The following is a 492715-nucleotide window of genomic DNA, read 5'->3' on the forward strand; positions in this document are numbered from 1 at the left end:
AAGACCCTGATACATCTGGGCTCTTTTATTTTCCATCAAGATGAGTCCATTTCATTTATGTCACACTTTTGAACACACTTGCATGCACAATGAGCTGTGCTGTCTGCCAGTGGAGGAAATGGAATAAAGCAGAGCTGGCCAGGACATCATAAGGGCTGTTCCAAGACCTAGCAAAGCCTGGCTGCATTTTCAGGTTATTTAATCTCCCCACTGTTTTATATTAAAGGGATAATGGTCACAGACAAGAATGCTGACACTTGTCAGGTAGTGATCAACTGGATTGTCTTGCAGGTCTGGCTGCAAATCAAGATATGGCTCTGAGGAGAAAAAGCCCCCAGATGCCTTCCCCACTCCTTCAGTGGGGCTTCAGTGTGCTCCACCCATGCCTTTGATAGAGCTTCTGCCACCTGTTACTCAGATGAGAACTCAGGGCATTGCAGGCTGTTCTTGAAAAATGCCCATTGCTGGGCACGAGCATGAAAAAATCTTCATGTCCCTGTAGTGCCTATGTGGGGAATGCACAGGTCCTTTGGATGGCTGGGGTAATGTGACATAAGCACTTGCTTGATCCCAGGATGTGCTTTAGTTCAGGCTGACTAAGGAACGATAGGTCTCATGCCCTGCAGTGAATCTGCGACCTAGAGAACTCCTGGCTTGCATAGAGGGGAGCAAAGGTGTAAAATGAAGGCACATCACTCTTGTCTGTGCTGTTGATTAGCAGCCAATTACTTTACTCTGTATATTCCCATCACAATGGGCCCAATCTGAGCTCTCCCCTTGAGCAAGTACATCTCACAAACTTCCCTGCTGCCAGGAAGGACTGATTGCAGTTGGGATGGGGAGCTGGTCCTGGCACAAGGACAGGCTGGCAGGACCTGCATGCCCAGCAGCCTCCTGAACTGTACAATATTTACTTCTAGGCTGCCATTGTTCTCTGTTTACTGGCACATCATCCTCTTGGGCTAGGTACCCAGTGGCAGTTACAGACTGAAAGGTATAGGCAGATTTACTAGGGTCGCTGAAAAAAATCCATTCTTTGTAGTTAATTTCTGTTGGGGGTTGAATGGTTCCCTTTTCTTTCTGGGGAATTTCTCCCATTGTTATGCTAAGTAGTTGTGGCTGCACCTTAGAAACTATAATATTCTCTCGCAGGGGGGTGGGGGGGTGGGGGATCGGAAAAGGAAAGTGGGGGAGGGGTCTGGAGCAGGCTCCCTCTCGGGCTCTTGCTTGGCTCGTGGAGTGGGAGGACGGCCCGTGCTCCGAGCTAGCATCTCCCCTGCCATCCCAGCGCCGAGATCCACGTGCCCTGCCGTTGGACATCGCTCTGCTGCTCTCCCACCTCATCCTACCTCTGGACACTCTGCTGAGCACCACGACCGACACCGTGAGGGGGGAGTCATTCCTCCATCCCTCTCATCCCTGGGCCACTGCCGCCATCACCCAGCCGTCCTCGACTGCACGGGACCTGCCCTGCCCACAGCACCGGTAACTGAGCCCAGGGAGAGAGGGCCTTGGCCAAAAGGGACTGGAACTGAGCTATACTGTTCTGTTTTGTTGTCAAATTTTATAGCTGTTGTTGTTTTCTGCTATTTTGCCTTGTTAGATATCAGTAAAGAACTGTTATTCCTATCCCTATATCTCCTGCCTGACAGCCTCTGATTTGAAACTAAAATAATTAAAAGGGAGGGGGTTGCACTCTGCATCTCAGGAAAGGGATTCTCGCCTTTCCTTAGAAAATACCTGTCTTTCAAACCGAGACAATTTCCCTGCTGGCATCTCCTGTGTACTGATTGAATCCTGCTCCATGGCTTCCCCTCACAGTATGTGATTGTGCTTCTCTCACCAAGACAGGCACATTATTCATCAAAACACAACGTTCAACTAAATAAATTACTCAGAACATTTTCAAGCAAGTGAAGTGAGTTTCACCCTCTCTTTTTTCCCTGCATTTACTGCAGTGCTAAGCAAAGGCATCCAGTAGCCTAAAGGGATATTCCAGATATTAATTTCCTAGCTTTCCTAGTTGCAGTTTCAATTTTGCAGTGGCTCTGAGCTGCTTTCCTAGCAGAATGCAGAAGGGAGCTCAGCCTGGATTTTGTGCACAGTAATGGAGTGCAGAATTGAAAGGCTGCAATATTGTTCATGCCAGCAAAGAGCCTGGCCCTGCCTGAGACGGGCTCCTGATACCTTGGACATTGGCCCTCCTAGGGTTGATTTAACAATCACACTGATTTAGAGTCTAGGTTGGCATGAGCCATCCTACCTCTGATACTCTACAGTGAAATCTTGACGTCCACAGCTTCAAATGGACCTTTAAATGCCTTTTATACCAAAGACCCACTACCAAGATCACTCCTAAGAGTGATAGTGGAATGTCAGCGCAATGGAGCAATCTGAAAGGCTTCAAGAGTTCAAGTGTGCTCCAGATGCTGGGATGATGAAGGAGTACAATGGAAAAAAAGAGGAAAAGCTAGGATTGTTTTCTAATCTGTTTATTTGTTTTATCCAGATAAACCCAAAATACTGCTTCTCAAGCTTTGGTGATGCTCTGCTTTTTCACAGGAGAAAATTCTGCTTGGTAGGGCAGCCCTAACTCGCTATGGAGCAAAGCAGAGACTCACAAAACCATGCTTGGTGACAATGTCCAGAATGATCTGTTCCGTTGCCTTTCCAAGGATGGAGGTGAGGCTGACTGGCCAATAATTTCCTATGTCCTCCTTCTTTCTTGTTTGAAGATGGAAGTAGCATTGGCTTTTCTCCACTCGTTGAGCACTGTTTCTCTTCTCCATGATTTTTCAGAGTTGAAAGGAAGAAGGGAGCCTTGCAATAAAACTCCGCAACCTTCTGCACAACAGCAAAGGAAAACTGAAGCTTGTCTTTGTCAGCTCCTCAGGTGATGGTCTGTGTGATGCCTCATCAGCCCTGCAAGATGTCCTGCTGTCTTTTTGGTCATGAATGTTCTCCATAACATCCCCTTTAGGCAGTACAGTCACAATCCAGTCACCTTCTCAGTATCTCAGTAAAGCTCTGGGAGGTTTCTAGAACAAAGACAGCTTACACCAGCTAATTCAGGTGGTTTCAGTAATCATCAGTGAATCTTAGATGAGGAAGGTTTGCTAAGGAAGGTTTGAGAGATAAGATCCTACTGATCAGACCATCCAAAACTGTGAAGGTTAAGATAAAGCATATTTTTGTTCATCACTGTCTTTAAAAAGATTATATGGCGCAAGGCAAGAACGTTGTTGTTATTGTTGTTGTTGCTGTTAAAATCAGAGGAGCTGCCCACAACCAACTAGGGAAGTTGAAAAAGTGTGATCAGAAGTGTCTGTCTGTGCCTCTGTCCTGGTTTAGGACAAATTTGGGAGGAAACTTGAATGGGGTTACTCTAGGAAACAGATTTAAGTAGTCTCTCCCCTAGCTTGTTTGAGGAAAATATTTCTTCAGAGAGAAGTGGAAAAAACCCTGTTTATTTAATAGGCAAAGCGCTTTCCAGCACAAAAATGAACAATACTAAACAGCAAAACCTCTCACTCTCACTGCTCTGAAGAGATGACTAATTGAGAAGAGTCCGTTCCATGGGTTGCAGCCCGGCTCACTCAGTCTGTTCTCAGTCCCTCCGTTGCTGGGAAATGCCGTGGCCCAGGCCAGGCCTGGTGGGCCCACAGGTGTGATCTCCCAGTGCTCCTCTGGGTTTTTAGTCCAGAGCAGGTTCGAACAATTCCAAGAAAAAGGAAAAAAAAACCAGGATCCAGGGAGCTTCTCTGCCTCAGCTAGCCAGAAAAACTAACCAAGAGCAAAGGAGAGCTCTCTCCTGCTGTCCACCGCAGACAACACAGTCTGTGAGAAGGATGTGGGGGAGCCAGTGCAAATGCAGTCTTTGATAACAAATTTTCCCCCTTCATTCCTGGAACCAGTTTTAAAGCTGCAGAACTCAATATTTAACACCGAGAGAACAGACAATTCGGGAATACAAGCATCATAAAGTTACCCTAAGACATTCCACCCCTTATCCCCATATCGTCAGCTTATTATTATATCTAATATATATATTCTAATTCTGTAAACACGTACATCATACATATGTATATATATATATATACAGTATACAGCTATATACAGACAATGACAGTGACATCCAATAGTAACATTTACATATTTTTCTCACATGTTTTCATGAGGTACACGTGTTGTTCCATCTTTAGACATTATCTACTATGTGTAACCTGGTCTCTGAGAAAAGACAATCCTATGAATGGGTTTGTCTGTATTTGAGGCAGAATTTATTTAAACTGCTTTTCTTAACAAACCTCTGACATGCACTACTGGGACTTTATTTCCGTTTATTATATGCAAGGACTCAGACTGGGCAGGGTCTGTTTGGTTGGTGGAGCCTTGGGTGTTAGCTAACCAGGTGGCCTTTGCTAGATGCTGCTTTCAATTTTTGAAAGATCCCCAACCCAGTGCTTTTAAGGTGATTTTTAACAGTCCATTGTATTTTTATTTTTTTACTTTTTGAGTTCTTTGTGGGCAGCACACTGTGTAAGGGAATTTTATTTTTCTCCTCCCTGAGGTGGTTTCTTTGGGAAGAAAGCAGTCAGCAATTGTGGCATTAAAGAGATTGGCTTCAGATCTCTGAGTAGAGATGAAAGGGGAGCATTTATTGTCTGCAAGCCACTGCTTCTGGTTTCCTTCAGAAGCAGCCAAGTAGCTCTGCACCAGTTACACTTATTTCAATGTCTGCAATACGTTCTTCTTATGCAATAGGGTTGCACAGTTCCTTTTTTCAAAGAAGAGATAAAGTTTCAGGAAGAGCAGCAGAAAATATCAAATATATTAGCAGAGGATCTGATGCCTTCTTTTTGTGCTTTTCTCATTTCAGAAGGAAAAAGATACTGCAAATTTGAAAGCTTCATAAGGAGAAGGTTTATAACATCAAGCCCCACCCCCATCCCACCCCATCCCATCCCATCCCATCCCCAAAATAAGCAGTAGCTCCTTCTGCTCAGACAATGCCTCCTAAGCTGTAAGATCAGCCTCCTGTGGTTCAGGGGTGCTTTGCAAGGTGGAACACTGCAAAGCATCAGGAAAATGTGGTTGTGTCTGTTCCATGCACTTTAGTTCTGCCTACAAAGCCAAAGGATGAAACTTAGGAACTTTGATTATTCGTTTTATGAGAAAATTTGTGTGTTGCGTCCAGTTCTCCTGCTGCAAGAATTTCACAGGAAAAATGAAACCCTTAAAATGGAACATAAGAGGATGACACTGTGCTCTCATATACAAAAAAACCTCAAAAGAACAAAACAACAAAAGAAAAGCATATTTTGTATTTCAGGCTCTATCACAGTGACTTCCCAGTGGGACACCCTACTTGGACTAATTCATATCTGGACTGGCTGTACAGGGGAGCCAAGGCAGTGCTGTCTGACCACAGGCGGGAACTAAAAATGCTCACAAGTTTCAGAGAGAGCAGGGGAACAGCTATCAACCCCTATAACTGCAAGGAGATGGAATTTGTGTGGTTGTATATGGCACAAACAGACATAACTTAACCTAATGTGCTGAAAGTGGCTCTGCCAGTGGCTCTAGCTATTTCTACCCATGGAACAAGTTCTTTGTGCCCAAAGGAGAAATACAAGGTTCAGGGCTTTTTTATTTTGTTTTTTGGTTGTTGTTTGGTTGTTGGTTTTTATTTTTTGGTGTGTTTCTGTGTGGTTTCCCCCACAACCCACTAATTAACATCTACATTGTACTCTAGGCTGTGCAAAACCCAGATGCTAAGTTTGTATTCAGTTCTATACTGAAAGCAGCTCCAATTTAACTTTCAGGACATGTCAAGAGCTATAGTGAGGCCCTGGTGCAGGATACCAAGAGGGACAGCTCAGCCCCTGGCAGCGTCCTGTCTTAAGACTCAAGGTGAAAAAGGGGCAAGAACTCCAGGCTGCTATTGCATGTAGTAATTAGGGGAAGCAGTTGGCAAGGCACGGAATATTTCCCAGTTCACACCCTTTAGCTGTCGTCAGAACAAAGTCCTAAATCAATATTATTGGTCCCTGAAGAAATCCTGGAGATAAATGAACATACCCTCCTAAATGTCAGGCTTTTCCATTCCTGTCAGTCCCTAGATAGAAACCATCCATTGCTGCTTCACTGAAGCAGTCCCCAGGAGCTGTCCCAGTGTTTCAGGTGCTCCAACATGCCATGTAACACAAGCCAACCTTTACTCAAAATGAAAACAATTTTCATATCTTTATGTTTATAGAAAGGACAAAACATGCATTAATGTAACCCTCTCTGACAGAGCCTTACTCATGTCACCACCTGCAAGGGCATCCCTCTTCAGCCACGGAGATTCCTGTTGGCAGAGCTGAAGGTGATCCATGAGAGTGGATTGCCATGAAATTCCCTGGCAGCAATGATGGGTGTAGCTCTTTCCAGGCTCATGCAATATTATTTATATCACCTCTGCTGCTGCATGTTGTCTTCCTTGTTAAATACATGGCAATCAGTAGAGGATTTAAACAAACTGCAGAGACAGAGTGGGCTAGGAAAAGTATTTCCCTCATTTAGACCAGGAAATGGAGGTCTTTGTTTTCTCAAGAAGTTTATTTAGGGAAAGATCTGGGGAAGAAAGAGAGGGGAACAGAAGCACCTCAAGTTGGGGAAGAAAAACACTCTAGATGTGACCTACTTTTTGATGCTGGGAAATGCTCTTTGCTACTTATCCGTTGCTCTCACTTTTTAGTATGCCTAATAGACACTGTTCATTTTGAACAAAACTCTTGAAAAAGAAGTGATTCCTATGTGCATAGAGCTTTTCAGACTTGAAGGTCTCAGGTGTTCTCATTGTCTTTTAAAATATCTCAAGGTCACAGGGATATGATGAATAAGCAGGACTGAGCTGCATTTTATTGTTCATGGGAGTTCATGTGCAGCAATTTTCTCCGTTGGGACTGGACTATTGTGTTGTGTAATGGGGAATTAAAGATAGGCGACAGAATGAAAGCAAGATGTCTCTCACCTGTATTGTCAGGATTTTATAATCACAAACAACCTGCTGAACTGCTCTGATGGGCTCGTTTTTCTGCTTTCCCATCTTTATCTTTCTGGTTGTGTTCAGGAGGGTTTGATTTTGTTAGCCTATGTTGGAACACAGAAGCCAGGGAGTTTTGAACTTTCTGTGCTTTCTGACACCAACTCCAAAGAGAACACTGATTTTGACTTGAGGCCTTGGAGAAGGCTTCCAAATTTGAGTGATGGAGTTAGAGTCACAGGTGTGTAGTTAGAATAGAAGTGTGTAATTTCACATGGTGAAGGGTTTGGAATTTGGGGTTTTTAGAATATTGTAATAGGTATGGGACAAGATGGAGGTTTTTGGGCATTGTCTCTCCTTTTTGTTCCTTCTTCTTCCTTCTTCTTCATGCTTTCAGGTAGTAGTTTTTGGTTAGATAATACTGCGCTCCGGGTCACAAGTGTTTGGTTATAGAGTCAAAAATATAAATAATATAGGCGTTAACTCTGTATTAAAGTGTTTAGCTTTAAAAGACCTTGCAACTAGCTAAATTCACCTCCATTTTGCTTGCTTTTAGCTGGTAACTAGGAGTGTTGAAAAACTCGGTATTTTAGATAAGATTTAATAAACAACAAAGTCCAAACAAGAAATTAATCTCCTTTGTGTTTCAATCCTGAGTATTAATAAAGGCAAAAGAAAATGAAGACAAGCCACTAATTAGGTGGTGCACCTAACCCATTACAAGCCTGGAGTTTCGAGTGTGTTTGCATGAAAGGGGGACAGAGGAATACTCTGATTTATAACTTTACAAGAGGACTCTAACCTGCTTGTTCTGCCCATGCGAGGCAGGATGGCTGCATGCTGCCAATGGCCTCCCAAGCGTCATTGTTCCTTGGATCTGTGCTGCCAGGCAGGATTCTGTGTCCCAGGGCTCTCCTGACACAGCCAACAACACCAGCCACAGTCGTGTGTGTTCTTTTAACACTGTTCCACCACTGTTCCTTGTTTTTTTCATTTGCCCAGTCCAGCCTGAAAACACAGAGACCAGACAGAGAACAGAGAAGAGTTTGGAGGGAAAAGAAGCGGATCAGCCAACAAAAAAACCACCACCCTACCCTCATCTCAAGAAGCTCTGAATTGTAGAAAAGACAGCTGGAGATTGCCATGGATCTCTATTGGACAAAACTAGCCACAGGAGATTGTTCCACATCTTTGTTCTAAAAACTGATTTAATTTGTGCAGTACAAAAACATAAGGATCTTTAAAAGTGCCAAGAAGGAAGACAGAGCTCAGCTGGAAGAAAAATTAAACTCTGGTACAAAGCAAGGAACCCAGAAAATAAATGGATCCAAAGGAATCAGCCTCGAATGACTGCATAGCACTCCTTTGGTGGAAAAATGGTGACTGGTTTATTGTTAAACAGTCCATATTTCTTGTGGGAAGTAATCATGCAGAGTAGTAACACTAATATAAATAGAAATTCTCTCCAGAAATTGTTTTTGAGAATACCAGCAGTCTTAAAATAGTTGCTTGCTCCCTCCAAATAGACACCACTGAACTTACAAATTGATGTAATTCCAGCAATGGGCCTGTAACTTTCCTCTGCAGTCATGCTGTTGAATTAACAAGTAAGAGGCAAATAGAATGCAGAGAAGGCAGAGTTACTGAACACCTTCTTTGCATCAGTCTTCCCTGACAGGATCAGCCCTCAGGGATCTCTGATCCAGGAGACTGGGGTAAAGGATTGGTGGAAGGATGACTTCCCCTTGGTCAAGGAGAATTGGGTTAGAGATCACCCAGATAAACTTGGCATCCACAAATCCATGCGCCTTGATGGGATTTTTGAGAGGATGTGGTGACTGGGAGAGGTGCCTGAGGACTGGCAGGAAGCAAATGTCATTCCAGTCTTCAAAATGGGCAAGGAGAACCCAGGGAATCACCAGTCAGTCAGTCTCACCTCAGTCCCTGGAAAGGTGATGGAACATCTCATTTTGAAGCCATCTCTATCCACACAGAGGAGGACAAGAAGGTGATCAGTAGCAGTCAGCATGGATGCACTGAAGTCACATTAGGATTGACAACCTGGTTGCCATCTGCAATGAAGGCCTACCTGGATGGATGAGGGGAGAGCAGTGGGTATTGTTTATCTGTACTTCAGATGGGCTTTTGACGCTCTTACATGGGCAAGCTCAGGACATCCTGTCTACATGAGTGGATGGCAAGGTGGATTGAGAACTGGCTGAACAGCAGATCTTGGAGGCTCGTGGTCAGTGGCACAGGGGCCAGTGGGAGGCCTGTTATTAGTGGTGTCCCCCAGTGTTCTATACTGGGCCCAGTATGGTTTAACTTATTCATCAATGACTTGGATGAAGGGGCAGATGCCTGCTCAGCAAGTTCACTGGTGACACAAAGCTGGGAGCAGTGGTCGATACCCCAGAGTGCTGTGAGCCCTTCTGAGGGGACCTTGACAGGCTGAGAGATGGGCAGGGAAGAACCTCCTGGAATTCAACAAGGACAAATGCAGGGTCCTGCAGCTGGGGAGGAGCAACCCCAGGCACCAGCACAGGCTGGGGGTGACCTGCTGGGCAGCAGCTCTGCAGAGAAGGACCTGGGGGTGCTGGTGGACAACAAGCTGTCCATGGGCCAGCAGTGCCTTGGGTGACAAGAAGGCCAGTGGGATCCTGGGGTGCTTTAGGAACTGCATTGCCAGCAGGTCAGGGAGGTGATCCTGCCTCTCTGCTCAGCCCTGGTGAGGCCAGTCTGGAGTGCTGTGTCCAGTTCTGGGATCCTCAGGACAAGAGAGACAAGGAGCTCCTGGAGGGGGTCCAGCAGAGAGTGACAAAGATGATGAAGAGACTGGAACACCTCAGTTCTGAGGAAAGGTTGAAGGAGCTGAGGCTGTTCATCCTGGAGAAGAGACACTGAGAGGGAACCTCATCAATGTCTGTCACTGTCTGCAGGGAGGGGTCAGAGCATGGACCAGGCTCTGCTTGGCAGTGCCAGGCAACGGGACAAGAGGACACGGGCAGGAACTGAGGCTCAGGAAGTTCCACCTGAACATGAGGAAGAACTTCTTCCCTGTGCAGTGCCTGAGCACTGGGACAGATTGCCCAGAGAGGTTGGAGAGTGTCCCTCACTGGGGACATTCAAGAACCATCTGGACACCATCCTGCGCCATGTGCTCTGCAATGATCCTGCTTGAGCAGGGAGGTTGGACCAGATGACCCACGGTGGTTCCTTCCAGCCTGACTCATCCTGGGATTCTGTGATTCTGGGATTCTGATCTAACACAGTAAGGCAAGTAGGGTTGGATTTTGCTTTCACAAAGATGAAATGTCATGGCCGAGCATTACTGCTACCAGAGAAGAGTTGGGAAGATGGAAGGATGAAGAAGTAAAGATAGAATTTGGGCAGAGATCCCAGATTGCTGCTAGTAGAAGACATTGGGGACATTATCAGAACTCTCCATGTATGTTTTGAAAACTTTTTTTTCTCTAAATTTTTGTGCAGCCTTTACTTCTACTGTAAGTAAATGACATTTAAGCTTTCTGAGTTGAGTTTGTTTCCCTCTTTCCAATACAGATTTTTGTTTTCCTTTTGTGTGTGCTTCCCCAAATTTATATCTCACTAATTCAAAAGCCAAGGCACTTTTACAACACAACTCACAACTTAGTTCATATCCTTAAAGTTAATTATTTTGTGTAAGATCATTCATATAATCTTTGGTACTTCCATTAAGACATAGTGGCTTAAAATGAGGTGTGGTTATTCATCTGCTTATCTCAAACCTACAAAGAATTACGTAATTTATTAACAGTAGTGGTAATGAATGCTTTCCTTGTATTTCCCATGAAAGTCATGATTTCTATATCTTCCTTCTCTTCCACTGAACCCCAGAGTTGAACAGTTGCTTATTTTCCTCTGTGATCCTGCAGAGTGACCCCAGGAAGCTGCCAGGAGCCAGAATGGAATCCCACTGACCTCTCCCTAGGCACTGAGATCTGGCTCTTTCCAGGTGGCTCCCAACTGAGGGATAGCAAAGGTGAGCACCAGTGGCCGTCACTCAGTTCTGCTGAGATCAGGGTCTCGGCTGGACTTTCAGCACAGAAGATTTCCCAAGTGTTTAATGAAAGCTGACAATTAATACAACTAAATTGTTCTCTGCAGGGGTTGTGGTGTGGCTCAGAACAAACTGACCTATAAATAAATTATACGTACATATTTCTCAATTCATATGACTTTTTAGACTCAGCTGGTCAGAGCATAATAACAACACCAAGGTCACAGGTTTGATCTCTGTACAGGCATTCACTTCAGAGTTGGACTTGATGATCTTTGTGGGTCCCTTCCAACTTGGAATGTCCTGTTATTCTCCACTTTATAGCATTAACTCTGTGATGAAACACTGCATCTGAATTGTTTCATTTCACACCTGGCTTCTTCTTTATATTAATGTTATTTCATGCATTTAAATTTCAGAGGAAGCTAAACAGAAGGTAGTGTAGCAAAGAAAACCTTGCAGCTTCGTTTATCAGTGTCACTTAAGATAATGCTGTCTTTGCTGAGTCAGACAGCTGCCCCTTGATTTATGACTGCCTGGTTTTTGGAAGAAGCTTTTCTCAACCACAGAGTCTAAGGCCTAAAGAAACTTTCAAGTCACCTGCCCTGACAATCCACATGCTGCAGGCTGTCTTGTATTTGTGCAGTACTGTGGTGCTGGGGGATATCTGCAGCAAGCCAACAACGTGGCATTTGAGGGACTCAGCTCTGTTGTGCCTGCTAACAAGTTTTTGTGCAGTGTATGTAGGCAGCTTTAATTGCTTCTGCTCAAAGCTGGGCAAAGCAAAACTATTTCCTTTCAAGGTCATCTCTAGGATGCTGCTGAGTTTCCAGGCCTGATGCTAGCTAAGATTTGTTCAAAGAAAAAATATGTTTAACTTCATCCATCCTTTTTTTTTTGACTCCCAATAGGCTTTGGTAGAAAAGAGGGAACCAGAAAATAGTGTTGTTGAAAGATACCTCTGCTCTTAGTCATGCTGGGAACAAGAGATTGGCTTTTCTGGGAAAGCAGCAGCCTGTGTTAGTAAAATAAGAAACACTTTCCTGAGATTTAAGTGTCTTCCCACCAAAGGTCATTTCTACAGTTATTCACTTAGAGGTATCAATTAGCCAAAATAGAGGTGGATTTGAGCCAGATGCTGAGAACTAACCCCTGCTCATGTGGTTTATTGACTGCAGTAGAGAGCCTGTTGATTTACTGGAGTGTAGTTAAAAGGAGATCCAGGACTTAATGAGGTGCTTTAAAGCAAGGAGTTATATATGAGAGTCTCATGAGTTGAAGGTGAGGGTGCAGCTTCCAGGCAGCTGAGAATAGGTGAATAGTAGAAATAAGCTCTGGAATCAGTAGCTTAGTAAGGCACTTGCTCATGCTAAGGCCGGTCTGGCTCCTCTGGAACTGGCACCAGCTGGTCCCAGATGGAGTGTTTTACTGGAGACCAGCCCCTTTGGACAGTCAGGGAAGTCACGGCATCTGACTCCCACCACATCTTTTCTTGTTTTGATACAGTTTTTACAATCCAGGTAATATCAATCGATGGCTATTCTCACCCTAATTTTAAGGGGAATGGAAGGATGCTGTCAGCATAAAAATTCTGTGGGAAAGGGTGGCGGTTCTTGCTTACTTGAGCTGGCAAACTGTTAAATGCTGAACTTGGACAGGGCATCTGAATGTGAGACTGCTTATTTAAAATGGAAATCAGCAAAGAAAACTATATGTATGATTTCCAACCAGACCTTTTCAGTCCAGCAACATTATTCATGTTTGTCTCTGTTCTGTTTCTTTACAGCCAATAAAATGTGCTGTTGTACATTTTCAGTGTAAGCTACAGTTATTGCTCCTAATAGTTAGACCTTTAGAGAGGTGATTTTTCAAATAATCCAAATTACTGAAATGCTAAATGTCTCTCAGAAGAGGGACCAGACCACTCAGGAATATTGGGAATCATGTATACGTTTTGTAGGTGCTTTATTAGTTACCACTTGAAATCCCTCAGAAGTCCATGGATCCTAGGGATCATATGGAAAACCACTGCCCCATATAGAGAAGATGAGGGAAGCTGCTTGTGTAACCCAGTTGGGGAGAAGCAAAGCTGTTGGAATAATATAGTCTACTAAGAAAACTGAACCTTATGCTATTTGTCAAATGCTCACCTTCTGGTACGGTGATTTTCAAACAAGCTTGCTTCAAAAGTCAGAATTTTATGCTGAACTTTCAGATGTGGTTATTTTTGCTCATTAACATGAGATTAAATTATTTCTTAGTTCTCTTCTGTCATGTTATGGATGAGCACTGTAAACAGTACTAATGAGGCTGTATCTGTTATCTTGTAGTACATACACCAATTAAAATTAAGATAGGCTGAATTTCAATGTCTGAAACAGTGGACGGGATTTAATAGAAAATGACATAGGGGTAGCTGCAACAACTTCACTTTTTTCGTATATTCAGATTTGGGAACAGGCTGTAGGTAAACCTTTTTGATAGAGCCACTGAATTTTCTTAAGAGAGGATGTTCTTTGATGTTTGATTCTCACATGTTTTCAAGCCTAATCAACAAGAAGATTTAGTCAGTGAAACAGATAGCAGCTAACAAGCTCTGAGAGATGTTCATGTGCTAGAAAAACAAATTATTTGTGGGTAGAATTGCCTTGTTAAGGTTTAGGGCTGGACATGCTTCAGTGATCTCAGACCCAGGGGGAGGTTACCTAGGTTTGGGAAGAAGGATGTACCACTGATAGTGGATACAAAGAATGCAGAATTTATGGGCCCTAAGGACATTTAGCAGAACTCCCAAGATAAGGAAGAAAGTAATAAAGCAACTGTGCTGAATGAGCTCTCCTTCTGGGTAGAAGGTAATTCTTGCAGGGGCAGATCACAACCACCAACTCAACAGACCACTGACCTGAGAAACCCAGCTCAGATGAAGAGAAAGCCTCTGCATGGGGACTAATTAGCATAAAATGCAAGAGAGTCATTAACCAAAGATAGAACACTAATTAACAAGAGAACTATGTAACTTGTAGCCTAACCCCTTTGTTTGCTAAAATGTATGAATAGTAAAAGGTTTTAATAGCTGGTGTGCTTGATTTGTGGAATACCACAGAGCACCCAGGCCTGCACAACTCTGAAATAAATAATCTATATCTCTATCTAGTGTGTAATTATTGGCTTATTGCACACTAGTTAATGAATCTGATTTTTGTGGACAACACAGATGAACAGACTGTGGGGGTATTTTATTTTCCTTATTTTATTTCATAATGACTGATTGACCAAACTCAGGTTTGTTAGAGAATCTTTTTTTCTTCTTGGTTTGGATCCTAAATTTACTCCTACAATGCTTCAGAAATATATTGTATAGAGGGAAAACCAATGGAAATACCTTGGGAACACATTTATTATAAAGAATTAGGTCACTGTTATATTTTTTACTAATCTTTCTGTGGAATGAATGTCATGTTTCCTGAAAACTAAATATAGCAATGTGCATTGAAAGCTAATGTGTAGATTTCACTGAGTAAAAGTGTTATAGAAAGATCTTCAGAAAGCCTCCAGGGGTTCTGTAAGGATTTTAAAGATAAGTTGTTGATTACATGTAAAATATTGCAGACCATTTAAGGAGAGTGGTCAGAATTAGTCAGTGTGTCTTGTGTTTCTGTAAATGTTTTAAAGGATAAGGAGTCAGAAATGTTTAAATTGGAAGTGTCCTGCTTGGGCTAGTGTGGAATATGTCACTCAAGGTAGAATTAATGACTTAATTATCCCTGTTTTTCCAAAAATGCTCTCATCGAGGACTTGGTTTGATGCTTCTTGCTTCATGCGTGTGCAGGACTCACCAAGATATTATTAGTTCAGACCCAGAACGAGGATGCTGAGGGAAGGCAATTCTGCCACTGCTTGAAATACAGTGGCATGAAGCCTAACACTGAAATATTGTAGGCTTTGCCTGATTTCGCACCCTCTGATGTGTGGTATGATTCGTAGGAAGGCAGAGCCTAGGCATCTACTAAATCTACATGTAGTTGACTAGAAACAAGCTGGAAGATCTTTCATGAGCCTGATCACACTGCAGAGACAGTGCTGTCAACATTGTACTCCCATGTGTGTGACAGGTTTGTTACCTTGTGCTGGTGAGGAAACTCAGTTCCACAATGTTTTCAAAAACTTGTTTATATACCATCCAGCCAGGCCTGACTAAAATGTCTCTTCTCTCCCTGCCCCCAGATGGGCATAAACAAAAGTAAATTCAGACACGTTCCTTGCTTTGGGACATGTCCTTGAAAAGATCTAGAATTTTATTTTCCCCCCTGAAGTCCACCGATTGAATTCTTCAGTCTCAACACTTTGTTTTTAATTTTGAGAAAGAGGGAGGGTGGGTGAACAATTGATCCTGTTATATTGGCAGCACAGAGAAAGATGGAGAGGGAAAGTCCTGTCCCTTGGCAGTGCCTGGGTGTCCCGGAGAGCTTCTGGGTTTTTTTGCCAGCAGGAACTGGGACAGCCCTTCCCCCTGACCTCTACGAACAGAGCAATGTAAGTGCTGTGGAAAGGACAGGCCAGTGGCTGGGCTTTGGGAGATCTAGGAAACTGCAAATTACCCAGCATTATCCACCAAACTCTGTGGCTGACCAGCTGCTTCTACAGGCAAAAAAGCCAAAACCTGACATACCCCACACTCCTCATTTTGTTGCTGTTGTTGCTTTATTTTTCTTGTCTTGGTTTTGTGCAGTCTTTTTTTCCCCTCACATCACTGAAATTCATCTGGTGCCCAGATGTTTGCTGGCAGAGGTGCACAGAACCATTCAGTAAACAGGTTCAGGAATGGCCAAGGTGCAACACAAAATGTGTGGATCAAGGCAAAAGCTGTGCAGACCAGCCCCTGCCCCTCTGGAATGAGCAGCAGAGCACAGGAATGAGCACAGGCTGAAGGCAAGGCAGGGTAGGGGTGCATGGGGAGTTGTCTGGCTGCTCATCTGGACTAATGAGCTTGTCCTGTTAGTTCCCTCTTCAGAAAGCTCACACTGGCAGAATTAGCTCTGGAGGAAAAGGGGGACAGCGATTTCAAGTGTCCTAAGAGACTTCTAAAAGCACAAGTCCTGTATGAGCACAGAAAGCTGCAAATGTTTTGATCTTAATTGAAGGATGTTTCAGCCTGATTGAATTTGTTCATTGCCCTGCTGACAAATTATGTAGCTGTGTGATATGGTGGGTGCCTTTATGCACTTTATCCTAATTATTGATAAGTAAAGTGTGAGCAGTAATAGTGCCTAGCCCTTAATGGGGGGAGGTAGGGGGTGGGGAGGAAAGCAAGCAGTTTGAATCATCAGGACTTCTTTGACTGTGACTGGTGGTGAGAAGATCATGTTATTTTAGGGCTGGGAAAGCAGGCATCTTAGAGGATTTATCCTGTCAAAGGCCTGAGACTAAAACCCCCTCCTGCCTATAACCTTCATTGCCAACTCATCAGTTCTGTGAAAAGCAATCACAAAGCTCTCATAAAGTCAGGTCATTTTGGAAATTTTGACTGTGGAGCAGGGATCTTTGAATGACTCTTATCTCATTGTGGTGGTTTGATACAGGCTGTATGCTATATGCCCACCAAAGCCACTCTATGCCTCCCTTCCTCAGCTGAACAGGGGAGAGAAAATACAATTAAAGGCTCATGAGTTGAGATAAGGGCAGGGAGAGATAATTCACCAGTTAGTGTCACAGGCAAAGCAGTCTTAAATTGGGGAAATTACTTTAATTTACTACCAATCAAAATCAGAGTCAGATAATGAGAAGTAAAACAAATCCTAAAAATATCATTCCTCCAACCATCCTTCCTTCCCAGGCTTAACTTAATTTCTGATTCTCAGCTTCCTCCCTGCCAGCAGCACAGGAAAATGGGGAATGAACAGTCAGATCATCAAGTGTTTCTGCCACTGCTTCTTCTTCAGGGAGAGATGTTCTTCCCCTGCTCCAGTGTGGGGTCACTCCCATGGGAAAGAGTCCTCTACTGTTTTCTCCTACATGAGTCCTTCGCATGGGCTACACTTGTTCACAAACTGCTCCAGTGAGGGTCCCTTCCACGGATGCATTCCTTCAGGTTGTAGAAATCAAATATGAATATTTTTGGTGGAGCAGGGAGAAGAAGACAACATGGGCTAGGTTCAGGCCTTCAGTAAGAGGCTTCGAAATGATGTTGTAAAATTTAGGAGCAACCAAGATGTCTTCTCTGTGGAATTCTTGTCCCTGTCTCGGCTCTCTGCTCACTTCTGTGCAGGTGTTCAGCCTGGGAAGGATTTGGTCTTGTGGTGTGGCACTTCAGGATGTGGTACATAATCTGTGTTGTAATTTGGTTTCCAGTTCTGGCTGCTCCTTTCTCAAGTCAGTTTTTCGCAAGTGGAGCAGTTGCATGTTCTGTTTCTGGAGTGATTCAGTATAAGCAGAGTTTTAAAAAAACCCAAAGGTGCTAATGTTAGGCAGTTGCATATTCTTCATACAAAACTACCCTTCTGGGCAGTCTTCCAGGATCTAGCTAATTTCTTAAGGAGAATTTTGGTGCTTTGCAATGTGCTGTGTGAGCCTAGCATGTAGCAGAATACCTAATACTCATTCCAGCCACTGGACACTATGGTGATAAGGAATGCTAAGAATTTACTTTTTTTTAATATATCCTTGATTTATAAAAGTATAACAATTGCAAGATCAACAGCTGGAAGTAGATCAAATCTTGTCCTTTGCTGAATTACAAAATTAAGCTAATGCTCTAAATCTCCCAGTTTTTTGGATGGGATGGAAAATGTTTTGTAAACTGGAAGGGTTATGAAAGTGGAAATAGTGTGGTTTCTGATCTAAATCTGTAATGGGGTATATCATAAAGGAGAAGCAGAAATGGATGCTGTTGAATTTGTGCATAAGGGTTAGTGAGGCTCTTTCTCAAATGTGCTGCAATTGCATGAAATAGTTGAAGATGAAAAATGTGGTTTTCAGCCAGGACCCAAGTGTCCTGTCACATTGTGACAGTTAAAATGGGTAAATAAACTTCTTATGAAATATAAAAGTGCAAATTAACAAGAAACAGGAATACTCTGAAAGATGGCCTGAAGCTTCTGATGAACGAATGGCTAGGGTTTGATTTTAATTGTATTGTTATTATTCACCACAGTAGAATGTACATGTAGGTTTCTGAAACTTCCTCTGGACCCACTTGAACAGGTCTGTGCCTTTTTTTATGCGGAGCCTCCAGAGCTGGATGCAGCATTCCAGGTGGGATCTCACCAGAGCAGAGCAGTGGGGCAGGATCACCCCACTAGCCATGGGTATGTGTCTGCTGTGGAGTTTGTCCTCAACAGGCAACCCAAGCCAGACCTGTTTGAGAGGATGTTTGGTAACCTCTCTATGGCTCCATCTTTAGTTTTTTTCACATGTTTTAGAGCTGCCTCTGGAAGCTGAGTATGATACAGCAGTTCTTGTTTCCATGTCATGCCTGCACAGCTGTCACTTTGAGCGTGCTTGACAGGGTGACGAGATTGATGGTGAGGAGAGGTGTGAGCGAGTCCTTCACTGCTCTCCTAGCCTGAATAAATGCACTGAGCATGCTGCAGCTGGAACTCTCCAGCAGGACTGCTGAATCAGCCACCTAGGGTACCCCTGCCAGGACATTGCTAGAAGCAAACCTTGTATTTTCCTGCAGTTGTGCAGAGAGACATCGAGGTTTAATGGGATAACATTAATTAGCAGAGCTCCCCAGCTTTAGCAGTACTGTAGTTTGCTATTGGAATAAGGCTTGCATGATCATTATCTCTGTCTGATTTTTCTTCCACTCCCAGTGATTCCTGACCCTGGCTGACAAATTTGATAGATCTAATGAATGAGCAGCATTCCCAGAGTTATTGAATTTCCTACAAATACTAGGAAAATTGTTAGTCAAAAGAACAGTCCTGATTGACTCAGAAGTTTGGTGCCTCAGCTTGCAGATGACCCAAATAAGCATCAAGACAAGCTGAAAGGAGAGATTAGCAGAAAATGTCTTGTGGAACACAGACAGAATTTGTGAGTATTGCAGTGGGGAAAAGTAGAAAGGAAAAAGTTCAAGAATGCAAATATGCATTCCACTAATTGTCAAACTGGCTTGTTAAGCAACTAGAACAGGGAGGAGGACTCCCTATAAAAATTTTCACCTTTCTTGTTGGTTCATTGTCCAAGTACCTTCTAGTCTTCAGTGTGTAGTCAGCCTCTATCTTGTGGGACTTGTCCTCTCTTCATATGTCCAGTGCCACCAGAGATGAGACAAACACAACAGAAACTGGGACCTACAGAAGAGTGACCCTGGGCTCTCAGTTTTGTTGTGGCTGTCCTTGTTGTTTCACAGCACATCTGAATTCTGCTAAAATGGAACTTGTGCTGGGGGAGCATTCCCTGGGAGGAGGATCTGAAGAGGTGGTTTGGCACCTGTCAAAATTGATGAAGCTCTGCTAGGACAAAGGTGCTGGTATTGTTTCACATATGTGAGGAGGCTGTAAATGGATGTCTGTGAGAATCTGTCAGGCACTGTCTATCAGCGATTGAGACAGAGATTGGATCCACACGGTTTAAATGGCCACAGGGTCACTACAAGCTCCAAAGAAGACACATACCCCCCTGTTTTGGGGGGTTTTGTTCTCTTTCCCAGCAGGGGAGATCCTGTTTGGAATACACTGAGGGGCTTATGGAGATGTGTCTGGGTGACCACAGACTAAAAAGCCACACAGCAACTGGGAAGCTTGTGGCTGGAAATGCAAAATTATACATGAGCTGTGCAAACCCTGGTCACTTCTGGTGCTTTGTTATTGTGGGATGCATCAGGATTTTGCCAGCCTTTGGCCACAGTAGGGTAGAAGGATGACTCATGCCTAAAGCATGATCAGATTTTGAATTAAAAAATCGGATTTTTTTTTAAGCAAATCTGCTTCAAAACTCTCTTTGAAGAAAGACTAATTGAGAGATACCCCAAGCCACTCTGTGACGATTAATACTGATTGTGAGAATCTGTCAATCCTCCAAGTTAGGAGACTAGGGAGAGAAAAGACCTCTCTCCTGCTTTAGCAAGACCTCTGTCTAAAATCTCCTGGACAGCTTCTAGGAACTTCAATCTTAGCCTGTCATGTCAGAGTATATAGAGTACATCAACATTTGGATTCTGATTTGGTGATGACTTGAGTGTTTCATGAAGAAATATCAAGAGCTGAGCAAGTCAGCTCTTTTTCTGACCACTGTTAAAATTTGGTTATTGTATTGGATATGCATTATAGGGAGAAAATGCTGAGAAATTATGATACTTCAAATTAGTAGGCAAGATTAACATCAAAGTTATGCAAATTCAGGTTGGGTGCTGAACCAAGTAACTGTCCTAGGAAAGCATCCTCCAAGTTCCTTCAGCTCTTGATGTCTTTAAATTATTACAAGTGTATAGCTTCCTTCTGGCAAGTTATTTATTTTAGCACAGGCAGAGTTGGGCGATGACCTATGGTTGGTTATAGAAAAGGGCAAACTTGACGATCTCCTGGTCTGTGCTGAAATGAAATCCTTTTGCATAAATGAGACTTTTTCTTCAAGTTTTGTTTGCAAGTAAAAAAGCTTTAGTATTAATTAGCATTAGTCTCTTCCCTTTTAGTACTTTCCTTCTAATATTTTCATGAAAGATTAATCTCTGCTTTTATGAACAATATTAAAATAGGCCTGTTAGCATCTACCACGAACAACTATCTTTTAAAATTGAATCTAGAGAGTACTAAAATCATCCATCCACTTCCTTGGGAAACAGAAGAAACAAACAAAGAACTGCAGCCACACTGGCCACTGGAAGTATTCCACTGCAAGATTCACCCTTCAGATGCTGTTCAGCTTTCTGCCCAGGGGATTGTTATGGTGTGAGTGTGCATATTGCAGCACTGCTGTATCCTGGAGGCACAAAACTTTGCAGCAGGTAACAAGGAAAGCAAACCAGTAGAGTGCATCTCCCTGCATTGAAAAACACAGGTAGTGAGGCCCATTAGAATTGCAATTATGATGGGTGTTGTTGAGCAATACACGATATGGGACATGCTGGAACTTACTGGAAAGCCCAGCAAGTCCTGAGAGCTTGCAGGGATGAGTGTAACTGCTTGTTTGGGATATGTTAACACACGTACTCCATTTGAATTGCAAACCCCAAAGCACTGCTGATTATTCACACTCCCAGCACGGGTGCTTTTGCTTTGGGGGATTAAATGAAATGCCATTTCGAGAAATTGAGTGGAGGGGAGCATTAAATGTCTCTCTAAGACATCAGTCACTAGGGGCCTATTGCTGCCAGAGTATGTGGGTGTGGTATATGACTATTGACTGGGGCTTCTAAATGCATTTGTCCCCAGGTAATCATCACTCTATGCTTGCTCTTAAGGCTATTTTTGCATAAGGCCGCTAATGATTAGACTGATTTTTAAACAAAAAAAGCTCTGAATGACTATGATTTTCTACCAGAGCACTGGAACCTAATTTGGAAGCTGCCTTTCTTCTCTTTCTTTCTTGGGTGCGGTGGGCTGGGAAAGGAGGGCATGCTATGTTAGGCAGGACACTTTTTTGTGTGTGTGAGCTCCTCACTTTTCGGCTCAAAGCTATTTCTTTGGATAACTAAATTTACATTGGTGCATCAGAGCAATGAACTCGGGCTGACTCCTTCAGTCAGTCTGCACCTTTGATAGGGACAATTACACACAGTTCTTAGGAGTGAGGTGTTGTTCTCAAAATAGGGCTAAGATTGTGCTGTCAGGGGTGCAGGACACTTTCTGATTTCACACAGTGGCAGTGCAGCAATAAAGGTTTTTCCTTAGTATGTACAGAGGGTAGCAGTAGTTATCCATTGCTTACTAATTCTCTTGGGTTATCCTTCTCCCTAGCTCATCTGCTGGAGGTGGAATGCTTGGAAAGGAAGCTAATATTTCCCTGAAAGTTCATACAGCCATTGGTAGCCTGGACACCTCTTGCTGCACAGAAAAAAAAGAGTGATGCTTTGTAAAGCATCTGTTGTGAAGGAGAGAGAAATCCCAAAACTTCTGGCAATCTGCTGCTGCAGGGAAGTACCTTGGCATTGTCTGAGCACACCCCATGTGCTGCTCTCTCTTCAGGTGCTGTCTCCCATGTACCTCAATTCTTTGCTAGTAGTGCGATAAAAGATAAGATCATCTGCTAAGATGCCCTTAGAACTCTTAGTTTCCTTGCTTGCTGCCCTGCTGCTTGTCGTTCTGCTCTCGTTGCTGCTTTGGTATCCAGTATGGAGACTACTTCTGTTTCCTCTTTTCCATGTCCTTTAACTGCTTCTCTTTTACTCTCTTTTGCAATTCTGAGTCTGTTTGTGAAGATCCATCTAGATCTGTCCTATACACCTCTCTCTCTCTGTCTCTAGACCTGTCCTGTATATCTCTTCTGAAAAAAAATTGTCTTTGGTCTGTGGCACTTTTCTTTGCCCCTGTTGAAGAAGAAATGAACAGTTTGCAGGAGTCTGTGTGTTTTGCCCCATGCCAGGTACTAATGGGGCATTTAGTGAGTGTTGAGAGACTTGAGATGAGGTTCAGCAATTTCTCCGAGGCTTCTTGGCTGTTTGGGCTCTCTGAATCACGCACGGTGTATGAATCAAAATACTGTCTGCAGGCTGGTTTAACTCTAAAAATTACAAAGATGTACATGTGAGCCCAAAGGAGAGAACAGTAGGGTGTAGTTATAGCCCAAACACACCGTGTAAGCAGGCAATAAACACATTTCAGAGAGCTGGTTCAGGGAACTGACAGCCCATCAGCTGATGGTGGCTGATGACCATCTATAGGATAGATATCAGCTTTAGTACAGCTTAATCTGCAACCTGTTGCTGCTTCTTAGGTTCCCCAAATAGAGAGAAACCTGCAGGACGCCCCTACAATCTCATAGGCCCAGGCCTTAAATTCTCTGTGTTTAGAACTGCTGCTCTGGACTGATTAGTGCTCAGCACGATGGAGCTCTGTATTCCCTCTTGCCTGGTTAAATTTGGCTCCTAAGTGTCAGGAAAATTAATCCACAAAAACCAGAGGTTTATGTCCAAAAAGGAGACAGAGGAGTCCTTTTTGCTTTATTCGAATAAAGGGAGAGGCCATGGGACATTCCCCTGGGATCTCTCAAATTTTCGGAGGACGCAGCCTCCTTTTTATCCTATTTTCCCGGCCGCATTTCCCTCTCTCTTTCCCCATTGGCTGAGGTACTTGAGAGGCACAGACTTCCCGGAACGCCTGATACCTGAAATTCCCCTCTAATGTATAACCCTCCCTTTTAATTTTTAATTCTTATAGAATTCATAGTTTTCCCCCCGTTGCTTCTTTCATCTTTCGATATCCAATTTCATTTATCAGCAGCCCTACAGTTTGTTTGTAAAGGCAAATATCTGTTTCCATTCATCAATCAGTGGAATCCATCCCATTGTTTCTTTTATCTCTCAGTGCTAGCCTTATCTATAGGCTGATCCACAACTCATTTGTAAAGACAAATTTAACATTCCTCTCAATCCCTCCTCTTTTATTTGTTTAATAATTGTCTTTACAAACTTTAGCTATCATTGACTTAATTTCTTGTTCCTGAGTTCTTTTTGGTTTTGTAATTATTTGGAGTGACATCAATTTCTGTCCTTTTGTAACCATCTCTGGATCAGTAGGCGTGGCTATTACCTGCATCCCTTTGATCACATGTTGAATAAGTTGTACTAAGCAAGGGATCATGCATGGTAAAAATATTAGAGTTGCTACAGCACATAAGAGGAAAAAAAGTAGTTGTTTAACCCATAGTCCACCAGATAGCCAAGAAAACATGTCCCATTCCCATCCTTTCCATGTTTGGACTGGCACATGAGCTAATTTTCTTATTTCTTTTGCTATTTGCTTCACCACCTTTCCATTGTCATCTATTTGCAAACAGCAGTTTGAATCGTTAAATTTGCCACACACTCCCCCTTCTTCTGCTAATAAATAGTCTAATACCATCCGGTGTTGAAATATTGCAGTTCTCATCTGAGTAGCCTGGTCAGCAAGAAGGTCAAGAGCTGTAGCTGTCTGGTTACTTACTATTTCAAAGACAGCTTGTAACCTAATTATCCGGTTTAGATTATAAATGGGTTCTCTGGCACCTGATATTAATTCATTAGGATTCCAAGTGGCTGATCCGTAGTGTTGTATGATTCGTTCAGGTGGCCATTCATCATCACCCCATCTTTGGGTGCTCCCTCCAGCCAGGGATACATCAATTGACCGCTTTTCTCTAATTAGATCATCATATACCTTGATTCCTAAGTGATTTCCCTGAACCTGTGGTAGCAGAAAGAACAGTGGTCTGATATACCCCACATAACATATTCCTGACCAGTTTGGGGGTAACCTGCGATATGCATGTTGGCCACAAATCCAGTAATGCCCCTTTAAAGCCTAGGTCCCATTGGCAAAGGGACCTTCCTAATTTTCATGGTCAATTGGAGAGTCAAAATACAGCTTACTCCCTGGGCCCAGTGGTCCCCCAGCAATGGTCGCCCCACCATAAGAATCACAGTAGTTGCATTTCCAAGCTCCCACATGAGGTTTCCACCTGCAGTTACATCCCAGATCTGTTTTGTTAGATTTGGACCAGAACCTATTAAAAAGGGTTCGAGTTCCATTTCGATGTTGCCATTTCCACTGGTAGTCACGGATAACATGTGTGCTACTTGTGGAATTATCTCGGGGACAGCTTAAAAATAAGGGGTCAAAAAACTTATCCTTCCCCACTGCTTTACAGCCTTTTAGATCTTTCTGGTAATTATGATAGGAGCACTTTACCCAGCTACCATTTGTGAGCTTAACATACGTTTGATTCCATCTGCCTTGATATCTGGAACAATCATAAGGAAGGCAGTTGGGGGTCCAACAATCTAAACCCAAAGATAAAGTCCAGTCACAAACGCTTTTTCCCATATATATGCTTCCTGTCCTATTTAGACAGTAAGTGCCTCTTTTAGAAGAATGAAGCCGCCATGGACTTCCTTCTTCATCCCAAAATCCTGTTCCATTACGGACCTCACTCAGGGTGCTAATCCACCATTTAGGTTCAACTGGGCTGGCCACCCATGGCCAGTTTTCAGATCCCCCTGGCCCTCCACAGACCCAACAATTGCTAAGGTTAAAGGTTTTTGCTACTTCTTCTCCTAAGGTCAAAAAATTATTTTCCCATTCTTGGCCCCAACCTAACTGATAATATAAAGGTAACATTATTAAGAGAAACATTCTGATTGTGTAATCTAATTTCCTAACTTAATTTTTACTTTCACTTTGTCTTTCACACCACCTGTGGCGAGCGAAGGCACAGAAACAGCTTAACATAAAGAAAACAATGACAGCAAGGGTTGGCCCCCAGTGACTGGAGATTTGAGAGGAGGGATGCCCACAAAGACTATTTCAGCAGGCAGTCTGTGGGTGGGCACACGAGGCTTCCCCCGATGTCGACGCACTGGCTACTGCTCCAGTCCACTCCTGCGGAGTGTCAGTCGCGGCTTCCCGTCCTTCTCCTCCAGCTGAGATGTCCAAATCTCTGGGGCTGCAGAGATTTTGACCCGAGTGTGATGGGTTCACCCGTGTTCAGCTGTCTTGACGGCTGTTTCTGTGGTCAGCAACACCTGGAAAGGTCCACGCCACTTCGCCACCAGTGGTGCTTCTTTCCACTCCTTAACCAGGACCCAGTGTCCCGGTTGGATGTTGTGAACAGCAAAGTCCAAAGGCAGGGTCTGTGCCAGCTGAGCTTCCTGTCGAAGAGATTTCACAAGAGACAGTATCCGAGCCACATATTGTTTTAAATACACATCACTTATCTCTATCCCCCCACTAGGCTGAGAATTACAAGGGTAAGGAATTCCAAACATCAATTCAAAGGGAGATAACTGAATATCTCCCCTGGGTCTGGCTCTTATCCTTGCTAAAGCCAGGGGCAGGAGCCGTACCCATGGCATTTTAGTTTCTATCACCAGCTTTAGGAGATGTTTCTTTATTTCTCCATTCATCCTCTCAACCTGGCCTGAACTTTGTGGATGCCAGGGGGTATGGAGGTTCCCTAAAGCAGTCATAACTCCTTGAAGAATTTTTCCTGTAAAATGAGTTCCTCTATCTGAATCTATTGCTTCCACCATCCCATATCTTGGAATTACTTGTTCCAAAAATATTTTAACAACTGATCCTGTAGTTGCTGACACAGTTGGAAATGCTTCTGGCCACCCGGTTAATTGACATACTATTACCAGAAGATATTTAAATCTTGCCACTCGAGGCATTTCAGTAAAATCCACCTGGCATCTCTGGAAGGGACGTACTGCCCAACGCCTCCCTCCCCTGGCCAGTTTCTTTGTAACTTTGTTGTTGGTTTTAGCACAAGTCAAACAGCCTTCAGTGGCTCGCTTTGCCAGGCTAAAGAGACCAACAGCAGCGTACATTTTGAGGAAGGCTTCTGCCAGTCCTCGGGAGCCCCAGTGACTCCCTTCATGAAGCTGTTTTAACAATTGTAAGGCTAGAGCTTTTGGTATCCACTGCTTACCATCCCTTGTAAACCAATTATTTTCTCTTTTCTCTGCCCCACTTTTTTTAATTATCTCAAGTTCCTCTGGTGGAAAAGAGAGTTTCTCTGGCAGCGGTGCAGTTACTGGGAGCATAGGCAGGATCTTAGAGACTTCTGGCAACAATGCAGCTTTTCGAGCTTCTTCATCAGCCAGTCGGTTTCCTATTGCCTCCTCCGACCATCCTGCCTGATGCCCCTTAATGTGGATTATCGCCACCTTTTTTGGTAAATTCACTGCCTCCAATAGGCGAGAGATTAAGTTCTCGTGAGCTAATGTCTTTCCTCTGCAGCTTAATAAACCTCTTTCTTCCCATAGTTTTCCAAATGCATGTATTACCCCATATGCATATTTAGAATCAGTAAATATATTTACTGTCTTGTCCTGGTATAATTCACAGGCTCTCACAAGCGCGTACAGCTCTGCTGTCTGAGCTGACCAAGTGGCTGGTAACCTCCCCCCTTCCCTTAATTGCTTTCCATTCACGATAGAGTATCCTGTAAATCGTTTTCCTTCTACCACCTTGGAGGACCCATCAATGAACACATTCTCTCCCTCAGGCCAGGGAATATCCCGTAGATCTTCCCTAGCCCGTGTCTGGAGGTCTATAACCTGGATACAATCATGGATTTCTTCCTGGCCCCCCTTTTCTCCAGGGCCATTTAAATAAGAGGCTGGATTAAAAATTTCCCCACCTTTAAATTCTAAATCCTCCTGTTCCATTAAACAAGATTCATACTGTAATAATCGAGCACTCGTCATCCACTTAGAGGCTCTTTCAGTTAACAAAGCTTTAATCTGATGTGGGACTTTAACAATGAGATCCCCTCCCCTTGTCAGCTTTCAGGCCTCAGCCACCATCAGAGCTGTGGCTGCACAGTTCTGCAGACAATGGGGCCAGCCTCTGGCTACCGGGTCTAACAATTTAGAAAAATAGGCAACAGGTCTCCGTGTTCCCCCATGCTCTTGCACCAAAATTCCTTTAGCATGACCCTGTTTGACATCCACATATAGCTGAAATACTTTCTCTGCATCTGGAAGAGCCAAGACTGGGGCCTTAACCAATTTGTCTTTTAATTTCTTAAAGCTTTTCTCTCCTTCTGGTGTCCACACCACGACATTAGGACTGTTTTGAGTTAAAAAGTTATATAAAGGTCTGGCCACCACAGAAAAATCCTCGATCCATGCTCTACAGTACCCCACCAACCCTAAAAACTGCCGTAACTCCTTTTTAGTCTGGGGTAATGGTACCTGTAAAATCCCTTGTATCCTTTCTGGATCAATACACCGTAACCCTTCGGACAGAATGTGTCCCAAATATTTGACCTTCTTTTCTACCAACTGTGCTTTCTTTTTGGATACTTTAAGTCCCTTTTTTTGCAAGAAAATTAAGCAGCTTTACAGTAGCCTCTTCAACCACCTTTTCCTGTTCCCCTGATAAGAGCAAATCATCTACATACTGCAACAACTTGACTCCTAAGGGTGGAGTAAACTCTCTTAATATTTTCTGCAAAGCTTGCCCAAACAGAACTGGTGACTCTGTATATCCTTGAGGGAGTACTGTCCATGTCAATTGTTGTTTTATCATTTTCCCTCCTTCCTCCTGTTCCCACTCAAAAGCAAAATACTGTTTACTATCTTCTGTGATTGGACACCCCCAGAAAGCATCCTTCAAATCCAGTACAGAATAATACTGATGTGAAGAAGGGATTTGATTTAGGATTGTGTATGGATCTGGAACTGTGGGATGCCTTGGTTTGACAATCTCATTTATTATTCTTAAATCCTGCACCATTCTGTAGGTTCCATCTGGTTTCCCAACCGGCAGGATAGGAGTGTTATAGGGAGACATACACGGCTCTAAAAGACCTGCTTTTAGCAGGGACTCAATAACAGGCTGTAACCCCTTCTTTCCCTCCCTTGAAAGAGGGTATTGCTTTTTAGACACCACTTGTCCTGGTTGCTTCAAAGTAATTTGGAGAGGCTCTATGTCCAGTTTCCCATATTTCCCTGGAGCTGCCCATACTTCTGGATTTATTTTAGCATAAGCCTTTTCAGACATTTTACATAAAGATATCACAGTTTCGGACTCCGTGTCACTTCTTACAATGCTAATTTGCATTCCCATTCTAGCCATCAAATCTCTTCCCAGTAAATTACAATCACAATTAGGAACAAACAAGAATTCATGCAGTTCAAATCTGTCCCCCACATCTATTAACAGCGGTTGAATAAAATGCACTCGCTCATCTTTCCCGCTTACTCCTTGAATAACCAAGGATCTTTTTGACAATTTCCCCCCCTTAGGTATAAAATTTAAGGTGGACCGAGAGGCCCCCCGTGTCTACCAAAAAACACACCTCCTCTCGATCCGGACCCACCTTAAAAGTTATTAAGGGCTCCTGAGTGGTGGGTCCTTGGTATAATAGGAGCCCCTGACACCCCTAACAATCCATTTCCATTATCCTCTGGACTTCCTCCTCCTGAGGGTCCAGTTGTTTTTGCGGACACTCGTTTTTCCAATGCCCTCCTGCCCTGCAGATAGCACACTGGTTCTTCCTCAGCCGCTGTTTGGGTCGGCTGTCCCCTGCCGAGGAGGGAATTCCTCTGCCACTTCCTTGTGGCCGACCCCGTCCCCTCTGTCCCTGGGGACCCGTTGGACCCTGCGGTTTATTCCTCTGGGGCTGCACAAACTCTGCCATCATCCTTGCTTTAGTTTTTGCCTTTTCCTCATCCCTTCTTACATATATCTGCTGTGTTTTTCTAACCAATCCCTCTAGAGGCTTATTCTGCCACTCTTCATCCTTCTGTATTCCTTTCCGTATATCAGGCCAGGCTTTAGTAACAAATTGTACTTTAAGCAATGTGTTGAAGGCTGGCCCTTCAGGATCCATCCCCCCGTGCTTCCTCAAGGCATCTCTAATCCTCTCCAACCAATGAGAGGGGCTTTCCTGTTTCTCCTGCTCTAACGACATAGCCTTAGCTATGTTGTTAGTTCTGGGAGCTGCAGACTTGATTGCCCTGATCAAATAAGCACGGTAATCGCGAAGGCGAGCCAGACTGGCCTGGTTATTTGGGTCCCACTGGGGGTCTGCCTGGGGGATGGCATCATCCACCGTAGGTGCATTGGGTCCAGCCCCCCCTGCTGCTTGTGGGTGTTCATCCTCCCACAGCTGCCGAGCTTTCTGCAAAATCATTCGTTTCTCTGATGACCCAAACAAAATTTCCAAAAGAAAATCCCAATCCTTCCATGTATAATCCGCATTTCCCAAATATTCCTCTATCTTTTCCCCCACCCGTATGGGATCATCCAAATATGGGGGTAATTCTTTTTTCAACCCTCTTATATCCTGGGTAGTGAGTGGTACAATTACAAACCCAAATCCTCCCCCTTGACCCCCCAAAGGAACTTGACGGAGTGGCATCTGGTGTACCCCTGTCTCTTGGGGGGCTTCTGATGCCCTAAACTGAGTTCCTCTTCTAGTTCTGGGGGGTGATACAACATGCTGCTCCCCTCCCCCTACACCATTATCCTTCTCAGGTGGGGCTGTAGGAATAACATTTCCCTGATCCCCTTGCTCTGAAAGTTGAGGATACAGACGACCTGCAGCTGGCAACACTGGAGGACAAGACGGGGGAAGGTGCTGAAAAACATCCCAATCCTCACCACTTTCCTCTTCCTCCTCTTTTTCCTCTTCTCCTTTTTTTCTTAACACATAAATTTCTCTTGTTTCTTGTCTGACCCATATTAATCCACATTCCCTTTCAATCCATCCTTTCCAATTCTCCTCTAGATACCTCCACAAAATTCTACACAAATGAATTTTATCTGTTCCATAAGGTGGCCATATAAGTCCCCTTGCCAGCTTATACTCTGGCCACACAAAATAACAATATTTTACCATAATTTCCATAGTTACTTCTGGGTGAATATACAATCTGTCCCAAGACCTCAGCATTCACCCCAAGGGACTCTCCGGGGGTATTATGGGATCGTCATCCCATTTGCCGGGGCCCCTTCGCGGCTTCACCTTTCCAACCCTCTCTGGGTGCCCCGTTTTACCTGTGCTACCCTCCATGGGTGCCCTCTCAGGTTTACCTGTGCTACCCTCCATGGGTGCCCTCCCAGGTTTGCTCCCCGAAGATCCCATTTTACTCACCGGTGAGATTTTCAGTGGTCCTTCCCTGCGGACTCTTCACGGACCCCCCTGGTCCGCCACTCGTCTGTCTCCTGGACAGTCTCGGGAACCCAATCAATCGCCCGGTGCCGGCCGGCACCAAGGGGAGCTGATCACCCAAACTGGGTGAGGCGCGCCTTCAGCTCCGCTCGCCGCCCGCCGCCCCGGACGGTGGAAAGATCCCGGACGAGCCCCCAAATTGTCAGGAAAATTAATCCACAAAAACCAGAGGTTTATGTCCAAAAAGGAGACAGAGGAGTCCTTTTTGCTTTATTCGAATAAAGGGAGAGGCCATGGGACATTCCCCTGGGATCTCTCAAATTTTCGGAGGACGCAGCCTCCTTTTTATCCTATTTTCCCGGCCGCATTTCCCTCTCTCTTTCCCCATTGGCTGAGGTACTTGAGAGGCACAGACTTCCCGGAACGCCTGATACCTGAAATTCCCCTCTAATGTATAACCCTCCCTTTTAATTTTTAATTCTTATAGAATTCATAGTTTTCCCCCCGTTGCTTCTTTCATCTTTCGATATCCAATTTCATTTATCAGCAGCCCTACAGTTTGTTTGTAAAGGCAAATATCTGTTTCCATTCATCAATCAGTGGAATCCATCCCATTGTTTCTTTTATCTCTCAGTGCTAGCCTTATCTATAGGCTGATCCACAACTCATTTGTAAAGACAAATTTAACATTCCTCTCATAAGTCTTTGCCACTCAGTTCTTGGTTGAGATGAAATCTTTTACACTTCCTCAGCTGGATACAACTCTTCTCTTCTTCTCATGGACATTTTAGCATTGCAAATAACCCATTTTATCATGGGCTACAGAATGCAAAAGCTTTTAGAGAAACCTCACCAAACAAATTAATAGCAATTGTAAATTAGGGTAATTACACAGTTCATGGCTGGAGAGACCAGCTGAACTCTTGGCACAGTCTGTGCAAAAATATTAAGCTGCCTAAAATCCTGGGCAGCTGCAGAATGATGTGAAAACACACTTTTATCACCCTGTTGATGTGTCAGTTCTGGTATTAACTAGGACAGTTCAATGCAGTATTTTGCCACCTCCTGCTGCTATTATTAATCTTTACTATGAAAGCTCAGTATTCTATTTCGAAAAATACTGTGACTCACCACCTTGATAAAGATAATCCTTATTCTGCCGTGTGGTACTACAGCTCTCTCAAGAGAAATTGCATTTAAGAGGAGAGTTGAAATTAGTGCATCTAAAGGAGACCAATATAAAACTGAAGTTTTATTTTAGCTATTGATTTTCCACTGTTTCTTTTAATCCAGAAATGAGTATGAAAAAAAACCAAAACCCAAAACTCAAAAAAAAACCCCAAAAAACAACAACATCAAAACACCAAAAACCCAAACTAAACCAAAACAGAAACAAAAATGTGAGAATTTTGCAGGGAGAACTTCTAGCTCTGCTTGTTTGCTCAGAGGAAAGAAGAAATATTTTACTTTCAGACTCATATTGTATTTGCCTTTGGTACCAAAATAAAGAATAGCTTTAAGAAGAGTGAACATATTGCTGTTGGGGGTGAAGCTGGTCTTTTTGTTTGGTTGTTTTGGTTTTAATTGCTGTTGTTCCTTCATTGAAAGGACAACATGCACAGCCAAATACTTATTTGATAGTGTATAGCTGTCCTTCTAAAGTAAGGTCATCTCTCTAGTGGGTGACAACAATCAGAAGTAAAACTCGTGGGTTGGGATACAAACAGTTTAATAATTTAAGACTAATTGAAATATCATAATAGATGATGATGATGATGATGATGATGATGATGATGATGATGATGATGATGATGATGATTAACAACAAATGTGATGCTCAGTACAATTGCTCCCCCTCTGCTGACCAATGACAGACCCCATCTTTGAACCCTTCTGGGTTCACCCCTTCTGGGTGACTTCCCTAGTTTATATACTGGGCATGATGTTCTCAGGTGTGGAATATCCCTCTGGCCAGTTTGGGTCACCTTTCCTGGTTATGCTCCCTCACACTTTTTCTTTTGTGCACGTCCTCACTGAGGTGACATGAGATGACAAAAAAAATAAAGGTCTTGACCTAGGCTAAACATGATTTAACAAATCCCAAAACATCAGTGTTTTATCGACTTTATTCTCACACTGAATCCAAAATACAGCACTGTACCTGCTACTGAGATGAAATCAATTCTATTCCAACCAAAACCAGGACATCACTGTAGGTCTCTTCTACTGAAATATTCCATTCTATCCTGTCCTGTTCTATTCTAGCCTGTTCTCTTGTTTCTGTTGTGTCTTCTTTTCTCCTCTCCCCATCCTTTTACTGAGCAGTGCTTTTGGTCCTATCTCTGCTGGAGAAGGTTGTTAAAAGCTCACAGGGGCCTAATGTACAGTTCACTGCTGTTAGTGTCATTTACCACAGCCAGTGGCCATTGAAAGGCCAGTGAACCTGGAGTAGGTGAAATATATTTGGTCTCATTGTGCCTCAGAGCAAAGACAAAGGCTTTGATCTTTTCCTTGATAGTCAAAAAGCATGTGGGATAGGTGGGCAAACTAAGGCACGGGGCAAACCTTAAAATATAACAATGTATTCCTAGTCTTTCTCCAGCAATCTCCAGAGATGTCCTTTGAGAGAATATAGCCTTAATTCCCACTGTGTTTATGTCACTGTTTAACCCTTGATGGCAGCTCAGTACCATCTAATCACTCACTCACTCACTCACTCACTCACTCACTCACTCACTCACTCCCCATACCACAACTCTCCACCCTGCCCCACATGAGGAGGAGAATTGGGGAAAAAAAAGGTAAACTTTGTGGGCTGAGATAAGAACAGCTCAATAACTGAAAAAAGATAAAAGACGCTGCCAGTAGTAGTAACGATAATAATAATAACCATAATGAAAAGGAGGGAGAGAGAGAGAGAGGAATAAACCCCAGGAGAAGCAAGTGATACACAACACAATTGCTCAGCTCTCACTGGCTGATGCCCAAACCATCCCTGAGCAGTGATCAGCAGCTCCCAACCAACTCTCCCAGGTTATATACTGAGCACGGTATGGAATATCCCTTTGGATTGTCCCAGCTGTGCTAATTCATGGCTTCTGGTTCAGCTCCTCACTGGCAGAGCAGGAAACTCTGAAAAATCCTTGACTTAGGGTAGGTGCTACTTAGCAACAACTAAAACATCAGGGTGTTACTAGCACTATTCTCATCCTAAATCCGAAACACAGCACTGTACCTGCTACTGCTGATTCCAGGACATGATTTACCTCTTATTCCATACTATTTTCATCATGCCATGTCCCACGCTTCCCAGTACTCTGTCACCTTTCCTATTTTTTGATAGATAGACACACAGAACTCAGAAATTCTGGGCCTGCCAAGCTATAAGCACTTCACCCTTATGCTGAACAATCCAATTCCACCTGAGCCACGTTTCCTTTCTCTAAAAATAATTTTAAAACTCTACCCATTTTCTTAAATCTATCATGATCCTTTGATTCCAGTAAAGCAATTTGATTTTTAAGGAAGATTTTTTACAACTGGGAATGTGTTCCACTCGGACTTTGTGTTTGTGATAATGTTCTGTAGGAGAAGGAGAATCATTTGGAGAATGAAAGTGACTGAGGAAGAGAGATGGTGTGAGAGAGAACAGGGTTAGTGCCTGAAGCAAATCCACTGGGACAACTAGGACGCTGTGTCTGGAGAAACTGGGAACAGACAAGCCCTGAATTAGGAAAGTAAGGAAAGCAAAGACTGCCAAGCAGCAGAGAGATTCTCTGGGAGGGTTTTAATGTAGGAAATCAGTCCAGGAGACAAACACAGACGAGACAGACTATTTGTTTAAAAGGCAATTTGCAAGGAGAGTTTCTCCTTGTGGACATACACATTTAGAGAACTAAGGAATTACAGCTTGGAAATTCTTTTCAGGCCTGGATTTCTCCTGATTCTCAGGTCCATTCCCAGGCTGACAAGCTGACTACAGCTTCAGTTAGGGAGGAAGTCTCCCAGGGTGATAATATGATGAAAAACAGAGTGGAATTCATAATAAAGATTAACACCTGGTGTCTTTCCTGTGGGATACATCCTGAGGTACTGTCCCAAGGATGTTTTTCCCAGTTGTCCAATGAACTAATGTCCTGTCCTAGCTGCACGTAACATACTTTAAATACGGGCTGTCCTTACAATAAAGTTGGCATTTTTTCCCTAAAGAGGTCCGTGTGTTGCTCTCCTTTCTCTCTCTTTTCAGTGCAGTAACCACATCTCCTCATCTGGGACAGCTCCCTCCATCATGACTCCTTCCAGAGCTGAGGCTGCTCTGACCCAATTGTTGTGATCATCCTGCTTTCAGTGAGAGGTTGGAGTGGAGATAATTCGAGTTTCTTGAAGTGGTGCTTGTGTGAGTCTTATCCATCACTTACCAGAGGAAAGTAATTATGGGATTTTGTTCCTGTCCTTGGGATGTTAAAGTGAATGAGACTCCCTGCTCGTGAAAAAAGGTGGGATGTGCTGGCAGAAATCCCTATCTTGACCTTGGGCAGATGTGGAAACCCCAGCTCTCCACCATGGTGGTGATATTAGGCCAAGATTTTGGGTTTTTGGAGCTTCTCCAAGACATGCTTAATATCCCCTGGGCAAAGCATGGGAATGAGAGCAAAGCTGGCCTATGCCTAAAGAGTTAGGAAAGTAAGGAAAGACAGAAGGATGTACACTGGCATCTCCTTCAGACATCATCCAAGAATCCCTGAACTGAGTGCCTCAGCTGTGAAACTTGCCTCTGTTTTATGGTCTTGTCTTGCTCATGGTCAGAGCAGCACTGACTCTTTTTACTGTGACAATTTCTTCCATAAATCTCATACACTGTCATACCTTGTTGTCTATCAGAAATGGAGGACTCTGGGCTCCTAGATGCTGTGGAGCAGAAGAGATCCTATGGAAAATTGTGTGCAGCTGCTTTCTCCCTCACCCACACTCTTGCCACTCACTTTTAAGCTTCCTTAAAGTTTTGCTTTATCTCTTTTCCTTCTCCTTTGCTGTTTAGACAAGCATCACTTGCACCCTCTCCAATGAGGAAATTTTCCATATGTTGCTGTTTCACTTTTCCTGAGGGCAGTTGCTTATCTGGAGCCCTGGTGTTCTTGGCTTCCCTTTGATCCCTAATGCAGCCTGTCACCATTTGGAATAAGCAGAGGCCTTTTAGAGTAGTGGGTACGGCTGTTAGATGCAAGTGTGCTGTCATTATTAGAAGCTGGTCTCCACTGGGAGAGACATTTCTCAGCTAGATCCTTGACAACACTGCAAGATTTTCCAGTATTTTAGTTAAAAGCAGTGTATTTATTATTACAGCACTGCCTTGAAACATTGGGGTGGGGTGTTCTTTGCCATTTTCTTGGGGAGAGAATTACAGCTGTAGCCTGTTTGCCGTTTCTTGCAGAGTCCCACAAGGTTTTTGGTTCAGCCTGGGAAAGGTTTGTCCTACAGCATGCAAATCCTTCATGTTGGGAAGCCCACAGGGAAGGCATGTTTATGTGATGTAACCCAGGGGCCAGGAGCACTGAACCACTCAGGGAACTCATGCTGGAGGAGAAAACACTCTCACTTGTCACACATGGTCCTGAAAGACTTGCAGCCAAAGCATGGCCGACAGACAAATGCAACAGCAAGTTGTATCCAGGATGGGCAAACATACCGGCCTCAAATCTGTAAAGGGTGCTCCAAAACTGCCAAATCCCATCCAATGCAGGCATGTTTGTGGAGGCAACCCATTAACCTATTTCTGCCTTTGAAATTGGATTCTCAGATACCCCAAGTTTGTGCAGATTCTTTCAGTGTAGATGCAGTGAAGCTTTTAAATTTTTTTTTAGTTTAATAGTCTCTTCCTTTGCAAGTGGAAACTCCAAAAGCAATCTAGGAAAAAGGAGCAATTTTTAATTAAGTCACAAGTCTCTGCAGACCTTCTTGTTTCATGTCCAAACTCTGCCCTCAGTATGTTTTATCTCCATTATCTGCCATGTCTCTGGGCAGCAGCTACTGCTGATCTGCTGTCCATGGGGTGTCAGGCAGGAATGGGTACTGATGGCTGCATTTTGGAAAGCTTCTTCAAACAGTTCTGTGTCTCTGTCCCCAAGGGTGAGCTTCTTTGTTTATTTAACAATTAAAAAACCATCAATGACCCGAGTTATGGTGGTGCCAGTGCTTGACTAGCCTGAGGACATGGTCATGGGTGGATTTACCAGGCAAGCTACAGCTACCCAGAAAAATGTCGAGTCACTTTTGGGACGTGCTTGATAAAGGCAACTAAATCAAAACATCTATTTTGGAGCAGACAAGTGCTCATCTTTCATTTGGGGTTTCAACATCTGTGCACATCAGCTGTGTCTTTTGTTCACCAAAGCACAATACGAGATATTTTTTAGGGTAGAAAATTCCGTTTAATATGTTTCACAATTTATTTGAAGTCCAGAACAGAAGCATTCCTCGTGCTCAGCTCTGACTAAGTCTGCCTTGCTTTCTCAGGCTTGCAAGGAGAGAGAGCACTTTGTAATCTGAAAATATTGCTCTGTTTTGTCTTCCAGCAGACATTCCATTGTGCTTTATTTATATTTTTAATGCAACGCTATTTTTATGCATCAAAACTGGCAGTTAAATTAATATACAGTATTTAAATGCATTATAGAAAAACAAGAACTCTGGCAGCTGCTTTAGAGAAGTGATTAAAATTTAAAAGGCAGTTTTCCAGTAGAAGAAAATAAAATAAACTCATTATTTACCATGGCTACACCACTAATGCAGTGTGGAAATTATTTTATTAATTTTTTGGTATTTCAGAGGGTGGGATTGTTTGGTTTTTTTCATGATAGCTACAAAAGATCTGCTTCTTTACAGAAACAATGATTACTCTGGAAGTTAATAGCCCTTCCTGTGGTAAACCTAGTTGCTCTGGCAACTGCTTTCCATCCAGAAGATAATATTCAAGAAATAATTCTCTCTCTCTACTTTTGGGCCTACATCCTTGTAAGTCAACTCTGTTTACTCCTCTGAATGCTTCTGGTATTTCTTCTTGAAAGAAACTGTACAGAGATGGTGTTCCATCAGACAAGCTTTCCAAGGAGAGCACAACAAAAGCTTTATCTAACTCTTAAAAAATATACTTGGGTTCTTCAAAGGTTCTTCTGGGATGTACCAATATCATGAGCAGCAGAAAAGAAAGAACTTTTCCAGAGTCCTGGTGAAGAAGGCACAGGGTTGGGACACAAAACTGCTCACAAGGCATCTGCATCTCTGACCTGGCCTTTCTAAGACTTTTATGTCCCTCTTATCAGTACTTCTCTGTGCAACTCTTGTGAGGCCTCCACAATCCCACTCTCGAAATTGGAATTTTGCTGAAATTATTGACTGCTGCATTTCAGAGATGCATAGAAACTTCGTGATCTTTACTTATAATATATATAAAATATAATTTATAATATATGGCTTCCCCAGTACAAGCTTATTTCACCTAAACTTACCCTCTTAATTTAACTGGGCTTCAGACCAGGCCATGCTGTGGGCTGTTGACCCAATAAAGATCACCTAGCTCTTCAAACAGCTGGGAGAAACTGCACCCCAGAACTGTGACCACCTGAGAACCATTTCTTTTTTAAAAAAATTGACTTGGCACCAAAGAAAGAGTGATTTTCTTGTTAACTGGATAGCAAGGAAATAAATACTTGAGATGTGCTAATTTGTTGTACTAAGATGTCTATTGACTGAACAATTAGGATGTTATTTCAAGAGGCTGCTTGTGTGAGATGGCTCTGGGCTGGATTTGGTCTGTCCAAACTGTTCTCTGAAAAAGGGAAGTAGAAATGTTGAAACAGTGGAAGACAGAACCCTGTATAGCCCCTATATGTCTGAATGAGATGTCTCCACCCCATTTTGCCTACTGTTTTACTTATTGCAAGAGGCTGTGAGTACAAGAGAGAAAACAAGGCCCTAGAATATAAGAACAATTCTTTAACCTTGCTAATCAAAGGATATTAGTGATGCCTTCTGCTTTTGCATATGGTTCTTTGTAATAATTTTGGTAGAGCAAAACCCACAACTGTGGCTACATTTTATGTCTTCAAGCTAATCTGACTGTCAGCAAAGGTGTCTCATAATTGAATATTACTTCAGTCTGTTCAAATATCTAGGTTTATTCCTTCAAGGCTAGGAACTAATTATATTCAGGTTTAACCTTAGCCTAAGCAACTTTCTCTCATAGGCCTTCAAAGTGCTAAATCCCAGAGGCTGCTATTTACTCTTTCCAGGAGTTTGGATTTAAAATTGTAGTGAGGTACAATTGCAGGTACTATTTCTGAGGAATTTAAACCAGTGCTTTCCTTTTAAGTTTAAAATCATGCTGTAAGCTGAAGTATAAAAAACCAAGAGAACATAAAATATTTAGCTGACTCAATGTTACACAATGCAGTGAAAAAATGCAATCTGAATGAGCAAATGGAATCTTTTCTAGGACTTCTGTAGACCATTTTTCATGGTCCCCATCGGCCTGGGGTTCCTGCAGTGAGGAATTCCTGGGCCCATCTACCTGGCCCAGAAATTCCTCACATTTCTTTACATGGCCACTATGGCAATGTGGAGAGCGTTGTAGTTAGTCTACCACTAGAAAAATTGGAGTGACTTACTAACTTATCTCTGCACCTTGTAGGATTTGAGGTGTTTGCTGCTTCCATCCCAGGGGTAAAAAAGGTGCTCTCCAACCTCCTATTGCCCCCCTAAGTCTGAACGACATTCCCATTAATCTCTCTGAGGGAACTGCTGCTCCAGGTGGCACATTCAGGAATGTGCCACGCACTGTGGTTCAGTCTTCTTGAGCAGCTCTGCAGGCCCTCAGTATGTGTGGCACCTTACAGAAGTGAAGCAGGGTTTGTTTGCAGCTTTTCTTGTTGGCAGCAGTGTGGTCATGCCCCTCAGGAGAACTCGATGAGCCTGCTGGGCAATTCCACTTGCTCTCAAGTGGATGTGGTGAGACCATCATTATTCACCTCTAAGCAATCCCTGTTCTTTACCACCGTGCCTTGTGCCTATTTCACAGGTAATAAAATACAGACATGTTGTTTCACAGGCTGCAGGGATCTCTCAGGTCCATGTCCTCATGGTCACCCCAGTTTCCAGCCCCTTAGCTTGTCCAGGGTCGGGTCACAGATTCATTAGGCCCTCCAAGGCTAGCTTTCACCTGCAAAACTATAGGAGGTGGCAGAATTCTTTTGGGCTGTAACTGAATTCTTAGGTACTGCCAAATGCCAACAGCTGAGGAACAAGGCCTGACTGTGAAGAAACACTTGCAGGGTGACCCATTTTCCCTCACCTCTGACACTGGCCATACCAAAGGAGCCACTTGAAGCTCTGAGAAACTAAAATATGTTAAATGCTCTTTTGTTAGATAGTAATCTCTCTCCCAAGCAGAGATTACCTAGAGAGTGAGCTGCTCCAGGCAAATTAACATTATAGAAATAATAAACCAAGTTTAAACCTGTTTCTATTCATCTGGCAAATGCTTTCACACTAATAATGGAAAGGGCAGCAGTATTATATAGTAATGGCCTCCTTTCCATTGTTCTGTGGAACTGCACTTCCTTAAAAGGTAACCTTTCTCCTGTCCCTAAATAGTAAACTATAGCAGTAACTATATAAAAGCACTTCAATATTTTATAGCAGCTAAGGCTGCCTGCTATCTATAATTACAGTCAATACTTGGACTGAAGAGAAATTACTTCATTTTCTTAATGTGTCATACATGGAAAAACAATCAGGCTTTTCCTGTATTTCTAATTGCATTGACTGGCTCCAGATGAGTGTTCTTTTCCAAATTATTACCAGGCCCTGGAAAAAGTAGCACTGAGGTAAAAGCTTCTCACAACTTAATGCCAGTCCTTGTTACAGCTTATTTCTGCAAGCCTTGGTCCCAAGTCTCATTTACTCTAGCTCCAAATTCATAAACATTAAACCTTGGTTAAACTCTGCCTGAAAATCAATGAACCTGGGAGCTCCCTGTGGTCTGATGCCAACTCTGTGTGGTGCTACTGGAGTTTTGGTACTGAAAGGATAAATAAGGGAGGGGTGGAGAGAATTTTCTGGTTGATGCTGCTTGGATGAGGGGAGTTGAAACAAAGGCACTGTTAACTCTGAGAGTCACACTTTCTTAGTTCTGTCCCCAAAAGCCCTATCAGAAATCTAGAAAAAATTTCATTCTCGGGCGCCTTTGCCAAGCAAGCCTAGTACTTAATTTTCCTGGAGATTCACAACCTACTAAAAACAGCACTTGTTTTTTCACAAACTAGATGCTTTTGATTGTGTGCTACGGAGAAACTACATCTGCATATGGCTGCCTTCTGTTGATGTCCCTCTCATCTCTCTCCTGAAGGCAGGCAGATATATGTCCTGTGCTTAAAGTTGCTTCCAGCTGATGCAGCTGCAGTGTGGGCTGTGGAATGCAAGGTAGTGAGATATGGATATGGACACACTGATACAGTGAGCACATTTGGCTGGAAAGATGTAGCATCTTCTACAGCCTATGGGTGACTGTTCAGGAACAGGGCTGTGTACCTGGCCCTGACCGTGCACCGTTCAGACATGTACATTGAAAAGATAGGCTTGTTAATAGATATTGTGCCAAAATGCACAAGACTTGCCTCAAGGAATGTGACCCATTTGCGTGATCATTGCTGCAATTACTGTGTACCTGGGACACTGGTTGGGTAGTCCAATGAATAGAGATTATTTATGCACAGAAGATGCTCTAACTGCAAGGACTGCCAAAATACCCCCTGTACTTCTGTGTCCTTGCTAGGAGTCTAATTCGGTTAATGTGGCTGATCACATTCCAGAGCAGAAATTTCCTGGATATGTTACCACTGTGCTGGAATTAGAACACAGTTAATATGAAACCTTTCATTGTAAGCAAAGAAGAGGTGTTGACCTGAGAAATAAATTATTTCACTGTCTTGCCAGAAATACTCACTTCAGTTCAGACTATCATGTATTAGTATGTGAAAGTTGATGAAGCTGACGTGTCTGGCTTTGAAAGACAAGTGTCTGCCAAGAAAGGCAGGAGCCTCTTTTAAAAATAGAGAATGTAAACCCCCTCCCTCTAAATTATTATAATTTTGAAATTAAGGGAATTTCAGGCAAAGATATGGGAATAGGAATAACAATTCTTTACTAGGAAAATTAAAATAGAAATACAGTATTACAGACAACAAACCCAAAAACACTAACAGAATCAGAATACAATGTGATACCCCGTCAGTCAGGGTGTTGGTAGCAGTCTGATTAAATGGTGGCTGCAGTCCTCCTGGATGACAGATGTGGTTCAGTTGAAGCAGTGGTCCTGTAGAAGGGTGCAGTTTTCCTCTGAAGGTTCAGTGATGATGTGCAAAGGTCCAGTTTTTCCTCTGGAAACTAGTGGAAAAGGACTGCCTTGGCGTTCCAGATCTCAGTTTTTATCTAGGTAGGAAATGTTTGGCTCCTCCCCCTGGCTGGAGCATTTCTCAATGGGATGATGTAATTTTATCAGTCATGCAGTGGGACTCAATGGCTCATTAACACATGATATCTTCCTAGAGGACGGTTGGATTGTGGAAAAGATTAAGAACACTGCTCCACCTGGTTTTAACAGATGACCCATTAGCAGAGAATATCTCCCTCAAAGTTAAGGATCAGTGCCCCACCCGGCCTCAACAGATGGTGATAGAATACACACCTCTGGTCACATCCTGCATTGCAACTCAAGACATGATGGCTGTGGGTCTCTGATCTGTGAGGGCTATCAGGACTGGTGTGCCAACTGCTGCAGCTGGGGCAGGAAGTGATACCAGCGCAGAAGCTGCCTTAAAGCCACTGTGATTTGCAGAATTTCAGGATTCATCCTTAAAGTCTTCCCACTTCCCACCTCCTCATTACAGTTACTGAGTCAAAGAATCAGTTATCTGAAAAATTCTGTGTTTCTTTTGTGGTTTGGCTTGTTGTTGCATCCAGGTTCCCTTTTTCATTCCTCATTTCCCATAAAATGCTAAGCAAAAGTAAATTTTATGCCTATGCAAGTAAGTGTCTAGGAGCCCCTTCCAGAGAAAAGCCACATCTGTGAGTAAAATCAGCCGTTCTTCAAAATCATTACAAAATTTTGAGAAGCGGATTCATTATTTTGAAATAGACAAAAACTAGAATTTTCTTTCAGTTACTTGAGGAAAAAAAGCCCACTTTGAACAAGTGTTTCTTTAGTATTTTTTTCCTTGTTCTTGGAAGTGTTTTTATACAAAAGTGAAAATTAATTAGGATGCAGAATGTAGGATCTTGTTTATGTGAACATATTTGTTGAAAGTTTACAAGGACTGAATATTGCAATAATTGATGTGTGCTTGTATTTCAGTTTCTCGGGGATGCCATCTGCTCCTGTTAAATTGCACTGTTGTTTTATATCTTGTGTTGTGCTGGTTTATTTTTTTATGATTTTGTGATTACTGTTGTTGGGAGGGGGAGGGAGTGGGAGAGAAGGAAGTGTGGACAAGTTGGAGGAAGGATGAAATATCTGTGAAAGCACGAGCACAGGATCACTTTTGATTAATTCAGTTTGTCTACGTGCTTTACATTAGGGACTGGCAGCATGTGACTAGAAGGATGGATGCATCTCACCCAGATTTTTGAACATAGTTGGCTAATGTTAAGAATGACAGAGAACATCTGCTGAGCTGTTAGTGAAAAACATGAATCTTTTTATCCCCTGCAAAAATGGACCACATTTTCATAGCTGCAAATAGCCCATGTGGTGAGTTAATGTAATTTAATTCTTCCTGAAAAGGCCGTATTTGGACAATGCCACTGTTCTGCCTGCTCATGGTCCCCATCCCTCAGCAGGCTCTGCATTCATGGGTAGTGATGTTTTTCCTTTCCTCCCACGTCCTGGTGCAAAGGAGGAGTAACCAGCTGCCTGGAACCCTGATCAAGGAGCTCCAGATCTTCCATGCCCTAGGAGTTATCTTTACATCCTAAGGGCTCAGTTCCCTTCCTAATGCAAGGAATTCTTTCTTTGTGAGACTGACCTCATTTAGCCCAGCAATGACCCGGCTGCCCGTGGGCAACACTGACTTTGTATGTGGTGATCCCATATCCATGCTCCTCTTTCGCTGGCTGTCCACACTCCTTCCCCAGCTTCCAGTCCAGGACTCTGCTGTCAGAGTTGGTTTCATCTCTTTGATCACAGATTTCCCGCTCCAGCCCTCAGGTCTTCACCAGTGAGTGTTAACCCTGCTTTTGGGCCATCTGCTTGTGTCTCACTCCACATGGGCAACAGCAGATCTATTGCAAAACTGGATTCTGTTCCAAAAGCCACGCACTTCCCTTCCCATGGTGGCCTCAGGGACAGCTGGCTGGTGCAGGGACAGCCAGGGATACTCCAGGGCTGGCTATGACACCACACATGCTGATGGGTTGAGTGACCACCACCTCCAAGGAGAGAGGAAATATTTTCTTTACAGATGGGAAGAAAAAAATGTTTCAATCAAGAGATTAAGATGTCATAGGAGGCTTGTGAACATAACAGAGCAAAACCCTATGTTTTAGAGGGCTGTATATTGCTTTGGAGAGACAGAAATTATTTGGTAGAATTTAAAATCTCTCTCCTTTCTTATGCTATGTCTTGGATATTAGAGCCCTTTTACTGCCCACACATTTGCATATTAAGAAGGTTTTTGACTAGAAATTGGCAAAGCTTTGATAGAAAACTAAGGTGAAAAAATATAAATTCTACTCTTAGGAGAGCTGGTTGAGAATGTTTCAGCCTTCCTTGAGGGTTGGAAACTGCACTCAATTTTAAAAGTCAGTATTTCCCACATATTTCTGCTTTGCAACAACAACAATAACAACAAAAAGAAACATTATTTTCTCTGGACTCGCTCACCCACCAAACAGGATCTGCCATGGTGATTTTTCTCTGGTGAGAAAGATGGATACACCCCGGACAACCTCCTGAACTTAAATCAAAACTGACTTTTAAAACGCTGTAGTGATCTCAAGAATAGAGGTTCTTTTTTTATTTGGTTTGGTTAAGTTTAGTTTGGTTTTTTTTTTCCCAGGACAGAGGAGCCAGAGGAAATGACTGAAAAGAGAAACAACACTTTCCTCCCGTAATTGGTACTGAGTATTTCTCTGTTGGATGATGAGGCAGAAACTTAATTATGGCAGAAGACAGACTGTGATGAGGTTCATCTGGAAATAGAACTTTCATACTTGGAAAGCCAAGGTCCAAGTACAGATTGGACTGGGAAACGGATTTTAAATCAGGTCTTCCCACCCAGGTGTTCCTTGTGTCTCATTTATAAGATTCATGTGGTAATTTACAGGTGTTCTGCTTGGGGTTAAACAAATCTTCCTTCTCTGCTCATCCTTGTCTGGTTGGTTGGCTCCAAAGTGTCCTGCCAAATATAAGAGCTGTGGTGTGTACTCAGCTGCCCAGACAACACTACTCTAGTGTAGGAGAGAGCTCAGAGACTTCAACAGTGCTGTTTTTAGTGTTAACTTGTCCCTGTGTCAGCTGCAAAGGCTTTGGAATCCCCCTAGCTGTGTCCTGCAGCAGCTAAGGGAAAGGTTTTTGTAAATTCTTCTTGTGTTTGTTAAATAAATGTCTTCCTAGGAGTGTTCTGGGCAGGGAGCTTTGCCAAAATATCTTATCCTGCACTTAGCCCTGCCTGCTAAATGAGAGACTGGTCTCCATATTTCATCTTTCTGAAATATTTCTTCTAGTCCCTGGAGGACAAAAAGATCAAAAATCAAACATTTTGATCAATGTGCAGGGTTTTAGGATGTACTTTGTATAAGAGTTTCATTGGGTTTCACTATGATTTCTCTGCTCAGCTTTTGCCAAATGCTCAAGCTCTTTGTTTAGTTGCTTTGACAAAAAAAAAGTGTTTATGTAATTACTTCACTGGATCAATACTCTGATGGCTTTAATCTTCCTTACAGTGATAATTTTCTGTAGTCCTGACTCTCAGGGTGCCTGAAACACATACGTGATGACTGCTCTACCTTGTCCAAAATGCTTTTCTGGTGGAGGTGTCCCTGTGACAAGGTGGTCTGTTGGGAATAAATTCACAGATGTTCTTATGGCTGAGGGCTGGGACACAAAGGAATGATGAATCAAAGCTCTTGGTCACTGACAAAACAACAAGGTCAATTTATTTGGAGTACTGCACAATCTTGTCTTTGGTGCCACAAATACAGGCCCCAAAAAAGCTGTATTTGAGTTCTCTCAGCTTTAAGGCATTTACTTCTTTCTCAACTGTTTATCACTCTCTCAGCAAGGAGATAGAGATTGCACTGATTTTAAAACAAATAACTGAAATACACTAATTTTTTACTTTATCTAGGGGAGTTAGTAGAGGAAGTAGGGAAGATGCACATCTCTGAGTGTGAGTAGAGGGGAGCTGTGATGTCAACCCAACCCTTGGAGTGAGTCAAGATGATTTATGATGTCTGGAAAACTTCTCATCCCATGCCGTTACTAACAGCTCTCTACACAGGAGGCCTCAGGAGTGGGAGGAAATGGCAAATCTTCTAGTGGAAAGCATCTTCTCACTCCCAGGACAGATTGAGCTCATTTTGGTAACACCTGCCATAGCCAAATAAAACCCACTGGAGTAACGCAGCCACTGGACCACGTGTCATATTCCAGCTCTTGGAAAGCAGCCATTGTCCAGGGCAAAGAAGCCCTGTGTCCTGCAGACTTTGCTCCCTGAAGGGGCTGGCACAGCCAAAGGAACGTGCCAGGCAGAGGTGCTCCTAGGATTTAAATGTGCCTGGGTGGAGAAACTCATTTTGTTCAGCACTTGTGAAAGCCCCCCTGGAATCTGTCCCCTCTGCAAAGCATCATCTACTGCCTCCTGACTCTGTCTGCCGTGCAATTAGGAGAGCTCACACCTTTACTTTGAGGGTGATTTTGAGGGGTATTGTAGCTCTTAAAGTCTCTATTGTCTGCCAAAATGAACTGTGGGGTTTGTTTTCTTAAAAAACTAAAAAAAAATTTTTAAAAAAGGAACTATTTGTCTAGAAATCTTCCCCACTTAACTTTTTTTTTTTTGTCTTGTAACTATTGGAAACACTGACATGGCCATACTGCAATCAGCTGATTAGTTCCATTGCTTTTGAGAGAAATTATGAGCCAATTAAGCAGCCTCCCTTCTGGTCATGACATTACTGTTTTACAGCATGAACCTCTTTCTGATACTTAGAATAAGCTATTTCTAGTAAAATATGTTAAACTCAGAGAATATTTTTTCTATTAGGCAGACCTTCAAATTAGTAAAATAATTGGACAGGTGTGCTCAGTTTTCAACAGCAAAACATCCTGGTCTGAGTCACCAAGAAACAGAGATGCTACAAAAAGACATTTAAGACTCTGTGTGTTCTTTTCTTGTAACAATGATATGTGATTTTTTTTTGAGCTGTTCTTCAAAGTTTTTTCTTTTCTCCCTTGTTTCTTCCCCAATACATCTTTTTAGAAGTCGAGCTACCACTGAAGTATTTCTTCAATTTTTAAATATTTCCTTCAAATGAGACCAAGGAAGATTTCCAGAGATATTATATTCAATTGAAATTATGTATTAATTCTTCTCAGAGAGAAGACTTTTCTGCAAAAAGTCTCTTGTGTCCATTAATAAAATCCCAATGTTTTTCTTTCCTATCTCTTGTACTATTTATCCTTTTGACTATTTGTGAAAAATTGAGGAGGAATTCCCTTGGATACATTGATGTGCATCCCAAGCTCTAGTAGATTTATTTGTTTAGGGTTCTCTCACTTCCTGCCTTTTTAGGACATAGTCACTTTTAGCATCCTTGAGTCTTGTTTGAAAATTAGATTTGGTGTTTAGAGAAGCTGTAGCATACTTGGTGAGGTACTGGGTTGTCAGGTCCAAGAAAGTTTCAAGATCTAGTTAGACAGATCCATGACTGGTCCTGCTCCAAAGGCAAGGCAGGTCTGGAACACCAGGCTTCCTGATGTCCCATCCAACCCAGAGACAGGGAAAAAGCACTGTGAGAATCTAAAGGTGGATGTCAGCATCAGAGGTGGGTGGTTGTTCCCTGCCCTTATCGGGAATATATTGGAAAACAGGCTGGAAAGGGTTGTTCTTTGTCACCCTCAACATCTACAGCCCAAAAAGATCTTTGACAATGCCTACAGGCCCAAATGCTAAGTCCAACATACACAGCTGATCCAAACAGATTTTATTTTGGAAACTACTCTTGAACAGCAAATCAAAATGGTACAAATCTGGGACTTGATAGCAGTTAAGGAATTCTGGGTGAGAGAGTTTTCCTTTTAAGTTAGGCTGAGCTCTTTTCCGTACTGCTCATCCCCAGGCTGTCCAGGCTGCACCTTCTGAGCTATGGCTCATACAACAGCACATGCTCTGCAGCAGCCAGGAGAGACAATGGCTGGGTAAAATCCAGTGCAGTTCTGGCCAGATAAGCTTTACATATCTCACATTACTGCAATTAGGAAACAAATACAAAAACTGAACCCTGGCAAAGAAAAAGCTGCCAGAGCACACACTGATATTTTTGCCTTGCAGCTTCTCAGACTTTATCACTAGGAGAATCACTTCTTCTCAGTGTTTTTTCCCCTCCCTAATGGATTTTTTTCCCTTTTTTTTTTTTTTTTGGGTTGTTTGCCTGAATGGATGGAAATCACTGTGGCTAATTTTAAATATACGTTTAGTCTCCCTGGGATACTCTTTCAATAACTCACAGATCAGCAGTAGGGCACAGGTGTGTGTGTGGGAGAATTGACAGCAGGGAACCTCAAATCTGTAACCTCTTTTCTGACACCTTTTTTTCTTCTACAGTTTATGGTTGGGAATCAAGAATATTTTAAAATGTCTTAAAATAATAATATAGCCTAAGCGAGAACTGAGTAGGTGGGGATTCAATTTTTCCAATGCCAGTTACTAAAATAAAACAGATTAAGGATTTGTCAGAAAAACGTCAGATTTTCTATGTTTTCCTCTTAGTGCATTGAAAAAGTCAATGTGGAAGCAAGATTCTCTATTCAGGAACTTTAGAGTTTAACTAAAGCAAATGTCAAGTCCTGCAGCTCAAATCCAACCACTAGTAGGACAAACTAGGGCAAACAGCTTAGAAAGAGACTTTGCAGAAGAGAGCCCTGGTGCACATGCTGTGCACTGCAAGGCCACATCTGAGTGCTGTGCTGAGGTACTGGATCAAGTCTAGTAGTGTCTAGCAGAGGCCATTGAGGTGGTCAGGGCTAGGGCACTAAGTTGCAGAGGAAACAGATCCAGACACTTTTTTGGAGGTACAGAGAAAGAATGGGAAGCCATGGGCACAGTCTGAAACCAAGAGAAGCTCCAATTAGATGTTAGACAGTCTTGGGTTCCCCTTGTTCCAGCGACAGTCGAAGTGTGCTGAACAATTTATGAATGTAGCAAATGAGAACTTCAACTCCTGGCTCAACACAGGCTCTCCCACAGAGTTTGAACTGCCTTGGGCAAATGCTTCAGTCCTGTGTTTGGAGTACCTGTTTCAGGGGTGGATTGGTAAAGCAGTACAGTTGTGTCTACATTTTCTGAGGCTTCCGTATGACACTGAGCTGAGAAGCAAGCAACAGAAAGATGAGTGTCCCTTCTAGCTCAGAGGTAGTTGGATGTTCTTCTGAAATGCACGATTAAGGTTTTTGTCCGGTCACACATCCAATACATCTTGCAGCTACCTCCTGAAGAACATTAGCAGTCTTCCCTCCTCTCACACTGAGCAGGAGTGCTTTTGGCAGGGCCATAGCCAGGTGATCAAAGGATATTGCTATGCTGGGGGTTGAAGTGTTCCCTTTTCTTTCTGTGGGATTTTCCCATTGTTATGCTAAGTATTTGTGGCTACATCTTAGTAGTAACAGTTTTCTCTCACAGGGGGCTAGGGACAGAGGCCTGGGCTCTCTCTCTCGCTCGCTCGTGGAGTAGGAGGAAGACGGCCAGGGCATCCTAGCATCCTCCCCGCCATTCCAACGCCGGGAGCCACATTCCCTGCTGTCAGATATCTCTGCCCTCCCACTTCATCCTACTACCTCCGGGCACTCTGCTGAGCACGACGACCGACACTGTGAGGGGGGAGTCTCTCCTCCATCCCTCTCACCCCTGGGCCGCTGCCGCCATCACCCAGCCCTCTTCGACTGCACGGGACCTGCCCTGCCCACAGCACCGGTAACTGAGCACAGGGAGAGAGGGCCTTGACCAAAAAAGGGACTGGAACTGAGCTATACTGTTCTGTTTTGTTGTCAATTTTTATAGCTGTTGTTGTTTCTGCTATTTTGCCTTGTTAGATATATTAGTAAAGAACTGTTATTCCTACCTCCCATATCTTCTGCCTGAAAACCCGTGATTTCAAACTATAAAAATTGGAAGGGAGGGAGTTGCACTCTCCATCTCAAAGAAGGGGTTCTTGCCTTCCCTTAGCAAATACCTGTCTTTCAAACCAAGACATGCTACTCATTGTCCTTTGGTCTGTCACTGAGGTCAATTGGGTTCAGGATTGAAACTGCCCAGGTAAATTTTGTGTAATATTAGTCTTCAGTAGAAGGTGATGAGTCCTGAGGGACCTGATGTTATTAAAACCACTCCATGCACCTGACTTCTGGCACTAAAAAAAAATTGAGATTTGAATGAGCTCTGTTTCAATCAGTATAAATTAGAGAAAAACCTTATTTCTGATTTCTGAACAATGGCTGGGTAAAATCCAGGGCAGTTCTGGCCAGATAAGCTTTACATATTTCACATTACTGCAATTAGGAAACAAATACAAAAACTGAACCCTGGCAAAGGAAAAGTTGCCAGAGCACACACTGATATTTTTGCCTTGCAACTTCTCAGACTTTGTTACTAGGAGAATCACTTCTCCTTACTTTTTTTTTACCATGCACAGTAGAAGAGGAGTGAGAATAGCAATTAATACTTTAATACCTGATGTTTGCAGAGCAGTAAGATTCCTGCCACATTTTTATGCTTCATAAATTTTGTAAGGTAGAGGGATACCCGTATTTAGATCCAATCTCCTGGTAAACAGAGGAAAAGTTGAAAAGCAAACCCTATAGCTCAGGCCAAAATTACAAAATTACAAAACTACAAAATTACAAAATTACAGATAAAAGCTTTCTGTAAAATTAATAACTGCTACTTCATGCCAGGAACTCAGAGGAGTTGGGTCCTGGCTTGGACCATGATGATAAGGTATATTTTAAGGATTATCCTTGTGTGAGGAGACACACAGCCAAATGGCTGGATATCAGATCTAAGTAAGGAAGTCAGCTCACATTTACTGTGGGTTTGCAGATGTACACAGTACAGCTTTCCTGCAAGTCAGCTGATGGCTGGAAACTCACATAGCTGTTAGGACCTGACTCTGGAGCCAGCCCTGACAGTGTGAGCGATGGGAAAACCTGCCTAGAGGTACCAGGAGAGGTGGGGCTCTGGCAGCATCTGCTGTGACTTACAGCTCCTGTCCCTCCCGTCTACCCACACTTAATACTGCCTTCAAGAAACACAAAAACAAAATTCCTCTTTTGCCACTTTAAAGCAGAAGGAAGCTTTGTATCAAAGGTTCGGTATGTATTGAATGATTTGGTCCTATTCATATAAGCAAATACGTGTGTTGACTGTGACACTGGATATTCAACAACAGCAATGACAGATTCTTTTTTGTGGAGAATTGATTTTCTAGGACTATTTCTGAGGAGGAGATCAGGAGCTCTGCAGCTGGATACATGATAACTGTCATGGCACAGAACTGCATGACTTCCCTGCAGAAGTTTTGTTTCGCCTGGTGCTTTTAGGACACGCAAAATCTCCATTTGGCTGTGTTCTCAAAAAGTGTACTTTATCAGGGAGTTTCTGTGAGTACCTTAATACCTCCATGAGTCAAACATTTCCATGGAATTTTAAAAATCTCTTTACCCTTTTGGGTATTATTATTATTATTAGTATTATAATCATCACCAAAATAACATTCCTTTTACCTTCCTTCTTTCCTTCCCTTCCAGTTTCTCTCCCCTTCTGCACCAGTAAAAGGAAGAGAACAGAATACCCCTGCCTTGTGAATTCTCTAACAAAAAAGTCTCCCAATTACTATGGTTTAAACTGATGGTTTTCCACTATCTATATCCTGCCTTTATTTCCTATTACATAGTAAATATTTGTTGTGAGTCAATTGAGGCAAGGGTTTCCAAAGTGATAGGTCCTAGTCTGTGGTTTAGTAAGACACAAAAAACATTCAGGGCCTGGGAAGCTGGGATTCAAGCCCAGTAAGAGAATTCCCTCTGCACAGAGAGTTGAAAACACCTTATGTGACTTCATTGTATTTGTCATCATTCTTGTTTCTCTGGTTGGGTTTTTTTTCAGCATCCAAAAAGGCTTTTAGAGGAAAGATTTAGATTAGATGATAGGGAGAAGTTCTTTGCTCAAAGGGTGGTGAGGCACTGGCACAAGTTGCCCAGAGAAGCTGTGGATTCCCAGTCCCTGGAAGTGTCCAAGGCCAGGTTGGATGCGGCTTTGAGCAATCTGACCTAGTGAAAGGTGTCCCTGCCCATGGCGGAGGGTTGGACATGAATGATCTTAAAGGTCCAACCCAAGCCGATCCATGACTATATGATTCTATGCAATTGAATTATAGGAAAATGGTGAGCTCATTCATCTATTCAGTTTAACAAAGTATATCCCACCAGATGAGATTTCTGTAATTAAAAAAGCAGGGAAAACATAGCAAAGAACAGCAACACCAATACACAAAAGTGCATTCTGTAATGCTGAGTCAAAGCTAGAGATCTGACATTTGGAACATGTAGGAGTGAGCTGGGCTTTGCACCACTAATTAGTGGTTTGTCATCAGTCTCTACTGTTTCTGTTCTGAACCAAGATTATTAGAAAGGTGATCGAGATGGTTTTTCGTGTTTGGACTTGGATGTTTATTATATCTTATCAAAAATTACAGAAAGTACAACAGTATCTCTAGCTGCTTGCTAGAAGTAGGAAAAATGGCTACAGCTGAGATTGCTTCAAGGCCTTTTAAAGCTAAACACACCAATAAAAGTTTTACACCTGTATTATTTATACTTTTGACCCAATAATAGATTCCCATGACCCTTAGAGTGACTTTCAACTGACCAATCCAAAGGTAACTACCTAAGTTCTGTGAAGAAGAAGGAAGAGAAGATGAACAAGAAGAAAGACACCACCCAAAATTCTCCATTTTGTCCCCTAACTACCACTATACTGTAAAAAACTCAAATTTAAAACCCATCACCCAGTGAAAACACACACATCTAACTCACTACACATTTCTGATTTCTAACTTATTATTCATATTTACAAGTCTTCTCCCAGGTTTCAGGTCCAGAGCAGTGTTTTCAAGGGGGTCTGTGCCAGGAAGCACAGAAAGCTCAAAAACTTCAGATTCTTGAGATGCAACAGGAACTGATATTTCCATTGGCTTAGTGGAAAACTCCAGCCAGTCTGTAACCCCTGGAGCAAGTTTTATATGCAATGGAAACAGCTTCTCCCAGCCACATTACTAAGGGAAAGCCCTTTTTCCTAAGCATGACACAAAAGGGGAGCACTGGTCTGCAGCTGTAATTAGGCAGGGGAATGGGAGAAGAAAAGCAGGTCACCTAGGTATCTGGGGGAAATTGAACAAAACCGTGGGCCACAGAAAAGTTAAGCAGACCCAAGCACCGCCATCATTTACATTAGATCCTACTTCCTGCAGGAACATCAATGGTGTCATTAAAATTCTTTAAAATCAGTCCATTTTACATATGAGGAAAGTGCCTTGTCTTTCCTCAAGGTCTGCAAGTTTGCCTTTTCTTTTAAGATGAAGGGAAAGGGGCAATTTGGTGCAACAATTCCTCTTCCCCAGAATGTGTAAGATTTTGGTCAGCAAATTGAGCAGTTTCTGCCACTAGTTTCTCCTGTTGTCCTTAGCAGCACAGTTTGCTTGCCCAGCCTTTCCCTCAGGGCAGGTTTCCAGCTGATGTCTGCCTCATTTTTCTCATTTTTTTCTGCAGGCAAAGGGATGCACATCTGATCCCTGTGCTGGTTACTTCTGAAAACGAGTGAATGGGGGATCCTGCACCAGTAGTTGAGAAATTACCTTAATACTCAGCATCTTAGTGCATTATTCACTGCTGGGGCAAGTGTGACAGCAGTGATGAGGTGTCTTAGGTCCTAATGCTCTCTGAGCCCAGCTTAGCAGCCCTCAGACCTCAGAGACTGGGATGCTGAGGGTTTTATCTACCCAAACAATGCCATCTCTGCTGGCAGAGTTGTCTTCTCAAACCTGGGGTTCTGGCAGAGATTATTTGTGAGATGGGGTAATTAGAAGACAATACCTATTTATTAATGTGATTCTGCTGCACTTGGTCTGAGATGCTGTATCAATCAGTGGCTGAGTCAAGGGGACTCTGGCAGGCCAGTCCATCCCTTTGGGCAATGCTGGTGTGGTTTTTGGCTTCCAGCCTCATGCTATTCCTTGGATGCCTGCTCCAGAGATGGCTATTACAGGCTCTGGCCTTTGCTCGTGGCTTTATTTCTGGCAGCACCTGTGCAATAAAAATAGGCAGAGCAATCCTATCTTCCCATTTGTAATGAAGAGGTTCTTTTGTAATTACTTCATAGTTATCTGGGTTTGGTACCAGAGGATGTAGAGTTCACCTTTTAAAAGACAAATTATTAAATAATTGCCCCAAAAGAAGTTTGGTACTGAACTGAGTGTTGCTCTTTCAATTTTGCTTTTGAAAGTCATCTACATCTAGCATAGTCATATTGAAAGTTAGAAGATGGATTATCCTGGGGTGGGATTTTCCTTTTTTCCTCTCTCTCTGCCAGCTTTTACAATATCTTCAACTTTGAAAAAAACAGAGATCAGAAGAAAAAAGTACTTTAGTTGCTTTTTGCTTCTGACTAAGAAGATAGCAAATGCATAAAACCCCAAAATCTTCAGACTTAGAGGAGTGGCAAAACAACAAAAACTTTTTGTAGTCCCTTAAACAAGTACATAAGTCCTCAGTAATAAAAGTTAAGAAAATAATGATTCATACTCTCAAAGGTGTATTATCTGGAAGATTTGAATTTTTTTTTTATTCACTTTGTATTCTGAAAAAGGATCAGAAAATGAAAATTTATAACTTTCATAAGCACGGTTTTACAATTTTAATGTACCCTTTTTTAAAAATATCAGCATTGTATATTTCTTCTGCTGCACTTCATCTCAGCATCCACATGGCAATTTTACAGGTTTCTCTTGGTGGTGTTTATCCAGTGTAACGTGAAGTACCTGATTATCTCTGCCCTTATTCTCTTCTGCTCCTCTGGACTCCAAAACTAGGAGCAGCTGCTTGATTCCTGAGAGGATTTTACAAGGGAGGGTGGTTGTGATAGACGTTATGACAAGGTGAAACAGCCCAAAACTGTTTCTGGAAGCTCAGGTTTGACAGTGAGTAAAAGACCTGCCCCAGAGTGGTACAGCCACCCAGAGATATGAAGGATGTCTACCCCTGGATGTTCCCGAAGTCCCTTCCCAGCAGAGTGTGTGATGCTGTGAGTCAGTAGGATAAGTCAATGCAGACCAGGACCATGCAGTGTGTTTTGCAGTCATGGAAACACAGCTGTTGATGGCAAAATTGTTGTATTCTGACAGTGGTTCATGCCCTTCCCAGCTTGCTCCCAGTCTCTGGCAAAGAAAAAGGAGCTGCAACACAAACTTTGGGATGTGCAGTGTGGGGTGAAGCACCATCCATGCCACCCAAGCAGGGCATTGAGGAAGTCAGCCCTTTGTCCCATTGTAACTGAGTGCAGTAGCTGAAGGAAGCTGCAAATCTGGGCTGTCTCAAGCACAGAGCACAGGTGGTGTAGTAGCTGAAGTAAAAAAGTCCAGCTTTTCTACAAATGACCCAAGGAAGTCCAATCAGAGCAGCATTACCCTTTCAAACCAACCCCAAATCTAGTTGATGTTTGGGAGTTATTTCCAGTTGCTAACATCCTTGACGGGTAGCAGAAAATTAGCATTCCACAAGGTTAATGGTCTCTGCTGCCCTCCAAGGTGTCAGTCAATTTGCTTATTAATCCTTGGAAAACATCTTTGGCTGCACTGAAGCAAGGTATGTGAAGTGAATCTTAGATCTCTCTTGTACACAGGTCTGAGAGTGACAAACTGAGATAAGCCTAACACCAGTTCCTTCTGCAGTACCAGAAATGCATGCTGTCCTTCCCAGAGAAATCCAGCTCCACTTACTTCATGGACTGCAGAGCAGTTTGAGATCACAGATGGGGCCATCAAGGGCACTGCATTCACACTGCTTTCTGTTGTCAAACCCGCTCAGACTAAGCAGGAAAGACGTGTCCACACATCAAGGAAGAGGAAATTCAAGAGCTGCAGCCTCTTGTTGTCTACCTCCATCCACAGATATCTTTTGCCCATGGTTTAAAGGAATAAAATGCAGCAAGATCTTTCTGATCACCTGGCTTCTGAGTGAGGCTGCAGGGTTGTAGTGGCACTCGTGGGCTGATGTTTGCAAAGAGGGGTGGTTTGTGTGGAGTCAGGATTGAGCTATTGCTTCAGAATGCCCTGCTCCCATATTTACCAAAGGATCTGGCAACCCCCAGAAGAAATCATGTGAGCAGAAACACCCCTGGGAGCGGGACTTCCCTGGGGCAGAGAAGGACTCCATCCTCTGCATTCCCATTTTCTTTTTCCTGCCGTACAGAGGGATCTGGGGGCAGCAGTGCCCCAAATGTCAAAGCCCATAAAGTGCACTACTTTTTGCCCTCTACCTAGGGTGGATACTGTGATCAGCCATGGCAAACAACATTTTACTCCACTCTGATGTAACAAGAAGAGCAGGCTAAAATACAAAGACCAAGCTGATGATCAAGGGTAAGCCTGAAATTTCAAGCAGCTTGCAGATACTGCAACTAAATACCCTGTTCTCCCATTGCTCATCCTTCTGCAATCCTGGTCATATTTTCATCTTGCTTGGTTTCCAGAATTATGACAACATGTGGAACATTAAAGCTGAGCTTGAAAGTGGTGCACTTCAGAGGACTTTGTAGGATTTGCATAACATGAGGGTAAATCTTTGAAATGGAATTTTGCTTACTTCCATATTACAGGAGCTGGTTTTTTTCCCAGTGTTTTAAGTGAAATTGCAGGGTTTCAGTGTGAATTGTTTAATAACTTGTTGAAAGAAAAAAATAAGTAGCCTCTTTCCTAACAGAGCACTGGATTTACAACAGCATGAAGGGGTGTATTCCAAAATGTGTTGTTTAGGGGAATCTAGGCAATCTACCCCCTGCTCCCTTCCACCCTGTTTTGTTTTTTTTCTGAAAAACTTGAACACCATGCCCACAAGGGAGTTTCGGAATGATTGGCTCATATTCCTACTCGTCTCTCTGATCCTGACATTTTGTTGAGATTGTGCTTACCATAACCTGCCCTCTTCCTGACACCAAAACTGATGCAAGGTGTCAGTGTGGAGGCTGGGTCTTTGGAAACCTGGGTGCTCGAGGGAGGCCACCTGAAGCTCTTGAGACTGGAAGTAACATTGATAAATGAAACATGCTGGGCTTTGACTGAAATGGTCCTTATGCAAGCCAAGAGGGTTTCAAAAGGAGCTGGACAGATGAATGTGCCCACGTGTGAGTCTGGAGGGGAACCCCTTTAGGAAATCAAGCTCCTCCAAAAAGACAGGCTCATACTTTCTTAGTCTATGAAACCCTACTGGCTTTCTGGTTTCCTTTTATTAGACCCAGATTTTGATTTATACTTTAAAAAAAAAAAAAAAAGAAGAGCTTGGGGCTTGGTGTAATTTGCCACTAATTGGATACTCTCAAATGCCAAGTGAAGAAACAAAGGGTCAGAAAAAGAGCTTTGTTTCGTATGTAATGACAAGAACAGTTATGGGATAACACAGCCCTGTCCTGCTCCAAATTATTACTTACTCCTATTTTAGCATAACTCTTCTGCAGCCTTCACTAGCAATTAATTTGGCCCACTTTTAATTATATGAACTGACACATAATTAATTAAAGAGGGTAGCTGACCTCAGCTGTTGTGGGTCACAAGTTTTGGGTATTCTTTCTGTGCGTTTGGCTTGTCTGTCTGTCTGGCAGCTATTTCTCATGCCTTTAGGTGGGATGGCAGTGCAGAGGTGCCTCACAGAGCTGGAAATACTGGCAGAGATCGCTACAGCATGGTCACTGCCCCTGCACCACAAAGCTGCTGCTCTCCCAACAAGTTCTGAGCCTTGAGCAAAGAGGGCAACACCTGGGCTTTGCTGTCAGGATAATTACAGTGGCTGTCAGGATAATTTTAGTGGTGTGTTCGTGCAGACAGATTTCCGTCCTCTACTGATGCTGTGCATGCTCTGCATGTTGGAATGAGCCTTGCTGGAGCCCTGTGAGAGGCTGGTGCCTGCCCTGCAGGCTGGCACAGAGAGGAGCTTGCTCTGCTGCCTCTGTGCCTGTGAGGAGCGACGGTGAGAATGAGTTCTTGAGCAGATGAGAACCACAGGTTTCCAGGAAGATAAAAACAGCTGTGATTTTTTCCCACAGGGCTCCATTACAACACAGAACAGTGGAGGACTTGTGCTCTGTGGTGGATTACTGTGGCTTCTGTACAAAAAGCTTTGTCCAGGCCTCTTTTTTCCTCAGCTTGTGTCATGTGAGTTATCTCTGTCCTTGGAGGTTTCCAAGGCAAAGGCAAAACCAACCTGGAACAAGAGATTAGAGAGTTTAAAGCTGCAGAAGCCTCCCCCCACCAGCACTTCTGTAATTGCTATGAACCAGATGCTTCATGCCAGTTTTTGTACTTGAAACTTAGCCCCTCTCAGCATTGGCTCCTTGCAGCATCCAAGGGCTGTGAGGGCTAGGAACCCTCTTATCCAGTTCAGTGCAGGCTCATGGGAAAGGGAAGAGGTTCCAGGAGGAAGAGGGGGGAAAAGGAAAAAAAAAATCATAAGGGGATGCAACAGCTGAGAAGTTTCTTGCTCAAGAAATTGATAATCCAACAAAGACTCTCTGCTATTTTCAACTTGATAGACAGGAGAAATACCAAGCTTGGATCACATGAGCTTAGATTTGATTAAATCAAATTAAGAGATGAGTAGTGCCTACTTGGGTTGGAGAATGCAGGAAGCTGCTTGAAGAAGTTCACTTGTCTGAAACGACCTAGAACACAAAGGCAGAAAGATTTTGGGTTGTCTTCTTGGTTTGGGATGGAAAATAGTCTAGAATGTGAGTCCCAAACAAGAAGGGTTCTTACAGGGAAAGTTTAGGTGAAAATCCTCACAGAAAGGATGAAGGTGAAAAATCAAAGAGGACATAAAGGCAATTATCTCTCTGGGCTCATAAAACACAGGAAGGAGATGAGGTGTCCCAAAAAGGTTTTTAAATTCACCAGAAACCCAAATTTTGACTAATTACTACTAAATTCAACACATAATATTCCACACACTGTATGTTTTGGGCAGTTTCCTATGTCTGTCCACGAAATACAATTCACTGTATTCCTTGTCTTTCTCTGCTGATATAATAAAAAAGCAGGAGCATATTTATTAATTACTTTTCTGTGCTTCTGGTCCTTGGTTTATGGGTCCACTGCTCACAGGAGGGATGAAGAGTCTCCAGTGGGCTTCTCTGGAAGGAAGTGGTTGAATTGATGGTAGCCTGTTTCCCAAATTATTGTCATTGTTGTTGCTTTAGTTAAAATGGAAATATTTCATGGAAAATGTGATAGTGTTCCATCTGGCTCTGTGACTGGAAAGCCAGTTGCAGACTTTTTATCTGAGAAATAAAGTATTCAGAATTTTAGATATATATGTGAGATTATTTAGCTATAGGACTCTATCTCTGTGTGTCTTTTAAAGCTAATATTGGGGGTTTTAAAAACAATTACAGGTCTAGTTAATTATAAGCTAGTGATTCTTAAATATGTCATAACTTTTGTATTATCTTGCCAATTTCCAGAAATATTTCTTGTGTCACAGCTGAAAAAGGCTGGCTGCTTGGAACCTCTTGACACTAAATGTATTTTGAAAAATAATGTAAAAGCATTTAATCAGCAGATTTTAATTTTCAGCTTAGAGTTCAAAACACAGGAGTCCAGGGCTTCCAGTTAGCTCTGCCAAAATACCAGCACTCCTTTCGCTCTAACCAGTGCAGCCTATTGAAATGAGGAGTTTAAATCAGCACAGAGAAAACAAAAATCTTTCAACAGAAAATTCTAAATGGGCCCTACAGTTTTTTTAAATGAAGAAGAAAAATTATCTCAAAGTCACTTTTGGATGGATGTGTTTTACAACTGATGCTAATCCTCAATGCAAGCCAATCTCTATCCTTGTCCAAAAGAATGGAGGGAAGTTGTTTTTTTCCCATAGTTGTTGCACAGTGATGTGTCTATATATGCTACATGTTGATGTATATAAGAGATTGAAGCTGTTACACAAGCTTAGAGTATTTTGCTCCTTCCCTGCTCAGCTCTCCTGCACAGGAGTGCCTGAGCAAGGTGCACAGCCACTGCTACAAGACAGAGCAAAAGCATCTAATTAGGTATTCATTTATTTTTGACACATATCTTATAAGTGTTGGTTTTTAAATACTTTACCAAGCAGATTATGTGTCCAACAAAAAGGGGATTTTGAAAGGATTTTTATCTCTTGTGTAATACCTTCTTTCACCTTGCAAAAAAAAAAAAGTCTTTTTCTAATGCACTGCTATAAATGTGAGGGCTTGTTGGCTTGTTGTGCTTGTGTTATTCATCATAGCAGGAATTGTGGCTGAAGCAGCAATTTTCCAGCTAATAAAATGGAAATCTTGCCTGCATGAGAAAACTAACAAAGCACCTGGAGATGGCTTGTAGAGAAGACGGAAGAAACCACCATGTGAGATGAAATCTCTCAGAGTAGTGTCTGTCCAATAAGCTGCTCCATCTTGCATAAGCTTTTCAGAGAACTAATGGGTATTTCAGTTTGTAACTCAGGAGTCAAGGAGATTAGGAAAAACAAGAAAGAAATTCAGCCTCAGAGAGGCTCTCAAAGATGAAGGAGGATGTTAGGTTGAGTTCTGCACCTTGGGAACAGCACACCAGGTACAATCCTGCCTGGCTCTGTCATGGACACACAGCCACCACGCCGGTTTTCAGGGCTGTGAAAGGTGCCTGTGCCTGAAATGAGAGATGTGGCTGACAGACCAAGGAATCCTCTATTTTGCCACTCAAATGCAAGTGGATGGTGACATATATACACAAACAACATCCATATGGCACAAATTAAATTGAGAGAGCAATGAACAAAACAATTTTCCAACAAACAAGTAAATGAAGACCATGTTTTCTTCACAGCAGTGCTCAAGCTAGAAAAATACTGATTCATATTTCTTGGAATGAGAAGTCCTGGGGACGGAGGTGCCATATTCTTCATTACTGTTAATGTTTTATGCATTTTTTGTTTGCTTGCTTTTTTTTTTTGTCACTATGGTTTTCATAAAACCATAGTGGCATTTTTAATGCTTCTCCATTAAATCATTTTTTTTGTAGCAAGCAGATTTTCTGATGAATCATGGTTCAAAGCTATTAAGAGATCCACTAGGAGTCTTGGGCAAGTAGAAAAGACTAAGCAAAGACCAGAAGTGGCGGAGGAACAGCCAAAGTCTGAGAAGGAATGGAAAGCACCCAGACAGGGAAACATTCAGGTAGGGCTGCTTTCACCTATTTTTTAACACGGAGATATTTGCTTCTTCGTTCCTTGTACTAAGTATTGCTCTGCTAAAGGACAGCAAGCACAGCTTTGTGAAACTTGGATGTAAAACGTGCTGTGGGAAAAGCTTTGCCTGGACTTGCAGTGGAGTTTATGGTACTGGTTCCTGTGTAAATCCAGTACCAGGATTGGTGACTCACATGCAGGGCTGGCCTTTCCTGCTGCCATACTGAAATCCCTGGCATTTCAGCACACAGCAGTGACTCACAGGAAGTGCTCAGCTTTCTGTCAGTCAGTGATCCTCACCTTGCTGTCTGACTCCTGCCATCTATCCAGTGTCTACAGAGAATTCTCTAAAGCCTCTGTCAAGTACTTGAACTTCTGCTGCAAAGAAATTTATAAATGAGCAGTGTAGCTAAATCTGTCTGACATCCACGAGTGCTCAGTGAAGTTATATCCACCTGAAATCAGAGCAGTTCTGAATGGCCAATCGATGGTAAGTGAATATGCATTAAGATGGGTGAGAGAACTGCTGTGCTACACTTTCATCAGAGACTTAAGATTTTATGCAGTGAGAGAGACTTTGCAACAGTCAGAAGACAGAGGTATCATCTTCTCCCTCTGTAACTCCAAATTGTCAGTACAGAGACCCAACCTCATCTTCCACTCTCTGACTTTATCCCTGTCTATCCAATTGTCAAGTTTCTCTCTGACTGCAAGGCAGAACAACTCATCTAGCCAAAACCAGCATCTCTAAATCGTATCCATGATTCATTTACTGTCTCTGTGTTTCAATCCAAAAAGGATTTGCATGAAATTATGTATAGACGTGCTATTATGGGAACAGTCTTCAGAGGACACGTAAACCTTTTAAACAATGTTGCCAGGACAGAACAAGCTGTGATGGAAAAGAGATCCACATCCAGAGTGTGGTTTTGCCCTTGGCCTTGAAACAGAGATAAGATCAAACTCCACAACTAGAAAACTCCATCCCATCCTACTTGTCCCAGAAGTCCTCAGTAGGGGCACTAGTGGAGGGACCTGTGTGACATAACTGGGTTTAACAATCAGTTATTTTCTGCTTTCCCTCTAATTCCTATGGACATCATTCCCTGGAGTTTGTGGCTGGCTCTCAGCTCTCGCATGCCTTGCTGGCAGCTCGGACCCCCATCCCCATGGGGCTTACCCACGGTCCAGGTCATACAGGATCCTAGATGGATGTTGCTCCCAGCCCAGGTCACTTTGCTCCTTGCAGAAGGTATTTCCACCTGCAGCTCATTGCTCGGCTCAATGATCTTTGGCAGGGTACAGTGACTCAGCTAAAGAGCAGCTTTACTAAAGTCAAGGTTATGTACATCAGTCATTGTGGTGAAGACAAAGGAGGTAGACACATGTCACTGCAGCTCTGATGGAAAGCTGGGCATGCAGAAAGACAGTAGGGCTCAGGTCCAATCACAGAAGAGGGGGGGAAAAATAAATATGTTTCTGGAAGCTTTATGACAACCAGGAGATCTCAGCTTCTGAGATCAGTCCTCCCATTAAATTTTAAGACCCTCTTATTTGTGTGTTTTGTTTATTAAGAGAGCTAAGGTCATGCAGGATGTTTGCACAGAGCAACAGCCCAGCCAATAAAAACCAAACCATAAACACCCCAAAACCCCCAGCATAAAAGACATGCAGGATGACCAGATGACTCTATCTTGAGCTTTTATTAACATTTCCAGTGACAGACCTTCAAGCGCTCTCTATAAATAGCAATTAGTTAAAACTTTATCGTTAACTGACATGACTCCAAACTGCATCAGACAATCAAGCCTTCAGGTAGGAGTGCAGCAGCCACAAGCATGGCATGGATGCTTTTGAACAGAAATACTGAGTTCTTTCTGTAAATTATTGCCCAATTTCCTCCCAGCTGGCTGAGAGTGTTGCTGCAGTGATATTAGCTAAGCCTGTGCACATTTATTACAGAAACATTGCACAGCTAACAGCAGAACAGGTAGAGTTCTTGAATGACACCATGACTGGCGTTTGGCTCTGTGGCAAGGTTATACTTGTGTGTCTCCTCAAATATCTGCTGAATAAACTAGCAAAATAGCTGAAGTTATTCTGTTTATTTTCCTTGCTATTTCCTGTCAACTATAGGTTAATAAATCATTGCTATGTGATGATGGCTATGAGAGATACTTGTGATGAACCTTTGATGACAGACTGCAAAGGGAGATCATACACAAGGGCTATGTGAGCTGTACTACCACAAAACTGAGAAATGAAGAGACCTCTGGGTTTATTATTCATCAGCTGTGAAGAGCTGGGCCTGAGAAGAACCTAGGAAATACTGCTCCACATGGCCATGACTACAGCGCATAACGAAGCCTAAGCAGGGACCCTTGGTACCAGCACTTGGGATCTGCTTTCTTTTTTCCATCAATGCTCAAGGTACAACTTGCAGGCTGGAATAGAGAAGTGGCTGGACAGGAGATTTCTTCAATGGCACCTTTGACTGAAGGACCTGTATCTAAAGAAGCAGACTGGTTTAACTGTAGTTTGGGGCATCTGAAGACAGTTAAGACTCATTAACTGTGCCTCCAGAACAGCCATTCAGGGCAAAGAGGACTACATCTTCAGGGGCTAACCTGTATATAAATAAATAAATACATATATAAAAAATATATATATTATATGTATATAAATATATAAATAGTGCCTCAGCAAGGCAGCAAATCACCCTGACTCCTCATGTCTGTTCAAAGCTGAACAGACATGGTTTTATTTTTTTACAGGTGATCTGAAACCCTTAAACTGATGTCATTGTAAGTGAATGTCACCAATTTCTGGTAAGATGAAACAATGGCACTGGAGTGGGAAGGGAGTTGGGAAAGAAGAAAAGATTGTGGGTTCTGCAAGATAACTTAAATGCTATTAATGTCTACCTGCAATATAGAGAAATTGTGAAGGAAAGGTCTGGCAGCACTGAAAATCTAGTGTTGAAAACATAAACACTTTTATTCTAGAGTTTTGACAGGGCAGGATTTGTGAGTGTCTGTGGTCCAACCCCTCACTCAAAGCAGAGTCAGCTTCAAAAGTAACTCAGGAAAGAAAAGCATCTTGTATCCCAGCACAACCAGGTTAAGAATATGCTGCTTTGAGTGAAGGCAGCCTTTTACTTGAAAGCAGGACATATTCCCATCAAACACATTCTCATAAAACACAGTCAGCTATTCCCACTAATTTCAGGGGATTGGCTAGCTGCTGTCAGGATAGAGCTTCCTGGCTGCCCTCTGCTCTTTGCAGTGCAAATGGCAGGGAACATGTTGGGTGTAGAAGTCAGGTGGATTCGCATATTTGGGAAAGGGAAAAGTGATACCCTCCTTTCTCTTTTTTCTTCTCCCCATCTGCTGAGCAGTTCTTGGTCAAGAATATTTTGTCTGTTGAAAACCTTAGTGTGTTCCACGCATGAGATGAGGGAGGAGTGGAGAGAGCTGTTCCTTTTCAGTCACCTAATCTGTTACCTCTGTAAAAAGGCTATTTGAAAACCAGTTGCCATTCGTTTGATCTGCAGTTGTTTTCCTCTAAGTTATCATCAATGACAGAATATGCACAGACCCTTTTTGGTGCTCAGAATGGTTGAGGGCAGACCTAAATTTAATCCAGCCCTTTGGCTTTCTCCTTTTGGAGAAAAGCATTCCTGATATCAAAGGCTAGGGTTTTAATCAATACTATGCTGAGAAAAACAAACAAACAAAAAGAACTTTCAGGCAGAGTTGTCACCCTTGTGGGAAGGATGACAGATTATGTGCTACACGTACTGCATAACGTGTCCCAACCCCGTGCTCAGTGGATAGTACAGGTGAACCTGATCTCCAGGTCTTATTCATTATGATTACTATTATTATTACTTTTTACAGAAAGGAGAGGGAAACAATTCCCACACCATCTCCCTGCCATCATGCAGCTCTGACCTATCATGTTCTTAGCAAGGATGCCAAGCCTGAAGGAGTGCTCCTGCTCATTTCGTCTCTCCTGTGCCTGTGGGTGGGCTCCCAGGAGCCGTGAGGAGGCAGCATCTGCTCAGAGTCAGTGCTGTGCTGGCAAACTCAGCATTGCATCTGGGCATCAGAGACTGCACTGCAGGGGTGTACATTTAGCATCTGCATGAATCCCATGTAGTTTGAAACAGGTTTGTGCAGCGTAGTTTGATTTGTTTGGCCTAAAGAGCTGACCCACAGCGGCCTTTGACCAAGAAGTGTTATAGGTGGGCAGATGTTGCAAGCAGCCTAGGAGACATTCAGATTTTTTATTCTGAAAATATCTTGCAGCTCAGAGCAACCTCCCCGCCACCCTTTTTTCCCACTGTGCCCCTGCACAACGGCAGTGAGGTTGTTAGAACTGGAGGGGCTGTAGAAGAGGGCAACTCTGCTTTGCTTCTGCCTGCTTGGGAGTGGGAGCAGGAAGGAGCCATGGAGACTGCTAGCATCCCTGGCCTGGATGTAGGTGCTGCAAACTTGCCAACTACGTATTCCCAGCCTGCTCTGAGCAGCTGGATAAGGGTCCCTTGACTCACCTACTACAATTTAACACCAGGCAAACACATTTTCTGAAGAAAAGTAACAACCTGACAGCAGTGTGGTTACAAACCAAGGTGTCACTGATGGCTTAGTTTAGAAACTGGATTATGGGTAAATTAAAGTCTCTTGGGCTGGAGTGGGCACCAGAACCAGGAGCAGGTTCCTTCTGTTCTTTCTGTTCAGAAACAGGACTTCTCTGCTCCAGACCAGGCTGTCTCTTCCCCCTGAGGTGTCACAAGGACAGCAGAGACACTCCTGCCTCGCTGGTGTTGGGTAAACCTGCTGCACACACAGTCAAAGATAGCTCATTAGTCCAGTGAACCTGTGAGATTCCCGTCTGGTTTTCTCCTCTTCCCCTTTGGTGCAATTGGTCCTTGTGCTAGATCCACACGTGAGCTGGAGTAAGGCAGGGCCAGTGGTTCAGATGTTGCTATTTGAGATCCTAATTATGCCCTTGGATGCCTCTCATCACACAAGGCACACAGACCCTTTTGGGTATACAAGAATGAATTTGCAGCAAATAAATACATTTACTTGTCCATATACTCACAGTGATACACAGACAGTACATTCTCCAGATTCCCTCTCACACCTTCCCCTCCAGGATGGAGCTGACCATTTCTAACCAAGCAATATAGCTGTGCTGTAGAACAGGTAACACTGCTTCACTGGCCCCAAGATCTGCACCTGAATAAACTGCATGAATATGGCTGTTAGACATATATGTTGGGCCAAGACCAAAATCCATCAAATAAGCTGTTAAAGCAAAAACATCTTGTTCAACTCATATATGACTCCTAAAATGCTGACATTTCTACTTTCAAAGAGTTCATATTCTCTGGTTATGCACAAAAGAAATCTGCAAGTGATTTCTACCACAGGCTACAACCAGCTCTAGACTAACCTTAGTTTCTTTTCAAGCTTTAATCGGTGAAGAGTGGAACCAATCCATCATGTGCAGATTTCTGGTAACATAATCAGTTAACAGAGATCCTTTGTCTCCTTAAACTCAAAAACGTTTTCCTTCCCAAGCTCTTAAATGGATAAAAAATTACATTATCTTTTGGGGTTGTTCTAGTCTTGGCATGTCAGATTTTTCAGAGAGCTTATCTTCAGCACCAGCACAACCTGCCACTTAAAATGAAACAGTGGGAGTATTTTATTTTCTCATGCTTGGTCAGAAATCAGAGGTGTTCTTAATTAATTTTTTTAAATGCTCTTTTAAAAGACTCTAAAGAAATTTTAAAATGACAGGAGATGTGGTATATTACCAGCGCCAAGTATGATTCAGACAAACTGTCACTAGAAAATGGCTCTGACAATTCAAAGTCCCCAAAAATCTATTATTAAAGCTGTTTGGGATTTTTCTTCCTTTTTTTTCCTTCCCCTTCCCTCCCCAAACAGCCACAGTGCTAAACATAATCTCAGATCTAGCAAAACATAAATTACTGTGGACTCTATTGTATCTTATTCTGTTCTCTGGCATTGGCGACTTCTTGGATATAGGGATTGTAGCCAGTGTCTCCACTCACAGAGTAGGATGATTGCTGGGCAAACAATTTCTTCCAGCATAGCTGATCTAAAGGAGTGTAGGAATCTCCCCCTCCTCTCTCTCCTATTTCTGTTTCCCGAATGATATAATAAAGGAGTTGTTCCAGCCAGTCCAACATCTCATTGCTCTCAGCTCTGGTATCAGCACCATCAGTCTGAGGCCTCATCCAGATGAGTCTGGTAAAAGGTTGAGAGTTCTTCAAAAACTTTTGAAAATGTGTTTTCCAAAAGGCATTTTGGATGTTGTGGGGGAAAGAAAAAGCTCCTTAACACAAAAATGGAGAGGAAAAAGAAAAGTTTGAGTGTAACACAAAGCAAATGTATGTTATTCTTATAGTTTTTTCTTCATTTGGCAAGGGAGTGTCCTTCTTTGAAACCTGTCCACTCAGAGCCAAACAGGTTATTCTGCTCTGCAGACCCTTCTCATAACTCTGAGCCCTGGAACTATTTTTTTCAGACTATGCCTGAAAAAACAAGTCCATTTCCATCCTTTGAACTCCTCCTACAAATTTTCTTCTTTTTTTGGCTGGCATCCTACAAATAAGCTCCCACTGCTGCTCTTTAACCATCTCTCAGCTCTCTCTTAAGTTCTTGCTAATAAACTGAAAAACAAGCAGGGATTGACAGGTTGTGATCCCCTCAGCAGTTCTGCAGTGGCTGGGTTTTAATTGCTCTGGGTGTCCTTTTGCTTTCTATCCCCAGGCCAGAAGTTACAGCAGTTTTAATGGAGGGTGCTTTTCTTCTTCAGTATTTGATGATCTCCTGGCAGAGGGGCTTTATTCCTCTGCCAGTACCCCCAGAAGCAAGAGGTGCTATTTTGTGTCCTCAGCCTGCTGAACACATGGGTGTCTTGGTTTGAAAGACAGGTATCTGCTAAGGAAAGGCAAGAGCCCCTTTCCTGAGATGTGGAATGCAACCCCCTCCCTGTTAATTATTTTAGGTCCAAATCAGAAGCCTTCAGGCAGGAGGTTTGGGGATAAGGGTAACAGTTCTTTACTGATATCCAACAAGGCAGAGAACAAAAACAACAACAGGTATAAAAATTGGCAACAGAACAGTCTAGCTCCGCTCCAGTCCCTTCTGGCCGCAGGCCGTCTCCCTGTGCTGTTACCGGTGCTGTGGGGGCAGGGCAGGTCCCGCGCAGTTGAAGAGGGCTGGGTGATGGCGGCCGCGGCCCAGGGGTGAGAGGGATGGGAAAGTTACTCCCCCTCATGGTGTCGGTCGTGGTGCTCAGCAGAGTGTCCAGAGATAGTAGGGTGAGGTGGGAGAGCAGCAGAGCGATGTCCAACGGCAGGGAGTGTGGATCTCAGCGCTGGGATGGCAGGGGGAGATACCAGACCGGAGCCCAGGCTGTCTTCCCACTCACGAGCCAAGCGAGAGAGAGTCCCCCGCTCCAGACCCCCCATCCCACCTTTCCTTTTCCAGTTCCCCCCCCTCCCCCTCCAGCCACCCCCCTACGAGACAACATTATCTGTCGTTTTAAGGTGTAGCCACAATTACTTAGCATAACAATGGGAGAAAATTCCACTGAAAGAAAAGGGAATAATTCAACCTCCAACAATGGGGCACCACCAGACCTGAGAAGGGCTCTACTCGTGGGCTTTGTGTGTCACATTTGGGTCTCTCTCAGGGAGCTTACCCCCACTTTTCATCACCTCAGTGTCACAGAGATCTGTGGTTGCCTGGGCTGATCCAAGGAGAGGGAGTCTTTTCTCAGAGCACTGAAAGTTGCTTCTCATCACCGGCTGCCACATGTAGATTGTCCCATGGGGAATGGTAAGGAACAAGCTTGAGAGGGGGCTTGCCCTTAAGGTAGAAAAGGCATGGAAGAGGGGGTATCACAAGGGTGTAAAAGATGGATTGAGAACCCTGAGGGGAGAGAGCTGGAGGAGAGTGGCAGGCAGCAATTCAGGTGGCTGTGGGATATGAAAATCCTCCCACTGCTGAGATTTCCCTAGCAACTCTTGGCTGACAGCACTGCTGGTGTTTTGCCATACAGATGCAGCCTCCATCTGATGGGGAATAGAGGAGAAGGGGGATGTAGGGACACATCCCATCTCTGGGGAGATCTGTGCCTGGTACCTTGAAAAGAGGGTGCAATGAAGGCACTGACTCCATGTTTGCCCGTCTGCTCATGATCCTGATATTGTGTCTGCCACCTTCTAAGTGAGAGTTCTTGAGCAATTCCACAGTGCTTGGTAGCAAGTGTTCAATAGGAGCCCAGCTCTATGTCCTGATAGAATCCCTCACCACTATGTGCACAGGGACATGGCAGTGTGTCCTGGGGTACAATGCAAAAGTGTGTATTCTATCACCATCTGTTAAAATGTGGGAGGGGTGGTGATCCTTATCTCTGTGGGAGATATCCTCTGCTGATGTGCCATCTGATAAGATCAGGGGGATGATCATCGTTATCTTTTCACAACCCATCCTTCCTCCAGAAGATATATTCCGTTAATGGGCCATTAAGTCCTATTGTGTGACTGATAAGATTACATCATCCCACTGGGAGATGCCCCAGCCAGGGGGAGGAGACACGCCTTTCCTACCTAGATAAAAAAAACTGGGGTTTGGGACGCAAAGGCAGACCTTTCCACTGGATCCCAGAGGAAAGTAGGACCTTTTTCCACATCATTGCTGGATCTTCGGAGGAAAACTGCACCTTCTACAGGAGCACTGCTTCAACTGAATCACATCTGTCATCCAGGAGGACTGCAGCCACCATTTATACGGACTGCTACCAACACCCTGACTGACAGGGTGTCAGGTTGTATTTCTGACTGTGTCGGTGGTTTTTCTATTATTGCATGTATTTTATTTTTTTCTCTTTTCTCCTATTAAATTGTATTACTGACTTGGAGTCTCACACTGGTTTTACTTTTAAACCAACACACAGTGCCGTCTGTGTATTTTCGAATCATAAACACCAACAGTGAAAACTGCTTGCCATAGAAAAGTGCTGGTGGAAATTAACTCTTTTAGCCTTTTTTTTTAAATCTCTGGTCACAGCAAAGTTAATATCCAGATTTTTACCTACTTGCAAAGCTTCAGCTCTTCTGAGAGAGTGTCAAATATGTAAGACCCCCTGTGAGTCTTCCATTCCAACACAACAGCACAGTTTTTGTACCTCATGATCAACAGGTTGTGTTATTAAAGTAGAACAAGGTTTTCTGAGAGACTGAATTGTCCCAAATCACAGACAGAGGCAAATATCACTGGCAGAAATGGTGACAGTAAAGGGTGCTGACACCAGACCCTGGGGCTGGTCTGCAAAGGCAGCTGTGGGGTAGGTCTAAGAAAAAAGGAAAGGCAGCTGCTGGGAAAGAGAGGAGAAAATCTGGGATTTATGACAAGTCCTGGGGTGGAGAGATGTCTGTCTCCTAGGGTGAGGAGGTGCAAAGTGGGAGGAGGAAAAGTTTACAAGAGACCCTAACCCAAGCACTGCAACTCACCACCAACAGGAGATCACAGCAGGGGCAGATGTGTGTGACTTTGTGGGGATGAAAATATCCATGGAGTGTGCTGGAGAGGATTTGTACCCATAGTCTATGTTTAGTCCTCTTGTCCCTCTTCAGTCATGGAGCTAACAATGCTTCCACCACAGCCACAGGCCCTTTTGGCTTCTCTTCTCTCTTTTCCCCTGCTCTGCTTTGCCTGGAAAGCTTTTCCTTCATCTTGCAATATGTGGAATTGTTCTCCTCGCTCTGTCACTGTCAGCCACAGTGAAGTCCATTCAGGGTATCTGACCGTGCAGCATTTCCCAGCAGATACAACACATGTAAGAGCCAACCTCACAGACCAGCACTTGTGATTTCCCCTGGAATGAGGGCAGGATCGAAGATATTTGGAGTGAGATACTTTCTCCTCAACTTCCATGCAGCACTGTGTATACACCCAGTGTTCAAAGCAGAGCTGTTGTGAGCTTAAAGAGAGCACCAAGCCCCTCTTCCCCCTCTCTTCCTCTCACAGGACCGTGGTTTCTTTGGCAGGGCAGGGAGGGAGTTGACAGGTCCCACCAGGAGGCCATGGTTTTGAGAACATGCCAGTAATTCTGTAAGACTCCTGGCATACCCACTCTGTCCTGAAGGCACTCACCCATTTTGCAGTATTATGTTCCAAAGACAGAATTTGTGTCCTGCAGGTGAGAACTCAGTCAATAGGAGGAGTAAAAGAGACACACCTCAATTGAGCCCATCAGAGCAACTTAATCTCCCATCCAAAACAGTCTCCATCTCTGAGAAGGGAAAGGAGCATCAAACACAGCTTAGCAGCCTGTGCACTGAAAGGAATGATCTTCAGACAAGTGTTCTTGCAGTCATGTTTGCACTGTGCTCCCCCAAGTTGCTGAAACAATCCAAAAAGCTGGAAAAAAAAACCCATACTTACTGGTATTCAGCAGAGTCAGCCTCAGCCCAGTATCCCTGTGCACCAGCTGAAGGACCTCCTTGGAGTATACCATTGATTGCAAAATGCTGTCAGGGAAGCTTTGAAACATGGCTGAGCATTTTTGTCACAAGAATAAGGCAGGCTGAAGTGTAAATCTGCATGGTGAGAGTAATGTTCCTCCAGCGGTCAAGCCAAAGTTAAAGTTATAACACACCAAGAGATTCTTTCCTTGAAAAAAAAAAAAGAAGGGGGGAAAAATTTTAACCACCCAAAAACCCCCCAAACTACCCAGGAGGCTGAGAAAAACAGCCAAGAATTAGAAAAACTGGTCGGGAAAGTGGTTTGGAAAACGTAGTTTTAACCCAGGAATGAGGTGAAAGGACAAAACGTGACCTGCTTGTGTGGACCCCAAGAGCAGTGGGACTCATTTGTAGGCAGAAATCACAAGGCAGATGTTGGCAGTTTCCAAGAGGGAGGGAGTTTTATAAATGCATCAAGATTTAGTGTTCAGATAACTGTAAATTTGGAAGGGGTATCAGAATTCTGTCCTTTAGCACAGATAGCCCAACAGCAAGATAGTCCAAATTCATTTCTTATTTGTGGAAAACTGTCTAATCTTTGTCTTGCTTTATATTCTGAAACAGCATGAAAATGCAATTCCTAGCATGTTCATTTGAAAGAGAGATTTGAAAAGGCAATTTTGTAGTAAGTTTAATTTTTGTTGTAATATTTCCTTTCTTAGGGAAACACAGTGTTCCTAAAGTACCATACCTTCACCCCACAACGCATTTCTGTCAAAATAATGTTAAATAATCTTACTAAATAGGAAAAACTTTTGAACTTGGTAATGTAGTCTCAGGGAACCTTATCCATGCTTTCCATCAGTAAGATTTGCAGCAATAAGTAATGTCATAATGACTTTGGCATCTATTGACATGGCGAATTTAGTAACAGTGATCCTGCAAGATCTCTCTGTGCACTGCATTTTTTTCTAGGAAATTGGTTCATTTGTCTTTCTCCATCTTCATGTAACAGGCAGGAAATATGAAAATTTCCTGGAATTTTTCTCTCCTTTCTTCTGTCCAGGAAACCAGACCCCCAAGATGATAAACTCCAACACTGATCCAGTCTGAAACACTTTGCAAAGCCATTGCACAAAGAAACTGGTTAAAGTAACTGAGTTAGCCTTCATTTTGCCTTGTATTTAAAAACATTCTTGTGAAAGGGGCTAGAAACATAATGTGAATTCCTTAAGTTGTAAACCTATGTCACATCAAAGAAAGGAAAGAAATTATAAAAGATCCTTCTAAGCTGGCCTGCTCTCTGCTACTGAAACCAGATTATAGTTAGACTATAACTGCTCTTTCATTTGAAATGTCACCGTTTACAATGACTTTCCACTTGTTATGTTCTGTGGCTGTTCACAGTGCTCTGTGTGATAATGTGTTATGCATAACATAAATCACAAAACAAAATAATCACAAACTGCAACAAATCCTCTTCACCTGCTTTTCAGGGAGGCAGAGTAACTTTTTCATGTAATGAAAATTACCCAGAAAAATACATAATGCACATTTCTAGAGTTTAAGACAGCAGGAAGATTTTCTTTTAGGATTTAGATTTATGTGATAACCAAGATGGTAATATTGAATCCTCCTGAAATCTGACACCAAAAATTCAAGACTGGGTACCATTACTCTAGTCAAGCACTAGTCTTGATAATTGCTGAGAGGTGTGGGACTCTGACATTTCATTCACCTGAAAGTGTATCTGTAAAGTCACTGCCAATCTACAGAAGACTGAGGTCTGGGTTACAGTTTGAGACATTTTTCTCTTTCCTCTGAGAAGGTTAGCACCCATTCTTCTCTGTGATTTGTCTCTCTCCTTGTCTCCCTACAAACCAGCCTTTCAGAAGGATTTCTGCTCCTCCACTTGATGCTTCCTTTCCTCCCTCCTCTCAAGAGCCTTTTTCCTGGCTGAGCACTGCGATTTCTCCTTGCCTGAAAACGTAGCTCAAGGAGCTTACTGGCAGAGCTCCTGGTGGGAGCCAGGCTGGATTATTCCTGCTGCTGCACTTGCCCATCAGCATGAGTAAGAGTGATGGGAGATGCACAGCCCTGTAATCCCATGGTTGATGAGATTAAATTTTTACTACTTCCTTTCCACAGCAAGGCCCTTCTCTGTATCCCTTTAATGCACGGCTCTTGAATGCTCTTTATGATTGTAAGGCATTCAGTCCATTACCTGCAAGAAAAATTAAAAAAAAAAAAAAAAAAAAAAAAGCAGAAACTTCATTGCTGTGTTTTAATTGCTTAAACAGCTTCTCATCAGTCAGATCTGGTCATGGGTACAACTCTTGCTCTGCTTGTGTGAGACTTTCCCACTCTACAGCTATTTTTTAATGTACTCTTTTTTTGCTTGTAATAGATTACATTATCCCAATCTGGGCATAAAAGAAAAATACCCTTCCTCACAGGGCTAATTAGCAGCCATGTTTGGCTGTTCCCAGCAGAGGGGAGACCTACCTTTGTCTGTAGAAGTCTTAAAATAGTAGAGAAAGTGAAACTCCTTGTGTGAAAAAGCTGAAAATTTGCCATGTTGAATTCAATTCCTCTCCTCATCTGCCAAGAAGAACTTAACAGGGAAGTTTCTGAGTGGAACTGGAAAAGTGCCTGGCTGTCATTCATTGATTTGTTCCATGGGTTTGCAAATGGAGAGGCTGCTGGATGTGAGAAATGTGCAGGGGTTATCCAGCAGTGGCTCCAAGGTAGGAAACCGGTGGGAGGGGGCTGGTGTCTCCATCAGGAGAGATCTCCCACTGGCACTGCTTTTGCCCCTTCTTTGATGCTCTAAGAAGAGAAGCAGCACTCATGGTAGTTTCTGTTAAAATGAACAAGATACTGGAACAAGCCATAAAAGAGGTTGAAAGCAGTTTGCCTAGGAAAATAATCTCACTGGAATAGTGAAATTTGAGCCTTTATATGGACACGATGGCTTCTGTGACAGCCCTTCACGGGCTGAAACAGACTCACTTCTATGTCACAACAGCAGCTGAACTATGGTCACATCTGAAGCAACTATGTTTGCACCACATCTGTTATAATCCCCAGCCTCTAAAATGAAGCTTGATTGTTTTGCTTTTCTTTTTTCAGTGTGCCACTGACAGGTCAGCTAACACAACCCACGAGAGACAGAGTACTTTAATACAGTAAGGCCATTCGGATTGCTGCCACATCTCATTAGTAACTCCTTGCTCTGCTATTGTGACTCCAATTTCACAGCTCCCATTTGCACTCCCTCTGGTTAATCACATCCACTTTTAGCTTGCTGATCTTAATTGGCCATTTATTATGGCTCTATTTGGTCTATTTGATGGACACTGATTTTGTCTCACTACCAATGCCTCTATCCCACTGCCTCTCTGCTATCAACTGGCAAAACTAAAATCAATGAGAATTAAGTTTGAAGCTGGTTTGGAAATACAGGCATTGCTCTAATTGATTCACTTTACTTGTTAATTGTCTCAGCTTCCTGAAGCCAGTGCTTCCATGCATTGGTACCACCTTGAGGGATGCACAAGGTTGTGATGCCCCAGCCCTGTCAGGCAGCTGCACCTGAGAGATCAGAGTGGCCCAGAGCTGCAGCCCCGATGTTCCTCCTGCTCAGGAGCAGCAAAGCAACTGCCTGGCACCTGTCCCTATCACCAGCAGAGCCTGCAAGAGGATGCCTGGGGAGAATAAGAAAGCAGGGAACTGTGCTGCTGACCTTCCATGGGGAAACAAAACCTGTCCACACCAGAATCCAGGACTGTCATTGACTACAATAAATGCACTTAGTGCCAGAAAAATGGCCATGGGCAGCAGCCCAGAGGGCACCAGGCTGTGCTACACCTCTAAGCATAAAAAGAATTGTCATGGCTGGGTGGGTACAGCTATTGTGATTTGATCATGAGAACAGAATGAGGCTTTGTAGGGACAGCCAGTATCTTCTCTTGGCTTGAGTGATGTTGCCAGGGACAAGACCACTGATGAGCTCCTGTTGTGCACCTTCAGGTGGCCCTGGAGACCACTTGCTTGTTCCCAAGTTGCAGCAGAAAACAGCAGGCCATGGCCTGCATTAGTAGAGGATGTCACTGCTCCTGTGAACAGTGACACTGGAGTGACAGGGGCAAGGCTGGGTGTCTGTGTGCCACCACATGGGCCGCACTGGCTACAGGCAGCTGGGATGTGGCTTGTGCCACTGTGGATTTGCTGCTCCAACAGCTCCTCTGAGTTCAGAGGAGTGATGGCACGGATGTATTTGAGGGCTGTACATCTCCTACAGGGCACTGGGAAATGACAGGGGCAAGGGGAAAGCAAAATCCTGCACTGGAAGAATGTTACATAAACAAATTTTGAGTCCCATACCCCTTCGTGTGAGCTTTGCCCTCTGTCAAATATGAGATTGGGAAATGACTACAGAATTTAGGTGTGATTTGCAAGTCTGTTAGGTTTTGCTTGGTCTTCAATGTTGCAAGAGCCCGAATTACTAATGAATACCAGAATTACATCCATATATAAAAGTAGCAATATCTAGGTGATGGCATTAACTTGTTACTGGTAGATTATTTCCTGTGCCAAAAACAAAGGAACTGGGACCCATATTTACCATTGCAATATCCAGGCTTGCAACGTAAAGGAGAATGGATGTAGCAATGAAGGCTGTTGGATTTTCCAAATCAGAGATGGAATTCAGTTAAATTACAGTTTCAGCTCCTTGCCCTTCCTGTAGATTGTCCACTGGGAAAACTAAAAAAAATCAGTACCTTCATCCCCATGTGCAGAAAAATAGTTCCAATCGATGGTGAGCCTACAAGACAGTGTGAAAATGCTGGGGAGCCAGGAGGAGAGGAACAAAGCAGACCCACAATGAGATGAGCTTGTAATATTTCTCTCTCAATAGCATTTCCAGGAGAGAGAGAGACTGAGCAGGCTGAGAGACTGACTCTGTCAGGGCAACAGAAATTTAATATCTTCCCCTCTGTACATCTTAAATTTTCATCTGAGCATTTTGCTGTTAGCATTTTTCCATGTTGACAGCTATATTTCTGGAACACTTCTAACAGATGCCTGAGCACTCTGGAAAAACCCCCCTGGCCACACAGCTCTTAAAATATGCCCAACTTTTCTAAGTGGAACGGTTTGCTAACGTGGATGGATAATTTCTTTAAAGAGCAGAGAAGGTGATAACAATAATAGGGGAAAAAATCTTGGAATGTGCCAAGGGCAGACCATAATGATCAGATGAAATCTGACCTTGGATAAGACCTGGAAATATCAGGTAGTATACCTGGAGCTAATCATTCTTATTATACCTTCCCTGTAGTTCTTCGTAAGAATGGAAAAAAATGTGTGAACCTAGGTTACCTGACACTTAATTTCAAAGCATGCAGGGGAATCTCTAAGAGCCTTCTTAAATGGCCTGATGTATTACTCCTGTCAAAGGAAAAATTACAATGCACAGGAGGCATCCATGCATAGGGAAGGCTTTTGGAGCAGATATTTTTCAAATGCTCCTGGAGAAACTGGGAATGCATATTCTGTGGGAATGTATATTCTATGGAAAGCCAGTTACATTTGCTTCCCACATCTTTTGGTCCCCCAGGAGCAGCCCTAAACTTCAGGGGTGTGGAACTTTACAGCCTATGTCATATCCTCCGAGCAAGGTAGCTCCAGTCTGTTAGCCTTACAGTCACACGCACGAGGCACAGTCCTGGTGCCAGCATGAGCTGGGCTTTTTTGTTCTCATCTGACTTGTTCCCATCACGTATAAAATACAGCCTGGTGGTGGAAATCTGCTGAGATAGGTTTCAGATGCATTGCCTGGGAGGCAGCTCCTGGCCCTCACCGTGACCCTGCGACACACAGTTACCTGGATGTGACTGCATCAGGCCACCACCAGCCACATGCCCCACTGACGGTAGCTGTGGTGGCCACAGCCTCACTGGAGCTGAGGAGTGACAAACTGAGCTTCTCCCTCTGGTTGGGAGAAAGTGCTGGGCCCTCCACAGCAGCCAGAGGGGCTGGATGACCTATGGCTGCCTCGTAAACATTCCTGCACATCATAGCATATTTGCACACATTGGGTATGACTATTTCCAATGAAATGCCATCTGGAATAAAGACAACTTCAAGCATGTATTTGAGCATTCAGACACGTTTAGAAAGCAGACAGGAGCGTGGAAGTTAACATTAAGATATTTCACAAGCTCATATACCTAGGAGCCAAATGCTCCAAATCTGTTTAGATTATGCCTTATTAAATCAAAACAGTGCATTGACAAAAGCTTAGCCCACAAGTTGTCATCTAGGTCATGGTTACACAATAGTGTGTACAAAGGCTATGGATAGTCTACCTGCATTCTCAATAAAAACATTAATGCCTTCCTACCTTCCTCGCCTAACCCCAGCCACATTTCAGGGAAGGAGGGATTAGTTTCATGGGAGGACAAAGTGCAACAAGACGCCAGGCTCTCTGTCTGGAGTGGTCTTTTGCCCTGGGGTGCTTCTGTGCTCACACAGGTCACCAAATATAGGATGGGTTCCTTATCTACCTTTGAACAAACAAACAAAAAAACCCCTATGATAATCTATCAGCTCCTTGAAAATTCATACGTGAATGTGCTGGTTTTGTCTGGGGTGGAGTTAACCTTCTCCCTCGGTGGCAGGTGTGGAGCTGTGTTTTGTATTTGTGCTGAACACAGGGCTGCTAATACAGAGATGTTTTTGTTACTGCTGAGCAGGGCTTGTACAGAGCCAAGGCCTTTCCTGCTTTTCATATGGAGCTTGCTGGTATGGGGGCGCTAGAGGTGCAGGGAAGGTTGTTGAGAGGAGACACAGCCAGTACAGGTGATCCCAGCTGACCAAAGGGATATTCCGGACCACGTGACATTATGCTCAGTGTATAAAGTGGGGGGAAGGAGGAGGGAGGGAAGCACATTTGGAGTGATGGTGCTTGTCTTCCCAAGTCACCATTATGTGTGATGGGACCTTGCTGTCCTGGAGATGGCTGAACTTCTGCCTGCCCATTCCTTGTTTTGTTTTCCTTGTGTGCACAGCTTTCCCTATAAAACCATCTTTTTCTCAACCCATGAGTTTTCCAGCTTTTACTTTTCTGATTCTCTCCTAGTCCTGCTGGTGGGGGAGTGAGTGAGCGGCTGTGTGGGGCTTGGCTGTTGGCTGGAGTTAAACCATGACAGTGAGCTAAAGTAAAAATCAATGAACCAAATTCTCAGGTAGACTAAAGCCATTTTAAGTCACTATGGCAACAGAAAGGGCTTCATAATTACAGCAAATTATATTCATAGTCACTTCAGGGAAATGTTCTTAGACCTCTTTTCTCCAGTTAATTGATGTACATTTAACTTTAAATATTGAACATCTTTGCAAAGACTACAATACATCTTCCTTCTTTGTATACTCATAGCTGCCAACTAAGCTGACATCTAGTTTTCTTATTTTCTGCAGCCTTAGATATTTTCCTGTGCAGGTACTTTTAAGCTTCCTGGGAATGGGCTTGCTCTTTTTAGCAGATCCTTCAGACCCGCCTGGTGTTTACAGGCAGCAAAACATTGTCATGGTGAAAAAAAGGAAAAGGAGGCAGTTTTCAGAGAAAAAGGCTAAAGTACACAAGCTTTTCAAAGATACCTTGCATAGCAGAGGAACATGGTGTTGGTGTATTTATCCAAATTTATAATGTACTTTCTGTCAAGGTATCTAAGCATTACTTAATGGGTTTCAAACAAGAGCAGTGGCCTGGGACTGTCATTTAAAGTTACTTAGGTCTTGAAGGCTCAGCCTTACCCTGTCCCACTTTGGGGGAGACAAAGCAGTGCAGTGCACAGAGATGTAGAAGTGGCATTAAAAAATCAAGGAGCCACTTTTGAGTCATTCACAGCCAGATGCTGCCCCTGGTTTGCCAAAGCCAGGTTGACTTGGTGCATGTAGCACCAAGTGGCCACCCCTCAAGCCCCTAACTCATAGAATAGGTCTGGCCTTCACGGAGCAGTGCAGGGGAGAGATAGACATGAATTGGGATATGTTCTCATGGGAGCACAGGAGGGAATTTCTTTATCCTCCTTTCATACTCCAAGTGGCTTCTCAGTTCTGCTTCTCCTCCTGGCTGGGGCATGGGGAGGGCATGGGGAGGGCACGGTGCACCACAGAATGGGACTTGCTGTCCCTACAGCACCTGGCCAGACAAATACATCTGTATCACTCATTTCCTTTGCACTGGTCTCAGGAATCTGCTCTCTAGTAAAGCAAGCCCCAAGTCCAATCCCAAATAGAAACATTAGGCTTTTCTTTCCCCATTCAGTGAAAAATCCTTTCAACATTAGCATCTCCTGAAGGCTCATGCATCACTCACATCTCACTCCTCCATAACTAGAAGCTCTCTTTCCTCACAAAGTATCATCTCCAGCTGCTGGCCAAGTTTTATTGCCCTCCTCTGAATTTTATCCAGCTATTCAGTGGCCTTTAAAGAAACACAGGCTTGGGCCTGGCACACAAACTTCTCAGGGTCAGACTCCTTGGCACAGCTGGTGCTCTACTGGCACAGCCAAAGGTGGCAATGTCCCTCCTCACCACGGCATCTCATCAATCCCCCTTTACCCTTCCTGGTCCTCTGTCCCTCACTAACACAGGGACCTGGAAAGAAAGGCAATTTCCCCCCACCACTTCTGAAAATGCTTGCTGATCAAAACCACACAGACCAAGACTGGAACTGAAGAAAACAGAACACTCCTGTGCAAGTAAGAATTTAAGCAAGAAGCAGCTGCCCCTTACCCCAATTCCTCCACCTTTCTCCTTTCATGTAAATAAAGTTGTTTGTGGTCTTTTGATTAATCTGAGTCTAATATAACTACAGCAATAAATTATATTCTTCAGTAAGAGTGATGTATTCCATAATCCACACTCCTTTACATTGTTTAGTTGGTAAAACCACAGCATGACTTTTGCCCATCTGTGCCTTCAAAGCAGTTGTAAGAATTTGTGCAGGAAGGGGAATTGATACTGTTTTTCCTTTCCACTTCATAATTAAATTAAGCATTGCAGCATTAGGATTTCCTGCATGGTGGATATTGTCTGTCCATCCCTAATTAATATGCACTTCCTTAAATGGGATGTACTTACTGTGTAAGTTAACTAAGTGGCCCATCATTTTCATTATGTACTCTATTATACATTTATTATACATAGATGTACCTAATTATATGTAGATCCTGGTAGGTTCCTGTTCATCTGAAGTGGTTATCAGCATTGATAACACCACTGATATTCATCACATAGCCAGGTTGTAATTTTAGCACCTGGTCTTTGTGCTCTGTCCTAAACTCACTCTCACACTGAAGCCTTACAGGCTGCAGCATCACCCCCAGCTCAACCAGAAGACACCCAGCCTGTTAGAATTTTGGGGTTCAGGGACCAAATGCCTTTCAGGAGCTTAAGCAGAAAAACATTACAGAGTTGAAAAACCTGCCTGAATAATAATAAAAAAAAGTCATGAGCTTTGTTTGCCAGGTGTAGGTGCCTCTCCAAGCTGCCACAGCTGAGTGCAAAGACTCTGAGTGCTCACTGCAGCTTTTGCCACAGTAACAAAATAATTTTGTGGTATTAATAAAAACTTTCAATGAGAGTAGAGGTTTTTCAGGTGATAATGAACTGCTCTGGATGAATCTCTCTGTTGACAGGTGGAGATGGAGCTTGCTTTGCTTCCTTCCTCCTTGGTTTTCCTAGCAGAATGGGGCTTGTGACCCTGGGATCACAGAATCACAAAAGGGTTTGAGTTAGAGAGGAACTTTTAAATGCCATTCAGTCCAACCTCTGCAATGAGCAGGAATGTTTTCAACTCGATGTTGCAGTGAGTGTTCCCAGCAGGAATGTCCCCAGGAGCTTGCTGCAGGAAAGGTTCCAACTTTGTCCTACAATGCCACCATGCTTGAAATCACACCGAGAAACGTTTTTCTTCCACTTAATTTTTTTCAGAAATTAATTTGCCAAGAACCAAGGGAAATAGTTGTATCTAATATGGTGAGTCCCCAGGACATGGAGGGGCCTTGGGAAATGGGCTCATACTGGGTTTAAATTTCAGCTCTTCCTTGTGATCCTCTTTTAAAGTCAGCACTGCATTTTAACCCTGTTGTCCTCTTCTGCTTCCCACTTAGCAGTACAGCCCTGCTGATGGCACAGTGTCTTGTTCTGGCATATGCTGTGTGACCCGGGCCAGCCCAAGGCACCCTGAGGACAGTTTGCCCCATACTTTTCACCCCTCTCCCACTGCCCACAGCGTGGTGCCCCAGGAGCCTTGTACTGCTGGGATAGTTCCATGCACCTTCTCTCTAGATAAGGAAAATGTTGTTTGGGATCACAATCAAAAATGCAGAACTAACACAGAGGAAGGAATCAGAGTTCCACATCTGTTCTGCTGTGAACACTAATCAGTTTTAATATAAAGCATCAGTCATACAGCCAAGCCCTGCTACATAAAGTATCTGCATACAGCAACAATTCTTCAATCTTAATGAAGACTTGTACAGGAAAGCTGTCCCCCTTCTGCCCAGCCAAGAGCAGGGAGGTGGAGATGAACTTTAGATGGCAAGCCCCAGTAAATTATATTTTTGTACAGGCATCCTGCATTGGGCAGGTATGTGGCTGTAGCTAAGGGGCTTGCAGCAATCCCTGCAGATTTAGAAAGTCCATGGATCCCAACACATATACTACTACTTCTCCCCCTGAATATATCCCTGAATAATACTCTTTCTTGAATATTATTACAGCTGTGCCAAAGATGCTTAGTTAGGGGCTAAAATCCACTTTGTGCTTGGTGCAATCCAGATATAGCAGAGATGGACCTTGCCTCAAAGAGACTAGGTCATTTGAGGTGCTTTTGTAGCAGGATGCTGCCCAAGTAGAACAAGTTCAGAAGTGCTGTAATTAATGTTAAAACAAAATGTTCTAGAGGCCACTCATATTCTGGGGGCTGAAGGACTCAGGCATTGAATCCATAAAGAGGAAGCCAATATTTTCCTACTTCTCCACTGCTCTTGCTTGTGACACCTGCAGCATCTCTATCCCTATGTCAGGCATCTTCCAGAAGCAGTGCTAGGGAGGGGCCCTGAAGTTAGTGCAGTGGGAAGCTCTTTTCCACCAAGATGAAAGAGGCTGATGGGTCTTTATCACAACGAAATGGTGTTTTCAGCCTTCTTTATCATAGATAGTGATTGCACAGGAAAGTTCTGTAACAGGAAGGAATCTCTTTTGATCAGGCAGCTAAACTTCTTGGAAATGGCACATGGAGACAAGGACTTCTCTCTAGGCTTTTAGTTTTTTTAAGGGCATCTCAGAATGGCGCTGCTTTTATGGGGAATATTTTTTTCTCATTTCCAATTGTAACTTCTTTTTTCATCCGGCCTGAAGTACTAAGGCAGCTGGACTAAATGCTCACTGTAGATCCCTTCCAACTGAAATCTCTTCTCTTCTCTTCTCTTCTCTTCTCTTCTCTTCTCTTCTCTTCTCTTCTCTTCTCTTCTCTTCTCTTCTCTTCTCTTCTCTTCTCTTCTCTTCTCTTCTCTTCTTTTACAGTGATAAGACTTTTCATATGTCTGCTGCAAACACCCAGCCATGGCTCTCAGTTAGCACCTCATAGGCATCTGCAAGAATGGTAATTTTTCTTTTGTGAAGAAACTGGATTAATATGACCTTTTATGAGGAAAAAGTGAGCATTAAATAATTGTGATGAGAAATGTTTGCAGCGTGGTCAGGTCGGAAATGAGCAGAGCAGTGTGGGAATAATGGCAAGTGAGTCTCTTCCATCAGTTTGAAACAGAGAAGAGACGGAAGAGGGAATAGGCAGCCCTGGATTCTATCTGAGCTAAAGGAGTCATTGGATCAGGTAGTGTGATGGCCTAAATTAAATAGATGATTCACCCCTCTTAGTTGCTTTAAAGTATTATTGGGGACTTGGATGCTTTTTTAGAAACTAGATTACCAGCTGTGCATCTCAGGGAGCTGGGTGAGCTGGAAGATGAATGTTGCTGAGAGATTCACACACCAGCTGGAATGAACTCGGTGCAGAAAAAAGAAATAAAATCACCAGTCATGAATACTGCACAGCAAACAGCATCACATCCCTTCAGGCATTCTTACACCTTCAATGGGCACATTTTGTAAAGCTCACTCAGGTGGAAAAAATTAATATTTTTTTGTTCTCCACCCAAAGTCACAGTGACAAACTGAATTATCAGGCAGCAGGTGAAAAATCATCTTGATTATTTTTCTGTCTTTGCTTTTGAAACCACCTGTTTCAAAACAATTGAAAATCTGTTTCCACTTGCCTGTGAGGAGCTTTAATGCTCCATTTGCCCTGAAAGAATGTGGTCTCTCTTCTTGTCAAAAGGATCTGAGTGCATCTTCCCAAACTTAGCCCTGCCATGGGGTAAAACAGAAATAGGAAATCTCTAGGGAAGTTTTTTTTAAAAGATTGCTGTTTGAATACTGGTGGATCACCACGATTAATTATAATGCCTTTATGCAGTGTTTTGGAAAGTACCAGAACATAACAAGCTGTGGCACTGAGCTGTTTACCCAGCAACACCATGTAATTGTTCAAAAAAGGCACAGAAACACCACGTAATTGTTGAAAAAAGGCACAGTGACAGGCTGCTCCACAAGCAGCTGCCCTTTTATTTAGCAATTGCTTTCAAAAGCAGTATTTTCTCTACTACTAAGATCAACAGCTAATTTCTCCTGGCCCTCTTTGTCTGGATGGATAGGGTCAGGAAATATTTCTGTCAATCTTCTCTCACCAAGTGTTTCATAAAGTCACTTCTCCAGCACTGTTTTATTTAGAGGGTGATCAGTTAAAAAAAAAAAAAAAAAGTAAAAACCAGCCACAACCCCATTCCATACACCACCACAACCCCTCCCCCCCAAAAAAATTCAGGGAGAAGAAGGACTATCAAATTCTTAACTATGGTCCAAGACTGACCATAGGTAAGTGGACTAAGAGAGGAAAAAATATCAACTTGTTGTGTTCCAGCAGGGATTGCTATTAAGATATTTTGGATATCAGGTTTTATAGTCTCAAAAAAACCCCAAAACACCAAAAAAACCCCAAACCAAAACAAACAACAAACAAACAAACAAACAAACAAACAAACAAACCCCCCCCCCCAAAAAAAAACAAAAAAACAAAAAAAAAAACACAAAAAACCAACCAAACAAAAAACAACAAAAAAACCCCACCACCCTCTGTCTGCCATTCTGGGATTGACTTTGCCGTTCTGGCAAGTTTTTTTGCAGCCAGCTTTAGACTAAATCCCAGGTGTCTTTTTACCCTAAGAGGAAAGTAAAACTCACATGCTGCATTGGATGACATGAGGTTTGAGGCTGTGATTTTAGGCTGATTTTAAGGGAGTGTGGATGCAGCTGAACTTGGGGGCAGTGCAGCTGGAACTTGTATGCTCTGCTCTGTCTGGGACCCTTTCTTCCCAGATACTGACACTGCTCCTTGCTTGTGCTTCATATTGCCCCAAAGGCAGGCAGCAGACAGCAGCTCCCACAGCAATCCTGGTCCCCTTCACCTGGGGGAGCAGCTCAGACTGGGCTAAGTGTGGCCAGCCCAGACAGGCTGCCCTTCCCTACCAAAGAAAGAATAAGGTCGCTGAAGTAGCCAGGAACTGGCAGTACTGTTTTTATACCTGACCTTCCAACCAAGAAGGGCAAGTTGGGAACAACATATTTCCATTAATCTGGGCAGCACTGAATATACTGAAGGAATTGCACAGTATTCATGCCTTCTGTCAGCTGGGAAAGGGGTTGAATTTATGCAACAAATTATTCAGAAGAAATTGTTTGCCAGACTCTCATTATGAGCGCTACAGAACAGAGGAGCTGATACATCAGATACAATTAACTTCATTATAAAACCCTTTTGGGATGTAGACACTTGTCTCGGTTTGAAAGACAGGTATGGTCTAAGGAAAGGCAGGAGCCCCTTTTCTGCGATGCAGAGTGCAATCCCCCTCCCTTTTAATTATTTTAGGTCCAATTCAGACACCTTCAGGCAGGAGATATGGGGATGAGAATAACAGTTCTTTACTGGTATTTAACAAAGCAGAAAAAAAACAACAACAGCTATAAAAATTGGCAACAGAAACAGTCTAGCTCCACTCCAGTCCCTTCTGGCCGCAGGCCGTCTCCCTGTGCTGTTACCGGTGCTGGGGGGGCAGGGCAGGTCCCGCGCAGTTGAAGAGGGCTGGGTGATGGCGGCCGCGGCCCAGGGGAGAGAGAGGATGGGGAAAGTGACTCCCCCCTCACGGTGTCGGTCGTGGTGCTCAGCAGAGTGTCCGGAGGTAGTAGGGTGAGCTGGGAGAGCCGCGGAGCGATGTCCAAAGGCAGGGAGCGTGGATCTCAGCGCTGGGATGACAGGGGAAGATGCCAGAGCAGAGCCCAGGTTGTCTTCCCACTCCAGGAGCCAAGCGAGAGAGCGTCCTCCGCTCCAGACCCCCCTATCCCACCTTTCCTTTTCCGGTTCCCCCCCCTCCCCCTCCAGCCACCCCCCTACGAGAGAACATTATCTGTCGCTTTAAGGTGTAGCCACAATTAATTAGCATAACAATGGGAGAAATTCCACAGAAAGAAAAGCGAAGCATTCAACCCCCAACATTATCCACCCCTGAATTTCTCCCATACTAATATGCTATATCAAATTAAACTGTTACATTATATATACATACATGCAGTTAGAGACATAGGCACAGTACTATAGGTATTTCACCCTAAAACAAGGTCTCCTTGGGGTATGCATCTGGTCTCTCCATTCTTTTGCATCACCCACCAGGTGCAACCTGGTCCTTGAGCGAATACAACTCCATGGATGGGATTGTCTTTGCTGGAGGCAGGATTCACCCAAACAGTTTTTCCTAGCATACCTCTCATGTGTACCACTGGAACCTTATCTCCATTCGATATTCCCAAGGGCTCAGATTGGGCAGGGCCTGCTCGGTTAGTGGAACCTCGGGTGTTCACTAACCAGGTGGCCTTTGGTAGATTAATCTCCCAGTTCTTGAAAGTTCCCCCACCCAGTGCCTTCAAGGTGGTTTTAAGCAGGCCATTGCACCGTTCAACTTTCCCTGCAGCTGGTGCATGGTAGGGGATATGGTACACCCACTCAATGCCGTGTTCTCTAGCCCAGGTGTTTATAAGGCTGTTCTTGAAATGAGTCCCATTGTCTGACTCAATTCTCTCAGGGGTACCATGCCTCCAAAGAACTTGTTTTTCCAGGCCCAGGATGGTGTTCCGAGCAGTGGCATGAGGCACCGGGTAGGTCTCCAACCATCCAGTGGTGGCTTCCACCATGGTCAGTACATAGCGCTTGTCCTGGCGGGTTTGAGGCAGTGTGATGTAGTCAATCTGCCAGGCCTCTCCATACTTATATTTGGACCATCGCCCCCCATACCAGAGGGGCTTCACCCGCTTGGCTTGCTTGATGGCAGCGCACGTCTCACAGTCATGGATAACTTGAGAAATACTGTCCATGGTTAGATCCACCCCTCGGTCTCGTGCCCACTTATATGTGGCATCTCTGCCCTGATGACCTGAGGCATCATGGGCCCATCGAGCCAGGAACAACTCTCCCTTGTGCTGCCAGTCTAAATCTATCTGCGACACCTCTATCTGTGCCGCCTGATCTACCTGCTCATTGTGTCGGTGTTCCTCATTAGCCCGACTCTTGGGGACATGGGCATCTACGTGACGGACTTTCACAGGCAACTTCTCTACCCGGGTGGCAATGTCTTTCCATTCATTGGCAGCCCAGATTGGTTTCCCCCTACGTTGCCAGTTAGCCTTTTTCCACCTTTCCAGCCATCCCCACAGAGCATTGGCTACCATCCATGAATCAGTGTAAAGGTAGAGTTTTGGCCACTTCTCTCTTTCAGCAATGTCCAGGGCCAGCTGAACAGCTTTGAGTTCAGCAAGTTGACTTGATCCACCTTCTCCTTCGGTAGCTTGTGCAACCTGTCGTGTGGGGCTCCATACGGCTGCTTTCCACTTCCGGTTCATCCCCACGATGCGGCAGGAACCATCAGTGAAAAGAGCATAGCATGTTTCATCTGCTGGCAGTTGGTTATACGGTGGGGCTTCTTCGGCCCGGGTCACCTGTTCCTGTTCCTCTTCGTCGGCAAGGCCAAAGTCTTCCCCTTCCGGCCAGTTGGTAATAATCTCCAAAATCCCAGGGCGATTCGGGTTTCCAATACGGGCACGTTGTGTGATGAGGGCAATCCATTTACTCCATGTGGCATCAGTGGCATGGTGGGTTGAGGGAACCTTTCCTTTAAACATCCAGCTCAGCACTGGCAGTCGGGGTGCCAGGAGGAGTTGTGTTTCTGTGCCAACCACCTCTGAGGCTGCTTGGACCCCTTCATAGGCGGCCAAGATCTCCCTCTCTGTCGGAGTGTAGTTGGCCTCGGACCCTCTGTAGCTTCGGCTCCAGAACCCCAGTGGTCGGCCTCGCGTCTCACCAGGCACCTTCTGCCAAAGGCTCCAGGACAGACCATGGTTCCCGGCTGCAGAGTAGAGCACGTTCTTCACATCTGGTCCCGTCCTGACTGGGCCAAGGGCTACTGCATGAGCAATCTCCTGCTTGATCTGGGCAAAGGCTTGCTGCTGCTCAGGGCCCCAGTGGAAATCGTTCTTCTTGCGGGTGACCAGGTAAAGAGGGCTCACAATCTGGCTGTACTCAGGAATGTGCATTCTCCAAAAGCCTATGGCACCTAGGAAGGCTTGTGTTTCCTTCTTGCTGGTTGGTGGAGACATTGCAGTGATCTTATTGATGACCTCACTGGGGATCTGGCGCCGTCCATCTTGCCACTTTACTCCCAGGAACTGGATCTCTTGGGCAGGCCCTTTGACTTTGCTCTTTTTAATGGCGAAGCCGGCTCCCAGCAGAATCTCAATGATCTTTTCTCCTTTCTGAAATACTTCCATTGCCGTATCCCCCCACACAATGATGTCATCAATGTACTGCAGATGTTCTGGAGCTCCACCCTTCTCCAGTGTAGCCTGGATCAGCCCATGACAGATGGTGGGGCTGTGTTTCCACCCCTGGGGCAGTCGGTTCCACATGTATTGCACACCCCTCCAGGTGAAAGCGAACTGAGGCCTGCACTCTGCTGCCAGAGGAATGGAGAAGAATGCATTGGCGATGTCAATGGTGGCGTACCACTTTGCTGCCTTGGACTCCAGCTCGTACTGCAGTTCCAGCATGTCCGGCACGGCAGCGCTCAGCGGTGGAGTCACCTCATTCAGTGCACGATAGTCCACTGTCAATCTCCATTCTCCTTCCGATTTACGCACAGGCCAGATGGGGCTGTTGAAGGGTGAGTGGGTTTTGCTGACCACCCCTTGGCTCTCCAGCTCACAGATCATCTTGTGGATGGGGATCACGGCATCTCGATTCGTCCGGTACTGCCGGCGGTGCACTGTTGAGGTAGCAATTGGCACCTGTTGCTCTTTCACCCTGAGGAGTCCCACTGCAGATGGGTTTTCTGATAGCCCAGGCAGGGTGTTCAACTGCTTAATGCCCTCTGCTGCCACAGCAGCTATTCCAAAAGCCCACCTGAGTCCCTTTGGGTCTTTGTAATAGCCATTCCTGAGGAAGTCTATGCCTAGGATACATGGTGCCTCTGGGCCAGTCACAATTGGATGTTTCTGCCACTCTTTCCCAGTCAGGCTCACCTCAGCCTCCAGCAGAGTCAATTCCTGAGATCCCCCTGTAACCCCAGCAATTGAAACAGGTTCCTTTCCGACATGTCCTGATGGTATTAATGTACATTGTGAACCAGTGTCAACCAAAGCTCTGTGTTCCTGTGGCTCTGATGTGCCAGGCCATCGGATCCACACCGTCCAAAAGATCCGGTTTTCCCGTGCCTCTCCCTGGCTAGAGGCAGGGCCCCTCTAGCCCTGGTTATTATTTCTCTCCTGGGCATACATACTGGAGGTTCCTTCAAGGGGATCTGACAGATCATCCTCCCTTCTGTAATACCCTGCACCTCCATGGGAGGCTGAGGCTACCCTCACTTTAGTGGAGTTCCCTCTGTTGGTGTTCCCCTCCCTGAGTTGGCGCACCCGTGCTGCCAGGACAGAAGTGGGTTTCCCATCCCACCTTCTCATGTCTTCCCCGTGGTCACGTAGAAAAAACCACAGGTCAGCACGTGGGGTGTACCCTCTCTCCCTAGCTGGGGGGTGTTGGGCTCTACTTTTGGGGTCCATGACTCTCACTGGTGCTGCACTGATCTTCCTCACCTCTTCCCTTATCTCCTTCATCTCCTCCTTAAACTCCTCTCTGAGGTCCTTAGCCACAGCAGAGACATGAGCCTGCACTGGGCCAGCCATCATACTCTGATAATTCCTGAGCCTGTTGGCAACAGAACCCACTGTCACTTGGTTGGTATCAGCATCAATCATTGCAATAAAGGGGGTATATTGAGATGGGCCCAGGTTTGCCAGATTCCACAACATCTGCCCTGTGCACCTGACCTTGTCAGGGTCATTGTCATGCTGTCCATCCCTCCCAAAGAGCACCTCCAGTACTGCCACTTCTCTCAGCTTTTGGATCCCTTCCTCAAGGGTATTCCAACGTGTTCTCTGGTGGTACTCCTGCATTCTTTCCCTGTGGACAAATCTCTCTCTCACACTCATTAAAAGTCGCTCCCAGAGGGAAAGGAGACCTGTCTCCCTTACAAATACCTGGTCCACACCTGAGTCCTGGGTCAAGGCTCCCAAATTCCTTGCCTCAGTACCATCCAGTTGCACACCTGTACCCATAAGGTCCCAGACCCGCAGTAACCAGGTTGTAAAAGCCTCACGGCCCCGCCGTACAATGTCTTTTCGCAGGTTACGGAGACTCTCGTATGACAGGGACTCGGTGATGATCTCAACTTCTGGCTCCCCTGCTGGTTGTGAGGGGCCCCCTTCCTGACCCTTATTATCTAGGTGCCTTGTTTTCATCTTAGACTTCCTAGTTTCCACAGGGGCAACTGCTGCTGGCTGTGAGTGCCCTTGCAGTTCAGCTGGAACCTGGACAGATGTAACATCTGTGGGTCCCACTGCTGCACCACCAGAGTCTCCCTCTTTAAGGCAGGGGGAGGGTTTCTCACCAGCTGGGGAGAGGTACTCCTTCAGCATCTGGCCCATCTCACGTATCTCCTTTGCTAGCACCCCCACCCATTCTGGGTGGTTCCTTTCCGAGGTGGGCTGTGGAGCAGGGTCAAACTCTGGGGTAATATCCCTAGTCTCTGGGATAGGATCAGGCTCTGGGGTAACCTCCCTAGTCTCTGGGACAGGATCAGGCTCTGGGGTAACATCACTATTTCCTCGGGTAGGTATCAGGGTTGTTATCCAAGTCAATCTCCCCTTATCTCTGAATGTTAGATAGAACAGGTTTAACAGGGATATAAGCAACACTAGCCACAATATAATGTCATTAGCATTTAAAGTGGATTGGAACCCCTTGAAGACTGGTGGGGTGAACTTCAAAAACCCTGTGATGGGTTGAGAAAAAATTTCACCTGCTGCCACTTCCTCACAGTAAGTACCATTATTGAAGTAGCCCCAGAAACACACACTTAGAGTGTGATAGCTCTGAATCCATGTGGCCATCTTCCAGAGAAAATTAAAAATCCATGAATTCCTCAACTGATCAACCCACATAATAAACTGGATAATAGCCACAGTAACCTTGGTTATGAAACTCATGTTTAAAAAAGGGCTTGCAAATGGGAAAGATATAGCAGTGACCACATGGAGGCCAATCCAGGGTAAGCTGGACAGCATGGTGTCACCTACCACAAGCTTGGGTAATTTAAGAACTGTTATCCCCTTTTCTACCCCTCTCTCAATGCCCTCAGGCAATGCCCCACGTTCCGGGCGCCAAAATCTGTCTCGGTTTGAAAGACAGGTATGGTCTAAGGAAAGGCAGGAGCCCCTTTTCTGTGATGCAGAGTGCAATCCCCCTCCCTTTTAATTATTTTAGGTCCAATTCAGACACCTTCAGGCAGGAGATATGGGGATGAGAATAACAGTTCTTTACTGGTATTTAACAAAGCAGAAAAAAAACAACAACAGCTATAAAAATTGGCAACAGAACAGTCTAGCTCCACTCCAGTCCCTTCTGGCCGCAGGCCGTCTCCCTGTGCTGTTACCGGTGCTGTGGGGGCAGGGCAGGTCCCGCGCAGTTGAAGAGGGCTGGGTGATGGCGGCCGCGGCCCAGGGGAGAGAGAGGATGGGGAAAGTGACTCCCCCCTCACGGTGTCGGTCGTGGTGCTCAGCAGAGTGTCCGGAGGTAGTAGGGTGAGCTGGGAGAGCCGCGGAGCGATGTCCAAAGGCAGGGAGCGTGGATCTCAGCGCTGGGATGACAGGGGAAGATGCCAGAGCAGAGCCCAGGTTGTCTTCCCACTCCAGGAGCCAAGCGAGAGAGCGTCCTCCGCTCCAGACCCCCCTATCCCACCTTTCCTTTTCCGGTTCCCCCCCCCTCCCCCTCCAGCCACCCCCCTACGAGAGAACATTATCTGTCGCTTTAAGGTGTAGCCACAATTAATTAGCATAACAATGGGAGAAATTCCACAGAAAGAAAAGCGAAGCATTCAACCCCCAACAACACTAGACCCTGCCAGCCCTACTGTACTGTCAGGACCTGGTTGCTCGTGATTTTTACAGGAACTTATATCTATTCCTCCTGTGTGTGTCTGCAGAGAGCAAAACGCTTTAAAACTTGGGAGATACTGTCCACTGTGTGTCTGAGGAACTGAGCAACACCCCAGACCAATGTAAGCAAAATCCAAATGTGACATGCGAGTATGACCAAGCATTCCTCAAAGCATTCAGATATCAAGCTCACAAGCATTAACACAGAAAAGGATTTTCAATTCTGTTGCAGCCGGCAGGATTTTGCCGAAGGCAAAGCTAGACCAGCACCTGTCTGCTTTTTGAATCAGATCCCAAATTACAAGGTCTTTGCTCACTGCAGTTAATAAATCTCTTCAGGACAAGACACCTGCATTCTGCTCAACACAACTCGGGGTCTGTAGCCAGAGCAGCAGTCCAATCTGTGCGGTGAAGAAAGTCCAATCGATTCACAAAAACTGGGAAACATCAAAGCAGACTTAGCCGACACCAAAATGTTCTACAGAGACTATGCTGTTTCACCAGATTTCCCACAGCAGCTCAGAAAATACAACTTTTGCCTTTTTTAATGCACTATGTTGGACTTTTAATACAAATTTATATTCTTGTCAACTTCTATTTTTTAGTCATTTTCTAGCTAAACTTCATTTGCCAATGTGAAATGTATTTTTAACTTACAGAGACCTCAGTAAAAACAAAAATAGCAATGGAAATTGTTTCATTTTCTTAAGAGCCAGGGAAATAAACATCAATTAGTTGCACCACTTTGCACAGAAGCAATGGGAGAATAAAAAGAAATGAGTCCTGCAGCTGAGTGAACAGCATTTCTTGAAGCAATTTCAAAGGTGAAGTTCATCATAAGCGCTCAGAGGCCAACACTGTGTTCCTAAAGAAAATATATGTTAGGATTTTTCAGTACTATTGCTTTCATTTATTTGGAAGGAAGTTTTTAGTGCTTTTAAGGTAAATGCTGATTTTAGAGTAATTCCATTTAATTAACCAAACCCTAAATGATGTTTGCATTAGCAAGTAGGAAAAGGAGACTCAAATCACTGCCATCATTCCCTGAACTCTCACAGAAAGGGCACTTAATAACATATCACTTCCTGAGACAGAAAAGAAAAGAACATTAAAGGAAAGAAGACCTAGAGACATCCTGCTGAGATAAGCATCATTCCTCTCACACTTGCTTTCTTCTTTCTAGAACAGCAACTCTGATGATGACCATTAGAATAACCCACAGAGGTGGTTTAGTTCCCCAGCCTGTTAACAGCAGGGTTCAGATTTGCTTCACATCTACACACATGGCAAAGAGGGGCAAATGCTCTGTAAAACACTACTTCAAAATGCTGGTAACACACAGCCATCATTTTTTGCTGCCAGTGCAGGGCTGGTTCAAGAAATAGCTGAGATTTTGGTTGCTTCTAACAGCCTTAGGAAAATGAAGGTTCCGTAAGGTATCACTGTGTTCTCTCAAATGCCAAAGTGCCCAACATAAGCAACTCACATAGAAATAAGAAGTGTAGGGCCAAGCTAAAATAAGGAGCAGGTCAGGATGCATGCCCAAGGTCTAATGTGATTTAGAAATAATATCAGTCATTAAGAAGCATCCAGCTCACGCAGCTTTTACAAATGGAAACTTGTGATCACAGAAGCAAAAAGACCACACAATTGTCAAACTTGAATTACTCACACCAAGTAAAGGCAAGGCAGGCAACAGTCCCCCTACATCAGGCAGGCTGAATAAGTAACTGGGGTTTTCATTTTTCTCAGGGACCAAAGTTCTCTTTCAAAGTAGCTCCTGTGGTTGTGCTTGTGGGCTGGTGCATGTTTAGGCAGATACTGAAAAGAAGGCAGAAGTGAAAGCACTGAAATCCACATTAAGAGGTGAGAGTAGTTTTGGATCAGGGTCAAAGTGAATGAAAAGGAAAAAGAGAAAGGCTCTGTGATTGCTGAAGAAGTTGAGAGTAGAGAATGTCAAGAATTAAGTTTTCCTTCTAAATCTCATTGAGATACCCTTTTCCCCGTGGAAAGTCACTGTGATACTTTTAAACAGAGATGAGAGGGCAGGGCCATCAAAACTTGGGGACATGCAAGGAGATGCTTGGTGGCAGCTGTTTCCTGGGCCTCCTCCTCTCATGATGGCTCAGCCAAATTTAAATTGAGTACAAGCCTATACCAGGGTCAGGCAAAAGAGCAAGGGAACAGATCCCACCATCCTCTCAGAAGCGCCTGGTGTTAGGCACACATTAAAATCAGTGCCTGGTGTCAGGCACATATTTGCTTTAACATCTGCAGAAGTCTTAACTGGCACTGCTAATTGAATCTGAAGGTTGTTGTTTGTTTTTTTAATTCAACTAAGATTAGCACAGAGATTTTCAGGAGAAAGCTATTGCTTGGCCTTAACAAGTGGGAGGTGCTGTAAGAATTGGAGCACAGGTGAGACAGTGACTGATGAGTTAGTCCTGGGTGTCCCAGGAAACTCACAGGTTCCCTTGCAGGATATGAGGTCCAGCTCCTCAGTGTTTGAAATTCACTGTGTGGAGTCTCTATCCAAATCTGCTTCAACCTGCCCATCAGGCGCATGCCCTGCTACTATTAAAGTGGAAGTTTTAAACCATAGTTCAAACAGGCTTTCCAGCCATTCCCAACCTGTCCTAGGGGAAATAACCGTGGGAGACGGGATGTGTAGGGATTTTTGCCCAGGATGAATTGTGGCTCAATAAAATGCGTAATAGGAAAAAGCATTAAAGGAAAATGTTTGCCACTGTAAAAATCAAGTACCCATGATTTAGCAGGTAATAGATTTAATGCTGCCTGTGTGAACTTTATTGTACTCTCCCCCACCCCACAAGAGTGGTAGATTGCAATGTCAAACTGCTTTTCTCCTATAGTGCTTATGGAGGAAATTTGATTTTCTAACTGCATAATATTTAACTATAATATATTGTTAACGTGAATTCCTTCTAAGCAGCCTGGACAGCAAATGCTGAGAATTTGAAAGTGGCTGTGTAATGTCATTTGGGATGCTTGAACTGCAAAGGTTTGTGTGCTGCTTAATTTCCTCTGCATGGAGCAGAACATAGTAAGAAGTCTTTGCAGTACAGAGTACAGAATGTTATTAAGAGAGAGAGAGAGAGAGGACTAATTCTGCACTGGGGTCTGTTTAAATCAGTGCCTTCAGGAAGGGAATCTGCAAGGGGTAGATTTCCTCTTTCTCAAAACATGGCATTGCATCAGGATATTCCATGCATCTTTCATCCAGGGCCCACATCTCTCATAGGAGGAGGGCTTGGCAGCTGCCAGAGGGGCAGTGCCAGTGCAGGCAGCTGCTTCCATCTCCTGTTCCAAGCCCTAGGAGCACCTCTGCTTCCAAGCCACCAGCACTGGGGCCTCGGAGACGTGGGGGATATCCAGGTCAATATACTGAAGCACTGAGTAAAGAGGAAATAGAAACTGTTTGAGGGTTAAAGAATGTCTGAAGTTAAAGAATGGCAGCAGAGGCAGCCACAGTCACGAATCTCTCTTTGGACTGGGCCAAAGCACTTAAATCCAAAGGAGTCCCTCCACATGGGGTGCACTATAAATACCCACTAATTGCCTTTAACATGTAAGAACAGGAACTTGTGGTGATCCACCTGCAGAAGCAAAGAATCTTGTTTGGCTCTGTGGAAAAAGCAGTTTGGAAATGCAGAGGAAGGGAAGCTGGTGCTGCTGTCAGTCCTTCCCGTGTGCCTTCCACCCACCACTGTGAAGTTCCAGGCTGGACTGCCTCTTCACACTGCTGCAAGAGTAGGGCAGGTCCAAGGAGGGCAAATCCTTCAGGTCCCACTTCTAACTGGAGCTGTTTGATGTTAAACTGAAAAGGAAAAACAACTGTTAAAAGGAAGATCAAATGACCCCACCATCCTTCTGCCAGAGGAGGCAGAGCTATGGAATATTTTTAGGTTTTTGAAATTTAATGTTTTGCACTTCTGTCTTGGTTCATGATTTCCTGTGGAGAAGAGAATGGAATGGGGAAAAAATCTTCCTAAGGCTTTAGTTCCCCTGTGTCATAGCAAGCCTTTCCCCATCCTTTGCACCACAAAATACAGAGTAATGTACGTTGGCTCAGAGAAGTTCAAGTCTGACTCCCTGCTCCAAGCAGGTCCAATTACATGGGTTTGCTCAGGGCCATGTTCAGCTGAGGTTTGAGTATCTGCAGAGATGGCAGTCCCACAGCCTCCCTGGTCCCTATTCCAGCACATATTGTGAAAAATCCATTGCCCTATTAAATGGAGAGTCACAGAAATAAAGATTTTCGACCATGGCATTTTCCCATAAAAATATTAAATCCATATTTTCTCCCATGATGTCAGAATTTTAAAAACAAAATCAAGAAATAATAGCAGATGCAATAAAATATTCCAATATGAAGTACAAAACATTTTCACTGTGTGTTTTTTGTCAGAACCACACTGTTCTCACCAGGTTTTTTCCAGCTTTGACAGAAAGGCGTGTTCTTAGGGTTTGTTGCCTGATCTAAATCTTTCCAGTCAGCTCTAACTAGAACTTTGGATAATGTTACTGTGTGATGGGGTCCTGGCATACAGCCCAGAGCCGTCCTACTCTCTTGGGCTCTGGAATAAGAGCAGGTGATGACGTTTGTTTCTTTAACCCCTGTTTTGGCTCTTCTGCCGTTGGAAAGTCTCTGACCCAAACATGCTGCTCTGGGAATCCCAGAACTGGGTAATTGCTCCATGCACTGTGGTTTTCTTTGTTTTGGCAGGCACACTTTTATGTGCAGTACTGCTGTTCACATCTCGATATGTTTGTCTAACATTGCTGGGTCTTTCATTGTTACACACTTTGATTTTAGTGACTGGATGAAGTTTTCTGTTTTGCTTCCATTGTTTCCAGGTCTTTCAAAGGGTTTTGGTATTGATTAAAAGATGGGTAAACTACTTCAAAGGCTTCTTAAAGACTCAAGCACAGGTTTTAAGCACTCATCTCACATCAGCTGGTGGAGTTGTTTGGTGAAACCACTGTGGCACATCTGAACCCAGCTGTGCAGAGAACTCCTAAGGGGCTGAGGGGAAGGAAGATGCCTCACCTGGGCACTTTGCAGGGTGTCCCTGTATGGAAATGTTTTTTTGATCACAGGAAGAGCAAATCACAATGTCAAGGACTCTGACCTGCCTTTGGTCACTGATGTAAGCCTGCCCAAAGGTTCTCTTATGCAGGGCAGAAGTATAAATACCATATAAATACCACCATAAAAACACCACCATTCAAATTGTATAATTCACCATTTATCTCCCCCTAAATTGACATGATTTAATGCAGCAAGATGTCATCTGGAGAAACCCACAGGAAGGGCAGCCTGAAAACTGCTTTTAGAGGCAGGATAGATCTACCAGCCCTCTGCATTCAAAACTTCTGAGCCTTGCCCCTGAAAGCTGGGTTATTTAAAACCTTACACAGACAGAGAGTCCTTCTGTTCTACCTCCTGGCACTCATTTCACAGTTTCAAGCCTTTTCACTCCATTTCATTAAAGAAGAGGGAAAAGGAGGAGAAGGAGAAAGTGAAGTGAGAAGGAGAATAGCACAAGCTGAGATCCTGGTCCTGCACAGAATCAATTTATTTCTGCATGTGAATATGTGTACATGCCTGTATGTATATATGCACATCAATAAACAAATACAGACATATACATATTTGTATATAAATATAGGTACATAAATATCTATTTATATAGACAAATAAATAAAGGTAGGTATAAATAAAAACAGGTACACACCTACATACATACATACATATATATATATATATATATATATATATATATACACATATGACTTATTTCCAAGAACAACTGTCCTCTTTAAATGCTGGTCTGTTTCCACAAAGCAGCTCCTGTACAATTCCAGCACCTGACTTTCTGAGCACAGATGTCTGCTTTATAGATGAAGGAGCTGGCTCAACCACAAGTTTTATCCTGGAGCTGAGAATAAACCTACTTTTTCCAAGTTGCCTCCCAGGGCATTTTTCTGCTAGTCAGCTCTGCCTCCTGGTGTGCTCTTGCTCTGACCTGAATGAACACAATGATACCAAAATTTCTGTAGGTGGGAAATAGCCATGCAGATGGCTATCGGCCCTAGGGCTCTTGTTCAGATAGAGACACAAGAGCAAACAAATCAAGTTTTCCCATCTTTTCTCCTTCGTGGCATTGGCATTTGGTCAGGACACAGCATCCCAGGCCATTCCTGTGTACAAATGTAGTAGAAATATGATGCACATCTTTTACCCACGTGGATTTTTCTACCAACAATAAAAAGAATGCATCACTCAATGGCTTTACCATTTATTATTGGCCTTTGCAGTCTTTGGGGCTTTTTTCTAACATATGAAAAATAAGTGATCTGTTCAGGTGAGTTGGTCTTTCAGCATTAGTTAGACACAAGGGGAGAAAGAGCTCACAACTGCCAGATTCAGCTGTTCATGCCACTGGTAACCAGGGAAGCTGCAGGTCATCTCCTATTAAACATTTATGTGGCTACTCAAATGAGAAGACCACAAAGTAGCAGAAGTCTAGAGTATCTCTAGGAATAAAGGTCATGCAGTAGCTATCCTGTATTATTAACATAATAATGTTAATAATTATTATAACCTGAGGTTGAGCTGGTAAGGAAACCTGGTCTGACTGTGAGTGTGGAGATGTAGCTGAGAAGGGTCTTCTGTCCCAGCTCAGGTGGTGCAAGACTGACTCCAGAGTGGCTTCTAGATGGTCTGACAGGGAAGCTTTCTTAACATGAGAATGGCTCCATGGAGCCTCCAGCCCCTGACCCACAGCTGGGCTGATGCCAACACCAGATCATGCCTTTGCCCGTGTCTTGGCAGCCTCCATGGCTGGCAGTCCCCATCTCTGTGGAGATCTGGAGCTTGGCTACATCACCCTCCCAGGAAGATGCCAAATTAATCATCCCAAATGTAAGATCTGGCACGTTGGGCAGCTCCTGTTGTCAGAAGAGACATTTCTCCCCAGGGGCTAAAAGGGCAGAGACAGTGGAGAGCACACAGGATCCTGGCAAAACTCAGGATAAGGCTGCGTAAAAGGGGAGGATAAAGCTGATTTTAAATCAGATACGTTTCTGACACAAGCATCTAGACATGGCTGTCCAGGGTTTTTTGTGGTGACACAGAAGATTAGAAACAACAGATTCCAAGTCTCCTGATAGCACCCATGACTCTGTGTGACTGTTACTTTTACAACCCAACCCAGACCTCAGCTGGCTTCAGCAACCAAGGGAGAAGTCACACCACTGGTGCTCCAGCACCAACGTGCACCCAGCAGTCTCTACAGCACCTGCTGCCAGTTCCCAGGAATGATCTGTTTTCCATTCTGGATGGCACAGCTGCTCTCTTGACTTGCTGCATATCTGCCATTCCTTGACTTGTGCCCTGCTGCTGCTTCTGGCACTTCCACATATGTGCTCTCTTGTAAGAAACTGTCAATTCCCTTGGCAAACCCCTTCAGGCCTGGAAGGTTTTACTTACTTGGACAAGATAGCTCTACTCTTATTAAAAAATAAAAAAAACAAACCCAAGAGAGTCAGAGACAGTTAAATTAGTGCACGAATCCAACTGACCTGCAGAAATCTGTATGAATGATGATTCTACAGACTGTCACTAGCCAGCTCCTCTCCTTTTTGGTGTCTGTTGCATATCTGGAGGAAAATCGCTGAGTCACAGGCAGAGCAAAGGAAACAAGACTTCTGCATTGGGCATGAGGGATAAGAACAACTTCTTGAACTTTGTGGAACTGATGTGCTCTTTGTCACTTCAGGGTTGCCATGGATATCCAGGTCCTGAGGTTGTACAGGCTGGTGGCTCAGGGGACAATCCAGACTTCTCTTGGTTTTTCTCTGTGCTGTCTCCTGCTCTAGGAACAGCACTGGGAGATAGCAGAAGATGAAGAACTCCCAGATGAGATGAAGAACTCCCAGCATCACTTCCAAGGTGTCGCTGTGAACTTTGAAGCCCTGCACTGTGCAGGTAGCTGCTGGCTCACACTGCATTAGGGGGTGCACAGCTACTCTGCCTGTCCTTGGCTCTTCTTCTCTCCATGGGACTGATTAGGGACATATCCTCATTCCTAATCTCCTTTCAGGTCATAACATTAGATCTGCCCTGACAAAGATTTGGCTGGCCTCAGTTTTTTGCTGATTTTTTTTTTCTTCAATCCATCTCTCCCTTTAAAAAAAAAAAAAAAAAAAAAAAAAAAAAAAAAAAAAAGACAAGCAAAATCAGGTTCTTATGAAGAAAAACTATGCCCAGAAGGCAAAATGCTTCAATAAGAGAAAAAAGGGAGAGAAAAATACTGTTCTCTTTAGCCTGGAAGCAGCCAGGAAGAGCTGAAAGCCTCATGAGAGATCTTGTTGCTGAAGATCAAAGAGGCTCAGAGAAGAATTGCCTGGTTTGGAAAAAATCTCCAGAAAGCTCTTAGCTCCATTCACAAGCCACTTCCCATCCAGCAACTCAGCCAGTTAAATATCTTGTGAGCCTCCTTCAAAGCAGTGATCTAAAAACTGCAGAGTGTAAAGTGGGATTTTATGGCCCATGTATATTCACAAATATGTTTATGCCCTGAGCAGTTTGTAATTCCGAGGGCTCTTGCAAGTCAGGGACAGAAGCATCCAGGGAAACAACGGAGTAGGCTGGGAGCATCCAGAGCATTTACTCACACGTGAGCAATAGAGTAATGAACGGCCAGAACTTTTAGCTGAAAGTCACCTGGTCTTTTAAAACAGAGTAACAACTTTCTTGTAAAAGAGGCACTCGTTTATTAAAATGAGCTGTAGAAAACGGAGGACCCGAGATAAGCTCGAGTCCCCTCGCATCAAGCCGGAAAACGATACAAAGGTGTCTAACCACCGACACACTGGGCACTCCCTCGGAACGAACTCCTCAGGAGAGCAACCAGCAGGAGCCTGACAGCCCCTTTTATGCCCCACCTTGGGTCCAGGATTGGTGGGGTTTGGATCCCCGTGATAATTGGTCCGTTTTGGGGGCTTTTATTGGTCCTTATCATGGTTCATTCTTGTCCAACCATTCTCTCGGGGCGTCGAGTGATTGGACCGCTCCTTCCGCCAATCTTGTCTCGTGACGCTGATGTCACTGCGCTGGCCTCACTCTCGAGATGTTACCACGCCCCTCAGGAACAACCCCCACGCCATCCTGGACTTTAAACTTTTAACAAGCATTACTTCAACTTACTGTAACATTTCAACTAACTTGAAACACAATTAACTTCTTCATAAAATCACCACAGAACAACACTAAACTTAGAAAATTAACAACCTTAACTTGTAACAAACTAACTAAATTTTACCCATAACAATAGCAACCTGAGCCATGAGTCATCAAGCAGAATGACCTTGTAACAAGGATGTTCATCAAGAGAAGGAGCGAATAGACCTGGCCACTATTACTGAGCAAGTTAAGGCAAGGTTTCCCCAGCATACAGGTGCTTATTTCTTTTTCTGCATAATTCTGCAATAAAAGATCTCTTTCCCCTAGGCATTACTTGCAGATGACAAGCCATAAGAGTAATTGCACAGCTAAGATATTGCTCTTGCTGCAGCTAGTAGTTTCTTTCCTCAATAAATGATACAGGCAAGAATGTTTGCACTTGGTCCTTCAAGTACTCTGAAAATCGGAAAAGACTGAAGCGTTTCCTGAGCTCAAAATAGAGTAATGTATTCACAAATTATATTCAGAACATTGGTACTTTATTCTGAATCAGGCAACAAATAGAAGGCAGACTGAGTACCCACCAGCCTGATCAAGTGCTCAGCAGAAAGTGCTTCTGACTGTATTTGTAATGCATGGCAGTCACTACATCGCTACAGTCAAAATATTTGATTTTGTTTATAGATGTCAAAAACATCGCTGAAATTTATCTTTCCCAAGTGACTGTGCTTCTTCCAAGCAAAGATAAACAAATGCTTCTTGCAGTGTTCTCAGATGCCTAAGTGCTTTAGGTTGTCTTGACTCATCATAATACCAAAAGTCACTTTGAGGCAGCAGAAGAATCCTGGGGCAAGTTCTCAGAAAAATACTGTCAGTATGCCGCCTTTCTCCACCTGACAGCCAGACCCATAAATGAGATGCATCTCACTACAGGTTGTACCTGAGTAGGAGCTACGACTCTTGGCTTGGAGAGCTGCTGAAGGGACCCAAGGCACAGACAGGAGACAACTGTGCTGTCTCAGGGAAAGCGTGCCTCACACTGGGATGTACCACAGGCTGTTGTCTCCCTTGCATCTGAGTTGTTGGAATCCCAAAGCCTGGGAGTTTTGTATTTTCTGTGTTTTCTGACACTGACCCTCAAAAGAGCACTGCTTTTGACTTGAGGCCTTGGAGAAGGCTTCCAAATTTGAGTGACAGAGTTAGAATCACGGGTGTGAAGTTAGAATAGAAGTGTGTAATTTCACATGGTGAAGAGTTTGGAATTTGGGGTTTTAGAATATAGTAATAGGTATGGGACAAAATGGAAGTTCTTGGGCATTGTCTCTTTCTTCCTTCTTGTTCCTTCTTCATGATTTCAAGTAGTAGCTTTTGGTTGGATAGAAAATCCCACCGTGCAGGTCATAGGGGTTTGGTTATTGGGTCAAAAGTATAATTAATATAGATGTTAGCTCTTAATTGGATAGTTAGCCTTTAAAAAATCTTGTAACTAGCTAGATACACCTTTTATTCGCTTTTGGCTTGTTAGATAACTAAGTGCTGAAGAACTCTCAGTACTTTGGATAAGATTTAATAAACAATCAAGTCCGAACAAGAAATCCATCTCTTGACCATTCAATCCTGACTCTGAGTGAAGGCAGAAGAAAAAAGATAGCCACTGTCATTGAGTAATCAAATGGTTCTTTGCTAATTGTAGTAGGTCAGCTGTGGGCTGGGGAGCTGTGCCTGAGCTGGGGCATTCATTCCTCATGGAGGTGATGTAGGCCTGCTGGAGAGAGTCCCAGGTAAAGTGTGAGGTGGTTCCAGTCTGAGACCTAGGCCATGTGAGCTGTGACAGGAAGTAGAAAGGAGGAGTTCGCTTTATTTAACCTACCCTGGAAATTGCCTTCTGTGTCACCAGAAGAACTGGGCTTACAGCCTGCCCAGGCGTCTGCACACTGGTGATAAGCATAAATATTTAACATTTCATATTAATGAAACAGACTCCTGTGTGCCCTAAAGATAATAGTTGGCGAGCTGTCACTCGGAACATTTTAGGTGTGAACAGCTGCATTTTCCTCACAGCAATTTTCCTCAGTGAGAATAGTGATATTATTAAAGTTTGCCCAGAAAGCCTTTCAGCAGCTCATTAAACATGGCTGTGTATTCTGTGTAGCATTAAAGCAATTCACTTAGTAATTAACTAAATGTATGATAAGACATTTTAACTACTATTGCTTTCCTCATGAGAGTGGTTTTCATTCATCTCAATCCAGTGTGCTCCCAACTGATAGCATGGCAGGGAGGGATCGACTTACAGACAGGAAGGGGGAATGTTACCTGTGAAGCCACTGCATGGCTCTGGCAGACTTTTCCATCTGAGCATCTCAGGTCCTCCTGCAAATCAAGCATCTGCTCTAGACTTGCCACTGTTCTCCCTCCTGTCTCTACCTTACTCCTCCCAAACAGCAATCTTGGGATTTCTCCACGTTTTTCTCTCCCTTTTTGGACTTCTGTGTCTCTCCTCCTATGTCCATAAGTAGCAAGTAGTTTCTCACTTTGTGCTGCTGATGCTTCTCTCTTCATCAAGGACCGTTTGCAGCCCAGTGGGTTGACCCTTGTTCCACAGTGGCTCTTCCAGGTACCTTATCTGCAGAGCATCAAAACCATTTCACTTCTTTTGTTCAAAATTGGTGGTATGATTTTGTTTTCCCTAACAATTAATGTAACATATGGCATCCACTGAAAAAAATGAAATACTTTATTACACCATAATGTCCAACATTCCTAAAGATATATGGGACACTCCCTAAATTTAAAATGGACACACACCCCAACCTCAAGACAAAACTGAGTATAATAATATGAATCTAGTTTTTAGCAGCTCCCCTGTATGTTGCTTTGTAACCAGAGAATGGAAGTTAATTGGCATTGTCAGGAAAATTAATCCACAAACACCAGAGGTTTATGTCCAAAAAGGAGACAGAGGAGTCCTTTTTGCTTTATTCGAATAAAGGGAGAGGCCATGGGACATTCCCCTGGGATCTCTCAAATTTTCGGAGGACGCAGCCTCCTTTTTATCCTATTTTCCCGGCCGCATTTCCCTCTCTCTTTCCCCATTAGCTTAGGTACTTGAGAGGCACAGACTTCCCGGAACGCCTGATACCTGAAATTCCCCTCTAATGTATAACCCTCCCTTTTAATTTTTAATTCTTACAGAATTCATAGTTTCCCCCCCGTTGCTTCTTTCATCTTTTGATATCCAATTTCATTTATCAGCAGCCCTACAGTTTGTTTGTAAAGGCAAATATCTCTTTCCATTCATCAATTAGTGGAATCCATCCCATTGTTTCTTTTATCTCTCAGTGCTAGCCTTATCTACAGGCTGATCCACAACTCATTTGTAAAGACAAATTCAACATTCCTCTCAGCATAAATTTTTTTTTGGAATACTTTGGCCTTGTCCTAGAGTCATTCAGAAAGTTCTGTTTTGCTCACCAGTGCATGATGTTTGTAAGGGAGATTGAAAATTCCTGAAGCAATCCACTTTTCTTTACAAATAGTTTGCCACAGTCTGGAACCACTTTGCCTTGTTAGTACAATGCAGCCTGCAAAGCTCAGTGTTAGACAGAAAACAGAGCAGGATGAGAAACTTGCCTCATCTTCTGAGCATTTACTGTAAATTTGCTGCCAGGCTTCCCTCCCTGTGTTGGGGAATGATGTTTTGCATGTTGGTGATGAGCTATAATGGGATTCCACAAGAGGTCCCCATTGTCACTACTTAATGTGCTGCTGAGCAGGAATGTGGGAGAATGCTGGTCATTATCTGCTCAGGCACTTGCAGCACCAGGCTGCCAGAGAAGTACCAGAGACATCACAATCTGAGACAAAGCCTGATACCCATAAATGAACGGGGCATTCACAGGATTTCACTAGCAGCCTTCTTCTGCTACACAGCTTATTTAATTGTGATGTTGTCAACAGGCAGCAGTTTAACTGGACATATTATTAAATATATTTTTTCTTTTTCTTGCACAGTCCCAAAGGTATTATTTTTCCCTCTTGCTTAATGGTGCTGTGTAACTATGGAAACCTCAATACTCTCTTTAGTCAAGTTTGCAGGGGGCAGAGGGAAGCAGGGGCAGAGCAAATGGAGATGTTATTTCTTTGGCACATTTTTTACAACTCCTAGATCCCACAAAAACAAGACACTCATTCCCTTAGGCGAAGGTATTTCTCTTGTTCTGTGAAATCTAATGGTAATTTGAACACAGACATATTTTCCATCTCGGTCTTTATGTCCTGGAATTTTCCACTCATCTGGCTGAGCTCGGGATTCAATTGCGTGGATGCTGCCCGACTCATCATCCACACAGGAAGGAAACAGAGGGAAGAGAATCAGGAAAGACATGGAGAATTCTAGAGGCTCCTACAGTCTTACTGGTGGACTCAGAGCAGAGAAATTAACGCAGTTAGCTGCACCACCTAATTAGTGGATGGTCTTCTTTTTTCTTCTGCCTTCACTCAGTCAGGATTGAATGGTCAAGAGATGGATTTCTTGTTCGGACTTGGTTGTTTATTAAATCTTATCCAAAGTACAGAGAGCTCTTCAGCACTTAGTTATCTAACAAGCCAAAAGCGAATAAAAGGTGTATCTAGCTAGTTACAAGATTTTTTAAAGGCTAACTATCCAATTAAGAGCTAACATCTATATTAATTATACTTTTGACCCAATAACCAAACCCCTATGACCTGCACGGTGGGATTTTCTATCCAACCAAAAGCTACTACTTGAAATCATGAAGAAGGAACAAGAAGGAAGAAAGAGACAATGCCCAAGAACTTCCATTTTGTCCCATACCTATTACAATATTCTAAAAATCCCAAATTCCAAACCCTTCACCATGCGACACCACACACCTCTGTTCAACTACACACCTGTGACTCTAACTCCATCACTCAAATTTGGAAGCCTTCTCCAAGGCCTCAAGTCAAAAGCAGTGTGCCCTTGGGTGTCAGTGTCAGAAAACACAGGAAGTTCAAGACTCTCAGGCTTCTGGGATCCAATAGAGAAACAGGAATCAGTTTCCTGATCATCCTCTTTGCCAATCCATCCCATTCTTGTTTTCATCCCAAGGTCAGATCTTCTGGTCTTGCCCTGCCCCGGGAGAAGGAAAGTAGTGGGGCTGTGCAGTCTCTGACTGCTCCTGGGGCAAAGGGGATGGTGGGAAAAGGTAAGGGCACTGACAGGACGAGCAGAATTTCTGCCCATGTCAGGGGGAATTTGCCCCTGAAGGACTGATCAGCAGTGCATGGGAAAAGCCTCCCTTGGTTCAGGAGTAAATACTGCAGGTGTTGGTGAGACCAGAAGTAAAACATCCTGAGAGTACCCCAGTGTGTGGGACATGTTAACACTTTGTACCCTGGTGAGTGTCATCAGATACAGCAAGAACAACAGAGACACAAAGAGGATATGGGGGAACATGAACGAGACTAAAGATGGAGATGTTATTTTGCTATGGGGTGAGAGGCTTGCACGGCAAGTGCAGGCTCTCTGGGAGCACAGAGAAGGTCTGTGCAGCTCTTGTGCCAGATGTGAGTCAGCTTGGCTGCACACCCTGAGTGGGTGAAGTGATACAAAAAAAAACCCCGAAGACAGGCTCAGTGAGGGTGCTACTTCCTGCTTACCCTGAAGCATTTACATCCCCCAGCAGCTGATCCAAGTCAGTCTCATGTAGCTGCTGAGACATTCACAGCTTAAAAAAAACAAACCCTGAAGCAAAATGGGGAACCTCTGGAGGCTGACAGGGATCTGAGTATTTGCTGGCTTGGGGCAGGAACTTGTTCCCCTTTGATAAGGCAGGGATCACTCCAAGAGCTTCCCAAGCTATATGAGGACAAGTCTAGGCAGATGGATGCCCCATCTCTGCCTTGGAGATCCTCTAATAAGAAGTGCTCAAACTCAAGCAAAGGACCTGATGTTACAATTGGACTTGTTTATAATTCTGTGATTCTATGTTGGTTTCAAAACATGATAATGAGATGCAATATCTGAAATCTTCACAAAACCAAAGACATGTCCTTACTTTTTGCTGGATTTTGGCTGCAGTTTCTTTCTGTGGCAATAGTCTCCATTTCATCAGCTAGTTCAAAGGACTTTAGGAGTGGAACAGGATGGTCTCCTGTCCATACAATGCTTGCAAGGCTGTGTTGGTTTGAAAGTAAAACCAGTGCGAGACTCCAAGTCAGTAATACAATTTAATAGGAGAAAAGAGAAAAAATAAAATACATGCAATAATATAAAAGAAAAACCACTGACAAAGTCAGAAATACAACCTGACACCCTGTCAGTCAGGGTGTTGGTAGCAGTCCGTATAAATGGTGGCTGCAGTCCTCCTGGATGACAGATGTGATTCAGTTGAAGCAGTGCTCCTGTAGAAGGTGCAGTTTTCCTCCGAAGATCCAGCGATGATGTGGAAATGGTCCGACTTCCCTCTGGGATCCAGTGGAAAGGGCTGCCTTTGCGTCCCAAACCCCAGTTTTTATCTAGGTAGGAAAGGCTTGGCTCCTGCCCCTGGCTGGGGCATCTCCCAGTGGGATGATGTAATCTTATCAGTCACACAATAGGACTTAATGGCCCATTAACAGAATATATCTTCTGGAGGAAGGATGGGTTGTGAAAAGATGATGATCATCCCCCTGATCTTATCAGATGGCACATCAGCAGAGGATATCTCCCACAGAGATAAGGATCACCACCCCTCCTACCTTTTAAGAGATGGTGATAGAATACACATTTTTGCATTGTACCCCAGGACAAAGGCCCATCTCTGCCAGTTCATGCATTTCCTCATGTTGTTCTGGGCTTCATCAGCATTAAAAATGCTCTGCAGTTCTGCATGAGAGGCCTTTAGTTCAGGAACTTCTTGTGAACCTGTTACAGGTCAACATGTGCCTTTCTCACAATGCCTGGACGAGGCTTTTTCTAGCAGCTTGGATAACTCACTTTTCTACTCCTCACTGTTCCTGGCCAGTCTGATGACTAAACGGGTCATTAAAATGCATTCTCTTCAGGATTTAAACACAGCAATGGTTTACCTTCTCAGCATTGTTATTTTTTTAAAATCTATTTCAGTCCATGATACAGCAAAAGGTGCGTTGAGTTTGAAGCCAGCAATAGATCTAAGGAATCTTGGAGTCTTCAAGGCTTTAAATTTCCAGCATTAACATATTTTTGTGTGTTATTTTATGTGGGTGGAGCAATGGATGTCTATGACTACCTCATTCAGAGGAATAAAAAGAAGATTTTTGAAACGATTTTCAATACAGGTATTTTATTGATGGCCAGTAGGGTTAGGACACTTGGTTCCTTCTAAGACATTTGAAACCTCCATAATTAATCCTGATCTTCACCTCCTAGTAATATTTGCCAGGAAAAAACTCAGTCTAAGGGTTTATCCTCTCCCACCCTGATAGGGAACAGCTAGTTCTCCATGTGCCTTTCATTCACATTAATGAATTTCACAAGAAAACGAAACAAAAGGGAAGGGAAGGGAAGGGAAGGGAAGGGAAGGGAAGAGAAGAGAAGAGAAGAGAAGAGAAGAGAAGAGAAGAGAAGAGAAGAGAAGAGAAGAGAAGAGAAGAGAAGAGAAGAGAAGAGAAGAGAAGAGAAGAGAAGAGAAGAGAAGAGAAGAGAAGAGAAGAGAAGAGAAGAGAAGAGAAGAGAAGAGAAGAGCCATTGCTTTTAGCTTCCTGAAAGCAAAAGACCCTCAGTTCATTTCCCTTGACAGAGAATTGCTGTTTTCTGTAGTCAGGTGTTCAGCTTCATACTCTTACAAGGATATATATAAAAACCAATATTTTCTCAACAGCCATCCAAAAAGAGAGAATAAAGCTCCAAATTTGCTTCTGTAGTGTGACCGTACAATGACAAGAACCTTTTATCCATGATGATGGTTTCTTCTGGGGTTCTTTGAAAGATGGCCTGAAGATAAAGACTGAACAGATTTCTCTGCATGGATTTGCTATTGCTTGGAAACAGCATTTTTGGGGACACAATGTGCCTTTACCAAGAAAGACCTCTGTTCTTTGCTAAATGACTTGGTCACACCATGGGTCATCTGGCCTAAAGACCAAATTTTCTTACCAGAGTTTATTCTTCACTTTAGGCCTTGAAGCTCCAAAAATTTTAATTTCAGTTAACAGCCTTGAAATACTGCATGGCACTTAGGGGATTCTTTCTTTGTAAAATAGAGGGGTTTGCACATCCTGAGTGGTTTCAAAGGCAGACACAGACTGCAGACCATGGACTGGATATATTGCACTTGATTCAGTTATTAGTAACTGACTTCTTTCTGAGGCTGAAGTTGGCAAACCAGACAGCTTTTTCCCAAGGCAGGAGGAAGAAGGGGAAGCAGTGGGGTCAGTGTAACCTGTAGGATTAATGGGGCTATGCCATTTCCCACCAGTGAAAGGTTTGACCCCCCCGTGCCAATACCACTCCATAGGGTGTGTTCTGGAGCAGAGCACCCCGAACATGCTTGTTGGGGGTTGAATGCTTCGCTTTTCTTTCTGTGGAATTTCTCCCATTGTTATGCTAATTAATTGTGGCTACACCTTAAAACGACAGATAATGTTCTCTCGTAGGGGGGTGGCTGGAGGGGGAGGGGGGGGGGGAACCGGAAAAGGAAAGGTGGGATAGGGGGGTCTGGAGCGGGGGACGATCTCTCGCTTGGCTCCTGGAGTGGGAAGACAACCTGGGCTCTGCTCTGGCATCTTCCCCTGTCATCCCAGCGCTGAGATCCACGCTCCCTGCTTTTGGACATCGCTCCGCGGCTCTCCCAGCTCACCCTACTACCTCCGGACACTCTGCTGAGCACCACGACCGACACCGTGAGGGGGGAGTAACTTTCCCCATCCTCTCTCTCCCCTGGGCCGCGGCCGCCATCACCCAGCCCTCTTCAACTGCGCGGGACCTGCCCTGCCCCCACAGCACCGGTAACAGCACAGGGAGACGGCCTGCGGCCAAAAGGGACTGGAGCGGAGCTAGACTGTTTCTGTTGCCAATTTTTATAGCTGTTGTTGTTTTTTCTGCTTTGTTAAATACCAGTAAAGAACTGTTATTCTCATCCCCATATCTCCTGCCTGAAGGTGTCTGAATTGGACCTAAAATAATTAAAAGGGAGGGGGATTGCACTCTGCATCGCAGAAAAAGGGGCTCCTGCCTTTCCTTAGACCATACCTGTCTTTCAAACCGAGACAGATTTTGGCGCCCGGAACGTGGGGCATTGCCTGAGGGCATTGAGAGAGGGGTAGAAAAGGGGATAACAGTTCTTAAATTACCCAAGCTTGTGGTAGGTTTCACCATGCTGTCCAGCTTACCCTGGATTGGCCTCCATGTGGTCACTGCTATATCTCTCCCATTTGCAAGCCCTTTTTTAAACATGAGTTTCATAACCAAAGTTACTGTGGCTATTATCCAGTTTATTATGTGGGTTGATCAGTTGAGAAATTCATGGATTTTTAATTTTCTCTGGAAGATGGCCACATGGATTCAGAGCTATCACACTCTAAGTGTGTGTTTCTGGGGCTACTTCAATAATGGTACTTACTGTGAGGAAGTGGCAGCAGGTGAAATTTTTTCTCAACCCATCACAGGGTTTTTGAAGTTCACCCCACCAGTCTTCAAGGGGTTCCAATCCACTTTAAATGCTAATGACATTATATTGTGGCTAGTGTTGCTTATATCCCTGTTAAACCTGTTCTATCTAACATTCAGAGATAAGGGGAGATTGACTTGGATAACAACCCTGATACCTACCCGAGGAAATAGTGATGTTACCCCAGAGCCTGATCCTGTCCCAGAGACTAGGGAGGTTACCCCAGAGCCTGATCTTGTCCCAGAGACTAGGGAGGTTACCCCAGAGCCTGATCCTATCCCAGAGACTAGGGATATTACCCCAGAGTTTGACCCTGCTCCACAGCCCACCTCGGAAAGGAACCACCCAGAATGGGTGGGGGTGCTAGCAAAGGAGATACGTGAGATGGGCCAGATGCTGAAGGAGTACCTCTCCCCAGCTGGTGAGAAACCCTCCCCCTGCCTTAAAGAGGGAGACTCTGGTGGTGCAGCAGTGGGACCCACAGATGTTACATCTGTCCAGGTTCCAGCTGAACTGCAAGGGCACTCACAGCCAGCAGCAGTTGCCCCTGTGGAAACTAGGAAGTCTAAGATGAAAACAAGGCACCTAGATAATAAGGGTCAGGAAGGGGGCCCCTCACAACCAGCAGGGGAGCCAGAAGTTGAGATCATCACCGAGTCCCTGTCATACGAGAGTCTCCGTAACCTGCGAAAAGACATTGTACGGCGGGGCCGTGAGGCTTTTACAACCTGGTTACTGCGGGTCTGGGACCTTATGGGTACAGGTGTGCAACTGGATGGTACTGAGGCAAGGAATTTGGGAGCCTTGACCCAGGACTCAGGTGTGGACCAGGTATTTGTAAGGGAGACAGGTCTCCTTTCCCTCTGGGAGCGACTTTTAATGAGTGTGAGAGAGAGATTTGTCCACAGGGAAAGAATGCAGGAGTACCACCAGAGAACACGTTGGAATACCCTTGAGGAAGGGATCCAAAAGCTGAGAGAAGTGGCAGTACTGGAGGTGCTCTTTGGGAGGGATGGACAGCATGACAATGACCCTGACAAGGTCAGGTGCACAGGGCAGATGTTGTGGAATCTGGCAAACCTGGGCCCATCTCAATATACCCCCTTTATTGCAATGATTGATGCTGATACCAACCAAGTGACAGTGGGTTCTGTTGCCAACAGGCTCAGGAATTATCAGAGTATGATGGCTGGCCCAGTGCAGGCTCATGTCTCTGCTGTGGCTAAGGACCTCAGAGAGGAGTTTAAGGAGGAGATGAAGGAGATAAGGGAAGAGGTGAGGAAGATCAGTGCAGCACCAGTGAGAGTCATGGACCCCAAAAGTAGAGCCCAACACCCCCCAGCTAGGGAGAGAGGGTACACCCCACGTGCTGACCTGTGGTTTTTTCTACGTGACCACGGGGAAGACATGAGAAGGTGGGATGGGAAACCCACTTCTGTCCTGGCAGCACGGGTGCGCCAACTCAGGGAGGGGAACACCAACAGAGGGAACTCCACTAAAGTGAGGGTAGCCTCAGCCTCCCATGGAGGTGCAGGGTATTACAGAAGGGAGGATGATCTGTCAGATCCCCTTGAAGGAACCTCCAGTATGTATGCCCAGGAGAGAAATAATAACCAGGGCTAGAGGGGCCCTGCCTCTAGCCAGGGAGAGGCACGGGAAAACCGGATCTTTTGGACGGTGTGGATCCGATGGCCTGGCACATCAGAGCCACAGGAACACAGAGCTTTGGTTGACACTGGTTCACAATGTACATTAATACCATCAGGACATGTCGGAAAGGAACCTGTTTCAATTGCTGGGGTTACAGGGGGATCTCAGGAATTGACTCTGCTGGAGGCTGAGGTGAGCCTGACTGGGAAAGAGTGGCAGAAACATCCAATTGTGACTGGCCCAGAGGCACCATGTATCCTAGGCATAGACTTCCTCAGGAATGGCTATTACAAAGACCCAAAGGGACTCAGGTGGGCTTTTGGAATAGCTGCTGTGGCAGCAGAGGGCATTAAGCAGTTGAACACCCTGCCTGGGCTATCAGAAAACCCATCTGCAGTGGGACTCCTCAGGGTGAAAGAGCAACAGGTGCCAATTGCTACCTCAACAGTGCACCGCCGGCAGTACCGGACGAATCGAGATGCCGTGATCCCCATCCACAAGATGATCCGTGAGCTGGAGAGCCAAGGGGTGGTCAGCAAAACCCACTCACCCTTCAACAGCCCCATCTGGCCTGTGCGTAAATCGGAAGGAGAATGGAGATTGACAGTGGACTATCGTGCACTGAATGAGGTGACTCCACCGCTGAGCGCTGCCGTGCCAGACATGCTGGAACTGCAGTACGAGCTGGAGTCCAAGGCAGCAAAGTGGTACGCCACCATTGACATCGCCAATGCATTCTTCTCCATTCCTCTGGCAGCAGAGTGCAGGCCTCAGTTCGCTTTCACCTGGAGGGGTGTGCAATACATGTGGAACCGACTGCCCCAGGGGTGGAAACACAGCCCCACCATCTGTCATGGGCTGATCCAGGCTACACTGGAGAAGGGTGGAGCTCCAGAACATCTGCAGTACATTGATGACATCATTGTGTGGGGGGATACGGCAATGGAAGTATTTCAGAAAGGAGAAAAGATCATTGAGATTCTGCTGGGAGCCGGCTTCGCCATTAAAAAGAGCAAAGTCAAAGGGCCTGCCCAAGAGATCCAGTTCCTGGGAGTAAAGTGGCAAGATGGACGGCGCCAGATCCCCAGTGAGGTCATCAATAAGATCACTGCAATGTCTCCACCAACCAGCAAGAAGGAAACACAAGCCTTCCTAGGTGCCATAGGCTTTTGGAGAATGCACATTCCTGAGTACAGCCAGATTGTGAGCCCTCTTTACCTGGTCACCCGCAAGAAGAACGATTTCCACTGGGGCCCTGAGCAGCAGCAAGCCTTTGCCCAGATCAAGCAGGAGATTGCTCATGCAGTAGCCCTTGGCCCAGTCAGGACGGGACCAGATGTGAAGAACGTGCTCTACTCTGCAGCCGGGAACCATGGTCTGTCCTGGAGCCTTTGGCAGAAGGTGCCTGGTGAGACGCGAGGCCGACCACTGGGGTTCTGGAGCCGAAGCTACAGAGGGTCCGAGGCCAACTACACTCCGACAGAGAGGGAGATCTTGGCCGCCTATGAAGGGGTCCAAGCAGCCTCAGAGGTGGTTGGCACAGAAACACAACTCCTCCTGGCACCCCGACTGCCAGTGCTGAGCTGGATGTTTAAAGGAAAGGTTCCCTCAACCCACCATGCCACTGACGCCACATGGAGTAAATGGATTGCCCTCATCACACAACGTGCCCGTATTGGAAACCCGAATCGCCCTGGGATTTTGGAGATTATTACCAACTGGCCAGAAGGGGAAGACTTTGGCCTTGCCGACGAAGAGGAACAGGAACAGGTGACCCGGGCCGAAGAAGCCCCACCGTATAACCAACTGCCAGCAGATGAAACATGCTATGCTCTTTTCACTGATGGTTCCTGCCGCATCGTGGGGATGAACCGGAAGTGGAAAGCAGCCGTATGGAGCCCCACACGACAGGTTGCACAAGCTACCGAAGGAGAAGGTGGATCGAGTCAACTTGCTGAACTCAAAGCTGTTCAGCTGGCCCTGGACATTGCTGAAAGAGAGAAGTGGCCAAAACTCTACCTTTACACTGATTCATGGATGGTAGCCAATGCTCTGTGGGGATGGCTGGAAAGGTGGAAAAAGGCTAACTGGCAACGTAGGGGAAAACCAATCTGGGCTGCCAATGAATGGAAAGACATTGCCACCCGGGTAGAGAAGTTGCCTGTGAAAGTCCGTCACGTAGATGCCCATGTCCCCAAGAGTCGGGCTAATGAGGAACACCGACACAATGAGCAGGTAGATCAGGCGGCACAGATAGAGGTGTCGCAGATAGATTTAGACTGGCAGCACAAGGGAGAGTTGTTCCTGGCTCGATGGGCCCATGATGCCTCAGGTCATCAGGGCAGAGATGCCACATATAAGTGGGCACAAGACCGAGGGGTGGATCTAACCATGGACAGTATTTCTCAAGTTATCCATGACTGTGAGACATGCGCTGCCATCAAGCAAGCCAAGCGGGTGAAGCCCCTCTGGTATGGGGGGCGATGGTCCAAATATAAGTATGGAGAGGCCTGGCAGATTGACTACATCACACTGCCTCAAACCCGCCAGGGCAAGCGCTATGTACTGACCATGGTGGAAGCCACCACTGGATGGTTGGAGACCTACCCTGTGCCTCATGCCACTGCTCGGAACACCATCCTGGGCCTGGAAAAACAAGTTCTTTGGAGGCATGGTACCCCTGAGAGAATTGAGTCAGACAATGGGACTCATTTCAAGAACAGCCTTATAAACACCTGGGCTAGAGAACACGGCATTGAGTGGGTGTACCATATCCCCTACCATGCACCAGCTGCAGGGAAAGTTGAACGGTGCAATGGCCTGCTTAAAACCACCTTGAAGGCACTGGGTGGGGGAACTTTCAAGAACTGGGAGATTAATCTACCAAAGGCCACCTGGTTAGTGAACACCCGAGGTTCCACTAACCGAGCAGGCCCTGCCCAATCTGAGCCCTTGGGAATATCGAATGGAGATAAGGTTCCAGTGGTACACATGAGAGGTATGCTAGGAAAAACTGTTTGGGTGAATCCTGCCTCCAGCAAAGACAATCCCATCCATGGAGTTGTATTCGCTCAAGGACCAGGTTGCACCTGGTGGGTGATGCAAAAGAATGGAGAGACCAGATGCATACCCCAAGGAGACCTTGTTTTAGGGTGAAATACCTATAGTACTGTGCCTATGTCTCTAACTGCATGTATGTATATATAATGTAACAGTTTAATTTGATATAGCATATTAGTATGGGAGAAATTCAGGGGTGGATAATGTTGGGGGTTGAATGCTTCGCTTTTCTTTCTGTGGAATTTCTCCCATTGTTATGCTAATTAATTGTGGCTACACCTTAAAACGACAGATAATGTTCTCTCGTAGGGGGGTGGCTGGAGGGGGAGGGGGGGGGGAACCGGAAAAGGAAAGGTGGGATAGGGGGGTCTGGAGCGGGGGACGATCTCTCGCTTGGCTCCTGGAGTGGGAAGACAACCTGGGCTCTGCTCTGGCATCTTCCCCTGTCATCCCAGCGCTGAGATCCACGCTCCCTGCTTTTGGACATCGCTCCGCGGCTCTCCCAGCTCACCCTACTACCTCCGGACACTCTGCTGAGCACCACGACCGACACCGTGAGGGGGGAGTCACTTTCCCCATCCTCTCTCTCCCCTGGGCCGCGGCCGCCATCAGCCAGCCCTCTTCAACTGCGCGGGACCTGCCCTGCCCCCACAGCACCGGTAACAGCACAGGGAGACGGCCTGCGGCCAGAAGGGACTGGAGCGGAGCTAGACTGTTTCTGTTGCCAATTTTTATAGCTGTTGTTGTTTTTTCTGCTTTGTTAAATACCAGTAAAGAACTGTTATTCTCATCCCCATATCTCCTGCCTGAAGGTGTCTGAATTGGACCTAAAATAATTAAAAGGGAGGGGGATTGCACTCTGCATCGCAGAAAAAGGGGCTCCTGCCTTTCCTTAGACCATACCTGTCTTTCAAACCGAGACAATGCTGCTAAAAATAATCCCTTTCCATTGCTTACAAGTGCTCAAGCAACTTTCTATGTAGCATTTTAAAAATTATTCATTGCATGTAATTTAAATTTCACTGCTTCACTTGGGGGGGACAGGGAGAAGCTACTTTAGGTAGTTATTTTATTTCTGGCTATAAACACTGGCAAAACCCGGTAACTGAAGTTGGAGTTCCAGTGAAATTTATCAGCATGGAAATTAAACTTCCTTCTTAGGAGACCATCCTTCTATGGGCTTCCAAAAATTCTTGTTTTAATTTTTTTCCCAAAGCCCAGTACAAATGAAAGGTTTCTGCCTTGTTCTTTGCCTCTCTTATGGGCTCACGAATGATGTGTTCCAGTGGGCATCCTTCCAGGTGTGCTCTTGGGAATTGCTACTGCTGTTCATGCAGCTGCCTGGACATCATTGTCCACTACATGTCAGCCTGACCTTTGGGCCCTCATCAGTGGGTCAGACTGTTCATAGGTCAGGATCTGTCACAGAATGCGCAGGAGCAGGACAGGACTTGACCAGGAAAATCTAGTGTCTCACATTGTTTTGGTTTCCTTTCCATCAGTATTTTATCTCAGGCTTCTGCTGAGATCTTCATTTGTTGATGAAATATTTCAACAGCTTCTTTAGAAGGATGCCAAGCAAGCAGAAAATCAAAGCATGTATTATGCATATGAAGATACTAGTTCTCAATTTTTGTACAATTGCTTAGATCAAATCTTGACAGGATGTGGCTGTGAAGTTGTTCCACTGATTTCCAGTCAGTCTGTAATTGCCTGGAGATCTCAGCCTGTGAAAACACATCACAGCATCAGCCAGAGTCCCTCAAGGGGTAGTCTCGTGGTGTGGGTAAACCACTATAGGAGATAAAAAGTGGAAACCAGATAAGTAGGGAGCAATAAAAAGGAGGCAGAACACCTCAACAGACTGTGTTAGAAATGATGCAGCTTTCTGTCCCTGCTGTGAGTCTTCCCCAGCCTGTTTCAGGTGCCTCGTGGAAGCCTGTTCTCACCAGCCTCCCCTTCCAGAGCAACCTGCCAGGTTTTTTGACAGCCCTCATAGAATCGTTTGAGTTGATAAGCACCTTCTAAAGGTCATCTAGTCCAATGCCCCTGCAATTAGCAGGGACATCTGCAACTAGTTTGCTGAGAGCCCCATCCAACCTGACCTTGAATGTTTTCAGGGATGGGGCACCTCTCTGGGCAACGTGTTCCACCCTTTTATCATTCTCATTATAAAAAACTGTATCTTATACCTGGCCTAAATCTACCCTCTTTTGGTTTTAAACCATTATATCCCATTGTATTGCAAGAGGCTCTACTAAAAAGTTTGCCCTTGTCTTTCTTCTAAGGCTCTTTTAAGTACTGAAAGGCCACAATAAAGTCTCCCTGGAGCCCATTTCCAGGCTCTCTCAGACTTTCCTCTTAGGCAGAGTAGCTTTTCACATCCGCTTTGACAATGTGCTCATGCTTATCTACCACACCCAAGAGAGAAGGGGCTGAGATTCCCCCTCAGTATGCTAGGATATCTGAAGCAGAGAGTTCAGACCTGTCTGAACAGCTGTCTGACAGCTATTCTGCCTTTGTTTGTTCTGTATTTCAGACCCTGACACAAAGCAGCTCCGATGCTCTGGCCCAGCTCACCTCCACCAGCTCACAGGATAGACAAACAGGGAGTTTCTTCTTATTTTTTAAATTTTTTTGAATGTTGCATTAATTCTAAATTTCTTTAATCTCTGACATGTCAGGGAGGAAAAAAGAAAATCTTATCACCTATTATCTAGAGATGTAGTTTAAAGTGGAGATAACAGTATGCTTTAATTTTTTCAAGTCCTCTCAAGCAAAACGAACATTCATTTTGTGCCTGGAAGCATCTATTTTCTGAGCCATAACTTCTCATCTCTGTTATTCACAATGTACCCCTTGGCTTCTTGACATTCTCTAGAGATATCCCAGTCCCAGGCAACATGTCACTCCTATTAAGACTGATTTCTACAGACCTTGAGTGACTTCTGGGAAAATACTTGGTTCCTCCTCAGGAAAACAGGGCAGGCTGGTTCTCATTGTTGCTGGGAGAGAAGCAGTTTCCCAGTACCGGTTCTGAGCACTCCAGCCTCTTAATTTTGTGCTACTACTGCCAGCAACCAACACGATATTTGACTTTTTGCTTGGTGCTTCACTACATTTGCTATCTTATGAATAAGCCTTTGATCCATAAATCAAGCTGGGTGTTGCTCAGACAAGTCATGCAGATGGGAAGCAAGTGAATGTAAGGTGCTGGGCTGCCAGTGAGCAGGACAGTTCTGGACAGCAGTCCAAAAGATGGTGAACTTTGTGGGAGGAACGTCCTTGCCACCAGCACAGGAGAGAGGCAAACCCAAATAAGTGCAGAACTCTTTAAGCTATCTTTTCCTGCCAGCTCTGAGTCACCTGAGTTCCCTGAGTTCCTGATTGCTAGAGCTTATTTAACAACCTAAGAATATACAAGAGAATGCTGTCCTGAGGGTCCTGTAGTCATTGCAAAAATTGAGATACTGCAGGTCAATAAACAACCTGTTATCCTGGCAGATACCACATACATTAAAGTTCCTTATGAAGTGACTCCATGACACAGACCGCTCTTACTTCTCTCAGTACAATGTTTCTAGAGAAGGAAAACAAAGTCTCCACATAGTCAAAGGAGAAATTCCAGCTTAGACCCTGTAGGTTTAGTGCTGGTAGTGAACGCCTTGGTCCTGTCCAGAGTTTCTGCTGTCAGGAAAATTAATCCACAAACACCAGAGGTTTATGTCCAAAAAGGAGACAGAGGAGTCCTTTTTGCTTTATTCGAATAAAGGGAGAGGCCATGGGACATTCCCCTGGGATCTCTCAAATTTTCGGAGGACGCAGCCTCCTTTTTATCCTATTTTCCCGGCCGCATTTCCCTCTCTCTTTCCCCATTAGCTTAGGTACTTGAGAGGCACAGACTTCCCGGAACGCCTGATACCTGAAATTCCCCTCTAATGTATAACCCTCCCTTTTAATTTTTAATTCTTACAGAATTCATAGTTTCCCCCCCGTTGCTTCTTTCATCTTTCGATATCCAATTTCATTTATCAGCAGCCCTACAGTTTGTTTGTAAAGGCAAATATCTCTTTCCATTCATCAATCAGTGGAATCCATCCCATTGTTTCTTTTATCTCTCAGTGCTAGCCTTATCTATAGGCTGATCCACAACTCATTTGTAAAGACAAATTCAACATTCCTCTCACTGCCTTCCTTTGTGGTAACTGGTATCTCCCAGGGTGACCAGTAAAAGGTTTCCTGTTCTGTTTTTTGTTGTCTACACTCATGCTTCAACCAAAAGCAGGAATCTGAGCCTGCCAGTAACAGCTTTCAGCTGTATTTCCTGCTGTCATGTGACAGTGGCCATGGCAAGAAGCCTTTGGAAGAGCAGGTTTGCAGATAGGAGTGTCCAGCTTAACTGAAGCAGCTGTTCTTGTAGGATTCCTCACTGCACCCTCTATTTCACATCAGATCTTGGGGAAGTCAAGTGTAGAATATCTGTACTGAAGCCTGGTGTAACAGAGCCCCTCTAATTTCCTGTTCTTGGGATCTGCTAATGCCAGCACAGTAGTGACAAGAGGACTTGTACTGAGACCCTGGATTGGTCAGGTGTGCTGTCACTGCCAGGGTAAGTGTCTGTGTGTCCCAACTATGCTGCCAGTGCAGAGCTCAGCCAGAGCTTCTGGATTTATCCACTGCACACCTGAATGCCAGCAGCTGCTTTTTGAGGACAGCAGCCCTCTGCTTAGCAAATAATGTGTGTGAGACAGGTGGAGTATGGATTGTTCCTGGCAGCAATGGGATGGAGAACACACAAATAATGTGAAGAGCAGATCAGTTGCTTTTTTTACTACTCCTGCGTGTCTGGCTGCTGCCATAAAGGAACCAACTACAATGCATTTGGTGCCAGGTAACAATAATATTTAGATCTCAGAGGAAATGTGCAGCAGAGCAGGAGTCAGATGAATGTCATCCTGGATGAGAGGTATCTTTGAGCAGCCTCTGGGCCTGCCAGATCCTGCTTTGTCTATCCATCTGTATGACTGATTGACTATTTTTCTGACTGCACAGCCTTCGAAACAGGTTAACCGTGATGAGTGACTTATTTTCCTGTGTGACTCCCAGCACAAGCAGCAGTTGCAAGGCCCAAGCTGACCAGCTGTGTATCAAAAGTGAAGGAGTAACCAGGCAAAGCAACCAGCAAGTGCTTTATATATGAACATTGGTATCATTTTTGGTATCATTTTTTTATTAGAAAGGGGCAACAAAGGTTTTACCTGATGCCACATCACACAGTGCTGTTAGGTGCAGCATCACCACAGTTGCTACAACTCTGTCGTGCATATATCCCTGATAATGGAAGCACCTGGGATTCACATTTCACCACCACCTCCATAAAACTGATCCTTATGCCCAAATAATAAGAAATTCCTGAAGAAAACAAGGGATCAGACAAATATAAGACAAATGGACTGAAAAAAGAGGAGGAGAGAGACAGAGACAGAGAAAGTATACTGACTAGGGCAGGAATGTTTCTCACCACAAATCAATGAACGGGTGTATTATTAAACACACTCTGAAGATTTCAAATTACTGAAAGCAGCCTGCTTTTAGCAGTTCTACAGCACCTCTAGATTAACAAAGAATTGTATTGTCTTTGCCATTCTCCTTGGCATCTGATCTTTGCTCTCAGAGATACACTCTTGTAGTAACTCTTGCTAGCTGGGGTTAAACCATGAGGCAAACAGACAGAAACTGTTGGGGTAGCATTTGCAAAGGGAATTTTGATTTTGCTCCTACAAAACCAAGGAGTGACCACCTGGGAGGTGGTGTGTCAGTCACTGCTGTCTGGCTGGGGAGAAACAGGTTTTTGGCAGAAACCCTAAAACCACTTTGGTATCAAAGGCATCTGCACTCTGGCAAGGTACACCCTCACAGATCCTGCTAATAGCCTTGGTTTGGCATCTTTCGCGACACCTCATTGAAACAGGATTCATTCATTCATCAGCCCCCAACATGTACAAAAGCAAACTCCAGGTTTCCACAGAGAATCTATTCTGTTTTCTCCTTGCATATCTGAAGTTCCTACCAAGGAGGAGCCAAAGCACTGTGATGCATTTGTTTGATATTGCTTTAATAATGGGAAAATAGGCACTGGGGAATGACTTCTAAGCATTAGAAATTTACAAGCAATGAGCCAGGCAAAAAAAACCCCACAGTGTTTTATATTATCAGTTGTTTAAAATTAACACTCTTGCAGATACAAATTAACTAGATTGAGACTTTGCTATTATTCAGAGATAGGAAAACCCTAATCAAAATCATATCTCCTCTGGAATTTTTGTCTGCTGGCATTAGAGTGCACAATTCTTCCTTTATTGGAGCAGGAAGCCTGCTCTTGTATGCTCCATTATCAGCCTGCATTGTGCCACTCCCAGTGGCAGCAGCACAGTTCACAAATCGATGACTAATCCTGATCCAAATCAGTTATCAGATATGATGGAATTGTTTTCTGCGACCTGAGACAGCAAATAAGTAGCTGTTAGCATCACTTTGCTGAAAGTATTCCAGTGCAGGACCTGATATGTGTCTCACAGAAGCACAGTGGGATACTAAATGCAGGTTTTTCTCCAAGACAGTTTAGACCCTTTTAGAAAGTCTTTCCTTAAAATGTAACTCCATTTTTAGAGGGGGTAGGAAGAAAATAAGTGCAGTAATTCTCAAGAAGGAGGAAATCCATCCTCTTTGAGTTTAACCTTTAAGCTGAAATTCAGGAACCAGCTTTCAGGACTGTATATTACTTTTTCTCCATCTTTTTTAATCTATGCAGCATTCTGAGAGGCTGGATAGTGCATAAAGCAATTTCCGCTGGCACAAGACAAGAAAACTTAGCCCTGCTCACACTGCTGGCACTGAGCAGCTGTCCCAGTGTAACAAGGTACAGTGACTAAACAGTCATTTCACTGCCTGGGTAACAAATTTCTACAAGGCAAATTCCTTCTCTTTGGTAAATGATGCACAGAAAGTGGCATTTCCATTACATCACCCAGTACATAAATATAAAAGAGGGTTTAATTCTCTACATGACACAATTATTTCCAAAAGAAAGAACTGGAAATAAATACCTCAGTGAACATATCTGCAGGAATTTATGAGGGACTAATTGGTTTTATCCTTGATGACACTGTCAGGGTCATGTCCTGACACATGCAATATCTTAACACTGTGAGAATGGGCATATTTAAAGTGCCAGAAGATAAGATAAAAATCCTGTTTAAAAGATTGTCTTGCATCAATTTTCTGCCAGCAGCTAGTCTGCCAGAACACTACAGGAAATTCTTCTTTACAGCTTCTGGGTGTATTTTTGTCCAATAAGGTACAAAGTAATCCTTGTGTTGCATGTTGAACATATAAGAAATACTGAAGACACTGTGTGCCCACTGATACCAATGAAGCAATTTGTATTATTGTGCTCTTTAATACTGAAACCAGTGCATCAGGAAGGAGATTGGTAATTCAGTATACAAACATGCCTGTACTGTAGAAGATGGTGTTTAGACCAACAACTATACTGCCTTTCCTGCATAGAAAGGAGAAAATTAGAAGGAAAAAGAAAGCTGCTGTGAAGCCTCTCCAGAAAAATTTTCCCTGTCCTAGACACTGTTCTGAAAGAGCAAGAATTCATTCCCTAGCATTCTGCCTTCTCATCCTTGGCAGGGTAACGGCCCATAGCCACAGTGGCAGGCACAGTGCAGAAACAGATCCCACCCCAAGGGGACAAGGTGTGTGCAGCTGAACTGACAGGCCACCTTCTTACCCTTGCTGTGAGGGATTTTAGGATCCTGAGCAGCTCCTGAAGCACGTTTGGACTCTCAAAAGTCTATGGGACTGAATGAGATCCATCCTAGGGCACTGAGGGAAATGTTGGAAGGGCTCACCCAGCCACTCTCCATCATTCACCATCAGTCCTGGCTGACCGTGGAAGTCCCAGGTGACTGGAGGTTGGTCAGTGTGACACACATCCACAGGAAGGGTTGGAAGGAGGATCTGGGGAACTCCAGGCCTGACCTCAGTGCCTGGGAAGGTTATGGAACAGATATTGAGTGTGGTCACAAGGCACATACAGGACAACCAAGGGATCAAGGACAGCCAGGATGGGTTTGGGAAACGCAGGTCCTGCCTGACCAACCTGATCTCCTTTTATGACCAAATGACCTAACTAGTGAGTGGGAAGAAGGGAAAAGATGTGGATGTGTTCATCTGGACTTCAGCAAAGCCTGTGACACCATCTTCCACAGAATTCTCTGGGAAAAGCTGGAAACCCATGACCTGGACAGGCGCTCTCTTTGCTGGGGTAAGAACTGCCTGGATGGTCAGGGCCAGGGTGTGGTGGGGAATGGTGCTGCATGCAGAATGTGTCCGGTCACCAGTGGTGTCCCCAGGGCTCAGTGTTAGGTCCAGTTCTGGGTGCCCACAGTGTTGGGTCCAGTCCTGTTTAATATCTTTTATCAATGATCAGGATGAGTGGATTGAGAGCAGCCTCAATAAATTTGCAGATGACACCCAGTTTGGCGGGAGCGCTGATTTGCTGGAGGGTAGGAAGACTCCACAGAGGGACCTGGACAGGCTGGATCCATGGGCTTAGGCCAATTGTAAGAGGTTCAACAGGGTCCTGCACTTTGGCCTCAACAACCCCCTGCAGCATCACAGGCTGGGGCAGAGTGGCTAGAGAGGGGCCCAGCAGAAAAGGAGCTGGGGATGTTGGACGACAGCAGACTGAACACGAGCCAGGTGTGCTCAGGGGGCCAGGAGGGCCAATGGCACCTGGTCTGCATCTGGAATAATGTAGGCAGCAGGACCAGGGCAGTGATTCTTCCCCTGTACTCGGCACTGGTGAGGCCACACCTCAAGTGCTATGTCTAGTTCTGGACCCATCAATTCCTGAAGGACACCGAGGGGCTGAAGCGAGTCCAGAGAAGGACTGGAGCTGCTGAAGGGTCTGGAGCACAAGTCCTGTGAGGAGCAGCTGAGGGAGCTGGGGGGGCTTAACCTGGAGAAAAGGAGGCTCAGAGGTGACCTCACCACTCTTTACAACTCTGACAGGAGGGTGAGTCCAGGTGGGGTCAGGCTCTTCCCCCAGGTAGCCAGTGCAGTGGATAGAATTGCCTCTTCAAGGTTTAGGCCTGGATGTGCTTCAGTGATCTCAGACTCAGGGGAGGTTAATTAGGCTTGGGAAGAAGGATGTACCACTGATAGCGGACACAAAGAATGCAGAATTTATGGGCCCCAAGGACATTTAGCAAAACTCCCAAGATAAGGAAGAAAGTAATAAAGAATCATCTCTGCCTGGATAAAAGGTAATTTCAGCAGGGACAGATCACAGCCACCAGCTGATCACACCTCAGACCAAGAGAAAGCCTGAGCATGTGGACTAACCAGCATGACAAGCAAGAGAGTCATTGTTATAAGTACATGACATGTTGTTGGCTTTTTGCAAATATTGGGATAAATGCTGTATATATAATGTTGAAATAGCTTTTCTGTACGAATATAGTTTTTTTCTTTTCTTCTTTCTCTTCTAATAGCAAAAGTTAGGCATAAGGGTTTTTTTTAGATAGTATGCTTAAACTACCCGCTTAGTTGAGATAACAGCCTGTGAATGTGTGATGGGAACCCTGCAGTTGACACGACAATTATCAACACTCACTGGCTGCAAAATGCCGGGACCACCACCCAAATTAAAAGGTGATAAGAAGAGGATTAAAACCACAAGCCAAGAAACACGCATGCTCTAAAAAGGCGGACCCAAGGAGAGGCCATACTAAACGGTTCCCAGAAAAGATTCGACTATGCATGAAGGACTATGAATATGCAACAAGTTGATGTATGGTAAAACGTATTTAAAGGGGCGTTTCCGAAGCAGCCGTGCGCTATTGGCAGCATGCCAAGCACTCGGCCGTTTTAACCCTTTGCTTTATGTTTGTCTCCTATTGTCTTTTTATTAAACCTTTTAAATTTTACCAGGACAGTTAAGCGTGTTTTCACAGTCATTAAACAACAGCGAATACTACTTAGTAAGAGAACTGTGTAACTTGTAGACAATGAGCACTAATTACTTGAAATTTGACGTATCACAGAGCACCCAGGTTTGTGCAACTCTGAAATAAATAATTGACGTCTCTCTCGAGTGTTTATTTATTGGCTTGTCCAGCGATTTTTGTGGAAAACTGTGACAATTGATAAAAGATTCGTGTTAATCACAAAAGCATTAGGGTTTGTATAAACCAGAATACTAAGCTCTAAAGTGAAGCATGGACACTACATAAAGGAAATTATATGATTAAATAATTCTGTTTAAAATCACCTTGTTATATTATGTTGTATTATGTTACATTATAATATGTTATGTTTTTCAAATAAGTTGTATCGGCTACCAGCTTGCAAAATTTGACTTCCCAAAAAGCCCTTCCTGCCTTTGTCTGACCAATACTGCCTATCCCAAAAACCAGACTCCCAGAACTTCTCTGGGGGTTATCTACAAAGACCAGACCTCCAGAACTTCCCTGGTTGTCATCTACAAGGACCGGATGGCAATCTGTGACTGATTATCACCCAAAGGCTTTGTGAATTTGTGAACAACGAGAACCCACAGTATAAGAAGAGGCTGCAAACCAAGGTTTGGTGGAGCGTGGAGTGGGCGGTGACCCCTCACGTTCCCCAGCGCGCTGCTTGCTCTTTCTATATCAAATAAAGCAATCTAAATTTTGCTGAATATCGAGACTTTTGTCTCTCATTTATAACACAACTGTAGCACTGCAATGAGAGCAAAACCCTAAACACTTCCCTAATGCCAAAATTTATTCAAAGTATCGGGAAATGAAGCATTAACAACTTTAAAGGTGTAGTTCGAACTATGAGACATCAGTGGTGCTGGAAAAGAAGTAACTAAAAAGAGTGTCTTCTGAAAGACTTCAGTCTCCATAGAACACAGACAAGGACTGCTACCCCGCACACACAGACGGGCCCCGCCACGGCGGGCGCTGGGCCCTGCCAAGGGCTCTCCCTTTGCGGCTGTTCACCGCTTGCCTGCCTGTGGGATTGTTAACGGTGCAGGAAGCAGCCGGGGCAGGGGAAGAGTGTCAGCAAATGCTTCAGCTGAGTGGCAGCCGCTGGCTTTTGTCTCTCCGCCTTGGTTTATCCCCAGCCATTTTCTCGATCACCTCGATCTGTCATCAGGCAGTGCACGGGACACCTCAGTACGGTGGCCGGGAGAGGGCGCGGGCCCGTCATGGCGGCGGCGGTGATGGCGGCCGGGTGGGCATGTGCCCGCGGCGCGCTCCGAGCGGCCTGGCGAGGTGATGGGGCAGTGCAGGGTGCTGGGAGAACCTTCTCGGGGAGCGGCAGCGGCCACCGGCCCGGGCAGGCGCCGCGGGAGGCGGGGGATTCCCCGCAGGGTGAGGGGAGCGCGCTAAGGGTGCACACCCGGACATTTATCCATGTGCACATCTATACATCCATATGCACATCCAGACAGCCATGTGCACAGCCAGACATCCACGTGTACGTGCACAGCAGTGCGGGCGAGAGGTTTGCAGTGTCCCTGCTGCCTTCCCATGCATCTGAGGTGTGACCTGGTGGGAGCAGCCCCTAGTGTCCCCCCTGATCGAAGGTTTCACCCCTAGGGTTGCTACGGGATCAGGAAAGTTTAGGTAGTGTGGATCTTCGTCATCCTTACAGGGTTCTGGGCAGGGCAGCTGTGCCTTTGGAAACTCAGATCAGTCACCCATCCGAGTAACTTCGGCAGTAACATCTGCCTTAAGATGATGGAGTGGTTTGCTTTGTAATTCAAATTACTGTTTTCTTCCCATTCTTTCTACCTTTCTCCTCTTACCTCATCGTGGACATTTTTTGTCAATGGGAATCCAAATTTGTTTTCTCTGATTTTCTGTAATTTTTCTTTCTGGTTTTTAATCTTCTTCAGTTGCTTTTCAAAACTCAAATGTATTATTTTTTTTTCGCCAGTAGGGGTTAAATTATACTTAGAAGAAAGGGAAAACCTCTTCATCTTCTACAGTCCTCAAAAAACTTTCTTGGCTTTCTTTTCTTAAACAAAATCTAAGCAGTTAATGAATTTCAGGTTTCTTTTCATCCTCAGGGCAATCTGTAATGAAGTGGTGCCAAACTGTGATTAGAGCCTGAACATTAAGAGGAGCTTGAAAACAGGCTGGTGGAGTTTCCTTAGTGGAGGGAAGCATTTTCATAGTCTAGTCACAAGAATATCCTTAGAAAACCCCAACCATTTCTTGCAGGTAAACCAGGAAAAATAAAAGGCTGCCACTACTTCTTAATAATTTATTAAAATTACTCTATCAGTAATATGCTCTAAGCCTTCTTGCCTTCTCTTCGTGACATTTTCTGTTGAAACATTTTCCCTCCCACATTCTGCTTTGCACTTCAAGAGGAAAGGTTCAAGTCTGTTTCCCTTTGAAAATCACTGGCCTTTTTTTCCACCTGTAAATTTGCAGAAAATACAGTTTTAACGAAGGAAATGACACCTGTCTGTCTTTTTTCCCAGGGTTTGCTTCTGTGCCAGTGAAAGGGGGTTGCAGTTCGTACTTCAGCCTCGCATGGACTTTCCAGACACGGTACTCCCTCTCTGTTCCCTGGACTGGGACAGTCAAGCAGTGCAGGAAAAGCAGTTTCTTCAATACCTGTAAGTCTTGGGTTGAATAAAAATTATTAGCTGTAACAAACAGGAGAGGGAAAGGAAATAGTGCTTTGGGGAGATACAGTCATGAAAATCTGTGTAATACTGAGTTTTTTGTATCTCCTGAGATTACAGTGGCAGCTATGGGTGTTGGCAGAAGTGTGTGCATAAAATCAGTTTATCATCATGGCAAATAAGGATTTGCTTTATGTCACAGTGAATGCATCCAATATATGTCATTGGATGGGAGGAGGAAGCAGCTTCCCTCTGTTTCCTAGGCTTTTATTGAGGGTATAAATTGTGTGTTTATCTTCTAAATAATTTCTGAGCCACAGGCGAGATGTGCTGTTCAAGCTGTGCTGCCTCAAAAGTGAAATTACTGAAATGCGAGAATGTGTTAAACAAAACTGTTGGTAACAATCCTGCAGGATTGTCTGGTCTGGTGCAGTGTTTTCCTCCAGTCCTGAAAGGAATTTCACCCATGCTTACCATAACTAAAGAATGATGGCTGTTTAAATTCACACTCAGGACTGTGAACTGAGATAACTGAGGGGCTTTTTCACCTGCTTTGTGGTTCCTTATCCTATCCCATAGAGGAAGAGAAGAAATGGTAAGGACACAATCTCTTAGCAAAGATAACTGCAGCAATTAGAGAGTCAAAATTTGATTGTTTATAATCCATACAATTTAAGAGCTCTGCAGATTCAGGCTTTCAGAATTGGTGGTCTCTTCCTATTCTCAACATCTGGGTCACACAATACTGCATTTGTTTTCTTTACATCTACTAAAGAAAAGGGATTAAACAATCAGGCTGGGCTTGCTGCTCATCTTATCCAGTAAATTTTGACCGTTGACTGATTCCAAGTAATTGAGAGGTAGATGAGATTCCACGTTATGAGGGTAGAGAGGTCTCCAAAGACTTGGAAAAGGCTGCAGTGTGAACTGGAGGCTCTGCATGGAAGAGGCTTTCTAAGGCTGCCACCTGCAGGAAAAACGCGTTTAGACAAGAAGCAGCAAGATCAAGAATATGTAAGAAGCCACCCTCTGTTGTTATTTTATATATCTTAAATTTAACGTGTAGCACCACAAGTGATTGCAGTGTTGATTAGAATTTGTAGGTTAGATTATTTCCTTAATTAGGCTTAAATTCATATTCACAAGCTCTAGATGAGCTCTGTTTTACCAGGAACTTTTCCAGATGTCTGGTTACATGACTGAATTAAAAATATTTGCTGGGATGGCATCCTTGTTGTTTAGTAAAATTTTATATATTTAGGCAAACTACCTAAAACTATTTGCTTATTTAGTGAAATGTAACAACCTGGAAAAATGCAAGTGTACCTTTTTACATATTAAGCAGAGACAGTAGCCATGAGATTCAGAAGGCTCAGGGTTTTGTATTTCAAAGTACAATTATTTTGAGAACGCTTTCTCTTACAGAAGTAAAAAGCAAAATCTTCAGAATTCAAATGAAGTGGATACAAACAGTATAAATCACTCAAATCCTTAGCAGTGCAGTTGCTTCAGAAGTGGCAACATTTAAAATGCAGATATGACCATTTTATGTGAAAGAGTTGTCAAGTGAAATGTCAGCCAAATGACAGGGCTTTGTGACTGAGAAGGGTGACTGGATTTTTTTTTCTCGTTAGTGAATGCTTAATTATCTACCATCATTCCTTGGGTAATATTTCTGTGCTCTTGTTCTTAGGGTCATCTGTACCTTCAACGTAGCTATTATTTTTAATAGTTTGACTGGTTTAAATAGAAGGAATTCATTTAAATAGGAGGAATTGCAATTATCCTAGGCATTTATCTCTGATTCTTACCTAGAGAGTTCTCTCCTGCAACTCTGACACAAAAACATACACAGGGATTTATTCTTGTCCTGTGGCGTATTTCAGTGAGTTTTTAATGACATAATGTAAAATCATCTTCTCATTCCAGGTTTATTCTTTCCCCTTTCCGCCCTCCTGACCATGGGAAGCAGTTCAGTTTTCATTTACTGGTTTGGCTGTCTCCCAGCCTTAGGAATTATCTTTGACCCCAGGCATCCAGACCAGCACGATTTTCTCAACATCCGTTAGGTATCCAAAGTGCATGTGAGATTAAGAGCTTTAATTTTGTACTGGGTCTATATAAAAATTATACTGTCCTACTCATGGTTAATTCCATTAGCTACTCTTGGCAGCCAGTCATGGCATCATAGAATGGTTTGGGTAGGAAGGACCTTAAAGAGCATCTTGTTCCAAAGCCACTTCTGTGGCCAAGGACACCTTTCACCGCTCCTTGAGGCTGCTCCTTAGTTACATTTTGTATCATGTTTTTGTAGTCTCACGTGAGTTTTCTTTGGGCTAAATTGTTCATTTTGATAGTCATGTCTAACTCAATGATCAGAATTTAAAAATACTTACTTTTTCAATTTACAAAGAATTTTTCTTGAAGTATGAACATTCCAGATAAATAATTACAGAGCTGCCTCTTGTCATTATCAGTGGTATCATAAGAAAAGTTTTGATGCTTCAGTATTAAGAATGTAAAGAGTTACATCTGTACAACTGCTTTTTAAATAATTGTTTTCCTTTTACAAGAGAGTTGTCTGTATGTTGAAAAATAGTTGGTCAATGCTTTTAGTCAAAAGAAAGGAGACTGAATGCCTTATAGTTAATTGTACCTGGAGAGGCATTCTCTTGGGTTTTGATTTGATTGGGGTTTTTTTACAGTATTTATTTTGATGGTTTTATGGTATTACTTTTCGAAGGCATTTAGCCTCTGATTTTCATTTTGTTTTGAGGAACTGAACCAAGCCAAAGGTGTTTAGTTTGTAGACCTCACTGAAATTTCTCTTCTCCATATCCATCTGGTGACACTTAGGCCTGACAGTTAATAAAAATGAAAAATGAAAGCTTTAATAATCAAAGCAATCTTCAAAAGGTAATAGCATTTACAACAACATATACTAGCTACATTTAAGGTTCTTGGTTTTTCATAAAATGTTATAAAGAAAAAAACCACAGTTTCTCAGATGCTGGAATTGTAGCTTGATTTACTCAGGGTTTGAATTGGGACTGACAATCAACCTGACAATCCTACGTCCACAACTTCAGCTGACATTGTGACAAATTGCCAGTTTTAGAAAATGTGAAATTCTAATCCGAATGCACTGTGGAAGTGTGCAGTTAAGTGGAGTTCCTCCCTGTGTCGGTGTAGCAGTGTGAATGCATCTTTTGCAATATTTTACAGGTCTGGGGTCTTGTTGTACTATCAGGATGCAAGTTTTGTTTCTGGATTTTGAGTAAAATGCCAAAAACTCTCCCATTCTATCTTGGGGGAAAAAATAATTAGACTATAGATGTTTCTTTCTGCCAACAAATTTGCAGACCCATCTAAACAAATTTTTAATGCAATCCACATAACTGGAGCTTTTGCAATTTTAACAATGTTATTAAATTACTATGAATGAGTAGATAGCCCCAAGAGCTTCAGATTTGTATTAACAAACCAAACAGAGGGCAGAAAGTTTGGTGTTAGATGAGGATTTTTTTCCTGTTTCACTCTTATAGAAATCCATCTAGCAGTGAGAAGTAGAACTGAGCTTAAGTTTTCAGTGGAAACATTTCAGGTACGTGCAGTTCTTGTTTTTAGTCTGTGAACTTTTATCTAAAACCACTTTTATATCTGTCCTGTGGTTCTGATCTCTTAGATGGCCTCATGTTGATTTTTGTGGTGTTGCTGTAGTCCTTGTCTTAGTGAGATATCTTCAGTGCCCAGATTCTGGTAGTGCTGCAGTTGGATGCCACCTGGTACCCTGTGTGACTCACTAGTGGCTGTCTGGACTGGATGTTTTGTAGTCTTCAGGATTTCCCAGGTTTGTATAAAGGCCCTGGAGAGCTCGCAGGTAATACCCTCAGAAGATGACATCTGCGGAGGGTGGAGGCAGAATTGCAAACAGGAGCATGTATTTTGCTTAAGCAACCCCTTTTTTAATGGCCTCACCAGGAAGGTGAAGATTTTTGTCTTCTCATTATCTTTTGGCAGAGCTCAGTATCAGATATGTGTCATATGCTGCCATTTTAAAAGGTCTCTTTTGAGAAAGGGTCTCTTACTTTTGAGTGTGGTGACTCAATACACTTGAGAATAATATGGCACTATATCTCATTTCTTATAGATCTTATAGATCCATGCTTTTCTTCTCATGGGCCAGAATTAGGCAGGAAATCAAGCAACTGATGTCATGTGATAGCATCCAGTTGCATTTCAGAGGTGAAATGGAAAGAGCAGTTTTCATTTGGGGTGAACACACTGATTTTGATGAGTGCTGTAGAACCTCACATGTTAAAAGTAATCCCTCTGGTATTAGTATGCCATTGTTCCATTTTTCTCTCATTAATAAATCTCTTTATATTATCATCTGCAGAATATTCCCTTTCGAATCATGGAGGAGAGGATTCAACTAAGAGGAGTTAAAGATTTTCCAAAAGTAACTTTACAAAGCCTGAGTAGGTCTTGGAATTAAAGACTTCCACTTCTAAAACTAAGAGGAAAATATATTAGAAACATAACTTCTCAGGAATAACAGATGGTATGAACTGAGTTGATAGTTTTTGAACAGTGTATGAGTTCAGTTGAAGATGATTAAGGTGTATAAAGTAAAACTTCATCTTTGTTTTGGATAGTTCACTGCTGTTGTTTTGGAAGTAGGTTTTTAATGTAATTGTGAGAATGACTCCAGTCATTCAAATCAGAGGCTTTCAGGCAGAAGATATGGGGATAGGAATAACAGTTCTTTACTGATATCTAACAAGACAAACAGCAGAAACAACAACAGCTATAAAAATTGACAACAAAACAGAACAGTATAGCTCAGTTCCAGTCCCTTTTGGCCAAGGCCCTCTCTCCCTGGGCTCAGTTACCGGTGCTGTGGGCAGGGCAGGTCCCGTGCAGTCGAAGAGGGCTGGGTGATGGCAGCAGCGGCCCAGGGGTGAGAGGGATGGAGGAGTGACTCCCCCCTCACGGTGTCGGTCATGGTGCTTGGCAGAGTGTCCGGAGGTAGTAGGATGAAGTGGGAGAGCAGCAGAGCGGTGTTCGATCTCAGCGTTGGGATGCGGGGAGGACGCTAGATAGGAGCACTGGCTGTCTTCCACTCCACCACGAGTGAGAGAGCAAGAGCGAGAGAGCCCAGGCCCCTGTCTCACCTTTCCTTTTCCAGTCTCCCCTTATCCCCCACCCCCCTGCGAGAGAAAACTATTGCTACTGAGGTGTAGCCACAAATACTTAGCATAACAATGGGGAAAATTCCACAGAAAGAAAAGGGAACAATTCAACCCACAACATGAGCCCACTTAGCTGTTTAACAAAATTTATTATTTTTTCTCCTTTTATTCCCTTCAGTTTTCCAACTTACTGCTCTTTGTCTTTCTCTGTATGCTCAGCAAGCTGTGAACTCATCTTGCAGGAGACAGATCTGATTTGAATCTCAGTTAATGAGTGTCTAGGATACTGATTTCTGATGGGGCTTACAGCAAATTTTTCAATACTTGTGGTTTACTGAGGTGTGGCCTAATATTCATCTGATAAATACCTGTCTCATTCCTTATATTCAGGGATAATATAAAAAGACACAAACCCAAATCCTTTCCAGAATATTAAAAATACCTTTTGTGTAGATTAAGCGAAATGCAGTAATGTCACACAGACTTACTGGTGGTGGTTGTTAGTGATCAGCTTGCATAAAGCATGCTTTCTGCTCAGTTCAGTAGTGGATCTTTTCCTAGTCTGTAAAATAAAATCTTAGAGATGACACTTTCCTCCCCCCACTCAGTAGCTCTGTGCTTTTGGGTGACTGACTAAAAATATGTAGTGGCTTTTATGACTGGTTCTCTTTTAGCTCTTGGGGAATGCATGCAACACCCTATTTTACAAAGGCAAAATAAAATAAGCCCATAAATCTCAAAGACAGTGCTTATCTGCTGTAGTGTCTTCATTCCAGAACATCTCTATAAATGAGAAAGCAGTGCAGTGGTCCTCCTTTCCATCTGGAGCTACTTCCTCCAATTCAAGACATTTTTCCTGCCTATGTATGTGTTCACTGATGACCTTGGTGCTTTCTGCCAAGTCACATTGACCTTTCTTACACACAGTTTTTTATTTTCTCCAGTGGTGTGTTGTCTGTCATAAGCAATGTCCCCACCATTGTAATCTTCCTGATGACAGCCTATCCCTTTCATATCCCATTCTTGTCACTTCGTCTTAAAATCAGTGTGATACCTCCATCCTATAAAGAACTTAGCTCTGCAGCCTGCAGGCTTCTGATGTGTTTCGTTAAATGCAGCTGCTTTCCAAACACATGATGGTATTACTATAGACTGATGAGATGAACAGCACTTTGGGACCAAATGTGATGTTTTCATCTGGTTCTAATTTTGTCGGAATTTGTGCAGTGCTTGAGGCCAAAGCTTGACTCAGCCTGACCTTGTTCTTCATGGATCTGTTGGCATTGAATGTTCTCCTTTGGTGCAAGACAATGTCCTTACTCTCTGACCTTTGCTACTTTCCTCTACTGGAATTAGAGGGATCTGATTGTATGTATATTTGGGGTGTAGCTCAAAGTGCAGGATTTTTTTGGCATATGTTACCAGCTCCAGAGCTGTTCTCTTCTCTTAACTGCTTGTTGCTGCTCCTCTGCAGCCTCCTTTGTAGCTATTATGGCCTTTTGTGAGGTGTACTGGTTTGAAAGCAAAACCAGTGAGAGACTCCAAGTCAGAAATACGATTTAATAGGAAAAAAAGAGAAAAAATAAAATACATGCAATAATACAAAAGAAAACCACTGACAGAGTCAGAATACAACCTGACACCCTGTCAGTCAGGGTGTTGGTAGCAGTCCCATTAAATGGTGGCTGCAGTCCTGCTTGAGTGAGATGCTTCAGTTGAAGCAGTGCTCCTGTAGAAGAGTGCAGTTTTCCTCCAAAGGTCCAGTGATGATGTGGAAAGGTCTGATTTTCCTCTGGGATCCAGTGGAAAAAGGCTGCTCTGATGTTCCAAATCTCAGTTTTTATCTAGGTAGCAAAGGCTTGCCTCCTCCCCCTGGGTGGAACATCTCCCAATGGGATGATGTAATTTTATCAGTCATGCAGTGGGCCTCAATCACCCATTAACAGAAGATATCCTCCTGGAGGAAGGATGGGCTGTGAAAGAGATAAAGAACACTGCCCCACCAGGTTTTTAACAGATGGCCCATTAGCAGAGGATATCTCCTACCAGGATAAGGATCACTGCTCTACCTTGTCTTAACACATGGTGATAGAATACATACTTTGGGTACATTTTTACATTGTAACCCAGGACAGTGAGGTCACCCATACTTCAGACTGAGGGACCGTTCCAGCTTACAAGCAGCCTTACGAAGAAAAATGTAAGTGCCTTTCTTGTGATTCCATGTTTCCAGGCTAGCAGTATTATCATTTTATAAAAATAATTGCTAGAAAACACACAGTGTTTTCTTGAATAAGCTAAGAAGCTTAGCAGGATTGATGGTCAGCTTTACACCTAATTGAAGAGCCCCATAGTTCACTTAGCGTGAATTTACTGAAAAACACATTATGTACTTACTTTGCTATTTTTCCCCTGAAAAAAAATTGCAGTAAGGAGGTAATGCATTTTTATATAAGTTTAACGTGGTTTTGGTGGGTTTTTTGTTGTGTGTCCCCCCCCTCCTTCACAAACAGCTCACAGCTACATGCATTGGTGTGTTGTAATCAGCTGGAAGGATTTTAGTGGCTGACAGTTCAGACCCTAGTTTTAAGGCATTTGATACAGCTGCTCTTTGTGGGATTTTGTGGTTACTGCGCTGAAGAGAGAGAGAAAGGACAGCAACACACACGGACCTCTTTAGGGAAAAAAGGCCAACTTTACTGTATGGACAGCCCATATTTAAAGTATGTTATGTGCAGCTAGGACAGAACAGTAGTTCATTGGACAATTGGAAAAAACATCCTTGGGACAGTACCTCATGATATATCCCACGGAAAAGACACCAGGTGTTAATCTTTATTAGGAATTCCACTCTGTTTTTCACCATATTATCACCCTGGGAGACTTCCTCCCTAACTGAAGCTGTAGTCAGCTTGTCAGCCTGGGAATGGACCTGAGAGTCAGGAGAAATCCAGGCCTGAAAATAATTTCCAAGCTGTAATTCCCTAGCTCTCTAAATGTGTGTATCCACAGGATTTTTTTTTTTTTTAATTCTGAACCTTTGGACATTGGGGTTCACTTGAATGTCTAGAAAAGAGCATGTAATTTCAGAGAAAAGCTTCTTTTTTAAAGGCACTAAAGCCAACCCAAAAGCAAATTCAATTCTTGCCTCTCAGCATATAAGAAGTGGGATAAACTTTGCTGTAATCCATGGGCGTTTCTGCTGGTCTGTAATACATAGATTTCCACTTGTCTGCAGTAGAGCCAAAATCCCTGTTACATGTTTTGCGTTGTTGAGCTGTTCATACACCATGTTTTTTCGGTATGTAGTGAATTTGGAGGCCACTCTCTTCTTGACTGTCTTGAGGTAATTACTATTTCGTAGTTCCCTGGACTTGCAGAGTTGTGTGTTCTTTGTGTACTTACTTTCCAATTTACTGAGCTTTGATCGCTGGATTCAGGACTCTCAAAAAGGAATCAGTTATGCTTCCTACTTGGAAAAAGATATTTGAGTGAATAGGTGTGTGTCAAACTCTTGGAAGAACCACCTTGACACCTTAAACAAACTTAATACAAAAATAAACATCGGCACTTAGTGGTACCTCCAGGGCATCCTGGATTGTTTCTGCCCCTCACTGTCTTGTCAGCATGGCAGAGCTTGCCCAGTTCCAAAGCATTTTCCAGTCTGTGGGGCAGGATCACTCAAGCACGTTAATCTGAAAAAAATTAATTGCTGGTGGAAAGTAGTAGTGATTTTATGGTTATTTTAATTCTCCTGGTTAAAAGTGTTTACTGACACTTTTGTCTACTTTTAATAAACAAAAGCAGATTGTATTCAGAGGAGACAAGATTTACACTGCCATAATAATGCTGCCCGTGGGTCAAGCACGTAATAGCATTAATCTGCAAACAGAGCCACGGTGATGCTTTGCATTCTAGCTGGAGAGATGGGCAGGGAAGAACCTCCTGGAATTCAACAAGGACAAATGCAGGGTCCTGCAGCTGGGGAGGAGCAACCCCAGGCACCAGCACAGGCTGGGGGTGACCTGCTGGGCAGCAGCTCTGCAGAGAAGGACCTGGGGGTGCTGGTGGACAACAAGCTGTCCATGGGCCAGCAGTGCCTTGGGTGACAAGAAGGCCAGTGGGATCCTGGGGTGCTTTAGGAACTGCATTGCCAGCAGGTCAGGGAGGTGATCCTGCCTCTCTGCTCAGCCCTGGTGAGGCCAGTCTGGAGTGCTGTGTCCAGTTCTGGGATCCTCAGGACAAGAGAGACAAGGAGCTCCTGGAGGGGGTCCAGCAGAGGGTGACAAAGATGATGAAGAGACTGGAACACCTCAGTTCTGAGGAAAGGTTGAAGGAGCTGAGGCTGTTCATCCTGGAGAAGAGACACTGAGAGGGAACCTCATCAATGTCTGTCACTGTCTGCAGGAAGGGGTCAGAGCATGGACCAGGCTCTGCTTGGCAGTGCCAGGCAACGGGACAAGAGGACACGGGCAGGAACTGAGGCTCAGGAAGTTCCACCTGAACATGAGGAAGAACTTCTTCCCTGTGCAGTGCCTGAGCACTGGGACAGATTGCCCAGAGAGGTTGGAGAGTGTCCCTCACTGGGGACATTCAAGAACCATCTGGACACCATCCTGCGCCATGTGCTCTGCAATGATCCTGCTTGAGCAGGGAGGTTGGACTAGATGACCCACGGTGGTCTCTTCCAACCTGACCTATCCTGGGATTCTGTGAAATATTATCTATGGTGTCTTCACATAATCAGTTTCTTTTTGATGTAGTTTTTTCTTTTAGTTTTGGTTGTGGTTTTATGGGTTTTTGGTTTTGTTTTTTTTGGTTTTTTTTTTTTTTTTTTTGGTCTAAGCTGCTGTGGTGTGCTGTATGGCCATCAGTTGCGTGAGTAAGAGTTTGCAGTTAACTATTGAATATGTTTCAGTGCATGGTCCTGGCCACAGCCACTGCCTGAAGAGGCCTGACAGAGCCAGAGCTTTGTGATGATGCTGTGAAAGTGTTTTGCGTTCCTTCCTCCTTGCATTCTTTTCCACTTATACAGGCAATGAGGGGGACATTTTCAGAACTTGAGACCAGCAGCAGGTTTATGTTTTGCTTAATTTCTTGTGTTTTGTGGCTTTTAAAGCAGGCTAGCCCTTGGATATTTTTAGGGGTGATTCAAGTTGACTGTCATTGATCAATATCATTGGATAAGTAATTCAAGGTATTGCTGCTCTGAGTTACTATTGAATGATTTTCTTTTCATGACCTGGAAATTAATACCTTACTGGTTACTTGTTAGGAATGTTTGTCTTTAAATCAATTTTGAAAAGCCTTGTAAAGCATGCACTTGGCTGTGTGCCTCTCTCAGTGCAGTAATCGGGAGTAGAAGCACATCTTTGCATCAAATACATATGCACAGAGTTGGAAATTACTTTCTTGGCAAGGCAGTAATGCCACAGTTTAAATTCCAGCAAAGCAAAGATCAAGCAGGTTTCAAGTTTGAGGTTAGTTTTTGTTCATCTTCAGTTTCCAGTGTAAACTGGAATATAACTTAATATATTAACTTATAACTTGAATGTATAACTTATAACTTGACTATAACTAAAGGAAGTTATTTTTTATTTCAGTGACAGCTGATCAGCTATGGAAAGGAGCTTTGGCAGAGACTGGCGTGGGAGTAAAGAAAGGAAGAGGAAAGAAAAGGAAGAAAAAGCTAAAGAAGAATCTTAATAGAGGCCAAGAGATTGGTGAAGGTAGATTCACAAATACAAAACTGAAGACATGTCTTAATGTTTTTGTGTGTAGTGTTTCTTGATTTCATAAGCAGATGGATTTCTTTTCCTTTCTGTGATGTCAGAACTGCTTGAGATATTTTTGTCTTTAGATAAAAAAATCTTAATATTATTATTTAATGTTGGTTTTGATTTTTCAGATATAAATTCTGCATCATAGAATGCATTTGAAATATGTGAGAATTTTCCATTTTGTTGCATTTTTCCTGAGTGCAGAGTTGCAATCCTAATTTGGAGCAAAACATAATTTTTCTGTGTTATTTTTAAGGACGTTCTGGTTTCCTCTGGCCTGGTCTTAACGCTCCTGTGTTGCAAACTGGGAAAGTTCAGGAACTTGCCCAACGAAAAAAAGAGGAACGAGAGAGAATTGAGACTGAAATTATTCAGCAGAGAGATACATGGGAGAAGAAAAAGAAATTAAAAATTAAGAGAGAGGGAGGATGGAGTGGAAAGTGCTGGGGAGGTATCATTCTGGATCCTCCTGACCCTGGCCCTAATGGAGGTAAGAGAACCAATTATCTTCTTGCCCTCCCTTAGCCTTTTTGAGGGAGGACTTGGAGAAAGTGAGATCCAGACTTTTTCTGTGATTGAAAATTGGTTTTGTACTTTGTTCTGTACCCACACACAAGCAAACCAAATCAAAGAGCAGATACTGTTAACACTAGTGAAATTTGTTAAAACACTGCTTCATTTCCTGTGGCTGTTAGACTGTTCTGTTATGTTATAGATTGAATGATTTTATGTGATATTACAGAGAGCCGTGTTATGTCTCAGACTGTTACTGGAGTCTTGAAGGATGGAAATGTTTTTCTGTGTCCAGCAGCAGTTGTCTTGAGTATGAAATATAGTAATGTTTTTTTAATAGTTTCTTAAAAGATCTTGTGGAATAAATCAATCTTTTTAAAATTCTAGTTCTAATAATGAAATAGGGTTAAAGATTATGTAGTTTGAGTGTAGCTTTTAGAAGAAGCTGCAATAAATAACTATCATAATAACTATAAAAGTTATTTTTTTTATTTCCTAAGTAGTTCAATATAGTGAAACTAGAGTTCTTATATGTACAGCAAAGAGGTGGCTTTTTTACAATGCTGTTACTCAGACTACTAGAGATTCTATAGTAGCTTTAACATTTAGAAGCCTAATCTTTTTCAACTAATTAAACATGAAAAAGACTTGTCAGCTCCTGTTGGGCTGAGTTTTTATTGTGAAACTCTGCTTATTGACATCTTTTTGTACACTTTTGTAGTAAGAGGAGCTAAGAACAACAGGCGGTATTTTCTAGCTTCAGAATATTCTGAAAAATACTGGAAAATACTTTAGTCATAGTGGAAGTGACCTATCTGCTGATTTTAATGATTTAAAGCTTTTGCTCTGTATATATGAAATTTGAGGTTTATTTGCAGTTTTAGAGCAGTATTTAGGGAAGAAGGCAGTTTACACTGGTGGTTCAAATTATTCTTATCTTACCTTTTCTACTTCTTACTGAGACTACTTTATGAATTACAGCTCCATGGCAGTTGTGTCCTCCTTAATTTGTACCACCTACAACGGATATGTGCTGATAGACAGGTAACACCCTGAAATCTAACACCCTGTTTTTCTCCCAACAGAAACTTATGAAGATTTTGAAACAAGAGTCATCGAGGTAAGCATTGCAAATCTTTCCAGGGACTTTGAAGAATTATCCCTACTTTATATTGACCTTGCAATTATTTAACCAGTCTTTGCTAAGTCAGTATTATAGCAGTAAGAATTAGACTGGTTTTCTGTTTCAGCTGCATGACATGTACAAGCACAGCCTATGAGAAAGTGAGTTACTTTGTCTCTTCAATTGAGAGAGAAAGGCTATGAAAAACATTTTCTTAACAAAATAGCCTGATTCACAGCAGCTCCTTGTCTGCAAGTTAAAAGAATAAAAAGAATAATCAGGGAAGTCAGAAGCTGAGCTACCTGACAGGTCTACTGCAGAAAAGCATCTGAGGTTTCTCTCCTGTTACGATAAATGTGCAAATGGGTTTCCTTGCCCTTGATTATCTTTCTGCATTTTGCTGAGATGACCTTCAGTTGGAATTCTATTCAGTGGCTTGAGTGTTTTCTAGATAAATCCAAATCTTTGCTCGTGGCAGTGAGTTCTAGTATCTCCTGAGACATGGAAAACGATGCTATATTGTAATCTCGGTCTGGGTAATTAAAAGTCATGAGTTGGTTTCTATTTTCTTTTTTTCATCTTGCAGAGGGGAAAGATGTAAACTGTGTTAGATATCTGCTGTGAAAAGGATAAAAAGCAATGGATATAAATAAAAGCAAGGTAAATTTAGACATAAAGAATGACTTGCAAATGGGAATTTGAATACTGGAATGGACTGGGAGTATATGGAAAGTCTGTCATTGGAGCTTTTTAAAACAAATTAGATAATCTGTCAGAAGGGATGGGGGACAAAATCTGTGATCTGTTAACCCATTTTCTTATTTCAGTGGGTTTTTGGAGTGGACTGGGCCACACTATGGGCTTTGACTGATACAGCAAAGACCATTTGGAGCACATGGCCTTTAGCTGAGTCTGTGTTTGAAGGCCATTTGTGAAAATTGAATTGCACAGGAACTGCTCATAAAAGAAGTTATTTTTGTTCCCAAGCCCTGCAGCTGGCAGTGCCTTCTGTTACCTGGAGGGGCACATTGCAGAGCAGAGAATGTTGGTCTGTGCCATGTCACAGCTGACTCTCACTTTGGATGCTGCAGCAGGGGAGTTTGCCCTTCTGTACTGGCAGAATTATTTACAAACAACAAAGCTGAGTTGCTGTGCAGTGGTTCCATGTGCGATAGAAATCTGTCTCAATGCTTTATTATATTTGAGTAATAAAAAAGGCTGGGGCTCTGCTGTTACATGAGATTGCCACAGATGTGAACTGAGAAAGTGGAATAGTTTTGCAGAAAAATAGCAGCAGCAAAAATTCTCTGTTCAAAATCAGCAGTGAGCTCAAGATAATTGAGTCTTACAATTTTCTGATAACAAGTACGAGTTTTGAAACAAATAGATCATTTTAGCATTCCTGGCTTAAATAAGTGAGAGACATGCTGCTATTTCTGGATGTGTTTTCCATTATCTTTACCTTCACAACAGTACAGGAGATTAAAATAACGCTTGCTGAGAAGTTGTGCTTCATGGCAAGAAACTCTGAGCCATTTTTAAAGGACTGCCTTATGAACAAAGATGTAATAGGCCCTTTCTGTTGTGACTGTGCTACTGAAAAGGCTGTGCTGTTTTGCTTAAAAAAAGAGCGAAATTGTGTATTAAAGTGTTTTCTTATAATGCAGAAACAGAAAAGCTGTAATTTGATTTTTTCTGACTGAAAAATAGAGACAAGCTCAGATTTTCATGTCAACTAGAACTAAAATTGTCATAGAGTTAACTGTTAATGTTCCCTGCCAGCCTAAGGCACATTTTCTGTTCTGCTGATATATTAGAGATAAGAACAGTCTCTTTAAATAGAACTGATGGTAATGCATGACTGGTGTCTATCATAATATAATCACAGTGCTAATTAACATCTACAGCTGTAGCTGACATGTGCCATTGTTCTTTTCACTGGAAGGCTTAATTTCATGTGTCAACCACTCTCAGATGAACTTTTCTTTTTCTCCAAAATGAACATGGCAACATAGAAAAAAAAAAGTAACCTACATGACATCCTGTGCTGTAATAGTAATTGCCTTGTAGTGCAATTAAAATTAGAAAGTGGGGCCTTGTGCTCAGTAGGGCCTGAAGGCAGAGAACATGAGGTTAGTGGCCCTTTGACTCTCTCATTAAGGGGAGCTTTCTAAGGAAGAAGATAAAGTTATAAATAATGGCCTTTGCAAAAGTCAGATCTCAAAGGGGTTTTGTCCAATACTGAAGTTGCCTCCTACCAGTTGTCAAAACTGTGTTTGGTAATCACTTACTGGTTTGTTCATGCTTTTTTGTTTACATTGACTGTTTCTGGTGAAGGCAACTTGAAGAATTTTGTGTAAGCACGGCTCCATTTTATCAGGGTCAGTGCAACCTTTCCAGTGCCAGAATAGCTCTGGTTTTTAGCCAAATGGTTTGGGTATGGTACTGTCACTTTTAAACTAACGAACAGAACTACTCAGAGATTTGTGTTTGAGTGTTGAGCTACAGAAGGCAAAGTAGTATTAGGTGTTCTTGTCTCAGTCCATTTGGATCACTCAGATTTGCAGAGCACTATAACCTGTAAACGTCATTTCATGAGTTTGCTATACAGGAAAACAACTAACCACTCAATCCCCTTTGTACTGACTAATCTAGCACAGGAATTCACTAGTTTTTCACTTAATTAACGAGATTTTTAACTTAAAAGTTCTCTAGTTCATAACTAATAACTGTGAGGAAAATAGTTGCCAAACCAAGTCGAGAGTGTTCCTCCTTCCTCTTCTGTTGCAGTGCAGGTGTGGCACTGGGAAGCACCTCTGTCATTGGTGTCATCCAGCTTGGAAATGTGATCTGTGCCATTGCCATGAGACTGTGAAGAGCTGCCAGATACACAGGATGAAAATATGGTGGCTGCTGGGAACAGAAAGTTCTGCATGGCAGTGGCTGCATAATGGCTTTTATTTCCTTCCTGGATGTCTTGTTTGCCTTGTTGTTGTCACTTTGATATGAGGGAGCTGCTTCCTAGCCTACATCAGGTCTCTTCTTGGCTCAACTTGGTAGACATGCTGCTTGTGATGAAAAGAATATTCTATAATGCAGAGCCTAAACCCTTTGTTTCTTTTTATAAGTCATTGGAAATTGTTTTTGTAAAAGGTGAAAAAAAAAAGGCTTGTGAAAAAGAAATGCTGCATGAATTACAGTGTCTGAGATCCATTGTTTAACAGCCTTGACTGAAAAATTATATGGTATAAAGGATAGACTCTGAGTGATAATTTACTTTTAATGACATGTTGCCCCAGAAGTACTTTTGGGGTATTTGTAGACTCTAGATTTTGCTTCTAGAGTATAGAGAAGTCTCCTGTTTCCTAGATGATACTGACAGTGTCTTTAGACTGGCAATGAAAATTTCAGATTTTTAAATTTTTCAGTTTTTAAGATAGCACCTGAAGCCACCTATCACAGGAAAAAACGAGAGGTCAGAGCTGTGCACTATTTCTGATATTCTTGGAGTACTCAAAGGTTTTGGCCTGCCCTAAAAGTAGAGGGTAGCATTTAGGAATGCTACTCTCAACTGGTTCTGTTTAATAAATACTAGGTGATTTTTATCTCTTCCCTGTCAGCCTGTCTGGAAGAAATAATTTACATTTGGAGCACCCAGAAGCTTTTGAGTGACTTTTAATTGGGCATAATTTTGGCTCATCCTTTGAAAAGAAAATAAAGCCATTTCAGATGCAGAGTGACTTTGAGGATGCATTATTGGAGGGTCAGTCCAAAGGATCTCTACTCAGGTGGGAGCTGTAGTATGAAGCCACACTGAGAGAGGAACAGGACTAGGTTATCAGTGCTGCTTGTGTTTCTGTGAGTGCTGTTCATTTCTGTTTGTGTTGGCTTGCAGGGCTCAGTGTGGGATTGCATTCCCATCTCTCTGTGAGGGTTCTTGGATGGAGAGGGCATCTCCTCCTCTGAGGGTGCAAGGTTAAGGACCATTTCAATGTAAACATTGCAGCTGGGAGATGTTCTGCCCTTGAGGTACAAATCTGTTCTACCCTTGGAGCACAGAATGCTGATAGGGACATGATGTAGCTAACATGGATTTGGGTTTTGCTAACCAGTTTATTACTCAATTCTTTCAGGTAACTGGATTCCCAAATCTTTTAGCTGTGCCCCTGACCCTCTCTAGGCTCATTTGCATGGAAGTGTTTTTATTTCAGCACTGCACCCTGCTCTCATTTTATCTCATTTCCCCTTGTACCTTGGAGGAGTATTGGGACGAGAGTCTCTTATCCCATGAGGGGATCAGCCTGTGCAGACACTTCTCTGCATAATAGCAGCAAAAGAGTGGCAGTGTCAAGAGTGTGGCCTAGAAATGGCAGCTTCCTAGAAATCATGACTGGAATAGGACTTCTAGAAAGGAGGAATTCCCAAGGGCAGTCAAGCTGGCCAGGCATTCATCCAGCTTTTAAAGGAGCAAAACCTCGCAGGAAGTGTTGGACCCTTTTTCTAACCAAGTGCAACACCTGAAAGCATAATAATGTTTAGCAGCCTGTCTTTGAGTGTAGCTTAACTTCCACATTGTTGTTTCTCCTCTTAATAAATGTTTGAGGTAGTTTCATTTTGGTTTTGAGGTGCTGCTCTTCCCTCAGTTCTAGAAAGAAAGCTGAGTTTGCAGTATTTCACCACTGGATGGTGGATTCAAGGAGACAGTTAATTTGAAGTATACTGTGATTTAGGCTGAGCATGTGCTTGCATCTGCTTTCAAAATTTAAAAATTTGCTTTCAATCTAACTTCGGTGGCAGTCTGATAATAGGGGTGGTTGTGTCTTGGTTTCAGTCACTTTTCAGAGGCTATGTTGTTTTAAGAGTGGCACAGAAGCTCCTTGCATGTGTCTTTATTGCCACATTCTGGAAAGGGAGAGGAATAATCCACGAGTAGTTTTCTACAAACATCATATCCTTTATTTTTTACGTGCTGATTTTATTTTTGTACAGGTGCCTACTGAGATTAGCAACAGAAGATAAAAGTGTGTGCAAAGCAAAAATAGCATTCTCTTGATGCTCCTGGGGAGATGACTCTGCTTCACTCTTTTTTCTTCCATTATTATTTTGCATTTTCTCTGAATAGCCCATTTATACAGGCACTGTAATCTTATGGGGTGTGGTTTTTTTAGTTTGTACTTGTCAGCAGTGAGTTTGAAGAAAAAAAATAGCTTGCAATAAGTAATTGGCAAGGCTGATATTTCTTCAGAGTGCTCTCTAGAATGTGTGGGCACTTTGAATTAAACAGCATCTTTATTTTAATGAAAGCGAGGTAAAATTTTTGAAACTAGCCATAATCTGTACCTATTGAAGGCACTGGAATTTTGGGGGGGGGGGGAGTTGGTTTTGGGTTAGTTTGGGGGGTTTTTTTCATTTCTTATGGTGAATTTTAGTAAGAATGTTTAAACCATGACCAAGTATTTTCTAATAATCTACTTTCAGATATATAACACTACAACTAGAGTAGCTTACTGAAGAATTACATCTAGGGAAAAGGATTTTTATATATGCTATGTATTATCTTTTTATACTTTATATATAATTAATGTATTACATACAGCGTATGAACTGTATGTCTATATTTAAATAAACTTAGTTCAATATATAAAAAAAGCAAGGGACTAGAACAGATGGACAGAGGTTGTCCCAAAACTGGGTTCTCTCACCCAGTGTGGAAGAAGCCAATCCACACAGTCAACCTATTTGATTTATTTATAGTTCTGCTTCAAAAGGGTTGCTGTGGGTAAAGCTAGCACACTGAAAGCCAAAAGCACAAGCATATTCATACAGTTTGATTATTTACAGTTCTGCATAATGAATCTACATCACTGCTTGACCTAAGCTGCTCCTTGCTTAGCTGTCTCTCACCTGAATTTAAGGGTACAGCACATTCTAAATTCATGTTTGGTGTTAAGCGTCTCCACTCACAGGCAGGTAACCTCAGCTTCAGAGGTGTAGTTTTCACATCAAAATGAGCCAAGTTCAGCAAAGTACAAACCCTGAAGTATTTTTAAACCCCAGCAGTCTCAAGCTGGAATCAGTCTTTTCCCCTTATCTCATAATTTTAGTGGCCTTCTGACAGATTCTGCATTCTCTAGGTCACGTTGTCCTCCCTTTTCCCTTTCCCTCCCACCTGTACATCTGTGTCTTGTCCATTTTGGGATATATTAGACCATATAAGATGGGGGGCTGTAAAGCAATGACTTGCTTATAGAGTCATGGAATGTTCTGACTTGGAAGGGGCCTATCAGGATCATCGAGTCCAGCTCCTGGCCTTGCACAGAATACCCCAAGGGTCACACCATATGCCTGAGATTGTTGTCCAAATATTCTTGAATTCTGTCAGGCTTGGTGCTGTGACCTCTGCCCTGGGGGGCAGTGCCCAAGCACCCTCTGGGTGAAAAACTTTTTCCTGATATCCCACCTAAACCTCCCCTTACACTGCTTCAGGCTTTCTTCTTCCCCTCTCTTAAATGGAATCTCCTCTTCAGCAGCTGTCATCTCTGTAATGAAATGTAATGCCTTCTGAAGTAGATTTCAATCCTAAAGTTTAATTAATGTAAAGCAACAGCAGATCTTGAGCAATTCCTGAGAGTGCTTCTAAAATAGGTTAAAATATGAGGGGGACACGTCAATATTGGTGTCACTTTCTCAGTGTTAGTATTACTTTCCTTTTTTTTCCCCATGTTTTTTCATCATGCTTGAAATCACCCATAAAGCTGGCAGCATTAGAGCACTATCTGTTGTGCAGCTGAACACATCAGAGGTTACTTTCATGAAAGTGCACTGAGGCAACTTTTTCTCTGAATGTGGATTTTTAACAAGCTTTGTGTATTTAATGCTGTGTTGGTTTGAAAGTAAAACCAGTGCGAGACTCCAAGTCAGTAATACAATTTAATAGGAGAAAAGAGAAAAAATAAAATACATGCAATAATATAAACTAAAAAAACACCGACAAAGTCAGAAATACAACCTGACACCCTGTCAGTCAGGGTGTTAGTAGCAGTCCGTATAAATGGTAGCTGCAGTCCTCCTGGATGACAGATGTGATTCCGCTGAAGCAGTGCTCCTGTAGAAGGTGCAGTTTTCCCCCGAAGATCCAGCGATGATGTAGAAAAAAAAGGGTCCGACTTCCCTCTGGGATCCCGTGGAAAGGGCTGCCTTCGTGTCCCAAACCCCAGTTTTTATCTAGGTAGGAAAGGCTTGGCTCCTGCCCCTGGCTGGGGCATCTCCCAATGGGATGATGTAATCTTATCAGTCACACAATAGGACTTAATGGCCCGTTAACAGAATATATCTTCTGGAGGAAGGATGGATTGTGAAAAGATGATGATCATCCCCCTGGTCTTATCAGATGGCACATCAGCAGAGGATATCTCCCACAGAGATAAGGATCACCACCCCTCCTACATTTTAAGAGATGGTGATAGAATACACATTTTTGCATTGTACCCCAGGACAAATGCCTTGAAGCCAGTGTCCCACTGCAGATGCTACCCATGGACAAGGACAGTAGAGATTTTAAGTGTATACTGTAAACCTGTAATACCTTCTTTGGCAAACTTGACTCTCTTTAAAAAAGAAAAAAAATAAAAACTAACAAAACCCAACCCATCTGAACTATGTGCAACAACAAGAAGCTTTGTGTTGTTTTTTTTTCTTCAGGTGAGAAATGTGTTTTGTATGAAGGCAAAGGAGGGCAGAAAAAAATCAGTGCGTGCCTTAGTGGCTGTTGGGAATGGTAAAGGGGCTGCAGGTATGTGCATTTATTGTACACACAAGGTAATATCTGATGATGGCATATTTTGTGGGAGCTTTAGTAAGACAGCTGTATCATGATTAGCCAGAGTTTTGCTGAACTTCGCTTATGGGAAAGATTCAAGGCCTCATGTGTTCCTCCTGCTGAATTTTGCTTGCACTTGGGAGTGGAGGAAAATACATAAAGAGAGAAAGGTGTGGTTCTCTTGCAGAAAGATGTGTTACTCTGAAAAAACTCCTGCCTCTTCTTTGGGAAGCTTCTTCATGGGACATGTTATCGCTGTAATCCAGATGTCCTACATGATGGAGCTGAAGTTGTCCCAGGCTTTTTTTCTTTATTCTCTTCTTTATTTTTAAACAGAGTGGACTGTTTCTTTTTTATGAAGCAGTCACCACTACTCAATTATTTGAAACAAAATTTGGTCAAACATACAAAACAGCTTAAGCCTTATTTTTTTTTCCTTTGACAACAAGCAGTTGGCATCCAAATATTAGGTGTTCATAACTCCTAAACTGTTTGTGATTTTCTTCTGATCAGATCAGTAGATCTGATCTACTCAGATCATACTTTCTGAGTGCAGTACTGCACTTTCTGTGCAGTAGAGTGGAAATTTAAATGGTAAACGTGTCTGTGAAGTTCTTTGGTTTGTTTCCACTTTTCTTTCTGAAGATCATGTGCATCTGTTTCTCAGCACTAAAATGCCTCTTTCTGTCTTGCAGGTTTTGCAATAGGGAAGGCAGGTGACAGGACAAATGCTTTAAGGAAAGTATGTTGATTGAATATCTTTTGCTTGATGACAATTACAAATAATCCACTTAGGGTTTTTTTCCTAATAATCAGTATAATTTGTAGTCTTTGCAAAGAAGTATGTCCATGTGTTTCTTTGTCTTGATACAGATAGTCATAGAATGATTTAAGTTAGAAAAGCCCTTTCAGATCATCCAGTCTAGCTGTTGATCTAACACTGCCAAGTCCACACCAGCCCATGTGCCTCTGCAGTGCCCTGTCTGCACATCTTTCAAACACCTCCAGGGGTGGTGACTGAGCCACTTCACTGGCAGCCTGTTGCAGTGCTTGGTAACCCTTTCAGGAGAGAAACTGTTCCCATCTAAATCTCCACTGGCACAGCTTGAGGCAATTTCCTCCCATCCTATTACTTTGCTACTTGGGAAAAGAGACCAACCCCCATCTCACTTCATTCTTCTTTCAGATATCTGTAGGGACCAGTAAGGTCTCCCCTGAGCCTCCTCTTCTCCAGAGTAAACATTTTCATTTCCATTGAGTTTAAATGTGGCAAATCTGTTTTCCTCTTTCTTTTTTTATATCTAATTAATTGAATAACAGTAAATTGCAAATGCTTAGCAGAAGAATTCACGGTGAAAAATGTTTTCCACTTTTATTTCCTAGGCAAAGAATAAAGCAATAAGCTCCTTACACTTCATAGAGCTATATCAGAACCACACAAGTAAGTATTATTCTTTCAATGTAAGCCTGAATATGCCAGCAAGAACTGGTTGCAACTACTTGCAAAGCATAAAAAAAAGTTGAAGAAAGTTTTTCTGATCTGATGCGTTGTATTATAATTCTTGATAGCCTGGTCTAGTCGAAGGTTTTCCTGCTCATTGAGGAGGGGTAGGACCAGCTGACCTTTAAAAGGTCCCTTCCAACCCAAACAATTCCATTATTTTGTGCTCAAAATTTGGATACTTAATGCATAGTATTTCAGGCTCTTAATAGCAAGATTAGATCTTTTCTGGCACAGTCTCAGTTAAGGGAGTCAGATACTGTCATGGCATTTTTTTTACCATGAACTCCTGTGCTTTTCCTCTTTCTGTGGCAGAGGAGATGATTCCCTATGACTCAGTCCATGTGTGCTGACCCAGCAGCCAGGGAGAACCTGGGCTGGGGGATCAGCCTGATGTTTCCTGGTAGGTTTTTGTTAGTACTCTGTATGGAAAATTGAAGAATGCTGATGCCTATGGGAAATCTTATGTTAGAAACTAGATGATTAAAAAAATGTGAGTTAAATTGTATAATGTGAGCTCAGTTCAAAACTAAATGAAGCTCATTGGAGACACACCTACCTGTTTTGCAGTGGTAACATAGTATTCACAGGTATTTCAGCATTCATAATCTACTCCAGGATTTACCTAGACTAATCCTCCTCCTTAAAGAAGTCAGAGGAGAGTAAAACCAACTTCACAGTTCAGAAAAAGAAAGGTACTAGCTAAAGCTTTTCTAGAAGAATTTATCTGTAATGCCTTTTTTCCCCCTCTCCAGTTTACCACGACATTTCTGCGAAATTTAAAAGGACAAAAATCCGCATGAAGAAACAAAACAAAGGTAATTAAAGAAGTTAAGTTTTGAAGTTTTAATAATTACTGACTGGTATTTATTTGATGAACTTAAACTTATGTAGTGTCTAGTCTACCATGTTTTAAATGTTGGAAACGATCAGTCATTTTTCTTTAGAAATACCTACTGTTGCTGTGTCTTGGTTTGAAAGACAGGTATGGTCTAAGGAAAGGCAAGAGCCCCCTTCCTGAGATGCAGAATGCAACCCCCTCCCTTTTAATTATTTTAGGTCCAAATCAGAAGCCTTCAGGCAGGAGATGTGGGGATAAGGGTAACAGTTCTTTACTGATACCTAACAAGGCAGAAAAACAACAACAGCTATAAAAATTGACAACAGAACAGTATAACTCAGTTCCAGTCCCTTTTGGCCGCAGGCCGTCTCCCTGCGCTCAGTTACCGGTGCTGTTGGCAGGGCAGGTCCCGTGCAGTCGAAGAGGGCTGGGTGATGGCGGCCGTGGCCCAGGGGTGAGAGGGATGGGAAAGTGACTCCCCCTCACGGTGTCGGTCGTGGTGCTCAGCAGGGTGTCCGGAGATAGTAGGGTGAGATGGGAGAGCAGCAGAGAGATGTCCAAAGGCAGGGAGCGTGGATCTCAGTGCTGGGATGGCAGGGGAGATGACAGATCGGAGCCCAGGCTGTCCTCCCACTCCACGAGCCAAGCGAGAGAGTCCCCCACTCCAGACCCCCTATCCCACCTTTCCTTTTCTGGTTCCCTCCCCCTCCACCCACCCCCCTACAAGAGAACATTATCTGTCGTTTTAAGGTGTAGCCACAACTACTTAGCATAACAATGGGAGAAATTCCCCAGAAAAAAAAGGGAAGCATTCAACCACCAACATGCTGACATGGTTTTGCTCTTGGGATTTGTCCCTTTTACACTTGTGGGAGCTCTTTCACTCTTCCTAAGTCTAATTCCTTCAGCCACTGATGGGTTATAAATTCTTACACCCCTCCCACTCCAGGTCTCCCTTTCTTTACAGCCTTGGTGGTTATGAAGTTAGTTTGATCTTCCTGGAAGTGGCACCTGAGGTTTCCTGACAGCTCATTAGTTGGGGGGGTGGTTTTTTCTTTCCTTGTTTCTTTTTTCCAGGGTTTCTTTTCAGATCTGTGTCTCTGTATATTTGTTTCTGGTTTTCCCTTTTTCCCTCAATTTCCTACTTGACAAGGTCTCCAATCAGATAACCTCACTAGAATAAACATTCTAGCCGTTTTCTGCAGCTTTCCAGCCATTTGGTCCCCAGGATGTATTTCTCTTTTGTGTCCTTTACTCAGTTGCAGCAAGACTGTCCTGCAGTTTTTAAAGATCACTAGAGCTAAACCATGTGAAACAAACCTCACTGGAGCAAAAGAAGACTCTTCAAAAAAATAACTCCTCCATTAAAACCTGTCAAATCTAAGAAACCATTTGCAATTAATGACAATGTAGTCCAGTTAGGTGTTGGAGCTGATATAATCTCCATCTCTGTGATGGAGATGGACACAGATGACACCCAAACCTCTGTTGTGTTTGTGGATTTTGAAATATATTTGCCTCTCCTTCACTCTGTGCCACTAAAATTATGACAAAGTGTAACTCATTCCAGTTGCTGGGCCAGGAAAAGGAAGTGATGCCTCTGCACTGCCCCTGGAACCATTTTTAACATCTAATGTGTTCTAACATGCTGAGTAACAAAAATAACAAAGAAGAGATCTCAGTGCTCTCTTCTGAGTAAGTTGAGTGCTTAAAAATAATCATACAATGCTCATTTATTTATGGTTTCCCCCCCCCCCCAGGGTATGGTCTGCATTGCCACAGAGCTATTATCACCATTTGCGGGCTAATTGGCATTAAGGACATGTATGCCAAGGTCACTGGATCCAAAAACTTGATTAACATCACCAGAGCTCTCTTTAGAGGCTTGACCCTACAGGTGGGTGCACTCTGAGTGCCCAGGAGGTATGGGGACAGAAGGGAGTGGATGTTGTAATAGTTTGTGGGCAAACAGCTTATATTCCAGGCTTAAAATGAAGTAATCTTACAAAAAGCAAACAAAATCGGCAGAGGGGATAATTCCTCAGCAGTTTTATGGAGCTGTCCAATCAGGAACAGCTGTGGGTACCTCTGCCTGTTCCACAGCCAGGTGTCTGCAGGGCACATCTGAATTCCTCGGCTTTCATTTGGTGTGGTTATGGTGACTATTGGAAAATCCTGGGCAGAGGGAATTGTGGGCCAGGTTTGGTTGCTGCTGCTTGTTTGTGTTCTAAGTTCTCACTGTGCAAGGACTGAAGCCCCAGCTGCTTCTATTGCTGCTATAATTGAGATCTCTGAAGTCAGCCAGGGAGGTGGTGCTGTTCCCTCCACCTCTAAGTGCTCACAGTGGAGATGTCTCTGTCTGAGCCAGCTGTCTGGAATTGATGGAAAAGCTCCAACATGCAGTATTTCATCCTACTTCCTTTGAACACCAGCCTCAGGATGAGTCAGCCCTCTGGAAGTTCCTGGTTATCTCATTTGTTTGCAGCTTTGGTGGCTGCCAAGGTTTAGCAGTTTCCATTCCCAATACAGCCCTGCAGAACTGTAGCTGTCAAGTCTGTCACCCTGTCCTGGCCAACGTCATCAGTTCGGCCTCAGGAGGTGAGGGGTTGTGACATTCTTTGCCTGATGAGAGTCACAGATCTCACAGCTTAGCCATACCTCAGGGCAATCAGACTTGGGGAAGACTGGCATTGTATTTTCAATCATTGTCTCTGAGAATCTGCCACAGAATGAACAGAAGAAATGCCTGCTGTATAAATTACTGCTTTGAGGGTTATGCATTTGATATGTTTCCTTCACTGCCCTGAGTAGGAAAAATTTCCTGGCACCTGTAAACATTTACTCTGTAAAATCTGAGTGTTATCAAAACACCTTGTAGGCAAGGGAGAGGTGTACTTGAAAGTAATGTTACATTCATACTTTGTTACCTAATGCCACCTCTCTGGGCAGTAACAGGCACTTTCCTGTTGTCAAAACAAAATTTATATCCACATAAAGGCATACAAATTTTCCTACACGGTACTAACATGCCAACAGGCACGTTTATGAGCAGGATATGTCTTTCCAGAAGCAAGTTCCTCTAGGATGACACTGTAGGGCTGATTAGTATATCTGAGGTCTGGCTATCTGAATTTTTGCCCAGTAAGATAAGCCTGATAAGTCATTTCATTTACACAGTGCTTAAACTGTTTATTAGGAAATTACTTTTGGGGGTCTTTTTCCCCTGCCCCACAACCCATGTAGATTTTGGCCTGAAGTAAAGCCACTCTGGGCATCATTGTTTTGGTTGTCTTTTCCCTGTCCTGCTCCCAGGAGACTCACCAGCAGCTTGCAAACCAGAAGAACCTCTACGTGGTGGAGTTCCGGGAGGAGCAGGGCCCTCTGCCCATCGTGGTGGCCCTGCCCGAGGGGACTGTCCGTGAGGAGCCTGAGCCAGAGGATGAAGTTCTAAACACAAAGCTGGAGTGGAGGGAGGTGAAAGAAGCCCAGGGAATGCTGAAATCTCCCTGGGCAAGTGCCAGACGGGCGGCGTGCTGACAGCTTCCGTCCCTCTGTCTCCAGCTCAGGTGCAGCTGGGAAAGCCTGGCTCAAGACAGGGTGTCTGGGCTTGAGTTTCAGAGGAGGGCAGCAGTTCTCTCATGCCATCCCATGTCACTACTGCCATCCAGGAGCACTGTTTGCTTTCCCACAATTCCCCTGACCATTGTCTGAGTGAGAATGTTCAGATGGAAGCAGTCAGTGAACGTGTCTTCAGCTTCACGCATGCATTTATTCTGTTCCAGAAGACGGTTTGTAATTGAGATCTCCCACGTTTGTTTCACAAGTTCTTGGGAAACCGTTGAAAATACAAGATTGTGGAAGCAATAAAGAATCATCCGAGTGGGTTTAGTTTGGGTTTTGGTTTGTTTTTTTTTTGCAAAATGCTGGTGTCTGGGAGATACTGAAGCAAGCAGCAGGAGTGGGGGTTCATGTGTACACCCCGTGTCTCACTGCCAAGGCTCAGAGGTTAAATTCTGTGCCTCCAAACTATGTGTGCCTGTCATGGCATTTCCCTAAATGCCAAAAGATGCTTGGGCCAGCACTTTTGTTAGTATGGGAGAAAATACCTTAGAAATCCTTCAAGACCAGCCTGGGAATTTACATATGGAATTCTTATGTTAAAGACGTTTAGGAGCAATGTGTCAACATGGATTTCAATGCAAGTTTCTAAAGGCAGCAGTTGGGTATATATAGACAGGCAGGGTAAATTTAATTTTTATCTCATTCTTGCAATGAAAATTCTAATTCCAAGGCCATGCCTGCTGAGCAGTGGGATGAAGGTTTCTTCCTGTTTGCCAGCTCAATCAAAATATACCTTCAGTAGGGATTGCCAAGTGTCCAGGTTGCAAAGTTTCTTGTCATCAGCACATCAAGCTGCTGTTGGGAATGTGTGCTCACGTTCAGCTGGTATCTCTGCTGTTGAGCTTAGGTCCCTACATAAAATTAATCTTCTATTGCTTTACTGTTCCCACAGGTTTGTTCACAGTAACACAGGGGCTTGTGTAGATATTTTACCCAGCTCACAGACAGGGCTGGCTGTAAAATGAGAAACTCCTGCATTTTCCATGGAGCTGGGTGTAATTTTTTATTAAAAATCAAATTCTTCTCCTGCAATTCAGAAGAAAATTAAGTTCTCCTAACTCATTGCATTGCTGGAGGCAAGGTATCCAATATGCAAATATTTGGAGAACAGTTTACATGGTGGTTAAACCACTTAGTTAAGCAAGAGCAACCAAGATTACAATCTGGGTAATAGTTAATGAATATGTCTGCAATCTTGTTTTTAATAGGAACTGAGGCTTTGCCTGCCTTCAAGGGCACAGATTTAACTAGCATGTAATTGCCTGCTCTGCAGAGCAAGTGCCTGCAGACCTCCTTGTCCTGCTCAGGAAGCTGGAGAAGAGCAAAGATGAGAATTCCACGAACACAACCAGATGAAACCTGGTGGTGGCTGCAGGGGCACAGTAGGCCCAGTGTTTCAAAAGTGTGAATGGGACTTGTAAATGCTCTGGGGAAAAAAAAAGCACCTGATTTGTGGCTTTTTAAAAGGGCTGCTCCATCCAGTTCCATCTGCAAGGGAATCCCAGCGATGGAGGGATACCAGTCCAGAGGGATTTGGGAATTCGTGAGCAAATGCAGGGCACAGGATGAAGCAGCCCCACATTTTGGACCAGGCTGGGAGTAGCCCTGCAGGCAGGGACTTCAGTATCTGTGTTCAACAAACTGCAAGGGCCAGCCCTCCCACATCCTGGGGAGCCCTGCCAGTGTGCTACTCACTCCATGGAAGTATCCCCAAGGGAAAAGGCTTGCTAGCCTGTAGGGTCCATCATGCCCAATGTTTCCAGCAGGGTGACAGCAAATTCTCAGGTCAATGCTTCCCTCAGGGCTGTCTGTGGGAAAGAGATGTGCTGCACACGTGGTCTGTAGATCCTGGGAGATCCTCTGAGCCCTGGGCAGCATCTTTCACTTCAGGAAGTAGGGACTTTCCAGACAGCTCTCTTGGGCTGCCCAGCTTCCAGGCCATGTCAGTTTTCAGGGCTGTGTTGAGATGACTGCAAAGCTGGTCATGATCAACCTCTTGTGTGTCATTTTCTCTCCACTGTGCAGGGAAGGTGCACATTGCTGCCATTCAGCAGCCACCCCTCCCTGTACCGCTGTCCTGTGCTGGGGCCCTGCAGCCCTTTGCCAAGCAGGGACACCCCCTGACCCTGGGGGTGCATGGCGTTGAACTCAGGGTCACACCAGGAGGGTGTCAAAGTTCCAGCTCCATTTTCTGGCCCTCTGCTGGGGGAAGTCCCTTCCATCTTTGCTCCCCAGGCCACAGCTTGGCCCAGGTGACACCAGGGCCGCAAAGGCTCCCTCTGTGCCCCTCCCATGGACACTCCATGCCAGCAGCACCTTGCTGTTCTCCCTCAGTGCTGCCTTCCAGCAAGGCTGGGCTGATGCAGTGGAGGAGGCACTCAGCAAACAGGGTGGGGACAGAAGGACATGGAGGGGGTCTGGTGCAGACGTGGGCTGGTGTATGGTGGGCAAGGGGAAAGCAAAGGGCAAAGCAAGGCAGAAGGAATGAGATTGGGGCTGTACTAAGGCATGGGCTGGGAATGTGATGGCCACAAGGCACAGGGACAGGGATGTGAGAGGACAGGCAGCACTGCTGGGTGCACAGGTGCTGAGCACACCTGGGTGCAGGAGGAACAGAGACAGCTCATCCCAAGGCCCAGGGCAGGGCTGCAGATACCTGCCTTTGTAAACCCATCTAAGCAGAAAGGCATCTTTGTGTTCCAATGTCACATTCAGAGGCGTTAATAGAACCTGGGCACCCCCACAAACACCCCATGATGATGAGATGATGAAACCAGTTTCAAAAGGTGGATGTTGAACTTCAGAGCAGTGTGCCATTCTCCAAAGTGGCTTTGAGTTCCCTCCCTGCTCCAAAAAGGGATTCCTCTTTCCACCTTTGTTGCAACCAGTTCCGTGTTGTCACAGTAACACAAGCCAAACAAGTCAGGCTGGTTTTCAGCGAAGAAAAAACCCAAATGTTTTCCTTAGTTTGCAATTAAAAAGCTTCAAACCAAACCCATGGTCACAGGTCAAAAGTTTGCCTGAATATGAAGCAATAGAGGAGCCTCCAAGTGAACTTTTATTTCTCTCTTGTCCTCTAGTCCTTGTTGTTATCCAGGGACTTCAGACTTTAAATGGAAGCATTTTTTGCCCCACAGGCTGGAAGAGATAATTTGGCATCACTGTTTTCTAGGCACCTCTAACATTTTCATAATATCTCTTCCTGGGTCTAAACCCCATTTCAGTTAATTCATTGTCATGGTGTAACCTCAGCTGGCAACTGAGCTCCACACAGACACTCATTCAACCCCCGTGGTGGCACTGCCCTGTCAGAGCTGCTGGGGCTGTGCTTGGGTGCAGCAAAGGGAAAAAGAGCAGCAAGGACTCACCCGTTCTCAAAATCACAGCAAACCCATCTTTATTAGTGACAGCGTGGCAGTGTTTGAGAGAATAGCCATTCACCAAAAGCAGGAGTTGATTGCCTCTGCTTATTGAGGATTGATTTGATTCTGATCACCCAAAGAATTCTTCTACAGCTTACTGGGCCCCTTTCAGGTTTTGCTTTGTAGGGGGATCAAAGGCAGTGGTAATTCCTGGCATGCCTCAGAATTCAGCAGCACCCTTTAAGAGCTGCAATGATCCACATTGCTCCTGAGCCGTGTTAAATACTGTCCCCATTGCTCATCAGAAGTCAGAGAAGGCATTTTCAGAAACTTCATGAAAATATTAATTTGTACAGTGGTGTTAGGTGGGGAAACAAACTTAAATGGGTACACAGCAATTAAAATGACAGTTTCACAATTGTGCTCCTTGGTGCTTGTTCATTTTTTCCTGGATTCCAGTAACAACCCTGGACACATAAAGGTGCAGTCCAGGGATATTTTAGCCCTTTGAACCCAACTATACTATTTTAAAGCTGGGTGGGGGTTTTTGGGTTATTTTTTTTGTTTGGTTTTTTTTTTGGCCCCAGCATTGAACTGTACCCAATCTGTAAGATACTGAAGGGAAACAGATTGTGCCAGGATATTCCTTTTTCTGGCAGGTTCCTTGTTTTCATCACCAAGATCCCACATAAAAAGCTGCTTGTTTACAGGCTATACATTAGAAGAGGAAACCCAAACCCAGCCTGGAGACAGCAGTCGTTGTTCCTGGCGTTGTTCAGGCTCTCAGGATGATTTCCATCGCAGGAGCGAGAACACCTTGTGGATCACGTAAACCAGGGTGGCCACAAAAGCAAATACCTGTGATGGAAAAACACCAGCCAGTCAATTTTCTGTTGCTTAGTGCCACTCCAGCACTGAGCACACGCCTCATGACGTGCCACATATCTGGGGACATCCATGCATGGTGAGACAGCAACTGGTTTTTCTCCCCCCTCCTCAAATTGTTGGTTTTGGTATCCCAAAATTTTGGTATCCAAAAATAAGATTTACACTTGAGGCCACTCCAGAGCCACCTGCTGCTGTTCCTTGCCCTCCTGCCAGGCACTCACCACGGCAGCAATGTTCTCCCTGTACGCCTGTCCTGGGGAGAAGCCAAGTCTATAGGTCATGTAGGCTTCCAGCACTGCAGCACTGAGGTAGAACAGCGCTGCTGTCTCCTGGCAGATGACATCCTGAGAAACAAGGATCACACAGTCACTCCAAGGGTTGACTGTCCATACAACCATTCCCAGCCTGTAGCTTGGAGTGCAGCAGCAGCACCCTGCTCTGCAGAGCACAGCCAGGCAGGGGAGGCCTGGGGTTTGTCACAGGCACGTACCAAGGTGACCCAGCAGCTGCTGCCACCGCCATGAGCCCCGCAGAAGTAGAGGCACAGGAGGCAGATGGACATGACGAAACAGAACACGGAGACAAACATCACCCAGCCCTGCAGCATGGAATCCGGGATCCTCGAGGATGCCACCAGGATCCACACAAGGCCCCCAAAGATCTGCAAATATCAAAGAAGGGAGCAGGGTGAGTGTGGGATAAACTGACTTGCATCTGGCACTGCACATGGCAACAGCCCATGATTTCTTCCCAGCCTCCCCTTGAAACGGGGCATTTAGCTGGGAGCATCTGCTACTGATTCTGACTCAAAAAAATCCTCACTGTTGCCCTGCCTCCTGGTGCCACTGGCACTCATACCCTTCCTACACCAGTGTGCTCAGGAGGCTGGTTCAGACCCTTCTGAGGACTGGCTTTAATGAGCAGGGAGATTTAGGAGAGGTGTGCTTCACACCCAGCATGACAGATGCCTGCCAGAACTGTCAAACCCGGCCCACCTGCACAAACAGCACAGACACCTGCCCTCACAAAGGCCACCTGCCAAAATCACTCTGAAGGGAGAGAACAGGAGAGGTTTGACTCTCTGGGTAGGGGAAATGAGCCTGAGGCTCCCAGCTCCTGCTTGGGAAAGGAAGCTTGTATTGCTGCTCCAGCTCTTTGGGTCATCCTTCATTGGCTACACCAGGACTGTGCCTGGTCCCAGCTGCTGGTGTGGGAGCAGGTGGGACGTTCTCAGCCAGCCTTGGGAGTTTTCCATGGGTTTTCTGGTGGTACACAGGGACAGATATGTCTAGGCTCCATCCCTTCACCAGCAGACTCCTGCACGAAGATGGGAGCATGATGTTCAGTGTTGTGGAATGTCTGGAGTGCAAGTGGTGCCTTTGCACTTAAATGCTCTCAGTAGCTTTTCTGTGCCACAAATCTGCCCAGTTGTTGCCCTGTGCAAAGTTTAGTCTGTGCAGCACCCTGTGATAAAGAGCTCCAGAGCTGAACCCACACTGTGTGGACCAGTGCTATTTTGGGGACCTATCCCTCACCACCCGCCAGTCTGGGATTCAGGCAAATGTCCAGAGGTAGGAGAGCCTTGCTGACTCTAAGGTCATTCTGATCCTTGTATCGGCCAGAGTATCCCAGTCAGAATTCAAGTGCCAGCTCCTATTCATTTCCATTTCCATGGGATTTCCATTTCCTTCCAGGCATGTTGCAAGTGAAAAGAAAGTTTCTGATTTATGATAACTCAGAAAATGTTACATCATTTGCGTCACCCCACAATTGTAGGAAAGCTTGTTGGTGCCATTATACAAATTGACACATTACATCAATTATGTGGTTGAGACGTGGCAAAGACCTGAGAGAAAATGGATCTTCCAAAGTGCTGCTGCTCTGGTCCCTCTTGTAACCAAAGGCTGACACTTGGACGCTAATTCAGTCCTTTTAATCACTCATGTGCGGACATAATGAAAAAAATCCTAAAAAAAATCCTGAGGAGAAGTGTTATGGCTGCTCCGTTAAAATCAAGCACAAATTATGGTGAGATAAGAGGTTGGGAAAAGAAGTACCACAGCTCACTTCCTACCACTCACCATCTCTCCTTCCTGCAGGCTGTGGTTATTCACTCAGAAAAGTCTGTTTGACATGGTTTGATTGTTGATTTTGGGTTTATGGTGAAGATTCATAAAAAGGAAGGAAGGATTGAGAGGCTTTCAATAACTCACAGCAGGATGTGGACAGCAGTCTAAGAAAAAAATTATCCTTTAAATGGCTTTTACAAAGCAAACATATCTGTTTTCAGCTTGTTTCAGCTTTCCCCCATAGGTCTGCGTATCCATATGTGCAGAAAATTCTTCAAATTAAATAGATTACAAGAATTAAACTGAGCCTCACAGATTAAAAATGGTAGCTCTTAATCAGCCCATGCAAATGTGGTAATCATCTGAGCTGCAGGTAGGATCTTCTGAAAATTTCACAACCATCTTAGCATTTAAAATGCCAATTTTGTTTTGTTTTGTTACCATCTTGGCCCATGGTAGGCAACCTGAGATTCCACTTTATCCCTCTGAATGCTATGATTCAAGGCAGCCACCTCATTTGTACACAGCAGAGGTCACACAGCTGTACAGCCCAGAGTCTTCCTGGAGATGGAGAAATCCAGTTATGCTGCATTCCTCCTTCCTGGGTGGTTCCTGGGCCTTCAAGAAGCACATTTCCAAGTCTTTCCCAAACCAAAGGATAGGGTGCTCATTTCAGCAAACTGCCCTTCCAAATTCCCTGGAGAGAGGGATTACAAACAAAACAGTTCAAGGGGAATGAGCTCGATGAGGCCAACAGCAGGCTCAGCGCCAGGGCTAACACACCTCAGTGGCAGGGGTGGCTGGCAAGTGTCTGCCCAGACAAAATCTCCACAAGGACTTAACATCCTCCTCCATGCAGCTGCAGGAAACCTGGACCTTGCTCTCAGGTCTGCAGAGCCCGGCTGGAGCGGCTGAGGCAAAGTCTTTCTCTACATCCTCTTTGCTACATTGTTATCACCAGGAGAAGGAAGGGAATGCTGTAAATCCCAGGAGTGTGGACCAAGCTAGGTGACAGGAAAGGATTTGGTGCCAGATGACAAAACTGAAATTTTTAGCATGAAATAATCTGAATGCCATCCTATAATACATAGCCAGAGCTTTCAATCCTGGACCAAAACGCTCAGAATTTGAAAAAAAGCCTCCCAAGCTCTTGTAAGAAGAGCACGTTTCATGAATGGGGCAGAGGACATAGGGGAAAAGGTTCAAGTTGAGATTTTGCATTTTATGACCTATGCTCAGAGCAAATGCTTTTAACCACATGGGCCAAATCCAGTAAGATTATTATCACCTTCTGCTCAATGAAGTTACAATGTGGAAAGAAGTTGCAAGGTGTTTGCTCACCCTTTGCTCACCCACACGCCCAGGTCCAGCAACTCCGCATCTGCGGCTCAGGAATGCTGCGATGGAGCAGCACAGCCTCGGCTGGTCGGGCTCTTTGCTGCTGCAAACAATTCCCTCAGCTCACCCTAAGCCCCTGTTTCAAGCCAGCAGCTCATCCTCTACCTGCACCATCCGCTAAAATCACCTTCCTGTTAATTAAACGGCTCCATTTGGCAACCTACTGTAAACCCACCAGCAACCTCTGCCGGGATTTTAGGCAGGAAATTACAACGTTTTTCAAAGGCACCAGAAAAATCCCACTGCAGACTACAGAAGAGCTTCAGAGCCTCACGCCCTGTGGTTTTCTCCGAGGATGAGCTGCCCCCAGCCCGCTGTGGCTCAGGGACATGGCACAGGTCCTGAGACATGTGTTTGGGGACAAGTGTCACCCCTCAAACACCTGCAGCATAACCTGTGCTGAGTGCCCAGCCAGCAGCCACGGCCCTCCCCCAGGGAAAAGTCAGCACTCACGATTTCAGGAATGAAGAGCACATCTGGGAAGGTCGTCAGGACCGCCAGGCCCCTGGGCAAAGTGCTGGTGGAAGCTGAAGAGGACATTGGGAGGCTCTGGCACGGTGATTATCAGCCACTCTGCTCCTCACTGCTGAATGCAGCCTCCTTACACCTCCCTCTCTTTCTTCTTCCTTTCCTCCCCTTCCTGCTCTCCTTTCTTCCTCCTTTTCTCCCCTTCCTGCCTCGGTTTCTTTCCTCCCTGCTTCCTGCTGTCAGATGAAGACAGCTGTGAATGGCACAGGTGTGGCCAAACCCTGTGACCTGGAGTCACATGGGAGGTGTTCGGGACATGCAGGGGCGGCCCCGGGGCGTTGGGAGCAGAGCCAGGCTGTCCCCGAATGGGCTGAGCTTGCCTGGCAGGTCCCTGGGCAGGGCCGAGTGGCACTGGGGTGATAGCTGAGGGCAGCAGGGGACACCTGTGCTCATCTACCTGGACAGCATCACATCCCTTTTTATTTGCACGGTGAGCCAGCGGGGCCCCCGCACACCTGAGGTGGTCACAGCAGAGTTCACGAGCGTGGCTGGTGGCCAAGACAGGCCAGGATGTGACAGTGAGCAAACACTGGAAACGTCCCAGACATCCAGGGATGAGGGCAATCAAACTGCAGAGCAAACCACTTCCATTATCGCAGAAAGATATTGGAAATGCCAAGGTAACACGCATGACCTAAAATGATGAGACTTCCCAAGTAGTTTCACTTCTTAAATTTTTCCTTTTTGTCTGTAGTCCATGGGAGCAAGTCATTCCCCTTCTTCATATGAAATATTTACTCCTTTTTAACACCCTTGGGCACAAAGCAAAAACCACAGAATTCCAGAGGCTAAGGTCAGAAAGTGCAAATAAAGGATTTTCTTTGAGAAAGGAAGACAGTGTTAAAACTGCCCCTTGGAGAAAGCAGTGAGGCAGATGAGTGGAGGACGCTGAAACAGCAGGAAAATCGGGCAAATGCTTTTAATAAGCAGATTAAGTGAGGGGCAGGGTTACATGGCAGAGCAAGCACAGAACCACAGTGCTGGTGGGGCAGGGAAGGGGTGGTATGGATGCTTCTTACCCAGACCCTGAGCTCTATTATTTCCAGTCTCTTGAAGCAAAAACATCTAAGTAGATAATGCCATCTTTCTTTTTTTCCAGAGGCCTCTTCTCACTTAAATGCAGAGCCTGTGCTGACCTTCATGACTTCCTCAAAAGTGGGAGAGTGTTTTTCCTGCATCCACCTGATTTCCCACTTCTCTAGGGAGATCCTATTTGCCCTAAAGTGATACAGCTCCACCTAATGGATGAAAACTCGGATATGAGGCAGACCTAGAAACCAGTCAGCAAAGAGGGAGAGCTGGAAGCATTGGGAATGTAGGCATTGGAGCTGGAGACACAGACATAGCTCCAGAGGGGTCTCACTGTTTCTGTAAGGGATGGAGATGAAGCTCTCCTGTTCCTGGGACCATGGGATTGGTGTGAGGAACAAGCAACTGCATTATGAGGGGCAGGAGCACTGGTGCTTTTCCATTTGGAAGGGCTAGGATAGCTTTAAAGAATCCCTTCTTTGTCTTATTTACAAATTTTTGGTGATTAATTAAAAAACAGGAGGTTTAGTAGAACCCTGGGTTCAGTGGTAAAGATGCTGAGACCAGCTTGATCAAACTCCTTTAAATTAGGCCTCTCATGAGGGTGCTCCTCCCAACTGAGGTGGGCATCAACAGGGATGTGGAAGAGCCTGGTAGGGAAGTGAGAGACCTGTGTTTTGAGCAGAAACCAAAGAGCTGGTAACATCTGACTGAAACATGTTCTGCTGAGGACAACACAGAATCTAGAAGTTGCAGGACAATCAACCTCTTCATACTACAAAAGATCAGTCCCAGTTTTCCCAGCGTATCTCCTTTAGATGCATGAAGATCATTCCTGTGAGTGGGAACACCCCTCAGGGACACCTCTGGAGGCTGAGTGACACTTGCCCATGGTTAGTGACATGGGTGAGTAACATCAATCTCTGATAGTTATTAACCTAGCTATATTATTGGTGCAATAAACAGAGCACTGTATTAGCAGCCGTATTGTGTAGTAAATAATTCTGAACAGATTGTTGTTTTGCCATTTTGCATTTTTATCTTTTTAGATTTTCATCTAATCATTATCATTGCAAATTTAAATAATAGCAGTCATTTATTCATCCTTGTCCTTGTCAGGTGCTGGCCATTTGAAAGAAAAGGATGACATGACAGGGTTCCCTAGGTAGGTATAAACCACTAAGAGCTTTCTATTCTAGAAAGATTTATCTGAAAGAGATACCTGCCCATACAGAGTTTTGGAACAGGTATCCCAATACTGGAGGTGAGCTCCAGAATGAGGATGAGGATGCCTTTACCTGTTAAGGAAAGCACCTCACCCCACAATTGGAGGCACAGGAAATGGTGCTCCAGGGAGGTAGAAACCAGCAACAGCTCTTTCGAGAGAACTTGTGTTAAGAGCAGTCCCTGGTGGATGTATTCAACACTAGAGGCAGCATCCAAATTTTGGTGCAAGGCTCCTGGGAGTGGATTGCTCCCACAGAGGAAGTGCCATGAAAGGAAGTGGGTGCTAGACTTTACCTCCCCTGAGGAGCCTCTTATCTGCACGAGGAACATTAGGGATAGCTCCTTGCCTTCCAAAATAAATGTATTTCTTTTTGTCCTGGTACATTTTGCCAGTAGGGACTAGACACTTTTGACTTCAGATCTGCCCTTTGGGTTTCTGAGGCAGCATCAGTGTATTTAATTGTCCAGGAAGTACACAGGGATACAGGCTGGAATTCTGAATGGTGACAGCAGGAAGGTAAAAGCCAACATCGTTTTTGTTGGCACCTTTAGTGGCAGCAGTTAGTGGAGGACTTCAGGTTTGTATCCTGAAAAAGGGAAGGTAAACCACCTCAGTGCAGTTTATAGGTGACAAAAGAAAGGTATAGTCCAGCACTGGCTCTTTCTTCACAGGACCTTCTCTGTGGAAGCAGCTGCTGGACATAGATTCTGAGAGAAGCTGAGGGCACACACAGTGAAAAGAAAGAGCAAAGACCTGCATGCAGTGCAGTTTACAGGCTGCAAGAGGAGGAGGAAGGCCAGGGCAAGCCTTTTTTTCCCAAGAACTGTGTGGAAGCAGTTGCTGGCCCTTTAAAGCTTTGATGCTGGGCTCTGGGAGAAGATGGATGGATGAAGCCAAGAAGGAAAGCTCAAAATCCAGGATGTGGGGCGTAATTCCACAGGTGTGAGACAAACGTGGAGCCAGCAAGAGTTTCGTCATCTGGCAGCTGTTGTGACCAAGATTTTTGCTGTATGTTTACAGTTAAGGTACAAGATCTATGTGACTTAAAATACATATGAAGGCCCAGTTATTTGGAGAAATTTTGGAGGTAGCATCCAAACTTCCTAGGTGGAAATTGCCACTGCATATCATTAACACACCAGCTCTGTCATGCTCAGCTCCCACACTGTCCAGCTACCTCTATATATTATAGATATATGTATATACACACATACAAGTACAGGCATAATTTCCATAGTCAATGGCTGTCCCTCCAAGGTGTCTATAGAGTTTCAGAGTTCTATCCATCCCAGGTGTATTCCAGGGCAGCAGAGCAGTCCATACTCACTGCTCATGGTAGTTATAGCAAACAGTGGAAGTGTCATTCAGCAACCAGTACTATAGCTGTAGAGCCCAGTCTTTGGGTGGGCCAAAAGGAAATGTTCCAAAAATCAAGCAAGAAATTCTGTCTCCCCTACTACAGCTCATACATCTCTGAATTAAAATTCTGTAGTGGTCCCTTGGCTGGAGCAAAGCCATCTCTGCCCTGGACCTTGCTGGTCTCCAACAAGCACTCCAAAGAAGGGGGGGGCAGTTTCCCCTGCCAGATCCCAAATTCCTGCTCTTTGGTTCCCTCTATCCCATCTGCAATGCCAGTGGCTGTAGCAGAACAGTTGCTCAGCATGGCCAAGCTGTGAGGTCAGCCCCAAGAACTGGCACAGCAGGAGAGCTGCTGAAGCTCCTCAGGTTTGGAGGAAATTGCTGACACAGCTTACTCACAAAAAAGGGAGTCAACAAGAAAACACAGACACTAATACTGCTCAAAACTGTCCAGTAAAATCATCACAGTGGGTGAATTTATTTCCACCCTCACTCTCCTCAAACAGAAGAGCAAGTGCTATTCCCCAGCACAGAAGGCTGGGAAATAATATTTTAAGGGTGCCTAAACCCTCTTGAGCATCTCACTGGGATTAGTCTGAGAGGGTGCTTCACACAGCACAGCTTTTAAATCCCCTTTGCACAGAACAGGTGTCACGCTCAACATCTCTGTGGATGTGCTGCCCAGATTTCACAGGCAGTGACAAACTCTGCTAGGAGTTGAGTATCAGTTAGAAAAGCCCTCAAGACCTATCAAGAGGATTCCACTGGGTACACAAATGAGGGGAAAAAAAAGAAAATAAATTTAAGAATTAACCGGATAGGCAAGGAATGTATCAAGTAACAGCCACAGGTTCCTGATGCCAAGATTCTGGTTCAGTACTCCCTCCCCTTCTGAAAAACACAGCTCACACACTTCCAGTGTTGGTTTAGGGTTGTTTTGTGGTTTTGTTTTGTTGAGTTTTTTTAATAAAAGAAGGCTTCCAGATACCTAATCACTATTGTGCTGTTTGTGCAGGACAAAAGAACTTTAAATACTCAAATGCACAAGTCAAAACAAGCTGTTTCAAACTGCTCAGCAGTGCAGGCTCATGCACTTATTTGAAATGGCTTTAGTCTTTGTACAATCAGTTCTATATGTAGCAATGACTATATATAAAGAATATAGTACATACTATTGTTTTCATTGTCAATTTACAAGAGAAAAAAATAAATATTTTCCATTCTTATTATACATTAACACTTCAGTAGAAAGTTACAGCTGTTGTGTTGGCATGACCTGCAACATCAGGAGGAGAAGGGACATGCATACTTATCTATTAAGAACTCTAAACTATGACTTTGTAATAAATTACAGAGGATAGATACCAGCCAACAGAATACCGATTATCTGAATTCAGTACATTTGTGATTCTTGCTCCAGGGTAAAAGCCAAAAATCTTGCAAAATACAAAAGCCAGTAGCTCGCATTATGTATGAAAGACAAATCATGTATAGTATAGCCTCTTCTCCAAATGTTTGTGAATAACAGGCTTGTGGTTTCTCAGGCAAAGGAGTTTAAGTTGTTGAGTTGGTCCTTGCACCCTTCACACGTAACTAGCACCATAAAGATGCAAGGACCTCAGCAAACACCTAAATTTCACGCTTAATAGATAAAGCATGCATTTTGTAGAGCTTGTGCAGGGTACATACTCTGTTTGTTAAAGTTACTGTGCAAAAAAGATTCTCGAGCACTGAAGATGCTTCTGTAATTCTGGTAAGATTATTAGCAACATTTTTTAAAGTTTAGCAGGCCTGTGTGCGATTAATAAAAAACCTGCACTCATGGTTCCCCTCTGATTGCTGTGCATGGGCACTGTACCACTGAACTGAGAGCTAAGGAAACAAAGGCAGCAGCCTGAATGTCCAGTGAAGTGGGGAAAAAGGAGCTGCAGTTTGCTAAAAAATAAAAAAATATTTTTAAATGGCACAAAGCTTTGTACACGTGGATCTACCAGTGCAAATACATATACATGAGGTACCAATTCGTTCAGATCTTTCTATAGGCCAGATCTATTTACATGTATCTTAAAATTACTCTCAATTTCCTGCTGTCAGATAAATGCTACAGCTTGTCAGCCTGAAAGTAAAATCAAAATCAAAACAAATTTTCAGCATATTCAATATCAGATTATTCTAATTTCTCTACAATTTAGTTTCTGAGCTTTCACTACTAAGACTGCTTAATTAATTATTCGGGTTTTTTTAAAGCACTAGTGATAATTTTAAAAAATTGAGATGATTTGAGGAAAAAGTTAAAACTATATGTAAATTGGAACAATAACTATAACCAGCTGAATATTTTTAACATTGCTTGAAATTTTACCAAATACTGTTAGGAATAAGGAACGGTTATTGCTATCTGAAAACTTAAAATTAAAACAAGCCAACCTGAAAGCATAGACAGAACTATTCCAATGGTGACAATTTTATAGATACAAAACAGCATTCTGCCTAAAATCAGTCCTTTTGCATCTGAACACTCTTCAAGTTATCTACAGCTTTCTCTTCCAGGTAACTAAGATGGCATTTACATGGAACTATGGATTTGAAGTGGCTAACTGGGGGACACACACAGCTTTTCAACTCCGGCAGTTCTTTCTTGAGACGTTCCAGCTGCTCCACCTGGAATATATTTGGTTGTTCAGGATTTGAATCGTATATCCTGAATAAATGAGAAAAGAAAAAACACTGATCAGTATTATAAAATAGCAGTCCACAGAAATGTACACCAGATAAAGCACCTGTTTTTTTTTCCTTAACAGAGCAAACTTAAGACCCAAAGACAGTTTTCTCGGGGTTAGTACCCTAGGTTTTGCTGCTTATCTCACAATATAAAATGGTATTCCCTTCACACAGACTAGCTAGTGTTTCATTGGATATACTAAAAACCTACTGGCATATACTCAATCTCCTGACAAATGTGATTTTACAGATGGCATAAAGCAGTGAAACAAGAGCAGTGTTCCAGGCTTCAAAGTTCAAAGCATAAGAAATTTCAGAGCCCTGAGATTATTTGAAAACTGTGATATACTGCACATAATACTGCATGGAGTGTATACTTATTGTTTCAAGAATTATTTCACCTCCCCACCGTTCAGAACTTTTTCATTTTTAAATTACCATAACTACCAACACAATATTAAGTGAAGAGTGAAAAATAGAAAATCTGATCTCTCTCCACATCTAATGCAAATTAACCATCCACATTATTTTAAACACACACATAAACAAAGCTGCCAGATTTCAAATGTCAACATCATACCAGATTGTCCAAATCCAAGTCACATTTTGAGTGACAGTGTAAGCACTGAGCACAACTCAAACACTATTTGGGTGTAATTCATTACAAAGGAAAGCATTGGTGCTCCTGTAACCTAACACTGGCATGACACCTATTGTAACAAGGATATACCTTGATTTCCCAATGTCAATTTCTAATATCAGCACGTTTATATCCAAAATTTTAATGCTGGCACTCAGTTGCACATATACAGTTTCAAGTATTGCAGGTTTATCTCCTTCAAATGAAAACTTCTGCAAGATATTACTACAGCTTCTATCTTAGTCTTTAAGAATGTTCATACTTCACTTACGATTTCTTCAAGAAAGTAGTTGGTTTTATTTCATCATCCTTTGTCTCTCACACATTTTCAAGTTATGCCCAAAAGGAACGAATGCCACTAATAAAACAATGTGGTATTGGTGTGACAGAAGTGCAAGGTGCCCTTTTCCTCTCACAGACAACTTGTGAACTGCTGGCAACTCCGAGACACCAAAAATAACATGCAGCTCCAAGATGGGTACAATAATGAGATTAAAGTGAGGAAACATTTCCACAGAAAATATTGATATGGATCACAGTAAGGTCAAGGACAATTTCTGTGAAGAAACTCCTAGAAGTGAGGATAGATGCTGTCCAGTTTGATGAAATTCAAACAGAAGGCATAGCATTTAAATTACTTGCACAGAACTTACAATCCTAAGGCCTAAGATATGACCCAAATTTGCCCAATGGAAACTTTCTGCAAAGTAACAGATCTACCTTCCTTCTTTCCTGTACTTTTGTCAGTTGAGTCAGCTGCTATCTTATGAATTTCCCTGCAAATTCCAGACAAAACACTTTATATATTTTTATATATATTTTATAGCTTTCTATACAAAACACGCGTTAGGAACTAAGAATCTGAAGTTCTTCCCATCAGTTAAGACACTAGAACAGCAAAAGCATGGTTATTTTAAGCCCCTTGCTCCTACGACACGGCTAGGCATGCTTCTAATCAACTTCTGGCAAGTATTTTATTACTAGTTCTTTACAACAACAAATATAAACTCTTTAATTCCTGCTCCATTCTAAAGTCTTTTCAATTGAGATTCTGGACAAATTCAACCCTCCAAGCTCCTTTCAAGCTGCCACTAGAGCCAGTCCTGTCCAATGTGTGTATACATTTTCTTTTAAATCAAAAGCAGAGAAGACAACTCAAAGCAGAGCTTCGGAATTTTTTTACTCTACTTTTTGTTTGAGTCCACAGAAGTACACCACCAGTTTGCAGCAACAGAGCTCCACTACTTCACTAATTATTTCCAACATCACCATAAAGATAAGGAATAAACTCTCATCTTCCTATCCTCCATGCTTCAACGGGACAATTATTTGTAAGCAACTATGCACCAAAGTTTCTCCATCTGACTTCCTGGTAATAAGCAAGCCCTGCAGAAAACTGAGAAGTCCTTTAAACATTCCTTTTTAAAGTAAGCATCTTCTACAAAAGACTTGCAGGACGTTGCAGGGCTCTGCAGTGAGTGCAAAAACCAAAGTGTTTGACTCCTGAAAGGTGCTCTGCAATCTCTGAAAACACATCCAAGACAAGAGGCAGCAGCAGTGAAATACTGTTTTCATGCTCAGATGATTTCCTGAAGATTTTGATTAAAGCTTTTCACTTTTCTTTAGATCTTTTCTTTAGATTTTTAGAGGAAAACTTGAATTTACTTTGCAATTCACAAAATAGGGAAACTAAGACTATCATTGCATAACATCTTAATTCAAACACTGAGTAGATTATAAATCGATTCATACTCACTTCCTCCACATATCCATGCTATTATTTAAGTGACATGCAGTTTCAGGCAAACAGGGCAGCCCAGATTTCAGCAGTCTTCTGCTTTTGGGAAGTGTTTAAAATGTTTTTGATTTGATTGCCAGCTAAATTTGTGTAAATGTTGGGAAGTTACTCATAGCAATCAAGCACAGCTTTTGCCTGCAAATGCAACATGCAGCCTAAGCAACTGTAGTGTTTGGACAAAGCTGTCATGGAAAAGCTCTCAGCATCCGTGTTTTGGAAATATTGATTTAGTATTTTTTTGCAGTTCTGTGTATTATTCAACAAACAAAATTCAGATCATATAAAGTGAATGAGAAAAGATGATGCAAGTGTAAGTTAGCACCCACCCCTCTCCACATTGGTATTTAATAACAGCCAGCAGGTGTAAAAACACAAGGCTGCTTTGTTCTTACTGAGTTAAGTATATTCAAATACAGAAATATTTTCTGGACTGTTTACAAAGCCTATCCAGGAGAAAAACACCAGATCAATCACCCCAGAAATCCTGCTTTAAAAATCAGCATTTTAACCAAGCCGGAGAATTTCACAATAGATTGAAATTTCTTCTCTAATTAAAATCCAAACATCAGACTTATATGCCATTTTAAGGATGACATTTCTGTGCAGATAGAAGATACACAGTCATGCACATGAAGTACTTTTCTGTGTAAGAGCCCAAATAAAAGCCTGAAGGCAGACGTGGCTCCTTTCTGTAGAGGTTGCCCTTTCAACTCAAATAATTTGGTTAAGCATTGAGACAAATGGTAATTGAACATAGAAAAATAGGATAATATCATCCCAGAGTCCCAGAACATCTGTTTGGATTAATGACTTTTAGTGTATGTAATAATCTGCAGCCCAAGTGGAGAAAGGCTTGGATGGAGGGAGGAAGTACATTTGCGTTCTTTCCTCTGCCCCAGTGAGACCAGCCTTTTAATATTTTTGGCATTTGTAAGCTTTCCAGATTTAGTCTTGCAGTTTTTCTCCATGCAAAGCAAAGTCAGACCCCCTACCTGCATTTTTTTTTTGCCCAGTGCTTGGTATCACCAACTTTTGGTATTCAGGACACAGCTTTTCTGCCATCTTCACAACTGGCTACAGTGTTTTGGTCAATTCTACATGGATGATTAAAGTTTGGAAAAAAATAGCTTACAGAAATAATCTCTATGCACACAATTCATAATCTCAGAAATAGCTACTGCACACAGTAACTCAGTGCTACATACAAGCAATCTAAAATTCCTCTATTCACTTCCTAGATTATTCAGATAATCAGCACTTAACATGGTGTAAGTAAAGGTCTAGTAAACAGCAACACAAAATACCATACTTGATAGATATCTGGGCTTGGCCATAAATGCAGAGAACAAAGATTTTGCAGGAATCATGGAAGAAGCATCATCTTAATTCAGCCCTGGTAATGTTCTGGAATTTGAAGACACAGCAACAGCACGAACTGGCTTTACACTAGAACACATTACTGCAGTCCCTACTTATTTCTACACCTTGGAACAGTCATGTCCATCTCTCTTAAGTTCTGCCTTTTAGATTTAGTTTTAAATTTATTTCTAATCTCCAAAGAGCACAGAATATGCTGACACCATACCTATTTGAACTCTTAGATTACCTTCAAGTCCCAAATGATCTGAAAGACTGACTCTTTACCCAGCAGCTCCAGCTGTGAGCTGCCAGGTTTTACATTCCTACATTCCACGTCTTGCAGGTTCCATCTGCATTTCAAATTATCCATCTTGAGATATCTGATAAAAACTTTCAGAAAGTCATATCCCTAATCTGTATTAAGATTGAATTTAATTTTATTGACACAATCAGTAAAACTTGAAAAGTAATTAAGAATTGCAAAGGGACATCCCATTATTTGTTTTGGCCTAAAGAAAAAAAGAGAAGTGACGTTTAGAAACTACACTAAACAAGCCTGCAATAATAGCTTCGGAGTTAATATTAATTTTGGGGCTTCCCTCCAAAAAATGAGAAGATGTTGAAGTGGAGGTGATAGAGGAGGCTGGCAGTTAGAGAAGGCATGAGCACTATTAAGAATCCAGATAATCTAAAGAGAGAAAGGAAGGTTAAGAAATTTTTGTTCAGTTAAATCCACAAGGGAATTCAGCCTTCCAACAAATTAGCTGGTTTTCAAAAAGTGAGATAAAAGGTGTTCTACTGTCCTACAATAACTGAAAACACACCAAACACTACAACAGGACACATAAGGTGACATGTAGCTGACTTGCAGCCTTCAACATCAATGCCACAACATTTAAGTAATGTGGGGTATCTAAAGCAATAAAAGCAACATTGAATTCAGAAATTAGGCTGTCACCTGCTTTACTGTTTTACCACAGTAGTGAATATCTACTGCACAAGGGGTAAGTAGCAACTCTGGAAGACTGGACTAGTAGACATGAGATGAAGAGATTTTACGAACACTTTATGCAGCACTGTTTGATTAAAACACTCCACCAATAATGTATCACTTGAACTTATGCATACCACAGAACAAAATTTCATTACCCTTTGACTCTACACTATGCAGTTAGAGGATTGTTTCACCTGCATTCTAGTCCAGATGTATTTTCCATTGACTAAAGGGGGCCCCAATCCTGGGCTGCAGCAGAGGTGCAACATGCAGCACTGCTGTAGCAGGAGAGAGAACTTGTGTCCATGTCTTCAGTCTGAAGCTGATCCCCAGTGTAAAAACCTAGCTATTCCTTTTTTACTGCCAACAAATAGAAGACATTCTGTATAGCACAAGAAGTGACACCTCTGGCAAATCTGAGAAGCAATGGACCCATCACTTGAAAGGACTCTCAGCAGTCAACCACAGATTGAAGATTTAACTGATTTTTTACACTGAGAGCCTAGAATATATTTCTAGGAGCAAACATATTTGATTTCTTGCCCCTAGATATGATGAAATTGACTCTCAGTTTTCACTTTATAAAACAGAGCCTTTGACAAGTATTGATCCCTCTCTTTCTTTGTTTTTCTGGTTTGTTTTTTTCCCCAGTAAAACAATATACAAAGCAATACTCTTGCTAAAGCAGAAGGTTTGAAAGCCTTCTGTGATTTGAAACTTCACTTACACTTCATTCTTTCCCAATTACTTGCTTATCTATCAGAAATTCTAGTTTAATACAGCTTTTGAAACTAAAATTCATCGCATAACGATGAATTTCTCACCTTCAAAGACCAAAGAGCTAAAACTTCGGGGTTTTGTAAGCAACCAAATAACACAACAACACTTTTATTCAAATATCTAACACAGTATTCTGATGTCTCTACCTGACTTTTTGGATGTAACAGCTACTTTCTGAAATTACTAATTTGCCAGATTGCCCTGGAGTCACTCCAAGCTAATTTTAATAGGAAAAATAATTCACAGCTTTGAAACACAACAGAACATTGTGTTAACTATTTCCACAGCTTAATGCAGAATGCTGAAACTTCCAGTCAAACAATTAAATAACGTTTTCCTCACCATATCATGTACATAACTTAAAAATTACTATCATGAATATTAGTAGCATCTTAAACATGTATGCCATGCACTAGTTCTTTAAAGAATCAAATTGCATTTACATTAATCTCAGGAAAAACAAAAGTTATTTTGCTTCATATATACAGCTGAAAGAGTGGGAACTGGTGTTAGACTTTCTCTTGATCTGGGTTTATGGCATTCTTGTACTTTCTGTACCCAGTCAAGCAAGAAGCAAAATGAAATTTCACTAGAATCAATTTACAACAGTTTCTAAGCTTGATGATGGTGGTGATTATGATTATTATTTTAAAAACTCACAACTAAGTACCTATCATATATCAACCCGTGAACACCATATTCTTTCAACTTCCTCCTGTTATCTGGGTCATTTGCATCATCACCCCACGAAAAAATAACCAAGCCTTTGGATATGGCCCGTGTAACAAATGCCGGATTCCTCAGCAGATCTTCAGAATGCACATTAATTCCCTGAAATACAAAAGACTTCAATTAAAATCCATGTTTCTGAAACACATCAGCTTTTTTTACTCTTTTGACACTAGCAGCTTCTTACCATGTTATCCATAATAACAAAAAAATTATTTAATACAATTAGAGTTTATTTATGGTGCTATTTTCAAAACACTGTATTAAAAAAGCATTTGAAACTGTGAACTTTTTTTGGCAGTTACCCAATCTTAGTGTATTTCTTTTGTGAGGTTATAGTTGTAGTTTAAAGCATTAATGTAAAAAATGATAGATTTAAAACAAGCAGTAATAATTTAGTTTGATTTTAACTAGTCAGCTTACCAGCAAGTTTTCAAACTGTGCAAAGTTAATGGCAATTGGAGTTGTGCGAGATCTGAGATCCATAAGCTCTGGATAGAGTTTAGATTCCCCTTGGGTGAGAAATAACACAGGATACTTGTTTTGCTTATGTCGGATCCTGTCAGGAAAAAAGTTCACAAGTAGAAAATGAAAAAATAAAATCGAAAAAATAAAAAATTTATCTCACTGATTTGAGGGGAATTCTTCTCTTTCCTGCATGTTCTTCTAGTTCCTAGCTGGTGCAAGGAGATGGTCCCAGAGTTTAGAATTAAATTGTGTGACAAACTGCTCAAATGAGTTCTTTTGCCATTACTGGAGATTAACACACATGTTAAGGGAAGCTAGACTTGATATTGAACTCATCCCCGCATCCTCAAAATGTTCATATATAATCTCCGAAGGCCATTTAATTCTGTAATTTTCTTCTTAAATGCACAGATTCATGGATGATCACAAAGATCCACAATAGGAATTTCTTAATGTTCCTAGCCTTACTAAGGCATTTTTCAAACTGGATACTGAAACAAGATGATTTGTTTCTAAGTTAGGCTTGCATACCCCTTAAGTATGGCTGAAAAAGACTTTGGGACACCAGAAGAAACCCTGACCTTTTTTGTTGCGCTAAGGAAGAGTGAAGCATCCAAAAAGGCATTTGATAAAAATATCCACTATGACTTTGTTCTCCTATTTTATTTTTGGCTCATTTCAGATGGCAAAGTGGTCTCATTTCAGTTCCCAACTATTTTGGCGACCAAATTTTATATCTAAGCAAAATACCTGTTACTTATTTCCTGGTGTATATTTTTAACTATGAAGTCAATTTTACCAAATAACAATTAATTTCAAAAACAAAGTACATTATTTCTCTCTTCTTAACTCACATTGTACAAATATCTGCATGAAAAGAAGAAAACACAATTCTTCTTTCTCCAGCATTCATCAGAACAGTTTTCAGAATAATATCTAGAAAAAGGTTCATATCAAAGTAAGTTGACAAGTTGCCATCCCATTGTCCATCCTAGAAAAAGAAAGTACAAGTTTGAGTCACTTAAATTAATGCTTACTAAAATTATTTTAACCAGCAATAGTCTCTCAGACAATCTGAGCAAAGTAAGAATTCAGCTGGCCAGTCTTAACACAGAATCAATACTTCAGTCTGTTAAGTGCTGGTTACAACTCTCCAGGACTGACAGCCTGAGAGGTGCAGCTGAATTCTCACAGCAATAAAATTCACTGAAAAATTCTGTCTCCCTATCCAAGAAATGCATTCCCAGGAAGCCTATTATGGCTTCATAAACACTAAGAAATTCCCCGAAGAAGCCACTCCCTGTTATTTTTAGCATATTGACTTCCACCTACCACTCTCCTTAGCTTTCTTCCCCCACTCCAGGATTCCAATTCCAGCCTTTACAACCATTTCCCTCTGGACTGAGTGCTGCACAATCCAGCTGAATCTGCAACCCTGCTGACTAGAAGTAAGCAACTGCTTGCATTACTGCACCATGTTGTAGCTGCTTCTGCACTGGGCCAGGAGAGCTTGAATTTCTCAGGACTTTCCTGCCTGCCCTGTTGTGATCTGTTGACTTTAAAAAGAGTCTCCTACCAAAAGCAGTCTGAGCTGCATTATGACTCAATTCTATAAATACATTTTATCATTTTAAGAATAAGTCTGTTCATTTTTTGGAGTGGTGCTACTATACTCCCAGTTTAAAAATAATGCATTATTAAAAAAAAAAAAGAAAGTATAAAAACACACAAAAATTATGCTTTTGCGGCTCATAAATTGTCACATCAAATTACATTACAAGCCATGAGAATTTCAAAGAAACAAAGTAAATCACGCCTATATTTACTTACCCTTTGTTGGGAGATCCATTTTATTTCTATGTTGAACCCAACATCTTTAGAAACAGACTCTAGGACCTGAAAAAAATTTTAGTATGAAGAGACCCCATAGCAAAGGAAGACAAGAAAGCACTATGAAGATAATTGTTGGGAGAATACATTGGAATTTAATGCTAATGTTGTCTAACACTATAATTAAAAGACCTAGGTTTTTAACATTTTATACAACACACATATAAACCGGTTTCTACTCAAACTTAAAGAATGCATACAAGTGGATAAAATCTTAATAACAAGATTTTGACAAGATACAAATGTGAGTCAATTCACCTTAATACATGTGAGAAATGTCCCATTTGTACTTGTAAAGAAAAAAAGTGGTTTTTTTTTTCTTTCTCCAGAAAATTCTTTTGAATGCAAAAAGCATCTTAAGTTCCTAAATGGAAACACACTGGAAATTCACTCAACACTTCTCAGTGTCTGGCTCTGAGAGATGGCCAAGACACTGTGAGGAACTGCCAAAGGCCAGGTGTGGCTTCTTTCAAAACAGAAATAAAACTGTCAATGCATTAACAAGCAATGCCCACGTGTTAACCAGCTGTAAAACTGAGTGCACCCTGAGCTACACAGCTAGGGCTCGTGAATTGAAGCCTGAAATACACACAGACTGTTACTTGTAAGCACTGAAAACCCTCCAGTGTCCAACAACAAAACCCCTGTTCTCAGTTCCAGCATTGATACCAGAGGCCTAAACCCAAAAATCAATATCCCTTGCTATGTGTGCAAAGCTAAAAATAAAATACAGGTTTTCACGCTCCCCAGTCATGTTGCTCCATATTCACCACTTACTCTTTGCAGAGAAGGAAATGGCTGCATCTCAAAAGCAGAGTTCTCTTCCTCTTTAAAAGATGCTAGAAAGAAATACAAAATACTGAATTAAAACAGAAGCATAGTCCCAGTAATGCCAGCAAGAAAAGACTGGCTCAAAATCATAAGGCCTTTAGGAGTGAACAATGAAATCAGGTCTCCCTTTTGATTACCGACACTTTCTCCTCTGACACTGACATACTCCCATTATGGTGTTGGCAATTCCTGGTTTTGAATTTAAAACCTTGCCACAATATATATCAGAATGGCTTTTCCCATTCCTTACCACTTCACTTAGTGAATTACATCTTTGGCTTTTTTTTTTAGTATCTTTTCTTCTACAGGTGGGATGTGTGAGATAATGTGCTGTCCCTACAAAGGGGATAATTAAGGCCAAAAATTAACAGCACTGGTAAGACATCCTACACCAGTTACCAAAGTTCTTGTCAGCAATTCTGAAGAGCTGAAGGTACAGCTGGAGAAGCATAAGATGGAAACATTAGCGCAATTTTGTTACGATTATTCAGAAATATATCTTGATCTATATATTTGCCTACCATTCCGTCCCTACTTCCCAAGGGAGTGATTTCTGTTCAGATACTTCCTTCCCAGTAAAGAACTCTACAGCATGCATGAAATTAACTACATAAGCATTTAGAAATTCTTCAGGACAAATATGATTACAACAAGCAACCACAGAACTTGTTATATAACATGATAATAGATCAATCCCAACACTCTTCCAAATTAGTACATACCATTGTGATCTTTTACTTTCAGGGCCGTCACGTGAGCCAGCTGAAGAGCGTAAGAACAACATTAACACTCCATCCACATGTTCCTACATGTAAAAGGTAACTAATTTTGCTTGTAAATAGTTTTAAAGTTTAGAATTCTATTACATACACAGTTTCAGTAATTTGTGAAAGAATGAAAGACATACCTGCACACATCACAATTTTCTTTCCAACTTTGTTTTAAAGATTTCAAGAAAAGCTCAAAACCAAACTGAAAACATGCTCACTGAAAATTCAGAAATCATGTTAAGGGTAAATCCATACAAACTATAATCAAGATCAAGATGTGAAGAAGTCTGAACATTAATCCCTTCTCTGTGTTTCAATCCAGTGCAGAAGGCTGACCTGTTTTATATTACATCACACATACTGAGCTAGAATCAGGCCAGACTCCCTTGCTCCATTCAAATTGTCTTTCCACAAAAAGGAGCAGACCAAGTAACACTAAGTAAAAAGAATCATATGGTTCTTGGACCAATCAGATTGTTTCCTTGACTGAGGGCAGATATCTCAGCAGGGATGACTGAGGGCAGCTACCTTCAGTAGCCCACTCATCCCTGACTTTTTTTATCTAGATAGGGCACTTCTGTTTGGACGGTAGAGCAGTTCAACATAGTCCCTTTAACATATGAATATTAGATACCATATTTCTAGAGGATAAAATTAATTACATTTATACAAGCTGTAAAAATGAAAAAAATATTTTTCTTGGAATTGCCTAATTGCTCTGCTTGTACAAGTTTTAAACCTGTACTCTCCCCAGCTACCCACAGTTACTCCCAAAACCTCCAAGCTTCATACACAATTTGAAATTCTACACACAGCACATTGTACTAGCCAAGGTAACAATACCTTTAATAACTGCAGCTGATCAAACGTGAGTTCTTTGACTGCAATCTCAAACAGTTCCAAAGGCTCTGTATCCAGTTTCTTTGGAGAGAACCAACACATAATTACGCATCACTGAAAACAACAAAAAACCCTACACACTTTCTATACAGCAGCATTATTGCAATTAATGTTTCCTATTTTATTGATAAAGATACAAGTGTTATCTTATGATTAGGATGATCCGTTTTCACTAGACAATACAGGCACTTAAAAGCATAAAACAGGTGTCGATTTGGAAAAAAAACCAGTATTTGTTCTTTCATGCAAGTCAGAGGCTTTAAAGTTTTTTCTCCTCAAAATGTTAGCATAATTATTCTGAAAAAACTTGATTGGTTAGTGTATTCTGGAAAGATGTTTGCGAGTAAAGAAATGCAGTAAAAAATATTCCAAGGCAGTTCAGTTTTCTGCTGTTTATCCAATGTCTCAGAAACTAATTAAAAAAAGATAGATGTCCTGGGGTAAAACACACACACAGACCACTTCCAAAATAAAGACCAAAAAAATTCTGTCCATTTCTCATTTCCTCTCTTCACTAAGAAATTTTTACTGAGCAAGACAATACTGAGTAAAGATAGACAATATTCATTCCCCTCAAAGTTCAATTTCCACAGCTGTTCATAACTAAGCTCCTTATGAAATGCAAGACTGCAATGGCTGTGGCATTTTGAAGACACGAGACTCAGTGCCAAGAAGACAAAGAAGAGTGCTTTGCAATCTCTCTCTGGATTCATCCCAGAACTAGGAGGGAAGATGGCCAGAACAGAATGTAAACATTCAGGCCTGACTGAGAGCCCCACAGACAGAGTTGTCTACTTTTTTCTTCCAACTCTTAAGTTAGAAAGAAGCTAAATAGTAACTACAATGAGGGCTTGGAGAGTGCCAAGCCATGCATCTGAAATGCTGATGCTACGACATCAAAAGGAAAAAACTCAACTTCCCTGCTCTGTGAACAAAATAATGCTGCATATTTATTCCCATTGCATCCCTTGAGTCTCCAAAACTATTTCTATGAGAGCTTGACATTTTACATTTCTAGAATCGGCATACATATACAAAAAATATAGATATTATCTTCTTTACCTTTTTCATGGCCATGCAACATGTGAGATCGTGGTATACTATAGGCACATGATCTTTAGAAAGATGTACATCAAATTCCACATATGCTGCTCCCTACAGAAAATTAAAAACATACAGAACAAAACAAAAGCCCATTAAAGGACTACAGAACTTCATCTAAGTACTGTCAACAATTCACAGGTCCTGGATATCAAGGAGGAGTTGAATACAACTGGCTGTTACCAGTAAAACCATGCTTAGCAATAGATTATTAATGATGAAAAAAATTATACGGCAAATTATCTTAATTACCATAATACAGACATATATATGTATCTATCTTGCTTAATCTTGTAAATCTTCTAGTAAGATTCAAGTCTTGTGAACCTGATTACAGAGAAAGACTAAGATGATATTTTTAGACACAAGTGTCTTAAAACACAGATGACTTTGAGGCATCTTCCTCCCTCCTCCCCAGTACCACACCAAGAGGCAAGCCAAGGCTTTAGGGAGATACTCCATGTAGGAACAAATTTATGAAGTCACTAATGAACAACACAGTAGCAGTGTGCTACAATCTGTCAAGAGCAGAAACAGCTGCATCCAGCATTTTCCCGCCTTTTTCATCTGTAAGTGATTTTAGGCTTTAAAAAAGGAAGAAAGATCCAAAAGCTCTAATTACAGTCTTTTGAAAAAGAGAGAGTGCCAGAAAGAAAGAGAAACACAGTAAAAGGCTTGGGGCTTTTTTACTTATATTGACTGACTGCAAATCATTCCTTTGAAGGCCTCCAAGAATACCATTCATCAAATTATCACCCTGACACCCACTTTTTCAACCAGCACAGAGAGAAGATAGGACATTTTTCAGCCCTTTTCTCAGCAGAAATATTTTCAGAGTGGTGGCTTTCAGCCTTTTCGATCTGCAAATAGATGGAAGTATTTCTCTGGTGATGCTGCTGATGACTTCACAGCAAATTTCTGTCTCAATGTATATCTCTTGTGAGTATTCTAAAATCTGTCTATAAACCTGTAGTGTCCACGCAGGGACTAAGAATTACAGCTCAAAACAGTAATTTAGTAGCCATGGCTTTATTCAGTGATTAAGATTACTAGAAGAAATAAAAGTGACCACCTTCATCAAAGAATTTTGGCACATGGAGCCACTATCTCCCAAGCTGGAAGTTCTGTCTTAGGATTTCAAGTCTTCACTGCAGCAAGCACCAAAACAAAGATTGGTTTATTCTACCAGCTCAGCTCCCAAGTCACATTTTCAGTCAGAAAGCTTCAGTACACAGCAGTCCCTGAGCAAGATCTTTGCCACCTGAGAGGATGCTGACAGACTCAAGCAGTGCCAAAATTTTATTCATTTGTTCAAATTGTATGTACAGGGTTGAGATTAAAATTCTCCCTGCATTACAATATCACCAGAATACGCTAAATATAAGCTTTGATATTTTTAAAGAGACTTGAGAATGAGTCTAACCTACTATTAACTTCCCATAATTCAGGCGACATCCCCAGTGATTTTATCAAATTTACATCAATGCAATTACCATTCACCATATTCAATCACACAAATCAAGCATATAAGCCAACCTAGGTTGCACTAAACAAGTTCTGTGTGTATGAAAATGTGTGTACATACATGACTAGCAGCGCTCCGCAGGGATGCAATGGTGTTCTCTTGAACTTTAGCAAGCCTGAAACAACAGCCAAGAAAAACAGTTTGTTAGATGCAGTATAGCACAGAATTGAAACAACAAATACAAATCAGAAATTTTTGTTTTAGAGAATACTCACAATTTCATACTGAAGTGAACGACTGAGTTGGAGCTTTTTAAACTGTCTACTTCCTCAACTTATGTCATTGACACAAAACAATTTCCCCAGTGTAAAATGCAAACAAACTTACTTAGCTGTTGTTGTAGAATTCCCCGCTCCCCTGTGTCCAACATCCAGAGTTGTTCTTGGTTTCCAGTATTTTGCGTATGAAGCCTGCATATCACAAGTGTATCCCTGGATTGGTTTGATAATTATGTAGTCCACTGCAAGAAAAATAGCAATGCTTCACATGTCAGTAAACAGCAGATGGGTTTGAGGAAAGATATCTGCATCTGTTCTTGGTATGAACTGTACCTCTAACTTTTCCAATTGTCTTCCTTGGATTTCTGCTCATAATAGCAAGTGTAAGAATTCCAGCACTCTTTCCAAGCTCTGCAATTGTGGATGACAGGAGGCAGGCAGAGCCTACGTGACCTGGGAGCACATCATCTTGTACTACCTTCTCACCTAAATCTTCCTAAAAACAGACCAAACAAAAACCCAAAACCCATACTGTTAGATGTGAGTGAGAATTCTAAACAAACTCTTCTGACTTGCTCCTCAGGACACAACACAAGTTTCTTGAGTGTTACACAGAACACTCATTTCAGCTACAATTCTTTAATCTAACAGTGAGTTAAGAATTACTATCAGGAAAATTACAATTTTGACAGAAATCTATAAAACTCGTGGTTTTCTTTGACACCCCTTACATCTGATAAGCTTTTCAGATAAAAATAGCATACATGGAATAGTCTGTCTTCTAAAATGCCCAAGTCCTGTTTAGAACAAAGATTAACTGGAATAATATTTATGCTTAAAATGCTAAAAAACTTAGTATGCATTTGCAGGGAAGAACTAATATACAGAATGGGCACTTGACCATAGTCAAGGCCAGGAACTATGTAGACACTTGACAATTATGACTGTAAGTATCTTGAAGGCATTTTCAGACCAAAAAGAGAATGTTTAAAAAACCTTATTATTTGTAAGTTACTTTCTTTTAAAAAGAACTTCAAATATTAACATCTTTCAGGGAAAAATAACAAACACAGTAGTGTTTGTTGCAAAATAACAGACACAGTAGTGAGAATCCAGTTTAAATCTGCATGAGTTAGTTCAGAGAAATCTCTTTTCCTTATAATATAAAAATTGAGATTCAATAATCTGTGATAAAACCAGTTCATATACACATTGTACAGGTTGAAGCAGGAGAAGCATAACTTACCTCTGATAAAGGATTAATATCAAGCCAACCTAACAGTATGCAATATTGTACACAAACATATTCAAGTCTAATTTGTACTGACTTCTAAATAAGCAGAACTGAAAAACTTCCTGTGTTACATCAAGAAGACTCAAAAACTTTTCAATAAATGTGATGGGAGTCACTAGTCTCATACTTGTGTAAACAAATCCAAAAGATCAAGAACATCAGGCAGTAGCTCTGTTTCAACAGCGAATCTTGCCAATAATTGACTTGAGCTCCAAAATGCAGACTGGAGTTGCTAGGGGTAAAGAGACATACCTCAAAAAAATCAAATATTAATTCCAAGTTATCAGGCTCCATGGTTTGTATTGTGTATTCTATCCATCGGTCTGGCTGCAAAGCATAGCCGCAGTCTGGCTGAGAGTGCCGACATTTGTAGTCATCATTACTGATTAAGGAGAACTCCACTGTGTTTGCCATTTTCTGAGGGACAGTAGGGGACGTCTTCTCTTGGCCTTCTTCGTCATCGTCCTTCTCTAGGCCTTCTAGGGTCAATTTTACTCTACTCAACCAGAAACAGAAAACAAACGGTTAAATCACTGCAGTGCCTTTGTGAATGATAAAGATTTAGGAAGAAGCTTGAGCAGGTGCTCATACAATACAAGAATTCTTTTCAACTCCACCATTCACAGAACAGCACTGGATACAGCAGATCCTCACATGAGCAAGAGTTTGCAGCCATTGTATAAATCCTTTTACAGTCAGATTTCAGTGCTCAATTCACTGCTAGAAGCTGAACCTGGGTAAATATGAAAACTCTACTAGTGGTCTGAGAAGCAGTACTCCACCAGACTATTTGGGCTGCCAAACAGACAGCCTTCCCGTACAGATTGACACCCATAATGCCAACAGGCTAATGAAAAGCACTGAAAACAGCAGTCATCATCAAGATCAAGACTTGAACATTGGTGACTGCTGATACATCTCTTTGATAAGGCAGATAAGTATACTCTGATAGACATAAATAATATAGGCTGAAGTAATAAAGTCCCTTGAAAAATCCTAAATGAGCATTTAAACTTAACGGATTTCCGAAAAATCCTGGACAGAGAAGCATAAGCCTCTCTATAAGACTCAGAGTCCTTTATCATCCAGAACAAACCTTCCAGACAAAATGAGTTATGTCAGTAATGTAAGTATATATGAGTAAACCAAATCCCTTCCTGCATCACAGACACAGCTGATGAGATACAGGATTATCATTTACAGATGCCAAGTCACCAGTAAAAGTGAAGTCATATCTCAAAGAAATAATTACAATCACAGAAATCTATTACACCAAGTCCACACTGAAATGTATCCTCATTAAAAAAAAGAAAACAAGTCACAACACAGGTACTCCAGAAACTTGAAAAAGGACACTGCCAGAGTGAGTGACAGTCACAGAAACTACTGGACAGATCCAACATTTTAGCACAGAGGATTTAGTGAATGCATCTAGCTTATCAAGTTTTATTTCAACCATTTAATTTAGACATGAAGCTGGCTTCAGAAATCGCTCTCTCTACCTGCTCTAACATGCAAGGAAAAAAGGCAAAGCTGTAGAGAACACAATATAAGTATTAAATCTCACAGAAGAGAGTCATATAAAATAAACCCTTCCCTCATCAGCAAATCTGGAATTGGTGGGAGGGAATCAAAACTGGAAAAAAAGAAATAAATCAAGTATAACAGATCCGTGGAATGGTTTGGTTTGGAAAGGATCTTAAAGATCATCTAGTTCTAACCCCTCTACCACAGACAGGGACACCCACTTGACCACTTTCCTCCAAGCCCCTTTCAACTTTGCTTTGAGCACTGTACAGTCTGTGCCTGTGCCTCACTACCCACACACTGAAGAATACCTTCCTCATATGTAATCTAACCCTGTCCTCTTTCAGGTTAAAGCAGTTCTCCCTTGTCCTGTCACTCCAAGCCCTTACTCAAAGTCCCTCTTCAGCTCTCCTTAGGGACTGCTACAACGGTCTCCCCAGAGTCTTCTTTTCTCTAGGCTGAAGAAGACAGAATTTCTCATCCTATGTCCACAGCAAAAGAGTTACATCCCCCCTGAGCACCTTCGAGGTCTCCTCTGGACTCACTTTAACAGCTCCATGTACTTCTTATCTTGGGGGCCCCGGAGCTGGATGTGGTTCTCCAGGTCGGGTCTCACCAGTGCAGAGCAGGGGGCCAGAATTCCTTCCCCCTCCCTGCTGGCCACACTGCTGCTGCAGCTCACAATGCACTTAGCCTTCTGGGCTACAAGTCAGCAATGCTGGGTCACATGGAGCTTCTCACTACCAACACTTCTAAGTCCTTCTCCTCAAGGCTGCTCTCAACCCATTCTCCACCCTGCCTGTACTTGGGATTGCTCCAACTCAAGTGCAGTACCTTGCACTTGGCCTTGCTGAACTTTGTGAGATTTGAACCTCCTAAGCTCCTCTCCCGGATGGCATCCCTTCCCTCCAGTCTGACTGCACCCCTCAAGCTGCTGTCATCAGCCAACTACTGAGGGGACACTCCATCCTATTTTCCATGTCACCAACATTACCAACCCCTGAGGGACACTCTCATCCTTGGTTTTCACTTGGACATCAAGCTGCTGACCGCAACACCCAGAGCAACCACCCAGCCAAATCCTTATCCACTGCATGCAACAGTGCAGTCCTCTAAACACCAGGGCTAAGATACTCATTTCTGACAATTAACTGTGGAATTACAGTAATGCCTGCTTTTTGAGGCAACTCTGCAGAGAAAAGCACCAAACTGATTTAAGTAAGAACCTAAGAACACTACAGTTTCAGCCAAAAAGCAAGAAACACCAAGACAAGTTTAGAGTAAGTATTTGTGCTTTAACACCTGGAAATTGGGCTATTAGCAACCCAAAATTAATTTAAAGGCTACATTAATTAAGTAAAATATCACCAGTATTGACAATTAACACGAGGTAAATTGCATACTGAGATAAGCAGGTTCTTACCTAAACCTTGATGTTTTAAATTTCTTCTTAGATATCAGTACAGGGGGTTTCTCAGAATAATGCAGACGTAGCCTTATTTCTGTCTGACATGTCAGCCACCCAGAATCCACAGTTTTAATACCATCTATCAAAAGCCAAACAGAAAGGAGAAGACATTTTAGTAACTTATTTTAGGGAGATCTAGGCAGTTCCTCTTGCCATCATCTTCTAGATAATCCTTATCACCAGCCTTGATCTACAGTAATGCAAGAAGTTGGGTGCAGCCCTTTCCCAGCCTTTCTGAACTACTCAGAACAGCCAACAGATACCTTAAAAGCCAGCAGACAACTGCAGTGATTAAACAGGAACAGTGATCATGTGTAAACTACCTGCAGGACAGCACTGAGTAACATTCCCTTGTCCTGAGATCTCTCAACACCTGGAGTAATACTGACAGGAACTCTGAAGGTTCATAAGCAATTAGAAGCTCCCTGTTCCTGATGAGATACAGATGTGTCCATTAGCTCCTCAATCAGTGCAAGTCTGCAGGACAGGGTACAGCAACAGTTCTGATGAAAAGCATGGAGAATCCTCACCCTGAACATTAAAACAAGAGAAGCCTACAAGCAAGAGGACCAGAAACACAAGCTGCAAGCTGGGTGCTGAAGCAAACCCCACAGTTTTGAAGAGTTCCTAAAGAGCAAAACCCATCATTTGATGAGGATATGAGGGAAAAATGGAAAAGCTTGAAGACAAGATTTATGAGGTATGATGAAGTTACTTTCAGTCTCAGAGGATTGAACATTAAGTGAGAGGTGAATCAGAACTGCCAGAAGTGAGACATTTGTGCACACAAAAACATGAGATGGGGGCTTACAAGAACCTTTTAGCAGCTGCATCTCCAACTGAAGAGGCAGAAGGAGTACATTCAGTGTGAGTGGTTATGTTTTGCCAGGCATGAGGAGTTTTTCTAAGGCTTGGTATTAAGAGAAAGCTAAACTATTCTGTATTTTCAAAAAATGCATGCTCATGATTTAAAGTTCCCAAATTTCAACCTTTTAGACCATCAGAGTGACAACACTTCAACTCTTCTTAGCAGTCTTTTATTAACATTAGAAGGGATAACAGTGTGAACTCACAAATGTGGATACAAAAATATCAGTAAAAGCAGAGAAAACTATCATAGGCAATTCTTCTCAAAACCTATAATCTCAAACATTTTTCAATTACAAGACTTAACCTTGTTTAAATTAAGTTCATGGTAAAGAATAAAGGTTAACATATCTCACTTACTACAGATTCCAAACTCTCCATCGTCGACAGTAATTCCGTTTTCTAGAATTAAAAGGATTGGTAAAGAATGGAAAAAGTAATTACCATTCACATTTTAAAATCACTGCCAAGTTATATTAATTCTACTTTTCCACTTCACTTCTAAAAAGTGTATCTAAAAAAAGACAGGAAAACTGAAATAGACAAAAGCAGCATGTTTTTTGCAACCTTCTATAAAGAATGATCTCAATTCATGCTTTTTCTCAGTTTCTGCATTAAAAAAAAACAACCAACACACAAAATACCACATTTCACTTCAAGTAATCTAAACTGAGAATAAAAAGGTTGCACTATTTTCTGGCTTGCTGTAGTATTTTGCTGATAACTACATCCCACTAATATCTAAGATGCTTTACTTGTCAAAGTAATGTCAAAGACATTAAATTTTCTTGCAAACATGTAAGAAAGTTGTCCTGCTGCACATTAAAAGCTTTTAAATAGAGTTAGTCAGTTAAAATGTTTATTCTGCCCACATGACAGAAACCAGCCTAGCATGAAATATTGAAAATGCTCAGTTCACACTTAATTTTATGCTTACTCTTTCCAAAGCTTTAAGAACTGAAATCTTAAGGCACTAAGTAAATTCACCAGCATTAACAGAACTGTGATAATCTAAAAAAAACCTGTATTTCTCAAAACATAACACTTCACATAATTTTGCCTCTACAGTAGTTAATCCTTTTTTCCCCACTAAGAATCATTTGGCTCCTAACCTAATTTCTCAATAACCACAGGCAACAATTTAGGATCAAAATGACCCAGTGCTAACGTACTGTGTTAGCTGCATTTTCTTAAAACTGCTTATGAGTACTACTTGGGGAAAAAAAAATCCCAACTGTTTGGAATGAGGTAATCTAAATTTAGAGAAAGTCTAGGCTCTAACAGAGGATAGGCTGCTTCTCTTACCAGTTACTGACAAATACAGAAATAACCTTCTTACAGGAATAGAAACCCTACTCATTCAACTGAAATTAAAAAAAAAAAAAAAAAAAAGGGGAGAACAGAACATGATCATGGTACTATTAATGACCAACAGTTTCTTTGATACTACCTTCTTCCTAAAAGACATTTTTTCAAATTAGAAAGTTTCTTAACAAATGTGAACTTCTAAGTGTGGAGAAAATAATATTTTTTCATGTGCTAGAAAAGACAGTGCATAAAACATGCCATAGCAGCCTAAGAGATCTAAACTACAAGCTACATTCAAAGGTTATTTCAGTCACTCTTAAACCTCAAACTTTTTCCCCTGTTCAGAAAATTAGTAACTTATACTCAAGTTTGCATGCCACTCTCTCTTTCAGCAAAATACATTTCTGCTTAATTGCCGGGTAAATAAGTCCATTCATGTATCTATTGTCATGAATCCCTTTACTTAAATTAGACTAATGAAATATTTTTGATTTAAAATTTTACTATTTAAATAGTACTTAAATAAAAACGGTAGTGACTTCACACCCTCCCCCCCATTTTCTTGAAAAAAGATAATATGGATCCTTAGTCTCAAAGAATTAAACTTACAGAAAATTATTACAATTCCAAATTAATAAAAAACCAACCCACATAATCTTAACGATGACAGCAAAAAATTTCACATCTACTCTATTTTGAAGCCACTTATGTATATATACATATTTATTTTGAGAGTAAGGCCCATGTTGTGCAAAGAAAGTCTATACTTCCCACACATTAATAAATTTAAGTATTTTTAAACTATAGCTATCAATCCCTCTAAACCAGTGTGCAGCATATCAGCAATCTTATGCATATGCCTCAAACAGATGCAGTTGATGCCCATACCTAAAGGGGTAATTGATCGTGGTTGTAGATGAGTCTCCCACGTGTGAACTATGACTTCGCAGGGACCATCGATAGTCTGTAATTTAAAAGTTAAATGTCTGCAATAATTTCTTTTGTTAGATCTGACTTTGTACCCATGAAGCTGTTCGGGATGGCTGTGAACTAAACTTAGAGATTTAAGAAAGTAACAGAAGAAGGAGGAGAAGAAGAAAGAGAGGAGAACAGAGAGACTGAAGGAGAAAGAAAGAAAACAGATGAGGCTTCTTACCCTTGCAACTGCTGATGACTCTGATGTGTGAATACATATGACAAAACTTGTGACAGTCTGACATGGCAGAGAAGTTACATGGAATCATTAAACCTTTACTGCTAACAGATACTCTGCTGGACTACTTTAGCTTCCTTCTGGTACAAAAAAAATTAACTCATTAAGAGTGCTCACTTTGTTTTTCATAAACTGTTGCTGTAGCTTGAGAACATACTCCACATCTCTAATTCCAAAGAGCATTCAGCATCTACTCATGCACATAGCAGTTGCAAGGGTGGGTTCTCCTTCAAAATTTGCCTTACTAAATTCAAAGATTATAAAACACAGTTATTTTAGTTGTGGTACTGGAAAGCAAATTATTTACCTGCTTAATTAAAACACGAATAATTGATCTAATCAGACAGCAATGAAGGCCCTGCAGTTTATTCCAGATGGAGCAGGATAAATTAGATTCTTTCATTAAAAAGAAATATTGTCCACCAAAAGAATACATTTGTTGACAAACATAGCCAAGACTCAGATAACCAGAACAGTAACACAATCTCTTCTTTCAGAACAATTAAACTTTGAAATAGTTTTCTAGGTAAAAGCTTTTAGGTGACCACAACTTAACAACAGAGAGAACATGCCTCAGTCACCCTGAGAAGTTTCCCCTAGCATGGCAGAGTTGTTACTATCAGATGTAAAAATCACTGTCAAATAGCTGCAATTTGTCATTTTGATGTTTTGGGGCCTAAGTAACTCTTATTTCCAAAAAAACCTGCTACTATTCCCAAAGACATGGAAACTTCAATGCCCACTCATTCCAGTACTTCAGGTTCTTGTTTAAACAGATCTCGGACCCACAGGGACATCCAGACAAGCTTCAAACTCAGCAGTAAAATTACACAGGACCATAATTCTTTGGCCCATTACAGCTCACACAATAAATTTTTTACATGCAGATGGGATTTCCTGACATACACTGACCACATTTAATCTCCCATGCCTTTGGGTGAGTTAACAGCAAATGCCAAACATTTAACAAGTGCTCAGTAGGATGAGTTTGCTCTGTCAGTCTCAGCTAAAGCAACGTTCCTAAGGCGTTCAGAGGCATCCACACTTAAAGGTCATGTCAGAATAAAACACATATGCTTAGTTATGTTTTAAAGACAGAATACATGTATAATATAAATAAAATTATATTACTGCTTTCAGTTTATTCCTGTTACAGGACAGTTTTAGTTCCTAACTTCTCACTGCTGCTACAGTGACCACACTTAGGATTTCTAGAGAAATAAATAATATGTTTCTTTCCCCTTCTTTCACAGCACAGTGACCTCTGCCTGTCACAATGACAGTTTCTAAAGCTGCAAACCATGTCTGTCAGCAGGGAGGCTGCCATTTACTCCCCCCATACAGGCATGCAAGATCTCTGCCAGCAGCTCCCACTAACATGTGCAAAACTTTCGTTTGTGAATCTGGGCAATGCAAATCTTCCTGACATGAATTAAACTGTTTTCTAGAGAAGGTAAGCAAAGGCTTTTCCTTGTAAAATCCTCCAATGTATTGTATGAAAATACCATTTATTTCTTACACTACTGTAACTGTACATTCTAAATTTAGGTCCTAAAATGATGAATGAATAACATTATCCCAACAGTAAGAACACCATGCCAGATACACTCAGCACAATTTCCTCTCCTAAAAGGAATACATTGTGCATTTAATCCCAGGAACCCTCAACATTTTCCATACTAAGAGCCAAGCAAAGCTACCTGGAAAAAAAGGGCAATTAGTTAGAGAACAGGCACAGTGAACACTAAGAACCCTCTCAATCGTTACTCAGACCATCTCTGAGTTTACAGGCATTTAAAAAAAGTTTTAATTACCTGTAACAGAAGCCATTGTTACAGTGAGGTCAAAATAGCAATGTCATTTCTGTAGCATATACTGACCACATCTGAAAGGCAAGCCCAGCTGAGCAGCAAAATTAAATGATGTGTCATCAATACTAATAGCATGGTAATGTTGCCTAAAAGGAGAGTTTCTGGAGGATAGTCTTAAAAGGGCATCTATTCAAATGTCACATCAAGCATCTCACAGGCAATACATACACTGAGCTAAGTGGCACTGTGGATCCTTTACTACTAATACAGACACTTTCAGGTTTTTTAATAGCCAACACAAACATTATGTGCTTGATCTTGATTAGTTGAACATCTGATGCAATTTTAAAGCTTTTAAAGGACATTCAAGAACTGCCTGTAAAAATCAAGTCCTCTTCCATTATGAGAAGCTGGGGGCTTCCTCCCCAGCAATTATTAGACACTTTTGAAATGAAGGGTAAAACGCATATCTAGCATAATGGCTCAGAGGTGCAAAGCAGATGCACGACCTGCATGAAGTGCCTGGGTACTCAATGAAATAATGAAAACACTTCTGTGGTAATTTAGGAGATCAGTTCTCATGCTCCTGCTTTAAGGCAACACAATAGAGTAGGCATTAGAGGGGGGGAAAACCCAACCAAATCTTAAAAATGCCACACAAACACATTTAGCCAAGTGCACTTCACTAATTGAAAATGTTTCAAGAATGATAATCTACTTCAATAATATGAAACAGCTAAATTAAACTTAGTTGCTAAAGCTACATGTCGGACAAAAATTTCTCTGGATTTCTGTACCATGCAGAGAAAATAATTAAGCACTAAACTGAATAACCAAAGCCATTCAGCTATCATATCTAACTTGCAAGGCAGCAGCACAAAGTCACCTGGCAGGAAATGCTGAGCTCAGTAGAGGTCATAAGACCTCTAGCTCTAGTATTTGCAATAACAATTTCACACACAATCTGCTATCTCAGATTCCTTTGTTACTATCATGACAACCATGGGTTCTTAACCTATAAAAAGCTTTTCTAAGGCATTAATTACTGAGTCTAGGTCTAAGTTTCACCTTTATTACTATAATCAAGGCACTAAATGGATTTATTTACTTACACTTTAAAAAAGTAAATTTAACTCTCATTTGAAATCTCTGTAAGCAGAAAGTGAGAAAAATGTCCTCCAATCCAGTTTCTGAAGTTCTGCTACATGCACAGATAGCTTAGTTATTTCACACTTGCCTTGAAAGAAGTAACCATGAACTTGCATGCTTATTTACAGCTTTAAAAGCAAATACAGAACACAGCCAAACAGAATAAGGTGTGCTCCTTACTAAGGTTTTTAATATGCATCATGCAAACAATGTATTTAAAATTATTATTCTAAAATGAAAGATACACAGAAGACAAATTCCAGCCAAGGGAGTTTTGGTGTGCCTCACACAAACCCCCTCATAACCCACCACCTGTACCTCTGCCACAAACAGAAAGTGAGTGCAGAATAAAACTCAGGAAGATCCTCACAGGGAGCTCACTGGTACCAGACTATATTCAAGGAAAGAACAACCTCGAGCAAAATAGCTTAAGTTACTATCTTACTTCATCCAAGAGTGTGTATTTATTTTTCTTTTAAAATGCTTAAGATCAAAACGTTTGCAACACAGTAAAATCTCTTGATATGCAGGAACCAAGACCTGACACCAGTTTCATAGTAAAATATTCTTTGTATATATATTTGTATTGCTGCAAAAATGCCAGGAATTTCAATATATTGAGTATTTAAAAAAAACCCTGCTATTTACATAACCACAGTTATGTCAACACCAATATGCTTCACTACATACAAAACTTTCCATTACATCAAACTTTCCTTCAAGTAAAAAAAAAAGTTAAGATCAAATTATGATCTTCTTAAAGGGAGGGGAGGAAAAGACTTCACTTTTTAAAAATAAAATGTCAATTATTCTATCTATTTTCACATCTAGCCTGTAGCATTACTATGGGTAATCTAGGAACTACCATCTCTCTGTGTAAACATGTATCATCATCCCCATGTCCAACTCAAGCATATTCACAGATGCAGCTGGTGTAGAAGGGAACACTAACTTCAGGAGGATCTGTCTTTCAGCATGATTTACTAATTATGTGATATCACATTCATACGCTCAGACTTGCACATATATTTAAGATTACACTGTTACTTTTCTACACATAAAATTTATATAAAAACTTCAGTGTCAGAGATCATATATTGCCAGCTTGTCAAATTTAGGAGATTAATCACATGCAACGCCTAATGAAAAAATTCTGAAATAAAAATATGCAGAATAATTTAACTCAAAAGTATCTTTTCCATATGAGCATTTCCTTAATGCTAAAATTCTCCATGTACTGTCTCACTTGCACTATACTGTATATGATATTTCTGTTCCTCTTGAAGAGCAATGAAAAAGTTTTACAAAAAGAGGAGAAAAGCACTGTACATGGATTTCTTTTCTTCAAAAGACTTAATTTTATAAGAAATAAAGTCCTGTGCATTTAACAAGTACAAGCCAGACACCACTAAGCTGATAACCCTGTACCTCAGGAATTCACACACTTTGTTTTGTAGGGTGGTTTCCTTTTTTCCTGGTCTTTACATTTAGGAGCTCTTTATGCTGGTATTGCATAAAATTCATACTTACCTTGGCAGACTCTGCATCACACGGTGCATAAAGTGTGCACAATACAGAGCACCTACTCAAAGAAACACACTCACCAATACAGAGGGTAAACTTTTGCAAATGGTAAAACAAAAGTTGTATTGTCTATCATCTGCGGCTCAGCCTCTGCTCGCTACCTGCTTTTTCAAGTGTGCTGTTACTTACATTTAAACTTAGGTGCCTGTGCAAAAAAATGCTGAGTCCCATCAGAGCTGCTGAGCTCTAAGAATTAACCTATTTTTGGCCTCAGTTTGACCTCAGCAAAAGAAATCTATTATGGACCTTCCCTTCTTTTGCCTCAAAGTACCAATTTAAATACCAGTTTCTGACTGGACTATTTCATATGCTCTAATGAAAAAAACAGAATTGTTTCATTTGAAATCAGTATTATTCACTGAGATGATACCTCTGACAATTTTTTTTTGTGAAAAAGAGGCTGACAAAAACTTACATGGTCTTGACAGTAATTTGAATTTTTTAAAAGATATTGATGAGATGGTTCTGTAACTCCTTTGCACATTTAGCTACAGCCTTGGTAATCCCAGTTCCAATGAGGAACTAAAGCCCACGGTGAATAGCTACAGGATATTAATGGAATAAGAAACAGCAAAGGCAAGATTAAATTTCTTAAGGTTATTATTTGTTATTATGAAAAACAGTTCAAGAGTAGTTGCTTATTTTCCTGGATGCAGCCTCATCGCATCTGAAGAACTTCCCCCACCTTAGTGTAATGTTTACAAATCGGTACACTGCCACCTACATTAAACTCTAATTTATGTAACTTCAAGTCATATTCAACTTTGACATCAATACCTCTGTCTCTTGAGTGTTTACTTTCCTTTCAAGTCGTGCAAATACCTATATACAAACATACAGAAAACAATGGGATGCCTCATCCCTTGTTTCACCTTTTCACTTCAAGACATTAACTTATTAACCAGATTTTGTGCTGCATAATTAACATACTTCTCATGCTTCACAAAAACAAATCTGCAGTGATTTTAAAAACTTTTAAAAGTTTTAATGCACCTCCAACAGTAACCATTTTTCTCCTATCACTTGCTTCCAACCTATCATACAAGACGGAAGCTATAGATATCACATACGATCCCGTTCCTTCCATGGGTCACTTGAGATCCATGCCCTGCTGAAATCCATATTCAATTCTAACTATGAGAACTTCACTATATTATTTAAGCTTTATAAAAACGTCAGAGATTTCTTAACCACTGAAATTTTTAGACACTAACACTGGTAAAAGAAAGAAGAGAATAAAATTAAAGTTAACAGTATATGGTCATGTATTTTCAGAAGTGAACTGTGAGTATTTCCACAAATGTTTTAATGCTTCACATACTGCAATTCAAGACTTATTTTAAAAAACCCTCATGTTTAACTTAGGAAATCCTTTCTTTATTTCAAGTATGAGACTTTTTACTGGGGATGAACCAACTTAAAGTAGAAAAGATTGTACATACCTTAGGTTCTAGAAAGTATCCTTTAAAATACCGATACTGAACAGGAACTCCTCTAGGAAGCTCTACAGTAGCTTTCCAAGTTTTCTGAGACGGACTGTGGAAAAAGAAAAAAAACAACCAACCAAAACAAGTTTCAAAACACAGCCTAACAGCCACCTCAGATATATGTATAGTAATATTCTAAAATAAAGTCTAGTGTATTGCTGTAAGGAAAGCTATTACAAAACACTTTGGCCAAATCTGCACAGAACAGGAGACATAGAATTGAAACTGAACTTTTTGATCGACAGATCTGAAGTGCACTAAGAGAGCAAGAATTCTCATCCCCGTTGAACAGATGGGAAAAACATGGTGAAGTGATTCAGAAACTCAACCAAGATCACACAGCAAGTCACTGACAGAATTACAAACACAGCTGCATGCCCTATTTTCCTGCATCACATAATGGCTGGCACCATTTTAGGAAAATACTGAATTTGTCCCTGCAATTAAATGTTCTTTACGTACACTTATGCTTATAGACACATCCTCTCCCCTGAAGAATTTTAATGCAACTTTCAGTTTAAATAATCTCCTCCCCATCACTTCCTAGCACAATAATAACTTGTTTATAGTCTTTACTTTCTTTTTAGCCTATACATCTCCTATAACCTGCTGCACAGGTTAACTGCCCCAAAGCAGTTTCTTACTCCACGTATCTACAGCTAAACTACTGAGATGCCAGCCACAACAGAAGCTTCATCTGTAACTAGAAAAGCACACCCAAGTTTCATATTTTCTTAAACATATTCCTACGCATTCAAAGTGCTCAAGGGCAACTGGAGTTCTACTAACAGTACATGCAGCTCAAGAGTTTATAAACTCAAAGTCAGAATAAATTTGTTGCTTCAGAACTCCAGCTACTTCAAATGGAACAAGTAAAAACTAATTCAAAAAGAAGAAAAAACATCCCCCAAAGAAAACCAAAAATCACAACCAACTTACATATCCTCAGGCTGGAGGACCACTGCAGCTTGGGGATTCCAATTTCCCAAAGCACTGCAGCTCCCACATATTGCGAAAACCTCTCCTAAAAAATCCAAACAGAAAAAAATCCACAATCATCATTACTCCAGGCTAGATGGCATTAAAAAAGTACAGCCACAGTCAAACTTTCAAAAATTTTAAATATATAGACCAGAATCACTCATCTAAAATCCCTCCTGTCCAGAAAGGACTCTTACCCCACCCAAAACTACAACAGCATTTTCATCATCATCCCAAGGACCTGAGAGAGGGACTACTGACAACCTCAGCCCTTAAAAAAGTTGGCTTCCAAACCACTCTTAAGGAATTGTGCTCAAAACATCTCTGGGAATCTCAGGAACATTTTCACAGTAAAATGTTTAATCTCAAGACACAGTTATTTTCCTAGATACTCTGTGTTTTTTAATATAAGTTCACATTCCTCAAATTCATACCAACAATTTAGAAAGCACAGACAAACAGGAAGTTGCTAGCATTATTCCCAAGGCAACATACCCAATTAATTTGATTCCCAAGAGAAATAAAACTAATTTTGCTGCTATGCTTTCAGTTTTTACTGGACATCAAAACATGTAACATCTTGCTACACAAAAAACCCACATGAAATTGTCACACTTATCTTAATGCATACATACATACAGAACTCAAAAGGTCACAACAGTATATTTAATTTTGGGATATCCCAAAGTGACCATTACAATGAACCCTTGTTTTTAATATAAAACCTATATGTATCTGACTAAGAACAACAATGATAAATACTAACGGAAAGAACAAATCAGTATTTCGCTCTTACAGGGTTTCAACAAGATTTTTGGACATAATAAAAAGCCATTGCAGAATGAGAAAATATGGAGTCTTAAAGTACAGTTAGGCACCACTAAAGAACAATACAAGCATCTCTGACTTATTTCCTGTTCTCAAAGTGAGTAGTGTGGGGGACACAATAATCCCAAGACACAAAGTAAACAAACTGTATGCAACAAGTGTACACTACCTTTTCCTAAGCCACATATCACAGCTGACACTTCAAAGTACACAGGTACAGCTTTGAGGATGTCATTATGTCTCTAAAATTGTGTCCCTTTCCTCCAGTTAAACTAATAAGGGATACCACCAGGCCTATTTATCAAAGAAGCCTCTGCAGACCAAGGGGAAAAAAGTCTACAGAAGACAGAAAGTAAGACAGTTTTTCTCTGAAAGCAGCTTACTGAAATAATTTTAGATAACACCTTGAACTTCAGTTGTTAAAAAAAAAAAAACCAAGCAAACCTTTGCTGCAATTCATTTATAAAAAAGAAGCCTGAGATTTCTGGATGCTCACTGTAAGCACAGAAATGCAGACAAACATCTGCATTATATATATTTAGTAAGCAACTGACTATGTCAGATGCTTTCCTTTTTCCATCCTATTCTCAAGGCGCATGATGATTTGTTTTTGCAGGGAGGATAAAGTGGGGAGGGAAGACCACCTGAACATCACACAGGTAGAATTTCTGAGTGGAGATATTAAAAAGAAGCTAAAATTCTTTTAGCATCCCTTTAAAATAGCAGTACTTAATACATCTTCGGGTACACACGGCCAACTTTTGAAGCACCATCTAACTATATTCCTTTTAATAGGTGCCAGCTGGAATAGTTCTCTGGGCTCTTAAAAAATGTGTGAGCATCCAATGACCACCTCTCAGTCAGTAAGGCACTACACACAAAAGGCAACGCTGGATGCAAAGCCACCCCAAGCTCTCTTCAACAACTGCACTGAGGTCAAATTAGCATTTGTAAAACACTGCCTTTAATTACCCAGTAAAGCCAAAGTGAAATGTATGACAAACTGCCTTCCCATAGGCAATTCTGAACACAGTGGGGCTTGGGTTGGGTTTGTATTTCAAGCTTAGGGGTCCTCTGCTTCTCACCTCTCCCTGTCATGGAATTCAAGGGTGCTCCTGGCAGAGATCCTTCATCTACTGCAAAGAAAGTTAATCTAAGCCGTCTGCTGCAACTCAAAGCTTCCAACAGCCTCACTGATCCAACAAGAATAACCAAAAACCCAACAATATTAATATTGTCATCTCTTTATGCTTATAAGTATTTTCAGATAATTCTTTGTGAACAGCCACTGAGGCAGGATCTAGTTCTCACTAATCCTACTTTTCATTGCAGATATTATTAGTGCAAGAAATTATACATCCAAAGTCAGCTTTGCTAGTGACAGTGCCATCACAGCTGTGGAAGCAACAGTATAAGGAGGACAAAGGGGGCACAGCTTGCAATACTCCATCGTACAGCTACACCAGTCTTAAGCTAAGGTAAATTTACGCTAAAACTTCAAAATTTTCTCCAGAATGCTATAAAAAACTCTACTCCTTACTAACAGCTTCAAGTCGACATTGAGTATCAGTTTTCAGTTCCCAAATGCCAAATCACAAGGGAGAAACACAGGAGAGGGTCTAACACAGGGCAGATGTCAAAACACATAAAATATTTTTATCATTTTCTTCCCCACCAACTACAGGATGTATTTCTGGCCTGGCACAGGAATTTTGCCTATCTGCTCCCACATTCATCTGCTTCTGTTAGGTAACCATCAATTACTCTTTTGGTGTAACTTCTGTGCTGGTTTTTGCCTGGGGTAGAGTCAATTTTCTTCACAACAGCTGTGTTTTGAATTTGTCCTGGGTGCAGTGCTGCTAACGGGGATATTTCAGTTACTTCTGGGCAGTGCTGAGAAATCAAGGCCTTTTCTGTTCTCTTCCCACCAGAGAGGAGGCTGGGGGCATACAAGAAGCTGGGAAGGAATATGGCTGGGAGCAGTTGTGTGGGCCTCACTTACCAGCTGTGGTTACACCACTCCTTCCTTCCAAGTTCCTGAAGATGAAGGTCAATGTAATATGCACAGTTTATCAACACCAGATCTTCATGCTCTACCTGATGTGATACCTTGTGTTCCTCATTTTGATTACAGATGTTATTTTACACTTTTTTTTTCATAGACAGAATACTGAATTAAGCTGCATATTCTTTCTGCCTGTAACTTCTCATAGAACTCACATCTTGTGAGAACTTTCAACAGGGATGCAGAGAGAATGAAAAACAGAATGAACACATCAATGTGTGCCTAAATATCATGGTTCAGAATACAAATGCTTGTTTCCATTGAATTAAAAGGTACTAAAGAGAAGATTGGTTTAAAATCATAACCATTTCAGTTAGGATCAACATCTCTAGTACATTATGAAATTTTTGTTTGGAGAAAGAGGTAAAATTTATTTTCCAACTATGATTTTCAAATTCATAGGTGTAATGTCTTAATATATTTTACAAAGATTTATCATTCTGATATTAGAACGAATATGTTCTTTTATCTCTGAGGAAAACAGACAAGACAGCCTTTGAATACTCCTCTACTAAGTTTTCTCCTACACCAACCATACAAAAAGGACAAACCATGATTTGAGTACCTGCTGCTGATGATCCTCTTACTTCAAAAGTGACTTGACAAGAGGTCATTTCTGCAGTACTTTTGTCTTGAGATAGCTGAAATCTCCTATAGTGGGAGGAAAAAGATACTAATTTGAGGAACAAACACTGCATTTGTTGCTGTTCTAAGTAAGAGGAAACAAAAATCCCACCACTTACAGGGAAGCAAGCCACTTGTGACGTTACTGTTTGAGTGAGCAGGAGAAGCGGAAAGCTCTTTAAAAGCAGCTGCAGACCCAGAAAACAGCATCCAGCTGCAACACTGGCACAAGAAAAAGACTACTAAATCAAATACCATAAGCAAATATCAGTATCCTGCAGCATTTATCAGTCTTCAGCTGAGATTTTTCAGAACTCTCTTTTTTGACTAATTTTGCTTATAAGGACCACTTCCAGGCCACTAGAAGGTTTTAAGAGATTTAAGATTATGACCCTTGGCAAACAGTATCTTCTGTGTCATCTGTGCTATTCTTCAGCATCCTCTACAAAGCACAAGAAAGTTTCCACACAGAAGCACAACCACCTTGAAGGAGAAAGAGAACAACCCGTAACAGAGGACAGCTCTCTACTGTCACTTGTCCATCACTGTAGACTCTGCTCCCTTATGTCCAGGCTTTCACAGGAAGCACCAGTAGCAACTGGAACCCCCAAGCAGTCTTCAAAGCATCACAGCAGGAAGGGACTACCTTCAGCCAGGACAGCAGCTGCAAGACTGACTCTGCCTCAATTTTCTCCTCCAGTACACAACACCTTGAATGAAAAGAAACTGGCAAAACCCCACTTTCACCATTACAGCAGAAGCACTACTGTTGTATCACATCCTTTTATATAATTTACATAATGAGCAGTCATAGTAAAGTCCACATATGGATGTTGCTAGATTGTCATCACTCAAGTATATCCATCTGGATATGGGATACAAAATAACTGTACTAATTATGTGCAGAATAAATTCTGCAATGGTTTCAATTAATCCTGTTCTTTACATTACTGTGGGGGGCTTTTTGTTCTGTGTGTGTTTTGTTTGTTGGGTTTTTTTTTAACCAAGGAAGTAGAATGTTACTACTGCTATTTTTGAAAAGGACAAATAAAGTGCTATTTCAGTACAATCTTCGTCAGCAGTCCTTTAATAACAACATCACAAAGACCTAACAACACTGAAGAAAAACTTGCCTTTCATTAGCTCTACTACTAAAGGGGAAGCCCTTGCCTTCAAAGAGCACAGGACAGATAAACATGCCTTGAAAGCAAAAAATAGATATCAAACAGGAGGGGGAAAAGATCAAACCTCACTCCTTGAGGACATTTAAAATGTTGTTGCGTGTATTGAACCTTTCAAACTGTTTGTTCTGGATCTTCTCCTCCCCCTCTCAATTAGAACCCTCCTCCTCTGTTCCTATTGTAACTACAGCTGCCTTTACTTTACATTCCTTTTTCTCCTCCCTTATTTTCCTTTTCCATGTCAAGGAAGATGACTTCTCAGTAGTAAAGTAAGAGCAAAAAGATAGTAGAAATATGGTAGGTTTCTGGTCACATATTCCAATTCTGCATTTGTCTTTCACAAATTTTATTATTCTGCAAATGATAAAATCCCAGATTACTGAAGCTAGAAATAAGCAGTTGATAAACAGGAACTCCATGAGGGGCACGCCCTTTAGGAACTTTCTCATGTGTGTCACTAGTCACTGTGTATGTTAAGTGACACATTCTAGCACTTGTTTTTAGCAGTTATTTATAGAGAGAAGCATAGCACATTTCAGTGCTGAAACTAAGACTGGACTCATGAAACTGGTTTAATATGACAAAAAAATCTCAGTGTAACGCAGAGAATATAAATTACTAGTGTGCATTTATGATAACACCAGTAGTCAGGGCTTGGCTGTGTTCACCAAATGCCCTTGCTCGGACTTCCTTTACCTAAAAGGGCAGAGGAGCCAAAGAGGAAATGAAGCATGCAAAAAATGCCTTGCAAAAGTCTACAAAGCAGGAAAGTGAAAGCCGATGTGATGTATTGGGTACAATGCAAAAATGTGTATTCTATCACCATCTGTTGAAATGTGGGAGGGGTGGTGATCCTTATCTCTGTGGGAGATATCCTCTGCTGATGTGCCATCTGATAAAATCGGGGGATGATCATCGTTATCTATTCACAACCCATCCCTCCTCCAGAAGATATATTCCGTTAATGGGCCATTAAGTCCTATTGCGTGACTGATAAGATTACATCATCCCATTGGGAGATGCCCCAGCCAGGGGCAGGAGACACGCCTTTCCTACCTAGATAAAAAGTGGGGTTTGGGACGCGAAGGCAGAACTTTCAACTGGATCCCAGAGGAAAGTAGGACCATTTCCACATCATCGCTGGATCTTCGGAGGAAAACTGCACCTTCTACAGGAGCACTGCTTCAACTGAATCACATCTGTCATCCAGGAGGACTGCAGCCACCATTTATATGGACTGCTACCAACACCCTGACTGACAGGGTGTCAGGTTGTGTTTCTGACTTTGTTGGTGGTTTTTCTTTTATATTATTGCATGTATTTTATTTTTTCTCTTTTCTCCTATTAAATTGTATTACTGACTTGGAGTCTCGCACTGGTTTTACTTTCAAACCAACACATGTGTGCACCCAGTTCCTCAAAGCAAGAACTGCTTTTGGCTTGGGGGAAAAAAAAAAAAAAAAAGCTGTTTCCAAAGCCAATGCAACAACTCAAATTTAAACTTCACAAAAACCAGCATGTGTCCTACTTAACTAACTACCCAACTGCTCCTAGAGAAACATCCAAAATTCTCCTAAGTTTATAAGGCTTTTAGCCAATCTTGTAAAAATTCTATATACCTACTTGCAAGACAGGTGTGGGCTTTTCTAAACGTCTCAAAATAATTTTACTTTTCTATACAGAAGTAGCCAGTTGTAAGGAGATTTTGATAAACTGACTTTATAAAATTGCCAAAATTCTACTCAAATGCATTTTATCTCAAAAACCTATTCAACCTACCCAAGAGATGCATATGAAAAGAAAAATTCCACTCACCAAGCAAGGACATGTTTTTTTCTAGCAGAACTGAAGGTACAGGTATTGCACTTATATTTAGAGTCAAAGTACCACCCCTCATTCTGAAAAAAACGTGTCGTCTAGCAGAGCACTGAATGCAAACACAGTAAGGAAAAACCAAGCCAGCTTTTTCTTAAGGAATCAAGCCTATGTGGTATATTATGATGCACTTATAAAAGGAGTCTGTGCTTTCAGGACATGATACAAAAACATTTTACTTTGGGGGGAGGAATAAAAAACAACCTAAGTTTAGCTGTCTAGTTAGTGATGGCTCCTAAAAAGACATAATAAATTAATTCCCAAAGTGGAATGGCAAGCTTTAACAATCAAATCCTCTGACCTCTAAGTGTCAGGCATCTCTGAAACATGATGTTCCTTCCTTCAGATTTTCAGCACTACTTAACCAAAGAAGCTGGCAAAGAATTAACAAAATCCTCTTTTGCTCCCCACTCCTGTAAATGATGGATTTTCAGGAGAATGCAAAGAATCCTCAGTTCAGAGGGGGTCATGCCATAACTGTTAAGGGAACTGAAGCAAATTAGAACACTTACATTAAAAATTATAAACACTTCCTGATCAGCAAATATTAATAAAATCGATTGAGCAGATTTACAAACTAGAAATCCTTGTGCAACAACCCTTTCCAAACAACCAGAATTCAAAAGTAATAAAGCTGAATTCACATCTGCTGTAGCAACAGGCATTCAGATACTAATCTGGGGTGCAAACAATTGCTCCTCTTCCTACATTACACTTCCTCCCTTCCTTTGGTCAGCTTTTATAGACTACAACCAGATGCAAGAAAGCAGTGAACACTTAAATATCAGTTTTCCTCATGGGAAAGACATATCACACAGGTAGAGACACATCAGCACTTCACAAAAAAAAAAAAAAAAACAACCAAAAAACCCAAAAAAACCCCCACAAAACAAAAGAAAACCACAGAAAACAAACAAACAAAAAAGAAAACCCCAAAAAAGCAAACAAAAAGACCAAACCAAACAAAATAACAAGCTAACATGAAACATTAATAGGAAGAAAAGAATAAGAAATCCAAACTCTGCCCTCTCTGATGCTAAAAGAGAGCTTCTAGAAAATGCAAGTAAGAAAGAAAAGATGCCACAACACAATCAACTATTAAAGAGTCACAAAGTATCATAGATTTCCTCTAAAATGATGTAATAAAGGTCATCGTGGATAGGGAAGACCAAAACATTTTTTTGTTATAATTAAAAACATACCAGGACAGAGACTTGATTTATTAATTCAAATCTTGAAGTTCATTTGAACCTTCTGGCTTACAGGTCTGGTGATATACTAACACCTTTTACAAGCCTTCAGCTTTAGTGGATTATTCTGCCCCACCCTTAACTTCCCTAACCTTTCCAATATGATTTAAGAGGTGCTGACTGCTTGCTGTACCATATCTTTTATGTTTTTTCAGGGTTAGCTAAACACACACCAGGTAATCTGGGGCAATCCCGGAATATAACAGCCTGTTCGACAAACACCAAACAAATTCCAGAGTCATAAAAATTCACAGCAGTCATTATGCCAGGTTACCTGCTCTCTACTCAATACAACTGATTTTTAATAGCAACTTTTTCAAGTTTCAAGGCTCTGATTCTAGTGGTCCAAGGGCAGACTTGAAGTACAACAGCATTTTTTTTAAACTGTGGAGATTTACAAGCCTGAAGGCCTTGAACTTAGTTGCATGGACAGAAGGCTTTCAAAATTAGGCAGGGAACACTTCAAGTAACTACCTTGACAGATCTGAAAGAAAAGCTGATTTTATCAATTCTAAGTTGACTGTAAGGGCTGCAGAATGGCTGGTTACACTTAGCATATCCATTAAGGAGAATCAGCATTTGGCAACATGCTGGTAAGAAAGCCAAAAAGTATCAGACTCACACCAAAGTGTCACATTTCTCCCCTTCTCTCCCCACAAAAAGCTACAAATCTCCTTCTAAAACTCATAGTAAAAAAAGTCTGATGCAAAGCTGTCAATCCAAAATCCTCTTGGGTAAGACTATGTTTAAAATCAACAGGATAATACACAGCACAAATTTTTCCAATGACATGAAAAAATACAGCTTACAAAGTATCTTTTTAACAGGTGGGTTGTTTCTTTTTTAAACTAATACATTTTATAGGTACTTAATGGGATTTTTCAAAGGTAATTAAACAACTGAAATGAGACAACTAAGTATGCAGATGCCACAAAATTCCTGGAATGCATTTTAGTACTTTCAAACATCTGATTTTTAGTGTAAGATTACTTCTGCCTGCTCTGTTACTGAATCTGCTTAGTAAGCGGCAGAAAAATGAAGGCCATTGTACTGGGTCTGGCTGAGATGGAGTTAATTTTCCCTACAACAGCCCTCACAGTGCTGTGCTTCATACTGGCAGCTAGAAAGGCATCGATAACACAGCAATTAGTTCCGGCTGTACTCACACAACATCAGCGCTGTCTCTCCAACATTCCCCACTATCACCAGGAGGCTGCAGGTGGGCAACAGCTTGAGAAGAGACACAGCCAGGACAGGAGACCCAAACTCACCACAGGAACATTCCTTATCATAAGACATCTGCTCAGAAATTAATAGATTTAAAGAAAGAAAGAAAAAAAAAAAAAAAAAAAAAAAAAAAAAAAAAAAAAAAAAAGAGGGCATTTGTTATTTAAGACATTTGTCTTTCAGAGCAACCCCTATACATACTGGAGCCCTGCTTCCCTAATGACGAAGTAGAGAATAAAATCTTCTGTTTCCCCTTGCTTCTGCCTAAATTACTTTTGCTTTAATAAACTCTATCTACCTTGGCCCCTGAAGCTTTTTCTATCTTTCTCCCCCGAAGCAGAGGAGTGACAGAACTGCTTGGTGGGCAACTGGCACACAGCCAAGGTCAACCCACCTCGTACACAAACAGGCTCTTTCATAATGTTTGCACACATTTCATCACAGATCCTGGTGCACAGTCCTAAAAGTGCACAATCCAAAAACTAAACATGGTCAATTATTTCCAAATAGCTCTCCATTTTTTGCATACAAAGATAAAATTGGCAAGGACTAGAAGGTTGGAGTATTTCTGCTTTTATGTTTGTTATTTTGAGCTGACATTTTCCACCTTAAGAGACTCATGAGATTTATCAACACCAAGGAGAGTCCAACTCCCTGCTGAAGCAGGGCAAAGGTGCCACAGTCCCAGCCAAGTCATTTGACAGCTGGGAGGACACACTGGCAGCAATGGGGCTGACGAATCTGAACACAGCCCAGCATTTCTTGAGAAGGTACTGTGCTCAGCTTTTACCTTCTTAAAAGCTGTGCTACACACAGCACTAGAAAATCCACCTGCATTAGATCTGCTGCTGTGCTGAACAAATATGCAGACCTAAGACACAGACGGTGATATTCCAAAGATAACAAGTCACGTTTGGTTAACCTTGTAGTATGACGAACAGATTTTGTTGCTTGTGGATGGTCCTAATGAGGTATCAGATATTACAGAATACATCTAAAGCAACAAATTAGACATGCAAGAAAATTACATAACTAGCTGATGACACCTAGGTTTTAGAACAGCGTCAGAGGATTAGGGCATTCCCTCTAACAACTGGGAGAGAATTTTTGGAAACCGCATTACATCATCAACTCCTTCATATTCAAACAATGCGAGGGTTCTTCCTGCCCCCTCCTTTCCGCCCCGTTGCGCCTTGACTGCAAGAGGAAGGACAACCAGAAAGTCAGCAGGTCTCTCCTTCTGCATTGCAGTGACAGCAAACAAACTTGCACAGAAGATCTGGACATGCTGCTCTGATTCAAAGGTTGAAATCTTACCAACAGGTTTATGCTGACATTTAGAAAGCAGCAAAGCACAAGCAACAGCTCTGAAATTACATCACATTAATATATAGCAAATGAGAAAAATACCTTGAGGCTTGTATTTTCAGTATCAGTTTAGCTCCCCAAGTGCGGAGCCACATCAGCCCTAGTAATCAAACACCAGACCCCTCTCTATTCACCCACAATGTATCTGCTTTAAGTAACAATTAGTTAATTGTTTTCAGCACTTGGCAAATACCTGTCCATTTGACAGACTCTTCCACCTCAGCTATGCCACAGCATTTTTGCAAACTTCTTGAAACAGACAGGGAACAGCTGGGGCAGGTTTGTAAGTGAAACAGAGCAGCATCAGTCTGATTCCTCTTTTATGAGGTGGTGTTTATTATTATTGTATGGCTGACAAGATCTTAGGCAGGGAGTAATTTAGCTCTCTATGATCACACTAACATTCCTCACTTAGGAGTGACTTGGACAAATTACATGTATAATACTCCCCACAGCACTCAACAAATCACTTTTTTAACGGGTTTCCAAAGCCTGGGTCCATACTGTTTAGGGGTTATATGCTTTACTGAAAGATTAATTACATGGCGGCTTAAGCTACCTGTGTCTCTTTAGCACCAGTAGCAATCTCCTGTTTTTATAGTATCTTATATAATTATCTTACAGGAAACAGTGGTAGAAAGTAAATATCAATGATAAAAATAATTATACTTATCAACTATTTCACCCTACCTTTAATATTTAAAATATGCTGAAGGCTAACCTCCATCTAACATTGTGTGCTCTGATAAATTAAAACACTAATATCTAACATGACAAGCTATTAACTTAAAAAGATAAAAAGAAAAATGGAAGAACGACTCTGTGCCTGGTTAGGGTGCAGGTAACAGATTAACTTTTAAAGTTTTGAGCTTTTTAAGTTCAATCTAGAGCTGCCTCACTAGCACCCATGCGATCAATAACATCAAACCACGAGCCAGCAGCATCATGACTGTTTCTTTAGTGCAGAGCCGAGACAAAGAACAGCGCAGCGCACACCCCCCACGCTCGGCAGAGCCTAAGCGCGCCCAGCCCGCCGCCCCTCGCTGCCCGGCCAGGCACAGACCGAGGGCTCCCCGCGCCCCGCACGGCACAGACCGAGGGCTCCCCGCGCCCCGCACGGCACCGTCCGCAGTGGGAGCCCGGCCAGGAGGCGGCGCGCCACGTCCCCGGGCCCGCCCCGACCCAGCAGCTTGCATAATACGGCAGCCGCAGGACCGCCCCGGGCCGGCGCTTCAAGTGACGACGTAAACAAACAGAGCTACCGGCCCCGCGCTCCACCAAGCTACCCCACCGGGTGCTTGTCACCAACACGGCGATAGCCAGGGTCCGGCCGGCAGTGTGATGCGTCCGCAGCTCTCCCAGCACGGTGGCCGCCCCCGGGCGCAAGGAGCCGCACTCCTCCTGCCTGTCAGGGAACCTGAGGGTGACGTCCCGACCCCCGGACGACGCGCTCCTCCCCCAAGTCCTCTGAGACAAGACACCGGCTCCGCAGTCCTGGGGGGAGCGCAGCACCACTCCCTCAGCGCCCCCTCCTCACAGGGCTCGAAGACCCTGTTCAGCCACACCGAGCATCCCCTCTGCCACCGCGCAGTCGCACCAGGACACGCGGCCGACGACGCCGACTGACCCAGCAAAGCGGCGCAGCGTTCCGAACCCCTCGCTCGATTTGTGCGAGGCTGCGGATAGCACAACCCAAGCTCCCCGCCCCTCCTGCCGGGGCCGCCGCCCGAGGCCGTCTGACGGGGTGGAGAGGGGGCGGCGCGGCCCCAACCGGTTCCAGCTGCCCCCCGCCAACCACGTGACCTCCGCCGCGGCCCCGCCCGCCCCTCCGCGGCCAATGGGAGCGCGGGAAGGGCCGGGGCCGTTCCTCGACAGCGGCGGGGAAGGAGGGCGGGCCCAGGGCGGGGCGGGGCTGACGGACTCGTGCGGAGTGTGGACAGGGGGGCAGGCACAGCGGGGGTCTGAGGGGCACCGGGGGTTCGGAGGCGGCTTACGACCACCTGCGCACGGCGGGGGAGCTCTGTCTTACCCACCTCTCCCGAGGGCCAAGCCCTAGCGCTTCCCCGCGCCATCCCCCCGGTACCTTCCTCAGAGAGCGCCGCGCAGCTCCCTCAGTGTTCTCCCGACACCGCAGCGCGACCCGACTTCCTCCAGCCTCCAAGATCTTATCAGGAACGCGCCTCGACCACCCCCTGCCGCCGCCGCCAACACATATCCCCACCGCACTCCCGCTGATCCCGCTCCTCCTCGGTCGGCGACATCTACTGACCTGGCCGAGCGCTACAGCCAGCTGCCCACCCCTTGGTGCGGGGCTGCGAGCGGTACTACCCGGGCTCCTCTTTGCCTGCCCAGGGCCGCTGACAGCGCGGAGGAGGTAGGGGAGGAGACAGCGTGCCCAGCAGCCGGATCCAGCTGCCCCCGAGCGCACCGAGGAAGGGGCAGCCACGTGACCCTCCCGGTAACGCCTCACTCCCCGGCCCCGTCCTTCCCGCCGCAGCCAATCAGGGCAGGGCGGGAGGGGCGCGCGCCGTTCCCTTGAAAGCCTTGGCGCAGAGGGTACGCGGTCCCGCACGGGTGGGAGATGCTGAGAATAGTCGCGGTGAGGGATGGATAGTGGCTTTGCTGAGGCGAGTCAGGCTTCTGCTGCCATCCACACGCTCTTTGAGGTCACCCCACCTCAGTCCATGTCCTCCATACGCAGCCTGGGAGTGTAAAGGTTGCCCTAAGGATAGGGAGCTCTACTTCCTTAAGCTTTACTATGCTTTAAGCTGGCAGTAAGCCTAGGGCACCAAAGACACGATGGATTTTTTTGTAGTATAAAGGGGCAGGCGCTGTGCCTTCCTTCAAGGGCTTTGATCTCACCTGTTTTGGTGGTGGCCATCTGTCCCTGCGTGCTTCCCTGAGGCCCTGCCCCCAGGTCTCACCCTCTGTCCCCCACTGACATGAGAGGAGGCAGGGGCCTGCGTGCTCTGCTCTTGACACGTACCTCTTGGGGTTCACAGGGACACCCCCTGCTCTTGTCCTAGCTCTATCTCTTTCTCTGTCCGTGCCTGGTTGCCCTCATGCCTAGCCACATGAACCAAATGGCTGTCGTATGTGGTTCAGCTAAAAACACATCTTCGTGACAACGGTGCCAAGTGGGAATGCCCATACTGGAGTTTTGGAGCTGCAGGCAGAATGGAAGTGTGGTACTTTTGTTTCAGGATGGATGTTTTGTGTGAAGACCCCAGGTATTGCTGCATTTGGCACCACAACCTCGGGGCCTTCCTGAGAGCTGATTTTATGACAATAGGGGTGGCCCATGGGAACTCACCCAACAACATATTAGCAGATAAAGGGAAACTGTTTTTCTCTGTGTTTTTGTTGTGCTCTGTTTTGTAGCTGAGCTGTGAAGTTGTGATAATTTCACCAGTTCCTCACTGTGTGCAGAGAAACCATTTTTCCTGTCTTGTGTTGGGAGTTAGTGCTGTTACAGGAATGCTACTCTATGTTGTCTCTCAATCTGCCATTTAATTAGAGAACAATTTTCTATTTATTAATGCCCTGCAGATTTAGTTGTGTTTTTAAGTAATTTGTGACATTCCACTGGGTGTTGTAGGGAAAGCTAATGTTAGTATCTGATGCTGTATGTCTCAAAAGTGTGTAATGCGTCTAACCTGCCGAGGTCTCTGTGTTAGTGTTGCAAGCTTCAAGGTAAGGTAGGTAGGGGGAAACATGCAGTAAAAGTAAATTATAGGTGAATGCAGTTCATTTTTAAGTGAAAACGATAAGAGGAATTCCTCTGGGTAAGGAGGAGGGGAGGGTTGGTGGAAAGTGATTCTCTTGTTAAACACGAATGTGAACTACTCTAGTTATAAACCCTTGGTATTTAGGAAAACATTAGGAGCTTCTCCAGGTGTATTCACTACCGAGTGAAGAAAGAGAATACAGAAACTTTAGAGAAAACAGTATTTAGAAAAGCAGTTGTCTATTTGTGTTCTCTTCCCTGTTTTTAGGATTTATTAGTTCAAGGAATTTGTTGTAAAGCAGTGATAGAACGGAATACTTTCAAACATGGTTTGGTGTGTTAAACTTACCAAAAATTGGATGTCATGCCAGGCATATTATAAAATTGTACCATTAATTTTTTGTTAAAAACTAGAAATATAACACTTGGTCACATTCAGCCCTAGTGTTAATTTCCAAAAGAAAAAAAGTGCTTTACTTTGTCAAACTTATACTGCATTTCCTTCCATAATTCACTGTAGCTAAAAATTACAATTTAGGCCTTAAATGGATTCATGAAATACTCATGTGTTCATTTTATTAAAGAGGTACATGTAAAGTGTGGAGCAAGTAGGAAAAGAGAGGGGTGGAAAATACTGTTTTATGTTGACTTACTTAACTTGAAGCAAAGTGTACATTCGGTTAGGCTTCCTAGCACACTGTCTTTTTTCCTCCCTAAGGAGTTGCTTAAATATGGTTGGGTCAGATAAGCTCATACTTTGCCATGATGCAGCAGACAAGTCTCATCTACTCTTTAAGAGGGTATAAAATTGTACAGTAATTAGAGCACATGGATCAGTTTATAGAACTCTTCTTGAATGTCTGTCTAAAAAGTTAAGTTGATAACCTGCTCTCACTTTTTATAAAGAAAAGAAAAAAAGGAAAATGGGGTTGTTATTATAAAACTTGCATTGAATTGAGGTGCTGTTTGCAAGAGTCTCAAAGAGATCCAGACATACAAGGTTACAAGATCGTTTTCAGTGGACAAGCACAAACTCTGCTTAAACCGTCTGTGCACCTGTTGGAAAACGTGTTTTCTTATTCAATAAAAACTAACAAGTTGAATGAGAATTGCTAATACTTAACCAGAGGGTAAAATGTTCTGTCTTTGTTCTGGTAGTGACACTGTAGTGATGAAGTCCCTGAGCAGGAGTGAAAGAGCCAAAAGAAGAGGCGAAAGGTTCATGGGTAATCTGCCCTCTAACTGTATCTTGCTCCCTGCCATGACAATTTGGAATGGAGTTGCTTGGAGGCACTGTGTGCTGTAGGTGGAATATCAAAGCAGTCTTGAGGCTGAACTGGCTGAGATGTGAAGCCAAATGGAACTGCAAAGATTTTCATTAATAATGAGATAAATACTTGCCCAAGTACAGGAAATAAGTGGTTGAGGCTGATGTTTACAATACACTTGCAAACCTATACTAAAAAGGCACTAGGAAATGCCTTCAAGGTTTTATATGTGTTTCTGTAGTCGATGTCGTATTTTTTTCAGCTGTCAGAATTATAGATACAACCAATAATCAACCTTCATTGATGCTACAGTAGCTATAAAGATTGTGAACATCAAATTACAGCTGTGCTTCCTCTTTCACATCATACATTGAGTTCCAGTGATCTGGTTTTACTAACACCAATGCTGATGACAGCTGAATATTCAGATGAATTTTACTCCTTATTTTACTGCACTTGATTTTTCTGCAGTTGTTCTGAGTCGGGTGGGTAACTGAGAATAAAAATAGCTAGTAAAACTGTGCAAATGAAGGCACAGTATTAGGCAAGCATTGTCAAATAGATGTTTTTTAATCTTTTGTAGAATCACTTATAATTGAAAATACAGTTCTGACTTTTTCTCTGGCACTGAGAATGTTACTGTATCACTCCCTAATGTGAAATCTGGACAGTTTATGGGCACTAAAGAAAAATGACGCTAAGGGATAAGAAAAATATCAAGAAAGAACCATACTGTTAGAATGGCAAAAGCCTCTTGGTCTCATGGAGGCTGATGAGAAAGGATTATTAGAAAAATTGGCCATTGTGCAATGACATTTTTTTTCTGTAATGTTTACTGTAGTACAGAATAATGTATTTTTCTCTGTGGACGAGTCAGCAGTTTGTCATCAAAATCAGGGTGGCCAGCAGGCTGAGGGAGGTGACCCTGCCACTCTGCTCTGGTGAGACCCCACCTGCAGTGCTGTGTCCAGCTCTGGAGTCCCCAGCAGGAGAAGGGAGAAGTTGCCTTTGAACAAGTCCAGAGAAGGCTATGAAGATGCTCAGAGGGCTGGAGCACCTCTGCTATGGAGACAGGATGAGAGAGATGGAGTTACTCAGCCTGGAGAAAAGAAGGTTCCAAGGAGAGTTTAAGGAGAGTTTAGAGTCCCTTTCAGTCCTATAGGGACTTCAGAGACTCTAAAGAGGCTACAAGGGTAGCTGGAGAGGGGTTTTTACAAGGGCATTTTGTGATGCTAGAATGGTTTGAAACTGAAAGAGGGGAGATAAACAAAATGTTAGGAGGGAATTCTTTACCTGGAGGTTAGCAAGACACTGGATGGGGAAAGTTGTGGATGCCCTGTCCCTGGAAGGGCTCATGGCCAAAACAATTCTATGACTGGGACATTGATTTATGGATTGTTTAAGGGGTTTTTTTCCCCCAATTTTGATTCTTCTTCTCTGCCCTCCCTCTCATCCTCCCAGTCCCAATTTTTATGTGGAAGAGAAAGTTAAGACATTGTTCAGTGAGAATTAATGCTTTGGTCATATTCTCTAGAGCTGTGCAAGGTGGGCGATGAGAGCATTGCTAAATATAACATGACAAAGTAACAAGTATAAAGCATCATAAATATAAAATGAAACCTCTTTTGGCTACTATTAATAATCGAATTTATAACAGGAAAAATAAGAGTTTCACTTCCTCCTGTCAAAAATTCAGTCACTTTCAAACACTGTTAATTATTATGTATAATCTGGCATTGGTGATAGACAATGTTACAACAAAAGGTTTTTTAAAAAAGAAAAAAAACAAAACCCCAAGTGCCAATAGAATATTGCAGGCATTAAATTTTGATTTGAAATGAGACATGCTATGATTTAGTCTTGAGAGTGTCAGCATGATTTGCTTCTTGATCCGAGCTGGTTTATAGTTTCTGAAATGAAACGTATATAATTTAGAGGGGTTTTGTGGATTTTTTTTTTTTTTTGGTTGATTTTCGGGCTTTTTTGTTTGGTTGGTTTTGGTGGTGGTGGGTTTGTTTGTGAAACACTTGAAGGATTCATGTACCACACAATCACAGCACCACATTTAAACTGGCCAAAGTCAGTTGCAAATGGGAACCTTTTTAGGTTTTGGTATAACTAGAATAGGTTCTATACTAAGGGTTTTTGTATATAAATATCAAACTGAGGTTATATACATAACTGTTTTATTTTTGTAAATATGAATATATTTGTGGTGTTCTGTGACCTCCTAGCTCTGTTCACATGTCAATTACAAGCCATTCTCTTGTGTTCTTGCACAAAATCTACTTGTGTTACTATCTCCATCTTGTTATCTCTGGCACTGTATTCCTATGCTATTTTTCCCAGCAGTACTCATTTCACTGTGAAAGAGACAATGAAAATGGTCAGAGAATGAAGAACAGTTGTGCAATATGACACAGATAATGTTTGGTTTTTTAATCTCAAGAACAGAGAGGAACACCTTAAGATAAGGAGAGACAGAGCTTCCTATGACAGCAGGAAAGTTTGACTTTGCTGTCATTTAAAATTCCCTTTCAAAGGCCATGTTTGTGTTTTAAATGAAATGTGAGGCTGAACTTTATGCTCTGCCAGATAACAGTAGTAGTGATGCAAGTGCTTCCTTTGAATTCTGCAGGTAAGGAGTAGCTACAATGTGGGGTTGTGGTGTGGTGGTGCCCAGTGTTTTGCAGGGGAGAAGGAAAATTATATTCTCAGTGACCTGTGTGAACACCAAAGGGCCCAACAGAGCCTGAAATTTGCCACTTGTTGTCTGTTCGGTCTCTGTACTTCCAGACTCAACATTTCTTGAAGTGTGCCTCTACTGAATATATCAATATGGAGAAAATAAATGGGACAAATCTAATCGGGGGAAAATGTTAGCTTTTCTTGTCCTCCGTCACTTGTATTTCTCTTCCATCTGCCACACATACTCCTAATGACAGAGAAATGTGTTTTAAGTTTCAGTTATTGACATGAAAGTCTTTAAAAGTAGACTGAAATATCATCTTTTTTATGGTTGTTAAATAGGTATCAATTCCCATGTTTGGGATGGCAATGCCCAAGGTTTACTGCACTGTTGTTCCTGGAAATGCATACCACAGAGACAGTGTATTTCTTGAGAGTAGAGGTCAGCCTGAGGGTGTCCCTGCCTTAAGCTAGCCTAACATCTGGTTGCAGCATTTGACTCTACTACACCTGCTCCTGCACTCCTACCTGCCCTTTGTACTTTTTCTGGCTTTTGTATCTAACCTTTCATTGAACTAGGACAGCTCTGTCAGAAAGTGGAGGAATTTGCTTTGTCTTTTGTTTTGTGGTTGGTTGGTTTTCAATGGGGTTAGTTCTGTGTTAAGTTATTGGGCTGAAACAATTCAAATTCATGTTGGATGAATGTTGGAGCTGTCTTGGTTTAAGTGGGGACATCAACAGGCAGAAGCTGAGTTGTGCTTAGCTTTGAGGGAACTGTTGTGACAAAGAGCAGCTCAAGCAGATTTGTCACTTGATATTTAAAACAGAGGGTGAGCCACTTCAAAATGGACTTCTGAGGGGAAATGTGAGAACATCACTTTATGCTTACTCTGTATTCTTAACTCTCTGTTGTGCTCAGCCAGTAACTCTTGTAAACAAAACATTCCTATTCTGCCCACAGCATTGGAAACATATAAAAAAGAATTTTAAAATTTAATGTGGTTAATAAGATACAAACCAATAAAGTTTTTGAGTAATTCTGACTTATTCTCCTTGCTGGGAAGAAGAAAGAACTCTCATTTTCAAACTTCTGAGGATAGATATGGGTATATGTAACTTTAAAGATGACAACATCCTTTGCTGAGTCTGACAGCTCTCCATGTGAAGCTGTTCACAAGTTTGCCATTTACCTTTTAGTCAGAACTTTAAAAGTTAAGAGCAACCACTATGAAAATACAAGATTGGTGATAAAAGACACATTGTACAGCTGAACAATGCGTAGCATTTGTGTGACAGCAAAAACTGGTTTATCAGGTTCACTGCAGACAAGTATAGATAAACCCTTGAAACACTGAAAAATCTCTTGGAGTATTGGATGGATATTCTCAGAAAAAAAAAAAAAGAGTACCAGGACCAGAGGCAGCAAAATAAGAACTGCAAAGTCTAGGCTGTAACTGGTGTGAGTGAGAACTCACTCACTGGTGTGTAGTGAGAACCCAAAGCCAGGCTGTTGGTTGATGTGAACGCTCTTTCATATGGGAAAAAAAAAACAAAAAACAACAACACAGAAAAGCACTGAAAATCCTGCCCAGCTGTTCTCAGCCATGGGAGCAAAAGACATCCAAGTGTGCTGGAGTACTGGCCTGGTCCCAAGCCTGTGTGCATGCGCAGCACAGATAAAGCACAGACAGCCCCCAGACAGATAAATGACTGATTAACTGAAATGTGTGAGCCTCTGTCCTGTTGCTGCTGGCAGCTCTGCCAGTGAGGTTGCAGCTGCAGAGCTCAGCTGCTGCTCAAATCCAGGCAAACTGCTTTTTGCTGGAAAAACTGTAGAAGGGCAGCTGTTCCTCCAGGGACCTGACTCTGCTGGGGAGTCGGGTGAAATAATGATTAAAAGAGTCCGTGGGGAAGGCTCTCAGTGAGGAAGAGCGGTGTTGCAGTCTCAGGCTCACTGGTCATCCTGCATCCAGACCACCACCCCACGGAATGCAGTAGGTTCCCTGGGGGTGCTACTGGTAGGAAAGGAGGCCCAGGTTTGAGATGGCAGAAAGTATCCTTTTGTTGCATCTTGCAATTCTCTGGGCTGCCAAAAAAACTTCTCTGATTTGCAGGGAAATGATCTGAGGCACTCACCGATTTTGCTAGCAATTACCTTGTTACAGAGAGGCTGCTTGAGAAACAAAACCCACCTACTCCGAAGGTGAAGTAGTATTTGCCTTTAAATTCTGATAGTATTGCCAGTTAGGCACCATGCAAAACTTTCATATTTCTAAAGTACAATTAATGGGTAGCATTGAGGATAAAATGAGAGCACACAAATGATCTCAGTGTTAATGGCATGTCTGTGGTGTTTTCCTGCTCTCTTGTAGAACAAGATGCAGCTATAATTATTTCTGCTGTTTTCATTCAAAGTATTAATCCACAAATAGTTATAGCCCTGAACAACTGAACCAGTTTTTAACATTATTAAGCCAGAGTTCCAGTATTGTGCAGGCTCAGAACATAAGTTGTGTAAAAGGATAATAAGAAAGTCAAAAGACCTTCTTTGGAGACTAAATATTGACCCTTGTTCACTGGAACTAGAATCACAGAACAGTTTGGGCTGGAATGAAGCTTTAAAGAACACAGAATCATAGCATGGTTTGTGTTGGAAAGGGCCTTTGAAGATCATCTCATCCTGCCATGGGCAGGGTCACCTTGCACTAGATCAGGATTCTCAGAGCTCCATCTAATTTGGCTTTGGACTTGAAGCCACAACTTCTCTGGGCAGCTTGCTCCAGTGCCTCACTAATTCTTGGTGTCCAATTTAAACCTACCCTCCTTCAGTTTAAAACCATTACCTTGTGCCCTGTTATTACACACTCTAGGAAAAGGTCTCCCTCCCTGTTTCTTAAGTATTGAAAGGCCACAATAAGGTCTTTCAGATCAATGAATACTGAGAATCCAAGAGCAGAAACCTCATTTTCAGCAGATCTTAGGACTGTGTGCAAGCAGTCAAAATCTGTGGAAATTCTTAGATTCTGACTGAAATGAGGACTCTGCTAGGGAATAGGTGTATGAGGTACCTGCAAAATCCCAGGGATGGAATTACTGGGATGATTTTGAATGGAGCAGGCTGATTCTGACAGGAGACTGCCTTGCCTCAAACTGTTAGGTGAGCTTTCTAATTCCTTTATCCAATGGATCTTTTGCAAAGGATCCTAAACCACACCAAACATCACACTGAATCAAATCAAAGTAGTTGAAACGACAGTAAATTTTAAAGCCAGGTTTAGACATATTCTAAAGTGCAGTTTGTGACTTGTGCATAGGAATTATCATACCCTGTGTGAAGTAAAAATAAAGTTTATTTGTTTTCAAACCCTCTAGAGGACCAAATGGAATAATTCAATTAAAGCAGGAAAGGAAAAGAAATCACAAAAATTTTTAAAATTTTTAAAAAAGAAAAAAGAGAGAGAAAATTCCTTGAAAAAAAATGCACATTGAGAAAGAGTACAACTTGAATCCGAAGCAAGGGGAACTGACCTTAAAATGTTGTGACTACTCAGTCCCTTATTTCCTGTTTATTTCTCTTTGTTTTATTTTGCAACATGCTCCAGACTTTTTGAATTTTATAATATAAATAAAGAGATATGATTTTTTGTCAAATAATTTCCCACACAGCAGATGTTTCTACAAAAATAAGTATTCAGAAAATCCTTTTTATTTCAACAAGGAAAGTATTTTTCAAACTACTGTAGAAACAAAACAAAGATATCTTGTTTTTCCAACTGATGCACTTACATGAAATGCCTGCATCACTCAGAGATAGTTTTGTATTTGTTAACTGAGTTGCAGCACCTTTCACAAGATGTTTTAAGATTAAATATTACAGATTCTGAAGTAGAAAGTTTTTGTCCGCATCTCTTTCCCACTTGTGTGTTTAGAGACTAATTTTGTGCAGCAGGTTTTCCTCAGAAGTGGCATGTGAGCTTTATCTCTCCTGTCCTGCCTGTGCACCTTCTGCCCTACATGACCAAGATCCTGCTCTGCACCCCTGGGAGGTTAAGTGGGCAAGATGGTGCATGGCTTTTCCACACTCAGTAAGAAAACCCCAAGAAAAATGGTACAATAAAACAGATATTGTAATACGATACAATGAAAATAGGAATAAAGATAGCCAGCAGATCCTGCATCCCTTCAGGTGCTGGGAATCTGGCTTGCAAATGACATGGGACAGCCTCATGGTGAATTTTCCCATGGCCTTGCCCCCTTGTCAATATAGTCCAAAACCAGTGTATGGATTCATAATGTACTGGAAAGTAGGAAAATATAAACACACTTCCTAGGTATGTAAACCTTGACTTTTCTCAGGGTACTGGGCAAAAGAAATAAAGCATGTTGAAAAAATAAAGCAAAATTATCTCTAGCTGAGAGGATAGCACAGAGAGTGACTTATACAGAAAACACTGAGCTCCTGTTGAAACTTGAGGCCGTGGGTGACATTGTTGCCTTTAGTTACCCAGTCACAGATAGGTCACAGCCTCAGCTTATGGACAGTAGCTATATTTAAAAATGACACTCTGGCTTTGCACTGAGAACAGTTTTGCTGATAAGTTCAGGAACCAGTGAAGCTTCGTGACTCATGGCCATCCTGATTTTACAATTTGCCTATTAGTACACATTAATTAATATCTGTAATATCATATTTTGTTTACTCTGCATCTTATCTCAGGGTTTCATCCTCTTGCCCTTTTCTGTATTGTAATCCCTGTGTTCAGTGGGACTGTTTGCACAATGGAGGATTATTCATGGGAATAAATTATTATCCAGAAAGTATGTCCATAAGTCCCTTACACTCCACTCAGCTGTCCCCAAATCAATAAGTGATTTTTTACTTGCTAAAAGCCTGATCCAGTATCTGTATCCATCAATGATTTAGTGACTTCTCCACTGAATGCCTCTTTAAAGGAGGGCAAGGACTGGGAACATAGTAGAGACTGGCATGAGGGGAGGGAAAGAAAAGGAACCAGCTCTCATTGTAGGTCAGCAAAGTCTACGGGGCCAATATAAGTGTGTCACCCTTCAAATTCAGATTTGAGATCTTAACTCTATTTTCTGATGTCAGGCTGCTTTATATTTCAGTGTGAAAAGCTGCTTTATGAACAGTAAACTACTATGCACTACTTTATGAGCAGGAGAAACTTCTTTTACTGCAATTGCCAGCATGCAAAAGGCAAGAGGAAGCAATTGTCATTGTTTACATCACACATTGCCTTTCAACTATTGTGTTAAGAGAACAAATTCTAGCATAAATCAATGTTTTACAACTGTGTTTTTTCCTTCTGAAGTATGTAATCATTGTGTCTTCTTTATCTCATAGTGTGATTACATCTTGCACAAACTGCAGATAAACTCTAGATAGATACAGATAAAATCTGGAAGACAAAGTCTTAAAAAGGAAGACAGGTGAAGAGTTCATGAGGGCTGAAGGTTTGGAAGGAGCTTCATTTGTCTTTAGTCCTACTCAGATTGCAAAGAGTAGACATGACTATTATTTTCCCAGACAAAATATTGCACCGTATTTGGCACCTCTAACAACAGCAGTATCTTGGATAGAGATAGCAAAGGAAGGTATGAAGGGTATGAAGGCTGGCTTGAGAAAAGCTGCCAACAATTTTCCCTACAGAGAAAGAAGAATGTTGCCATTAGGGATTCAGTTATCAGTGGGAAAGGTTTTGCAAAGATATGAATACAGGATTTGCTTGCAAGTTTGTGGTACTCAGTCTCAGAGGTGCTGCACAAAGGCATATCCCTATGGATACTGCTGGTGTAATGTGAATAACTGAGAAAATGGTGCTTGGTTTTAGGACTAAGTGTACTGTCAGCACAAAATGCACGGCTTCAAGCACCAGGAGTTTTCTATTGCAACACAGGCAAGTTCCTTCAGTTGCAGGGAAACTATTCTGGTGGCTGGTTAGGGGAGAACCTCTGTCCTTTTAATCCCTAGTTCAACCTATCTGCTTGCCATGGTCTCTCTGATTTTACTATCTTGGCAGTGATCTTGTTTGACCTCTTCAGCTCTTCCTCATATATCCAAAGCATGAAATTGTATTTTCATAGTATAAATTCACCAGTCAGGATATAAATGACATTTTTTTTTGTGTTGGACTCTCTTTTAAAGAACTAGTGAGCATCAGCACTTTTTGCCTGTTGAGTGGCACAAACCTATCCCAAAACAGGAATCAGATTCTTGCCTAAATATTGCTGCACAGAAGTTTCCAACTCCACACTGGCAAGGTGTGATAGGCGTTACCTCGATGTGAGTGATAGAGATCTGGGGCACACCTGCGCAGGAACCTGCAGTGGGTGGCCAGCAAAGCCTCATGAGAAACCCTGCCTGGCTTTCTGGAGGCTGCTCCGTGAATGGAAAGCCCAGCTCATTACCGGCAAGAAGTCAAACTTTTCCAAGGTCCATGTAAGGTGCTCAGGGAGCCTGTTTCTAGCAAGAAGGCAGGAAGAAACAGCCTCTATTTTAAGGAGATTATCTTCAACAAAGATTTGTCAAGAGGAAGCACAGCGAAAGCTGAAGCCAAGACACATGCTCCTGTGACCCAGTTACCTTCCAGAAACCCAGGCAAGACAGAAAGGACTCTGGCTTCCAGCTACAAGAGAGGTGTTGAGCATTAACACATAGTAACCTAATTAATTTATTCTCCCAGTGGATAATTACTAGCTTTTTCTTTTTTGTGTTGCAAAGTAGCAGCCAAATAATGGTGCTGATATTAATTAACTAGCCAATGGGAGGCGAGATGGTCTGAGGAGAGATTTCATACAAAAATTAATTAATGCTCTGACCTAGTTTAAAGTGTTGCTTAAGTGGAAATTGGGGGGAAGATGACTTCAATCAGTTATGGATCTTTTCACATCCTTTTTACCAGTCAAGTAATGAGTCTTTCCATGTGATCCACAGCACTTCAATAAGCAACCTAAAAGAATTTAGTGAACACACCAGAAATATGTAATTCCCAAGGCAAACATAATTTCTTCTTTATGAACACACCTGAGTTAGCAAAGGAAAAGATCCTTCTTTCTCAAACCAAGCCCCTGGTTTATTGCTGAGCTCAGCTGAGGGCATGTGATGGGTATTAAAAGCTCTGCTGTCTTAACCAAATTATAACTATCTCTGTGTTTCTTCCTTTTTTCTTACCAGATTTGTTTTAATCCTACATGTCTCAGATTAATAACTCTCGCTTTGATTTATTTTTCCATTACTGAAAATAAGGCACTTCAGGATTTTATTTAATCTCTTTATTTCTTTGGGAAGTAAAAGATGATTTCACTAACTTATCATCCGTAAATTCTTCCTATAAAAGCAGATTTTGCCTCATTTCTGAAAACCAGGGTTCTCTGCAGTTCTTGCCAAAGGCCCACAGCAATTTATAACCACCAAATCATTTGCAAACTGATGCCAAAAAAATGCATGACATTGATTGTTGCTTTACTATTCTTCATAGGTTGTGCTTTGCTTTGCATTGTCCTGTATTGAAAAGTTGTTGTCTGAATGGGCAGCATAACCACATTGGAGAAGAAATGAGGTTTTAGTTCCCTCCAGTTTCACAAGCAGGAATACAAGGCACAAGGACATGAAATTAATTTACCAAGATCATAGTAGTGCAGTCAAACCATCCCATCCTTTGCCCAGCATTGTACTTTCTTCTTTGTCAGCATTGTACTATCTTCCTCTCAGCTGGCAAAGTGCAGTTAGGATTATTGCAGTTAGAAGGCCACAGAAAGATACTGTTTTACAATTTGTGCATCAGGTGAACTCCAGTCTTGTAAGAATCTCTTCCTTTCCATAAACAACTTTGTCAGGATGGTTGGGAGTCAAGTCTTGCACCCAAATATTGTGAAATGTTGACTCACAAAGCAAGCAGCTCTGTTTAAGTCGCTACAAATCAATTAATCACTGAAGCAGACTCTTACCTGGCAGCTGAGCTTCACATACCTGTTTAGGTATCTAGAGATAAGTGGAGCTACACAGTCTTTTCTAGGTCACTTCACTAAAACTCCATAAAATTCATCCTCTGCAAATCACAACATAATGTTTTATTGGGAGCCTGAGACAACTGCTTTCTGGGAGGTAGAAATTATACACCCTTGGGATCTGACTTCTCCATAAAATGCAGCCCAGTCCTGCATGAGGAATATGTCTAAACCTTCCTGAATCCTATTAAAACCTCTTTTTGTCCAGGACACACAAAATACCTATTTTCCTCTTTTTGTGCAAGAAGAAGTAAATAAGGCATCCAAGGAACATCAGGGCTGGAAAGGATTAATGAACTGTGGCCCTGTCTCCAGCACCTGATTTGGGTTGGGGAGGCAGTTTGTACAAGAGAAGGGAGAGCTAGGTACAGCTGTCATTAGGAATTGATCAGTGTTCCTTGTAGCTTTGGATGTGGGGGAAGCTTTAGCTTCTTGCTGCTGTGATTTTGTCCTAAATAAGCGACCAATGGCTTTCAAAGAAGAGGCTAAAGGACTTGGGTGCTGGCTTGTAGGGAAGCTAGGCTGCCCACCTTCAGTGATCTATTTTGTTATTATTTTAAATATTTAAATATTCCCCTTCTGTACTGAATATAGAATGTATTGGAATTGAACTCTCACTAAAATTGGAGAGTGCTGAGTGATGGTGATTATGCCCATGTGGGCACTTCCTGAACGCTGGACTGTGATGCTTGTTTGGACTTAGCTCCACAGCAGTCTCCTTTGGCATGTCCTTGCACACGATTTCTGAGAATATGGCTGAGCCTTGTCCTGGAAATACACATCCTTCAGCAATACTTCTTGTCTTTTCTACAGGTTTTGTATTTTTCGTTTACATGATGGTTCTTGATGAGCTTCTGAGCTCAAGGCAATATGATCTCCTATCCCTCCCCTCCTCGAGGAATGCAGGGGGACTGAAGGAGCAACTGCTTAGAGATTCCTGGCAGAGAGTCTTGCCCTTGGCACTCTGACTCAAGGCACATGATTGTGTAACACACCCACTGGTGTGGATGTTACGTTGGCTTGTTTGCAAATACTGGCAATTTCAGCTGAGAGGTGCCGAGTGCTTACAACCATCCAGCAGGATCCTCTTGGTGACCTTTGTGAAGAGTGTCACATCTTTAGTGGCAGCAACCAATTACTGGCATGACCAGGAGGTAAATGTAGTAGTAGCCACCAGTCTCTAGAAGGGCAGCTGAAAAGATGACAGAGCCAAATTCTCCTTGGTGGTGGGAGATGATATAATAAGAGGCAAAGATCACAAACTGTGGCTCAGAATGTTGGGAAAAACTTCATCATGGGGGAAATGTGCAGCCCTGGGACAGATCACTAGAGTGATTGGAGGAACCTCCATCCTTGGAGGCGGTTCAAGTTTCTACTGGACAAAGCCACAGCAGACCTGATTTAGCATTGACAATCATCCAGGAGGATAGGATAGAGAGTGACTTCCAAAGGTCCCTTCCAGCCAAATACTCCTGGGATGACAATCTCCCTGTTGGCTGTGGGAAGACAGGGCAGAGCCTGTGGATCTCTGACTGAGGGTCTGAGCATGCTGTGTGAGGAAGGAAAACCTGAACGGCAGCAGATGACCAGCTGGATCCCAGGCAGCTCTCATGCTGTTCCACCAACAAGTAAGCCCTCCGGCCTTTCTCCAGCTATGAGGCAGCTGCAAGGACAGTTCTGTGGTATGAAAACACTCCTGGCAGTAGGGGATCCACTAAAGATACAAGCAGACATTTGCCCGCTTCTATCATTGTAATAGGGAGCAGGGGAAGGAAAGAGCTGAAGAGCCTTGTGGCCAGCAAGCCTGACTTTCTGTGCTAGTTAAAAATCAGTGTGAAAGCCCAAGTGTTGATTAAAACCCATATGCTCCCTGTTCATGTCTTACCTAAGTCTATCCAGAATATATGCAGATGTACTTGCTTAAACTTTGTGCAGAGATGTGACATTAACTTCTATAGCTGCTTAAGACTGCAGTAACTGAGAAGCTGTATTACCTCCAGAAATTGAATGCCATCCCTAGAGGCACATAGCACGGTATTTAGGGACTATTCTGGAAATAATTTTTGTCCAAAAATGTATTTAAATGCATTTTTAAAAATAGCTAATATGTCAGATTGCTAGTCTCTGGCATTCATTGTGATGAATCAGTGGTCAGTTATTTCTTGGCAGGGAAGTAAAAATTACTGTCTTGAGAAATATTGAAAAAAACCAGCATGTACAATCTAAAAACTAAATGAGCAAGACACCACGTAAACAATATCTCAATTTTGGGGGGAGTGGAGGGGATCAGGGGAGGTGGAATAATTTAGTTTAAAGCGTGCTAGGTCTTTGAGGAAGAAATGGGAGCACTACAGAGACTGCATGTGGTACAAGAAGGCAGTTGTATTCTAGTCCTTAGTTTTTCCAGATTGAACTTAATCTGTAATTTTAAAGGCTTACACAACACAAAAAAGAGGGTTTTCAAGGGGAAAATTCAGATTAATCCCGCATCCTGGCAACAGGATTGGTAATTGTTATTGGTGGTAATGTAAAAATCCACTGCACTTGACATGATTCAAGGGCACCTAAATGAACCATTAGCACAAAAAAGTGTCAAATTAATGAATCAGTATCCATGCTTATCCTGAATGAGGTAATGCTTTTCCTGCTCAGAGATTGTGACAGACAACATGAACAAGAAGCAATCTTAGCATGATGAGTTTCTGTCCCTCTGATTGTACCCCAGGTGAGAAGGGCTTCTAGGGTTATCAACTGACAGCCTTCAGTGCAAAGCAGCTGCTTTTGGGCTGTGGAAGTTCATCCTTTGCTCATTTGTTGGCACAGGGCAGCTGCCTGTGTGGCCTCTCGAACACACATCACTGCCAGCCAGGAGAAGCAGCTTGCCTTTTTTTAGCCTTGTCTATGCTATTTCATCCCAAGCCATTTTCGGGCAGAAGGGGCAGGTTTGGCTGTGATCTATTTCCTGCCCTACCTATGACAGTTCAGTTTTGGACATCAGATCTAGTCTAGCATTTTTAGTTCACTGTCTCATAGGCTCTGGATGCTCTACTCAAGACAGGATTTCTAAAGGGAATATTTTCCCACTATCTCTCAGGGACTTCCTAGTAGGAGTATTCCAAGGATATTTTGCATTTTTGTGCTGTTTCATGTATGGTTTGGTTTCAGTCCTTGGCAGCTCCTTGAGTTTGTGATTATAGTCTTATTTAACATCCTTTGCTATGGAAACTGGTAATAGTACCAGGGAATTGCTAAGCAAATTTATGAGAGCGAGGGAAGCATCAATAGACATGATGTTTATGAGGCAATGCGCTATTCTTTTCATATAAACCCAAAGGAGCGGGGAAACGCAGGAAGGGAGGATGCATCTATTGCCAGAATAATGGTCTCACAAGGATCACGTAGCTGTTTTAATTTCTGTAACATAGAACATACTGTGCTTGAAAAAGACAAGATTTCATTCCAATCTATGAGAACTTGCAATTATTTAGTAACTCCATGTTCCCCTGACGGTGAGAGAGCAGCAGATTAGATTCAGTACCAGATCCCACTGAAATATTAAATATACCATTGCTCTAATTTCTGATTTTAAAGGCTAAATGGAGGTAAAAATATTTGTTTGGTACTTCTAAGCTACAGACATGCACGGTTTGACTGACAGTTTTGCCATAGCAGGTACAACCACTGGATGCAGCAGGGGTGAGGGGTGACTTGCTTTCTAACAACATTGTGACACTGGAAAGGAAGTCACAGACTTCCAAGTGACCAAAGTAGGAACTGATCAACCTCTCCTACCTTCAAGGGTCTTGAGCTGCTGTGTGTGTATTAAAACTCCAGATAGGAAGGAAGGATTCCAGGAAGGAAGGAAGGATTCCAGGAAGGAAGGAAGGATTCCCGGAAGGAAGGATTCCAGGAAGGAGTCCAGGAAGGAAGGATTCCAGGAAGGAAGGAAGGATTCCAGGAAGGAAGGATTCCAGGAAGGAAGGAAGGATTCCAGGAAGGAAGGAAGGAAGGATTCCAGGAAGAAGGATTCCAGGAAGAAGGATTCCAGGAAGGAAGGAAGGAAGGATTCCAGGAAGGAAGGATTCCCGGAAGGAAGGATTCCAGGAAGGATTCCAGGAAGGAAGGATTCCAGGAAGGATGGAAGGATTCCAGGAAGGAAGGAAGGATTCCAGGAAGGAAGGAAGGATTCCAGGAAGGATTCCAGGAAGGAAGGATTCCAGGACGGAAGGAAGGATTCCAGGAAGGAAGGAAGGATTGCAGGAAGGAAGGAAGGATTCCAGGAAGGAAGGATTCCAGGAAGGAAGGAAGGATTCCAGGAAGGAAGGAAGAATTCCAGGAAGGATGGAAGGATTCCAGGAAGGAAGGATTCCAGGAAGGAAGGAAGGATTCCAGGAAGGAAGGATTCCAGGAAGGATTCCAGGAAGGAAGGATTCCAGGAAGGAAGGAAGGATTCCAGGAAGGATTCCAGGAAGGAAGGATTCCAGGAAGGAAGGATTCCAGGAAGGAAGGAAGGATTCCAGGAAGGAAGGATTCCAGGAAGGAAGGAAGGATTCCAGGAAGGAAGGAAGGATTCCAGGAAGGAAGGATTGCAGGAAGGAAGGAAGGATTGCAGGAAGGAAGGATTCCAGGAAGGAAGGAAGGATTCCAGGAAGGATTCCAGGAAGGAAGGAAGGATTCCAGGAAGGAAGGAAGGAGTCCAGGAAGGATTCCAGGAAGGAAGGAAGGATTCCAGGAAGGAAGGAAGTATTCCAGGAAGGAAGGATTCCAGGAAGGATTCCAGGAAGGAAGGATTCCAGGAAGGAAGGAAGGAGTCCAGGAAGGAAGGAAGGAAGGAAGGAAGGAAGGATTCCAGGAAGGAAGGAAGGATTCCCGGAAGGAAGGATTCCAGGAAGGATTCCAGGAAGGAAGGATTCCAGGAAGGAAGGAAGGATTCCAGGAAGGAAGGATTCCAGGAAGGAAGGAAGGATTCCAGGAAGAAGGATTCCAGGAAGAAGGAAGGAAGGATTCCAGGAAGGAAGGAAGCATTCCCGGAAGGAAGGATTCCAGGAAGGATTGCAGGAAGGAAGGAAGGATTCCAGGAAGGATGGAAGGATTCCAGGAAGGAAGGAAGGATTCCAGGAAGGAAGGATTCCAGGAAGGAAGGATTCCAGGAAGGATTCCAGGAAGGAAGGATTCCAGGAAGGAAGGATTCCAGGAAGGAAGGAAGGGTTCCCGGAAGGAAGGAAGGAAGGAAGGAAGGAAGGAAGGAAGGAAGGAAGGAAGGAAGGAAGGAAGGAAGGAAGGATTCCAGGACGGAAGGAAGGATTCCAGGAAGGAAGGAAGGATTCCAGGAAGGAAGGAAGGATTCCAGGAAGAAGGATTCCAGGAAGGAAGGAAGGAAGGATTCCAGGAAGGAAGGATTCCCGGAAGGAAGGATTCCAGGAAGGATTCCAGGAAGGATTCCAGGAAGGAAGGATTCCAGGAAGGATGGAAGGATTCCAGGAAGGAAGGAAGGATTCCAGGAAGGAAGGATTCCAGGAAGGAAGGAAGGATTCCAGGAAGGAAGGATTCCAGGACGGAAGGAAGGATTCCAGGAAGGAAGGAAGGATTGCAGGAAGGAAGGAAGGATTGCAGGAAGGAAGGATTCCAGGAAGGAAGGAAGGATTCCAGGAAGGAAGGAAGGATTCCAGGAAGGATGGAAGGATTCCAGGAAGGAAGGATTCCAGGAAGGAAGGAAGGAAGGAAGGATTCCAGGAAGGATTCCAGGAAGGAAGGATTCCAGGAAGGAAGGAAGGATTGCAGGAAGGAAGGATTCCAGGAAGGAAGGAAGAAAGGAAGGAGTCCAGGAAGGATTCTAGGAAGGAAGGAAGGATTCCAGGAAGGAAGGATTCCAGGAAGGAAGGATTCCAGGAAGGAAGGAAGGATTCCAGGAAGGAAGGAAGGATTCCAGGAAGGTAGGAAGGATTCCAGGAAGGAAGGATTCCAGGAAGGAAGGAAGGAAGGATTCCAGGAAGAAGGATTCCAGGAAGGAAGGAAGGATTCCAGGAAGGAAGGAAGGATTCCCGGAAGGAAGGATTCCATTAAGGATTCCAGGAAGGATTCCAGGAAGGAAGGATTCCAGGAAGGAAGGAAGGATTCCAGGAAGGAAGGAAGGATTCCAGGAAGGAAGGATTCCAGGAAGGAAGGAAGGATTCCAGGAAGGAAGGAAGGATTCCAGGAAGGATTCCAGGAAGGAAGGAAGGATTCCAGGAAGGAAGGATTCCAGGACGGAAGGAAGGACTCCAGGAAGGAAGGAAGGATTCCAGGAAGGAAGGAAGGATTCCAGGAAGGAAGGATTCCAGGAAGGAAGGATTCCAGGAAGGAAGGAAGGATTCCAGGAAGGAAGGAAGGATTCCAGGAAGGAAGGATTCCAGGAAGGATTCCAGGAAGGAAGGATTCCAGGAAGGAAGGATTCCAGGAAGGAAGGATTCCAGGAAGGAAGGAAGGATTCCAGGAAGGAAGGAAGGATTCCAGGAAGGAAGGATTCCAGGAAGGAAGGATTCCAGGAAGGAAGGAAGGATTCCAGGAAGGATTCCAGGAAGGAAGGATTCCAGGAAGGAAGGATTCCAGGAAGGAAGGAAGGAAGGAAGGAGTCCAGGAAGGATTCCAGGAAGGAAGGAAGGATTCCAGGAAGGAAGGATTCCAGGAAGGAAGGATTCCAGGAAGGAAGGAAGGATTCCAGGAAGGAAGGAAGGATTCCAGGAAGGAAAGAAGGATTCCAGGAAGGAAGGAAGGATTCCAGGAAGGAAGGAAGGATTCCAGGAAGGAAGGAAGGATTCCCGGAAGGAAGGATTCCAGGAAGGATTGCAGGAAGGAGGGATTCCAGGAAGGAAGGAAGGATTCCAGGAAGGAAGGATTCCAGGAAGGAAGGAAGGATTCCAGGAAGGAAGGAAGGAAGGATTCCAGGAAGAAGGATTCCAGGAAGGAAGGAAGGATTCCAGGAAGGAAGGATTCCAGGAAGGAAGGAAGGAAGGAAGGAGTCCAGGAAGGATTCCAGGAAGGAAGGAAGGAAGGATTCCAGGAAGGAAGGAAGGATTCCAGGAAGGAAAGAAGGATTCCAGGAAGGAAGGAAGGATTCCAGGAAGGTAGGAAGGATTCCAGGAAGGAAGGATTCCAGGAAGGAAGGAAGGAAGGATTCCAGGAAGGAAGGATTCCCGGAAGGAAGGATTCCAGGAAGGATTCCAGGAAGGATTCCAGGAAGGAAGGATTCCAGGAAGGATGGAAGGATTCCAGGAAGGAAGGAAGGATTCCAGGAAGGAAGGATTCCAGGAAGGAAGGAAGGATTCCAGGAATGAAGGAAGGATTCCAGGAAGGAAGGAAGGATTCCAGGAAGGATGGAAGGATTCCAGGAAGGAAGGATTCCAGGAAGGAAGGAAGGAAGGATTCCAGGAAGGAAGGATTCCCGGAAGGAAGGATTCCAGGAAGGATTCCAGGAAGGATTCCAGGAAGGAAGGATTCCAGGAAGGATGGAAGGATTCCAGGAAGGAAGGAAGGATTCCAGGAAGGAAGGATTCCAGGAAGGAAGGAAGGATTCCAGGAAGGAAGGAAGGATTCCAGGAAGGATTCCAGGAAGGAAGGAAGGATTCCAGGAAGGAAGGATTCCAGGAAGGAAGGAAGGATTCCAGGAAGGAAGGAAGGATTCCAGGAAGGAAGGAAGGATTCCAGGAAGGAAGGATTCCAGGAAGGAAGGAAGGATTCCAGGAAGGAAGGAAGGATTCCAGGACGGAAGGAAGGATTCCAGGAAGGAAGGATTCCAGGAAGGAAGGAAGGAAGGAAGGATTCCAGGAAGGAAGGAAGGATTCCAGGAAGGATTCCAGGAAGGAAGGATTCCAGGAAGGAAGGATTCCAGGAAGGAAGGAAGGATTCCAGGAAGGAAGGATTACAGGAAGGAAGGATTCCAGGAAGGAAGGAAGGATTCCAGGAAGGAAGGAAGGATTCCAGGAAGAAGGATTCCAGGAAGGAAGGAAGGATTCCAGGAAGGAAGGAAGGATTCCAGGAAGGAAGGAAGGATTCCAGGAAGGATGGAAGGATTCCAGGAAGGAAGGATTCCAGGAAGGAAGGAAGGATTGCAGGAAGGAAGGAAGGATTACAGGAAGGAAAGAAGGATTCCAGGAAGGAAGGAAGGATTCCAGGAAGTATTCCAGGAAGGAAGGATTCCAGGAAGGAAGGATTCCAGGAAGGAAGGAAGGAAGGAGTCCAGGAAGGATTCCAGGAAGGAAGGAAGGATTCCAGGAAGGAAGGAAGGATTCCAGGAAGGAAGGATTCCAGGAAGGAAGGAAGGAAGGATTCCAGGAAGAAGGATTCCAGGAAGGAAGGAAGGATTCCAGGAAGGAAGGATTCCAGGAAGAAGGAAGGATTCCCGGAAGGAAGGATTCCAGGAAGGATTCCAGGAAGGAAGGATTCCAGGAAGGAAGGAAGGATTCCAGGAAGGAAGGAAGGAAGGATTCCAGGAAGAAGGATTCCAGGAAGAAGGATTCCAGGAAGGAAGGAAGGAAGGATTCCAGGAAGGAAGGATTCCCGGAAGGAAGGATTCCAGGAAGGATTCCAGGAAGGATTCCAGGAAGGAAGGATTCCAGGAAGGATGGAAGGATTCCAGGAAGGAAGGAAGGATTCCAGGAAGGAAGGATTCCAGGAAGGAAGGAAGGATTCCAGGAAGGATTCCAGGAAGGAAGGATTCCAGGAAGGAAGGATTCCAGGACGGAAGGAAGGATTCCAGGAAGGAAGGATTCCAGGAAGCAAGGAAGGATTCCAGGAAGGAAGGAAAGGAAGGAAGGATTCCAGGAAAGATTCCAGGAAAGATTCCAGGAAGGAAGGATTTGAGGAAGGATTCGAGGAAGGAAGGAAGGAAGGAAGGAAGGAAGGAAGGAAGGAAGGAAGGAAGGAAGGAAGGAAGGAAGGAAGGAAGGAAGGAAGGAAGGAAGGAAGGAAGGAAGGAAGGAAGGAAGGAAGGAAGGAAGGGAGGAAGGGAGGAAGGGAGGAAGGGAGGAAGGAAGGAAAGGAAGGAAGGAAGGAAGGAAGGAAGGAAGGAAGGAAGGAAGGAAGGAAGGAAGGATTCCAGGAAGAAAGGAAGGATTCCAGGAAGAAAGGAAGGATTCCAGGAAGGAAGGATTACAGGAAGGAAGGATTCCAGGAAGGATTCCCGGAAGGAAGGATTCCAGGAAGGAAGGAAGGATTCCAGGAAGAAGGATTCCAGGAAGGAAGGAAGGATTCCAGGAAGGAAGGATTCCAGGAATGAAGGAAGGATTCCAGGAAGGAAGGAAGGATTCCAGGAAGGATTCCAGGAAGAAGGATTCCAGGAAGGATTCCAGGAAGAAGGATTCCAGGAAGGAACGATTCCAGGTAGGAAGGGTTCCAGGAAGGAAGGAAGTGTGATAAATGTGATTCGTGCTAATTAAGTTGTAACTATATTAACAAAATTGTATTTAGATCAATAGAAGACAATTGTTACAGAGTGAGAAGGGGGAGATGGGTGAGACAGGATAAAAGACATCTCCCAGATGTTGGGAGTCGAAGAAGGAGGTTGGAAGAAAGTCAGATAAGAATAGTCGAAGGACGAAGGTCTGATAAGCGGCATCTAGAAATACAGCTTCAACCTTGAAGCTGTCAAAAATGGAATGATCACAAGCATGGGACTTAATTAAAGTCATGTTATGGAAAACATCTGCTCAGTCACACAGGGCGCCTGCGCTACCTGCAGGTCACACCTCGGTCACTGATGATGATGATGGGCCTTCACCGGAAATAAGACCCTTAAAAGGATAAGAGACCCCCTAACCCATTAGTAGAGCATGCGCCGTGCAGTATAGTTATGTAAATTTTAGGAATAGAAACTAGGAGGAGCTTTCTAGAAACTTCTGTAACTTACAGTATATAAGTGGGATTGTTAGCCTGGATGCTTTGATACGTGAGGAATGGCGAGCCACTCCCCGTATCCCCGGTCGGAGGGGGGCCCCTCCCCGGTCGGTTTTGCTTATGCTTTATACGAACCTCAATTATACTAAATTACTTACTGCCAAATTTTGTATATTCTTAAATATATGCACTTTGATTGTTTCATCTCCAATACTTTAATTGTCATCTCCAATACTTTGATTGTATTCATTTTGTTACTATTAAAAACTTACTATTAAATTTAATCTTGTTGCTTGATAAATTGGGAAAAATAGAACATCATTCATAACAGAAGGATTCCAGGAAGGATTCCAGGAAGGAAGGAAGGAAGGATTCCAGGAAGAAGGATTCCAGGAAGGAAAGAAGGATTCCAGGAAGGAAGGATTCCAGGAAGGATTCCAGGAAGGAAGGATTCCAGGAAGGAAGGAAGGATTCCAGGAAGGAAGGAAGGAAGGATTCCAGGAAGAAGGATTCCAGGAAGGAAGGAAGGATTCCAGGAAGGAAGGAAGGATTCCAGGAAGGAAGGATTCCAGGAAGGATTCCAGGAAGGAAGGATTCCAGGAAGGAAGGAAGGATTCCAGGAAGGAAGGATTCCAGGAAGGAAGGAAGGAAGGACGGACATGACCTCTAGTAAGAAGAAACAATGGGAAGAAAGTAAAAATGGATACTGTATAGAAACCATTTCTTTGCTTTTAGCATTTAAAATAAAAAAAAACCCTCTATGCTGTTTACATACAAGCTCCAGCAGTGATTTGGGGGCCTAAGTGCAGCTACTGGTTAGCCCCTCATGGGTCTTCAAAAAGACACTACAAATGTCTTGGCTCACTTGTCTGTACTGATGCTGCTGTTTGGAATGTACTGCTAGCTTGAATCTTTCAGTGCTGCAACAAAAATTGCTATGGGCAGCATCTGCTCTGTGATGCTGGGACCTGAGTAACCTGGGTCAGAAGAATAGGACCAGCTGGAGCTTCTGGGATATAATCAAGCCTTTTCAGTTTTCTCTTTGGTGTAGCTGGGGAATAGGGATTTTCTTTACAGAGATTCATTATTGATGCTGTGGTCATGCATCAGAAGCCCTCCTCGTGTACTGTTTTTCCTCGATAAGATTAGCTAAAACTGCAAGCTGCTAAGCTTACCTTGTTAGGTTGAATATGTATGACTTCCATGGAGATGTTAATCTACTCTAACAGCCACTGAAAAGTGATACATTCTCCTCCAAAATGTCTGCATTCCAGAAATTCAATACTTCTTATCAGCTCAGTCATCATGTGACTTGGAAACATTTGATTTTGATCTTCTGGCTTTGGATTGGAAAGACTTGCAGTGCAAAGCCACAGTGACTGAAAGTGTAGTATGGTCTCTGTGTAACTTCCAGACAGGACTGTGGTGCAGAATAGGCAGAAGGATGCTGCTTTTTCTACCCAAAAGCAGATTTGAGTAAAATCTGAGCACTTGAGATCCAAGCAAAGTTGTCTCCATCAGGAGGAAAAATTGGTAGCAACAGCCTGAAAGGGTTTTGTGGGCTTGTAACAAGCCAAGAGAGTGTTACATGGGCACACAGGGATTTCTTTTACTCAGTAGCTGAATAGCAGAGAGATGTATCCTACTTCTCAGCTGTTTCTGATGCCTCTACACACAAATACCCCCAAATCTCTATTTATTGCTGGAGAGGAGTTTTGATTTGACAGGTCGTGGACCTGCCATCCCTTGATTTTGAAGGCCTGATCAAAATCAGAGACATAGGCAGCTCAGACTGCTCAGATTTCTGGCTATGTTCACGTGTGCTGATATTTTTTTCCTCCATAATTGGGTTTTAAAAAGGAAAAAAAAAGTGGTAACAAGTTTACAAATATTGGGCCTGTTTCTGTCTTGGGATCAGGGACTTGGTGACAGCTCACAGAAACCTTCAAAAAACACAAGCCTGCATTACAGAGTACTTGGGATGCCTTTCTGGGGCAAAAAGGGTGACAAATTTCTTCATTCCAAATTAGGTAGTCCCTTACTAAAAGCACAAGTGGTATCCATACCTAGGCACACTGATCTTTTCTTTTTTAGTATAAAAGGGTACAGAAATTCCCCAGGCTGAGGACCCTCCCACTACAGTTAGCCACACTTCATCCAAGTATTTGCTGCATGAGCTTGACCAGGTTGCACAAGAGGTGTCCATGCAGAGGCAGGGCTGTGTGGAGCCAGGGAGCTGCTTGTAAGATCTTGTAGGGCCATCCACTGAGCTGGGAGCAATGGGAAAGGCACTGGTGATAGGAGTGAAAGTCATGTTAAGTGGCTTGTGTGATGCTGAGAAGGTCTGGCTGGCACTGGGAGCTGAGGATGCTTGTTCAGTAGGTCCCTGCAGTTGGTAGATGTCCATCAGCAAACTCAGGGTATTTTTCTGAGGGAATTAGGAATCTCTCTGCTCCCTCCTTGGCTGCTTTTTAGGGAGAAATGTTGAAAGATTGAAGCTACAATTGAAAATACAAGAGGAATATCTGTCAGTGTAACAACCCTGAAATACTTTGACAAATTCTATGCATTATACTCTGGTTTTAAAACTGCTGAGAGGTCAAGACTTGCAGATTGCATCACCCTTGGAAAAGAGGTCTCCACCCTGAGAATCTGCTGTGTGTGAACCAGTGACTGAGTCATTGCAGCTTTGATTTTTATTTTCTTTTTTTCTTTTAGTAACTTGAGTGTTTTTTAATTAGATGTCTCTGTTCCATGCCTGCCAAGGTCAAATTCTGTGATCCAGCCAGTAGATAAATAATTGGTGTGACGTAACTGCAAATAAAACAGTGTTCAGTACTGAGAAATGTGAGCATCAAAAAACTCTAAGTAGGCAGCAAGCAATCTCTTAAAAATAGCTAATCTAAAAATAAAATATTAGGGAGGGAACACTCCAGAAGAGCAGTTAAGGAGCTTACATTGGAGACTAAGAACAGCTCTCTATTTGGAAAGTGTCTTTGCCTTTAGGCAATAAAGAAGCCTTAGGCCAGAGGCAGAGTTGATTCTGTATCTGCTCACTTTCAGGGCTTAAGGCAGTTTCAGTCTGATGCTTTCATCCAAGGAATTCAAGGCTGACTTCCGCTGACTCAGGAACACAGTGTATGAAATTATGCCCCAGCAGGGCAGAGGTCTTGTGGGGTTCTCCTGCCTCAGTGCAATCCCAAGGCCTGTGTTTTCTTTCTCCCGAGCTGTGTGAGCACTGGAAATGGAGAAGCTGAATGGGGAGGGAATGGCTGAGCTGCAGCAGTGCCAGCCCTGGAAGCTGCGTGGCTCTTCCTACTCCTAAAGGATGGACTCTCCATACTTTTGGGAGGTCATGGATAAATTCAACTATAAGGACATCAGCAACAGCAGCCTAAAGCCAGCAACGAGGCTACAATCTCTTTAAACAAAAAATATTGTTGGTTTAAACCTTCCAGTTTGGGAGCTTTTGGAGCTGTGAAGAGTGAAGCAAGAGGTCAGAATGACAGTTTGCATTTCCTTCTGAGGTGCTCACATAGATTCATTGCACAACAGCATGTTCTCAGTGTTGGTCATACTGGATCAAGGCAGCTCATGTGGATACTCAAAGTCCAGCTGAAGGCTGACCAGGCTGAGGGGAAGATCAATTTGTGCATTAGAACTTCACTCTGCCAGGTTTAGCTCCAGCCTGGGGGACAATTTCCATTGTGCTTCTACTCTGCTGACAGCTCAGAAAAGGAAAGCCCAAACCCACTTACTCACTGCTGATAGCTCCAACCAGTAAAGAGAAACTTTTTTTTTTTTTTCTGGTATTACTGCCAGGCCTTCCAGGGAAAGCAGCAGGACTTTGTGAGCATTTCACAACTCAGGAAAAAGCCCTTTCTTGCCCTGCCCTGCTGTGCTCTGCCCTGCCCTGCCGTGTTCTGCCCTGCCCTGCCCAGGTGGATTCTTGGAGAATAGCTAGAAGGCAACATCTCTCTAAGCACAATCTTGCCACTTTCCACAAGCAGCTGTCTTTGCAGAGAGCTACAGCTCAGCAGTGTCGCTCCCATGCAGGAGCACTGACACAAGCCTGACTTTCAGTGAGCTTTTGACTCACACAGAATGCAGGGGTTAAAGGTAGACACATCTTGAACAAACCTCACAGAGGGCCAGACTTTATCCAGAAATGACAGAAAAATTAATAAATCCTCCAAAAAAACCCCAAAGCCCCAACATACCCTACCATAACATATGGGGCAGGTAATAACACTGTCAAATCAAGAAACCCTGAATGGGATCAGAATGGAGCCTCCCTTTTAAGTTAAAGATGCTCTCCTAAAATTGGTGGGCAAAATTAATACCAAAGCCATTGTCCAGTCTATGTCCTATAAGTGAAAACTCAATTACAGTAAAATTATGTGTTCACAACTGCAAAAACTACTCAGAAGTTCCCTGAAACAATACAGCTGTTGAGGTAGCAGATAACCCTGTGTGAGAGCAGAAGGTGTTTTCTTTGGGCACTCTACAATCTCTGCCCTTCAGTTTCACTATTCATCATCACCCACCTGCAGAACACCAGACCTTTAGATGACAGACCGGACTCTTTACTTTGGTCTGGTGTCTAGGAAAAACAGGGTCAATGTGGACGTGCTTATCTCAGGTTACTTTTGAACTCTTCGATCCAATCTAACAGATTGTTAGGTAATGAGCTCAGAGCTGGTGTGCTGGTGATAACAAAAGCCTGCTACTGGACAGGGGAGACACCCTAGCAGTGTAGAAAGCCAAGGAAGTGAGCTCAGCTCCTAAACACAGGAGGTCTTCCAGTGGAGAGAAGTGCATAATTACTGCAATGACACTTCTTGCTGTACCTCCATGCTATAGCAGGTGCGGGAAGATCCAGGCAAGAAGCCAGACTGTGACTGTTCTCCTGTGACTGTTTACTTCAAGTGAGGCTGGAAGCATCTTTTGGAAATTCCCTGAAGGCTCAACAGCATGAGAACATGACATATGCCTGGTGGATATTTATGTGTGTATAGACGGATGAAGGTCCAGCTATAACAATTTCCATCCAGATCCCAGGGATACAAGAACTGGAAACTCAGACACATGCTCCCTGCCAGAATTAAATGAGTCCTATTGCTGGCTGGTGTGTACACTGACTAAGAAACTGAAGAGACTGTTGATCACTTGGTTCAAGAAGGCAAGGGGATAAACAGCAGAGGATAAACCAATGGTTAAAGAGTGATTCTTCCCCAAAGGGAGACTGAGACATGAGCTTATGAACTCCAAATATCTCTGCTTTACATGCATTGCCATGGGCAGCAGCTGTGTCACAGCCAGGCAGAGCGATTGGGATCAACAAAACTCCTGGGCAGCAGGAATGAAAGGGTGTGGGGACTTAAACAGAACTGCAGTGCAAGAGGAGAAGTCTGGCAGAAGGAAACAGGATGCTAGTTAAGGGAGACCCAAGCTGTGCTTAGGTGCATCATGAGAGCTAAGTTAGACTGTGCTTCATGCCTACTCCTGAGTCACATAATGCTCTTGTTTTATTTTAGTGAACTGTGATGCAGAAGAGAGGAAATGAGACCCCACAGAGCCCTATATCAGCATCCACAGTGCTAAAATCTTGTACAAAACAGGAATAATAGTCTTAGGTCCTAAAAAGCTTTCATTCAAAGTGGGTTCAAGCAGCAGCAGATGCCAAGGAGGTAGCCCAAAACACAGGGGAGGTAATAATCACTCAGAGCACTGGAAGGCATGCTTCTGCACCCATTCTAGCAGGGGATCTCAAAGGAGAGAGGTGGGATTTGGTACAGAATTGTAAGAAAAAAATTCCTGCTCCTGCTTGTACTGAAATATCCCCAACATTGACATTGTCCAACCTCTGCCACAGTAAACTACTTTCTGAAGAGAAAACCAGTTTCTCCTGGCATCACAAAATTCTAAGACATGGTATTAATACATGAACTGGATGCTATGATTTAGTGTTTAGAAGTGACACCTTAAAAAGTCAGATACCAGAAAAAGCAGGTCACAGCCATAACAAGGGATTAATAAAAAAAGAAAAAAAAATAGAAGTCAATTTACTGGCACATAGTACAGCAGAAAATAACATTTGGTCTTTGAGGCTTCCTGTACCTCAGGGTGTTGACTGCAGCAAGCAAAAGGCTTAATCCTCTTGTTATTGAAGGAGGAAGCAAAAAGCATTACTTGTCTTATGGCCAGGGAAGAGAAGGCCAAGAATATTTTTGATTGCCTGGCTGACCCACTTTTTGTAATGCAGACGACTGCTCACTGCTCATGAACTTCACCTGTCTTGAAGAGAAATACTATTACCAGAATAGAGCTTATGAGGTTGGAGGAACTTGGGAGATGCCTGCTTGACTGTGGGTAAGAAAGACAGGTGGATTAGCTTATAAGTTGGAAAGACAGGTAAAATAGCTTACATGCTAACCCTAGAGTTAACCAGGAACCTGAGTCAGCAATCAATTCTCTGTGATAGCTCAGTCCAAGCTCTGAAAGGCATTAGCCCTGCAGTTATCACTGCCTGGAGATAGTAATGACCAGAAGGGGTATTTCAGTTTAAGTGGCACTGACCCTTCAGAAGGAGGTTTGCTGATTTGATTGATTGCCTTTGATGTGGCAGAACATGAAACACACACTGTCTTTTTATGTGGGCCTGAAAGCTTTGGCAAATTTGGAGGGACTGTAATATTCTTCATCAGATCAAGTAACACAGATGGATAAATCAATGAGTTTTAGGGTAAACAACCTCTTTTTTTTCCCCCAGGTAAGCAAGTATATTCCCACAAGTATTCTATTCCCTGGTCTGGCCTTGATAGGAATCAGGATGGATAATACAGCTTTTAATGTGTTTTGTCTCTGCAGCTGAGCTGCACTTTCAATGCTGTACTGTAGTGTGCACACAAAGGACACAGCTCTACATGAAGGAATGATGATCATGAAAAAGTGAACTGAGAATGCCAGGATGTCTTATGTTTTATGCAATAGTGGCGTGGTGAAAAAGAGCTTTTCTTACAGCCTTCCTCTGCTTTTTGCTATTTGCAGTGCTGTCAGCAAACTTCATTGGTCTAGAAGGAGTGGAGATGAGTTGCCAGCTGTTGTTTCTCATCTCATGGGTTTGAAGAGGTGTTTCTCACTCACACTGGCCTGAAGCCTATAAACACTCATTCCTGGGGTAACCGCAAGAGGATTTTCCAGAGCAAAGACCACTAAAACACTGTCTGCAGTGCTTGGGGAAAGCTTCAGAATGGAAACTAGGATGGAGCCTGATACTCCATCTGTTTTAGTAACAGTGTCTTGAGCTGAGAAGTAAAATGCATGCAGTTAATAAATTCAAATATACTGATATTTTTTCTTGCTTTTAGTTCTGAGAACAAAGGACTAGTTCACGGTGAGGAGTGAACTCAAAACACTGAAGTATAAACTACAAACTTTGGTTTAATCATTTCTGTTAATCAACAAAACAATCTTTGTAAATTCAACAAAATCAACCTTGTTCACATCTCCTTAGCATCCCTTCAGCTTCTATTAGCTGATGAGCTTCTATTCATTCAGCTGCTACCCTGCTTTGAGGTACTAAAGTAACTTTGAGCTATTGTGTAAGAAAGAAGGAAGTAGGCAGACTTCCCTGCGGTGTGACAGTGGGAAAGGACTGAAAAGACATGAATGTGCAAGTTCTGCTGTTTGTGAAGACAGACTTCATGTTATGTATTAAGTATTTAAGATATTTAGTTGGCAGGTACACATTATCTTCAATGACATGGAACTGTACAGCTTGTACAATCTGGCCCTGACACAGCACTGAAAAATCTCATTGTGACAGAACTGCAATAGTCAGAAAATGCATTTCCTTTTCCCCAGTTGACTCTCAGTAGTCTGATCTTCGGTAAATGTCAGGGGTGGGGGTTTAATTCTGAGTTTCCTAGCTCTTATGTACCTTCTATTTTAACCAGCTTCAGACATGACTGCTGGTATAGTTTTATCGTGTGCTAACAACAAGATGCTGATAAAAGGGAGTGTAGTACATACTTAGAGACTTGCCCTAAATACTAAAGGCAAACTTAATCTTTTTGCTGATAACAAGAAAGATTATGTGTAGACTACAATGGTGGGGGTGCCAGCACTGCAGGACCTCCTCATTCTGGTGAGGTAGAGGAGGGAAATGAAGTTCAAAGACTTGGCTGCCCACCCAGTATGACAAATATAAACTAGTAAGCTGTGTATGTTTGTTAATAAGTACTACAGCTTCCTTGGCAGTTCAGTTTGCTGGAGCTCCTGACTTTTCCAGGAGCCAGTGGTGTTCCCCACTGCCAGAGCTTTTCTAGTGGCAGAGACTTCAAATGATCCAGTGGGGTGAAATTACAGAGATGGCTGTTTTCTGGATGCTGCAATATTGCATGCACTCCCAGAGCTAAATAAAACAATTCTGCTGGTGTTTTGCATTCCACAGCTCAGCTCCAGGTCCAATCCCTGCAAGGAAATGAAGGGCTGGGGTGCTGTCTTCCAGGTCACAGAATGCCCCCAGAGAGGGATGGGTAGTTCCTGGGGACAGATATGACTGGCAAGAGGTAGCCTAGCACTAGAGCAGAGTCCAGAGTTAGTTACAGCTCAGGGCGTAGCTAGGTTTGCATCTCCACTTGTGCAGTGACCCCAAACGCCCAGGCCTGGCTCGAGAGACATTGTAAGGGCAAGGCAGAGTCACAGCTGTGCCTCAAACACAGATCCAAAGGCTCTCCATGTGGAGACCTTTCCCAGCTCAAGCCAGCTCATCTGCGAGAAAAACAAAGCTCTCTTGGCAGCCACGGAATTTCAAACTGGTTTTCCTCCTTTTAGTAACTCCTTCCTAAACACTTCCGTTTGCTCTCAGTAACTCTGAAGTCCGAAGGCTCTTGGAAAAACCTCCCAGCTCCTTCCCAGTCTCTCACAGCACGTGTGCTAAAGAGCCCAGCCAGCTCTCCCCTGGCAGCAGTTCTCGACAGGCTGGCCGGCAGCTTTGCTCCCGACTGCCTGCCAAGACGGGGACAGGGTGGATCCTTGACCTCCGCTCTGGGATGTCTGGCTGTGCTGTGCACACGCTGTCAGACTCACTGCACTATGTTCTCTTTGCTGGAGAAGAACCCAGCACGTGTGGGTGACCCTCCCTGAAGCCCTGGCAAATAAGAGTCACGATGTCTGTGTCGGTGTCCCGTCAATGTCCTTGTCGCCACGCCTGTTTTGGCTGTGGCAGCTTATACGGATCGCGCCAGGTGCCGAAGCGAAGGGATGCCCCAGACCAAGCGTGGTTTGTATCCCGCTGCTGAGCAGGGCTTGCGAAGCTTTCGCTCTGCCGCCTGTTGAAATTCCTCGGTGGGAGCATAAACGTCCTCGGTGCACATCTCCCCCGTGAGCTCCGTATAGCCCTCGAAGGAAGGCTGGCAGCTTATGTCCCGCGCGGGAATTGTGTTGTTTTTTTCTCAGCCCGCGCTATGATATTTGCACCCTGCGGCCCCACGCTCATCCTTGCTCAGGGCTTGGGCAGGCTGCACCTTTGTAGGGCGGCGGTATAAAGCGACAAGCGCTGAGCACCCAGTGTGCTAGGCCAGGAAAACCAGGAGACTGCCACTGCCAAAAACTCTTCCCTCTGAATCCAGGGATACAAATGCGAACTAACCGTGTGTCAGGAAACCGAGCTGGACACGTTTTGAAATCCACCCGTTCCCTTCCCAGCCACCGCCCCGCGGGGGCGGGCCCGAACTCGGGCCCTGCGCAGCCGCTCTGGGCGGTTCAGTGTGGTATCGCTGCCACTGCTGCTGCCGCTGATGCTTCTCAGGTCCGGGTCAGCCCTGGCCCTCCTACCCCAGCAACAACCGTGCTCGGGGCCCTCCGATCACGCCTGTCCCCGGTCGTGAGGTTTCTGCCCGGTTCCCCTAGCCCTTCGGCGGCCTCGGAGCGGGAGGGCCCTCGCTCGGCCCAGCAGCGGCGTGGACGGCCCGAGGCGCGGCTGTGTGAGTGCGGCCCGGCCCGGGGCAGCCCTGCCGCGCTTTTGACTTTACCCTTATTTCCACTCCGTCCTCCCTCGAGCTCTGGCTGCTCCTGGACTGCTGTAGCGATATTTCCCCTTGGAAGGTGGTGAGGGGGTGGCGCAGCAGCCGTGGCCAGGCCGCGGGGTACTCCAGCTTTGGTCCGCACCATTGTCCTGGCTCGCACCATGCCCTGTGTCCCTCATGTTGCGCTTCACTGCCGAGGGAGTGGTTTTTGAAATAACGCGTGAACATTGCCTGCAGAAAAAGGGGAAAGAAACGAGGCCGGGAGGAAGAGAGCCCACTCAGCTGCTGAGTGGGGCAGCGGGTAAGGCCAGTGCCTCACCCCCTCCTGCATCCATGACGTTCTGCAGCAATGCTGCCAGCCAGGCAAGCCTGTTCAGGATAGGCCTGTGGGACATTCCTGGTAGTGCTGAAGTGCCATCGGGTGAGGGTGGCCCAGAAAAACATCCAGTTTCTGCCTGAAAGTATGTCTGTCCTGGTTGCTCACTGAAAATAACCGAGGTAATGGCAAAGGAAACAGTATTTGGTTTTTTTGAGCCTGTGTTGTACTCTACAGGGAGAGTTTTGTGGCCCTCTGAAAACACATTTCCTGGCTGAGGTTTGACAGAACAGGCTGTTGACATCAAGACACCCACCAAGAGATAAACCTGTTGGGGAAATACCTGCTCTCCACAGGTGGGAGGGAGGGTTGTCAGCTATTACTTGCTTCTCTGCTTGATAGGTTTTGAATAAACAGCGCATCTGGCAGCTTCTCGTAAAGAAAGTCTTCCCTTCTAGGATGTACCAGCCCCTTTCCTGGAGATCTCTACTGCTGTCATAAGGTTCAAGGGCAGAACTAGGTGTTCTCTTTCTGGTTCCTAGAAAAGAACTTTTCCTCTGTAAAAGGAAAGACCCAACAAACAGTGGTATATGTGATGACTGGCTGTTGACATTGGCTAGCGTATGCACTTTGAAAGGTCACCCTGTCCATATGCCAGATCAGCTGGTGCAAAGCATCTAACTGACCTGTTTGTTTCATTCCAGCAGTCTGGGGTTAACAAACCGTGAAGGAAGAATAAGGGAATCCTGAAGCAGCAGCCAACTGTTTGCTCCTGGACTTTGTCCAAGGGGATTGTTTGCACACCAGTGCTCTCTCCTACCAGGTATGTCATGGAGGTAACAGTGAATCTCCTTCATTTGTCTGAAGGCCCAGGACTGAAACCTTTTTTCACAAACACCATCAGTTGTGGTCTCACCATTGGTTTTAGGGGTAGGACTAGAGGGAGCTAATCCAGAAGAAAACTATTTTTTTTAAATACCTCTTTGTTTTATCTAAGTCTGATCAAAACATGGTTGCAAATGTTGTTAGTCTTGTTGTGCTATGACAAGGAAGGGAAGCAGCACAGGCAGCTGGCAGAGACATCCAGGGCTGCTGCAGCTCCCATCAGTGACAGCCTTAAGCTGCTGTGGTATCGCACCAGCAGCTGTTATTGCTGTAATTTGCCATTTGTCCTTGGAGGGATAGAATTCATTGGGCTTGTGGTGTCTGCTTTTGGGGTTTTTCCAGACCAATGAAGGGAATAGGTAGTTGAGTTCTCTAAAATACTATTCTACTTAAAAGTAGCACACATCATAAACACAGTATTTGAGGAAAGTTTTTCCTTCTCTGTGTTCCTTATGCACAGATCATTTATATTTTGGTGCATGAAGAGCAATAGAGGAGAAGTTTGCTTCTGTTGGGGGAAGATGCTTGTGTACTTTGTTTTGGTTTTAACCTTCCACAGTCTTTTTCCTGGAATCTTTCTGTGAGTGCACAGACCTTTTCCCTCTAAGGCAAAGCAGCTGCTCTTTGATATCAGAGCCATCATCTCCCTTCTCTTTCTTAGTGAGTTGGCCAGCATTTTGCAAAGGTCAGAGGTATATCTTAGTTTGCTCAGCAAGTTTGCTTAGTTTGCTCTTTGCTGGCAAGAAGCACCTAAGGAATTACATTATTTTTTTTAAAATGTCTGGGGGTATTTGTTTTTCAGTACTAATGCATTCTGGGGATTTCCTTGTCCATTGTGGCTGTCATTCCTTACTGATAATACCCCCAAGACAAGAATCTGTTGTCTTCATTTTACAGAAAAGAATATAAATGTGAGCCTGCAGGGTTATAGGCCATTGCCTGACCACCCGATCTGGTTCCTGGGTCTTGTCACTCTTACCCCACCAAGTTTTTCTTATTTCACTGCTCTTCTGCCCCAGACACTCCTGTGACTGTGCTTGGAGCTCCTGGACTGGAACACATCAGATCCATCCTCTTCAAAAGAGTTGCCCATTCACTGTAACCCTTGGTGTGGAGCTGAGTGGCACCAGTCCTGTCTTGTTCTCCACCCAACTATGTGTTCTTTCCCTCTGTGGTGGTGGACTGGTTGATGAAGCTTGATAAAAAGGTGTTGGGATGAGGGGATGCTTCAATCAAGGTTTTCCAAAGTGTTGTGCACTGATTATGTAACACAGCTGCCCTGATGTCTCCATGCCAGGAAGTTTTTGCCATCCCTGTGAGATTGAGGCTACCAGGATTTAAGATGCTTTTTCTTTCTGCTAGTAAACATAAGCCAGGAGGAATGGGTTTAACCTGAGACTTGTGGCAGCATCAGTGGAAAGGGACCCTGTGGAACATGTTTCCTTTTCAATGGCACACACAGGGAATATGCTCCATAGCTTCCTAGTTTTGTGGCCTGAGGCTGTATTTCTAGGAAAGCCGGATTTATTGTGGTCTCCTAGTTATCCTACTTAAGGCTGAGAGCTGTTACCTGTGGGGCTTGCTGTGTTCCTTCTTTACATCTTTAAATTTGTTTTTATTTTCTTAATTGAAGTATGATTATACTAGAACAGCTCCTGTCATCTCATAAAGCATTACAAAAATGCCAGATCATTTGTGTTGACTTGTGCTTAGATTTTTCATGCTCTTAAAACCCAGCTGAGTCTCATTTCTGTCTGCAGTGGGAGACCATGGAAGGGAAGGACACATCACCAAGTCATACCTCGGAGAGCACCATATTGGACCTCCCCTCTGTTTGTGACCTAGCAGAGCACTTTCCACCTCCACACAGCTCGGAAAACAGCGAGGAGCTTTATCCTTCTGGGGATGTTTTTCCCTCTCAATCCACAGGTAACAGCTTCTGCTTCTCCACATGTTCCTTCTTCAGCCAATGCTTCATCTTCATAGGCAGTGTTCGACTGAGTCACTGCAGTCTGGTACTGGCGCACCTGCCTGTCATAAAACACAATTTTACCAGAACTGCAGTCTGCTTCAGCTGGACAAATGGGACACAGGAGAGAAGCTCAGAGGATGCTATCAGCTGCTAATGTTCTGCAATACTCTTCATGTTTAATGTGTTCTCTGAAGGACAATAACGTAGTCCTTCAGACATCAGGAGTAAACACTGTCTCAAATTACCACAGTCAGTAGGAAGAGTTGTTAAACTTTTCCTTATGTTTTTCATGTGCTCATCACCAGCTCAGGATGTGGCCTTGTTACCCCATTACTTTAATAATAATAATAACTGAATCTTTGCTTGTGCTAATGACAATGGTGTGGTGAGGATTGCTTCAGTTCAACTCTTGCAAGAGAGCAGTTTCCTCACTTGAAAGAGGACTGGCTTCTGCAGAAGTAGTGTTTTAGGTCAGCCACTACTCTAGATTCTTAGAAGTAATGGTATAAATCATATATCTGAGAAGATAAGGGGCAGCTGGCAAGAAATGTGAAATCAAAATGCGTTGGCCCAGTGGCACTTCTTGCTGTGTATTCATGCTGGCTGGAATGAAGGTTCTAGTAAATTATATTTAATACTGGGGGAGAAATAAGTTCTGGTCAACAAATAATGTGTGGAGAGGATTTGTCAAGACACCTGGGTGAGTGAAACGTCACTGACAACATTTCTGGGTATTTAGAATCTTAAGTAGTATAAAAGTAGGGTTTGGCTCCTCTTCTTACTCTAAAGTGGTTTTCTGTGGCCTGCTTCCAAGAAATTAGCTTGAAATTCAACAGGTGAGTTTCCTTCAGTGGGAATTTCACTATTTTCATGCTGAACAGGTGAGCAGTGGGATCTGCCAACTGATCTCACTCAGCTGATGTTGTCTGCCTGTGCAGTTGCCTCCAGCTTTAGGTGTGGGACATCCAGAACTGTAATGGAATCTACCAACTGTAGAGACCAAGCTTTGCTTTGCTTTTTCACACGGACCAGGAAGTTGCATGTCTTACATTAATGATGATGGGAATCTTCTGCTGTTAGCCTCTGCTTGAAACCACAACATGTGTCACATTCATGGTCCCTATTGCACTAGAGCAATAGCAGGTTTGCTTTATTTTTGTGTGTAAGAGTAGTGACCAGCACTGCAAGGAATGTCCTGAGCCAGCTTTTTCCACTCTCATGGGAGAGTTCCTCTGATAGTGAGACAGGCTGGAAGGCATTTGTCTACTCAGATTTCACAAGCCCTGTGTCACAGGCATGAAGCAATCCTGGGAGCTGTGAGGCAGTTCCTGGGATATGTTGCTCAAACACCATTTAGTATGGCTCAGGGCAACTGGTCTTGATTGTTGTGTTGAATGGGACACATGGAATAACTGCATGACCACTTGGCAGTCCCAGGAATGTCTGAGGCTTAGTGGGAGCCACACACGTGAAAATGACAGTGCTGGGGAAGTATTTGTGGTGCCTGTGTGGAGTAGGCAGCTGAAGCTCAGCACCAAGGTATGCTGAGAAGGCACATCCTGCCTCCTGGCTGTCCCCAACACCCCCTGGTGCCAGTGTGGATTCTGGGTGTGCTGAGGAGGGCAGATGAGGCGCATGAACCCTCCCCTTCATTGCTTATTGCAGACACTGCTCATGGCTGAAACCACTTAGTGATAACTGTGAGATGCTCCCTGTGGTCCTTGATTGAAATAATTCAAGTGTCACAGGATAACCAATTCATGCTCAGAACATCTTGGTTCTTTTCTCCTCATAATACCATCAAACCAATATACATACCTACTTAAACTCTCTCTTTTGATGCAACTTCAACGTTCCAACCCATTGAGTTTGGTCACGGTGGCAGAAGAGACAGGAAGATGGTTTTAGAAACAGTCTGCCCATGTCAGATATTCTTGGAAAAGCAGGTTCTGTCAAATGTATCCTGGGAAAGGAAGCTCCTTTGCTTGTTTGTTTTATCACCAGACATTCTGCCCATGTCAGATATTCTTGGAAAAGCAGGTTCTGTCAAACGTATCCTGGGAAACTCCTTTGCTTGTTTGTTTTGTCACCAGACATTGAGAACTGCTGCTTTGGCACGTGTGAGAAGTGTAGGAGTGGCTGTGGGCTGTACCCCCAACAGTCTGACCAACAGACTGGATCCTGAGGCTTGGACAGGATGGATGAGGATCTTCCTTAGTGATTCAAAAGCATTTCCAAAAGGCTGATAGGTCTCTGGGAATGTGGCAGCTTCATTAGGGATGAAACAGACTGACAGGACAGGCTGTTTTCTGCCATCTGCTGCATGAACTGGACTGAGACTGACTGAAGTACCACACCATCTGTACCTCAGGCAGTGGAAATGGTCATGGGGTATTCCTGCTGCCTGAGGCACCAGTAACAAGTTTTATTAGTCTAGAGAGGCTCCATCACTTTTAACAGCAGAAACGAGTCCATGAATACAGGGCCTTCTGAAAGCAGGCGTCTCCAGGCAAGAAGACAGTAGTCCTGTAGGAATATTACTAAATCTCTTAAATTGTTTATAAATTATTGGTTTTATGATTTGTGTGGAAATGAGGGTTCTGCTCTTACAACAGGCATTCGTACCTTTAGCTTATTGTCATAGTGAGTTCAAGTGTCTTAAGTGATGATAGGTGGAGAAAATTAAATGGGATCAGTAAACTCTTTCGTATGCTTTGTCTTTTTTATCCCATACTGGAAGATATCTTTAAAAAATTTAATTGTTTGTCCTTTTTTTAATCTGCATCACTCAGTTGCTCAATACACCAGGAAGACCTTACCACTTCCTCTGGATTAAGAAAAGTTGCCAGCTAAAGCTCTTGCTTGGCAGGCAGCACTCAAGTGTATGTGTGGGAATACCTTAAATTATTTGGATTAATATTTCATAAGAAGCTAATAAATGTTGTTTCCAAATAAATAAATAACTGGCAATGTGACTTTTCATGTAGGGCACTGATCCGGAGAGTACCAGAGACAGTGGAAAAATACTATTTACCTGGAAAAATTGCAGCTTAAGAAGGTATTAAGAGAGTAAACCACGGATGTGCTCTACAAATTGGTAGAGGACAGGGTTCTGGGCTCTGCCCATGCTCTGTGGTCAGGCAGAACTGGATTTGCCAGTGCAGCGCTGGAGAAATTCTACAAAATTTGGAAGCAGCATTTGAGAGTTCAGCTGTGGAATCATGCTTGGGAATCTGTCTGTCTGAAGCATGGGCAAAGCTCAGTCCCATCTCCTTTCATGGCCCTTCCGAGGGCTTGTGATCTTGGGCAGATGGGTCTCCCTGATTGTCCTGTAGCCTCTGCCTTCGTTGCTTTTTCTTTGTAATGAAAAGCAGTGGAAAAACTGGGTTCTTAGGGAAATGGATGGTTGGACAGGGTCACCCAGTGGAAGAAAATAGTGTGTTACAGGAACAGAGAAGATAAAAGTGACATTAGGAGAGAGAGGATGACAGTTTCCTGTGGGCTTGAAGAGACCTGCAAGTATCTAAAAACTGGCTGGCTTTTTTTTAAAAAAGCAAAATTAATTAAAGCCACCTTGGGAGGATAGAGGTGTTCAGCCTTTAATTGCCTCTCCAAAAGCACTACTTTTGTTCCTGTGGTTTGCTTCAAGTTTGAGCTCAGGCTTACCTTTAGGTATTTTGCATGGGCTTCCCTGACCTCTGTAGTGCAACCAGAGTCCCAGGCTGCTCCTGGCTGTGCTTATTCCTGCTTGATCCTTAGTGTTGGCACACAGTGAGAAGTCAGCTCAGGGAACTGGTCCAGCTTTCTCAGCAGCCGTGTGAATATTTGTGTGGATGAAGTGGGGACAGCTCCTCTTCCTGGCAGTGGCACAGGTACAGCCAAGATCCAGCATTCTGCAACGTGTCCTGGCTTTCACATGGGATTGCAGCCTTTCCAGGATGGTGCTTTCTGAAAAATGTGGTGTTGGACTATTAATCTCTTCTCCCTTGTGGGTAGCCAGGCTGTAGGTTCTCTCTGATCAGCTGTGGGGAGCTGTAGGCTTTCTTCAAAAACATTCCATTTGGAACAAGTCGTGAGAGCTTGGGGGAAATGGGACAGACCATTTCACTGGAGACTGTCTGGCATCAGGCACGTCATTGAGCCTGGCCCGTGGCACTGCTACTGTACTTTCCACTCAAATCAGGAGGACATCTGGTCACAAGGTTATCCCAGTTTAAAAGGCATGATTTTTGGACTGTTCCAGTTACTTTCTGGATTTTCAGGCAACCAAGCAACTATGTTAAATCAGAGATATTTCAGCCTGTTAACACAGCTCAATTAGGATTCCTCTGGAAAAAAATGCTACTTTTCCCCAGTGAATTTACATGCCCAGTTTTGTGGTGCATTGCTTCGCCTTTTATTAGCAACTGAGGAGTGGTGATGTTGGTGCATGTGTTCTGACTGTCAAGTGTTACTTAATCTGTTTTGCAGAAGTGGGTTTGTGTTTGCTAGCATGGCTTGTGCTTTTCCTATCTGAGAGTTGTTCACAAGTGCTGACATAGAGGCTGAAAATGAAAGGAGTGTGTTTTGTCACGTCAGCAGCAACCTTTCAGGGCTGGCTCTTGGTGGGTGCTGGGAGGTTTAGTTCAGCCCAGAACTCAGTGTTCACTACTTGGTGTAGAAATTACAGCTTGGCTGTCTGATCTGCCACTGCTGCCCAAAGTTGCCAAATTTCCAAAATGTCTTTTTTTGAAAAAGACTGGCTAAAGACTTTCATGTATAGTCTCTTGAAGAGGTCTGTGTAACTTCATAAATCCAAAATGTGTATGATATTTTAAATCACTTTCAGACTGAGCCGAAGTTGAGCTAGAAAGACCTCATAAGTGCACTCCAGGTTAGATACAGAAACTTCTGATAGTCTCCTTTGCCTAAAAGATACAGATCACACTGAGAAAAATTTTACTTTTTGGTTTCCTCTGAAGGTGAAAGGAAGAGTGCTGTTCAAGAGTGCTCTGTGATGGGTGCTTCTTTGACTGCAGGAAGTTAACATGCAAACCTACTTCAGTTGGAGCTGTGGTCCCAAATAACAGAACTAATTATTATTAACCATAAAACAACAGAATTATTATTTTTTTTTAACCAGTGTGTTGGTTTGGACTTGGTTAAGCACTGTGCTTGCTTGCCTTGGCCTTGATGAAGAGCGTAGTCCCTATTTTGGGAGTTGGTGGATTTTTACCAGTTTTGGTTTGTTTCCTGTTGCCCTCTAGTGCTCAATGTAACCCATTTCTAATTCCATCAGCCTAGCAGGCTTAAAACTTACGAGGGCTGGAAGGTTTTCAGGTTATGGTTTTTAATCAAGTACACTCTCAACTATGACCTATATACTAGATTTTTCTTTGACTCTAGTCTTATCAAGAGGAAAAAGAAAGGCAAAATGTTTCAACACTGTTAATTTTGTATAGATGGTGTGAGGCAGTGGACTTGAAAGTCGTGCAGCTCCACTGAAGTTATGGGAAGGCTCTTTGGTGGGTGACTCCATGGCTCTGGTGAGTTTGGCATCATGAACCCTCCAAGCATCTCTTTGTGGCCCAGTTGTGTTGAGTATTGGATGAAAAGGCAAGATGGAATTCATGCCAGCTGACATACAAGGGAAACTTCCTTCACACAGGGAAACTGCACAGCACACACAAAAAAAGCACTGGACACCACTGGATAACTGTAGGTCTTAGATCTTGTAAATTAGTTTTTCATATGCAAAGCATCCAGCCAGAAATTAATCCCAGAATAGAAAAAGGCATTGCTTTATTCTTCACAGTCTGAGGAAGAAAACTGGTCCTTTTTGAGAAGAATTAGAGCTATGCATGCATCACTAAGGGCGAAAACTGAGACATGTGCCTTGCCTTTTAGACTCTAATGCTTCAGAGTACCTCTGGGTTCTATGAAAGTGAACAATTTGTATTAAACCATTAATAGTTAGAAATCAACTACAGAGAAAATGCTTCAGTAACAGAGACAAGGAATTGTACTACTGCACTGAAGTTGTCTGATCAGATTCTGTGTTTCTCTGCATGAAGGGGAACTTGGGAGTTTGTCTCTTGAGAAGGAGAATTTGTTTTGCTTCTTATCACCTTGCTCTGATTTTGATTGGTAATAAATTAATTTCCCCAAGCTGACTTTACCATGATGGTATTCGGTAAGTGATCTCTCCCTGTCCTTATTTCAACTCATGAACCTTTTGCTGTATTTCTTCACCCCTGTCCAGTTGTGGAGGGGAGTGTGGCTTTGGGGGCATCCAGCCAGGGTCACATTTCTAAGCTAGTAAAAGAAGACCTCAGGAGTTCTTCCTGACTGAGACACAGACTGATATCAGGCTGGGATGGAGGTATCTTTGGGAAGCCAGATGCTACTGGCTCTGTGAAGCCGCTAAATACAGTGCAGATGTAGCTGAAAAGCTGCTCTTTGCTTGGGTTCCTCCTTAATGAGTGCTTCCCTGGGCTTCCCCATTCCGTAAATATTTATCACATATGTAGTGCAAAGTTTCTCCTGTGCTTGAAGGTGCTTTTATAGTCCTACTCAGGCTTTTCAAAGCAATGATCTCTCTTCCTTGCCCCTGGAAGTCATCAGTGGAAGGGGGTCTATCCTGGAGTAGCTGGATGTTAGCACTCAGCTGATGCTGCAGGAGGCAGCAGAGTGATTATTGAATAGTCACCCTGTGAAACAAAGGTTCACTCGGGATGGCTGTCTCCACTTCACTGAGCTCCTATCTGAAACATATTTGCTTGTAAATTGTCTCTAGTTGGGCCCCAGAATTTTCAAGGAAAGACTATGCTAACAGGTCTGTGTGGCATTGGGTAGCCAGCATGGGAGCCATGGCATAGGACAACATTTCAGCAAATGGATAGCATTCCTTCTTAGTCCCTCAAGAGCATGACTCCAGAATTCAGTAATGGGTATGATTGCAGTTTCACACAGTGGGGTTGTGTTCTTCCATTTTTCTGTGTATGGCTGCAGGGGATACACTGAGTGCTGCAAAACAGGGGCTCTGGCTTATTACAGGCATGCAGATCAGAGATTCTTATTTCCCTGGGGCAGTTGTTTTAGTGCAAAGCTGTAGTGGAAATTCCTCAAGTTCCATTCTTTTCTGAAAGAGATAAATGCCTTGTTTAGACTCACCTGTGCCATTTTGCCCAGGGACCGCTTTTACCGTCTGCTTCTTGCTCAGGTGCTGGTCTTAAGCCATTTCCTTCTCACAATCAGATTTGGAAGCATAGGCTGATCTTGCAGAGATCCTCATCTGCTTCACTGCCCCGCTCACCTCCCTTTAGTATTATTCTGGCTCTGTGCAAAGGTGCTGAAATGGCAATAGAAAGTATATGGGTTGAATGAAAGTACAGGATTAAGCAAAGGGAAAGAGGAAATTAAGCTGTCAGGTTGAGGAGAGATCAGAAGTCCTGTGCAGAAGGGGTTATGTTGTTTAATCATTAAGTTTTGGTTAATTTCGTCATTATTTTGAAGCTCGGGAACCATGGGAACAATCCCTGATGTAACTTTGGGGCTGGAAGGGTATAGGAAAATGGATAGCAATGCCATCTCCATTGATGCAGAGAATATTCTGCATGTGTGTGAGCTCTTTAGGAGCTGCTGTGAACTGGCAACAGAAAGACACATTTCAGGGAATCCTCTGTGCCTAGTGGCAGGGAGGAGAAAAAAAGAATTATGCTGGTGGTGTTTAAATGAGAAGCTGTGCTCCCAGGATGCTGCTTAGTGATAGGCCAGACTTGCTGCTGTAAAAAGATGCAGATTTTTCCTACAGTTTTTGCCATAGCAGGTTTGAAATGAGCTGAGCAGGAGGCTGTGGGCAGGATGCTTTTGTTCCGTGTGCCTGGGTAGAGCTCAGGGTGGGTGCAGCGCCTGGAGTGCTGCAGGGGATGCTCCATAGGTGTGTTGAGGATGTAGGACTTAGCAGCGCTGCCTGACATTACCCTGTTCTGAATGCTGGGCCTTTCTCTCTGCAGTGATGTGGTTTGGATTAATGCCAGGATTGTGGGGGTCATTGTGGAGTTTTCCCTGGATTTGTGTGCAGTTATTTGGTCCCTGCCTTTACATTCACATGCTGCTCTCGATGTTTCCTGGCTTCTTCTCTGTAATATCTGGCATGTACCACACCACATTGATTGAGCCCAGTTGAAGCGTTCCTAAGGCCTTGCAGCTCAGACTCCTATCACCTGTGGGGCATCTGGCACTGAATTTAAATTAGATCTCTGTCTTAATTCAGGCCTCATTTTTCTTCTTTCTCTGGATTACTTCACTGAGCTCACTGGTGTGCAACTGATGAGGCTGCAGCATAAAAAATAGTGAGTCATAGCCCCTTAGAAGCAGACTGCAAGTATAAAATACAGCACACATTATCATCCGCAACATTTTTTGAAACAAAACAAGACAGGCCAGTGATTCAGCATCAGTGTGGGTTGCAGTACACGAAGGCTTGTCCTGGAGCCCTCCTGCATCTGATTTCTTCCTTCATTTTATGAATTTTAACAGCCTCCCACCCCACTGCACTCCCTTCTTTGTGTTGTGTGCTGTAGATTCCATAGTAGCTGGGCCTCATATGCATGCACATCTCTATGCCTGTGAAATTTCCTCCCAGACAGATGGAATCGTGTCAGGATGAGCCGTGCTGCTGCCTTTCCATCAGGCATCCATGGTAAGAGTTTCTCTGTAAAGGGTGGCAGGCAGCTGGTTATTTACTGCTGCAATAAGCACTGGCAAGCAAATGACAATATTTTCTGCGTGTGCTGCTAGCTGTTCTTTTCAGCCTGCCGAGGTATTCCTGGCTATGCTCTATGCGCACTCTGGGTAGAGGTGGAAGCAAGTGAAGGCTTGAGTTTTGCAAGTTCACTGTGTTTTATAAATGTAGCACTGCCTATGTCAGAGAGGTTATCTTACTCCAAAAGTTATTTGGGTTTGTGAAGAAGGTAAACCCTTAGCATTCCTACCTTCCATAAGTGCCTACAGACTGATATATACAGCTGTAACTATTAAATGATGCATGTTAGTACTAATGGACGTCCCAGCTTTTTACAGGCTGCAGTGCCTAACAGGAAAAATTTGGGGGATTTGTGTGTGTTATTTTTTTTGTTGTTGTTGGGTTTTTTTAGTTAGTTTGTTTGTTGAGGTTTTTGATTTCTTAATCTGGAAGTAGGAGACAAAAAGAACCAGAAAGACATGGGAAACATGGGAAAACAGACAAGAATATTATAATACCTTCTAGATGAATGGAGGCTTTGGCACTGTCATAGTGGTCTGTTTTAATATGTGTTTTTGTGTGTCAAAGAATGATGAAGAATGAACCTTTTCTTTTTTCTATTTTTAAAATTAAATTTAAACCAGTAATGATCTTAAGAGGAATCTGAATGTTAGTTCTGTGTCTGTTGGACAAAAAAGAAAGGCAGTATAATCAAAATTAGTCACTTCTTACACAGCAGATAATTAGATTAAAAATTAAATTAGTTAATTTTATAATTAGATTATAAAAGTTTAGCAGGAAATCATTGAGGCAAAGAGTTTAGCAGTGAAAGAAAGAGGACTATGCACTGATTTAGGTAATAAGAGCAAGCTCAGTCAGTAGTTCTTGCTGATACAAATGTTGCTGAGGTATTGAATACCTCTGATGGTGTTTCAAGGCTTTTTATTAATTGGAGTGTCAGATCACACACATATCCCCACCGCAGCGTTGCCACCTAGAGCAGACCACAAATGGAGGGGACATACCAGACTAGAAACTGATCTAATCCTGCCTGGCACCTCCTTCCTTTCCTCTTTAGAAAAGAGTGTTCCTGTTCTGCAGGTGGCAAAGCTGATATCAGTGCTGTTGTAGATACAGCTCTTGCCTTCACTAGACTGTACCTCTTAAGCCCTGTTACTTGAAAATAAAACCTTGGATAAGATTCCCAGAATCATGAGCAGGAGGGGTTCGTTGGGCTAGAAAAGCAGGCAAGGCAGAGTTGAAGGAGGGGACAAACTCTTTTGGGGTCTACAGTGTAGGTTGTATTTGTGTATGTGTAAATTTTACAGTGGTATTTTACTTTATTAGTGAATAACCCACACATAGATAAACCAAAAATGCAGTAACTTGTACAGACCTAAGGAATACTCATACTTAATACGCTAACCCAATGCCTAGCCCAAGTCCTTCTGTACTATTCATAATACAAACTTATTTTGAATTCAGTTATTTAAGCAGTTATTGTCTATTAAGTTTGCAAAGAAATGCATCATCTCTACTTCTGGTCATGGTGTTGCACAGGTGGGATGCGTTTCATGATATCTTGCCATTCAGTAGCAATTTTTTGAAAGGGTGAACATTCTGCTGAAGTGCTGAATTGAAGCAGAACCTGATTTACAGAGCTACCATCTGCAATCCCAGCTGAATTTAACATTGCTCTACGTTGCTTCTTCTCTGGATGTCTAATGAGGTTATTTCTAGGTTAATTTTTCTCCTGATGCAATCTTAATTAAAATATAATGAAGGCAGCAGAAGTTGCAAAATAAAATAACTTGAGAAGATCCATTTCGTGCTGCACCAGTGCTTTGTGGTAGGATGTTTGTTACAGCTGCTAATTATTATTTTGTATGAGGCACTTGCCCAGTGGCATTTGTGTGTGTCTGTGTGTGAATCATCTGCAGAGCCTGTGACAGCATTCCAGAAGTGAAGTTAGCTCCAGTGGCTGAGACACTGAATTTGTGCCAGTGGGTTTCGTGCTTGGGTTGGATTGAGTGGAAGGAAATTTTAGGATTCTTAAGCCCAGCAATCTTGGAATATAAAGGGAAGGAAATATGTTTGCATTGTTAAGAAATCACCTAGTGCTATTAGCTTTCAACAACCTGCTGATAGTTAATGGAGACAGTGATTTACTTCTGATTTAACTCTAGCTGGGATTTTTTTGATTTTGAAGAATCATTCTTTTGCAGAAGATTAAAGCAAAAATGAGGTTGATGGTTGGATGTGATATTCAGAATAAAACCATCATGCTCCATAATTAGCAACAGTGTGCTGTAAAGCCACCAGGGTGAGTTAGACTGTGTGGTGAAAGAGGGTGATCATGTGTTGTTGGTAAATGAGATTCTTCGTGCTGAAAACAAAACGCTGGGTTTGCCTGTGCTATTCCCACACACGGCACAAAACAATCATGTAAATTCTTCAGGACTTCTCTTTTATTAACAATACCTGGCAGTGAAATATTTGTAGATGAACCTTTGCTTATGGATTGATTGCTATCTCTACAGCTGCTGAAGAGTTAGAATGCGGGGATATAAAACCTAATGGTATCTTTCAGGCAATAATCTGTCTTTAAAAAGTGCATGTGGCTGGTTTAAATACTTCAGTCTAATAACCTGCTTTGTTACATCTTTTGCCAAAATCGTTTTCCCTCTATCACAGAACAAAGTCACTGTGCCATTTCTAGATGCCAATGCCCAGCTGTGTGTTGAAGTGTGGAAGCCTTTGCTTTCTGCAGTTATACTGATGGTTTCCCCTCTCTTGATCCTCCTGTTAAGGAAACAAACAAACCAGTTTAACCACTTCTTAATATGATTTCAGAAGGAAATCCTTCAGAGATCTGACAGGAGTCTCTCACCTCTTGACTGTAACCGGAATTTGCCTTTCCAAAGTGGTACTAAATGAATGTGTAGGGATCAAACTGAGCCGAATGCTCTTACAGCAAATCCATGGAAAGAAACACATTATTTCATGGCTCTCCTATTGGAGTTAGAGCCAACTTTGGCCTCCTCAGAAATATTACAATTCTGTGTGCCGCAGGATTCTGCTCATCTCAGTTCCTGTGAGATGGAGCAAGAGTGATCTCAAAGGAGTGGAGTGGTCAAATTTGAGGGAAGCCAGGAGACTTTCTTTGGTTTAGCAGCCTCAGTAAAGGTATTTACTTGAACCTTCCAAGCTTTTTGAAGCCCTGCCAGGCAATAGCTGGGCCTTCATTTCTCCTCACCTCTCAAACAGACCTCTGTAGCTTTTCTCAGCCAGTATTAGCTTGCTGCAGCAATCTTGTTCCCTCACTTGATTATTGCATGAGAAAGCAGGCTTCACTGCTGTTTTAGAAGCTATTACATCTGGTAATGTGTCTTGGGTTTTCCTTTTGCAAAACACTTTTGATTGCCAATTTGAAAACAGTTATTTCTGGGACCAGTGTGTTCCTGTGGATTTTACTTTTCTTCAGGACACTAGAGTATCCCTGATTGCTCTTGCTACAGTGACAAATGAAGCCACAGAAATGACTATATTGATTTAACTCTTGGTTTGTCTTTTCCTATAACACTTTGCCCCAAACTATCCTTGTTCTCCCTCTGTGAGTGTTTGTGGGAACATCTCTGGTCTCATTAATATTCATATGAGTATTCCCTAAAGCTCAGTGCAGTCTTTAAAACCTGTCCCTGTCCAAAATGTGCTTTGGTGCACATTAAGTCCTGCTTAAAGGCAAAATACTAAGACAAAGACAGTGCAGTAAACCACCTGTTACACCTTAGCTATACCTTAGTACTAAGAGATCTCTTGGGGACAGCATGTGCATCCAAAGGAGCTGCAATTTGCATGGCTTCTTACCCTCTGGATAGTTCCTGAAATCCTACTGCTCAGGGCCCATCCACTTGATGCAGAGGTTATAGTTCATTCAGGAGATTAATTGGAATAAATAAAACCTAAGGCACTTTTTCTGTCTCTGCAGAGCTCCAGACTCTAATGCACTGCAGATGAGGGCTGCTGGAGCAGTGTGGGGATGGATGCTTAGGAAAGAGTTGAAGCTTTTCTCTGGTCAGCAGTGATCTGGGAAACAGCATTGGGAAAGTTAATATGGAGATGTTGGCATCTCTTGCTAAACACCTTTTCAAGTCTGTGGATTTAGATGATTTCAGAATATTGTTACCTAGATGTTCTCCTCTTGGGGTAATATTGCAGAATGAAACAGCACATTAGCTGTAAGAGAGTATTTTATTAAAATACTTCTTAGCTTGTTTCCTGGCAAGAAACTTTTCAAATATTCTCCCTTTCATATGTGCTCAGTAATCTGTTCATCTTTTTCATAATATTTTTAATATTTTTACAAAACTGGGGAGTGTTTAGGGTTTTTTTAAGGGAAATTAAATTCTGCTTTCAGTTAGGGGCATTTCATTAGACTTAGTCTATAGCATGTGTCTCTACCATCAGTATCAGCCTGATACTGGGCTATAATTGACTTTTGCGTTCTGTCTGAGCAGAGTTCACCTCAAAACCTAAGATCTGAAGGAAAAAGTAATTTGTACAGATGCTCTTCATAAAACAAAGACAGATTAAATCTGAAGCTGTCACAGAATTGCTTTTACAGATGCATCTGCTGCAAAATAATTACCTTTCTTGAGCCCAGTAAGTTAATCAGTGTATTCTGTTTGTGTCTGCAGTGAAAACAATTAAAACCTCATTTCCTGTTTTTTAGGTAAACCTACAGATGACTGATTTTTAGGGGCAATTAGATTTATTTTGATGTGTATCACAGTCCAAAGTGTTCCTGTTCGACAACTGTAGCTGTCTGTAATATAATTTACTTGTTGCCAGCATGTAATTTATTTTCAGTCACTTTTTTCCTTGGGATGGTTTTTGCTAAAGAGTTCAAAATTCTTTTGTCACCTCTCATGGAAATTGCATTTGAAAAGCTTAGGGCTTTTTGTACAAGCATAAGAAATGGCATTATTTGTATTTATTTCAAGTTTCCTTTAAATTAATTTTTTTGCAACATGACGAATTCTCTACTGTAGTTGGGAAAATAAGCACTGATCACTAATGGGCAGTGTGTGCACCAAGTGCATGTAGGTAGAGAGGGGCCCTGCTGAGATGGGCAGTGGGTGTTAGAAAGCAGCCACTGACACTGGATCCTAACTCCTCTCTGCAAGGTAGCAAATGATGCTTTTCTCCCTGCTTTGCACCATCCCTGCTCCACCAGGACAGACCACTCATTTGCTGGCTTCAGATTGACTCTGCTGCCTGTAATGTCTGGTTTGTTGACCATGAGCAGATTTAAAGAACTTTTCCTGTGCCTTCTTTTCCTCATGGCTTGGCAAGAGCATAAATTGTAGAGCCAAAGGTTGGGAAGAAAAAAGCTCCAAACCTTCAAAAAAAAACCTCAAGATTTTTTAAACTCTGTAGTACATGGTAGTGATAGTAGACTCTTAAAAAAGAAGTGACAAGACAACACCCCATGATTAACCTTGCATGCCTTCTTTAGTATATCTTCACTTTGTTCTTTGTACTCTGCTTGTGGCTTAGATTTTGGCATTAGATCACAAGTGCTATGTCACTAAAATATACTTTTTGTCTCCACCTCTATGTGAATACCTTAATCTCTGAACTGTGTCAGTGCTGTACTGCAGCAGACTGGCCTTTACTTTTTTTTGTTATAAACAGTGGCAGTAGCTGCAGAGAGGGCACTAAGCCTCTGTGCAGGCAGGCAGATATATTTGTTTTATTTTAATTCTCAGTAGACCTTTATTTTATCCTTATTCAATTGCTTACTCAAGGGCACCAGGGTTTTTTTTGTGTGTGTGTGTCCTTAATGCATTAAACATTTTTCCAGCCCCAGGAAGCATCAGATATATTTTCCTTTGTCTTAAGAGTCACGACTAAACTTCAGTGGTGAATATGGCCAAGGGAAGTGGAACAACGGGGAAATGGGAAGTGGATTTGTTTGTAGAGTGGAGGGAATAAAAAACTCCTGTGCTATAAACATAGAGGTTTTAAAACCTCAAAGCTGAGAGATCTCCTGAATGTCAATTTTATTTTCTAACAGCTGTCCCTGGCTGTTTAATTAATGGGAAATGCACATTGGTACGTTTTTTGTAATTTAATAATGTTCAAGTCCAAATCACTTTTGAATATGAACATTTTCTGGCACACTCTTGTATGTGCAGCTACACCTTCTTTAAGAGGCTCAGGTATCTATATTCTGTGCAGAAGTGTCCTCTTGCAAAGGTGCTGAGGCTTTCAAATTGCTTGTGAGGAAATGAAAGAGATTAAGTTAGCAGGTTGTCAAGGTAGTGGAATACAAATTAACTACTTAAATCCTCACATTGCCCACATGTGATCTAAAAAAACCCTGTTAAGTAGCCTTTGAAGACAAATCCCAAAACTTGAGCTGAAAATGTTCACTGAAGCCTTTCTTTCAGAATTCCATTTTATTTAGAAATAAAGCAGATGTATTTGCTACAATCACAGAATCCAATCTGTTGGAATTATGTACTCTTTAGGCCTTTTAAAGCAAAATTCTTGAGCTGATCATTAAGTTCTTGGGATTTAAAAAAAGCTAAAAGAAAATTACCCCAGGGTGTGATCTGCTAAATTATGTGGGCTGTCAAATCCCACCCACCAACAGTGTCAAATAAGAACCAGGAAACAGGAAATGACCCAATTACATTGGTTGCTTCACATTTTAAAAAATAACTGTGCAGTTTTGGGAATCTGATCAATAAACTGCAAAGTCTGAACTTGCTGGTGTTTCCTCATATCTGCTTCTGTAGTCTTTCTAGCCCCTACTCAGAGAACAAATTCTAAACAAACATGAGCATTATTCATCTCCCTGCTCTGCAAAAGTCATACAAAGACTCCCACGTCATACTGAAAAATAGCTGGAGAATGGTTCTTTACGATTTGTAAATGATCAAAATATTTATACCTGCAAATATCAGATGAGTTAAAAGTTTTTAAAAGTTTTTTCTCTTTCCTTCCCTTACTACTTGTGTGATTATTTTTGAATGAAGTAGGTATCTCCAGTTAGGCAGCCTTAGGGTGTAAGGTGGGTGAAAAATGTTTCATTTAATAAAGGAACAGTGTAGTTGCCCTAACTAGCTCTGGTTTATCTGTCCTTTTATTCACCTTATTTTGCAGGAATTAATTAATTTTTCTATTCACAGGTATTTGGTTGCAGTAACTGTCAATAACCTCAGTTCGTAAGTAGTTGAAGGAGTTGCTAAAAAGCTCCAAGTGCGTGCTTCACACACAGCCCCAGGCTCTTTCCTGATGAACTGTGTGCAGCCTCCTAGGAGAGCCATCCTAGGTGCTGTGTGATAGTGATATGGGATGGACAACATAAGTTTTGGTTTATTTTGTTTGCTTTGTAAACAGGATTTCGGCTCTCACTTGCCTTCATAGTTTACCCAGAGTTGTGTCTGCAGTGAATTTGGGTGAAATGTTTGATTTGGAGCAGAATCCTTGGGTGCATCCAGATTTGCTCATGGCTAAGAAGTTTTCATGAAAAGCAGGACTAATAGGCTGTGGAGCCAGGAAAAAGGATGTAAACAAGTTTGGAGTGACTGAAACCTTTTGCCGTTTGCCCTTTGAGGGCCAAGCTGGCAAACGCCTGTAATACCAAGCCTTCCTCGTGACTGGCTAGGAGGAAGATGGGGATGAAGACTTGCTTGCTCAGTGCTTTTTCTTCTTTATAGCTTTTAAAGTCATACTCCTTGTCAAGGACCTTCTCCCTTCTGCTCTGTACTTCAGGTTTTCTCAGTCCATTCAGAAGCGCAGAGAGTATCACAGCCATGGCACCTCCTAGAAAAAGTTGGGTAGGCCAAGTGCAGCCCTGGGGCCTGAAGATTCACTCCCAATATCCTTCTTACATTATGGCCATTTCCAATTTCAGTTTTTAGTTGCTTGGTTTATTAGCCACAGAGCCATTCCTGCTGAAAGCTGGTTGATTAAATGGCAAAATAATTCTGTTCAAACCCCAATTTTCTCTCAGGCCAGTTCTGATGGAAGAGATTTTCCATGATTCCCAAAACAGCATGTAGATAATTAAGCAAAAGCCTTTGTGGTTCTCAAGCCTCCAGCCTTTGTGAATGATCTATAAATGTGCCTATTGCTCTAGTCCAGTTTCTGTTCATTACTTGATTTTAGTAATATTGCAGCAAAACTAGATGGCTCAAATATCTATTCAATATATACCTTTAAAGTAGCAAGCCAAAATATCACAGACTAGTGATGAGAAAATGTCTCCCAAGTTATTAAACTTTTATATCTTGTTTGCTTTTCGTTGTAGTGTGTACAGTTTGTGTTTTCTGTCTATTGAAAATTTCCTTGATGACTGTTTGATGTATCTGGCACTGATTTTTTCAGTGTCAGGCTATTTCATTTATTAGCTTGTGGAAAGGTGATAGGTGGAGATTGGTATCTTGCTTCCATTCTTATTTTTACGTCTGTTTTTTCAATTCTAATCGATGTCTGGCACACAAGCTTTCACTGGCAGTGCAGAAGAAGAAAGCCCCAGGCTGTGTGATCTCATAGCCCCCATGGATGGAGAAGATGTGGGTGGGTCTGCTCTTTTCTGTGCCGAGGCACTGAAGGCTGGTACATCTCTGCCCAGCAACATCAGGCCTGCAGAGAGACTGGGAAAATGCCTCATTCTGCCTTCAGATTTTCACCAGAATATCAGTAGTTTTCTTTACCTTTGTACCTGCTGTTTCCCTGTGCTTTTTAGATTATTTCTTTGTTGCTTTTGTTTTTCTATTCCTGCTTCTAAAATAAGAGCAAGCCTTTCTCTTGAGAGGAATGTTGAATTTGTCTTTACAAATGAGTTGTGGATCAGCTATAGATAAGGCTAGCACTGAGATATAAAAGAAACAATGGGATGGATTCCACTAATTGATGAATGGAAAGAAATATTTGCCTTTACAAACAAACTGTAGGGCTGCTGATAAATGAAATTGGATATCGAAAGATGAAAGAAGCAACGGGGGGAAACTATGAATTCTATAAGAATTAAAAATTAAAAGGGAGGGTTATACATTAAAGGGGAATTTCAGGTATCAGGCGTTCCGGGAAGTCTGTGCCTCTCAAGTACCTAAGCCAGTGGGGAAAGAGAGAGGGAAATGCGGCTGGGAAAATAGGATAAAAAGGAGGCTGCGTCCTCCAAAAATTTGAGAGATCCCAGGGGAATGTCCCATGGCCTCTCCCTTTATTCGAATAAAGCAAAAAGGACTCCTCTGTCTCCTTTTTGGACATAAACCTCTGGTGTTTGTGGATTAATTTTCCTGACACTCTGTTTGTCTGACGTGCAGCATATTTTCAGGATTGTGATAGACAAGAAGCAGGGTTTCAATGCCATCTTATTGCAAGTAAATTCAGGGAACCATCTCTGCAAATGCTCCTTTGCGAAAGATCAATCCTGACTGGAGGTAAAGACCTTTGATCTGAAGAGGTACAGACTGCACACATTCAGCTGTTTCACTCCCATCTAGAGGGAGTCAGCCCATCTGTAAGCATCTCTTGCAGTATTCTCACACTCGTGAGAGTGAAAGATCAGGATCTTAAAATCTGATAACCACAAGGTACCCTCTTGTTGTTCTGCTGTTGAACTTGCATTGATCTGCTCCTAAAGCATTAGTAAAGTTAAAGCTTACATGGCGCTGTTTTCCACAGAGCTAAAATCTCTATGGCTTCTTTTTAATTTGGTAAGAGTATCTGTGTGTTCAGCACTCCTGAAAATCAATGCACCAATCTCAGATCTGAAACTAATTGTAAGTTGGTACAAAGTTGAACAAATTCACACAAATGCCCCTAGGAGACATACAAGTCTGTAGGTTGGAGGGGTAAAAAATTTGAGAGGAAGTTGTATTTAACTGAGTTTTCACCTTCCTCTGTCATGACTCAGTTTCCTACCTCTTTATTTTTGGAGTGTTTTCCTTTCCCCACAGCAGCTGTTTTACAATAGATCATTTGTGGTGCTCAGGCATCAACTCCACATCAGGATTCAGGTCTCCGAGTGCAGGACTTCCCATGAAGATGAGTAATGACAGTATTATAGGTCATAACTCTTTCGTTCGCAAAAGTATTTTAATTGCAAGTAGTATAATTTTTCCTACAAGTCAATAGGGATGCTTGAAAAATACCTTGCTTTGCAGTATTTTCTTGGTCCAGAAACTGCATTTCTGCCTGTGATTGTCAAGTCACTGGTGTCCACTGGTGTGCAGAGCTGGTTGGAAGCAGGGCTGAAATGCCTATGAATCTCTTCAGTGTAACCTCTGTGTGTGTTTGTGGGTGTTAAGATTAATGAGTTGGACTTTCAAGTGCTATAATGGCAAGGGAAGGCAAAGTATACTGAACAGCCCCTCACCCCATTTCCTTTTCCAAGTTCACACAATCTGTAAATAAATATTTTGCTGAATTTTATATAACATGTCCGTCTTCTAGTCTGTTCTTATTATTAAAGAAATATTGTCATGTCAGGCTCTTCCCCTTGTATTTTAGCTGTATGAATAGCATAATTTCCTGTTTTTCCAGGCAAATTGTCATAAACATCACTCTCCAAGGAGATGCAGAAGGTAGAATTTTTGTAAACTGATGCTGAGATTTGAGCAGTTTATCTCCAGTGAGAGCTGTCTGCTTATTCTCGCCAAAGGTATTAACTAAAGATTATTGGTCCTCTTGATTGCTGAAAATGTGTAACTGAATGAGATACAAAGTATTTAGTATATAAAGGAAGGATATTGCTTTGGGATTTCTTTTCAATAATTGCAAATAGAGAGATACTTCCTCAATAATACTTGTAATCTAGGACTGTTTCCTTTCATTGCCAGTGGCCATTACTGAATATTTAAGAATAAGTGGCAGTTTTCCTCTTTTTATATCAGCTCCATCCTCAAAATGTTGTTTACAGCATTCAATGTGCTGCCTGTTCAGCCCCATTCTTGTAAAAGTTCACTTTCTTTCCTTTGTGAGCCTTGTCAGAAACAGGAAGGGTTTCTCCCTGCTTGTCTTTTACCTTAGAGCCATGAAGAACACTGTCTTCTGACCCTCCTCCTCTCTAGGAGAGGTATTCTTGGATAACTCAGGTTCCCAAGCGTCTTTCTCAGTTTTTGGCTGAAGAGGTGGGCGTAGAAAACTCTACAGAATTAGCTGGGGAAAGAAATGAGAATAGACAAGACTGGAATTGACAATTTCTAGGTTAGAAAAAAAAATTGAAATAACTATAATTTGCTTCATCTGTGCAATGTAACTAAAGTGAGAAAGCTTCTTCAGGCACCATAGAACACAATTCCTCCATAAAATTTTTACAAATACTGAAGAGTGAAAATCAGGTAGGCAGGGTTGTTTCTCACCTGTTGCAAGCACCAGAATTTTATTCTGAAATAGGATGAGCTTAAAGACAAGTACATCTGGGACTAAATTAGAGCCTTCCGTATATAAAAAAAACAATACTGCAAGTCACAGATTAAAAGGAGGAAAAAATCATCATTTTACTAAAAAATCCTCCTGCTCGCAAGAAGCCCGAAGTCAAATCTGATTCAAACAGTGATTCTTCCCTGTGGGCAGTGCAGTGCTGTGGTGATAAGGGACTTGACATGGGTGGACAGTTCTGATTTTCACCAACAGAGAAAGCAGAGGCTTGGCTTGGGGATGTTTGTGTTGGATCCTGTCTGTCAGAGTTCGAAAGCCCATTGAGATGTTTGGCTGTGGGGAAGGGGGGAAGGAGAGGGTGCTCCAGAGCAGCGTTGTCTGTGCACATGAGCTTGCACACTGCTGTTCTTACAGGCACTTTTCTGTGCTCTCCTAATGCCTAATTAGAAGCTGAGCAAGTAGCTCAAAAAGCTTTATCAGAGTTTCCTCTGGGAAATTGGTGCCTTTAGTGTTACAGACACTGCAAGTCAGGCTGAGTTCCCAAGATTTTGTATAGAACAGGAAAGCAGCAGATAATTGCAGTTTAATAAAGCCCCTTGATGCTTTCATCTGCTGGATAATAACTTCAATTGACAGTTGATGTTTTCAGCTGTGTAAATTTTGAAAAATTATTATCTATATTTCAAAAGTTTACCCTAAATAATAGAATCTTTAACCTTAGATCTTAAGCAGTGTTTGAGACAAATAGGATGCCTTAGGATTTTTTACTGGCTCAAGAATCATAGAAGTTAAACCACTCCAAGTATACCTCTTTGAAGAGTTCTTAAATATGCTGTTTGTATTTTTAGAATGATTATGAGCTCCAAGGGAAGGAGTTACCTTGTGAAAATAAAATCTCAGGCACCCCAGTGTTTTGTTGCTGCCCATCCCTTCAAAGACACCTGCGATCTTTGCAATGTCAGAAGTCCCTGTATGTTGCACTTAGATCAGCTGTTCACAGAAGTTACGTCCAAAGCCCAGTGCTCTCGGGCCTGGCTGAGGATGTATTGTCCTTCTCAGGCTCTTGGGGCACAGCTATAAGTGATGGTGTTTCTGATCTTCTCCTGCTTCTGCCCATAACTATTGCCCTGGGCTGTGGGGCCTGGTTGCTTAGAAGCAGATCTGTGAGGTGGCAGTGGTGTTTATCTCTTGGCTTTCAGCAGATAAGGAGTGTTAATTTGTAGTTCATATTGTAGCTGACTTTCTCTGTGGTTTATTAAATGCAGTGTGTTTAACCAGTGTGTTTTCTGAAAGCTTTCATTGAGCTGAATTTTCCAGCTGTATTAAAAGCTCAGAGCAGCAGGCATCAGATGTGAGCTCTCGGAGCAGGGCAGGGTTTAATACCAGTGTGACATTTGGAAGGGTGCCTAGGGGAATGCCCTGTGCCTGCATATTGCATTTCAAGAGCACTTTAACATTTGCCTGCCTTTTTATTTTTCTTGAATTTCAGATTCCTGAGGGGGTTAGACCGAAAGGGAAGAGTTTTTATGCTTCCTTAAAATAACTACTTACACATATTGAAGCCCCACCTCCCAAACTTTTTACACCACAAATGTGCAGCAGAAAGAAGAAAAAAAGCAGAGCCTGACTCAGTACGGGGCCATACCCAATGCAATTCTTCCATCACTGTCTCCCTTTTCTACTCCAGTCCCCAAATTCCTCCCTTTTTGCTGCCTTTTGCTCATCCTCACTTTCTCCAGGTCTCCTGTCAGAGCAGCTGGCATTAGCAGAGCTCTCGGCCAGCACTCAGCAGTCAGACACAGCCACTTGTGCCTCTCCTGTGGACTGGGGGATGAAGAATATAGCTGGTTATGTCGTGTAAAGCAGAGTCTCACAGATCCCATCTTGTGAGCTGCAGCCTACTGCAGATGACAACAGGAGAAAGCTGGTTTGGCACCAGGGAGACAGCAAAGTAGCAAGGCTTATTATGTTCTTATTTTCACTTTCAGTTCACGATTTAAATACCCATGGAACAAATTTGCTTTGCTCATAACAGTCTTTTTTGAATGATAATGTCATTGGAAATTTCATTTTGCCTTTGCCCAAGAAGACAACAGTTGCTTTCTGCAATGCAGAGAAATTGTAATATCTACAATTATTCAATACTGTACACCAAAGGTTTTAGGAGCTGTCATTTGCTCAATGTGATAAGTATTTGTGCAGTATTTAGCAGATTGATACTTATTTTCTTGATACTCGTCTTTTTGGTGCTATTCCAATTTAAACGTGGTAATAAAAATCCTATAATTCAAATATATTTCAGCTCGTGTAAAGGAATGTGATCAGCATCTCACGCATGGGTATTTAACTGTTGTAATCAGAGGATATGTTCTTAATGCAAGCAAGGGCAATAGAATTTGATCCCCAAATGTCTAGATTTGCAATTTCTGAGTACTCAGGTGTGTGATTACTGGCAGGCTAAAGTGCTTTGTGAGAATGGGGTAGAAAGAGCTCCTGCCAAATTCTCCTAACATTTCTTCTTTCTTCCGTGAGCAGAGAGGAATTGCATTCCCATGATGATACATGCACTCCCACTGGAAAGCAGCCAGGTAGAAAGAAGAAACAAAACAACAAAATATGCTTTTCTATGCTTCAAGTGTCTTAAGTGCTCAATACACGTAGGGAGTTCAGCTGCTACGTGGGACCTGTTCTCACCTCCTGTACAGATGGATGCATCCCTGAACTCATGTGAATTGGCTTGGGTTTGGTGTCGGTTGGGAGCTCTTCTCTAGTCCAGCTAGTATCACCTCTCCTTGAGCTTCCCCATGCCATATGGACATGTCTGATGGAGAGGCAAGAAGGGATTTTCTAAGAGCAGGGTGAGGGCTGGAGCAACTCTTAGGGATGGCATCTGTGTTTACTTGTTATAGCACTTTGCGGCAACCACAGACCTTTTCTTGTGGATGATTGCAGCCACCCCAGGTAGATCCTGACAGGCTGGTGGGATAAGAGAAATAATGCAATCTGTGAGAACTTCACTGTGCTTGAACACGGTTATACAGAAGCTCAAACAGCTACATTTTCTGTAAGTGCAAATAATAATATTGCTGCATTGTTGCCTCACTGAAAGTGGCCCAGGTTCAAAGCAGGATTTGGTTATGTGTTTGTACCAGATGGAGCTTTTAAATTTTCATCAGTAGGTTTATAAACACAAAAATATCCTTTTATCTGCCCCCAGCTCTTTTACTAATTAGCTGCAAATGCTGAACTTCAGTTAGCCTGGAGTGGAGAAGCAGATGAAATAATACACATTCTTACTCATGATTATCCATCATGTGAAAATGAAATAGATATTAATAATGAATGTTCCAGGTTTTTCGGGCTTTTCTATTGGTGCATTTTCCCTCTTTAATACTTGGTAGTATAAATGAGTGAAAATAGCTAAAAAATAATGAGCCAGAATCTCTGGTGATGAAATTCTGTTGCCCACAAAGAGTGAGAGTTTTCAGCCTTGCTCATCTTTGCCTTGGCTCCTGTAGATATTGGGCCAAGCCAGCACAAGGGTCTGTGACAGATGTGTTTTTTAGTCGCCATGGAAGGATTTTACAAAGGCACTTGCAAAACTACATTTTTCCTGCTGCTGAGGTGGCCAGAGAGGTCTAGGCTTTGAAGCAACACTGCTGTATGTTACGAGAGAATCACAGCTTTCCTGAGGGGTGCAGGTGCATGGAGAGGCAAAGGGATGAGTTGAATGCTGTATTTGCCTCTAGCAGCATGTTTGCTGGCCTACAACATGTACTCTGTGTGTGCCCCAGCTGAGAAGCTCTTTCTGGACCCTGCAGGCATCCATCTACTGTGCCTGTTCCGTGTGGTTTATAAATCATTCAAGAGATTTGCATCTTTCTACAGCTGTACCAGCTCTTTAGAGGATATCGAGGAAGGATCTCTACCTTAACTGATAACTTTTAGGCAGGAAAATGTTTGGGTGTATTTTCAAACATCAGTCTTGGCACACAGTTTAGAATGTCGCTATAGCTATAGGAGTGGCGAAAGAAAACCCAGCGACACAGCTTCCTCAGAGGTAGAAGAAGCTCTTCCAGAAAAACACACATCTGCACACATATTATAGACTACCCCGCTGAACCAAGAATAGGATCAGCTTATTGGTCCAAGGAAAAGCAACACCTCTTACAAAACATGCTTTTCTCACACACATACAATGTCAACACCAGCAGGTGCAACTTTTGTTTATTAATTTTTTCCTTTCTGTTTTCTTTCAAACGCCTGGGAAAACTCTGCTTTCCTAGGCTCCATATCCACATTAGAACATATTGGAAAATTGTCAGGAAAGCTGAGGAAAGGCACCACTTCGTGAGGTATAGATTGGTTCTGGGAATTCTGCATCCAACTTTTCATGTCATAGAATCATAGAATGTTAAAGAGTTGGAGTGAACCTTAAAGACCACGTAGTCCCAATCCCCCTGCCATGGGCAGGGACACGTCCCCCTAGATCAGGGTGCTCAAGGCCTTATCCAGCCTGGCTTTGAACACTCCCAGGGCTGGGGCATCGAACTGTGTTGGCTATCTTGCCTTAAGAAGGCTTTGCTGGAAAAGTAATCCACTAAAAGGATAGACTCTACTGTTGGGAAATAGAGATGCATAAATATGAACCAGTAACTGAAAGAAAACTTTTCTTTCAATAATAATAATAATGGAATATGTTCTGACTAATCAAACCCCAGAACATACCCCTGAAACACTAGTCACTTCTTTGGTGGGTTGTGCTTCAGCATAAGGATGCCAGCTTTATGGGCCATACTAACCTTGGAATAAAATGCAGTAGAATCTCTGAAGTTGGAAAAGACATTTAAAATCATGGAGTCCAACTATAAACCTCACACTGCCAAGTCCAACACTCAGCCATGTTCCCAAGCGCCACATCTACATGTTGTTTAAACACCTACAAAGATGGTGACTCAACCACTTCCCTGGGCAGCCTGTTCCAGTGCTTGACAATCCTTTCTGTGAAGAAATCTTTCCTAATATCCAAACTAAGATGGTAGGAGAAAGGCAAAGCAGCATTGCCAAAGTCTCCCCTGACGACACAAAACCAACAGATTTTTTTCTTTTCCTGAGTCATGCTTAGTATGTGTAGCTGGAGGCAGCTGCTGCTCTGTCACAAAATGTGGCTGTGAGCAGGAGGTAGCAAAAAGCCAGCACTACACAGGGGTCTGCAGTTGCCACAGGAGTCTGTGTCCAAGTGCCACTTGATTGAATTATCAGAGATGCGTGAGGCTTCAGTTCTAATTTAGCATAGGCTGAGAGATTACTGAGCAAAAATGGACCTGTTCTCTGATCTGCTATTCTGATGCGATAGCTCACTGTTAAAAGAAGGCCACCAAGCTTTTCTTTTTACTGCACTGGACATTGCAAGGGAAGGGAAAGTTCTATTTAAAATTGCTTAATCGGAGATGAAGTGCAGTTGAGAAGAAAGATCAAAGATAGGAAGTAGGGACAGGAAGAAAGAGATGAGGTACAGTGTGTCTGCACATTTCATGTTAATGAATCTCTGCTTAGGAAGGGAAGGATGGATCTTTGTGTACCAGGAGAGAAAAACAGCTTCTACCACCACACTGAGACTCCCTTTGAACATGGTCTCCTACGAAATGAAGGACTGCACTCTGCTTTACATTTCACAGAATTAGAAAAGACCAAGCTATTTTCTGACTGCCTGCATCCTGCTTATGTAACTTGCAGATAACAGTTGTGCAACCTCTGGCTGAGCCCTGGAAAATTTCCTTGTTGGTGAGTCAGGTGCTTGACAAACTGTCTGGTGCAGTGGGCTTGGAGATGAGATTGCAGTCAGAGGCACTACCTGGGTACCAGAGCCCAATTCAGGGTCTCTTCATGGAACTTCTTCCTTCTAGAAGCTTGCTGATCATCCTGATCTTGTCATTGCCAAGTGTCCCTGTTGTGCTGTATTAATTAGTGCGAAGCATCCCCACTGATTGCTCTGAAGCAGGAGAAAATTACGGCCCTGACTGTTATCCAGAGATGTGGGTCAGCAAGGAAGGAGGAGGAGAGCTAGGCAAGAATGAGTCCTTGGCCTTTGCATTAATTTTATCCATATAAATTCCATCAGGATGTGGGGAGAGTGTTTAGTGCAGCGGAGCTGCAAAAGTGTGATTTCATGGGGAAGCACAGAGTCTCCCTTTGCAGTCCTCATTCTGAAACTCCATGTAGTCACCAGAACAGTGTTGGTTTGGAGGCTGTGGATCTGGCTGAAAGCTGGAGGTCAGGACTATACATCGTGCTGTAGGAGGAAAATTGAGAACTACGAAAAGTAAGGATTAGACCCAGAGATGAGGGGCAAAACTGAAACAGATATAAAACTATCTCAGCTTCAAACCAGGCTTCCTTGTGGGTCAGCTGTCATCTCCAGGAGCTGCAGATCCCAATTTCCACCTCTTTGGAAGTGTGACTAAGAGGAGCCAGGAGATCTGTACCACCAAGTAGGCCCAGTCACTGCAGTGTCCAGGCTGGGACAACTGTGAGGTTCCCAGATCAGCCCATCTTAAACCAATCTGTGCAGGAAGGCTGTGTGGCAGCCCAGCTGTGTTCAGAGAAGCACTTGCAAAGACAGACTGCAGTGGGAGGGGGACAAAAAAAGACTTCGCCACAGGGATGACTGGTGACTAATGAGTTTCATTGATCCTCTGCTTGCAGGAGAGAGCAATCCATCACCTGCAGCTCCTGCGGGCTGTTCTTCTGAAGGCTCTGAGGAAGCAAACGTGAAATGTTACCCAAAAGAAGGGCCGTGTGATCCTTCTGAACCTAATGATGCTGTGCTCTCATGGAGGTATGAACCTGATGCTGCAGAGGATCCCAGTATCAGGGACTCTCTGGACGGCTTCTACAAAATGTATTGCAGAAAGCAGCCAGAGAGAAAGGATCCATCCTACGAGGCTGCCTCATGGAGTCTGTCACAGAAGATTTCTGAGCTGGAGCAAAAGGGTGGAACAAAGTATGTGTCATGTTGCCTGCAAATGGCACAGTTGGTCTTGAACAGAGATGGATGTAAGATCTTTCCAAACCATCCCCCATCTGCTTGCTTTTCAAAGCCAGCTGAAGGAGAAATCTTGTTGGAAAACAGGAGGAGGATGCCTGGACTCTCAGATGACATCCTGCAGTTCCTCTTGAAACAAACACAGGCAGAACATAGCCGTGATGGGTCACATGAGATGTGAGCAAGACATTGGTTTGTTTCTGTCATTGAAGCTTTGCTTTCACTCCAGTAGGAGGTGACTTTGTTCTCCAAAGAACACATTGTTCTCCAAGCACCACCTTCAGCACCAGATGCTCCATGGAGGAGTTCACCCACACCAGACCTTGCACCTTGCTCTCTGAAGGGCAGAACTGCATAAGGAGCATCCGTGTAACTGCTTGGAATGTGTTGACTAATTGAGAGGGGTCATGCAGTATTTGTTGCTGGGACATCAAACATGATAATTTATACCTACCAGGCTTTTAAATTGGCCTGCATCCTTACCGCAGGTTAACAGCCCAAATTGGTCCAGCCCAAATTCAGCCCCTGGGTGGGCATGGCTGTCCAAGTGCTGTTGGCTATAACAGACGGTTTGAATGACCTTGGCATGGTGTGCCCCAGCCCTACAGACGGAAAGTTAGGATTTCATTCTGTGCATTTGCCTCTACAGGGTGCCTGTGTTTTTAGATATATAACCCCACAGTTCATGATTGCAATGCCAGGTGAGTTTTTCCGACAGGAAAAAGCGTGTGTGTGTATGAGAAAGAGAAAATACAGCTCTGAGTATGTTCTCTGACAGTCCTTCTGTCCTGTTTACCTCCCCACCACCACCCACCCCCCCAGGAACCTTCAGTTCCTTTCTGACTTTTATGATGGTGCTAATGCGATCCCTGGGGGAATGTTCCCTTTAAAATGAAATGGATCTCTCTGAGCCCAAAGGGGCTGATGTCAGTCAGCAACAGAGCAATGAACCCACACACAGCCACTTAAGATTTCTCTCTCGGAAGCCTCCCGGCTCGGTGGCTTCTTTTTTGCTTTACTGTTTCAGAAGCCTCTCCGCTCAGTGGCTTCTGGCTTATTTGTTGCTTTACTGCCTCAGCCAGGCAGATAAATGTTTTTGTGCATGTTTTCCACCCACTGAAAGAGCAGTTTGCTGTAGTGATGTTATTTGCTGACTGGGGAGGCCATTCTCCAGCGTGGGTGTGAGCAAGGAAGCACAGAGTGCCAGAGGGAGGGATGTGTTCAAGATGACAGCAGATGAGCAGAGGAGAAAGAAAGAAAATTTGGTTGGGGTCTCAAAGGTCAACATCAGTATGGTTACTCCAGTACAGCCACAGTCCTCACAGTAGTTTTGGTGTTTGATATCCAGTGTTTGCCAGCCCAGCTGCTGAGACCTCTCATCCATTCCCTGTCCATACTGGTCAGATCTCACAGTGGGTGTTTATGTTCTGCATGTCACATTCCCTGCTGCAGTCCCACATGTGGCTGCTATTCCTGCCTTGCTGCCCCTGGCAGATTGGCACACCTGTTGTGCTCCGCTGGTGTTTCCAGCAAAGGCAATGGAAATTTGGCTGCTGCCTTCAGTCAGAGCAGGAGGCCCAGCTGGCTGCAAGTTATGGCCAAAGCCTTAGGACGTAGTCTAATTTCTCTTTGCAAATAGATTTATGTTAGAAGTGCCTGGGTTTAGTTTCCTGTCCTTGAGTTGTCATGGAACCAATACATTTGGCTTTGTGGTGGTCCTGCTCGGTGTGTTGCTTGCTTGCTTTTATTGCAGAGGTGTTGCACATGTGCTGGAGGGCACACAGAATATTGGAGCAGACCTTCAGCTTCTCCCCCAGCATTACTTGAGTTAATGGTGCTGGGGGAAAAAAGGAGTTGAGGATGCAGCATCATTTCTGTAGTAGCAGACAAACCCACAGGTGCTTGTGTATCAAAATCCAGATGAAAGCATCCTGCTGGCAAAAACTATAGAGAATGGTAATATCAGCTAGTTTAGCCACAGATACAGCTGGAAAAAGCAAACATGTTCCTGAGTGTGCTGTCAGTAATTACAATAACATCAGTGGCCCCTCTGCCAGCTCACACTGCTTAACCCCCGTGGATCTGTCACAACCACAACCACTGTGTTGACAGATGTAGGGAGATATTGTTAAGGATGTACAGGGAAGAAGGAAGGTCTTCAGTGTCAATCAGATGTTGATGCTTTTAATTTTTGCCAGCATTTATGCTGTTCCACACAGTTAAATTAGTTGCTATGCAAAATATCTTAACTGCCATTTTAAGGGAAATAAACTCTCATGGTGAGAGAGATGGAGAAATCAGAGATCTGCCTCTGAATCCCTTTAGTTGCTGTATTTGGTTTGTTGATTAATTGGTCAGTACTTTGGGTGCTGTAAAACCACCTGGTCTCCTATTCAGACTTTAAAAAAATTATTTTAAGAAAAAAAAAAGGCCAAAGATGCGCAATTTCCACAAAGAAAGCTTGCAGAAAAATAGGAAGTTCCTGCTCTTTAGGAGAGACCTGCTGCTACTGATGTTTGAGACATCCCTACTGGGTTTTGATGGAAGAGAAGTTCGGAATGACAAAACAGAGAAAAAGTGGCTGCTGAAAGAGCATGAAGAGAGATACTAGCAGAGGAATATCTACAAATCTTGGCTGGGATCTTGCAGAGGACATGGCAGTCTCTGTGCTGCTGAAACATGCAGTCTTTTGAGAAGTTTGCACCCTCAGAATCAGGAGTGCTGCATTTCCTTCTGTGCACTGCTCACTTCCAGTGGGTCACGGATATGTCTATCCTTGGCTTCCTCAAGGTAAAAAGACAGTGTTTTCGCATGGCAAGTATCAAGAGTAGCATGAAGCCCTCACAGAAATGTCCCATGTTCTGTGCATTTCTCCCCAGCCTGTGCAATAATCTGAGAAACTGAGTTTATTCCTGAGAGGTGACGTGCCTGTCTCCCTGCTTGCACTTGACTTAGTTTTGACACTTCTGTGGTTTCAGCTCACCCTGTCTCGTTGGCTCTACCCAACTTGGTGGTTTTCACCTCTGCTGGCAAAGCCAGCTGCTGTCACCTCTCTTCATCCCTCTATGTCTGGAGGCTGCTTTGGCAAAGGCATTTGGGAGCTTACACTGCAGAGCAAATCCAAGGGGTTTTTTTTCCTTCTGTTTGTTCAAGGCTCACAGCCTAAGAGCAGCTCTCTGAGCCTAACTTAGGTCAGCACCTGAAAACCTACTTTGCCTTTCAGGGCTCTGGGTAGACAAGATCCCACAAGATCCTCAAGCAAAGTGTGTTAGTGAAGTAAAAGATGGAGAATCAGTCCCATAGGGTAAGACCAGCTGTGTTGGTTTGAAAGTAAAACCAGTGCGAGACTCCAAGTCAGTAATACAATTTAATAGGAGAAAAGAGAAAAAATAAAATACATGCAATAATATAAAAGAAACAACCACCGACACAGTCAGAAATACAACCTGACACCCTGTCAGTCAGGGTGTTGGTAGCAGTCCGTATAAATGGTGGCTGCAGTCCTCCTGGATGACAGATGTGGTTCAGTTGAAGCGGTGCTCCTGTAGAAGGTGCAGTTTTCCTCCAAAGATCCAGCGATGATGTGGAAATGGTCCGACTTTCCTCTGGGATCCAGTGGAAAGGTCTGCCTTCGCGTCCCAAACCCTAGTTTTTTATCTAGGTAGGAAAGGCTTGGCTCCTGCCCCTGGCTGGGGCATCTCCCAATGGGATGATGTAATCTTATCAGTCACACAATAGGACTTAATGGCCCATTAACGGAATATATCTTCTGGAGGAAGGATGGGTTGTGAAAAGATAACGATGATCATCCCCCTGATCTTATCAGATCATCCCCCTGATCTTATCAGATGGCACATCAGCAGAGGATATCTCCCACAGAGATAAGGATCACCACCCCTCCCACATTTCAACAGATGGTGATAGAATACACATTTTTGCATCGTACCCCAGGACACCAGCAAACCAAAGTTGATCCCCCATTGCCAAGTAGGAGGAGCACACAGGACATAGTGAGGACTTGACATGGCCCAGGGGTTTCCCTACTGCAAAGCCCATATCCAAATCCCACCCAAGTTCTGTTAGAGGTGTGTGAGCTTTGGGTTGGGTATTTTGCACCTGAGCTGGACCAGCATCCCCAGTGTCTCAGAGGGGTGTGTGTGATGCTGCAGGCACTGAGCTTCTGCCCATGCACACCAGCCACTGGAGTGGCCGTGGGGCTCAGCCTAGGACTAGGTCTGGCAGGCTGAGAGTGCTGCTTTTATTTCCTTGCATTAATGCCTGATCCAAGCTCTTCTATTATCCTTGCCGAATCCTGCTGCTGTTAAGTCATTCTCTCGGCTGGGAGCTGCTCCAGGACATTTGGTATCAATGGCCCCTCTGCTCCCTCTGCTGTTTTATTTTCCCTCCCACATGGCTGTTGGTGGGAGGTGTTGATTCATGCCAGCGACCTACCCAGTCCTGGAGCCCAAAGGCTGCCAGGGAGAGCTGAGCTGCCAAAGGTGCTGAAGCGGGCCCTGAGCTGGCCCCAGTGATGTGAATGGGGCCAGGGCCGTTTACACCAGCAGAAGATTTTCCCCCAGGCGTTTAAGGTGCCTTGGTATGCCTGGATATATCAGGACATATGGTTGTTAAAACTGATATACGACAGGCAGTATACATCCTGCATAAATGTGGTCGTTTCATTACTGAGCATTGGTGATTTTGTGTGGGGCATATGTTTTCCCACAACACAGAAGTTAATTTTAAAAATACCGTGTTCTGTAGGCTTTCCCTAATGACTGTTTTCCCCCACACATCGATTAGGCAACAACATATGCCAGTATCTCTTCCTTAAAAGTAAAATCTGGCACATAGCACACAGAGCATGAAATAATAAGATGTGATTAAAGCAGTAGCTGGAGCTAACCAAAGCCAGAAAGCTTGTGGCTGAAAGGTCAAACCTTTTTTTTAATTGCCTTTGCAATGGCCTGTTTGTTTGTGGGTGCTGGAACTTGGGAGGGAAAGTCCTGTAATGAAAGAACAACTATCATAGAAAATTCCACCTTCAGTTCAAGCCAAACTTTCACTTGCATGGGAAGTAATCTTGTAATGGGAAATGTGGGTCAGCCTTAGGGCATGTATCACTCTCCAGTGTTATCTGCATTGCTGTGAGATGAGCCAGGAATGGTGTTAAATGGGTGCTAAAATCAGCACCTCCCGGCCAGAGAAGCAGGATGATTCTGTAATTAAGGATACTGAGGTGGGGATGTTGTGCCATGCAACACATTTGCAGTGTGACTTCCACCAATTAGGTTTTTTTCCTAAGTTGCCAGCAGCTTGTTTGGGGTATCTGAGAGCTTCAGAGAAAGAGTGAAAGGGCAGGGCATTTATACCTATACCTCTAACGGCAATTCTCCTCAAAACCCCGCAATTAGAGGTTCAAACAATAATAGAGATTTTGCATCTGTGGTCCAGGCCCCCCTGTTTAAGAAGCGGCTCAGCACGTGTTCTGTAAGGCCAGCTTAGTTTTGATCCTTGTTTTTGCATCTTCTCTGGGTCTGACTGGTCCCTGAGATAAGCTGAGCATCATATGATGAAAGTGTGAGTGCAGGTAAGTCCCGTGGCTGTTTTCTGTCTCTGGGAATGTTAATGCTGCCTGTCTGGTGTTCAAGAAGAGACTGGTTGCACGTGAATTACTAGGAAAAAAAATTATTCTTGGTTGAGGAGACAGACTGCTATTTTGAGGGCTGGAGGCATCTTTCCAAAGGCAGCAATGAATTAAGCTGAAAATGCAATGGTGTGCTGGACAAGTGTCAGACTCATTACTGTGCCACTTCCTCCTGTTCCCATTCCCACGGAGTGCCTCTGCAGCTGATTTTTCCCAAAGTTAGGACATGACACCCTGCAGACTCAGTGTGCCTCACCTGACTGCTTGCAGAGCTATCCACTGTAGCTTGCTCTTTCTCAAATCCAGGGTAGCAGTCTCTTTCAAGGTCTCTTTTCCTACTTTTCCAGTTTGGATCACCTTCCCACCATTAGGGTTACTAGAACAAATTTACACAGATGGAGCATCTTCCTGGTATTTCCGTTTCCCAAGGCTGCCTTTAAGCTTAAGTCTTTTAAGCTTTTTTTGATATGCACACAGCATTTCACACAAAGGGCCTAAAAGTCTTAAAATCGGGGTATGCAAAAGGAAAAAGGATATTTTAAGGGAAACAGATGCTAGCAAAATATCCTCCTGCATTTTGTAGGTTTTGGTCTCTCTTTCCTAGGCTTTTTTGTAATTGGGTTTTGTTCTTTGTGCCAATGGTTATTCAAAAAAAGGTGATGGAAAATTACTTGGGCAATTCCCTTTGCTGTGTGAATACTGCTGTCATAAAATAGATCTCTCAGCACTGTGTTTTCAGTCTGCAATTCTGTGCAAGGGCATAATTGGATTTTTTTTTCAGTACATACATTGTTCAGTAATAAAAAGTTTATTCTGAAATCATTACAGTCTGTTGCAGAAATCTATATGTTCTTATCTTACAAAATGGAAATTTGCCTCTGAAATTTCCATGACACTATCAACCAGAGAACAGTATTGTTCTTACCAAACAGAACCCTTGCTGACAGTCGAAGTGCTATAAATATTTAAAGAAATTAATTACTAAATAAGCCAGAGTAGTGCCGCAGTCTTTAAATATTAAATGGAACATAGTTGACAAAAAACAGGCAGAAATGCTGAATGGGGCAATTTAATGGCGTAAATGTAATTATTTGCAGTGCAAAGGCAACTATTAAAGTAATTTTTGCTTAATGACAAGCAGTACTCGAAATACAAGGGCTTAAATCCACATTTTGCTTGCTGAAAGAAATTTCTATCTTATGTTCTACTACAGAGGCCCCAAAGTTCACCAAAGAGGTTCATTAACCAGTGTGAATAAAAAAAAAAAAGGGCAGGGGGCATTGGCAGGGGTTGTTTCATGAAAGGCTTTCTTTGGGGCAGCACCTGGGTATGCAGCTTAGCCATGCCCAACCTGCAGGCTCCAGCAATCTCCAGCTGCTCACTGGGCATCAATTGCCTGGAAACTCCAGTCATGCAGTGATGCTAATCCTCCAAAAGCCAGCCCAGAGGGATGTGTTGGCAGCTTTTGGGACTGTTCATTGTCCAGGACTCCTGGTCTGGTCAGGAGGGTGTTGGGGTGCTCTCACTTCCCTTTGTAGAAGAGGAGGCACCCGGGGCTGTGAACATTGCTTCTGTTGTCAGCCAGGCAATTTGGTGACAGCTGAGGCTGGGAGAAGGTTTAGTCATAGCCGAATTTGTAAAACCATGAGTAATATTGTCAGGACTGCTTGTGCCCCTGCTCAAGATCCAAAAGCTGCATATTAGCTTGATGACCGATTCATCTGGAATGGTCAGTTTTGACTTGGAGTCCAGCAGATCATTTTCTGACAGACAATCGGATGAGAAGTGGCAGTACAAAAAAATGAAGGCTTATGACTAAAAATGTCAGTGGTCCTCACATTATTAGGCAAATTTCAACTTTGTCTTCTAGGAGGAGATGTGCCTGTTGTTTCCCACCAGTGGCATCTTTCCCATGGAGACATTTACCAGTGGAATTGCAGGAGCTAACTTGCATTTCCTGCCTGGAGCAAGCAATGCCAGCGAGTTGCTGCTAGGGAAGACCTAGGAAGTGGCACTTCATGCTGTCTGTAGTATGGAAAAATTGCCCATAGGCCCCAAAGTATGCTATTTATTTAGCTATTTAATTATTTATCTATTTATCATTTTAAACTTATTTTTGTATTGCAGCATAATCAAGTTTTCTGCCATCTGAACTAACAAACTGAGAGAATGACTGGGGAAGAAGAGAGATATGTGCGAGCAGCATATGGGAAAATGGTCTATGGAAAACCTGGGATGTTGGGGAAATGGTTTATACTTGGTCTTCCCTCTCTCACCTCTGTTTTGGATTTGGCTTCGTTTTGGGTTTGGTAGGTTTTTTCTTTCATTTTGTAGCCTCTGAGTGTATCCAGAAGCCCTGAGGATTTATATCAGGTAGCCCAGGGCTTTTCCAGAAGACCACAGCAGGGTCTGTGCATGTATTTTTCATATTATTTGTGATGACATGCCTTGTAGGCTTATTTTAAACCTCTTTTCAGTTTGGCTATATAATATTTGGCCTCATTTCTGTGGAATAGATACATGACTGAAAAACAGGAGCTAGAAGGATCCTGCATGGAAGAGAAGAGGGTTACAAGTGAAGAAAATTCGCCTTTTTAAAAAGAAGACTAGGAAAGACAATTCAAGAAGAGTTGGACTGAACTTTTAAGGTTCTCGAGCAAAAATACCCTGTAAATTCTTTGGATTATTTTAATGAAGAAATTCTTTTGACACTGAAGACTAGAAGTCAGTTTCTAGCGCTGTTTCTGCACTGCCTAAGAGCATGTGGCATGAACAAAACCCCACAGTGTGAGGTGTTATATAAATACAGAAAAGAAAAATATATATTTGCCCATGCTACAGAAATCACCCATCTGTACCACACAGGGTGTCTCTGCTGCAGCTGAGTTTGCTGGGCGCTGGTACCATGTGCTAAGGCCACAGGTGGTGACAGTCACGTTTCACTTTTGTGGAAGAATGACCCAAAAATGTATCTGCTGTGAAGCTCCATCATGTTATGTTGCAATGAGCATTGCATATGACAAGGTTACTGAGAGGATTTTGGGTTCTGTCAGTGAAACTGGATAGATGGTAGGCCTTTAGGTGCAGTTGCCTTTCTCCGGACCTATCCTCTTAGCACCTCCTGAATGAAAGAGATGAGTTTGTTCATGAAACGGGCTGCAATATTTTAATGCCAACTAACTGACATCCAAGAATGAAGATAATCCCCACTAGTACATCTAATTAGAAGAGCAATCCTCGTATTCCTCATGCAGTTTCCTCTCAATTTAGAAGGAGCTCAAGCACAGAAATTCGTTTGTCATCCTTTGAAGTTACAGCTTCTAGCATGAGCCAAATCTGTAATTCTTTAAAAAAAGCATTTGTATTTGAGAGAATCCCACAGGATAAATACTGTTTATTCATAGAGCAATAGATTGTCACAACACTGTGAGGTGTGGATGTCACTACAATCAGAGTACTGACACAACTGAGGAAGGAGGTTGGGGTATGCCACTCACAGCTGATCAAATGAAATGTGCCTTTGCCTGCAGTAATCCTGATTTAGTGCAGTCACAGCTCTCTCCTGATCTGCAGAGAAATTCACCCTAGCTGATACCTGGCTGTAAAAGTCCATGTGAAGTGACACTGCTTTGAAAATAGAGGCTGACTTAATTAACTGTGGTCAAGATGCTTGGATGCTCTGGTTTTCCAGTGCTGGTAGAAAAGTCTGTGGGATCCTGTTTTGGAATCCCACCCTGAAGACAGAGTTGGATGTATTCCAGCCAGTTCTGTCCCTTCTCCTGTCAAGGACCTCTTGCAACACTTGAGAATCTTTGTAACCTCAAACCTGATCGAATCTGAAGGTATGAAAGTGCTCTCATGTAGACCCTGATGTAACTGATGGCAAAACATGCTATTTACATGCCTGCAGAAGCAGAGAACACATAAAAGGCAAATGTTTCACTTAAAAATTCTTCCTCATGAGCAGGTGAAGAGGATGGGGCCAGGCGAAATCCTCACAGAGACAGGAGAGGACATGGGGGCCAGGGAAGTTTGTCAGTCTTTTGAAACAGGCTCTTGGCTTCCCAAAGCCGAGCCTGGAGATTTCCAAAGAATCATCTGCCTATGGAGATGGGGCTGGCATAGACGGTACAGGAGCAGCGTGCAGGAGGGGAGATCGGGAGATGTTGCAGATAGTGGCCAGGTGACTGGGTTCCGTTATTTTGCAGAAACTGTAAATCGAATGCAAGGTGAACGAGGTATCTGGCTTTGCCTCCTGGTGTCTCCTTCAGGCTGTCTCCTGAAACAGGCTTCAAATGGAGCTGGGATTCCTGCTTCCTTTATGCACCGATGAAGTTGCTGGTGAGTTTGATTGGAGCGCTGTGCTTGTGTCCCGTTTTCTGTCTTTAAAGGCTGTGTGGTTGTAGCAGCCTGCCATTGTTAATGGACAATAGAAAGTCACACAGAATGATCACAGAGGGAACTGCCAACTTGATGTATAGCTCCATTGTCCTCTAGCAACACTGGCAATTAGAGGGCCATCTGCTTGGCTCTGAAGACAAACAAAAAAACTGAAAATACACCTAAAATTGAAGATGGTCCTCTGAGGGATAATGAATACCAAAAGGAGTTCTAGTCTTTGCCTGGCTCGGAAGGGAGCCGCGTGGAACATTCAGGCTTCCTCTATGGAGACCTCGTTTTCACATGTCATTTAGCTTTTTATTCTATTAAGGACTAATTGGGACAGCGGGGGCTGTTAAAGGAAACTATGTAAAACTTGGTCTCTGTACACTTCCTCGGGCTCCCCAGAGCATCGTCACAGTAAATAAGAGGTTTGCCTATGGAGATGAATGCTGAGAGCAGTGATTTCCCCGGTAGAACTCTTGAGGAATACTGCGGTTCATTCCCTCCCCAGATGACATAAGTACTGGAGTTACTTCCCAGTCGTTTTCTGGGTCTGGGTGTACTGTATACGGGTTGGTGGGGAGCCTGTGAGAGGAGGGAGCAATGAGGGGAGGGGAAGGGACAAAAACCTTGCAGGAAGAAAAGGCTGCAGCAGCACCTGAAGAGCTTTGATCGGAAAAGGATGTGGAAGCGCGGCGGTGATTTCTTGTGGAAGATGTTTAAAAGGGTTAGGTTACCGCACCTCCTCCCTTAGGCAGAGGCTCGGCATCCTCTGACGGTGGGCAAGACCTAAGCATGATACCGCATCCTCTGAGCTGCAGAAAGAGGCAGGGAAGCGCCGCTTTCCCCCGTTCCTGAGGCACGGCGGGGCGGGGGGGATGCACAGGCGTCCTGGAAGTATTAGTCGGGGGTCGGGAAGGGAGGCTACGGTAGTTGCCGAGGAAGGGGAAACGAGCTCAGCTCGCCCAGGCTGTGAGAAAGTTGCCCAGCTCTGGAGGGGAGGGGCGGCCGGGGCCGAGCGGGTCCGGGGGCGCGGGGGCGGTGGCAGCGGCACCGCCCCCGGGGGTTCGCAGTGACGCAGTTCCCGGCGAGGCCCCCCACCCGTCTCCTCCGCCCCCACTCCCCTTTTAAACCGCGCCGGAGCTGCTCAGTCCAGCCGAGCCGAGCCCAGCCGAACATGGGGCCGCGGGCGCTGGTCGCCCTCCTGGCGGCCGCCGCCCTGGCAGGTGAGCGGGGCGAGAGTACATCCTGCCGGGAGAGCGCTGGGAAAGGGGAGGAACGGCCAGGGAACAGCCCCGGCAGGCGCAGGGGGGGATGGGGGGATGGAGGGGCTCGCTGCGAGGAGGCGGTGTTGGGCGCGGGACGCGCAGCTCGCGTCGCCCCTCGGGAAGGGACGGTGGGGCCAGGGCGTGCGGATGGCACTGGGCGAGGGCTCCCCGGCTGCTCCGCCTTCATTTTTATCCCAGTGCAGCATCTTTGCACAAAGACTTCTCGGTGCCCTTTCATTGCAAGGGTGCCACTGGGGTTTTGCCAGCCGCTGCTGGATGCTAGGAGGTGATGGCAAAGCAGTGGCTCTGCAGGTTTAACTAATAGGATTTTTTTGGTTGTTTTTTTTTTTTGTTCTTTTTTGGGGGTTTTTTTTGGTTTTTTTTTTGCACGTGGCATTGAATACTAAAACTCCACTGTGAAATTAACCTTAAACACAATAGAATAAGGTGGTGGCTTGGCTCTATAGTGTTTTATGCATACTTACATCATTGCTTGAAAGAGTCGGTATCATTCTGGGTTGAGTATTTTGGCTTTAGGTCTGTTAGAAGTCTCCACACTTCTGGGACTTGTACGAAGGCTGCGAGGAAGTTGACTGTCTTCAAGTGCCTTTATTGAGATCAAAGAGGGAGGGTGGAATACGGGGAGGAGAGACCCCAACACAGAGCTCATCACACTTTTACTGTAGATTCTATGGGAGTTTATTACCAAATATTTTTTTCCTGTTTATGCCATCAAACAGATCAGGTACTTCTTCACGTCCTTTGTGGCTGTCGTGCTTTCAAATGTTGAATTGGTTAAACATTAACTTCAAGAACTTTCTAGTAGTCCTGCAAATCAGTATGCCTAAATCAGTGATCTTGCCTAGGAAGACACTGACATTTTGATGAGGCATGACACTGCACTGAGTCATCTGCACTGATAAAAGAAAGCCATGGGGGGATTTCATCAGGGACCTACCCAAAGATCTGTTCTAATCTTGGAGATACAAGCAAAAACCTTGTGAATTTATCGTGCATTTTTTATTTTTCATGATATTCATCAACTCTTAGCACTTAGGCAAGATCAAATAATCTGATTGTCACTGCCTGGGCAGACTTGGTTCAGGAGGGTAAAGCAGAGCCAGGGCTTAGCTTTACTAAGTGGGGCTGTGGTTTGTTTCTTGCTGTATGTTCAGGTGCCAGATTTCCATGCTGGCATGTGCTCTGGCTTTGCTCTCTCTCTGGAACCCTGCAGTGGTCCCGCCTGCTGTGTTCCTGCAAGTTCATAGGTGGGTGCTCTGCTGCCCCTATCTGGGTGATGGCCTCACCCCTCCTGAGCACACGTGGAGAGGGAGGCAGCCGTATTGACCAGCACCTTCAGGTGGCAGGTGGCCCCAACGGAGCTCTTGCCAGCTGGCGTGGGCTGGCACTGCCAATACCTGGGTAGAGTGGGGCATTGCTGATTCCCCACTTGCCTTCCTGGCTCAGTCCTGGCAGAGCAGCTGCCTCAGTGTGTTATTTCATGCTCTGGCATGGATTGGAGGCGCATTCTGTTTATCCAGGCATGTTAATATGACATATGTCCAATACCATTTGGTTTTCTGACATTGTTATGATGCTCCCTCTTTGTTCATGCTGGCTTGCACTATTGACCAAGCTCTTGTGAGCTTTTGAATGACACAGCAAAGGCAGTGCGTATAACCTGACTTTGTCTTCCTGTGCCACTGAGAGCATTCAGGGGGTGCCTGAAGTAGGAAAATATGTCCAGGAGTTTGTCTGCTCTGTGCTTTATCACATCACCCGGGTGTCACTCATAGGAGATGTGCTGTGGCTGTGTCACTAAAAGTACAAAATAGCATGTTTTCCCTCGTGACTGTCAGGTTTTCTCAGGGGCTGGAGGAGCAGGGGAGCCTCCCCAAAAAGAGGCAGTGAAGGGGCTCATACCTGTGGTTTCATGTAAGTGGAGTCTGGGAGCAGCTCCTGCAACTGTGGGATTGAGATAATGTCTTTTTAAGAATAACACTTTTTTTAGTGGAAGGGGCCTTATTTCCTGCCCCCATGTATGTACATCCTGCTCCTTCATGCATGCAGCAGGGTGGGCTGCAGCAGTGTGGTAATTATTTGCATACTGGGTTAGTAAAGGAGCTCGGAGCCTGCCTCAGCCAGCACTGAACACCAGAGATGGGGGATAGGGTTGGCTCTGTGCAGCACCATCTCCCCTCACACACCGCCTGGCACTCTGGGGGAGGGACGCAGTACTATTTTAGGGGAATCCCTTCTGTGCTCTCCTTGTATGGGTTCCCTTATCTGATGGCACTTGTATATGCAGGGAAGGGATGGGGGCTGGAGAAGCACATCCCTACGTATGTGTTTGGGGGAGAGCACAGAAATATCAGGAGTTATTATTGTATGATGCTCAGCTGTTACACTCTGAGTCAGTGCTCCAGGGGATGTCTGCTTCCTCTGCCAGCACAGAGAATAAAGGTTGTGTTGCTTTAAATAGTGTAAGGCTACATGCTCCTTTCTTCCTTGGGGCAGTGTTCATTCTTCTGATGTTGAGAGGTAACATTGACCTCCTTTATCTACATGATGTTCATCTATTTCAGGAGGTCTCTCACTGACCCAGCCAGAGAGAGGTCATGGTTGTATTTAGGACACTCTCCTGACCTATGTAAGGACTTCAGAGCTGCACCCCAAGCTATGTGTTTGTGTGCTGTGATTCTGTACTGTGAGGAGCAGGATTCAACAGGCCCTGCTTCCACACACTCCTGTGTGGCTGGCAGAGGTGCTTAACCTCACTCCTGGAAATATCCAGGTGGATGGGAATTGACACAATTTATTATTAACACAGAGCAACCAAGCTCATTAACCAGCTGGAGACGTTATAGCAGTGATGACAAAATAAGGCAGCACAGCGGTTTTATTGGCAATGGCTTCTTTCCAAAAGCAAATTCCTTGGCCCAGGTACAGTAGAACTGCTGTAAGGAGGTGTGAGTTATCCCACGTGTCCTCAGGGCAGAGAGAGGGATGGGTTGTACTGCTTCCTTCCGGAGTAGTTTTCCACTGAGATTTGGGGGGATTTTGCTTATCTTGGAATGATAATGGATCACTCAGTGAATGGAAATTTTCCTGTCCCTTCTGGCATTCTCCATCCTTCCAGGAGCTGCCTCCAAGTGAGACAGCATTTCTCCAGCAGGATTGGGACAATGGTCTGCTAATGGCAGGGGTTCGCCTAGAGCTTCTTCAAGGAGCTGAAAGATACTTGGGGTGCAAACCCAAGAATCAAGCTTGTTTGTTTGGTTTGATTTTTTTTTTTTTTTTTTTTTACCATCAAACAGGTGCAACTACATAAGGACCTGATTTGAATTAAAGTTCCATTTTTGAATTTAAGCCTGGCTTTCTTTGGTGTTGCATTCATTGTGGGTGGTATTACTCTTGGTGTATATTATTTTAGTGCTACAAGTGTTACCATGCCTCTTCTCTCATATTATGCCTCAATTTTACATGGCTTTTCCATCCAAATAAGGAAGGATTTAATGTGGAATGTGCCTGATTTAGTTGACTGCCAACCCAAAACTCAAGCTGTCTCATCAGACCTATTTGACTGAGGACTCCTGTCAGTGATGCTTGTATTAATGAGTATCTAATAATTGATTTTTCTTCCAGGTGCCAGCACAGTTCCAGTGGAAAAAGACCATACTGAAGAAACGGTGAGTAGCTGCTTGTCAAACCAAGCTCAGAAAATATCAGTGATGTATTCTCTGTTTCTTTAAACTCTTAGGGCAATGCTTCATTATTTTTCCTAAGGGTAAATTTTTAAAAGCTCATGGCTGGTGTGGAACTTGGGAGTGCCTTTAGCTGTCAGGAGATACCTGCCTGCACCTCAGTGTGTTTGGTGTAAATGGGAGCTGGCTCCTGTGTCAGTGTGGTACTTGTGGAGCTCTGCATTGTACAGCTGCTTGAAAAGTGATTGCACAGTACATTGTACTGACAGCTTTGGGGAAAGATGAAATACCTACAGTTTCCAACTGTGTAACAGACCTTCTGGTGTAGTCCGTCCTCTCCTGCTTTGGAAGGAGCTCTTACCCTGTGTTATTAAATAAATGCCATCAGCTGCTCCCAGACCCTTTAACCTGACACCAGACCCCTTGCACTGGTTGTTGCTGTGATCATTTAGATCAGCAAACACCTGGTAATAACAAAAAATAGTTAAAAGACAAGTGGCTCTATAAATGTTTCATTGTCTCCTCCCAGTCATACCCACAGATCATCAGCCTGAGGTTCTTGTACCCTCAGCAAACAGGAGCACTTGTTCTCACCAACAACTTCAGCACTTGAAAATCATTTTATACAGAGGAGATACTTTGGTAGTGGTTAAAACTAGAGCACATTGTGTAACTTTCCTAAATTTGTTAATTTTCTCTGCTTCCAGACAATCCAGTTGAATGTTCAGTGCTAAAAGCCAGGCAGGACTTAGAGCACATGCATGTGAAAAAGTGTGGAGTGTATCCCATACAGAGAACGTAGAGGTGTTTCAGTGTATTGGCAGTCCAGACTGCCTTTGCAGTATCCTCACTTGGAAAGACTCTACAGGATAATCCTCATCCTTTAAATGCGTGTTGTGTCTCTTTATTTTATAGGATGTGTTACCGCATGTTGTTTGACTCTGCTTTGTACTGAGTAGAGTATTTAATGTTTAAGAAGGTACGAAAGAATCCTCTAACTTCTACAAACAAAAGGGGAGATAAAAAGGCCTGTCTGTTCTCTTCCTACTGGTATAGGAGTGAGGGGCAAAGCCCAAATTCACAGGATTACTCAAAACTTATTAATAGTAGCCTAAACTCTAATCTCAAACAGGCTTTTCTATCAGCTGGTAGAAAGTTTCAGAAGTAAAGTTTCCATTTTTGCCATGAGGATTTTCTCTCCTGCTTTGTCTCTTCCAGGTAACCAGGTGCATAGTGGAGGTTCTGTCCAACGCTCTGTCTAAGCCAAATGCACCCCCCATTAATCCTGAATGCAAAGAAATCCTGAAGAAGAGTAAGTACAACATTATCTGAACTTAGGAAAGGAATTTGGTGCATGGTTTCTCTATGGTGTTGGAGTTGGTGAACTGTTACTGTAGGAGCCTATATGAAATTTCAATGCTAGAATTCTGGTTTCCTTCTGTTCAGTCTGTCTCAGGGAACAAACAGCTTGACCTGGGAATTGTCAAGGGTTCTTGGCTGGCACATGTGTCTCTCCTCTTGAACCACCTGGAGAGTCTGAGAGGGCTTGACAAACTCTTTAGGTAGCCTGAGAAGATGAAGCATAACTATTGCAAGGCATCAGATTTCTTGGATATTCTTTTCAGTCAGTTTAAAAAAAAAATTAAAGTTATTCAAAAAATATCTGGTTTAGGTAACTTGGAATAGATGGTTGTCTTTTTATTGTGAATAAGCATCTGTGATGGGCCAGGTCTGACATTCAATGAACTGACACAGCTCCAGGTCCCATTGGTTTTTAATGGGAATGAGAGCTAGCTTGATTCAATACTAAAATGTGATCACAAGAAAAACAAAGAAGGAAAATTATGCTGGAAATTCCAGAGAAACTTGTAAAATGCCTAATTAAGTGGAGTTAATTAGTTAGTTAATCCTTTTCCCGGTAAGCATACGGAAGTGTAGCAAACTAATGATCTTAAAAGCAGAATTAAGAAATCAATTCTGTCCAAATTTCTTTGGTACTTTGGGAAGTCAGTCATCTCTTTGAAATAACACTTCAGTGGAGGGTTGGATTATTCTATGATGTTGCTTTTGTTATTGTAGGTGATAAAAATGACAGAGAGAGAAGTGAAAACAAACAGCATGAAGTTAGGCATTCCAAAGACCCAGCAGAGACCGAAAAACATCCTACTGAGAGCGTGGAGGAAGAACAAAGGCAGGCAGAAGAGGAATCTAAAAAGTACATGGAAGGAGGTGATGAGAAACTTGCTCTCACGAGCAAGGAAGGCAAAAGCAAGGAAGAGGAGGCCGGACACCACACACCTGCTCAGGATGAGACACTTCACATGGAAGAAAAAAAGTACTACCAGGAAACTGGGAGAGAGGAGGAGAGGAATTACCACAGTGAAGAGGAAAGCAAAGACAGCAAGTGTTGTGAAGATGTAGAGGCTGCTGTTCTCACCAAGAAGTCCCACTCTGAGGGCATGAACATGGATGAGTTGCGTGGTGGGAGTTATCAGAGCCCCAGGGGCCACTGGCACCTGGAGGAGGGAATGCAGAGCCCTTACAAACAAATTCGGGAAGGTGAAGAGGGAGAGGGAGAAAGGAGTGAGAAATACCACCATGAGTCTCAGGAACGTGGTTTCTCCAACCAGCAGGAGCATGAAGAATCTGAGGAGAGTGAAGAAAGAGAGGAGGGAAAGGAACCCTACAAACCAAAAGGTTCTCATGGGAAGCACAGAGCGGGTGACTCCTATGTAGAGAAGAGAGGCCACGGTGGTGAGAGGGGGGAGCCAGCTGGGGTATCACACCTAAGGGAGACCAATCTCTGGGAGCAGTGGAAGCATGGTCAGAAACATCAGGAAGAGTCTGAGGAGAAGAGTGGCTCTCCTGGGAGGCGTGGGCCTGAGGAGCTGCAGGAGGAGAGGCCTGCAGAGCAGGGCAGTGAGGAGCACAGGGACAGCTGGCAGCAGAGCCAGGAGAGCAGGGAAGAGGAAAACAAGAGGCGTCACCGCAGTGAGAAATGGCCTGAGGAGAGGAGGCACCATGATGGATCACAGAGTTCTGAGGGGAGGATGTACCTTGCTGATGAAAATGAGGAAGAGATGGACAGGTATCTCAGCAAGGAAAAGCAGCGGCGTCTGGGAGGGAAATCCCACTCAGGGAACAGGGAAGAGGAAGGGTCACAAAGGGCCTATGCTCAAGAGCACCAGGGGCAGGCCAGGAGGCACTACAGCACTGAGGACAGCCTGGAAGAGGAGGAGGAAGTGGAAAAGAAGCATCACAGCAGTGATCAGGTGGAAAATGAAGAGAAGGAAAGATTTGCAGAGCGAGAAGAGTACAGAGGCCATCTCCCTGCAGAGAAAGAGAAGAGAACTGCAGCACCCTACAGGCCTTTCTACCCACTGCTGTGGTGGAAAAGTCGGCACTTGGACAAAAGGGATGGTGCAGGGGAGCAGCTTCTGGAGGGCAGGGCAGAAGGCAGGCCTGCTCTGAGTGAGAAGAGTATTTTCCCTGAATACAGTGACTATGAGCGCTGGTCAGAAAAGCAAATCCAGAGCGCTTTGAACCATGGGCACACCGCGAAGAGGAATCCTGGCAAAACAAACAGGTACGATGTGGAAAGGCAGTACAAGAAGATGGATCAACTTGCACAACTTCTGAACTACAGGAAGAAGTCAGCTGAACTCCCAGAGCTGTACAGCTCTGGAGAAGACCTGAAGAAACATCACGTAGCTGGGAATGACAGAAGGAGCCTAAGCCAGAGGCCCCTCACAGAAGAGGAGGTAAGTGCATAGTTTCTTTGAAAAGCTGGGGGAAGCACACGTCCAAATCCATTCCCAAGGCAGCTGGGAAACTGCGCATAGAAAAACACAAATAAGATTAAGTCACATTCTGAGAGTAGATCTTCAGTGATTTAAAAATCTGCTTTCTTTGAACAGTGGAACTTTAAGTTTGCTGAACTATCCCAGGGCACAGTTTGTGGGAAGACGACAGCTCCTGTCTGCTGCAAGGCAGGAAGGGAAAGATTTTATTCCTCTTTGGGCCCTGCCTCTCCCCTGAGGCTCTATAGACTGACAAAACAAAGGTGCCATTGCAGCAGGAGCAGAGGGGGAACTGACAAGCACCACTTGGGCTGTTGGGTTGTTTAAAACACAGAGCTGAAAAGTGAGTTGGGTGTTTAGAGGGAAATCAGCTGCCCATGGACTTCCCAGCTGGAATTGCAGAGCAGAACCTGCATTGCACCTGTAAGTCCAATTCATTTGCATAGTTCACATGTAGTAAATCCTCGGGTTTTTTTGTTTTTTTTTTTTAATTGGACTTCCTGTTCTGCTCCTATATCCGGAAAAACTGAGCCTACGCTCATCATTTAGCTGCCATCAGCCACATCCTTCTCGTGTGTCACTGTGTCTGTGCATTGCCCAAAGCTGTGCTGGGAGCAGTGGAGATTGGACACTGATTTATACAGATGTTAATTGGCGTTAAAAAGTCATCATGGTAAAACATTGGCTGCATAAAACTTCTCCTGCTCTCTGGTGCCCTTGCTGCACTCTGCTTGCTGTGGGACTTCCCAGGGACCCTCACCTGAGCCCCAGGGCTAGCACCTGCAGCTGTGACATGGCAGGAAGCCACCACTGGATAAGGGTGCTATAAATATACAAAGATGAGACTGTAATTAGGGCCAGCTCTCAGAATTAAAATTTTGATGCTTTCCCCAGCTTCCATTCAGTCCAAAGCAGGGAATTTCACCAATCTTCCAAGACTGAGCAGCACTGCTGTTAACACCTGCTCTGCTCAGGGACTGGGAAGTGGCAGGACAGAATCTGCCTTAGAAATGGCCTTTCCTCTCCTTTCCATGGAACAAAACATTTGCCAGTGTTAATGATGTGGAAAACTCTGTTTTCACAGGAAAAGCAGCTGGAAAACTTGGCCACCATGGATCTGGAGCTGCAGAACATAGCAGAGAAGATTAACAGCCTCAGGAGAGGCTGAAGGTGTCCTTGTAATACCTGTGTTCTGTGGTAAATTCACTGCCCCTGGATTGTTTGCCCTAAACCCAGGAAATTCTATTCACTGTCCATTCTCGTGTAGTGATTTACACAGCTCAAAGTGTCTTTAATTTGCTGTTATGCTCCTGAGACCTGAATGGCATGAATTTTAGTAATATAACCTTTCATGTGGGCAGGTATTTTTAATATGCTTTTGGAGATAATTGTGTTAGTGTTCTTCAGGAATATATTTGAGTTTGCAATAATAAAAATCATTGATCTTGGACCAAACCTTCTCCTTGTTCATGTGGGTGATCTCAGAGTGAGCCGGATGAGGAGTGCAGATTGTGCATAAAATAGAGATGCTCCACCAATCTCTTTTGAAAGTTACACGGAGCCCATCTGTGCATTTTGTTTGCCAGTTTGCATGAGCATGAGAGGGAAGAAGGAATTTGAAATCTCAGTAATGATTTTTCTCGTTTCCTTACTCATTTTCACTGCACTTTACAAGGATAATGGCACATTTAAAAACTGGAATTCAGTGTTGAGACCGTGTCAGTGTCACTGCTGGTGAAATGAAGTCAGTTTGGTTTTGATCCAAATTAACTTGTCGCATGTTCCAACACTGTTTATTTCTCAAACTGATCTATTATGCAAATATGTTTTTCCCATGTTATTGTTTTTATTGACATAGTATCTAGGATAAGCAGCCATCTAGAATGAAGAAATGGTGAGATCTATGCCCTCTCCTTTTCTGAGTTGTTCACATACGGAGGAAAAGACAAGAGAGAAGAGAAACTTCCCAAAAAGTAGAAAAACAACACTGGGAAGTTTAGAAAAAGCAGAGGTAGATAAAACCTGAAGCCATAGTGCACCAGTTTTCCCAAGAGAAACCTTTATCTGCTTCTTTCCATGAAATACAACCCATTTTGAGCTAATACTGCCCTGAAAGAGCATTACTCTTGTCAAAATACTGAATTTTACACCTTTATCAAGTCTCAGCACTTGATCCCTAAGCTCCAGGTTCTGTCCAGTTAGTCCAGACACTGATGAGGGAGTTCCAGAATGGAAGCCAAGCCCTCCTGCCCTATGAGCTCCCACTGGGGGTGTGATGGGGTGAAGCCAGCAGAATATTGTCCTCCTAAAGCCAGTGCTGGACCTTTTTATTTCCAAAAAGAGGAAAAGTAAGAAAAAGAAGATAAATCTCTTCAGGGAAAACACCCTGTATTTTAATTAAAATGGCAAATGCAAAGTTTAAAAAAATTAATTAAAAAAGCCCAACATCTGAAAGATCCAACAGTAGAATAAATAAATATACATACAGCACTTTTCAAAATAGTAATGTCTTAAAAACATACAGCAACTCTCAGAATATGTCTTGGAAAATAATAGGCAATACTAATAGTAACATTGTTAAATTAAAATACTAAATATTTAAATAACATGCACTTTCTCATCTGTATTTATTTCAAGAAAACATGTCATGCTGTAAGCATGGGGTCATCTCTACTATTAGATTTCTCTTTTTAGTTGTTCCTTTGGGAAAAAAAGTGTATGATTTTTGCTGTTCATTCTACTTTCTTAAATTACTGAACAGAGCAGAGTTCTGTGTCCCAAGTGGGAGCAGATCACCATGTGGAATCCTGAGGAGAATCCTCTGATGCCTTTCTGGGAGAATGGAAAACTAAGTTCGATGTGTTGGTTCTGACACAACCATTTAAGAAACTACCTCCTATTCAGATTTGGCAACAAACAAACAACATGCCTGCACTGAGGCTTTGTCTTCTCTTGATCTTCTCTCCTTCTTCAAGTTCCTGTGAGTTCAGTGGGATGTTTGTTCCCAAGGGTTTTCCCTGACATTCGGCTGATGTGAACTGCTAAGGAGCAGGACAGTCCTCCCTCCCTCTGCAGTTCTTCTGCTTCCTCTGACAGATGCTGACAGGCACAGCCCTGTGCTGCCAACAGCACAGAAAGGACTTACTTCACTAAACTGAGATCTAAACCACTAGTCAGTCCTCCAGGTGTTAACAAGGAAGGTCTTGAAGTTTGCATCTTTTAGAAGATGGCTCCTCCATCTTTAGTGCTTCTGAGTTACTGGAATCAGATTTGCCCTTCTCCAAGACGACAGTGATGCCAGACAGGAGGTACCCTCCACCTCCACTCATGGTCAGCTTGGGATGGCTGCGGTCTGGTAAAACCTTTAAAACAAACAACAACAAAACACCACAACCAGCACCTGTAACAATCCACTCTCTGTGTGCACATCATACTGTGTAATTTCAGTCTACAGGATAGGATATACATTTTTCTTCTCAGCCACAACAAAAGACAACCATTTTGGAAGTGTATTCATCTTAAAAGTATCTGCAGAGGAGAATCCAGTTGTAGAAATCCATAATTATACAGGCTGCTACCTCACTGGTTACCTCTTCATGGCATGGCCAGCAAAATTAAAAAGCCAAGGTTTGAGACCCATGAAAGTGCCATGATGTGCTCAGAAGTGAGGTACTCTGCAAGAAACCACAGCTGCTGCAAAACCAGCCTGAAGGGATTCTGTAATATCCAGTTCTGTCCCTGTCACCTTTCTGCAGCCACCCTTAGGGTCCGACACAGCACTGAGCCATCTCTTTCAGCCACATCACACCTTTTCGTAAGGATTCTCTTTTCAGCTGTGCCTCCTCCTTGCTCCAACTATCACTGCAGGTTGCAGAGGTTTTACTTTTGTCCAGGACACTGCGGTGCTGTTCTCTCTGCAGCTGGACACAGGACCCCGGTAGACATCTAGGAATTATTTATTAACCCCATCACTTTCCTACAAATATTTCAGCAAATGTTTAATAAAATGCAAGGAAGTAAAGTCTTTCCATTGGAAATTGCTACAGTAAAGCATAAAAGCTCTTCAGAATACCCACAACTCTAGGGTAGAGCAAATGCCGGAGCTTACATATTGTTTCAGTCAGTCCAACCTCTCCCCTATCTTCAGGGAATGTTTTACTCCCCAGAATTCCCATGGTTTTGGCAGCCCCGTGCTGCCATCCTTACCTGGTAGTTCCGTAGCCAGGTTTCAGACAGTTTCAGGTTGATGACTCCACCTCTTTCTCTCAGCTTGGTGTAACATTCCAATAATGGCTGAGAAAAACCAAAGAGGGGGTTACACAGCAGAATGGCACCAGGCTTGAACTGTAACAGCTGAAGTAACATCCTGATTTACCTCTTTATATTGGCAGTAGACAACAAAAGGCCTCGAAGGAGCAACAAATTCCAATAAAGAAAGTAACAAGGGGGTGGGATGAAACTTGCTGGCTACAATTAAGCTGCAAAAAAAGTTTCATGCACATTAGTTTTCTGCTTCTGAAACCTACTCCTCTAGTGACATTTCTTCCTACTTAGCACAGCAATAAATTACAGTTTAGAAGTGTCTCATCAGCATGTTTTCATTGCTCTGACAACTCCCCAAATGTAAAAACAAATCACTACTTCCTACTTGTGTAATTAAGAGGCTGAAGCATTGTTCCCCAAAGTGCAGAATATTAAACGCACTGCAGGAGCACTCACTTCAGCTGTGTCAGGCTCCACAATAATTCTTAAAATGTAAGAAATTTCATGTTGCTTGCTCTGCCCCAAGACCATTTTCCAAATACAATTTAAGTTTTGTGCATGCCAAGTGTTGCTTAGAATGTAATTTCAGTCATGACTTTAGACTGAGTAGTCTTCATTTAATAGTTTTATATAAAAATAATATTTAAAGAAAGAACAAATCCTTAACAGGCATGACTAAAAATCTTTTTAAAGAAATTATGACCTTAACAACCTAAAGGCTTCATATTTTATTCTCTATCCTCATTTTAACATCACACAGTAACTTGGATCTACAGATGGTTGAGATTCCCTACTGCTATCTCCTGTTTTAATCAAAAAAATCACTGCTGAACTACACTGCAAGAAAAAGCTGATAATTAGTTAATTAGTTAATTAAGTTGTGCTTGTGCAGAAAGAATGGGCTAATTAACTCCTTCTTCACAGTGTACAGAAATTACTGAGATGCCCCATCAATTAACATTTGTTCTCCAGGGGTATGTGCAGCACTGGAAAAGAGTTAAACTTGCCTGGAAAAAGGAGGTAAAAATTGATGTTCAATTTTGTAACTACAACAGAGATAAGGAGGTGAGATAATTCTTTTTCAATTGTTCCCACTTTGGTTGTTTGCCAGCCATGGCCTTGCAGACCGTTTACTTCAAATGCAAACCTCGAAAGAATTGTGCTCCATAATGAACCAAGTAGGCTCATCCTATGCCTTGGAAGGCTTGGAATGCTGCACTGGCACTGCCAGGGGCTCTGCCAGACTCCAGGAAGGGAAGTGAGGGCTGAGAGACTGGGGAAAATCAAATGGTGCTCTTTCATATGGCAGCACAGATTGCTGCCAGCAAGGAGCCTGGCCAGGCACAAAATTGAGGCAGTGGGTGAGGGGGGAGCCGGAAGAGATAGAGGAAGGGCAGGGAAGGGCAGAGGAAGGGAGATAGACTGTTTAATTTTCCTGACACTATGGAAGCAGAAATTTGTTCGGAGACATTCCACGTGTTGGGAATTAGACCATCTCTAAAGTCTTCTTTTAAAGAATACCAAGTACCCCATGAATATCTTCCTTTTTCCCCCCAGTGGCCTAACATCATAAAACTCAACTCTCATAAAAGGAATTGAATCAACAGATCAAGTACAAACAATGTTTTACCACACAACAGCACAGAAAGTAGAAATTTAATTGAAATGGTATCTTCTACATTCAAGTAATAAATACTGTTAATTTTAGGACCTAAAGATTTCTCCTTAAGTTGGTATCCACCTTCACTTAATGAACAGCTTTTCTTTACTTTCCCAGTAAGTCCCAGTATTTCTCCCCAACTTCAGTGTTAACCTCCTTTCCCCCCATCCTTTCCTTGTTTCTCTCCTGCAAAAAACCCTAAACCCTTATTTTCCCTGTTTGTTTCTACTCAGGTACAGAGTGGTTAATTTGAAGCATTTCCTTATTCCATGCCAAGTTTTCTGTGGTTCCTGATCTCAAGGAGCAGTGGCTATAAAAGGCAGATGACTGAAGAAAGGGGATCAGGCTGAGCCCTCTGGGACAGTGCTCTCAGGCACCATAAATTCTGTTTACCCCCTTCCTGCTGGAGCTTTCCTAACGCCAGGAATCACTCATCCCTTCAGAAATGTAATTTGTTACAGCTTTCATGCATTACACAGGATATGGAGGATAAAAGTGATGGAAAACAAATAAATAGGAGACAAATACTAAACAGGCTTCCTTAAACTCAATCAACAACTGAATGTACTATTTTACACAGAAGGAAATGACAAGCAAAGTTAAATATTAATTTTGCCTTTGCCTGATCATGGACAGACATTCATTACAGAATTACAGTGATGGTGCAGCAAACAGCAGTGAAATCAGACCCAAACACTGCCACTATTCAGGCAGCTCAATGGTCACAGCCACAGGCACTGCCAGACAGATGTGCAGAGCTTTTTACAAACCTCCTTGAGCACTTCACTGCTTCAGAGCACACAGAATGACCTGGGTCTGCATGTTTAGAAATTCTACCACTTAAACATGCTACATGAGGTATATGAATAAGCATGAGTTGAAGCATTTAATAGTAATAAAACCCAAAAATTATATACAAGCATTTGAAAATAATCAGTACATGTGCAGTAAAATTTATCCAAGCACAGCAGCTTCATTTCCAGTGGACCAATATTATTCAGAGGAAAAAAATTAATATGAATGTTATTAAATGAACTAAATTAATGTTACCTGGTTAACTTGAATCACTTCAGCATTTGCTAAGAACACAGTGAAAAAGTCACACCCACCAAATGCTCTTACACTAATTTGGAGCTCAATTTCTAAGAATATATTGATTGTATTTATTTTAAATTTATGATATTAGATCTTTGTGATAAATTGTTCCTCGGGAATAACTGATCCTGGGTAAAGCAAGTAAAAGAAACTTACGTGTTTTTTTTCCTGTGTAAAAAGAAAATGAATTTCTAAAAAACAAGCTAACCAAAAAAAAAAAAGGCAGAACAACAAATTTAGTTGCACTTTAATGAACTTAAAACCTCAGGTTCTACTTTGCCAATTAGAATCCCATGATTTTTTTGGCAGTCGTTTTGAATTAGATTCTACCTGGACTCTGGTTTTCTTTGAATAGATGTTTTTTTTCATTTTTAATATTTGCTTGTATTTAGTTGACTTTTAAATCATTCCAAACCATTTAAATGAAAGAAAAAAATCTCAACCAGTGCCTTTTGTGTCCCCAGTTCTCTGCTCTATCCCATGACCCCCATGGTCTAGGGTGTTTCAGTGGGAGCACTAAATTGGGAATACCATTCCCAAACTATGATAGCTCTAGGCAGACTCACCCATCAGCATTCTTCTCTCTCAGCAAAGCAGCAGCTTCTTTCAGTTTTTTCCTTCTCTCCCACTGTTTTATTTGCTTTTCCCGAACCTTGGAACAACAAAGCAAACAGTTGGCACTTTAACTGGTAATTATTTATCATATCATTATTGCCTGGACTGCATTTTCATTTTTTGAATCTTAATCTAAGACAAGAGACAACTTCCAGAGTTCCACTTCAACATCTGACTAAGCTGCATTTCAGCAGGCCTGATTCAGACAGCAGAATTTTATGTCCACAGACATTGTGAAACTTGAACAACCACAATAAATATTCTTACATTTTCTTTATTTTCTTTTTCTTTGTTCCCTTTAAATTCTACATCTTCAGCATTAACGTCCATTGTGTCTTGCTCTTCTGTTGTACTGATCTCCATAGGTGCTTCAGTAGCAGGCTCCTCCTCTGTTTCCTGCAGGGAAGTCTGTTTCTCCTCACTCAATCCATTGCTCTCCTCTTCCAGCAGTGCATTCTCCTCAGGGTTTGCAGGCAGAGTCTCTGTAGTGAATGTCCCAGACAGAAGACTCTGCACTTTACTGAGAGGAAATTCATGAAGATTATCAAAAAAAGGTTTGGGAAATCCAAAACAACTGGTGGCAGCTCTAACAGGTCCCCCTCCTGGGTACATCTGAATGATGGATCCATAGCCTGTGGGAGGGAAAGAATCAAAACACATTGTCAAACCAGAATTCCTATAATTTTAAAATTCTTTCTAAAATGCTTAAATGAAGGGTCCATTTAAGAAAAAGGAAGTAAATTGCCTGCTCTTAACCAAACCATCAAATTCAACAAGCTATGGAAATATGCCTCAAGGTAGAAAACCTTTATAGAAAGGACAACAGTTACTGAAACGCAAAAGGACAAGGTAACTCACGGAATATTGGTGTATTAGGATTAGCTCAGAAGATATATAAGCAGTGACAAATTGCTAGACAAAAGCTAATTTAATAAATAATTAAAAGACAAAATTTATACAGTTTCCATTACTTATTTATGGAGTTGGTTGGATAAAACCCAATTTTAAAAGCTTTACTAGGCAAAGAATTTCTTCAATATCCAGGCCCTAAAGGAAGAGCTGTGAGATGTTAAACACACAAAAAATAACTTTTCAAAAGTTAGTTATAGAAATTGTATCTTATTTACTTCGAGAAGTAGCCCTATGGCCAAAAATTGCTGAAACAAAACCAATCCGTAGTAGCACTGCCTGTGTGCTTCCCAGACAATAGACAGCACATCTATGTGCACATCACATCACTTCTTGCTTTTCCAGGCTTCTGGAATATAACTGTCACCTCTACCTGGTATCTTAAAATAATGAAACTGATTAATTGAGTTTGAAAAATAGATCAAGAGTCAAACTTCTCCTAGAATATGCTCAAGGAAATGCCACATACTTTCAGAACAGAAGTTTTACACAACATACGCTAAACGTGGTGCAGTGAACAAGAGGAACAGCAACATTTCCAGTGCTGTCAGAATTCCAGTGGCACTATTCCTCTTCTCTGTCATTCACTTTCCTGGACTTCCAGGTGTATGGAAAGAATCTTCATACAAGCTCCTTACAGCTTTTTCTGAACTCAATGTCGTTATGCTAAGAGAGGAACTAAAACAGCTCAACATAAAAGGCTGTCAATTTAATCAAAATTAGTTATATAAACCATTATATAAAATTTAATTCTCAAATTTTTACGGTTTTTTAAGTACTGAAAAATAAATCCAACTGATGCAAAAACTTTCCCCAGTGGAAAATTAAGTTTTTCCTTGAATCCTGGAGATGGTAAGACCAGATTTCAAAACCTGAGGAAGCATTTTGGAGTGCTGCCTTTCAGCAGGGTCCCACAGGTGTGTATTTCCATGCCGCTCGATGTGTGCATGACCGAGGTGTAGCTCACCCCCCATTCTCTCCATCACCGCTCCCAGCACCAGGCCTGCGCAGGTTTCCATGACAATCATCTTGTTGCCAGCATGGATGTTTCCCAAAGTAAGCATCTGAGCCAGGGTGTCGTATCTCAGGTGGCTGGAAGACAAGAGGGGTTTAACAAACAGTAGTTTGCTTATAGATAGTGCCTACTAGCCCAGGGGCCTGCCAAAAAAAATTGGATTACAGGTAGATTCAGAAAAAGCATCAGTGACCTTCAGAATTACCACACAGAAACTTATAATTAAACATCTGATAATGAAGAACTAGAACTGGAGCCAGAAATCAGCCAGGAAAAGCAAAAGCAGGATATGCAGAAGGGTGTACATATCAAAGTGGACATCTTGTGCTGTGTCAGTCAGAGAAAGTACTTTTTATAACCTTTTGTTTGTTTTTTCTCTGGCATGTCAGCTTTGTAAAGATCAAATGGTATGGATGCATTTCCTGATTCAGTAATGAATCCCTTGTGGTTTTTACCTGTTTTGCAGGAGCCAGCAGCATCTGCAATCCAGGACCAAAACCCAACATATGCACTGAAGAGACTCAGTGATAGCTACACAAATTACAACTAATCTTTAATAGTAAAAAGCAGCCCAGTGACAGAGATGGTAGAAGGAGAAGGAAAAAAGGTCTGAGAAGACTTAAATAATACATATTTGAAGATTTTAAATCTCAGTATCTTAGATCTACTTCTGAACTTTAAAAAATGTATCAGTCCAACTTTAATATCTGTAACAATGTATCTCTTAGCTTAGGTGAGTGAAAATCAAGCAGAGGGGGATCTCTGTAGTCATGGCCCCCGTCTGACTCCGACCTACAGGTTTTTAAACTCTGGAGACTTCTAATTGAGGATTTTGAATCACTGACACTTTAAAGACAACAATTCTTGGCTGTGGTAAGTGGCTGGTTATCTTGTTATTGAGCCAGAAAACAGAGATATTTGGCCACCAGCCAAAGCAGGTAAGAGGTACCTTTGAAAATCAAAGAACTTCTGTCTGTGTGGGTAATTAGGAAGGTGGTGTTGATAGGGAAATGGTAAATTCTGGTGCTGCATGTAAGAGTTCTCCTGTTTGCTGCAATATTGATTCATTTTCTGTATCACATTATCTTTCACTAAATTGCCATCTTCACATTCATGGGAAAGGAAAGAAAGGTGAGTATAGTATACTTTGGTATAGTGCAGCTGTTTAAAAAGTATTAAAGTATTTTTCTGTTATCATTTGAAAAAAGGAACAAAATGAAAACTCACATAATTTTTCCAGGTTCCCTTGCATAATACATGGTTGAAAGGATGCGAGTGGATGGTTTCACAATTGTAATAACTGCCTCATATCTGTAAATAAACATAGTAATGGTCTTATTTTAATCTCAACAATTTAGGGATTTACCATGTATTTTCACATTTTAAAATTCACTTACTTTTTTTTCTTCTTCTTTATGTATTTATCTTGAGCAAATTCTGTTTTGTCTCTGAATGTTGTACTGTTCTCTATTAATTGTTGAACTATTTCCTTGGAAGAGATAATTAATTTTGGTTACAGCTAGCATTTATTTCTCATTCATTTCATAGACAGTATTTGTTTAAACAAACGCTGAAAATATTTTCTCCCAGTTCCTGACACTAGTGGCAAAGTCAATCTCTGTTAAGCAACAGGAGCAGTGAGGCATTACACTATCTGTAGGAATTTAATCACATAGTTCTGCATAAAAATCATAGAACTGAAAATGTTTGTCCTGGAATATTCAGTAATATTTTGTTTAATCCAACTCCCTCTTTGGATCTCTCTGATTCCAGCATCTCTTAGGGTATTTTTCCCCCTTTTTCATGCAGTTCCTCCCCTCTGCTCTGGTTAATCACCAAACATCTCACTCCAATAATTTTTTCAGTCTCATAAATTTTGCCACACTATTGTACCAACCCCTGGCACATGTCCAACTCCTGATCAATGATTACTTGCTGTAATACTCCTCCTGATTTTTTCCTTCTCTAGCTCCCAGGTCTTCCCAGAATTCCAGTTTTGGTTTCCTGGTCTCCTTGTTCTAATCATAATCCTTTGCCAACCCAACTCTTTCTCATGCTTTCAGATTCCAGCTGGAGGGATCATTAGGGCCTCCAGCAAAACCAAACCAATCCAACAGGACTCTCCTTGCTCGGGGTTTGTCTCCATGCCAGCAACATAAGAACAAAAATGTTGCTATTTTGGGTTCTGTGATCCAAGTAATTTAACTGATAAAATTACAGGTTCTATTAAACATTGAAGGGACAAATTAAAAAAGGAGTATTTTCAATCTGGACACTGCAACTCCCCTTGTGCTTTAAAAACCTACTCAAAAAATAGAGTGGTGCAAGTACTGCTCACTTCCTACTGCTGCTTTTCAGGCTGTTATTCCTTCAAACGCTTAACATGTGCTATTAATGATTTGAGACAGAAACTTTCTTTTTTGCTTTATTCTAGGGAAAAAACTAAATTCAATGCTTAGGCTGTTTATGTTGTTTTGTAGGGCTTTTATGTTCCAGTAAAATTTACACTGATGAAACAGAGAAGAGAAGTATACTACATTACCAAGACATTCCATTCACAAACAGGAATTCAGATTTTAACAGACATTTAGGGAGGAATAATATCTGTTGCTGCTAATGTAGCTTAAAATGAATATTCTGTTACAGTCCAGAAAGCAGAGTTAATAAAAGCACAGCACAGAAGATGCATGGCACAGGCATGCTGAGGACACACAGGAAAATCAGAGGGATCTTCTGCCATGGACAGTGAAAACAAAACCCATCAAAGCTGTCAGCCTGATTAGTATGTTCTTCTCCAAGAGATAACAACCAGCAGCACAAGCATGGAAACAGAAGAACCATTCCAAACTCCTTGGACCCAGCAGGCAAAAGCAGAAAAACTGCTCCAAAAAGCAAGATGGAAACAGCAGATGAACTTGATGTAAGCATGAGCAATTTCCTGTTTTTATTAGAAAGGGTAAATAAAAGACGAGAGGATTTTACCTGACAGCATCTGCAGAACAGAAATGGCTGCAATGCTTTAGTAACAATTTAGGATGGCTTAAAGATCCCTTTCTTTATGAAAGGTGCAGGCTTAAATACCAATCCCTTCTCTAACAGAACAGTACTGATCTCTTGGGAATACTCTTAGTTTTCCAGGTACATATAAAGCAGCAGCTTCACCCCCGTCTGGTAGGCACTGCCTACAGGCACACTGGTGGTACATTTGTTTCACAGTGTTATTTGTTAAGAGTTCATTGTTTGGCCATAATCTTTTCCTACACCTTTGATAATTGAATTACTGCACAATTTTAATACCTCTGTATTAGAGAAATAGTATTTTGAAGCTTATACACAAACAAAACTAAATGGTGATTATATGAGCTATACTTTTTTTATCTGTTATGACTTCTGATGCCATAAAAGTTTATTCTTTACTCTTCTCTGAAAAAAAGTTGCCAACCTTACATAAAGTTTTCCTTGAAAACAGCCTTAGCATTTTTATAAAACCAAAAACATTACTTGACCAGAAAAACAAAGAAAAAGCACTGAAATCTCTGCACAGGTAAAAAAAAAAATATCCTTTTTCAGAAACTAAAATATAACCATCAACGTAGCACAGAAATGACACCAAAACCTTATTTTTACCTGTCCTTTAATACCCTTGTCCTTCAAAGCCTTTATGTCATCATGAGTCAGTTTTTGAGACTTTCCATCGTCAACTATGTTACGATTATCTGTCCCTGCTTCCTTTGTTTCTAAAGGAAAAGGATATAAATTTGTAAAATCTAGCTCCATGTAAGTGGGAGAAACACATGATTTTAGTGTCACAGAAAGCAGATTTCTCGTGCTTAAACACACATTTTTCATGGCCTTGCAAAGTACAGCCTAAGCAAGGAAATGTAATATGTGAAGTAAAACTTATTGTAAATAAAATCACCAGACTAAGGTTCAAATTTTCTCCCACATTAAAAAGATTATTTGTTACAGGACTAGTGAAACCACTGATTAAGACAAAACCATGACAGAACTTTTATGACAGAAAGATTATAAGTAGCATGAAGTTAATAAATGATTAATAGAAAGATTTCCCAATTTCTTTAGTGTTATCAAAGAAACAAATTAATTTGAAATAGTTTTTCCAACTGTCAGTCCTCTGGGATACCTGTGGTAGTCTCTTCCACCTCCTGCTTTGGCTGGAGGTTTCCACCACTGGTTACTTCAAACGTAGTTCCATAAATATGTCCGATGGCATTATCCAGGTAGAACCACTGCTTCTCAAAAATTATTTTTCTGAAATACAGAGAAGTGAATGATACTTAAAGCATTACTTTTAGTATGTCTGAAACCCACTATAGTTAAGCCTTAAGTATAGCTTTATATATGACATTTTCGTCTATATCCCTGAAGAAAAACAGGACAAGCATAAAGAGTGAAATTAACTAAAAAAAAACACATTAAATTGAAACTGGTCAGGAAAGAAAAAAAGAACTTAAATAGACCATATAGGAAGAACTTTTTTCAGTTCAAAAGAATTTTCAAATGACAGATAAAACAAGGTTATGGCACTTGTCAGCATCATTTTTTGACAGAGAAAGTCAGAAATATATTAAATCCAAACTGGGTCACACAGAGTAGTAGCAAAAAGATGTGCATGGTCCTGCATTTTGGAAAACTCCTCTAAAATAATATTTGGTAAAAGACTAGGAAGAAAACAGACAGCAGAGTGTTTCTTGTAATCCTAGGAATGTTTCATTTTAAAAAAAATTAAAATTTAGCATCCCTTTCATTTTGATTGCACCAAGGCAGGTGTACATTTTTTCTTTCTTCACTAAAAACAGGATCCACAAAGCCTTTAACTTTCAGGCTGACCAACAAAGGCTGCCTTGCTATCCCTGGAAATATCAATCTTGGCAAATGAAACAGCTATCAAGATCTATGCCACACTCACATTCAAATCAAAATTTGACAATATGAGCCCTAATTATGCAAACTATCACCAATTCTGAACTACACCATTTTCAAACCAGTCTCATTCAAGAATAGTACCTTTAAATCTCCATTCTACTGAATCGGATATCTGGCCATGTTACCCAACACTGACTTCTACACCCTGGTCTACAAAATTGTCTGCTGCCAGGGGAAGAGCCCAGGCTGTATCCAGCGATTTTAGCATTCCCTGCTGGGCTGCAGGCTCTTTCTTGGCCTGGGAGAAAGAAACAGGAGACCCTTCCTGGCACCCCCTCCAAAGCAGCAACTACCCAGAGCGGAGTGCCAGCATCCTCCTACACACTAACGCCGCAGAGCATGCTCAGGGCAATTAACAATCCCTATTAGCATTTCACAGAAACTGCGTGCCAGGGCGAGCCGAGCGTGACGACGACCACACGCTGTTCCAGGCTCCTCCTCAATCGGCACCAGTCTGACACCGGCAAAGCAAAACCCTCTTAAATCTCTTTCAAAGTCTTATCAGAAATGCAGCTAGAAGATCTTCCGGGTTTAAGGGGCTTTTTTTTTGCCACAGGAACCGAGGCAACCTTTCCTACCGCCTATCACACGAACCTCGCGAGGCCGCTATTCCTGCCTGGCGCAACGGGACAACCGCGGGTCACCCCGGCGGGACAGGCACCGGGACCGGGACCCCTTTCCCTCCGGCGGGGCCCGCCACAGTCGCACCGAGGGTGGCGCGGACGGAAGGCGCAAACCTCGGCCGAGGCGCCGGGCGGCCCCGGGAGCCGCCGGCGCGGCACTCACCTGCGGCGCAGCACCGACACCGCCTTGAAGACCTCGTCCCGCTTGAGCACGGCGCAGTCACCCTCACGGATGCGCGCGCTCGAGCCGCCCTCCATGACCGCCGCTGCTCGCGCCGAGCCCCCCGCGCAGGCGCCGAACCCGCACGGGAGGGTCCTCGCCGGCCGCGCCTGCGCAGTGCGGGAGGCGGGAGCCGCCGCTGAGGGCAGCGATGGCAGGTACGGCCGTGGGGTGCCTCCGCCGGGCTGCTCTCTGCCTTCTTCCGGTGCTGTGGTAGGGGCCGAAAGGCCCTGCCTCCCGCGAGGTCCCCTCTGGCAAACAGCACTAGTTTAAGTTAAATATCTCCTGGTAAAATTTGTTTCCTCACCTCGGTTTGTTGTCGCGTCTCTAGAGTGGCGCCGGCAGCGGGAGATGAGCGGGGACATCAGAGGCAGGGGATGCGCCCGGGGCAGAGGCTTCCAGGGGTGGAGAGGAGGATGGCGAGGAGGATGGAGAGGAGGAGGATGGCGAGGCAGAGGACAGAAGGGAGAGCCCAAAAGGATGGCCGAACCTGGTGAGCCAGCCGCTGTGCTTCTACCTGCTTTCTGAAGCCAAAACACTTTGCTTTTAACGCACTCTGCTAGGCAATTACAGCTGTTTGTCTCCTGTGGTCAAAAGAATCACTGAGAATAAAACTTGCAAAATTTCACTATCCGTATTCTTTCAATCCACATTAATATTTTTTTCTTCAAATTTTTTTTCTTCTCCCAGCAAAATCTCGACTAGTCCAATCAACGATGGACCAATTTATTCCCTATAAGGGCTGGAAACTTTATTTCTCTGAAGGTATCTTTAGACTAAAATTACATGTAGCAAGTGTTTAATTTTTTTTCTAAAATTAGTTACATGTAGTGTTGGCAGAGTTACAAGTTCAATAAAGAATGACCAAAATTTCATATATAAAAACATACATGCAATAACGACTTCACTCTTGTGATATACTGTAACTTTTGTGGTCATTACTCAGATTACTCAGATTACTGTGGGGATCTATTACCTTCCTTAGTTTTTGCAATGTAGAAAAACAGTGGAAGAAAAATTACCTGTTTATGTATTTTGTGAAGTGGAAAGAATTATTTCTGTTACTAATGTGGTGTGTTTCTAATTAGTTTACAATGACAAGTCTCCGTTTGTCCAGAAGACTCAAGCCTTTGAAAAGTTTTTCATGCAGCGCATTGAGCTTTATGACAAGGTAAAAAACAAAGCGAAACATATCCCACCCCAACAACTTGTTGTTAATACAAGAACCCTACAGATTTTTCGTGGGCTTTTTTCCGTCAAAAGTAACCTCCATCAGAGATCTGAAACATTTAGGACATAATTTGGGTGTTTCACTTCTAATTTGAAGTGTGTTTTATAATTTACGATGTTTCCCAGGATGAAATAGAAAGAAAAGGAAGCATTCTCGTGGATTATAAGGAGTTAATCCAGGACAGAGAGCTGACTAAATCAATACCAAATATATCTGCTGAACTAAGGGATATGCCTCAGAAAATACTGCAGTGTATGGGTCTGGCAATTCATCAGGTAAGCACGAGGTTCTGATTTATGGAAGCAGAACCCTCACAACAAAAAACAATCAGTGACATTTAGAGGCAATTATGTTATAAATCCCAGATCTCTGTGTTTTTCTGTCTTAGGGAAACTGTTTGTTTAAAACTCAAATCCTTCCATCTCTCCCCTTCCTGTATGACCCACAAAATTGCATTTTGAAGTTGCTTTGGTCTTGGTGCATTTTGCTTGTTCGTCATTGGAGCAGTTAACTAAAACTGAATGTAGTTCTAACACCTGTGTCTCTCCCTATTGGGAGTTGTAACTCCTGTGGGTGTCTGTGACTCCCTTCCTATTCCACGCAGGTCCTCACCAAGGACCTAGAGAGACACGCAGCAGAGCTGCAGGTGCAGGAAGGATTGCCCCTGCATGGGGAGCCTATCATAAATGTGCCTCTCATCCATGCCAGGTAAGGGATGCTGGGCAGTCCTTTTTCCCAAGGAAAAACTGTCTAATCCTTGCCAGTGTCCATGCACAGTGCTGAAAGCTTGGCTGTTTATGGGAAAACTGGACTTTGTGAAGCTTTTCCAGAAGAACACCCTTCCTTTTTTTTATTTTTTCTTCACTGTGACTTCATGTCTGTGAAGAAAAAGATGAAATGAAACCTCCTTATAAGCTGAACAAACAGCTTGAACTAGAAAAACTTGGAGGTGAGAAGTGGCTTATAAGTAGAACAACTATTCTATAAAACACTTATTGATTAAAAGCAGAATTATTTAAATTCCTGTTGCCTGGAGAAGTTTTTAATGAAACAAGTCCTTAGAACTTTTTCTTCTTTCTCAGAAGTAATGGCATCTCACACTTCAAGGGTCTGAGGGAACTGGATGTGTAAGCCATATTGGAGTTCAAATGTGGTTTAAATTGCTTTTAAAAAATTATTTAATTTTTTATTATGGTGGTGGCAGACCCGTAATAAAACTTTGGTCCTGCTATGTTGCAAGTCTAAGCTCCAGTCTTTATTTGAAACTATGGAAAGAGACAGTTAGGGATGATCATGAAGTGAAGTCCGTTGTATTGCTAGGCCAGAGGTGTCACTGGATAAACAAACGGTACTGTTTGAGGCTGTTGAGGTCAATTCATATGGAGAATACTGAAAGTTCTGCTGCTTTCTAGAACAAGAATCAAAGACTGTGCCATGAGTCTGCCAAAAAATTACTTCTTTTTCTGGATTACTGTTTTTAATTGGGAGTAGGATTTTTGTCTGTATTTGGATGGGTTTGGGGGTTATTTTTGTCCTAGTTTTCTGTGTGCTAATGCTGAACTGTGCTAATGCAGGGTATACAACTATGAGCCTCTAACCCAGCTGAAAAATGTGAGGGCCAACTACTACGGCAAATACATCACCCTGCGTGGCACTGTGGTAAGAGTCAGCAACATCAAACCCCTGTGCACCAACCTGGCATTCGTCTGTGCCACCTGTGGGGATGTGCAGGGTGTTCCTCTCCCTGATGGGAAATACACCCTTCCCACCAAGGTAAGCCAAAACCTTTGAACTTCATGCTTTTTGTTGTGTTTTGACAAAAAAACCCCAGCACCACAGGTGTTAAAAAAAGGGGGGGAAAGTCTTTAAAGCTAGGTTAAACAACTGACACACTGAAAAATCATTAAAAATAGCATGCAACTTTTCTTACTTCAGACCCTTGTTACTTGTAAAAAATGTATGCTGCTGGAACAGGATATGAGACAAAAAATACAAAGAAATTCCCTGAAATCTGGAAAAAATATATCTCTTTTAATTTCCATTTTAGCAGTTACATTTTAAAAGACCCTTCCACTTTGCTGTGGTGGTTTTCTATGCTTGCTTATGCTTATTGTTTGTTTTTTTGTTTAGAACTTTCTATTTTAATTTTAATTTTTATTATATGTTCTTAAGAAGTCATTAGACACAGGAGAGTGCCTGGTTATTCTCAAACCAGTTTACTGAGGGGATGGCACAATTCAGTTGTATTTGCTCTAATGGCTATGAGTCAGAGTTCAGGTGTCTGTGCTTGATAGATCCTTATTAATCCTCATTAATTATGTACGTCCTAATCAGTAGCTCTAATTTAACTGGCTTTTTTCCTGGAATGATGCTGAATTATATTGCTTCACTTTCTTATGAATCAGAATTCCTGTTGTTGCAGTGCCTTGTTCCTGAATGCCGGGGCCGGTCCTTCACAGCTGACAGGAGCTCTCCTCTAACCACCACAGTGGACTGGCAGTCTGTCAAGTAAGCAGAAAAATGTGATGTGACAGGCCACTCAAAAAGTGACAGGATGGCTTAACCTGTGTTACACTGTGTGATTTTAATAATCTTATTCTTCTGCATCAAGCACTCTCCAACATTTGTATCACAAAGCAGTTGTTTTATCCAAGTTTCCTAGAAATTCCTTCTGCCCTTATCCAGCTCTTGGAAGATGTTCAGTTTGTGCTCTTTGCTGCTTTTCTCAATAATTTCTAATTGTATCTATGATTTCATGACTCCGTTTCACGAGCTGTAAGTCAGCTAGAAAAGCCCTATTAGGTTATATTGGTCAGCTGTGCCACTTGACTTGAGTGAACTGGAAGTAAACTGGAGGATGAAAAATCTTAATTGAAAATGATATTCGTGTAAAAACTCGTGCTCTTCTTAGCAGCTCCAGAGGGCGCTTCTTTGGTAAAGCTTGGCTTGGCTTCCAGGAAATCTCAGAGCTCCAAGTGCAGAGCCAGACCTGGAACCTTCACCAGAGAGTCAATTACTCTTCTTATTATGGTCTGAGAAATTCCATGTTTTTTTCCAAGGTTGGAATCCCTATTAAGAATTCATGAGGGCTATAGTCTCTTTTTTTTCATATGGGTCTCTTTTACTTCATGTACAGTACTTCTATGAGAACATGCTCATCAGTGGTAGAAAATCTGAATTTCTACTTAGAGTTCATAGTCACTGCATTTCTGGGTTTTATGCGTAGTTTATACCCATTTAGTGAAGTATGACCTGAAAAAGGTGCCCAGAGCTGCAGGTGTTGTGTGCTGCAGATGAACTGGAAGGTGCTGCGTGGTATCTGAGCTCTCTTTGTGTGTTGCAGGGTGCAGGAGCTCATGTCAGACGACCAGCGGGAAGCAGGACGGATCCCGCGCACCATCGAGTGTGAACTGGTGCAAGATCTCGTGGACAGCTGTGTCCCAGGAGACATGGTCACAATCACAGGCGTAGTCAAGGTGTCAAGCACCGAGGAAGGTGAAGTGCAGCAACCGAGACTCCTTTTTCCTAGGGTGGGGTTTTTTGATAGTGCTTACAGAAAGACAACACAAAAACAAGTCACTCCCCTTAATTGGAGCTCTCAGTGTTACAAGTGCATAAAGTGTAAATTTCTTTGGAAGTTACCAAACTTTTACAATGAAGAGTTATTTTATGGCATTATTTGCTTAACGTTTTGCCTCTAATAACTCCTTCAGACATTAGGAGAACTGTCACACTATTGTGAAAGAGAGTTGGTTTAGTCTCCCTGGAGAAATTTTTCAACCCTTTTCTTCCCCAAAGTAAAGAAATACGTTGTACACTGCTCTGAAAGAACACATTGCAGATAATTGCAAGACTGCTTTACTCTGAGACTTCATTCTCTGCTCAGTATTCAATCCATATTGAATCAATCTGTAGAAAATTATTAATTATTGATTGATAATTACTGATTAATTACTAAGCTACATGTTTAATGCTTCTGCACCATGCATCTTTTTTTCCCTCAGGATATTGAGTGGAAACATTTTATGTTCAACTTTTATTTGACTGCAAATGTAATAATTTAAAATCCCTGGAAAAATTTATTTATTCTTGGACAAAATTCTCTCTAGACATATGCCCTCCAATTCAGTAAAATATTTTATTGTGCATGTAAGTGGAGGGAACGTGAAAGAACAAGTGTAACTAGAAACTTATTTTGCATCAATTTTACAAAGTGCACTTGTTCAGTACTTAAATATGAACATGACTGTACATGGTACTTCTGAATTTCTATGCCATTTGTAGATAACATGAATACTTATTGACAGAAAAAATGCTCCATCATTCTTTCTCAATTTTTCTAACAGGAGCTTCTAAAAATAAGAATGACAAGTGTATGTTCTTATTGTACATTGAGGCAAACTCTGTCAGCAACAGTAAAGGACAAAAACTGAAGAATTTTGATGATGAGACTTTTCAGAGATCGTTCATGGACTTTTCCCTTAAAGATCTCTATGCTATCCAAGAAATTCAAGCTGAGGAAAATCTCTTCAGGCTCATTGTGAAGTAAGTTGTGTCAGACCTAGACTGGGTCTAGGATTACGCATGAATCAGTGTGACCACCTTCACACTGTCATATATGTGACAGCTCATCCTAAAGCTGTGAAATGTCTGAGCCTTGTGCAATAGAAGCCACAGAGATCTAACAAACTGCAGCGGGCAAGGGACTTGGAAGGGCGAGAAAGTATTGCAGTGGGAATGTTGGGACTTTGTGAGGGGTTTAGGGATACAAGAAGTTACCTGTGCTCCAGTTCAACCTTAGGCAGAACAAAACAATTAGTTAATTTTGTTCCTCACCATGTAAATTCAACTTACAAGTACCATTTTGTCCTCCGATTTTCTACAGTAAAAAGGTAAGTAAAAAGGTGCAAGAACTGAGCAGAGGGTGTGAAAGACCCTCAGTTCAGACTAAAAAGTACTGTTCTACCTGGGATGTCCCTTAGACCCTCCCAGTGGAGTCAAAGGACACAAAACCAGCACTTTAAAAGGAGGGTTACAGTTAGTTACTTGATTAAGACAAGAATAGGTGTAGGTACCACTGGGAAGCTGTTTCTCCTTTGTCTTTGTGGGGACTCAAGGTAAAAGCTTTTCTTATTTCAGTCATTTCTGGTTTTCCAAAAATTTTAAGAAATTTGATGGTGCTAATTTATCTTGGAAATTCAGCAACAGCTACCCAGAAAGTTTTATATGTTTATTAAGGTGCTCTGTAATGAGAGAGAGGACAAGTGATTATTTATAGTAATACATGATTTATCTTCCACTTATGTTACCTTGTGCTTTGCTTTTCAGCTCTCTTTGTCCTGCAATCTACGGCCACGAGGTAAGTAATTAAAAAATGCTGCTTGCAGTTCCAGTTTGAAACATTTGTGCCATGTTCAACTCCTAAAGGATTCACAAAGCTTATCTGGGACAGGGGGAAGGGGCAGGGGCTGTTTTTACAGGTGACTGTGGCTCACAGTGTATTTTGGTGTCAGGAAAGTGGCAGCCTTATACCCTTAAGTTCAGTGAACCAGAAGGAAAGGTTATTGCAGCTGGTTCTAGGGAGCTGTTAGTGCCAGTTAGTGCTGGTCACCATGATCAAATACTTACCAGTGTTGGCCTGTACCACAACAGATTGTGAAGGCAGGTTTGGCCCTGGCCTTGTTTGGAGGATGCCAGAAGTTTGTGGATGACAAGAACAGAATCCCAGTGCGAGGAGATCCGCATGTTCTGATTGTTGGAGATCCAGGATTAGGAAAAAGTCAAATGTTGCAAGTATGGTTTCCTTTATTACTATTTTCTCTTTTCCTCTATTTCTTTGTTATCTTGACTTGCAGCCATGGTGGGAATAACTGTGCTAAGACCAAAGGGTTGACTGAGCCTGGCTGGAGCTATCTTTTCATGTAGGATGCCTCAAGTATAGGATAGTATCCAAAGGGCTCTCCTGCTGTCGTCTCCTTCCAGGGAACCGGTTAAAACACCAAAGCATACATCCTTGGTCAGACCTATGGGCTTTCAAGGACAGGCTTACAGGCTTGCTGTCCTGCCCTTATACAGTTCTTGTCACCAGCCCTTTTCCCTAATGAGGAGGTTCACTCCTTCCTGCCTTCATTTAGCTGGTTCATTGTGAAATAAAGTAATTAATCTTTGAACAAATGAAACTTCAAATACCCCGTGACTCTCCTCCTGTGAGGTTTACTTCCATTCCATACCCTATTTCTATGTTGCTAGCAGAGGTCTTGGCTTTTTGGGAAAGGGAGCTGATGCTGTGTTTAGTACGCATTTTTGCATGACTGTGACAATTAGTAATAGATCTGTTTTTTCCTTAAACTGAGTGATTTTTAAATTCCATGTCTTTTTCCATGGTTAACTGTGGAGTGAAAGAGGGACAGAATTCATCTAGACCTTCTTTAAAAAGTCTTTCTGACATAGACCTGTTGTGTTAGGATATGATTTGCAATTACTTAGCCAAAGTGATGGATTTGCATGCAAGCATCTTAACAAACAAAGTTTTAAAATTATTCTTTTGTTGAATGGGACTGTCCAGTATAGAGTAACTGACTTGTTTTTTCATGTTGTTACTTAAAAAAAAATGCCATCCAAAAGTTACTCCTGTTGCTTTGTAGAATTATGTGCCTTGGAGTTGCAAGGAGATAGACCTTTACTGTTGGGGCATGTTCAGTAGAAAGAAAGAAATTTGGGTTTACTTTGAATTGTTGTTCTAGAATGAAGCTTATGAAATTCTTCACTTTGGGGAGGGAAAAAGTATATGTTTCTCTTCTAGGCCATATGTAACATTGCTCCTCGAGGTGTGTATGTTTGTGGTAATACTTCCACCAGCTCTGGCCTCACTGTTACACTGTCCAGAGATGGCACTTCTGGAGATTTTGCCTTGGAAGCTGGTGCCTTAGTGCTTGGAGATCAAGGTAATCCATGTAATGCCAAAGGTTCTGTGTAGCCATATGTGAGGGGCAGGAGTGTGTGTGCTGCTGAGTCTCAGCTAAGCCACAGTGCTCACTTAGCTCTGGACTGAAAATGTCTATTTGAAGTATGATACTGGGTTTCCACACCATGGGAAGTTCTGAGCTTCTCCAATGGCTTTCCTAGAGTGGGAAACTTCAGTTCTCCAGTTCATATACCAGACTTTTTGTGTCAAAGAAACTAGGGTTTTTTTTTTTTCTTCCGGAATCTGACTTGATGTCAGTTGCTGGACTCTTACTAGTTTTGAAAAAGGACTCACTTATGACATATATTGTTAATTTATAGAAGCCTTGTTTCATCATCTTAGTGAACAATCAAAATGCTGCATCCCCAAGTCAGGCTGAGTTCACAGTGGTTTGATTGCATTACCATGGAATGAAAACAAAGCTGGCCAAAATGGAGATTTTCCGGTGTCTCCTGCAGTCCCTAGGGTTCTAAGTTGGACTTCTTATGTAGCACTGGATTGTAGCACATACTTGTCCTTCAGGTAGTGTGTTGTCTGATAAGTCTTTGTTCTAATTGTCTACAGGAATTTGTGGAATAGATGAATTTGATAAGATGGGAAACCAGCACCAGGCTTTGTTGGAAGCCATGGAACAGCAGAGCATCAGCCTGGCCAAGGCTGGCATTGTTTGCAGTCTGCCAGCTCGGACATCCATTGTTGCTGCAGCAAACCCCGTTGGAGGACATTATAACAAAGCCAAAACAGTGTCTGAGAATCTAAAGTGAGCACCTTCTGAAATGCTGCTTTTATAATTCACATTCAGGAGTAGATGCTTCTGCAGTCTTGTTGCTTATGTACAATTGCTTTCTAGAATGTTGGAGTATGAACAAAAACTTTAATAATTTTAGTGGCTTTTGAGAAATTGCTGTTGTCCTTTACCCTGAATGAGCAGGACAGGATCTTTTACCTGTGTTTGAAGTGGAACAGAGTTGCTATAATTTTTCCACTTCTCCAAGCACTCCAAGTTCCTTATCTTTCCTCCAGAATGGGGAGTGCTCTGCTGTCAAGATTTGATCTGGTGTTCATCCTTCTGGACATGCCGAATGAGGACCATGATCATCTGCTGTCCGAGCACGTGATGGCCATGCGGGTTGGCCGGTGCACAGCCTGTAGCAGTGCCATAGTGACTCGGGCCAGCTCCCAGGAGCACTCTGTCCTCCAGGCCACCTCAGATCGACCCCTGCTCGAGAGGCTGAAGGTGGGACTTGTGCTGGGGCTGCTGTGTGAGATGCTCTAAAGCAAATTTGCTGTGAGGAGCACAGTTTCAATAAGGAGCTGCAGAAGTGGGCTGGTGTAAAAATTTGGTATAACATGATCTGTGATGGAGTGTTGAATCCAAATCAATGTGGAAGCAAATCCTTGGGCATCTGCAACTCTGCAGATTTGGAAAGAGAGGAAGCATGTTTCTCATTAGACTTCAGTGATGGCTTTGAGAGCTGGCATTGTCAATGCTAGGCCTTCGGAGAAATACTCCTACTGGAGGCAAACCCATGCACTTTTGGAAACAAGGTATCAGCAGTGATGGTTTAGTCTTCTCTGGAGCTGTAGCAATTGGGAATTTGGATTTTGTCTTTTTGAGAAAGGATTGAACCATATAACGAATTCTATTTGGCATTTCATATCACTGCAGATGAGAAGCACCAGCTGTTTTTTCTGAAATGGTCAAGTGTGTGTGTTTACATGTCTGAGCATAGTGTGGGGACTTGAAGTACACGGTTCATATATGAAGCACTAAAGCCGTTAGAGTGACGACTTCACCAGATAAAGCATAAAGATGATGATTTGATATTAAAATGTTTATTGTACGGAATTCTCACAGAAAATCTAACTCTTTGTAATGGTGCTAGATCTCAACAGGAGAAAACTTTGATGCCATTCCCCATCAGCTGCTGAGGAAGTATGTTGGATATGCTCGGCAGTACGTGCACCCAAACTTATCTCCAGAGGCTGCACAAGTCCTCCAGGAATTCTACCTTGAGCTCCGGAAACAGAAGCAAGGAGCAGACAGCACCCCCATCACCACAAGGCAGCTGGAGTCCTTGATCCGACTCACAGAGGTAAATGCAAGCTGGAATGCTTAAGGGATTGAAAGCAAAGAGATTATTCCTGAGGTACTACTCAAATCCTATCATTTTTTACAGCTTATTCACCACTATGCTTTTTTTGTTTTGTTAAAAAAAGGAAAAAAATGAGAATGCAAGAGACTTAGAAGTACTTAAGAGCTAATGTTCCTTAACACTTCTTATAAAGCAAAACACCCTTGAGGACATGGAAAGAGAATCTATCACATTCCCCAAAAGGAGAAAAAAGTAGGTGCAGGCAGGAACAACCTGCTGCCCACCTTGAACTTAGAATGTGTCTGTTTTTCCTAACACTGCCTTAACAATACAATAATTCACAAGGCTACACTGCTAAAAAGCAAATAAACTCCAAGCCACAGCCTAAAAATACAAGTATGCAAGAGGTGACATTGACACACTAACAAAAATAGAAACATTTTCCTCTAATCCTCTAGGTTTAGGTTCTATCTCTGCTCCTAAAATTTGTGCTTGTAGAGTGATTGTACAGCCCTTGTAGAGTGATTGTAGCCCTTGTTCATATCAGCTATATCTTAAACATTTTTGGGGTATTTTTTTATGTTTTAAGGCACGATCAAGGCTGGAATTAAGAGAGAAATCTACCAAGGAAGATGCCGAGGATGTAATAGAGATAATGAAATATAGGTAATAGAAAATTATGCTTTAAAAATAAATAAAGCATCACAGTGCTATTCCTTTAAAACCTTTTTTCTTTACATATTCAAACACAGTGAAGAAATCACTTAATCAAGCTTAGGCCCATAATAGTAATATTTGTATGTTAGGTGCCCTTTAAAGCTGCCAGCAGCCCTAAGTAAAACACAACTGCTTAGGTTTGTGAGTTGTGTGGTCACAGAGGTTCTGTGTGTCTGGGCGCAGTAAGACAGACATGAGGCTCTGCTGAAGTGTTTTTTCTCCCCTGTGATTACTCTCTGGCGTGGGTGAACAATTAAAGTTTAAAAGTAATTTGGATGAATCCTTAGTCTAAGTTCCCTAGAGAGTGACTTGATAGGGGGTGGTTTTCTGTGTGGCTTCTGAAAGCTCTCTCAAGCAGTTATGTTTTGGGAATCAAATCCACGTATGTTTGCTTTTATTTTCATGTTGAGAGTTTTATCTCTTTCTGTAACCTGTTTGTAGCATGCTGGGGACCTACTCGGATGAGTTTGGAAAACTGGACTTTGAGCGTTCCCAGCACGGGTCTGGGATGAGCAATCTGTCACAGGCCAAGAGATTCGTGTCTGCCCTGAACAGCATTGCAGAGAGAACCTACAACAACCTCTTTGAACTGCAGCAGCTGCAGCACATCGCCAGGGAGCTGCAGATACGGGTGAGCTTGGCCAGTAGCCTCTTCAGCAACAACAGACTGCCAGGCCACCCACAATTACCTATAGCCAAAGGGAGAGGAAAAAACCTCTGTTGTGCTTCTTTGCAATGGCAGAAATAACCAATGTACTGCTGTTAGGCTGAACGCAGTTCCTGAAGTGTTGCTTTCAGTGCTTGACTCTCTCTGCCTCCCCAGAGGACACACCTATTTTTGCTCCCAAGTTTAGACTTGTGGTGTCCATGCTCTACTTCAGCAGCGCAATGATGTTTCTGCATGACTTCGTCTATATTAAATATTCCTTTCAGGTTTTCATTCCTGCTTTAGACATCCTAAAGTTGTATGTTGAAGGAACATCATGTAGGACACATGGCCACAAATGTATTCTGCCCTGTAATTGATTTGTATTTTGTACTTGTGGGGGCTTCAGCCAAACAGAATTATTGACAGCTAACTCTACCTTTTGCTCCATTTACCCCTTATTAAAGTTAATTTAATTAACTCTAATTCTCCCTTCATATACAGAATATTTTTGCCCATTCAAAGTTTTATACCTGGAAATCAGGGAGAGTTGTAGAAATCATGCTTTCTTGTGCTAGATACTTCTGTTTCAGAACTGAAATTTATACATATATAACTGCATCTTTTCTTCATGTCATAGAGAATGCTGCTTCTGTGTAACACTGCAGTAAAAACAGAGTGTAAGTAAAGCACAAAACAGGGGCAATGATGGTGTGAGACCTCCTGGTAGGTGAACAGTTTGCTAAGGAAACTGACCTAGTCTTAGCCCACTTTATTTCACTGAATGCTTTCAAATCGTTTATGTTGCTTTACATCAGGTGTCATGCTCCAATTTGATATTTTTGTCTTTATTTTCCCAGGTATCTGATTTTGAAAGCTTTATTGGATCCCTAAATGATCAAGGTTATCTTTTGAAAAAAGGTTCAAGAGTTTATCAGCTTCAGACCATGTGAGAAGAGTCACTGTGATGAACTTCCTTGGGATGATCATTCCCTCGGACTGATGGACCTGCAGCAGGGAGGCACATCCTGAGCTGAGCTGCACCTGGCAGAGCACTGGGGTTTGCTGGGCTGGAGATTCTCTTGCAGAAAATTAAACTGGAAAGCTGCAACAGGACAAACTGACACATGGTATTGCTGGCTGGCTTGTTCTCCAGCTCTGCTGGACTGTGCAGGGCTGTAATGTGGTGGAAGGTGTGTTTTTACACTACTACAGTGCCATAAGGGCACTGTACATAAGGTACTTCTAAAAGAGATGATGGACCCCCAAATTTCAGCCCAGAAATCTTTCATGAGAGGATGATAAGAGCTGTGCTTTCAGTACTGTAGTTCATTTAAAGTTGAGAAATGTTTCCAAAAGGTTGTGACACCGTTTTATAGCTGTTACCAGATGACACTTTACTGAAATTGACTTGATTTTCTGCTTTGAAACATGGTTTTTGAAGGAAAAGTTTTATTTGAAATCCAAGTCTGATTTAAGAAAATATCCTTATTACAATATTTAATTTGTAAAGCAGGGGTTGGATTTTGACTTTCATTAAACTTTATATATTTGTTCAAGGCTATTTTAATGGCCGTTACAAGATCTGTAACACCAACAGGTCCTGTTTGTTTCTGTGTAACTGTTCCTGACACAAGGTGTGTTCAGCAGGAGTGAAGTGCTGAATGTTTCCTGACTTTGAAATCAGAATCATGGTCTGGTGCAATGAAAGAGCAGCTGAGAAACTTTCAGTGTAAGAATTTTAAAACCACAAACACCAACACCCCCTCCCTAAAGAAAAATATGTTTTTAAAATCAAGACTGTAGTGCTGACTCTTCTGTTTTCCCTTTTATTTCTCAGGTAAGATATGATAGGTGAAAAACGCAGAAATACTGAAGCTTAGTGCCTCATCCTCCAATTTAAGGGACATCAGGGACCCAATATACTTGAAATTGAAAACTGGTCAGACAGATGAAATGCTTTAAGTACGAAATTATAGTTCTAGATCTGAACTCTTAAGGAGCAAGATCTGCTCTATCAGCTAATCGGATGTAGGTGATAGATACTGATTTTGGCTTAGTACAGTGTTGGGTGGAGGACAGGAACGCGCCTCAGGAGCAAACAAACGACTGCACCTGGAAAAGTGAATTCATTCCCATTTCTCCTTGAGACAAAGTAAACGCAGGCAAGCGAGGGCCAGAAGCAATTCCCGAGGACAAGAGACCACTTTTCCTCTGAGAAGTCTCTTAAGATAAAGCAAACCTTCCTCCTTCAAGGGTTTGTCCGGGACCGGTGCGAGGAGGAGCGGGACGAGGCCGGGCAGCCGCCCAATGGGCCGCTGGGGACCACCTGCCGTAAAGCGCGGGGCCCGGCGGAGGGGCGGGGCTGACGCAAAGCGCCGCAAAAGGTCGCGCGTCCCCGGCAGCGCTCGCGGCACCTGTGCCGCGTGCGGCTCGCGCGCCGTGCCCAGTCCCGCGGGGCGGATGGCGCGGGCGACGCGAGGCCGCGCGCTCCCGCGGGCAGCGCGGCCGCGCGCGTAGGGCCGCCGGCAGCGCTCCTCCTGCACCGCTCCTCTCGCGTTTCGCCCGCGCCCCTCCGCGCCATGCTGGCCGCTGCCTGGCTGGGCAGGGGCTCCTGGGGGCTCCTCCGCGGCGCGGCTCGGGGCGGCGGCGGAGGCGCGAGGCCTCTTGGCGGTCGGCCCGGCCCGGCGGTGTGTGGGGGGCGGCGCGGCGGGGGCTTCTCACGCTTGCCCGCGTGCGCGGGGTCCCCGCGGCTGCTGCGCGCGCCCGCCGCCGCCTGGCGTCTCCTGAGCGGTGGGGCCGCCCCGCCCGAGCGACCCCGGGAGGGCGGCGCGGCGGGGTCCTATGCTGAGCTGGTACGTGAGGGACACTGGGGACGGGGCGGGCGGACAGATGTCGCGCCCGGTGCACCCCGCCAGGCTCTGCGGTGCCCGGGGGCTCTCGTGGCGCCGTGTACTGCTGCGGGAGGCGAAGTTAATGTTCAGCAGGTCGAGGCCATGTGCCTTGCGCAAGCAGCAGGCTGCTTCTAAGGACTTTACAGACTTTCTGTCTTAGTTCGCCTGGAAAAAGTCGTGATTAAAACTCTGTTACTTGCGAGGGTGGGGTTTGCGTTCCTGCCCTGAAGTTTTTTCATTTCTTGTTTTACAGTATGAAAACCCCTGGACCATCCCAAATATCCTGTCCATGGTGAGAATGGGTCTGGCGCCAGTTTTAGGCTATTTGATTGTTGAAGAGAATTTCAACGTTGCACTCGGTGTCTTTGTCCTGGCTGGCGTGACAGACCTGGTATGTCTGCATCAGTTTGAAAAGGCTTTGGGGATTCCAGTGTACAATGGAAATGGATAAAACAGATTTGGTTTTAGATTTGTTGATTTCTAAAAGTGCTAGAAATTTCTAGTGTATTTCCTTTGTGGTCCTGCAAAGGGAATTTGCAGGTGCCTGAAGGGGACTTAATGCTAATGGAGGAAAGGGCAATATCAGGGCTCCCTGATCAGCACCAGCGTGTGCACCTGGTGGTCTCTTAAATGATACAAATATTTGGTAAGAAAGATCACATTTTATGGTAGTTTAAACTTGCTGTTTTACCTGATGTCAGTCATGAAATTTCTCTCTAAAGTAGCGTACATGAGCTATTTTGCTCCATACTCTTCTAACAGAGAGCTATTGAATTTTGGTTTTCCTAGTTGGATGGATTTATTGCACGGAACTGGGCTAATCAGAAATCAGCACTGGGAAGTGCTCTCGATCCCCTGGCGGATAAAATTCTCATCAGTGTGCTCTATGTGAGCCTAACTTGTGCAAATCTTATCCCAGGTGAGGAATTGTCAGTTGTGTGTTCTAGATAAGTAAGAAGGTCATTTTATGCCGAGCAACATTTCTTGTGTTTCTAGAAGGAAAGCTGTCTCTCTTTGAACTCTTGCTTTGACAGTTGCTCTTTGCTCCCATTAAACAATTCCAAAGGGGCCTCGCAGAAAGCAAGTGCTGCCACATACAGAAACAACTAGCATGTACTGCCACTTTCTAATGCAGTTTCTTTAAAGTAATAGTAGTTAGTAGCTCTATAAAATTGTTTTTCATGGACTGGATTGTTTTATCTGTATTGATTGATTCAGCTTAAGCCCTTTTAGGAGTTGTGTTAAACATCCTCAGAAATGCGCAGAACTCGTTCAGGAGAATTTGGGAGTACTTATTTTGTCTTGCTTCCACTTTTCTGTTCTTTTGTTTTTTACCTTTAATCATGGGCACAGTTTTTCACTGGCTGCTGTTGGTTTGATCTTCCAGTTCCACTGACTTCCATGATTATCCTGCGGGATGCAGCACTCATTGCCGCAGTTTTTTATGTGCGATACAAAACTCTTTCTCCACCGGTGAGTGCACAGCATTAAAAATGTGTAATCATAACAAAAAATAAATTAATAAGCGTTTTTTAAAGCTGTGACCAAGGGATTTGTCATCACGAGACTTAGTGGTTACAAGATTTTTGCCAGATACATTTCTGAGCAGAACAGTGTTTAATAAAACATGGTTTGTAAAGATAAGTCAGAGCTACTGTTAACTTTTTTTCCTGTATGTGATGTTTAATAATCTTTTTACAAAAGAGCAGTGTAATTCCTTAGTGCTACAGTTGACTTTTCTTTATCATGTGAACAGGTATATCAAATTGAGTGTATAAGGGTTGCATTTTTTTTCCTCTTTTCTCCCCACAGAGAACACTGAGTAGGTATTTTAACCCTTGTTATGCTACTGCACAATTAAAGCCAACATTCATTAGCAAGGTAAGAGCAGTAACTCATTACAAAAGACAACTCCTGGGTGCTTGGGGCATTGGGTGGTTTGGAGGGTGGGGATAATTTACCACTTCTGGTGAGTACAGTTTCAAAATAGTGCCAACTATAGATCCTGAAAGGTTTTCAACTATACTCTGTCAAAACACATGCTAATTTTGACAGAATAAGATGCTTCATTGTAAGGTTTCTAAATAAATTTTCTTTATGTAGACTAATCTTTTAAGCAGTAATAAAGGTGTATGTTGGTATTCCTTGCACTCTGCTACTTCATGTTGCTCAGAGTTCCTATTTTGCTTTTTTCAGATGAACACAGCAGTTCAGCTGATTTTGGTGGCGGCTTCTTTAGCAGCTCCTGTTTTCAATTATGTGGACAGCATATATCTGCAGACTTTATGGTAACTAATATCTTAAATTTTTTTTCACAGATAACTTAATGTGCTCCTAAAGAAACTGGTAATAGAGATTAATTTGCATGGAACAAAAAAAACTGTGGCCAGAAGATGTAATAAGCCCATATGCCTGAACTTTTACACCTTTAGTCTTAAATGACACCAGAACTAGATATTTATTGGTACTTAATTTACTACACAAGCAAAAGGTGGTCACATGAAACTAGTCAAGATCCAGGAATAATAGTGTAGAAACAAGTCTTTGGGGTAGGCATGGTATACGCAAGCAAAACATAAATTCAGACCAGTGGAGAAGAAAGGAGCAGGAAGAAAGGCTGTTTGGATTCCTCACTTATTTATGCCATAAGTATCCATGAAAAAGCAACCTTGGGATCAGTAAAAAATAGCCATTCTTAATTTTTCTTTATACTGTACCTATCTTGAAACCCAGGTTTCTGCAGCCTCTTTGAAAAGTACATGGAGAAATGGTGATTCCTGCTAGACTTTAGGAAGGAGGGGGAGGGATGGGATGAGAACAGACATAAAGGAGCTTCCCTCGTTAAGTAATGCTGTTCCTTTTTCTGTCACTGGAGATCTGAACTGCAGCTTGCTGCAGCTGTTACAAGTGCAGTTATTTTTCCTGAGCTGTTAGGTAAGAGTTCAGAACAAGGAGTTCTGAATAGCAGATGTCAGAATTACTTAGTGACTTAGTTTAAAGAAGTGCAAAATTCAGTGTTACTTGTCTTCTAGGGAAATAAAAAACCCACCCAAACCAAAGAAACCAAAACTACCAACCTAAGCCAAGAAGCGTTTAAGGAACTATGAATGAACCTTGATCTTAACAGTCTGGGTTTTTTTTATCCTTACGGTAAAACAAAATCTAGAGTTGCCTCTGGATGTAATTTGCCAGGATGCTTTGTGAATACTCTCAGAAACTCCCTGGCGGAGTGCTCAGGGAGGACAGTGGGGAGCAGAGGGGTAGGCAGGGCTGTGGCAGGGACTCCCACCTCAGGGTTCGTGTCAGCCTTTGACACAGAGGAGCTCTGCTCATTTAGGGGTATCTGTGGTCTGGGAAGGAGACAAAAGAGGCTGAAGCAGGAACTTGTTCTTTAGCTTTGGAACCTGGTGAAAAGGGTAAGTTCACGTCTTCAGTGGTTTGAATGCTCCCTGTTCGTATTATCAAGAAATAGTTTCAAAAATCTATCAGTATTCAAGCTGGTAAGTTATGTAGCCTGCAATGCTGAATCTTTTGTTTTTCTTTCTCTAAAACAAATGCTGGTGTGATGAATATTTGTCCTGGTATCCAGTTACAACGAAGCATGCTGCTTTTACCACTGGATGGCAGATGTTTTGTTTATCTAATCCTTCCATTAGCACTGAATTTCAGCACATAAACTGAAAACTGCATTTCTATGGAACTTGGCTCCTGGCTGTGTAGTTAAAAACAGATGCTAAAAAAAAAAAAAAGGCACTTTATATGTTGTCCATGGACCCACATGACTTAGAGGAACTCTTTCCCCCAAAGGTGCATCACAGCTTTCACAACGGTGACATCTGCCTACAGCTATTACCACTACGGCAGAAAAACTGTCCAGGTGATCAAGAACAAGTGAAGCGGTCCAGGTGGTAAAAGGTGAAGTGTTCCTGGAAGGAAAGGTGCTGTGCCCACAGAGGTGGTGGTACTGCAGCTGAGTTTTGGATCAAAGCATGCTTTGTTTTTCTGCTTAAACCATGGTGTCATGAAGTGAAATTTGAGTATGTACTATGTATATATGTAGAGAGAGACTTTTCAATGTATTTTTAATTTCTTTAAAAATGAGGTTGTTTACAAAAGCAAATAAATAACATTCTTAAAAACATGGGTTGCTTGTTGCTTCCATGTGCATTCTGAATAATTTTATGCTGTTTTTGAAGTCAAGACGCAAACTTGGCACCAGATTTGTTTTCCCATATTCATGCAAGGCGCTCAGTACACTGGGATCTGAGAAGAAAAAGCAATTACAAGAACAAATTTGTACCTCATCCTAAGTCAATAAACCAGTACTGCTCATTAAGACTTAATGACACACCTCAGCATGTAATCGAGGGACAGTATCTTCAGAAATTCAAAGCAGAGAACATTTTTGCTTTATATTCCATGGGCGATACAGATAAGCCAAGAAGAGTTCCTACCCTGCTCCCTTTTCTTTTTGAAGATGAGCAATGATGAACTGTACTCATTGAGAAAGGTCAGTGATATTGTGAGGAGTCTGTACCCAAATAGAGTTACGTTTCTCATCCTATATATTGATTTCTAGTGATTGAAAGAAATTCCTATATCTCCAGCTGCTTTTAAGTTTCTAAGGCTGTTGTTTAATCCCAATACCACTGGCTAAAGATGCTGTCCGAATGAATGGAGACAGTGGAGGAAACAGATGTGTTTGCTGTTAATTCTTCTTGTGCTTCTAGCTTCACGATGTGCTCTATGTTCCCCCTCATGCAAGGACAACTTGTTCTTTGCCTGTTCTCTGTCAACAAAACCGAAGAAAGAACAAGGCAGAATAGGTCAAGTTGATTATAAACTCGTATTTTCTCTTTGTGAGCAGCATGCTTTTATGTCATAAAAGAGTGCAACTATGAAGGGTCTCGATCTCTGAAATCAGGAGGGTAAATAATATCACTGTTGTATTAGCAAAGAAAAGTTTCTGTGGGCCCCTCTTTGGAGAGCATGCAGTGTCTTTTGTGACAGTGTTTGTATATACAAAGCATTTTAGTGCTTTTTTTATATTGGAACTCGTACAAAATAGTGTACAGAGAAAACGCTTGCTCCTTTATTAGTACCTTTGTTTTAACTGGCCCCGTGTTTTATGGTCAACTCTGCATCTTTCAGCAAAGTATAGAGGGCAAATCCTGTGAAAGTTTCCTTAAAATACATGAGTAGTGGAGTATTTTCGGTGAAAAAACAGTTCCGAAAGCGGAGATTTATTGTACCCTGTCGGGTGCTTGGTGTTAGGTTCGGGTTAACGGAATTGGAAATTGGTTGGGGAGCATATCTGGCCCCGTGCGGCCGCCGTACCCTGGACCCGCCCTGCCCACGATGGCGGCGCCGGAGCCGCCGCCGCTGCCTGAGGGTTCCAGGCCGCTGAGCGCGCTGCTGAACGGCATTGCCCAGGCCGCCTTCCACGGCAACGCCGGCATCACCGAGGATCTGCTGCGCACCCAGCTCTACCCCGAGGCGCCGCCGGAGGAGTTCTGCGCTTTGCGCGCCAAGATGCGCGGCCTCCTCCAGGTACCGGGCCCGGGGCGCTGCGGGGTGAAGGGGCCGCGGTCTGCGGGAAGCTGCTCCATCGGCCTCGCTCCTGACGGATATGCGCGGGGCTCTGGGTGCAGGGCCCGGAGCACTGCCCGCCCCGTACCCTGCCCTGTGCCCGGCGCTAACATCTCCAGCTCCATCCCCGAGCGGGTGCAGCCCGGTGCGGGGAACGGCCGAGACAGGAGCCGAGGGCATGGCCTGAAGCGGTGTCGGGAGGGTTAGGTTGGACATCAGGAAAAGGGTCTTCACCCGGAGGCGGGTTGGGCACTAAACAGGCTCCCTAGGGCAGTGGTCACAGCACCGAGCCTGCCAGAGCTCAAGAGACGTTTGGGCAATACTGTCAGGCACAGAGTGTGACTCCTGGGGATGGGACTGTGCAGGGCCAGGAGCTGGGCTCGATGAGCTTTGTGAGTCCCCTACAGCTCCGGTCTTTCTGTGGTTCTGTACTTCTGGCTCTCTGGCCGCTCATCAAGAGCCGGAGTTGCTCGGGCTGGGCAGGACAAAGGCGACACGTTTAGGGTGTGTGCTCGTGGAAATAAGAACCTGTTCCTTTCTGAGAAGAACTGCAGGTTTTTTGTAAGAAAAAACATGTTCTGGAGAAAGCACCGCCAATTATAAAGCAAGCCAATTTACTTAGTCAACAGGTTTTGCTTTTTGTGCAAGAGAGAAGATATTTTTCTCCATAACGGAGCTTTTTGGTCTCCGTTCTAAGTGAAAAGCTTGTTGTAGTTCCCGGCAGCTGCATGTGGCTCAGGGGCCCTCCAGGTGCTAAATCCTTGGGTGGCCACTGCCACCTTGTGGGTAAATGCACGGCTTGGATTGGTCGAATTTATAAACGTGGTCGGTAGTTTTAAATATAATTGAGAGTTTTGGAATTGGATGAGGATGATGTCACTCGCTTTCTGCCTTTATGAAGATTCTGTTGTTTATTTAATGATCATATGCATGTGGTGCCCTGAAAAGCCTGCAATGAAAGCTAAATCCTAAAGACTGATTCCTTTAGGGCTCTCTGGTTTTGTCTGTGAGCGTTTTTCTAGTGGGTAACTTAAAGAAAGTGGCCCCTAAGTTCTGTGGATCGTTATAGGATCTGTGCTCTGGAGCATCCTAAAAGTACGTCTTGGCCTTCTGTTTACTCTGAGAACCCTCTTTCCTTCACACCTGCCAGTTTTGCAGGGGGGAAACACTAATATTAGGACTGTGCTTTGGAAGTAGGGAGGCTTATACTTATCTTCCTCTTTTAGTATCTCTCTGACTTGAAACTTGGAGGATTTTTGTGTGGCACTGTATTTGCTGATAGCAGAAAACTTCAAAACTTCAAAAGTTCTGTGCTTACATCTTGGTCTTTGGACACCTCTTGGGTGCTGGTGTTTCCTCAGCACATGATCTGCCTTTTTCCCTTCCTTGTTAATTGCCATGTGAATTTCTGAGCATATTTATTCCAGTTTTGATACTTAATTGATTGTGAAAAATCTCTATGATTAAAATCACAAAAGCTGGGGAAAAAATATGTCTTTGCTACCTTTTTGTGGTTTTATTTTTTCCTTCCTCCTCTGGGTAGTGGAGGAAGGGGAGAAACAGCAGGATGACAACAAAGAAAGTCTAGAAGCAGAGAGATTCATTGCTCCTGTGACTTAATTAGTGTAGGAGTTTATGTCTTCTGAGCAGTAGACATGGATCTGGACCATAAATCAACCTCTTGTTTTCTCTGGAGGACTTCCCAGTACCTTTCTGCATTCCAGCTGTGCAAAGTACAGCACCTGTGAAAAGCATGGAGATGAAGAAGTCCCACAAAAGCCTATTGTATTTACTGTAGCAATAAAAAATTTTAATTTCCCCCTAGATTATATAGAGAGTAGTACTGGGTTTATGTCTATAAAAGATGTCATCATTATCTAGTTCTTCCACCTGTTTTCTTTGCTTCCCATCAATCTGCTGAATATGCATGAATCAGCTGACCTCTTTCTAAAATGTCAAATTTATTTTGTATTGAAATCATGTTTCTTTATCAAATTTACTTTTAAAAGAATCTAATTTCTTGTGTGGAATATTCTGGAAGGCAGAAAAAAGCCCTAGGAAGGCTGCCCCTGGAGAACCATGCGATTTCAGTGTTGTTTTGCTAATTGTTTTTTGCCCTCTGCCTTCATCCTTCACAGCCTCCTCTCTCTTAAGGCTGCAAAACATTGAGAAACTGGGGGAGATCAGCTTTTGTGAATCTTCCCCTCCAGCTTTTTTGGGGTTTCTCAAAGGTTATTTCATCCTGGTTAAAACATTACATTTGTCTGCTTCTTACATAAGTTCAATTTACAGTATTAGTCTACCGGTCATAGTTCCTTCCCATGTGGCGTAATCCCACTATTTTCCTTTCGGTGGCAGTAACATCTTGCATTTATTGAACGGGATCCTTTGCTGCTGGGTTTGAAGTGTCCTCCTTCACTCTTCTGCTTTGGAACAAACTTTACGTAGGATAAATAGTAATACAAATTTCAGCATGAGGAGTGGAAATTTTTAATTATATTTGATTTATAAGTTGGGGTTTTTTTGTTTTTTGGTGTTTTGTTGTTGTTGTTGTTGTTGCTTTGGTTTTATTTCACAAATGCTGAGGAAGTTACCATCTCTAATAAATATTATGGTATGTGAATGGTAAAATATTAATCAGACTATATAAATAATAACATAAGCTTGATATCCAGCATATAAAGTATATTGTCCCTAAAGATTGTCACCCTCCGTCTAGAGACTGCAGCCCTTTCCCTATGAAGTTGCTCTTGTGATCTCAAGAGGGGTTTCCAAAGCATTTTTACCCCTGTTTGAGAAGGAAGAGACAACTCAATCTTCGTAACAGGAACCTGCCCTTACAGGAAAAATCAGAGCAGAAAAGTGGTTGTAAGGTTCTCTCAGCTGTGGAGGATAAAGGCCTTTGCTTCTTCAGCAAGATTTCTGCTAACAGAAACATTTCTGCTAACAATTCATGCTAACTGGGGGAAAATAAATGACTTCTTGTATTTTCTAATAAGGAAAAGAGTTGCCATTCTTCCCTCTCTTTAGATAGCTTGTGATTCCCTCAAGTATGTGGGCTGGGTCATGAACTGAGGAGTACTTTGCAGTTGTCCAAGCTTCAGGAGGGCTGAGAGGGAGAGCGCTTCAGTCTGAAGACTGAGATAAAATAACTTTGGAAGAGCAAATAGGAGAGACTGCTTCCTTTTTGCCACTTAGATTTGCAATTGTGCCTACATCTGTTAACTAAAAAGAAAATATTTTCAGCAAGCTCATTCTTCTCAATTCAGGGAAAAGGAAATAAGTATTGTGTCCCTTTTTTCTACCCAAAAATGTGTTCTGTGTAGTGTTACACTTTTCACTCCAGTGAATGACTGGGCTCCATTATAATTATCCATTATAAAATGGATAATTCTGTTTATTATTGGGCTAGGTGAAAATGTATTAATAAATTTGTGCAGAATTTTGTGAGGGAGGGAATGGCTATAGTGTCATAATAGGATATACATGAGAAAATTATTATTATTATCCAAATTGATGTTTGCCTGGAACAACTAAATAAGAATCCTAGCTTTTTTTTTTTTTTTTTCATTTAACAAAACACCACTATTATGTAGCTCACTAATCTGAACACAGCTCAGTTGCCAGTTCACCAATGTCTGATGTTGCAGCATACATTTTCTCGTATAAACTAATACCACAGTTATTGCTTCTTTTTTCCTTTTTCCACCCATTTTCAGCAGTGTCTTAGGAGGGTAGAAAATGTAATATTTACTGGAACTAGCATCTACTGTATTGCAGTGATGAAAATGTGCGTGGACACTATCCTAAAGCATTCTAACTGCTTTTAATGTGAGTTATTTTAGCTCTTAGGTTGGTGTATGTGTGGTCACTTCACAAGGGGACTGGCACAGCTGGCAGGTCACATAAAGTGGAGGGGGAAAATCCTTGTGAACAGTGAAGTGGAGAGGAAGGCTGGGTGCAGAATGTGACGGGGTTGAAGAGTATTGCCGGGAGTGATAAGATCAGTGCTCCACTGCCTGGAGCAGCAATTTGTTGCTTAGGTATGTCAGCTAGAAAGAACAATGTGCCTGCATCATTCGGGATCTTTTAAATGACTTTTTCCTGATTTCTCAAGTTGCCAAAGTTGTGATTTGTGTTGTTAAAGCCTCTCACATTTGCGGTGTTTTTTTCACTGGTACTATGATTCCTGAGGAAATGTGTAGGAGGAGGTGGTGTTGCTGGTGGCTGTGGGATTTGGAGGTGATGGTGTTCTGCACCACGAGCATTGTTTTAAACAACAGGGTGTGAACGAGGAGTCTGTACATTACAAACCTCAACTACAACTGCAGATCCTCAAAGCAGGCAGAAACAGAAGGGCTCCCACCATTATGACATCGTTCATTTAATGAGTGGTATTTGCTGTAACTCACATGTGAGACAGAAAGGCTCGTTTCGTTTGGGATTGTGAAGTGCTGATATTCTGTGATTGTGCCACCTCAGTGAAAAGGCTCGCCTGAAGTTTAATAGTTTACCTGACTTTTTCCAGTGCGTTTTTTTTGGTTTTTTTTGGGGTTTTTTGGTTGCCTTGTTGGTTGTTTGTTTTTTTGAGTTTTTTGGTTTTGATTTGTTTTGGGTTTTTTGTTTGGTTTTTTTTTTTTTAAGTTAGCTACAGAAAAGTGATAAATTAAGAAAAAAGTCATCAGATCTGTGTCACTGATCTATAATAGGTGTGGTAGGCTCTGTATTGCCAAACAAGAAGCAAATCTCTCTCTCTCTCTTCTAATTATGGTGTTGATTATATCTCTGCAAGCAGAGATCTGGTTGCTTAGCCCCAGTTGTGGAGGTTGGTCCTACCTGTGCGTTTGTAGAGCAGGCAGGTCAGTAATGGCTCTTCGCATGTCTAATGCCTCTGCACTACCTCTTAGTTTTAGAATGCCTTACTGCATTTTAAATCTGCTAATTGCCAGTTAATGGACTTCCAGAACAGCATGCTGCTGAGAAAGTTGGATTCCTGGCTGGTGGGAGTGCTTCATGTCCTCCTGATTCCCACTTTCCCATCCAAATGTATGGTTTAGTTTGTTGCATTTGTAGGACTTCCACAAGCACGTAGCATTTTCATCATTAATGGCACCATTTCTCAAAAAAAAAAAAAAAATTACCCCAAACCCTACAGGTATGATTACGTAAGTTACACACACATATGTGTGTGTCTGTGATAAGCATATTCTATGTATATAGGGGAGTGTGTGCACACAAGCACTAACATGCCACAGAAAGAGAAATATATTGATTATGCTGTAATTTATTATTCCAACCTGATCCCCACGGTGTTTCTCTTTACCTTAACAAGAGTCTACTCTGATTGAAGAGCAGGGAGTCAGATCTTGCCTTTGAAGATCATTATTCCAAATTAAATGCTTCTACTATGCTTAATTAATATACATAAAATACATGCTGTATGGAATATATTTGAAAAGGGAGGACTCCCTTAAACTTCACATGTAGTTTCATGCCTTTATTTCAGTACTGCTAAGGCTCCATTCCCTATTCCTGAAAGTGTTTGGGAAATGTTGAAGAGGATAATGAAGCTCAGTGCCATCATCTCACAGCACTAGTGACTTTCTGGACTACATTGAGTTGTCCTTCTTTTAAATATGGGACTCTGAAAAGGGGAGAGCTTGACCTGTCTTATCTTCAATTTGATGCATAAAGACTAAAAGGAAAGGAAAGGCCCACTGCTGAAGTTTTGTTATTTATTATATGATACTGTAAAAATGATGTCTCTTAGAACTGGTGTGAAGGAGTATTAGTTCTTGCTTGCTCCAGGAGCCAACTGATGGTGTCAAGGAAGTAAAAATACTGATGTCTACCTTACTGGTCCCATGTGAGGCTGCAGCAAAGCTGAGCAGATAATAGACCTTTCTGTGTTTCTTTCTTTCTTTCTTTCTTGTTTTCTTTCTTTGGAGAGACTGGTTATAACACATGGAATAACACTGTCAAAGATGCAGGAGCTATGGTATGCACTAGAGCCAGTGAAGTTCACAGCTAGTGTATGAAAAGGAAATTTGGATGACACTTACAACTCAACATTTTTACAAGCTGAACATCTGAAATGTTTCTGTCCTTGTAACACTTATCTACAATCTTGGCATGATGTAATTTAGATTTTTGACTGTGCTAGTGTGTAGCAGCTGGGTGCAGTATATCCAACAACTTCTTAAAAAGAAAAAAATGCAGACAAGACCAAAAAATTTGTATAGTGTGGCTAGAATCTACTTGTATGGCTAGAATTATTGCAGTTTGAAGCTTATACTCTGGATTTCATCCAGTCTGATGACTAAATATGATGGAGCCTGACTTCTTATACATTTGGATGACATTTGTTTTTTCAATAGTTTATTTAATTAAAAAAAAAAAAAAAGAAGAGCTTTAGTGGCACAAAGTACCAGGCACTGCAGGTATTACATGAAATCCTTTTTCGTTGATGTTTTAGTCCTAAAACCCAGTGAGACAGAAGTTGTCAGGTAAAAATATCTGACAGTTTGATCTGCTGAGTGGCTCCTGTGTGTTTCCCCAGGAGCCTCCCTGGGCAGTCAGGATTAGCTGCAGCTTCCTGAGAGGGCTCCAAGGTCATCCCTGGGGGATGATTTATTTTTTAACAAGGTGAATTGAGTGACTTTATTTAAAGACAGAGCTTTATATACCTAGTTTTTAATTTTATAATTATCATTATAAATGTATGCTTTTACAGTATGAATTTTAAGAAAAGGATTTAGTTTATGGAGTAAGTAAGAATGAGTGGAACATTGATTGCCTCCATTGTGAAGGATTAAGGGTTCATTATGGGGAAAACCAAACTGGCTTAGTTGGTTGGTTTCTTTTTGTGTGGTTGTTTTTGTTGGGTTTGGTTTGTTTTGGCAGTTGGTTTGTTTGTTTGATTGTTTTGAGGGGAAGACATTTTTGTTTTGTATTCTCAATACCTGAAGCTTAAGCACAGTAGTTTCTCATAATTTTGTACCATTGTGTTTACCAGTCATAAACAAGGAAACCAGATCTTCCTTTACTTACTTTAGCCACCCAACGATTTAAGAATTGGGCTGTTTGAAGAAAGTAAGTGGGACTTGCCCTTTGCTTTATTTACAGTGCACGAGTACCTGGTTCTCGTTGATAGCCCAAGATCTAATTCAGAGTATTCTATCTTTTATAAAGTTGGTAGTTTTAGAATTGTATAGCAAGCCTGGGACTCCCTCCTTGTTTTCAGTTCCCAATGGAGTTCAGTATCTGTTTATCTGCTGTGCTTGAGGACTGCAAATTTAATTTTTAAAGGTGACAGTGATCTTGGAATACATTTTTTTTATCCATCTAATCCTTTGGCATATTCTATATTGACCTCTTTACAATGCTGGCTTATATGTGATTTCATGTAAGTAAAAAGAGACTACAACAATCTCATGAAAACAAGACATAAAATATACTATTCAGAGAAAATGTGAAATAATAGCCAACTTGTCCAAACGGTTTTTAGCCTTAAGTGCTTTTCTAAATTTAAAAAATATTTTTGTAATCATGTTATTGTGCATATGTTAATACATTTCCAAAAGCATGTTTTTTCACATCTCTCTCTCTTCACTAACAATAAAAAGTGGCAATACAAATATAGTTTGAGTGAATTCTGTGGCGTTTTTTCCAAATAAGGTTAGATTTTTTTTCTTGGTTGAGATGTTTTGGGATCTCTGCCAAAAGATTTCTATCTCAGCTTGGCGGGTAGTTTTTCTTCCCTGTCTTTGCAGTGTCTCTGAACTGTCATGCCAGGATTATGAAATATGTTTTGAAAATACATGCAGACACTGAAGTAGTATCTGTGTGAAATGCAAGTAATCAACACACGGCTTTGTTGTCTCTCTTCAGACTGTCACATCAGATGTGCTGTTCTCTCAGACTCTTTTTGCCATTTCTGGTTCAAAAGTAGTTTTTTTTCTCTTCTGACAAGCTTTTTGTATAAGTACCTTTTAGTTTTACACAGTCACACATGGCAGAAATATTTTATGTACTTGGATTAGTTGTGGTTCCTTTTTTATTTTTTCATTTAGCTCAATTTTTTAACATTTTTGAAGTGAGAAAAATCTTTTTAACTCTCTTTTCCTGTCAAAGAAAAAGTAGTATATTTACGATTTACATTTGCTTGGCAAGGAGACTGGGTTTGTTCATTTTATGACATGTCAGGAAATCTCTAAGAAGTCTCATAATGAGCAAAGAAAAGAAAGCTCTAATGAAGTTGTCCAGTTCATGTGGACAAATGGGAGGGAGTTTACTGAATATGAGTAGCCCCCGATTTGACTAAAAGACAAAAGCCACGGCAAAAATTAATTAAATTGTTTTTGATGCCATGGGTTACAATGTCTTGGAGCAACTGATGGCTGAAGTGTCTAGCAGTTGAGGCCTAAAAATGTGAAATCTAAAAGCAGATTTTCAGCACCAAGCACTTTTCACTGCAAGCTCTGGCATCCACAGTGGTGCATGGGCAGCAAAGCACTTGGGCTGTGCAAACACAGGGCTGGTGAGGGGCTTCCACAAACTGGGGAAAACCCTGATGGCTTGAGCAGCTCTAATGATAGATAATTCCATCAGCCCAACCTGATAGAGAACCACCCGCTCTGGAGTAATCAAAACAGTCATTTGTATTTAATGGGATTCTATTGGAGAATGCTTTGGATGATGTCTTAGCTGTTTCATTACGTCTTTAGCTTTTTTTCCCCCAAAATGTTAATTATATTTAGTGCAAAGATAATTTTTGATACAGGAAATGGCAACTACGTCTTTATTAGCAAGTGAGAGATGGTTCCTTCTGAGCTCCCTGCTTTGGGCTTTGTTCCTAATCAGGTGATGTTTTCCAGCCACAGGGATGGAGAGGAAGATTTACAGTTGTGATTCCTGTGTTGAGGAGTTTGACCTGCTGCTCCTTTCTCCTCATAAAGGCTCAGCTGTTCACAGCCACCATGGCTGCTGCTGCTTTGGGGAACCTGTTTTATGTTTCACTGAGCTGACAGGAGGGAAAACCATTTTCCCTGTGCTGAAAGGAAGCTCTGGTGGCTGGGATCCTAAGAATGGAAGCTTCTCTCTCACCTGTCAGCTCTGTCAGCGTGTAACAAGTTGCCAAAATAGGTGGTGAAGGACCAGATGGCAGAGCACTGTTAGTTGGTTGCTGTGAAGCAGTGTAGTCTGTAAGCTTGTCTCTTTTTCTGGCTGGTCCATTTGCTGCTCTGAAACGTCTGCAGGGTTATGGGCTGAGGCAGGGATGTATTTCCAGCCCAGGCTGGGAGTGCAGAAATCATTCTTCTTCCAGGTAGGAAATGGAGCTCCAGCTGCTGCTCAGAGTGCAATAACAGGTAATGCACAATAGTGCTGGGAAAGAAGGAAAGCAGAGATTGGAGTCAGAATTTGCCACTAAAAGGGAGTATATGGCAACAGTGGAGGGATGAGACTCATATAGTTCATGCTTTTCACTGGAGCATCTCTGCTTTGTGTCCAAATGCAAGCCAAGATTAGCTGAGGTAACCATTAACTTTTAAGATGCAGACAATCAAGGTCCTCTTGAGTAGAAGTGGAAACTTAATTCGTGACACTAATTCTGTTTCTATGCTTGGTTCATAATAAAGCAAGTTTGTGCTGATTTCACTGACAGGATCACTGCTTGCAAAGCTCCAATGAGCTCTGCTAATGTCTGCAGCATTACTGCGCTCAGGGTAGGGCTACAACTTTTTTTTTCCGTGTCTTCAAAATGTGAAGTGCTCCAACTTCTATTTTTAACTCAGCTAAGTGAAATGAGATTAAACATGAAGCAGTAGTCCGCAGCAGCAAGTAATTTTCCCAGAATGATTATAGAAACCTGATAAATACAGATATCTTTTATTGTAAGAGAACAGAGGGGGAGAAGAAAAGGCTGAGCACTTGGTCTCCAAAGGGAGCAACAGGTCATGTCACCAGTTCCAGGTCTGTCACTGTGTCTGTCTCTCTTTTCCTGCTTTAACTCCCTCCCTTGAATTTTTTTTTTGTTTTAAATTTACCATCTGGTATTTTCTGTCCCGTCTGGATTTATTTCTGCCTTTTATTTACTTCTCAATCTTTAGCAATAGTCCGTTAAATTACTTTCATCTGTTGAGGGTTCTTGCTTCTGAATCCAGCTCTTTCAGGACTGAAGAAAAAAATATTTTTAGACTGAATAATGTAACCTCTAAAGATCTGTATTCTCCAAGAAAATAGCCACCTTCTGCTGAAGCAGATTTCAGGGAGCACATGTGTGTGCACATTCATTTTGAAAGAGGTTGAACCTCTCAAACTTGTCTGTAATACAGTTGCATATTTAAGAACTACTGGAAATGTGACATTTCTTTCCTTCCACCCCAAGTGGCAAAATGCTTTATAAACCACAGCAAAGAATTGGACTTGAGTGGGGAGAAAACTGGTGGTAAAGTCTGGGATTTTTTTTTTCACTTTGCTTTAATTCAGTAGGGTACAGGTTGGACAATTTATATTTGTATTTTTAATTTCAGTATGTTTATATTTGTAATCCTCCTATTTCACCCTTGTTGTTGCAAGAGTATCTGCTATTAATAGAACTTCTGCTTTGTTCCATGTTTTATCTCCCTCCAGCCTGTCCAACCTATCTGTGCTCTCTGAGAAGCACTTTCCAGTGCCTTTTTTTCTTGTATAACTCCTCCTTTTTCTATTTTAAATAATACAAGTGGTTTTAAAAGTTAGGAAGGAAGGGCTGGTGCTTTTTTTTAATGTTTATTGCTTAAAATCCAAGCTTTTAGTATCTACTCATAATCCGAGTCTGCAGGCATCGTTTGGATACCTACCTATGACCGATGTTATCCATGGATGGGCTTGTTCTGCTTTTGTTATTACTGTTCTTGTTTTGTAAGTGCTGTAAGGTCTAGACAGAGCAGGTCCAGACTGAGTAATCCAAATAATTCTCAGTTTTCCTTCAGCTAAAGATGTTTTCTGGAGTGGGGGAGCCACTTGGAGCTCAGCCCAGCAAGCGCGATGTGACCACAGAATACGGCTCAGGTTACGGCTCCTCTGGTGGCTGCCTGTTTTCATCAGCCTTTCATCCTCCTTTGTCATCAAATGCATCTCCACGCTGCAGAAAAATGACACCTTCTGCAAATTAATTTGGGAAGTGGTATTTTATGGTGTTGCGAGTTCAAACAGGTAATTTCTAGCAGCTGCACCAATTCCTGGCAGGAGCAGGCTGGAGAAAAAATGTTGTGGAAAAAGCGCTTCACATGCTTTTAAAAATTAATGCTAAGATCTCTTTTGTGTTCAGTTGTAAGCTAGGTCAAAAATAGCCTAGTATTCACTCCCCTGTGATTGAACTTTCAAGCAAAAAGAAGTAATTTTAACAGAGAGCATAGTTTGGTGAGCTAGTATGCAAAAAAAAGTTGGTATTTAGGGGATGTCTGCATGGTGGGAACCTGGGAATTGTGGAGGTGAAGATGGAGGAGTCAGTGAAGAAGCATGGAAGTGACCCATTGAGAAGAGTTTTTTCCTTCCCTTTACGCAGTTGACAAGTCTGTGTGGAATAAGCTTAATAAGATCAGGAACACAGGAAGGATGTAATTTTGCCTGAAACTTCATCATCCACGCACACATTTTTCCCATCTGCAGTAGCAGTTCCGTAATTTTTGTGTTGGTGTGTGTTGCAAGTCTTCCCATCCAAGAAGAAAACCTGATGAAAATCAGAAGTTCAAAATCAGAAATTCAAAAATATTTACAAGTCTACTGGAACTCTGTTGACCTGCTGAGTGCCTTCTTGGAAAGGAATCAGAAGGTTGGAATAAAAAAATAGTTGTTGCAGAAGACCTGTTACAGACTAGAAAAAAAGTAATCTACAGGGTTTAAACAATGTATTTATTAACCTCTTAATGGTTCACGGGTTCAATGGTTCTTTTCTCTTAGCAAGCTGTTCTATTTCACTTTTAGCTTTATCTACAGCTCCATGAGAGGCAAATAAAAGTAATGCTGGGACATGGTATGGAATGTGAATAGAAGATTTCATGTGATCTCACATGGATTCGATGAAGACTTAAAGATGAGTTAAAATCTTTCTACTTTGTGGTAGAAATACTAAATGTATTAAAGTTACTTGTGATTTCTGACTTAGAAATAGGGGGTGTAGAAGCCTTTAGTTTTGGTTTTTGTTTTGTTTTGTTTTGTTTTGTTTGTCCACAAAAGATGGATCAGCATTTCCAAGTGCAGACAGGCTGCAGGCTGTTGTATCTAATTTTATCTTAATTCTGATTCTCAGGAGAGCTCTTGGACTGTAATAAACAGTGTTTGTGAGGTGCAACCTACCAGCTATTTGAAAACCTCCACTGTCTCCAGAAACGTGGGAAAGTCTTCTGGACTTATATCCAGAGAACATCTGTGGGAACAGCTCATTTGTTACGGGGCTGGGTATCTCAGCAGCCCTTGGGAGAGTCAGGCTCATATGTACAAAGGAAGACCCAGAAATAAAGGGATTGGGAAGATACTGGATTCCTCCTGTCAGAAGCTGCTCTTAGCAGAGGAACACAAATTTCCTTAAAATGAAAATGCTCTTTGCTGAGCTTGACAAATAGCACAGTGTCAACAGCACTCATGTGCTGTTCTGAGCTGCATCTCTTCTCCTGCAGGCAGCAGCTGTTTGCCCCCAGATCCAGTAAATGTTTTCTTCTGAGGCTGATAAATGAAAGAGCTGCACGTTGGTGTTACCCAGAATGGGCTTTGTGTGGTAAAGATGTTCAGCTGAGCAAGGTTCTTTGGCATGCTTCTCATGTCTGCAGCTGCTTCCATGTGTCCCTATATGCATTCCTGGGGTCTGAGAAATGGTTTCAGGGTTCTGTTTCTAAAAGCACATGAATGAGAAGGGCTGTGATACAGGAATAGCCTTTTACTTCAGCTCCCAAAATCGTGAGGAGGCGAGTTCAGTAGTACAGTCCATGGCACTGAATTGTTTGTTTCCTTGAGTTTGGGATTTCTTTGTGCTACAGGCTGACAGCAGCCTGCAGTTCTGAGGGTGAGCTGGAGGAAATGCCTCCACATGCTGGTATGTCCAGCTCTTAGAGCTCTTCTGTGATGGTTGACAAGTAATGTTTTATTTCTGAGAATGAAATATGTTCTTTTTTTCTCGGTGGGTTTTACCAATTGTTATTTCTCACTAGTACTGCATGCTTGTCAGGGTTTATTTCTCAGAAGAGATAATGAATTTAAGTCTGTTTTCCTGTTCTGTGTACCAGGGCACATGTCTGATGGATCTAATTAGGCTAATACAAAACTCTCTAGATTATCAAATACTGTTTCATTAAGGAAATGGTATTTGAAGTCATATTTTTATTGGCTGAATTGTATTTGAAGACATAGTGGGTATGTGTTGAAGGAGAACATGAGGAGAATTCAGTATGACCAAAACTGTTTCTTGCTGTTCAAAAGCATCTGCCCAGCCTCTGGAAAGGAAAGTATGGTCTGTCACTGTGGGCAGGATTTGTGTGCTTGTAATATGACATACTGTCCATAAGCTGTGCTTTCAAGGAGGGAAAAGAAAAAATGTTTTATTAAATCACAAAATACGTAGTGTGAGGAAGTTTTTAATATCTAATGGTGCTGTCTTACAGACTCTAGTTTTGAAATAGGCTTTTCTTACTTAGACATTGAAGTGAATAGTCATAGTAAAGTTAATTTATATTTTGCACTGGCATAGAACAACTGTGATTCAATACATTCTTAAGAGAACTTCTCTGCTTTTTGTTAGTTGAAGATTTTTATGTTGAAATGGTAAATTATTTGTGATTACCAGCAAAAACTGAAATTAGCTGACAGTATAAAGTCTCTGTAACATAATGATGTGTCACTAACAGTACAATGACTGAAGGTGTGGCAGTTATTCTGCACTTTAAGGTCTGTCTGGACTAAGTAATTAGCATTAATTAAGATGTATCACTCTAGAACCAATGCTGACAGTGATTCAGCTCTAGCAGCAGATGGATCAAACAGGTTTCAATACCTTTAAGTTTTGAGAATTTTCCAGTTAGGATGCTGAACTGCACATGTGTTGTTTATTCCAGCAGTGAAACAATCTTCACCGTGGCAGTCAGAGTTGAACAACAGCTGGTCATTGTCCTGGTAGTGATAAATGCCCATCTGAAACTCCTGGGGTTTAATAGCATGAGAGGGAGATAATTACAATCAGGTATATTTTATCTGTCTCTAGTTATAAGTGCAGAAGAACCACTCATATTGTAACTTAATCAATTCTTAGAAATATCAATCAGATGTATTCACTATAATTTGATATGCTATGTAATAAATGAGCATTGTTAAAAGTAATAGAAAGAATTGTTTGTAATGCTGTGCAGAATATGACTGGAAATTTAATTTTTTGCCAAGTTAAATTAGAACATTTCCCCAAGCTTAAAGAAATTCTGAACTGAGGCCCTGCATATAAGCAATGGAGTAGAACTACATTTGTTTAAAGAGTGAATTATGTAAATGTTCATGCAACAAGAGATCTAGAAGATCAGCAAGGACTTCAAATATTCTTTCTTTTTTTTTTCCACGGTGAAATGTTTCCAAGTTAAGATGAAAATGAATACTAAAATAAGTTACTGTTCTTATGTGACTTGAAAACTATTATAGCCAGTGAGATTTGTTGAGGAATTTCAAAGAAAATATGTCTCCATTAATTAATATCTTCACGCAGCTGTACCGAAATATAACTCATTGATTGTTTGTACCCACTTCCAGTTAATTTTTTAAAGGAATTCTTAAGTAGTAGTCATATTTCCAAGAAGAGAGAGATTCTAGTCTGAATGATGGATTACAAGGCTGCATTATTTAAGGTATGCATTATCTGATATATACTTCACCAAAATACAGTATAATTGTTACCTTTTGGGTTCTTGGCTGTGTGCAGTAAGTTTCTTATATGTGTAGAGTATAAAACCATCCATATTGTGTGTACATGTGTGCATGTGTGTATGAGGGAGGTATAAATGATGGCTAATTATCATACATGGTTTCCTTCCTCTGGCTTTATGTGGCGCTCTTTTGGCATAACAAACTATAATACATAAAGGTACAGAGTTTTAAATGTAGCTCACACCACATCCTAATTAATTGTCAATGTCTTGATGGTCTTTACCAAATAGTCTGGTTGAACTGTCCTATATATGCTCTAGTAATATTGTTTTGTGTTCCTTATGCTTAAAATTTGAAGTTTGGTCATAAGCTTCCTCGTCTGGATACACTTCAACGTCAGATTTATATCAAGTGTCAAGCACAATAAGGAACTTTGTGTCTGCGATTTTTTTATCAGCTTAGAAGGGCACTGCCAGAAATTCTGCTGCATGTTGCAAAAAAGGGTTGTTGTGAAGAGAGTGAGGTTTATAAAAAAATTCCAGAGGATTACAGATATGAAATGTTGGAAGATAGATTAGGGGTACCTGGTATCACCACGAACCTACATTAGGTTCACATTTAACACAGATGCGCTGTTTTGCCATGACACCTTTGCTTACTCAGTGCAGAGGACACACTTTGTGTTACTAATTTCTGCACAAGAATAAAACAGAAGGCAATTTTCTGCACAGCTGAACTGAGAAGAAAGTCTGCATCTGAACTTGATCTTGACAGGGCTTGCATTAGTGTGCTGGGGTCTGTGCTTGTTGATTCACCTTCACTCCTCCCCCCATTCACATAAACACAGGAGGAGTACACGGGCAGTAGCTGGTGTCAACACAACACACAAGCACAATTGTAGTGATGTTAAAAATATTAAAGCAGAAAATACTCCACACTGCTGTTAGTAGACAGTGTAAGATGTGGCTGTAGGAAAGGACTGTAAGTCTGAATAGCTTTTCTTCTGAAAATGAAAAGAAGTGCTGTTTTCACTTCCAGCATAATGAGTTAGTACAGGATAATTACTTCTTAAGTTAAATATTTTTTTATATAAAGCAAGCAGTATGTACCAATATGTCAAGTGCCCTATAGAAAAGCCAGAATGGTGTACTAGGCAGCTCAGATTTCGTAATAAAATCACAGATGCTCCTATTAAGCTGGAGCCTTAATGCAGCCGAGTGTTTACTCATAGTATTGATTGCCATTTCTTTTCTCAATGACATAGCAGATAGCAGCTGATCTATTGTGAAAGCAAGGCAAGGCAGCTCATCCCTCATGAAAAAAACTACAACCACCTCAGTTTTTAGTTAAGCACCGCCCAGTTTTGCAGACAGCCACTGTGAGGTGCGCAGTGTTTGTGTCCAGCCCAAGGCCACACAGTGTCACAGTGTTCCTGGCTAAAGGAATGAGGCTGTGGCTTCCCTGAATACCTGGAGTGCAGCTGTAGCAGTACCGTGTCAAAGAACATTAAATCAAGGCGATTCCCAAGGACTGGCTGCACTTCACCTTGCTGTGCTCCATGTCAGCGTGTGCTTGGAGGTGGTGTGTTCATTTTGGACAAGTTGCATCCATTTTGTGTGAAAATGAAGCAAAAGCTTCTACTTGAAATGAAGATGGGGAAACTTAACCACAGTTTCCTCTTTCCACCTCCCATCCTCCCTTCTCGGCCATATATAGCAGCAGCTGTTGCCACTTAGGCAATGCAAATACAAGAGTGTGGTTTATCACTTTTGAAAAATAGATGGAAAAACTGGGTATATAAAAAGGGGTTTTTAGAAATAATAATAATTTCTGTTGCTGCACAGGGAGGAGTAAATGACCCCTTCCACACCGTTGCGAAATACAAATAAAGCCTGACAAACTCCACCCATTCTCTAAAAGAAGGTGCAGTTACATTGTGAAGGCTTTTGGGCCTTATGGATAGAATAATACAGATTAAAAACTGCAGCAGCATTTTGCATTTTGACTCTCCCTTGAAAGATTTGTGCTTTTGCTGCTGCAGGCCCTGCTTTACTGAGGTAGCATTTACCAGTTTTGCTTCCTTGTGTGTGGTGTGGAGGTGGCAGAGGAAACTGGATGTTGCAATGAGCTGGGCTGTCCCTCCTCTTGTTTCAGCCCAGGAGCACACCTTGTTAGCCCAGCATTCCTGTTTCCTGGCCCGTCAGAGCAGCAGTGCAGTACCAGACCTGACCAGTGTTTGTAGCACTGTCCATTTGGGAATGCCTCTGGCACAGTGGGGAAAGGGCCAGGAGACAGAGAGAAGCCTCCTTTCTATCCCATACCAGTGCTGAATTCCCAGAGGTGCTCCCAGCTCATTGCTGGAGCCAGTCCACTCCCCTCCAGCTGCTGTGGGGCAGGAATCTGGAATAAGTAGTGGACACTTGCAAACTGAGTTTTATGAAAGGTGTCAGATTACTTGCATAACCTGGTTCGTTTATACAACCTCTATAAGGTCCAGTATTTGTCAAACCCTAAAGATGTGACCTTTAAGTCCTCAGATAAGCAAGCTTTTCCCATTTATTCTCTTTATTTTCCTACAGTCAATTGCTTCAGCAGACATGGATTTGAATCAGCTGGAAGCTTTCCTCACTGCCCAAACAAAAAAACAAGGTGGCATCACATCAGATCAGGCTGCAGTCATTGCAAAATTTTGGAAGAACCACCGGACTCAAATCCACGAGAGCCTGATCAATCAGAGCCGCTGGGATAATGTCTTGAAAAACATGAACTGGCGAGTGGACCTGAAGTCACAGCTGAGGCACATTGATCAGATAAACACTCCTGTTGCAATAGTTGAAATGGAGCTGGGAAAAAATGGGCAGGTAGGCTTTTTTTGCAAAATATGTAAACCTGATGTAGCTACATATGCACTGAGGCATGTTACCTATTGCTGAATTCTCTGCGTCCAGATCAAGCCAGTTGATTCATCACCGCTGGTCTTTTCATGGACTTGAAATTGGGGTCCATCTTTGGATACAAAGAAGCATTCTGGCTAGTGAATGCAATTTTTGCTTTTTTTTTTTTTTCTTATCTTCATATACATATTGACTGCTCTCTTTACATTAAGCTTGAAAAATCAGAGGATGTAGCAATCAAACTTGATCTTATAATTCCATTTGTATACCATGCACTGCAAATTCAGTCAGTCTTCTTTTGTTTTAATTCAACATTAAAATTAGTTAAAATATGCAAGGTGGGTTCACAAAGAATGAAGTAAAGAGTAAAGTTCACAAACTACATTTTAGAACAAATGAAGGGAAAGATTCCTTTTTATTTTGCATAAACCCATTCTTATGTTAGAAATACATCCTTATTACCTGTCACTTTATGCAATCTGGCCTTATCTGTCTGAAAGATATCTATATATAGCTCTATCAGTGCTGAACTCTCTGCCTTCCTTTTTTGGTCTTTATAGTCCATAGGAATGTATAGCTAAACGCACAGCTTCCCATCTTTGCACTTACTGTTGTTTTCTAACAGGAAATGTGTTTCAATTTGGTATCTTTTCTCTCTGCAATGTTTTAGTACATTTTAAAACCTCATTTCTTAGCAGTAGCTACTGTAAATCATGCCATGAGCTGATTTGGGCATTTTGATGGTAATAAATAAAGTTTAGCAAGGTTCTTTGTATTTCATAGTATTTTAATAGCAGGAGTACCTGAATTAGATATACCTCAATCCATATATATGTGCACACACCTGGAATATACCAGTACATAGGAGTGATTGAATTCCAGCTGTGTGGCTAAGCCAAGACCAGGGTGAACATACATGTAAGCTGAGATCCTACAGAGACAGAAGGGATTGTTGGAGTCATTCTGTTAGTTCACTTTCCTTTGCAGTCAGTGAGAGCTGATCTTGCCTGAGCCTTCCACTCATGGATCTCTGCAGTGACAAAGACAATAATGGTATGTGGCTTCAGGTTGTTTCCTAACCTCAAAGAAATGGAGTTTTGTGCTCAGAATCTTGAGATTGAAAATGATTGTGTTCTATTAGTAGCAAATAGAAAAAAAGGTTGCTTTGAATAAAAAGTTACAGAGAGTACATTATAATGAGTACATTGAGTACATTAGTGAGCAAATGAGAGAAATACCTACATTCATTAAAAAATGCATCCTTAACTCAGAATCACTGTTGTATTTCATAAGGGGATTATGTAGTTAGTGACTCCTGTTTTGAAACTGTTTTTTCCCCCAGTAATGGATTTTTACGGTAGCATCAAGCAGCAAGGACATTTATATTTCTTTCACCCCCTGCAGAGAGAGTCAGGGGAAGTGAACATGGAGCAAGAATACACATTTCTGAGACACTGTAATGTCTCTTACAGAAGAGCTCCACAAGCAAATCAAAATGAATTCTTTTAGCAATGCCCCTTCATGCTGCAAAAGGAAATGGTTGTGTAAATGCATTTTTGGAACTGCTATCAAACACAATTTTGCCTCCTTCCCTGAGAGCAGCAGTGAGCTGTGGCAAGCCTGACACTTGGTTTGAGTTAAACTGTTACTGGAACAACCGTGGAGTAATTAGCATTGTCACCACTTGAGTCAATTTACATTTATTCTAAGCAGCTCTGGTTTCACATAGCTTTTAGCTGTGGATTAAATAAGTTCTCCGTTGTAAATCTTTGGGTTCAGGCACTCTGCATCAGGCTGCATGCTCCTTTGATGGGATGAGTTTTAGGAAACCACAGGGGTTTGGGGACCTCCTGGGAAGATTGGTCACGGAAACTCCTGTTAGAGGTTGAACGAGTTGTTGCACACTGGATCCAGCCCACTAACTTGAAACTGTCGTGTTTTATAGTCTTTATCAGTATTTTCACTTTATTGTTAGTACATGTCTTCTAAATACCAAGTTTTGTACCTGTCTTAAGTTTAGCAGAGAACATGTTTTCTAAAAAGTTGTCAGCCATAGGTGGGATTTGATGAATAATGAAGATCTGACTTTGAAGCAGAAAGCTGGCTGATGATTCAGGAGTAAATTATTCACAATGGACTATTTTCATTTGGACACACGATAACAGGGTAATATACAAATGCGTTGATATGTAATGAATTGACATGAATGTTTCATGGTTCAACAGAAGCAAAGAAATGCTCTGTAGAAAATGCACTTTTCCAGAAGTCACTCTGATTCTTCTCAGTGTCTCTGGGTTGGATTTAGATCTCTGCCCAGCAGAAGGCCAGGCTGCTTCGTGGAGCATCTGTTGCTTCTGCTACAATAAAAAACTTTGCTTCCTGCTTGCCTTCCGAATTTTAGTTAGCTCTTTCATGAGGGGAAGACTGTGTGTGAGACCTGATGTAGTTGGGAATGGGGTGTTGGAAGTGACTGGTTCATAATTAATTTACATGAATTTTGTCAAATTTTGTAAATGTTTTCTGACTGGAGAGAGGTGTTTCTGGGTTTGAGAATCCATCACAACTTGCGTGCATTAATTCTTGCTAGCTTTGCCATTACTGATAAGAGAAAAAAATGAACCCTTTTCCCTAAATGCTCTTAAAAATACTTCTAATGAGGAACATTTGAAAATACCATGAAAAATTGAAAATTTGATTTAGCATCTGTAAATTGGAGTTTGAACTCTTCTTCAGTAAAGATTTTACAACATTAAAAGTTTCCTTTATGCTGATGTTGTAGTCATTATAGATGCTGATTAAAGGCAGATGAACATGCTAGCCATAGCTTTGAAAGCCCATTTTCTTTAACAATATGACTAAAAATAAAACTATAAAGCAGTTGCGCTTCAGGCTGCATTTGCCTTCATCTTACGATATTTAGTGCTCATCACAGCTGGTTCATTTTTGCCATTTGAACAGCCCATCTTTTCTTTGGCACAATGGTTTTATCTGCTTGTGTTTTTAATCTACCTCACTGGTTTTCTCTTAAAACATCTCTACCTGCCCTCTTCTTTATGTTTTTTTTTACCTTTTTCTCCCTCTCTGAGCATGTCTGTAAAGCTCTTTTGGCATGAAATTTCAGCCAGACATGAATCTGCTTAGACGGATGGGAGAGTGAGCTGGAGTATCCTCCTTCTCATGCCCTTCCTGCCCCTCTGTACCAGCACTACTCCAGATGGTGGGCTGCCGCTGCTGTGCAATGTTGGCTTACTTGCACATTTCAGTCCCAAATTTATACCTGACCTTGCCATTGATAGAGAATTAATGCATTGCTTTTGCACCGTGGCTTGGCACTAAGATTATATTTAAACTTGTTTTCTGGACTTCGTCATGTCATTTTCCTCATGAGATGTGCCTCTCCCCTGAAGCTGTGGTCTTCCTGTGGGCTGATTTGCCAATAAGTTTTACTTTCTTTATATAAATATATATAAAGATATGGCATTACATATTTTGCAGTTTAATGCCTGAGACTGATCAGATATCATAAATTAGCTGAGAATTTTGTTCTTGGCTTTATTGCTTTAACTTATTTACAGAATGGGTATTTCTACATACATTTCAATGTTTAAGATACCAGTAATCCATGTAATGTCACTTCTGCTGGGGCTTTATTGGATCTTAAAGCATGTTTTATGATCAAAGAGTATTTTCTGCCCTAGTTTAACATGAAGCTGGGATTCTACCACAGTATTGTTCCCAGAAAGACCTGAGATAATCACATCAGGATTATGGATTAAAGGTTTTTTTTCCCAAAATACTGTATCGCTCTTCTCCTTCCTTTTCTAAAAGCATCTACATGACAGAAGTGTCATAGCAGTTAATGATGTACTAGGTAGGTAAATAGCACAATGTAGCAAATACCAAAAGCTACATATAAGGTAAGAAATTAGGGTCATGTCAGTCAAAGTTAAGGGCAAACAGCAGTCTTTCATTCCATATACTTCTTCTGGTCTGAAATCACCGGGGATATATATCTTCATCAAAAACAAGTATTTTTCCTTAAAGAACAGGCAGACATTAGCAACAGCCTTTTCAGTGAAATTCTAATACTGGTACTAGTACTTATGATTATATTTTGATTGTCACTTCAAACTCTCCCCAGTGAGTTAAAATACTTTCTGATGAAAGGACTTAATAGGTGAAGTGCACCTTTGCCAGTGCAACAGCATACTTGATGCTGAAAAAGTAGGAACTGTCAGCTGGCAGTTTACCTACTGTCTGCTAGTGGCTGGGTCCAGACCCTGGTAATTCAGAGAAAATAATACTACTACTGATAATTCAGGTAATAATTCTATTAGTTCATTGTATTGGTTTGAAAGTAAAACCAGTGCGAGACTCCAAGTCAGTAATACAATTTAATAGGAGAAAAGAGAAAAAATAAAATACATGCAATAATATAAAAGAAACAACCACCAACACAGTCAGAAATACAACCTGACACCCTGTCAGTCAGGGTGTTGGTAGCAGTCCGTATAAATGGTGGCTGCAGTCCTCCTGGATGACAGATGTGATTCAGTTGAAGCAGTGCTCCTGTAGAAGGTGCAGTTTTCCTCCGAAGATCCAGCGATGATGTGGAAATGATCCGACTTTCCTCTGGGATCCAGTGGAAAGGTCTGCCTTTGCGTCCCAAACCCCAGTTTTTTTATCTAGGTAGGAAAGGCTTGGCTCCTGCCCCTGGCTGGGGCATCTCCCAATGGGATGATGTAATCTTATCAGTCACACAATAGGACTTAATGGCCCATTAACGGAATATATCTTCTGGAGGAAGGATGGGTTGTGAATAGATAACGATGATCATCCCCCTGATCTTATCAGATGGCACATCAGCAGAGGATATCTCCCACAGAGATAAGGATGACCACCCGTCCCACATTTTAACAGATGGTGATAGAATACACATTTTTGCATTGTACCCCAGGACATTCATGTATGGAAAGAGTTCATAATGAGTATAGACAATTGTTATGTGCTATATGTAAGAGATAAAATGCTATCAGTATTTTGAAGGTCAGGAGCTTGACATTTCATCAAGTTTCGGTTGCAATGACTATAAAGATTTAATTAATGTTTTGGGAAGGCGTGAAGTAGGTCTCAAAGTAAACTACCGGGAGATAATTCTTTTTCTGACTTATTAATTATGTCTTCACAAATTTAGGCTGAAATTTCTATCATCTGTGCTATAAACAAATTATATTTATTTTTAACATTCACACATGAACATGCTTTTGAGATGTAGTAAAAAATCTTAGAATTTATCTTCTGTAAAACTCTCTTGCTGGGAGAACAGACTGAACGCTGCTGAGGATGTGGTGGTGTTTTGTGCATTTTTCTAAGCCGTTTTTCTCTTGGCTTTTGTCAGCTACAGTTAGCCCCAGCCATAGCTGTTACTGCTGTAGAGAGGTCAGACCAAGAGAACATCAGGGGTAAACTCATGCCATAGGGAGGAAGGATTATAGCTGCGCCTGCTTTTGCCTCTGTGTGACTCCAGGTCAGGCTGCTTCAGAGATGTGGCTGGAAATAGTCCCAGATAATGGATCTCTAGTCTTTTTTATGTAGGATCTGTTTGAAAAGGCAGATTGATTTTTGTAGGGTATCAGTGTGGGCAAAGCGATGTGTGAGGAGATGAAAAGCGGCTCCAGGTACCCAAAGCAAAATAACACCAGCCTGGCCTGCAAAGAGGAAGGAAAAGCATCCACCAAAACATTTTTCCTTTTCAGCCAAAATCTGTCTTAATCTTTGTGGCTATTAACATCATCAGAAATTATGTTCCAGTCGAAAATGGGAAAGCATGGGCACTTAGAAACCAAATTAATCAACTTAATCCCAATGGGCTTAATATGTTTATGTGATTAAAATGATAGAATCTGGTAAGCAGTAGTCAGTTGGAAGAAAAAAATTACCTTTATGGCCAAGCTGAATGTAATCATTTGAGCTTTTGTTCACCTTGGAAATTTATGAGCTGGAGAGAACAGTTACATAAGGACAGTACAGTGCAAAAGCAAATAAAAAATGGAGAGGGCAGCAGGTCACTCAGCACAGAGGAAACAAACACAGTTGACTGACTTAACTCAGTTATTTACTTAATCCTCTGCATGGTACTCTCCTGCTTCGACAAGTCAATTTTTGTCATCTTCTTGGAGTGGAGAGAAACTTGGGGAACAAAGAAGAGAATTTTATTATTTGTGGTTCTTGGGGTATGGAAGTCTATGTTAAGGAGATAAGAGCATTAAATGGAGGTATTAAATAACTGTCTGACTCAAACTGTCACTTTTCCACTGGGTATATTTGACAGTATTTTTTTTCCTCATGTATACATCCTATACAAAGCAAGGATATTCTGTAATCAGTAGTGCTGACAGTTTCTATGCTGGTTTATTTGTGCTCTGTATATGTGGATGTGCAAGTGCACGTGTACTGTTATATTCCCTGTCTTAACTCTGGAACTGGATTTGCTGAAGTAATTAAATAGAATAAGTTAACTGAGATATAAGTTTTTTTGATTGTAGCTAAGCTCAGGGGGAAATTCTGCATTAATTGAAGGTGAGCTGTATGAAGCCAGCAGTGATGCCTATTTACTGCCTTTCATCTGCCTAAATTCAGATTCAGTCCTGGACCCTTGAAATTTTTACCTTCTCAGGTCTTGCACCTGACAGAGGGCTTGCAATCTGTTATATATGATATCAATGATATCAACAAATATTCTGCAATCTAACCTCAATCTGGCATTCACACATAGCAGTAAAATGTAGGATAGCTTTGATGAAATACCCTCCAGAGCATCTCTTGCAGTCTTGGGAAACGGATTGCAGTGAGGCTGGGACAGGGGCAGCTGGGGTCAACTGACCTAGCTGTTGAAAATTGTTCCAGCAAAAGTCTTTCACCACATGCCTTTTCTTGCAGTTGACTCTACAGAGTCAGAGACTCTAAACTGCATCTCCCCCATCACCAAAGGAATTGTTGTTTGAGGCAGGTTGGCAGAGCAGTTTCTATGTGACACTTGCACTACTGTTGTGTAAATAATCACAGGCAGTCCCACTTTCTGTGCAATTCCCCACCACCATGGACTTGAGGCTGTGTGGAGAGTGGCTGCAAACATGCAAATTAAAGCACTGTATTTGCATAGAATGCCACATGCAGACTGGCACCATTTGGCTGCATGACCTTGCAGCAAAGCCAGTCTATAATTGAGGTGAAATGTATTTGAAGGACCAAAAATTGTAATCTCCACTAGAATCTTTTTACCAGAAGTGAAAACATTTGTGTGATTCTCAGAGAATATTTTTTAAAGGGGAAATCTCTTTGCTGGAGAGCCTGTACACAGCAAATCAAAGCCTATTTGCATCTTAGCTCTGGTGGTGTTGCCCATCTGTGTTCTTCAGAGGACTTGAATATCAACATTAGCAAGTAATTTGTTCTTAGGAAGCTCAAGAAAAAAAGGAGTTGTTATGAACGTAAGTGCCCACTGCATTGGCTGACAAAGCATCTTATTTTTACAGGCCTAGCCTGGCCAAATACATTTAAAATTGTCAGTTAGCCAGCCTTTCCCCTCTTGACACTATACCACATTGCAGCTTAAAAGTGCTTTGGAGATCCTGATCTCTTTTGAGATCTCCAAACATTGGCATTTGGGGTATAAGTAAGAACAGGTTAATTTATTTAACCTGTTCTTTAATTTAACCTGTTAATTAGTTTATTTTAATTAGGAAGAGCTACTGCAGGAGACAGTATTAGAAGACACAAAAGGAAAAAGCTGGCATATAACTGGGGAGAAACACTTGTAGAGCATTACACTCCTTTTGCAGCTTAATCCTTTGGATTCACTTTATTCTATCTTAAATACGTATGTGTGTGTATATATATATTTATATACTTTTCATAAAAGATGGACCCCAGTTTTTGTTGTGCAAGAATTGATGTAACAGAAGAAACAACACAGTGGCAAAGCAAAATCCCTTCAGTTCGTGGCTAATTCTCAGTGTGATCTTTTCACTGAGCAGATATTTCCATTCTAGTTTCTGCAGACTAGGGTGGGAAATTTCCATCCTTCTAGAGCTTCTACTCATCCTAGTTAAAAATGAAAAAATATACTTTTTTTTTCCTTTTCTTTTCCTCTTTACATTCTGTTTACAAAACCACTGATGGAGTGATTCCACAGGTTGGAATCTGCTGGCGTGCAAAGCTGTCCTTGGGAGTTGGTATCTGAGCATTAATGCTGGGGCGCTGTGAGCTCCCTTCATGGAAATGCAGTTAATCACCATGTGAAACACTTGGAATACTAGCACTCTGCTTGAATAAAAGCAGGCTCTCACTCCTCCTGCAGTTGCTCTTGCTGTTACAAACCATGAGCAGTGCTGCCTAGGGACTTCTAGAGGCCAGCAGAGAGGTTTTGGGAGAGGCTCATGCCCCTTCCCAAGGGAGTGAAGGAAAACTGTGGGAAACAAAGCCCTTTTTTTGCAGGTTCACTTATCTCTATATTAAATGGATTTGTCTGCTCCTCAGTATACTAGCTTCATCTTGTCAAAATAGAGACTGAAAGAAAGATAGTAAATGGAACTGCCATAGAAGATCACACGTGGATTTGAGAGGGTCGTTTTGCTGTCAGGTCTTTTCCTTGCTGCGAGGTGGACTTGAAAAGATCCTGACCTTTGCTGCATGTCCTCAGCCTTGTGCTGCTCCATCAGTGATGTGTTCATGGAGCTGAAAGTGGCTGAGTGAGTCCAAATGAATTTTTTTTTCCCTCCCCACCCTTATTTTTTTTCACCCACGTGATTTTTAGTGTGGATCTATTTGTTAAGGGCAAAATTGTGCAAAAGAAATTGAGATCTCTGTCTTGCCTTGAAAAAAAGCTCATTTAAGCAAACATGTTGAAAGAGCCACCATTTTAAATTCTAGCTAGTGATCTCTTGATCAGAAATGAAGCCGCTCTCCTTGAATGCTAAGGATAACTTCTCTGAAGTGCCAATTTTTCTTCCAAGAATGGAGGAGGAATAGAAAATGAGAGACACAGCTGTTGGATGAGTTTTGTATTGTAGAGTTCATCTGGAGAAGGGTGGAAAAGGTATCTCTTATGGAAATGATCTAAAAGGATATCTGGAGGTGGGAATCTCTGCAGATTGCAAGAACAAGGAATTCTTGCTATTTTAACAGCATTGATATTCTTTTTTTCTAGAAAGTTTCTCAGCTACACAGATTTGTGAGCAGTAATGAGAAACATGATTGAAATACTGGTCCTATTCCTTGCCTGGTTATTTTGTCTAGTGTTAGTAGGAAATGTGGTGAGCTGAGCCACAGCCTGGTTGAGTTGCCTGAAGTGATCCTGTAAGTCTGGGAACAGCAACAGAGTCCCAACTTACAGCTTTAACAAATAAACTCATTTATTGTTCAGGTTTTTTTTTTTTTAATTCAGTGGTTACAAGAAGTTGGTTGGTGATGACAGTTTTGTCTTCCAAATAGCGTTCTCTGTTTCCTTGCATGCATCTGGTCCATTTTTTTTTTGTCTTTGCTTGTTTTGAAAATGCTTACTATGTCAGTGAGGTAAAGTTTCCCTGCTTTTCTCTGAAAGGAGGTGGTTGGGAAGAGATCACTGGAAAATGTTTTTGGTTAAGACATCATTGTCCTATATACTACTTGAGGAAATGACTACTTTGAATGTAATTCCTGGAGCAAATCCTCTTCATTCAGAAAGAGATTCTAACTTACAAAAGATACAAGACAGTCCTTTGATTAAGAAACCTCTTGCAACTGTAATTTTGCATAGACCTCGACACAAGGGTTTTTTTTTTCTGTCTTCCTTTCAAATTATCAGTTGTAAAACTCCACAGAGATAATCAGACATGCAAATGTGCAATATATTTTTAGTTCAACTCACTGATGTATATTCATTAATATGTTAATATGACAAGGAAGGCATCATCATTTAAATTGCACATGCTTAATTTGTTTAATAAATGCTTGAAATACAGTCCAAATTTTAGGAGTAGCCATACTTGATACCAATTATTCAGCGCTTTTTTTTCCCTTTTAAATCACAAGGAGAGTATAAAACCTCTTGTTTCATGTACAGAAATAACTTTGTGGTGCTTTTACCCTGACCATGCACCAAAGGACCTCTATGCTGGGAATCAGTGCTCCTTGTTGTACTGGGAATCAGTACGCATTGTCACATTCCTAATGATTGAATGGTAATAAATTGTGTCAGTGGAGACCTAGTGAGCATTGTGGTATTGTAATTTGAGTTCCCAGACTGCATTAGGTGGAGTTAGATAGGCAGACAGAAGATGGAAAGAGCAAAGTTTCCTCATGTTCAAATATGGCCAAGCTCCACCAATGCAAATCAAGGATGTGCTTGCCTTGTATTTAGTTTGCAGTGGCGTAACTAAATGAGACACAAATTATTACTGGAATTATAATTAGACAGCTTCTGAATCTTGGTTGAACATGCAAAGCTGCTATATATCCAGATTTTTTTTAAACCCCTGTAGTGGTATTTGAATGCTTACAGGCAATAAACTTTTCAGTCAATTGATTCCATTTCTGTTGAATCACCCTCAAAAGTGAAGCTGTGCTTTAAGGACTATTTAAAAATTTCTTTCAATTTAACCTGTAAATACGCCACAGGAGTTGAGAAAATGAGTTTGATAATTGCTTTTCTTTGGAAGACTTCAGCCTGAAAGGCAGCATCTTAAAAGGACTCAGCATTGAGGAGTCTCTAAACATATCCAGTTAGAGCCAGTTACACTGGCCTGACTTCCTTGGTCTGAAGTAATGAGGTGTGACAGATCATGAGTGCAGTGCATCATGATCAGGACCAATAACCCCTTTCAGAAAATTACATTTCTGCTCTAAGCAGTCGTTTTGAGTTATATGCAGCTGATTGTAAACCACTTGCTTTTATGGAAATAGAACTCTCATGTTTCCCAGTAATATCACCATGATGCTCTGAGACAGCTATGAAGTGCAACTGTCTGGGAGAAAGCTCAAGTCTGATCAAATTTAATTAGACTGGAACCTGTTCCTGCCTACAAATATCTTGATTATTGGAAGAGAACAAACATGCCACTTGACAGAATTGGCTTTTGTGATAGCTACTGCTGTGAGCACATGAAAAAGAAGTGTTGATTCATATGCTCCTTCTCACTGAAGATTGAGCTGAACAATGAGCTGTATCTACATCCTGCTGGTCACTTAGAGCTCACCAGTGAGGAGACGGAGAAACCCAGGCTGCTTGAGGGAATGATAAATCTGTCTGCCTTGGACTAGTCCTTCGAAGAATATGGACTCCAAAGGAAAGCAAGCATTACTAGGTCAACTCTAGGAGCCTAAGGTTTGGTGAGATAAGATTCCACCCTCTGTCTGAACTGCCTAGTGATTAATGTAGCTTGACAACTCCTCTCAAATGAGTGGTATGGAAAAAAACCTTGTCACTTTGTTCAGCTCAGGGCAGTGGAGGCAAACTGCCTCAGCCTTCGTTTTTTAGGAAGCAAAACAAAAGAAATGGCAGCACCTCCCATTACACTGTGGGAAGCGTAGTTGAGTGAATGTCATTAAACTGTCAGCCAAAGAAGTGCAGGCTGCTGGGTGAGAGACCTATTAAATTAAATTAAATCAAAACTCTTGGGCTAAAAATTAATGCAAGTTATAAATGAAATTATAAAGAAAACCTCTTTGATTGTGAGTTTCTTTTTTAAAATCATATTGAACAAGCACTGAGTTTACTGAGCAGAAGTACTTAGAGGTTTAAGCACACCAAATGCTTTGCATGACAGTTAACAGCCTGGATAAACTGATCCAGGAGCACTGAGATATATATATCATGGTCCGGATAGGAGGTGTGACTGAGCCACTTTGCTTCCTGACACTTTCCTCTGCAAGCACACCAAGTCAGGCTGGGTGGATGCTAAGAGAGAGGAAAGACAATACCTGCAGCTGAGAGCAAGGCTTTGAAGGATGATAGAGAAATGGATCAGTTTCAAGGGCTTGAAGCTGCTCTCTGGGGAAAGAGACCGTGAAAAAAATAAGAGGCTTGTTTTTCCAGGCACAGAGCTTGGAGATCAAAAGTACTTGCTCACCTCTGAAAGGGACTATTTTCCAGAGCTTCTGGAGGAGAACTTAGTTTGAGGGACTTGGGTGTTAGGTGATGCTGTCACATCCCAGTGGCCTCTGGGTTGTCTGAGAGATGTTGTTTGCCATGATCCTCGTTCAGAAGCTGCCTGGTTGGAAAACTGTTCAGCAAATCTTTGTGTTTTATCCTAAACCATCGACTTTTGCTCTGAGCAGGCAGTACTTTCCTTCAAAGCTCATTGGATGTTGCTGTTCTCTGGCATTGCTTTTTGGAAGAGGATTTATGGAAGGGGCTGTGAGAGGTGGGATGCTGTGCTCCAAGGCTGGTCCTTCCTTCTGCCCCTTTTGGTGTGTTTATGTGACACTGTGTAGAGCTCTCCACTAAGTATTCTGGCTCCCAGGAGAGATTTCAGCTCCTGCCTTTCCCTCAGGGCAGCACAAAAAACTCCTGGCCAGAGGGCTGAGGATGGCCAGTGCTTTTATGTGCCAACAGGGAGTATGAGATCTGCTGCCAGCCAGGAATTTACATGTGACTTCAAATACTGCTTGTGTTCTGGGTCAGCCTGGCTCATCATGTCTCATCCTAGGAAGCAACAGTGGTGTCCAACAGCCCCGTGTCCTCTCAAAGGGCAGGGCTTTCTCCTAAGGACAGGGAGTTGTCACCAGGCCTCTCCCTTTGCTGCCTCACCGCCTTCTCCATTCGGCAGCATTTCCTGCCTGAGCACAGCTCCTCTGCGCCCTCCTTTCCTCTGTGCCCTTTGCTTGGCTCTGGTTGTGTGTTTGTTTTCTCTCCCACACCGACTCTGTTTCATTCACTGCCCAGAATAATGAGAGGTTTGTTGGAAGGGTGCTGCTAAGTAATTTGTCTTCATTCATTCTCCCTTTGTTTAATTTGTTTTCGCTGTGCTTTGAATACAAAATTATTAATTTTATCATAGTATATTTCAACAGTATTTATTATTGTGGAGGCTCCTACACAACCCCTCCTCTTACTGCCATAAAAATCTCATAAATGAATATTTACAATCAGTTGTGATGGTATTTTAATTTCCATTTCAAGGATACAATCTGAAGGCGGAGAACACAAACAAAAGGATTTCCATTAATTCTGGTGGCCAGTGTGAAAAATCCTCAACCCAAGTTCCCAGATTGCAGAGCCTTTGTGGTATTGCCAGGGTACATCTCTGACAGTGCAGCCATGGCATTGATGGACATCAGTCCTGCAAACCAGTCCCCAGGTGCCTCTGACTAAGCCTAGAAAAAACGTGAAACACACAGTGAGTTATCACCTGGACAAATGTTGGCTTGGGCCTCCTGTGTGTGCACAAGAACATTTACCTGTGGGCAAAGAAGTTTATTTAAGGGCTCCATGCATTATAATGGCAGAACACTCATGATATCTGTAAACCACTGGAGAAAATATTAGTGAGATACTTTTTCAGCCAGAGAAAATCTGAAATTGAGGTATATTGGAGCAGATTATTAATATCCTCCCCATCAAGAATCTGGGAAATGGCTTTTAATGCTTCTCTTTCCCCGTTGTTAGAACCTATGTCAAATGCTGCCTTTTATCTGAAGTGATTTCCCCAGAGATTTCAGCTCCATGCCAGTTCCAGGTATTATTCAGCCTCTGTCCTTTCCTGAACATCTTGCTTTTCCAAATTTTCTAGTGTGAAGCAATAACATTTTGCACCTAGTAAAATGTAGTAATTTGGTTATATGGCATGCACTCTAATCAATAAAGTCAGTCACTCTCAGGCTTTGCTGAAGGAGTAAGCAATCATGCAGTGAGAGTCCAGCAGGTCCTGCGTTGCAGGTCAGTCACCCCTCAGCCTGCCTTACTGTGTGTGAGGCCCCATTTCTTTCTGATCTTTCTCTGCTGATTCTGCTTTCATTTCTTCTGCCTCTTCCCGTCTATCTTTCTCTGCTTGTTGTGCTTTCATTTCTTCTGCCTTTCCTTTTTTCCCTCCTGTCTTTTCTCTGCTGGTTCTGCTTTCATTTCTTCTGCCTCTTCCCTCCTGTCTTTCTTTGCTGGTTCTGCTTTCATTTCTTCTGCCTCTCCTCTTTTCCCTTCTGCCCCTCAGGCTGCTGTTCTGCATCTTTCCTCCATCTTTTTGTTCCCTTGGCTTCCTCCTTACTCCCAAACTTGGTTCCTTGTTTTGTATCAGCAGAGCTGTTAGGTTTTTTTCCTTTATTGGAGTTGTGCAACATGGCAAAGGACCACAAAGTGTCCCAAGTTAAAGCTGCCATGAGCACATGAAGGTACAGAGGGAAGGTTCAGGTTTGCAGGGTGTCTCCTGTGCTTTACATTATCCTACTGAGACCCAGTGCTGTTATGGAAACAGTGTGTGGTTCTTGTTCTGTGGCACAGCTGATTTTTCTGGGAAGCTGTGAATAGATTGTATTCTTATGGTTGTGTGTGGCTTGGTGTTTGGTTTTTTTAAAGCAGTGTATGAAATCATCGCTTGAAATTTTGCATGAAACTCGTCTAAAATTCTGTGGATTTAGTGAAAAGAGCTTTAAAAACAAGGATGGAATAGAGGAGAATTACTTGGCACCTGCATCTTGTAATATATTTGAAGTAATGAGCTTTATGTGGTACATTTGTGTAGCTAAGCTGTAAAATTTTTTCGTAGTGATGATTATGCTAAGAACCAGCTTTGCTAGCTGAGGTGCACATGAACACAAACAAGGCTTATTACCCTGGAGACTTGATTAGAATTGGGCAAAAGGCAGCTTGAAAGTAAGCAGCCTATTTGCATTTCAAGTGAGCTGTAGTTGCAATGAAGATGTGCACACCACTGTCAATTAGAATTGTCCTTCAGTCTGTAGCAGTGGAACCTCACGCTGGTGACAGGACTCATGGCTGCAGGGTGCATGAGGACATTGCTCCTTCTTTCTGATCATTTTTCCCATTTGGAGCAGTGAATCATGTGGCAATCCCAGCTTCAAACAGGGTGCTGTCAAGGGGTTTAATGGTTTTACAGCGAGAATCGCTTGTGCATGCGAGAATCGAGAATCGCTTGTGCATGCGCTGGAAGTCTTCAGATGCCTCATTGAACATCAGAAAACCAAAGGGTCGTTATCCCTTCCCCTCTCATCTGTCATCTGTTTATAGCCTGCACTAATCTCCCTCTTTAGACCTTTATTGTGAGTTGGCCTTGCTTGAAAATGGATTTTGAGAACCGAATATGAACAAATGGGTCTGTTGCACATGGAAATAATTATTTTTTTCTTTTCCTTTCCTCCGTGGTAAGCATGCTTCACAGTATGAGCATTGTTAATGCAAATGCCAGAATCGTTTTGACTCTCAGTGGTATTTTTGATGAAGGCTAGGGTTGGGTTCACCAAAGTGGACAGAACATGACTTTTTGTGCTGGAAACGAGAACATGGAGATCTCTCACACTTGAAATTATGAAGATGTGCTTTGTCCATGGTTTCATGCTCCTCTGTACAAGCAAACCTTTATCTCTCAGGCTTGTGTTTAGTCTTTGCACTTGGCTGGTACTAACTAGAGACAAATCAGGTGAAAAACAATGAGTCAGATGTTGAGGAAAAGATTTGGACTTTTTTCTATTGAAGCAAAGTGCTTTACACATACAGCCTGTATTTCTGGTTAAGCAGGAGGAGATTTTCATGTCCTGCCAGGGTATTTTTGAGTATTAAAGTGATAGCATAAGAACCTAAACAGAAAAGAAGTTTTATGATCATGGTATGTTACACACTAAAGAAGTTGCCATTGAGGCACTCTAAGTTATGTGCTGTACTCATGGGCTGAAAAACTCACACTTTATAAAGCAAATGGCACATCTTCATGTCCCTGATAAATTCTCAGTGTATTTGGTTTTATGTGCAGCCTTTCATTTGCACAAACAGCTGGATAAAACAAGCTGTTCTGGCTTTTTCTGCTCTCCACTTTGTCTCCTCTTCCTTCTTATCTTCCTTCTTATTTCCCCCTTTGAGTGACTGCAATGTGGTAGGTACTCGTGTAGCTCACCCCCTCAGAAACATACATGCACATGGACTTTTTTTGGAAACGTGCGTTAAAACTCAGGAGGTTGCGCCCCTGCCAACTTGCTGTGTGTGGGTGTGCCAGGAGCAAATTATCAATTACTGATGAGAAAATTCTGCAGGGTGGAGGAGGCCCTGAAGCTATCCAGAGAGTGTTTCTTCTGAGGTTCCTGCAAAGATAGAAATCTGGTTATTTCAGTGGATTACGGAGCATGGGGTGACATCAGGCTGGCAACCTGTCACCAGTGGGGTTTCACTCAGGCCCAGTGCTTTTCAGCATCTCTTATAAACACCTTGGACACAGGTCTTAAATGGATACTAAGGAAGTTTGTTGATAAAACTAAGCTGGGAGGAGCTGTTGACTTCTTTCCAGGGTATTTTCTGGAATTTTTAGTAGGAATTTCTTCACAGAAAAGGTGCTTAAGCATTGGAACGGGCTGCCTAGGGAGGTGGTGGAGTCACCGTCCCTGGAGGTGTTTCAGGGAAGACTGGATGTGGCACTCGGTGCCATGGTCTGACTGACACTATGGTGTTTGGTCATGGGTTGAACTCAGTGATATCAGAGGTCATTCCCAACCTAATCCATTCTGTGATTCTATAGGTTAATCCCATATGTGATGCTTATGAAGGATGGGCCCAATGGTAACCTTACAAAGACGCTTTTTTTGTACTGTATTTGTGTATCTTCAAAGATATTGCTTCCCCTCTAGCATTTAATTTCTAATAATTCCTGTATTAAACAAATGTTTTAGGGGAAGGGGGGAATACATGCTGCTTTTAAAGCTGTGTATTGCTTATTTGTGTAAGCTGCATCACCCTGGAGTTGTTTCAGCCCTCAGGGACTCAACACAATCATCAGCAGCACCTTTTTATTTTTGTATGTGCACTTGACTCCCCTTTCTTTTTCCACCTAAGGAAATCAGAATCTAAAAGGGAGCCTTGGAGCTTGTCTTGTTTGAAAAACCTCCATATTTCTGGCTTGCTGTCACTGTAATCATTGAACAGCATTGCAGTCGGGTACCATGGTGATCTTAAACACTGTCACACTGACTGCGTGTACTTGTCAAATCATTTTTGGTAAGGCTTTTTTTATTGCTTTGATTCCAAGATGCTGAAACAAGAGGCATATCTAATCCCCACTACAGCATCAATGCTATTTACCTGAGAAGAAACTAATTTTTAATGATTTGCTTAGTGCCTATCAGTGCCTTACTCCTTTGTGCTGCTGTAGCTGCAAGAGAACAGCTTCTGACATGAGAATCTGCCAGTGTAAAAGGGATGATCACTGAAATACAAAAGGAGCTCTGCTTCTGGACGTGGATTTCAAATGAACACTGGTGAGGAACTCTCTGAAAGTAGAAATGGAAAATATTCTAACTTCCCTGGCCTTTAACTTGTTCAGGAAGCAATTGATAACAGTCACAAGACTGGGCTTTAAACGATTTTCTAAAACATGGAAAATATATTGCACACAGACCTTAAGGCCATGGCCTTAAGGTGGAAGAGCAGAACCAACTCAGAATTGTGTTTAGACATCCCTTGTGGCACCAGGGCTATGTAATTTCCCTTCCCTGTGATTCCAGAACCATACTGGAGTCCCAGGTACGACGGTATCCTCCTCCTTAGGGGTGTGGGAGTGGTTAGTGCCATGATCCAGCTGATGTTATCCTGTGAGGGATGGTGCTGGCAAGGGTTTGTGCTGTCTCTAACCTAGTGAGGCTGGAATTCCTAGTTCTTCCTAACCTGAAGCATACCTGAAGCATGATTGTTTTCAGCAACCAAAAAATCTTTCTTTTGAGGGGCTGTGAAGTTTGAGAAAGCCAACAAACAAGTTAATGACAACTTAAACTATAAGCATATCGTAATTGTTTCTTTTTTTCTCCTAATTCATGGCTCACATAAGGATCAAGTGGCCAGAAGCACCAGAAACTAACTTACTGGGAAACGGGCAGGGGCTGGAAATAAATCGTTGAGTGGGAGAGCTTTCTTCTGGGAGAACTTCTATAAATATAAACATCGAAACACAGAAAATCTGATTCTGTTGTATCAAAATAACTTGTTGTGGTGGCTTGGAAAAGGCTAATTTTCAGCATCTAAACTAAAAGGGGACTTCTACTGATTTTTGAGAGGGTTATTAGTTACTAATCTCAGGATCTGAGATTCAAAATAATTTTTTTTTTCCTCCAACTTTAAAAAGAAGGCCACAGGCTCTTCCTGGGGCTCATGCCTGCAACACCCACCTGAGGTCAAGCTTCCTGGGCAAATCCCCAGGGTTTTGTGTTCATTTAGCTAAAGCTCTGTCTCTAAGACTGGCCTTGCTTTTTGTAAGAGTCCAGAGAGCAAGATAAGGCTCGAGGTGATGAATTACTGAGGATGTAGCTGAAATGGGGCAATATTGCTGCCTCAAAGAGGTGTTGTTACAGCATGAATTCTGAAAATATTGTAGGGCTTTATTTACTTCCATGAGGACTTGAATTCCAGATTTTCTGTGTGATGCTCATCTTCCCTAGCATAGCCTCCGTGCACTGGGCTGCCTGTTTTCATGCTGCACAGGGGCTTGGGATGATGTTAGAAAATGTGAATTACGGTGAAAGGAGTGGAATTACTCAGGGTTTAGTTTGTTCATCCCGCCAACATCTGAAGGAGAGGATTTGTTTTCCAAGTTCAGTGCCAGAACGTCAGTGAAATTTTTGACAGATGCTGTTCTCCTGAGACAGGCAGTAGTTTATTCTTTTTCAGCTTGGCTGGACCCACAGAGTCTCAATCTGCAAGCACGTTGTTTTTCCTCTTCTGTACTATAGATCCTGATACACACCTTTGGGCTATTTCTTCAAGTTTGTTGATAGTGCGAACAGTTTCCTGGAGCTGGTATTCAAGGTGCCAGAGGTATCCTTGGAAGAGATCTTTTCCATAGGGGGATGCAAAATTAATATGACCTGAAGGGCAGTCGTAGTAAAAACAGCAAAGAAAACAACAGCAAAACACAAAATTCAAATGGCCTCCAAGAAGTACAAGAAGACATGTGAGAGGATTTATTCCCCACCTAATATTTGGCAGTCAGAATTGCTTCTGAATGGTGTGTGTTGAGTCTTGCTCTGTAGGTTCCTTGTGTGGGCAGTGGAGGGAGAGGTTTCTCCAGGGAGTGGCTCGGGTGGATTCAGAGGGAAGATTCAGCCTGATAAAAGAGTGCCTTAAGTACTGCAGCTAACGGGGCTTGGGGTGAATAGTTCTCAGTGTGGCTTGTTGCACAAATATTTGTAAAAGCCTGTTGGTTGCTCAGCCAGCACATCGAAAAGCCATCTTCCAAGTTCAACTGATGCAGCAAAGAGAAGTTTGTTTGTGGTACAAATGTGTGTTTGCTGTCCATCCTCAGTGAAGACGAGTGTTCATCATCTTCTCCTGTCCTGCCCCTTGATCCCTCCAAAACCACACACCGATATTTGAGTGGCAGCATTCTCCTGCCTCTTTTGGGAGATCGCACTATTTGATCTTTTTGTCGCCAGTGGAAAGAAGGGGTGAAAAGAAAGGGTTTGCTGTGAAAGGGATTTTTCGTGAGGTATTTGTCTCCTGTAAACTCGGTGACATTTTAATAGCTGTGCCTGTAACATTATCCTTAAGTAAAAGCTGAGAGTTAGCTGATTGTTCCCCTCCAGAGCTGGAGTGGTGTCCTGTTCCCTCCTTGTCTTTCACACTTTGACTTCTCAGTTTTTAAAATAAGAAGGAAAGTCAAAGTGAGTGCAATTGGTGAGGGTTGCACATTTATTAAAGTTGTTATACAAATAATGGAAAAAATACTTTTGCATCGATTAAAAAAGAGAGAATTTGTTCCTCTAATGCTCTAAATAAAACAAAATCTTCATCCACCAACTGATCATCTGTTGCCCACAGAAATATTTGTGTGGCTCTGAGTAATTTTCTAGACTTGTAACCAAAGATGTGAACATTTCTGCAAAAGCAATGAAACCTCTTTAATTCTGCTTTCCTTTCTCTTTCTGTATTTTGCCTGAGACTGTTTTGCCCTTATTAGTCTTTTACAACTGTATCTTTATATTTTAAAAATATGGAACAATGTAAATTTAATATCATATCAATATTTTTGCAATGAATACCTGTTACAGTATGAAAGGTTTATCATAGGGTTAATAAAATTACTTTGATATTCTGTCTTACAAAACTGTAGGAAGCTATTGTGTATCTAGTTGCAGACTATGTGGTGTTTGGAGCAGGAGGAACTAGATTTGACAGCATGGCTGTGAAAATAAATCACAGTGACAGAATTAAATCCAGCTTGTTTTGTATTTTCATCGGAAGATGTCAGTGTGTTCTAAAAACCAACCATTTATTCGATGTTGAAGCATCACCTACAATGGCAACGTGAATTCCTTTCTGTCTGAGCAGGAACCAGCCAGCACTATCTGTGGAGTTTTTTCACCAGGGATAAATCCCCAGGAATGCCTGCTGACCTCTGTGTCTTGAACTTCTAGCTTAACTTAGCCTGCTTTCCCTGTTTATCCTGTGCACTCCTTGGGTGAGAGAGCATGCCAGGGAGCAGCTCTGCTGATAGTCAGAATTCAGAAACTGCCTGAAAAAAATGTCCCAGGAAATAGATAGGTCAAAAAGAGGGAAATTTTAGTCAAGGTTTTATTGGTAGTATTTTTAATATTCCTTTACAGGAATATATGTTGTACTTGAAAACTAGCAAAAGAGTTGTGTGCCTTTGCTTCTTAGGAAATTTGTAAATATTTATCTTTGAAATTACATATCAGATAATTAATGGCTAAGGGAAAACCTCTGTATTTCATTGGGTGGCTTTCTGTGGAAGGAGCTGTCTGGCCAAATCCTGCAGTATGGCTGATACCAACTTAAAAGGACTTCCCAAATCCTCACATTTTGATGTTATCAGCTCTCTATGTTATCATAATGTTGCATATATCGACATGGACAAGAAAAAAAAAAAAAAAGCAAGCAGAAGACGGTTTTGAAGTGCTGTGCTGGGCTGTAGCTGTTGGGTGCAGCCTAGTAAGGATGAGCAAAGTGTTTGCCTTTGGAGCCGGAGAGCTCAGCCCACAGCAGCCAGATTTTAAAGTTACGGTTTTGTTTCTGGTCTTCTCAGCATGCGGAAAACTTTGTTTTTGTAGTGTTTCTGAAGAACAAGGTTAAATTCTTTCAGGACAAGTTCATTGTATCTGACCTGGAAAGAGAAAAAATAAGGTCTTTTATGCTTATCTCTAAAGTATATTTGAAAAGAAAATGAAAGAAAAACAGTAAACAATGATGGAGACAGGGCTATTTCTGTCATGATATTCTGCCTTCTGTCCTCTGTGCACATACTGTAATTTATCGTAGTATTTGCACCTGCATGAGGTGAGTTCCACCAGGCTTAAACCATTTATGAATTACCTCTGCAAAGTGATGTTTTGCAAGGAGTGCAGGGAGGAGAAGCCTTTTGCCTCGTGTTGTGGCAGCTGGGGGTCAGAGGAGTCTCTCTCCATTCTAGCAGGGAAGATGTTTCCCTACAAAATTAAGCTTCTTTCATGTTGGCTTTTGCTCAGTGCCTGATGAAACAAACGTGTAGTGGGGGAGACGCCTCATGAAGAGGAAGCAACACAGCATCTCCTTTATTACCACTATTTCAGTTTAGCACCTTTAGGCTTTACTCCATGAAAAACACGGCTAAAGCTTAGCTTACTTTACACTTTATTTCTTCAGTTCGTTGTTTGGCGTGTTCATGTGGGAAGGTTCAAGTCTTCTGTTGTTTTCTGGGCACTGAATTGCGGTCCTTGTTGCAGTGCCTGATTGTAAAGCCACATCTCCCAAGAAAGGCGTTTTTGTCAGGTGAAGTGCTGGTGTCCAAGTCCTGGCTAGCAGCGCTGTCTGCCCAGCTGGGCAGCACTTGGGTTGTCGTAGCTTTGCTGGTGGGCTGGGATGGGATCTGATGGAGGACATTAACTATCAAGATGCTGATGCCTGACTGTTTATAAATGTATTCTTGAGAAAGGATTTGGGGCAGGGTCTGTTTTCCCAGGGACAGGGCTTGTTTTCTCAGGGTGTTGCCTGCCATCCTGTTGCACCAGAGCTCTGGCAGCTGTGGAGGTAGACATGCATGGCACATCCCTGTGTCAGAATGCCCTGTGGTTCCTCAACCACAGTACATCCAGGTCACCTGAAAAGCTTTAGGGACATTTTGTGACCTGAAGCTGTGCTCAGAGTATGAACCTAGCCCCTTACCCTCTCAGGGCCTCAGGCACATTCGCTGCTGAGAGTGGAAAGTTTACATCAGCTGCTGTTCAAATAAACATAATTGGTTTGTACTTTGTTTTTTGGACAATACACATCACTTGTATGGTGAAGCTTTATTGGCAATTATGTTTGCTTTTCCCTCATAAAGTTACTTATGCACTGACAGTCCTTTGATTTAAGAGACCAGTTTATTGGGCAGATACATACTGCTATCTCCTCAAGTTACCTCTATGAGATGTCCATCATCCATCTATGAGCTGCTAAGCTTCATTTTCTAAGAGGGGATTTTAATGAATTTGAGTTTTATTCTAAATGAAAGTGCCTGTTTCTAAGAATACTGTTTATTACTTTGGTGCTACATCTTATAAAATACAAAAAATATTTAATTATTACTGTTGTTCAGGAAATCTCAAATTCATTGCATATTTAGAAAAATACTCTGATATTTCATATTTAGTTGATGCCTAAGCTTTGCTTCAGAAATAATTGGCAGTTCTTCAAATAATACTTGTTCTTAGAATTAGCTAAGAGTGGGTACTCTTTGTCCTAAAGGAGGGAGAAACTGATAGTATTCAGTATTTGTCCAGCTGTCTAACCACTCCTCCCACCCATACGTACTTAAACTATACGTAAATAATCACTTACACTCAATTTTACATTGTTTTAATTAAAGCTATCTCTGCTTCCTCTATAATCTCTCTTAGAAAAATGATCTATAACAAAAGTTTCTGTGACATGTTTGGCATGAATAAACCATCAGGTTTTACTAACTTTTTAAATATTTTTATTTAACTTTTAAAAACACTTGGGAGAAAACCAGATTGTTCAAGAAAGAATGGTTTAAGGAGAAGTCTGATTGGAGGTCATCGTCTTTTCCTACCTTCACTTTGTATTTTTCATAGTCATCTGTTACTTAAAATATCTTCAGGTTCAGAGTTGTTCTGGAGTTTATTTGGAATGCCTAATGATAAGCTTCAGAGGGAATATTTGTAATCCTGTGCCTTGGGGAGAATGTCAGCAACTGCTAATCCAGGACCAAGAGTTTGGGTTGAAGCTCGGGAGTTGCTGACTGTAATACATCCTGCACTTTCACATACTGGAAGAGCTGAATAACCATTTTCTGATTTTTCATTTCGGCTGCTGCACTTCTCTGCACTGGAGCTCTGGCAGGAGCCTGTAGGTTTGATAATTCTGAGGAAAATAGAGGATAAATGCACTAATTTTGTTTCTAATTCCTTTGGCATGCATAACATTCAGAGAATAAGGAGAGAACGATGCCTTTTAAACTGGATCATTTGTTTTGGTCTTAAGGTCAACAAACTATTTTTAGACCTTTATCTGTGGTGTGAGTGAACTGAGGTGTTTTGAAGTTCAGTCCAACAGGAATAGGGATTGTTTTACCAGCAAATGTGAACAACGTTGTTTTGTAAGTTGAAATAAGTGTTTAGTTACTCTGTCCCTGTTTTTTGGTGGATCACCATTGTGGGAAGATTCAGGACATAGATAGCAAGCGAGGCTGCTGAAACAAATGCACCCAGGGAGCAAAATTTAAAGGGCTTTGGAGATGCATTTTGCTTGTTATCACATGGATTGACGAAAATAACTTTGCTTTTCATGTTACAGAATATGGATTGTTTTACATAACTTGCTGATGAGCTCATCAGTGTTCAACAGCATAAATGAATAAACCCAACCCAGATGCAGCAGCAGCCTCAATTAAACCTTTCATTAGCAGATTCCATAGACTTCCATTTCCTATATTTTTTGGAACAAACTTCTTAAGAAGTATTAATTAACAAAGTTATAAAAGGCAAATGCTGAAGCTTTCTGGTAATTCTAAGCTAATTTCCTGTGTGCAGAGGGATGAAGTCCTAGGCTGGGGCCAGGAGGGGCCAGTGGGCTGCAGCCCAAGTGCTCTGCTCAGGTGAAACCAAGAGATTCTCTTCTCTTTCACCCATGCACTGAGATTCCCAGATGATACTTCATGGATGAATTTGCTACCAGACTTTTGAAAGTTAACACACTGAGTGCTGTATTGATTAGGATATTGAGTGCTTTGTTCTGTCTACCTTTAACCCATTAGATTTTCAAAGATGTGCAAGTAAAGGCTTAAGAAAAACAAGTAATTATTGCTAATGAAACCTTCAAATGGGAGTAACATTCAGCTGAGCGAGGGACTTGAACATCAGCACATGGCATTAAGCTCACCCTTGCTCTACTGAGAATATTCAAGGCTTGAATTAATCAAGGTTGCTGGATGTAATAGTGGAAGTTTGCAGTCTCAGGTTTGGCCTGTACTTTGGCCTTAGATGAATGTGGAAGGAACTCTGACTAGAGCTCTGGTTTCAGAAGCACACACTGTAGAAAACTGAAAATCAGGAGAAAAGCCTTCATCAGGCAAGATGCTTCCCTCATTTCTTCATGGATGCCTTGATGGCATCCCTTTAAAAAACAGAAAAATTGAAATACAGATGAAAAATTCCTTTATGCTCTTGGAATGATGTCTGGAGTTGCATACTGGAGCCAGTCCCATTGTTTTTAGTTCTGCCTAGTATTTCTTCTGGTCATTAATGATTAGCCCTCTCCCAGCATAGGGAGCTTCAAAAGTCTTCAAAATACATTCACTGGCTTTTTCCTTATTTTGGAAGGGAGGAGGGGTAGGTAGGACTGCTTGCTGCCAAGACTTCAGTTTCTAAGGTGGCAAGTCTCAAATGCAGGGTTTTTTCTGTGAATTTGAGGTTCTGAAAGATTCCTTGGTCATAATCTTGGGTCTTTCACATCCCCTCACTTCCTCTGAGTTTTAGGATACAATGCCTGTCTTGCAGCTCTGAAAATTTATCCAAGCTTGAGTTTGGCTGTGAGCTGCCTGATTGTATTGATTTATTGCTCACTGATGACTTAAAAACAAGTCCATTTACTTAAAAACAAGTCCAGTTGTTGTCATCTGACAGAGGCAATTGATTTGTATGAGAGGCAATTGATTTGTGAGGTTCTCCCCTGCTTCTTTAAAATCCTTTTTTCATTTCAAAGTAAAACAGTCTGGATTTATGGGTACTGTCATTAATGGAAGGTAAATATATCTAGAATTCATGTAAAGCTCACTTTAAAGGATAAAAAGCATGTGTCACCTGAGCATTTATGCAAACATTAAAGCATCACCAGTATAAACATTCATAGGTAGCATCTCATTTCAAATATTTTCAGGGTCTTTTTTCTTTCAAGAAGGAACTATAACGATATTTATGGAAACTCCATTATAGACTAGACGCATTGCACAAGATAAAATCCACATACAACCTGGTTCTCTGTAAAGCTTATGCAACAGGTTTGCAGCCTTACACAAACTGTTCCCATGCTGAATGTGATATGGCTTTGTATAACAGGATCTTATGTCATCTCTGCAATTTTTAAAGCAGAACTGGGTAATCCATGAACAGAACAGTAAGGGCATTAGAGACTAAATGGGATACTAATGACTACTGATGGATTACTGAATTTTAGGTTTTGAAACTCTCAGCGTGGTCACTTGCCCTGTGAACTGGCATCTCTTTCAAATAACCAGTCTGGCTCAGGCATTAAAGGAAAAGCTTTGCAAGAACTTCATTGCTGCAGTGGGAATTCACATTATTGAATTAGGGATGTTTGCTTTCTTGTGCAGACCACTCAGATACTGCAGAACATAAAATTAGCGTTCCTGACTCTGCTTTACCTAAGTGCTTCAGGCACATGACAGGGTAATTTAAACAACTTGTTGGGTTGAGGAAGGGGAAACTTCCAAGAAGCAGGTGAGAAGGATCTCAAGCAGAGTAATTCATTGCCATGGATCTCCTCATGTAGTCAGAGGTAGCAGCTGAAAGGTGGCCTTTTCCCAGGAAGGGTCATCCTGAAGGAGCCTTCTGCTCCCCAGCCAGACATGGTGTTTTACCACAGGGAGCCAAACTCCTGATAGATCTGATTGTGTTTCAGGCTTTTTCTAGTAACAAACCTTCAAAATTGTGCTAAAGATTGAAGCATATTTCTGAGACAGATTGTTTAAAGGCTGCTTCAACTTTTACTTTCCCATCCTAAGTTGTGTTGTCCTTCACAGGAAGTAAGTCTCAGAGAGCTCAATATGTGCCTTGTCATATCTGATTGTTTGCTAAAAGGAAAGTGAAGAGAATACATGCTAATTTTGATTTCTTTAGCCAGAAGTCTTTGGGGTGTGTTGGGTAACAATGTCCGTTGTAAAGGTTTTGAAGGAGTTTCTTCTCCTTCTGCAAGAAACATTTCTGTATTCACTTTAATGAGTGCTGGCCTGTTAGTTCACTTGTGAAAGCATTGTACTGATGGCAAGTTGTCTTCTCCCCAAAATGAAACTGTACCTCCTTCATTCACTGTGAGCTGCTGTACTTGGTGACTCCAAGGATGCACCATTCCTCCATTCTTCAACTTCTACACCATATTTTTCCCCAGCAACCTTTTTCCTACTATTGTTTTCTTTTTGCTACATCAATTCCTCTTTCCCACTTCATGCAAAAGCACATTCATCATTAGCATTGTATGTGTAGCTGAAAAACGGCCTTTTTGAACCTGCTTTTAGCTGAGCTATAAATATTGAGCAGCACATCCACCGGTACCTGTGGAACACCACTTGTTAAATACTGCTGCTATCAAGTGCCCCAGGTATACATTTGGGGGGTAGTGGTGTGTTGCTGCACGCTTTGGGATGCTCAACCAGTGGATAACAGTCACAAAAAATGAGCAGCAGAATTAGGAAGGGACATGACTCAAAATGAGTGTAGCACATGCTGGTATTAAGCCTCCTTCTATTTAATATAGCCTTGGGACAGTGCCTGTAGCATGGCATCATGATTTTGGAGTTGTGAAGCCTGAAATATTTTGCTCTAAGTGTTGGACGCTTTGGCTGTGTCACACACGGGTGGCTCCAAAGCAAAAATACGGGTTTTTGGTTTTGGAGGTTCATTTGGGGGTTTTTTAAGGGAGAAAAGCAACCCAACAACTCTGTTTTGCCCTTCATAGCTGAAAACTAAGAGGACAGTGATTAGAGCTTTTACCTAAGAGAAAAAATTAGGAAAGCTGCTTTTCTGGCCACTTTATCTAATAGCAATAAATCTCATTGAGCGGAGTGCATCTGTCCATATGGATGTGGCTATTCTGAGACTAAAAAACTTCACACAGTGCTTCTGGTGCTTCAGACATAGATGCCAGGCTCTTTTTGCTCCTACAGTGGTTATGTTCTGGTGGGTGAATCTATAGACATCAAATAAAACATCAAGTGTTAGCCCCTCATTATATTTAGATAAATGGGTGTTAGCTGGGGGAAAGTATGGCGATTCATTTTTTAATGAAAAGAAAATGGCTTCAAATATTCTTTTCTGGTAATACAGTCTCTGTTCAATGTGCTCTCTTTTGAAAGTCTAACCGCAATTCTAACCATCTTGTAATTTGAATTTATTTCCAGCATGTATATCCCTCCCAGGCTAGTATTTTTACATGCTTAAGACTCTTGTTTAAAAATGAAAAATAGGTAGCTTGGAATTGTATATAGCCAGGTCAATAAATAAGAATAATTTTTCAGCATTTCTATCCTTCCATCCTCTGCATCCACAGCTCCTGAAGAAGATGGCTGTTTTTGTTGTTCCTTACGGATGAGGTTATCTCAAGTTATTATACTCACTTTAAAGGGGTGAGAGCATGGTCCAGACATCTGTTACTGTCTTCATCCTGTTTATGGATGATCCAAAGAACAGTATCCAATTCCTGGAAGCTATAGAGCTACATTTTACATTTTGACTAATTGTTTTCTTGAAATAATGAGCAGCAGTGACTTCACAAAGCACGGTCTCCTGGCACCGAGATCATTAATGACTCACTGTAACTTTAGTAGCAGTTTAAAATACGCTTTTCCACATTTGAAAATGTCTTGGTAGTTTTGCTCACAAAGGAAGTGTAATGTGTGGTGGGAGTGAATGGAGATGTATTTCCTTACCATTTTCTATCCATGACTATTTTGAGGCACGGAATCCAAGGCAACCAAAAATTAGCAAGAAAAGAGGAGTTGCATTAGAGGTCTGGTCTAGTTGAAAAATATTGTCTCAGGTGGGTTTTTTTGACATTGCCGATGACACTCTTGCCTTCTCCTTAACTCCTCTACAGAGATGCAGTGCAAGGACCACTTCATGTCTTTGAGACTCACCTACCATGGGAGCACTAAAATTAGTCCCCTGTTCTGGAAGACTTTGGCTTTCTTGGAGATTTCATGCTGGAAATTTCATCAGACATGTTCTTGAAGAGCAGCGCTGGAGGGCAGTGGAGGGAGGGGAGTGCATTATCCACCTGGGATGACCTCTGGGAGAGGTTTCCAGCAAGGGAAATCCCTCGTGACTCCTCTCAGGTGGTTCACAAGCAGCTCCATTCTCTCCCTACTTGTTTTTTCTTGTGAGGGCAAGTGATGTAGGGCCCCTCACTGTCTGAACTGCAGGTGCAGCTCTGAAGTTGCTGCTGAGAATTGACCACTGACTCTTTCCAGCCCGAGGTCTATGACTGTGTGCTCCCTTTGGATCAGCTCTTGGGAAGATCGTGTTATAGGAAAAACACAGAGAGGTTAAAACACAAAAATCCAAATCTGATGTTGTCTGTCTCTATTTTATTGTTTAAAATTCAGCCTGAAAATTGTACTAATCGTAGCACAGGATTCTGAGAGTGGATTCAGTGGTCCTTCTGAAAAGCACCTCTGGGATATTTTTCAGCCTGGGTGTGCTGTTCTGGTTTTGTAGCACACCAAAGATGTATTTGATTTCTTTGTGCAACTGCCTGGCTTTCTTAAAAGGTATAGTGGAAGTTACTGTTTGGAAAGTTACTCTTTTTTGTTGCTTTTTTGGTGCTGGGGATGCTCATGGTGCCTCCCCTGCTCTTCTGCCACACAACCACAGAAATCCCAAACCACAACCAGACACTGGTTTGAAATGAGAAGCTGAGGTATGTAATGTCAATTTAAGGTATTTTATCAGCATTTAATTACAGTTCTTTGTTAAGTGGCTCCGTACAAAAGTAGCACAAACCCATTAAATGGTAATGCTGAGTTCTCTTCAAAAACTTGTTTATTGAGGATCCAGTCAAAGGAGGTCAGAAATGCCAAATTTTCTCCCAGGAACTCCATAGTACCAATACCTTTTTCATAACTCAGGCTGGTATTTTAGAAATATCATTACATGTCTACAATGTTAATTGGGCTTGTGGGATGACAGGCCATTCCAAATGTAAAGCTGCTTCCCAGCACCCTTTATCTCAGGATAATCCTTTTTCCCAAGGAAATTAAGGCACATTTTAAAACATCCAGCATTATATTACCAAGCCTACAGCAGTGCAGAGTGAATGCAAGGAACTCAGCATGCCACCTTTTTCCTAGAACCTTTTAGCTGTTTATCAAACTTGGTTTTCAATTTCTGAGCAGATTTGGCCCTTCTGAAAATGAAAATCCATTTTTGGCTTTCCCTCAGGCACAGAGCAGGCAGGGTATTGTGTTTGCACAGTGTCCTGGGCTCTGCTCTCCCTGCAGATACCTTGGCAGGCTCTGGGAATTTAATCCCAACAGTTCTGTGGTGGATACAGACAACAGCTAGCATGACTTGAACCCAGCTTTGCTAATTAATGTATGATTAAAAAAAAAATCTCCAGAAGGGAGATGAAATGATGCTTTGGAGAAGTAGTCATTTGGATTTTGTAAACCCCACTGAGCTCTGTGTGTGTTGTAAAGGCTTGAGAAGGAAGGGAAAACCAGAGGTGCAGGTGTTGGCTGGTCAGTGAAAATCACTGTTTGGCATTCAGCAGGGGGTCAGATAAAAGCAAGCTTAAAGAATGGGAGGAAATAAATCTGAAAATTGAATTACTTATTGCTGGTGCAAAATATGTGCTAACTCCTGGCTTCTTACCTTAAAGAAAGATGTAATAGGCATTAGCAGGTTTAGGAGAGACATGAAAATTCTGCAGGTAGGCAGGGAAAGCAGACAGACATTCCCTGTTCTCACTGGCATTTTTGCTTTTATATGCAGGCCCCTTTATTCCTACTAGCCCTCAAAATAATCCAAATCTTTCCATACAGTTTATACTACCTCCCAGCCCTTTCACAGGTAAGGGCTTATCTTCCCAGGAGGCAGGGGGTTTGAAAAGCAAGATATTTAAACCAAAACCAGGTATTTTTATCATAATGCTGCACAGTTAGTCTTGTCTTTGCTAGCACTTTCAAGGTCAAGAGGGCAGCAGAAAGAACAGTCATGAGTACCAACCCCTAGGCTTGCCAGGATTAAAAATCCTGTGCAGTGTTTTGATGCTTGAAAAAAGAAGAAGCACACATTTTAGGGACACAGGTCCCCCCACAGGTGTTACTATAGTTCCACTTCAGGACAGCTGTCTGAAATCTGGCAACAGCATTTGGCATTGCACATCATCCTCCCTTCCCTGCTTCTTTAGGAGGGGTGGCTTTGAGTTGTGTAATGCTGTTCTCCATCTTATCTCCCTGCCTCAAATCACAGCAACATTCATCTGCTATGTGACTTCTCCTCCCACTCAAGAGCTGCAGTGGGAAGGCAGGGAGTGGTGTCCCTGTGCCCTCATAGCCACGGTGTGCCAGGCCAGCATGAAGGCCACAAGGCAAAGTCCTTGGCGCTTAGGTTGGTCTCCCAGGAAGACATCTTTAGCCTGATTTCAGGAATGGGGAGGAGGTGAAATACATTCTATTTCTCACAGTCCTATAGCAAGAGTAGTGACCTTACATCTGCCAAAGAGAGTCAATCACAAATCTAACGTTTTCCTGATGCAGGAGAAATAGGCTGCGGTGTTGCAGATTTACCATTGATGAGACACGTGCCCTCTCTGCTGAAGGCTGGTGTCCAAACTGTAGGTGCAGGCCGGAAAAGACAGGTTGCTGTTGTGGAGAATAGAGAACAAAAGAGACTTCTCTGCTTCAGAGGCACAGAAAGCTAAATGAGCTGTTCCCATCATCTCCATTTTCCTCTGGAGAGGTGGTTAAAGTCTTTTATATTTCATTGCTTACTTCTCCCCTTGTTCACAATGAGAAAGAGACAACCAATTAAATATCTGATGTGGAAGAGCTGAAGCCTTTCTTTGTGCAGAGGTATCTCTGATTCTCATGTGTTTATTTTCCTATTCAGTTTTCATACACTGAGTGGATTGCTTCTTAATTGTTAAATGACTGCTCTGCAATTCAGTTATGGAAATTATTTCTACTTCAGTACCACTTGCCCTTGAATAGAGAACTGAAGGTCAACCAAAATTAGATAACTTCTCTTCGAACCTTTTATCTTTCTGAAAAAAAAGATGGTTCAACATGATACTTGTCAAGAGGACTATGAAGTTCCCATCTTCCAACAATTGGCTTGGGGCCAAGCTGGTTTGGTGATCACATTGAGAGCTGGTGTCCTGATCTATCTTGATGAGACCTTTAAACAGATTAATCCAGGTGTGGTGTTGACTGTAGTGCAGAGCTGGTATTCTATTGCCCACATTCATTTCTAGAATGAATTGTGAAATCACAGATTGAATAAAACAAAGTTGTAATTTTCACTGAGGCAAGGAGAGCTGTGTGGGCAGAGCAGGCAGTCCCTTGGCTTCAATGGGATTCAGCTCAGAATTCTGAAACGTCCTCCCACACTCGTCACTTCAGGGTTGCACCTCCAGCTTCAGCTTTCACTGTGAGCCTTTGCTTTTCACCTTACACAAGAAAAGAGGCTGAAAAAAAGGAAAAGGAGTTACATATTATGCAGTAAATATTACCAAGGACATATTCTGTGGTTTAAAAAAAAAGGCAAAAAAAATGCAAATCTGGAGCTTTTCTTGTATTTTCAGAAGAGAGCTGTATTTCTCTGGTGTCTCACTGCTGGCACATAATGCTAATATTTCTGTGCATTTGATCTGAAGGTCACTGCGATCAATGCAGAGATTCTCAGAATCTTCAGCAGACTTTGCACCACACTGAGCAGGAGCTGCTGTTTTGCTGATAAATCCGAGTGTGATAAATCCTCCTGTCCCGAGGCTTTGGAACAGCAAGAGCAGCAGTGTTGGAGGGGCTGTAACCAGGCTGGACTCTGAACACGTGGCTGTCCCCTTTTCTGTGGGAGGTTTCTCACGGTGAATTGAAAGACAGCAGTTTTCATTCTAAATGTAATGAGGAAAAAATACCAAAAATTATTTAGACCAGGGTTTTTTTTTTTCCGAATTTGGCTTTTTTGCCCTTTTGTGAGTTCACACACTCAAATTGCAGAAAAGAAACAAATACAGTTATTTTGGTCCCACTAAGGAGATGTGTTTGCAGTTGCCACATAACTCTGAGTAGATTCTTTTGTCCTGATAAGTTCTATTTTCAGATTATCAGAAAGGTTATGGATAAATGCCATAAAAGGTGAAAAAATAAAAACCCTATTTGGTCTGACTGCTTTGTCTTTTTAAATATTTTAAGAAGGAAACACCAGCTGAAAGCATGCTGGACTGCAGACATATTTTCTAGCCTTTGGTACCCTGTTTATGTATTTTTAGATATGAGCAGTTCTGTCCAAATGCCAGTGACTTTTCACCGTGCATTTGAAGGTGTATTTGCCTGTAATTCCAGATGTGTGGGATCAATGTGCCAGGTATAGACGGTTAATGTTTCTGGGAGGAGGTGAAGATGCTGCTGGTGGTGTGTATGCCTGTCTGTTGTGCCAGCCTTGTGCTCTCCCTTCTCTGATGGTAAAATGCCCTGGAGCAAATGGATGCCTGGCATTACTCCTTGCTGTGAACACGGCTGGAGAGAAGGACTCAAACAGCTGCCCTTCCAAAATTCGTTCTGAAAAATGCCAGTTTGTAAGCACAAAACATATTTGCTGTAGCTCGATCATGCTGATTTCAGAGCTTTGGTGAAGAATATAGGGACTTTTTAAAGTGAGGCTTTTTGAGGGCATTACCTATTGCCATTAAGAGACATAAGTCACCAGAGGATTTGCATGGCCTTTACTCACTACTTTCAAAACTTGCAGCAATCAAAATAAACACCTTTGTACATTTAGTTCAGCTCTGGTGCTGAAGTATTTCAGCAACAGGACCCGCTTACCTCTCATGTGCTTTTGTTTCAGGCAATCCAGGCGCCTTTCAGGCCACAGGGCAAATGTGCAGTGTTCAGAAAGGAGCAGAAAAGAGGGTTTTAAACATATCTTACTCCAAAATGCTGTTTCAGAGTAATTCTAATCTTTGGTCTCTTCTCTGAGAAAACCAGTTGTGGCCTTGACTGAAGACTGATTGGAGTAGAAAAGCCAAGATCCTTTGGCTTTTGCCATCAACAGGAGCCATTGTTGTCTGCTCTCATGGAAAATAAACTGTTTTAGGGTTACAGAACCATAGAATGGCTTGGGTTGGAAGAGGATATTCATTTCTACTCAGCTTTTATATTTGGTCTAATACTTTTAGGCAGGACATTAATGGATTCCCGAGTCATTTATGTAACACATAATCATGAAAGAGCTGTGGGAGAGCAAGAGCAATCTGTTTTGGGGCTGCTAACCAAATTATTTAGCCTGCAAGCCAGTAGTACTCTCAGGCAGAATATGCTAGAATCCTAAGTCACACAGCCTCCTGAAGGTCAGGAATTCTCTGCTCAGGTTTTTAGTGCATTCTTTTACTGTGGGATTATTTCTAAATGCAGATTACTTTAACTGTGTTGATTGGTTTGGTATAAAAGTAATTCTTATTCCCAGAATTCATTCCTGTTTCCCTGGTATTGTTTATTGCAGTAACAGAGAGGAATGTGTTTGACACTGATTTGATTAAATAAAAAGTTACATTAAAAGCACAGAAATTTCCTTGTGTCCTTAGGAGTTAACCAAGTGCATGGTCTTGGTGATACCCTGTAACAAAAACATGCCCCAGTAGTAGGGAGCGTTTGATACTGTGATAGGGTACTTTCTGAAACATTTAAGAAAATTATAAATAACATAAAGTTGTTGACATTTAACTCAGAGAAAGTTTGTGGGGGAGTATGATAATGTGTGATGTTTGATTTAAATTTTTTTGCCATGCTGAATGATTCCCATGTTATAGGAAAATTAAAATGTAATGAAAATTAATTCTAGATCTAAAGAATGTTCTCACTAGAAAACCTGGATTTAGTGTAAAAGCATAAGATACATCAGTAAGGACTCTTTTTCTTAGACTAGTTTCATACTGCAATTAAGTGCTGCAAGATTGAAAAAACAAAGGCTGGTCTAGGTATTGGGAGATGAAAAATGTCTAGGGAAAGCTGTAGACTGGTATTTCAGTTCCATAAGCAATCTAAACACCAACCAAACAAAGCACAGTGCAAGAAATTGAGGACAGCTGTCAAACAAGGTAGAAAAATGCAGATCATAAGTGAGGAAGGGCATTTACCCTCTAAGGTCCCCTGCAGAGGACTTTGAGAGGAGAGCACTTCACCTTGCAGTAGTTCCACTGAGATAGTCTCTTAGTAAAGAGCTGACACAGCACACAGAGCTTGAATAAGTGATGATGGAGCTTTCTCATTGCTGGTACCCTTGTGAGAGATCCTGATGCCCTGCCAGAAATGGAGTTTTTAAATAGTTTTTTATAGTTTCCATGTAATATATATAACTATATAAACTCCATCTATATATATTCTTATATAGTGATATATAGTTTTTATTTTAAATTTAGTTTTGTAATACATATTTTGTTTCAAATCTCACAGTGATACAAAGGTAATTTAATTTTTTTATACTGGCTTTATGTGCATCCATATACAGTTTGATGAAGCTTGCAGGTATCACTGTCTTCTTTTTTTCCTTTTACAACCTCTGCATGCATTTTTAAGTTAATGATTTTAGCTCTGTTTACACCTTTGTTTAAATAGCAGCTGGCTCAAGACCCAACTAGAGGTGCATACCAGGGTCCCCAAGACAGTGTCATTAGCCTAAGCAGATGAATTGATTTATTTGGCATGCCATTACACCTATTTACCTCAAGCCAGTCAAGCAGCAGAGGAAAAATGCTGCTGTTAAAGATTAAACATTCTGCACTCACTGTTTTAGGGTTTGAAAGAGCTGGAGCTCAGCTGTGCTTTCAAAGATGCTGGGATTCAAATGGAAACAGTCTTGTGCTTTCTTTGACAGAACAGTGTCTGTAGGGGCAGAGAGGGGGTCAGAGGAGTGTGTGGTTTTGCATTATTTTTTAGAAACAGTTCAGATACAAAGAGGTTTCACTTTTCATTCCTGCACCCGGAGTTAGAGCGCAACACTTTCTGTTTACTTGTCTCAATCCCATTCCTGTCTCAGGAAGGCAGAAGTTCTGGCAGTGCCTTTGGCTGGGATTACCCAGCCCAGTACTTAGTGGCCTTAGCTGTGACCAGCTTACATGGTCGGTATTTCCCATGTCAGGCTGGATCCCTCCCCAAACTGCTTTGCCCATATCCAAGTTCAAGACTATGAGGGAAAAAAATACTTTGGAATTTTCTCCTTAAATACCTTTTTGTCTTTTTAATAGGAAGTGCTGTAATGGGGGGGATTTTTTGAGGAAAAAAACAAAGCTTGGAAATAGTAAGCTCAAGGTTACTGCAAGGTCAGGAAGGTGCCTCTTGGTGCCCTCATGAAAAAGAATTGCCTTAAAAATTTAGGGTACTCTGAACACATCAAGGTGGAGTTCTTGTCTAACAGTTCAATTCCAAGAGGGTTTAGCCTAAACTGAGTATGTTCCAGAGTGGAGATGCAGCATTATATAGAGTCAAACATCCACCACTCTTCAGTGAGGGAGAGCCATAAAGGGTTTTCTATTCTATGAAGCTCCTGTGACTGCAGCAGATTTAGTGGGGTAGCCTGAATCTCAGGTTGCTGAAGATTGTGAAGGGGTGTTGAAGGAATCAGGTGAGCAGGCTTAGCAAACAGCAATCGATCAGGTAAGGTCACACAAAAAGTCACAGGCATAACCTTGCAAAGAATCATCCATAAAGGAGAATTAAATCTGTATTTTGTCAGCATAAACAGGTCCTTTTTTCTTCAATGTGTGGCTTTTATAACCTTTCCTTTCTGATCACAGTGAGCTGCCCTAATTAGCTGAGGACTGGGCTGAGGGACATCCACAGTGGACGAGAGGTGGCCTTGCAGCATCTGAGAGCTGTGGTCAGCACTGAGTGTCATTTCATTGTGAGCAGAAATCAGGGATCACTAATCCCAAACCTTTTCTGGACATCCACCATGTGCTCATGACCAGCCTCTGCATTTGCACACCATGGTAGAAGGTTTTTGAATGGAACTGTGGATAAGAAACGCCTGGAGCAATGAGTCTGTGCAGGGGCAGCACACAGGGCAGGGCAGTTGGGGTGGGATATGGGGAATGCATAAGGTCAGAAACCAGAAACACGTGCAAATCACTGTGTTTTTTTTTTTTAAATCGAAAAGAAATTGGAAGGTTTACAGAAACCAGTGAAGGTTAATATCACCAGTCTGAAACAGCAGAGCCATATAGGAAGAGGCTTTCATAAAAGTATTGTCCCTTTTTGTTGTTAATTATTGAGAATAATGTTTTTCTTGTGAGCTCTTTAATGTGAAATGTATAAAAGCTACAGAGTATGCTACTTTCCAGTTAGTTATACTGATTAAATTATGGTTTGGTTTTGTTTTTCTTCAACACTTCCTGAAAAGAAAGCTGCACATCCAAAAGACATAGGGAGCAGCAGGTTAAAGCTGCATCCATAAATGCTCATTTTTCATGTAGGATATAAAATAGCAGGTAGACTATTTTCAAGAGGCTGATAATGTAAAAGGAATGACATTACATTTACTGTGCAGTATCAGGGACCTACTTTTATCCTCTGGAATTGTTCCATTTTCTGCAGTCCTTAATCTGCTTAATCTGTGATATTACAGGCTTGATGTTACATAAAAAATATTAAAAAATCTGCAATCAAGGTAACTTTTATTTTTTCAAGGGGATATAATAATAATTTGCTTAAGAGGTTCCTGATTCATGTAATACCAAAATAATGGAGAATTAAAAGGCATTTGCAGTTGCAAATATTTGTGCTTTATTTTTTACAGTATTATGGAAATCAATTGCATTTTACATTAGAGTTTTTGAAGAGCATGATTGTAGATATGTAGCAAAAATAGCTCTGAATTGAATTAAAAATAATGAACTTAGTATTGTCAGAAATGTGGGAGTATGAAATCAATGGATATTTTGTGGAATTATCTAGATTTTGCTGTCATCATATGCCCCAGTATATCTTGCAGAATATTAATGAATATAAAAACAACTCCAGAAGTTTGCAGTGGGATCACAATTGATGCAATGTGATAGAAGAATTGATGTAGCATTTCACACTTTTGTCATTCTGCATTGGTTTGTGGCAACTTTTTTGTGATTTTATTTTCTTTTTACCTTTTATCAGATGTTCCTGACGAGGAGAATCTAAATGGCAAAAATAAATTGCTCTTCTAAACATCTGACATGAAATATTTCCACCATGTGGAACTACAGTTTAATCACAGTCCTATTACTGTGATTTTTGAAGAAGGAAATACAAGCTAAAATCCAAAGTTTTTCTTCTTTTTTGGATCATTTATGCAAGATGGATGTTGTGTATTGTGACATTCCTGCAGCAGATGTTTGCATGGGAGAGAGCTCTGTGCATGTGACAGGACAGGTCCCTGTGACCCAGGCAGTCCTGGGGAGTCACCTGGGAATGGTGTGCACCAGGTGTCAGGGAGAGGCCTCCCAGAGAAAGGTTTGGAAGCAAGTTTATAGTGCAGGGCTGAATTTATCCGGGTTTATTTTCTGCCACTGGGCAGCACAATAACAAATTCCCACAGTAATGAGTAAGAATAGTCTACAGTGAAGAACGGCTTCTGTGATAGAGCTTGGCAGCATCATTGGCAGCAAAAATTACTTCTGGATGTGCCTTTTCCAAGGAGAATGTGTCCTTGCACTGTTAAAAAGTGTCTAATTTCCATTTTGAATTTCTGGTTATGTTGAGATTTTGAGGGGTGGGGGATGTGGTGTTTAATTTCTTTTCTCTTGCCTTTCTTGATATTGGGGAGGGCAAAAAATTTATTTTTTTTATTCAATTCCCTCCCACTTTTTTTTTTTTTTTTTTTTTTTTTTTTTTTTTAAATCAAGAGTTTCGTTTCTGTACTGTGCAAGGCTGTGAGCAGGTTCTGGCTCAAGCAAAACCTGTTCTGATGCTGAGCCATGAGGATGGAGGCTCATAGTTGACCATTACTGACCAGTAATCCTTAAGGACCCCCTGGAATGAGTCCAGAGGAGAGTGATGAAGATGTTGCCAGGACTGCAACACCTCAGCCAGGCTGAGACAGTTTGGATTGTTCTGCATGGAGAAGGCTCTGGAGAGACCTTAGAGCCCCTTCCAGTACCTAAAGAGGGCTCCAAGAGAGCTGGAGAGGGACTTCGAACACAGTTATGGAGTGACAGGACAGGAGAATGGTTTTAAACTGAAAGAGAGTCAATTTAGAATAAATATTGGGAAGAAATTCTTGACTATGAGGGTGGTGAGGCACGGTTTGCCCAGAGAAGTCGTGGATGCCCCATCCCTGGAAATGCTCAAAGCCGGGTTGGGTGGGGTTTGGAGCAACCTGGTCTAGTGGAAGGTGTCCCTGCCCAGGAATGAGCTTTAAGGTTCCTTCCAACCCAAACCATCCTGTGATTCTGTGATTGATTTTCCTGCTGAAATGCAATTACACTTGTGACTTGGGATAATATTTATAGGACAGTCCCTGCAGGTGTTTTATTAGAGCAGTACTTACATGGAATTAGCAAATTTGGAGGAAGTGGGAGAGTTGGCATTACCAGATAAACCAGACTTTCTGGCAACAGCAGGTTATACCTAAGCCCATGCATGTGTTTTCTTTTACTCCAGAGAAGTAATCTCTTAACGCTTGTTTGCAAAACTGGACAAAAAAATAGCGGTGGATTTATTCTGAAATGAGTATTTTGTCCTTTGTGTTTAATTAATGCCTTGGAGCCAAAATGACATTTGTTTCTGCCCGTGGGTGTTGCTGGGGGAGCTGATGTGCTGTGAATTCCAGGGCATCTTTGCTGTGTGCTGGCTCCGAGTGATGTCTTGCAGACCAGCTCCTTGTTTTATTTATCCCCCACAAGCTTTTGTGTTTGCAGCCTAATTTTCGGTAATGGGAACAGTCAGATATTCATCTGTGCTAAAACATCTCTGGTTTAACCAGAGCCCTGCCACTTAGATATGAGCCAAGCCCAAAATGTCCAAACAGTCAGCACTGCTGAACTCTCCTACTTTTGTTAATAACTTTTATTGGAAGTCTGACTTCTTTTTTGTCTCTGTTGACAAAAAAATGGGGAGGCTGAAAATCATTGTGGGCTCTTAATCACAATGAAGGGTACCAGGCTGTTTTGAAGGCAAGTTTTGGTGACATTACCGATTGGGTTTTTATATATAGGGGAAGCTAAATCCTTAAAACATCCTGCTCTAAGGCAAAATGTAAAGTAATAGAAGAGGATAAAATATCTTCCAGAGCAGTGCAATTGCATTGACTCACAGGCTCTGCAGAGCACATGGCTGCACTGCCTGCTCCAAAAGGATCACACCTAAACCCCTCCAATACTCCCACTGCTCCAGGAAGCAGCTGCATGGGTGCACAAGTCCAGAAGCACTTGGCTGGCTGGCTGTTTGCACACAGGCATTCGAAGCTGGTGCTTTTGAACTCACTGAAGAGCGCTTTCCTGGTAATTCAAGCTGGGATAATTCCTTTACAAAGAACCACTAATGATCTTACAAGCACCGAATCGAGTTGAGACGGTTTCTAAGAGTGGGTCTGGCGCCTTGGCTGGTGGCTTTGAAATGCTGAATGTTGTTGTAGGAGGCTTCCAAATCAAGGGAAAATGAATATGAATAAAATGAAATGCGAATTCTGAGGGGTTTCTTTCTGTTGTTCCAACATAGGGCCTAAAATTTAAAAATATGTGTATCAAAGTTGCTAGAAAGCATTTTAAGTAGCTGGACAAACTGATGCAACAGAGAACAATTGTAATTTTTTTAAGTTTTCAATTTGTGAGGGTTGGTTTTCTAAAAACACATGGGGTTTTTAAGTATAGTTACTGAGACAGAAAAACCCGTGCTTCTCTTAGTCTCTCATATAAATATTTTTGCGGCACTCTGTTGTTGCAGCTCCTAGAAGACCTGATTCAAGGCTGGGGGCAGTTTGTGTTTCTTGGGTGTTTTGTTTTGCAGCTCCTTTTTATAGCCCGGGCTCGGAGGTGAAAGGGGACGAGAGGTGGGAAAGTGTGTAGGGACAAAACCAAGGCGGCTGCAGGAAATGGGTGTCCATTCCCACACCTTCCTGAGGGCATCGAGCTCAGCTTCCCAGCCTGAACCCCAGATTCCAGCCCGGCAGCAGCAGTGCGGGGCTTCAGGATTTGGAGTCTGTGACTGATTTCGGTTTTGCTTAACTCCAAGGGGGCTGAATTATTTTTTAGCAGTAGGAAGGATCAGAAGGGATGCCTTGTTTGCCGCTGAGGATGAGCAGGGATACTACATTTGTGGTATCCTTACAGATCCTTACAGAAATAAGGATTTCTGTATTTCATGGCTCCATCTTATTTTTTGTTCCATTTTTCATAGGTGAGATAAACTAAAAAGGCATTAAATAAAACTGAAGCTTAGTTCTGAGCAGCCTGATTTACAGCCCTCTTGGTTCAGGTTTTAGGTTGGTCCTCATGAGAGTGGATAACCAGATGCCATCAAGCCCACATGGGAGGAGAGAGTTTTAGCTGCTTTGTAACTAAAAGAATGTTTCGTGAGTGCACTTAACACTTGAATGGAGTGACAGTGTCTTTGTGTAATCAAAGAGTTTTGTTTTGATCAACTTACATTCCTTTTGATTGACAAAACCTGAGAAGGGGAACAAAAAAGAAGTCCTCCTTATGCCTTAGGCTCAGGCAAAAACATCTCCTCTAGAAGTAGGCACTTCCATCTCCTCCTGTCCACTCACATTCCCCATGTGATTAAGCCATGAAATCAGCTTTAGCAGATCTCAAAGGCTGCATGGGCAGCGCTGGCCTGATTACATCTGTGGATGGGCTCACATGACTCGGGGTGCAGAGTTGTGGCTGGGAAGCCTGAAATGTCAACAGGAGCTTGGCCTTGGAGGTCATCCCGTGGAGGACCAGGTCCCTGCGTTGCATGGCACTGCCACTCCTTCTGCAAAGGTCAGGATAGAAACCTGCCCGAAGCTGAAACACACGTGGAGCAATGAGAGGTCAGGTTACAGAGAGCTCTCGTCAGATCTTGTGTGTGAAACGAGATTTGAAATGTGTTACAGATCCTGGGATTATTTTGGAGTGGTGAGAAAAGCTGCTCCTCCTGCAGTAGCTGTTCCGTGAAAGCCTGCTCTGGGCTTTTGTAGGTCTGGAAAAACAAGGATGCTAAAACTGGGGAAATTCAGCAGGAGCTGAAGAGGCATTGGCTTTGCAGTGCTTTTTGCAGCAGTTGCTTAGGCTGAGGCTGGCTGGGTCTGCCCGTATCCATGGAGAATAGTTAACTCAGCAAGGGTCTGTAGTCTGTCTTCTGCATGGTGCTCCTTAGAGCCTCAGGGGTTAACTTACAGATTGCTTGAGATCTGACTTTTCTATTCCTTCCTAATCAAGGAATGCTGTGAGAGATGTTCCAGGTTTTTGTTTTCACTTTCTTAGGCAATCTTCTGCAAACACATCTACCTTTGGCAGATCTCACCTGGATTTTTATCACTGATACAAATTAGCACTCCTAATCAGACAGAAAAATGTAAGAAAGTCCATTGCCAAATGGAGTTAAGCTGTCAAATTCCACACCAAACGTTTCTTTCTGCATAGGGATCAAACGTAATTGTTTTTCTCAAATATTGTTCTCTCTTCTTTTCTAGGAATCAGAGTTTCTCTGCCTGGAGTTTGATGAGGCCAAGGTGAGCCAGATGCTGAAGAAATTGTCAGAAATAGAGGAGAGTATGACCTTGTTGACTCAGACTAGTTAATCAAATAAAGAGATTGAAACTTACAAAAAAATTACCCTTGGTACCTTTTCATAATTCCTATTTCATCAAATAAAATACATGGTGCTGGTCAAATCCAGATTATAACCCCAAGAATGGGCTAAATCATAGTGTGAAGCTTTCTCATTGCGTCCTCCCAAACTGTTTTCCAAGGCAGCAGCAGCACTGTTTCCACAAAGCTTTGCATAATCAGGCCTTGAGTGTAGCACAGCTTTTCTCTTTTTTCCCTCAGTCACTTCTGGAGTCTTCCAGATGCTGTGGATGCTGGGCTGGATGAACAGCAAAGGTAAATTGGCCAATTGTGACAGAGGAGAAATGAGCAGAAGAAACAGGCAGATGAGGGGAAACTCATGTTTATGCTTGCAAACCATGGACCTTATAGGACAAATCCACCTCTGTCAGCTCTGTCTTCTTAAAGCCCAGGAAAGCAGATGAAGTGCAGGGAGTTCAAGGAGCAGAGGCACAAACACACCTTTCTGTACCTGTGAGCTCTGTGCTGTCAAGGATTCAGTGGTTCTCAAGGGCTGACCAGCCTGGCTGCAGGAGCCAGGGGACAATCAGGAGAGCATCTCCTGGGCAATGGGACATGCTGGTTTTCCAAAAGGAGTAGCCCTGCATGCCCAGAGCACCTGATCCAGCTGTTTGCTGGCGAGCCTTCAAAGCCACCTCTGATCAGCTTCCCCAAAGACCATCTACCCTCATCACCCTCTGGCTCTTGGGCTGCAGTGGTGCAGCCCTGGCATGGAGCTGCACAGTGCGTTTGAGAGGCCAGTGCTTTGTCAGAGCACAGCTGAACTTGTGTGCTCCTAGACCTGTTTTTCATGGTTTGGTTTGACCTGAGAAAGTCTCAGATGGAACCCAAGGTTTCTAAGTGTGTACACGCTCAGCTCAGAATGTGGGTGAGAGAAAATGCCCTTGGCAGCCTGGCAGGCTGAGGCTTTATCAGTACTCACTTGTGTGAGTGAAGAAATCTGCCAGAGGCAGGTCAGGGGCAGAGGGACTGCACTGCCCAGATGGCTCCCAGCCATGCAGTGCCCTTATCTGTGCTGGAGCACCCAGCTGCAGAGCAGCTGCAGCCCCTGTGTTGACAGAGGCTCCCAAAAGGGTTTCCCCTTCCATGTGTTTCCATTCAGTGCTGCGACCTTGCCAGCCTGGTCACAGCAGGATGTCCCACCACACTGAACTGGTTCAGCAGGACCTGGAGGGGCTTGAGCAGGCCAGCACTTGTACAGAGCGGGATAGAAGGCTCTCCTTGCAGGAGAGCTGCCTGGTGGTCCATAAAGAGGTGACAGTCCTCATTCCCGGCTTGCTCTGTCACTTGACTGGAAGGTGTGTACACGTTTGGTTGGAGGCTACATTACTTCTTGCCATTTTATATTCACTTCATAAGCAACCTCCTCCTGAACTAAAATTACGTTGAGGGCTTGTACCAATATAGAGATGACAACATAAAATGTTCTCGGGCCATAGCTAAAGCACTCCTCATCACTTCTCATTGAGAATTTTTTGCTTGTGGAGTTGCCAAATTGCACTTAGACATGAAATCTCTTCAGAGCAAGGGAAGGGCACCTTTTCCCATCTGCCTGGTCAGAAGGGGAAACCCTCCAGCCAATTTGTGTCACTGCCCAGGGAATTAACATTTCCTTTGCTGTGCCTGTCCCACTGTTGCTTTTCCTGTTACAACCTCCTGGTTCCACCCTCTGGTCTCATGGATCCCCCAGCACCTCTGTTTCTCCAAATTCCTTCAGCTGATCCTTGTCAGAAGGGAACTGGGCTGTAACCACAAACTGCCCCTCGTGCTGCTCCCTGAGTTTCTGGCTGCAGTCCCACTGTGAAATGAGTGCTTTGTGATTCTCTGAGCCTTCCATTGCCTTTTTCAATTAAGTTCATTCAAGTGCTTTCTGTGTTTTAGGACATATTTTAAAAAAAAATCAAGGTCAGGGAAGGATCATGATCTTAAGTAACTTGCACTGTGTCAGACATACTTACTGTTTTATTTTAACATGGTCAGAGGATAGGAAAATGTGCTATAAATGGAAATTAAAGAGAAACAAACTGGGAACAGATGTCAGGAAGTATTATTTCATACAAAGAATAATAAATATGTGGAATGGCTAACAAGGCAAGGAGGCTGAGGCAAAAAGTCTAGGGGATATTTAAGAAATAATCGGATACTTTCTTAGTTGACATCTGAAGGGGTATGTTTTTATGGGTGGATGCTTCTCTCTGTTCCTAATCTTCCCTCCCCTGGATACCTTAACAGTCTTCATTTTCTTCTTGGTGGATCTTTCTAAATTGCTGTGCAAAACAAAAAAAAGAAAAAGCTCTGAGTGTGTGAGGACTGCACTGCTCAGCCCTTGGTAGTCATTGGGCAGCAAAATTGTTCCTGCTTCACCAAGTTTGATGTGGCAGGGAAGGGGATGCTCTGCTTCCCGATGCTGTAATCCTCAGCTGCTGCTGAGACACAAGGACAGGTTTGCTCCTTATCAGGGCCGTGCCTTTCTGCTGAGGTGGTTTCTGTGTCTATGTGCATCCATCTGCCCCTGCCCTACTGTGCTTCGAGCCTGTTGGCCACTTCTGGCTGAATTGGAAGGGACAAGGCCCCTGGTGCCACTCTGCTTTGCTCCCTTAAGTGAAAGGCATAAGCACCCATGGCTTTTGTTGGGATGTCACTTGCTATCTGTGGTCCTGCTAAATATCTTTGTGGTGCTGGCAAATGAAAGCTCCTGTTAAGGAGAGATTTCACAAATCCTCCCCCAAAGCCCACATGTAAACCAGACTAATCCTGAATGCATGGACAGGCAACTCCTGCAGTGGCTGGGGCCATGCCTGGCCGCTAGAATCCTGCATGGGTCCAGCTGAGCAGACATCCCAGCACAGCTCTGTTGGCCACTGGGGCCTCATCCAGCTTTGGGGACCACTGTGGTTTCTGCCATGGCCCCAGCTCCTATGTCCATGTGCTAAGCCAGGCCAGCTGTGTGGCACCAGGGCCATCACCTCCTCCTCCTCCTCTTCCTCCTTCCTTCAGGGAAGCAGTCAATGTCACTTCACAGCAAGGGAACGAGCAGCCCAGGACGGCCTGAGAGGGAGAGGGAGGGAGAAGCAGTGGGAAGAAGGGCTGAAGGAGGGAGTCCCACCTGAGGGAGGCTTTCCTGCCCAGTCCTCAAAGGCAGCCCGGGAAGGAGCGCTCCTGTCACGCTGCAGTGTCCTTAGGCTTAGGAAGCTGCCCCCGCAGGGTACCCGCTGCTCGCTGCTCTGCTGACAGACACAGACCCCACAGTGCGGGGGCTGCCCTGGCGCTGGGCCAGGCATGGTCCCCATTGGGATCTGGGTGTTTGATCCAACCGCCCCGTGGTGGCTGAGGCAGGGGCCAGCCTCGGCGGCACCTGCACTTCGCTGCTGCCCCACTTTGGCTGGCGTTTGTCGGGTGACAGCTGCGGAGGCCAGGGGCCACTGTCTCCGCGGTGAACAGCGGCAGCTGCCGCAGCCCTGGCAGAGCGTCCCGGTGACTCAGCCCGCGCGTGATGTTCGGCCGGCCCGGCCCGGCCCCGGAACGCGCAAAAGCAGCGCCCGCCTTCTGGTTCAGCCTTCGGCTTCCTTTCTGTGTCACCTTTTGCTGTGCTGAAATACCCTGCAGCTTGTTCCTGCAGCCGCTCAGTGTTTGCTGGGGATTCCTCCGAGCTGCCGCTCGCTTTGTGATCTCAGGAGCTCCCTGAAGTATCTGCGAGTGCTGCCGCCTTCAATCACACATCGAACAGCCAGCAAGCCCCACACTCGCTCTCTGCTTGGCAAGACCATCACTATTAGTGCAATCTTCTTTTTTCTTGGTCTGCATATGCCCAGAACTACTAAGGTTTTAAAGTGTTCTTCTAGTATATCTGTATTTGAAAAGAAGGAAAAAAAAAACAAAAAGGACGCCACATTTTTCTAAATCTAAGTCAAGCAAGTGTTGTATTTCATAATGTTTCGGGCCATGGAAAGCAGCAGATGATGATATACGTATTTTATGTTGGTGTTGATTTATTTTCCAATTATTCAGGTTGCATAGTCTCATTTTATTTTACATATTTTTAAAAAATATTTCTTTCTTACAGGCCCTTTTTGCAAATGTAAATAGTAGTGTTTGTGCTCTCATTGTGCTTCACACAATGGGAAGGATTTTGCAGGAGCCAATAATCCCCATCTTACTGTGCCTGGACTTCTTAATAAACTGATGGATATTTTGAGAGATTTTCTTTTCTGTGTGTCCGTTCTCTGCTACCTACTGATAAAACATATTGTTCACCACTTTTCTGAGGAGATTTCCTGATTTAGGTATTTACTAACCGTTTGTAGGTGCACAAGTACCTGAGAAGTTTTACCCCAAGGCTCACACTGGCCATAGATTGTTCACAGAAATGTGGGGGGGTTTTCTCCTTCTGGGGAGTTTCAACGCTTTATTCATTCATTCCAAATATTTATGAAGAGGTCCTCAGTGCTGGGGACAGAAGGAACCTTTTGAATAAGGGGAATGCAGTGGTCCTGTAACAGCACCCACTGATGACTTTTTAATGTGTTGTGTTTCATGTTGCTTGAGACTGAAAAAACAGGCAAGGGCTCCTTGCCTTGAAGCTGAGCCTGTTAAAATACTCCTCAAAAATTATTTCCAAATCCCGAGGAAGTGTGATTTGGAGTGTCATTTAATCCAGTGTGAAGGCTAGAGTTGCGCTCCTGGGTCTCCCTCACTGTGCCAGGGGGTAAAGATGCCAGTACAGGGGGACAGGCAGCCATCACCATCCATGCTTCCTCCCTTCAGTGCACCAAAATCGAGCTGTTTCCACACTGTTTAGCCAATCTTTGCCAAAGCTGTGGAAGAGGCCCCCTCTCCTCAAAAAGGACACACAGGACCAAAGGTGTCTTTTCCCAGCAGTGTGAACCCCATGAGTGTTTCCCCAGGGCCACAGAAGTCCTGGAGGACATGGTGTGTTGTCACCTCCCATGGAAAGGTGGCAAGAGGGATGCAGCTGCAGCCTCACCTCTCAACTGCCAGTGCCACTTGGGAAGTGTTATTTTGGGATATCACCTGAGCTTGTTCAAATTGTGAGTGGTGCTGTGGAGCTTCCCTCCAGATGTGACGGGGCTGACCAACCCCAAGCTCGAGTACCCAAAAGCTTTGCCCTTCCTCCTTACTTTTAGTGGTAGGAAGGCAGATCTCACAGTGCAAGAATTTGCAGGAAAACAGGTTTGAAGGCATGTCAGGAGTGGAGAGCCCACCTGGGGGGTTTGACCCTGGGGCATTTTGCAGAGTTATTGCAGCAACTGGAGGTCCCTGAAATGCAGAGATCTCAAAGGGCACCTGTCAGCAAGGAGCTTCAGGAAAGATTTCTCCAAAGATGTTTTCCTGCACACAGGTGACTTGGCACTTGCATTTTAATGTCCTTAGTGTTCAGCAGCACTGAAACTCCAGCACTCAGCCATTAGTTCTTGTAATGGGATGGTATTGGAGAATACATAAAAACAGGTAATAACATAAACGGCATTTTTGGATGCCGGCAAGTGCCTCAGACCCTCGAGGAGTGACATTTTACAGGAGTGGACGGGATAAAAACGGCAGTCACAGCACAAAACCCAAATTCATAGTGTTTCTGAGAGAAGCCTGGGAGGCAACTATCATTTCCTGAGTTTTCTGGCCAGTTGGCAGCCCTGGCTGAACACAGCACTGCCGGGAAACTATATAGTGCATTTTAGTAATTAGTGTCACTTTTCCTGCTTGTAAATCAAACCACGGAGGGCATTAGAGCCTTCATGGCATCTCTGCTCTTGGCAGCAAAAGGAACAAATAAGCAAAGCCACGTCAGGAGTGGATGGGTGGCTCAGACAGAGAGAGAGAGAGAGGTGTCTGCTTGATCCCAGCCACCTGCTTGTGGCTCAGGGCTCTTCTCTGCACTCACAGAATGCGGCATCCACCCCACCACCCTCTGAAAAACATGTGGTGGCCCCGTCCAGGCATCCCTGTAAAATAAACTTACTCCTGCAGGACCTCAGAACAAATCTGCATTTTTCTGTGGCTGAGGAACACAGTTTGTAAAGTTAATGCCCTGCTCCAAGATCCTGTGAGGCAATGGCATGCAGAAATACAAGGTTAAAAAATTGCCTCTAGAACCGGTGGCTGGGAACCATAAATACCTTCCAGGCAGTCCTTAGGCACATCAGGAGATGAACAAGCAAAGCAACTGGAATTTATAAACTTGCATAATTAATTATCCTTTGCAAGGAGAACAAACATTCCCATGTTCCTGCTCTTTTAGGGCCTTTGACAATTGGGCTCCTTTCTGTAAATAATGTTATGTAAGTTTATATATTTCAGTTAGTGCTTATTCTAGCTCTTCACAGCCCAAGGATGTTTTCACTCCAGTTTATTATTTCAGCTGTGGACAGATCATTTTGCCCTGGTGCATCTATAAGGGATTTAAATTAAGATGCTTGCAAGCAGTGTAACAGTAGTGAAACAGTGTCTGGAAAACATTGGTACATGCCCAGGGAGAATGAAAGAAAGAAATGAGCTCTACATTGCAGCACTGAGCAAAGTGTCTGCACCCTGCCCCGTGGGGCAGGACAGATTTTTCTGTCTGAAGACACAACCTGTGAAGGGCCAGTGTTGTGCCTGGGCTGCGTTGTAGGGCTGCTGGAGACATGGTGTAATGGCCATGAATGCTTTTATTCCAGAGCACGGGAGTGCCTTCCAGTCATCCAACAGCCCTATAACTGCAGCGTGCTGCAATCGGTGCTGGCTGAAATGCTTAACCCCAACGGCTTAATCTCTAGCCATTGAAAATTAGTACAGCTCTATTAACTCCAGAGGAGTATTTACACGGGGGAGGTTAAATGTGTACAGGATCAGGCACAAAACCTGCATTGATTCCGTATCATGGGGCAGTGGCTTACTAATTTACAAGGCTAGATCTTATCTCTGCTGGTTTCTGAAGTTTTATTTATTTATATTGACCACATCCATGTCAGGGGGATTTCTCCCTCAAGTGGCATAAGGAAAACCCTTCATCTACTCCGATTACTGCTGATCCCAGCCCTTAATCCAAAGGATATCTTCCCTCCATGTCATTCTTCAGTAACCTGTAGCTATCAGGTTGGATATCAAAATTTGATATGTGGATTATTTAATTTCCCTTTGTCATTTTTTTTTTTATTTCTGAAGTTTACCTTCAGATCCTACAATAACAGGAGAAAAGCTTTGTGATCTCCTTCTTTGAACTCTAGTAATTCTGATGTGCGGGGGGCCACATCCTGCACCCCGGATGGGCTGGGCAATATAGTGTGTGTAAGTCAGCACTGATGCATAGCCCGTGGCCTCTGGGGTGGCTTTTACGAGCACAAATCCACCTGAAATGGTTACAGGAGAACGGCAGGTCCTAAGGGAAACCAGGTGAGCCATGAGCGCCTGGGGGAAGCCATCAGCAGCGGGATGGACAGGGAGCTGGGAGTGAGGCCCCACTGTGCTCTGCAAGCTGGGCACCAGCGTGCTGGACAGGCTGGTTACAAGCTGTCAGTCAGGACAGCAGTTACACCTTAACTGCTGTCCTGACAGACAGCCCAGAGAGCTGGCACAAATCCCCTTATGGATAGAACCTCATTAGTGCCTTGGAGGGTGCTCCAAAACAGCCCAGGTAAGTCCCACCCCAATAAAAATGAGCCCAAGCACTCTCTTCACCCTGGTTTTGGTGACCCTTTTGCTCCTGCTGCCCAAAGAAGGAGCCCTCAGCCAGGAGCACCAGCCCAGGCCTCGTGGCAAAACACGCTGGGCTTCTGCCACTGGTGTGCAGCTCCCATGGGCTGAGCAGGATTTCACTGTGGTAGCAGCTGAGCCCAGAGCTGAGAGCTTTGCCCAAGGTTGGGGGTGTCTTGGGAAACCTGCACACTGTGTTGGCAGAGTTTCCTTTGCCACTTAGAATCAGCCAGCCTAGATTCAGCCAGCCAGAATCAGCCAGCACTCTCCCAGACAGAGGACTGGTTTTAACTGGAGCTACCCAAGCTGGCACTGTGACAGTCCAAGGGAGCCTCATCCTTTCAGGCAGGAAGTGCCTGAAATCAAGATGGTTTGGAAAAATCTAAGTGACATGTGAGGACTGGAAGTTTTCCCTCATCTGGGATTTTGCTAGTGCTTAAAACTGCATCTGCTAAAAAGTAAAAGACAAGCAGAAGAGGTTTAGCTGACGTGGGTGCAGTACACTTTTTCCTAGGTGTAAACACTTTTCTCCTTTGAAAGGAGAAAAGTGACTTTGAGTCTTCACCTTTGAAGAGTCTTGGCTGCAGCTTCTTCAGTTTTGCAACTCTTCAGGTCTTGCTGCAAAATGCTGTGGGATGCCTCTGAACAGAGGTAAGGAGAGATGCAAGGAGCTCATGTTTCTGGGACACGAAAAAAAGATGGCTTGTATAGAGCAGGTGCCTTTTAATTTTTTTTTTCAAAATGATTATTATCCAGTTTCTGCTACTATAGAAATTGAATTTCAAGTGGATTTTTCTCCATTCTCTTGTATCCTGCACTCTGCAGTGCTGTGCCTGCCTTGTGTCTGCAAGGAAAAGGAGCCTCACATTGAGGCAAAGAGTGTTAGTTACTGCAGCCTGTGTCTGAAAAAGGCAGGTATGTCCTTCCACAGCAGGGAAACTGATTTTAATCCAAGCAGCTCAGGGAGTAATTATTCTTGGCAAATACACATCAATACCAACACAGTGCAGCTCTGCCCACAGCTTGCAAATGGCAGCACACAACACAACAGGGGCAACTTTCTTTCTGTCCTGTCCTGCTGTGTCTGCACGAGCAAAGCTGCAATGCTCCAGAGAAAAAAGATGGTGTTCTGCAGCACATGTGCCAATCTCTTCAACTTGAGTGTTTTTGCCAAAGCTGAACCCAGCAGCCACAGCTCCCCCATCTCATCAAGGTACAAAAGCAAAGGGAAGTGGAGCAGAAGACCTCTGTGGCACTTGCTGTGCTGTGTGTGGCCTGTGTGTGGCAGGGGCAGAAGGTGGGGAAATGACTATGTGAGGAGACCACTGAAATGTGTTGCTGGCAAGCCTTGCTGACAGACCCTGCCTGCCCTGGGAGAGGCTCTTCGTTTGTCTGAATTCCAGGCTCAAACATTTGGGTGGGAAAAAACAGGTTAATTCCTGGATGAACTGGAGGACGCTCCAGCTTGAATTGCATGTCATCTTTGCTTTTTAATTTTTTCTTACTGCTGCTGAAGTCCTTGCATGCCACAGGAACTATCTTTAGTCTCTTGATATTATTTTAATTTTAACCTCTTATCTCCAGTTCTTATCCTCTTTGGTCACAGAAGCACACTTGGGTTAGTCTTGTGCTCTCCACGTGTCCTCTAGGCACGCCAATCTGTCCACAAAAATCAGGCAGATCGGTATCCTGGATAAGCTTTGGTCCAGCACAGAAAATTAATTCCAGCTGTCCTGGCCTTATGGAAGGGTTTGGATTCAAGAGAGCCAAGTGAGTGTTCACAGGTGGGGAGGTGGTGTTTCAGTACCCGTGTGCCTGCAGTGTTTTCAGCGCAGGGGGTGGCGTGCACATTTTGGAGCAGGGGCAAAGAGATTCGGATGCACGTTCTAGATGCAGTGTGAGGGCTCTGGGGCAAGCACTTCCATGAAGTCACCGACTGCCGGCCATTCCAGACTCAGGGAAAGGAGCTACTCCGTGTTTCTGCGGAGCTGGGTGCTGGTCCCCAGAGCTGAGCTGCAGTGGGGACGAGCCAGCCGCGTTCACAAGGGTTGCTGCAGGCAAGTACCCGGAAATCCCGGCAACAGACAGGGAAATTCCTGTGCCCTCTGCTTTCCCGTCGCTGGCGGAGGACGTGTCGGCAGCCACCTCGATGGCTCCGGGAGTGCTGGGATGTGGCTCCCCCAGGAATGCAGCACATGGCCCCTGGGGCGAGTAGCCCACAGCCTGTCCCCTTCTCTCAGCACTTTGGCTCTGTCCCGCCCCTCTCCCTCTTGCTTTGCTGCAGGGACAGCGAGATAACCTTGAAGATTTTATAATTTGAATCTCATTCCTACTTCTCCTTTGCTCCTGGCAATGTACCAATTATTAATTAACAGGCAAGTGCTAGAGAAAAGCCAATGTACATAGTTCGTTTCCATTGATGTAAACGCAGCAGTCCCCAGGTCAGCTTTTATTACAGTGAACCCAAATACTGTGAATAAACAGCCCGGGGCGGGGGGAGGGGGGCGCAGAGTGGCAGAGTGTGAAACAGAAACGATTTTGAACTTGATGAAAATGAGAGATGAATCTTTTAAAATTTTTATCTTTTCTGGCTGTCGTGCATGCCACGCTATCTACAGAAAAACTCGGGCAACAAGAATTTGTGTCACCAAGTGATGTGATACTGATGCCCTAAACACACAGCTTCCCAGTACCCAGCTCCCAGGAAATGTTTAGTGTTCTGCAACTCCCTGACAAGGGCTGTACACTGCATCTCATCATACTCAGCATCTTGATGCTGAGTGAAGGTGGTGCTTTTATATATGCAGGCAAAAATGTTATTCCAGATTCAGACCAAATTAAAGCTGTTGCAGTCAAAAGGATTTGCTCTCTTTCTCAGGAGGAAAAAAAAAAGTGCAATGATTTACTGCTGTGTCTGTCACAAAACTTGGCTATACAGATCTGAAACATGAAAACCCTGCTTCTTCTTCCATGGAAGCAAACTGCACAATAACTTTAACCACACATTTTCCAGGCCTCCCTTGTTTCCACCTCAGCACAAGCAGCCATCCAGGAGAGGTTGTACATCTGTGCTAAGATGTGGTCCCTGCTGTCCTGCCCCATCCAGTACCTGTTAATTGGCAGCACCAGGTAAGAAACATCCTGGGGCTTAGGGATTTGCCTGGTGTGCTACATGGATTTGGATCCAGGGATAGTTGAGTGTTCTCCCTGCTTGGGAGAGCAGGGCTGCAAAGCAAGCCCCAGCCTCACTTCCCCTGGGGTTTTTAGGGCAGAGCTGCTCTGAGCACAGCCACCACAATCAGGCAGTGCTGCGGGCAATGGCACTGTTGGTTCTAGGTGTTTTCCGGCTTTCAGACAACTTTTGAGGCCCAGCTGCCAAGTGGATCAAGGAATACCTTTGGATTAAAACACCTTCTCCCTTGAAGGTTTCCAAAGGCAGCCCCATGACCAGCCAAGTCTCTCTGAATACAGAGCATTGGGCACAGCCTGGGTGTGGGACTGGGAGCAGGGAGAAGTATTTTTCCCCCAAAGGCAGCAGACCATTTCACCACTGACCAACCCTTTTAGCTTCAACATGTTTTTCCAGGCTCCTTAGCACCCAGTGTCACAAGATACACTGGTCTAGTTGATTTTTGGTTTGTTTGTTGTTTTTTTTTTTTTTTTTCCCAGTTGATCTCAAAACATATTATGAAATCTCCTGTGCAGTGGAGCCAAGCTCCTGGCTGCCAGACATTCAATTCTCCTTTCAAACCCTCGTGTTATTTAATGGACAGTGATGTTTTCTGATTTAGGGTAATTCCTCCCTTTGCTGTAATCTTCCTGCTCCGATGAAAAGGACGGCTTTACTCAAACGTGAAGTACATGTATAAATATTTGAAGAGGGATGAAATATGCAACATCTCTACCAATGCACTGTGAATGGGGACACTTCTTCCAGACTCCCAAGCAAAGATTTTAGAGCAGCTCCAAGAGACTTGCAGCAGGTTTCCTAATGACATTTATTTAACACACAGAGTATGGGGACCTGGGGATGTGCAGTGAGTACTGATGCTGTTTCCCAAACCAGATGTGTTTAGAGCTGGGCACACCAGTTATTGAATACTGTTGAAAATGAGTGTTGTAAAATGGAAGTGAATAACCTGTATTTTCATGGATCACGGGACATACTTACCCCTCCCTTTGCAATGAAAACAATTTTTAAGTGATTGTGCCAGGTGACATTGAGACAATTCCTTTGGTCGGGCCTCTCCTTATACTGGCTTGAGAATGCAGGTGCTAAAAATAGAAACAAATGGCATGTATTCATTTTCATCCTATGTAGGATGAAAAGCCGAGAGGTTCACAGTCTGTGGGAACTGTAAGTCTGTCTGCTGGCTGCTATTGATCTGTCCACGGCGAGATGTGCCCTCTTTGCTGCAACAACACACATTTCTATATTTTATTCCAGTAAGCATCCTGGATTCCTGAGAGTTTCCTTTGGTTTGTTTCCACAGGGACATCTGGCTAGGAATTGTAGGCTCATCGACCTACCAAGTAAGCAAACAACAACAACAAAAGAGGTTACTAATGAATGAGTCATGCATGATTTAGTAGCAGCACTGGAAGGCGAATTCCCAAAATCGGAAATTCTCACGAACTTCTTTACTAAGGGAAGCCCTGACAGTCTAAATGACCCCTTTGCCTCTCCCTCCCGGACTCTGTAACAAAAGCTTTGAAGACTTCCACGGAAAGTTCAGTCCAGGTGCAAAGAATGTTTCTTTCAAAGAAGAAACATTAAAAAGTGATGTGGCACGGCATTTCTCGGCACGGCTGAAGGGTTTTCCTCTTTCGCCTGGTGCCGTGTGGAAAAAAAACGAGGGAAAACCGCCCTAAAGGAACGGCCGGCGACCCGCACGGACGGACAGAGCGCCCGCTGCCAGCATACCAGAGCTGGCACAGGAGCCAGGTGTCATCCGGGGCCACCCCTAGGAGGAGGGCGCCCGTTGTGGGGCCGTTTCCACAGGGAGAGATTAAAGGGAGCAGCACCTGGCCTGGCTGGGAGGCGAACAGCGGCCACGCAGCGATGTCTGCCCCCGCCCCCTTCCCCTTCCCCTCCCTCTTCCAATAACACAAACACCTTTCCTGAGCTAAATACCTTCCAGTTCTACAGCCTGGGCTCGGAGGCGGCCCCGCGGTGCTGGGGGGCGGCGGGAGAACACCGCGTCCAGCCGGGGACGGGGCCACGCCGAGACGCCCCCTTCGGCCGCCCGCCCACGCCGTCCCCTCAGGGGCGCGGCGCTCCAGCAACCGCGGGGACGACCCCGGCGCGCGCGGAGACCCCCCTACCTCCGCCCCGCCCGGCCCCACGGGCTCGTACCGAACGCTCCGCCAACCCGCGGCGCTGGCGGCCGGGGGGGGCGGGGCCGCGGCCGGCGCGCCCCACTCTGTGCCTCGCCCCCGCCCGCCTCACCCCCGCCCCCTGCAGCGCTCGGTGGCGGCGGCTGGCGCGGAGGCGGGTGGTGCGCGCGCGCGCGGGGGGCTCTTCTACAGGGCAACAAGTGAGAGGCGCTGCCCGGGCGCGCTCCCGCCCCGCCGCGGCTCCTCTCCCCCCGCCCGCCGTTTCCTCCTCCTCGCCGCGGCTCCGGCTCCGCTCCGTTTCACCCGCCTCAGGCGCGGTCGGCTCTGAGGACACAGCGGTGGGCTGCGCCGTCCCGCGGGGACGGAGAAGGAGCCTTCCGTGGCCGCCTCGGCGCCGCCCCGGCATCGCCCTCAGGTGCAGAGCCCCTGCCCGCTGCGGGGGCCGGCGGAGCGGGGCGGCAGCGCGGAGCTCCGGCGGCCGCGAGGGCCGTGGTGGGGCGGCAGGCCGGGGCGGGGCGGGTGGGACCCCGCGGCGAGGGCAGCCCGCGGCCGGACAAAGCATGGTGGATGCGGAGGCCGCGGCAGGAAGAACCCCGGCGGAGCCCCGCGGCAGCCTGGCAAGGTACGGGCGGGGGGGCTCGGCCGCCGCCCCCATCAGCGCTGCCTCCGCGGGCCGGCGGGGATCGGCTCTGTCGGAGCGGCTGCGGAGGACCGGGGGCAAAAAAAACCCCCCCATTTTTGAATTTAATTTTTATTTCCCGTGCTTTTCCAGGTCGTGAGGTTTTCCTTCCCCGTCACCTCTCGCTTATTTGCGTAGTGACCGCTATGAGTTGGCGGCGCGGGGGGCGAACGGGCGGAGACATAAATTTGGGGTTTTTAAGGGCTGGGATTTTTCTTTTCCCCGGGTGGGGTCACAGCAGTGCGCGGAGTCGCTGCCCCGGCAGCGCGGGCAGCCGGCACATGTTGCAGCCAGAGCGGCGGGGAGAGACACAGCCTGCCGGGCAGGGATGAAACTCAGGCCAGCTCAGCCCGCCGTATGTTTGTCCTCGCTTTTTATTTTTATTTTTTTTTAAGTTTTATTTTATTCATTTAACTGTGGGGAGGCGGCGTTGGTGGTGCCGAAGCCGTGAGGTTTTCCCAGAGAAAGCCCGAGCCGTAGGGCTGCGCTGGCAGTGCCGGGAGCTGCTGCAATCCACTCCTTGGCTGGAGGAGAGGGACAGAGGGCGGCGGTGGCGGAGCGGGGACACTCGCGGCGCTCCGGGGGTCACCTCATTAGCTCGCTGCGACCCAGCGGGTTAATTATTTACATCCCCGTCGGGATTCTAGACAGTGTAGTGCTGAGGCAGTGGCACTAAAGTATGTACTTAGGTGGACCTGAAAGGGGAGAAAATAGTGTTTTTGCTGGAGTTCGCCTGAATATATGCGCTCCTTCACGAGATGACGCTTTTTCGTCCTTCGAACTTCCTGACACATCCTGGGTCCCGTCAGGAGGGTACTTCAGGTTACTCGCAGGGATTGTGGCTAAACTGCAGCTCGCGAATCAGTCATCCTGCAAAAATTTGTGGTGAAAGTTATTTGAATAACCCTTTAATCCGACTTCCCAAAATGCTCAGTGCTGTCGGGTTTGAATATTAAATACTCATGGTTACTTTTAACTATTAAAATAAGAGCTTGCGTGGTTCGGTTGTTAGTTTTTGGGGTTTTTTTCCTTGTAGGGTTTTCTCCTTCCCTTCCCGCCCCCCTCCTTTCTTTAATTTTTTTTAAATATATTTTTTAATATTTTTTGGACAGAAAGACTTGGTTTGGGCACAGAAGAAATTTAGTCCGGCCATGGAAAGATGCGTGCACAAAATTACATGCTAGACATGTCATCTGCGAGTTACTGAGGAAATATGATTATAGCGTTGTCCTTTGAGGAAATTTCTGGTAAATTATTGCTCACCATCTTAAAGAGAGACACAACCCGGAATCCATTTCTCTTCCCAAGCTGCTCGAAGCAGTTTCGTGTTCTTCTTGCAGTTCCGCTTTGGCGTCAGGCTCCGGAGCTGTCACAGAGGGCTTGTGCGGAGGGTGGGGCGAGGGCGGCAGATGACATTCAGGTGCGTGGCACGCTCGGGGTTCGGTTCGGATGGAGAGCCCGGGCTGCTGGCAGAGGCTGTCCTGACGCTCGGTGACCCAGCCGGAATATCTCATGAACCACCCGAGGAGTTGAATGAGCCCTGAATTGTTATGAAATGTGTGGAGGAAACGAAACGGAGAATCAGCTTTTCTCATTCGGCAGATTTAATTTGTAATGGTTTGGGGTGGTTTTTTTTTTTGTTTTGTGTTTGGGGTTTGTTTTGCTTTGTTTTTTGGGTTTTTTTTTGCGGTTGTTTTTTTTCTTCCTGGGGCGGTAAACAACTCGAGAAGATAGATATCTTTAAAGAAAATACCGTAATGGAGATGGATTAAAATACAGAATGTTTGTCTTGTACCTAAAAATGTGATACTGTCAGTTGGAGTCAAAATATTTTGGCTTAAAGGAAACACTGGTTTTGCTGTTTGCTTTGAACGTGTGACTTTCTACAGGAGGTGTTGTGCAGTACTGAGCTGTATGGCTGTAGGGAAGCTATGGATAGAGCATTAAAAATAGAATGTGTTTAAAGTAATTCTGTCACCTTGTCACTTGTAAAGTGGTTTTGCTTGGATTGTGGTTGTTTCTTTTCCCCACGATATGGAAAATGCAGCAAGGTAGCACAGCTGAAGGGACTTGTTTTTGAAGGTCGTGCTTTAGATGGCTGGGAGTGCTAGCCAGCTGTCTGATGCCCTGTTTCATAATAGGTAAAACTCACTAATCTCCCCAGAGATTGCTCCTAATGAACACAGTGTCACTGGTAGTAAAAGAATTTATTATTATTGCCTGGAAGCTGCTCCTGAAATTTTTAAAATATTTCTGGGTAATGAAGATGCTGCTGAGGAGATCAGTGGAGTAGTGGTGTTTGCTCAGAGAAAAAGCAGTGTTTGATGAGAAATGAGAGTGGATAAAGTGATGTCGTATTCTGTGCTGAGAAATCTGGGCAATTGTCTGTATGAGAATGTCACAGTGTATATGGGGGGGGGGCGGGAAGGCAGAATTTGGGCCTTCATCTTCTTGCCCACCCTGGCAAAGATTCCTTGGGGAGAACCAAGCCTTTTGGAGGAGTGCTGCTCCATGGTGATTTGTCAGTGCTGAGACCCCGAGGAACTATCATTTTACTGCCACCTCGTGCAGCTATTTTTACAGTGGATCCAGCTCTGACAGTGATTTTTCCTGTTGACTGTGCAAATCCACTTGAAGGAGGAAAAAATGGTAGTGACAAAAGGCTGTGTCAGTGCTGATCGTGTTTGAAACATAGGATGTGATCATGTCTCCTACCACAGCCAATATTGTCATTATCACAGCAGTCAGGAAGCAGGGCTGCCTTGTCAGTTGATCTGTGCATTTGACCAAAACCTGTATGGTCATTTTGCTCCAAATTACCCCAAGGACAGAAAAAAGATCGAGCAGTATCAATTAAAATCCTCAGCCAAGCTGTTTGGTAACTTATTCTTTCTCGACAGATCACTGAATTTTTGACAAATGTGTCAGATGATCTTGCAAATTCTTTACTTCAGGCGGGTTGTGAAACTTCTCAGAGTTGGTTGCTCGGTGGACTTTTCGTGTGTGCTGTCAGACTTGTGCCTTGTGTTGCCAGTGACTAAAGCAGCTCTGTCAGAAACACATCGAAGGCTGACATTCCAGATCTTAGTATTTTACTGGGTTACATCTCCTGCGGTAAAAACACATTAATTGTTTCTTTTTGAAGAATTTACAGTCTGCGTAGTACGGACAGGGAGGTTTCTTATAGGTAGAGCTTAAAGTGTATAATTCTCAAACTTACCAAGAATAGCCCAAAGGCAGGGTGGAGGGAAAATATTGGCTAGAGTGAACTTATTATGGTAACAAGTTTTCTGTAAAAAGCACTGAATATAGAAAAAACCACGTATTTCATCAAAATAATGAGAATTTTAATTTCTGGGTTTTCACGTTATGTTTCTTGAAGGCCATTGGGATTGATTGCCTTCCAAAATCTTGAAACCAGTTTTGTCCCTCTCACAGGTTGTTGGTTTGGGATTTTTCTCTTAGTGTATATCTTTATTACATTTTCTATTACTTTATGGTAGAAATGCATCGGTAATTTTGAAGCAAGTAGGCATCCATTTACTTTCCCTAACATATTTTAAACCAAAGTGTTAACAGTTAATTTAGGAAGACAGTTGGGTGCATGTGCAATCACGGGATTAGTGTTTGATGTTTCTGGTGTGTCATAGGCTGTGTTCATGTGAGTGCTTATTATGGAATCATTGTTGGAACGGGGATCCCCACAGGGATCATTGGAGTCCAACTCCTGGCCCTGCATGGGACAGTGCTTCATGTGGTTTGGAGAAGAATTTGTGCCTGTGAGTGCGGTTCACAAAAATTCCTGATGTGTTATCTCTGTTCTGCCAGGTTCTGACCTCACAGAGATATATGTAGATGTTTTTATCAGTTCACGGTTGTAACCCTTTAGGTAAGCAAGCGCCCTTCGTGTGCCTAAATAACAACAAAAAAAGAAAGAAAATATTATGATGATGGTAGGATAAAATACAGGCTCTTCCTGTCGTTTTAGTACAGAGTGACAAGTCACCAACCAAAAGTTGGGGAATAAGTGTCATACCTGTCCAGTCGCATTTTCCTTTTACATCGGAAGCACTGACAGATACCTGGGACTCGATCCTGCTCTTTGCCTGTATCTTTCTCGCTGATTTCCTTGAGCCTTTTAGGATGTCAAAGGTTCCTAAGTATAAACCAACCCCTGTCTCCAGATCGTGTAAAACCCAGTGAAAAGACTGGATCATTAAACTGTCTTGTGATGAACTGTGCAGAAGAATGATTGAATTGGTGCCTCGTGAGAGGCAATTAGCATTTACGTAAGGAAAAGAATCCCTGTGTGTAATGGGTGTGGTGCTGAGAGTTTTCAAGAGAGAATTGATGAAGCAGTTTCCATCAGCAGTGGGTTAAGAAAGCTTTGTTGTTTGGGAGAAATACAGCAATAAGAGTTGAAAAGCATTTAATTTGGAGGCAGTTTTGCTCATCTTTGTAAATAAGTTCTGAAATCTAGCAGCTGCTTCATCTTAAGCACATTCAGAAGAGTTAGTCTTGAGAGTGAATTGACCAGATCCCTTCAATTGTAAGCCAGCTATCTGGATCAAAAGAGCAGGAAACCTTGACTTGTGGGTGAGAATGACTAATTTTCCCGCAGCATGGTAGTTCCCAGAGGCTCAGAGGTTTATGAACCGGAGGACGACCTGCGTATAGGGGAGAATTTACAATGGTGTTGAAGGCTTGTGTGCCCCACCCAGATGTGCGTGCTGTAGGATGCGCAGTCTCCTGCCCGAGTTTCCTGCCAGGAGCATCCTGCTCTATCCTGAGGCACTTCGGAGGCTGAAGCGGTGTGTGTGCTCCCAGCCTTATGCTGGTGTAGCTGTTTGTGCAGCTGGGTCGTGAACTGAACTGAGGAACTAAGTGGGTTGGGAAATAACCTTTACTGTTTGCTTGTCTTCAGGGTTATACATAATGCAACACAGTGAGGCACACAAATATGGGAATTTATGACCTGGGAAAGGGTAGAATTATTTTAACTGAGTTTAAGGAGAGCTGCTGCTGAATGCCCGACTGAATGTAGTGCTGGTTTATCTTACTTGAACAATTCTATTTTTTCATCTGATATTTGAAAGTTAGAAACTGCTCATGGGAGATGGATCTTTGAGATGGAAATTGTTGTTGCAAACTTATTGTTGCTCCACTTTTGAATAAAAACAATTAAAACCCGTGCAGAACAGCCTTAAGTTGATTACCCAAACCACTCTCAAGTTTTGTGGATGCTCACTTTGGTGTGCAGGTAACAGGTACAGAAGGTGCTACTCGGATTCAGAAGTTTCTAATCGGGTTAGATGCTTATCTGCTGTTAACAAAAACGGGAGTTGGCTGGGAGTTAGCTGCCTAGCGGCTTAAAGATCCTTTACAAAATCCTCCTGGTACTTACATGCATCTTTAGCTGCCTAAAGCTGCTGGAGAAATTGTTCCCTTTTCCATAAATTTGATAGGCTGTAACGAGATCTGTATCTTAGGTTTTACAGCTTTGAAGGAGGACAATGGATTTCTCTGCTTACTACTCCACTGATTTTTTTGAACTTTAAATGAATTATTCAGAAAGATGAAGAACTTTTCCTGTAAATGTTAATTACACCTGAAACCTAAACCAGTTGAAGGCAAAAGTATTTTTCATGTATTTGCATTTTAAAACGTAGGCTTTGAATTCTTCAATGCGTCTTTGGCTCAGTACTGTAAGTTCAGAGGCAGATCCCAGAATTCTGACATGAATAATCACGGTATGAATTTGGTTTGAATTGACGTCTGAGTAACCACATAGCACTGGCAGGGAAATATGGCTTGAGATGGCTGGGAATTTTACCCTCCCAGTTGTGTATCCCATCACACAAAGGCAGCAGCTTGGGGAAGTCAAATTGAAAACTAGTGTTTATTTTTAACCCCAAAGGACCGTGGTAACCAGGGGGAGGTGTTGACTTCATCACCCGTACCAAGTTACACCGTTCTTGTTTTTGAAACATAGTTTTTACTAGTGTGTTTTGTGTCTAATGTGAGCAAGAAGACAAAGCAGAGGTAAAATTTTGATGACCTGAGGTATGATGCTTGAAGGATGGTTTTGTTAGTTAACTAAATCATGATTCCTCTCTATGCAGATGTAAAGGTGGTTGGAATATGATTAAGGCAGGATTAATTACTGGTTTTAAGAGATACCAGGAGCAGATGTTTGTGGAATTTATGGTTATCTGCATTTTGTGTGGGTTTTCTAACCGTGAGTTTTATTTCAAATAACAGCACAAAAGTAAGAAGTAAGAGAGTGTCTGTCCTGAAGACTTTCTCTCTTTAAATGCTTGCTGAAGGCATCAGTTATAGCTGCAATGTATTATATCCATTCTTTCTCACCAGAACTAGCACTGATCCAAGCATAAGGTATCTGGAAGGATGGTGGTTCCTTATATACTTCTGTGCTTTCTAATAATTGTGGGCAGATAAAGTGCAGCTGGAATGAATCCCATAGCAAGGAGCAGACATGGGCGGGTCACGCTGGGTCGGTCACTGCTCCACTGACCTGGATACAGAAAGTGCCAGAGAAATTCGGGCCCTGGGGTGTACCTTGTAGTGGAATAGGTGGCCCAGACTCTTTCTGCCTCTGGTGGAGCAGTGCTGGTTGTGTTTGGCCCTGCCCAAGGGAGTTCTGGATGAAGGTGGGAGCCAGCAGCAGCAGCAGCATGCTGGTACATGAAAGCTGAGGCTAAGGACAGATGGGCTCTGCTGTGGCCTGGGCTGTGTGAGCCTTCCCTCTTCTCCTGCACTATTCCTGGTGTTTGTGCGGCACATCTTGGTGTGATGTGAGCTGGCTGAAAGCTAATTGCTGCTTTGTTGTAGGCTCTTTACTGCCCTCCAGCTCTCTGAACTGATTCACCACAATCAAATCAGTGCAAAGGTTGCACTGTGCAGCTTATGCGGGGGACGGAATAAATTTACAGGAATGAGTCAGCTATGACTGAAACTGTTTTAAACTGCCATGGAACTGTGCTCCCCCACTTCTAATTGATATGGTGAATGACAATTTTGTTCCAAGAAATATTTCTGTGCTGATGCTCGGTTAAACTCCTTCTCTTGATTCTTTATAATTTACTCTTCGTTCAAGCTGAAGCCTGTCAAGTGAAAGATGAAGTTTTTAAATCAGAATCTGGCAGCTCCGGGTTATTCCTAACAAATTCTCAATGTCATCATTCTCAAGCTTGAACTGACCTTAGAATGGCATGAGAATTTTTTCTATTAACAAACTGGGAAAAACAGGTCACATCTGCTACCACAGGCCCTCAACTGCTGGCATATTAAACTTTAATATTAATTTTAATGAATTATGAGTGAGTTGAGTGTGAAATCTCAATTACTGAAAAAAAATCCCGAAAACCAACAACCTAAAACATTTTTACTGTTAAACAAAGAAACCAAATTTTTTCATCACAAGACTTGTTATTTTGGGTTTGGTTTTTTTCCATGGACAGTTAGGAACACTTTCATAGCTGTCTAGTGTGGCTGCAGGCATGCCAGTGTAGAATGGTAATGTTAGCATGATGCACTGATTTATTGAGACACTACCATTGTTTAAACTGACTTATGTAGGTGTGGTGTACATGTGCAGCTACGTTGCTTGTTCATCCCTGTGGAAAACCATGCCCAAACTCAACTAAGTCTATACCAGCAGAAAAACTGGAATATCCATTAAACCCGGGATTGAGTTTACAGGATATTTTTCATAATGGCCTTTTCTTGCATATGCTTTGATCTTCTACAGAAACACAAGATTTCAAATATGAAACTGAATGTTCTTTCACCCAATCCAAGGATTTAATTTTAACAGGTTAAAAGAAAATATTTAGGTCTAACTTGCAGTGAATTCAGTAGGTGCACCATATTTAAATATTTTCTCAATCAAACCCAGAGCTTTTGTGAGAGGCACCTGCAAATAACTTAAAATACAGAGAGGGTTGGGATGATCTGATGATTTACTGGTAACTGACTTATTTAAAAATGGCTGAAAAAATAGATTACTTTCTGGTTGAAGGTTTGGGGATTTCAGCAATTTGGTTTGGGGTTGAAAATAGTCAGTTTGAGACAGTGGTGAGCCAATGGTGTCTCTTCCTTCTCTAAGTGTTCTGTCAAGCAGGAATTTCACATAGGGTGCTTTCAAAGAAGTTAAAAGTAAGTTTTTAGGGTTCAATGACTTTGTAAAGATAACCTTATGCAAAGATAATTCGATGAACTTTGTGGGTGCTGCTGCAGTATTTCTAAGCACCAATATAAGGTCAACAAAACTTCTGTTTCATAAATGTTGTTTTAAATAGCACACCTTAAAAGGCAAGGTTCTGGTAGCTTTTCTGCTGAAGGGGCTAGAGCTAGGGGGAGACCTGAAATTAATCCAAATGGTGACAGAAAACAGTAAAACTTACTTTGAAGATTCTGGAATTCTGCTCCTCAGAACTTAGCATTCATTAGTAAATGAAAGAACTAGTTAGTCTTTTAATAGCGCAGTTGAAAACTGACATCAGTAGTATTCAGTAGTGTGGGGCACAAATGAAGTAGATATTAGAGAGAGGGAGTTTTGAGTTCTTACGAAGCTTTTACAAACTTGAATGCAGGGGGGATTTTCCCCACCGGTTTGTAGCAACTTTTGACAAGTTAACTTCTGGAGTTTCACCGGAGTATGACTGCTCTGAGCAATGCCTTGAGATGCTGTGAGTTATCTGATTGCTTGGAGAAGCGAGACTGGATAAGAAAAACCTGCTGCCATGCAGGTGGTAGCAGTATGAGAGATTTAAAGGTAGTGCTCACAGATCCCACAGGTCGTTGCAGGGGCTGTCTGCACTGCAGCTGCTGGCTCCAGCAATGACCTGCTGGCAGGTTTGTAGGATAGTGTTCTCACCTAATGGAGGCTGGCTCGGATCGCTGAGCCCCAGTGCAGGAATGTGGTCACTTGTGGCTGGTGCTGGAGAAGAACCCTGCTGGAACATGTTTCCTCTGCTCGGTTGTGGTTGTGACTGGGTGAGGTCAGAGAGCCTGCAAGTGGAGTCTTGCTTTGCTGTTGCACTCCAGAGCCATTCCTTGTGTGGGGTGCACGATGACTTCATGATCTTTGTGCTGAACTGAGTGTTTTGGTAGGAGGCTTACACCTCATACCAAACCCCACTGATAACTCTAAAAAAAATCTCCTACATTTTTAAAGTACTAGATTATTTCTTTTTGGTCTTGTTATTGTCTCATCAAAAATTACTAGATAGAAGGGAGAGGGCTGACAGATGAAAGTTCATCATGCAGCTTGTATGGCAAACGTATATAGAGAAAATAATGTCATGTATTTTTTATTTACCATTTGTGTTTTCCAAGGGTTCCTCTCCTTGTGTGGCAATAGAATAGTGAATCGTTCCAAGTTCTTGGTGTAGGGAGAAACTGAGGAATCTGTATCATTCATAGAAGTTGAAAATCTCGAGACACTCAAAAAATGGTTGGATAAAGTGAGACTAGGCTCAATTACATAAGTAAACATTGCTCAAGTGCAGGTCTGGCCCTCTAAAACCTTATTAAAGAAAACCAGGGGAGCATTACTAGACAAATGCCTTGCTACCATTGGTTTTCTTGGATATGAGGGTTTCTTTGGTGAGGTTTTGGTATTGCTTTTGAGATTTTTTTTTTTTTTTTTTGAGTAAAAATCTGCTGAAGATAACTTGGAGAATTGGGAGAGAGAATGTGAAATTATTTTGGCATTTATTAAAACTTTTTATAATTCTTTATGCCTTGGGCTGTGTTTTAGGAAAATATATGCACATCCTTCCCTAGTCTTGCTATATTTACTCAGATCTTGAAATTCCATGCCTGAGTTTCACTGGTGCCCTTTGGTATTAAAATACCGGAAGATTAGAATTTCTCCCAAAGCTAAATAATATGCTGGAAGATGTCTCAAAGCAGGTATATGCGAATAATTAAAACTAATGTTAAAATAAACATCATCTGCTCTGCATTTCCGTGCAGTTCTTGATGCTTTGAGTAGCGTGTTGTTATCGTGGTTACTTTCCTGAAGCTGGAACATTGTTTCAGACTGTCTTGGAGAGCACAGGAAACATTGACTGTTTCCAGTGTTAACCACTGTGTGAGGTGGGCTTCAGCAGAAGGGCAACGTGGCTATCTGTTCATTATTCTCCTGTTCTTAAGGTCTTCTTAATTACTGTCGTATGAAAGGGGATTTGTGTAAAATTAGGAGGGGGGGGGGAAAGAGGTTCGACAATGTGCAGTTAGAAAATAAACAGCGTTCAAGTTCTTCAAAGCTGGAAATAGGACAGACTTGTTACAACAGCCCAGGGCTCTCAACATCATCTCGTTCCAAAACCGTGCTGTTGCTCAGTTCAGAAATCTCTTACTCACTGAACAGAGCCAAGCTAATAAGACAACTTATGCATCTCACAGGAGGTTAGAAGAAATCCATATGGCTTGTGATGTGTTAAGCAGCTAAAACAGTTAACTTCAGAAGCAGCCGTGTCACTACTGCACGTGCTGTTGCTAGTACTGTCAGAAGTGGTGCTGCATGTACAGCTGCTGTAAGGGATATCAGGCCCTAACTTGAAGTTACATGGGAACATCCAAGCCTGCCCTAGCACCAGTTACAGTCTCTGCAAAGACAGAAGGGTGGTTATGTCTGTTAGATACCTAAATCACAGCTTAGCTTTACCAGATTCCTGATAGTTTAGTCCTGGACCAGTAAGGTGGTAGGTGTGATACCTGCTGGTAACAGGGCTTATCTTTTGTCAGCCTCACTAAGTAAATGGACTTGTAATGCTTGGGTTTGACAGTCAGGCAATGTAGATGTGGTCCTCAACCCACTTAGAAAATACAGCCTAACTCCTGCCCTCAGAAAAATATTTACAGTGAAAGGCCATGGCTTCTGTCAGTCTTGAAGGAGGTGGAGAAGTTGGGTGTTTTACCTTGGGCCTGCACAAATGATTAGATTGGTTCAGCTGTTTGTGGATCCACAGCCTGGAACAGAGTAGAGGCTGGCAGTACTTGCTTGCAGTGGTTGAGACCATTTACTGTGCTTTGTGAAATGGAACCACTGTCATCTTGCCAGACTTGTACTTTTTCTACTGAAAAGCTCTACCAGGTCTAACAGTAAATGGGGACTTTTCTGCTCAGGGATCCCTGTCTCATTTACCACAAGGGATTGCAGTCATAGTGGACTGAAGGATTTTGTTAAGTATTTGAAATAAAGTCTTTGCAAATGGTGTCTCACTGTGTCAGAGGAGTCTCAGGTCAAGTATCCAGATGCCTTAGAGGTGTTGAATACTCTCAGCTTGGTAAGGTGGGGGCTATGACAGATGAGCTGTGTGGTGCTGCGTATCCTGAAAAATCAAACTTTGGCTGAAATCCCGTGTTTGTTGGCTGTTCCTAGGAGGGAGTGGTCACCCTGTTGTCCCTGGAGTCCTGGGATTGTAGGTCAAATACCACATCATTTGTTGCTTAGTGTGAAGTGCTGTAGAGGACAGGGCAGATAAGCCCTGATATTCATGCTGAGCTCAGTGGAACAGCATGAAAGGGGATGGCTCCTTCTCCGGTATTTTTTGTGTCTAGTGAAAGGGAAATGTAGAAAACCAATGTATTTATCTGTTTTTAGTGGCAGTTGAAAAAGGAAGATAAAGTTCCTTGGAAGTCTGTGTGACCAACCTCAGTGCGTTTTTAGCAGTTCAGCTGTTTATCTTAAACAATGGCACTGACCACAAGTGCGGTTTTGTCTTTGAGGTATATAAGAAAACTACTTTAAAATTAGAACAGAAACTTCATCGGTGACTGAGAGTAGAATACAAAATAAAGTAGATCTGGCCTGGGCATATACAGAGATAAATGTGCATATAGTACATGAGGAAGCACAGGCGTTTTTCTGAGAGGCTGTTTTTTTTAGGAGTGGCTTTGGATTTCAGTTCCAGAGAAACACCCACACACACCTTTTGGGATTTAATAATGGTTATGGGTCCAATAAGAGAAAAAAAGATTACTGATTATTTACTTACTTCTTTCTTCCTAAATTTTTAGTAGTTTAGTGTTTAACTTGTTGAGGAGTAAGACAAAGTAAGACTGATGAAACCATGAGAGACCAAGGGCGAGTGTAGCTCAGGTGTCAGGGGATGGCTGATAAAAAGAAAACAGCATCAAGTAAAAGGTGTACTTCTTAGTCTGCCTCCCTGTCTGCTGTTGCTCTGTGACCTCAGGGCCTGAGACTGCTCACATCTGGACTTTCAACAGTTTGTACGAATTCTTTATTACATTAGGTTTTTCTGATCTTCCAATAGTCATTTATACTCCTGGCACATGAAAGTGTCTTTGACAGTGAGTTCTGTATGTGGCTTCAGCGTAGTCTTTGTAGCCTTCTTAGTAATTCTGAATTATTTGTGGAGCTTGTACATTGACGTACCCCAGGGCTGGTAAACAGTTTGGTAAGCACTGTTGTAGAGGAACACACTGTTTTCATGTTGCTCCTTGTATTGTATTCTTTGTACCTGCATTCTGACAGCTGTGGACGAAAGAGGGATTGATCCACTTTCTCCCCCAGTAAAAACTGAAGATGGATACAGAACTTCTGGTATGAGAAAGATGTACACATACTGTTCCAGATATGCATATATGGGAGACCTCTCCTTTTAAAATTTATTTTTAGGGTTTTTTTTCTTCCTGGTAGTAATTGTCCTTCTATTTTCATTTACTGTTTGAATTCCTTTTTTCCAGTTGGGGGCGGGGGGGGGTGGGGAATTTCAAGTTCATGTTCCCTTCTGTCTGAATATCAGAAATGCAGCTGGCAAGTTTTGTCAACCTTTCTTCCAAGGAACAGCTAAGTGAAATTGTCAGAAACTGATTGTGTGCTTTAAAATTTGGCTCTGCCCATTATGTAGTTGGAAGGTGTAAGAGTGCAAGTATAAAAGCTTGAAACCTAATTTAAAAATAACTGACCTTATCATATAGCAATTTATTCTATACCTTTCAGCTCACCTTACTAGCAGAAAAAAAGGGTTTCTCAGCCCGTTGCCAAGCTGAGGGCTCCGATTCTAATTATTATACAGTCAGTGTTTAAAGGGGATTTAAATGAGAAGCAAAAAACTGCTGGCTGATTTTGACTCGCCATGAAAAGCTGTGTAACTTTCCTAAGCTGCAAATGGAAGCTTCACATTTATACCAGCTTGCTGATGAAACCCCAAACCATATGTGTGTGTATTAGAGACAGATTAGCTTTTGCTTCTTCAGGGGTGTAGGTAACCTTGCTTTTTAGGCTAACTTACATTTGAAAGCAGTTTGCATTTTTAATGAGATAAGAACTTGCTGTGAAGAAAGCTAAAAATCTTTTTTAAAAATTTATTTCTAGATATGAGAAATGAGTGTTGGACGCAGAAGATTAAAGCTGCTGGGAATTCTGATGATGGTAAACATTTTTATTTATGTGATTGTGGAAGTCTCGAAGAGCGGTAGCCAAGACAAGAATGCAAAAGGCCGTGTTGTTATACCACGTAGCAAATTCTGGAGGAAATACACTCCTCACAAAGCTTATTGGAACAAACAGCAACAGAAGCTTGAGCTGCTGTACAACCCTATTCTGTCCTTGCTTTCCAATATGACTGTGGAAGAGAACTTAATTTCTAACCTGAGTGCTCTCAATTCCTGTGATCCTGACCCCTTGGTTCACTCAGAGGTTAGTGACTTTGCAGACTTGCCAGACAGATTCAAAGACTTCCTCCTCTATTTAAGGTGTAGAAATTACTCATTGCTAATGGATCAGCCAAACAAGTGTGAACAGAAACCTTTCCTGTTGCTGGCTATTAAGTCACTTATACCCCATTTTGATAGAAGACAAGCAATTAGGGAATCCTGGGGCAAGGAAATAACATCAGGGGATGTGATAGTCAGAAGGGTCTTCTTACTTGGGCAGACCCCACCAGAGGATAATTTTCCTGACCTTTCACACATGATTAAATTTGAGAGTGACACCCACCAAGATATACTCCTCTGGAGCTACAGAGACACTTTCTTCAATCTGACTCTGAAAGAGGTGCTGTTTCTGAAGTGGGTCAGCAGCAGCTGCGCAAATGTCCAGTTTATTTTTAAGGGTGATGATGATGTTTTTGTGAATACCAATCAGATCCTGGATTACTTGAAGAGTTTATCAAAGGAAAAAGCCAAAGACTTATTTATAGGTGACGTGATCAAAGATGCTGGACCTCACAGAGAGAAAAAATTGAAGTACTACATCCCAGAAAGTGTCTATGAAGGTTCATATCCCCCGTACGCAGGAGGTGGCGGGTTCCTGTACTCTGGTGATCTGGCACTAAGACTGAATAATGCATCTGACCAGGTACTCCTCTACCCTATTGATGATGTTTATACTGGAATGTGCCTTCAGAAGCTTGGGCTTGCTCCAGAAAAACACAAAGGCTTCAAAACATTTGATATTGAAGAGAAATACAGAAATAACATCTGTTCCTACACAAACTTAATGTTAGTGCATAGTAGAAAACCTCAAGAAATGATTAGGATTTGGACACGCTTGCAAGATCCACACTTAAATTGTTAAAGTAATGTGCATAAGTGTCTTAAGCCCAAAAAAACTTTGCAAGTTTGGATCATTGAAGCTCTGTTTAATAGTTGAATTTTTGCTGTAAACTTTTTCCTGTACTTCTGAAAATGAGAGTAATACTAAAATTTGAAAGGATGGCTTGAAGGCTTGGTCCTGACTTTTCCACTGTCCTGGTGGTCGTTATGTTTCAATATTTGTCTTAATTTTAGAAAAGACTTTGAGGCTATAACTAGCTGTCAGTGACTGATTAGCTGTACTGGAAACAGGGATTGCTTACAACATTGCGTCTTTCATCAATTGTGATGGTGGAAGATCATTTTCCCTTGAGTAGTGTTTGTGTGTGGAAACCACTGTAAATTGAAAATACACAAATTGGGGGAATGTAGTTTTCTTTTTGGACATGATATGCTTAGGAGACTTTTGAATTTTTAATTCATAGTTTTCAGTCCTTTTGCACCCTGGAACAGTATATTTTTCCTTTACTTATTATCCTTTGTGCAAAGTGTACCTGTGTCTGAAGGATTTAAGGATTTACCCTTCTATTAGATGAAGCTGCCTTTTTTTTTTTTTTTTTTTTTTTTTTTAACAAAAAAGGTAATTCTGCTAGAAATGCCCTCTAAGAGCTCAATGTGTAAGGAAAAAGATTAGGGCTTTTTTTGGGGCTGAGCAGGTAGGGCTGCCCCTGCCTCGGGCCTATGTACTGAAGCTGACTTGTTGCTCATGTTATTTGTGTAGAAAGCTACTCTGGTCAATCCTTGCTTTCTTTTCGGGCACTAAATGTGATCAGGTAGTTTGATTTGATGGAAATGACTGAAATTGCACATTGCTTCATGAAAGCGTGGTTTGGGTCTCCTGTGATGCGGTGGCAAATCTAGAATTATGCAGATCCTGACCTTCAAATTCCAAACCAAACTTTGAAGTTTGCATGAAGCCTCATGTAGAGTTACATGTGTCCTTGAAACGCAGATCTTCTCTATTCCCACATCTTACTTATAAGAATTACTCTAAATAGTGGTTGCTTTCTTTGTATATGTAGAAGTGCCTGTCTATTTATTGTTCAGATTGAAGACCAAAACATTTTCTTAAATATATTTTGTGTAACATTTTGTTTGTATAGTGTTGTCACTCGGATATTTAAATAGAGCATGATATTTTAAATCTGAGATGTGTAACGTGGTAAATAAAGCTAATTGTTATTTTTGAATTTGAAAAATAAATTGTGATTTAAATATTTCTGGTAATGCCTCATGTTGACTTGCAGAGCATTTGCCCTCTACATTTCAGAAGTTCAGAAACAAAAGGTTTTATTTGACAGATTTCTCTAAGCCCATGTAGCAGACTATCAAGAAAATGTCACAATTGTATCTGTATTTATTAGATGCTGTAATAGATGGACAACTCTGGTGAAAGTAAGGGGGACATTAAGTGCCTTGGGACAAACAGTATGTAGAAAAATAATTGCACAACACCATTGCTAGTGCAATTGAAAGGAGTCAAGGAGTGGATTGAATGGCTGGCACTTGAATTTTAGATTGAAACAACTTGGCAGCAACACCTCTTTTTTGATTTTTCATCTGCTTTCTTTTTCCTTCGTTTACCTGGAACAAATGTTGTGCTTTATTTGTTAAGGGAGAGGTGAGGTGTTCTGGTCTTCCACCTCTTTGTTCTGTAGATGATCATGTTGACCTCAGCATGAATAAAAGGCTGTGCTCTGGTGTTGTGCTGTGAAGTTTGACCCTTGTGCTTTGTCATTTCTCATGGGAAGTGACACCTTTCTGAAAGAGCTGCAGGTTTTACATGAATTACTTCCTACCCTGTTGCTTTAAATATTCATGGGATTTTCCTCAAGATTTGGGCCAAGTGAAAGAAAGTTATGCTCATGGTGAGAGATGCAAGGAGAGATGTAGTGTTAAGAGTCTTGGAGGGGTAGAAGAAGGAAGTGGGTGAAAGGTGAGGTAGAGATGAAAGAGGGTGAGGGGAGACATGGAGGGGAAAGAGAGGCAGAGATAAGTGAGCACTGAACAAACTGCTGAGGTCCATGGGAGGATCAAACACAAACAGGAGGTTTGCAGCCAAAAGAGGGACAGGAAGAAAGCCCAAGAATTAAATTGTGTGAGTAAGATAGGGTGGAGAGCACATGTGGTGTTAAGTGAAACGGGTGTGATTGCCGGCATTAATTATTTAATTTATATGCTTCCCTGCAACCATGAGATAAAAAACAGGCCTCTTGTGTGGGACACATTTGATGATAAGGGAAAAACAGGCTGAGTGGCACTTGGGGAGGAGAAATGCTGTGAGAAAGCATTTCCCCACCTTCTGAAGGGATAGGAGAAAGGGCAGAGGACAAGGCTGAGCTGGAGGGCCAAATAGATAAAAGGTGCTGGGAGAGAAGTCTGATATATCTTTTGTTTACTCCAAGTGTGGAGAAGCACTGCTGGCTGTGCCTGGTCCACTCCCACAGAGAAAGAATTGTCTTGGCAAATAATTGAGTGTGTGGAGTGAAGAGTAAGGGAAATAAATAAAAGAGATGAACAGAATGTATCCAAAAGCACAATGGGAATGGGATTTGGGGACAGTTGGGACATAGATGAAAAGTCTTTAAAAAGTATTTGCAACAACCTGTATCTGCTGTATTCTACTGTATCTTTCTTAAATGCTGTTAAATACTTAAATTTCTGTTGTATGTTTTCTTAAAGGGAGTCTACTAAGATGAAGGCATGAAAAATTTGACTACAATGGAAAGAATGGAATTTGAAAACTGAAATAAGATGTGTTTGGATGCAGTCTTTGTTCTTTTTTCTTCCCTGAATACAGCAGGGAGAACGAAGTGCTGCTGTGATTAAACAACACTGCATCAGAGTGAGCCATTAGAATCCATTAGCTTGTTTGTATAAAGGCTCAGGCCTTTGCTTCAAAATCCAGTTGGGAGGAGGAAATATAGGATAAGGAAGGTAAATGAGCTATAATTAATGCACAAATTATAAGGTTTATCTTATGGAGGATGGAGTCCCTGTTTTATGCCAGTTGGTTCCTTGGCCTGACTGCATTTTACACTTGAATCCCTTCCTCCCCTACCCAGTTTTATTTTGTTATGTAGGCTTGAGTGAAATGTAGCACTTGACAGGGCTGGTGATAAGAGAATTCCTGGCAGTGCTTTTCAATGTTGGGAGCACAGAAAGCCAAGCTTCTAAAAGGGTTTTGGCTGGAAAATACAAGAAAGAGGCAGATTAGAATTCACTGGAAGGTTTGCACTGGGTATGCAAGTCAGCAAGGATCCTCATGGAGGTAATGCTGAATTTGGGCTTTGTGATGCAGCAGTGAGCAATCCAGCTCTTACCTGGTACTGCTGCTCTAATCTGGCCTACAGTTATCATTCACCCCCTGAAATTTGGCCTCCTTTCCCTTTTGCCTTACTGTACCTCATATGCCTAAGATTTCGAGTTGCATATACTTGAGGGCACCAATCCAAATGAGTTCTGCACTGTGCTGTTTCCTTCTCAGAATAGTCATGAAACCAACTTAGTAGGCAAATAGGGCAGGGAGAGCTGCTTAATGGATCCGTTTCATGGACAGTAATCGTTAAGGTGCTTCTGAATGGAGCAATGTCTGTCAATCAGCCTGAGCACAAAACACTCTTTAAATTCTCTGCATTCTCTTCCTCTAACTTTTTAAAACTGTTGCCCCCTTCCTTGCTGGATGTAAGTGAGACAAGGAATGGGAGTGAGAATTAAGGTAAACTGCAGTTCTGGAAGCAAATTTTCAAAATGTCTGGAGTGATGAAATACTGAACAGGTCAGTTTTTCTGTTGTTGTGCTTAGACCAGGTACTTGATTGCTAATCACAATTTATATTTGTATTGGCTCAGCCTGCTCTAAGTAGTGTTTAAACAGCTCTGGTTGAATTCTGCTGAGGGGTGGCTGAGCAGCATCTTGTGTGTTTTGCAAGCCAGCGTTTTCAAAAGATAGAGTCCATTTCCATTTGTCAATGAAAACATTTGTGCCCTGTCTAATAGCACCTGACTGGACCCGGTGAACTGGGCTTAAGTTGGTCTTGGGGTGTCAGTCATCACTTCAGGCTCTGTTAACATCTGTGTAGCTATGGAACAAATCTTTGTGACCTCAATTTTTGCTCAGTTTTCTGTATTTTCACGTTGTTGCAGTTATAGATGTATATTTATAAGTTGCCTTCAAGCCTAAGGACTTCAGACATGAGTTATGTGCTTCAGTTGAATCCACATTGAGTTTCCTCTCAGAAATACATTAAGATAAATTTGACAATTTCAAAATCTATATGGAGAAAATTCCAGTCAATCTCCTAATTTCTAGGCTCCTTGATTTACCTCTGCATGTTCAACCTGTGTCATTTCCAGTCTTTCCTGCTAAGCTCTCCATCTAAATGAATCTATCTTTCCTGCCTTGTCATATGTTTTTGTTCCCTCTGTCCCCTTATCTCTCTCCTCTTTTGGTGGACACTGTACCTGCCTTGCCAGTAAACTTCAAGGTTTTCTGAGAAAGTTACAAAAGACTTACAAAATCACTTCTATCAGATCCTGATTTCAAACTGTTTTGAACACGGGAGTAACTGGAGCAAAAATGTTGAGCTGCCAAACAAGCTGTAAACTTTCTGATTTTGGAGGTGGCTTTTCTATTGCCATTGTAATTTCTTTACACAAAACTGCTCTGGACAGATTTGGACATAGCTTCTGCAGAGGCTATAAATAATCCCCAGACATCCCTTGTTAGATTTTTAAGACCAGAGCTACAGCTTAGTATTTGTTGTGGTTGTATTTTTGTGTCCTTTTCCCTTCTTCCTCCATCCCTCTGGATAAATCTTGAGTTCTGCAAAGATGATTCATTTCTGTTTCCTCATTTGTCTTATGTGTTGTGGTTTTTTTCCCCACTACTCCTATTACCGATACTCCCCGTCTTCCAGAGAAGTCAATGTCTCATGATAGTCCAAATTTTGCCCTTTTTTGGGGCATTACATCCATACTGCTGGCAGATCAGCCAGAATACCTGTGTGTGATGAGTATTTGAAAACCCTGCTGAAAGGAAGTCACAAGTTTTAAGAACACCTTAACCTTTCATTTGTACAATAAATTTGAGTTGTGACTTCAGAAAATGTCATCCTTCAAGCCACTTCTTCTCTATCTTCTTACCTGTAGGATCATTCTGGTTCTTAATATTTTGTGCTCTTGCTTTCATGATATCTTGTAACATTAGATTGTGATAGAGCTGGAAATAGTTATGTCATTTATGTTCAGTCTCTAGAACTTCTTGGCCAAGTGGGGAGGCTCTCACCTGACTAGCAGATCAGACCTGAAACCTCACTTGTGAGCTTGCTATTAGAGCAAAGTTTTACTGAGATTTGAATTATTCTTCAGCAATATTGAAGACATGTTCATGTCCCTAGAGACCCCTTTTCTTATTTTCAAAAATCTGCATAACAGTTTGCATTTCTTATTGTCACATATTCAAACAGATACAAATTATTTTTGAGAAAGAAATGGGGGGGGGGGGGGGGGCGGTGGATGGGAAGAAATTCCCACTAGAGATGTTACAAAGTCTTGCCAGGGTAGGAAATACTAGGCTGAAATGAACGAAGAAATGAACCCTCACTTTGGTGGGTATCTTATTTAGTCACAGTGAGAAGTGGGAGAAATATTTTAAATATATAAACCCAAAGGAATTGTCTCATTTTCCTTTCCTTTCAATCTTTATAATATATGAGGAAACAGACTTCTGCTTTAGATGTGGGTTTGGCTACTGCCCAAGAGACCTGAAAGTTTCATGATCTTGTTACTTGTTGACCACTTTGATTATGAGAACATCAATGCCAGAGAGGCCAAAGAATTGCTTTTCTTAGACCTGTCCTACATGATTTTGATACAGTGCTAGGTGTTCAGCAGTAATGATGCTTAACAGAATGATGAGTATCCCTATCTAGAAAGTTGAAGCATAAGCCATGCTTTGTGATACCTGGAAACTGGATGACTTTCAAGAGAGGTGAGCTTTTTTTGTGCCCTTCAGTTTTCAGAGAGGTTCCTTGTTAGAACTGCTCTGGGAATTTGTCCTTGTTCTTAGGGCTGTCATCTCTTCTTCATATAAATACAGCCTGGATTGTTCTAATGTGTGCTCAAGGAAGAGCTGGACCTACCCAGGGTTCCGTTAGTCCTCCAGCCCCTCAGAGGAAGAACAAAACACTTCTGGTAGCTTGTGACAGCCTTTAATCACGAGAAGCTGCTTCTAGACTACCATGGTTGGTGACAAGCAGCAAAATTATCTTCTAGGAATTTGTCTTTTTCTTTTTTTTTTTTTTTTTAACCTTCACTGGCAAAGAGCTCTACGACAAATCCTGTGCTGTATGAGCATTCAGTATCCAGTGCTCGAAGAATGAGAATATTGTCAGTTAGCCGACTCCTCTTTGCACTGCCACTTGGAGTGAACATGCAGAATATCTTTAATATCTTTTTGGACTGGACCAACCCCAGGGGGTGTTGCTGGTACAGCCTTCAGTGATACAACTTAAACCTGATGCCCTGGTGAGTTTTTAGTAACAAAGTATGACAGGACTAATTGAAGGTTTAAAGGTAGTCAGTGGTTACATATGCTTTGAGCAGGGGTTTTTTTCCTCCATGAAGTGTATCTTCATGTGATAGATGTCAGCAGTTCTTATTCAATGTTGATTATCCATTTATTCTTCTCCAACTTTCTAGTTTTTAATTTCTGTGCTTTCCTCCTCACAGGAAAGCAAGATGAACCATTTTAGCTATAAATGGAATAATATTAAATGTGAGAAAATTTGGTTCAGAGCTGCCAGAAAGTGAATGCCACAGTAGGGGCAACCGTCTTTGGACCTCTAATTGATCTCTAATAAGCATCTCAAAACTTTTCAAGAATATTCAAATTTGATCTAAGTTTGGAACTGCCATCCTTCGATTTGCTACACTGAAATAACATTTGCTTATGCCATAATTTGTTCTATTTCCCAGTTCTACTCTGTTGCCTGAGGCATCCTGTGTGATGAGTTGCAGCTGCCTGCTGGAAAGTTAAGTGAAATACATGTCTGTGTCTTGGGAGAAGGGACTGGCATGGACCAAATGCATTGAATCTCAGATGATGCCTGGTCCTTTATTCCACTTCCCAGGCAGTTCCAGCACATGTGAAGGTCTTTTCATGCCTGCCTGTGCTTTTTCCATACTCTGAGTGTGTATTAGGAGAAAATGTGGACCTCCTGTTCTGTGTGGGTAGTTAAGAGTGTGATATCCTTTCCCAGATTTAGTTTTGCTTGTTCCCAGCTGGTCCAGTTTGGATTTTCCCTGTTTGAGGATGATTGTTGTATGTAGCTGGTGTTTAATGCTGGAGAAACCTGAATCATTCTATCAGGGTAATTGATACTGACCTCATTACAGATGAGTTTTGCACTGGAATTTTTAATGGCACTTAATAATTATAAGAGTCCTTCATTCCCTGTGTCTATGATTTAGTCCTTTGCCTCGTGTGCCTTCAAGGAACAAGGACATTGGATGGAATTATTTCCTGGTTTATTTTTTTTGTGTTGGGTAACTCTGTGCCTCTTGCCTGGAGAAGCAAGGGGAGCTGCTGCAGTTTAACCTCTCCATGGAGAAAGCTGTGGTTGAATCCAGTGACATTCTCTGTCATCCAAACAGGATATGGATGAACTCTGATCTCTCTAGGAGATTGCCAAGCTTAGATGAGGATAGGGAGACTCTCAATACAGCTCTATTCAGGAAACCCTTAAGACACATTTGCTAAGTGGGAAGCCTGCTAGAGAAGATCCATCTTTGTATTCCATCCTGTTGACATCCATCCTGTGGATGGTGTCTGTCTGGAGAGGAGGCTCAAACCAGGAGAGTTGCTGTACACCTTCCTAACTGGTGAATGTGCAGGGTTGTGTCCCAGAGCACTGCAGCAAACAGGAGAATCCCAGGTGATAAAGTCATCACCTCTCCCAGTTTCAGCAGGCTGGGAGAAGGTGTTAGAGGGCAGTGTGATTCCAGACCTGCACCACGCCTGGGATCAAGCAGCTGTGCTCTTCCCTTGGCAATCAAGCCGGGCAGGACTGGTCTGGGCAGGAATGGTGCCAAGCCCAGTCTCATGTGGAGCAGCTGAAGTGGTAAATGATGCCCTTCACCTGCCTGTATGTGGTGCACAGAAATATTTGAGAGACTGGTTTTTCCCCTGTTTCTGTCCGTGATTTCAAATGAAGCACAGTGGTTTTGAAAAACCCATGGATAGTTTATTTCCAGATGCATGCTTACACCTTGCATATCTCTGGGGGGCTAAACAGATACCAGATCACCCATGTAGTTCTGTGAGAGTGAACAGATAAACATGGTGCTCTGGAGCTGATGTTATTGTTTCTATCCCCAGAAGGGAGATCTGTGAAAGGAAAGGGCTCAGACTGCAGAAGAAAACAACCAGCATTTCATTTAGTCACCTGGCATCTGCTTGAATAAACTGGTGCTGCTTTAACATTACATTAAACATCCCTCCCACCTACTTTTTAAATTCCTCTTGAGTTTCTTTACCTTTTCTTTTTGTCTGTTCTGAATATCCCAGGGTCTGGAAGTTTTTCTTTTATAATGATATATATATCGGCATGATGCCAGTCTCAACTCCAGGGAATTTCTGTTCATGTTAAGATCTGAATATTTTTATAAGCATATACTTGGAGGAAAAACAGTTTGGTATTCAAGAAGCAGAATAGAGTCTGAAGAGCTCAAAGTGCTCTTAGCAGCTGTGTCATATCATACTTGGCTGACATAGAGTAAATCCACAGCCCATCCATATTTTCTATATACACATAGTTTGGGTTTCCTTATGCCAAAGGGACAGAGGTGAACTGCAAAAGGTGCAGAAGGAGACCACAGGGACCCACATGGAGTAGCTTCAGTCTGTGTGAGTCTTGGATCTGGGAAGGAATGACTGAAGAAAGGCCTGAGAGAAGGATACAGAATCAAGAGTAGCCTGGAAAAGCAAATTAGGGTCTTGAAAGGGAATGAGCCAGAAGCACAGGAAAGACTTACGGGCTTTTTTACACACAGCAGGCACTGGATTTTCCTGATACCAAACTAACCTCCCCTGACTTAACTTCATACCATTTCTTCAAGTTCTGTTGATAAACAACATAGAGAATAGAAATTTTCAGTTCCCCTGAAGTTGCTGGGAAGAGCCTAAAGACTAATTAGCAAAGAAGATGAAAGAATGTAAAGGTATACACTCAGGATGGTAAATGTAACTGGAAAAATGTGTGGAGGAACAGAAAATGAGGTTTATTGTGGGTTTTTGGCAAGTTATGTAACAAGAAACAACTGCATGCCCAAAGAAAAAGTTCAAGGAAAGGCCACCTGTAACATTGAAGGATTCAGTGCATACAACCACGAGAGACCCCTTCAGATGACCCCCCCAGGACTATAAAAAGGGCTTCCGGTAGGAGACTGATGCATGCAAATTAGTTCTAGGAAAAGCGATGTTTATATATTAACTAAGAGGCACATTATAATGAATATATATGATTATGATGTAATAAAAACTCTGTTGCAAAGTCTCACCACACACCTCAGATTGGAGGAGATATCCTCCAGTGCTGAAAAAGAATGCCAGCTTTCTAATGCTTCAAATTGTGTTGGAAAGTTTATTTTCTGGTGGATTTCGGGATCGTTGTCACTGGCCTTGAGAGTGCTGCCCCCAGTGAGGATGTTGAACCATAGAGGTTTCCCCTCAGTCTCCTTCAGGCTGATCAGACCAAGTGTCCTCAGCTATTCCTATGGGTTTCCCCTCCAGACCCCTCACCATCCTGTTGTCCTCCAGCAGAGTCTGATAGACACCCTAGCTTCCACTCACTTTGTGGTGTCATGGACAGGTTTTCATTTGGATCAGTGCCTGCTCAGTGAGGAAAGTTATGCTGCGTTTCTCTGTGGTCATACAGCACAAACCCAGCTGGGCATAAGCCACCAGCAAGAGGCTGGGAAGGCCAGCAAGGGCCTGGGAGAGAAACCAGCCTGGGAGAGCAAGGGAAGGCTGGGATTGGAGAGGTTTGTGGGATATAAAGTCTTCATCTTTTGCTAGAAGGCTTTACGGAATGGCTGGAAGGGAAGGTGTTTGACTGACTTCTCTGTGCTGAGGTTTTTTTGACTGTCCCTGAACCTTCTGCCTCTAACCAATGGTGCTGGTGTGTCAGTAGAGCTTAGATGTGAGACTGCGGGTCTTTTTCTATATAAAATTCATATCTTCTGATTTTCCTCTATTAGGGCAAAATGCTGCATAGACAATACAGGTCTTAAAGGCGTGAAGCAGCTGCTTTTCATTAGGATCGTCTGCCATAAGCCCAGCTGCCAAATTACTTCTGCATTTAAAAAATGACTGTCTCATCCCCTCTGCTCCCATGGCCAGCAGACTGCCAGGGCAGGGGTAGCAGCAGGTGAACCATTTCCATCCAAATCAGGGCTGGAGACCTCAAAGCTTTGGACAAATCTGTCCAGCTGAGCACAAATGCCCCAACCGGGAGGGTTTTTGATGGGTGCTGGTAGCTAAGAGCCAACTACCAGCCTCACCAGGGGCTATTAAGGTCCTGTTCCATAGCAGATAGACCTGTTTGTTGAAAATCCCTCTAAATGTGTTACTAGATGAACTGGGCCTTGCAGAATTATTGATAGCATAAGATTCTCCCTGGCTCAGTGTGGGTGACACTCCCCTGTGGCACTCACAGCCCAATTGCTTTGGACAGAGACCCAAAGAAGTGCTGACCAAGTTACCATTTTACAAATTCCCTTTCCAAGCACACCTCTTACTACCTTTTTAAAAATTTTATGTTAATTTTCAGAGCCATGAAAGGCTGCAGTGTTTGCTCAGCCTATTTTTTTTTTAACCAACAATTATTCTGGCTTACTTCAGGTGGGATTTTTCTTTCTGGCTGGTGAGTAGCTGTGGCTGCTGGCAGTTGTCCAGCCCATGCAAGCTGTTGCTCAGCTGGGTTTTTCCTCCCAAGCTCCTCAGCCCAACCAGCCAGGACAGAGGGGAAGTGTCACACACAGACACGGGCCAGCTTTTTGGCCTGACTGCTGTTTTAAACATCTGGATTCATTCATGTGAAGTCATAAACAGAAGTAAAAGAGAGTTCAGGCTGAAAGGGGAGGAAATTCCCCTTTCATAGCTCATTCAGTCTGTTGTTTGGGGATATTCATGTTTGTGGCACAGTCATTGGAACACCCTGCTGAAGGATTGGATGTGTTTCTGATTCTCTCTCCAAGAGCTGATGCTGAGGGTGATGGCAGCTGCCAGCATGGGCCCAGTCATCCTCCCTACAGGCACACACAGAGCAGCTGGGATTTAGACCTTTCAGGCTGAGTTCATGTCTGCCTTGAAATCAGGCTTTGTTGTACAGCCTCCATACATGCTACAGATTGCTTCTGAGCACCCAAGCGGTTTCTGTCAAAATACCTGACTTCTGTCTGAAGCTGGAGGCACCACAGCTCCTGTCTGGGTGATTTAGAAGGATATTCTGCCAGGCAAAATATTTGGGAGCGATTTGCTCCCTGCACAGAGCAGGAAGAAGAATCCATCTTGTTTATTGCCTTTGCTACTGTAGTCCCCCAGCAGCTTTGTTATGTGGATGTACAGAGCAGCACTTCCTGCAGCCTTTCAGAGCTGGGATTTGTCCTCATTTTTATGATTTGTCTGTTGGATTTTCAACATGTGCCTTCACCTCTTCTCTGTATGAGAGTCTAGCAAGAGCAGGAAGTGGTAGCTCTGTACCAGGAATATATTGTCATGCTCCAGAACCACATGTAATTAACAGCACTAGAGGAAAAACTGGTGCCATGTTCTCGATTTGAACTTCTGCAGTTGCTTAACTGTTACTTCTTGGCTTCAGTATTATCCTGAAAGCACCAGTTTCTTTGTGGGTTTTTTTCCCCTTTTCACACCCCAGCAATCCCTGTTGCCTTCCTCCAGCACCTTCCAGTCCCAGGTTTGATGGGTGCCCAGCCAAACCAGCAGCAGCATGTTGGAATTGAAACCTTTTTCCGGGTAGGGAGTTGCAAGGCTAGGGCACTACCAGGCTCCTGGAGCCTGTGATGAGCCTCCTCACTGTGGTGAGGCCAAAGGAGAGGTGAGGAGGTGTTTATCAGCCCAGATAAGGCAAGTTTGAGTGCACCTGGCATAGCTAAGGTTGGCTCAGTGACTCTGCCTGTCTGTATGTGGAGCAGTGAACATCCCAGGCAGAACTCACCAGCAGCACTTGGTCACCAGAAGCAGCCTCCAGTCACAGCCCCCAGCTTGGGGCACACACCTGGCTAATGTTTGGGATCCCAAGCAAATCCAAGCAACGGGATCCCACACCCCTCTCCCCAAAGTGTGTTTAACAGCCTTGCTGAAGGGATGTGGGCAGTGTTATCCCAGGGAACTTGTCTGATAAAGGCTGTGCAGATCTACCCAGGGCCTTTGGGAAAATCCCTCCTCTAGGGCCTCTTGGCACGTTTGCCAGTGATACCAGGCAGGCTCCCACCCCCACTAGAGCTGTGCTGGGTCAGTCCCTTTGCAGACCCAGACAATCTGACCTGGAACAGAAACAATCCGAGGCAAAGAGCAGCTTGCACTGGACCTATGTCAGCATCAGGACAGGATCGGTGCCACCCCTTGGCACCCTATTCCTGAGCAGCAGGGAGTAAATTCAGCAGTCTGACCACAGCCTTTGTGGCATCTATTTTATCATTTTGGGGGCTTATTTTCCCAGTTTTTTTGTTGTTGTTGTTTTTGTTTGTTTGGTTGGTTGTTTTTTTTTTTTTTTAAATAGGATCGCCTCCGCTCTCCCCCAGCTGTGCAGTAGTGAACCAACACGGAGAGGAACAGCAAAGTGTCGTGGCCGCTTCCCACCCACGGGCGTTGCAGCCGGAAAGCGGCGGGGAGGGAGCGGGCATCCCCCTGCTGACAAATCGCATTTCTCAACTCACCCGCATCCAGGTCTTACAGTCATCCTGAAAGTTTGGGGCGGGTGCTGGCGCGTCCCTTTCCTGTGCACCACTGCGCTGGCATCGCGCCACTGCCTTCCCTAGGCCAGGACAGGCTGCTTTGGGGCAGAAGGGTGCAGTGTAACTAAATTTTTTTGCCGGGCTGGGAAAGTCCCTAAGGCGCTATGGGGCTTTTCTCATGGTGGTGCCAACACAGAGACACGAGGCTGTGGCTCTCCCTCCCCTCGAGGCGGTGGGAGCCAGGGTAGCAGCGAGCCAGGTGGGAAATGCTGGGTTTTGTAATCAGCTCCTGAAATGTGGTCGCCACAGACGGAATGGTCGGATGTTAGAGTGGGTAAGACTGTCGCTGGCTCTCCTTCGGTGCTGCTGGTTTTTCGAGGGGAAACAGCTGCATGCAGATGTGCGCGGGAGAGGATGAACCCACCCGAGCAGGGTGAGCTGCCTGGGCAGGAGAGTGGCCCCTCCGGACGGGGATTGGGATGGAAAACTCCTCCAGTACCAGTACCATTACCATCACCCTGAGCCACCCTGCAAAAGTCCCCTGCGGTGCCCAGGGCAGCTGAAAACAGCAATTAGCAGCAGAAATAACAACCCCAGCTGCCTCCCGGGGGCTCGGCGCTCCGGAGCGGTTCAATTAGCCCTCGCTCGCATAAAGCAGAGAGGATAATGCCACTCTCACCCTGGCTGCATCAGTCTTGTTTTCATTTCCTACCAGCAGAGCACTGCTGCAGGATCACGACAAAAGGAGGGGATGCTAGAGCTCCATCCAAGTGCCCGCTGGTTCAGAGGTGATTTTCCACCGCGGCTGCTGGGAAACACGGCCCCGTGGGGTTTTTTTTGTGCCCAGCTAGAGTGTGAGTGAAGATGTGAGTCATGATCCCACAGCCTGTAAAATTGCTTTGGTCTTCCTGTTTCGGACGGCCATTATTGATTATTTTTGGCTGTAAAAGGGGGCAGGGAGGAATGAGCTCTCCACTGCTATTTCAGAGGATTTGTTAGTTCTGCAGATGACTGTTGAGAGATTAATAGACAAACCCCAAGCACTTCGGTATTGTGTGCTCTTTATTTTTAATATAAATCAGTTTTTTATTGCTTTGCAGGACACAAAGCTGCCTGCAGCTTGGATTTCCTCCCACCAGCAGCAGTGGCCTGGTGGGGCATGAGGGCCAGTGGCTGTGGCATCCCTGCTGCAGGGTTATTGCTCTGAATTTTCCTCCTGCTTCAGAAGGTGGCGTCTGTTCCAGGAATGGAATGAGCTTGCCCGTGCTCGACTGAATGCCAGCCCTCCCATTTCCTCTAGAGTGGGTCCTCCCAAGCAAGCCCTGGCTTTGGAATCTCCTGGTGTTGAAGAGATGGCCATCAGCCCTCTCGCCTGCCACTGTCTCTCTGGTTTGGGGCAGAAGGGCCCTGTCTGCCCCTGCCAGGACAGACCAGAGGACCCTAAATCCCTGGCTGGGGTGGTGGCTGCTCTCTCGCTCTCACCATGAGCTACTTCACCAAACCCATCTCAGTGAGTTTCATCTCTTTTTTTGGGGTGCAAGCAACTTTTCTCAGTGGCAGGAGTGGCTGCTCTGAGTCCTTATGTTGAAAGGCCAAGAAAAGTCACTCTACAAGGTAAAAAAAAGAAGGGGATGTTTTTCCTGCCTTGCTATTGAGCCAAAGTGGGACAGAAAGTTGTCAAGGAGATGCTCTCTCTGGGAGCAGGATGTACCTGATGAACTTCCCTCTGCTCTGTGGGATAATCTCATTGGCAAAAGAATTCCTGTCAACATCTGAGGATGCCCTTATGGGCTAAACAAGATATTGCAGCTTGGGTGTTGAACTTGGACTTCTTGGTGGGTTTTATTTTATTTTATTTTGTTTGAGCAATACTGGTTTTCAGCTAGATTTTTCCCTTCCAGCTGCAGTAGGAACTGACTGTGGGTGTTGCTGCAATCATTTTTGCTTCTCTGGGGAGCAGGAGCATCCTTCAAGGTGAAGTGGGAGGTCAGAAGTGGGTCAGGACCAGCAGCTCTTGTTTGTGGATGTACCAGTGGGTCTAACTTCTCTCACTGTGGTTAAATAATAGTGCCTGAGGATGCTCAGCTTGGGATAAAGAAGAAATAGCTGCCTTGAAAGCCCAGGGAAAAATCACTACTAGTCTTTTTGCAAATCTTGCAGGTATACAATCTGTTCTGTTCGTCTATAAAAATCCCACCAAATGCAAAGTTTAAACTATCAGTTACAGTAATAGTACTACAGTCCACCATCAACACAGGTGAAACACTCACCATGATAAACTAGAGCATGATGGCATCACTCATTTAAAACATCCCTGAGCACAGTCCAGAGGATTAGCAGCTGAATCAAGGAAGAGCAACTGGTAATCAAGGAAAGCCAGCTCCCTATTTAAGGGAAACATCAGCTTCTGAGAAATCCCTTACCTCTAATTGTATCTGAGAGTGTAATTGCATCTTTGGCTCCAACAGACCTAAAATCAATCTGGCTAAGGAGTCACACAAAGAAATAGGACTAAAACTGATGCTTATCTCTGGTCACTGAATACAGAGATCTCATTTTACATAATGTACATATAAATAATAGAGCAGCCCCTGCAAGCAGAGCCCTCGCCACTTCACTTGGAGAGATGGAGCTGTTGAGATGAGCATCCTGCATCTGTCCCTGGAATTTCACTGGGCACACTGCTAAGCTCTAAATAATAACACAGCTTTTGAAATCTATTAAAAAAAATTACCTGTGATGTTACCATTTTTCCTAAAAATAGTCTCATCTTTGATAAAAAAAAATGTTTTGCAAACAGCTTTTAGCTGTCACCCTGTTATTATAACACTAGTTATCTCTATTTCATGAGGTGATGAGCAAAATCCTAATTTCTCATCCTATTTTAGCTCTTCCCACTTGCTTTTGGTGCATAAGAGAATTATGGATGTCAGCCCAGTGTGATTTTCACTTTCTCTTTATTCAGCCATGCAATCACTAGAGGGAGGCAGATGGTAAATTTATCTATCCTAAGCTCTCAGACACTCTGGGGTGTCTTATAAATGGCAGCAGAACAGTTGTAAGTAGGAGCTCTTGGTATATCATGCTGCCTGGGGGGGAAATTTGAACACTTGCTGAAATCAGCTTAATTTTGTTGACTGTCCACATTGGCAGCCCCCAAAGCAGCTCCCAAAAGTCATGCTGGGTCCCTCAGCTCATCCTGGGGTGATTCAATCCCCTCCTGAGAAATCAGGGGTGCAGGAGCTGGTAGAAAGGCTGTGACATTCCATTTGGGGATTTTAGCCCTGTGGTGCAGAATTTGTGCAACTTGGCCCAGGCCAGTGTGGACGTGCCCACCAGCTCTCCCAGAGATGCCCTCGGGCCAGGTGACCCCAAAATAAGTAAGGATCAGCAACTGCTGAATAAGGAAGATTTAGTCAAAAGGGCCAAACATCCTAACGGGTAACTTATGTTTTTATGGAGATTAGCTGAAAATAAAGACTTGCTACCAAACAAACAAACAAACAAACCACATTAAGATTCCTCACTCAAATACTTACGTATCAGCACATAAAAAATAAAGTTGACCTTATGATTTATTTCACCATCTCTACCACCTCTTAGTTTAAATGAAGAAAATGCTCTTCTTCTCCTCATGAACCAGAAGATACCTTAGGGACCTCCCTGCTTTGCAGTAGGGCTCCCTTCCAGGGTTTACATCTGGTAGCACGAAGCTGTTCAGTGTTCAGGAGGGCAAACCTCACTTACATGGAGATTGTGGCACTTGGACACACACGAGTCTGTGGGCCCGTGGGTGTTGTCTACTTAAACTTTATTAAAGACTTTGATACCATTTCCCAGAGCATTCCCTTGAAGCAACTGGCTGCTCCTGGTATGGACAAGTGTACTCTTTTCTGGGTAAAAAACTACATGGCCGGGCCCAAAAGAAGAGTGGAGTCACCATGGAATCCTGAGTTGGAAGGGACTTACAAGGATCATCAAAGTCCATCTCCTGGCCCTGCACAGAACAGCCCCAAGAATTCCACTAAGTGCCTGTGAGTGTTGTCCAAAGACTTCTTGAACTCCATTGGCTTGGTGCTGTGACCACATCCCTGGGGAGCCTGTTCCAGTGCCCAACCACCCTCTGGGTGAAAAAATCTTTTCCTAATATCCAACCTAAACCTCCCCTGACACAGCTTCAGAGCCATTCCCTCAGGTCCTGTCACTGGTCACCAGAGAGAAGAGATCAGTGCCTGCCCCTCCTTTCCCCTCATGAGGATGTTGAAGACCTCACTGAGGTCTCCCTGCAGCCTCCTCCAGGCTGAACAGACCAAGTGCCCTCAGCCACTGGCTGTGGCCTCCCCTGCAGACCCTTCACCATCCTGATGGCCTCCTTAGGACACTCTCTAATAGGCTAATGCTTTTTTATGTTCCTAGTGCCCAAAACTGTCCCCAGGACTCGAGGTGAGGCTGCCCCAGTGCAGAGCAGAGCAGGACAATTCCCTCTCTTGCCTGGCTGGCAATGCTGTGCTTGATGCCCTCCCAGGACACAGGTGGCCCTCCTGGCTGCCAGGGCACTGCTGATTCATGTTCAACTTGCCATCGACCAGGATCCCAAGGTCCCTTTCCATGGCACTGCTCTCCAGCCTCTCATTCCCCAGTCTATAAACACAACAAGGGTTTCCCATCCCAGGTGCAGAATTTGGCACTTTCCCTTGTTAAACTTCCTATGGTTGGTGATTGCCCAGTCCTCTCAGTTGTTGAGGTCTCTCTGCAGCATCTCCCTGCCTCGGAGGGAGTCAACAGCTCCTCCCAGTTGTGTATTGTCTGTGAACTTGCTCAGTGTCCCTCCCAGTCCTGCATCCAAGTCATTTATGGAGACATTGAAGAGCACAGGGCCAAGAATGCAGCCCTGCAGAACCCCAGTAGTGATAGGTCCCCAGTCTGAAGTCACCCCGTTCACTGTAACCCTTTGTGCCCCACCCGTGAGCTCACCCATCACAGGATGTGTTTATCCAGCTGGCAGATGGACATTTTGTCCAGAAGGATCCTATGAGAGACAGTATCAAAAGCTTTACTGAAATCCAAAACTGTAACATCAACTGGCTTCTCTTGATCAGCTGGGTGAGTTACTCTGTCATAAAAGGAAATCAGGTTTGATAAGCAGGACTTTCCTGTCATGAAGTTGTGCTGGCTGTGACTGAGTGCATTGTCCTTCAGGTGTTCTTCAGTATCTCCCTCAATAATCTTCTCCATTATGTACCAGTCACTGAAGTGAATGGGACAGGCCTGAAGTTTCCAGGGTCATCCTTCTCGCCCTTCTTGAAAACTGGGACAATGTTTGCCAGCTTCTGGTTAGCTGTGACCTCTCCAGATTCCCAAGACAATTCAAAATCATGGAGACAGGCCTCACATGGCCTCAGCCACAACATCAGCCAGCTCTTGGATGAATCCCATCAGGTCTCCCAGACTCATGGACGTCCATCTGGAGCACTGGAATGGTCCTCAGGGCTCAGTTCAGTGCACTGGGAGCCCCTTACCCCATCATTGGTGTTGAAGACAGAGGCAAAGAAAGCATTAAACGTCTTTGCTTTATGGCCTTGTTTGTGAGGTGACCATCCTCATTCCGTAACAGGCTGATGCTATCACTGCACTGACTTTTGCTGTTAAGGTATTTTAAAAAAACCCTGATTTTATGGTCTCCCACAGTTTTGGGCAGCTTAAGCTCCAGCTGAGCTTTGGCCACACAAATTTTCTCCCCACAGTAGTGAACAGCACCTCTGTATTCCTTCATGCCACCTGACCTTGCTTCCACTGGGCATACACCTTCCTTTTTTGCCATAGATCCAGAAGAAGATCCCTGCTCAGCCAAGCTACTTTTTTATCTTGTCTGCCTGACTTCTGACATCTGGGAATTGTCTGTTCCTGTGCCCTTAGGAGGTGATGCTTAAAAAGTGACCAGCACTGAGGGACTCCAGCACCTGTAAAAACATCTTCCCAGGGAACCTTACCCTTCCCTGAGCAGCCTGAAATCATGTCCATGGTTGAAGTTTTGCTGGCACTTTTCCTCACTGTCAACAGGGATTTTTAAACTTCATGATTTTGTGATCACCGTGGCCAAAACAGCCACCAATGACCCCATCCCTCATGAGACCCTCTCTGTAAGCAAGCAACAAATCAAGGAGGGCATCTTGCCCAGTCTGCTCTCTTAGTACCTGTACCATGAAATCATCATCTAGGTGTTTTAGGAATCTTCTGAACCTGTTTGTGCCAGCTTTACGGTGTTCCCAGTCAACATCTGGCAAGTTGAAGTCCCTCATAAGGACAAAGCCTCCATACCTGGAGGGATTTCAGTCATGTAGGTGTGGTGCTCAGGGGCATGGTTTTGTGTTGGGCCTGGCGGTGTTTGGTTAATGGTTGGACTCCATCCTCTCAGAGTGATTTTCCAAGATTCTCTCTTTATGTGGTAAGTGGGAAAGGAGCTTTGCAAGCCTGTGCACACCTGGGCAGCAGGAGGGGGCTTGGGGTCACTTTGAACATGTGTAGTTATGGACAGATGGCTGTGGGAGGAAAAGGTTTGTCCTGCTGCAAGAGTTACAGGCTTTTACTGGCCTTTTGGTCATTGGGACAGCAATGGGGTGGATGGAAAAGCTTAGAAAGTGGGAGCTGGGATGCAGTTGCTTGCTCCAATACCACTGAAAATCCAGGCAACTGGGACAGTCTGATGCACTGCTTGATTTGACCCCCCCAAAAAAACTATGGGGGTGTTTGTTCCTGAGCATCCATCATCCTGTCAGGCTGTGATGAGCTGGAAGAAAAAAAAAGTAAAAATTTTATTTTGCTAAATGATGATTGAAATTTTAAAAGCAATATTGTCAAAACTGCATGTCAAACAGCCTAATAATAGCCTAATCTATGTGGCTCCTAATGACAAGTTAGGCTATTACAGCTGAAAGAATTTTAAGCATCTAAAAATTTATACATCATCACTTGGCCTATTTGCTTTCCACACTTCAGTAAATGTAGATGAGAAGAGCTGCTTGTGTTTCAAGGCAATTTCACCTGTTTCACTCAGTCCTGTCTCAGGATGCTGCAGCCCTGGGGGAAATCACAGCCCTCAGTAGAAGCTGGTTAAAATGTTGTGATGAAAACACTTACTTTAACATTAGAACTCTTTTTTTCCCACTCCAGTAGTTGAATATTTTTTTCTTTTATAAGACAACAAGCAACTTGGGCTCTACTTCTGTGTCACATTGGGATATCAGCACCACTTTAATTTCAGATTAGAATATTATGTGTTATAAATGGAAAAATGTATTTTTACCCACTCAACACAGAAACAACACTTGGGCAGCAAACAGAAAGGGCAAGTTTATCCCTAACAAGCTATAGCTAGCCTCATTTCACTGATTAGCTAATTGCTATTAGCTAATTGCTGTCCCTGGTGAAGTAGGGCCCTATATGAGTGAGTGGGCTGCCAGGTTAGCCCCTTTGCTGTAGGATGTGTTTTGGAGAGGGGTTGGGAAAGGTGGTGGTCCTGCATTTGCTCTGCCTGAGGGATTATTCTGGGGAGAGACGGGGAGGTTTTGTATATTTTGTTGGGATTTTTTTGTTGGTTTTTGTGATCTTTTTTGGGCCATATTTAATGTTGTGCCTCTAGTAAATCTTTGCCATGAAGCCTTTGCCCTCCCCATTTATTCTGGCCCTGCTCTTGATGCCTTGGGTGCTGGGGCCACCTCCTGCTGGGCAGGATCCTGGGGTGATGCTGAGGCCCTGCTGTGATGCTGCTCGTGCTGTTCCAGGGGTGAGTGAGGGGAAGTGGGGACATGGTTCCCTGTAAGAAACTCCCCTCTTGGATGCAGTGTCCTTCCTGCTTACAAATCCTTCTCTCTTCTGCATGGCCCTGAGGGATTAAAGTCTGGCTGGGCTTTGATTGCTCTGTTTAGGGGCTGGTTTTGTATTGGTTGTGGTCTAACAGCACAAATCAGATAGTGCTCCTGGATATAGGGAGGGGAGAATACTTATAATCGTGTGGAATAAATGGCGTGACGTTGGGACTTGGTCCAGGTGCAGGCAAACCCCCAATTCACCAGGCTGAGTTTGGTTCTCTCCTCCTACTAGGCTGATGTTGGCATTTCTCTGAGCAGTGTTATAAACATTGGGAATTGGTACTTGGGTCTGCAATTGGAGTATTTTCTTTTTTTATAGGCAAGGGGATCCTCTCAGGAATATTGGAAGGTTAAACCAGGTAAGAATTAGTTCTCAGGCCAGCTTTTTTTTTTTTTTTTTTCAGAATTTCTTGGGTACTTCAAGCCACTAATAAGTAGTGAGGAATATCAGAAGCAACAACCTGTCTGTGGAGAGGGAGTGGGATATGGTTGGTCAGTGCTGGGGTAGGGAAAAATCATTGCTGGTGTGGAAGATAACTTGTGCCACTGTCCTGTGGCTGTCAAGTCCCTGCCACAAATCAGGTCCTGCAAACAGGAGCAAAGCACTGCAGCAATTAAAACAAGTGACAAAAGTTCAACCCAAGCTTTAAGTGTGCTCCTGTAGGGGTAAACCTATCATGAACTTGCCACTCTTCTGGCTTTGAGAAAGTGGTTTTGGAAAACACTGCTTTTCCCTGCCTAAGGAAAGCTGTTTTCCACTTTGAGGGCTATGGGAAAATACTGTTGGGGCACTAATATCTTCTGGCTTGGCTGAGCCCTTTAAACCAAAGAGATTGGAAATGCCTTCAGGAGAGCTTTGTCTCCCAGCTCTGCAGCTGTATAAACAACAAACCTCACCCACAGGCTGCAACCAAATGTAGCAGTGCACTCTGCTCTTGTAACTCGCCCAGGTGGGGCAACTCCCCTAGCCTTTAAGCCTTGATTCCTAAATAGCTTGACACTGCAGAGGAGAGGATGCCTCACTGGGACAAGTGGCACCCACTGTGTGGCTGTCCTGGGACCTCTGTGCTCCTGCATGGCCATGGGGGGGCTTAAAGCGTGGCTTTAGAAGTGGGGACACAGCCTGGCTCTTTGTGGAGGTGGTGGTGGGCCATGGCTTCTCCAGCTTTCCAAGGCTTTACTTCCATGTTTACCCACTGATAGGTTTCCGTGTTGGTTGGCAAACAGGAGCAGGAGGTACCAAAATGGGGAGAAGAGGGATCCTAAAGATTATTTCTAGAAGTAAAGATGGTGACTATTTCTTTGGAAGTGGAAATGGGGGAAAACTTGGTTGTTGCCTCTTGTCTTACAGAGCTGGAATCTCCTTGGTTATTGGCCTATGTGCCTATAAGAAGCTGCCACAGAGTTCTGAAGGATAAATATGGGGAGTTTTCTCCTCCAGCATTCCATGCTGATTTCCCTGTAAGCTTTTGGTGCAACTGGACAATTTGGGCAGGCTCCAGGAGGCACATCATAATTTATATCCGGGGATTTATCGCTGAGGACGCTTGCAACAAAAATGAGGACAAAATTCTGTTTGAAGGAGTCTCCTCCCTGGTGGAAAACAGTGTTGTTTATGCCTGCTGGAAAAATGAGATGCATGTTTTTGCCACGTTTGCTCAGGCTGTCCATGTTGTGCTGCTGAAGAGGTACTTGTCAAACCAAAGAGATGCACGATTTAAAGGGAAGTACTACATCTTCCAAGATCAGCAAGGTGACTCTTCCTCCAAAGATGATGTGATTTCTGGAACTTCTGCTTCAAAACTGCCAAAGAAAGGTGGTGTTTTTCAGTCTGGCTGGGTTGGAAACCTTAGACATGCACTGGGCTTTGCAACCACACGTGGCAGCACTACTGTGCTAAGCAGTGAGCTGGTGCAGGGAAGAGGGATCGATCTGGACACCACGGCTGTGGGAAGTCCTACAGAGCTTATCCTATGTGAATATGCAAGGACACAGGCTCTGGAAACAAAAGCTCCTTGTGGGCTGGGGTCTGAGCTACTGGGGGCTCAGGAAGCTCAAGGCATAGGATCACCTGAGGGAATAATCCCCACTGCAACAGAGGACATTTGGGGGCAGAATCCCTCTGTGAGTGAGGACAGTGCTGTGAGTTTTGGTCCTGTGCACAGTGTGATTTTGGAAACTCCTTTGCTTGGTACCTTCCAGGGAGCAGAACCTTTTTTGCAGAAAGCAGATGTGAATCTGAAGAGCAGCCAGCCTGTCCTGAGCCCCACCATGAGGCCAAAAGGTCTGGGCCACCTGCAGTTTACCATTAAACCAACAGACACGGGTCACAGGGACTTGGCTGCAGACTCTGAGCCTCTGTCACCTGGCACAGGACAAAGACAGGAGGGCACAGGTCCCACCAGGGACATCCAGCTCGGTACAGCCAGCCTGGAGAAGGATGGAAGCCGTGCCCTGCTGAGTGTCCCAGATGATGGCCTTGCCAAGGGTCTGATGCCCAGCCTGAGGAGCCCTTCTGATGTGGTCACCAGGGACCACCTACAGCTGCTATGTGAGAGAAGCCAAAGCAACGGGGGGCATTTGTCCATGCCTAAACCTGAGCTGGACACAACTGGCCTCCAGCATAGGAAGCTCATGGATATTTTCCCACTGGGAAGTTCTAGAGGAGCTGTGAGGAGGACAACAGTGCTGCATATCACAGCACCAGGGCTGGCTGTACCTGCTTTGGTAGCAACAGGGCTGGAGCATCCTCTCACGCCTGTGCCTGCCCTCGGGACAGAAACCATCCCTGTGCTGGTGACCTCTTCTGTAGCACCTGTCCCTACAGACTCTGGCTCTCTGGCTTTAATCCCAGAAGCACCTCTTCTACAAGTGAAGCCTGTGTCCACGGTGGCCTCCCTACCAGCTGCTCTGGATTGGGACCCTGTCAGTCTTAGGCAAAGGGACATCTCCCCAGCTAGCCCAGGAGGACAGGAGATGGTCTCCTCTTCACCACCTTGCCATCCATCAGTAGCCTCTGAACTGGGCACAGATGGGTCCTCCAGATGCTTTAGCCCTGGGATGCAAAAGTTGGTTCTGAGACAGACAGGTGGCCAGGGACGCAAAACCACAGTCTCTGTGGGCTTGATGGCCAGGAGTCCCTCCCCAGTCTCTGTCACTGTCCCAGGGCCTGGAGTGAGGCTTACTCAGCCTGAGGCCCATGTCAGCAGTGGCTCTGGAGTGCCACCAGCTTCCCTGTCTGACACCAGAGAGGAGCAGGAGGTGCCTGTGCAGCATCAGGACAGTGCTGCTAGTGACAAACCAGCTTCTGTCTACAGCTTCAGGGAATTTAAAATGCAGGGAACCACAGAAGCTCTGCAAGTGGGTGCAGGACAGAGGACAACTGCCTCCTTCACCACCACTCCTGCACACCCTGCAGCTGCAGCTGTGTGGGGAGAAACACTACCAAGAGACCAAAAGACTTGGGAGCCCTCTGGTGTACCCAGGAACACCCAGATATCAGAAGGACAGCAAGGGAAACATGCTGGTAGGCATTCCAGTACTTTGTGTCTCGGCATAAGTCACCTTTAGAAGTCAAAAGTACTTGGTGGGGGCAAGGACAAGGCTGAGCCTTTCACCTGCAGTCTCCACTTGGCAATCATAACTTGCTGTCTGGGGAGAACTGTGCTGGGGTGACCCTGGCTGGATACCAGGTGCCTTACAAAGCTGTTTCTCAGGAGGACAGGGGAGAGAAAGTGTGATTAAAGGCTTATGAGGTGAGATAAGTACAGAGAGAGATTGCTGACCATCTACAATCATGGGCAAGACAGACTTGACTTGGGGAAATCAGTTTAACTTCTTACCAATCAAATCAGGGTAGGATAATGGGAAATCAACCCAAATCTTAAAAACAGCTCTCCTCACCCTTCTTCCCTGGCTCAACTTCACTTCTGGTTTCTCTACCTATTCCCCTGACTCTGGAGAGGCAGGGGAATGGGGCCTGCAGTCCATCACACCTTGTCTCTGCCACTCCTTTCTTCTCAGGGGAGGTCCCCCCACTGGCCTGGGTCTGTCTTGGAGCTTGCTAGCACCGGGTCTGCTTCATGCAGCCTCTCACAGAGGCTTAGGTCTAGCTGAAGTGTGGATATGTGGCTCCAGGGGCTGAAACTACAGAAGTCTTGTTGCAGGAGAGGGTCTGAAACACCTCTTCTGTGGCAGTTTGCAGCACTCCTAGAAGGCTGATGTATAATATAATATGTAATATGTGATATAATCTGTAAATATAATAACCTTTGATTACATTTTTCTTTTCTGTGTTCTGATGTGTCAGAGCTAGGCCCTCCCTGGGTAACCAAGTACTTTCCCATCAGGAGCTGCCACCTCATCTTCCAAGATGGGTCTGGCGTATTTTACCTCCCGCTGCATGCTGACATTGAACTCAACATCTGGTGCAACTGGACCATCTGGGCAGGCCCCCAGAAGCACATTGTTGTCTATGTCCATGGGTTCCAGGGGAGCAATGGCTGTGCCAACAACCAGGACAAGATCATTTTCCAGGTGGTCTCGTCAAGTGTGGAAACCCAAGTGGTGTATGCCTGCCATAACAGAGGCACTCTGATCTTTGCTGCACAAGCCACTGAGGTCCAGGTCTTGTTTCTGTCAGGGAGTGGTTTCAGAAGCCATGAATACAGGTATTTTAAAGGATGGTATTATGTATTCAGAGACTCTGAAATTGTGGGCTCTTCAAGTGATACCCTAGCAGCTCCCCAGGAGACCTCTAAAAAAGAGAGCTGGAGGACAGTGGTGACCAAAGGTTTATTATCCATGTTGACAGCTCCTCTAGGCCCACCAGCTGCAACTGCTGGTGGTAGGATCCAGCCTGACATTGTGAGCCCAGAAGAAGTGGCCCAACATTCTCCTGATCTCATGGAAGATGGTCAGTCTGGTGCTAACCTGAGTGAGAATGGTCAGGATGAAGCCAGGCTGGAAAGGAACCTTAAGGACGGTGGCAGCAAGGGCAGAGACACTGAAGATGACATGTTGGTGGAGCCAGCTCCAGCTGGGCAAGACTCTGGGGGTAAAGCTGAGCCACCTGCCTTGGGTTTGACCAAGGGGGACACAGAGCCAGGGACTGTTCTGGTCACCATGGTCCCATGTCACCCAGCTGGTTCCCCTTGCTCAGAGATGCCCAGCAGCAGTGTAGGTGTCTCTGACACATCACCTACCCTGTGTCAGGCCAGTGATGGCCCCTCAGAAGTGGCAGGTGCTGCACATCACACACAGACACCAGTGATGGCAGAGCCACCACTAAACTTCAACACAAAACCACCTCTCTACCCCTCTCCTGCTGTGACTGCTGCTGATGTGGTGTCTCTGGGAGGAAGGACTGAAGACCTCTTTGGTAAGGTGATTTTTTTGGTTATTACTGGCTGAACTGATGCCTGACAATGTGCAATATCCACCTCCAGTGATGCAGCATTCTCTTAAGAGGTTTTATTTGTAGACATGGCTGATACCTTACTTGGGCCATGTGGTACCACTCTTGGCTCCTGTGTCCAAGGATGGAGGGACTTGAGAAAATGTAGGATTGTCAGTTGTAACGTGGGCATCTATGGGATTATGCTACTCATAATAGGGACAGGCTGGTTTCTAATCCAAGTGTTTTGAGTTATCCATGTAGGAGCCAGCCTCTCAGCTGTGACTTCACCCCTAAAGCAGACTGGGAATGCTCATCTTAGTTTTAAACAGCCTGTCTTGCATTGATTCCTCTGTAGCCTGTCACAGTGCTCCCAGGCATGATCACTGAGTTTGAGCTCCAGAAGCTGGGGAAAGGTTAAAAAAGTCCTTTGTATCCTAAAGTTTAGGAGTTGATGGTAGATCACTCACACAGGCAATATTTAGCTGCTATATGTTTTAATTTCTGCCTGAAAGCAGAAGATGTTTTCAACCTCCAAACTGTTCTTGCCCTTCCGTTGTAGATTTTATTCAGATTTTTTGCACTTGCTGGCTTGTAATTGCCCAAACTGTTTTGCTCCACTGGGATCCAAAGCAGCTCTGGTAGCTTCACAGGGATAACAGTTTGTCTGCTTCCAGAAATGGAAATTAGGTTTATTGAGATAATTTCTTTCAAAAGAGCACTGTGGAGAAGAGATTGTAGTCAGAGCCTGATATTTAAGTTCAGTATGAAGAATAGAGGAAGGAGCTGGCACATGGCACTCTTTTTGCAAAGTGACACAGACCTAACATACTTTCCCTCCCCCCTTACTGGTACATCAGTGATAGCAGCCTGATGCTTTCCCTTGCTTTGGTAGATCTGATTTCATCTCTGGAGAATGACACAGGACTGCAATCCCAGCACCATCCTGGAGGTGAGCCATGCAGAGTTAAGCATGTCTTAAAACACTGCCCTAAGCTCAGGGAGCTGCCTGAGGCAGGACATCACCTGCTCATTACGTTTAGAGAGAAGTGAGAGTTGTTTCTGAGTAGTAACCACTCTGAAGATGCTGTTTTTAAGATGTCACTGCAATCCCACAGTTGTGCTTTGGCCACTTTGTAACTCCCTTGGAGAAACCTGAGTTCGGGTGCTAACCGTGACATAAATGCTGACTTGTTCTAGTCCAAACATTACTTTTTGGCTATTTAAATAAGGTTTTTCTAAGATGAATGAGAGTGAATGAACCTCAATTCCTCCAGTGTATTCCAGTGGGTGTCCTGTGACTACCAGGATCAGAAATGTGCAGAAATCCTGCTCCTCAGACAAGGGAGAGAAGGAAAACCCTCTTTTGGGAGAGCAACTAGACAATATATATAAATACAGGGCTTGTATGGCCCAGCAAGCCACAGAAACAGCTTGCACAAAGGAGTCAATACAGAAGGAGCTGGAGCTCTGAACAGGGAAAATATTAGTGAACAAATAGGTTTGAAACAGCCAACTGGCATATCTGTGCCAGTTTGAATTCCAAGAGGAATTGGCTTTTAGACTCCATCAATAATTATGACAATCCCATTAGGAAACAGAAGAGCTAAAGGCATGCGAATGTGATTGGATAGGTTGCTTAGTGTCAGTTTTTCACTGAAAGATCAATTCTAGTACTCATCAACAAGCGTTAACTAAGGTTTGTGTTCACCTGTTGCTTAACAACTTGTCCTATCTGATGCATAGCCCCTGGAAATACCCATGTGGCACTGACCTGCACAAGCATGGTACTGTTCTAGTATTGATATTTAAGGACTAACTCATTTAGGGAACCTGTTTGTATTATGTGCATTTGGGCATGCCAGGATCTTGTGTCTTCTAGTAGATGTGCTGTTTAAAGTCACTGTTGAAATCAAACCCAAGGACTGGATTCCTCATGGTGGAAATGAGTTCCAAAATGATTTCCTTGAATCTTTGAAGAATTACGTAAGTGCGGGCATGGGGAGGTGGAGAAAAACGGATGGGATGTCCCAGATCCTCATGTAGAGGAGACCATACTGTGCTTTTGTGTTTGGGGGAGATGACCTGGAGCTAAGCAGATGGGAACAACTGGTGTTCTTCTAAAGAAAGGGCTCAGAGCAGTGGGCTATGGGGCATCCTTTGCATTCCAGGTGGTTTGTGAAGGGGGAGAGCAAGATGGGGTGCTACAGTGAGGAAAAAAAGCTGCTGCTGTCATACTCCTGCTTGACAAACGTCAAATCAGTGCTGGTCACTCTGTTCCTTTGCAGATCCAGAAGAACCTGAAGCTTTCTGCCAATAGAGTCGGTGAAATAAAGTTCAAGGATGTCAAAAGGTAGGGATAATGCTGTGCTGCTGGCTTGGCAGGTAACTGCTATAACGTGTAATATTTCTTGAATTAGCAGTGTCTTGGTTCCTCGCTCTCCTTCCCCAGGAAGAAACATATGTTTGTTCTTCTTCCTTGATCTGTAATTTGTCCTGACAGTAGAAAAAAAATATTGTTTTCTAGGGGACAGATGGTGAAAAATTGATGTTTAGTATTTTCTGGGGTCTATATAGGTCTAAGATGGAAAGGAGGATAATCTTACCTGCCACAGTGCCTGCTGGAGAAAGCTGGGAGCTGTCAGCAGAGGCTGATCTGGGACTGTAGATTGCTACTACAATTCACTTTATGCAAATATCTGGTCATTTCAGCCTAGCTCCAGATGAGGAGACATTCCTGGGCTTTACTTTTTCCCATGGTCCAAGTGCAAAGCTGCCTCTTGGCACAGATAATCTTTGCAAGAGCCTGCAGCATCACGATCCCATGCCAAGGGTAGAAGGTCTAAATGGGCTGTAACAGCTGGGCCTGCAGTGATGTTTTCCTCCTGCCTCACCCTGGGCTCTCCCCTGCCCACAGGACGAGTGATGCCAACCTGCTGCTCACCTTCTGGCTGCACTTGGAGCCAGAGGAAAGGAACGTGTCTCTGCTTCTGCGTTCCCAGCTGGAGGAGCTGCTTAGCACCTCGGTGGGCGTGGAGAAGCTGCAGCTTGTTTCACTGTTTGTTGAAGGTGGGTGCTTCACTACTATTTTTTTTTTCTCCTGGGATAAACACTTACATGCCAAGCCTGTCTTGACTCAGGGCATCTCTTCCCCATTATAGATGTGGATGAGTGCCAGGCTGGGGTTAGCCTCTGTGGGGAGGAGGCAGAGTGCTTCAATGGCGTGGGCACCTACCTGTGCCGTTGCAAGAAGGAGTATGAGGATCATTCTCCCACCAAGTCCGGCACGCTCTGCATCCGCAGTCCCCGACCAGGTAGAGGATGGAACTGCAGCTCTGCTCCCTCTCGCGGTCTGGTGTTTTCCTGGTGTCAGTGTGGGAGAGGCATTTGTGCAGCACTGCCGGTGCCAGCGCAGCCTGGAGTGAGCACACCAGGGCAAGGGGCTCTCCCCTAGTCTGGGGTCTTGCACCTCTGCTGATGTGTGTGATGCTGCTGGAGTGGTGGCTTTAGGTGTCCCTGGCAAGGATGTGTAATGTCTTTGCAAGGCAGTTCTGAGCTGGGAATAGAACCTCTCCATGATTCTTAGCCTCCCTTTCCCCAGTCTGTTGCTTTCTCTATGTCAGGGTTACAACTTGGCACATGTGAGCCCTTAAGTTATAAGCAAAGTGTGGCAAAGGGGTGATTTATGAGATACGTCTGCTGTAACTGATGTGGCCAGCAAACCTGGTGGCTCCTGGGAGTCCCCTGTGTTCTCCTGTCACTCTGTGTAGATCTTGGTGAGAAGGATAGTGGTATTTCTGGTGTTTACCCCAGCTTTGACACAAGGCTGAGCAGATGGCATGTGATGCTTGACTATAATCAGAGGTGGCTAATCCAATCTTGAAGAGTAATGGGACATGCCCACAGACATTTCCTCACAGGCTGGAAAAGAGCAATATTCTGCAATATGTGCTCCAAACACTGTGGTTGCTTTACCAAAACTATTTCAACATCCCTGCAGTGGCTTAAACCTTAACATGAGCTCATGGTCAAATATAATTTCTCACCTATCCTACCAACTCCAAGTTAATTAACAACTTGAGCAGTGTAAGCCTGTGCAGATAAGCTGGTTATTGTTATATTCTGATACAAATGGTTTTATAAATCCATTTTTATCTGTTGGGCCATGGGGAGGAGCCCTCCTTGGATGGGAGCAGCTGCAGATCTTTTAGTCTGTGAGCTGCATGTGGGTTTGGCAATGGTTTTGCTCTGTCGAGGTTCTTCTGGAGTAGCACCATCCTTGTGTTGCTCACTGGCTCTTGGTCTAAGTATTTCCCTGGGGTGGAGGTTTGGAAGACATGCTCTGGCCTGGAGGTAGGCAAGAGGGTTTCTGGAGGGTGGCAGGGGCAATGCTGAACTTCCTGGAGGTGATGTGGGGCACTTTGTGAGCACGGGGGGGGGGCCCTGGGGCAGCAGGCACCAGGATGAGGCCGTGGCCTTTCTCTTGCAGAAATCAGCGCCTTCCTACGGCATGCGGACATGCTGGCAGGAGCAGCGCTTGTGACTGGCCTGGTGTTGCTCGTGGCCTTTGGTGCCCTGTGTGTCATGGCCATGTGGGACCGGGCCCCCAGGAGCAGCCCAAGGCCTGAGGGACCAGCGGCGAGGGCTGTGGAAGAGCCGGCCATGGAGCTGCACGCCCTGGGGGAGTGCCTGCGCCTCGACCCCTTCCAGCTGAAGCTGCGGGCCCGGTCCCCCGAGTGGCTCTGGAGTGTCCGTGCCCACCCTGCCCAGGCTGGCCAGGCCTTCCCAGAGCCATCTCCCTCACTCTGAGAGGAGCCTCAGTGACCTGTGCAGTCACTCCCGCACTTTCCAGGATTTCTGACACAACCACTGGCTGTGCCAATCCTTAGACCATGTTTTATAGACCATGAATATCCCACAACAGCATTCCTCATGTTGTTATTTATTTTTTTTAATGCTTGCTCAGCTTGGGGAACAAAATATTTGCTCCATGCCACTGTGTATCTGCTGATTTACCCTGCTTGAGATCTGCACAGAGAAAGGACTTTTTTTTTTTTTTAAGAAAAAAGGAAATAGGATGTTTTGGTGCTTAATACGAAATTAAAAATTATTTTGCAGCCTGCTTAGTGCTGCCTGCTTTCTCCTGCCCCCAAGGCAGAGCTCTATGGAAAGCCCTGACCTGAGGATCTAGGGGGTATGTCTTCCAGCCTGGCTGAAAAACATCTCCAGAACGTGACCTAAAATTCTGGCAAGAAACCTGGTCAGGTTATGGCAGGTCACTGACTGAATGAGGGGGGGGACAGCATTTTTGGTGCTTGCATGTATGCTGGCTGCCAAAAGCCCCACAAACCCCCCCGCGGTCCTGGCCGGATATAAAGCACAGCTGCTTTCCCAGCTTGTCCTGCAGCTGGAGCCCAGTAACTTCCCTGTTTATATTTTTGAGGGGGGTTTCAAACGGAGTTGCCCCTTTCCTCGGGAGGAAGGTGCATGGTGCGGTGGCAGGTGCCCCACTGGAGGGAGCTGTCTGCCGCCGAAAGCCCAGGAAGGGCGCTGGCTGCAGCTGCCTAGGAGATGCTCCCAGAGGTGGGGCACAGCCGAGGCTGGCGGTCCCTGGTTAGAGCAGGTCCGGTCAGTGCCGCTCCGGGGTGGTCTCCCGGCAGCTTTGGGCAGGATGTGCGGTAGAGGTGTGGGCTGAAGGGAGCGGATTGCAGATGGATATGTGCAGCTCAGGGTTTGCTCCGCAGGGTCAGCTTAGAAAAGGCTGGAAATGGCTCTCCTGTGTTTCGCTGCAGGTGACGATACTGGTGAGGAAGTCAAAAGGGGACCTGGGGTCTTTCCCTAGGATAACTCTTTTCCATACTCCTCCCCCACGCAAAAAACAAAATCAACCAGCCAAAAACAAACAAACAAAAGAGGACAGTTCCTTTATCTCAGCTGTTGAATTAGTGAAGAAGCAACATTTGCAGTGTGGAGGAGGATTCGCCAGAGGCGTGATTGGTGATATTCAGCACAGTTTGGGGCACTATAAATGCCAGTGTTGTGTGAACCAGGTGAGAGCACGTTGTTTGCACTGAGGTGATACAGCAACAAGCATCCTGCGTGGTAACTGGCAGCTGCTGCGCCACTCTAGCAAGGAGTGGCTGTGTTGTTCTCCCATAACAGGCTCATCCAAATTAGCTGATGCTGACGGGGCCCTCCTGCCTGCAGAGATAGGTGAGGCAGAGCTGACGCCTCCCTGCATACACTCCCCAACAGCAGCTCACTTCAGCGCTGTTTAGTGCCATCCAGTTTTGGGTACTGAAACAGAGAAAAACGGATCTCCCAAAGACATCCCGATCTTTGCTTCCTTTGACATAGATGGAGCAATCACCTCTTACCAACCATTTTCTATGCATGGTTTTCAAAGTATTTTGTAAATAGCAGAGAATTAAATGCAAACATCTCCCTAGGTGGCAGATAAGCAAGTGTAATTTTCCATTGTAAAGAGAAGGAAACCATTAATATGTTTGCACAGAGTGTGCTTGTTTCCTTGCGGAGATCAAAGAAAGGCAGCAGAAGCTAAAATAATACTGTCATTATCTTGGTCTTGGATTTGGTCAGTCACCGTGTCTCCTTTTCCCTTCTTGAATCCACAAAAGGGAGTTGGGGGCTCTTCAGGTTGCTAACTCTTGTCTCTCCCAGTTAGGTAAGGTTTGGATCCCAAAGTCACACAACTGATAAACAGATGGATGCTTCTGCTTTCTTTCCAGCTTTTCCAGAAGAAAGGTGCGCCTCACACTGTGCTCCTCGGTTGGAAGCCAGCTCCTTTAGTATAGGTATAGTCTGCTTTGTAACCCATCCATGGATGATCCTCCCATTGGATCACCCTTCCCTGCAACTTTTCATCCAGACAGAATGTCCCGCTGATGCTCATGCACAGAGGACAGCGGAAAGCCTGGAGCAATGTGCCTGGGCAGGGCTTTCTGCAGCCAAACCCAGGGTAGCAGCAGCTCCATCTGGGCTCTGGGTGCATGCAGGAGGCGGAGATGGCGTGCTGCCCCCTCCTTAGCTGGTGTGAAGTGACAGCACCTGCCCCTCATGACTGTGCCTGGGAGAGATGTCAGACTTTTATTGCAAGCACCTAAGGTGGTATGTGTGTGATCTGTGTGTGAAAGAGAAGGACATAGCCAGAGACCAAGCTCATTGTGAGCAGTAGTTAGCAGGGGTTTTCCCTATTATAAAAATTCACCATTTCAGTCCTAATTAGTGTTGCTTTTTATTTTCCACTATGTCTAAAGAAACTGTTTTGCCTTGTGAACTCCAGGCTGGCTTTAGGAACAGCTCATCCCTCCTTTCCTGCTCTCTCAGTTGAATTGAGAGGGGCTGATGTCCCAGAATTCCAGGATGGGTCAGGTTGGAAAGGACCACCGTGGGTCATCTGGTCCAACCTCCCTGCTCAAGCAGGATCATTGCAGAGCACATGGCACAGGATGGTGTCCAGATGGTTCTTGAATGTCCCCAGTGAGGGACACTCTCCAACCTCTCTGGGCAATGTGTCCCAGTGCTCGGGCACTGCCCAGGAAAGAAGTTCTTCCTCATGTTCAGGTGGAACTTCCTGAGCCTCAGTTCTTGCCCGTGTCCTCTTGTCCCATTGCCTGGCACTGCCGAGCAGAGCCTGGTCCATGCTCTGACCCCTCCCTGCAGACAGTGACAGACATTGATGAGGTTCCCTCTCAGTGTCTCTTCTCCAGGATGAACAGCCTCAGCTCCCTCAACCTTTCCTCAGAACTGAGGTGTTCCAGTCTCTTCATCATCTTTCTCACCCTCTGCTGGACCCCCTCCAGGAGCTCCTTGTCTCTCTTGTCCTGAGGATCTCAGAACTGGACACAGCACTCCAGACTGGCCTCACCAGGGCTGAGCAGAGGGGCAGGATCACCTCCCTGACCTGCCGGTAATGCAGTTCCTAAAGCACCCCAGGATCCCACTGGCCTTCTTGTCACCCAAGGCACTGTTGGCCCATGGTCAGCTTGTTGTCCACCAGCACCCCCAGGTCCTTCTCTGCAGAGCTGCTGCCCAGCAGGTCACCCCCAGCCTGTGCTGGTGCCTGGGGTTGCTCCTCCCCAGCTGCAGGACCCTGAATTTGCTCTTGTTGAATTCCAGGAGGTTCTTCCCTGCCCATCTCTCAGCCTGTCAAGGTCCCCTCAGAAGGGCTCACAGCACTCTGGGGTATCGACCACTGCTCCCAGCTTTGTGTCACCAGTGAACTTGCTGAGCAGGCGCTCTGTCCCAAACTTCCTTCCCTCTGCTGCAGGTCAGAGTATTGGCATCTGCTCTTCTCTTTCACCTGCTGTGGAATGAATTAATAAACAATAAAACATAAGAAATCTGCTGGATCTGTAAATCTGAATTTGGCCAATCCAGAGATTGACTGGAAGCTCTGCTGCTTCTGACATTCAAAATAAATTTGTCACCTCACTGTGCAGCACTCTGCTTGCTCACAGCCCATGGCCATATGAAATGACAGTGATGATTTATAGGCCACCACAAATGATATTTTCTTTTCAGTAGGATCTGTTCTCTCATGCATTATTGTTGTGTGACTGAGGTTTGTGCAGAGGTTTCAGAGGGTCTAGGATTTATTTGGAGATTGACACATGCCCAAGGAACTGCATGTCAAGAACAGTATTTGTATATCAGTATATATTTTTTTTTAAAGACATTTACTAAGCCTAGTTGAACACATTCTCCCCAAATCCTTCAAGTTCATCTGACTGTTTTTTACCCTGAATTTTGAAGCAGGCTGGGTAAACTTCATCTGTCCCCAGAGCCCTGTCCAGAGCACTTGGACATGAACCATCAAGCTAGGGCAGAAGCTATGGAGGCAGTTCTTTGTGGGAGACACCTCGTTCTATTTGCACCTACTTTATCAAAAAAGCCAAGAAAAATGGCAGACATCCCATTCAACCTGTGGTGACCACGGCTGGTACCTTAACCTGAGTAGTGAAAGCAACAAATGATTGGAGGGGAGAATCTCTGTCAAGGGAAATGCTAGACATGTGTTTGGTTTTCTTTCCCAGAAGAAGAGAGCTGGGAAAGAGATATGGGTGCTCACAGCCCACTGAGACATCCCTCGTGTGTCTTGGCTGCCCATGACAGTCTGCCAGTTGGTAGGGGCTGGGGTATTGCTGAGGTCATTGTCATGCTGAGGGAGATCTCCAGAGGCTCAGATGTCCTTGTGAAGTGGTGGATTTAGGAGGACACCCTACTTGAATGCTGGCACAGGCTACTAGAGTGGAAATGTGGGGGTGTGGCTTCATGCTGTGGTTTGAATGGCATTAAGCTGCAATATAATCAAAAACTAGGGCAAATCGCCCTGGAGAAAGTGGGTTTTGCCATATCAGCTCAAGTGCAGAAAATTTTAGCTGTATTTTGTTGACTGGCTGAGTGATACTCCCTCAAGTGAGTGACTGATTAAGTGGAGATACAATCTGCGACAGCTTCGAATTAATGAGGCAGAGCAGAGAAATGAGGCCTAGAGATGGCATTTTTCTTCTAGCTTGGTCTAAAAGCCTGTTCTCCTTCCCAGAGGATTCAGATGCAGCTCCCTGCCTGCCCTGTGGATATCACCTGAGAGTTTGATTTCTCTGCTGGAGCTACTGCTATGCACACAGTGATCACCTGCAGATGTCTGTGCATGCAAGCAGGGGCTCTGCAGGGATGGAAGTTTTGAGGAGGTGAGGAGCACTTTCTAGATAGTCATATTTCCTGGAAGGAGGCAGCACAGACTGTGAATTGGGTCTGTTCCCAGAGCATCTTAACTCACAAGTGATTAGCTGTTAATTATTATGTAATAAATAACTTAATAAATGAGTATTCTTCACAGCACCTATTGTGCCAAATGGCATCAGCTAAACTGTGTGAAATCTATGTAATTATAGCTCTCCCCGACCCTCAAATTCTTGTGTGTCCATCAGCCATGGCATGGGCTCTTGGACCAGGGCAATGAGCAGGCACTGCCACCATGCACCACTAGACACTATTTCCCCACCTCCAAGCCTGCTTTCAGTTTTCCAAAGAATGTCAGGATTCCGTGTACAGGAGGCAAAAAAATCTGTCCTCGGTTGTGCATTGACAAATAAATCAAAATATTCAGCCTCTCTTGGCGTCCAAATCTTCTCAGAAAGCTTCTCGTGTACATCTCGTGCAGAGAACTTTGCCAGTGGATCTGCACACACAAGCCCGGTTCTTTGCAGCTTCATTCTTCACCTGCTGTGATACGGACAGAACTGAAACCCAGCAATGGCATTCAGCTTTGCCATTTTTCAGCACGTATATGATACAGAACTGTTTGGTTTGGTGCACGGTTCTCCCTAAGCTTTAGGTACACTCATGTGCTGCTCTCTGTTTCGCAGAATCCAAATTCTTCATGTAGCTCTAGCTCAGCGAAATGTGGCAGGAGAGAAGCACCTGCTGGATTAGTCGTCTTATGTGCAAGGTAGTTCACAAAACACCGCAATCTGGGCGACGAGGGGACATGCAGGATACGTTTTTTCCCAGCACAGTTTTCAGTGCAAGACACCTCTCCAGAGCTTTAGTCCTTGCGAGGCTGAAATGTGCGCCGTGGTATTTCAAGCTGAGAAAGACTGCACCAAGAGTACGGCCATCCGGCAGTGCTTTGCAGGCTGTAAAAGGAAAGGGACCACCCTTTGAATGTGACTCCAATAGAAGTTTGTACAAGCTTTAGGAGCAAATTCCGGGCAACCTTCTTGTCCTGGTACATTTCTCTGCTCGAGACGTAATGGAGAAGCTTTCCGTTCAGCTTCAGATGGCAAGGGAGACAGAATGATGGGGGACGCGTTTCTAACTAAGTACATGGCCCCCGAACGTCTTTTGGCAGAAGCAGCTCGCTGAGAGCTTCGCCGCTGGCACAGTGTTCTGTGCGTGAAGCGGAGGACGATTCACCTCTGGGAGAGCATAAGCGTGGTAGGTTACAAATAATAAAGAACGAGGCCGCAAAGCAGCAGATTGTGCAGAGCCCAGTGTACCCACTTGCTAAAGTCCGGCAACAGCTTGTTGATAAGCAGAGCCAGATGAGCTTGCTCTTGCTGCTTGAAAAAGTAACGCCCAGCTGTTGCACAGCTCAGAACATGCTGATAGGCTTCTCCTTCCACCTTTACTGTTCCAAAGGTTTTCAGAGGTCTAGGTGTTCTTAACGTATGTGTTCTCCAGATTGCTCTGAACCAGCGCACAAGCAAACCCCTCTCTGTAGCGTCCTTCACAGAGAGGTATGCAGTCTACGACTTCCACTCTCGCAGCTCCGTTGCCTGCTTTCGGCAGCTGCTCTGATAGCAAAAGGCTCCAGAACCAAAAGCCAGCGCAGGGCTGCACTTTGTGCTTTCTCCACCTGAGTCAATCATCAAACTCACCTAAGCGCTGTGTCCTCCCCTTCTCCACTCGAAGCCTAAGGGCAAGCACAATTGTTTCCGCAGAGCGCTGCAACTCGAAGAGGCGGCAGCACAAGTAGCTCTCGTAGAAGTGCTTCCTTACGACTTCCCACTGTGCATTCAGCGGGAAGGCCAGTGGCAGCCACGCTTTTCTTATACCCAGAACGTTGCGCACAACCAGCCCGCTGCTCTGCGGCTTCCTTCGCCTTTTGCGTCCCGTTACGCTTTCACTCTCCCGGAGGTGAATCGCCGTCTACTCCTCAGTAAAAACACTCTGCCGGCAGAGAAGAGCTCCATTTTCCTTCTGCTGAAACACATCAGGGTCATGCACTTTCCTCCAGTCTCAGTGTCAAGCTTAAAAGCACCCTGAAGATAATGTTACACTCGCATAGTTAGCCTTAAAAGAGAATATTTAAAAAATCCTGCTACAGACACTGATTTCATTCCAGTTTTGTTTGTAAGTGTTTTTGCTTCATAAGGCTTTAACAGTTAAAACCCCAAGGAAGGGTGCATTCTCCTGCTGGAGTACTTCAGTCCAAAATGTTTTTGCTGTGACCTTACTTTCTTTGTGGCCCTGAAGAGGGAGAGAGGTGGAGTGTCTTAACTGAGATCATCAAAATATTTGTGCTGGTATGTGCATTTTAGATCTGCCCTTGAAATTATTCAACTTAGCCATGCCTTAATTTGTTTTGGGCATTTGAACTTCAATTTCCCCCCTTATTTTTTGTTGGTGTGACTTGTGCCAGTTGGCTGTGAGGGTCTGTAATTGTGGATTTGGTTGTTTTCAGCTGCTTGTTGGGAAATGCAGTGGTCTGGCTTTGCTCAGAGGTGGAAGGAGGAATAGGGATGGAGAAAAATATCTGCATGTGACTGAATAAATGCTACAGTTTGAACTCAATCAGCCAAAATGGCTCCCTTAAGGATGGGTTGCACATGTGAAAGATATATTGCAGTAAAGATGTGCTTGATTATGCCAACAAATGTGGGATAGCAGGAAGTTATCAAAGATAATAAGCACTAGACATTACAATGGGGATTTCTCACATTGCTAGCAAGGGGAAAAACTGCCCTGCCCCTCTGCTGGCTGGAAACACCACAGAAGATATTTCCAATTTTTCCCCCTAAAAGGATCCAGGCAACAGCATCCATGTGCATGCTGCTGCCAACAAAGCCAGTGCCTCCAGTTTTCTTAGCTTGCAGCTCCCACTGCTGCAGCAGCAGACAAACTGTGAGTACTCTCTGAACACGGCCCCAGAAAGAACCATTTATGTGTCCAACCCATCAAAACCACGCAGAAGGGAGAGCGGGAACAAGCTGCATGTCAGAAAGCCTACAGAGTGTTAATGATGTACAGTAAATAGCTGGTAAATAACAGGGTTGTCATTGCAAGGCTGCTGGAGCACTGAGCCAGCAGTGTATGCCTGTTCTGCATACAAACAGGACTGGGATTTCTGCAGGGCTGAGTTGCACAAGCCTGGAAGAGATTCCCAGAAAGTATGGGAAGATCTGTGTTCTGGACGTCCCTTGTACAGGATGATGATATGATGGCACAGAATGGGCAGCTCCATATTATGTATGGAGCAAACAGGACTGGCTGGAGACTTTCAGCTTTGGGGAAGAAGGGTCCCTCAGCCTTCAGGCCTAGGACAAGGCCTCTTCATGGCTGATTTCAGCAGTACTAAAACCAAAGCAGGAAAATGGCTTAAAGCACTGCACAACATCCTGACCTCACCCCCAGTTGAAGAGGAGTAAGACATTACTATTTTACTTTTACAAGCCCAAATGGTTTGTTGAGTGGGGCAATGGGCAGAGGTCTTGCCTGAAAGAGGTGAGGGTCAGTCCCTTTTCCCAGGTAACAAGTGCTAGGACAAGAGGAAACAGCCTCAAATTATGCCAGAGGAGATTCAGATTGTATATTAGGGCAAATCTCTGCACTGAGAGGGTGATTAGGCAGTGGAACATGTTGCCCAGGACAATGGTTGTGTCACTGTCCCTGGGAGTGTTCAAACACTGTTCAGATGTGGTGCCTAGGGACATGGGTTCGTGGTAGGCCTGGCAGTGCTGGGTTATCAGCTGGAGTCCATGATATCAGAGATCTTTTTCAGTCTTTTCCAGTGATTCTATCATTCTCTAATTGAAAGTTGCACTGAGAAATGCAAACACAGGCAAATGTATCCCACCCTACTCACACCTGTTGGGTTGCTTTGTTGCAGGTGATATTTAGAAGAAAATTGCTCTTTCAGTGAATCCTAAATAAAGCCTCAGAGAACTTTCCTTGGTTGGGTTTTTATTCTCATTATCCAATCTCCATCATCACTGCAATATTTCATGCTCCCACAAAAGAAAAAAAAAAACAAAAAAGAAGTCATATTCAAGAACAAAGCAACCCACAGCTTTTCTCCATTTCAGTCTTTTGTGTCCAAAGGGCTGCTCTTAACTCAATAACTGAGTTTTTATTGTGTCACATTTTGCTGTCCCTGACTGCAGCCAGCCTGCCATCCTTTTCCTGCTGCCTTATCAGTATTTACCTAAAAAATGACACTGTCCTTTTATTATCACCTTGACACCCACTCCTGAGTGCCTGGCAGGGTTTGAAAATTTAAAATTATTTTTTAAGGCAGTTTTACTTAGGAAAAAGGAGAAGCTTCAAAATATTTCCCCATCCCATGTTTTTATACATACTTTGCTAACCATGATAAATAAATTGGAAATTAAAGAAAAAAAGAAAAAAAAAAAGAAAAAGGAGTAAGATTTAGGTTCCTCCAGGATTTTCAAAATGAAGGTGTTCAAAGACTTGTTCACTACTCCCAGCTGCTTTATAAAAGGAAGATTTTTTCCATTTCTGGTTGTCGTAAGAATTTGCTTCAAATTGAGGTGTTTTAAAAGCAAACAACAAAAAATCAAATACATCTGAGTGCTTTAGCTACATATTATGTTGACTTCTACATTAATATCCTGCAGAAGATACTCAAGTATCTTACTTTTGCAGGTCTTAATCCTGTGGAAAAAATTGTATTTCCTGTGCAAAAAGCTGCGGGGTCAAAGGCCAGACAAATAGAGGGAGATGCCCATGTTAAAGTCCTTTCTGTAATTAAAACAGGAGCTCAAATACATTGACTGGTAGGAATCCCTCTGGATTGACACAGGCAGTGGCTGCATGGACTGAAAGGCTCTGTTCAAAGCTCCAGCAGTACAAGTGATTATGAACATGTACATATGAACATATCTCATATTCTTCTCACCTTCATGAATTCAGCTGATTGTTTTCAATACATTCAGAGTGTGGTAACTAAAGAGTGTTCAGGCATTTTTTCCCAATTATTTTACTTGGGAACAGCAGAGGGGCCTACCAGTGTGAATATAGAAGGGTCTTTTCTATCCCTTAAAGAACAACAGTGCCTTATTTCACAGACTGCAGGAACTCCTGCCCTAATACTGGATGTTCAAGGCAGCTCTCAAGGAAGTTATCAATACTGCCCAAATCCATCAGGGAAGCCACAGGCCTTGGCACGACTGTTCTTGCAGCTACCTGCCAGATTTGTTCCTTTCTGCCTACAGTTTCTCTCTTGTGCTCAAGTGTTTCTGCCAGTAAATGCTTCCCAGGGACTACATTACTTAGAAACTTTGGACCATCTGAAGAAGAAAATGTGCTTTTTATCCATAAGAAACTGCAAAAGTTGCATGTATTTAATCAATGTGGAAATGTGTGCTGTAGGCTGCTGCTTAACTGGGGGAATAAAATTTCTGCTGAATCCTCGAAGATTTCAAGCTAGTAAATTTTCACATTTATTTTCTTTTAGTAAATTCTCTCCTTCACGTACCCAGGAGCAACTTTGGTGGCAACAATCATCAACATACACATTTTCTCTCAGTGTTGCACTTCTTGAAGCTGTTTATTCCATTATAGTTTAAATTCTTGCTCTTATCAGCTGACCCTTACATACAGCTTTGCCTGCCTCCTATAGCAAAACTTCTATTATCCTTGCTTTATTTAAAGCACTGAATAAGTTTTTTTAAATTGTTGCTATCTGATGTTTGTCCTGGAAAAACAAAATTTGTTTTTCAAAATAAATTATCTCTGCAGCCTTTCCTGGCTATTGGCCATCTTATCAGACTATGTAATAATGCCAATCCTGCCTGCTTCATCAACTATTTAAAGTTTCAAACTAAGTCCAGTTCAGTTTATAAGAGACAAAGGCAAGAGAGAAATGTATGATCTCTTTCCTTTGGGTGCAATTCTTTCAGCAATTGTAAAGAGTCAGCTGTTGATATGGAAAGGTTAATGCTGTACCCTCTTTTTGTAAATTGTCTGTTTTCTATCAAATCTAGGTCTTATCTTGTGTCTGCTTTATTGGATCTGCTTAAGCAAGGTACACATTTGAAGCCTCTTCTAAATTTAATTTCTCCTTCTTGAAAGTCCTGAAAGTATTAAAAAAAAGAGAAATCCTTTTATGAAGTCTATTTTAGACAAGGGACATAGGCCAAGTTCAGGTATTAACCATTTGCCAACTATGCCCTTGATCACAAAATACTCTTCTCATCTTCAAATTGATCAGTAACTTAAAATAGAACATTTTAAGATAATGTGTTCATTCCTAATTTCTTTTATTCAGTTAAAGGAAATGCATTGGTACAAATTTCCCTTAAAACTGATTGTTGGCCTTGCCTGACAGTAAACTTCATGGAATAAAAAAACTGATTTCTGTTCTTAGGCTTTAGCCACTCAAAGACCTTGACTGTGAAGGGAGAGGAGCTGCTGGTAGCAATCTAGAGCATCAAAAAATACTTTTTGGGGTGTTCTTGGCACAAATTGCAGTGCGGCAGAAAGCCACTCTTGTACAGCTTGTGTTCAGAACTGTCTGGATGCTGCTCGGGGAACTCCCACGTGTTTCCCGTGGTTTTGGGTTCCTTCCTTCCATTTTGGTTTCCATCTATTCTCTAGAGGTGAGGAAAACCACCAACCTCCCTCACTACCCGAATACTTGCTCTGCTGAATCTTAAATTCTCATGTTCTACTTGTGTATTTTTTTTGTGCTTGCTTGATGTCTCACCAGTTCTTGTGAAATTTGGAAACTGAAGGGAAGTTTAATTGTCAAATTAGAACTGGTAATTATGAAATTAAAATAGACTAGCAGATCATTAGGAAGCCTGAGAAGAGTGTAGATAGAGATCTTTTTGTTTATCAAATATGTTGCTGAAGATTCATCTCACAGGCTGGTTTCTACCATTAGCATTTCTAGACAACTCTACTTCTAACAGTGTTTTCCTTAATTCTGTTTCCCTCTTCTCCTCCTCCCAGCCCCCAAACAGCTATGTGTCCTTACATCTTTGGCTCCAGACAGTTGTCTTGCATGGCAGTTTGATCTTCCAGATGCATCATTTCTTTATCACTAAAACCAAGGATTTGGAGTTATACCTTATGGTCTTAGCATGGAGGCCAGTTCCTTGTTGCCAGCATTGGTGTATGGTTGACTTTTCCAGCTTCATATTGTATTTCATGTACTTAGTGTTAAAAACCTATTAAAAAACATGTACTTAGTTTAAAAATGTTCCACTTGCATCAGTTAAGAATGTTTTGACAAGGATTTTCAAATTCTGGAAAAGTATTTTTCAAATGATGTAACTTCTGCTTAAACTTCACTGTCTCCCTCTCAGGCTCTGCTTACAGGCCTATAAATGTTTTATATTAACTGTTAAAAGACACAGAGACTCTTAGAGAAATCCCCTCTTTCTGTGCAAAAGGCAATCCAAGTTGGTAGTTTGCTTAAAAACAAAGGGTATGTGCTCTGATAACATATGCTTCATAACAATAAAATGAATAAGCAAACTTAAGTGTAACTCATTGTCCCATTCATTCATGGACTGAAAGGAAAATTAACCATTTTGGTAAAACCTAAGCTAGTGCCTTCTTTTCACTTGGGGTTCTGTAAGTTTTAAATATTCAACAGCTTTAAACATGATGTGCCTTTTTCATGTTAGACTCATCTTCCTTCCAATCCTTCGAGGAGTTTGCATGCTTGTGCCAGCTTTCAAAACTGGTAACTTTTGCCCTGCTCAAAGGATTCAAAGGATTCGGATGAAAAATTTATTGTAATACTTGATCTCCATCACTCGATAGAAAAAGTGAACTTTTAGCCATTACCAAAACTGCAGAAGATAGCCTAGAATGTAATATGCATAACAGGAATGAGAACCTTGGTGTTGCCTTAGCTTGGGAAAAACAGGTTCTGCCTTTTGGTGACAAACCTATTTTTTTAATGGCTATAATTTTGTTACTGGTTCTGCCTGGGAAAATCCCATCACTCTGACTTGACAGAACTGTAACTAAGCCAAAGGAGATGAGCATAAGAGTTTTGTGGCATGAATACCTTTGAAATTACATGACTAGTATAGTAGTAAGGAATTTCTAAGTGCTGGAATTACCTGGAAGACCATCTCTGAAAGTGTAGTCTTTGTTCATTAACTTCTTTTTGAGCTTCAAGATCTCTTGGGGCTTTTGTTTTCTGTTTGGTTTTGGGTTGGGTTTTTTCCCTAGTTGAGGTATCAGACATTAAATATGTGCAGCATATCTGGAAGACAGACAAAACTGGTACCAACACAAAAAAGTGTAGAAAAGATTTATTCTAAAGAAAAGATTTTTGTGCAAACAGTGAGGAAAAAGGCTTCTGGGTTTTTTTAAATGCCACAACTTTGTAACACTTAAAACTCTCAAAGTCTACTCAGTAGCAGTCCACAAATAGTCCACTCAAATCAGTTATGCAATTGGCTTTGATTTTCCTTGAAGAAAGAAGCTCCAGTCTCTGAAGTTTAATGCTGGCTCTCGAGCGAGATCAATTTTTTTAATACCTCTCAGGCAAGAAGGCAAAGAACTACCCAACAAAACGGAAACAGAATTGTGGCAACATTGGGCCGGGTTCTGTTACCTCCTGAAGCCCTCGGGGCATGATCTGTGGCCAGCAGCGGGGCCCCTACCAGCCCCGGGAGCTGCTCCCTGTGGCCAGGCTGTGAACACCAGGCACGGGGCGCTGCTCCTCCAGGCAGTGGAACTCTGTCAGGCGGAAGCGAGTGGCCAGAGTGTTCACCATCCTTCTCAGGGTGAAAAAGGCCGTGAGCACTTGGAAGGAGAGGAAGGTGGCAAAGATGATGTGCACGGCTCGCTCCAGAGAGTGGATTTTCAGACCTTCATTAAATAGCAAGAAGAGAATTATAGGCAACTGCGGGAGGAGAGTCAAGAGCCAAAACCCAGCCAGCTCAGGCACCTATAATAGGGAGACATCACCTATTAAAAACCCAACAGCTGGGATGAAAAAATCCAAAATCTTGTGAAGAAAACACATTTCTTTCTAATTTTTCAAAAGCCAGCACATAATGAGGAAAGGCAAAGTGAGATGGCTTTATATTTTCATATCCTGTGTTTTTAAGCGTAGTTCTATTTTCTGACAAAACCATTTTAGGGAGTGAGAAAGCCCTTTCTGCGGGAAAACTACTTGGAATTCACAAAATTAAGTGGAAGTCAATGCCAAGAGAATAGAAGATGCAGAGTGCAACTGAGGAAAAATAACAATCTCCTCAACTTAAATCTCTTAAATAAAATGCCTGCCAGTTAATGTTCAACTCCCAAAAGCAGAAATTCTTGCAGATATTGCTATGTACACTTGGTAACTTACTTTCTCCAGGAGATTGCCCACATATCCCAAGTAGAGTCGAATGAGCTCTGTCAGAGAGACCAGGATCATGATGGTGACCAGGATGAACTTGTAATAATCTGATAAGACTGGATACTGCAGGGGAAGAAGAAAGTAAAAGTTTCTTTTCGCCATGCTGTCTGTGATTAAATGAAGATACTCTGTGCTACTGTCAGCTGACAGTAGTGGCATACAAACACTCCTGAATCTCCAGCTTCCATGAATTTCCAAATCAATGTAAAACCTCTAAGTCCAGTGAGCTGTATCCCAAACTAGGTTGTGTTTGATGTAATATACATTACAAACCAGCACTTTTCCTTCCTTCTCACCTTCAGGTAGAGGATGGCAACTGTGATGAGCCACCAAAGCGGGAAGAAATAAACATTGAAATAGAGGGACATCTGCAGTGGCAAACTGGAAAGGATTTCACAATCTGTAGAGAGAAAGAAGTTTTTATCACTCCTGCTGAAAATATGACAGAAAGATACTGCTCCATCTTAGCTTCATGCAGGGCAGTAATCTGACTCGTCCCAGTCAAATTAAATGTTAAGAAAAATATTTTTATTTATCCAGAGGAAATCTTCACACCCTATCCAAAGTTACATCATTTCCTGGAAACTAATGCACCTTTTGGTTCCTGGGACAGAGCATTTTTATCATTTAGTCATATATTCAAGTTGAGCATCCAATTGTTGATTACCTGGTGGCTTTTAGCTTACTCCACCGTCTCTGACTGAGGCTTAGCTCAAAGAGAGCTGCTAGAGAGTAGGCTTGCATGGCCCGCTCTTCATTTTCAACCTTTTACTTAAATAGACACTTGGATGGAAACCAGTAATTAGTCTGATTCTTATGAGATAACAGTTTCAAATACGTGTCAAACTAAAGCTCATCTGTTCAAGTCTGTAGAGAACAAAATGCAATCACACAATGCAATGTAGAGAAAAGCAAGTCTCAAACTCCAACATGCGGGCAATAAATTCTGTACTTACAATTTTATAATAGACCTACAAGGTCAGACTTAAGGAAAAATTTACTTAAAAACAGAGAATCCAAGAATTCTAATTTCAATCGTGATCACAATGTTTAGGTATGTTAAAGGTTTCCTTGACATGCAATTGCTATTTATAAATTCAAATCAAGTTCTAAAACTGTGTTTGGACAAATGTTTAAGCAATAGGCGCCAATTCTAATTCATTTTTCTATCCATAAATTAAATTAATGCTTATTTGCAGGGATTGCTAAAATTAATGGAAAAGCTAGACAGTATTGCAATGGCCAGTTGCTATAGCAACTCACCAAGATACGTATGTGTAAAACTTAAATTTCTGAAATCCCGACGTCCAATAATTTGCAACTGGTTTCAGTGGATTGAGTATTAACATGGGAGTATTCTCCAAACAGGAAGCTGAAGAAAAAAAGACTAAAGAAGCTATTCGTTAAATGTTTGATAAATTACATGAAGAACCAGTAAGCGTTAGCAGTGTTACTACACAAAGGAAGTGGGAACTCCTGTCTCGAAACAAGATTTTTTTTATTAATTTCATAGACTTAGAACGGATTTATCGCCTGAAATTAACACAGCCTTTCCGTGTAGGCGTACTGTGCGCATTTCCATAGCTACTCGCGCTAAAGGTTAGAAAACGTGCCCGCAACTTCCACGGGCGACACGACGGGCGCAGCCACAGGTCATTACGACAAGCCGGCTCAATAAAGAGAAAGCCGGCGGCGAAACCAGCTCCAGCGAGCGCGGCTTCCTGCAGGCCCCAGCCCCGCGGGAGAGCTCCGGGCCTGGCCCCGGCACCTGCCCGGCCCGTACAGGGCCCGGCCCGCGCCGTACCTGCGCGGTAGCCCGGGAAGCCCGGGGGGGCGAGGGGGACGTCGCTGAGCGCGGCGCGGTGGCTGTCGCTGAACATGGAGCTGCTGAAGGAGACGAGCCGCCGCCGCAGGGGCTCGGGCAGCGTCGGGGGCCCCACAGGCTTCGCCATTGCGCCCAGGCCGCGCACGCGCTATGTGAAGTGCGGGGGAGAGGAGCCGCGACAGGGCTGGGGCGATCCTCGGGTTGGGGCGGGGGGAGCGGAGCCTCCGCCCCGGGGACGGACCCCGAGCCCACCGGGGCGCGGCTTTAGCAGAAGGGAGCGCGTTCCGCATCGAGCGCCGTCCCGCCGCAGTGTACGGGTGCGCGGAGCTGCCGCTGGCACCGCTTTCCTTCGTTTCGGATTAGTCAGAAGGATTAATTTTCTTCTACTCTGCGAGGGCAGGGTGTGGTTTTCTGAGAAGCTAACTGGAATGCTGGCCCGAGGAAAGCTGCTGTAGAGCCGCCGTGCTTCCATCTAGATAAATCCGGGAGAATGATGGTCCTCGATGACGGCCGGTGGGGGGGAAGAGGGGGGAGTGAAAATAATTCTGTGTTGACACAGTGGATATGAATGACTCATTTTACGAGAGATACAGGTGTAACAGAACCAGGAAATACTTTTTCCTCAAGGAAATCTATGTGTGCTACTCTGAAGTTAAAAGCTGGGGTGAGACTAACACAGCCATTCTAGCTGAGTCAACTTTGTCCCTTACATGAGGTTTCATGGAATCACAGTAAATTAATAATGTAAACCCAACTTCTCCTTGTGCTTCTTTTATTTGGAAAATGTAGGCCCCCTAGAAATGAGGTAATTTGTTCGCTAGGTTTTTCAATCACCTTAGAGCCTGATTCTTTCGAGTAGAAAAATGATGCTATTCTTAGGCGTGCAGCAATTCTTTTCTGTGGAACCAGAATGAAAGAGAGCAGCTTGTGCCTTTTCCTATGAGAAATTTTCTGCACCTAATGTGACATAGAATTATAGGATGGTTAGCGTGGGAAGGGGATTTAAAAGACCGCAGTGTTCCAAGCCCCTTGCCATGGGCCGGAACACCTTCATTGGGCCAGACATGTCAGCTCACTTCTCCTGCTCCCCATCTCACATCATGTTCAGCTTCTTCCCGCGGTGATCATGCTCCAGTATGACTTTCCAAACTCAGTTATCTCCAACTAAATAGTTTAAAGCCTAGTTTAAATTTAATTCCATCCTATCCCACTGGGACAATTACAGAGAGAGATGACTAAACAAGCAGGAATTCTGAGAAATCCATTTGGCTTTTGAGCTGATGAATGGCGTGATATTGACAACAGATACTTTCCTAAGGACTTCTCCAAACATGCCAGCAGGAATTGGCATTAAAAAACAATTGAAATTATGGAAGAATTTAATGATCATTTTTGTATTTGAGGAAACTTTATCAAAGCCGGCATTAACGGATGGGTTTCTGAACTTTAAAAAGTGCAGTCTGTATCAGTTATTTTGCCAATTGCCAGTAGGTGCTGGAAATAATTTCCTTTTGGGCTCAACAACTGTAATGGTGACTTTTGCGCTGTTTAGCCAATATCTTCATAAAGTTCTCTGCTATAGACAGGGGCAAGGTGAGGAATCTGTACGAGATTTTAATGAGATTGTCAGAAATTTTGTTTTACTGTTGTTGCCTTGGTCCTGACCTGATTAACCACTCTTCAAGTTAGGGAAACTCTCATCCCATACTCTCAACTACCTAGACACAAGAAACACGCTTATATGAATTAAAAGTGTGTCAGAGTTTTGATTAAGTCAGATATTCATGGAAGTCTCAAGGATGTTTTTCATTGTGTAATTTGGTGGCGTATAAAAAGTTCAAGCTATAAGGATTTTCCTTTTGATTATTTTTCTGAATGAAAGATGGAAGAATTTTTCCTGAACTACGCAATATTATGCCTTTTCCTGATGCCAGTGGCTTTGAGTGGGGACCCATATCTTCAAATACTGCTTGTCTTATGTTCCCCGATTCTGTAAACCTTCAACCATGCAGCCAGGTATCCTGCCAGCAGCTCTGCAGCAGCCAATGCTATTTTGCAGAATTGGGCTCTGCCCTTGTCAAAACAATCCAGCTTAGCAGCCATGAAAGTGTAAAACAGAGGAGCAGGTAAAGGAAAGGCTGATGGCATGCAGACACCACAAGAAATGTATGGATTTGCCATGTAGACTCAGCTTCCAGACTCAAGGTGTGACTCTGTGATATTTGGCAGCCTTCCATTTTCAACAGATGGTCCAGCATCCTGCATATCCCCACAAAATAAAGTTATGCACATTTTTGTTTAATATTTTTGCCCGTGCAGACACTTAAAATATTCCCTGAAGAGAAACTCGGTTTTTTTACTAGTTCTGTTTGATTTTTGTTAGACTACAGCCTCCCATTTTTAATTTTTTATCTTTCTGCAGTTTAAAGATCAGTATTCTTTTGATTTGCTCTAGGGAGGGATGGAGATCACCTCTTCAAGCAGAAGAAAACCTTAAAACTTGAAAACTTCAGAATACCTGGGGCATCTCCATTGACACATCAGCGCTTTCTGTAACAGAAGGGCAAGAATCTGTGCCATAAGGAATAGGAGAAGGAAAAACACTGAATTGTTACATAGCTGTAACAGACACCATGACCATCTGCATAAATAGTGTCATGTTTCCAGCTTTTGTGACAAAAGCTTTACTTTTTATCTTTTCTTTTTTTTCTTAATGGAGAGCCATTCCCTTACTGAATCTCTGTCTATCCCCAAATGGATGTTTATGTAGAAATAACCAGATTTTGAATTCTCTGTGCTTCAAAATAAGATACTGAAATATGAAACTGGAAGAAATAGGCTCACAGTGGCACAGCATTTTAAATGACTGTTTTATTTCTCTCCACATGTGCTAGCTATAAATAAAAGTCTCTGAAAAATCTGCCCAAAAGCTTTAAATCAGAGAAATACTGGATCTTTCTGTATCCACAGCAGTGCAACTAACTTGGTAGACACGAGCCTGGCTCCCAGACCAAAGCTCCTGGGGCTCTCTGGCAACAACACAAAGCCATAAACACCAGATGCAGTATATTCTATCAAAATGAAATATCACTAGTTTTGCACAATTGGCATTTCAGCAATGCAGGGTTCATTCGAATAGTTCCAGTGGTTCACCTTTGCATCTGAATCACAATTGCTGTATTTCTGAAGGTGTTGGTGTGGAATTTCACAAAAGCTATTTTCCCTGACATGCCTGTGCTGCTGTCTCCTGATGTGTGTGAGCAACAGAAATTGCTCTTCTCCTTGCTTTCTCCTTTATGCCTTCCTGGTATTTTAGCAGAAATGCTGGAAAAGATATGAAAAATGCTGCTGAGCCAAGCTATGTGCAGGCAGGCAGAGTACAGGCTTGCTTCCTCTTCACGTTCTCAGAATGAAGTGGCAGATTGGGAGTTTTAACAAATTACAGATTCCATGAAGACCCTAACGTGTGATTGAAAAGATCATGTTATTACCTGTGCCAATGTCTGCCAGAGTAATTTCACAGTTGTGCTTCTGCCTTGTGCTACACCAGGACAGTGTTTTTTTTTGTCTGTGTCACTTGTGCAGGTTTTCATCTCACACCTATGGGATTTTTGTGTCTGGTAAACAATTATTGTTGCTGATGAGACTGAGCCCAGGCCCTTATGTCAAGTATTATCAAGTACATATCACTGCAGGGGTTCCATGTATTAAATATATATTGGCTATTTTAGTCTCAAGCATGAAGACAGCAGGAAAAAAAAAGAATGGAAAAGAAGAAGAAGAAGAAGAAGAAGAAGAAGAAGAAGAAGAAGAAGAAGAGAGGGCTGTTACTTGCTCCTGCAGATTGAATTTCTTCTTGCTGTAATTGGCATTTTGTTAGAGCCACTCCCTAGTTTGTTTTATTTTGCTGATTCGTAGTTCTGTTGAGCATTCTGGGAAAGTCTGGAAGCTGGCATAGCTATTAAACAAGTTTTACTGTTTGTGTTGCAAAAGTGTTCAAGATTTTCATGGTGGATTTTGAGCCAGATTCTCACTAAAATCCTTGATTGGGCTTCAGCCTTGGTCTCATCTTTGCATAGATAGGCAAGCTGATCTTTCATGCAGTAATTGCTACTGTCTAAGTATTACTTGTACAATCCAAACTAGTTAGAGAGGCTTCACGTCTCCTCTCTTGGTGGGTTCCCCCAGAAGGCTGTTCATAGGAAGGAGCAATGTGCTTGCTGAATGTGTCTGTCCTTCTCTACTGATTACCACTAGAGTCTCATTGTTTTGCTAAATCAAGGTGCACAAAAGTTTTAAAATTTGATTCTTTACAGAGATGTAAGCTCTCCCAGATGTCGCTTTGTGGGTCTGAGCTCCTCGAGATCGTTAGGCTGTTTGTGTTCCCTGGGTACCACACCAAATGCTTTACCTGCAGTCTGTGTAACTCTTGCTGAAAGGTTGGCAGTTCCAGTGCTTTCTCTCTTTTTTGCAGAATCCAAAGATGGCTTGATATTTAAAAATTTACCTCTAATCTGTATCAGCTGTGCAAAGGCAGAATTGATTTTGCTGTTGCACACTGGTGACAGGTCCCTGTAATAATTGCTTTTGCAATTATTATTATTATTAATTATTTTGTAATTATTATTAATAATTATCTTTTGCAATTAGCTCAAGCCTGAATCCTGAGTGAGTGATGGAGGATAACACTTGTAATTTGATCATTTAGGAAAATATAAGCCACAAGGCAGAGAGGACTATTGTTTAGTAAACAAACTGATCTCAGGGTTAAGGCTTTTGTTTATAGTCTTTCAATTCCTGTTTGGACAATTACATAAATGCCTAATTTCAACAGTGTGAATATGCCACCGTTTCTGTGGAATTTAAATGGGAGTGGCAGCAGCACCCTAAATTGAGGCTAGATATTTGGATTCTTTGATATACATTTGGATGTCTAAATGTGGATTTCTAAACAAGAACAATCTCTCTCTGCTTTGAAGCTTTGCTGAATACAAAAGTACGTATGAATGTGAGGGTGTTGTGTTCTCAGGTCAGTACCACTGCTTTCCCTTTGTTCTTTTTGCCCAGACCAGCTTCACCCTGCAAGAGTGAGAGGTTGTGAGAATGACTGGGAATCCCATAAGTCTCAGTGCCTAAGAACAGCGGAGTTCTGGTTCAGGGCCTTTAGCTTCCAACAACGGGGGTTATGCTTTTGGGGATGTTAGTGCAACACCACCACAACCTACAATATCACTCTGTTGTGATGTGGGTTTGGCTCCCTACTTACTTTTATTCCATAATCTGTTGGCTTTAGGCTCTTTGCTGTGTTTCCAGACAAAACAAACTCAGCTCAAGTTCTCATCAAGTAGTAAGAAGAAAGAGTGTGATGACTCTCAGAAGCTCCAAAGAGCTTATTTACTACATTTTCAATTATTTAAAGCAGGACCTTGTTATTAGGGGTACATGCTGGCTACTTGCGCCACTGCACCTTAGTTTCAGCTTTTATAGTTAGTGTCATAGTACAAATGATAATTTTGAACTCCCCAGCCTGCTGTCTTTGAAATGTAAAATTTCTATATTTCTTCTGTAGATTGAGTTCATCATGGAACCAGAATCTATGATGTGGTGCTTAAGACTGGAGAAAGTCTAGAGGAATTCTTGCTATAAAGATGTTGCTTAAAAACAAGGGATTCCTTTCCTGAATGCTGAATTGTTCCCATTCACAGTGGAGGACAGGACTGAAGGATCAAATCCAGCTTGCAGGCTTGTCCTCTTCCCCCTGAAATTCTTCATTACAGAACTCAATTAAGAGCAAATTTCCCCCTCAAACTCTGTCTTGCAAGGTCATGCCTGCCTTTATGAAATATTCAATCTGCAGCTGCAGGACTTATTACAACAGTATTTTAAAACACATGATGCTGGTGCAGCAGCTCTAATTAGAAATGCCCTGAGCTCACTGTGCAGGCCAAGTGTTGTTTCAAAAGTGTAGTATCCACATCAAGAGGCAAGTTTATACATGTTCAAAGGACAAACAGATACCTGTGGAAAAAACTGGAGTCTGCTGTGAAATGCTGCTGTGCTGTGGTTTCTTACTTCTTTAATTTGAAATAGCTCAGTTTGAGCCAGATTTTTGCCTCGGTAGAATTACTGAGTTGCAGCTGTTCAGTGGAGTGGGAAGACCAGGACTAAAACCTTCAGCTTTGTGTTACACTGTGACCAATTACGTACTTTGCCACTCTGGCCAGTAAGAAATAATTAAAATGGAAGGTGGAGTGATGCTGGATGTTTATCACAGTAAGGCTCTCCTGCTTCCCTTGTGAGGAAATCTAGCAGGCAGACACATGAAAAGATGCAGGAATGAATACACCAGAAGAGTTCTGTTGTACACTATAAATTGCTCACCACGGTACCAGGCAGCCTGTGTTTGTTACACCTAAAGAACATCTCCTTTCCTTGAATATGAAACATGGCAACCCACTGTAGGAGGGCTCAGCATTGACACTGCTGTCCTGCAGGGATAACAGGAATTTACTAAAGCAAGGAAACAGACGCCTTGAGAGATGCAAGTGTGATTAACTCCATAAATACGGATTAGGAAATCATGGGCAGTGTTCTAATTGTAATGAATTTCCCTTAGGGAAAATATGCCTGAGTAAAGAAATCAGAAAGAACTTGATGCCAAATGCAGAATGGAAGGGAATTACTGTGAGGCTGGAGTCTATCCACATTTTTTTCTCAGCAGTCTTTTCCTTTGAACACTCAGATGAGGAGCTATTTCTCTTCATTTTATTATCCTCTGATCTCCAAAATCTGTATCACTTTCCTAAAACACACTAGCATGTACCATGTGCATTTATAGCATTCCCTGGGAGCCTTGTTACTGCTTTATAATCACTGCAGGTGAATTTGTTTATAAAAAGGCAAGCACCTACTTGAGACAGCATGAGTATAAGTGAGTATTTGCTCCTGTGCTAAAAGTGGATTTCTGAGTGTTATAATATAAAGGAGGTGATTTTTTTTTCTACAAAACTGTGAGACCACAGAACCCTTTAGGTGAATTCAAGCAGTTCTCAGAAAGATTGTTTATAATAAAGTCTCACTTGTCAGACATGGAGGGCCTTTAATATCACATCTAGGTTAGCTGCTTGAGTTTGCAAATTAGCCCTAAAACTGCTGGTATTTCCATGGTGTTCAGCCATGTCTCAAGAAATCCTAGTGTAAGAGCCACTGAAAAAATTTCCTAGACAGTCCCTTCTCGTCAGTGTATCCTGACCCTTGCTTGCAGGAGCATCTGTTGGCACCAGATATAGCACAGAGGAGCTCATGAATTGCCCCAGTGTGAAATCAGATTAGAGGAGCACAAAGCTGTCCTAAAACTGCCTTGTGCCAGGAGTGGGTCCTCGTGGCCTCAGAGCCGGGACTGACAACAGTTTATCCCAGCCATTGTGTCCCAAAATCTCATTCTGGCAAAGGGTGGAATTAGTCAGCTGAAAAAATTGTCGTTCTGTTATTTCCGTTCTGATCTCAATGTTTCTTTACTATTCCACAGTGAACTTCACTAGTAAATATCTTAGAGCAGGTTTTTGCTTTTTTTTTTTCTTTCTGTGTGCCTTTTAGAGCAGAGAGAAGGACCAGTGCCCATTTAAACCAGGCTTCAGTTCAGAATGCCAGGTTATCTGTGAGAGAAGGCTCGTCAGCGACACATTTTAGTGCAATGGGTAAAAAGCTGTAATTCCTTGGGGCTGGTTTGGTTATGCTAGAAGTAGACAACCAATGTAGCCCTATCTTCAGTCCTGTGTGCAGCCAGGGTCCTGACAGCACTAGGCACTCTGCCGAAGTGGATTAAACACATGGTTTGGAGATTTTTGGATAAGGAAGAGCTTTAACCTTGCACATGAAACAAGCCATATAACTTCACTAGGCACTTCTGCAGTGAGGCCTAATGGAATGAGAGCTTGTTTCTTGTCCAGTCTTGATTTGATTGGGCTCAGCACGTGCTTAAGAGGTGTGCTGAGTTTAGGCTAAATAATAACTTTTCATGTGGGAATGCTTCAGAAAGGATAATAATCACAAGAGTCTGGATGATAGCAAAGATTTTATTCAGCTTGCTCCCTATGAGCCTCAGCTCATATGCTTTAACATTACTAAGATGTTGAGATGTAGACTTTAGTTGAAGTAGAATTTTTCATCAGATTTCTTTAACTTGGGTTTTGTCCCTTTTTGTCTATGTCTAAGTGTCTTTCTAGTGTCAAATACTTCAGAGAAATTGTATTTTTAAAATCCTTTTCTAACTGCCCCTGAATTTGCAGTCATGACTTTCATCAGATTTAAATGCTATTTGATTTGTAAATGTTGGCTGATATTTGGGCTGATTAATTTCACATACTGATTTCTGGAAACTGCAATACTCCATTTCACAGACAAATACTGCCCCAGCATACTGAAAATGGCAAGTGGTCCAACTGCTTTGGGGCTCCCAAGTAGAGATGCATTAAAAAGATCTGGCTTTTCTGCATGTTTCCACCTTCTGAAATGTCTTTGCAGCTATTAAATTGATAGAAATACAGATTCTCGGATAGTTTGTACAGTTGAGAGTTTGTGACATACTAGGATGTCTCCAGAAGTCCAGAAGATTGATCTAAGCTATATCTAACCTCTGTAAAATATCTATGTCTTTTTTTCCCAAGTATCTCTCAGAAGGTGCCTTAATATGTCTCTGCCATGCTCAAGCTAAATTAGGAGCTGTTGGGAAGGACAAAAATTTAACAGAAAAGTACAAATATACAGAAGGTTCTATAGGAATGAAAGCAAGTTTTGATATAGAAGAAAATAATTGCTGAGCCAGTCTTACTGGGTAACTAGAAGGCCAAGAGCAAGTGAGTTGGAAGGGGCTTTTATGGCTTAGAGCAAAGGATAAATCCACCTCAAAAAAAAAGATGTTTTTACCAAATGAAAGGATTTTCACACTCAAACAAGAAAGCCAATGTTGCAAATAGAGAAAAGATCCCACAATTTTCCACTGCAAGAAAACTGAAAAACGACTTCTAGCTTAAACTGTAACATACTAACCTTTTGTGATTGGAAAATAGTAACATGAATATGGTAATGTTAGTAGTTATGATAGGTTATATGTAAATGTAAAAGGTATTGTGTATGATGTTTATTGGTTGTTATGTAATAAGATGCGCAGCAGAGAAAGAGATATAATGCTTTGTAACATGACTAGATTTGGGCTTCAGGACACACAGCTTGCCTGTAGCCAGCAGCTCTAGGCTCACCCACAATCCTCAACTGCTGTAACCTCGTCTATGCAATAAACAGCATTTTAAGATCTGGCTGGTCTCCATCAGGCTCTTACAAAGAGCAACTGTTTGTTCTCAGGTAAAATTCGGATCCTGCTGAGAGCCAGAGAAGTTTGGTTGGTGGTAGTCAGGTATTTGGCTGATTTCTTTCAATCGTTTTCTGCAACATGCTTCTCATTTTGCTATTTGAATATATCACTGAGCTTCCTCAATAAGAGGTTATAATTTATACAGCTGGAGTCTGAATGAGCCTTTGATCACCAGCTATGGTTACTATTGCTGTCTATTCTTCATCACTTCAGACACTAATAGTCAATATGCCCTGTGGATCCACAGGGTGCTCACTCTTGTTGTGGCAATATAATTCAGTGGTTAGTGTGCAATCCTGTGTCTTCCACACACAGGATTGCTTTGTGATTGGCATTTTGAGTGGTAAAGAAGGGATGAATTGAAAACTTCATCTTGAGATATGAGTGCATACATAGCCTAGGTGGCTTTTCAACTCAGCCCAATAAAACAGAGTTTATTTCCTCTCTGTTAATTTTAGCAGATATTATTAAAAAATGTTGTTTGCTTTAGACAGCTCTGCAACTCTTCACTCTTACCACCCTAGGAACTGTATATAGATGGAGGCTTTTGGATTTGTGCAGGTGAATATTTCATTGCCAGAGTTCAAAGACTCTTCCAGAATGCTCTGGCCAGTACCAAAACTGAATTCCTCCACTAAAAATTTAGAGTAACTTCACTGACTTAAAACAAAAAGATTGAAACTGCAGTTGGCCTGAGGGGTTTTCATTTCAAGCTCCATGACTTTTCTGAGGTTTTTTTTCTTAGGTTGGGCATTTTAGAATTGTTAGGCTCATCCCACAATGATCTTGGCCTTTTTGGGTCCCTCTGCAAATAGCTGTGTTAAGATGAATTCCATATTATTCTCAGGAGCTCAGTTACTTTGTTGGCCAGTGCGTTTAGAAATCTGCTGTTGGTCTGGCTGATTCAATTCCACATGACATCTTGATTTTTTCCAGTGCTGCTCTTATTACTTTATTCCTTCATGTCAGGTGGTGTCTCAGCATAGACAGTCACCTACATAATAGCTATTTTTCTTCTGCCTTTTTCTAACCCCAATCATACTTCAGTGTGAATACTGATTGCAAAGACATTGTTTGGCTTGGTTGTAACCTCCCTATTTGATTGCTTCCTCTGCTTGCTTGGTCCATCTGAGACCTACTGTTTCTCTAGACATCTCCCTCCTGATATATTTCAGGCTTTTTTTTTCTTTTTTTCTTCTGGAAATTTATCGTCCTGGATTTTTTTCTATATTAGATGTTTCTCATTTTTTCCTGTCAAAGTCTGTTCCATCTATTAAAGACAGATGATCTGGATTTATAGTGCCTGAAATGTTGTTTTGGCTCTAGAACTCACCCTCTGCCACACCATTAGAAATTATTGCAACTTCTCTGTGTCTTTACTTTAAAGAACCCATTGAATTCAGGCAGACGTGTGGCAATTTTCTAGTAGGAGAATATTTATTTAATCCCCGTGTAGAGAAGCAGAGAGCAAAATCCTAAATCCATTCAAATCAGTGGGGCATTTCCTGAGGTCCAGCTGAGTCATGGCTTAATGATCAGGTCTGTGGTCTACAGTCAGCTTTGCAGCAAGAGGAGAGAGGAAGAACAAAGCAGGATTTTCACTCCCATGTTCTGGCAGTGTGCTACAGCAAGAGGTGAGGGACTTGAAGAACCAAGTTTTCTTCTGGTTCTTGCGCCAACCTCCTAAAAGATACTTTAAAATTCATGTCCTCACATTTTGGCTGTAAAATAAGATTTCTCTGCAGCACAACACAATTTGAATGCACAGTTTCACTGGTGTATTGCAGTTGAATCTGAAGTTCTGGAGATGATATAGGGGATGTCAGTCCGGGACTTGCTAAGCCCACAGAGCAACAGATAAGCCTAAACTGAGTGTTTTTTCAGGTGCCTAAGTGTGTTTCCTAGACGGGACCTTGCTTTATTTCCTGTGAATTGTGATGATGTGTCCCACTGAAACTACTCAGTTTTGATGGCAAGCCTGGCTTGTTCTCCCAGCAGAAATGTTGACTAAAATAATGTCGGTTAAAAAAAGGGGGATGGAGGGGTTAGGGTTAGGGGTTACGATTAGGGTTAGGGGTTAGGGGTTGGGTTAGGGTAAGGAGTTAGGAGTAAGGGTTAGGGTTAGGGTTAGGGTTAGGGTTAGGGTTAGGGTTAGGGTTAGGGTTAGGGTTAGGGTTATAGTCAGGAGTTAGGGTAGGATTAGGGTTATGATTTAGGGTTATGATTTAGGGTTAGGGTTAGGGTTAGGGTTAGGATTAGGGTTAGGGGTAATGTTAGGGTTAGGGTTAGGCTTAGGATAGGGTAAGGATTAAGGTTAGGGTTAGGGTTAGGTTTAGGGTTAGGGTTAGCATTAGATTTGGGTTAGGGTTAGGGTTAGGGTTAGGGTTAGGGTTAGGGTTAGGGTTACTGTTAGGGTTTTAGGTTTAGGGTTAGGGTTACGGTTAGGGTTAGCTTTAGGGTTAGGTTTCGGTTTATGCTTAGGGTTAGGGTTAGGGTTAGGGTTAGGGTTAGGGTTAGGGATAGGGTTAGCTTTAGGGTTTGGGTTAGGTTTACGGTTAGGGTTAGGGTTTGTGTTAGGGTTAGGTTTAGTGTTAGGGTTAGAATTACAGTTAGGTTGTGTATTATGGATAGATTTGGGAGATCGAAGTTAGGATTAGGTTTAGGATTAGGCTTAGGGTTAGGGTAAGGGTTAGGGTTAGGGTTAGGGTTAGTGTTAGGGTTAGGGTTAGGGTTAGGGTTAGGGTTAGGGTTAGGGTTAGGGTCAGGGTTAGGGTTAGGGTTAGGGTCAGTGTTAGGGTTAGTGTTAGTGTTAGAGTTAGAGTTAGAGTTAGGGTTAGCGTTAGGATGTAGGTTTTGGGAGTTAGGGTTAGGAGCTAGGACTTAGGGTTAGGGATTAGGCTTAGCGTTATGGTCCGGGTTAGGGCTAGATTTACGGTAAGGGTTAGGGTTAGGGTTTGGGGTAGGGTTAGGGTTAGGTTTTGGTTTATGGGCAAGATTAGGCTTACGTTTAGAGTTACGCTTACGGTTAGACTTAGGTCTAGGGATAGGTTTAGGGTTTGGTTTCGGGCTAGGGTTAGAATTAAGTTTAGAAGGTAGGATTAGGGTTAGGATTAGGGTTAGTTTTAGGGATTGGGTTAGGGTTAGGTTTAGGGTTACCGTTAGGCTTAGGGTTAGGGTTAGGGTTAGGGTTATGTTTAGGTTTAGGGTTAGGTTTAGGGTTAGTCTAAGGGTTAGGGTTAGGGTTAGGGTTAGGGTTAGGGTTAGGGTTAGGGTTAGGGTTACTTTAGGGTAAGGGTTAGGGTTAGGGTTAGGGTTAGGGTAAGGGTTAGGGTTAGGGTTAGGGTTAGGGTTAGGTTAAGGTTTAGGGTTATGGTTATGTTCATGGTTACGGATATTGTTAGGGTTAGGTTTAGGGTTAGGGTTAGAGTTAGGGTTACGGTTAGGGTTAGGATCAGGGTCAGGGTTCAGGTTAGGGTTAGGGTTAGGGTAAGGGTTAGGGTTAGGTTTACGGTTAGGGTTAGAGTTAGGTTTGGGTTAGGGTTAGGGTTAGGGTTAGGGTTAGGGTTAGGATTAGGTTTAGGGGTAATGTTAGGGTTAGGGTTAAGCTTAGGGTTAGGGTTAGGGTTAAGGTTAGGGTTAGGGTTATATTTAGGGTTATGGTTAGCGTTATGGTTAGGGTTATGTCAGGAGTTCGGAGTTAGGAGTTAGGAGTTAGGGTTAGGGTTAGGGTTAGGGTTAGGGTTAGGGTTAGGGTTAGGGTTAGGGTTAGGGTTAGGGTTAGGGTTATGGTTACGGTTAGAATTAGTATTAGGGTGAGGGTTTGTATTAGGGTTAGGATTACGGTTAGTGTTAGGTTTAGGGTTGGGGTTACGGTTTGGGTTATCATCAGGAGTTAGTGTAGGGTTAGGGTTATGTTTAGGGTTAGGGTCAGGAGTTTGGGTTAGGGATAGGCTTAGGTTTAGGGGAAGGGGTAGACTTAGTTTTAGTGTTAGGCTTAGGGTTTGGTTTAGGGTTAGGGTCAGGTTTAGGGTTAGTGTTAGGGTTATGGTTAGAATTAGGCTTAGGGCGAGTGTTTGTGTTAGGGTTAGGTTTACGGTTTGGGTTAGGGTTAGGTTTAGGGTTGGGAGTACGGTTTGGGTTATGATCAGTAGTTAGGGCAGGGTTAGCATTTTGATTTAGGGTTATGATTTAGCCTTATGGTCAGGAGTTTGGGTTAGGGTTAGGGATAGGCTTAGGATTAGGTTAAGGGATAGCCTTAGTTTTAGTGTTAGGCTTAGGGTTTGGTTTTGGATTAGGGTTAGGGTTAGGGTCAGGGTTATGGTTAGGTTTAGCCTAACTGTTAGTGTTGGAGTTAGGGTTATGTTTAGGGTTATGGTTAGCGTTATGGTTAGGGTTATGTCAGGAGTTCGGAGTTAGGAGTCAGGAGTTAGGGTTAGGGTTAGGTTTAGGTTTAGGGTTAGGTTTACCCTTAGGCTTAGGATTACGGTTAGGGTTAGGGTTAGGGTTTGGCGTAGGGTGAGGAGTTAAGGGTGTGGGTTAGGCTTATGTTTACGGTTAGTTTTAGAGTTAGACTTAGGGTTAGGGTTAGGATTTAGGTTTTGGTAGTTAGGGATAGGAGCTAGGAGTTATGGTTAGGGGTTAGGGTTAGCGTTATGTTTAGGGTTAGGGTTAGATTTACAGTAAGGGTTATGGTTAGGGTTAGGGTTAGGATTCGGGTTAGGGTCAGGAGTTATGGTTAGGGTTATGGTTAGGGTTAGGGTTACCGTTTGGGTTATGATCAGGAGTTAGTGTAGGGTTAGGGTTATGATTTAAGGGTATGATTTAGGGTTAGGGTTAGGTTTAGGGTTGGGAGTACGGTTTGGGTTATGATCAGTAGTTAGGGTAGGGTTAACATTGTGATTTAGGGTTATGATTTAGCCTTATGGTCAGGAGTTAGGGTTAGGGTTAGGGATAGGCTTAGGATTAGGTTAAGGGATAGCCTTAGTTTTAGTGTTAGGCTTAGGGTTTGGTTTAGGGTTAGGGTTAGGGTTAGGATTAGAGTCAGGGGTATGGTTAGGTTTAGCCTAACTGTTAGTGTTCAGGTTAGGGTTATGTTTAGGTTTATGGTTAGCATTATGGTTAGGGTTATGTCAGGAGTTCGGAGTTAGGAGTTAGGAGTTAGGGTTAGGGTTAAGGTTAGGGTTAGGGTTAGGGTTAGGGTTAGGTTTAGGGTTAGGTTTACCCTTAGGCTTAGGCTTAGGGTTAGGGTTAGGGTTTGGGGTAGGGTAAGGAGTTAGGAGTGTGGGTTAGGCTTATGTTTACGGTTAGTGTTAGAGTTAGATTTAGGGTTAGGGTTAGGATTTAGGTTTTGGGAGTTAGGGTTAGGAGCTAGGAGTTAGGTTTAGGGGTTAGGGTTAGCGTTATGTTTAGGGTTAGGGTTAGATTTACAGTAAGGGTTATGGTTAGGGTTAGGGTTAGGATTCGGGTTAGGGTCAGGAGTTATGGTTAGGTTTAGGGTTTCGGTTAGGTTTAGCGCAGGGAGTTAGGAGCTAGGGTTAGGAGTTAGGGTTAGGGTTAGGAGTTTGGGTTAGGGTTAGGGTTAGGAGTTAGGATTTCGCGTAATGTTTAAGGTTCGGATTTAGGGGTTGGGAGATAGGGTTAGGTGTTAGGATTTAGGGTAATGGTTAGGCTTAGGGTGAGGGTTAGGGTTAGGGTTAGCGTTAGGGTTATGGTTAGGGTTTGGGTTAGGGTAAGGAGTTAGGAGTGTGGATTGGGCTTATGGTTAGGGTTAGGGTTAGAGGTAGGGTTAGGGTTAGGATTTAGGTTTTGGGAGTTAGGGTTAGGAGGTAGGAGTTATGGTAAGTGTACGGGTTAGGGTTAGCTTTAGGGTTTGGGTTAGGTTTACGGTTAGGGTTTGTGTTAGGGTTAGGGTTAGTGTTAGGCTTAGAATTACAGTCAGGTTGTGTATTATGGATAGGTTTCAGAGATCAAAGTTAGGATTAGGTTTAGGATTAGGGTTAGGGTTAGGGTTAGGGTTACGGTTTGTGTTAGGGTCAGGTTTAGGGTTAGGGTTAGGGTTATGTTTAGGAGTTAGGGTCAGGAGTTAGGAGTTAGTAGTTAGGGTTAGGTGTTCTGGTTATGGTTATGTTTAAGGTTAGGGTTCGGGTTAGGTTTAGGGTTAGGATTAGGGTTAGGGTTAGGGTTAGGTTTAGGGTCAGGAGTTAGGAGTTAGTAGATAGGGTTAGGGTTAGGGTTATGGTTATGGTTAGAGTTATGGTTAGAGTTAGGGTTAGTGTTAGGGTTAGGGTTAGAATTATGGTTAGGTTGTGTATAATGGATAGGTTTGCGAGATCCAAGTTAGGATTAGTTTTAGGATTTGGATTAGGGTTAGGGTTAGGGTTAGTGTTAGAGTTAGGGGGAGTGTTAGGGTTAGGGTTAGGAGTTAGGAGGTCCGGTTAGGAGTTATGGTTATCATTAGGAGTTATGTGTTATGGTTAGGGTTGGGGTTCGGGTTATGGTTAGGGTTAGGGTTAGGGTTAGGGTTAGGGTCAGGAGTTTGGGTTAGAGTTAGAGTTAGGGTTAGGGATAGGCTTAGGTTTAGAGTAAGGGGTAGACTTAGTTTTAGTGTTAGGCTCAGGGTTTGGTTTAGGGTTAGGGTCAGGTTTAGGTTTAGGGTTAGGGCTAGGGTTATGGTTCGGGTTCGTGTTAGGGTTACGGTTAGAATTAGGCTTAGGGCGAGTGTTTGTGTTAGGGTTAGGTTTACGGTTTGGGTTAGGGTTAGGTTTAGGGTTGGGAGTACGGTTTGGGTTATGATCAGTAGTTAGGGTAGGGTTAGCATTGTGATTTAGGGTTATGATTTAGCGTTATGGTCAGGAGTTAGGGTTAGGGTTAGAATTAGGGTTAGGGTTAGGGATAGGCTTAGCATTAGGTTAAGGGATAGCCTTAGTTTTAGTGTTAGGCTTAGGGTTTGGTTTAGGCTTTGGGTTAGGGTTAGATTCAGGATTATAGTTTGGTTTAGCCTAACTGTTAGTGTTCAGGTTAGGTTTATGTTTAGGGTTATGGTTAACGATATGGTTAGGGTTATGTCAGGAGTTCGGATTTAGGAGTTAGGAGTTAGGGTTAGGCTTAGGGTTAGGGTTAGGGTTGGGGTTAGGGTTCGGGTTAGGGATAGGGTTAGGATTAGGGTAAGGGTTAGGGTTAGGATTAGGGTTAGGGGTAATGTTAGGTTTAGGGTTAGGGTTAGGGTTAGGGTTAGGGTTCGGGTTAGGGATAGGGTTAGGATTAGGGTAAGGGTTAGGGTTAGGTTAAGGTTTAGGGTTATGTTTATGTTCATGGTTACGGATATTGTTAGGGTTAGGTTTAGGGTTAGGGTTAGGGTTAGGGTTAGGATCAGGGTCAGGGTTAAGGTTAGGGTTAGGGTAAAGCTTAGGGTTAGGGTTAGGTTAAGGGTTAGGGTTAGGTTTAGGGTTAGGGTTAGAGTTAGGGTTAGGGTTAGGGTTAGGGTTAGGGTTACTTTAGGGTAAGGGTTAGGGTTAGGGTTAGGGTTAGGGTAAGGGTTAGGGTTAGGGTTAGGGTTAGGGGTAATGTGAGGTTTAGGGTTAGGCTTAGGGTTAGGGTTAGGGCCAGGGTTAAGGTTAGGGTTAGGGTTATGTTTAGGGTTATGGTTAGCGTTATGGTTAGGGTTATGTCAGGAGTTCGGAGTTTGGAGTTAGGAGTTAGGGTTAGGGTTAGGGTTAGGGTTAGGGTTGGGGTTAGGGTTAGGGTTAGGGTTACGGTTAGAATTAGTATTAAGGTGAGGGTTTGTATTAGGGTTAGGATTACGGTTAGCGTTAGGTTTAGGGTTGGGGTTACGGTTTGGGTTATGATCAGGAGTTAGTGTCGGGTTAGGGTTTGGGTTATGGTTAGGGTTATGGTCAGGAGTTTGGGTTAGGGATAGGCTTAGGTTTAGGGTAAGGTGTAGACTTAGTTTTAGTGTTAGTCTTAGGGTTTGGTTTAGGGTTAGGGTCAGGTTTAGCGTTAGTGTTAGGGTTATGGTTAGAATTAGGCTTAGGGCGAGTGTTTGTGTTAGGGTTAGGTTTACGGTTTGGGTTAGGGTTAGGTTTAGGGTTGGGAGTACGGTTTGGGTTATGATCAGTAGTTAGGGTAGGGTTAGCATTTTGATTTAGGGTTATGATTTAGCCTTATGGTCTGAGTTTGGGTTAGGGTTAGGGATAGGCTTAGGATTAGGTTAAGGGATAGCCTTAGTTTTACTGTTAGGCTTAGGGCTTGGTTTAGGGTTAGGGTTAGGGTTAGGGTTAGAGTCAGGGTTATGGTTAGGTTTAGCCTAACTGTTAGTGTTCGGGTTAGGGTTATGTTTAGGGTTATGGTTAGCGTTATGGTTAGGGTTATGTCAGGAGTTCGGAGTTAGGAGTTAGGAGTTAGGGTTAGGGTTAGGGTTCGGGTTAGGGTTAGGGTTAGGGTTAGGGTTAGGTTTAGGTTTAGGGTTAGGTTTACCCTTAGGCTTAGGATTACGGTTAGGGTTAGGGTTAGGGTTTGGCGTAGGGTGAGGAGTTAAGGGTGTGGGTTAGGCTTATGTTTACGGTTAGTTTTAGAGTTAGAGTTAGGGTTAGGGTTAGGATTTAGGTTTTGGGAGTTAGGGATAGGAGCTAGGAGTTAGGGTTAGGGGTTAGGGTTAGCATTATATTTAGGGCTAGTGTTAGGTTTACCCTTAGGCTTAGGGTTAGGGTTAGGGTTTGGGGTAGGGTATGGAGTTAGGAGTGTGGGTTAGGCTTATGTTTACGGTTATTGTTAGAGTTAGATTTAGGGTTAGGGTTAGGATTTAGGTTTTGGGAGTTAGGGTTAGGAGCTAGGAGTTAGGTTTAGGGGTTAGGGTTAGCGTTATGTTTAGGGTTAGGGTTAGATTTACAGTAAGGGTTATGGTTAGGGTTAGGGTTAGGATTCGGGTTAGGGTCAGGAGTTATGGTTAGGTTTAGGGTTAGGGTTTCGGTTAGGTTTAGCGCAGGGAGTTAGGAGCTAGGGTTAGGAGTTAGGGTTAGGGTTAGGAGTTTGGGTTAGGGTTAGGGTTAGGAGTTAGGATTTCGCGTAATGTTTAAGGTTCGGATTTAGGGGTTGGGAGATAGGGTTAGGTGTTAGGATTTAGGGTAATGGTTAGGCTTAGGGTGAGGGTTAGGGTTAGGGTTAGCGTTAGGGTTATGGTTAGGGTTTGGGTTAGGGTAAGGAGTTAGGAGTGTGGATTGGGCTTATGGTTAGGGTTAGGGTTAGAGGTAGGGTTAGGGTTAGGATTTAGGTTTTGGGAGTTAGGGTTAGGAGGTAGGAGTTATGGTAAGTGTACGGGTTAGGGTTAGCTTTAGGGTTTGGGTTAGGTTTACGGTTAGGGTTTGTGTTAGGGTTAGGGTTAGTGTTAGGCTTAGAATTACAGTCAGGTTGTGTATTATGGATAGGTTTCAGAGATCAAAGTTAGGATTAGGTTTAGGATTAGGGTTAGGGTTAGGGTTAGGGTTACGGTTTGTGTTAGGGTCAGGTTTAGGGTTAGGGTTAGGGTTATGTTTAGGAGTTAGGGTCAGGAGTTAGGAGTTAGTAGTTAGGGTTAGGTGTTCTGGTTATGGTTATGTTTAAGGTTAGGGTTCGGGTTAGGTTTAGGGTTAGGATTAGGGTTAGGGTTAGGGTTAGGTTTAGGGTCAGGAGTTAGGAGTTAGTAGATAGGGTTAGGGTTAGGGTTATGGTTATGGTTAGAGTTATGGTTAGAGTTAGGGTTAGTGTTAGGGTTAGGGTTAGAATTATGGTTAGGTTGTGTATAATGGATAGGTTTGCGAGATCCAAGTTAGGATTAGTTTTAGGATTTGGATTAGGGTTAGGGTTAGGGTTAGTGTTAGAGTTAGGGGGAGTGTTAGGGTTAGGGTTAGGAGTTAGGAGGTCCGGTTAGGAGTTATGGTTATCATTAGGAGTTATGTGTTATGGTTAGGGTTGGGGTTCGGGTTATGGTTAGGGTTAGGGTTAGGGTTAGGGTTAGGGTCAGGAGTTTGGGTTAGAGTTAGAGTTAGGGTTAGGGATAGGCTTAGGTTTAGAGTAAGGGGTAGACTTAGTTTTAGTGTTAGGCTCAGGGTTTGGTTTAGGGTTAGGGTCAGGTTTAGGTTTAGGGTTAGGGCTAGGGTTATGGTTCGGGTTCGTGTTAGGGTTACGGTTAGAATTAGGCTTAGGGCGAGTGTTTGTGTTAGGGTTAGGTTTACGGTTTGGGTTAGGGTTAGGTTTAGGGTTGGGAGTACGGTTTGGGTTATGATCAGTAGTTAGGGTAGGGTTAGCATTGTGATTTAGGGTTATGATTTAGCGTTATGGTCAGGAGTTAGGGTTAGGGTTAGAATTAGGGTTAGGGTTAGGGATAGGCTTAGCATTAGGTTAAGGGATAGCCTTAGTTTTAGTGTTAGGCTTAGGGTTTGGTTTAGGCTTTGGGTTAGGGTTAGATTCAGGATTATAGTTTGGTTTAGCCTAACTGTTAGTGTTCAGGTTAGGTTTATGTTTAGGGTTATGGTTAACGATATGGTTAGGGTTATGTCAGGAGTTCGGATTTAGGAGTTAGGAGTTAGGGTTAGGCTTAGGGTTAGGGTTAGGGTTGGGGTTAGGGTTCGGGTTAGGGATAGGGTTAGGATTAGGGTAAGGGTTAGGGTTAGGATTAGGGTTAGGGGTAATGTTAGGTTTAGGGTTAGGGTTAGGGTTAGGGTTAGGGTTCAGGTTAGGGATAGGGTTAGGATTAGGGTAAGGGTTAGGGTTAGGTTAAGGTTTAGGGTTATGTTTATGTTCATGGTTACGGATATTGTTAGGGTTAGGTTTAGGGTTAGGGTTAGGGTTAGGGTTAGGATCAGGGTCAGGGTTAAGGTTAGGGTTAGGGTAAAGCTTAGGGTTAGGGTTAGGTTAAGGGTTAGGGTTAGGTTTAGGGTTAGGGTTAGAGTTAGGGTTAGGGTTAGGGTTAGGGTTACTTTAGGGTAAGGGTTAGGGTTAGGGTTAGGGTTAGGGTAAGGGTTAGGGTTAGGGTTAGGGTTAGGGTTAGGGGTAATGTGAGTTTTAGGGTTAGGCTTAGGGTTAGGGTTAGGGCCAGGGTTAAGGTTAGGGTTAGGGTTATGTTTAGGGTTATGGTTAGCGTTATGGTTAGGGTTATGTCAGGAGTTCGGAGTTTGGAGTTAGGAGTTAGGGTTAGGGTTAGGGTTAGGGTTAGGGTTGGGGTTAGGGTTAGGGTTAGGGTTACGGTTAGAATTAGTATTAAGGTGAGGGTTTGTATTAGGGTTAGGATTACGGTTAGCGTTAGGTTTAGGGTTGGGGTTACGGTTTGGGTTATGATCAGGAGTTAGTGTCGGGTTAGGGTTTGGGTTATGGTTAGGGTTATGGTCAGGAGTTTGGGTTAGGGATAGGCTTAGGTTTAGGGTAAGGTGTAGACTTAGTTTTAGTGTTAGTCTTAGGGTTTGGTTTAGGGTTAGGGTCAGGTTTAGCGTTAGTGTTAGGGTTATGGTTAGAATTAGGCTTAGGGCGAGTGTTTGTGTTAGGGTTAGGTTTACGGTTTGGGTTAGGGTTAGGTTTAGGGTTGGGAGTACGGTTTGGGTTATGATCAGTAGTTAGGGTAGGGTTAGCATTTTGATTTAGGGTTATGATTTAGCCTTATGGTCTGAGTTTGGGTTAGGGTTAGGGATAGGCTTAGGATTAGGTTAAGGGATAGCCTTAGTTTTACTGTTAGGCTTAGGGCTTGGTTTAGGGTTAGGGTTAGGGTTAGGGTTAGAGTCAGGGTTATGGTTAGGTTTAGCCTAACTGTTAGTGTTCGGGTTAGGGTTATGTTTAGGGTTATGGTTAGCGTTATGGTTAGGGTTATGTCAGGAGTTCGGAGTTAGGAGTTAGGAGTTAGGGTTAGGGTTAGGGTTCGGGTTAGGGTTAGGGTTAGGGTTAGGGTTAGGTTTAGGTTTAGGGTTAGGTTTACCCTTAGGCTTAGGATTACGGTTAGGGTTAGGGTTAGGGTTTGGCGTAGGGTGAGGAGTTAAGGGTGTGGGTTAGGCTTATGTTTACGGTTAGTTTTAGAGTTAGAGTTAGGGTTAGGGTTAGGATTTAGGTTTTGGGAGTTAGGGATAGGAGCTAGGAGTTAGGGTTAGGGGTTAGGGTTAGCATTATATTTAGGGCTAGTGTTAGGTTTACCCTTAGGCTTAGGGTTAGGGTTAGGGTTTGGGGTAGGGTATGGAGTTAGGAGTGTGGGTTAGGCTTATGTTTACGGTTATTGTTAGAGTTAGATTTAGGGTTAGGGTTAGGATTTAGGTTTTGGGAGTTAGGGTTAGGAGCTAGGAGTTAGGTTTAGGGGTTAGGGTTAGCGTTATGTTTAGGGTTAGGGTTAGATTTACAGTAAGGGTTATGGTTAGGGTTAGGGTTAGGATTCGGGTTAGGGTCAGGAGTTATGGTTAGGTTTAGGGTTAGGGTTTCGGTTAGGTTTAGCGCAGGGAGTTAGGAGCTAGGGTTAGGAGTTAGGGTTAGGGTTAGGAGTTTGGGTTAGGGTTAGGGTTAGGAGTTAGGATTTCACGTTATGTTTAAGGTTCGGATTTAGGGGTTGGGAGATAGGGTTAGGTGTTAGGATTTAGGGTAATGGTTAGGCTTAGGGTGAGGGTTAGGGTTAGGGTTAGCGTTAGGGTTATGGTTAGGGTTTGGGTTAGGGTAAGGAGTTAGGAGTGTGGATTGGGCTTATGGTTAGGGTTAGGGTTAGAGGTAGGGTTAGGGTTAGGATTTAGGTTTTGGGAGTTAGGGTTAGGAGGTAGGAGTTATGGTAAGTGTACGGGTTAGGGTTAGCTTTAGGGTTTGGGTTAGGTTTACGGTTAGGGTAAGGGTTAGGGTTTGTGTTAGGGTTAGGGTTAGGGTTAGTGTTAGGCTTAGAATTACAGTCAGGTTGTGTATTATGGATAGGTTTAGGAGGTCAAAGTTAGGATTAGGTTTAGGATTAGGGTTAGGGTTAGGGTTAGGTTTAGGGTTAGGGTTAGGGTTAGGGTTAGGGTTAGGGTTAGGGTTAGGGTCAGGAGTTAGGAGTTAGTAGATAGGGTTAGGGTTAGGATTATGGTTATGGTTAGAGTAATGGTTAGAGTTAGGGTTAGTGTTAGGGTTAGGGTTAGAATTAGGGTTAGGTTGTGTATAATGGATAGGTTTGCGAGATCCAAGTTAGGATTAGTTTTAGGATTTGGATTAGGGTTAGGGTTAGGGTTAGTGTTAGAGTTAGGGGTAGTGTTATGGTTAGGGTTAGGAGTTAGGAGGTCCGGTTAGGAGTTATGGTTATCATTAGGAGTTATGTGTTATGGTTAGGGTTGGGGTTCGGGTTATGGTTAGGGTTAGGGTTAGGGTTAGGGTTCGGGTCAGGAGTTTGGGTTAGAGTTAGAGTTAGGGTTAGGGATAGGCTTAGGTTTAGGGGAAGGGGTAGACTTAGTTTTAGTGTTAGGCTCAGGGTTTGGTTTAGGGTTAGGGTCAGGTTTAGGTTTAGGGTTAGGGCTAGGGTTATGGTTCGGGTTAGTGTTAGGGTTACGGTTAGAATTAGGCTTAGGGCGAGTGTTTGTGTTAGGGTTAGGTTTACGGTTTGGGTTAGGGTTAGGTTTATGGTTGGGAGTACGGTTTGGGTTATGATCAGTAGTTAGGGTAGGGTTAGCATTGTGATTTAGGGTTATGATTTAGCGTTATGGTCAGGAGTTTGGGTTAGGTTTAGAATTAGGGTTAGGGTTAGGGATAGGCTTAGCATTAGGTTAAGGGATAGCCTTAGTTTTAGTGTTAGGCTTAGGGTTTGGTTTAGGGTTTGGGTTAGGGTTAGATTCAGGGTTATGGTTAGGTTTAGCCTAACTGTTAGTGTTCAGGTTAGGGTTATGTTTAGGGTTATGGTTAGCGTTATGGTTAGGGTTATGTCAGGAGTTCGGAGTTAGGAGTTAGGAGTTAGGGTTAGGGTTAGGGTTAGGGTTAGGGTTAGGGTTAGGGTTAGGGTTAGGGTTAGGGTTAGGGTTAGGGTTAGGGTTCGGGTTCGGGTTAGGGTTAGGTTAAGGTTTAGTGTTATGGTTATGTTCATGGTTACGGATATTGTTAGGGTTAGGTTTAGGGTTAGGGTTAGGGTTAGGGTTAGGGTTAGGGTTAGGGTTAGGGTTAGGGTTAGGGTTAGGGTTAGGGTTAGGATCAGGGTCAGGGTTAAAGTTAGGGTTAGGGTAAGGGTTAGGGTTAGGGTTAGGGTTAGGGTTAGGGTTAGGGTTAGGGTTAGGGTTAGGCAAATTGTTTTGGTTAGGTATAGGGTTAGCGTTAGGTTTAGGGTTAGTTTTAGGGTTAGGGATAGGGTTAGGTTTTCGGTTAGGGTCAGGAGTTAGGGTAGGGTTAAGGTTATGATTTAGGGTTATGGTTAGGGGTAGGCTTAGTTTAGGGTTATGGTTAGGGTTAGGATTATGTTTAGGCTTAGGGTTAGGTTTAGGGATAGGCAAAGTGTTATGGTTAGGTATAGGGTTAGCGTTAGGTTTAGGGTTAGTTTTAGGGTTAGGGATAGCCTTCGGTTTTCAGTTAGGGTCAGGAGTTATGGTAGGGTTAAGGTTATGATTTAGGGTTATGGTTAGGGGTAGGCTTAGTTTAGGGTTAGGGTTAGGGTTAGGGTTAGGGTTAGCATCAGGGTCAGGATTAAGGTTAGGGTTAGGGTAAAGCTTAGGGTTAGGGTTAGGTTAAGGGTTAGGGTTAGGTTTAGGGTTAGGGTTAGAGTTAGGGTTAGGGTTAGGGTTAGGGTTAGGGTTAGGGTTACTTTAGGGTAAGGGTTAGGGTTAGGGTTAGGGTAAGGGTTAGGGTTAGGGTTAGGGTTAGGGGTAATGTGAGGTTTAGGGTTAGGCTTAGGGTTAGGGTTAGGGCCAGGGTTAAGGTTAGGGTTAGGGTTATGTTTAGGGTTATGGTTAGCGTTATGGTTAGGGTTATGTCAGGAGTTCGGAGTTTGGAGTTAGGAGTTAGGGTTAGGGTTAGGGTTAGGGTTAGGGTTGGGGTTAGGGTTAGGGTTAGGGTTACGGTTAGAATTAGTATTAAGGTGAGGGTTTGTATTAGGGTTAGGATTACGGTTAGCGTTAGGTTTAGGGTTGGGGTTACGGTTTGGGTTATGATCAGGAGTTAGTGTAGGGTTAGGGTTTGGGTTATGGTTAGGGTTATGGTCAGGAGTTTGGGTTAGGGATAGGCTTAGGTTTAGGGTAAGGTGTAGACTTAGTTTTAGTGTTAGTCTTAGGGTTTGGTTTAGGGTTAGGGTCAGGTTTAGCGTTAGTGTTAGGGTTATGGTTAGAATTAGGCTTAGGGCGAGTGTTTGTGTTAGGGTTAGGTTTACGGTTTGGGTTAGGGTTAGGTTTAGGGTTGGGAGTACGGTTTGGGTTATGATCAGTAGTTAGGGTAGGGTTAGCATTTTGATTTAGGGTTATGATTTAGCCTTATGGTCTGAGTTTGGGTTAGGGTTAGGGATAGGCTTAGCATTAGGTTAAGGGATAGCCTTAGTTTTACTGTTAGGCTTAGGGCTTGGTTTAGGGTTAGGGTTAGGGTTAGGGTTAGAGTCAGGGTTATGGTTAGGTTTAGCCTAACTGTTAGTGTTCGGGTTAGGGTTATGTTTAGGGTTATGGTTAGCGTTATGGTTAGGGTTATGTCAGGAGTTCGGAGTTAGGAGTTAGGAGTTAGGGTTAGGGTTAGGGTTCGGGTTAGGGTTAGGGTTAGGGTTAGGGTTAGGTTTAGGTTTAGGGTTAGGTTTACCCTTAGGCTTAGGATTACGGTTAGGGTTAGGGTTAGGGTTTGGCGTAGGGTGAGGAGTTAAGGGTGTGGGTTAGGCTTATGTTTACGGTTAGTTTTAGAGTTAGAGTTAGGGTTAGGGTTAGGATTTAGGTTTTGGGAGTTAGGGATAGGAGCTAGGAGTTAGGGTTAGGGGTTAGGGTTAGCGTTATATTTAGGGCTAGTGTTAGGTTTACCCTTAGGCTTAGGGTTAGGGTTAGGGTTTGGGGTAGGGTATGGAGTTAGGAGTGTGGGTTAGGCTTATGTTTACGGTTATTGTTAGAGTTAGATTTAGGGTTAGGGTTAGGATTTAGGTTTTGGGAGTTAGGGTTAGGAGCTAGGAGTTAGGTTTAGGGGTTAGGGTTAGCGTTATGTTTAGGGTTAGGGTTAGATTTACAGTAAGGGTTATGGTTAGGGTTAGGGTTAGGATTCGGGTTAGGGTCAGGAGTTATGGTTAGGTTTAGGGTTAGGGTTTCGGTTAGGTTTAGCGCAGGGAGTTAGGAGCTAGGGTTAGGAGTTAGGGTTAGGGTTAGGAGTTTGGGTTAGGGTTAGGGTTAGGAGTTAGGATTTCACGTTATGTTTAAGGTTCGGATTTAGGGGTTGGGAGATAGGGTTAGGTGTTAGGATTTAGGGTAATGGTTAGGCTTAGGGTGAGGGTTAGGGTTAGGGTTAGCGTTAGGGTTATGGTTAGGGTTTGGGTTAGGGTAAGGAGTTAGGAGTGTGGATTGGGCTTATGGTTAGGGTTAGGGTTAGAGGTAGGGTTAGGGTTAGGATTTAGGTTTTGGGAGTTAGGGTTAGGAGGTAGGAGTTATGGTAAGTGTACGGGTTAGGGTTAGCTTTAGGGTTTGGGTTAGGTTTACGGTTAGGGTAAGGGTTAGGGTTTGTGTTAGGGTTAGGGTTAGTGTTAGGCTTAGAATTACAGTCAGGTTGTGTATTATGGATAGGTTTAGGAGGTCAAAGTTAGGATTAGGTTTAGGATTAGGGTTAGGGTTAGGGTTAGGTTTAGGGTTAGGGTTAGGGTTAGGGTTAGGGTTAGGGTCAGGAGTTAGGAGTTAGTAGATAGGGTTAGGGTTAGGATTATGGTTATGGTTAGAGTAATGGTTAGAGTTAGGGTTAGTGTTAGGGTTAGGGTTAGAATTAGGGTTAGGTTGTGTATAATGGATAGGTTTGCGAGATCCAAGTTAGGATTAGTTTTAGGATTTGGATTAGGGTTAGGGTTAGGGTTAGTGTTAGAGTTAGGGGTAGTGTTATGGTTAGGGTTAGGAGTTAGGAGGTCCGGTTAGGAGTTATGGTTATCATTAGGAGTTATGTGTTATGGTTAGGGTTGGGGTTCGGGTTATGGTTAGGGTTAGGGTTAGGGTTAGGGTTAGGGTTCGGGTCAGGAGTTTGGGTTAGAGTTAGAGTTAGGGTTAGGGATAGGCTTAGGTTTAGGGTAAGGGGTAGACTTAGTTTTAGTGTTAGGCTTAGGGTTTGGTTTAGGGTTAGGATCAGGTTTAGGTTTAGGGTTAGGTCTAGGGTTATGGTTCGGGTTAGTGTTAGGGTTACGGTTAGAATTAGGCTTAGGGCGAGTGTTTGTGTTAGGGTTAGGTTTACGGTTTGGGTTAGGGTTAGGTTTAGGGTTGGGAGTACGGTTTGGGTTATGATCAGTAGTTAGGGTAGGGTTAGCATTGTGATTTAGGGTTATGATTTAGCGTTATGGTCAGGAGTTTGGGTTAGGTTTAGAATTAGGGTTAGGGTTAGGGATAGGCTTAGCATTAGGTTAAGGGATAGCCTTAGTTTTAGTGTTAGGCTTAGGGTTTGGTTTAGGGTTTGGGTTAGGGTTAGATTCAGGGTTATGGTTAGGTTTAGCCTAACTGTTAGTGTTCAGGTTAGGGTTATGTTTAGGGTTATGGTTAGCGTTATGGTTAGGGTTATGTCAGGAGTTCGGAGTTAGGAGTTAGGAGTTAGGGTTAGGGTTAGGGTTAGGGTTAGGGTTAGGGTTAGGGTTAGGGTTAGGGTTAGGGTTAGGGTTAGGGTTAGGGTTAGGGTTCGGGTTCGGGTTAGGGTTAGGGTTAGGATCAGGGTCAGGGTTAAAGTTAGGGTTAGGGTAAGGGTTAGGGTTAGGGTTAGGGTTAGGGTTAGGGTTAGGGTTAGGGTTAGGGTTAGGCAAATTGTTTTGGTTAGGTATAGGGTTAGCGTTAGGTTTAGGGTTAGTTTTAGGGTTAGGGATAGGGTTAGGTTTTCGGTTAGGGTCAGGAGTTAGGGTAGGGTTAAGGTTATGATTTAGGGTTATGGTTAGGGGTAGGCTTAGTTTAGGGTTATGGTTAGGGTTAGGATTATGTTTAGGCTTAGGGTTAGGTTTAGGGATAGGCAAAGTGTTATGGTTAGGTATAGGGTTAGCGTTAGGTTTAGGGTTAGTTTTAGGGTTAGGGATAGCCTTCGGTTTTCAGTTAGGGTCAGGAGTTATGGTAGGGTTAAGGTTATGATT

At 43.1% G+C, this 492715-nt stretch overlaps 12 protein-coding genes across 40 annotated transcripts; 8 read left to right on the forward strand and 4 right to left on the reverse strand.

Annotated features, from left to right (window-relative positions):
- The first annotated feature begins 127602 nt into the window (after positions 1-127602).
- On the forward strand, positions 127603-155773 carry MRPS5 (mitochondrial ribosomal protein S5). Its single transcript, XM_014892626.2, has 11 exons — positions 127603-127746; positions 128967-129104; positions 139912-140037; positions 140345-140578; positions 141687-141721; positions 149426-149516; positions 150239-150285; positions 150927-150984; positions 151800-151862; positions 153646-153782; positions 155198-155773. The coding sequence occupies exons 1-11, from the start codon at positions 127680-127682 to the stop codon at positions 155420-155422; spliced, it is 1221 nt and encodes a 406-aa protein (XP_014748112.1). The 5' UTR covers positions 127603-127679; the 3' UTR covers positions 155423-155773.
- Positions 155774-158877: 3104 nt separating this feature from the next.
- On the reverse strand, positions 158878-168135 carry MAL (mal, T cell differentiation protein (MAL blood group)). Of its 3 annotated transcripts, none has more exons than XM_014892627.2 (4): positions 163677-168135; positions 160247-160417; positions 159978-160100; positions 158878-159726 (listed from the first exon to the last, which is right to left on the reverse strand). In XM_014892627.2, the coding sequence occupies exons 1-4, from the start codon at positions 163761-163763 to the stop codon at positions 159652-159654; spliced, it is 456 nt and encodes a 151-aa protein (XP_014748113.1). In that variant the 5' UTR covers positions 163764-168135; the 3' UTR covers positions 158878-159651. The 3 variants fall into 3 exon arrangements, with proteins under 3 accessions (XP_014748113.1, XP_088017037.1, XP_088017036.1); XM_088160911.1 differs by lacking the exon at positions 163677-168135 and adding an exon at positions 162267-163545; XM_088160910.1 differs by lacking the exon at positions 163677-168135 and adding an exon at positions 161838-163545.
- Positions 168136-168286: 151 nt separating this feature from the next.
- On the reverse strand, positions 168287-211670 carry GPCPD1 (glycerophosphocholine phosphodiesterase 1). Of its 10 annotated transcripts, none has more exons than XM_088160905.1 (23): positions 210826-211005; positions 207770-207902; positions 202417-202519; positions 202239-202324; positions 198739-198823; positions 197755-197848; positions 191444-191519; positions 189608-189649; positions 188336-188459; positions 185638-185881; positions 184425-184587; positions 184201-184333; positions 183934-183988; positions 182310-182402; positions 181191-181268; positions 180300-180339; positions 179524-179585; positions 178687-178752; positions 177711-177847; positions 176812-176947; positions 176330-176490; positions 173519-173620; positions 168287-170068 (listed from the first exon to the last, which is right to left on the reverse strand). In XM_088160905.1, the coding sequence occupies exons 4-22, from the start codon at positions 202285-202287 to the stop codon at positions 173566-173568; spliced, it is 1893 nt and encodes a 630-aa protein (XP_088017031.1). In that variant the 5' UTR covers positions 202288-202324; positions 202417-202519; positions 207770-207902; positions 210826-211005; the 3' UTR covers positions 168287-170068; positions 173519-173565. The 10 variants fall into 10 exon arrangements, with proteins under 10 accessions (XP_088017031.1, XP_088017033.1, XP_088017029.1 ...); XM_088160907.1 differs by lacking the exon at positions 210826-211005 and adding an exon at positions 210461-210755; XM_088160903.1 differs by lacking the exons at positions 202417-202519; positions 210826-211005 and adding an exon at positions 211468-211663.
- Positions 211671-211804: 134 nt separating this feature from the next.
- Positions 211805-234992, forward strand: LOC148224170 (uncharacterized). The gene is made up of 3 exons (XM_088160712.1): positions 211805-211908; positions 214084-214151; positions 230974-234992. The coding sequence occupies exons 1-3, from the start codon at positions 211805-211807 to the stop codon at positions 232014-232016; spliced, it is 1215 nt and encodes a 404-aa protein (XP_088016838.1). The 3' UTR covers positions 232017-234992.
- On the forward strand, positions 231337-295410 carry CHGB (chromogranin B). Of its 8 annotated transcripts, none has more exons than XM_014892639.2 (7): positions 244520-245111; positions 245831-245949; positions 247772-247940; positions 290097-290140; positions 291374-291467; positions 292235-293916; positions 295040-295410. In XM_014892639.2, exons 3-7 carry the CDS (start codon positions 247781-247783, stop codon positions 295121-295123), a joined length of 2064 nt encoding a protein of 687 aa, XP_014748125.1. In that variant the 5' UTR covers positions 244520-245111; positions 245831-245949; positions 247772-247780; the 3' UTR covers positions 295124-295410. The 8 variants fall into 8 exon arrangements, with proteins under 8 accessions (XP_088017020.1, XP_088017018.1, XP_014748125.1 ...); XM_088160891.1 differs by having other exon boundaries at positions 245834-245949; XM_014892643.2 differs by lacking the exons at positions 244520-245111; positions 245831-245949; positions 247772-247940 and adding exons at positions 256384-256666; positions 282928-283109; positions 285009-285141.
- A 908-nt stretch (positions 295411-296318) lies between these two features.
- TRMT6 (tRNA methyltransferase 6 non-catalytic subunit) lies at positions 296319-309373 on the reverse strand. Of its 2 annotated transcripts, none has more exons than XM_088160908.1 (11): positions 309246-309373; positions 307657-307784; positions 307140-307249; positions 304910-305001; positions 304740-304823; positions 303465-303589; positions 301856-302220; positions 301540-301625; positions 298331-298433; positions 298162-298248; positions 296319-297317 (listed from the first exon to the last, which is right to left on the reverse strand). In XM_088160908.1, the coding sequence occupies exons 1-11, from the start codon at positions 309338-309340 to the stop codon at positions 297144-297146; spliced, it is 1449 nt and encodes a 482-aa protein (XP_088017034.1). In that variant the 5' UTR covers positions 309341-309373; the 3' UTR covers positions 296319-297143. The 2 variants fall into 2 exon arrangements, with proteins under 2 accessions (XP_088017034.1, XP_088017035.1); XM_088160909.1 differs by having other exon boundaries at positions 297178-297900.
- A 49-nt stretch (positions 309374-309422) lies between these two features.
- On the forward strand, positions 309423-322754 carry MCM8 (minichromosome maintenance 8 homologous recombination repair factor). Of its 2 annotated transcripts, XM_014892628.2 has the most exons (19): positions 309423-309460; positions 309634-309795; positions 309993-310067; positions 310391-310473; positions 310659-310808; positions 311138-311241; positions 312108-312306; positions 312956-313041; positions 313877-314028; positions 314880-315078; positions 315862-315892; positions 316186-316326; positions 317336-317477; positions 318062-318257; positions 318521-318734; positions 319384-319593; positions 320183-320259; positions 320752-320941; positions 321817-322754. In XM_014892628.2, the coding sequence occupies exons 1-19, from the start codon at positions 309454-309456 to the stop codon at positions 321907-321909; spliced, it is 2511 nt and encodes an 836-aa protein (XP_014748114.2). In that variant the 5' UTR covers positions 309423-309453; the 3' UTR covers positions 321910-322754. The 2 variants fall into 2 exon arrangements, with proteins under 2 accessions (XP_014748114.2, XP_088017039.1); XM_088160913.1 differs by lacking the exons at positions 320183-320259; positions 321817-322754 and having other exon boundaries at positions 320752-320920.
- Positions 322755-323344: 590 nt separating this feature from the next.
- CRLS1 (cardiolipin synthase 1) lies at positions 323345-327991 on the forward strand. Its single transcript, XM_014892637.2, has 7 exons — positions 323345-323811; positions 324104-324241; positions 324640-324769; positions 325238-325323; positions 325663-325731; positions 326047-326138; positions 327658-327991. The coding sequence occupies exons 1-7, from the start codon at positions 323539-323541 to the stop codon at positions 327743-327745; spliced, it is 876 nt and encodes a 291-aa protein (XP_014748123.2). The 5' UTR covers positions 323345-323538; the 3' UTR covers positions 327746-327991.
- A 1195-nt stretch (positions 327992-329186) lies between these two features.
- COMMD1 (copper metabolism domain containing 1) lies at positions 329187-416857 on the forward strand. Of its 5 annotated transcripts, XM_088160914.1 has the most exons (4): positions 329187-329400; positions 346899-347180; positions 348201-348266; positions 389487-389693. In XM_088160914.1, exons 1-3 carry the CDS (start codon positions 329209-329211, stop codon positions 348222-348224), a joined length of 498 nt encoding a protein of 165 aa, XP_088017040.1. In that variant the 5' UTR covers positions 329187-329208; the 3' UTR covers positions 348225-348266; positions 389487-389693. The 5 variants fall into 5 exon arrangements, with proteins under 5 accessions (XP_088017040.1, XP_088017041.1, XP_014748120.1 ...); XM_088160915.1 differs by lacking the exons at positions 348201-348266; positions 389487-389693 and adding an exon at positions 416721-416857; XM_014892634.2 differs by lacking the exon at positions 348201-348266.
- On the forward strand, positions 416730-419157 carry B3GNT2 (UDP-GlcNAc:betaGal beta-1,3-N-acetylglucosaminyltransferase 2). Its single transcript, XM_014892631.2, has one exon. It carries the CDS (start codon positions 416730-416732, stop codon positions 417921-417923), a length of 1194 nt encoding a protein of 397 aa, XP_014748117.1. The 3' UTR covers positions 417924-419157.
- An 18132-nt stretch (positions 419158-437289) lies between these two features.
- Positions 437290-449680, forward strand: LOC106863242 (uncharacterized). The gene is made up of 10 exons (XM_088160941.1): positions 437290-438700; positions 439105-439144; positions 440137-442311; positions 443095-444165; positions 445076-445132; positions 446066-446166; positions 446469-446533; positions 447098-447249; positions 447342-447494; positions 448670-449680. The coding sequence occupies exons 1-10, from the start codon at positions 438569-438571 to the stop codon at positions 448987-448989; spliced, it is 4266 nt and encodes a 1421-aa protein (XP_088017067.1). The 5' UTR covers positions 437290-438568; the 3' UTR covers positions 448990-449680.
- A 73-nt stretch (positions 449681-449753) lies between these two features.
- Positions 449754-465336, reverse strand: TMEM17 (transmembrane protein 17). Of its 5 annotated transcripts, XR_015802124.1 has the most exons (7): positions 465126-465321; positions 463618-463721; positions 463271-463384; positions 462027-462172; positions 461020-461120; positions 454208-454841; positions 449754-452506 (listed from the first exon to the last, which is right to left on the reverse strand). XR_015802124.1 is itself a non-coding variant. In XM_088160940.1 (5 exons), the coding sequence occupies exons 1-5, from the start codon at positions 465271-465273 to the stop codon at positions 461099-461101; spliced, it is 534 nt and encodes a 177-aa protein (XP_088017066.1). In that variant the 5' UTR covers positions 465274-465321; the 3' UTR covers positions 459478-461098. The 5 variants fall into 5 exon arrangements, 2 of the variants coding, with proteins under 2 accessions (XP_088017066.1, XP_014748107.2); XR_015802125.1 differs by lacking the exon at positions 454208-454841 and having other exon boundaries at positions 449756-452506; XR_015802123.1 differs by lacking the exon at positions 449754-452506 and having other exon boundaries at positions 453403-454841.
- Positions 465337-492715: the final 27379 nt, after the last annotated feature.

The sequence above is a fragment of the Sturnus vulgaris genome, chromosome 3, assembly GCF_052056855.1.
Source record: "Sturnus vulgaris isolate bStuVul1 chromosome 3, bStuVul1.hap1, whole genome shotgun sequence".
NCBI classification, from domain to species: domain Eukaryota; kingdom Metazoa; phylum Chordata; class Aves; order Passeriformes; family Sturnidae; genus Sturnus; species Sturnus vulgaris.

What these genes read in the sequence shown, in the direction of transcription:
- COMMD1 (XM_014892634.2), top strand. Translation starts at nt 329,209, where the DNA reads ATGGCGGCGCCGGAGCCGCCGCCGCTGCCTGAGGGTTCCAGGCCGCTG. An exon ending in AGATGCGCGGCCTCCTCCAG is followed by an intron (nt 329,401 to 346,898) that starts GTACCGGGCCCG and finishes ATTTTCCTACAG; the next exon opens with TCAATTGCTTCAGCAGACAT. An exon ending in AGCTGGGAAAAAATGGGCAG is followed by an intron (nt 347,181 to 389,486) that starts GTAGGCTTTTTT and finishes CTTCTTTTCTAG; the next exon opens with GAATCAGAGTTTCTCTGCCT.
- LOC106863242 (XM_088160941.1), top strand. Translation starts at nt 438,569, where the DNA reads ATGAAGCCTTTGCCCTCCCCATTTATTCTGGCCCTGCTCTTGATGCCT. An exon ending in ACAGCAAGGGAAACATGCTG is followed by an intron (nt 442,312 to 443,094) that starts GTAGGCATTCCA and finishes CTGATGTGTCAG; the next exon opens with AGCTAGGCCCTCCCTGGGTA. An exon ending in ATCCCAGCACCATCCTGGAG is followed by an intron (nt 445,133 to 446,065) that starts GTGAGCCATGCA and finishes GTCTTCTAGTAG; the next exon opens with ATGTGCTGTTTAAAGTCACT.
- B3GNT2 (XM_014892631.2), top strand. Translation starts at nt 416,730, where the DNA reads ATGAGTGTTGGACGCAGAAGATTAAAGCTGCTGGGAATTCTGATGATG.
- TMEM17 (XM_014892621.2), bottom strand. Translation starts at nt 465,273, where the DNA reads ATGGCGAAGCCTGTGGGGCCCCCGACGCTGCCCGAGCCCCTGCGGCGG. An exon ending in CTTCCCGGGCTACCGCGCAG is followed by an intron (nt 463,722 to 465,125) that starts GTACGGCGCGGG and finishes TTCTCTCTACAG; the next exon opens with ATTGTGAAATCCTTTCCAGT. An exon ending in TGGGCAATCTCCTGGAGAAA is followed by an intron (nt 462,863 to 463,270) that starts GTAAGTTACCAA and finishes TCCCTATTATAG; the next exon opens with GTGCCTGAGCTGGCTGGGTT.
- CHGB (XM_014892639.2), top strand. Translation starts at nt 247,781, where the DNA reads ATGGAAGGGAAGGACACATCACCAAGTCATACCTCGGAGAGCACCATA. An exon ending in CAAAGAAATCCTGAAGAAGA is followed by an intron (nt 291,468 to 292,234) that starts GTAAGTACAACA and finishes TTGTTATTGTAG; the next exon opens with GTGATAAAAATGACAGAGAG. An exon ending in GGCCCCTCACAGAAGAGGAG is followed by an intron (nt 293,917 to 295,039) that starts GTAAGTGCATAG and finishes CTGTTTTCACAG; the next exon opens with GAAAAGCAGCTGGAAAACTT.
- TRMT6 (XM_088160908.1), bottom strand. Translation starts at nt 309,340, where the DNA reads ATGGAGGGCGGCTCGAGCGCGCGCATCCGTGAGGGTGACTGCGCCGTG. An exon ending in AGGGAACCTGGAAAAATTAT is followed by an intron (nt 303,590 to 304,739) that starts GTGAGTTTTCAT and finishes CTTGTCTTCCAG; the next exon opens with CCACCTGAGATACGACACCC. An exon ending in TCTACTGCCAATATAAAGAG is followed by an intron (nt 298,249 to 298,330) that starts GTAAATCAGGAT and finishes GGTTTTTCTCAG; the next exon opens with CCATTATTGGAATGTTACAC.
- GPCPD1 (XM_014892622.2), bottom strand. Translation starts at nt 202,287, where the DNA reads ATGACCTCTTGTCAAGTCACTTTTGAAGTAAGAGGATCATCAGCAGCA. An exon ending in AATTCTACAACAACAGCTAA is followed by an intron (nt 183,989 to 184,200) that starts GTAAGTTTGTTT and finishes CTGTTGTTTCAG; the next exon opens with GCTTGCTAAAGTTCAAGAGA. An exon ending in CACAGTTTGAAAACTTGCTG is followed by an intron (nt 176,491 to 176,811) that starts GTAAGCTGACTA and finishes TTTGTATTTCAG; the next exon opens with GGAATTAATGTGCATTCTGA.
- MCM8 (XM_014892628.2), top strand. An exon ending in CTGCAATCTACGGCCACGAG is followed by an intron (nt 315,893 to 316,185) that starts GTAAGTAATTAA and finishes GTACCACAACAG; the next exon opens with ATTGTGAAGGCAGGTTTGGC. An exon ending in CCAGGGAGCTGCAGATACGG is followed by an intron (nt 320,942 to 321,816) that starts GTGAGCTTGGCC and finishes TTATTTTCCCAG; the next exon opens with GTATCTGATTTTGAAAGCTT.
- CRLS1 (XM_014892637.2), top strand. Translation starts at nt 323,539, where the DNA reads ATGCTGGCCGCTGCCTGGCTGGGCAGGGGCTCCTGGGGGCTCCTCCGC. An exon ending in CGGGGTCCTATGCTGAGCTG is followed by an intron (nt 323,812 to 324,103) that starts GTACGTGAGGGA and finishes CTTGTTTTACAG; the next exon opens with TATGAAAACCCCTGGACCAT. An exon ending in ACAAAACTCTTTCTCCACCG is followed by an intron (nt 325,324 to 325,662) that starts GTGAGTGCACAG and finishes TTCTCCCCACAG; the next exon opens with AGAACACTGAGTAGGTATTT.
- MAL (XM_014892627.2), bottom strand. Translation starts at nt 163,763, where the DNA reads ATGTCCTCTTCAGCTTCCACCAGCACTTTGCCCAGGGGCCTGGCGGTC. An exon ending in GCAGCTGCTGGGTCACCTTG is followed by an intron (nt 160,101 to 160,246) that starts GTACGTGCCTGT and finishes CTTGTTTCTCAG; the next exon opens with GATGTCATCTGCCAGGAGAC. An exon ending in GGGAGAACATTGCTGCCGTG is followed by an intron (nt 159,727 to 159,977) that starts GTGAGTGCCTGG and finishes TTTCCATCACAG; the next exon opens with GTATTTGCTTTTGTGGCCAC.
- MRPS5 (XM_014892626.2), top strand. Translation starts at nt 127,680, where the DNA reads ATGGCGGCGGCGGTGATGGCGGCCGGGTGGGCATGTGCCCGCGGCGCG. An exon ending in GCTCCGAGCGGCCTGGCGAG is followed by an intron (nt 127,747 to 128,966) that starts GTGATGGGGCAG and finishes CTTTTTTCCCAG; the next exon opens with GGTTTGCTTCTGTGCCAGTG. An exon ending in CATGAAGAAACAAAACAAAG is followed by an intron (nt 151,863 to 153,645) that starts GTAATTAAAGAA and finishes CCCCCCCCCCAG; the next exon opens with GGTATGGTCTGCATTGCCAC.
- LOC148224170 (XM_088160712.1), top strand. Translation starts at nt 211,805, where the DNA reads ATGGATAGTGGCTTTGCTGAGGCGAGTCAGGCTTCTGCTGCCATCCAC. An exon ending in TCCATACGCAGCCTGGGAGT is followed by an intron (nt 211,909 to 214,083) that starts GTAAAGGTTGCC and finishes TTGTTCTGGTAG; the next exon opens with TGACACTGTAGTGATGAAGT. An exon ending in AAGAGGCGAAAGGTTCATGG is followed by an intron (nt 214,152 to 230,973) that starts GTAATCTGCCCT and finishes GATTCCATTAAG; the next exon opens with GATTCCAGGAAGGATTCCAG.